A 576,716-nucleotide genomic window follows, 5' to 3' on the forward strand; every position below is an offset into this window, starting at 1 on the left:
TAGAACAAAGCGCTCTCACTAGCAGATTACCAAACAAAACGTTAGAAATGCCCAGTACGTTTTATTATTTTCCATTTCAAAGAATCCGAACGGTTGTACAGTTAGAAGAGTCGAAGCTGCCCAGAAGCAGGCACTGGAGAAGACTTCTCCCCGCCGGAGTCCTCCGACGGAACAAGGCAGGAAGAAAGCGGCGGGAGGGCGGAGGGCGGGAGGGCCGCCGGCGCCACGGGGGCAGCTCCTCGGGCCGTCCCGCGGGCGCAACGGCGGCCCAGCGACGCCGGGCTCGGGCTCGGGGGGCAGCCAGCGGCCTCAGCGGAGCCCAGCCGAGCCGCCGCCGCCGCGGCCTGCACGGAGGGGCGGCCTCTGCGCTGCCGTCGCTCGCTCCGGCCACCCCGCCCCTAGGGAACGCCGCCCCGGGGCCGAGGCCGGGGCCGGGAGCCGGGCGGGGCGGGCTAGGACTCGTCGGGCTTGTCGGCGGGCGGCCCGCAGGGCTGCAGCATCTTCTCCATGAGGTTGAAGCGGACGCGCGCCTTGCTCTCGTTCTCGGCGATGGCGAAGTAGTTGAGCAGGTCGAAGTGGCCCATGTAGGAGCAGTACGAGTCCCGGTGCTGGTTCACCAGCCACTCCCACTTGGTGGTGTCGGCGTGGCCCGTCCCGATGTACTTAGACTGCAGGTGCTCCAGCTGGCTGTGGATGGTGTACCGGTCCGTCATGGCGGCGGCGGCCCGAGCCCGGCGGCGAGGCGCTGCGCGAAATGGCGAGCGGAAGCCACGTGCCCTCGCGCCAGGGACCTTTTCCGCCCCGCCGGAACGGATAGAGGCGGGAGCGGCGCAGGGCATGACGGGAGTTGTAGTCTTCGCCCCGCCCCGCCCGCGGGCCCTGCAGCCTGGCGGCTTCGGGCGGGGGGCCTGGGGCGGAGGCGGGCGGCCGGCCTGCCCGCCCGCCCGCGGGGCGGGCCCCGGCGCGATTAAACATTAGTATGATCTGTAATAAAATCATCTACTGCTGGTTTAATGGCTTCAATTGACTAATCCAATAGTCAGCCAAATGACAGTTACGACTCCAGGCCAGCATCTGTAACACGTCGCTATTTTAAAGCAGGATCAGCGACTGCCTCAGCATCTCCTATTCTCCAGACCAGCACAAGGCTGAGCCCCAAGTTAAGCCTGACGCTAGGCTGAGCCTCGAGCCTCAAGTTAAAGCCTCAAGCCAATTTGTAAAGCAAAGATAGGGCTTTCATATTGTAGCTACTGCTTAATTCACACGAGAACAATCGAATCTGGCCACAAAATACCTGGATAATGGGTCATGGGGAACAACATCAGAAAGTCTCCGTTTGCCAGGAGACTTAAGCAAAGCCCTGAGGCTCAGGCTTCAGGGCACGGCTTATCCCAGCTCCTGCCCCTGCCTCCGTATAAACTGCACCTCCGTTTTGCTCCCTAAAGAAGCGACGCAGGAAGCCTGGCGCTGAAGAGAGAAAAAGCTACCAGAAAAACAGCCAGGAGGTGCCAAGGGCAACCCACGCTCCTTTTCGTTAGCCCTTTGCTTGGTTAGAGGGCAACGCGGCACTTTCTGTGGTAGCTCTCATACAAGAAGTCCGTATAGAGAAAGGCTAAAGAAGTGCACGGTATTTGCAGGTCCTCCCAAAATAAGTAGTTTGGTAAGGTTACTTATGTTATATCCAGCTGACCTCTGTAAGGTGCAGAGCTCTTAGTTGCTTTTCCCCAGGCAGGCTTTGCAGCTGAGCAGGGTCAAGGGATTTAAGCCAAAATTAAGTATTACTGTTGAAAAAGATTTTTTGACAGTGCAGGTAGTATTTTACGTGAATGTTAAACTCACAAGCAGACATAAAACCCACAGAAATTATAAATTGCATTGCTTATCTTCTTTGGTCAAAGTAGAGCTTGAAATAAATTTTATCATCCACTAAACAAGTAGTCTTTCTTCTCCAGCTCTCTTCAAGACCTTACATAATGTTAAGTTTAAAATGCATGAAATGATTCATGCTTTCATATGATAGCAATGTTTTTAATTACTTGTTTTAAAATAGGAAAGACACATTGCCAGCAATTTTGCAATAGGACACTGAGCTATTTCTTCCTGTCCTTGTAAACGCCCTGTAGTCAAAAGAACTCCACAGAAATGTTCCGTGAAAACTCGGATGATTCTAAGCCCCTTGTTTAAAAGCAAGTGTCTCATAAAACCAAGGCCACAGAAAGCAACGTCAAAACAACGTCCTGAAGCGTCCTTACCCTTTAGTGCAAAGAACTAAATGAGGACTATCATTTTTTTTATTATTATTTTTATGAGGATCTGTTGAGTCATTGCTATCAAGGCTTACTTAGTAGGAAGCAGTTTTACCCAGCTGGATACAGCAATTGCATTCTGTGATTGCTTCCAGAGAGACCAAGAGAGAAAAAACAAACAAACAAACAAACAAACAAACACAGCTCCTCAGGATTTTCTATATATGCTGGTACCTAGAAAGACAAAGAAAGACATATTCTGAACATGGGAAAGCTTTAATTTCTTTTTTTAAATGGTACCTTTATAAAGAGCAGGACGGTATGAAGGACACTTACTTTTGATAGATGTTCAGTGCCAACTCAGTGACACATAGGGCTGATCTCAGAGCTGTTTTGAAGTTATCATCTTGGAAACTCTAAGCCAGGACATGTATTGATTACAATAATCCATCAATCTTTGGAACAGAAAAGATGCGCAGAAGCTTCATCTCTTGCAGCTGTTGCAGGAGTTTCTAGGAGTAATAGCTGCATTAAACCAAACAGGTGTTAGCGTTCTAGTTCAAAAAAACGCCCTGAAAGGGAAGTGTAAACCTGAAATTTTCAGCAAGCTTGATAGCGTGCCAGATTAAAACACTGCATTCAGGCATCCAGAGCTCTGAGAAAATATGTACCAAAACTTCACTCTATATTGGCTTTGATCAAAAACTCCTCTGAGAGTACCAGACAAGCTTACCAATACTAGGCAGAAAAAAACAGGTAGTAAAATTACCAGCCAACAGGCGAGTAACAAATATTTACAAGTAACTACCTAACTTCAAGTTTGAAAAATACAAAGTTTCAGCTGCTAGCTTTGAAGAATTATATTCACTTTATCTTCATTTCTTCTTCCACACAAAAATAAAATCTATTGTTGGGCCTTGTTTTTCTTGTTAGGTCTGTGCAAAAGGGATGCCTGCACTTGGGCACTTTCGTTTCAAGTTCAGGAATACTAAGTGACTGGGGGGAGGGAGAGAATGTGTGTTAAGTATGAATGTGTGCACAGATGTAGATATATATAGAGAGAATTATCACTCAGTAGTAATATGCTTGTGTGATTAGGAATCATGAATAATTTAGCATTTTAGGATATTTCAAGGTTTTTGTACTGAACACCATTCAATATAGTTATCAGAATATTTAATATTTGTCTTGGTCTCCGAAGTCATGTTGAGAAATAATTAGTGTCAGAAACAATGGATGCTTACTTATGGAAATTACATAAATGCGTTGATTTAAGTGCTGAACTAATCCATTTGGAGAGTAAAGCCCAATCACTTCAAGCCAAGTTTCAAATGGCCGAGACACAGGGAGCCTGCCATGAACGGCAGTGGCCACTGGATGTCAGGGTTGGACCTGCATAAATTCTTCTTCATAGAACGGGAGGAGGCGGTTGCTCCTCCAAAAATTTAGAGAGAGAGGGTAGAGGAGGCCGCTGGACCAATAAAGACAGAGTGACAGTGGCTGTCCACTGCAAGATATAACCCAGCTTTAAATTTCCTACTGACTCTTCGGGTAGAAGAGGGAAGGCATAAATACCCCACAAAGACGGGGATGCAACGATTTTAATAGATAAATCCAACACGCACCAAAAAGATGATAAAATGGAGAGGTGTGCCATATTTTTTTTTTAGAAATTCCTCTATTCTTCGCTATATTGATTTATCCTACAAATACAATTTCAGAGAAGAAAAAGATGTTTGAGGTTGCATTAGCCTGGAAAGAATGGTGGTAGAAATTAAATAATGATAAGAAATTAATGTCTTTATTTGGGAAAAAAACTTTTTTGTTAAAAGTATGCATTTCTTTAAAAACTATGTTGCTTCTGCTGTAACAGGGTTCTTAAATCATTACTTGCAGAGGTCACATTACCACTCAGCAATTTTAGGCTGCAAAAATTACCTTTCTTTAATTGCATGGTCTTTTTTTCCCCTCAGATTTCCCATGTCATCACGTGCACTGTGAAAGCTTTTTTGTAATGTATGCAGTTTCTCAAATGCTGCTACAGCCTACCAACATTAACAGCCTCCAGAAGGCCTTATTTTAGCCCTTATTTTTTTGGTGGAAGATCTTTCTTACTGCTTTTCTCAGAGATCCTGTGAAAAACTTTTTTCGTAAGCAAGTCTCTTTCTCCACCTTGTTTTGTGTAAGCTCCTGTACTTTCTTTTCCTTGCAGTCGGAATGGTGATTCTGCTCCAGTGTAAAAATATGCCTTCACACTGCAACTGCCTGCAGCCTTCAGGGCTGCTCCCGAGACGGAGGAAATACAGTCCCTGCAAGCATGGTTAAGTTTTAAACTTTCTTCCACTACTAGAAACTGTGTTTTGCTATTGCTTTGATTTTATAGCGTGTAAATACTCAAACATCTGAAAGCTTCTGTTAGGGTTGTGCGGCTGATTCTTTGCCAAAGCTGGCAGATAAGAAGAACGTGGAATAAAAAACAGGAAAAGAAACAATACTGTATATCGCACCATTGAAATCATACACTTCAAGCTGCTCTGTATCAATGTTCCTATCTGGAAAAGGGAATCACACTGTTTTAAATCAAACTGCAACTGGAGAAATTCACTGCTGAAAAATTATCTTGGCCTGAGGTTCAGGACAGGCATCATTTAGTATTGGGCAGTGCCACGCTTAGGCTTTGGTATGCTACGTTGTATTGAAACTTGGGACAGGAGGCTGTTGTATTGCAGCTTGTGGAAAATAAAACGCTGGATTGAAAATCAACTCTTTTTAATGTCAGTTTCAATGTTTTTAGGATATTTTTGGTTTGGTTTTGTTGCATCATATGCCACCAGAGTTATGCACTAAGCTTTATTAAAACTTCCTAAAGCATTTCTAAAATAATGTACTCTATATTACAGTATTGTGCATGATGGCAGAGTGAAAACGTAAAGGTCCTGATCAGGTTAATTGACCCTGTGTTAGACCTTTCTCTATCAAACTGAGTAGATCTGTGACCTGCACTAATGGTCCCTTGCCTAGGAGCAGCTTATGGAGCGCAAAGTTTTGGTCTAGTAGCTTCACACTCCATCGCTTGCCTGTGAATATTACCCTCACGCACTACTCCTTCTTCTGCATATGTTTGAATAACAGCTATGTGCCTTAGGTGTGCACCACAATCTAATTAGCTTAATTTAGATGCCAGTGAGGATTTCCTAGCGTGGTGTAGGAGCACTCTAAAAGCAGAGCCACAGTAGGGGTCACCAGCACAGTGCTTACAGACGGGACTCAGAAATAATGTGGTGATCTGAGAAATGTGGTGCAGAGGAGTAAGACGGAGCACCTCTACCAAGAGCACAGCGGAGGTCTGGGAGAGGCAGCTCTCACTTGCTGTATAGAAGGAAGTTCTCTATTCCAAAGCCATCGCTTTGAAAATAAAAGCCCCTCCACTAATGTGATTAGGTACTGCTTCAGGTTAAAAATGGGGCTGACAATAGTCTGCCAGGTGAATTGAAATTGCTTGTCCATATACATTTTTGTAATGGGAAAGGTTTGTTCTTGTCATGCATTTTGAAATAAAATGAAGTAATAATAGTAAACGCAACAAAACTAGGGAAGATTACAGGACTATCCAAGATGCAGCTGTATTCTGCCCACGCTTTTCTTTGGGTGTCTTCCCTTCATTCACCCCAGATAAACTGTTGCAGCTAATAGAGCTATTAATTGTGTTCAATAAGGTGTACAAAAGTAGCAATGATGAAAGGTACATCTTTAAATAGGCCCAAGAGAAGATATCAGAAGTGTACATGAGCTTAAATTAGAAGAAATGGATTTGACCATTGAGTAGCTCTGTATATCATATTGCTGTCTTCCTTCTATGTTCAGGGAAGAGTAAGGACGAAGGAGGTGACTTTCCTTTTTTTAAGTCTGACTCTTGAAGCTGCTTAATGCAGCTGTTTCTTTTTTTATCTGCCACGTAAGTATAGTGTTTTAAAAATACTGATTTCTTCAGAACGGTACTTAAAAATGTTCTGTACAAGGAAGCCTATCTGTAACCAGCCTTTTCCCTCTCCAGCTTCCCCCCTGCACACATGTGCACAAGTATTAATCATTTCACCTCCCGCTCTGCAGTAAGCACGGAGGACATTGGTGTCATCATCCTTATCTTGACAAAAATCTATCGTCTGTATTCTGCACAAGGGCAAAACTCATCTGCTAACACACAGTAAGTCAGTTCATAAAAGTAAAAAATAATAGCAGGAGAAGTATGGAGCCACTGATACCAGGGAGCCATCAACTCGTCTATTTGGTGTGTGTTATACTAATTCAGGTTATGAAATTTCAGGTCGCGGATTGCTCATGGGGCAGACAGTAAAGGAGAGAGGGTGCAGCAATGGATATTTAGGAAATTAGCATCCTTGCAGAAGGAAGAATATAACTGTTCCTTCCGTGCATCTCTAGGAAAAGGCAAACCAGCAACTGCCAGTTAACGGCCTGTTTCTCAACTTGGGCTGGGAACTTCCTCATTTGAAATGAGAAATGTCCATGAGCCTCTTGCATTTACAAGTACAGCTTTCACTAATAAGGCTATCCAATGTATCTCACTTTCATCTTTGTCAAAGTATTGTTATTACATTTAAGGCGGATAGAACGTAATTTTTCACAACACCAAGCACCATAGAGAAATGTATATGTTCAAAGCCCAGCTCTTGTTAACTCAAGATAAATGTCTTCTTGCTTGCTGGTTTCATTCTTGGGAATGTCTTGTTTGTCACAAGCTGAAAATTGTTTAATTCACCAGATCCTCCAAATAAAAAGTAAACGCAGAGTGTTGAGACTTGGCAAGGAACAAGCCACTGGAAGCAAGGTATTTATAGTCAGGATTGGGTGATGTTAGTAATGTATGGTGATAGCCATCCCATCTATGCATTTTGGCATGTGATTTGAGAGCTTGAAAGAGAATTGTTGATTTTGGAAAGCAAACATATGCAAGAAGTACGGCAGAAAGATGTTTTCTGTTTTAGATTGTAGTATTTCTTCCCACCTCCTCAGCACCATGCAGACTGAGAAACCTTGGACTGGACAAAATCCAAAAAACTGCTGGACAAAGTGTTGTCAAACCCAGGCACTCAGAAATCACCTGAACCTGGAAATTTTTAAATAAGCTTTTAAAATGGTGATTTTTTTTTTTGCTGTTGTTTTTAAGTAACATATATTGTTTGCTTTCTTTTTTTTTTTTCTTTTTGCATTTTGAGATTCTGTATTTCATTTAGTTCGTATTTGCTTTTCTCCATAAATGTTTGAAAGTATTTATTTGTATGACGTTGGAAGGTACTTAGTTTTAGAAAATTAAAGCTGAAATGTTCACATCCTCAAGTGGTTGCAGGGACAGAGGCCTTAAGAGAAGCACCAGTCATTGTGAAAACTGTTGGCGCTGGGGCTGCGATCTCGAGCCCCAACAGGATGTGCGTACATCGTGTAGAAGACGGCTGGTGCATCTCTCCAAGCAGCTGTTGTGAAGAACAGACAATTCGGTATTCACACACAGCTGTGTGTTGAAACACGTTTTTGACATTTTGGGAAGCCTTCAGTATGAAATTAAAACATTTGCAAACCATAACTCTCTGTTCCCTTTTCCCTGTCTTTTTCAGCCTCATGTAACTTAATGACGAGCTCCTCTTGGCTAGGGTGTTCTCCTACATTATAATACCAACTAACATGGCTATCGTTGAGGTTCACCTCTGGGCGTGTGCGTAAAGATACCTGGTTTTGAACAGGACTAATGGGATATATTTCTTACAGGGAGAGAGAAGGAAGCGCAGTCTACCCAGTGGGTTCTTTACTTTCAGCTCCAAACGCAGCCTAGAGGTTCTGTCAGTAGGTGTTAAGGGCTAGGTATTGCAAGTGCTAGGACCATGGGCAACAGTCATTCATACTTGGCACCTCAAAAGGATCAAAAGGGTAAGGAAAGATTATTGTTGGTTCCAGATGTGCCAGCGAAAAACGTCAGCATTCCAGGAACAGGCTGGGGCAGAGATCCCCACGCCAACGTGTGCACGAGTCTGCGACTGCCTGTAACTGGCATGACACCTCCACCCTTGTCACGCTCTAAAATGTAGGAAATTATTTGCAATCCTTGAAAGCAAAGTCAAAGACAATTAAAGACATTCATTCTCAACTACAATTGCCATTACGGCAAGTTGCCAGGTGATTTTTATAAGCAAGGGATGAACACACAACAGTAGCAACAGAAAATGCTATCAGAAAGAAAATCTAATCTCTTTTAGTTAAAAGCCTATGCACACCGATCAGTGTAATCCCATGACAGCTTTTCTCTCACCCATTTAATTAGTTCCTTGTGTGAAGATGAGCTGAAGATTATTCTCCTTTAAAATGTATTTACTCTATCTCACATAGGTAACTGCACACAGAATAAAGGCTCCACAATCTTTCCCATACCGTGGCTGCCTGCTGAATTTATCCCTGTGAAAAGGGCTGCTCGGACTGACTCAGCTGCAGAACTGATTTGTCTTGTCAGTGGAGGACAGACTTGTGGAGATGCTGAGTCACAGCCTTGCTTGCATAATGGGAAGGGTAAAGCAAGCTTGTCGAGTGACTCAATTTGCAATTTGATACTCATCTCATTCCCAAACGCACATGCACCTATATTTTGGGATAGCAGGGATAGCTAATTACAGTTTGAATCATTTCAGTGGTACCCATGGAATGTCTCCTTCTGAACGCTCTGCTGTTCAGTTCTCTCTCCCATGACCCCTGGGATCTGGCCAAGTGTTTCTTCCTTCGCACAGGGGGGAAAAAAACCCGTGTTTTCCTTCACTTCTAAAAACAGTCACCATTACTATCCAAACAGATCCCCACCTGGGGCTTGAGTCAAAAATCCAGCATCAGTGCTTTTCACCTTTTTTAAGGGATTGTTATTACCCTATTTAAAGGACTTAGCAATAAACTATTTTCCATAGTAAGTTAGGGTTAGGAAAGAAGGTGGATCTTTTGTGTATGTGTAGAATTCCGCAACAGTGGCATAGAAATCATAAGCCAAAATCTTCCTGCAGATGTAGGTATATTGTTTTGACTGCTGTTTGTGGGAGAAAAAAATGGCCTTTTAGCACAGAAGATCTGATGCTCAAGAGGAATTAGAAAAAACTTTCCATTGAGAGAGAATAGTTTGTCTGATGCTCTATCAGCCAAAGAAACAGAAGTATGTAACTGTACTTTAAGAAAAAGCTAGCCATAGATCTGGAGAAAAAATAGTGTTGAGGGCAGTCATCTACTTTATGGATGTCATTGTTTCCTTTATAAAACATACTAGGAAGTGCAATAGTCTTTTTTCTGAGAACTGTATAGTATTCTACAAGCACTAACTCTTGACGGCCCTACTAAGAAAGGAAAATACTAGCCTAATGGAATAGACGAGGACGTTGACACACGTAGCAATGAAATCCCTTGCCAGAAGCCCCACGCTGAGGTGGTGGCAGAGCAGGCTGCTTGCTGGCGCTGCACTCTGCCCATCGCCCAGTTGTGCCTCCAGCTCTCCCTGAAGATTTTTCACTGACTCAGCTCAGCACATCATCTCTAGATGAGACTTGTTTATGACCGTAACGGTTTGCTTTGGGTAAATTAGTCCTTTGGAAAATTTTATTGTCGGTTAAGTTTCTGTTTCCTCCTACGTCCTTGAGCAGAGTCTGAGCTGAGCCCACACTCACACTGACACATTTCTCGCCCTTCTCACACTGTACGCCGTGGAGCTCCTCTGAGAGCTGCATTTTGATTTGTATGCAGAGATAGTCATATGTTTAACTCCAACAAGTTCTACCACTTTTATAGCAAATCTGAAAATTTTCACTTTCTTACCCAAACCAAAATGAAACTCTGTTTGCCGAGGATGAGCCAGTGTGGTGGGTGGAGTGGTACACCTAAATACACTTATAAAGTACTTCTACCAATATGCTCCATACAAACAACAACTTGTACATTGGCTCTGACGATATCTTTTCAACTGCTTGAATGCTTGAATGCAATCTCCATTTCAGAAATCCTACAGCGATTGGTTATTAGGGGGCAGACAAAGATCACCTTCAACCTCTTTTTTACAGTTTTCTCCTGAATGTTGTTAATGGCTTGTGAAAGAAACAAACTTTGGGCTTAGACAGACCTTTGGTAGTAGTTTTTTTCTGAGAAAGGTACTCTAATGAAGGTACACTAGTGCAAAACGTCGCATAGATGTGTGGTAGTACTGGGTTTGGATTGCTATGCCTGTGTTTGGGTGTGAACCCTACTTCCCCAAGGTTTGGGGCATCAGAGTTGGGATTTTTGAATCAGCTCATTAGGAAGCTAGGACAATCACAAGTCTAGTTGTGATTTCCAGTTGTGCAAGTATCTGAATTCTGGGGGCTAGTTTGGGCTTGTATCTAGGATCTGGGAAGCATGCATCAAAAATACATGCTGTAACTGCCGAAGCCAGCTGCCAGAGCATTTGTATAATTAATTTCATTTTGCTTTCTGGTTCTTGTCTTAAGGACATTGGCTAGAGGACACACATGGTCTATTCACTCACCTGGACACATGATCGTTATGTTTTGATTCTCCTCTATACCAGTATCAAAGCAGCCCACTGCCTATCCTCCATCTCATGCTTCCTGTGTTTTTTAATATTGGGCCTGTCTCACTTGATGCCATGGTCAAACTTCCATTGACTTCACTGAAAGCAGAATTTGGCAATTAATTTTAACTGGCATAGACTTCTTATTAAGTGGCACGCAATATTTTCTATGCCAACTGATAGCATTCACACCTAAGAAATTATTTAAGGGAGAGAAGTAGAAAGATGGCTGTATAAAAGCATAAGCCTTAAGAGAAACACCATATCTGTAAGAAAAAGACAGAGACGTGAAAAGACATGTAATCTTTTCATGAAAGGAGAGGACTAGCACTCAGGGGATTTGGATGCAACTTCTAGTTAGATCAAGGCTTCCTGTACACCTGTAGGCATTTTGACACTTTCTGTGATTTCTTTCCCATCTATAATACATGGGTAGCAATACACATAGCAGTATTTTTCAAGTAATTGCTTGCAAATTGGTTTAGAGAGCCTGAAGTGGAGCATAGTTTATAAACGTAATGCAATATTATTATTGTTGTCACATAAATTGAAAACCTAGGTTAGTCCACCAATTTGTCACCAAAGCCACATGTATGGCAGGGTTTCTAACATTACTTGGAAAATCATCTTGCAAGTGATATGTTGTCCTTCAACAACTGGCACGTCTATCTCCTTGTGTCTTCAGGGAATAAGACTCTGAAAATTTCCGTGTAGCACAGGTTTGAAGGCTGATGGGCATATTACTGGGTGTGTAAGAGAATTTGGAGAGTGCTTGTTTGCGTCTAATCCATCTGTCTTATGACTTGTAATACACTGCAAACACTTGTTAAACTGTTAAACTGCCTGCCAAAATTCTTTGACCAAGTCACAAGCAGCCTGGACACACCTCAGCACCTAATAAGCCAGTATCAGTTTGGCAATGTACGCGGTCAGCCCCGCCAGCTGGTGCCAGGCGAGCGTGCTTTATGTCTTGCAATGACAGACAGAGTGTAGGTAGATTGCTCTGCCCAGACACCTGAACGAAGACAGAGCTGTTTTCAAAGCAAGCTACAAACGGTTGAACTGCAGCTATGTATCTGTCATGCTTTAACCCCAGCCAGCAACTAAGCACCACCCAGCCGCTCGCTCACTCCCCCCACGGTGGGATGGGGGAGAGAATCGGAAGGGTGAAAGTGAGAAAACTCGTGGGTTGAGATAAGAACAGTTTAATAATTGAAGTAAAATAAAATAGAATAGCAGTAATAGTAGTAATAATAATAATATGATACAATAATAATATACAAAGCAAGTGATACACTATACAATTGCTCACCACTCACCGACCGATGCCCAGCACGTCCCCGAGCAGTGATGTCTGCCCCCCGGCCACCTCCCCCCAGTGTGTGTACTGGGCATGATGCCACACGGTATGGCATAGCCCTGTGGCCAGCCTGGGCCAGCTGCCCTGGCTGTGCCCCCTCCCAGCTTCTTGTGCACCGGGCAGAGCAGGGGAAGCTGAAAAGTCCTTGACTGGTGTAAGCACTGCTTAGCAACAACTAAAACATCAGTGTGTTATCAACATTATTCTCATCCTAAATCGAAAACACAGCACTATACCAACTACTAAGAAGAAAATTAACTCTGTCCCAGTTGAAACCAGGACAGTATCATTAGAAACAACAAATCTCTGGAAAATAAACACAGCAGATTGGTAACCAAGATTAAAATGAAATGTAGGTATGTTGAAGTGAGAATGTTGACTAATGAAGAGCTGGCTTTGCTGTAGCAGCTAACGAGCCTATCATCTCAGACACTGTTCATGCAGTAACAGGCACTAGATGGTGAGTCTGGCTGCTCTCGCACTGCAGGATGTGGGATGTAAGGGCTTCCTATTTAGAGGCATCTTTCAGTGCCAAGATCTGGCCTCTACAGCTGTTGATTTTGGACCACATTAGAATCACAGATTAGGAGATACTTCAGGGAGCTATTTTATCCAATCTCCTGCTCAAAGCAGAGCTAACCTGATTTCTGACCAGGTATCCCTGGGCTTTGTCCAGCCAGGTGTGCTGGTTTTGGCTGGGATAGTTAATTTTCTTCACAGTAGCTAGTATGGGGCTATGGTTTGGATTTGTGCTGAAAACAGTGTGGATAACACAGGGATGTTTTTGTTATTGCTGAGCAGTGCTGACACAGAGTCAAGGCCTTTTCTGCCTCTCACCCCACCCCACCAGCGAGTCGGCTGGGGGTGCACAAGAAGTTGGGAGGGGACACAGCTGGGACAGCTGACCCCAACTGACCAAAGGGCTATCCCATACCATAGGACGTCATGCCCAGTGTATAAAGCTGTGGGAAGGAGAAGGAAGGGGAGAACGTTTGGGGTGATGGCGTTTGTCTTCCCAAGGAACCGTTATGGGTGATGGAGCCCTGCTTTCCTGAGGATGGCTGAACACCTGCCTGCCGATGGGAAGTAGGGAGTGAATTCCTTGTTTTGCTTTGCTTGCGTGCGTGGCTTTTGCTTTACCTATTAAACTGTCTTTATCCCAACCCATGAGTTTTCTCACTTTCACCCTTCTGATTCTCTCCCCCAGCCCACCAGGGTAGTAAGCGAGCGGCTGGGAGGTGCTTAGTTGCTGGCTGGGGTTAAACCACGACACCAGATCTTGAAAATCTCCAAGAACAGGGATTCCACAACTTCTCCAGGCAATTTCCTGTTCCAATGCTTCATTGCCCTCGTAGTGGGGAATTTTCCTTTATATCCTATTGGAACCTGCCCTATCTCAATTTATGAGCATTGTTTCTCATTCTCCTGCCAAACACTTGGGTTGTATCAGTAATCTCCTCTTCAGTACTTTAAGGCTGCTGTTAGGTCCCCTAAATCTTCTCTTCTCTGGGATAAACAAGCCTAGTTCCTTCAGCCTGTCTTGACAGGTCATGCACTCCAACCCTCTGACCATCTTGGTGACTCTCTGCGGGGCTCGCTCAAGTTCGTCTACATCCTCCTCATACTGGGAATCCAAAACTGTTGAGTTTCTTACAAAAGGAAAGGGAGCAAGAAGTCTTCCTATACCTGTAATGTACTTTCTGGGTCATGCAGCTCTATAGCAACAGGGAGGGTTATTTATCTGCTGGCTCTTTCCCAAGAGCAAGCAAAGTGTAAGGCAGCAGAGAGACCGTTACTAAAGTATCCAAACCTCATGTCCATACATTCTCAGCGGTATGCACAGCATAGTGTGTGCATACTGTACACGGTATGCACAGAGGGGACTGCACAGCATCAGTTGAGGAGGTGACCTGACCCCTTGAGGAATGAAGGGGGAGAAGTCGTCTCTGTAAAGAAGGATTATCTTAAACATAATTAATTCAACTGTCACTAAAGCTGCAGCTATGGCAAGATTTCAAACATCACTTGGAAAATTTTCTTGTCGTGTCATATAATAGGAATATTTTTCATCACAAATTGACGTGTCTATCTCCTGTCATCTTCAGGTAGTGAGCACATGAAATTTGATATGCAGGTATTCGGTGTGTTATTTGGAATGGAAATGAAGTATAGAATCGCTTCTCTAGATGTATTCTGAGTACTGATTATTGCTGAACTTTAAGCAAATTTGCTGTTGGATATTTCAGGAGATTGATTTGTTTATATGTTGCTGAATTATTCTGTTAAGCTATACTTGATTTTAAATCCACACCACATTGGTATTTATAGCAATTGTATATGCTGTAGAGTTAATATTACATGTGAACAGTATTTTAAATTATTATTTATGTAGGATCCTCTCTTGCATAATTATATGTTAGTTGGATTTTATTTTATTTATCGTGTTGTAAAAATTTATCCTCTAAGATGAAAACTGTATTTAACATCCTTCCTACCGATACCTGTGTAACACTACCATTATCGGCTACCACGTTTGCAGTAAAACTAATGGTTCAAGGCCATGTAGCATAAGGGTGTGTAACATATGGTTTTTCGTGCTTATTCCCCATCTGTGTAGTATTTCTCTCAGGGGACTGTCTGCTGACGTTGGCCAAGAAGCAAGGCTTATTTTGTTAGGCATGGTACAAATGTATATTACATGACATATCTTTCCAGAAACAATTTTCTTTCAGTAAAAAGATGTGTGAATTCACTTCTCAGGATTAAAAGTATAGCTACCTGATTTACCTTACAATATGTTTAATATGATATTAATAATAGATTTTCTGTAATCTCTCAAAATCTCACCGTGTCAGTGTAACTGTTTATTAGCTTAATAAGAAATACACGCTTTTACCCTTTGCCTTGTATTTTGGAGAACTGACTTACCCCATCTGAAACTGTAGTCTTATGTTTTAGTGTATTGTAATATTTTGTATTTTAATAAATATTTAAGTACACCTTAACACATTTTAATAAGATTTAGAAAACGAGGCTAAAATAAGGTTCAAGAAGTCATCTAATCCATTCCCTACCTCAATTTAAAATCAGCCATACCTGAATTATTCCTGGCAGATATTTATCCAGCTTAAAAAAGAGGCACAGCCAGGACAGGTTGCATTGCTGAAGCTGAAAGCACAAGGAAGAAATAAGAACTGAGTATGTGTGCACGGTGCAGTCCTCCTTATCTGCCATAGTAACACACAACCTACACAGAGATCCTACTTGTAAAGTGTGTATGTGTGCGTGTGTGTATGTGTGTGTGTGTATATATATATATATATATATATATATATAAACCCACATTTCTCAGACCAAATAATTCTCTAGGTTGATAAATTGGAATACAGGCTGTGTGCTCTGATTTTGGTTCATCTGTTGGGACTTCCCCATCGGTTTGCTCACTTGGCTATGAACTGAGCAAATGAAAAGGCCAGCATCTGATGCTTTCAAAGATCCAGAAGTTAAGGGATCTTTGTAACAGTGCCAATGCCCAGCTCCACCCTGACTGATGCACAGGCAATTAATTGGAAGTTAATAGTTGCTTCACATGAAAATATGACTGCACACCTTGGCTGCTGCAGTCTCTCTCACCCGTCCCTGCCTCCGAGCGCAGAGCCAGCCGGGCAGGGCTGGCTGCAGCTGGGACTCACCCAGGACTCCAGCAGATTTGGTCAGGTTTGATCTTTCTGTAACCAACCGCCAAGGCAGCTGCATCCATCCAAAGCTGGTAGCTTTATAAAAACAGTGCAGGTATTAAGCTGCCATTCTGCCTTACTCACTTTTGTGTATAGATGCTTCACGTATAGAGATGCTCCGTGACTGGAGTAAATGAGGAGAGACCTGTGGGCAGTAAAGCTATTCAGTGCCCCCAGTACTTTCTACCTTTGCATTTCTTAACTATGAGGCTTGAAGTGTGGCAGATAGCAGGTACCTCCCAGAATCCTGGGGTACTGGCCACAGTCGACAGACAGGTTTGAAAGATAAAATATAAGCCTTCACTTTTCTCAGATAAGTTTTGCAAGTTGTTTGACAAACACTCCTCTACCTTGACATGTACCATTAATTTTTAGCTTTTTCTAGCTAAAACACTGCCCTGTAAAATGCAAAAGTTAGCAATGACTTTGTTTCATTCCATGGAAATCTGTCATGCTGTTACTGTGTCACATGTAACTTCTCTATGTGCCATCTGCCTTGCCATTCATGGAGGACTCTAGGCAGCAATTGGTCATGACTGGGCTGTGAAATGTATCGCTCGCTGGCTGTTTATTCCCAGCTAAATGGTCCCAAATGATTCTTCTCTTACCTTCAGCTAACTGAAAAGCTATTCTTTTTCTTTTTAGATCTGTATCACATCACTAGCATGCTACCCTTGGGTAGGTCTACTACAAAGCACTTAGATCTATCCACAAAGCCACCTGAGAGGTTTCCACTTGTGCAGCATGCCTTTGGAGGCAGGCAGCCCGCACGGTAAAGGAACACGCTGTGCAGTTTGTGCAGGCTCCCCACTCCTTTCTGGGTGAATATTGTTATATTGCTTGTTGAAAAGCACTGGCAGCACGAATAAGGTGATCCATCAACATGGCTGTGTAAAATTTATGCTCACACGATTCTAGGATAGAATTGTTCTATTTCCTCGAAACTTGGTGGGTTTTAGAAAACAACACCTTTTCTCTGAATGACTAATGATTTGAAAAGGATGCTCTGAACAGCTATGGAAATGTTCTAATTTTCCAGTGGCTCTCTTTGTGAAGGTCTATTTATTCTTTACCACGCCCTTCTAAGCCTTCCAAGGTTTTTAACCCCTCGATGTTCTCACCCCTTGGGTGCTTGTCCCTTCACACCTGATATACAGCCTAGCCGTTTTCTGCTCAGAGTAGTGATGAGGAAAAAACAGGGCATGTAGTTTATGGCAGTATGAACTTGCCCCTAGAATCTGCTGTTACTGGGACTATACTCAAATCTGAGCGCCTGCTATGTGTCTTCCTGGCCTGGCTTTTTGATCCCTCTTGACTGTCACAAACACGTCCTTGTCTCTGCTCTGCCAGGTTACAAAGCGCTCCCTGTAGTGCAGAAGCTAACTGCTCTTAATCTGTGGGCATGCAAATGTACAGAAGAGATACCTCACTCCTGTCTGATAACAGGAGTTAGAATACACATTTTTACTGAAGTGCAGAAATAGGATTAGGTGATACCTTTCATTAGGCCAGCTGATGTGACAGGATCCTTGTCATGTTATACATATGGGCTGTACTCTTGCATTCAGAAGCTGTGACAGCAGCAGAGAAATCCAGTGGCTTACTTGATAATGAACCAAGCCTTCAGCTCCCAGAAATCAGTATTGTTCCATCGGCTCCAGTTGACTATGCTTGTTTACATCCATTTTGTGAAAATAATTTGAATTTGTTCGTTTGTTGGTTACTAGCTTAATAAAACATGCTGGCATCTGCCGTCATCTCCTGAGTCAACAGAAGTTCCAGGACTATTTCCCATTGTGCTGGTTTTGGCTGGAATAGTTAGTTTTCTTCATAGTAGCTAGTATGGAGCTATGGTTTAGATCTGTGCTGAAAACTGTGTGGATAACACAGGGCTGGTTTTGTTATTGCTGAGCAGTGCTGACACAGAGTCAAGGCCTTTTCTGCCTCTCACCCCACCCCACCAGCGAGGAGGCTGGGGGTGCACAAGAAGCTGGGAGGGGACACAGCTGGGACAGCTGACCCCGACTGGCCAAAGGGCTATTCCACACCATAGGACGTCACGCTCAGCATATAAAGCTGGGGGAAGGAGAAGGAAGGGGGGGACGTTCGGAGTGACGGTGTTTGTCTTCCCACGTAACCGTTACATGTGATGAACCCCTGCTTTCCTGGAGATGGCTGAGCACCTGCCTGCCGATGGGAAGTAGGGAATGAATTCCTTGTTTGGCTTTGCTTGCATGCGTGGCTTTTGCTTTACCTATTAAACAGTCTTTATCTTAACCCATGAGTTTTCTCACTTTCACCCTTCCAATTCTCTCCCCCAGCCCACGGAGGGGGGAGAGTGAGCGAGTGGCTGGGTGGTGCTTAGTTGCTGGCTGGGGTTAAACCACAACACTCGTCCATCCCATCTGGCATTTAATAGAACTGTCACAAAATTTGCAGCTCTTTAAGAACTCATGTATGGGTAATGAACCTTCAAAGCCTGGCACAGGTGTGGAATTCAGGGGCATTACACCCAGAGCTGGCTTCACATGCCTTTCAGGCATAATTGGAGAAGAATGTTAAATCCTTTCCTAAATAAGCAAGAGAGAAGGCCTCTGACTCCACAGCAATTACATCTGTACAGTTTTCAGCACTCCATCCTTTTCTAACATCCTTCTTCCTTCCTAATGAAAAAGAGAAAAGGAAAGCAAAAAGAAAAACATCTGCAGGACTCAATACATAGAGCACTATGTTATTTATCCCTTGCAAATCCAAATAACTCCATGGGCTTCAACAAAGAATTAAGGTGGATTTAGCTAGCTGTGGAGACAGTTGGCTTCCAGATTCTTTTCAGCAGTCTCTTCCTCATGCAACCGAAGAGGATCTCTTTACATCAGCAACGTTTAGTGAAGAAGCTGTTCTGTAACGTCCGTAGCTTTTGTTAGAGGCTGCGAGGAAACGTGAAAGACTCAGAGCAGGAGTGTTTGATGGACCTTACTCAAGGTGGAAGTACCGCAGCTGAAGACTCAGTTTCCCTGGTAAATAAATACAGTGAAAGAATTTCCTAGCATCAGTCTCTCATTGTTTCCCTCCACTCACCTTGGCGATTAAAAAACATTTAATTTCAGGAGCACTTAATGATCCATGAGGTTAAAAAGAAAAAAGTTGATATTAATATAAAGTTATTTGTCCAGGACCATGAAACAGTAATTTCATTGAATCAGTGTGTGCTAGATTACATCAGACCTGATTCTGCCTTAAAAGAGGCTCGCCTGTACTGCACATCCAGAAAAGCTTACGTGGATTTTATATGCATCTGAGAGCTGGCTCTGTGCTACAGAATGGGACTGGTAGCAATTTGCTCTATTTTTAGCTAAAAGTTTCACAAGTGTCTGTTATTATAGATTGACACCACTATAACTCCATACTTGAAATTAGTACAGGTGTTATGGGTGCAAACTGTTCTGTACACATGGGTAAACTCAAGACAAACATAGGGGTGTTTCTATAAAGTAGATATTGGCATGGGGAATTGGAAGTGTAAAAGTGGCCCGGTAGAACTGCTTTTCCCCAAAATTGAGATCCCCAGAACTGCCCTGAGATGTCGGTAAGTGGCAACAAAGAGAAATCTGCATCCACGTAATTTCTAATTTCTTGGGCTTTGTAAGAAACTCGATCAGGCTATTCCATGATTATCCTGGCAGGCAACTTGGTGAGAGGCATCAGGCACCAGAGCAGAGATGAGGGCTCTCCCTGGTGCGGACAGTCCCTCTGATCTGTGGATTGTCTTTGGACTACCAGACATCCTCAAGGTATTTTAACGTACGTGAGACTCCAAATTGTTTATGTATTACTTTTCACTACACATTTATGAGCACTGAAAGTAATTACACCTTTTCTCTTTCTAGAGATGAGGAAACTGGAAGTAAAATGTGGCTCATCCAAAGCCATCACTCAGGATCTAGGTCAGGATTAGGAGTCTTTAAGGGAAAAAAACAGCTCTTCAGAGAAAGAAGAACTAAAAGGGAGGCTTCCTGCCTCCAGAGGTATTGTCCATTACAACTCCTTTAAAAAAATTATCGGCATCACTGATCCCTACACTAATGAATTCTGCCTTCATCTATGTAAATGGAGCATTTCCTTTCACTGGTAAATGACAAGTTTTCATTCAAGGTCTCTCATATAAATGAGAGAGAGTACCAAGTGAAAAAAAATTACTTTGTTACTTTTGTAGCTTTGTATGTAGGCCTGCTCAGGACTCACGGGAGGATAAAATGCCAAGACCGAAAATGCTACATCTCTTTTATGGGCAAATCACTTTTCTCTGTCTAATCATTTTCATTATCAATCTACACCGTTCCTGTTATTTCAAAGGTGACTGAAATGAGCATAATAATCCAAAACAAGTGTCTTTCGTATGTGTGATGACATGACAATCTTTTCATACGACTTATCTGGTTTTGTTTCTCGTAACACCGTGCAAATGGGCACCCTTTGTAGGATCTAGCAACATAATATGCTGAAGCACTTCAGGGTCCTTGTTTGTCAGCACTGAATTTTTTTTAGCTACCTATTCACGTAGCTTAATTAGCTAGCTGTCTCTGAAAGTTTCCAACCTTCTTTAACCTCGTCTAATGTAGGTGACAAAATTTATAGAAATAATAAAGTCCTCTCACTCTCCATTTCCTTTCTTAGCAGGTTAATAATTTAACAATAGTGGTACCTTGCCTGCTACTCAGCTACTGAAATTGTAACTAGAGTCTCTCCCAAAGCGGAGAAGACCTGCCGCTCATCTGTCTGGTGTTCCAGACCCTCCTCACAAATTATAGGGAGGATACCAGATGTTCCTAGATGAGCATTTTGCTCTTGACCGGGTCATCAGACACATCAATCAATGCACCCATAGCTTTGCCTGGGCTGCAACAACAGCAGGTTAATTTGTAATTGTTGTTCCATGCCATACAAAGCAGAGCGTATCTTTGATTACCCATGAAGTTACAATAACACGCAGCTTTATTTTCAGCTCCGCTTGCCTTAACAAGGCTAAAGGCACACTTGCTTGCTGCGGTCCGGTGGCAAAGAGGAAGCCACCTGCCCGTGCGCTGGGGATGCCGCAGCTGGTCTCGCAAAGCAGCAGCTTGGAAAAGAAGAGAAAACCCACTCATAATTCAGTGCCTTCAGGTAGTTTTAGAGGACCGATGGGACCCACCTACCTAAGTTCAGCGCCAGCATCAAGGTCTAAGAGAAAAATCCCAACAAAGACTCCACATGGAAGAACCCTGCCGTACGGTCTCGGATTTTTCAAGGAGAAAGAGCCACTCTGTCCGATATATTTTTAACTGACTGTTAACCATAAAACATCAAGTATTTATCTATTGCTTAAGGTTTTTTTTCCTCACACAACAACAGCATGGACGGTAACGAGGGGGGAAGCTTCCTAGGTCTCTGCAGCTGTCTCCAGCACGACAGAATTTTCTCTCGGCAGGCCCAGGGTGGGATTGATGCAATGCAAGGGAAATTTTGGAGCCTTATTATAACTGACGATGGCTCGGGAAAGCACAGTTGCTCTTTCAGCCGCTATATGGCACCAACAAAAAAGCAACTTCTGTCTTTTAGAATTTCCAGATTCGAATTGTCTACAGTTTTTGTGGTGAAAGGGAGAAAAAAAGTACACCCAAATAAATGTCAAAGATGTTCAAGAAAAGCAAGCATCCTATCTCAGAAAGGCCTTGAACAACCTCTGTAACTACTTGTGTGGCTTATTAATGTGTATTCTTAGTGTGTATTAAAAATTGTGTGATGAAAGTTTTGCTGAGTTTTTTTAAGTCAGAATGATGGGGAAGGTGATTTTTTTTTTTTTCCAGAAGTGTTATCAGAGCCGACGTCACCACCCAAAAATGGGCTCAATTTCACCCTTACCCTGAAGCACCGCGCAAGGAGCTCTCCCCTCAGCCGCCCGTGCGCCCCCTCGGTGGTAGCGCGCCGTCCGTCCCGGGCCTCACCGCCCCCCCCCCGCTCCCTCACCCCCTCCCGGCGCGGGGGCGAGGGCACGAAAGGGCAGGGGCGTCCGTGGGGACGGCGGCAAAGAAACGGGCAACCCCAGCCCACCCACGCTTCCCAGCACCCACGGGGCGGGCTTTCCCCCTGCTAGGAAATGGTGCGAGCCGAGCGCCGCCCCGAGGGGACGGCGGCGGCGGGGGGGGGCACGGCGCAGGGCCTGTGCGGCCGCCCCTCCATCCGCCCCTCGACGGCCCTGATTGACAGCCCGCCAGGGGCGGGGCGCCACTATGCAAATCACCCCCGTCTCGCAGCCAATAGGAGGGTGAGCCGAGCGTCGGGGGCGGGGCGCTCGTCGGGGACCAGCGCTTGCCTCGACGGCGCGGGCGCTGCGGCGGCAGCGGCACCGCGGGGAGCGGAGCGGAGCGGAGCGGAGGGCGCCCGGCCGTCCTGCCCTGCCCGGCCCGGCCCGGCCCGGCCCGGCCCTGCCCTGGCCGGGGGTGAGTACCTGTCGGGATGGGGGAGGACGAGACGGCATTTTGCTCGGGGGAACCGGCTGGGCTGGGCTCCTTCGCCCCGGGCGTGTCGCCGTCGGCTCTCGGGACGGAAGCCCTGCCGTATCCCCGAGCCCCGCTCAGCATCGGCTGGGGAGTCCCGGGGCGCTGGCCCGGCCCGGAGCTGCTTCGGGACAGACGGCAGCGCCGGGCCGGGTGCCGGGCTCCCACGGTGGCGGCCGGCCCGTCCCCTCCCCTGCCGTCGGGGGAGCCCCGGTGCGCGCCCGGCGGCCGGCCCAGCCCAGGCGGCGAGGCAGGAGGAGCCGCGGGGGTTTCGGAGCGCTTTGCAACTCGGTTTTGCGTAAGAATAAACGAAACTGCCCCACTTGAGTCGAGAGGGGAAGTCTGAAGCCCGGAGGCAGACGGGACGGCAGGGGATGGGGACCGGGCTTTTGGGTCTGGAGGTGCCTTGGCTGCCTTCGGGGAGCTCTGGGCCCTCAAAAGGGGCAAAAGGGGTGGCTGGGTTTTGCGCAGGATGAGGGAAAACCAGAGGCGCTTTAAAATACGAGTCTCCTTGTCCAGTCCCAATGGGTGTCTGCATTTTTAGCTGCCTTGTTTGTCTGGCTGAACGAGTATTAGCATTTCATTCACAGTGCTCATATGTGGTCATGAATATGCTCATAGGTGGTTATGAATAGCTCCAGAGCAGATCTGGTCGAAAACTGGGTTCATATGCAAAATATAATAGCTTTTACTCCTTTCTTGGGCATCATCATGGCCAGATCTGCGAGTGGGTGCAAAAGTTAGCGTTCTTTGATTGCTTCCTCTTAATTGATACTAATTTCCTTTTCTGCCAAGAAGAATTAGTACTCGTGTATGTCTGAGATAACTGCATGTCATTCTTTGATACCAGGAAAGGAAATGACTAGAAGAATAACACTGGCCTAAAACAGACATTCACGCTTCTTGTTCCTGCTCTTTAGATGGTATTTTAGGAACCGTTTTTTAAGCTGTCAGGGATCAAAATGGCAATATATGACTTTTTAAGATGAGAATGCAATTTGAAGGATGCTGCTTTCTTACCAATGCTGTTACTTGCTATTTAAATAGTTTTATATGCAAGTGGTGAGACTACTAGATGAGCGTAACTTTTTTCTGTTCAAAACAGACCAAAGGTCTAACAGACGAACAGACTAAAGGTTGTCCTTAAGAAAGAATGGTTTAGATGCCCAACACCTCTGACGAGCTTTTTCTCACCTTGTTTTTTTCACTGACTGCCTTGTGTGACCACTGCTCTGAAACTGAAATTGCATGTTAAGAAGTCCTATGGCAAATATATCTGGTGTTTTGGCTGAAACTAAAACTGCAAGTTAACCTCTGTTGTCATAAGAGATCTTCATGAAGAAACTAAGCAGGGTACCTAAGATCTCTTGAGACATTAAACAGGGATGATGTGAGAACAGTATCTTCTGGGCACTGCAGGTAAACATGATGCTATGGAACGCATCTGCATATTATATCACAGTCTCGGAGATTTTGGGTGCTGTGGGGTTAGGCTCCATGTCTGACACCTTCCATTATATTATAACAGTAACCAAGATCTGCTCCAAAAGGAGAAATGGTAGTTGCTGCTGGTGCAGAAATAACAGAGAGGGAAGAGAATTTGCTGGGTGAAGAGAGTCACCTGAATTGCTTGCTAGCGCGGGTCGTGGGCCTGTGCTCGCCTGCGCTCGCACATGCACCGCGCTGGACACACAGTGAGACTGGGAGCGAGGGCTCTGAACAAATCATGGAAATGCAGGGCCATGGAGAGACTGTAAGACGCTACCTAATCCATTCAGTGCATTGTAGCCGTGCCTCTAAACCAGACCTGAGGGAGGTTTCTGTAGTCTCTCTCTGTCCTCTACGGAAGAGGGTCCCACAGTGCTCCTGCAGAGAAATTGTCTGATTTTCAGCCAGTCACAGCTAGTTCAACATAGATCTCACGTGCGAAACAAATGGATTACTTTGTGTATTTCCAATGTCAACACAGGGAACAAACCGATCATTTCTCTTTTTACAAACTCCTTTTATACGTTGGAGTGCTGTGTCTCTCTCCCCGGTCTTCTGCATGAAATGAACGTAATTCCTGCCACTCCTCTTCCTCCAGGGTTGTATTTTCTGAACCGTTTGGAGACAATGCCTGCTATGCTCTGACTTTCCCAGTGCGATAACTGGTGCGGGTACTGTTCCAACTGAGGCCTTACCTACGCCAAGCAGAGTAAAACCAGTCCTTCCCATGCCATCTGTCATATAAGACACGTTTTTTTTTTTACAATGGCATTATATTGTGAACTTGGTTTTTAGCTTGCAATCTGCTATAACCCCACCAATGCTTTTCTGCTACCAAACTAGGTGTTCTCCACTTGCTATCTGTGCGAATAATTTCTTCTAAATGTACCATACCAGGCTTGTCTCTATCGAATTTCTTCTTATTTTTGTTAGTACTTCTCTTACTTGCCAAGATCATCTTAAATTCTCATCATTTCTCCTTCCCTCTGCCACCAAACGCTTGCTTCCACTCCCTTCCAGTTCAGTGTCACCTGGAGACGTCACAGGCTCATGTTTGGTTCCGCTCTCCAAGTTGCTAATGGAAAATATGGATAACCTCCGAGTGTGACAGAAACCCATCATAATGTTGGCATATTCAAAACCAGTTCTGAGAGTGAGAAGACAACCGCTCTGTCAAGTACGAAGGTGCTGGATCAGATACACTTTCCATTATCTTTTATCTGGCCCATCAATTTTCTTCGATTCTGGTCATCCCTGTAGTGCAGGGATGACAAAGCATGGTGCAGGAATTACTGAGGCAATGTTAATTTGATCCAATAAACTCATCTCAGCACCAAATGCGGGGTTACCACTTCTTTATGCAGTTTTGCAGAGACGCCATTTCTGGTTAGACTTGCATTTTGGGCTGCCCCCCAAGACGTGGACCCCACGTGAGCCATCTCTGGTGAGGAACATCATTCCCAGGGAGCAGCGGTGCTGCTCCTGGCGAGGGCTGGCTCCTGGGAACCCCCTCTTGGGGAGCGGGGGGGCTCCGCATGAGGGGAGCAATGCAGTTCAGTTTCTACGTCTGTTTTGATAGCTTTTGCTGATTGTGTCGAGCATCTTGATATCTCATCTAGCCTGTCACACAGTGTTTGGCACTTCTCATCTAGAGCATATTTCTGTAGTTTATCACAGGGGGAATGATGTCACATATCTTGACTTCAGAAGGCTTATCATGCGTGCAGCTTTTGCTTTATCTACTATGAAAGTTAACCCGTTAATTGCTAAGATTATTCTTGACAAACTCACATTCACAAAAGCCAAGAAAGTACTGAATGCTCCAGCTTTTCCTGCTATGCCTTTCCTCTGTGCCCTCCTTGTGTTAGTGACAAAACATGTATTTTTGAAAGCAAGAATAAAGCTTGCTTGAGCTTTGGATATGCCCAGTCAGGAACAGATTCTCTAAGTACCACGGACCAGTGTGTCCCTAATTACATCTGTATCTTGTCTCAACTTCACTGGTACTTTGAATGGGCCTGTAAACACCCATGAGCTGCTAAGTAGTGTAGAGTAATTGCCATAAAGCCTGCCAGCACCTGACATGTCCTGGGGCTGAGGCTGTGGGTATGCATGTGTGGCTGTGGGGGTTATTTCTTGACTGAAACTGTTTTGGTCCAATTACAGTTGTGTAGATTTTGCTGTAGTATCCAGAACAGAGCCTCGTGTACTGGCCCACATGAACAAATACCAATAAACCACCCCATATTTAACCTTAAAGGGATTTTTTAAAGTAAGAGTACTTGATCTCAGATTGTAACACAGCATTGCATATAATTAAATACTTATGTATTTTAAAAAGTAATGCTGTTGTGCTAGTTTAAAAATGTCTGTAGAACATGTTGCTTCTGACTGATGAGCACATGCAGCCTCATATTTCTACCTGGATGCCAACATAATGTCTTAATCACTTACAAATACCACTGTGTGGTAGCAATAGTAGTTATATAAATGTGGTATATACATAGCTATTTCGCTGAGCCAATGTGTTTCAGGGAAGCCGAGGTGATTAATGAGATAATGTATATACTCATGGCACTGTAGCGACAGCGCTGCCTGTGAGCCCATTGTCTGATGTCCTTGCGCAGTGACTCATAACGATGCCGAGCTGTAGTAATTGCCAAGAAATGCATGGATGGCTGTCTCACTGTTTATGCTAGTGGTATGGTTCTGTCTTAACTATTTGCCAGGCCCGTGGAGGCACAGTTCACGCTCCCCTTGCCTCCATCCACCCCGATTTTACCTGGAGGCCTGCAGTAGTTAGCTTACAGTGCACTGCATGTTCTGAAAAGCACTGAATGGGGAGCGATGGTGGGACTGTACCCCCTCTCCTTGGGTAAAATACAGTCCTGTGCGAGAATAACGTTTACTTAGCATGTGCTACTGTGTAGTAACAAGTTAAAACTTCAGATTTTTTTGCCAATCTCTTCATACATACATGAAAAATGAAATGCATATTATGTGTGCATTTAATATATGCCAGCAGCTTCTCCTAGTTTTGATGCTGGTGTCTGGAAAACCTGATAACCAGTCTATGGAAAACACCAAGATAGTTAACCTGAATACCTCTGGGAAGTATGAGATGCACCCTAGATCCCTGAATTTCCAATATGCTGTGGTACAAAAATTATGTTACTTTATAGTGAAGAGATTGAATACTGGTAAAGAAACTGGGATAAGTCAAAGAACCTCCAAAGCTATCTGTATTCAAGCAATTATTGCCTCATTACTTTGAGTTAGAGGCAACAAACTATTTGAATGTTAATTTTTTCCCTTAGGCCTTTCCTAGCCTTTATGGTAGGAAAGGAACCACTGGAGACTTGGAGATTTGGACAACTGCAGAAATAGCCTGCAAAGAATGGAGCCATCCCTACTTCTCTGCATATGTTGACTTGCAGTAAATAACTTGTTTTTGTACAAACGGAGAAGCTGACACTTCATGCAAGCTTTTGGAAAAAAAAAACAAACCTGCCCTGAGACATTTGCTAACCGTATACACTTCTCACTAGGGTGACTGAAAGTATAAAGGAGGTGTTCCGCTATACACAGGCTTTGACTATGGTATGAAGTGGGAAGTGTCTAATAGTCTTCAGACGCATTTCAGATCCAGCTTCTTGCTGGATTACTGTAGCTTTATAACTGGTGTTCTGTGTTAACTGATGTATTTTCAATCCTGAATACATTTTGTCTATTTTTAAACATTGCCCAATCCAAGAAACTCCAGAGAAGATAACTTCCTTCCAGTGAGGCCACAAAAAGATTTTGAAATGCCAGTCTCTGTCATAGTTGTTAATATTGGAGTTAATACAAAGGTGTGATCTTAAAACACCTCCAGAAGGCAAACTGTCCTAATCATTAGATTATGGTGTTTGGTGTTTCTTTGAGCTCTTATAGATGAAAAACAAGAAGAAAGAGGAGTGATTTGAGAAATTCAAGCCTGCTGTTCCACCAGTGATGGACATGATTGGGGAGACAGGGAATTTGGGCTGAAAAGATGACTAGCACTCTGCGATGAGTCAATTAGAAACTCTTTTGGAAAGAGGAAACCTATTGTAAACAATAGTCTGTTTTCCAAGTTAATTAATATTGTCCAATCTATTATTGGACAACAGATACCAGGGAAAATTATTAAATCTGGTCTAAGACAGTTGTTTCCAAAACAGAAAGATACTAGAAAATCATGATTAAATCTGAGACTCCAACTCTTAAATGAAAAGCTTCAGCTGCATTTGACACTTCTTTTACCTATACATGGCTTGCACTTTTGTGCAAGAGCAGCACACTATTTGCCTTGTAATGGAGTGTGTTCGACTCAGCCAGTCCATCTGAGTGGATTTCCATCAATACTGCATCCTCTACAAGCAGTATGGGAAGTTACTGGAATGTGTTGGTGCCCACTTGGTTATGAAGTAATTCTGCCTAGGAGCAGGTTATTTCCAAATTGTTCACCACTTGTTTCTTGGGTCACATCTGTTGTGTGTCATGCAACCAAGAGCATATGCCATTCAGAGACAGGATGAGCCACGTGGGTTCGTAGTGGCGCGCAACAGGACTTTTGCCTGCTGAGCGAGAGAAGAACTGCTGATAGAACCGATTTTTGACTGGCTTGTTTTGAAATATCTGTTGTTCCTCAAATGGGCCACTTCAACTGAAGTAAAAGCTTCATCTTGTACGGTCCTACTCAAGGCTAAAAAGATTACTGACTAGACTTTTGCTAATCCACAAGCTGGTATTAATTAGTAGCTGCCTTTTATGAATGCTGTAAAAAGAAAAAATGTATACTGGCATCCTTCACAGCTGCTGGTGATGAAATATGGATGCTGTGCTGAACTGCTGCTTTATTTCACCGTTTGTCCCCAAACTCAGTGATATGGATATGCAAATGTTAAAGCTGAAATAAGTACAGGCGTGCAATTTGTTTGTTTCTATAGAAATAACTTTTCATCCTGAAGTTATTTCTACGTGGATAACAGGCTGCAGAACATTAACACAGCAATGGAAATATGATATGCAGGACTCCTATTTGTATGTATATGGGGCTAACAGAAAAGGGGTTTATGTGTATGCACAGTTTTTGATTTTCAGAGTGGGTTTCCTTTCCTGTCTGAAATCCCCTGTCATGCAGAGTTGTGTGGGGCTGCAGTCTTATTGCAACAGGACAGCTTGCATCTTTTTCAGGCATCATGGGGTAGCTAGTCATTGTGGTGATTAATACCAAGAAGTAGCATGCTAACATGAAGAGATGAGTACTGAACATGTCCTCAGCTGACTGTACTTGGTGGCTATCTGGCTTCAAAGTTGTAACCTCTGCAGGCATTATCTGGCCGGTATTTCCTGTGTGTGCGCGTGTGTCTGTGTGTTTGGGTGTACACACCCTGACGGACTGCAGAAGAAACTTGATTTTTACAAGGACAGATTTACCTAGCCCAAAAATACAAACATCGAAGTACATGTTCCAGTTTGAATATACGCAGTATTTTAAACGAAAGTCAAACTGACAGCTAATTATTAAAACACACACTCTTAGAATTAAGGTATTTATACGCTTGGGGCTGTGAGTACAGAGTAGTTGGTGTCTTGGTATTCTGATGTGTTAGATGTATCCTAAATAAACCTGGGCAAGTAGCTGAATATATTTAGCACTCATGTTCAAATCAGCAAACTTTTGACCTAAGGCTGAGTACTAGAACAATTTAGATGATTGGACCTTTGGAGGTCATCTAATCCAGCTCCCCTCAGAACACACACGGGTAGTTCAGGTTGCTGAGGTCCATGTCCGGTTGAGTTTTGAATATCCTCAAGGATGCAGATTCCAAAAATTCTATGGGCACCTTTTCCAGTGTTCCTGAAAGTTTGTGGGTTTTTTTCCCCCCCTTTACTGTCTGGCTGGCTTTTCCCTTGTTTCCACTTGGGTCTGTTGCCTCTTGTGCTGTCGCTCTACATCTCCATGAAGGATCTACCCTTGCATTACGCAGTTGATGACAGCAACAAGATCTCCCTTGAGCTTCCTGTTTTGCAGGCTGAACATTGCCAGCTCTCTCAGCCTCTCCTCATACGTCAGGTGCTCCAGCACCTCTGACCATCTTGGTGGCCTCCCCTGGACTCACCTCAGGGTGTCCATGTCTCTTGCGCTGGGGAGCCCCAGCACAAACACAGCACTCCAGATGTGGACTCTCAAGTGTCAGATGGAGGGGTCACTTCTCTCGACCAATTTTGCTACTCCAGCCCAGGATGCTGTTGGCCTCCTTTGCCACAAGGGCGCATTGCTGATGCATGTTCAACTTGACGTCCACCAGCACACCAAGGTCCTTTTCTGCAGAGCTGCTTTGGAGCCAGGGAGCCCAACTTTTACTGCTGCACCAGGCCCTAGATTAAGGGAGAGATTGCCGCTCATTTTAAAGAACATGTGCTGAGGCTATCCCTAACAACTAGTAATGTACTAATATATTGCTGTTTTAATTACAAACAATGCTATCAACATGTAAGTAGATGCAAACTTTCCCAAGTAACAACCGCATATGATAAAGGAGGTCACCTTCTCTAAATGCTGATCTGTTAAGCTGAAATTTTTCAAATGGCTGTTCCCCCCTGCTCTCCCATTCTTGCTTGTTCATTTGTTTCAGCTCTTTAGCGTCAGGGACAGAACTATCAAAGGAACGCTGGGAAGTTATTGTCCTCCCTTGGGAAGATCTGTTTCCCCTTTGTTTGAAATGGGAATTTGAAATGGGGAAAGACCTCTGTGGTTGTGTTGCATTTGAGCCTGCTGTTTTCCTTATGTAAAACTCCTAAAATTTTGCCAAATGGCGAGTTTCTCAAAGCAGCAGTTTGCAAATGCCCCAAATAAATTTACTATGTTCCTTGACCAAAAGGTGCTCAAGAAAGCTGAAGTCTAAACATTTTCTTGAACCTTACAGATCACTTCGGCCAAATATTGCAAATGTTAACCTACAGAGTAATTGAGCATGCTCTGGCAGAAAGCTGGATAGGTGTCCTCTGCAATTTGTGGTGTTTGTGGCCTTATATGATGCTGAAATACAGGCAGAAAGTCATTCTCTTTCTGTCCTCCATCCTGTCCAGGCACTGTATGTAGATAAAGAAGAGCATCTTGAAAATGTGAAGATAAAGTGGGAAGCAGGCTAAGTGATGCACTTTAGAAACAGAGAGAAAAAAGACAGAACTCAGGGCAAATGAAAGAAGATGTCCAAAAGTCCCTGATTTTGCAGGACTCTGAAGTCAGGCCTGAAGAGATGGCATCCATTTGTCAGGACAAAAGTGTGGTCACTTTACCCTGTGGAGCCATTACCCTGACGGGTACAGGTCCTCAATACAGAGTTAAAAGATCCTAATGTTGACTACCTTGAATGTAAGTTTTGGTACGTAGTTTCAAATAATGTAGGCTTTTAGAGCTAAGCACTCAGAAACTGGGAAACCCCAGGTTGAAGATTGTCAGTGTAGCGGTAATTTGATCCCTCTGTTCACATTTAGAATTGGATTCTACTGGATCTACTGGATCACGGAGATTGTGGGTGATGCTGTACATATCATTGGAGACGAGCTTCTCACAAGTGGCCTCGATCCACGTGTTCATTCACTGATGTCCAGCTTGTTACTTCGTGATCTTACTCAGCAAAGTGCCCCGAGGCTTGCAGCAGCGGCCGAAGTCAGAAGGAGCTGACTTCTGAACGTACCAGGTACAAAGAACTGTGCTTCAGGTGTCTCAGGTGGGCATCATAACTCATCGAGAGTGATAGCGTTGTCCTTAATCACTCTGGGCTCGAAACCTGTGTCTGTGGATGGGGCCGTTAGGTCTGCCCTTCCCCAAAAGACTGTTATGAGTTTATGGAGCTTCCCAGGGATTTCACAGGAAAAATCCCTGAGGAAATGAACAGTAGTAACACAGTAAATGAGATATCTGTCCATGAACTGATTGGTGAATGTTAAATTTCACATTGTAAAACTTTTATTCAGCACATACAGACCGTAGGCAGAGACCTGGTAGAAGTGACAGGACATAGGCCAGTGTTCAATTGCATGATCGTCCTGTGGGTTGGCAACATCATGGTGCCATCTGAGGCCACACTTGGCATCTCCTTACTCTTCTTTTAATGTTTGACTTTTTAACCTTTCATGTCGTATTAAAAAAAATTAGCGATATTTTTACAGAGATGCTGCAGATTTGGTATATACATGAACTTATTGCAGCATTAGTATTTTCATGTTGTGAATTACTGTGTATTTGCTTCTCCATTTCTTCCTATTTTTATTTTATCTAACACCTTAAAGTAGTTGTGGGTGAGAAAGACAAATTGCAAATTACACTTTTGAGGGTAGAAGGAAGGAAGGGTAGACCTATTCGTACAAAATCATAAGTTTATTATGCAGGAGCTCTTACTCAGTATGGTTTTCTGTTTGTGTTTTCTTTGTCAAGCACAAAAAACAAAATGTAATTATTATTGAGCCAGTTGTCAGTCTGCTCTCTGTGGAAGGCTGATGAAATTTAGTTTTTCTGAAGTTTGAGGAACAGTAAACACAAAGGCAACACAGTCCTGCACACATGATTTAGTTTACATGAATGGCACCTCGCTGCTGTGGATTGTCATTTTAAAGTCATAAAAAACATCGTTTGCTGTTTCCAAATGTAGATGCTAAACGCAAAAAGAATAAACTGCTGAAGTTTTTCACAACACACAGCAGTTCAAGGATCAGACTAGAAGTGGGAGGATCATCAACTCTAGGGAAGGCAGTAGGAGTCAGGAATGCAGTCAGATGAGCAATGTGACTGGTTTTCAGAGCCACGTCTACACTGCAGGTGAAAAGCATCTCAGAAACAGTTAGCGATTAGAAGACATCTAAATAATCCTGAGATTGCTAGATGCCTTTGTGTGTTCCCTTTCCACCATGCTGTCTAGAAAATGGTCCACTATTTCCAGACAGGAAGGGTAGGTGTTCTCACTGTCTCAGTGCCTCTAGGAAAACTTGGCCATACGGTTTTAAAGCCAAGTAAACCTGACTTTTAAGCTGCCCCACACATTTTTTTTTCCTTTTAGATGGGGGTTTTTCATCTTGGTGTTGTGGCATGAGGTGAAAGTCTTGATTTTATTACTGCTGAGGGAGGAGGTGGAAAACCTTTCATTTCCTAAAGCTTTATCTATGTGATTGAATTGAATCTATGTGGCTTATGTTTTAAATTCAAAAAATTATTTTACATGCATGGATTCCTGAATGAAAGCTCTTCTCTCAGGATATTAATGGACTTTCTTGGTTTACATTGCTTGTAAAAGAATTGGTTTAAGTTGAAATTCACTTCTTTTCTTCAGTGTAAATGTGATCCTGATCAGGACACTTCTCAAGATGAGTATATAACCCCAATGAACTATACGAGCCCGAGAGGCTGCGTCTGGGATGGAATCTTTCCCATCTCCTCCCTAACATCTTTAACACATCTAACAATCCCATGAAACGGATTATAGACTCACAGTTTTAATTCACATTAGATCTAGGCCTGTTATAGTGGGTATGTACACACGTGACTTTTCTTAACCTGAGAATAACTGATAGTCCTATGAAGGGATGTGTCATTCACAGTGGATAGCATGTTTGTAAATGCTGTGAAGATACTCTAATTTCTGGAAAAACAAAAATGAATCCTCCAGACACAGAGATCTGGAGATGTCCTGCTTGGTGGTGCTTCTTAACTTGGTTGTCTTTCTTATGAATTTAAATGAGGTCATGGGATGTACAGCTTTTGTGATGGGAAATTTTCAGCTTCCTGCTTGCTGTAACACTTGGTGCAGGGTTCTTGCTGAAGCTTTCACATTTCACTTTCTGCAAAGCCTTTAGGTCTAGACTTTCAAGTAAACAACCTACTTAAAGGAGACTTATGTTTTGTTACCCCATAACTGGTCTGTACAGATTACTCATTCTGTGGCTTTTTAATGAAATTTGTAGTTAAGCACGTCTGAGGCAAACACATAGAAAACAGATCCTGATCTGTAACAATGGTGTTACTTTATTCCTCCAGTAGGATGTTTCCATCATACAAAAAAGAAGGGTTGGATGGATGGTTTTACTTAACAAAATGCTGCTATCGCTGTGTTGTTTTGTTTGATGCCTGGTACACTGTGGTCAACGATAGCATCTGGAGACCCTAAACTTGCCTTTCCTTTTTGGTTTTTTTTATTCTGTCTTGGTAGTTTCCGCACCATTTCTCGAAACTTTTCTTTCCCAACTGTATTGGTAAATGCCATTTCTGTTTCTGAGAGGCTTCCTACTCTTCTCCCAGGAAAAGCAAGCTTAGAATGACACAGGACCTGTGACATTTGGGGCAGTCGATGTAATGAAGGGCCAAGACCTAGAGGAGATTTCTGTAGTGAGCAGCAGTGGGAAGCGTTCAGTTATTAACACATCTGCACGTGCTGACAGCTGAAAGCTTCCTGTCATTTGCTCAAGAGTTTGTTTTTTTCTCCAAGCAAAAGACCAGCATTTTGGGGGGGTTGGAGATTGTCTTATTATTCTTTTGGATTTGTCTTCAGGATTTGTTGTCTTCTCTCTTGCACTTTTTTAGTTTCTAAGCTTTGTAGTTTCTAGAAGGGTGTTCTAGCACCAGAGTTTTGGATCTGAGATCTATCACTGTATAAAATACTGTGAACAAATTTAAAATCTGGTATTTGGGGTTATCTTTGATGTAGTTATGTTATCTACGATGTAGTTATAACTATGATGTAGTTATTAGTTATGAACTTCCAACCCTTGCAAACCAGTATTTTATTTACTTTAAACTTCTTTCCTCCTGTTTCTCTGTTTTACAGGCAGGATGAAAGACCGGCTAAACGAGCTGCGTGAATTTGCCAGGTTACACAACCAACAGTTTTCTGATAGCGAGGATGATGAAAATTCACCGCACGATGTTCTCCTTTATGAGACTGATTATGCCTTGGAAATTCTTCATAAAGACATAGAGAATATCCGGACAGAAAACGACCACCTAAAAGAGGATGTCAGGCGGCTCAGAAAGCAAAACAACCGCTTCCTTACTTCCATGCGCCGTCTTAGTAGCATCAAACGAGATACTAATTGTATTGCCAGAGACATCAAGGCCCGCGGAGAAAGCATCCACAGGAAACTCCAGATAATGAGAGATTTCAGCGAAGATGCAATAACGAAGTACGGGGCTATGTCTATCATTGCCAGGGTAGCGAAGAACCACTACGTTGACCTCATGCATGCGTTTCAGGAAGCGATGTTTGAATACAATGCAACAGAGATGAACCAACGGGAGAACTGCAAGATTCGAATTCAGCGGCAGCTAGAGATCATGGGCAAAGATGTTTCTGGCAACCAGATCGAGGAGATGATTGAGCAAGGCAAGTGGGATGTCTTCTCTGAGAATCTCTTGTCGGATGTTAAGGGGGCTCGCTCAGCCCTGAACGAGATAGAGACACGTCATAAGGAGCTGGTGAAGCTAGAAGGCCGCATTAAGGAAGTTCATGAGCTCTTTCTGCAGGTGGCCCTGCTAGTGGAGGAACAGGCGGACACCTTCGACGTCATTGAGATAAATATGCAAAATGTTGAGGACTATGTAGGAGAAGCTAAAGAGCAAGTGAAAAAAGCTTTGGAATACAGGAGAAAACACCCCCTCAGAACAATCCTCTGCTGCTGCTTATCCTGTTGCAGAAGGTGACTGTCCCACTGAAGCTGTCACAGACTGACTCGAATGTCTTCAAAATCAGGCATTCTTTCCAGTGACTTTTCCGTAACGACAACCCCTAGAAATGGTGGGGGGGGCTATTTTGCAGTTGCTTTTGTTCATTGCCTTTTTCCTAAATGTGCTGAAGGCTGTTCTGTTTGAGAGCTCCTAGGAATGTTGATAGAATTGTTTTTAATCTATTTTTAATTGAAATGTACTTTGTTGCTGTAACTAGAGGTGCAAGAACATATCTGCAGTGATACTTTTTTCAGATAGGCAAGAAAGAGGAATGAATGATGGGCTGATAACTCAGCCTAGGGAAGATGAGAAATTCCATGAAGTAACTTTATTCTTATTTGTCCAAGTGAGTCTGGAGGCGGTGCAGCCTTACCGCCTGGGGTGACACAATACACCCCAGAATCAGGAGGTTTCAATTTTAACTAGTTTGGAGCCTGCTTGATGCAAATACTTGAACAGATTTTTGCTCTGTTCATTTGACAAAATATTGAGCCTGTTAGCAGGAGCAGGACACAGAACGAGTTTCTCTTTCAACTTGATTTCCACCTGCCATGAATCTTAACAGATGTAACCGCACCTTAAATGATAACATGCACGTTTTGCTCCATTTGTGTGATGCTCTCCTCCATTTTGAGCACCCTCAACTTTATCAAGGTGGCTAGAAGCACTGCAACACTGAGGCATCTCACTGACTTCTAACTCGAGCCACTGTCCGTACTCTCCAATTTCAAAACTGCCATGCTTTTATGCTTCTAATACATTTTTCTACCAATTAACACTTCAGCCAGAAGAGATGCATGCAGTGGCCTTCTGCAGAAGCACCCATAAGAAGACAACAGCTGGGGGGTCGAGAAAGCATTTTAGGGTCTCCTGTGCTGGCACATACACACAAGCAGTTTTAGTGGAAGGATTATCCTGTCAATAGACTTTTATTTTTTTATAAGCAATGATTGAATATGGATTTTTTTAATATCTATTTTAAATAACATAAAGGATTAAATTTATTAACATGTAATTTTACCAGCATACAAAACCCACGGCTTTGCTCCCATTATTAGGAAATCTCCACCTGGGAAAGAAAATAGACATATTTCTTCAGTACACCTGAAGAAGAAAGAAAACAACATTTTAATGTCATTTCAGTGCTCTTTTCAAGCTTAAAAGTAATCTCTCCTTTTGTGTAAGGGGAGTCTGCCCACAGCAGGTTTGGAATACGAGGAGGGAATAGAAAATTTGCAGCCCTGGAAACCACTGAGCATTGTCAGTGAAACTTGTATTCCTAAGGTCTGGTGAGTGAGTATAGCTCCTGCTTCTGGAGGTTTTCCAACTATAATATTTCTAGGTGGCTTCCTGATAGACTGTGATCTAGTGCTATCCTTTGAATTAATGCAGGACATTTTTTCAGAAGTTAGTGGGTTTTTTTTTTAAATGCTGATCCTATTTGTACCTATTTTAATAAATATATTTAAACATTTCAAATATTTTGTATTTGGGATTTTTCCTCGGGAGATGCACATAGCCATCTTCCTGCACTAATCGCAATGAAACTTTTCCCTTCTGATCTTTTGCACACTAATTTTATATGTGAAAAAACACCCAAACATTTCTTACTATTTATATTGATATAACAAAACAGCAAAATAAATTCAACTTCCAAGCTTTCGTATCCTAGCAGGAAATGCTTCTTAGCCAGACAGGCTTTTTTACACAAATAGAAGCTAAATGGATAACTCTTCTCAGAAACTGAAAGTCTCTTTCACTGAAGCACCTGTCTGTGATAACGTGGAAGAGTGAGGAACACCGATCTTCTAAACTAGAAGATATTTTGATACTCAGTGACGTCCTGATTATGTCAGTATTATGCTTGCCTGAGGACCTCTCCAACAACCCAATGTTGATACTTGAAGTGGGAAAAAGGAGGGTGTTGAGCTGGCACCACGACTACTGCTTTGGTGCTACTCAAGAAGACAAAGTCGTTTGTTTGCTCCGTGGGTACTGCCATTCAAGTCAATGGAACTGTACATTTCTAGAGAAATACCCTAAACCTCCGAGGGTCAGCATGTGGGCATAAATCAATGAAGAATAAAATGCGTTATTTCATTTCGTCTGCATATTCTTAGCACTCACCAATGCTTTTGATAAAAATGTGTACATGGTTTTTTTGTTCGTTTCTTTTTGCACATACGTATGTCTACAAATGGAATAAAAGATTTAATAAGAAAAACTGAAAGTGGAGAGTGATGTACATTGAATCAGCAGCTCTGAGCAGTTTCCTGCATTGTCAAGTTTAGTTTAAAAGCTGCTGGACTAAATCCTGAGTTGGTGAAAGGAGATTAAACAATGCCTAAAAAAAAAGTCCTCCTAATATTTGTTGCCACAGTAAATCAAATGTGTTGCATATTGAGATAGACTTACCATAATTTTTCCTATAAAAACCATGAAAAATGAGTTTCATACATTCTAAGATGATTCTCTACTGCAAGAAGAAATAAAATTTATTCTGGCAGTTCTGAGACATCTTGATGATTTCATTAGTAGATATGCAAAGCTTATATTCATATCTTTAGTCCGATTTGAGGCACAGGGAAAGAGAGGGAAAGCATGAAGAAAAGGTAATTGTAGACCTTCTCTCCTGACTTAAGGCTGTTGGTGCAAGGAAGAAACTGAGAATTATTGAAATACCAGCTTGAGACCCTTTAGAACGATTTTTAAGTCGCATTGTGAGTTAGAGGCACTTGAAAAATTACTTCCAGTAACTGAAGAAATTCTCTTCCTTGCAAACATGTCTTCATTGCTTAATACTATGGGGTTTTTTCTATCCTTCCGTTGCGTAAGAACCCAAATTTTGCCAGCCCATGAACTTGCCTCGTCACAGTTAAACAGACTTTTGAAAAAAACCTGATCATGCTATAGTTGCAAAGACTCATGCCACACAGGATGAGTGGAAGAAGATGATAAAAGTAGCTCGATAATATGTTAGCAGAGTAATAACAGAAGCCGCAGAATGGACATCTTCATGCTCGCTAAGGAAAGCTGCCTTTTCATTCTGAAAGTCAGCACGACTCCTGGGGAGATGTGCGTAGCATATTCTATGGGTCGGGTTTTTTTTTCCCTCTTCCCTCATGTGGCAAACCCTATAGCTGGGTATGAGGGGGAGTAGTTAAAATGTGAGAGGGGCTGCTTTAGCTTTTAGGGTTACTGTTACTTGTTTTTGTTTCGTACTGAAAGCAGCAGAAGCTTCACACCCACACCCACCCCTGAATCTCAGCCCTTTCTGAGAAGGAGAAAGGAGAACTGGCAGCCAGGCACACCTTGCTCCTAAAAATGTAAGAGAGCATTGCATAAATATGAAAGAGCAAAAAAATCCCCTACTACAAAATACAATGTTTGGTATAGAATGGTGAACTTCCTGGATATGCGTATGAGTCTCCATTTCATTTTAGGGGATTTTTTTTTTTTTTTTTTGAAACATGGGTTTTATTTTCGAGAAATGGCAGTGGAACAATTGCTGCCTTAAAGCGAGGGACCCAGGCTATGGACACACCTGCACACTTGAGCAGGCATCTCTCTGGCGTGTGTCTTGGGAAAAACTTCTCGAAGTAAAAGTATAGCTCTTAGTTTAAGACCCAGATACCTTTTTTTCTGGGGGCTGAACTGAGTAGCTAAGCTAAACTGCAGCTTTTCTAATGTAACCTGTAGTAAGGATGTTTTGAATGCACAGCCCAAGTTGTAGTTTGTAATTTCTTGAAAACAAAACAGGTTCTCTAGATTTTTGAACCATAGGATATACTTGGAATTGATTTGAAAAAAGGGAAGAGCTACACATGGCTGTGTTTCTGTCTCTAGGAAAGTGTCACAGATATGATGAAGACAGGAAACAGTATCATTTAATAGATACTGTACATGGTGATTACAGTTAATCTATTTCCAACACAATATGATTTTCACATGGAGCCATGGTATTTGTTTCTCTAATATGTAAGAAGGCAATAGCAGATCTATCTTCTTCCATGTTTCTGGCATATTATATAGCGTCTTCGTAATAGTTGAGCCGAAGCCAGTAACAGCCATTGGAAGACAGCTCCACCGTCACACCTTACCTTACAGTGCATACCTTGTTAGGGCGCAAAGTCTTAACAGGAAAAAGTAACATTTTACTATTGGAACAGGCTGCCCAGGGAAGTGGTTGAGTCTCCATCCCTGGAGGTATTTAAAAGACGGGTAGACGTGGTGCTTGAGGACGTGGTTTAGTGGTGGACTTGGCAGTGATAGGTTAACGGTTGGACTTGATGATCTTAAGGGTCTTTTCCAACCTTAATGATTCTGTGATTCTATGATTCTAAGTGAACAGAAACCTAACTGATGACATTTCTCTACTCAATGCTTTGCTGAAAGGCACAACCCTACTGAAGGGGGAGCAATGCTAGCTATGGTGTGATGCCCGTTTCTAGCGAATGATACAGCATGGTAAGTTCCAGTCAAAGAGCTGTTCTTTCATTCATGGGCTCCAGCGTGTGAATAAAAGTAAGGAAAATGAAGGTGCGAGTTTCACATCTGTTCTTCATGTATGTAAAACGTTAACAATTAATTTTTATTACATTGTGAGAAGTATTTTCCTTCACAAGCATACCTAGTGTACCGGGGGTCTCTCAGCCCTAACAGCTGCAGAGGTTAGGCACCACCTGCACCTGCAAATTCGAGGCCCAGACCCCTTACAGAGGGCCACCGACCAGCAGGGCGTCCAACAGCCAGGCAGGGCACGTGCCTCTGTTCTGCTCATGGGAGAGACGGATGGCCTCCGCGTGCCGCCTCCAGTCGGCCGGACGCTGTCCCAGCCCAGCGTCCCCAGCCTGTGCCACACCGAGTATTTGTCTCTCATTCCCCTGGGGAGGGCTCAAAGGCGGCAAAGTCTGGTGGGATGGAGGGCGTCCGTTGTCTCCTCTGGAGAATGGAGAAGCGAAGGCGGCGAGTTGGAGGCGGCGGGGGGAAGGCCAGCCGTGGGGCACCTCTCCTTTCCCCTCCTGGTGCGGGGAAGAAGGGGGAAGCCCCAGTGCAGGCACGAACCAGGGATATTGCAGCAGGCGTTTCCACAGACCTGGCATGCAGCGGTGATTGGCAAGAAATCTTTCCTCGGCAATATTTTTCTCCTAATTAAGCATAATTGATAGCTTTGGACTTTGGTCCAAAGGAAGGGTTTTTCCTTCTACCGGCCAGGCAAGATACATTCCACGCAACAACTGGACAGGAATAAGTAAAATGTCAGTACAGGACAGCGGTTTTCCCAAGAGCACCTGTCAGCTGGTTTTGCGCCAGGCACCATGGCCGGCGGGTGCGGTGGAGGAAAAAAAAGTTGAGTCGTTTTCCTTTCCCGTGGCCTGAGCCTCCCTGGTGCAACTTCTCCCCAGCCGTTCCCCCGACGACCGGCGCCGGCGCTGCAGCTCCCCCCGGCTCTGCAGCGCGCCCCGAAACCCTGCGGGGCACGGACACACCCGGGCGGGCGGCAGGGCACGGCCGGGCCCTCGCACCTCGCCGGCCCCCGCCCCGAGCGGCCCGGCCCGGCCCGGCCCGGCCCGGCCCGCCCCGCCGCCGCCCACGCGCTCCCCTCAGGGGCGGGCCCGCGCGCCTCCCCCGCCCTCCCCCCTTCCGCTCCGGCCCCGGCGCCCGCCAGAGACCGGGCGGCGGGGGAGGGCCGCCCCCCGGCCCGGGGAGGGCGAAGGGCGCGGGCCCCAGCCCGGGCAAGGCTCCCCGCCGGGCCGGGCCCTGCCCGCCTGCCGCCGCCGCCGCCGAGAGAGGCCGCCCGTGCGCTCTGCGCCCTCCCGCGCTGGAAGCGACGGCGGGAGGGAGCGGCGCGGCGGGGGAGGGGGCGCCCGCGCCGGCCCGAGGGTCGCGGGCGGGCGGGGGGCCGGGCGGGAGCGCGGCCCGGTACGTAGGGGCGGCTGGGAGCCGTGGCTGCATGTGCACCAGGATGGCCGAGTGGTTAAGGCGTTGGACTTAAGATCCAATGGATGTATGTCCGCGTGGGTTCGAACCCCACTCCTGGTAAGTGCGTTTTTTTTCCGGGGCCGCGTCGCCCTGCCGGGGGGGCCCGGCGCCCGGTGGAGGCGCGGCCGCAGGGGGCCGGGAGCCGCCGAGCGGCGCTGGGGGCGGCGGCGGCCGGCACCCGGCTGCGGGGCTCCCGGCGGCTGGCGGCAGTGGGAGCCGGCTGCCGCCGAAGTGGGCGTGCCGGGCCCGGCGGGCAGCTCGGCCGGGCCGCCGCTACGGGCAGCGCCGCTCTAGCCGGGAGTCGGCTGCACAACTTAAGTTTGGAGAGCTTTTTTACGTATTTTTCCCCTGCGCGGGCGGCTGGGGCCCGGGCCCCGGTGGCCCCCGCGGGCGTCACAGCCGGGGCAGCGCGTGCCGCCCGCCGCGGGCCGAGGGCGGGGGTGGCGGGCGGCGGCGGGGCGCGGGGCCGGGCCCGGCCGCAGCGTGAGGGCGCCCGGGCCGGAGGGAGGAAGGGCGGGGGGGGGGAGGCCCGCGCCCGACGGCGGCGGGAGCCGCCGCTGCCGGCAGCGGGAGGCGGTGCCGCCCCGCTTTCCCTTCCTGCGGCCGGGGCCGTCTGTCCGCAGCAGCGCCCGGCGGGGGCACCGCGCCCGGCCCAGCGGCACCGCCCGGCGGGCCGCCCGCGGGAGGCGCAGCCGTCCCCTCCGGCGGCAGGCAGCGGGACGGTCGCGCTGGGGCCTGCGGCAGGCCCGGCGGAGCTCAGCCCTCCAGCTTGGTCCCCCCCGGGTGGTGACTTTGTTGCTCTGAAGCGTAATTTTGTGTAGATTTACACACACACCCCCACACCCCCACACCCAATTCCGAGCACTTTGAGTGCTTGGAAGGGTGTACGACAACCTGCACGACAGCCTGTCGCGGCGCTTTTGCAGCGCGAAAGCGAGGGAAGCGCCGGCCGCGCCGGGCCGCGGGCGTCGAGGCCGCCGAGCTGCCCGTGGCCCAGCCCGCGGGCTGGAGGGAGGGCAAACCCCGCTTCGGGGGGGACGGTCCCTACCGTACAGCCGTAGCGCTGGCTGTCCCCTCAGCCGTGCCCGGGGCTCAGCGAAAAGTTCAGCGGAATGGGCGAGCGGGGTTTTCGGACTCACCTCCTGGCTTTGTTTTATTTAGCAGGACAGATGCAGCAGTTCTTGTATGCGTTGCAACGTTTAGTTTGCTATAGCATGGTTTCATTGTTTATTTTGGGGGGTTTGTTTGGTTTTTGGTTTGTTTTTTTTTGGCAGGGTAATAGCATTGTGTTCTAGTACATTGAAAGTGTGGGAGGTACAAATCAAGTGCGGGCTGACACCTTGTAAAATATTAGCGTTTGCCAGACCATCCTGGTTGAATTCTAATACAGGTAAATATAGTTGTTCTTAGCCACCCTGTTCCCAATAATTTGAGCTGAAAAATGATTCTAAACTTTCAGTCCAAATATATCGTGTGATGATACAGGCTAAATAAAGGATGAACTCTCAAGAGAGAGGTAAGGACTCATGGGCCTTCAATGCAATATGAAATAGAAGGTGAAATATTCCAGACAGGATGTTTTATTACATGCTACATAAGATGATCTGGCATCACAAATGTGGAAATGGTATAAACAGAAATATGATAGTCAAGAGGGAGTTATGGGGAGAAGTGTGGTCTGGGGGTGAATTTCTAGGAAATGCAAGTACGTATGTTGTCTCTTTTTGACTGTTCCCACAATTAAATTGTAAATGCAAAACACACTGAGCTTTCTCGAACTGTTCATTAAAAAGCAGTACTGCCAGGTTCAAATGTTTTATTAAGTAAACGTTTGTTCCTATTCTTCATTAAGGTACAAATTAGTAAAAATGGGTGTATGTTTGAATGTACATTTTACCTTTAACGTTGTAATGGAAAAATGCTGCCCTTGGAAACCCATATCTTTGCATACAAATTGTGTAATTCTGCTTATGTGCTTATTTATGAGCATGTTTGTACATACTATAAATGCTCATGTAGATTTTGTGGATGCAGGGCCGATCTTGATGAAAAGTTGGTCCCAGCTATGTCAGTTACAGGATGAATTAGTGGCAGCTGTTCAGCATTGTGAGAAAGAAAAAAGTAAAAATAATCACGGTTTTTACATGAACAGTAATCGCTGACAAAAAAAAAGAAAGCAGTTTTTATGATAAAGCAGTATGGAAAACTGGAGTTCTTGGTTAGAAATGCTTCTGTTACAGGCACAGCCCTTTCCTTAAGAGATAGCTTTTGCAGAGAACTTCCCTCAGTCCTTTGGTGAAACTGTGTTCCCCGCTTTTTATAACAGCTTGTTAGAGCGCATGCAGATCTGGAATGGAACAGAAGATTTCTGAACCTTTTCTGCTCCCAAGAAATATCCGTACAATCTGCTGGCAACAAGTAGGTCCCAACCCCTTCCTACACTTCTCCATAAAAAAAAAAGGATAACCTGCTGGGCTTATGGGTTTCTAGTTTAGGTAAAGTGGCAGGGTAGCATAATGTGTTTCAGCTCTGGAGCTAACCGTGATCTTGATTTAAGATTTTTATTTTATCGAGCAGATATTTTTCTTTGTTTTTAATAGCTTCCTTGTTAAACCCTCATGAGTTATTGGTGGCTGCCTTTGCAATTTGACATTCGCACATGCACTCGTTATACTCTGGCCTTTAGTTCAAACAACATTGCTTTCCATTGGACTCCATTCTGTGGATGAGTTGTTTTTCTAAAAAGGTCGTTATCTGTTGGATCCTTGCTCATTTGCTGAAGAAATTGGAGAAAGTATAGTGACTAATGCTAGAAACTGGAATAAAAAAAGAGCTTCGTATGCAGACAGTTGAATGCTACCCTGATGAACCAGGGGTGTTTCTTTTGCCATTGCTTATTTCCTGTCTGATCAGGAGCCAGTCAGTTAAGATAGATTTTCTCATAAGCAATCACTCGTTTTCATGTTCCTTATTTTGTGGTATCCATCTTGAGAATGTCAGTCTGATTTGTAGAGATGCAGAGCTTTCGCAAACACAGGTGAAACCAATGTATCACCTGTATTTTAAGCAGTCTCTGAAAAATTCATATTCTGTGTCTCTGAGCAGTCAGAGTTACTGGAGACATTAATCTTTCCATACCTCAACTTCCCATTGTGTACAATAGAGGTAATAGAAATACACCATCTGCAAAATAGGCTGCTACGAAGCCAATTCATTCTTGTTTGTAAAGAATTCAGATAAATGCTTATGTAATCTGGTCATGTTAGACAAGCCCATGAGTCGAATATCAATGAATTGGGAAAATAACATGAAATAAATAAAGTACGGAGCCACACTTTGAGCTATGAAGACCTTGCAAAGTATTGAACAACTGGTTAGCCAGCAAGCACCATGTGATCTGTGCTGAACAAGGTGGGAGTCTTATAGGAAAACAGCAAGCCATAGTTTAACTCAAAATTGTGTCTCACTTCATAAACAGAAGGGGATTGAATCAGTAAGAAGGCAACCTGTTGGTGAAATATTCTTTAGGTGATACTTCAGTATAGTTTAATCCCTTCTAAAAACTTTCAGCAGCTTTTTTTTTTTCCAGTCACATTTTAGTGTGTGATGGAAGCATATCATTTGTTACTTCAGTTAAACCATTTTTCCATCATTCCCAGTTACCAGTATCTCACATCGAGGAAAAAGGTGTAAAAGGCTGTGAAGTTCTTGGTCTGTTGTATAATGCTGTCTGCAGCATGATCAATAATACCTCTCATTCTTACTGCAGACTAATTTAAAGTCTGCAAAGTTAAGGCCAGTCTCTTATGTTAGCGGGAGTAACTGCACGTCAAGTACTTGGTAGTTCTTAAATTGTTCTCATTTTGGGGCCTGCGTGGTAAAAAAAGAGGGATAGACTCTATTTTCTGGATTCTTGTCATTCTCAGGACGCTTGTTCAAAGATTACCGCTATGTAGTACAGGCATTTGTGCCAATGTTTATACATGTGTCTTTACACAGGTTCATTTTCAACAGCTTCTGGGCTGTTCATCTGCTGACTGCGTCTGATCTTTCCTGCAGTTTCTTACAATCGTTTCTGTTGGACTCAATAGCCACAGCAGCCAAGCGTCATTAGCAATGTTAGATAATTTTGCCTCCTTCTCCAGGGCATTACAACACACGCTCCCAAACAGATCCTTGCAACATATTATTGCTTAACTATTTTTCTTGGTTTTGATGAGGAAAGAGATTTTCTGCTAGGTTAGTTCAATCCAAGCAGCAAGTTCTGGGGAATTGCACTGTGGTAGTATGAGGAGCTCAGCCACCCTGACCGCGGCGTTGATAGAAGAGAACGAGGGTCTGCATATCACTTACTGCAGTGCAAAGCCCTGCAATTTACTTAAACTGCTGATGGAGGTGGGTTTACTCTTATGATTGACAGATGAGCCCTGCAAGTTTTGTCATGGTCACTGAAAGCATCATCACCCCCAGCGTTACCCTGAGTGTTGCTCTCCCAGAGTTAGGATGGCCTAACAGAGCCATGAGAAGAGACCCGGTGCCCACCCTTCAGCGGCTCCTGTTAGTGTCTGGCATTTGAGCTCAAAACCATCTTTGCTGGCAGAGCAAAGGGCAGTAGCTTTGCACTGGAGTGAAGGGCTGTGGGGACGCGTTCCCTTTTGCCAGTTCTCCTCATCAGGAGGAATATATGCAGGTGGTAACACTTTACATCAGCACAGCATTATTATCAAAGGATATTTCTGAAAGTGTTAAAAGACTGGTCTGTGCACTAGATCACCTCCAGTTTGGGAACATTTTCCCTTGTGCTGACTTTGCTGTGGTGGCAGTAGCCTCTGGAAGAAGGACAGAGCAGACAAGTCATAATTTACACTACAGCGGCAAGGTTCACCAGAGCACCTCCTAAATGAGGAGCCCTGAATGCCCTAAAATGAAGGCAGCGTAATGCAGAACGTTGCAGCTGAGATCTCTGGGATCTTAGGACAAGGGCTTAAAGTACACTAACCTGCATTTTTCTGGGATTTTTTTGGTTGCGTTAAACTTATCTGAATGAATTGATTCTTTCTTCCTGCTAGGGAGGAGCTTTTGTCTGAAGACCGTAGCAAATGTGCACGCTCTTCTGGAGATGGACTTAAATGTGCAATTGCAAAAACGCCTTCCTTTCCCTAATGATTTTAGGAGAAGAATGCGCTTTCCGGATTCCTTCGTTTTCCTTGATTGCTGCTTCTCCTTCACCATCTGCCCAACTGTGACCTTCTTTCTGGGCTGGAAGTGCTACAGGATCTTTCCTTCAGACCTCATCTGCCTCATTTTTAAGTGTTTGCTGAAGTGGTTCATGCAGTTCTTGGCAAGAGATCACCCCCTGACCGTGTGACTTGGTGGATTTGTGACACCTGTCTCTTGCTATTTCATCATGTGTTGCAAACTTTTTCATATGAGAGTGGAATCACTGGTGGGAAGTACAGACTGCATTAATGAGTTCTGTTTGCAGCTAATCCATGTTTAATGATTGACGTGCATATGTATTTTAGTTTCACTTGTCCTGTCTTACATCTCTGTTGTTGTTTTGTGTCACACTCCCACCTTTTGCTTTTTATGTGCGTACCAAGAAACAGATCCAGCTGGTCTAGCAGTTAGCTGCTGCTGGAAGAGGCAGAGACACTGTCTTTCCCCTGCCCTGGCTGTACTGCACATTCCTACTGCTCCCCTCTTGCGTTCCTCAGCCTTTGATTGTCAAGTAATATGTAACAAACCAACCAATTAATTTCATGTTACTTGGATCTAAAATTAATCTCTGATATTATCTCATTATAAGAATTTTTTTGAGGAATTGGAGGCAATTTCTTACATGTTTTGGGCTCCCTAACATAGACAATGCAGATCCACTAACTGGTTTTATTCATCACAGAATGGCAGAGTCTGGAAGGCCCCTCTGGAGATCGCCTAGGCCACCTCCCAGCTCAGAGGAGGGTCAGCTTGAGCAGTTGGGTTTTGAATATCTCCAAGGATGAAGACTCCACAACCTCTCTGGGCACCCCTTGCCAGTGTTTGACCACCCTCACAGTAAAAAAAATTTTTTCTAATGTCTTACAAAATAAGTGTTTTCTTGTGTTTAAGGCATTTTCTTATGTTTAAGCTTATATCTCAAACTTACAGATCTGTCTGTTTGTAAATCTTAAATAATTGTATGTTTTCTCTGTGCTTAGATTTTTGTTCCTGAACATCCCAAGATAAAATGAATGGACTACAAATGCCACAACATGTACCAGGACACCCACTGGATACATGGGTTTGCTGCCATGCGCATTTTACCAAGAGCTCTATTGAGAGAAGAACAAAACCCCTGCAAAGATCTAAGCAGGTGCTTCATTTTAGATACTGAAAGTGATTCTTTGAATTTTTTTTGTCTAAATAAAGACCAAGGGAGTGCAATATTTTGTTTATAAATACGTACAGTTCATTTCCTGTAAGAAATGAGCACCTGTGTCTAGCCTTAGCCAGAGTCCTGTTAGAGCATTACTCATGGGAAGACCGTTCCGGTATCACGATTAAAGTTCAGATCTTCAGGTTGGACTACTGTGATTTGATCTGAGTTTTCCTTTAAAATGGTCTGGGAGCTATAGCGTTAACAAATTACATCTGTCTGTTGAGTTGAGGGAAAGTAATGCAACTGATGGCGCTCACCTTCATCCAGTGCTATTGTCTGGCAACGCAATAGCTGCAAGTAAAAATTCTTATTCCTGTGTTTACATAGGTGTTAGTAGTCTCCTTCCTGAACAATCCTTGCTTACTGGCTGTGGCTAATTATTCCTTGTCCTAGATCCATAGGCTGCCTCTGAATGAAGAATTGGAAAGAGTCAACATAGTTCAGAAATCCCATTTATGTAATGCTTTCCAAATCCTTTTGTTACTATATTCAGCACAGAAATAATTGCTTTATTTAGTTACTGTGACTTCTGTCTTTTGTCATAATATTTTGGATTATTTGTTATTGTTTTGCAGGATGCTATGCTTTGCTTCTCTGTGAGAATAGCTGATTTCTTGGCTAAATGTAGCTTTAATTTTTATGTAGCTAGCTTAATAGCCATGGTTTTCACAATCTTTATTTTGATAGCACTATGACAGTGCAGGTTATATTTATGCCAGTTAACAACTCCTATAGTGTTCTGTGACTGAAAACAGACTGAGACATGCTCAACCTGTTGTACTGCATTCATTTAGGTGACCTGCCCCAAAAGTTATTTGACACATCAGTAAAGAAGAAATACTGAAAGCAACTGGATCCAGTTTTTGTGATGTCTCTGCCTGCCCAGCCCCTCTGAACAAAATATTTTTCTACAAAAAAGAATTATTGTGTAGGGGAAGAATTGTATGGTATGAATGCATGAGTCAACTTTTGTTAAGAGAAGAAAGCAGTTAATGCCTCCCAATAGCACCGAGAGACGTCACGGATGAGATAAGGTTTCTGCTCTGTATGAAATTGTTAGGGAGAGAGCTCCGCCATCATCACAAGAAAAAGGACCTGTATGACAAAGAAGGTAGGGTGACTGTATCCAGCTGAAATATTAATGAACTTGACAGTGTTATGAAATACGAGATAGAATGGGGTGGCATTGGGCATCTCAGAACTGTTATTAAAATGCTCTAAAACCAAAAGTTGTTGTGGTTGGAGATTCTTTTCCTGTGCCTGTTTTTGTTGCTTTTCTTGGTAAGTTGTCTCAAAGAGGGGTTTAAGTAGAGTTTCAGAGTGCTTCTCTTTTAGGTTGGGCTCTGCAGAGAATGCGTCAGGAGATCTGAAGGTGCGTGGTGGTACCCACAAGCCCCCAAAAGGAGCCTCCTTGGGTCCTTTAGAGCCAGAGTTAGAGACAATGCCTCATATTCACCTGGAAGTCTTTAATAGACTTGTTTCCATAGCCAGGAATGAGGCTAGATTGTAATGTTAACTATCTCAAAAGGTTGATTTATTTTTTTTTTTAATAAAACTTATTATACCAAGGTAATCTTAACTGTCAAACTGGGATGTGTATACTTTGCATAGTACATTGTTTCCTTTTATGTATTGTTTGTCATTAACAGTCTTGGCATGACTGCTTCCCAGGTAGTAAATATATTCTGGCATAATTAAAGCAGTTCCACTTCCCTTGCAGGCAAAACCTCGGAGATGGTATCTCCGGAGGGAGACGTTGGAACTGACCAAGAAGTTGCCAACTGCTATTTAACCAGTATGTCAGGTACTATCTTTCTGAGTCACCATCCCTGACCACCTCTGTATTAACATTTACAGTGACGTGCTGTGGTCCATAGGTCATTACTTTGGCAATTGTAAAAACTGAGTTATAAAAAAATGACTTATTTTTTCATCTTATTTTTTAGCTCATTATATATGTTCAGCTAAAAAAAAGGAGCCGGAGAAAGCAATTTGAAGACTTGTATTCCATCTATGTGAAAACCCATGTAAAACAATATAACTTAGTTTATTCTTAACAAGGTAGCTGACTTCCCTTAGCAAAGTATCCATATGGGATGCACTTCTGAGGATATACCCAATTAGCTCTGCTGCTGCAGCCGATGCTTATGGACATAAATTCATGGATCCTGATCCTCTTGCTGTCACTGTGTAAGCAGATTGTTTATCACTGAAGTTTTGGACAGGCACAGAAGCCTGGTTGTATAATTGAAGTTGTAGCGTCGGCACAGTAGTTATACACTTAAAATTACCAGGCCTCAGGGTCACCTCCCTCTATTGATCTTCAAACCAGCACAAAATAAAATTGAAAATACAAGCAGTTCAGGCAAAGATTCCATTAAGGCCGCTAAAGAGTACAGGATGCTGAGGGGTTTCTAGTGCAAGGGCAGGACTACAATACTTCTCCTATCTCACAGGAGTGTTGTAAGAGGCATCTTAATATTATGTGATGGGAAGGGACATAAATCTATGTGAATAAAATGAAATTACGCATAAGCAGTTAGCCTCTGCAGAAGGGACATAGGTTGTAAACTCTTTGGAAAGCCCTTCTCCCGTGCCACCAAATCATTTAAATCATGGTGTATTCTTTGGGGAATATTAGAGCTGCAAAAACTAGCCTGGCTATAACTTTATGTAAGGGATAAATTAAACACAACTATTAACTCTTGACTGTTTGGAAAATAAAAGCCCAGTTTGCACAAACAAGGTTGAACTGGATGATTTCTTTTGGAAAAACACGTGATCCTGTTTTCTACGTTTTATAAAAAATGTGTAATGTTTCAGGTGGCTGCTGCATTCTCTATTTGAGCCTTTATTTGAAAAAAGATTCAGGGGTAACAAATTCTAGTACAAATATTTGAGGAATACCTTGTTTATTTCCAGGACAAATATTATTAAATGGATTTGAAAGAGAGCCATCCAAAGATTAGTTTTATCAGTAGCAGAAAAACTTTCTAAAAGGGGTGCTTCTCATCAAGCATAACCATACTGCTTAAACAGATGCTATTTAGTGAGATGACTGACCTTAAATCTAGCCGTAACAGAAACTTGTATTTCTCAGTTATTCAGATGGACTGTAGATTTGACGACTTATTTTATTTATGATAAACTCCTTTAGGAGTGAAATGGTATTCCACATTGGTTCCTTCTCATGTGTTTTGCGAAGTGGCAGTGTCCATTTTGTAAGTGGCTATGGCAAATCAAAATGAGCCCGGAAAAGAGACTGGTGCGTACGCAGCCTCCCAGTCAGGGCTGGCGTTGACGGCACTGCCTTGCTCTGGGGGAAGGATTTTTTTGGGGTGACGGCTGTGCAGGGCCAGTGAAACAGCACTGCTGCCAGAGCCTGGTGCGGAGCAGCCGGGACCCCTTCCTGGGGCCGTAGGGCCTGCAGTGGCCCCACTGGGCTATGGGGGCTGGGGGGTGCCTCTGCAAGCCACCGATCCTGGACTGGGTCCTTCAAAGCGGCATCACAGCGCTTTCCATCTCCTCTTCTTGTACCCTGCTGTATTCACCTAGGAATTGCAGCAGGGGGTTTAGTTCCTTGAGCGCAGTGGGGGGAAAAAAGAAAGAGCAGCAGTAGAGGGAAAACGGGTTGGTTGTGGCCAGGCGGTGTCATGCTACCCAGGGGGTGGGAGCCCTGAAACACCAGCTGCTCGTTGAAAGCCGAATGGAGATTTGCTGCTGCAGCAGAGCCCAGGCTGCCGGGGAAGCAGCCGGTGGGGGGGCAAGAGGCGGTCAGCCCTGGGCAAGGGCAGGGCCCGCCGCTGGGGTAGATGGAGATCGGCGCAGGCTGGCCAAGGGTGGGGAAGGTCAGGCTCTGAGTGGGTGAACGCATCAGTGTCCCGCACCACTTCTGAGACGGGATCCTTCTCTTCCCACTGGCTTGCTTTGCCTTTCAAAGGATTGACGTATCCTTTCTGATACTTTGTGCTAAACCCCAGATTTAGCCTATAGATGCGGAGACAACTTTTGAGAGGAATGAAGCGGCTTACAGTCAGCAGTGCTACCTTCTCCACACGTACAACCAATTCCTATATAAGAAGGGGTGCAGAGCTGAGCAAAGAGCGGAGCCGAGCAGGGGTGGGCAGGCTGGGTGGTGTGGCTGCATGCTTTAGGAGTTACACCTCTGTGTGGTTTGATTACTGAATCATGCCACTGTTTCTCTGTTAGGTGGCAGAAGTGTATTTCTGTCAGGGATTTGCATCAGGAAACAAACGCCGTGGTTTAGCTACCACGTCTGGGGAGAGCTTTCCAGGCAGGCTAGTGGGAGAGGTATGATTAAAACCCTGGGGTGCTTTGTATCAGTTCCTCATTTTTTGTATGATCCTGGTCTCACCAAAGTCAGTGGGAGAATTCACCCATTTAAACAGTGCTTTCACTGAAATGGCTGGCATTCATTTTGTCATGTTGATCTGCCCTTCCTTTTTTTTTTCTGGAGGCGACGCGGCTGCTGGCTGGTGGACGTCCTCGGGTGCAGGAAGCAGACAGCACGGGAGTTTAGAGGAGCTTCTGACAGTCCAGCAGTTTCGTGGTCGGTCTGGACGGCCCCAGAAAGCTGGGGGGAGGGCAGGCGGGGTCTGGTCACGAGCAGAAAGCACTGTCAAGCTTCCAGCCTTACTGAACAGTTTATCATTTTTAGTCGCTTCACGGGAGAAAGGAGCAGAGTGTGGGAAGGTGATACTGGCAACATCGCCTAAGATTTAGGGTTGCGTGTCCACACGTCGTGGGGTCTGAAGGCTGCCTGTGTATGAGGACTATTGGCACAAAGTCTGGGAATCACGCAGAGCTTCAGGCATGTCCCGCCTTACGCAGAGCCGGAGAGCAGCCTGAGGGCTATAGCAAACCAGTCAGACTCAACTAAAAGTGGAACTATTTATGGGAGGTTGTCTATTTTCTCTTGTGACTCGTGGATGTTGTCTCTTGTTCACCCAGGCTCTGAGCCCTATCAGTTTTCACTTAAATATAGCTTTCCCAGGTTTTCAAATCTGCTGTTTTCCCAGAGGAATGTCTGTTTCTGGCATGTAGCCCTCCTTCTCTTTTATCCTGCTGAAAATCATCTCACTCACTGAGTGTTGGTAGCTTCTGACCAGCAGCTTAAAGACTGCCGAGTACCAGACGCCTCCTCTCTGCCTTCGGATCGAGGGCTTTGTGGTTCATTTGATCCCACCCCTTCCGATGCCCCGTGCCTCCAGTTTCTTCCTCGCAGCCCTTGCCGTGATCCCGATACGTCTTGGCAAGTGGAGCGCGATGGAGGAGGTTTGCCGTCCTTGCAGTCTGAGGCAGGCGGTACTGGGAATCACGGAAGCCAGCGCCTGCAGAAAGGGTGGTGGTGCGGCGTGCGACGCCTACGCGTATCCAGCTCTCACCTCCCTGATTGTCACGGACGGTGCCGAAGCGCACGTGCCAAAGCTGTCAAGATCAAGTGCTGGTTTTGCATATACTCTCCAACTTAGCCAACTGCTGTACTTGCAGGGAGATTTTCTCAAGAAAATCTAAAGGATTAGACTAAATAATATCCGTAGATGACATTTTAAATACAGGTGCACAGCACTTTGTTTAACTTCATAATTAGTAGCTGATAGAGGTACTACAAAACACAACTTTTGCAATTTTTAAATAGGAATTTAATTTGCCATCTTTGAAAAAAACTTGATTCTGTATGATTCCACTCTCAAACCAAGCCTCACACTTGCATCATTTTTTAAATCATTCAGAACTGCAATACGTTTATACATTTGTTACTGCAAGTGTGTCATGGCTAATGACTAATGGCTAATTTAGCTGTTGTCTCTTAAGTTCTGTTATTGTCACTTCAGGTCAAAGAGATCAAAGGTCGGGTATTTTAAGGGATTTGGCACTTCTAGATAAAAACATTTGGCATTCCATGCATGTCCAATCTCTAAAGATAAGTAGGGAGGAATACGGTAAACCCCTGATATCTCTGTGGAAAGATATTTGGAATGTAATTTGTATAATTACCGTGCATGGTAGTTTGCGTTTGTCAGCATACCTTTGTTTTTGTTTTCTACTTGTTATAAAGCCTTTTGCACTTTTTTTTTGTACTGATTATATGAACATTTGATGCCTGCTGCTGTGAGGATTTTGTCACTGAAACAATTGCTTCCTGAGCACTTTGGTGCTTCAGGCAGAGTCCTAGCAATGATTATAGCTTTTGGGGCTTTAAACTGAAGTATTTTAACATACGGTAACGCTACTCAATAGTTTCCTCTGGGAATCCCACCCACTGTGTTAGCTGCAAACAGCTATATGAAGAATGCTGTCCTCATGGCTCAAACACTGGTAATGCTGTCCCACCCAGACTAACCTCAGCGTGAGACTGACTTCTAATCCACGAACGAGATAAGCAATGGAACTGTATGTTACTGTCCCTCTGATTTAAAGGTATTTCTTCCAACCAAGTTAGTATTTAACTTTATTCTACTCTTAACAAAAATACAATCATATAATTATAAAGACAGTTCAGTCTCTTCTACAAAAGCAGCACATTGCTGATTTGCTCTGAATGGGTGGTAGAGAACTCGGTTAGTGCAATCAAATAAAATACAGAGTGCGAAACGATACATTTTCCTAAGTGAAGGAGAAAATTGGCTTACATTAGGTGAAACATTAATGGCGATTTCACTAAAATGAAATCTTGGTGCTGCAGTTCTTTCTAGCTGCACTGTAATTTTAAACTAGAAACCATCCTAGCAATTCATCCTAGCATGATAGCAGGACTGTTTTTAAAAAATTTCATCACGCATGTGCATGGATTGCGAAATTCTGGAAGTATCCCAAGTTATCCCATCATGATAATGCAGGATTTTTTTATTTGATGAGAATCTTTGGATAATTTCTTCCGTGATGCTTTTCCCCCTCATTTCCATACTGCTGCTGCTAGCGTTTTGTACCAGATGCCGTTCTGTCATGAAAGCAACTGCTTCCTGATTTTTTTGTGCCCGCAAACTTGTCTACCTTTCCTAAGTGCATCACTTGGTCCAATAAAATCTATTTCACATCTCTTCAAATCTTGCTCCTTTTCTATCATTAGGCCATCCCACTGACATTACTATTACAAATACCTTTATATGCTCTGTGCCCCAATCTTACATTATTGGTTTTGGTTAAATAAGGTGCTGTCCTTATGTGTGTCAGATGTGGTTAATGGAGGTCTGTGACATGGATTCAATGCTGTCTTATTCACGTGATATCTCCACCTCTTGGGGAGTCTGACTGCATTTATATTCCTATGGAAAATCTGTAAAAGCGGGGTCAGATAATACTGCTGTGGGTAGCTGGCCCCATTGCCTACACATACATAAGCAGAGAAAGGGAGAAGGCCTGTTCCAGTTCAGAGAAATAATGGGTGTCTGCCTTCTCTGTAGAATTAAGAGAGAAACCAGTGCATGGTAGGTAAGAAAAATATGAGCTTGTTATCAGCTGATAATATTGCTGTTTCTCTCGCATACAGCAGCAACCAGATGGATGGAGGCAGTGGCCTTTCCCCTGTTTGCAAGGGAACTTTGCTCTGTCCTGGGCAGTCCAAGTGTTTGACAGCTCTACGTTGGTATCTGAAGCTTCGGGTGGGATTCTGCTGCCTAAATGTAGCCTGTGGTGCCACCTCAGATGCCTCGGGTGCCTATAGGTGTCTCATCAGCCCCATATGTTGCCTCTTCTTGAGTGGCTAAATAGGACTGGATACCAATGTGTGTATGTTACAAAATCCTTTTCCTGTGTCTGAAAACAATATGCAAAGACGAGAGCAGTTTGAGGTCACCACCACTGGTTTTGTTGCCTGGATCCATTCAGCCATCTGCCTTGGGCTGTCATTCTCATCATACTTCTTCTGTGGTGCAGTTTTGTGCTTGAGTAGGTATACTGGTGGCCAAAAGGGGCAACGCTTTTACTGTCTTTGCCCTTGGCATCACTGTCCCACTGCTCCTCTTAGTGCTGAAGCAGTTTGCTTTGGAGTCAGCTGAACAGCAGTGTTGGAGAAACAGACGCAGCAGGAACACGCAAGTGAGAAAGGAAAGCGTCTGCTCAGCTGGCAGCTACCCTCTGGCTCAGCCCTGTCGCAGAGCTGCCTGCTTAGGTACCTGCTTGGTCCTGCAAGTTGTCTTGTCTTTGGCTTTATAAATCCAAAATAATTGAGCTGTTCAGGAACAAAGTGGATCACAAAGGCCGTAAAAGGCAAATATCATCTGAAGATAAATCATGCGCAGCCAAAGGAGCTGGGTCTGTGAAGTTAATTTCCAGGGAAGATTAAATTAATCAGAAAGCAGACCCTTTTGAGGATGCATTGCAACATATGTTCTTTGATAAAATTCTTCCCGTAGAGCCCCCTGGCAATATGCAGACCTCCCCAGACTAAACCTAAGAGCCTTCCTGTAAATAAAGAAGGGACAGGCTCTGGAGGCCATCCGGACCTCTGTGAAAAGCCTCTTTGTGCCAGTCTGCGAGGGCTGGAAACTTCTTAGGCAGCAGAACTATGGATGGCAACAGGAACAACTCCTCCGGCTGGTTTGTCTCTCTGATGGGAGAGCGAGTGGCGGGCTCTGCTGGGGGCTCTCAGACCCTGTGCCCCGCAGCTGAGGGAGACGGGCAAAGTTACTGGGGCATCTGGCAAATGTAAAGCCTTACGCAGCATTTGGGGCTTACTCCCCCTAACCACTTTCTGCCTATCCTGGTGCAGGAAGGTGGATGGTTTGCAGCTGAAACAGTTGATGGAAAATTCCTGCTAAGGAAGAAAAAGCAGAGGCTTAACTCTGGTAAAGACTCTAGTGATGGGCTGGCGTCAAAACTAGTAAGGCCAGGGCGTGGGCTGGTGCCACCCCACTGTGCATGTTGTCTGTGAGGGATGCAGAGATGCTTCTGCTGCTGTCAGGCCAGGGGGTGGTGAATCAGGGATCGTCACCGCTTCCCTGATTGTTCCCTTCTCGCTGCACCAAGTGAAGCTCAGGAAAAAATCAGAGCTCAGCACAGAAACCAAGCTGAGCCTGGTTAGTGTTTGGAGAGGAGGCCCCGTAAGGAGAATGCAGAGAGCATCTGAATCACTTCACCACCCACAGAAATACTCTACAAATAAAGTCGTGTTGTTTAGTTATAAATTTCATGCTGGAATGGTGTCATCTTGAATGTATATAGGGGAGAGTACCCAAAAATTAGTATTACATTAATTATTAGTGTCAGCTTTGGCTGAATTAGAAAGTATATCCTAAAGGTGAAAAGCAATCCTTGGATTAACAGGGTTTCTGGATCGGCCCTAGGACTTGTAGGCTTCCTCAGGCATTGTTGAAAAGGTTTTGTTTTCCTTCATTTTTCATATTTGAATTTGGTAACGTTTCTTTCCCGTTGCTAGTGTTACCATGCCTCTGTTTATTTGTTGCTATTCCTAAAAACAAATCCAGGCTTAGGCTTTCGTGGGAAAAAGACATGGAGTGGGGAAATGGAGGAAGGCCCTTTGGAAGATTTGCGGCATTTGATAGTGTTACAAATGAGTCCAACAGCTATTTTAAAAAGAGCTATTCAAGTGGTTTATTTCTGGCAGAAATGGAGGAGTCCGAAGAAACCCTTACCCGCTTTGTTCTAAGGCTCGGGGTGTTCTGCCTGTTGCGTTTCTCCCTCCGCCGCAGACTTTATCTTCTGCAGGCGTCAGTGGAGGGTTTCATAACGCGCCGTTGTTTCCCCCTCTCACGCTGAGATCCGGGTGCAGCTTTGCACTTTGCATCTTTATAAATAAATCATCGATTTTCACAAATGAATCACCTATTGTTCGAGGTGGGCAGAATATTTTAATGGCATCTAAGTTAAGAATCGTGATCTTTAAATGTTTGTTTTGTATTTTTGACCTGCCATAGTTACAATTTATGTCCAAGGATGTATAAAGAAGAAATAGGACAAAAAGCCTAGCTGACCTGCCGTTGTGAGAGAGACACACGCATCCTCAGTATTATTATTACTCATGACTCTCGGTGTAAGCGTAGGACGGAGGAGTCACATTCTTTGGCAGCCGAGGTGCTGGGCACTGCTGAAACACAGGACTGAAACGGCCCAAAGCTTTTACCTGACAAGAAATAACAAATGAAGGTGGGTAGTGGGGCACAAGGAAACAGCGAAATGTCAGGACATGAAGAGAGGCCGATGTGGCCAGAGCGTGCCCCCTTTCCTGGCTGCATCAGCTGGTCACCTCAAAGCTGTTCCTGCTCCCTGCAGACCGTGCCCCAAACACAGCTGCAGGCAGTCTCGCCTGCAGCACATCTGCCTCCACATTTGTCAGCATGGTGGGCTGCGGACATCTCATAACATACATCTCAGGGCCTACTCTTTTAATAGTTCTCTCTGTGTTGTATTAAGAACGCATAATTGAGGCTTCACTGATCCTTTTTGGCAAAAAAAAAGACCCCTTTGGGATCAGCACTGCACTGGGAGACATCCGAGGTTTTGTTTTACTCTCTTTTTTGGAGTGAGAGCTCCAGGAGCAGTCATGCACCTCATTCCACACTCAAAATAGCAAAGCTCTTTCTGTGGAAAAGTAAACTCTCCCAGATCCCAAGGGAAGAAATACTACTGAGTAGTACCGTGTGGGCTTCAGTACCACACATAGGACAGGGAGGACACATTTCAAAGTACAAAAGAAAGACTTTAAAGGTAGCTTAAGAAAAAGTTATCAAATGTGATGGATTAAACAGGAGTAAAATCACCTCTCCTGGCCAGTGCCACCAGCTTGGCCAAGAGTGGGTTGAGAGGCAGGGTCGGCTGCGTCAGGAGGGCAGAAACACACAGAGGTATAGGACATAGGGGTGCCTGGGATTGCGGGGTCCCTGGCTCAAATGGGATGTCTATGTGGTCATCGAATCCCACCCAGAGGGTCCAAGGAACATGTCTCAGGGAGTTTGGTACACACAAACATTTTGAACAAACACAGTGATGAAGGGAGGGGGGTGGAGGGTGAGCCGGCAGGGGTCTTTGCTGGGAAGTAACTTCAACAAAGCTTTCCCGTGAGCATTTGCATCCCTAGCACGTCGTACACTCGCTGAAACCAGTTTTCTACTGCACTCCCCTTCCTCACATCCCTTGTCAGGACCGTTTCTGGTCTGATGCTGACAAAATGTTGCCAGCTGGTGATTGCTACTTCAGGGCAAGGACAGATGATTTTATATTTCATAACGAATATTTGCTAAAATTAAGTTTCATTCCCAGCTAGCTTCCCCAATTTGGTTTACTGTTGTCTTTTTTTCATGTTCATGACATCATATTTCAGACTAGTTTTAAACTCTGAGTTTGCCAGGGTTTGGATACATTTGTCTTTTAAAAATACGTTGGTCCTTTTAACAATTGTTGCAGCATTTGTCAGATCACATTCACAGAGTTTTAAAACATACCGTCTGGCCTGGGCCAGACACAAGCTGCATGGTTGACGGACTTTGTGTTTACATACTGCCGAGCTCAATGGCACCTGATCCTGACTGAGCGAGCCCTTTGGTACTTCTGTGCTATAAATAATACCGTCGTCCTGTACCTGGTAAATGTTTTTAAGATCAGTCCGTAAGTGCTTGAAGCATAAGTGCTCGAAGCATAAGTGCTCGGATATTATAGTACAATTATATTATAATGGCGTAGTACAGTGGATACTCTTAAGAAGATTCTTGCTCTCGCATGGTTGGAAATTTCTCTGGAAATGCTAGTAAGGCTTTATTTCCTGAAATGCAAAGTCCATGGACGAGTTCTTTCCCAGCAAGGACAAACTGCAGCATTGGACTCCTTTTCAAACGCTTGGCCTCTGCGAGTCACCTCCAGTTAGATACATCAGTGATGTATTAAGGGTTTTTGTTGCTCCCTCATTTTCTTCTGACAGTAACTCCAAAAAAGGCTTTTTCAGAGTAGGAAAATTGTTTCAATCATCTTTTCATTCAGTTTTGTGGTCTCTTTCTTCATTTCAGTGATTAAGGACTTGGCAGGGCTGGACTTCTTTTTTGGTTTGGAAGATAGCTTTGGTTTGGAACATCCCAAAATAAATGATGTCCAAAAGTTTCCTCTTTGTCTGCTGTGATTTCAAAGCAATTTTCGTGGCTCAGTTCAGGACTGCCTAATAGAAGAAAATGGAGCAATAATTACTGCCTGCAGAGCTTCTAGCACAGCAGTTATTTAACTAGCTGCAAAATAATTTAAGGAACCAGCAAATGTCTCTTAGAAAATTTCTTGTTCCCTTAAGAACTGTGTACTTTGAGCCAAATGCTTTTCCTTGAGCTGGGCACGTAATTCCCGTGGCGGTCAGAGGGCAGCCGTGGCCCCGGCGTGCCAGGCGTGGGAAGAGCAAGGGCCCCGTTCGCAGTCCAGCCTGCCTGAGGTGTGAAGCTCACCCCCGTCAGCGCTGCCCGGCATGCTGGGCGTCGTTGCTCCCCATCGCTTCTGGAAATCTTAACGGTGCGCTCCTTTCAAACCCTCCCAGTGACTAAAAAAACCGATCAGGGTACCTATCCCTCTGGCAAACCCATCGCCCTCATGAGGTTCAGACCTCAGTCTTGGCCCCAGCTGCACGAAGCAGACAGAAGGCTGCCCTAACGGGGCGGCCAAGGTTTCTTGCTCACGCAGGGGGAATTTTGCAAGAAGCACAGCCGGCACATCGCCAGCCAGCCGGCAGCACGGGAGCGGGGCGGCCGGGCGAGGGGGCTGACCTCTGCCCCGGGCCTGGCTGGGGCCACCCCCACTGGTGCCCGCTCCAGGAGCAACTCGGGAGGGGGATGAGAGGCTTCAGTCAAGGCCATTCAACTGAAATAGCTTTGACTGTGCCTTGCGATAACTGACCTCATTCAGGCCGAACATTTGTAAAATGAGTGTGAAAATGGGGAGCGGCGCAGAGCGAGGTTAGCTAGGCAGCACAGAGATCTACCAATGGGCTTTGTCAGGTGCCGCAGCTTGCAGAGCATCTCCTTCCATTTTACAGGTGTAGCCACAGAAAACCGAGACACTGAAAAACAAACTCGTAACTAAAGTCTCTGGTGGGTATAAAACTTTAGTTACATGATATATTCTGTTGACTAAAAAGGGCTATTCATTTGCTCAGAATTAAAAAATTATATACACATTTGTAATGTTCAGATCTAATGTTATATCCGTGAGTTTGTTTTAGTTAAAAGCCAAAATCCTTGTCACTTCAAGGGAAGAAAAACCCACTTAGTGGTAGTAATTAAAAGTTATTTAGGCTTTCAGCACATTAACAAAACTTTACATGTTTTGGAAATAAGAGGCTAATGGTAGCCTTGTAAGCCCACCCGGAGTTAAGAGTGGGGCTTCCCAGAGGGTCCGAGGGGACGCTCGCAGCGGCGGGAATGGCAAAACCTGGTGAAGCGTTCTCCTGGCCGCAGGCTGCTCAGCCGCGCTCGGGAAGGCAAACGTGCGAGGGTTTGCTCAGGGCAGTGAGAGCGCTGCAACGCGGCTTCTGGACTGCGGCTGTCCTGCAGCTGGAGGGATCAATGCCGGAGCGTTTCAAGCCTGGCTCTTGCCCAGTCTTGGTAACCACCCGTGTCCTTGTGTGATTCAGGGGGGGCAAAAGCCACAGGCTGCCAAGTCTAGCCTACGGGGGAGTTTAATCGGATGGAAAGTGTTCAGCAGGTGGGAACAGGTTTTTGTTGGTGCTTTTGGTGTCCCCGGGGGTGCCGTTATCCCAGTGAAGATGTTAATGAATGGCGTTTTCCAACAGGAAGAGATTTTATTAACACTTGTGCAATCTCGTATGTAAAATCTTAACTTCTGATTAGGGAACTTCTTAAGCGGTCACGTACAAAGCATCCGTGCTGATCATTTAAGAGAAAATGGCAAAGAAATGGTGACGTGTACCTAATCATTCAACCTAAAGTGAGGCAAACAAATGTAAAGAATAATGATCGTTTGTGAAAAAATGGATTTGTTTCATTCCTCTTTTGTGTTTAAGTTGGTTTGTATTCATTCCATATCGTGAGGATTCACATTGTAGTAAGGAATTACTTCTTAAGTTTGGCAAGAATAAGCTGTGTCTTCTCCCACTGCCTACCCCTAAAATAAAGACTTACAAAGAAACACCCTGTCCATACTTTCCACCAATAACTATTTTTGCAGAGTGGTGAGTGCTTTCAGTTTTAAAGTGTATCCACATTGTCCAACTATCATATTATTTCACTCAATAAATAATGCCCCTATGATGGAAGATGTTATTTTTTTCCCTACTGCAAAGAGTGAACCAAGTTTCTAAAATTAAGCAAGTTACCCAAGTTTCTATGTTATGCTAACACAGGGACCTTGTTTGCTATTCTAACCCCTAACTGATAAACTTGCTGGAAAAGTGTACTTATTCTATAATTGTACAAGCATTAGGTATTTACATGTCTAGCCACTACACAAACCTGTGCTGATACATAGCATAGGCTATTCAAATGAGAATGGAATGGCACTGAAAAAATAGCCAAGAGTGAAAGAAATAGGCTAAGGAAATAAACAGAAAGGCTAAAGAAATAAACAGAAAAGCTAAAGAAATAAACAGAAAACAGCTTGTGTTAAGAGTGACTTTGACTAATAACTCACACCTGCCCTTGCAGAGGATTGCCTCATGGTGCTGGCCAAAGGCTCCTGTCTTGCACAGGCATTTTTGTTGTTGATGGTTTTCTTTTTTCCAATCCTCTGCTGCAGTTAAGAGAGTTATGTTGGGAGGGTAAATTGATTACTGTAATTGTTCATTAATGCACTCTTATTTAATGCACTTTTAGAGGTTATATTCTTCAGAATGATGATAAATTATGGTAGCTTCAATTAATGTCACTGCAGCTAAAGGGATGTCAGCATTTCTATTAATACAGTGCAATTTTCTGGGGTTTTATAATGAAGCTATAAAAAATTGCTGAAACTTAAGATACAAGGTTCCAGTGTATTTTATGCACACACCATTCCCTCGAATCTGATCTAATCGATAGATATATCGAATCTAATGAGACAAAAATAGAGTGGAGCAAATCTACCGAAGATAACAGATCCCAACTTGTAGAAATGGAAGGATGCTAAGGGGAATACACTGCTTTCTGTTTAGGTTAAGCAGGAAGAGGACACCGAACAGCGAGGCAGAGGCAGTCAGGCGGAGCTGTGGCGGTGCAGGCGACGGGCGTTTTGCTCGGAGAGCATCTTGCACCCAGGCGAAATCCTGGATTTATCACGACTGCCTGCTGCCCTCCGCCCCAGTCCATCCCACTCGCGTTCTGCACCCGGTGCGCCCTGACGTACGGTTAACTCTGTGTGGCAAAACTGTCTTGAATTTACTCAGGTACCTTACAGTGCCTGCCAGAAATGGGCTCTAATTCTTGGAGGAGTTCGGAAGGAGCTTACACACAAAGGCGGCTGAGCTTGGAATAAAAATACAATCTAATGTTAAAATCAGATCCCAAACTAAGGAGTTGAGGGTAGAAAATGCTCTCCCACCTTTAAAAATTGTGCTAGGGCTGATTTTGATTATTTTAGTATCAGATAATTAGTTGAACAACAAAGATAACTCTAAAGCACTTAGATTACAGCAAAAGAAAGCAAAAGGAACAAGCTAACTATGTCCGCCCGGGGTACTGAAGTCTTTCAAAGGTGCTGCCAAAGGAGTCGTAGATAAAACCGACCCAAGCTTTTAGAAAAACTTGGTCATTTTCCTCACAAGAGGAACACACAGAGAGAGAATGTTTATTTAATATGTCTTTTTATATCTTTTTCTCCTTGGATAAGAGATAATGAAAATAGTAAGGGACTTGTACTAACTGGTTAGTGCAGTATGTCAGCAGAGAAGCACCAAGGAGCTGTTATTTGAATTCAGATGCAAGTTCTGCAGGAAAAAAGAAGTCTGCTGAGTAACAGCCTGCCCAGTCTCTTAACTGAGAGTGACAACACGATGGGGGATGCAGAAAGGGACAATGAAGATACTCTACTTACAAAGCAATCCATTTGGTATCTCACGTCTTTCTGAGTACGGAATGGTTTTCTGAAATCATGACAAAACATTGATGAATGGGCACACGCATTATTATAGCAGTCAATCTCAAGGTAATGAGATACATGAAATTCCTAATTATATCTTAATCCTATCAATTATGAGTGTATTCTAAAAATAGAAATACTAAGAAGAAAGAAAAGACAAGGAGGCAAGGTAAGACGAGCTCAGAGCCTCACAAGGCCATTGTTTACATGCACCAAGGAATAAAGCGTTTATTTACTTTGGCCAAAGCTCAAGGGCTCCACATCTTGTCATCCCATTTCTTTTTCTGTGTTCCCCTTGTCTTTCCTTTCTTAACATTATCTAAGGGGTTCATGGACTTTTCCTTTCTTTTCCTAATTTATTCTGCATTATACAGAACGGTAAACTGTGCCACACAATCCACATGATATTAATGGCCTGCAGCAACCAAGATATTTGTAGATGAATGTAGGTTTTAGAAATACAACCAGGTAGAGACTTTGTTGTTTGACTTTAAAGTTGTGCTAGTCATTATTTTCTAATTCTGCCAATTGCTGGAATACAAAATTAGAGAGACCTAAAGCATACACGTGTACAGAATATTAAAGATTAGGGTGTTGGTTTTGTGTTTTTTTTCCGGATGAACTTGTGCCTAAAGACCCAGATATAAAAATTATAGCCCTTGCATTGAGAAGCCTACAGTCTAAATAACTAGCTCAGAAAAGTCACGCTTTGATCAGCAGCTGAGGGAGGAGGACGGCTCTGAGAGAGGCGTGTGTGAAACACGCCAGGAAAAAAATTCTCCTGCTTCCCTGAGGTAGTGTGCAGTCTCGTTACTCTATTACCCTTCTGCTGGCGCTCCGCAGTTCAAAGAAGATAATGATGCTACTTCTGTCTAAAACAGAAAAAGAGGGAAAAAAAGAGAGAAAAGGAAATGCTATCAGGTTAAACTGAAGCGTGTTTCTTTTTGAGAAATAACTCGTAGGTGCTTTCAGAGCAAGATTATAAAAATCAGGACCTTGGGCTTACACACGGAGATTTGAAATGGGATATACCAGCTCTCTGCTCCCGCTTATCAGCTTGACTGCAGCTTTTAGCGATCAAAGTTATTGCTACCTGATAGCGGTCTTGGGTAACCTCTGTGAAATGACTAATCCCCTCAGCGCAGCCTACGAAATAAAGGCCTTGCTTCCACTTAGCACGTCCTTGCATTAGGCCAGGCAATACGGCACTTTGGGATCCTCGGGCCCCGCACCGCTGCGGGGCACCCAGCGGTGAGAAATGACGGTTTTCACCTGTGCCGACTCTCCAGCGGGCATTGGGTTACACGGGTCGGTACGCCGCTCGTCCTGCTCGCGGAAGACCTGTATGAAAAGCAGCTGGGTTACATCTGGATTCTGGGCTTCCAGTATTTGGGTGGTTTTTCATCACTGGTTATTGAAAATCCAGCATGCAGAGGGAATGCACGGCATGGGGCGGAGAAGCCGTCTCTTCAGTCACAAGCAGCAAGGCAGACGGCAGGGAACAAGTGGTGCTCCTCTAACCACAAACGTGACGCTCCCAGTACAGGTTTACCAGTATAAGGTAAACAAACAGGCATAAGCACAGACCATACCTTTCCAACAAAACCAGCCTACTGCTCAGCACTGCCTTACAGTTAGACCGTGACAGGTATCGATATCGGCGGTTTTATAGCGTTTGTCATCCATGACCTGCAGTTCCCAACAGATGCGCAACTTCAGTCATCACAACGCTTTGGACACTGTATTATCATCTCTTTAGAAGTAAGAACCATTAATGACTTCATGCAGTGGTTTGGATTAAGCAGATCACGGATGAATTAACTAATTTGCACTGAATCACCCGGGAAATCTATTGAATGATCAGAACTAGACATCTTCATCTCTGGGGCTTCTTCGAAGTGCAAAAATACATCGCACTATCTGCGAGGCCCTGCCTCCTGGGGCGCGGAACGGTGAGTCCCAGTCCCTGTTACACACGTACTGCACAGATCAAAGGTTAAGGAAAAAATGTTAAATGCAGTTAGAATTATGATAATAATAATTTACAGGTAGATTGTTTTGTTTCTTTGAGGTCTCTCTTTTTTCCTTGGGGGAAATATAAAGTATGGGTAAATATCAAAGTTAGCTTAGGCTAAAACACACAGAATCACTGTTTATTATTGTTCTCTGTAGTGCCTAGTAAACTCATGAGCTGTATACTGGTAAGAAAAAAGACTTTCGAAGACAAATATTTCTCATTTCATTGCTACCAATTTCTGTTCACCTGGAGATACAAAATGAAATGTGTTGCCAAGCCTGGGCTCCCTCCTTTCTTCTAGCTAATAAATTCTGCACCTTCGTTTCTGCAGACTGCTGGCCAGTATCTGGTTTTGTTATTAAGGCGGCGAGGTACTCGATGTTGGGAATGCGTCTGACCTTGAAAACATTTCGGGCCGGGCGGCTGAGGCCCGGCAGGTAACACCAAGGGATTACGCAGCTGCGGTGTCCCTCCGATATCGCTGAACTTCAGGCTAGTGCTTACCAAGACAAATAAGGGCCACGTGTTCAGCAACCGTACCGTATAGGGGAGTAAAGAGTACTTGCCTGAGCAAACATGAGTACGTTCATGCCCAGATTGCACATGCGGCAATAAATTAATTAGCGTGAGCTAAGTATTTTACTAACACATATATGTCTGACCGTACGTAAGAAGTGACTGCGGACACCCAGCGCAGCACGTTGTTCCCGGTCCGCACCGCGCCTCCCTCGCCCAGCGGCAGCCTCCCGGGCCTGACGGCCGCAGGCCACCCCGCGCCGGGCCAGTTTCGGGAGAGCCGTTTCCCGCTGCTACGGCTGTAAACGTCCGAAGTGCCCGCCAAACGCCGCCACGCTCCCCTGCCGCCCGACTCCGGTGCTAACGGGGAGCGGCCGGGCGACCGAGCAGCGCAGCCTCGCGGTGCCCGCCCCGCCCCGCGCTTCGCCTCCGAGGCGCGGCGCGACGGCGCTCGTGCCTGGGGGGAAGGGAAACGGACGGGGCGGCGGGAGCGCAGCGGCGCGGCCGGGGAGGCCCGCGGGGAGGAGCGGGGGGGGCGCTGCCCGCCCCGGGGCGCCCCCACGGCCCCGCCGCTCTCCCGGGCGGGGCCCGCGCGGGGCGCGGGGCCGGGGCGGGGCCGGCCTCGCCCCGCCCCCTCTGCCCCGCCCCGCCCCGCCCCGTCCCGGCCGGGGCCCGCGGCGGGCGCAGCCCCGCCCCCTCGGAGAAGGGGCCGCGCGGCCGGGGCGGCCCTCCCGCAGCCGCGGCGCTGGCCCGGCTGACAAAGGGGGCGCCGGGGCCGGGGGAGGAGGAGGAGCCGCCGCAGGGCCGGGACGGGCCGGGAGGGGCGGAGGAGGAGGAGGAGGAGGAGGAGGGGCGGCAGCGGCTCGCACAGAAAGTTGTGGGTCCGCCAGCGCAGCGGGAGCTGCCGCCGCCGCCGGGGTCCGGGGCGCGGGGAGGAGCCGGGCCGGGCCGTGGGGAAGCGGGGCCGCCTCCCGCCGCCGTGTCCGAGGGGTGAGTGGCGGCGGGCTGCTGGCGGCGGGTGCCCCGGCACCGCTGGGAGCGGGGCCGCCCGGCGGGGAGGCGGCGGGCGCCGCGGCTCCGGGAGGGGCGCGGGGGGGAAAGTTCGTTCCCCGGCTCCGAGCCGGTAAAGGCGGGGGGCCGGGGGCGGAACACCCGCGGCCGGGCGCACCTGCGGGCGCGGCGGGGGAGCGGGCGGGACGGGCGGCCGCGGGGAGCCGGGGCGAGGGGCGGCCGCGCCGCGGGGGTGCCCGAGGGAGGAGGTGCCGGCCGCCCGCCGGGTCGGATCCCCGCCCGGGGAGCGGGGCGGCGGCTCTGGCGGGGCGGGCAGGGCAGGGCCGGGCGGCTGCCCGGGGCCGTGTGCGGGGCCCCTCCCGCGGGCTCGGCCCCCCGCCGGGGCGAGGGGCTTCGTGGCTTCGCCCACACGTGGCCGCTCCCGCGCCCCCGGGCCGGCCGGAGGAGCCCGCCTGCCCTTAGCCCCCCGCTGGCAGATGCCCCGGCGCGGCAGGAGCGGGGCTGCCCCGCTTCGCACCCCTCGAGCGGGGACGTCCCGTTGGTGCCGGCCGGGTACCGCAGGTGGCGGCGGCGGCGTCGCTGCGGGGGCCGCGTCCCGCCCCTCCGGGGCGCACGGGTGGGCACGGGGCGCCCCGTTGCCCGAGGGGGGCTGAAGCTTCTCTCTCGTGGCTGGGGGTTAAACCGGCCAGCAGCACCCCTCCGTGCCGCCCCACTTTTTGAATCCCCTGAGGCGTCCCCCGGCAGGGGCACGGCGAGCGGCTGGTGGCGGCCCCGCCGCGCCTGGGCACGGCCAGCGAGCGCCGCTCCCGGCCGCCGCTTCCCACGCGGGTCGCCCCCGGCGCAGCCCGCGCAGTTACCGTGCCGCTCTGCTCCCCGTCCCCGCTGCAGGTGCTGGTGCTGAGCCGGGGCCCTCCATGGGAGCCCCCTCCCCAGGGATTTAGGCTGCGCCCGTGGCGTACCCCAGCCCGCGAGCATGGCCCACGTCTCCGACCAGGAGGAGGGACCCGGCGGGGGACACAGCGAGTTCAGCGACATCATTAAGTCCAGATCAGGTAAGCCGTCGAGAGAAATGGTGTTCTTCTGACGTCAGCTTGCATTTTCAAACAGCACGTTTTTCCAGCCGGTTTTTTGGCCGTATATTGGTCGTACAGCGAGGGACTGAGGCTGTTGGCGCAGCTGTCCTGCAATTAAGTAATAATAATTGTAGATTTTTTTTTTGTTGTTAGTTTTAGTCAAGTCTGTTTGTTTGGGATCCACCTCCTGCATTATAATTACCTCTGCTTTTGTAAATAACCATGTGCTTAAAGTGCTCTTATGCAACCTAGTGTTGGCAGCTTTTGTGTTTATTCTCAGACACTGAAAATGGCAACTGTGGCCGCAATACTGCACCTCCTAAAAGTGCATCGCGGTAGGACTCGTGCAGTAAACTAATGTGCTTCCTCCTTAATGTAAAACAGTTGTCTAAGGCTACTCGCTCGCTCAGGCATTTCCTCCAGCAAAACATTCATGTAGCGGATCTGAAGGTTATTGGAAAAACGTGGGGTTTTTTTGGTTGTTGTACGTTTGAGTCTTCTCAGGCTCTGACGGATGCTGGGGGGGGTAAGGCGGTGCCCTCATTTGGGCAGGGGGAGAGCGGAGGCTTTGGAGGGGCAGAAGTGAGTTCTTTAAACCTTGGTAGAAATTTGTGCTGCATCCAGAGGCCGGATGCTCGCTTCTTTAGCCTCAAAGGCTCTCTTTTTCTCTCCTAAATGCAAAATGCTCCTGTTGTCAAAAGATTTTCCTTCGATATCTGAAACTGAACAGTGTGTTTTTTAAATGCACCATACATTAAAAACTGTAGCTCGTCGGTTGGTGGTGATTTGATATGTCGGATCACGTAGGATGCGGGTTTGAATCTGGATCCTATTGGTGTTTAAATAGTTTGTTTCTGAGACCTCCTCTTTCCGAGGAACGACACCTTTGGTGGAGGCAGTCTTCCTTGTAACTTCTGGAAGGGCAGTTTATGAAACAGAAATGCTTGTGGTTTTCCATCTCGAATTCTGTAGTGCTGGTTTACATTTTCTGCTGTTATTTTGAAACCTCTGGACGTAGCTTTATTTGATTATAAGTGTGTAGTCAGCACCTCTAAGGGCTTTGAGTTTGGGGATGGCTCGCAGACAGTTTGTATGCATATATGTACGCGAGTAGTACAGTTGTACAGGATGTCTGAGGAAACATGGCTGTATTTGAGGTTTTCCTTGGATGAACAAATTGTACAGTAAGTTCTGTTGTTTTCGTTAGGGCAGACGATTGTAAATCTCCTGTTACAACAGCTTTAACTTTCTTCTCTGTTAATGAGAAAATGATGTATATTCTAATACTCACAAGGCTAGAAGACTTGTGCATTAAATTAAAAATTGCGAGTGAAGATTGATGTTAAATAATTCATCTCTTCTAAATAATACACTGGTTTGGATCTGGATGTGCGATTTCTTCATGTTAATTACTGTACTACATAGCTCAGAGCTGAACCATTCCCTACAAGTAAACCTGTGGGAGGGATTTCCTAATGAAAGGGCTGAAGTTTCCTGAAGTACAGATGGCAGCAAATTAAAGGCTAGTTGTCAGGACTGGGAGAAAAATATTATAAGCTATGCCTGGAAAAGAGAATGCTAATTTTGATACTTAGAAAGGAAAACTGAGTTGTTTTTTGCTGGGAAGAGTTCTTCAGCACGGGATGTTCTTCACAGTATAAGTCACTGGAGTACAGTAGAACTGTTACCTTTTTCACTGACTAATATTTGGGGTAGCTACAGGTCTGTTTGGGTTTTGAGGCTACAGAGAGCAGAACCAGACAAGGTTTAGGATCTCCACTCTCCTTTCTTCTATCATAGAAAATGGGCCGTTATTCTGTTTCTTGCTACTCTGTAAGAAAGATGTGTGTTCATCACCTCTGATATGGGAAATCTCTAACACTTTGATTAGAGAGAGCATGCAAATATGCATTTAATACTTTCTCTCTTAATAAATAAAATCCAAACCCCACTTCTAGTGGATGAAAATATTTAGGTGATTTAATATGTCATAATATTTTTAAGTGCATATTATTCCTATGCATTTTTAAAGAAGAACATTGAAAACAGTTGACCCTGTTCTTGTAAATAAAAGGAGAGAGACAGAGATGTATAATGCCGTGTGTAAAGATCACTTTTTCTCTCTCTCTGCTCTCCTGGGTGATTGTCTGTCTTTTTCAACATGTTTTTCTTCATCTTTTTGGAACAGATCAGCAAGCTGTCAGGATACCGTGGTTATTTAAAAACATTCATCTTCTAAAAATGATGCTTAAGATACATGGCTAAATCTTATATTTTGTTATAACTTGGAAGAAAATTATCATGTGGAATGCAAGGATCTTTCGGAGGTCAGGCCTTAACAAAGAGTGGTACTAGTAAAAATGTTGCTAAATATTTGGAAACAAACATAAACTTTAGTCTTTAGCAGCCTGTGAAACTGAATACATTGTCTTTTTTGTAGTCATTGCTGCTTTAGTTAACTTGCTTTGGAAAACTGGGAAGGAGCTAGAAAGCCATAAAGGTGGCACTGTTAATACAGTGATTGGTTATTGAAAACTTGAGCTTTGATCTAAAGTTACTCTTACAAGGCTCTAATAAGACACACACAGTTTTACGGCTGCTCAGGGCTCTGTGGTGCCCATCTATGCCTGTTTTTTATGAACAGAACAAGCTATGTAATTTTTTTGCTTAATGACTTGTAATTGGGAAGCTACCAGCGTACTATGTGAAGGATAGAGGAGGGCTGCAGAAAATCATAATTTTTCTATAGAGCAATCAAAATCAATTAACAGCGGATTGGATTTCTATTTGTTGCTTGTGCAAAAAAAAAAAAAAGTATGTGTCGCAGGATTTCACAGATGGGGGAAAAAGTAATTTTGCAAGTATCTAATTCATCCTTTGGGGAGTTCAAACTGAGAGGACGAAGGATAAAACAATTTGAACAGAGATCCCTGTATGTTATTAATTATGTTGGAAATACTTTTTCCTTCAGCGGTCAGCAAGAAAACTTTCTATGAATGTGCTATATGCAGTAGTTGTAAGCGATAAATGCTTGATTTTCCAAAGCAAGAAAGTTGTCGTCTTTTTTTTTCTGTCCCCCCTCACCCCCCCAGTAATCTCACTTTTATGACTTGTGATACTAAAAAAAAAGAAAGACTTCTTTCTGTTGTCCAATTAGCATTTATTCTGCTTTGGATGTGGCTCTTCTTTGATTAGATAGTTTGTTAGCACTGAGCTACATGTAGCTACAAGTTATTTTTGAAGACACGTCTTCTGCATTTAGAATGGAATATGATGGTGACCAAAGCTGCCTTTAAAATAACTGTTGGCTATGGTAATTATAAGAGAGGCTGCCTTATGTTTGCAGAAGATCCAAGTGTCTTTTTGCCTCCTTTCCTCCTGAACCAATGGTGGATGCTGATGGCTCTGAGTGTCTGATATTTAAGGGGTAGGATACTTGCTCCTGGATGGTTATGTTGGATTTATATATTTATAATTAGCATTTATTTAGCATTATTAGCCTGTTTGTCTGTATGATTGCTTGCAATGGAAAAGCAGTTTTCCCTTTTCTACTTCCCTGTAGTATGAAGTAATGTATTTATATCTTTGAGCTGATTTTTATCTTTGAAAGGCATCTTGTGCAGATAGGTGAGCTTTTCTCTTTGCAATAGCTTTCAGGAAGGAATGCTGTGGGATGATTGCCTTACAGTGGTGAAAACGGTGCTGTCATCACCGGGCTTGAAGAACAGATGAGTCTTTGCTATGATTAATTACGGAAAAAAGACAAACTCACTTAAAATCTGTCATGGTAGCTTGGAATGGTAATATATAATTAAACAGTAAGACGTGACAGGAAAAACATTTCTGGAAGATTACTCTACGCCTCTGGTGCATTTTAAGATACGAGTTCCTGTCTAAATTGAGGGGATCTTAATTCTCCTCATCTACCTTTCATTTTTAATTACATTAAATATATTTGACTGAAAGACTGCTTTGAGAAATTGTAACTTATTTTTGGAGTTCTTGGGCAAGGCTTGTTCTGAGAACTGCTGCTGTTGTCTGTCTGTCTGTCCTCATGAAGCAATGCCTACTTGGCCGGCAGCCCCCTTGCTCCGGGACCTCCCTGCCCCGCAGTGCCACATGCTGCCTTTGGAACCAGTTCCTTCGGTCTTGCCTCTCGCCGCCAGATTGCTGTGGGCCAAACGTGCTGCTTCTCGTTTGTCGTTTTTGGCTCCATTGGTGTGAAACGGCCAGGAGTTGTTAGAGTTGCAGGTGGAGCCTTAGGATTCTGTCAAGTGGGCGCGGGGTTGGCATAGCTGGTTTTGCACTCTGTGAACTCTTCAGGGATGTTTGTGCAGAGTGTGTGCCGACAAGGTGTTAAAGACAAGCGACAAATTTGCTGCTCCTTATTTCTAGCCACTAAAATGACTGTTTTTCAAAACTAAACCTTTAGGTTGCTGTAGCCTGACTCCTTTCTGTCATTTGTATTGCCTCCTTTTCTTGGGCCGTCTGCTGGGGACGGACTGGATGCTGCAGTGAAGACAGTTCTAGGGTATTGCCTAGCATTTATGAAATGGCAGATATATAAGTACCAGTCTGGTTTCTTCTAGTCTCTTGATTGGTAGGTAAAGAAATAACATATGCTGCTCTGTGTGTTTGAAGCACGACTTTGCCTTGGAATAGAAATTGAGGCTCCTTGGGGAGAAAAAAAAAACCCAAACCATAAAAGCAGCCCATTGATTTGTGCGTGCTCTGCCAGGAAATGAAGACATAACCCTGGGCAAGAGCTGCTGTGTGAGGCACCGCGTCTCATGTGTTAAGTCTTTCTAAAGAGGTCTAAAAGTCTGGGTGGGGAGAGGCAGCGGCTGGTGGTGTGGGACCCCCCACCGATGAGGATCCCCTGGAGGAGGGGTGCCGAGGTGAGGGGCAGACCAGGAGCAATGTGAAGTTTGCGGCTTCACTGCCCCCAGTGCTCTTTGAGCCTCTGTCCCCCTTTTTCCCCTCAGCTCTGGGGGAAGATGGAAGACTCTCATACAGTATCATGAAAATGTTTTCATGTGCAAAGAAATTCTCAAAGTTCACAGCACTGGGGAGCTTAGCAAAGAATTAGCTGTGCTGTCTCAACACCTCTCAGTAAACTGCTCCTAATTTTCCTCCTCACCTTAACTATTCCTCCTAGCAGAATCCATGGTGTGTGTGTTGGGGTTGACTCTTGTGAGCAGGGAAGAGTAGGGCAGTATTGTTATTAACATCCTTCAAATGCGAGTAAATGGGGAGACGGACTGGACTAGGTAATCCAGCGTAGGTGTGGAAGGGTGAGGGGAAGAGCATGTGGGCTCCAGCTGAGCTCGCGTTGTTCCAGGACAGTATAGCTGCCCTGCTGCCAGGTAGCAGCATGGATTGGTGTGCTTGGAGCCCGCACGATCTGCTTTTCCTGTGTTGTACGGTATCCCTCCTTCGAAGAAAAATGCACAATTAGAAGAGCGCAGCTGTTCCCACCCACCCTGGGAGCTGAGATGCACCTAGCAAGAAGCTGGGGAGAACTGCATTTATTTGGATGCCTTAATAACAGTCTGAAGAACGAATAACAGGGTTTAAACATCATGAGGTGGGAGGGAGGAGTTGCATTGTCTGACTTTTTATTGTGTTGATGAAAGAATAACTTTTAGTGCTCCATACTTTGTCAGAAGTCTGTTTTATATCTTCCTCCCCTCCCCCAGTGTGTATCTGGAATGAAATAGGGAAGCAAGCTGAGCTGTAATTTCAGAAAGTGACAGCGTATCTTCAGAAGAAAGCTGGGGGTTTTAAAGGTAGCGACAAAAATAACAGGCTAAGGAAATGGAAGAGCCCTCTGGCACATGTGGGTTTGACAGAAGACAATGATATGGCTCTGTTGCAAGCTGTAGTTTTGGGAATGAGGCAAGAAACTATTGACTTGTAAATATACACAGCTCGCAAAGTCAGCAAAACATCTGCCATTGAGAAGGAGGAGTCAGAAACTGCCATTTATTTATTTATTAGGATATGACGTCTTTGGGCTGCTTCTTTGAGAGGACATTCAAACCACCTGATACTGCCTTTGGAGAGAGTAAAAAGAAAAGCTTGCTTTGGTTATTAGAACCGGGTTGGGCTCAGCCCTGAGTGGAGCCAAAAAAAAAAGAACCGAACAAAAATAAGAACACTTGCAATTATCTTTTGTAATCACTTATCTGTGGGACCAGCAGGCTGGGGCTGGTACAGTCGCTGGCTGTGACTCCAGGAGCATGTCCAAGCAGCCAGGAGACGTGGACGGTGGCTGGGGCCGGGCTGGGCACTCGTTGTCTGTGAGGAGGCTGCTGGAAAATGGTCAGCCGTAACGGGGAGGGTGCGGGCAGTTGCAGTTCCTTCTGCTGAGGGAAGGGTTGAGTCTGTCTGGGTGCGTGATGGGCTGTGTCTTCTCTCTGACTGTCTGACCAGCTCTGGATGTGAGTGCCAGTGATGCAGGGGAGGCTGGTTATCAGTGGGGACCCATCTACAGCCGTGGCAATGACCTTCTTGTGAAGGCTTCTTATGCTCAGAAATGTGTTCACTCTTTTTAGATACTAATCTGTTGAGTGCATGTGACAGATGCATTAAACATGTTGAGATGCTGGAGAGGAATAACTTGAGCATGTCTGGCCTCACCAGTAGTTTCTCTTGTAACGAGGCAGCTCCTATGCTGGAGAAGCACTCTCTATCAACCTAGATCTTTTTCAGGTGTGGGGGTCTCCGGCTGGGTGTGGAAGAAGTGATGAAGAGCTGCTGAGTCTTCAGCTGGTGGGAGATAGGGTGGCTGTGTGTTTTGGTAAAAGACCAAGTTCTATCTCAAAAACACTGGATACATGCTGGTAGGAAAGGATGTGGCTACATGACAGAGATTAGATATGTATTCTTAAGGTTATTTTGCTGATCAATATAGCAAACGTGCAGCAATACTTTTCAGCCATAAATTACCGGTAATGAAGGTCCTTACTGGACTTAAACACCTTTTCCTCTCACCTTGTGGAAAACAAAGGACACATTAGCCAAAAACTCTGAGAGATTTTCTAGAGGACTTAGACAAACATATATGGACAGTCGCTGGCTTAGGCATTTAACTGTGGAGAAATGTGCATTTAACCCATGAAACAACATGCTTTGGGTCTGTGTAATTCATTTCACAAATAACTTTAGTTCCTTTGTACTTGGCTTTTATTGCCTAGCGTCAAATGTGGTTTTTGTTCCTCTCCTAATTTAGATCATGGCAGAGGACCAAAGGTGGAGTATGGTCCTAAAATGTTAGGTTACAAATTATTGATCAGAGAAAAGTGGTGCGATGGATAAATTCTGAAATATTTTGCTAGCTTTTTTTTATTGTTATTAATTTACCATGCTATCCTGGATGAGCAAAGAAGAGTAGTCTGTGCATGAATAACAAATGGAACATTTTATGGGAGCATGCTGGGAATAGGGTGAAGTCTTCTGGTTCCTATGTTATTTTAATAGTTATATTATAAAATATGATTGTATTAAAAGAAGAGAATAAATAAAGTAGTATTTAAATGCCAATAGACCAAGACCTTTTATTCCCTCTTTCTAGGCTTTTACTTCTATTCTGACTTAATAATGAACAACAGCTATGGTCAGCGTAAATAATTTCCAGAGAGAGTTCATTGCTCTCTTTTTCTGGTTTCTACATGTACATCTTGTTCTTGGATGAGGCTTCTCGTGGAAATTCACGGGAGCACATTGTGTTAACGTCATGCCTCTTTCTTGAGAAAAGAGTTTGTGGAAGTTGAAAGTCTGGTAGTTTCCTTCTGAATATAGTTTTGCACTCTCTGGTATGGTGGTGCGTAATCTTTCTGCTCTGAATGCTTTTCCTCTGTGCTCAGGAATTTTTCTCTTGGACCTGGCCGTAGGGCCCAATTTAAGAGCTTGCTGGTTTCATTTACTAGCTTTTTTAAAAAAATAATTTAAATCAATTTTTAGCTCATTTAACACACTGTTCATTTGGAATAGAGTTTATTAAGTTTAATCTGGGAGTTATTAAAGGTCACAGTACAGATGTGAAGTATTCGCTCTGGTCTTTCTACTCAAAAAATACATTTACATGCTTTATGGTCTGAGTGGAGTAATTGTCTGGCGGAGTGTCAGACTTGTGCAGTGCCCAGGTACTTGCAGGTGAGGATGCTGTTTCTCCCTGGTGCACGGAGGACGGGAGCAAACGCTCCAGGCTGGCACAGGTTCTTTGCGGGCTGTGGACCATGAGCCCTGTTGCGTCCTCGGGACGCTCTGTACTCCTGCCTCTGCCTGTTGCCTGGGTGCCTCAGGAGTGGCTGTGCTTCAGGGCATTTCTCTGCTTTCATTTTTGTTTCTTTCCTCTTCTTCCCCTCCACCCCAACTTCAGCATTATTGTTTGAATATTGACGTAATTCAGGAGAAAAAGACAGTTAAAAAAAATCAACACCCCCCCCAGCCTCCAAAACCGCCACCACCCTGCCCCAAACCACTGTTCTAGTTTCACTGAGCATTTGAGAATTTATTAAATCCGTGAAATGTGCCATAACTTCTGGAAGATTATGCTGCTATCTTAATAGGGAAGGTCAAGTGTTGACTGTTGTATTAATGTGGAAGTGAATTTTGTACTAAACTGTATAACTGTGCAACCGAAATTGAACAGAGGAAAGAGGAAGGAAGAGTTCAAATGAGGTTGTGCCCATTGTCACAAATGTCATACTGCTTTGCTTGTGCTCCTTTTTTTTTTTTTTTTAAGGCTGTTGAAACCTAATTCAAGTTCATTATTTGCCCTCTGGATGTTAACAGAAAGTTCCTTCTTGATTACAGGAAAAACAGTATTAAAGGAAAGGAGACTAAAAGCCCCCTTTGCTATCTGTAATTTTAGTGAGGTGCTTTACAGAGCCTGTAGATGCCAGGCTCCTCACCTGGCGTTCTGTGCTGCTGCCTTGCCAGATCCCTCTTTCCCTGTTCCTCTTTCTCCGGTGAAGAGCAATGCGTAAAAATCATTGAGTAGAGATGCAGTTTTAACAACCGTACTCCAGCTCTAGTGAGAAGCTTCAAATGCCTAGGTGCATCATACCTCTACTGGGAAAAACTTTTTCTTCTATTTATGGGTATTGGGAAAATGATGGCATCAGTTGGCGGCATGTTTCCATGTGGATGCTGTTCTTGGTCCTTTCTGATTCAAAGAGAACTACATCAGTCGAGACTTAACAGAGCCGTTGAGATGCAGGGGAGGAGTAACTGCTGCATCAGCTGCAGTGGTGTCTGTTACTTCTCAGTCCTACAGCAGAACCTCTCTTTGAATGACACCTCTTCAGAGTTTGGCAAAATACCCTTTTTTATGCCAAAAGGATTAGGTACTGTCTACATCTTTCTTCCATATCCATGTGTGCATGGCAGGAGGGAGCATAGGGTCCTGCTATTAGGTCTCAGGACTGACTTCTCAGGGTCTATGTAGGCCCTCTTCTAGAGAAGTGAGGCATGAGAAGTGAGGACCTGAGAAGAACCAAATTTCAGATTTTTTTCATCTAAAGCAGCCATTTAGAAAGGTTTTCAGTTAGCTTATAATGAAGTAAGTGGTTCCTAAAACTTAGGAAACTTAAAGTTAATGAATTCCATGTAAATTGTATTTTGTTGTTCATCTCTGTTTTAAGAGGGGAAATAACTTCCATACTAGGTCATGAAGGCTATTTTTCTTTCCAGATCTTTCTGAGCTAGGAATTTCTTGACTTCTTTGAGGCCTTCTCCTCTACCTGTAATCTGCTGGAGCAGGTTTTCTGTCACTGTATGGTAATAACCTCCTCTTCTCAGCTGGCAGTGTTAAATATTTCATCATTGTTTAAGGACAGTAGTTACTTTGCTTACATGGTGACTAACAGTATCGGGTGTGTTCATCTGCATGAAGAAAATGCAGAGACAGAACCCACCTTTTTTGATTTTTAAAAACAAAAAAACCACCAACCAACCAAAAAAAGTCTTCCTAATTGAAAATCCTCAAATTCTCTCTGGTGTAAAAGGTCACTTAATTTTGAGCAAGGCAGACAACACGGTTGTGGTGTGACAGAGCTCTCTGTGTGTCGTAGGGTACCATATCTGTAAAGAAAGGAAGTCTGTGTTCATGTAAATGTTTTTGCTTCCCTTAAGTGAGGAGGTGCAATGGGAGGGAAGAACAGTAGCTGGTCTCACAAAACGGGTTGCTTTTGGTGGGTGATCACCCCCAATTGCTAGTCTGGGAGTCGGTATTCCCTCTCAGAGAAATAGTGAAGTTAATACCAGGGGTGTAGGGGGGAAGGTGAGGTCCTGTGGTCTGGCCTGTCTGAGGCATCAGGTGGGACAGGGTCTTGGTTGTAACAAGTGCTGTTTTCATGTGTCATGCAGTATCAACCAAACAGCCCCCAGAACAGAAGCACCAAACTGGAAGAGTGTGCACTGGGCAGAAGTAAGCTGTTTGTTCATCCATCTCCTGTTAGCACTAATGCTGGTCTACTGTCGGTTGTGAGACTGGGATATTTATACTTCTCAATTTAAGCCTCCATGTTATAAACCTAAAATGCAATAGCCTGCTCTCTGCCTGAGTGTGTAAATTTGCCTTGGGGTATATACCTGGTTGGGCTGGAAGAATTTGGGGTTGAAAGAAGATGCAAAAATGCTTTGGAGTAACTAGAGTTAAAAGTGGGATCTTGAGTCTGATGAGATGTAGTCTGTTTTACACAGGAAAGGTGTTGTGGCAAAAACAAACCAGAGATTCACGTAAAATGTTACGACAATATAGAATGACCAACCTAGCTAACTTACAGCCAGGGTGACTTCATAATTGTTTGTGGCATTGATTTATTATCATTTGTCTTGTTTGTGACTGAATAAATAATATAAAAATAGATGTCCTGTTCAATTCCAAGTATGAGGATGATAGTTTTTCAACGATATGCAGTTAAAAATAATTACCCAAAATAAACTAAAAAGCCCCAAACATTGGTTTTTGAAAATCATGCTTCCGTTCTTCCCAGCAGTTGCCTTTTTCTTCTTTTTTTTTTTTTTTTCCTGTGTGTGTGTGTGCGGTCTGTTCCTCCTCTACCTTGTTCAGCTTCATGGTTTTTCTTCCAGTTGGAGGAAGACTGCAGTGACTGCCTCAGTGTTTGCTGCACAGCGTATGGGGGAAGAGCAAAAGAGCTGGAGATGCTTTTTTCCTTCCTGCTCTCACCCCGGGACGAGGGAAGGGTGGAAGGACTGAAGCGGCAGTGCTGGCTGCCGCTGCCCTGGGACGTGTCCCGGTGCCTGGCGGGGCTGTGTGCTGGCACCTGGGGACCCCTGGGCTCCTGGTTTTTTTAGGCAGCACCTTGTCTGCGCTGTGCACAGAAGGCAGTTCAATGAGATAATCTAAAAATCTAGTGAAACATGTGGAAAATGTCATAATCATTTTTTTTATGCTGAACTCTGTCTCTCTGGCTTCACCTCCCTGGCCTGGTAGGCATTTGCAGGGAGGGGAAAAAAGCATTCCTTGAGGATTTAGCTGCTGCTCTAGATCATCTTCACAGAAGATAACTCCGGTGAAGACAGAGTTGTTTGCAGAGGTGCTTGTATGAATATTTGTACAGTGAAACTCAGTGGAAAATGAGCTGAGGGCCATTACTACTAGGGCCTAGATCAGAAAATGTTTTGGGTGCTTGATGAGAAACTTCAGGTCCTGTTGCTACCAGAGCAGCTGAGTAGGCGAAGAGACCTTAGCAATCTACAGAGGGCCTAGACATTTTAAGGTCTCTTTCTCAAAACCTAATTGAACAGCTACAGTTCGCCGCTAAGGTTGGTGAGCGGTTTGCAAGGGTACAGAAACGCTGCGTGGCTGGAGGGAGCTGTTAGGCCTCTCCTCAGCTGAAGCCTGTGCAGCAGCATCCAGGTCCCGTGCCGTGCCCAGGGCCTTGGCCGTCGAGCACAGTGAAAAGCGTGCAGGGGTCACTTTTTCCAAAACACAGTCGTGGGAGGAGGCGGGGAGAAGGACTTGGGGTGATGCCCATCTTCCCTGTAATTGCCTCTTAATTAGAGACCTCATGCTGACTTGTCGTTCTTGACATGCCACTTCAAATTTTCAAAGGGTTCAAACCACTGACCATTACCCTAAGCACCAGGCCGCAGCGTAGGGCGAGATGTGGCCCGTTCCTGACATATCGCGTGGTGACAAAACATGCCAGGAAGAGTGTGAGAGGCCAGAGACCATTAAGGCCATTTCTTAATAAGTCGGGCAAATCCCAATGCATTCTGAGGGAGAAAGCATTTGTAAGCATTTCTGCACTAGAGATGTACTGCTTGATGACCGTGTCTAAGGCTTAATGTGAAAAAAAGGAGTTAAGAAGCTTGTCCCTCTGCTGAAGCTGACGCTGAGACATCAGTACCAGAACTTGGTGCTGAAAGATGCTGGTCTAAACTGAAGAGCAGACTTGCAGTGAGCCTTGATATTTTTCCCAGGAGAAAGACATTGTAAGGTCATCAGTCAAGAGCTAGAGAAAAGGAGCGTTGCTCTCCCTTTCCCTCCCAAAAATAAAACAAGCAAAACAAACCCTTGCGTTGCTGGTATTAGCAGCCGTCCGGCTACTACCCCTGTTGATGGTTGCAAGAACGTAGCATTATCATGATAAACAGCCCTTGTGCTGCCAGGGGCGCTGGCCTGTGTACAGGGACAGTTCTGATAAACTTGGGAACAAAAACCCACTGCAGGAAAAAGAGGGATTTCATTGCTGTGATTGTTTACCCCAGGTGAGATGATGATCCTGAAATTTATGTCAGTGTCACAGTCCAAATAATTGAGATGCCTAGAAAGAAGGGGATCTTAGGGCTGTATATATAGGGGAATTATGTCACCACATAGATAATGATGGATACTTTTGACAAGAAATTGAGTTCATGTTTGCCTGGAGGAAACATGGGGGATATGTTTGGAGAGCTGTTTCCTGGGTTTGTCTGGTGCTATCAGTGGGTGCTGAGCTCTCATGCAGGGTATGCATGGTACAGAGCACGTTAGAGCACCACTGTACCCGAGCTGGCATCTGGCATTGAGGTGGCAAGTGTGCTCGTAGGGGCATTATGCAGGGTTATTCTGGACAAATGCCTCCTGGCTTTATGGTCTCTGCTTTGCATTCATTTATATGGTGTAGTCAATCACATGAAGTGAACGATGCAGCATGCTGTGGTTGGTGCAGTTGAGGTCTGGTTCTTGGTGACTTCCTGGGTGAGGTTGCTGTCATTTGAGGCTCCTAAGTTCCCACAGGAATCACACGTGATGTGCGTTGTGTCAGTAAGTGCAGCTGAGGAAGGTACCTGCCCCACAGAGGAATGTGAGTGTGGTACTTCTGCTCCAGGGCACTTTCACATTGCAGTAGCTCCTGCTTCTTGAGCTACTTTAATGTTGCTCTTGAAACTGTCTCTTACTGATTCACTTGATGCTACATCTAAATTAGGGGTTACTGGGTTAGGTCAGGGATTACTCTGGCATGTAATGCCCACTTCTGAGGCAGAATAAATTTTCTTCAACAGGAACTGGGGTAGAAAAGGAAGAGGAGCATGTAATACCTGGTGGATCTCATAGTTTGTGGCTCTGAGTAGTGAACATAATTCAATGCCAATGTATTTGTGGTGTTCTGGGCAAAATACCACATATGATGTAGTGGTTTCTTTGTCTATTAACTGGGCAGGGTGCCTTTAGCACTGAGGAAACTGGCATGAAAGCAGTGAAGGGTCCCAGAAACCCTGACCTGTTGTAGGCATGTCAAATTTGCTTTTACTCTCTGTCTCTTTCCAATCTGATGTTGGGGAGGTCTTGGGCTGTTGTATTCATCCGTAAAGGATTTAGTGGCCTTAGTTTAGGTGATTAAATTTAGGCTCAGGATGAAGCCTGTGATTGTCAGTGAAGTCCTCTCTGAACTAGTCCAAATCTGTTGAACAGCCTTTGGAGAAAATAAGATCCACTGCAAATCTTGCCACTGGAGCTGGCTAGGAAGAAGGAGCTCATGATGGGTAATGTACTTGCATGGAGGTTTTGGTTCTAGTGTGATTTGGGCAGAAAAAAATTAAAGCTTGGAATTTGCTGCTGATTGTTGCCTTTGAAGTCCTGATGCATCCTTTCCTCCATAGCACTGCCCTGCTGCCATTGGGCAGGGCGAGCTGGGATGGAGCAGAAACCATTAGCCAGGCGGTGAATGTCTATATAATGTTCAGATAAATTGACTACAAGAAGTGAAGACTGCTTAGAAGCGTTTTGCTGATTTATTTATTTTCCATGCTAGTTCTTGCCACTTTTTGTTATAGCTTCTTATTCTGGTCCTGCAGTCTCTGGCTTTAACTTGTACTTCTCTCCCCATATAATAAAAATACATGAAAATGTCATGTTCAGTTGAACCCCATTTTGCTGCTTGGGGAAAGAAGGAAGGGGTTAAAGAACATAAGTTCTTCGGATGTACTGCACCACTGAAAGATGCTCACGTACCGTAGTGGTCATCTGAAACAAAAATTTATGTGGCCTAGGACTAGTGTACCCTGATTATGAAAGTATTCTGCATAATTTGTGTGGGTATGGGAAGGAAGAGAGAAATTGTGAAATGAATTGTAACTCTTTATACTTGTTTCTTAGAGTTTGAAAAGTCTGTTTTCTTATTGATTTGGGTCCTTATGTGCTCTAAACTGACACTTTTTTTCCCTTTATACCAAAATGCACACAATTGTTTTTCTCCTTCTAGTGATTTGAGGACAGGAGGCAGAAAAAGGGTTTTTGTTCCTCATAAGATATTATGTCTGCCTGGTATTCTCATTTGCAATAAGGCTCCTTTCATACTATTCCAGCACTCGAAAAGGACCTTAACTCGCTATCCTATTAAGAACCTCTTGTGCTGCCAGAAAAATGTAAAGAGGCTGTAGAAATTTGGGTCTCAACTCTCATCTACAGTACAATGAAGAAAAGGAAGTAATACATTCTTGGCTCTCCTGAATTTAGCAGAGCCAAAAGGTTATCAGCTGACAGAGTAGATGAGTTGTAATTATGATAACTAATGTTACTGGAAGTCTTTTAAAAGCAATTAAAATAATTGTTTGATCTTGGTGAGAATCTGTGGCTGTTGGGATGGATTTTGATCTGGATCTATTATCTGGGATGCAGTGTGGTGCAAGTAGGGGAAAAATAATGTGTATGAATTGTGTGGGACTCATCTTTTTATCTGCTTTGTATCTGTATTGTGGCATACTTAATAGAGAATATACTATTTTTTCCCTTTCTTTTTACTCCTGTCCTTTTTGGATTAATAAATTGAACTCTGCTGCAGTTTGGAATCTCAAGGTATCACGAAAGCCTTCTTTGAAAGTCTGGAAAATGGTAAAATCTAATTTCAGTGAGAATTAGTGTATGATACAGAGTGTGCCCCTTCTGTGTAAGGTGGATATAGTTAAGAGTTATAAAATCTATTTTGCAGACTGTTATTTTTAGACGTAAGTATTCAATTAATGCACAAAACAGGAACAAAAGAGAATTTCTGGTTAAATTACTATTTTTTAACTAAGGTATCCTTTGGCAATCTTAATCAAGGGGGACAGGATGAAGTTTTTATTATATATAGAATTCCTTCCTTAACAGTCTTTAGACATTTTTTTCTACCCCCTTCTGCAGCACTTGGAATGATGAGAGTACAGCTGAGGAGTGGGTGGGTTGGCCAGATCATGTCTTCCAGAGTCATCCAGCTTGTTACAAATAATCATCTGCTCTTTATTTAAGTATCGGTAACATAAATAGGTAACCTGCTGCTTTCCCATTCCAGTGCAAAAATAGTGCTCTGCACTTTTGGCAAAGTGAGAGCAAGCAGGTTTAATTATATCTCAATAATGAAGGGTGGTGTATTAATACAAGGTGAGTGGATTTTTCTTTGCTAAAAACTTACCAAGACCTCATCCAGTGATTATAATTTGTCTTTTTTCATAATAAGCAGAACTAGTTAAACAAGTCCTCTCAGCTTTAAGTAATTTCTTAAAGTCCTATTTCAAAATAACTAAATTAAATATGAATAACCACATATTTAATTTTGAAAAAGATGATTTATTTTAAATTCCTGTTCAAGTAAGAATATATATGCAAGAGAGAATACTTTTAAAATGACATCCTCAAGGAAAATATATTTATCTAATGTAAAGCTAGGTGAAATAATGGTGCATAATACTATCTTGGCCTTGAGTTCCTTGTTTTTTAATTCTAAAATGAGATTTGCCACTTGACAACAGATGAAAAATGTGAACAAAATGGCATCTGATTGTACATTTTTTCCTTTGTGCCTACTCCTGTCTCCCAGACTCTCTGTATTTAGTGTAAAACAAGTCTGCCTGTTCCCAAACTTATTTTAGCTTTGAGCTGATGTGTGTATAGTGCTTGACCTGGTCATCAGCTGTGGAAGATGTGGATGGCTATCTTTAGCCTTGTTTAGCTTCCGTGCTTAGCTAGGATGTCACATCATAAGCTCTTGTGGTGGTCTTTTGGTGTTTTTGTCAGTACTTGAGGGATTCTTGAAGTGTAGGGTGGTCGCCTTTCCACCTGTCCCCTTGCAACTATTCATATAGAAACTTATCCTGACCTGAATTTTTCAGGTCTGTGTTTGGATTGTTGGGTAAAAAAATGTGGAAGCAGTAGCCAAAGGGAGCTTTATGCTTCATCTACAAGGAAAATTTTGGGGTTTCTGCTTTATTCTAGGCAGCTAAATAACAAGGGATAAAAATGTCCTGGGATGACCAATATCACTTGCTTTTTCTTGGTGTTTTTTTTTTTTTTTTTTCTTCCCTGTATTAGTGGAACTTTGTTGAATTCTCAGAAGAAAATTGTAGAACCTGACCTCGCATTTCCATCCTAGGGCAGAGCATTAGTGCAGTGAGCTAAGCATGGATGTGGCCTTGTAGCTACAGAAGAGACTGTTCCCTTACGGCAGTTACTCAAGAATATCTTTGAATATTTATATGGTGAATTAACACCATAGTGTAGAGGAGGTTTGGCAGAAAATCTCTCGGGATCTTGCAAGCTGCTCCATGCAAAGTTAGTGGTTTCTTTGCAAAAGCACATGCTAAAAAGCACATCTAAAGTGTGCTGAATAAGGATGTTGAGAGTTGAATCTGGCAATGTGTGATTCTGCAAAGGCATCTTGTGTTATGGATTGTTGTTTATTCAATCAGACCTTTATTTTAAAAACTGCTTGTACAGGGGAAAAGCTTTGTACCTCCTCCAATGGATATCTGTTTCACTGAAATTCAAGTAGTTGTATTTTGTAGACCTCTATTAAATGTTTTTCATAAATTGCAAGTTGACCCCAGCTTTGATAAATCTGTTGGTCTGTTCTGAGTTGTTTGTGGCATTAATGTGCTGTAGAAGGAAAGGTTCTCACTTCCCAGTTGAAGTGAAATTCTTCATTTCATGGAGAGATTTGAAGAGCACTGGCTTCCTTTCCTTAATTTTTCCCAGCTGACTTTCCTCTTAGAATGTCCTTGTTCTCCTGTGGCAACCTGCCTGCATGGAGTGGGAGCCCGCGTTGGGGATGAGGAATAATTCACTTTGAAGAACAAAGTTTTCCAAATCTAGAAGAGCGATGGGGATCGTAAAAGTCAGAACAACAGGGCTGGCTGTTAGAAATGACTTGATTTATGGCGGCCATGGCGTTGCCAGGTAGAATTCTTCAATTGTGTAAGGGCAGAGTAATTCCAGCTTAGCACCCACCTCGGCTCCTCTGTGCGTGGGTCACACCTGACCCCCTGCTTCACTTCACCCACTGCGGGACGCATGGCAGGTGACTCATGGGCACAGCAATGTGCTATGTAAGGTTGAGGGAGAAATTATCTGTGCAGATCTTTTCAGGTGGGAAGGCAGGGCTAAGCTCAACCGTCTGTAAGCAATTAAAATTCATGACAGAAGGGCAGGATATTATACCTTCCACCATTCATTTCTTCATTAACCAGACCTATGCAGATATAACATGGTCTGTTAAAATTTAACCCCAAGAGATGACTTCTTGGCAAGCTTTCTAGCCCACGAGGATCAGTGTTGATGCATAAAAATGGGGAGTAGGTGGAAATGCTTGAAATGCCTTAGAAGCCTCTTCCAGCTTAATATAAAAGCACAATGGCTGGAAAAAAAAGGCAGTTTCTACACATAACATAACTGCTTACTAAACACTTTGTATGTCTAGCAGGTATTGGGCAATGGAACTGGCTGATAGAAGCTGTGTATGTGTAGTGTGTTTAAAATACCTGCTAATTTGGATCCACTTCATTATTTAAGAATCACCTTGTTTTGTTTTGTAGTTAAATCTAATCTAGGTACTGAAGTTTAGTATGGCTAAGTTCCCCCCCCCCCTTAAGTGTGGTGTTATTCCATCCCTCTACTACTTTGTCACCACCCCCCCCCCCCCCCCCCTTATTTCTTACAGTTATTTCTGCTGAGAGACGGTAAAAGTGAAGAAGCAGCTGTAACTTTCCATGTGTTTAGTTTTCTTGAACTTGGTTGCCAGTTGGTGGAATTTCTTGGACCACTGAATCACTTTAAAAACCTCCTAAAGTCAGTTGGGTGCAATCTGTCAGTAGAGCCCACTGCTTGCAATTGTTCATCTCCCCTGTTACCAGCCTGAGTGCTGTTTCTTGGGTTCCTTCGGTGAATGACCCTGTATATTTCAAAGGCTTAACATTTTTCTTGACTGTGTTTTTCAACCTATGCAGCTCCTAACATCAGAGCCACCTTATCAAACAGGTCTTGTATCCTGTTAAGGACGGGTGTTCCTTAGGATGCACATCCAGCTGAAATTTGAAGTGTTAAAGACCTCCTTATGCCATAATTATAATTTTGGGTCACCGTATCACAATGGTAGCTATTGATTTTTAAGGAATTGTTTTCTCTGCAGGTGAGGCCTGATCATACTGCAGAACAGTGGTTTTTTTCCTTCTCTCTTAATCAGAAGGGAAAACTGTAAAATTGGTGTCGTCTTACCTCTCTTCTGCAGTATTGATTGTCACAGACATTGGGCTTGACAGATGCAGGTAATGTTTAGATTATCTATAACTCAGATCTGTGCCTTTGTCAGGAGAAATATCAAGAGCATCCAGGAAGATCAGCCTTGATCTTTAGCACTATAGCCTAGTCTTCTTCAAGAAAACAAACAAATCATAAAAGAAAACAAACAAAAAAATCTTATCCAGACTTCCTGCTCCTGTCTCTGTTTTCTCACTATGGATGTGGACTAATGCCTTCAAAACTGAAAGAAGACAGAGCTTTCAAAGATTAGTATGTTCCTATAACTGTTTTTTTTTTGTTATAACTAGTAACTGGGTATGTAGGTGTCACCCATGACTAACTTTGTTTGAGAGAAAGGCTCAAGATTGCAGTTAAGTGACAGAAATGGCTCAAATAAAATACTGAATACTACATGCATTTGTCTGGGATAAGCAAGGTGATGGGTTGTACCCACTGAAGTTACTGTAAGGGTTGGGGAATGGAGAGGAGACAGTTCTGTGGAAGAAAAGGCTGTTTCTGAAAACACACGTTTCATGAGTTTCAGCCCTTGGGGAATGACATATTTTAAAAAATGCTCCTGTTCCTACCCCTCCCGCTCATAAAACGAATGGTAAAGTAAATAAAAATGTAATTACGCACCTCTAGCTTGGATGTTTCTTCCTGCTGTGCAAAAGCACCCCCACAAAATAAGGCAGTGTTTTTAAGTGATGGAACAAGATGCAATGGGGTTGGGTTTTTGTCATCTTTGCTGTGTGTGCTTAAAGATAAGAGAGACAGAAGTATATGTTGATGTATATGCCTGTGCACACCTATATATACATAGACCTGTATGTGTATTCCCTTCTGGGACTTCCATTTGGAAATTGTGAAATTCATGAGAAATTATGCAGCCCTTTCAAGTTGAGAATAATTATACAGCGGTGTGCGGATCCGAGATTGTTAGAAGTCTGTCTTTAATGAGGTGTTTCCAGTTGGTTGCTTGGGAGGATGGTAAATCCTCAGTTTGTACTAAAGCACGTGTCTGTGCTTCTTCCGTCATGTGCTGGGGTGGGAGTTCTTTCAGCCTCTCCTTACCCCCAGCCCCCACCCCATACCAGCTGGTGGCAGAGACAGCTTTTCCACCTCCAGCCCACGTGGTCCCCAGCTAGCAAGGGTGACTTGTAGGCAGCCAGCAGCAAGGGCATGTGTGCGTGCTTGGGAGCGCATCATTGACACGGCCGGACCGCTTTTAGAGGATGGATTTACCTCCTTGTCACATCTAGACTGTGTGTGGGGGGCTCCTGAGCATTGGGGGTATAGGAGATGTGACTGTTGGAAACCTTGAATGATAACAATGAATAGAAATGTGGTGATTTGTAATTTTCTTTTTTGCTTTTTTTTAAAAACATCTGAAGTTTGGTATAAAAATTGGTGTACACTGCCCTAATGTCTTCTGATTTTTTTTTTCCTTTTTTTCTCCTCCAGAGCTTACCTTTGGACTTGAATGGTAGTTTTCTAGGTTGTGACTGGAATATTTTCCTCCGGAATGAAAGAATGCCGTATGGAGAATATGTATTCTCTCTTATTCACTTATTTTTAAAAAGCAATGCCATAACTAAGCTAAAGGTAAATCTTCTGTGTCATCTAGAAAAAGGCTTATTAGGGGGAGAGAGAGATTCAGAACAGAAGTGGTAGACAGAAGATGTTCTTGCTGCTGAATGCTAGCTTCATGTGGTCAGAGACTGCATGTAGTAGGTATAGACAAGAAAGAGTGCATCTCAGGCAAACAACTGAGGGAGTTCAGAAATCCAGCCTCGGTGGGATAATATTTATTGCCACTTCTTTCCTGCTTCCCCTCCACCCCCAACTCGCCCCCCTTTCTGGCCAGCTCTGATATCTCAAATGAAAAGCAATCTCAAATACTTCTCATAACTATTTATGGATGTTGAGTTCAACCACTCTGCATGCTTGGTAAGGTTAATTCCCAAGGTTTCTCCTGGGTGTCTTACTTTTCTGATATCCATTAGTTTCTCTGTTATATATGCAATGTCTGGACATTGGCATCTGGACTCTGGAGATGCAGGTAAATTCACTGCTTCCTTCCGACTCTGCTGGAGAAAAGCTGGTAATTGTTTTTCTACTTGTTCCAAGATATACTATGTCTCTTTTGGTGGTCTGAATTTGGAAATTCCTAGCTATATTTTCCTGTCCTTCCGTATGTTTCTGTCTCCTTCCTGGTCTGTCTACCTTCTTATTTGTGCATGCAAGTGTGAAAGTTGTGTTTGAATTGCTTGACTGAATGAGCAGGGATAGTGGTGATTTCATGAATATGTTGGAAAATCTTAGTTTCCCTGTTAGCAAGAGGTCCCCACCCAGCTGGGCAGGCTTGTGCAGTTCTGTGCTGGTGGCTGTGCTGGGCTTGCTCCTGTGAGCTTGGCTTTGTTGAACTCAAAATTTAACTCAGCCTTTAAGCATCGTGTATATGGTTTGCTTGTGGTTTCTGCTTGTACTCCATTGTAAGTTCACCACTATGTGCCCAGCTTTTTAGACAAGAGGTAATTGCTTTATGATTTTTTTTCTTCCATTTCCTGCATGCATCCTTTATAAATCCTAGTCAAAGGTCTGGCAATAACTTGTTAATGCAAATATGAGACCCACAGTTGTTCTAGTCTGCCTAGCTTCCACTTCAGTATTGGATTTTGTATATAGACACAAGGGATGTGTATGTGTGGTGATCCATCCCTCCCCCTCCTTCCTTGTCTATCATTTGCCGCTGTTTGCACTGTTCCAGAGCCAGAAAGGGAGGAGAGAGCGACTGTAGAGGGCTAAACTCTCTGCAGCGCTTAGTTAGAAGGTACTTGGATATTACATGCTGTCATGTAGAAGATCTTTTGATGAAGGGGATGTGGCAGTGCATGTTTTCTAACCTGGGTTATGTTAAAAGACACTTGGTTTATTCCAAAATAACTTTCGAGAACTTCTGTTTAGGCCGGCATTGCTGAAACACTTCTGCTGCATTTCTGTGAAGTTGTTGTGGATGAGATTGCTATTTTGTACTTGCAATGTTTACCCAGCCTTTGTAACATCGTAACATTATCCTGATGAGTGTGTTGGTTTTTTTTCCTTCTTTTTCTAGGATGATACACCAGTCTTTAGTGTGGAATTAATATCCGTTAAATTTTTTACGGATAGTGAAGAAAGCCTGTTGCAGCTGGCTGTGATTATAGACTACTGCCAGCATGCTGGAATGGGAACTGCTAGGGTAGAGCAAGTTGAAGCAAATAAAAGGAAACTTCCTTATTTTTATAGGGGTATTAGCCATGAAGCTTAATTATAAAGTTTGACCTTTTTACCTTCAGAAAAAAGCCTAGGTGAAGCTGTGAAACTTCTGATTCCCGCAGGAGCCCCGTATAATTCCTGTAAGCAGCGAGCTGGACTGGAAGCGCTCACTTCTCCATTTCTATCTCCCAAGCCCTGAGTGGTTTTGGGATTGCTGCTGCTGCTTGAACCTTCCTGCTCCCCAGCAGCAGCAGAACCTGACTACACCTTGTGTCCTCCCAAATCATAACAAATCTCTTGGCTCTTCTCTTCTGTAACAGAAGATGGGATTTAGGGGAGGGGAAAACACACAAATAAGCTCTGTCATCTGCTCACTTTGTCTGTGATCCGTCCTTGGGCTTTGAGGGACGGGTGGGCCGTAGGATCGGTTGCAGCCAGGTGCCGTGGCTCAGAAGCGAGACGTGAGGAATTCCCTCCTGTCGTCACTGCTGCCCCGGCGCGGCTTCCCAGCAGACTTCCTGGTTGCAGCAGTGGTTTTAGTTTGGAAGTAGGCTGTTGTTGAGACTGGTTTTCTGAAGCAGTGAAACAAATGGCAAACCAACTACATCATTAGATGCCCTTGGTGGTTTTGGCCGGAACTGGCTGTTGAGGGCGTGGGGATTGGAATGAATGGTCATGATAGTCACTGAGGGGCGCTCCGGCTGTCCCATAGTAGTCGCAAAGTTCTTGCTGTCTACAGCTGGACACATATGCTTGTACTGTCCTTCTCTACCAAATACCGAAATACAGAGTTTGAAATGTGTTGCAGCAATATCACCCAGTTCTCAGGGGAGGCAGTGAGGGCTGGGACAGGCCCTGGATGCTTCTCTAGGCTTGTTTGTCAAATGGAGCTGGCAAAGCTCTCTGTGGCTGAGCTGGGCTTAGCCAGAAATCTTGCATTGGGGGTGGCTATGAGTCATGTCTAGCTGGCTGCTGAAATGCCATCATAGAGACATGTACAAGTTAGATTTATTGTGGCGATGTTCTCCCCCTTCACGTTTGCCCGTACCTGCTTTCGTGTGCTGGTGGGAGGAGTTCAGTGGTCACAGCTGGTGCTGACCCCAGGCATGTCCTGTTCTCTGCTGCTCCTCTGTCCCAGCTGCCTGATACTGCATGCCCCCTGTTTTGTCTCGTGCATGCAAGATTTATTTTCAGTGTTGGTAGGGATTTATGCTCACTTCAGTGGGATGCAATGGACTGGCCTGCCTCATTGATTTTGACCCTCCCGATGGAGGGAGCTGTGTAGCTCAGGGGTAGAACAAGGCAAGGAAGATGAAGTTAATTATGGTGGAACGAGAGGTACAAGGTCATTGGTGTGACAGCACCTGATGATCATGTGGGAGTGAGAAGACTGACTGAACTGTCTTGTGACTTGCTTTGAGAGCTGATTATTTTTTTTTCCCCTAACAGTAATGAGGATTTTGTTGTTTGCAGGAGGAGTAATTGAGTATATGGAGTCAAGCAAGGAGGAAGATAGGTGGTGGAAAACAGCGGGGCTGGGAGCAATTAGTTGGATGTAAAGGATTTAGGGTCAAAGTAGATTTCTAAAAACTGCTGGGTAATGTAGCTTCTTGACTCTTTGTGGTCACTTGGCTGCATCTACACTAGAGCTACTTTCCAATGACCCAGGGCATTGCATACACTCAGTAGCACAAGTTTTACCAAAGGTAGATAGTTGTTTTTTATGTTATTAAGTAACATTGCAAACAATTTAATTGCATCTATATGAAGTTCTGTTTCTGAACCTTGCCACCCTTCTCCTAAACTGCCTTGCTTATCTGACAATCTAAGCTGTAAAGGTCTTTATTGTGGGGATCCCCTTTTTTTCCTTAATATGTTTATGAAGACAGCATGTAATGGGGGTTTGACTTTTTTCTGTGGCTGACCTGAAGTACTTTTGTGATTAGAAAGTGATTTTTTTTTTTTTGAGATAAACTTTGTTATAGGGACTGGAATGTGTCAGAGCTCAAAGTGATTTTAAAATCAAACAAACAAAAGCACCTGCAAGCAGATTAAAGAAAACAAACAAACAAAAAGGATTAATTCTATGATCATGGTACAAAGTTAAAAAAAAAAAAAAGGCAAACCAGCAATGAAGTTTTATAATGCTTCATTCATACAACTGCCTTAAACTAGTACAGTTAGAACGAGGGAACTGTGCATAAATAATAGAAAAGTTTATATGAGAGTACATATGACAGTACAACTGTCTGTAGGAATACTACAGTTAGATATTAAATTATTGGTAATGAACCCCGTCTGATGTCTGGTTAAATACAGGTATTATAGAGAACTGCTCAAATCTAGGGCAAGCTGAAGGCAGAGTAACAAAGAGCCCGGAGGGCTGCACACTAGTGTTTAAGTGAATTACAACTGCCATACAACTTGTTCTGTGTTTAGTTGTTCTTCTTCTCCTCCTCCTTTATTTGTATTGGAGTTTTACCAACCTATAAAGACTTTTTTTTTTTTTAAAAGTACACCTCTAAACAAGCTTAATACAACTTGCCTCAGTATTAGCTCTGTGAAGTTAAAGTGGCTTTTGACTGTATGTGTTGACAGGCCTGCAGAGAGAAACGAGGCATGCTCTTCAGTAGCACCCTGTTGCTGCTCAAGAACAAGAAGTTAAGCTAGTAAGAAAATAAGCCTATGAGAAAAACCTACTCAGTGCTTGGTAGCAGGAACAAAAGCCAGTAGAGTAGTAGGAAGGACAAGACAAAGTAAGGAACAAACTGGCAAACATGGTATGCCATTCGGAGCACTTTGTGTGCTAGGGAGATTTGTGGGGTTATAAAAGCCCATCTGCTGAATGGAGTGAGGGTCCTGAACACACAGGATGGTGCGTGGTGTTTCAGAATCTCAATCTATCCACTTTGGTGTAAATACTTTTCTTCAAAGTTACTTACATTACATACTCATGTACTCATAATCGTGAGTGTACTCACTATATACATATTTTTAAAATACATGAAAGCAGTAATTGTTTAATCAAACAAGGGAGGGATAAGACACTTAAGAATTTGCTTTTTTCCCTTTGAATTTAAAGGCTTCAGCTTTAAAATGTTTTTGTAAAAGTAAAGTGAAATTTTGAGCCTGTTGTAAGGCTGTTGCAGTAAATGTCAGATGGCTTCATAACCAATAGTACAAAATGTGTGTGTGTGTGTGTGGGAATGAATAGCAGAAAAGCTGCTTTTCACACTGCGGATGAGACTGTGTGCCTGCTCGCACTTCAATTTAAGGTGTGATGCTTCAGTAAGGTTGTGTGCATCTGGTTTTAACCCTCAAATTGCTTTCAAATCAGCTAGTAAATATGTATATCGTTGACGTTAAATACTTACATGGGAATGCTGTGCTGCATGTGTTGCATTAAAGTAATTGTGAAGCAGGAATTGTGTTTCGGGGCTTCATTTTTCTGGCTTGGGAATGTGTGTGATTTGCCAGTCTTGCACAGGAAGACTTCTTGGAACTTACTGTACCTGTGGCCTCTATCTCAACCTTCACATGGTTTAAGCTTTAAATTCAACTAACGCTCAGTTCTGTTGGTGACAAAAGCCATACTGGTGGTGGCAGCAGTAGCAGAGTTCACCGTTGTACCATAGTACTTCGAGAGGCACAGATGGAGTTTTTGAGACAGGTACTGTGTGATTGCAGGCTAACTTCGCACAGTGTATGCTGGCTTTGCTTAGAAGGTTTCTGGGAGTTTTATTATGGTATCTTAGTGGGTGGTGGCATTTGAAGAATAAAAGAATGCAATCCTTCTGTCCAGTGGGGCTTTGGTAATTACTCCTCCGCACACTTGAGCTTGAATAACTGAGCCCAGTGTTTTCCATTTGACCTGGCAGAAGCATGCAAAGGATATGCACAGAAAGCTCGCTGAAAATTTCTTGAAAACAAGTGAGGGTGTAAACACGCAGCCTTTTGCTGGCTTGCAAAATTGAATCAGTTACTGCCCCTCAGCTGCTTGCCACTGCCTAGTCCTCTTTCTGCCACATCTCCACTGACGGTACACGCTGGTGGTTTGTGCGAGCTTTCCTTAGCTAGTGTGGAGCTGAGTGAGGTGCCTGCTAACCCAGCTGTTGCTTGACCTCTTCAGCTGATGTGTGGGCTGGGCTGGTCCCCAGCCTCTGCTTGGGAACCTGGGCAGGTGGCTTGAGAGGGTGTGCTTTCTTCGGGAAAGGATGCGCGCCTATCTCTTCACTGCTGTTGGATCTCTGCTTATGAGGAGTGTGTGTATGGTTACTTTTAGAGAGTCTTGGGGCTTTTTTTTTTTTTTGTGTTTAGTTGTGTGGGTCTTTTCTCCCTCTAGGTAACAGTTCAGTTGTGCCATGTGCTTTGTCTCTTTTACACACTCTTCTCTTTTCCTAGTCCCTTGATACACAGGAATGCTAAACTGAAGAGCCCTCCCTCTGAGAGCTTTAATTCTGCTTCTGTGGCCCTAAGAAAGCAGGCTGATGCTGTTCGTTGCTTTGCTCTTTGTTGTTATCTGATTCCCACTGCTAGTTGGCAGGGCAGTGTGGTGGCTCTGTGTTGCCGTAGCTGCTGCGTGATGGTCCTCTGTGAACTGACCTCAGCCTCAGACTAGTTTAATAATCAGTTATTTTGCAGGTTCCAGTAGGTTCAATATTTAACAAAGCACATGGTTGTACCTCACTCTTTTTCTTGCTGTGCTAATTGGTGAGGAAGGCGAGAAAGGAGGCCATTAATTTTAACAATAGTTTTAATGAGGCACTTCTAGTATCTGACAGCTGTGGTGCAACGATTTTTTTTTTTTTTCAAATACAGTCTTTGTAGAGTGTTATACCTACCAAAACATCTGATGTTGGATTATCTATTGAAATATACTCTCTCTGGCCTTGTTGCAGTCTTGGCAACCTTAAACAAACACACAAAGATTTGCAATCTGTAGCTGTTAAAAGGAGATCAATGGCTAAAGGTTGTGAATTGGTGTGTAAGCTTTTAGCAGCAAGGGCAATTTAGCTATTGGGACAAATTAACAAGAGGTATAGTAAGTCTGCAGTTGGCTGGAGGCTTTGAAGAGGATTGAGCTGGAATGTGTGTTTTGTGTGGGTTTTTTGGGTGTTTTTTTTCTTTTGGTAAAGGGGTCTTTCATGGAAGCCTCATACTGTGATAGCAGAGTAGGTAATTTCAAGATGGGCTTTCTGTAGTTTGAAAAATTTTGAGGTGTGTCTCTGGCATCGTGCAGAAGGAGGAGCGGTGCGGTGCCATGCCCGCCCTCGTCAGGCTGGGCAGCGCGTGGTCCCCAGGGGCCGCGGTGCTGCTCCGGGACCTGGGCTGGGTGCGTGCCCCTGGGCTCTGCACTGCATCGCTGTGCCGGGTCCTGCACACCCAGCGCAGCCTTCCTGTGCTGAGCTGAGTAGGCATGTTTTGGTTTTTTGGGCTTTTTTTTTGACTCTAACAGCAATGCTATTTCAGAAAGAAATGCTTGCCTTGGGTCCTTGGCAGGAGACAGGTTTATCCTCTGGGGAGTGGAGAGTTTAACTGGAGATGCATTTGTTTTGGATGTGTAACTCTGTCCTCTCTCTGTAATTGCTGTATTTATTCTTAAAAGACTAACTCCAGTCAGCACAAACGAGTTGAACTTCTCATATGTATTTGTCAGAATGTGCTAATGGACAGGGAGCTGCCTGCAGGAACGCTGTCCCTGAGCTGCCTACAGTCAGTTATATACTCATAGGGAACAGATTTTTCTCTCTCTTTTTTTTTTTTTTTGGCTTAGTTTTAGGGTGCCTCTGATAGTTTCTTACTGACTTTTACCTTTCTGGACTAGGAAAAGACAGCCTGTTTATCTTAGGGAGCTCTCTGCAGTACTCTTGCTGTTCAGGGAAGGAATGGGGAGATGTGGGGCTCCCAATGCAGGCTTTTCCTGGTGAGCAAAACTCTGTGTCCCCAGCATGGTGACTGTGGGAAGTCCGAAGGACTTTGTAAACAGTTCCTGCAGAAGGCAGAGCAGCTCTCCACAATGCTGTCCCTCCCTTTGCCCTCTGTGGCTTTTTGTTTTGGAAAAGGATGAATAAAATACATTGTTGCAAACGGGAAGGGAAGTAGACTGTCTGGGTGGGAGAAATTTAATGCTAATTTTAAAAAGACTAGTAATAAATATATATACTTGTGACACCGCAGTGGCAGTACACAAATAAATAGTGTGCTCTAAATGGTACAGCTGAAGAGTTAATGTCTTAGAGGCTGGTATCTGATCACCCATGCATTATCGCAGGGCATTAAAAAAGAAAAGCAACCTTCTAGATGTTTGAAGCTGCAGTTGTTGGTGGCACTCTGCTAACCACTAATGCCTCACTCGTCGCTCTGACTGCGCCACTGTTGAAATGCGCCTGTGATAAATTTAACTGTGATTATCTCCCCTCCTTCTCCCCCAGCAGTAGATGAGGGTTTTAGCTTTCAGGATGAAGGCTGTGGTTGCAGCACTAGCTGGTAGAGGCGTCCTCAATGAAGGCCTGAAGGCTTTGGCAGGCAGAGGGCCATGTGCTTGCTCCAGAGCTGCTCTCCAGGCTTCCTCCTGCGCTTTCCTTCCCCTCTGCCCAGCCTGAGGCAAACCCCAGTGCCTCCGCACAGCCCTGCTTGGTCTGTGTGGGGAGAGCTGGGAGGGTTGGCTGCTCCTGTTGGCTTAGTAAGGTCTGTTGCTGTTCAGAGTGCGTGTGTGTATATACGTATAGGGAGTGGGTAGGAGAGTTGCATCTAGAGCTTTTAGCTCCTCCTCTGTCCCATTTTGTGGTACTTAAAGTCAGATGGTGGTTAAGTACTTTGCTGCTGTAGCTGGTGGACAGGGAGGAAGAGACTCCTTCCACGCAGGAGCTGTCCCCTTTGGGGCTCCAAGTATTTGATATATTGACATACAGGCTTTGGAGTGCTCTGGGTTCCTCTTCTGCTGTTGAGGGGATCGTTCTTATTCTTTATTAGTGTGTACCCTGGCCAGAGATTGTTAGCAGAAGTACATTTAACTAACATAAGCCAGAATGGATACCTATGGAAGTGTGCTCAAAATTAAATCAACCTACATAACTGCAATTAAGAATGAAATTCTCTAGGTTTTCCATTCCTCCTGCCTACCTCTTCTAGTTTGAAAAGAATGTATCAGAAGACACTTTCTAAGGAATCCCTGTGTGATTTAGAAAGAAGCTTTGAGATGTTTCTGTTCTTGGAGGTGCAAACTGATAATTGACAAAATGAGTGACAGGAAAAGGTACAAGTAAACTGTTTTATTCATATGCTTACCGAAGCTATTGCTTCCCAAGCTTTGGATTGCATCCTGGCACGTGGAGGGCAGGCGAACGAGATGTGTTTTGGAGGCAGTGCCTTTTCCTGCAGCAGTTCCCAATGCTGCAGGGTGTGCTGAGGGCAGTGCTCTGTCCTGGGTGGAGTTGCCCACCAGCAGCCACAGCCACTTGGCCACTGGGCTGAGCCCAGGCTCCCCAGTCTGTCCCACTGAAGCAGGGCAATGCCTGCTGCCAGGGCAAGTGGTATTGAGAACTGTAAACCACCAGCATAGCTGCTTGGAGGGGCTGGGGTGGCAGAGGTGATGGTCCCTCTCCTGTGCTTGGGCTTGCACGCTGCCACTCGGGGCTCAGTGCAGGGCTCCTACTGATACAGACGTTGTACCCCAGCATACAAGCACACAAGCGTTGAGCCATGCATCTGTCATAGATTGATCGGGATTTGTTTTATGAAGGTGCCCATGAATGGGGAGGAACCCTCTTTCAGAAGGTGTTCTCAGCATCTTAAATGAGAAGCAAAATGCAGAAGGCTCCTACATCTCCTGTGGACCTGCTGTCACTCCTCTGGGCTGCTGGAAATAGGTGGCCCAGGATGTTTTGTGAAAGGGGGGTGCTGGTTCTGTGTCGTGGTTCGGTTTCACAGGTACGACTATAATGTAAACAACACTTTTGGAAGAATAACGTGCTCCACAGGTTTTCTCGGTATTTACATTCAAAATATTCCCTTCAGTATCTATACAAGAGAAAAAGGGATCCCCCCGCCCCTGAAGATAAAAGAGAAACTTGAAAAAGTGTAACTAAAATTGTGGAGATTCTTGAAAGGTGTCACAATTTGTTATCTACAGTTGGTGCTGTTATTTCTTTTGCAGGATGAGTCAGTTGGTTATTTGCAGCAGCCACAGACATGCTGTTTTACAAGAACTGTGTGTGTCAAATGCAGCATGGCTGAAGCGCTGCATGCTGGAAGGGCTTGGTATTGGAGCTGCTGGTGTGAGCACTGAGAGAGTATCTGTGCGTTATCCGTACTGCAGTGCTCCAACAGCTGCCATGCTCAAAACTATGTTCCTCTTCCACAGTAGTGAGGGCAGTTACTGTACTGCTAATTCCCTTTTCAGGAGAAAGCTTCATGCTGACATGAACCTGCTGTATGAAAGGAGGTTTCAATAGAAATGCTAAAAACTCTTTGTTATCGATCTGAAGTTGCTTTGGGTTTCCTGGAAGTAGGGGTTAAATTAATGACCAGTTTCCGTCAAAATGCAACAGGCACTTGAAATGTTACTTTCTGTTTAAGTTCCTGTCGTTGCCTTTTCAGCATCCTTCTGCGTAGCATTGCCCTCTAAGCTCTCTTGTTTGCTTGCTCAAGCAAGCATTGTGTGGTCTGCTAATTCAAACCATGTTTGTCAGGCCAGTGAAAAAAGGTCCTGTCATGTTGTTGTGGTGAAATAAAACATCCTGAAAAAAATTACGGGGTGTTAATGTCCCACAGCATGAGAAGCACTTAACTAGAAGCTCATTAGAGCAGTGTTATAAAGGGTAGGGCTAGAGGGGTAACGCAGGAACCCTGCAGAAGAGTGCGCTCCTCCTCTAGGAAGCAGAAGGCTCTTGGCTCATGAGTGATGGAGAAGGAAGGTGAAGGAGGAACTCTATCTCCTTGTTCTGCTCCTGTAAGAAATCCTCTAGGTTGGTTTTTTCTTCCTCCATGAAACAAGCCTTTCTCTGCAGACTTGTCTGGAAGAGTGGAAGTTCAGAGCAGGGTTAACCAGGGCCTACTTGGAACAAAGCTAGAAGGAGGGAGGCTGATGAAAAAGAAGCCAGTTTCCTCTTCTCAGAGTCAAGGCATTCAAGGCTCTTGGAAGGCTCCCAGAAGGCAAAGAAGAAATGGAAACCAATCTCATTCTAGACTGCCTTACATACAGGGGATTTTTATAATTAAAGGATGTTGCCCTCCGCTCCCATTATTGTTTGCCTCTGTGAACTTTAATTTTACTTTGAACCCACTGCTGACTTCATACGTGCTGGGGCTGCGATAGAGAAGTGATCTTAGGTATTTATGAGCTCACCTTCAAATGAACGGATACAGTTCTCTGTGTGGTTTTTTTAAATTTTTTTCCCCTACCTCTGTGCTTTCTCACTTTCCCGTTCCCTGCTGCGTGGACTCAGTTATTAATGGGTAGTGTTTATTGTATGAAGTGTGGCATTCAGACCTTTTCTTCTACAAGGACTGAGTTGCCATCTAAGCTCCCATCTTTCTGAAAACTGTTAAAGCTTGTCATGTGTTGAGCCTAGCCTTGTTCTTCTCCATGCGTTGCAATACATGGGCAAGCATAAAACCACGTGATTTGTACTTTCTAGACTAATACTTAGGCTTCATTCTACTTCTGTCTTCCCACTGTAGTTTCAGCTGGTCTGTTTGGCTGGTCTTTTTATCTTACATGATGATAAGAAGACTAGGCAGCCAGCCAGCTGCTGTTGAACTATAATAGAGCCAGTGGTATGTACAAAATTTGATTACTGCTGTCAACACCAGAGTGAATAAAAGAGAGCACATACTCCAGTCAGAGAGCTGCTAAATAAATGGCCTATTGAATTTAGTAGTAGTAGGAATAAGACCATCATCTTCTCCTAATGAATGAAGGGGTGTATGGGTAGACTGTGCTAGTGTGTTGGACTCTTGAGTTTGTTTGAAAAAGCAAAAAATCCTCTTTTTGCTTTCTTGGAAAATTACTTCCCCAAAAGCTTCCATTTCTCTCTTGCTTATCAGCTTTTGTGGTTAATGCATGGATTTCACGCTCAGTACTCTAGATTTTGGCAGAGGCCATAGCTTCACTTTTAAAAACTAAGCTTAAAAAAAAAAATATTCCTGCCATCCTAAAGTTAACTTCTTTGCAGATAGGTTCTGAAATGAAACTTATTGATTTTAATAATTCTATCTCCATTTAGGTAAGAGATGTTTAAATTAAAACCAAGCAAAACCTCCCCTTTATTAAGTTAATAAATATTCTCAGTATATATTCTGAAATGTTGGATTTCCAAAGTAAAACTTGCTGTTAGAGAAAAGTGGTTTCTCTGATGTACATGATGGAGTTGCTGATGGGAGGCAGAGCTTGAGAGCTGCGGTTCTCTGGAAGCTCTCTGGTGAATGAGTGGTTTCCCTCAGCCCCTCTAATATCTTCATGTTGAAGTTCAAGAGACTGGTGGAGGCTCAGAGAGATTGGTGTTTCTCTAACTGCTCTCACTGACCACACACCCTTCCTTTATTGAGGAGTGGGAAACCCAGAAGTGTTGTTACAAACTAGCTAACTCCTGAAACTTGTATGTATCCTTCAGTCTTGGCAAGTGTCCGATGGAGAGAGTCTTAATTCATTTGTGTATGGGCCTTCTCTTGGAGTGGCAGGGACCAAGGTGAGATGAGGTATTGGATCAACAGGAGAGCACTCTTGAGGAGTGCAGACCAGTCTCGCCAAGACCTGAAAAAAGGGAGTTCAGGTGCTGTTGGTAAGACTTCTGGCGTATGTGCATGGCCGCCCGCTAATTGTCATCGTATGCTTGGCGGAGTTGGCAGTGTCTTTTTGTTGTGTGCTTGTGAAGTGCTTGGCACGGTAAGGTTTATATTTGTATTTGCTATGGCAAAATACATCATCCTTGTTTGCTTCTAAAATAGGAATCCTAGCTTTAAAACTTTATTACCTTTTCACATTTCTCTTGTTTCTGTGATCCACATAAATGTTTGGATACAGATGTCTGGTTTAGCCCCCTGAATGTATGGTTGTCTTTATTCAGGGAAATGAAACTTTTGTGTGCGTCTTTCAGGCTTTTGTGTGTCTTTCAGGCTTCAACTTTGAGCAATTCTTAAAATTGGAAAAAAAACCTCTAACCCACAAACCAAAATAAGACTAACTCCTGCCCCCAGTAAAATTTAAAGAAAAATCTTATCTTGATTTCTGTCCGCACACCTCCCCCCCCGCCCAGTAGTGTCTGTCTGGTATGTAACACAGTAAACTGTCCCAACTGAATATTAATGGAGCGAGGAGAGCTGTATTTAGAACAGTTGTCTGATAGCATGATATAACAAGACAGACAAATCAAATAGCATCTGTCTCTCTGCTTTTGAAACCAATTCTCCTGCATACGGCTCCTTTCTGGTCATAGCGCCTGTACTTCTGTGTATATCTCCTTTTGCATTACTTTTTTGTGACTATTGGAATTCTGTACAGTTCAATATCCTGAAGTGTGTAATCTGGAATCGCACGTCTTTCATTAGTACAGAATTCGGAGTCCTCTCAATTTGATTATAGAGTTGGCAACAGGTCGAGGGATTGGATTCGCCTTCTGTATCGGTGGTAAACACAGTTTAAAGGCCCACTTGTAAAATAACTCTGATGCTATTATAGCCTTGCGCTATTAACCTTCTGCTTTACTGGGCTGTGGTCTGTCTCGTTTGGAATTACTGCACAGTGGAAATGGCATGCCTAATCGCAGTTTTTATGATTTTTGACATGGAGGTTTATTTGTAGAACTGTTTATGCCGAAATCTTGTGTTAAAATTTTCTTGTGCTCTTTTGAAAGGCCATTGAAAGATGTGGATGCTCACCGTGCAGAGTTGTTCTGGTTTCATGTTCTATAGAACGTGTAGAAAAAGTGTTATGGTAAGACTGCAATCTTTTTGCAAAGTAAATGCTAAAAATATTTGGGATTTTTAAAATGAGTATGGTATTTGACCAGAGAGGTTGATTTGAACAGAAAAGGAAAATTGCCACCTTCTTTCCTGCTTTCTGTACGTAGAATTTAACTTGCCAGTGCTTTGAAAGCTGGAGTGTCCTTCTGTTTTCATAAGAAGTAGCAAAGCAGCATGTTCATCTGTTTTTAAAGAAGAAAAAAATAATCTCAATTACCTTAAAGTCTGTTACTTGTTTACATGCAGCCTTTTAAAAGGTTTGTTTCCTGAATGGTTTTGTCAGTCACTGTGTGGCTGAATGTGTCGAACCCTCCGAGGAAAACCAGTGCTTCCCTCCCCCTCGAATCCCGGCATGCAGTTCTTGCGCGGGTACTAGCGTGCACTTCCTCTGCATCTTCACTTTCCTGTTTTTCAAAGACTGAGCTTGATCATGAGCGTTCAAACAGCCAAAAAAGTTGTGTGGAAAAAGTACAAAGTCGCTGCGCCTTGGGATACTGATGGGCAGACCTGTTACCCTCTGCTGGGTGAGTGCATGCTTACCTATGTTTTCAAGGCTGTGGTGGATAAAAGGATCCAGCCATGTGGGGTCTGTTTTTATCTTCTACACCTGATGCAAGCTGCTTTTCTTAACTTAGCTCTAGTTTACCGACTCTAACAGGAGCAGGTTGTGGAAGGCATGGCAGGAAACAGCCCAGGGAAAGGCTGTTTTCTGTGGCGCTGCTCCATTGCAAGCGCTCTGCGAGCCCTGGCTGCGTCACACCTCCAGCCGCAAGATCCTCTTGGTAACGCTTGTGTCTTGGGCTTCCCTTCCACCTATAACATGTTAACTTTTTCATGGCGTAAGTTTTATTGCTTTTCTGTCTGATTGCAAGTCTTAGTACCCTAATTGTCTTAAACTAGGCATGAAGTTATGGTGATTTCAGTGTTTAATTGTGTTTTTATTCTCTGTAGTTCTGCTTACTGTGTCTTCTGGGACTTTTCAATGTATATACTTATAACAGCACCTTCACCTTTCACAATTTTTTTTTTTTTTTCCATTTTGGTGGTATCTCCAGGGTTCTCCTGTAAGTTGGAAAGAATATTTTTTGGGGAGGGGTGCTTTGGAGGAGAAGAAATTGGGGATGTTTCCTTTTCTTTCTGCTATGCTTCCCCACCTGTCCTAATTGAAATTTCATGGATTGACTGTTCTGCTGTCTTGTGACCAGGGCCAAATAAGCTAGATTGGCATGGTAAAGGCAATTTGAGGTTTCCTAGTACCTGTAAACATGCTATTTAGATACAGTAATTGACAGATGGGGGGTGATTATTTTGTGAATTGGTGTCAAAACTTCATGGATGCAGAACCTGCTGATCAGTACAGAATTTGGTCCATTTGACTTGACTTTTGATGTGGGTTTTTTTGGTACAAAGCTGGAGTCTGAATATGGGTTTCTAGAAAGAGAAACGAAAAATCCTCTTAAGATGTAGCAGTGTAATGGCTAATTTTAGAATAAAATGATGGGCTGGGACTCTGGTCTCATGTGTGCTTGCTTCTAGAACAATGAGGTGGACTTGGATATATGCCAGCATAGTTGAGAGCAGAAACTATTCCTTTATGGCGCAGTCCGAACTCTGTTAAAACTGACAAAAATGTCAAGAAAACTCAGTAATGTGAGTGGAGTTGCTTTTGACTGACTCTGGAAAGCTCACTAAATTACAGGTCGGAGAGATCTGGTGTTCTTCAAAATCTGCATATATTCAACCTTCTAACGAGGTACAGCTGCAATTGATCACTCTTGGAAAGTTAGAAGTAGGAGAATATCAGTTTGCTTGGTTTTTAACCTGGGCCATTTTTCAGGGAAAATGTTTGTTCTGGCTCTGTGTGTGTCGGTGTGGGTTTTTTAGGACTATTTCTTGGATTTTTTTCCTTTCTTCTTTTATCGTTGTATATTAAAGAGCATAAACTTGTGGCAAGTGTTATAACCAGCCATGCAATTAACTGATGAACGCTGCAGTTGGGAAAACCTCTAAAATGTTAATCTATGGGATAACAGGGGGGAGGTCAATCTCTTTGAGGTTTTCTGTCTCTGTCCTTCGGGTGTTTTTAACATGTAAGTGCCAGTGTGTGTACACAGATAATATTTGGTGATATCTGTGTGTCTGTGGATGATTTCTCTGACTGTGCCTGCCCTAACTGGGGCTAGGCTGAGGTGTAAATCTCTGAGTTGAGTAGCAGTTACTTGGTTGCTCAGGTGCTTTATATGATTGAGCAGAGTGTGCTTAGTGACTGTTTCTTAAGGCCTGTTTAACTCCCTATGAACTGAGAGCTTTTGTTTTTAAAAGCATGTATATCATGGCTGGTATATTACAATTATAATTTTTCTTAATCAAGCACCAAGATTTTTCCATGAAATTACTTGCATTATAATGTTCCTAGCTCTTCATAAAGTGTAGGACTGTAGATTTGCTTTCCAGGAGAGTGACAGTCTCACACACTGTTACCTGCTCGCTCACTCTGAGCAAAAAATCTGAAAAAAGGCAGAAGGTGAGAGGCATGGAAAGGAAAACAAGAGAAAGAAAAACTGAAGGTAAAATAAATTAAATCTGAGAGGAGGGAAGAGCCTTTCTCTGAGAGGACAGAATTTTCAATGATGCAGTACTGGAAATATTCAAGGAGGAAAAAAGGGGTGGAAAAGTTGGGAGGGGTGTGTGTGTAATCGTTTCTTCATGTCCTTCGTTTTTCACATGAATTCAAAATGCAAATAACGGGGAGCCTTTTGAGAAGTTTAAGAAGCACCTCATGTGCAGCTCTGCCTAGAAGGTTTAGGGATGATTTGTTTTCCTGTAAATGCTGTGGTGTCGGCAGAGGTACAGCTTTGGTTTTGTTGGCTGGCTGCTTCTTGTGAGAATTGGTGGGGGCTGGAGGAAGGGAGGTTGAAGCTTGTATTTGATAAAGTATGTGAATGTAAATGACTTAGTTTAGGTGAAGCCAAAATGGATAAGACTCTTCTGACCTCTGAAGCCTAAACAACATGAGCACGTTTAGTCAGAGATTGGTTTATGGCCTAAAACATACTAAATAATAATTTAGCTCATTTAGTGGGATGTCCTTCTTTATAAATGTCTGATCTCTCTTAATAACCTTTTAGGCTCTCAAGTCAGTGATAGGTGCCGGGGGTGTGGTGGCACTGGTAGGCTGCGTGGTGCCTAACTGGAGCCAAAGCTGGATCTTTATCTGGGAGGGGGGAAAAAAAGAAGAGATCTCCTACTTTCTTCACCTGTTCAAAGAAATGCGCTCTCTTGTTCATTGCTGTTCCATGTCGTGGGAGATAATTTATATTCTTCCAGGAAACCTTCTGAAATTGTTCCAGGAAAACTATTGGGCTATTTTGTGTTTATATATACACATATTCTACCAGTGCAGCAGCATTTGATGTGATTATTTTTCGACTTATTTTTTTTTTCTATTTCAGTTGCCTCATTACCCAGATGGATGTCACTGTCATTTGAGGGGAGGCTACTTACCCTATATTAAGGAGGCAGAAAAAGATGCCAGTTCTGTGAAACCTTCTGAAAGGGGTTGCCCTGTGGCACTGTCAATTCTTGAAGCCAATAAAGCACTCTGCAGTAATTGAATAATTATGTTAGCATCTTAGCAATATGCCACTACATATTATTTTATTATCTTTTCATACAGTTGTCAACAGAAGCAAAAGAGATCAATTTACATTTTATTGTGTGAGCTAATTGCTGTGCAGCCCCCACCCCAGTGATTAAAAGGAGTGGTGGGTTTTTTATAGCAGTAGGAAATAATGGCAGCGACATGACTGAGGCATTTTACAAACCGATAGTACAGCGTACCTTTTGAAACCCTATGTTTAGCTCCTGCTCCCATTTGGGTCTCCCTTCCTTCTTGCTCAGATAGCCTCCCTTCGGAAATCTCAGGAGCGCTCACCTCCAAATGAAAAGCTTCCTTTCAGGAGGAAAGGAATTTATCTTTGTTCCCACAAGATATATGCACTGATAGCAGCTTGAAATTACTTAATCATGAGACCACAAGCTATTACAATAGTAAAAACCAATATTTACTGTATTGTTCATGTTACTGTAAGTAGTTGTGAAGCCCTGGGTTGGTTAGTTTGCTTAGTAGAGCTGTGCTGCACTTCAAATCTGTTTGATTTGAAACAACTCTGGCTTTTAAACACATGAAGATGGTATATTTCCCTTTTGGCAGCAGGTGATGAAGGATGTGTTCTGAAATACAGCATAGTTGTAGATGAAATGCATAAGAACGGTGATTACATTGTATTACATGGTCGCCTCTTGAGTCTTTATGTGAACTGTTTTTCAGCTTCTCAAGAACTTTTTTTTAAACTCTTCCTATGTATATTAAATTATTAAATGCACACGCATACTGAGAAAGTGAAAAATATTTTTCTGCTGTCTTGTAGTACGGTCCCTGTGGTAATTTTCAGGGGAGATTTTTGCTGCTGGATGCAGGCCGTGTCCCTCTGCATTGTGTCGGACGGAGCGGTGCCTGTGACTCACTTCTGCCGTATGGGGAAACCATGTTCCCTCTGGCCGGTGAATAATCTGCCGCTGGTTCACTTTCATGTTTTCACTGAAATGTTCTGACCCTTAACTGGAGGGCTCCATATGCTTCCTGCCCTGTCCCTGATGAATAGGGCAGGAATTGGCAGGGGTACGGCCTGCTATGTGACCTAATTCGTGTGGCGTCTGGGTGGAGCGCGCTCTAATCTTTGTGAAGCCAGCGGCTGAGAAAGCGAATTGCGGTAATTCCCTGGCTGATCCTTCCAGCAGGTAAAAAGCATGCTTGTGCTGCAGGGGAAGGAGATGCCTTGTACTCCAACACTGGTTACGTGCTGAGATGAATTTCTAAGCGTTCAGAAAAGCAGTGAACAAACGGTTCAAGGGTTCTCCACAGAAATTTGGAAATGTGGTGGCTGACTTCTGCGCTGTGCGGGGTGACAGTCAACAGCTTTCCCCTTGTGTCTGCCCAGATCAAACCCGGCAGGCAGCAGTGTGCACTGACAGCTTTCTGTAATATTTGACAGTTGAAAGAGCATTTAGTATCGCTTGTGCAGATGGAAGCGGGATGGTTGTATCTGTCTTGCTAAATTTTGCTACAGTGTGGATTTCATGCTGCAGTTATGAAATAGCTCCTTTTTATTGAGATAAAATATTGTTCAGGCTTGCTTAACTGTTCTGTATCTGATTAACTTGAATTATGGCCTGGGATACACTAACTTAGAGTAGTGTTCAGTTGTGTGTCTGGAATACAAGGAGTTCTGGGCAGATACTGAAACCGTGACCATGTCAAAGATCACGTTTTTCCCATTGTTCTGGTAAACTGACTAACGGGGGAGTGCATCAAGTTTTTTAGCTATGAGGCTAACTTCGTAATGAAACAGCGTGTGATGACCAGGCTGGTCCTGTTCCTGCCCGTCCCCTCTTGTGCTGGTGACTGGTTCCAGCCCAGCGCTTTTGCAGGTTTGACCCTGAGCTGCGCGTCCGTCCCCCCCCCAGCCGGGCTTCAGGACTGCCTGCCTCCGGTCAAAGAGAGAACCGTGCTGGGTTTCCTGAGCTGCGGAAGTGGAGTCCTTCCTATCACTTACTTTTCTCTTAGCTATACTTTTCCCCTACTAGAATTGTACAGCTCAATCATTTTAAGCTTTAGATTATTTTAAAAGGTTCTTAGCTAGTTTAATACCTTGTAACATTAAATATTTTTAAAGCAATTCATAAACCACTCTGTGCAGACCATGGAAATTAACACCTGCTCACAGCTCAGCTATAGTAAAATCAATATTTACTTGGCCTGTGTGACCTAAGTCTTTTCATATATAAGGAAAATATTTATTTCCACTGCTGTTTTTAAGGTAGCAGAGAGATAGTAAAGTTGATACTTTCTGAAAGTAGAACAATAGATCCCCTCTAAATAAAGCTACTTTCTCTCTCATACATACAGTCCATATACAGATACTTGTTAAATTCCTGTCAGGCATACCCCTTTTTAAAAACTTACTTGCTATTTCTCCACTCCAAACCCAGAAAGCAAACAAATAAGGTTATGATCTTTTTAGTTGCTGAAATAAATTTAAACTTGGAATTGAATATTTGAAAGCTAATCTGTATAACTAAATAATATCCACTTTATTTTCTCTGAGTTTCTATAATGTAGGTCGTGCATTATATTTTTTGACTGAAGAATTTGTTACTAATTCTTGTTGTAGTTTTCGTTTCAGTGAATAAGTTTTAAGCTTCAGCTTGCTGATGACAAATTGGGACTGAAGGTTATACACTGGGATTCTTAGCACTCTGTAAAAGAAAGGCAGAAAATGCTGTCACCTGATGTCTCACCATCTTTCCTGTATCTGTTGCCTTGGAATCTCATGTGAGCATTCCTTATCTAATCTACAAGAAGTAACTCCAGTAGCTTTTAAAAAAAAAAAAGTTCCAAGCATAGGTTGCACAGGTGACTTTCTTGTGGGGACATGCCTCAACCTTTTGTTTAGTAATCTTGAATGTGTGTAGGGTCTCCCACAATGATTAAGCTCATTTCTCAGCTTAATAAAAATGAGAGAAAGTGTTGTTCAAGAACTTCAGTATCAAATGATGACTTACTGATAGCGTACTTTGCTGTAGTAAGCGAGCAGTAAATGTGCTGGGCAATTAAATAGAAGCAAGTATTTTATCCTTTTTGGTTTTGACCTGTGGACAGAACTGATTATATGAAAGTTAATGTTAACAGCAAGAGTTGCAAGTGCTAATACCTAGACAGGATTAAACCAATTGCAGTATACCTCCTATATTTTTTAGTTAATTCTGATGTAGTTTCGTTTCTGTCTTTTAATATAGTCAAGTGGTATATTCTTGAAAATAATCAGTCTGTTCCTGTTTCAATGCACAGCACCAGCCTCCTATTGGAGGTGTTTTTGAGTAGCTTATCCATCAGTGACTAAGGGGGAAAAAAAGTGCTCGTTTTAACCAAGTCATTTTATTGCTTTTGCAATTGAAAGAGAAACCAAGATATGCTGACAATGCAAGATATGTTACCCTTGTGAGATACTTCATTTTGGCAATGGATGAATATCAGAAAGCAGTGCTGTTCAATTCATTGTTAGAATCAAATGATTTATACGAGTGATAACGTGCAGTGCTATAATACACTTTCCTTGTATGTAGAGCATCCATCTTGTTTCTCTGGTTTGGAGGTTTTTGTGTGTTTGGTGGTTGTGGTGGGGTTTTTTTTGTGTTTTTTTTTTTTTTTTTTTTTTTTTTTAATAGCAATAAAAATAGCTTCAAGAGTGGTGCCCTCAGGAGTTGAGCTGCAATTATTTTATGGCCAGGTAAACTAGTTTGCTATCTTATCTGACATTCTTCCCTGAGCTATGTGGAAACATTTTTCAGTATAAATTGCAGTAAGTATGCCTTACTGCTGTTAACATTGTCTTTAATGACTCTGCAGAACAGTTTTGCTGTTCAGCCCCTGTGGTGGGTTGACCTTGGCTGGCTGCCAGATGCCCACCCAGCTGCTCCCTCACTTCCTTTTCTCAACAGGACAGGAGGAGAAAATAAGATGGAAAAGCTCGTAGGCCGAGACAAGGACAGGGATGTTGCTCACTGGTTACAATCATGGGCAAAGCAGACTTGACTGAGGGGAAAATGGTTTTAATTTATTGACAATTATAAATCAAATAGGATGGTGAGAAACAAAGACAAAAACTAAAACACCTTCTCCCTACCTCTCTCCTTCTTCCCAGGCTCAACTTTACTCCTTCACTCCTGAATCCTTGCCTTCTTCCCCTAGTGGGAATGAAAAGGCCTGCTTATTTAAATTATGTCTTAAAATAGAATTGTTTTTTTATTTGTGAGAAAAGCTGGCGTTTCTGGGCAGACGTGTGCAGCCAACCCTCAGCAAGAGCATGAGCTGAAAAACCTATGGTCCAAAAATTTCCAGATGGTAAAAATGGACTCTTGGTCTGAAACAAACTTTATAGCTGAAAATAATTCAAAATATGATTTATCAAATATGCTAATGCTTGTGGGAGCAAGGTTTGGCTTCCTCGTACCTTCCTTTACGGGGTGTGACTCTAAAACCAACACAAATTTAAACCCATGTTAAGGCAAGCAGACTTGCATTAAATATTTGCAGCATCTTGGAAACAGTCCTGCTCAGCTGCTAAGTGAGTGCAATGTTCTGCTGTTCTGTGTGCAAACACTACTCTGTTTTTAATGGCATCAACAGCCAGCATAAGCAGAAGTAGTGGATGTTTTCTAGCCCCTTTTGCTGATGTCTTGGCGTGGCATTCCTTATTCCTGCTCACTGCCCTGTCTCCCATCCTCTCTGCAGCACACACAAAACTGCATGCCTCGAAACTGGCACTTTCCGGAGTGATAGGGGGTGAGTCAGGTCACAGTGGCAAAACTTACATGTCCTAATAATATTGTCCTAGTGAATATCCTTGAACGTTATACACAGCAGAGTCATCACAGGTAAATAATTAGCTATTGTTTTGACAGTGTTAAGGCGCTTTTTATCTGTAATGTAGGAGACAATTTGGCTAGCCTAAAAAAATTCCACTCAGCCATATTGGGGGGGGGGGAACAACCCCAAACCACACCACCAAACCCAAGCAACAGAACCACATGTATCCAAGTGTGTACACAAATTATCAGTGTCGGAGGAATTTAGAAAAATAAGTTTTCTTCATCAGTTCGGTAGCTTAGCATGCAGTCCTACTGCAGCCACTGATCCCAGTTCATTTAAAAATGGGATGTGGCACTAAGAATAAATCTGTACCCATTTTATTTTTCATAGTGTAGTCTGTGGGAGCAGAGCAAAGTTGATGCTAGAGTTGGTAGAAGTCCCTGTAAAACGGCCCAGACAGCCTCCAAACCAACAGGTGTTGTGGGAAATGTTTTACTGGCTTAGCAGTAGCTCTTGAAGACTTTTGAGGCAACTAGATCATCTCTGATTGACTTGTTTTATTATTGACTGCTTTACAGTGGAAGAGTGCTTTCATGTCTAATAAATCATTGAAGCTTTTTTCTTGTTTCTCTGTCTTTGTATATCCATTCTCCTGTCATGTTCTCGTACCAGCATAAGTGAATTATTGAGCCTTCACCTTTGCAAGAAACAAACCAAATATGCAGTGGAGGAAGAGTTAAAGCATAAAGATCTGAAATGCTAATTTACATTGTCAAATAAATATTTTTTGGGAGGGAAGCTTCTTGGTATAGGCAAGTGATGTGGTATGTGTTTTTAACTTTACTCAAGTATGATATTGCTAATAGTGTGGTGGGTTTTTTGTGTGTGTGACCTTCATCTTTCATCCTTTTCTGTTATGCATAAGTACCTCTTTGAAGTCCTTTGATAAATCTCTTCAATTTCTCAGGATCTTGTTTCATCCACTCCTTCCTGATGTTACTATATATGACATTTCTGTAATTATCTCTTAACTCTAAAATTTTTGTATCGCAATTTGTATCTGTTTTCTGTCTCCATCCTTCTCCCTCCCCAAACTAGTTTCTGCTGTCTTGTGGTTTGGAGATTGACATGATCCAGGTGATGAACTTGTGTCACAGAGTTGGACATGATAAATACAAACACCCATGTTTCATCCTTGCTCGTTCTTGATCTTTTGTAATTCTTTTTGCTCTCCCACGGGTGAGCATCCTTACATACTGCTTTCTTGTATGGCTTTTTTCACCCTGCTAAAAGTAGAGAGAAAAAGGTAGAAATTCATTCTTTTCTGGAGGATCTCCATGTTTTTTTCATAATGTTCGTGTTCAGGAGCTGCAGGTAGTACAGCTTGGCAGCTGGAGTTCTGGGTCATCTAATGCTCCCTTACTGAGCCCAAATGATATTCTGCATTTGAAAGGTGAGAAGGCTGGTAGTCACCCTTCCTTGCTGTTCCTTTCTATAGCCATGGAAAGACTTGAGGAATAATAGTGAAGCGTTGTGACATGAATAGAAAGAGTGGAACAATGTGACTCGGATTATAGACAAGACTAAAGCTTCTGAGCTTTTATTTGTTTAGTCTTTGGCAAGTTGTTATTTTTTTTCCATTGTATACTTATCTCTGCAGGACTGGAGACCAGCCTCTTGCATGTGGAAGGTTGTAATTAAATGCGCCAAAATTCAAAGCAGTATAATAGGTAGCTAAGTCAGCTCTTAGTCACACTAATTCTTTTTGAGAACAAAAATCTTCACATATATTCCTTTTTTTTAGCCTCCTTAGATGTCTGCTCTTTGGTATACTGGTGATCCCTCCGTTACACTCTTTCCTTTCACTCAGTTTTCACTTGTCATCTAAAAAATTTGGGGATTCAGTTTCTGAATAAATAGAAGTCTGCATGACTGGCTTCACAAGAAGACTTTTGGCAGTCCCTAGTGGGACTGAAAAGATGCTGGAGGATAAAGCCAGGAAGCAATATTCCAGTCCGTACTGCCTTTTTAGCCCTTCCAGAGCCTTTGTTAGCTGGACTGTGTAACTTTGAGGGGGATGATAAGCAATATTTAGTAGAATAACTGTATAAAAAATGGAAGATTGCGTAGCATCTGGCCGCTTGAGTTTACCCTTCAAATGTGAATTTTCATTTCCAAGAGTATTGGACAGTGATAATGTTTCTTGTGCTGTTTGAGCAAGTAGCAGGTGGGTAGGTGACTATGATTTTTAAAATGCATTCAGTCCTGCTACACCAGCTTGCAGACACACGTGTGGTTACAGGATTTCTTTCCTTGCCACTTTGATGTGGTAGGCTTCATGAATACTTGGGTTTTGTAAATTATCCTACTTCTGCCACAGGTTGGTCTTACGTGTCAGCAGTGGACAATCTGAAATATGAACAGTGTATTGCAGCTTGCTCCGTGATGCTTCAGACAGCTGTGTCCATGAGTTCATACGCCCTTCCATATATCGTTACTACTGTTTCCCATTTCCTTGCTCCTTTGAAGCTTCATTTCCTTTTTCGTACTGCTGCTTTGTTTGTGTGTCCTGGTTAACAAAATATTCTAACTTTTAAAGAGTAGCCTTAGTATAGCAGTCGTGTGGAAAATCAGAAGTGGTAGGTGACATCAAATTAAATTAGAGATTTTCAGAGATGAAGATCTAATCCATATTATGTGAGTTAAACTTCTTATATCATTGTGGATGAAAATGTTTGTGGTGTTTCTTCAAAAAACCAAGTGGTTTTGTGATTTAGTTTTTGGGACTGTTGTCCAAAGGAACAAACAGCTGTAGAAAAATCTTGGAATAGCTGTTTAATAGCTGCTTAAGGTTTTCATCTGTATTCATATTACAGTGGTTTAAGATGATATGTTAAAGCAGAGAAACTTAAAAGACCTATGTAGGTGGGAAATGGAATCTGACTAAATTGCAGGCATGATAACGTTGTTAAGCGTCACAAGTATTTGGCAATTACAAAGCAGCCAGATGCTAGCCGACTTTTTGAACATCTCATGTGTCATATCCTCCTCTCTGCTTGTCTTTGAAGGCAACAGTACTAACTAACCCTAGCCAGTTTAATCACCCAATTTTTGCCCAATGTGTACATCTGTGTATCCCTGCAAATTCACATTGCTGTGAACTTGAGTAGGATTAAGAAAAGAATGCCTGCCAATGAACTAAAGAAGTCGCAGAGTATTCCAGATTCACTGTGCTGCCCTTCTGAATTTAGGTGGGGGAAGAAACCTTGGTGAAAGGCTAATTCAGGGCTAATATATACTTACTCAAGGTTTTCTGACCTCTTGGCGCAGTAAGAATGTGTGGAGAATGACCAATGACTGCTACAAGTGTCTCTTTTTTTTTTTTTTTTAATCAAAAGCACCACACATTCACACATTGCCATCTTGGAATTGATCAGGTGGTAACTCGGAGTGCATCTGCAAAATAAAAAGTGAAATGTCACAGCTTCTAGCATGCTTTATCAGTCTGACTGCTTTTAGTTTTGCCTTGTGCGATGCAGGTAAGACTGGCAGAAGTACTGAAGTTACCTGTGGTAGTTAAGAATGCAGAATGCTGAAAGTAAACCTTTTTTTGCTTTTACCTTTGTAGAAAAGGATCTAAAATTGAGTCAAAAGTACTTTCTAGATGCATTCTGCACTTTTTTCCCCACACCTAGTTTGTAGTATACAAAACTAAAGGTTCAAAGGCAAGTCATGTGAGGACTACAGTGTCTTCAGGAGATTACCTGTGATTTCTGTTCTGTAGTGTTTCACCCTGTTCATACCACTTGTTCTTTCTGTGATGGTAACGTTGTTTTAATGTTTCAGAAATAATAATCTTCCTTTTATTACTTCCGTTAAGGTGTTACTTCTAGTTGCATAACCTGAAGAGTGTGAAATCCGTTGTTGTTTTTTTGGTTGTTTTTACTACTGAGCTTTGTAGTTTGCCATAAGTTAAGTACATCATTTTATTGAGACTTTGAAATCTGAAATTCTTGTAAATGTGTATGATGTTAATTTGTTGTAGTAGCTTTCTCACTTAGAGAAATGCAAATACATGTTAAATAGAAAGTAAGTTTGTCTTAACCCCATTGGGGAACCACATGAAAGAGTTTTGCTTTTCTTTGATAAAGAGCCAGTCTTTTTTGTGTGCTTCTGGAATTGCATCCCTGCCTTATCCCTGTGTCCTTTCTCTACCTCATTTGACCCTTCACATCTGAGCAATTACATTAATCCTCACCCTTCACAACCTGCTCAAATGTATTGGAGCAATTGGGCTTTGCTTCACCAGAGCTGGCTGGTACTTGGGAGTACTTACATGGGCAGGTCTGAAGAAACTAATGTGTGGCTGGCTCATGGGAGAGCTGGGGATGTGCAGGTAAGGTGCTAACAGCCAACCTCAGACTGGGATGTCACCCTGAACCCTGCCTTTGAGCACAGCTCTTGTTCTAGCTGTGCTTATATCATTTATTTCTTTTGGGAGATTTGGGAAATACCTGTTCAATACTAATCATTCATAGTAAGAGACATTATTTGATGCTACTTGCAAATAACTTTTCCTTCTGGGGTGAGGGTGGGGGTGTGAAAGCCTTGGAAGAAATTTCCCCTTGCATTGTGTTACCCAGGAAGGTGATCTTGTCCTGTTTTTCTGGGATGGGGATTAAGTGTAGATCTTACTTTTAATCCAGTATAATGCTGGAAAGATATAAGTATTTTTATTGATTAAAATATCTCAGACCAAATGCTCTGAGTTTCAAGATAAACATTTGAATTGAGGAAATTATTGTTCTGCATTGCATCAAATGCTTTTGTCTGCTACAGAAGTTGTACTTTGTATTTTGCTTTTGCTCTGCCTTATAGCCTCCCTTTCTTACTGGCAGCAAGAGTTGATCTGCCATGTAGTTATACTCTTTTCCTCAAAATTAGTGAATTAATCCAGCAAAAGCTCTTCTTTGACACAGCTTTGGCTATGCCAGAGGAGGTTTTGTTATTAGTGATGTCCACGCGCATTTTTCATATACCAAGCCAATGTAGTTGTGTGAGCACAACTCAATAGTGTATGTCTATGTTTAGATGCTGGTTTTTGCCCTTTGGTGGTAAAAACTGTTTTCATACTAAACCTCACAGTGTTTCTTCCTGTATTGCAAGCTAGTTTTCATTTTAGAAGTTATTCAAAGATACAAAGGCCTTCTGTAGGGGGAGGAAATTCCTAAGTGCTTTGAGTTTAAAACATTGCTATCTAGTTAAGTCAAAGTTGCATTGCAGGTTTTAGAAGGTCTTGAACACTGTTACAGAACTAGTCTTTTAATAATCTTCTGTGTTGGCTGTTCTAACATTGAAATTGGTCTGATGAACTGGTTTATGCTTACTTACATCTCTTCAGCCTGGGTGCTTGGATTCTCAGTTCCTGCTGGATTTAGCAGTGGTTGCTCAGGGGAGCCTTTCGGCTGGGGCTGCACGGCTAGAAGGCGCGTCCCCTGGGTGGCGGATAGGGGATCCCTCTCTGGAGGGTGCACCGGATACAATTGAAGGAGGTGCCACGAACCAACGCAGCCTAAGGGAAGGCCACCCTGACAGAAAAACCACTGGCCCTCCAAGTCATGGGGGTTGGACAGGAGGCCAACTGCCTCCTCCCGGAAAAAAAAATAAAAAAATAAAAAGTTGCAGAAACGACGAGCATCAACTTGAGATGGAGATGGAGAAAATCAGTAATGAAGTGAGGAGGAGGAGATGGAACTGGATCGGTCATGTCCTGAGGAAAAAACCAACAGAAGACTGCTCTGTGGCCCTTGGACTCCAGAGCACGCAGCCGCGGACCGATCGAAGTGGAAGAACGATGTTCGCGCCTTGTGTGCCTCCTGGCACTGAGAGAATTCAGATTCAGATTCAGCTCAGGGGAGCGGGTTCTGATAAGGAGGGCTGTGCTGGGTTTAGCCTGGCGTGGTACCTGTGGTAGTGTCCACAGCTAGATACCATGTGCTTATACTTCCATAAGCACATCTTCAGTGGTGCTTCCTCTAATATACCTTACTCTCCAGTGGTTTGCAGTTCAGGGATTTCTTCAGCCATAAATTATATCCATCTTTTTGTGGACTCTTAATTCCGTAAGCTTGTCTCTGCTTTTTTAGCCCACTTATACTAGTGCCCTCATTTGTCTTGCTTTCACTGGTGGTTATCATCTTTAATTTTTGGTACTCAGGCTAGCAGTATTCAGGCTGCAAACTCCAGCCTCACTGAGGCATAGGCACCACCTGCTCTACTGCAGGGACATTGACCTTTGGCGAAACAGAAAGTCAGGGACTTGAAGCTCTTGAGCTGCCTCAGCTGGGCAGCTGCCCGCTGGGCAAGGGCCATGAATCCTGAGCCTGCATCATGCCTGACTCCTTAGCACCATGAAGGCATGCAAGAACCCTTTCCGAAAATGCACCCAGGACAGGATTACACCTGTGTGTATGACTGATCTACTGGACTTGTTGCCAGAGGCAGCAGTAATAATCTGACTTGTAATTATCTGCTCTCATTAGGTGATCTTTCTTTTTGTACAGCCAGTTTCTAGGAAGGTGAAGGTGATGTGTCTGTTCCAAATTTCACATGCCCTCACAAAACCATTTGATGTGTTAGAGGGGCAGTACTCAAACCCTACTTTTGCACAGGTTTCATCACATTTCTCCTAAAAATTGGTCATTAAATAATAAAAGCACAGGGGTTGGGATGTGTATATGTAATCCTTTGCCTAAGCAATTGGCTGCTGAAATTCCTTGGCTCAGGTTCTGCCGAAGTCTTGATGGGCTTTGAACTTTGGTTGTTCTCCTTTTAACTGCTCTGTATCTTCTCCAGTTTTGCTCACACTGTTCAGAGTAGTGTGTCCTGAAGGAGCTTTCTGTACTGAAGTGGGAAATCTTCTGTGGGCTCACACTGATGGTGATCAGTGGTTTGCTTGATTGCATAAATACCTATTTTAATGTACTCTAGATATTTATCCTGCAATTGTCAAACAGAATTTATGTACTTCCAGAGCAGTTACTCAGGGAGGAGGTTCAACTTTGGGGCCTAATTAATGACTAAGCCAGGGAAGGAAAAGTGAATTTAATTAGGATATAGGACTAGCAGTGCCTTGACCTACTGCTGTTCTGATCAAATGACAAAAGAAAATTCTCATGTTTGTCAGAAGCCATAAGGAGGGACCATTTGTAATACTTTACTCCAATTTCTCTTTTATTCTTTCCTCATTAAGGTGTCTCACTAAATACAAGATATTGGATAAGACACCTTTATGACTGTGTTTCTTCTTGCCTCTAGAGAAAGAACAGTAATCTCTTCATAGACGGAGTGCTTAAAGCTTTGCTTAGCATCACGTTTTTCTGCACAAAGGTTTCTCCTTCCCCAGTGGTGCAATACTGCGTTTCCTTGGCCAGCAAAGGAATGTGGCTGGGAAATGAAATATTCAATTTATCTCAAGAAATGGGCTTGCCTTTCACTTAATCTTCCTCACTAGGGAGGGGTGACAGTACAAAACACTTAACATACTTTGGATAGGTCATGTGAAGCTAAGAGCAGGTTAACTTATGGTGGTCGTTTCTGTAGTGAACTTGCTGCAGTATTTTAGGGATAGAAATGAGAATATTTGGTGTGGTTTGCACTAACAAATATTGTGGATTTAAGGTCTTTGGTCATCCTATTAATTCTTTTTGATTCCTTCTCCTTTATGTTTAGAGCACCACTATATCAAGTGAATTTTAGGGGCTTCCTTTAAACCTTCTACATTTCAGGTTTCATCTTAGTAATTACAAAGGTTAATAGGCTGAGGTAAATAATTTACAGGTATCAGCATGACTCTGATCCTTGACAAAACAATGGAATAACTAATGAGGCTCAGACTTAGCCTGTCTGGAAACAAAATAAACAGTTTATGCTTTTTTTTAAACTTTATTTTCCTATTTGATTTCTGTAAAGACTGGGCTCAACTTTGTTGCTGAGGTTGGTATGCAACAGTTTGAGTTGAGGAATACTTTGTGTTTGGGGTTTGCTTCCCCCCTGCTTCTGTCTTCCAAGCATTGCCTGCCCAGGGATTTGTAAGAGTAGCATGACTTGGTGTGAGTCTTGGTTGTGAAGAATTGAAATGTGTTAATCTATGGTTATAAGTTGGCCACAGAAAAGCATAGAAGCTTTCTAGTTTGTAGTCTGTTAAGTGAAACTGTGTTAGTGAGCAGCTTTCTAGCAAGTGACTTGATGAGCTTTAGATGGTGGCAAGTTTGTGAAACAGGAGCGTGCCTCCTTTCTCTTTCATTACTTTTCTTTACCATGAGCATGCTATGTTCTTGGACACGCTCCCCTCTACTCAGTGCTGGTGAGGCCATACCCGGAGTACTTGGTCCAGTTCTGGGCTCCCCAGTACAGGAGAGACGTGAACATACTGGAGTGAGGCCACTGGAGGGCCACTAAGACGATGAAGGGACTGGGGCATCTCTCCTATGAGGAAAGACTGAGAGAGCTGGGACTGGTCAGCCTGGAGAAGAGGAGGATCGGGGGGATGCTACCAAAGTTTATAAATACCTGAAGGAAGGGTGCAAAGAAGATGGAGTCAGGCTCTTCTGAGCAGTGCCCAGGGACAGGACAAGAGGCAACAGGCGCAAACTGAAACACGGGAGATTCCACTTGTACTTAAAACACTGGCACAGGCTGCCCAGAGAGGTTGTGGCATCTCTGTCCTTGCAGATGTTCAAAGCCTGACCGGACGTGGCCCTGGGCAACCTCTTCTGACCAGGGACGTTGGACTAGACTAGATCTCCAGAGGTGCCATGCTGTACTTTCTGTCCAAGCACTTTAATGCAAAAGTTTACTAAACTTCTTGGGTACAATGCGAACAGTGAGGGATTCGTACGGGTGGTAAAGCTTGCTTAATACTTGTAATATGGCTTGAGGCACTTGCATGAAAGTGCTAGAAGACTTTTATTGATATTGCAGTGTTTATAACAGTTACGAAATTGCAACAGGTATATAAACTATACATGTTCACTGTGTTTGGGGTTTTGGGGGGTCTAGAAATCTTGTTCCAAGTGACAAAGAGAGTGCTGTGGCTTTTTAAAGACACTACCGTTCTCTTTTCTTAACTTCTGAGTTAATTAGCACAGGAAAGTTTAAATTTTTTTTTTATTACCTTCCATGGGTGAAATAAAATTGTATGTGTGATTTTTTTTTTTGTTTTGTTTTAAGACTAGATTTCTAAATACCATCAGAAATTTGAGGCAATCAAACCCAGAAAATGAATACCCTGACTTTGCATAACTCAACTGCTAAAGTTACTGTTATGAATGTCTTACATACTGGACTGCTAGGAAAGACTTAAATTCCATGGGGTTATAAATTCCATTTGTTTTTAAATAACTCTAGTCTGCATGCTGCTGTCACTGAAATGGTACCTATATGGTCTGTATCGGGAGGTACTTAGTTAACTTGGTTGCAGAAATATTTAAATAGTGTTCATGTAATTCAAGTATGTTAACAGCATACACTTTGAAATCTGATTAATCTATTTTCATGAGGAAAGTAGGATATTCCGATTATGCTTGTCTTTCCATTTCCTGCCCCCCTGCAAAACTGGTCCAATTTGGATTAACCAGTGGAAAATTTAATCCAGTTTTCATGTCGTAAAGCTAGCTAAATAGCTACAGGTTGTGTGAAAATCAGTGGCTGGAGGAAGAAGAGGCCCTGAATGCAGTGCCTCCACTAAAGAAGAAATTTTTTGAAAATGTACAGATGTTTTTCCTGCTGCCTGGTGGATGGCCAGTCAGTGTCTGCATGTGTGGTGCAACCTGGTGCATACCCAACTACCTACGGCCTGTACCTTGTGTGCTGGGATGGGGTGGGAGCTTGCAGGGAGAGGCCAGAGAAGTTGTAGGGAGGAGCTGGCAGTGGTGGGGCATATACTAATACATAAGAAGCCAAGCATTATTAATCTACTTCTTAGGAAATTGGAGCATGTAGTAATGTGTAGGAGCCAGGTATTACTAGTTTACGTCTCAGGAATTGGCTTCTATTTGTGTAGGGAAAAACTGTTGACCTAGAGAGGTTTAGAGGAGGAATGATGATGGACCATGGTGGAAGTTTTGGCACAAGGTGGGGAGAGATGGATGGAGGAGCCTGGGAAAAAGATGGGCAGCTCTGAAGGGATGGATCAGGAAAGGTTTTAATATTTGGGAGTGAAAAGACAGAGAATAGGGGATGAAGAGGATTTGGGATTGCAGCCTTTGGGTTTTTGGAAAAGGAAGATAGGAAAACCTCTGGCTGAACAGAGTTGAGATAAAAGAGACGCTGGAATATGAGGGGGCAGAAGTTCAGTGTTGTGAATAAGAACTTTGCAGAGTCCTACTGTCTTTACCTACCTGTCACAGAGAACAAGATAATCTCTCCAGTCTGGTGTGGTTTTTTTTTTGGTTTTTTTTTTTTTTAATTATCTGAAATGTGGCCAGTTGTCCTTATTGCATATAGCAAGTCAGCCTTCTCAGTCTGACACAAACTTGGAGCTCTGGCCAGAGCAATGCATGGAATGTGTTGCATCTCTAACAGTACCTGTGAAAAGTTGTTTCTGGGATATTACTGCATTTCCTTCTGCCACATTGGGTCTGCTTTTCCAGTCAGTTATGAAAACTTCTGAAAAAGTTTGCTCCTATGTGTAAGATTTTTTTTTTTTTAAGGAAGTTTGCCACAGAGCATGACATATGTGGAAAATGGCGTTACATCTTTTGTACCCTGAACATTTTTTCCTGAAGATGTTCAAACAAGGTTGTTTGTGATGTCTGCCTGATTTGAAACTCTGCCATAACTAGCCGAGAGAGATACTTGCGTATATACAGTTTACGGCTTGGCTTCCTTCTCTGCCCAGGCAATACTGCTTACTTGGGCCTGCGCAGGGTCTGTAACATCTGTTGTGTGTCTGCTTCCCTCTGGTATGCAGATGGGCTTTTTGTGGGGATGGCTCCTGTGTTATGCAGGAGATGATGCTAGATGATCACGGTGATCCCTCTGACCTTATGTCCCATGAATCACCTCCACAAATGCAAGTGAGCCTAATAATAGTTCTAATTTAGGCAGAGAAAAAAAAGCAGATGGCTAACACCAACTTGTGGAAAGCAATTCCATTTTCTTTTTAATGGCTCAGAAATGCAAAGACCTAATCTGTGTTCATAACAAAACAAGCTATAGTAAATCTAGTTTGTGATTCCTACCTTTTATTTGTGTCTCTTTTACTCTATCTCTTTAAGTGCTCTCTTGTTTGTGTACTTAGAAACATCTTAATCGCCAGATTTTGGGCAGGAGTTGTCCACCTTTCTCTTTTCTTTCCATGTGCCAGTTGTGTTGGCTGGGACCTCGGGGGGGGGTGGGGGGGTGGGTGGGTGGTGAGGGCATCTTCTTCTCCCTGTGGGTGAAGTTTGTCCTTCGATATCTACGGGGTGCATATAACCCAATCCAATCTCTGTCATCCTAGAGGTATTTGTGATACCTTTTATTTAATTTTTTTTTCCCCACAGTGCACTTGCTGATAGCTGAAACCCTTTGCTCTAACCAAAGATTTTGGCAGAAAGTTTTCCAGTCTCAAACCTTGGTGTATTATCACTGTCAGTTTGTGAAATACGTGCCCAAACGTATTTGTATCGCACATGAAGGCTTCCCAGGGCTGTCTTGCACTGGGAGCTGATGCTTCTTGGTTTGACCAAATTTGGAGTCATTGCAGCCTCGTGGAGTGAAATGCGGGGTCACCGGGCCCTGGCAGCCCTCCAGAGCAGCCCCGTGTAGGTGTCAGGAGACTTTGCCTCCAATTCTCGGTTTTGCGTTGCTGTCCCATGAAAACAACAGGATCACCGGCTGACCAGCATGGGTCTTCAGGCCCGGTGCGTGGTGCCGCAGCATTATTTCTGTCTCCCAAGAGCTCGCTGTTCTCTTAAGCTTCCTTTTACACATCGTTCCAATGCACTGAGACCGGCAGTGTGGCGTGTTAGATGGCTTTTGCTGGGAGGTATGGAAACAGCTATTTTAATATTGCTTCAGCTGTAAGGATGCCTTCTTCTAAGTTATCAGTTGCTGGGGGATTTTTTTATTGTGAAGTACATACAATTTACCTTCGACTCCCAGCGCACTTCAGTGAGAACTGGGGGGTGGTCCTCATTACTCATCTGTGGTGTCTTGTTTTTGATGGGGTCTGCTGTTGGGAAACACCAGGGAGTGAGGTGCAGGGTTTTTGGTTTTTGGTGTGTGGTGGTTTTTTTTGTGGTTTTTTGTTTTGTTTTTGTAATTCTTGTATTTAATAGTTTGGTTTATACAGAGAATTTCCAATTTGGGCAACTGCATTGTGTGCGGCAGTTGCTGTAGGCAGGCATCGGTACTTTTTTGTTAGAGACAATATAACTGTGTTTTTGCCCAACTGCTGAAGTTCGATAGAGAGGGAAGGAGGAGGAATGAAGGAAAACTTTGTGCTCTCCACTGACTGCAGAAATTAAAATTGCAGTGTGAAGGTGAAAGTTTACAAGCAAATTACTTGTTGCTGAAGCCCTTTGTTCTACCATGGTGTTGCAAGAGAAGAGGGGATCTGCAGAACAATCTTAACTTTTGCTTTCTGTTTCTTTAAAAAAAACCCAACATCCTTCCCCCCAAAAAAGCCCAACCCAAAACCTCAGGGCTGCTGATAAATATTATTCTGTGTTAATGAAGTCAGGGCCCAGTAGTCCAGATAAGCATTGGAGGTTCTTCTGTGAGCTCAGTGGCCACGAACTCTGGTGCTTTGTGTCTTGCTTGGCTTTTTGCCCCTTGCTAGCAAGGATAAAAACCCCACTGGTTTCCATCCTCAGATGCTTATTTTGTGTTGTTTTATATGTGAATTAGTCTGAGTGAGTTTGACAAAAAGATAGTTACTTTCAAAATGCTTTTTTCTATCCAGAAAATCTTGCACCCAAGAATACAACACTTTCCCCTCTTTTTGTTAATGTTGTCAGGGTTTCAGATGCGTGCTAGTCCGGGGTGGGGCCGTATCTAGGATAGATACTCTTGCTTGCCTCAAGGCTTAGGCAAAGGGATGTTTCTGACTTTGTTACATTCCAAGTGTCTTAATTGAAACCCACAGGCTAATTCCTTCTTTTATTTCTAAATTCCTTTGCTGAAAACTTAACAGACAACTTAAATAATGAGGCGGGGAAGGCAAATTTAAGTCTTGAAATGTGATGTGACCCTTGGTAACTTGTGCTGGAATGGTTGGACAATTTCTGTACTTTATTTGCCAATCTGGTTTGTGTGCTTCTCCAGGGCACTCTCATTGTTGTGCTGCTCTGCCAGCTGTTTTGGGTGTGATAACTTCGGTCTTTCAAAAACTAAATAACACAATTCTGTCACGTAAGCATGTAATGCGTTTTTGGGGAATTAAGAAAGCTGGCTCTCAGTGTGAAGCAGAGGTTGAGTAAAGGGCAAACCACAGTCTGGTGAGGCTTTTGTTATTACCTCTATTTTTAGATCACTTAGATTCCTTTTTGCTCCTGAACATGATATTCACAAGGTAATAGATTGGACTTGAACTGTGGCTTCAAAGTGCCCCAGTACAATTGAGGGACAAGGCTGAGGGCGGAGGAGGTACGTATGGCTACAAAAGCGGCTCCTGGGGGCGACGGAACGCCAGGACGCAGGCTGGGCGTCTGATCACGAGAGCCGGTTGTTCTGAGCATACTCCAGTTGCACGGACATACATCATGTTGTATAACAGAAACAGGCTTCAGCAAACAAGCATCCGGGATAGGAAGCTTTTCTTCTCTCTGTTGTCATCACAAGAGTTTAATTCTCTGTGTGTGTGTGTTTAGGTTTCTTTTTATTTCCTCTTAAGGGAACGAGCTGTTCCAACATCGGCCGTTACAAGTCCATTAAGTGACTGGAGGGCAGGCAGAGCCATAGTGGCCAGAGGAAACAGTTGGTAGGTGATGAAGCAGAATTTGGCCCCCAGTCAGTCCTTGGCTTTTTTCATCAAGCTGCAGCAGTGTGAAAGGAAACACAAATATTTTAGCGACTCGGTGAATTTGTTTCTCACTGGGCTGTGACTTGCTGACATTTTTAATGTCTTGTGTGAGAAGTTGACTGGCTAGAGTACAGCGTGCTTTGCTGAATGGTGATATTGTTTTTTGACTGAATGTGGCTAATTTGTTATCCGAATCATAATGTCAGCCTCCGGGGGTTAGCTTTACAGACTCATAAGAATCTAAAGAAAATTAATTTGAGGGATAAAATAACTTGTCACTGTTGTTAACACAGCACCAACATTTCGGTTACAAATTTATTTCCAGGGATTTATAGCAGAAAGCTTGATACAACCCTAGCTATAATGGCCAATTACAAAAATCCTAGTTTCAGAGGCTTTTATAAAGCAAACATGAAAGCATAGCCTGACGGGGCCAGTGTCATCTATGGGTTTTATAACTGAGCAGAATGTTTTGGGAAGATGGGAGTCGTGGCGGTTCTGATTCCTTGCTTAACTGAAGTAGAAAGGATGCTTTGATACTGAAGAGATAGTAGGGGTATATACATTCGTATTCTTTCTGTCTCCATTAAAGACGAAGTAGTTCGTGATTGAAGTCATGTGTTTGGGGGTTTGTTAGTTGGTTTGGTGTTGTTGTGTGTTGCCTCCCCCCCCACCCGCCCCGAGAGCCCTCTTTTTGGAAAGAGGGAAAAGGGTCTGAATTTTTAGTAAGTGTCATGTATGCTACTGCAGGCACACATGGTGTGAGCACTTAGGCAACCTGGACCTGAGGTCTGGGGGAAGTAGCTGTACGTGCAAGGCCCACTGACGGAGTCCTGGCAGGCTGAAGCTGGTGTAATGCTGAGCAGAGCTGTCACCTCCTGCTGTGTGTGTGCTTGTGAAGGGGCTGAGCCCCCCCAAGACTGGGGTGTGCAGAGCTCCGAACGCACAGGGTTTGTAAATCCATGACCCTTTTCATAACTGTTGTTATCCTTTCACACAGTCAACGTAACTATTTTTGGCCTCTCTTCATGCTTTGCCTTTATCATCTTAAGGAGTAAGCACACTTAAAAGAACGTGGGACCTCAAACTTTGGGGTTACTCTTCTTGATTCTCACAAAGGAAGCTTAGGGAAGGAAAAAGGCAGATCGAGCCTTAGGAAGGGGTGTTGGCAGGAAAGGGACAAAGGTTACTGAATGACATTTAAAGAGAAAGATATTTAAATCTCAATACATTCAATACAAATAGTATTTGCAATTAAAGTAAATGGAAAACATTATCAAGAGGTGGACAGAGTCTGGGATTGAGTTTTGTACAAAGCTAGCCTTTTAGCCCAACAGTGGCACTTAATAATCTAGTCTGTTCCTGTCTCCTAAAAAAAAAAAATAAAAATAACAACAACAACAACAAAACCCAAACACTTGGAGGGGAAAAAATGGAGTAAATATGTTCAGTATATTTGGAGTTTAAGTCTTGACCCTGTTGATCTGCTGTGAGATGAGTACTTGGCACCAAGTATCCTGCTGGTAGATTCTATCTGTCTTTGGTGGCAAGGTGCTCTATTTCACTGAGGGAAGAGAGCAGGGTTAATGACATCTTTTAGGTAATTGTATTCCCCCAGAACAATATCTTGTATTTCAGTGAGATGTTTTAAGCATGGCCTGCTGTACATGCACTGTAGGTATCTTGAAGCTCTTTGAGAAAAATCTTTTTCTGCATTGGGCTATTTGATTTCAGGTTGAGCTTGAGATGCGACTGAGGAGTAGGCTACTGTCCTGGTTTCAGCTGGGATAGAGTTAATTTTCTTCTTAGTAGCTGGTAGAGTGCTCTGTTTTGGATTTAGGATGAGAATAATGTTGATAAGATACTGATGTTTTGGTTCTTGCTGAGTAGAGTTTACACCAGTCAAGGACTTTTTAGCTTCTTGTGCTCTGCCAGGTGCATAAGAAGCTGGGAGGGAGCATAGCTAGGACAGCTGACCCAGACTGGCCAAAGGGCTATTCCATACCATATGACATCATGCTCAGTATATAAACTGGGGGAAGAAGAAGGAAGGGGGGGACATTGGGTGTGATGGCGTTTGTCTTCCCAAGTAACCGTTACGCGTGATGGAGCCCTGCCTTCCTGGAGATGGCTGAACACCTGCCTGCCGCTGGGAAGTAGCGAATGAATTCCTTGCTTTGCTTTGCTTGTGCGTGTGGCTTTTGCTTTACCTATTAAACTGTCTTTATCTCAACCCATGAGTTTTCTCACTTTTACTCTTCCGATTCTCTCCCCCATCCCACCGGGGGGGAGTGAGCGAGCGGCTGTGTGGTGCTTAGTTGCTGGCTGGGGTTAAACCACGACAGTCCTTTTTGGCGCCCAACGTGGGGCATGAAAGGTTTGAGATAATAACAGATCAATCAGAGTGTATTAAGGAATTTGTATCTGTTAACAGTTGATCATAATATTGATTCATCTGCACCATGCTCTTGTTTCTGCAGTACGTGTTAAAGTTTGGTGCTGGGTGTTGCAGTTTGCTGTGCTCTGCCGTGATTAGTGGTGTTTTGCCTGGGAGATTTGTTATTAAAACACTGACCTTGAGCGCTATCTGGTATTTGGGTTCTGTACTGAAGCCATTACTGTACTGCGGGTACCACCTCATGGAGACAATTAGCAATTATACCTCTTCCTCTGAGAAGTTTTTTACGGAGGAAATACAGAATGGCACCTTCGCTGCCTTCTTCGATGATGTTTCCTCCTTCATTACAACAACTTTTTTCTATCTTGAACATCCTTGGGTAGTTAAGATATATCTGTTGATAGTTCTTGGGAATATTGTTTCGGCTTTGTCTAAGGTTAATGAGCATTTTAAGAATATCATACAGAGATCTGCCCCAAGGCTGGAAAGTTATGAGTGGCAGGGGGTGTGGGAGAGCATGGGCAAATGCCTAGGACGGTGGGCCCCTCCAATGTTTTGGAATTTCACCCCTGAACAAGTGCAGAATCCTGAAAAATTAGTAGAACATTTAGAGAAAGTATGTTGTCATCTTGACAGTTCTAGGGAGACACAAATTACTACAATGTGCTGGGGCCTAGCCCATGCCTACCGAGCCCTATTCAACACTATTCAGAACCCTCAAGGGGAAGAGAAGGTCTCTGGATCTGACAACAAAACGACGGGCGCTGTGGTTATGCCAGCCCCAGCGACAAGCACTGCCGATACGCCAGCCCCTGTGACGGGCGCTGCGGTTATGCCAGCCCCAGCGACAAGCACTGCCGATACGCTAGCCCCTGTGACGGGCGCTGCGGTTATACCGGTCCCGGTAACAGACGCTGTGGCTACACCAGAGAACCAATCTGTACCAGTATCAGTCGCCCCTATACAGAAGAAAAAATACACGAGAAAATCAACTCGTTTAGTAAGGGCTGATGATGAACCAGGGCCATCACAAGAACAGGAGGAGGAAGAGGCAGAACCCACAAATGAGATGGTAACAACCCGATCTCTGTCCCTGAGTGAGCTGCGAGATATGCGAAAGGATTTTAGTCGTCATCCAGGCGAGCACATCATCACTTGGCTGCTCCGATGCTGGGATAATGGGGCCAGTAGCCTGGAATTAGAGGGTAGGGAAGCCAAGCAGCTGGGATCCATTTCTAGGGAAGGGGGCATTGACAAAGCGATTGGAAAAGGGGCAAAAGTCCTCAGCCTCTGGAGGCGACTTCTGGCAGCTGTGAAGGAAAGGTATCCCTTCAAGGAAGATTTTCTATGTCAGCCAGGCAAGTGGACCACCATAGAGAGAGGTATCCAATACCTGAGAGAATTAGCCGTGCTAGAGGTGATGCATAATGACTTAAACAATGAGCAGTTATCCAAAGATCCAGATGAAGCCCAGTGCACACGATCCATGTGGCGGAAGCTTGTACGGGGCGCACCATCATCGTATGCAAACTCTCTGGCAGTAATGACCTGGAAAGATGAAGAGGCACCAACAGTGGAAGAAGTGGCTGGCCAACTCCGACAATACGAAGAAAGTCTCTCTTCCTCCCTACGGTCCTGCATCTCGGCTGTGGAGAAACTGCCTGATGTGATAGCTGAGAAATTATCCCGGGAGCTCCAGCGATTCAAAGAGGACATGTCCTACTCCTCACCTGTACGGACCAGTATCTCAGCCATCAGGAGTAAGCATCCCTCTCTTCAAGAGAGAAGATACAGTGAATACACACCACGGGCCACCCTGTGGTTTATTCTGCGTGACCATGGAGAGGACATGAGGAAGTGGGATGGAAAATCTACCTCGACCTTAGAGGCACGAGTACGTGAGTTGCAAGGAAAAACAATTACAAAAGGTGGTTCTTCCAGGAAAATTGCTGCTCCAGTTTCCAGTGAGCAGTTCCCCAGACAGGGTAGAAGGGCTGATTTTGCTTCCGATCTTAATACAGGGGTTTTTGATTCGCATTTACAAGAAGTGAGTAACGAACGCTATGACCAGGACTAGAGGGGCCCTGCCTCCAGCCAGGTGGAGGAAAGGGATAACCGGGTGTACTGGACTGTGTGGATTCGATGGCCTGGCACATCAGACCCACAGGAGTATAAGGCTTTAGTAGACACCGGTGCACAATGTACCCTAATGCCATCAAGCTATGAAGGGGCAGAAACCATCTGTATTTCTGGAGTGACAGGGGGATCCCAACAGCTGACTGTATTGGAGGCTGAAGTGAGCTTAACCGGGAAGGAGTGGCAGAAGCACCCCATTGTGACTGGCCCAGAGGCACCGTGCATCCTTGGCATAGACTACCTCAGGAGAGGGTATTTCAAAGACCCAAAAGGGTACCGGTGGGCTTTTGGTATAGCTGCCTTGGAGACAGAGGAAATTAAACAGCTGTCTACCCTGCCTGGTCTCTCGAAAGACCCTTCTGTTGTGGGGTTGCTGAGAGTCAAAGAACAACAAGTGCCAATCGCTACCACAACAGTGCACCGGCGGCAATATCGCACCAGTAGAGACTCCCTGATTCCCATCCATAAGCTGATTTGCCAACTGGAGAGCCAAGGAGTGATCAGCAAGACTCGCTCACCCTTTAACAGTCCCATATGGCCAGTGCGAAAGTCTAATGGAGAGTGGAGACTAACAGTAGACTATCGGGGCCTGAATGAAGTCACGCCGCCACTGAGTGCTGCCGTGCCGGACATGCTAGAACTTCAATATGAACTGGAATCAAAGGCAGCCAAGTGGTATGCCACAATTGACATCGCTAATGCGTTTTTCTCAATCCCTTTGGCGGCCGAGTGCAGGCCACAGTTTGCTTTCACTTGGAGGGGGGTCCAGTACACCTGGAATCGACTGCCCCAGGGGTGGAAACACAGCCCCACCATTTGCCATGGACTGATCCAGACTGCACTGGAACAGGGTGGGGCTCCGGAACATCTGCAATACATTGATGACATCATCGTGTGGGGTAATACAGCAGAAGAGGTTTTTGAGAAAGGGAAGCAAATAGTCCAAATCCTTCTGGAGGCTGGCTTTGCCATAAAACAAAGTAAGGTCAAGGGACCTGCACAGGAGATCCAGTTTTTAGGAATAAAATGGCAAGATGGGCGTCGTCAGATCCCAATGGATGTGATCAACAAAATCACAGCCATGTCCCCACCAACCAGCAAAAAGGAAACACAGGCTTTCTTGGGCGTTGTGGGTTTTTGGAGAATGCATATTCCAAATTACAGTCTCATCGTAAGTCCTCTCTATCAAGTGACCCGGAAGAAGAACGATTTCAAATGGGGCCCTGAGCAACGACAAGCCTTTGAACAAATTAAACAGGAGATAGTCCATGCAGTAGCCCTTGGGCCAGTCCGGGCAGGACAAGATATTAAAAATGTGCTCTACACTGCAGCCGGGGAGAATGGTCCTACCTGGAGCCTCTGGCAGAAAGCACCAGGGGAGATTCGAGGTCGACCCCTAGGGTTTTGGAGTCGGGGATACAGAGGATCCGAGGATGGCTATACTCCAACTGAAAAAGAGATATTAGCAGCCTATGAAGGGGTTCGAGCCGCTTCAGAAGTGGTTGGTACTGAAGCACAGCTCCTCTTGGCACCCCGACTGCCAGTGTTGGGCTGGATGTTCAAAGGGAGAGTCCCCTGTACACATCATGCAACTGATGCTACATGGAGTAAGTGGGTCGCACTGATTACACAACGGGCTCGAATAGGAAACCCCAGTCGCCCGGGAATCTTGGAAGTGATCATGGACTGGCCAGAAAGCAAAGATTTCCGAATATCACCAGAGGAGGAGGTGACGCGTGCTGAGGAGGCCCCGCCATATAATAAACTATCAGAAAATGAGAAGCAATATGCCCTGTTCACTGATGGGTCCTGTCGTCTTGTGGGGAAACATCGGAGGTGGAAAGCTGCTGTATGGAGTCCTGTACGACAAGTTGCAGAAACTGCTGAAGGAGAAGGTGAATCAAGTCAGTTTGCAGAGGTGAAAGCCATCCAGCTGGCTTTAGATATTGCCGAACGAGAAAAGTGGCCAATGCTCTATCTCTATACTGACTCATGGATGGTGGCAAATGCCCTGTGGGGATGGTTACAGCAATGGAAGCAGAGCAACTGGCAGCGCAGAGGCAAACCCATCTGGGCTGCTGCATTGTGGCAAGATATTGCTGCCCGGATAGAGAACCTGGTTGTAAAAGTACGTCATGTAGATGCTCACGTACCCAAGAGTCGGGCCACTGAAGAACATCAAAACGATCAGCAGGTGGATCAGGCTGCTAAGATTGAAGTGGCTCAAGTGGACCTGGACTGGCAACATAAGGGTGAATTATTTCTAGCTCGGTGGGCCCATGACACCTCAGGCCACCAAGGAAGAGATGCAACATATAGATGGGCTCGTGATCGAGGGGTGGACCTGACCATGGACACTATTGCACAGGTTATCCATGAATGCGAAACATGCGCTGCAATCAAGCAAGCCAAGCGGTTCAAGCCTCTCTGGTATGGAGGACGATGGCTGAAATATAAATATGGGGAGGCCTGGCAGATTGATTATATCACACTCCCACAAACCCGCCAAGGCAAGCGCCATGTGCTTACAATGGTGGAAGCAACCACTGGATGGCTGGAAACATATCCCGTGCCCCATGCCACCGCCCGGAACACTATCCTGGGCCTTGAAAAGCAAGTCCTATGGCGACATGGCACCCCAGAAAGAATTGAGTCAGATAACGGAACTCATTTCCGAAACAGCCTCATAGACACCTGGGCCAAAGAGCATGGCATTGAGTGGGTATATCACATCCCCTATCACGCACCAGCCTCCGGGAAAATCGAACGATACAATGGACTGTTAAAGACTACACTAAAAGCAATGGGTGGTGGGACATTCAAACACTGGGATACACATTTAGCAGAGGCCACTTGGTTAGTCAACACTAGGGGATCTGCCAATCGAGCTGGCCCTGCCCAGTCAAGACTTTTACGTACTGTAGAGGGGGATAAAGTCCCTGTAATCCACCTAAAAAATATGACAGGGAAGACGGTCTGGGTTACTCCTGCTTCAGGCAGAGGTAAGCCCATTCGTGGAATTGCTTTTGCTCAAGGACCTGGATGTACTTGGTGGGTGATGCAGGACGATGGGGAAGTCCGATGTGTACCTCAAGGGCATTTGATTTTGGGTGAAAATAGCCAATGAACTGAATTGTATAATGTTAGTTGCTATATAATACTGGATGTCATCACTACTATGGTTGCTATATGCTATATCAACAGTATACAGTAAGAATCACTCAAATTAATTAAGAATGAACTTTGAGGAAACCAAGCAAAGTACAGCGGTGATGGAACCAGAACTGGCTTCAGCATGCAACAATCTAACACCACACACCATCTCTCCTGCCCTGAAAGACTGTTATGACAGATGAAGCCCAAGTCACGGACTAAATGAACTCAATGGACATTATGTGGACATTTGTGGATGTTTATGGACATTTTACAGACATTTTACAGGAGTGGTCCATAGAATAAGTGGGGTGGTGGTTAATGAGGATGTATTGGATAATGTGGGACCTGAGCATGACGTAAATGGTATGGAATAAGGGGTGGATACTGTCCTGGTTTCAGCTGGGATAGAGTTAATTTTCTTCTTAGTAGCTGGTAGAGTGCTCTGTTTTGGATTTAGGATGAGAATAATGTTGATAAGATACTGATGTTTTGGTTCTTGCTGAGTAGAGTTTACACCAGTCAAGGACTTTTTAGCTTCTTGTGCTCTGCCAGGTGCATAAGAAGCTGGGAGGGAGCATAGCTAGGACAGCTGACCCAGACTGGCCAAAGGGCTATTCCATACCATATGACATCATGCTCAGTATATAAACTGGGGGAAGAAGAAGGAAGGGGGGGACATTGGGTGTGATGGCGTTTGTCTTCCCAAGTAACCGTTACGCGTGATGGAGCCCTGCCTTCCTGGAGATGGCTGAACACCTGCCTGCCGCTGGGAAGTAGCGAATGAATTCCTTGCTTTGCTTTGCTTGTGCGTGTGGCTTTTGCTTTACCTATTAAACTGTCTTTATCTCAACCCATGAGTTTTCTCACTTTTACTCTTCCGATTCTCTCCCCCATCCCACCGGGGGGGAGTGAGCGAGCGGCTGTGTGGTGCTTAGTTGCTGGCTGGGGTTAAACCACGACAGCTACATTGGATCAACTTTAGATAGCAAAGAGGAGAAGCACAGAAGGGTGAATAGTGGCTGTTGACTGCCACGTTGCAGCAGATGTGTATTCTTTGGCATGCTGTAAGCAGGTTTTTCAGCTATAGCCTAAAAGGAGCCCAGAACTGAGGCTTTATTTTAAATTGATGTGAATGTTTTCATAAAGCTTACGAAGTTTTTTTAACTGTTGTGGCATCTCATTTCTTACCAATGTGACTACTTCTCTTGTCTGGACTGAGCCTTAGCCACTGCTATTCCTTGTTCATGTCTGTTAGGTAAAAAATGCCTGGTCATTTGTTCCACTGCTCCGGTAGCCCGTGTGTAACAGATCCGTGGCTAGATATCTTTGAAATGGATGGCATCAATTTCAGATGCATGTTGGGCAAGAAAGAGGAAATTTTGAGATCACCTACCTAGGGAATCTTCTGGTAGTATTCTGTGACTTTTTTTTATAAATATCTGGAGTTTGAAGGTAAAACTTCCCTGTACAACTGTCTTAATTGCTGCTGTCTGAGGCATATGATCTTAAGTGGTGTCTCCTAATCATAATCTGATTTCTCTTCAGACTGTATAATTTTCTTTCCTTTTCATGATTTCATGAAGTGGAACATCTGAGTTTCAATCTAGTTTTCTTTATGGCTTCATCTCAGTGCAGGGACAGATGGTCTGAACACCATGATGGTATGCTTTGTTGTGGTAAGGGGCTTGGAAAAATCAGTGCCAGCTGCCACTGAGAGGTTCTTCAGGAGAGCATCCAGGGCAGCAGCATGCTGTGGGTGCCTAAAGCACATCTCCGGGCTGGTCTGTCAAGAAGCTTGTGGAATCTTGAAGGCCTCTTGGAGATTATGGTCTGGGCTGCAGCTGTCAAACTGAATTTGCCCAGTGGAAGGCAGTGCGTGCCTTGGCTGCGGTCCGCTGCATGGATTTGGAGATTAAAGCTTTTCACAGGCTGCATCTGTATCTTTTCTTGGCTGTAGCAAGCAGGCCTGAAAGTCGATGGTGGGCCAACTTCCTTTGTCTGGTCTGTTGTCAGCAGGTAATTCACTGTCATTTAAGTGCAGGTGATGAGGCACAGTCTTGTCCTTAGCACTGTTCAGTGCAATTTATGCAAGAGATGTCCTGTGATATGGGCAGAGCTGTGCTGGAGGTGGCTTAGCCTGGTTTTGTGGGACAGACTCTGTAAAATTGCAGGTGACTTCCAAAGGGCTTCCTTGAACAACCTGGGAAGCTATCTTCTCTCTGCACAGCTGGAGGCCACTGTTCTTCCTTCTGCTTTGACCTGTGGGTGCTCGCCTGTCCTTCCTCCTTGTCCTGCTGGGTCCTTCTGGCTGTTTCCTGGACCCTAGGTGGTGGTGCTCTGGTGCTACACCAGTAGGGGCATCTGAAGGGAAGGGCATCTGAGCCCTTCCCACACTTTAGCTGAACTTGGCTGTGACTGATCACCAACACGGTTCCTAACCCAGGTGTGAAACCAGGCTGAGAGTGGGTAAGGATGAGAGTGCTTCAAGGGTCATTCCAGCAGCTTTGCTACTGCAGTTGCTGTGCCATGTATGGAAGAAGGCTATTATCTGCATCAGAAGCTTGAATAAGGACCTCAGCAGCTTTTTGGAGTAATGTATCCAGGCAAGAAGGTGTTGGCAAAATGTGTTGATTAACAGCCCATGGTTTCATAGATTGCTTTTCACCAGATACAAAGCCTGTGAATTTAATGCATCGATATCCTTCCCAGGAGGCTGATCCTAAGGCAAAGGAGCTGCTGTGGTTACTAGCAAAGTTGAAGCATTTGTGTCTCTGCAAGTATCAAACTCTTGTAGAGGTTTGAACAGCTTTATTGACAGATTAGGCAAAAAATTCTCCCGCTGAGTCAGGGTAGTGTTTAGTGTGACCTGTTTTGAGCAATCTGTGATTAAGAAGAATGCATTTTCACTCTTTTTCTTATTTTCTCTTTCCAGACGAACACAATGATGTACAGAAAAAGACCTTTACAAAATGGATAAATGCTCGGTTTTCCAAGGTAATGTTGAGTTGAAAGTACTACTTTATTTTGTTTGATTCACTGTTTAGAACAATATTGGTTAAATATACTTTGGTCTTACTCTTGTAGAATACTCCTAGTAAAATGTGTCAAAATGTGTAATGAAAACAGATAAAATAGTGTAATGTTTGTTCTCTGTTTCCCTATGCACATAAATATTTGATACTACATGTCTTGTTTAAGAAAAAATGAAAGATTCTATTTGTTAATGTATTAAAATACAGTTATTTGGATGATGGTGTCTGTTTGGGTTTTGGTCCTCTACTTTATACAGTTTATTTCTACATGCAGTTTTCTGAGTGCATTACAGCAGATTTTCAACTTAGTTACTGTGTTTATTCTCAGTGCTGCTGAGTCAGCTTTACTCATCCAAAATACTCTGCAAACCTCCAGTTGAAGCCACCTGGTGTTGCTACTTGAGTCTTGACTGTGAAATTTTGTATAATTACTTGCTCATTTTCAGTTTTCCTTGGCTCTCATGCTGTACGTTTCTTGTTTTAATTCTCTTTACTGACTTGAAACTTACTGAGGATCTTGTTTTGTGTTTTGAGATGAGAAAGGAAGTGGTGGTTGCTTCGGGATGCTATTTAAAGCCTGCTTTTTTATGCTGTTCTGCTGATAGTGAAAAATGACACTTTGCCCAGGAGTGCGGTGGCTGTGGGAAGTTTCCCTACTTCATAGTTTGACTTTGTAGTTTGAATGTGTGAAGGAACCTGGGCTATTACCAGAGAAAACTCATGTTTTTTTTGTAGCAAGTATGGTGCTGCAAGTGGGATAAGTACTACTTTTCAGTCTGTTAATGAAAAGGGGCATGCATGTGAAATCATGAAAGTAGATATAAATAGAGAAGGAAGGGTGTGTGTGTGTGGGGGGGTGCGTTTGGTTTGTTTTCTCTTTTTAAAATAAAGCAACAACAGTGCTATAGCAATGAATGGCTGCCTCTGGAGCGCTGCCCTTCTGAAGTTCTTGGTCAGCAGAGTAAGAAATTTTTACCTTCTTTCCCTTCCTGTGCAACAGGACGCTGGGCAATGCAAGGCTCGTGGCCTTGGTTGATTCACTCTGGCTTAGGTTTGTTTTGGTTGAAAGCTGATATCCTGTGCTCTTCATCAAGTACATTCTTGGCTAGATTGCTCTTTAGGGGAGGAGTGTGTATGCGTAACTGGTTGCTCTATACTCTGCTTTTGACTGCTGCTGAGAGGAAAGACGGTCCTGCGGGAGGAGGGTTAGGCAGGCAGGATGATGTAAGGAGTGAAAACGTGGTGAGAAAGGAAGGCCTGTTTGTAGAGACTTAGCCTGGCATAAAGATGGCATGAACATGGAAATGACAGTGATACTGAAAATGTGCTATGTGACTTGTTTGTATGTGTTATGGACATTGTATTGAAATAGGTAAAACTGTTTGCAGTCCTTATATTTGTACACCTGTGGATATATTTTATAAACTGGCTTTTCCTTTTATACTATGTATTCAGACAGATCCTGCTTAGCTCCTGGATTTTTCTGCCACAGGGTATGGTCAGATACCAGTTGGATTTGAAGTAACTCTGTAACTTCATGGCCCATTAAACTACCCAAAGCTATGAAAGCCATGTTAATGATTAAAAAGGCTCGTCTAAAGCGACATACTCCTCACTACTGAGCATCCAATTCAAACTTGGGCATGGCTACTTTGCCATGACAAGACGCAGATTTATGAAGACTGGCACATTTAGATTGCAAGGAAATTGCTGGTGTTAAGTAGAAATCACCTCATGTAAGAACATTGAGTTTCAACTGTGCCTTGAAAATGGAAAGAGACTGATTTCAGTCTCATTGAAGTTTTTGCATTTACCAAGTCATTTGGGTTGTTTAAAATTCCTTTTCTGTGAACTAGATTGATTCAGCTGCTTAGTAAGATAGAGAGATTTTAGCGGCTGGGTAAATGTAATCTGACTCACATTGCAGAAAACAATGGTAACTGAGGAATTTTTGTATGGAATTGCAAAGTTCACTCCAAGAATTTTACTTGTCCTTCCACATTAATTATATTGTAGTTACCCTTCATTTAAACATATAAAAAGTAAACAGCTGAGCCTCTATAAACTAGTTTGGCATTAAAAAAAAAAATTCTAAAATTGCAGTTGCATAATGTACTCAAAATCACTGAAGTTGATTTAAATCAATTCAATAGGGTTTTACAAAGGATTGAGAAAGAGAGCAATGTCTTTCCCTTCTCTCATCAGAGAATAGGTAGATGAGGATACACAGCAAGTCTCTCAAGTATGCTGTGAGGTACCTGTATCTGCTTCAGGCACCTATTCAGTGAGATGTAAGTTCTTCCTCTAGTTCACAGTACAGTAACTTGTGTTTGTGCTTTTCATTTGAACTGTGCTAGAACAAAATGCATCTTATCTACATGTATTTTTTGAAATGAAGGCACGAGCACATTTAAAGTGGATTGATTCTTAAGGTCAATAAATGTACTCAGCCAAGCCTCAGTGCTTGCTGTAGAAATCTTTACCTTAGCGGAGCCATAAGCATTACAACTCACAAGCCTATGATGGTTGTGCAGTAACGATATTTTGTTAAAATTAAAGGGAATAAAAATTGTTAGATAAATAGTCTATTTTACCAAGCTTTAACCAATAGGGAAGTTTGCATTCAAATAAATATTGATACAGAGCATTTCAGAGTATCGTTGTATAAAGCCATATGATGTTTTTCCTTATTGTATATTTTAGCTGTTTCCCTGTGGTATAGCCCACCAATTAAGGCATCTAGTTGTATGGACAGTTAATGTATGCTCTTCAAACACTGTAAAATTGCATTTTCTATCCTTTTTTTCATTAATACTTACTGGTTCGTAATACTTACCGATTCGTAAGTATTAATGGATATATTTTCAGAACAACTTTCTGCAATGCAAGAGTACTATCTTCTGTATTTACAGCCACTGCAAATAAAGGTAAATCTCAAAGTAGCTACTAATTTTGAGTACCCAGTCTGAGGCTTTAGTTAGATTATCCAGAGGATTTGACAGTTCTGCAATATCTTCATATAAACCAGAGCTCTTGTTGAGTCTTATGACAGAGCCCAGAGGGTTCATTTCTTCTGAAACTCAAGCAAACCATCTAAAATATCTAGTAGGTTTTCAGATGGAGCTTGATCATTATAGAGAAGGGACTTCAAGAAGATGATGTCTGTGTCAGCAAGGACTGGGCTTAATGATCTAGGAAAGTCTCTTAGTCTGGCACACAGTGATTACCTGTAAAAGTTGTGCTTTAAATAATTCTAATTAGTTGCAGGGGAACTCTTGGCTAAAAGTAGAGTTTGAATTCAGGTCCACAGGATAACTTACTGCACCATTAACCATACATTATTTGTAACACATAAGTAAAAGGGGAGTCAACAAAGATTTTTGCAATCAACCCTAGTTTTGACTTTTCCAGACTTCTAAATAGTTTCGATCTGTATCTATTTGCATGGCATATCAGCAGGCCAGGGACTTTTAGATCCATCACACAGACTTCTGACTGACAGCTGATAATTACATAGCATAGTGGCTGGATACTCGCACTCGCAACTCTAGAAGGTTTCTAGAAGTCTTGATAGGCACGTTGAGGGATTTGGGAGTCTTGTGTCCCACTTTAGACCCTGCAAGTACAGTTTTCTTCTGCCCTGTTTCCTTTACTTTCTTTACTCCTCCTTTCTGACCCTGTTTTTTATGTTCCCCCTCCCCCCTTACTATTACATCCTCTTGTGTCAGGAAGCTTGCCTGCCCAGCAAATCTGGAGTTTTGATCGCCCTGCCTATTTCATTCCCACTTCTGTCTGCCACTTAGTTGCTTACCCAGCAAGACCCAGTTTTTCTTGTTAAAGCTCTGGACCTGCTCTGTCTGTCCTTCCTTTTCCCCTTTTCCCACTGTACATCTCCTCACCTTCCCAGCCCTTACAGGATTTGACACTTGTGTGATCGGTCCTATTTTTGCATCTCTCTTTGTCTAAGCAGTCCTAGCCTTGCCCTCTCTTTCTCTTAGGAGTCAGTCTTTGCTGGCTTTCATGTTCCCATTTTCCAAGGTACTCCTTTTCCAAGTTTGCTTTCAGATTGGTTACTCTCCTCTTCCGCTATTCCTGGACTTGGCAGGTAGGACCCGCAGTCAGCCCAAGAAACATGATGCCTGAACTCTTAATTTAGACCCATGGAGTCAGATCTGTCACAGCCTGTCAGAGCTTAGTGCTGTCACTCTAGAGGAAGGTCACAGATCCAGCATGGGCAAACTGAGGCTCTTCCTGAAAGAATTGCGTCTTCATTACATTTGGGAAGTTTTCCCACAGATATGGCAGAAACACATTATTGCTGGGAAGGCTGTGCTCTGCAAAAAGAACATAAAACCCCAGAGATGCTTGTAGTATTCAGTGAAAAGGATGCTGGATTTCCTTCCCCACCCTCCCCCCAGGTTGTAAGTCTTGGGTAGGGATGGCTGTTGAACAGGAGCCAGCTGGGGGCATGGTTCCAAGGTGTTGGGAGCTGCATTCAAAACCCTTGAGTGCTGAGCACTGTGCCTCCTTTCCCTTTTTGACACGTACTTCCATCTCTTTCCAATCCAAGCTCTCAATTTCATTCTTATATGTGGAAGACTGTATGTTTTATTTCTGCATTTGCAGCATTCTTGTTGCATGTATTTCCGTGCTCCTGATCCTCCAGGCCCTGTGCTGGTGCCCTGATATCTGCATTGGCCAGCAGCTGTAGCACTGGCAGGGCTTGGAGGTAGGACCTGCCAGTGTGGGTAAAGCCAGACTTCCCATACTTTTACAGCATCTTAAGCTCTCTCCTGCTCTGCGGTCTTCCAAAATGGGTATCAGTTTAGGGTTAAAGAGCAAAGAAGAGGCTGAGGTGCAGCTTGGGAGAGGACTGCATCTTCCAGGGCTGAGCTCCAGGTTAGCCTGCGAGAGGGCACGTGCTCGGTGCTGGGGCTCCTGTGTGTTTCCTCTCCTGGGCTCTGATGGGTCCCCTCCCCTGGAAGGACACCAGATAAAGGAAGGACACCAGATAAAGTAAAGATGAGAGAAGGCAGGGCAGTAGTCAAACTGGTGAGCTGTGCTTGGAGTGCTTTGCATTGTGATGGCTTTATATGCATCTTAAAATTAACAGTCCCTCCCTCATTATACCAGGCATTAATTCATTTGCTAACTGAAAAGTCTTGTCTAACTTTCTGGGTGGTGTGCTGTATAGATCTTTTCCACTGTTTTTACTCCTTAATTTTCTCCTTTCCTCTAAGGGTTGTTTTGCCATAATAGTAAATGTCAGACCCCATACTTCTGAAAACATTTTGCTGCTCCACTGCTGACTCTTAGCAAATGTGATAAATCTTATTAAAGACAAAAGCATACCTATTCAAGATAATTCATTTCACATGACCTGAGATACCTGAGGCCAAAGATATTTCAGAAGGGTTTTTTTTTTCGGAAGGGGAATTATGGAGTTTAATGTATTAGTCATGCAAGAAGAGAGATCAAAAAGATTGATTAGGCAATTTTATCTGTCCAAGGAGACATCACCTAAGATGGTCTGTAGTCCTTTTTCCAGTTCAGTTTTTGTGGCACAAGCAAGGCAATACTTGACTACTGGTAAGGTGTTCCCCAGTCTAACTGCTCCTGCTGTTTTCCAGTACTGAATTAAACTGTAAAATGTAACCTCACTCAAAGATAGCCAAAGCTTATTAAAAATTTGTCCTTAACCTGAGGAACAATCTGGCTGGAAAAGAATTAGTGTTTATATGAACTGGCCTTCAATTTGAAAAATTCAATTTTTAGTGTACTTTTTTTTTCTCAACTGGATTACTTAGTCCCTCCTTCTGAGAAGAGGTCAAATAGGATGTGAATTAGCTAAGTGCAGGAAAATCTTTTCTTCTCTAATATGTTATGAGATATGGTAAGGATGACTAATTTATAGCATAAAAGCAATAATACAAAGCATTTCACAACCTCTCCCAGATTTAGCTACAGCATGAGAATTGCCAGTTTTCTTCCCTCCTCTCAACTGCTGTTGTTTTCTGCCCTAAGAATAGGGTGTGGGCAGCATCTCCCTTGCTGTACTTCAGAGCTTGGTATAGTAATATGAACTGTAATTACTGCTGACTTTGGCTAACGCTCTGGACTTCGGGATGGATTTTGACTCTGATGCATGGTCTCAGTTATCATCCCAGTTGTTGGGGTGTTTGTGTATTTGTTTGTGTGACCTTCTCAGGCACTAGAGCTGAACCTGGTGGAGGCACTGAAGCGAATCTGTCCCTTTACCTGCTAATCGCTAATAAGAACAATAGTCAACCTGGTCAGCAGGATTTTTTTGTTTTGTTTTGTTTTTAAGGATCCAAGTTACAAACTGAAGTTAGCTGGCTTAAAAGGGGGGGGGGGGGGGGGAGGGGCGGAGAGAAAAAGATAAGCTTCCAGTCTTACAGGAGAAATAACCAACAGTGATAAGAAGTATGGTTCCAACTGCCCTTGCTGGTAATGCTACGTAATGAGGCTTAATTGCAAGATGAGGTTAGTACTGTTACATTAAACATATTATAATAATGTAAGCTTATGTAAATGCATTAATAGATGCACTGGGGAGAAAAAAAGACCCACAGAGAGTTGCTGATGCCCTGTGCTTGTTTTGCTGCCTTGCTATGTCTAATATTTGCTTTTATATGTTTTCTCTCCTTCTATCATATTGTCAATCAAGTATTTCAGGTGTTCTGTGGATTGAGCTATCTTTAGCTTTTCCACTTTGCTGCTACTTAAACTCATGTCTGTCATCTAGTAGAATCAAACTTTCCAGTGTATCTCAGTGATGAGTCTTACTTTTTTTTTTTCCCCCCTGTTAGTCTGGAGTTTTAAATAGCTATTTAGTTGCTTGTAATTATTTTATTTTTAAGTACCAGTAGTGATACATAATTAGGTCTATAAGGTGTTTTCTTCCTGTGATTGTAACTTTTTTTTTATTTTAGTTTAGTATTTGAATTCATAGTTTTGGTACTCCTGTTGCGTAGAGTTGCCACAACTACTCAGGCATATTCAGCATGGAGTGGAGCATACTCAACTAAAATACATCTGTCACAGTACAGCTGGTAGTTGTGTATGCTGTCCTGTAACCCCTGCATGTCAGTGGAAGGAGAATGGAAAAAAAGTATCACGTTTTAATAAAAGTACTTCTGTAAACAATGACTATGGTCTTAAATTAGAAATTGGCAAGATTATTTGTTGACATAGTTGTTTACTTTTTGCAATGACCTTCTTGCTTTCTGAATTGTTTCCCACATCAAGTTCCCATGTACTGGCCTTATGATGTAGCAGCACTTGACATGTTTCTTATTCTGTATTGGTCATGATAACGTGTAATTCTTACTCGTGTTGTTTGTAATCAAGTTTAAACTAAGGAGGTGGTTACCATGAGTTCTCTAGGAATGTACTTGAACATTACGAATGGTTCGTGTTCTAGTTTAAGTGTTCAACCCATTCGATATTTCCCCCCTCTCAAGAAAAAGGGGAAAGGGGTCTTTGCAGCTCTATTACTGTTTTGATCTACTTACTGAGCTTCTTATTAGATGTTCAAAGTAGTCAGTCATCTGTTGGTTAAAAATAATTTACAAAACAGCTCTGACCTTCATATAAGTGACATTGGAAGATCAGAAGAATCGGATGGGAAATCAAGATGTACTGCTTCCTATATCCTTTCAGGGTGTTTTGGTGTTTCTGAGGTGGCAGATGATCTAAACAGCAACCAGGGCTTTTCCCAGCACTGCTCTGAGCAGCCAGAATTTGTCTGCTGCATTCCCTCGGCGGCTGGTGAAGGTCATACGTATGCTTTTACAATATGCGTTACTTCCCTGGTGACAGCCAGCGTGCATTGCTGTGAAACTGAGAGTACCTTTCATCCTGCTTTTAATGGCGTCACTAGGAGGTCTGCATCAGTATCACCAAGGAGGGTGTGAAATAGAGGTGGCTTATCTCTTACTCTCAAATATCTTTAGCTATTCGTTTATTGGAAAAGAGTTAGATCTAACTTTCAATACTTATTAATGTAAAGAACATGTAAATTCTCTGCTGCGGGTAACTATGATAAGAGAAAACTGCGTGTTTCTAGTTAAACAACTAGGTAGACTTTAAAACTTCTTTAATGGTTACCTTTGCATATAATTTCGTGTTCAAGAACAATATACAAAGTGCATAAATAGTTGTGAGAAAATGACAAATAATAGCTTGTGTTAAAAAAAGATTTTGTCTTACTGGGAATTTGTGACTCCCTTTAATTCTCTCTACCTTGGCTCAATTTGATACAGTTTCCCCTTAGTAATAAAGGGACAGTTAAGAACGGTCTACTGTAAAATATATTCACGGAAGATTGCTGCCTTGCCGCTGTGTGTGGCTTCAGTAGAACAAGCTGTAAATGTTGATGGCTGGTCTTGCTACTGTTGATAGCATTGGATGACTCTTAAAAAATCTGGTCTGGATTTTGTTTGTGTCTTCCTCTATTTCCAAGTCATCCCTTGACTTCTGCACGGTCATATTGGCTGGCCTAGATGACCCTTCTTTGCAAGTAATCCTAGACGCGCACAGGGAAGTGTGAGTCACCCTCTTCAACCTGATCCAGGTAGAGGGGCTGAAAGGCGGCCAAGGGGCGTGTGAGGGCGGCTGCTGCGAGGGAAGATCACTGTGTGTGGGCTCGCCTTCCCAAATGGTGCCGGTGTCTCGCTGGAACACGCTAAGCCGATGCCCGTAGTGGCTGCTCTTGCCACGTATGGCTAGCATCTGGTCTCCAGCAAAAAGAGCATTCAGAAATTGCTGCTGCCCCATGAGAGATGAATCAACAAAGTGTTTTCTGCTGTGGATAATGAGCGAAAGTTCTTTCTTTGTCTCCCTCCTGCCTCGTGCTGGTACAAAGGCTGGCACGAAAATGTTCACTGGAATAAACGTAACGGGGTGGATCTGTTTCTGATCCTTGTGCATGAGTCCCGTGGTGGATAACAAATGTGCCACTATGCAAAGTTCGTAAGAGCACAAGCAGGCCTGGCCCCAGATTATGTGCTGTCTCCAGCTTTTATTTCTCTTACTTTCCTTTCTCTTGCTCTGCCTTCCTTTCCCTTTCCTCTTCCCTCTTCCTCATTCCCTTAGGCCTGTTTCAATGAATCAGCTACTTTGGCCTGTCGGTGCTAGTTTAAAGCATCGGGGAACAAACGTGGCCTCTTTCTAAGTTAAGTCTGTTAATCGTGTTCTTTTGTCTGTCTTAGCAAGTCCTTGTCTCTACTACAGCAACTCTGTGTGTGCAGCTCTGCTGGCAAAGCCCTCTCGGGCAGGCTGAGGGAAAGAGGTTTCTGCCAGCGCTTTTTTGCTGTCGCAGCAAACATAAGCAAAGCTGAGAAAAACTACCTTCTGTTAACTGATAAAAGTGTTCAGCGAGGGGGATGTGAATGTTTTACACCCTGAGCCGGCACAGTTCTCCTGGTACGCGGTGTGTCCCTGCCTGTCCTTTGTACTATCTTTGTAGTATAAACTGGGACCCTATTTTGTCTTTGAGAAAGGACCCATTATCTGCCTGGTATTTGTACAGTGCTTAGCACAATGTAGACTGCTCCTTAAGTACTTGCCAACGCAACCGTGACTAGCAATTTGCCCTTGCTGAAAGGCTCAGCGTGGATTGTCACTGTCACTCTTATAAGGCAAATACTTAAATTTCTTGATCCATTATGCTCGGTGATGGACTGCTGCTCCTTACGGGATGCTGGCAGAGGCTGAACTGCAGTCTTTAAGTATGTAGAAAGTGAGTAAAACATTGTCGGTTCTGAAAAGGAGAAATTTAGATTGGCTTAGCATACTGCATGTCAGGCAGGACTCTACAGAGAGAGATGTATGCTTTTTATATACTGCAGATATGTATATTTGTGTGTGTGTGTGTATATATATATACATCTGTGTATAGGGACTTTTTCAGAAGGCCAGATTGCTTTCTGGAGGTTAGGAGTGAGCGGTATGGGTGTGGGCAGGGAGGGTGGGGGAAGCGATCTGCAGAGCCCCTGCCTTACGCTGTAGGGTGGGAGAGGGCTTCTGCCCTCCCCCAGAGCCCTGGCTCTCGCTGCAGCACGCCAGTCTGCCCCAGCACAGAGCTGGTCCCAGGGCCGCCTGCTCCACCCCAGCGCGGCGCGGGGCACTGCTGTCTGCGCGGGGCCTGTCGTGTGCCCTGTGGTGGGTCAGCGCCAGGGCTTGGAGTGCTCCTGGCTCCGCTGGTTTGCATTAGGCTCCCTGACTAGGAGCACGGGTCCAGCCTTAGTGGTCATGTGTTGTGGCTCCCAGATTGCCTCTGTGCTGCCACAGCAGCCTCTCCCAGTAGGCTCAGTGGAGAGTCCTACATGCAAAGAGACGGGGCTCTACATCTGTTTTCTCACCAGGAGACAGGGGTGATGGCAGCAGCCTGGCCTGGCTCTGGACTGGTCTGTGCCTGGCGTAGGAGGGCATGTACAGCTGTCCTGCCAGCATTGCCCCACAGCTATTCCTTGTCTTCTTTTGGGAAATGGATGTAGGGGACCATCCCTTGGGCTGCCATTTTATAAAACTACTTTCCAGATTCTTTCTAAGCTTAATAAACTTTCCAAGTCACACAGCTGTCAGAAGTTGGGATACATAGCTGTTCTTTCTGAAGAAGGTAAGTGTAAGACTTCCTGAAGCACAGCAGGTTGCTATCCAACTGCATCCCCGGAAAGCCGGGCAGGGTCTAGCAGCACTGCGCACTGGAGGACAGAGCGGTGATATTCCTGGTTGCAGATCATGTGGCTCAGATAGCAGATCCTGTGTGGAAATGTGCGTCCAGGTGTGAGGAAAATGCACAAGTGGGAAGAGTCAGTGTGGGCAGAGAAGGGTGCAGCACGCACAGTCTCCGCTCCCGTTGCGACAGCAGTGCTGCGGGCTGGCTCTGTGCCCCGACGGGACAGGTGGGGCTGCCTGGGTGGCCGCTGCCACCAGGTGCCTGCATGTCCCTCAGGTGGGTGTGGGAAGCTGGAGGAGCAGGTTTCCAGCCTTCCTGAGAGGTGTGCTACAGGGGAGGTGGCGATGGGCTTGGCGGGGTGGGTGCTACAGCCCTTTCTTAGCCAACTTCAGTCACCCTGCGCTTGTAGAAGTGCTTCCTGTGAACTGATTTCCTTCCCATAGAGAATGTTTTGCTAGACTTCAAATGCTTCTAAATAACAGAGGCTTTGCATGTTGCTGTGTCTCTGGTTTGAGGATAATGGGTACTTTAATAATCCAGGAAGGAGTAGCTTAGATTGCAGAAATAATTTAATACGCTTCTGCTGACTCTTTAAACTGACAGCATGACGTGGTGCGCTGATGGCCGGTGAAATGGAAAAACCATGCTCCTGAGAAAGCGAATCTGAATTACTTCCACCATGACGGCAGGGTGCATTGCGTAGGGCTGGAAGGTACCATGACCCGTTGAAATGAGTGACTGGAAGCAGGAAGTCATTCAGCTTGTTTTCATGCATGTGAAGTGAGGGAGTGGGAGACAAAGAAAGAGGGCTGTATGGTCTTGACACCCTTGTTGCACTGTATTAAATGAGGCATCTTTCTGCTTTTTCAGCAGATCCAAATAATTTTTCTTTTTTTTCCCCTTTTTTTTTAAATTCTGGACCTAAGGCAACAAATTTATTGAGGATATATAGCTATAGCATTCTCAGTTTTGGTGTTATCAAACTGTTATACATGTGTGCGTTGTTTTAATTATATAATTATAATTAGTTATAAAGGCCTTACTTCTGTAAGGCCTTTGACACTGTCTCCCACAACATTCTTGTCACTGAATTGGAGAGATAACAGGTTTGATGAATGGACTGTTAGATGGATAAAGAATTAGCTGGATGGCTGCATCCAAAGAGCTGTGGTCAACTGCTCAATGTCCAAATGAGATCAGTAACAAGTGGTGTCCCTCAGGGGTCTGTATTGCAACCCATAGCATTCAGTATCTTCGTCAATGACATACAGTGGGTTTGAGTGCGCCCTCAGCAAGTTTGCAGATGACACCACACTGAGTGGTGCGGTTGATTCGCAAGAGGGAAGGGATGCCATCCAGAAGGACCTTAACAGGCTTGAGGAGTGGGCCCATGTGAACCTCATGAAGTTCAGCAAGGCTAAATACAAGGTCCTGCACCTGTGTCAGGGCAATCCCCAATATCAGTACAGACTGGGGGATGAATGGATTGAGACCAGCTCTGCAGAGAAGGACTTGGGGGTACTAGTGGATGAAAAACTGGACACGAGATGGCAATGTGCACTTGTAGCTCAGAAAGCCAACTGTATCCTGGGCTGCATAAAAAGAAGCATGGCCAGCAGGTTGAGGGAGGTGATTCTCCCCCTGTATCCTGCTCTCGTGAGACCCCATGCTTCAATGGCTAACAGGTATTAGCTTTTACAACGAGTGTTTGAGTCATATTGCATGCAGTGAGACCTCTATTAGCTTCTTCCCTTTGCTCTTCTGGACACATGAACAATTTCCTCATGCCCATACCAATCTATTTTTGGTATTTTGTGTGTGGTGATGCAAACCAAATTTAAACCAAATTTTTGCTGGCATCTGGCGTAATTGCACTGTGGATCATCTCCTCCCATTATACACCATAGACTGTACAAGAGGCTTCCCTGCATCTACTCTTAGGTATTCCTGTTCTCCTGCTGCAGCGTGCTTTAAAGTTTTGGTTAAGTTGCTACGTAGCAGTGAAGCATCTGAATCGTGTGAAAAGTGCACGTGCTAGGAAGAAAGCCTTGTCCCTCACTGTGCTAGAAAGGGTATAGTTGAGCTCAGGAAGTGGCAATATGTAATGGCAGAATGTTACCGAATGCTGATATTTAACGAATATTGGTATTTGGTATTGGTCTGACAGCTACATCGCTTTCTACACACTCTACCTAAGCATGTGTCACCAGGTGCATATATGCATTTTTAAGCATGACATGTAAAAGTAATTGGGGAATAAATTTGTCAAAAAAAAAAAATTGAAAAACTAATTTAATATCAGACACTAGGGCTAGCATCTGTGTATTTTAAGAAGTGACCTTAGTTATATGATCATTTTCACTGCTGTTTAGCTGGTTGATACTATGAGTTACATTTAGGTATGTTTCTGTACAGGAGATTAAAATCTGGCTCTGCAGGTATTCAACTCTGATTTTTTGTGAATAGTTTTAGTAGTATCAAATCTAATTAGAGTGGACATTTAAGAAAAACCCTTAGGAATTTTTGGGAAAAACAGATATTTGCCAGAAAATGGGGTTCAATGGGCAGTTCAGTGCTCTTTCTGATTTGTTAGCCAGCACTTGGCAATTACTAGCAGCTGTCAGGGCAGGAGGTGGTAAGTGAAGGTAGAGGAGATCTATGTCAGCTAATTCATGTCATGTAAGATGGGCCTTTGACAGCCTTCTTTCTGAAGAGCAATATTATAAAGCCAAGGTGATAGAAAAAGGCAATATGGGAGTTTTAGGTACTTTTTAGAAAATATTTTTCTTCTCAAATTGGCACTTCAAAGGGACACTGAAAGCAGTAGCTTAATTGATCTCCTGGCAGCCAGCAGATGAATATTACAAAGCAAATGCACTTACTTGGTTGCTGGCTGCCTGTGTCTTCTCCCCCTGCCCTGTAACACTTTCCTGTGTTAACTTTCTTAGGGTCCAAGAAGAAATAAGATTAAAAGGGAGCATGGAAAAGGTTAACGTGATTCTGCTGTCATCTACCACCATTCTTGTACAGGGTTGCTCCACCCCCAGAGAAAATGAATATTAGAAATGTACGATTTAGAGTAGCTCTGGGTTTCACATTTTGCTTCTTTTTTCAAGGTAGAGAAAATTAGTTTGTTTCAATATATATTACACCTTTTGATCTACTAGTCTGTGTAGAGGAGTGGCAGCTCCTTACACATTCCAAGTCCTTTTTTGGTTTTATCTTTTTTTAAACCTGAGAGAATTTGTCCCAATAGCTTCTTTCTGAAAAGCGCCAGTTTCTTCCTCCTTTAGGTGCAGCCAGACCAAAGCATTCTTTCTCAAATGACTCCTCAAACTTGCCAAGTTTTTTCCTTTGCCATCTTTGCATGTTAATGCATCTACCCTAATGTGAACCAAGATGCGCTGATTTGGTTCCTCAGTACTAGGCTGCTGATGCACAGAACCATAGAGATGGTGAGAAAATAAACACTGAAGAAGGTAACGGTGCCTTCCTGATCATTGTCACAGTCCCCTAGCCTTTATTTACTGTGCTCAATACCAAATAAGAATGAATTGAAAGATAAAAAGGAAAAAGTACCTTTTTCAGGGAGGTTCTGCTTAAACACTAATTTTATTACTGCTTTTGTTTCTTCTGCAGAGTGGGAAGCCCCCAGTTAAGGACATGTTCACAGATCTGAAAGATGGAAGGAAGCTTTTGGACCTTTTGGAGGGTCTGACGGGGAAATCTCTGGTAAGAGAAATGTGTATGAGTTGTATTCCCATTTATTTAAAAAAATAGCAACTGACAAATAAACAAAACACACAAAACCTAAGCTGTGGCACGTGATTTTTTAAAAAATTTTAATTTATTTAAAAACCTATTTTGCTTGTAGTGTGTACTTGCTCTCTACAGTTCTAGTGAAATTCCCATGAACTCCACTCATGGGATATAGGGTCAGACTGAAGTTAGCTGTGTAACCCTTTCTTGAGGGTCAGCATACAGTTTAGCAAAGCATGTAAAACTAGTGGTGTTATTCAGATAGTGTATAATTTTTAATAGAGGTCTTTTAAAGGTCTGCTTCTGGATGATCTGGAAGAGAAGCCTTTAGCTGGATACCTGTGGACTTTTTCTAATAAGCTCATGAAAGATCCCTGAAAGAAAAAAGAAAGAAAACAGACAAGAGCTAGTAAGCAAGGCAAAAATCTGCATCTCCATTGAAAAATCCTTTATGATCTACGGATAGGAAAGGAGTGAAAACTATTCAAGTCTTGTTTGGGAAAGTGTGTGGGTGGCTGAAAACTCTTCCCCTGCTAACATTGATGCCTCTTTAGAAAGGTACACAAGGCATGGTGAAACCTGTGCCACCACGTGGGATTAAATTCTTGATTTCGCTATTTATAATAAATATCAAATTCATTTATTGACCTTATGGGGAGCCTTCAGCCATGTAAAATTTCACCTTGCAAGCTTGCCTTGTTTTTTAAACAGATGCATTTCACTAGTACTTCTAATGATTTGTGGTCTGATTTGGAGTATACTGAAGACAATAGGAGTTTTTTGTTTTCTAATTCTGTTGATTACCGTGTTCTAAGTTCAGCTCCATGCTCTTGCAGTACGATCGTGTTCTGCCACAGAAGTTAAATTGTGGTGATTAAAAGCAAATGTGATTAAAAGCAAATGGAGTGGCAGGTATTGTCAAGAGTTGCAGTGGTTTTTTTCCCCTGATGTTACAAGGAAGGGAAAGTCAGGAAGCGTAACTTCTTCCCAGTATGCAAAGATTTAGCAGGCTTTCGGTGCCAAAAAAACAAATTGCTGCTTGTTCCCTCTTGGGAGCCAAAAAATTTCAACTACTCTGGCAAACATTCAAAACCCTCAGATTTTCCCCGGGAACTCCCACTTTGCTGTTGTATTGCCAGTTTATAATTCTGCAGATGCTGGGAATAAAAATTCTGGACTTACTGAAGATGAACTGAAACACACTTTGAATCCAAGGCTTGTCCTGTGCCTTGAATTGAGGAATAATGTTCTGACCAGTTTTCATTCTGAAATTGTGGATGATCTTGTTTGGTTGTTGTTCCTACTTAAAAAAAAAAAAATCTGGCGAAAATTAAGACAAATTTCCTGTTTGCTCTATCATTTCTTTTGTTTGGTCTGTCAACTTAATTCTGATGTGAACAGATTGTAACTTTTTTATTTTTTCAGCCTAAAGAACGAGGTTCTACACGAGTACATGCCTTAAATAATGTCAACCGAGTACTGCAAGTCTTGCATCAGAACAACGTGAGCATGTTTTTCCACAACTTTTTGATAAACTCTTTAACTTATTCCTGTGTGTAAATGAGTTCAAAATGCAGAGAATAAAGTTTCTGGGGACCTAAACTGAGAATTCAGTGAGATCATAGAATCGTAAAATGCTTTGGGATGGAAGGGACATTTAAAGGTCTAGTCCACCTCCCCTGCAATTGGCAGGGACATCTACAACCAGATCAGGTTGCCCAGAGCCCCATCCAGCCTGGCCTTGAATGTTTCCAGGGATGGGGCACCTACCACCTCTCTGGGCAACCTGTTCCAGTGTTTCACTACCTTCATTGTAAAAAATTTCTTCCTTAGATCTAGTCTGAATCTACCCTCTTTTAGTTTAAAACCACTACCCCTTGTCCTATCACAACAGGCCCTGCTAAAAAGTCTGTCCCCATCTTTCTTATAAGCCCCCTTTAAGTACTGAAAGGCTGCAATAAGGTCACTCCGCAGCCTTCTCTTCTCCAGGCTGAACAACCCCAGCTCTTTCAGCCTTTCCTCATAGCAGAGGTGCTCCATCCCTCTGATCATTTTTGTGGCCCTAAACTGGTCTCAGTTTTCCTTATCTGATGTAGAATTTCAGTGTCTGGCAATTTTGTGAAATCTTAAAATGCGAACTTAATAATAGTATCAACTAAATTGTGTTTTGTTGAGATGTGGTCAGCTCCCAAAACAAAGGTGACTTGAAGCTCTGCTATGCATAGCTCATGAACCTGGCAGGACAAAAAACTAATTTCCAGTGATGATGCATAACTTGTGCAAACATCTGTAGCGGTATGACAGGTTTTGTCTCTGTGGGTTTTTTTTGTGTACTGCTCTCGAAATCCAGGAGGATCTTTCCATTGACATCTGTCAGCTCTGTGTCAAATCTGTACTGAGCGTTTCTTATTTGGAGCTTTGGTAACTGATCAGAAAAACAAAAGAACAAACCCCAATCCTTCTTTAAGAAAAATGAGATTAATAATTGTTTATTTTATTTTGTTTTTATGTTTTTTTACTGCCTGGAAGCCAGTAGTGCTGTAATAAAGTGATTTTATTTTTCCCCTGAAGAACAGTTCCTGATAAGCGTACTCTCTACAGTTAGTTTCTATTTGCAAATGTCAGGGCACTAAAATAACTTAATAAGAACATTCTGGCAATAAAATATATCTAATGCAAAAAGACACTGACATATTTATGTAAACTGCTGATTGAAGAGTGATACGAACATGCTGTGTAATACTGCCATTTCCCCTCCGTCGTGGTGGACTAGTGTCATATTTCTAGGAAGCAGACTAAGTTAGTGGTGGGTTGTTTGTTGTTTTTTTTTTTTTTCTTTTTCTTCTTTGAGGTACTGTAAATATTGATTAACTTTTTTCTATGGGTAAGTAATGAGTCTTTCCAGCTTGAAATTGATTTATTTTATCAAGATAATAAATGAAATAATATTGAATTACAAAAATTAATTATTTCTTCCTTAAGCTAGCAGAATCTGGGTTTCTGGAAGTAAACAGATGGTGTTAGTTAGCTGAAGGTTGTTAAGGTCACGTACATGATTTATACCTACTGCTTAACTTCATTAGAAAGTGTGTCTGTGTTAAGATGAAGGGAAAAGGCATCCACTGAGAAGCAGTTGCTTTCTGTTGCCTGAGATTTTGTGGGCTATACAATATTCATAACTTGTGAAATAATTTATAGAAGTGCTTAAATATATATATTGCAAGGATCAGACAAGCCTAGGGTGTAGATGTTCAAGTGATCCTGTGAACCTCATCCATCTGATGAGCAGAATGCTTCTAAGTAATGAATTTCAACTTTTTTGAGTTGTGGGCCAAGTTTTTAAAAAATAATAATTAAAAAAATCCACTGGAAATCATTCCCTGTAGTCAGTATCAGTCTGCTGTTGGTGGTACTGACTGTCTACTGTCAGCTTTCTTTTATTGATTGTCTTTGCTTAAGTCTTAGTAGTCCACTCACCATCCTAGGGGATTGCTGGCTGCATCCTGCAAAGCGTTGGTTTAGTTCAGAATCATTGAAATACAAAAATGGACATGTGGAGTATTTTCTTTTATGTAGGTGTAGATAGCAAGAGGAATGCATTCTTTATTATTCTTTATTAATTATTCTTTATTATTCTTTATTAATTATTCTTGCTGTGCGATTAAAAAATGTGAAGTGTTTTTTTGTTACCAATTCTCAGGAGCGTTTTTCTCCTATTACAGGTGAAAAAAGCTCTTGCAATGTAATTGCTTTATTTGTATGCCCTTGACTTTTAGTCTTGCTTTTTGCTCCTGCTGTTCTAGAATGCTTTCCTGTGCGTTGTTTAATGATCTGTACTGGTGATTCTTTTGGCCTGTTTTTGCATGCTTAATTTACAGGTATCTTAAAATATATGCCCGTTATTTGCGGAGAGTATTGCTGTAAGATTCTGTTCAGGCTGCTGTAAAAACTGGGAGGAGACAATCCACAAATCCTCAAGCTTCCCTAGTACTTTTGAAGTGTAATTTGTGGTTCCATGTTAATCTTGCAACACAGTTTTTGATTTGATTCTCCTAACCAAGAGACCTATGGGGAACTGAAAATTGTCAAGATGATATCTGAAAGCAATGAGGTTACAAGTACGTTTTGCAGAAATGAAGCTATTCATGATTGTGTGATAAGAGGAAAAATATTCATGGAATACCATTATATTCTTATATAGCAGCAATATCTTCTAAAACAAAATGAGACTTTGTTCTTGTCTATTCTGTCATTGTAGGCTGCATCCGCTGACAGCCAGAGCATGGGCTCCGTTACTGTCCTGTGGCTGTCCGTACTGTTTAATTGCTAGCCAGCTATTTGGTGAATGTTTTGTCTCCATGACCAGTTCTGATCCCAAGCAGTGCCCAGATACAGTTCTCGGAGTCAGTGTAAGCTGGGAGGTGTTTCTGGTAGGCACTGTGGATAACCCTGTTTTGGAGCAGGGATGAGAAAGGGAGGAAAACAACTTCCCCATCGAGGTGAAATGCACTGTGCTGCTTCCCCCGGGGCTGGAGGATGCTCCTGGCTCGGGTTATTTACAAGAATGAGGCCCCACCATCTGCCCTGTGTGGGAGTGCATTGCAGCATCTGCTGTATGTGTACATACACCCAGGGAGGTATTGCTCTCCTCTGCCATAGGCAGCTGTTCCTAGCCCAATTTCCATAGGCATGGTGATGACTAATGCAGCGTGCTGCTCTTGGTTCCCTCCAAAAGGTGGTTCAGAGTTAGTGCCGCTTTCTCTGTGTTCACGGAATGGAGGCTTGATGTCCCAATTCAGTTCAGACTCTAAAGTAGCACCAAGTGAGTATCTGGAGTGTGCTCTAAGCTTTGCTTCTTCTGAGGGCTGAATACTTGATGCGGGAGTGGGTAGCCTCTCCTGCCCTCTTGCTTGCTAAAGTAATCTCCTCTTTCCTTGTTTTTCTTTTTAATAATCTCAATTAGAGCATCACCGAGTCTGTATGGGGTCCTATGCATATAGGAAACTTGAAAATTTTATTTTTCCTTGAGCTTTTGGTCATCTTCTATAAACTTATCCCATTTGGATGCTGTTTCATGCAAAGGACAGACCTATTCTTAATGATAGTTTCCATGGTTCTGTAATATCTCTGAGTGTGTGTAGGAGCAGGACTGCTTAACTTTTTTTTTTTTTTAATATCAGATCTTTCATGTTTACATTTCTATTGGTCAGTTTTGACTGCTGGTATGCATCTGTATATTAGAAGAGAGGATAAAACTCTTCAAATGGAGTATCTTCTTTGGTGGCATATTTTGTCCTGTTGTTTAAGCAGTTGTCATGACAAATTCAGGTAGACAGTACTCTGTCATTTCTGGTTCTCTCTTTCTAACTACTTTTGGTTTCAGAGCACTTGATAATACGTGGCTGACAGCCAGGAATATGGGGTGGGGTTGTGACTTGAAGCTGTGGTAACAGTGTTTAATATAGAGTTGATCCAACCTCTCCAGGTGGAGTTGGTGAATATTGGAGGAACTGACATCGTTGATGGAAATCACAAGCTGACGCTGGGGCTGCTGTGGAGCATTATCTTGCACTGGCAGGTGAGAGGCTGCTGTGAGATCTCTGCCTCTTCAGGAATCTGCTGGGATTCTCACAGACCTTCCCGGGGTTTTGGTGGCGGAAAGTACTGCTGCTATTTTGGGCTGGTAAATAAAGGCAGGCCAGTGTTTGGTTTCTGAGCTCTGTCTATTGGCTGCCTCCTGCGGCACGTATTCTCGTATGTGCTCAGTTGTACTCAGTCTCTCAGTTTAGTTCCTGCTGGTGTTAATTGCAGGAAGGCTTTTCAGGCTGAAGCATTGTATTTATATTCCTTCCTCAAGGCTTTTATGCACTTCTGTTAGCAGGTGGCTTTTTTTTTTTTTTTTTTTTTTTTTTTACTATCTAGGTAGCTGTGTTGGGCTTGCATCTTATATGCTGCTCCGTAGGTTTGTTTCTCAGTCTCATAGATTGAGTTGCTCCTGGTTTATCCAGGTGCCTAGCAGGATCATTGAATTCAACTGGAGGGACTTTGGCAGATGCTTATGCGTAGTACCCAAACAGCAAACTATTTTTGCTGGCTGAACAGATATCCTCTTCTTGCAGAAAACCTGTGCAAACTGTATTTTTGGGGTTTGCTTACTGGTGGAACTGCAGCACAAAGCAGTGAGAAATATTATACCCCATGCTTAGTGTAGACAGCACTGAGGAGAGGGGGGGGATTGTAACGTAAGAGTAATGTGTCATTATTACATGAAGCATTACTGGTTCTTGTAATCAGTAGACTGCAAAGATGGCCTGAAGACTCCTACTCCCGAACTTCATGTGAGGAGTTAGAGTTCAATTCATTAGTTTTCATGGGAAAGACCTTTTCACGATTTGTGAAATAGCTTGGTTCAAAGGTTTTGTAAGCAGGAAAACTGGAGAACGTGTCTGTAAGGTGTAGTTGCTGTTGTCTTGCAGGTGAAGGATGTCATGAAGAACATCATGTCAGATTTGCAGCAGACCAACAGTGAGAAGATCCTGCTGAGCTGGGTTCGGCAGTCCACGAGACCTTACAGTCAGGTCAATGTTCTGAACTTCACCACAAGCTGGGCAGATGGACTCGCCTTTAATGCTGTCATCCACAGACACAAGTAAGTAGCAAACAGCTTATCTTAGACCTGGTGAAGTAAGTGGCTTTTTTCCCATGTCTTCATGCTTGAGCATTTGACAGCTTCTAGCCTGTTTCAGTGATTCATTGTTTGGTTTTTTTTTGTTGTGGTAACAATAACAGTGGAGGGATATTGCCAGAGCCTTGCAGAGGATCTAGCCAAGGCAGCAGTGTAACTCTCAGTTCCTACACATGCACCCACACTTGCTAATTCAAGTGGATTTATATCCCACTTAGTATGCATTATCCAGCGTGCATGCTGAACGGGTCTCTGCAGGGGGGCTGACCACCTCCTTCCCCTGTACTTCCTTCCTCCTGCCCTCCCTCCTCTGCAAAGGGAAACATTTCTTCCGTCGGAGTTTGCCATATCATTTTAGTAGGAATATGCAGAAGCTTCAAAACGAAGGAATAAGACAGACAGGCTCTGTAGCTTTTCTCTAGTTTTTGAATGTATGTTGCTTGAAAGACAACGTATGCAGTTCTTTCAGAACTGTTGAGCAGAAGAATCAAAGGGTAATAGAGTACTTCAGGTATCTGTAGCGTATTCATTAGTTTGTTCATTATACTTTATAAGGAATGCTGTTAAAGCTTCTTTGCACAGACCTTTTGTGTTCTTTCTGATTTTTTTGGAGATCTCTTTGGTAGTCTAAAGAAATCATCGTTACAGACTCCTATGAAACTTACCAGTTCTTTCTTTCTTTTTTCTTTTTTTTAATTTTCTTTGACATCTGCTTCTGGGCAATCCATTCTAAGCCAGTGTACTTTAAATGCAGTCAGCTCAGTGCTTTGCAAGGGCGACTGTTCTTAACTATAAATAACGGTTTTAACATGGTAATGGTATGATAATATCTAGAATTTAACCAGACCTCCTGGCCACCAGGTATCTGTCATGGTAAATGCTTTGCAAACAGCCAGAATATTTATACCCAGCAGATACAAAGTGTTCACAAAAGCATGTGTTCACTTTGAGCCTGCTGTTCTCTGCTCTTAAGTGCCATTCAGCCTGTGCTGACTGAAATAACAGGCTCTGTTACAGGCTCGCTGGCTTCGGGACAGGTCAGCCCCGACACACCTATGTGCCTTGTAGACCAGAGCTGGCTTGTGTTCAGCCTGCATGGATGCATGGGGGGAGCAACTGCACCACACTGAGGACTCCTGAAAGTTTGGAAGGACTCTTCTGCAAAGGCAGAGCAATACTAGCAAAGGCCTCTCTGGAGTTTATCAGAAGTATTACCAAGTGCCTTCTCTGGATGGTGTGAGCTGCACTGGTGGTTTTCATACCAGCATAATTGCCCGTAGTGGCATAGCTCTGCTGCTGAACATGTGAAGCTTTGTGATGGAGAGGGTGCCAGCTTTAGACACAAGTGAGACCTAGGTGCCCTGAGGGAAGCAGGAGAGGCAGCAAAATTGGCTTCAGGCTCTTTGTTGTCCTTATGCGTTGTGACTATGTGCTTGGGCTTTGTGGGGTCTGAAGTCTGTGAGCTCTGCCCTTTTCAGAGCACTGTTAAGTAGCAAAAGCCCCTGCTGGAAACTTTTAACTGAGTAACTGTGCTTTCTTCTGGCTTCCTAAAATTTCTCGGTGACCTGGCTTTGCTGATCTCTGAGCTTTTTATTCCCTCTTCCTGGGAGCCTGGCAGCTGCCAGCATGTCAGGATTCAGCTTTGCTGCCCCTCGGCACCAGTCCTTTAGCCAGGGAAGCACCATTTTCCTCACACTTTTGAGAAATCTTGAGCTGGGTTTAAATTTAGGTTGGTTTTGAAAGAGAAGCTTTAAAACATACTTGCAAGGAACAAGGAGATTGGGGCAAATTGCAGAAGTGGTAGGACAACAAAGCTATTTAGCTTACCCAGAGAGTAGTGCTTCCCTGCCTAAGGGGCATTTTCAATATTGCTTTTTAAATTTAGCTTAATATGACACTTAATACATGAGAATTTTTGTGGATCCCATTAAGAGGTGTGGTAGCTCGCTTTTCTCTATGTATTTATCAACAATTGTTAGCAGTGCTACCTCTTGGCTATAATATCTAGTAACTTTGTAACACTTGCAGTACTTAAAAAAATTATATGAGGTAATAGGACATTTAACATTTTACTGTGCTGGTCTCTTTCATTTCCTAATATTAGCTTCGTTCCTTTTTGAATTGAATTCTGCTTTTTGGTACAATTTTCTTGCTCGTGGGCAAATACCTAGATTGCATTTTATTAAAATTTGTGTTATCATGGCAGTGTGCAGGTAGTGCATATACAATATACTTATTGCAATGTGTTTTCCAAAGTAAGAGTCTCTGCTAAAGCTTTATGTGAATCTATATGGTTATCCTTGTTGCTTCTTGCATGGAGGTATAATACTCCACTAGCTTCTATCAGGGTCTTTGCATATCTCGGTTCCCTGCTCACCCCGCCTTCCTCAGGCTTTTTGCTTCTCAGACCCTGCTGGCTTATAGCCCTCCTGTTTCACAAAGGGTAATAACAGATGTTAAAAGGATACTCTCGGGTCAATTTACAACTGAATTAAGTATTAAAAGAATTAAAGGCAAGCCCATCTCTTCCTCCCCAAGTTCTATAAATGACAGAATCAATAGCGGTGTTTTAATGAGAAGCCGCTATTACAGGGGAATGGGAAGTACTTTGATGGCTCTGTAGTCTTACAGCTGTGCTGCTGCAGCGCCGGGCTGATCATGCCCTGTCGGTGTAGGTACCGCTAGGAGGGGGCCCTGTTTGCTGACCCCGCTTCCTGCTCCGTGCTCTGCTCTTTCCCCTTGAGACCTGCCGGTATGTTTTGGGTGCCCAGCTGGACTGGAGATTTGGTTTGGTTGATGCTAATGTGAGATGAAGGCGGCTGGCATTGTAAACGGATCAGCTCCTTGGTCTGATTTCTGTTGTGATTCTCATGAGCACTTGTGATGGGGTGGGTTTTTTTTAGTTTGGTGGGGGTTTTTTGTTTTTGTTTTTGTTTGTTTGTTTTTTGTTTTTTTTTTGGTTTTTGTTTTGGTTTTTTTTTTTAATGGGGGGAAAAAGGCTGTGGGGAAGGGTGAGTGAGCAGGGGTGGAGACCGCTGCTGCTCCTGGCTGGGATGGTCTGGGGTGGTCACTGAGCCACACCACAAGTTTGGAATGAGGCTCTTCAGGAACAGAGTGACTCTCGGTTACTCAGCAGAGCCTCACGCAGAAAGCATGTAGTAACGGTAATGCTGTGAAAGAAACAGTTGAAGAAAACTGCTTCTGGAATAAATTTTAAAGACAGACTTTATTTTCTTGTTAGTAGTATTTAATCTCCTGTTGCAGTCAATGAGTATATGTATGGAATACATAGAATGGAAGGTGGATGTTGCTGTGGACATGCAGTCAGGTAATTGATTTGTGATTGCCAGATTCTCGCTAATAAAAAGAAAGCACATATTTGTATTTATGCATTTGTGTATATGCACTCATGTTTATATTTTGTATGTATGTGTATGTTCACATTACTTAGGTAGCTATCTTCCTGTCCATAACTTCATACTCTACATGGTATGGAATTTTTTCTTCGGCTAAAATTTACTGCTTTCTTTCCTGTCTTGTCTTTACTTTTAGACCTGAGCTTTTCAGCTGGGATAAAGTTATAAAGATGTCCCCAGTTGAGAGACTGGAACATGCTTTCAGCATAGCCAAGAACCACTTGGGAATTGAGAAACTGTTGGATCCTGAAGGTGGGATATGGTTACTTTACTTGACCAGAAGCTTTTTTGAGCTCTCTTGAAAGAAATTTCTTATATTGACATTTACTATGAATACAAATTCTAGCAGTTTTGTGCAGTGGTATTTTGTTTCAAGCCCTTAAATTTGGGTTTAAAAGAATGTAATTTGTAGGGTAAGGGTATGTCTGTGTGTGGGTATGCTTCGGCTTCTTGAATGTTAAGATTCAGATTGATGTACCATTCAGAGACAGTATACAGAAGGTGAAGTTGGTACCCTGGCTTTGTTTTATTTTAGGTAGGAGTTCTACTGCAAGGGTCTATGCTTTTCAGATGAAGCAGGCCATTGTGTAGAATGGGATAGCTTAAGAGCTCACTATCTTTTGTTCTTTATATACACACTGAGTAGCAGTAGCTGCCAGTGCTGTGAGTACTTACCATGTAGAATGCTTACCAGGAAACTCTTATGGCTCCTTTTTAAAATCCTGAGCTGTCACTCTGCTTTGAAGTGAGCCTCCAAAGACTCATTCTGTAAGACAAGCTCTCAAACTTTATAGATTCAAGCACCACCTTCTTACAAAAAAAAAAAAAAAAAAAAAAAAAAACAAAAAAAAAACACAACAACACAAAAGAAAAAAAACAACCTGAATAGATAGCACTCATAAACCGAGAGGTAGGTGAACCTGAGTCAGTGAAACTCTTTTCCATATGCAAAGTAAGAAAATGAACTGACCAATGCTGGGAGTGGGGACAGAGCCGGAGTGGAAATGTTTGTTTACGTGGGATACTGTCCCTGAACTGCATTTCTGCTTCGGCGATGCTCCAGAATAATTTTTCCCAAACAGTTTTTATTCCCTAATAGCTTCAGGTTTAGGCTCTTACTTCAAAAAGATCATTCCTTTTAACGTGAATTCTCTTCCAAATGTAGAAAACTTATTTTTTTAAGATTTTTTTTTCTCCTTCATACTGCTTTGAACGTATGTCAAATCTGGTCTTTTAACTTAAAGCTTACTAAAGGCTACTTAACGGGAGAACCTGTGATTTACACTGTATGTAAAGTCTTAACTGTATTCGAAGTAATGATTTAGAAAAGCAGCTTCTTCATTTATTTTTCCCCATATTTTATCTTTTTGATGCAGATGTTGCTGTACAGCTTCCAGACAAAAAGTCTATTATTATGTATTTAACCTCTTTGTTTGAGGTCCTTCCTAAGCAAGTCACTATGGAAGACATCCGGGAGGTGGAGACCCTTCCAAGGAGATACAAGCAGGAGTGTGAGGATGGAGAGTTCAACATGCAGCAGGTGTGTTTCTCATCAAAGTCTGCCTGCATTTTCTTGAGTTGTAATTTTAGCTGATCTTCAGGCTTGTCAGTTTATTTCTGGAACACGCCTTCTATCTCGAGCAACACAATCAGGAAAATACGAAAAATCATAGCATCTTCTTTGTGATTGACTTAAGTTGTCCTGTCTTCCTTTTTCTTCTTTTCTGATTCATGTCCAAAATCTTGTGTGTTGAGGTATAAAGTTGTGTAAAGTTCCATCTGTATTATGCTTATTTCTTCTGCTTCTCTGTCTTGGCAAGCTGGAGGGGGTGGCCCAAAATCTTTGAGTTTGTCGCAGGCCTTGTGGTAGTGATGGGTTTTTGTTTGGATGTGAGATCCACTGTTAAATGAGCAAAAAAGTTGTCTTTTCTATCCAGGTTCTTTATTTCAAAATGAAAGTTCATTAGTGGCAACTGTGACCCTTCTCATTAAAATGTACCCAATGATTACTTCTAACATTTTCTGAAGGATTAAAAGGGATTTTAGTTGTTCTATTTTTAGTATCATTTGGGAAGGCATCTTCTGTGCACTTCTAAGACGTCACTTTTCTCTGACTGCCTAGGCTGTGGCACTTGAAGAGGAGCAGGGCAGTTCTAGAGCAGAGACACCCAGCACAGTGACAGAGGTGGATATGGACTTGGATAGCTACCAAGTTGCTCTGGAAGAAGTTCTTACGTGGTTGCTGTCGGCTGAGGATGCATTTCGGGAACAGGAGGAGATATCTGATGATGTTGAGGAAGTCAAAGAGCAATTTTCCACGCATGAAGTAAGCTGCTTTTGAAAATTCATTTGCTCTTTTTTGTGTGTGAGAGAGCTGCAGAATGTCCGTTTCCTGGTCCTTATCCAAAACATGCCATTCTGTTTCTTTTGTCGTGCTTTTTCTAAATTAAAAGCACCTCTAACTGAATGTGATGTGTTTGGGGTTTTTTTTTTGTTGTTGTTGACAAATAATAGCTTCTTGAAGGTGAAATAGATCCTTTTAGGAGAACTTCCAGTGGAACATGCTTTGAAACTTTAATGTATTTTTTTAATCAGTTTTTGGTGGCTGGCTCACTGATGTGTATAATACAAAGACAGTCTGATCCAGGCTGATTCATGCTTCTCTGCTGCCAACTACTAAAAAGCCTGGTCAGCCTTATGTCACTTGCTGTTAAATGAGGGCAATGCTGAAACTGATAATCATGTCAATTTAATTCGGTGGTCTCCCTGTCATGATTAGCATAGTTTATTTCAGAAACATGTGTTGTTGCTTCCAAATTATTGTTGTTTCCAAATTATTTTGTTTTGGTTCTGTTCTAAGTCTGAACAAATGTTCTAATGTTGCTAAAAGTTTCAAGTGTCATGTTAGATGTTTTAGTTTTCTCCTGTGTCAGCTTACTGTATACAATAGAATCTAAAATTTGAATGCTGATCAATATGAAGAATTGGTTTTTTTTCTTGTGCTACAGTTTTAAAGCCATGAACCAAAGGAAGAGGTGTTCTGGATTTATAGTAAATATGTGAATTCTTAATGTTATTAACTCAATGTTCTATTTGCTTTCCTATGTTACATTTTAGGTCTTGGTTTATGTTCTGTTGGCCATAGGTAAATTTGTTTTATTTTCTTGGTGCATTTGTTCAAAGGCTGCCTTCTTACAAACAGCTTTTTCTCTGAGGTGGTCAGCTTTTTTTCCCCTCAATTAGCTCTATTTTACTGGGTTCAGAATTTTTGTAGCTCATGGAGAATCTCCTATCATAGAGAGGAACAGGTCTGCCATGCTTCTGTGTTTGATGGTGCCAGCTCATTCTGCAGCACTGTTTCAAATGTGACAATTTATTAGGACATTTACTGTGGTGGATTGACCCTGGCTGGATGCCAGGTGCCCACCCAAGCTGCTCTATAACTCTCCTCCTCAGCTGGACAGGGGAGAGAAAATATAATGAAAGGCTCCTGGGTCGAGATAAGGACAGGGAGAGATCCCTCAGCAATTATCTTCACAGGCAAAACATGCTCAACTTGGGGAAATTAGTTCAATTTATTACCAATCAAATCAGAGTAAGGTAATGAGAAAATAAAAACTGAATCTTAAAACACGTTCCCCCCCACCCCTCCCTTCTTCCCAGGCTCAACTTTACTCCTGATTTCTCTACCTCCTCCGCTCCAGCAGCACAGGGGGATGGGGAATGAGGGTTGCAGTCAGTTCATCACACGCTATCTCTGCCACTCCTTCCTCCTCAGGGGGAGGACTTCTCACGCTCTTCCCCTGTTCCAGCGTGGGGTCCCTCCCATGGGAGACAGTCCTCCAGGAACTTCTCCAACGTGAGTCCTTCCCACGGGCTGCAGTTCTTCATGAACTGCTCCAGCGTGGGCCCCTTCCACAAGGTGCAGTCCTTCAGGAACAGACTGCTCCAGCGTGGGTCCCCCGCGGGGTCACAAGTCCTGCCAGCAAACCTGCTCCAGCCTGGGCTCCTCTCTCCATGGGTCCACAGGTCCTGCCAGGAGCCTGCTCCAGTGCAGGCTCTCCACGGGGTCACAGCCTCCTGCAGGCATCCACCTGCTCTGGCATGGAGTCCTCCACTGGCTGCAGGTGGATATCTGCTCCACTGTGGACCTCCATGGGCTGCAGGGGGACAGCCTGCCTCACCGTGGTCTTCATCATGGGCTGCAGGGGAATCTCTGCTCCAGCACTTGGAGCACCTCCTCCCCCTCCTTCTTCACTGACCTTGGTGTCTGTAGAATTGTTCCTCTTGCATATTCTCACTCCTCTCTCCAGGCAGCTGTGCAGGGTTGTGGTGGTTTTTGTTTGTTTGTTTGCTTTTTTCTCCCCCCCCTAAAAATACGTTATCCTAGAGGTGCTACCACCATCACTGATGGGCTCGGCCTTGGCCAGCGGTGGGTCTGTCTTGGAGCTGGCTGGCATTGGTTCTGTCGGACACAGGGAAAGCTTCTAGCAGCTTCTCACAGAAGCCACCCCTTTAGCTGCCCCCTGCTACCAAAACCGTGCCACACAAACCCATTACACTTACAAATTCATAAACTCTTGTAGGAGCTCACAAATCACAGTGATGTGGCTGGTTGTACCGTTTCCAGGGTTTTATGATGGAATTGACTGCACACCAGAGCAGCGTGGGTAGCGTTCTGCAGGCTGGAAACCAACTGGTGGCCCAGGGAAATCTGTCGCCCGAAGAGGAGTTTGAGATCCAGGAGCAAATGCTGCTGCTGAACTCCCGCTGGGAGGAGCTCAGGGTGGAGAGCATGGACAGGCAGTCCCGGTGAGTCACGCTGCACAACCTCTCCTAGAGCTGCAGGACTGACCTCTGGTGCTTACTGCATCTCTGAGGAGCTGGTTTGCATCCATTTGTAAGATGATTTTTTTTTTTTTTGAATTAACAATTCAGTTTGTGACATGAAATCCACTTTCTTCATACTTTCCAAGGTGAAACAAAAGAAGCGAATATAACTGGGTTCTTTTGGATTCTTATATAGAAGTATTTTGTGACTGTTATGTTATGTAAATGCCAGACTAAATAGATAGTATCTACATGCAGTAGTTACATAAATGTGTTTTCAATATTGTTTCAGTAGTTTAAGCTCCTCAATAAAACATACAGTAGATGTGAATAGCTATGTCTGTTTACACAACTAAAAAGCACTTAGAATTTTTTCCAACCTGTGGGTTATCCAGCTAAGAGCTGTACATCAAGGGAGAAACTGTGTTTTGTTGCAACTCTCTGCAGAGGCTCTATTAGGAGCAAATCCCTGTTGAAAGAAACAATATAAATTGCATAATTCGCTAACATAATTCACTATTTGATGATAGCTAACTGGTTAACGAATGGCTGTGCTGCTTTCCTATAGGAATTAGAACTTAGTCTCTCCTTGGGAAAACTGTTTCTGAAATAACTCTGCCTGTGCTTCCCCCTGCAGCCTGCATGACATGCTGATGGAGCTCCAGAAGCAGCAGTTGCAGCAGCTGTCTGACTGGCTGACAGTCACAGAAGAACGCATTCGGAAGATGGAATCTCAGCTCTTAGCGGAAGATTTGGAGTCCCTTCAAAAACAGCTGGAAGAACATAAAGTAAACCTTTTTGTCTGTTATGTAATATGTATGGGAGAAGTATTTGGAAGATGTGTATGTTAGTGGGTTCCTTAGCTGAGAAATTTGTGTCAGAAGTCATATATGGCTGTGTGCTGAGGCGCTGCATTTGATGTTTGGAAAAGGATGATTATGGGGTAGAAAGGAATTGGAAGTTTCTGGAAGTGCTTTCTTAACTGAACACTTGAGCACTGATGACTATAGCAGAACCTGTCATCTTTGCTTCATGCAGGAAGCGAAACCTGTAGGGGAAATTGCGTTACCCTCACTTTGTGCAGGAAATGAGGCCTCTCCAGGTAAACTGTTGGGTGTGAGGGACAGTATGAAACATACTGTAGACAAACTTACCTTTAATGACTGGCAGGCATTGCTAAAGCATGCTTGAGACTTGCAAACTAAAATAATGTGGGAGTTAAAACTATCAGGAAGGGCTTCCCAAGTCACTGATTCCAGTCCCTGCTTTTCCAGGGATCACATCCTAAGGGGATGTATAGACACTGCTCTCTGATGTGCACAAGGTTTTGGAAGCGGTTTTTCTCTCAATTAAGTTTCTGGATGGGAGTCCAGCCTTTCTAGCCTGCAGTGTTTTTTTTGAAGGAGAAAGACGGCCTTTTGATACTTGTCATGGTTGCAGCTTTGGTTTTCGTACTCAGTGCTGAGGTTTGACCTTCTCCCCAGCATGGGACGTACCTCACAGGGCAAGAACTGTGGAGTATTTTTAGTCTGTGTAATTTCCTGTCCCACATTTGCATTCTTTCCTCTGTCTTCAAAGTCTGCGGAGTTTGACGCATGTTGTTCATGGAGTAGCTTAGGATATTCTGGGATGAAAAGTGATATTTACAGTACTATAAAGGCATATTGATCTTGCAGAGATTTCGGAGGTAGACTTTAACCATGGAATCTGTTCCTCTGGAAGTTGTATGTATCTTTAAACCTACAGATTATTTCAAACCAATTGGAACTGTATGCTTTCTGCAGTTTTTGACTATTGTCTTTGAGCATCATGATCAATTATAGCACTGTTGATAACTTATGAGAATTATATTGTCAATTATTAAAAGATGAATGTTCTTAGTGACTTTTTTTCCGTTTGGCATGCCCTATGATACTTGCTTATTAACAACGATAGCTTTTTATAGAAACACTTCAGCTCTCTTACCTATAACAGTAGACACATAGAAAGTCAATGCAGTTGTCATATGATTCTCCTAGGCAAGTATGGTGCATACAGCTTAAAGTACTCCTTCATGTTTTCCAACATTTTAACAGAATGGTTTTGGGTTAATTTCTAGCAGTCTTTTGCTTATGTATATTTAAACCGTGCAGTGGTTCCCAGTGGTAAAATCTGTGCTTAACTGTTGAATCTGAAGTACTTTGCCACAGCAGTTGTTAGTCACTGTGGCCAAAATAGCGGATTAGCAAATGTATTCAAAGTTGGTAACCTCTGATTTGTTCTTCTAGAGCTTGCAGAGTGACCTAGAGACAGAACAGGTGAAAGTAAACTCCCTAACGCACATGGTCGTCATTGTTGATGAAAGCAGTGGGGAAAGTGCAACAGCCATTCTGGAAGAACAATTGCAGGTAAAATGTTAGAGCCCTCTTTTAACTGTAGTAGTGGACACTTAAAACCTTTGCATATAATTGTTAAGCAACATTTTTGTGTTTAAAGACAATTTATCCTAGGAAGTAATTTATAGTAATATTTTTTTAGAAGTAATATTAAAGTAAAGAGTTATTAAATTTGCTCAGGGTGAAACCTGCAAAAGTGCTTTGGTGACTTTCAAGCTCAGTTCTTGATGAGTCAAGCTGTTCGTATGCTCAGTGACTTAGGCACTTTTGTAGTGTATCCTTTGAGCAGTTTCATTAAAATGGGAAGATGCACAGTACAACTCTTACTTCACATAAGTAGTTTTCATTAGGGAGCTAAAATCTGATGGGAAAAATATTTAAAGACATCAGCACAATTTATCTGGGGAATAGCGTGTGAAGTATTTCCCGTTTTTGTCGGAAGTTAGACTGTAACCTGAAGTATAGGGAGTGTGAAACAGAATTTATTGAAACAGAATTCATGCTACTTTGTTCGCTCCTTTTGAAGTCAATCAGATAGCTAACTTCAGCAAGAGCAGAGCTAAGGCCATAGGTGATGCTTCTGAAAGTTTTAACCTCCAGCTTCGTGTGATACAGTAATGGTGATTACTGGCAAGGAGGTAGCCTTAATGTAGAAAGAGGTTACTGTGAAGTAGAAATTACGCTTTTGAATATCTGATTTTTGAGTTTCCTTGTGAGGCTCGTGAATGTTCATGAGTGTTTCCTGCTTTTGTAGAGACTTGGCGAGCGGTGGACAGCAGTTTGTCGTTGGACTGAGGAACGACGGCTCAAGCTGCAAGAAGTTCAGCTTTTATGGCAGGAGCTGCTGGAAGAGCAGGTTAGTAGCTCTTCAGTTACCCAGAGTGACTGGTTGATTTGTGGAGGGGAAAAAAATAACCAACCAAAAAAAACCCAAAACCAAACCCCTTGGTAGGGTTTAACAGCTCTCCAAAAAAAGCCTTGAAAAACTAGATTTTGTGTTATTGTTTGGATTCCCAGCATTTCTTCAGGAGTAGAGTAGCTGTGCAGTGCAAGAGAAGTGTTTTCCGAAGCTTAAGTAAGAAAGTTTAACTGCTTGTAAAATAATTTCCAAGGTAGCTTGCAAAATGGCCAAGAAGTGGGAATATCCATGACAGCAAAATGACAATGGATCACGAAGTATTTGGCGGTTTGGTAATTACAGAAATTTTCCTAATGAAGATATATGTGCTTCCAACATGGAAACATGTACACAATTGTGCAATCAACTAATCAATAGATACTCCTTTCAAAATCAGTAACATAAAACATTTGGTCAATATAGCAAAGCATGCAGCTTGTCTCATTTTGAGTTTAGGCAAACAGTCGAATTGTGAAAGACGGCATTGTGAGCTTTTTTCTTGCTTTGATATTGCGCATTTTACGTATATATTAAATATACTGCTCAAACACAAATTAGCTGATGGCATAAAAATACGGTAACACAACTACATGTGTTAGGTTTGCTTGCCTAGTGCTAGAGCTTGTTTTGTGTCTCAGTGTAAAATATTTGATGGCTTTTCCTTTGAAGGTTTTACTTCAATTGTTTTGTTTTCTTAAATGATGGTATTTATCTCTGTAAGCTATTGTTTAAACTCTGCAGTGTACACAGATTGTTTAGACACTTGAAAGAAGTAGAACAGTGCCGATATAGCTGTTGCTATCAGTTACAGCCTGGTTTCTTTGACAGGGATGTTTTGTCTGCATTTTTTGGGGTTGTGTATGTGTTTCTCCCTGACCCCTCCCATATCTATTTGCAGTATATTAATAAGCTGAATTTGCAGCTCATGTGATCTTATTGTTAATATGGACCCAAGGTTCAGATTCTGGTTTATCCAATGCCAAATATCTATCTATATGTATTTCTTTAAAATACTGTGTTGGCACATGTATACGTACATACAGAAAACCGTGTGCTAACATTTTCTGGCAGCTCTTGGGCAAGGTAAGTCTCTGAGTTGAGAAATAAGGATTCCTCAGAAATCCTCACTCTACATCAAAGTACAGACTTCAGGTGCTCTCAGTTTAGATGACCCTATGTGAACATATTTCTGTATTCTTCCACCCTTATATTTGTCTGGGGAAAAGTGAGCACTCATTGACTATTACAATACTATTAAGAGTGTCATCTTCTGTTGGAGGTGTTTTGCGCTCAGCTTTTTTAATTTGTATGTAATTATGTTGCTCTGTAAAAGTGAAAAAAAATAATTGGTGTTTAATGTAGAATGTCAGATAGCAAGTAATGAGGAAATAGAAGTTTATCTTCAGTGGTTTAGATTGGCCCATGTTTGCATTTGTTGTTCAGCACTGAACAATGCATTTATTACTAGCAGGTTTGAATTGCAGTTCTCTGTCCTCGAGAATTATCAAGTGACCTGCAAAAATTAAAATTTGAAACTAATTAAAAACTTCAATATAAACACTTTGTTAACACAAAAGTAACTAAAACATTTCGGTACTATCATTTTTCCATTTCGCCCAACCAGATGGAGAGATGAGCTACAGTGATGCATCAGCCTTTTTGTGGCTGCCTAGAAATTTTTTTGGAAACCACATTGCCAAGTCAACACAATTCTTACCACTCAGGAAACAAATTCTTCAATCAGTGCCAGATATTTCTTAGCACTGTGATAATTATATTTCAGTTTTCTAGGGAGAGTTATCTTTGACTGCTGATTTAGCAGAAGTTAATTGAATACATTGAAGGGTTTTTAAGCTCCTCTTATGCATAAAATATGTTGGCTGGGATGCCAGCGTGATTTTTCCAGAGAGTATGTGGTGTTATAATTTTGTTTCTCGCAGCCTTATGGCATTTCCACCACCATCATATTTGCTGTCTGTACATTTTGCATATTGGTTTACATTGGCAATGTAAACTGCCTTAACCCTTTGGCCCAAAAGTTGCTGTAGTCAGTTCTGGGACAATGCCAGAAATATACAGCTAGACTGAGGAGCCTAGTGTGTTGTTCAAAGAACAAAAAGGTCTGCCTTGCTGTATCTTTTAAAAAAAAAAAAAAAAAAAAAAAAAGAGGAGTAGCAGTGCTTCATCAAGAGCTGGGTATTCCAGTCTATGGAGATGACTGTGCAGCATCAGCAATATGTTGCAACATAATATAAAATGTATAAAATCCTTCCTCATCCTCGATGCCAGTTATTGCTGGAGTTTCTGTAGGAGTGCTATGTGACTGAAGAGAAGTGAGACCCAGGACAGGTTTCCTAGAAAAAGGTGGAAAAAGTTCAAGATCCCTGAGTTAGTGCTATCCAGAGCAGACCACTCCAGCTTTCAGCAGTTAATGAGGCAGTATTTGCTGAAGTTATTTTGCAATTGGAAGTAAGTACAGTAAACAGGGGGGTGACTAATTAACATCTGAGCCTTTGACCAACTGCCTGGACTAAAAGAGCTCTAAATTATCAGTGGTGTGGCTTCTGTGAGAAAACATTTGTAATGGCTGGTTTTGAATTGCAAAGGAAGAAGGAGAATGAAAGAAAGCATACATACCATTTTGATATATTTAATTCTAATATAATTTGTAAGTCCTCTGTCAGCTTTATGGTGGATACCTGGTTGTTATAAATAACTTTTGGGGGGTGCACTCTGATGTATTGAGAAATGGTTTTGCTGAAATTGTTTTGCTGGAAAGTATTACTTAGTTCTCTGATCTGATATGTTTTGTCCCCTTTTGTGTACTATTTTTGTTAATGCCAACTGAAATTCCTGCATATAAAGACTGCAGAGCTGTGCTTTGAATGTAAAGATCTTAAAGAAGGAATTGTCAATAGCTGTTTGACAAACTTGGTATTTTCTTGTGCTATTTTTCTTATGATCTGCAGTGCTTATTGAAAGCTTGGTTAACTGAGAAAGAAGAGGCTTTGAGTAAGGTCCAGACAAGCAACTTCAAGGATCAAACAGACCTGAGTGTGAATGTTCGAAAACTAGCAGTGAGTATTGCTATCCTGCTCTATCCTGTCAAGTCTCATAGACTAAATGAATGGCAAATTACCAGTTTGACCGCAGTAGGAGCTGTGAATGCATGATACTTTAGAAGCCAGGACAATATTCTCTCCTTGCCAGATTCTTTCACTTGAATTTAAAAAGTGTGTACAACTTACTCCATGGCCATTCCAGGTTTGTCTGCCAAACTTTGAAACATCTATCCTGGGCTTTTGACAGGGTTTGGAGTTTATTGCAGGCCACCGGTCAGCTGTGTTTTCCAAAGTGTGGGTTTGTGGTTTGTGTTTTTCATTTTGTTCTGGGTTGGTTTTTTTTAATACCTTGGTGCAGCTTGTACCTGAACTAATCATTAGTAACTGTTACTCAAGAGATACTGCTGACTGCTTTAGGAGCTGTTTCAGGGATGCGCTCTTTTTAAGAGTGTCTGTTAATGCTTTGTTATACAAGAGAACTGTTTTGAAATCTATGATGCATCTGGCTCAGGTAGTACCTTTTTGGTTTTTCTTTTTTTTCCCCATGGAATTAAAAGCTAAGGGGTGGCAGAATAGTTGATGTCATCTTTTAATGTTTTCTTTTAACTTCAGATTTTGAAAGAGGACATGGGTATGAAACGGCAAACACTAGACCAGCTGAATGAGCTAGGTCAGGATGTGGCCCAAATCCTTGGGAATGGCAGAGCATCCAGTAAAATCGATCAGGATCAAGAAGAACTAACTCAGAGGTGGGACAGTTTGGTTCAGAAGCTAGAGGATTACTCTAACCAGGTACTTAACAAGGCTTTATTACTTTTTAGCTGTTTAGATGTCTGTATGTATGCAAGCCTCATTGATACTGTCAGCAAAATTGCCCAGGGGAGTTCTTGGCATCAGGCTAGAGAGTTAGGTGAGTGCTCTTTCACGTGGGGCTGACTTTATCTGCTGACAAAGCTGTCTGCGTTTTTTGGTCTTTAAAACCCCAAGTTGTTAACCTGACTAGTACTATTACTCCTTTCTCACACAGATTAAGCTTCATTTTTCTGATGAGTAAAACAGGCTTGCCATGTATTATCAATCAATGCAAATGCCTTTAAACATTATAAGAGTGCTGGGACTGGATTAAATCCGATACTAAAAGAAAACAAAGACAAAACCCAAACCCCAGAATAGATAAATAAATGGGAGTCATACAAGCATTTATGCTCTGTGAGTATGATTTCTCATCTGTTGAAAATAGAGTAGTTGTTTGTTTGCTATGTAATGGTGATAGCCAAGCTGGATTGTTAAATGTTTATTTTAGTATTTTGAGTGCTTGGTAATGTTTTTATTTAGACAGAACTCCCGTTGGCTTCTGTGAGAACTTTGTTTGACAGTTTTATGACTCATACGTCCTTTTTATGATATTAAAATGTTATTATGGTAAAGGCTGTGGCACTGATTCATGATCCATTTAGTGTATAGTGAATTAGTTGTGCAGTCTGAGTAGGGGTCCATTTCATCCATGTGGCTTCAATTTGTTCTTGCGTTTGCGTCAAAGCACTGGAGGGTGCCAAATCCTGTCTTCATCCTTTCACTCCCCCTAAATATCAAGCACATACTTAGAACTTACAGGTTGATTCCCCCAGGACTTCCTTTATAACCCGTTAAAGAGTGTGGAAGGTTTCTATTGACTTCAGTGAGTTTTTTAGGCCAAATCCACTGTGCGTTAGTTCTTTCTGAGATCTAGGCTTGGTTTTATGAAGTATGAGTGTAAAATATAGCATTGTGTGTTAATAAACCCCAAGGACCTTGGTTCTTTCTGTGAACCAAGCAATTACAAAAGAAAATAGATATAATGCTTATTTTGTTGATTTTGGTTCACTTGGACTGGCATGAAATTCTAGTTGAACTGAGAATTGTGGTGCATAGTTAGCATCTGTAAAATGAGAATAATGAAGTTTTCTCTGGAGCGCATCTATGATAAAGGTGCTTTACGACAGCTAGATGTGGTAATTTGTAGGAGTGAATGAATAGGCTTTTATGACTGATGAGTAAAAGGAACTAAGCAAAAGCAATTCGGTTTGTGTTAGAGATGGCATTTAACCCTTTTGCTGAATTATTTTCTGTAGGTAACTCAAGCTGTAGGAAGCGTAGGGATGACACAGGTTTTACAGAAGACTGCTGCAGGAACAACGCAATTGAAGGAACAGGTAGTGGTTAAACAATCCAGACAGGAGTTACCCCCACCGCCACCCCCAAAGAAAAGGCAAATCCCAGGGGACAATGAAGCAAAGAAAAAGTAAGTATATGTCACTACCATTTTCCCTGGCTTACTAGATACTACCTAGGTTCATGTCTCTTGGTCTTGCCTTTTGATTCTTCTTTTCTGCAAGTGAGGAATACTTAAGTTGCAGTTGTGAGGTTGGTTTGGGGAGTGGGAAGGAAATGTTATGTACAGCCTTGTTTTCAGAGCAACAAAAAGCCTGCAGCTTCCATTAATTTCAAAGGGAAACGAGGGTGTTTTGTTTCTCAAAAAAGGCAGGTCTTCAGTCCTTTGTACCTCAGTTCTTTTGCTGAAAGATAGAATTAATTATATTTACTTTCTTTTGGAAAAACATCTCACCTTTGGTTAAAAAGTGTTGTGAAAGTGCCAAGTATTTTGATTTATTTATTATTTATTTCTAATCTCCGTAAAATATATGGGAGAAACTGCACAAAAAAAGGCTCAGAAACCTATTCCGTCTCCCTGGTATTTAGTAATAAGAACAATATTACTGTGATGTCTCCTTTCACAAGTATATCTGGAGTGGCTGACTGATTTGCATTTATAGAATCATAGAATGGTTTGGGCTGGAAGGACCTTTGAGGATCATCTAGTTCCAACACCCGTGCCATGGGCAGGGACACCTTTCACTAGACCAGGTTGCTCAAAGCCCTGTCCAGCCTGGCCTTAAACACTGCCAGGGAGGGGACATCGACAGTTTCTCTGGGCAACCTGTTCCAGTGCCTCACCACCCTTACAATAAAGAATTTCTTCCTAATCTCTAATCTAAATCTACCCTCTTTCAGTTTAAAACCATTACTCCTCATCCTGTCACTACACTCCCTGATAAAGAGTCCCTCCTCATCTCTCCTGTAGGCCCCCTTTAAGTACTGGAAGGCTGCTATAAGGTTTCCCCAGAGCTTTCTCTTCTCTAGGCTAAACAGTGTTTAATAATGTGTTTCAGTGCCTTTATTTAAATAACATACCTAAAACTAAAGGGATTGTTTCAAGATGAATTAAGAAAGTAAATTCACTATAGTCATCATTTTGCTTTTTGTGTTTGCCTGAGAAAATGCTCATTTCTTTGGGGTGTCACTAGTTTAAACTTTTGGCAGGTTGTTTAGGGAGAGGATAGAGGGCTGTGTCAAGAGCAGGGAGTTGCTGTGCTAGGTGATGTGTGTTCACACAGTGAAGAAGAGTTGTTCTCTTCATTTTTCTGGAGGAGGAGTGGAGGTTTGAAAGGGTGAGGAACCTGCCCAAACCCTCTTGAGGATCCTGGTCAGACCCTCCGAGCCCTAGTGGGGATAGTGTGTGCATGCGGGTGTCCCAGGGCAGTAACGCACTTGGCACCCCATCTGTCCCTTCTCTCTCTTGGTCTCATGAGTTGTAAAAACTGTTTTAGACTTTGAAAGCAAAAGTGATTTGATCTGTTATCTTTTTTTCCTAGAGTTCAAACTGTATTAAGGACAGAGTCAGTTAAAATAGGTTAAACTCTCTGATGCTTTTGCCTGATCCCATTTACTTATGTTGAAACCAACAAATGGCCAGTAACTAGAATTTTGCAGGCTTTCCTGTGAAAACTTTGAGTGACTAACAGTGACTTCTGCATTTGTTGGTAGGCTGTTATTCCATGTCAGGATTTATACTGTGTTAAGTAGTATAATTGTAATACGGCCTGACTTGTGGTCTGTGTAGTCTGTCTATCCTTCTGTACAGTATTGGTTAATTTGGGAGTTGGTTTTTTTATTTGTTTGTTTTTGGTGGTGATGGGTTGTAGCATAGATGTTTTAGGCATAAGAAAGTTTTTTGTTAGTATAGACATGCCTAACTGTAGCCAAAAATATTAAGCTGTCCCCTAATCTTTAGTCAGCAAAGCATTCAAAAAGGTTTGTCCACTGTTACTGCCATGAGTGCTTAAGCTGCTAGCTTTTTCTTCAGACTAAATAGTGTTGCAGACTTTGAAATCTAGAACAGTAATTCTTTGTCTTGTTCCTGAGGTTTGGTTTATTGCTTCCAAAATACTCAGCACTGAGTGATAACTTTTGTGGTGTAGCAAAAGAAACCGTAATAGTTTGCCTGAAGATATGGATAAAAAGAATTAAGAAATAGATTGCACCATGTATTCTCAATTTGCTCCCGAAGGCTAATACCATGGACGTAATTTTTACTATGGCAGGTTTTTGAAAGTCTGTATCTGTTGTACCGCCTGTGAGTAGTAATAGGAGAAACATGAATCTTGTGTGCGGTCTTGCTGTTTTGGGATTGAGTAATGTGCTGAACTTAAGATTTCTGTTTTTTAAGACAGAGTGACTGAATAGGTAAATATGAGCCCAAAAAATTGTCTAACCTTTTAAACCAGGTTTGAGGCTGAAAGTGCTGAGCTCTTGAACTGGATTTCAAAATCAAAATCTGCCATTCAGGCCACAGACATCAAAGAATACAAGAAGATGAGAGAGACTTCAAACATGAAAGAAAAGTTGAAGGTAAAATGGGGAGATAGTGTTCCTGTGAATAGTATATTTTGTCTCTAAGCTGGCTGTCACCAGGAGGTGTGGGCTGATCCACATGCTTCGCGGGGATTAAGTCCTTTAGTTAAATAGTTTCAGATCTGGACATACATGGAAATCTCTCATGAGCTGGACATAGACTTTTGCTGGTGTTGGGTTACACAATCCACAGGAAACTTTAAAAACATGTATTACTGATGTCTCCTTTGGAGTTCTGATAAACGTCTCTCTTCAGGATTAGTATCTTTTCCACTAAGCAGCATATTTTGGCTTCATGTTTCACAATTGGAGATGGACTTGATTTGACACCACTTTTGTAATTTTGGCAGAGATGGGTCAGTGGGCTGCTTAGAGACCCCCTGAATCATGCTGTGACACTCTGCGCACACTCTACTACCCAGGGTCTAATGTGGTCCGTTGCCATAATATTTGGATGTGTTGTTTGCTCTGTTAATTTTGGAGAAAACCTGATAGTTACAACTCACGTACAGTATTACTGACTTGAAAGACAGAATACATAATTTTACAGGATCCTGTAGGAGCCATGAAATAACCATTTTATCTTCTATTCCTTCTGTTTCTGTTGCCTTTTTTGGTCCTTGAGCATGATTTGTTAATGAAGGCTTACTGGAGCTTTAGCAGGACCTGAACCTGCTTTTGAAATCAAAGACAATACTTAAAAATATCTATAAGGAGACTCCTTCTCTGTGCTGTAGTGCAAAATGGTGCCAGTAGGAATGTTTGGAATGGCGGTACTGTTGGAAATAAAAACCAAAACAACCCTCCCAATAGTTTATTTATAGGTCTTTATGAATGTTTGTAGCCTTTTATAAAATAGGCTCCAAGACGAACACCAGGTTCCCATGAACAGCACTGTTTTTAAATGATTGGGCTCTAAGTGGGTAGGGCAGTGTTTGTTCTTCCCAGCTGTGCAAATAAATGCATGCCTCTTCTGTGTTTACTGTAGCAAGTCTAAACCAGAGTGATGTCCTTGGACATTAGTTTCAAAAAGATTTTAATTTGGAGATATTTTGTAGTCTCAGAGGATATCGAAGTTGTGGCCTTGTGGCCAAGGAACTTGTCTTTCCTCTGTGGATGTATTCTACCTCTTGGCTCACACAGGAACATTCACCAGTATGTATGACTTGAGGGAGGAACTTGTTCTTCTGAAAATCTTGGTAGTCACATAGGATTTCGCTCAGGATTTCATTATGAAGGAGAGTGAAGCACTAAAGCTTATGAGAGTGGATTACTAGTATGCTATAGTTCTTGCTAGCTAGGCTTCTAGGGAAGAGGTGGTTGTCCCCTTCTACTGGAAATCTCAGCAGAGACTGTAGAGGCAAAGGGACTATTTATAAAAAAGGTCTTTTCTCCACTGATGCACATTAAATAATTACAATTTTTGATCACAAGTGACTTGTTTCAGCTGGTGTCCCAGTATCTGATTTCACATAGCAGGATTGTCAACCCTGTCAACAATATTTTATTCCTGGTGGTGTTGTACTAGTCTTTTGTTTGCCTGGTAGCAAACAAAAGACTAGTAGCCTGGTACTTGAGAGCTAACTCCTTTTGCATTTGTTTTCTGAACAAGCAGTGCTAACATGCATCTTAGAAGGTGCTGTATCCCAGAAAAATGGGATGTGTTTTGTGTAGTAGTGGGAAAATACATGTTACCTGGGGGCAGCAGGGGGAAGTCAAGAAAAATGACCCTCTCTGAAACTGTATTCTTTTGGGCTTCGCTTTGTAGGTGATTGAAAAAGAAAGGGTTGAAAAAAGCCAAAAGTTAAATGAACTGAAACGAAGTGGACCTATTCTTTTGGATCAAATGGGAAAGGGTAAGCAGCTTGAAGGTTTTTCTGTTTTGTGATTTAATCAGATGAGTTGCAGGGAAGTAACTGATATACGCTATCTCCAGTTAAGCATCACAATGTATTCCTTCCCTCTCCCTCCATTTTCTTTCCTTCAGAGGCACTGGTCATTGTTGCTGTTACTAGTTACTGATGTGTTTTGTTTCTATTCAAGCTTATAGAAGAGCAATATTAATATTCTTTGCTTAATGTGTGTGTGTTCATTTGCAACCTTTTAAGGGTTATTTTTATAGAAATAGAAATAATTTCTTAAAATGGCAGTAACATGCTTTTGGGGGAAGGAGTTGGTTTAATTTTAAATTGTGTGGAGATTTTAAGTGTAAAATTTTAAAATATAACTGCCTTAAAGAAGTAGAAATTTTGAACCAAATTTGGGCTTGATAAATGTGTGTATATCATTTGTAGTTTTCTCTATTTCTGTAACAACTGTCAGTATGTTTTGATGATACAGTCCCAATTTATGGCTCAAAGGCAAGAGAGAAGCTTATGTGCTTGAGAAAATGACTGATTGTCAATTAAAACACTTATCCCTAGAAACTTATAATTAACATCAGTGAAAGTTGAATCTTTAAGCCTTGCCAAAATCTTGTTTCATAATATGACAAAATTCCATCAGTGAAATGTGGCTTTCTCCATAAAAGAGCTGTTCATATCATCCAGAGACAGTCTTTTAGATCTGCTACGCACTTGGCTTCTGGTGAAGTTGCTGTGACTGGTAGCATTCAGACAGGTGAAAGGATGGTATCACTGTCCTGCATACTGACCAGCCTCCCTTTTGGAAAATGCTGGTTTCCATTGGATTTCCCAACTGTCACTTTTTTTTTTTTCCTTCCACCCAGCCCCTCTGCCTGGATGCCCTAGTCTGCTAAGCATCTCCAATCCTCCCCTCCTTGCCTGTTACAGCTGAAGCTTTTTACAGTGGGTGCCATTGCCCTGAAGCTGATGGCTTGAAGCCACTGATTTGGCCTGGAGTTTGGCCTATAAAAATTTGTAGTTGTTCCTTGTCTTCAAACCTGGAGAGAGGTGCTCCCTCCCTCTCTCCCTCTTTTATAAACCCCTCCATCTGTGATAGGTCATGGCTATGAAATGAAACCAGTATCTGTTGATCATAATGAGAAATGCATAGTTCAAAAAGCCAGTTTGTATCAGCAAAAAATAAGATACAGAAATCGTTTCCTGATTGTTTGCCATCTTAAAGTTTGGGACCTATAGAAAGTAACCAATCTACAGCCCCTGGCTTTGTTAGGGTCTGCTAGTATGTTTTGTCCAGCTCAGAATGACAGCCCTTCTCTAAAACCGGGCCCAGCTACACCTGTATGGAATAATGCACATCACTGGCATGCATGTGTATACATCCATTTCTATCCGGGGGCGTGTACAGGCAGTGACCGATCGTTGTGCGCACGCTCCTCTGATGTGGCTGGTTGCAGCTGCTGTGCTTCTGCACTGTAGATGTGCCAAGTGTACGGCCAGTGTGCGAAGCGCAGGGAGGATCTGTGGAGCAGAACCTTCAAGCGCCCTTGCAGAAGCTGGCTGGCTGCCCTAGACCAGAGCGCTGGGCTCCACTTATGCCAAAGCAGTGCAGCCAACAGACCCCTCCGTGTGAATCTCCTCCTTATACCCTGATCTAAATGACAGAATTGTTGAGTTCAAATGACCCAAATATGCCTTCTAAAAAGAAGGTGGTACCTTGAAAGAGAATCTGCATCAGAAACTTGCAGTGGCAAGAATGTACTGTTGAATGCACATTGCACTGAAATTTTTTCATCCATAGCAAAATTGTCAGTTTACTTCTGGCACTCGAGGAAATGAAAGAGCAAGGAATGGGTGGGAGGTCTGTTCACTTCTGCTGCTGCATCCACAAGTAATGCATTGATTTGTCAAAAACATGGTATAGCAAGTGCTTCATGTAGCCACTGTGAGTGGGAAATAACCTCATGTTTTGTCGTGTTGCTTTTGTAGCTATTCATATTACCTAATTATTAATCATGTCTGCATGCAATGTGGCATTGTTAGCCATTGCTCCCTCTCTCTCCCAGGCCGACAGGATTTCCATCTACCTTTTCAATGAATTTATTGCTGCCTTCCAACTTGCTGCTTCCCTTTTTCTTTGTGGTGTCTAGAATCACTTAAAAAAATAAATTCACTGGAAGCCTACTTAAATGAAGCTTATTGTACTAAAACCTGCATATCAACATTTAGACACAAATCATGATGGTAAAGAGAGTCATGATAGCCGAGAGTCAGCTCACTGTTGTAAATTCAAACATTATCAAAGGGAAAGAATGGAAGTGGAATATCTCACTCTTCATTTTACTGTTAGTGTGGAAATGAAAAGCTGAAACACTTAGTAATAAGTACAGTTTTATGGATAGTGGACTTGGAATAAAAGCATTTTGGATGTTAATGCAAGTGTGCACCAGTATCTGAAGCGAGGAAAGGTTAAATGCCTGTTAATCAAAATGTGTTGCAGTTAATCTAACAATAATTTATATAATCTTTTTAGAGGGACTTTCTACAGTGGATATAAAAAGTGTGATGGAGAAAATATTGTCAGGGTGGAAAGATGTGGTTCAACATCTGGAAGAAGTGGCCAGAAAGATAAAGTACCAGGAAGATATAAATGCTTATTTTAAGGAAATGAGTGAGCTTGAGAAGACTGTAATTGAAAAGGATGGCTGGCTTAAAAATGACGCTTCTTCAGCATCTCAGCCCTCAGCAGTCCTGAAGGACTTATGTCACGTAAGTCTGGCAAAACTTGCTAATTTTGATTGGAAGCTGTTAGGAGCACAGAATACCCCAGAGGAGCTTAGCCTAGTCGGTAATAAGGTAACTCAAAATTTCTGAGGCATTCGGGGTGCCAGGTTTGGCTGGAAGATTTTGGTACCTGTGTCACAGGAGTACTTTAATGTTGTTGCCCTAGGAATGTGGAGGAGCTGCGCTGCAGTAGCTTACCAAAATCTTCATGTTAACAAGGCAAATGTGAGATTTGGTTTTGGTTTTAATATTTCACAGCAGGAGTTAACTCATCTTCTAAGCCTGAGTCCACGGCTGGAACATCTGAAAGCCACCTGCAAGGCACTCACCTCTCAGCCCATGCCTCCAAACTTCATTCAGGAGAGCTTGAATGGTTTTCTTGATCACTTCAAGTTGACTCGTCAGAAACTAGAGGAATGTCACCAGCAGCTGAAGAAAGGTAAATACGTGTGTGCGTGTGTGTATATATATTTTTTTTTTTTAACATAAGCCCTCCTGATACTTGTGTTCTGATTTTTTTTTTTTTTTGTTGTTGTTATTTTGAGCTGATTGAAAACTCACTGAACTCTGGTAGAGTTTTCCTACTGATTCTGGGAGGCTTTGGGTCAGGCTGACAAAATCTTTTTATTCACCTGAAAGAATATTTGTATGACCTCCTCTGTGCACGCTACAAAATATACTGTTCCACGGTGTTAAAAGTGATTATGCAAGGGTGCAACATTCCTGAAACTACATTTAAGGAATTAGCAAAACATATTTAAGGTGGATAATATAGTCTGAAAAGCTGTGTGTCTCTGGCACTTACAGAAGTAAATGATAATACTAGAAATGAAAAATGGAAGATGAAGCAAACATTGTAAAATTGAAGTGCACATGTGAAATTTATTCTTTTTAACAGCCTTGAGCACATTAGTCATACATAATTCCTTTTGGAAAATTCATCTTTGAAGTGATTTGGAATCTGGCTTGCTTTTCAGGCACTTTCTACTTGGGTTTTTGTTGCATTAAAAATTTCATTATGAGCATTCAAACCAGTCATGCTGGCTTCTAAAGGATTTTAAATGTAGTGCACAAAATATGTAGCTCTGTTAATATTTTACAGCTCTATAGCAAGAGTGCAAACCTATAAGTTTGTTTTTTTTTTCCTTAACTTTCATTTTGTTTGAGGAATTCAAGGAAGCATTTTGCTAACGGCCCCAAATGGAAGAGCATTAAGACTTCATTCTTTGTGTAATAAAAATAGGCTCAATTACTAAATTGTTAGGCCATCTATATAATGTGTTGCACAAGGCCTGCATGCTTTGATTATATCCATGCAGAAAACTGTATGAATAACGTATGTCTGTCACGCTCAAATTACAGGGTATGCTTTCATTCTTACTGTGAGGAATGATTATTTTATGACTGTTCGGAGTTCATGTACTTTTGAATAATTTTATTGGTATTGTGTGTTTTGGTAATTATTACATGATGTGGCAAAAACACTCTCTATTTTTTTATGCCACACATCACTTGAGGCCTTATTAGTAATTTGAACCAGTTATTACTTGGTAAAAACACATTTTATATATCGTAATAGGTTAAATTTGTATTTGTGTATTTTTTTTGAATGATAATTTCTCTGCAGATTGTGTATTGCTAAAGAACAGAGGGAAATGTCAGCTCAGGGTTTCAGTTGTTTATTTACAGCATAGTTTTAAATGCTGTAAGATAAAAGAACTTTCATAGCCATATAACGGGGAGAAACAGCTGGTGGTGGCACTTGAGCATTTGTGAACTTGGCAGGCTTTGACTGACAGAAGTCCAGCTCCTTTCATGGCTCTTCTTTGAGCCTCTGAAAATTTCCTGATGGAGTAGTACTCAGTCCCATCTCTACGGGCATTTTTTATGGGAATTGTGACTTAATTTTTTTTGTCAATGGGAGGCTATTCTAACTATTTTCTTGTCCTTCATGATTAGTTTAGTGACAGTGCACCTACTTGCTTTTTACTGAATTCTCTCTCCCCCCCCCCCCCCCCCCCAAGTTGATCCTGGCTTTTTGAGAAGAGGAAGCTGGATGACTCTTGCTTCTCTCTAGAAATGTTGACGCATTCTGTAGTTATAAATAGTGTGACAGTTCTGACAGTAAGCTGTTGAAAAGCTACCTGGTGAGACAGAACAAGGCTTAAATTAATTTTAACTTGTGGCAGTGACAAAATTGCTTAGGAATCCAAGACCAGAGAATGTGCATACCACAGTACAGGTCTTACAACTGAAATCCTGTTCGCTGCAGTTTTCTAAATCTGACGTTTTCATTCTGAAATGCCAGAGTGAGGTGCTGCCTCCTGCTTGGGATTCCACAGAGGGCTGGTTTGAGCAAAATCTGAGACACAGTCAAAGATTGCAAGCAGACACTCCATCCGAATTTTAATTCTCTTTTCAGTCTTCCCAGATAGTGTCTCTGATCCGGTAACAGGCTGAAAGCTGCTATTTTCATATATTTGTGTGTGTGTATATATATAAAAACGAAAACGGGAAAAAAAAAAAAAAAAAAAAAAAACCAAAAACCACAAAAAACCCAAAACAACCAACCCCCCCCCCAAAAAAAAACCCAAACCCCAACCCTACTACTACACTAATACATATTTTATGTATGTTTGTTTATATGTAAAATACTAGCTTATATATATTAGTTACTATAGTGTGTATATTTAGCTTTATATGTAATATATGGCTATTATATATGCTATACTTTATAGTCCATATATAGTAGATAACCGTTTGTGTGTTTGCATATAAATAGCAACTCAGTCTAAAACTTTTTAAAATGAAAAATACTAAATAGTGGGGATTTAGGCATGCAAAAGCTCAGGTACTGTTGATTCCACCACCCTGCCAACCCCAAGAGATTCAGGTGCTTAAGTGTATAAGAAAACTCTAAAAATGGGATTGAGTTTTTAATTTTTTTTTTGGGGGGGGGGGGGGGGGGGAGGAGATTGTCATTGTGTATTTGTTACTATATTTATATAATACCTATTTATATATTATATATTTAGTATTTTTTTAAAGGAAAAAATGTTGCCATCAGCAGAAGAGTTTTTTTTTAGCTCTTGAAAGATCTCAGCAGGATTCAATGTACAAGTGTATCTCACATGATTTCTTGTTTCTAAAGGATTCTGATAACTTTGATTATGTTCATGTCTCTTATAATTAGGGTCTTGTGTCTATTTCCTTACCTTGTATTTTGTTCCATTACTCTGTTAACGATACCAGAGACGGAAAGCCAGCCGAGCCAGGCCTACGTGGACTCCCTGCAGCGGCTGAAGGACACGCTGAGCGAGCTGGAGCGCAAGCAGCAGTCCATCGCCAGCGGACTGAGCGACCCCAGTAAGGTTGAGAAGGCCCTGCAGCAGGCAAAGGTAACTCTTAACCTTTGTGCTGAAGCAAGGAAGTTGCTTATTCAGCTGCTGTCATCCTCCTTTCTCCTGCCTTGTTTTCAGTGGGGTAACTAAAAGGTTACTCAGAGGGAAGTCGATCAGGGAGCGATGTGTGGAAGCGGCCCCTGGGGGCTGCTTGCTGAAAGCTGGGTGTCGTGGTTTAACCCCAGCCAGCAACTAAGCCCCACGCAGCCGCTCGCTCACTCCCCCCCAGTGGGATGGGGGAGAGAATCAGAAGGGTAAAAGGGAGAAAACTCGTGGGTTGAGATAAGAACAGTTTAATAATTGAAGTAAAATAAATTAGAACAGTTAAATAGGCAAAGCAAAAAAACTGTGCACGCAAACAAAACAGAACAAGGAATTCATTCACTACTTCCCATCGGCAGGCAGGTGTTCAGCCATCCCCAGGAAAGCAGGGCTCCATCACGCATAATGGTTACTTGGGAAGACAAACGCCATCGCACCTAATGTCCCCCCCTTCCTTCTTCTTCCCTCAGCTTATATACTGAGCATGACGTCATATGGTATGGAATAGCCCTTGGGCCAGTCTGGGCCAGCCCTCCCCCCTGGCTGTGCCCCCTCCCAGCTTCTTGTGCCCCCGGGAGAGCAGGGGAAGCTGAAAGAGTCCTTGACCAGTGTGAGCGCCACTTAGCACCTATTTAGAGACAGCTTAGCACTACTTAGCAAGAACCAAAGCATCAGTGTATCATCGACATTGTTCTCATCCTAAACCCAAAACACAGCCCCCATACCGGCTACCAAGACGAAAATTAACTCTATCCCAGCTGAAACCAGGACACTGGGTCACCACAGGCTGCTGAGGGATGTGTCCGGGCGAGGGCTGGGTATCTCTGAGCCTGCAGACTTCACAGCTTCTCTTGCTGCCTGTGCCAGGAGATGAGGCCAAGAGAGCTGGGATTGTTTGGCCGGGGGAAGAGGAGGCTCTGAGGGATCTTCTCTGAGATGCTGCAGTGCCTCAGACCACCTTGGCGACCTCCCCAGGCTCTCTCCAATGTGCCCATGTCTCTCTTGTGCCGAGGAGCCCCAAAATGGATGTCGGGGCCCTGGGAGCATCTCCCTCCTAGGCGCTTGGTTGGATCAGGTTGGTGACCCAATCCAAGGTCTGCTCCTTTGCCACTGAGTGCAGTTGTGAGGAGAGCCAGGAGCCGGGGCCTGCCCTTCCCTCCACTGGGAGCTGCCTTTTGGCTCTCCCGGCCTCAGCTGCGCCGGAGCTGCCTGGCAGCTGTGCCCAACCTGCCGCTGCCCTCCCAGTGAGGAGGTGGTGCACAGGCTTGTAATCCTCTCCTTCGAGCACTGGGTATAGCCTACCCAGGTGTGGGGTGCCTGCCTGCTTAAATTGTCTCAGATTCAGCTGGGTAACAAATCTGTCCTGTTTCATCCTGCTCAGCTGTTATGAAAGAGTAACTGGAGTCCTGTGGCCTCCAGATTGCCTTTCAAAGGGAAACGGTGCTTGTAAGCCATAAAGGTAATTTGATGCACAAATTTTGTCCAGTAGAAACTATATTTTGTTTCCTATTATGAGACTATAAAGGCTATATAGAGAAAAATCTATGGATGACAGTTGCTTTGTAAATACCAGTTACTGGGGCAGGGCTGGAGTGAGGGGAGAGAATCATGCATCTCCAGTAATTTTTTTTTTTCTTTAAAAAACTATAAACAATACTTCCTGCCCCGTCCACTGTTCCCCACTGCTTTTGTGGAATCATACTTAATTTAGAAACGTTTATTTTTCCCTGTGTGGTGACATATGAGGGCTGCAGGTGATTCTGGAGGAGCTCTTGAACTCCAGTTGCTGGGTGGGGAGAGGCCATGTCTGTCTTTCTATCCTTCTCTATTCAGCAGAGAGTGATCAAATAGGTATTTTTGAAAGGCCAGTAAACAGGGGTGTTAGTGCTTTGTTTTTTTGAACTCACAGATCAAAAAAAGTTCCAAGTTCTTTGGTTTTCTCTTTTAATGTTGCTTCTGTATTGTTTAAAGTTGACAGAGATTTTTCTGGTCCATACACTGGCTGAGTTGCAATAGTGTTTGGTCTTTGGAGGCTTGTCTTTTCCTACTTCTGCCAAAATCGTGCCTCCCATTTTCTTCAGAGACTAATTAACCTGAAACGACATACCGTGCCAGTGTAGGAGCTTTAAAGAGTGTGACGGGAGAAGGGAACAAACTGTAGATGATGAGCTGCTTGTGAACCTGGGATTTTCCAGCTCCTTCTTCTGGGCTGTAGCAGGCACTGATAAGTGCTTCAGGCATAGACCCAAGCCAGGGATTGACTCAGTCTGTGTCCCCCTGCACAGAAAGTTCTTGTTTGCAGAAACATACATCCCTCTTCTCAGTCTCATTGCTACCTCACTGCCTATCCTTTTAGAGGAAATGGTACACTTTATCCTGTTTCTTTCCAGTAAATGCAAAGTAAAATTGAGAACATAAACATATTGAAAAGAAGATTCTTCCTCAGTAAAATACAGTAAAATATATACACACGTCCCACATGTACACATTAAATGTATATACTAGCAAAGTTAAATTCATGAAATTAGTAATGGTTTCCTGTGTTCATTCCAAATTTCTCTTTCAAACAAATTTTAAGTAGGATAACCAAAATGACTGGTTTAATGAAGTGGCAGTATTTTCCAAGTATTGGCTTATACCTTCAGCTGTTATTTTTCCTTGATATTAGGAAATTAGCTATTTCAGCTCAAGTGACTCTTCATATCAGCAATGCCATAGTGAATATATTCACATTGTATCCTTCCTGTATTCCAGCTGGAAGAGTAGCTTTCAAAACTCAAGTATCCAGAGCTTTCATTGCAGCTAGATGTTATAATAGTTTTACTCTGCAAAACTGGGAAGGATGCACTCAGCCTGTTTGTGTGGGCTTTATTGTTTGTTTTTCTTTTTTGAAGAAATATATATCTGTGGAGGGAATGAAAAAACTGAGGTCCTGGTATGTCTACATTGCAGTTTCTTTTATGACTACAGTGTAGCAGAGCCATTGCTTTGATAACTTGAGTGCCAGTACCACACAGCACAGGAGAGGCGTTAAGTGCCTGGGTGTGCTTAGCTACGTGGCCAAGCTTTACAGCCCATTTTGTAATATCTGCTACTGCACCAGTAGAGCAGCTGAAGGTTTTACTGCTTAAAATGTTGTTTGGACATCTCTGCTGCAATTACTGCAGTAACTGGAATATCACTCGTCACTGAATCTGTGTTCTGCACAACAAAACCTTTGATGTACTTGCACTTGTGTGTAACTGTGTACCTGTTGTATGGCTAATACTGGAAGCAGACTTTTTTCTTTTCTTTTTTTTTTTTTTTTTTATTGTAGACAGTTTGTGAGACACTGGAAGCCCAGAAGCCCAATGTAGATAAACTTGCTGAAGAAACAAAGGCTTTGGAGAAGCATGCTTCTTTGGATATAAAAAAGGTCTACACGCAAGAGTTCAAGCAAATGCAGGAACACTGGGACAAGTTAAAGCTCAAGATTTCCAAAGATGTTAAACTACTGGAGGAAATTACATCCAAGTTGAGAATATTTGAGGTAAAATGAAAGTATGTTTTTGTTACAGAACTCGGTTGTTTTAGAGCCCTTTCTTTCCCTGTGTTGCTGCAGGAGTCTAGATGATACTGGTTGAGAAGGGAAATGTTGATGGGCCACAGTTTGATAGAGGCTGGAAGCATATATAGTGTATTTGTAGCAGGGTAGCAGAGGACTTTTAACATGCCCAGGATATTATTTTATCTTCTAATAGAATTACTTTTCACTTAAAATTAGCATTCCTCTTCTTTCAGTACCAGAAACAAAGGTTACGCTAAGGTCAAGGGTATGTCAACTGTGCCGTTGAAGGTTTGATCCCACCAGGGGCTGAGTGCCCTCTATTGTGGTTGGAGTCAGATGCCCAATGCCCTACTAGTTTGACATCTAAAATTGAAATTCTGTACCAGCTACAGAAAACCTGCTCCTTCAAGTGGGGTTTCTGTCAACAGCAGTAAATGATTAGTACAGCCTGTTAAAAAAGGAAGTGAAGAAAATGTTAGGTATAGTGAGTTTTCCAGTTCCAGCAGATGGCCTCTGAAGTGCCAGGAAGGAGAGTTAAAGAATTAAGATTAATCAGCACTCTTGTATATTTATATATATGTATACACACACACACACACACACACACATATGAAATCCTGCATAACAGAAAATCCCAATGCTTTAAAAATGAAGGGATTAAAAGCAAGGGTATTTAGATGTTTAACCCATTAATAAAGAGGGGAGAGATAAGTGCTTAAGTAACTTAGCCAAGGTTGACCCAGTATTTACTGGTTAGATGGGTTTCTTTGTGTTTGCTTTAAGTCCCTTCTCTAGGCTTTTTATATTCCTCTGGGGAGAAGAAAAAAAATAATGAAAACTAAATATATAATGATTTGGCCCATGGTAATATTACTGTGACCCAAAAGTTAAATAGGCACTAACCATTCTTCAGTATCAGCTTGAAAGTATAAGCTGATCAGAGCAGTATAAGAGCCCAAATATAGTGCCATTTTTTTTCCTAAAGTAATGTTTAACTAGACTTTAAATTTCGTATTATTTTTATATTATATTTTAAACTTCAAAAAGCAAGAAGGTGCTTTTAGAGATTCTCTGTCTCTTGGGATGAAGATGTGCACTAGTTAACAGAAATCTGTATTTTCACATGCATGAAACATTTTAACGTGTGGAATTATTTACATTCTTTTCCATTTAACAGAGTATGTATCACACAATTTATAAACAAAAGCAACTTGCTGTGTGCACCCTTTTCAGAACATTGGTGCCATGCATGCATACCACCACTTTTCCCCCCAAATTTCTTTCAATCTTGCTGCTCTCTCCCTCTGAATCAGAAAACTGTTCTTTTATTAAGTTTTGGGGTTTTTTTTATATATTAAGCCAGACAGGATTTTTAATGACTACTCAAGTATAGAAATGTGTTTAAACTGAAATTTATATTAGTAAGGCCAGGTAATTGACTTGCATGATGTTGCAGCGGAAGTTGGACAAGCTGTTGCTGATTATGGTTCAGAAGCAGTGAAAGCTTCAGGTCTTTTTTTCCTCCTTTTTTTTTTTTTTTTTATTTTTAAACAGCAAACCTGGAGGAAGTCATAGTAGGGGTAACAGATTATAACTAAATGATAGTTAAGAGCAGAGTGCACACCCGTGCTCCCATGAAAAGTTTTACTTGAGAAAAAAGGCTGGAGTGAAAAACTTGCTCCTACTTGTTAAGTTATTCACTAGTTTATTTGTTTTGTTGTTATTCACTAGTTATTTGTTTCAGGACTTGAGCTGCTCCTAGCAGTGTGTGTGTGTGTGTGTGCGATGTGTGTGTATGAATAACATAGGTGTGATAGTCCAGTCTAGGCTAGTGAACTTTTAAATGGAAGCCACAAACAAACCTATGAATAGGAGGAGGAATTGCAGGTTTTCAGAGGAAAAACGTGTATTTCTTTTATATAACACTCTTGTGTAATATTGTTAGGCTGTATTACCTGAAGCATAAAGATAAAAGCTGTTGTCCACCCCGCCCCCCCTTAAAAAACATGTTCAGGAATATGTGTACCTGTGCACCTATATTTGAAAGAGTTTCTGCTTTTAGTCTGATTCCTTCAAACCCATCCTTCCGTGGCTACTTGCAGCAGCCTGTGGGATGATGTGGAGCTGTGGAGGAGCTGCTGGTCAGTGGGAGCTGACTGTCCAAAGTGAACTGGCTTGTACAGGAGCCTAAAAGAAATTAACTTCTAAGGCTTAGCCAAGCCTGTGGTGATTACTTTCCAGCAACCACCTCCTCATTAATTTTTCTCCTGACTTTGACCTAAATCTGGAATATCCCACCATGTCTCAATCTCTTCCGTTGCTTCCCTTTTTGGTTACACTTATTAGTTATTTAGCATGACAGAATAAATATTCTGCATGTAAGCCTGCCTCAGCATCCTTTGTGCAACAACTTTTTATCAGTCTTGTTCTTCAAGTGACTGCAGGTTTCCAGTTGCCTTGGTTATCTGTAGCTACACTGAGTAAGACCTCCTTACCTCCTTGGTTTTAGCAGCATTTTTTTCTCCCTTAATTTCTTGTAAGTGCAGAGCTCTTCTTTTTCTGCACTTGAATCATGTTCAGCTGAGTGGTCTGTACGTGCACTTACTTGCCTAAATCACAGCTTTAACTGGGTGAAGAATTGCTCCTGAAAACTGAAATTCTCTCCCATGTTTAACTTGAGAGTAGGGTACACGCATGCAGCATTAGCGTGGCAGGTTTTTATTTAGTAATCAATTATTCAGTTTTTTCAGCAAAGGTGAAGTGCCCTGTTCTCCACAGCTGTGCAAAGTGCTTCATATACCACCATGTATATGAAGCACTCACTGATGAAAGATGTGGGTTTTTATGCCCATGGGAGTTTTGAAGAGCCATGGAGAGCAGAGCATTGAAGCCACATGCTATTGTATAGATCTGAGAACAGAATTTTGTCCTGAGTGAGATGTTAAAAAATTTCCTGTTACCTTAAAAAGTACAGAAGCTGAAAAAGAAATTAAAGCAGAAGAAACAATGGAAGCAATTATTAAATAATTGACAATGTAAAAAATACGTAGTGGTGCTCTCTGTAGAAATATGGGGCTTACAGTGGGGGCGTTTTCTCATGAACTGAATTTTTAAGTACAGAGTTCCTGTGTTTTCTAAATGTTTCATAAAGCTTTCAGTGGACGGACAGTCATGTGTTTATATTCTCTGATTTCTCCTTTTGAAGGAGTGGTACTAATCTATACAGAGATTTTTATTTTTAGTCTAGCACCGTATGAATAAAAATGAGGATGGTGGAGCAAGTTGAATAAAAATGTTGTGGGTGGCATTGGGCAGATCAGGATGGAAGTTGCACTGCAAGAAAGATTGATATGGGAGCCTGGGTGTATGGTCCTGGTGCAGACACTGGATGGGTCGGTACTGGGGATGTGATACCAGAGGCACAAGATTAGTTTGGAGAATGGCTGGGCAGTATCTCCTTGGTTAAGAGAAGAGATGAAGCATCTGGCTATTAAAGGAAAAAAAAAAAAATTAAAGTGGGGGAGAAAAAAAAAGGGGAGTAAGTGAATGGCAACCCTTGGAGAACATGTGGTCATGCACAACTACACACAAATGTTGGTTTATTTTTAATGTTTCTTTTTTTCCTAATTCAACTTTAAAAACTAGCATTGCCCAAAACGGCACTCCTCACATTTAGGTTTTTGAAAAGAAACTGAACGTAAGTATTCACATTTTAACTGTGAGCAGGCAAGTGAACAGTGCTTAAAATGTCCTTGTTAGTCTGAGCAAGTCAGTGGGAGATCTGCCTGTGGGTCCTGCCACTCAGGCAGCCCTTCTGTGATTTGTGACGTGACAGAGGCTCCCCCAAGCTGACAACACGTGTGTTAGTGACATGACCTGTGTTTTACTGAGAGGCTGTCTGTAAAAGTCATGTAGCAGGAAAAGAAACCAGGCTCACTTTGTCAGTTTTGCATCTTGTATTTTCTAGAAGAAAATTTCTGTATCTTGTATTCTCTGTTACCATACCTCTAATAATGCATGGCTTGCTGTGTCTCTGATTATGTATCACCTTCAGTTCTTTTATGTCTATTGCATGGCTGTACATCATGTGGTTTTTCTAGGAGTGAACAAGTTAAAATTCAGCACATTTGATCTTTGTTCCTGCCTGGAATAAATTTTAGAAACTGATCCAGTGTTTTAGTTCACATCTGAAAATTATGAGCTTTTGTACATCAACAACGTACACTGGGTATTTGACCACTGGTAATTATTTACCTGTGCAGTGCAGGAGCATTTACTTCATAAACTTCTGTAGACTTGGCTTGTGATTCAGCAAGTTATTTAAATGTGTGCCTAACTTTGTGAGTAATCCCATTTAATTCACTTCAGCTACTTATGTAAGTAGCTTACTGTAAGCAAGCTAAATTAGGTATGTGCTAAAATGCCTCGTCAAATGGCAGCCTTTATAAATATGTATTTTTTTACATTAAGCCATGGTTCACTGTTAAGTCTCCTGGGGTCTGTTTTTTGGAAAAATATTTTCAGGCTAATCAGCTGCAGGAAATTCCCCCAAAACGGAAAAGGAATGAAGAAAATGTCATGACTTTGACCTCTAATGGTAGCATTGGCCTAAAAATAAACACGCTCTTAGTCTAATGGGTTTTCATTAGTGTAGACATTTTTTTGAGAAGCAGTGTGTAATGTATTGATCTTGAAAGAACTGTTCTTGCAAGGTTTTTAAGGAAACAAAGTGTGTGCTTTCTTCCTCAGCAACATGCAGAGTAGAAGGTGAAGCTGATGAGGGTTGACGCGGCTTCTCAATAACAGTGCTCTGTGGTGACGATCGTGTCAGAATAAAAAGATGCCATCTATTAAAAAAAACCAAGCAAACAGTCCAAAAATGTTGATTAAAAAAGTCCAGCTATATTATTAATAAAATGACACTCACATAACTCAGTTGAACCAGGACAAGGAAAAACTTTCTCCCTGCTCTAAGTTTGTGGTTGTTTTGTTTGTAAGGGTGATTGGGAACCTCCACAATTGCACGGGAAGGAGATGAAAACCCTCCTGTCTCCCTCCCCACCTACCTCATCACAGGATATAAGACAACTGCCAAGCGTTAGGTCAGATAACTGAAATTGTGTATGTATTTACTTTTTTTCCCTGTGCATTGCTCTAATGAGTACAGTAGCTGCTATTGGCCTCAAACAGCTAGATTTTTTTTTTTTTTTTAGTCTAATCCTCTGTGGTATTTGCCTTTTATGCCTGTGTTTCTTTGTAAGGCGAATGGTTTTCCCAGCATAGCTTCTACCTGTCAAGTACGTTTAGCATTATCCCCTCCTCTTTTCCCCACATATACTTCTATAGGGCCTTCTCTTTTCCTTGCAGTGCAATATGTCTCTCGAATGAGTGTGGTGGAAGCAGTTGTATGTGGTTTCTGTTGTCAGGAAAATGCTATTCCCAGCCCTCAGCCAGATCCTTCATGTGAAGGGTAATCACCTGTTTCTTGAAGCCGTGCTTGCCTCCTCACTTGATCCCATGTTTCTGTGTGGTAGATAGCCTGGAGCAGCGCAGTGTCATTTAAACCATGCTGTGGTATGGGTGGGAGAATATCACTATCGTGAATTTAATTTTCATGTAAATTTGAGAACAGAGAAATTGAGGGGAAAAATACCCCAAACAACCAAACCCAAAAATTAATCCAAAGGTGGTCTGATTCAAAACCAAGGCAATGCTGGCAATTTGTAGAATATTCTTTTGACACTGCTAGAAGTTGAAATGCAACAGCCATACATTCTTCATCACGGTGTTATATCAACTCTTCATTGCTGTATTTGATTTAGGCTGATTCAAAAGTTGTTCAGAAGTGGATGGATGGTGTGAAAGACTTCTTAATGACAGAAAAGGCTGTTCAAGGAGATACTGAAGGACTTCAAAGACAACTTGACCAGTGCACAGTGAGTTTTGCTCTTTTAAGAAATCTTTTGAAATAAATGACGACTAGCATCTCTTCTTTATTATTTGGTTTGTATTATTAAACATTGTCCATGGCATATTCCATAAAGCCTACCATAAAAATTGTCTTCTATTTGTTCAGGGCACATTTTAAATGGTTCCCTGTGTGTACCCATAACACTTTGTACTTTTCAAAGGTCTTCACCATATTTACAAATACTCATCTACAAGTCAACATTATTTCCTCTGAAAATGTTTATGTATTTTTCCCAATATTGTGACTAGGGAATTGAGTCTGGGAGTGAAAAGTACTTTCTGCATTAAACTCCCAAGGGCAATAAAAATAACAAGAAAATAACACATAATGATGATCACAAATAGGTAGAATTTCACCTTATGGTAAGTAATTACAGTGTAGCTTCAAATGTTTGTTTCTGGGAGAAATATGCTAGTCTGAGGTATGCTAGAAACATCAAGGTATTTAGTGCACCTAACCTTCGAACTTGCGTGTTGACATTTGGCATGTGAGAATGTTTGTGCTGTATAGGGCAAGCTGTATTTTGTTTTTTAGTTGCATAGTTCTGATGTTTTGGGCCACTGAAGGATTGTTTTAAACAGTCTGGTATTGAACACAGCATCAGTCTGCTTTTTTATTAAAGTTTCTCTGGAATAATTAACAATTACAAAATTATTGGTTTCCTATAAATTTATGTAATGTCTTGTTAAAGAAGAACATTCATTTTCTCTGATGTGTGCTCAGATGTTTGTCAATGAAATGGAGACGATTGAACCATCACTGAAAGAGATGAAAGAAATAGAGTCTGCTTTAAGAGCTCAGCCTGTTGCAAGCATAAATACTTGGGCAAAGTCTAGGCTAGTAGACTGCCAGACTCAATGGGAGAAGCTGAGCAAACAGGTGAGTTCATACATTGCTAGTGCTTGCTTGTTACTGCAGCTGTTTGGTTGGTTGTGTGGCATTGGTAGGATGGCGAAGAGGTGAAGCAGTGGGATGAGTGTGTTTTACTTGTTCCACCATCAAAGTGGCTGAAATCCAACTTGGCCCAGTGAATCCTTCAGAAGTGCGAATATGTTAGGGGATACCTGTGCACCAGTAGTTTTGTTTGAATACATGCACGTCTCGGTACCTAACTGGAAGGAGCACAGTGAACTCTTTAATTGTAACTAAAAATTAATTTCTTCACTTTGCCATGTGCTGCTCTTTCTGGGGTGGGTGGGAGGGAAGTCTGACCTTTTTGTTCTGCTGTTCCTGAAATCTGGAATATTATTCTGGCCCTGTGTAATTTCTGCCTGCTTCCAAGCAGGTTTAAAAAAATAAATGGCTATAAATAGACTACCACTTCAGCCTGGTGTATTCGGTTGTTTCTTTTGGGTGGAAGCTGTCTGTAGAAACATACTTCTTTAGTTGCGATGCCTGGCGAGGATCTGTGTTGGAGAACCTTGCTGTTGACATAGAATCCAGATTGCCTGGGCTGTGGAAAGAAGCGAGGCCTGAAGGGTGTTTTAGTGCTCTGTGTAAAAAGATATCTAACTATATGATGCTTGTGATCAGGAGAGGGTTTTTTTTCATCTGACTTTTTCCAGGGATTGTTACTAGTTTACATGCAATGGGGAAAAAAAAAAAAAATGTCATTTTTCTCCTTCCCTCACCTCTAGATTTTCTTGATCTGCTAAAAAGGGATCATGAGTTCATGTGTGTGTGTAAAAGTAAAAGTCTTTTGTTAATTAAAAAGGCCTGAAAATATTTTGGTAGTAAAATGTTTTAACAGAGAGTTGTGGTTTTTCACATATACAAGGACATTTAAGTAACAAAACTGCTGTTTCTTTCTCCACCTTGGATTCTAGATCGTTAGTCAGAAAAATCGCCTGTCTGAAAGTCAGGAAAAAGCTGTAAATCTGAAGAAGGATTTGGCAGAGATGCAAGAATGGATGACCCAAGCTGAAGAAGAATATTTGGAGAAAGATTTTGAATACAAGTCCCCTGAAGAGCTAGAGAATGCGGTGGAGGAAATGAAGGTCAGGAATATCAGGTCACTGTAAAGACCTGATTAAAGAGAAACAAAACTTAATGGCATTGGGGGTTGACCTTTTGTGGAATTATTATCTACGTGGAAAGGAGCTCAGGTCATGACAAGATTAGTGGTATTTTTCAGCTTTGCTTTGTGGAATTTTTGTTTTTAAAGCACAAATTATAAAAGCAGATGTTCTATTTGGCCACGAGGGGTAGGGATTTCATAATGAATAGCAGCTTGCCAGGCTGTTGAGCCAGGCTTGCTATGTATAGCATATTAAACGCTAAGAATATGGAAACTTATTGCAGGAGGTGAAACTTGGGAAAGAAAGAAAAGGTGATATTATACTTGTCTAAATTAGCGGTTGTGAAAACATATCCTTCTGCTTCTAGCTCTTGGGTTTCAGTGTCTTGTCCCCTAGATACAGTAACTCCACATTTAGAAAAGCAGGTTAAAACAGTTCTGTTGTAAGGTTATCTTGTGTTCCTGATCTGTTGCAAACGGTGATGCTGATCCCTGCTTCTCTAATTTTGGGACTGGTGGCCAGAAAAATGGAGATGAAAGAGCTATTTTTGTCTCATTATAAATTACCAGTTGAATAGATAATTTTCTTGGATGTATGTACAGAGTAAACAATAATTCTCTCTGCTTTTAAATCCGAGAGTTGAGGCATATCTTCACAAATGTTTTGACTTGTATGCATGTTATTTAAATGAGTATCCACTACACTGTTACTCGATGGACCATAAAATAAATACTTTTTTCTCCTTTAAAAGTGCTTTGACAAATCTATTTGAAGTTTTGAATTGTTCTTTTTGAACGGGCTTTCTGAAGCAGTCTTTAATAAGTGTTTTAATATATTCATGTCCTTTGAAGCCATTTGAGATCACATAGTCTGACAGCCTGCTGAACACAAGCCAAGAAAAGAAAGAACCCTCTTTTCATTGGCAAATCTGAGAGACTTTGAGCACATTTACCTTTGTCAAATCCAGATTATATTCTGTACTTTTAAATTTGGCAGATATGTCAGTGAGCCAGTAAGCTTACTGTAACACTTGCATATCCTCTTTCATTTGCAGTAAGAATATTATGCTGGGGTTACTTTTAGGACTGGGAAAGAACACTCTCTGTATATTTGCCCAGGAGCATTTTTGCATAAGGTTTTGAAAAACTTTCGAGTTTGCCAAATTCTGCTCTCATTTGAACAGAGTGGAACTCCTGCTGACATTTGAAGGAGTAGGTTTAAGATGAGGCTAGGTGCTTTTTGATAATCCTGCCATAAAATAATATGTTCCTCAGATTTTCCATTCTTTGCCCTTCCGTTAACTCGCTTTTTTTTATTGCCTTACATTTAGAAGACATCTCAAACAATATGTGCAACAATAATGCTGTCGTCTATTAAATTCTACTGTAAAGTACAGTGCCTTATGTATCAGAGGTACTTCAACTTCATAAAACTGTCCTTAAAACCTGAAAAGAAAGAGATATGGGACAGTCTCTATTTCTGGAGCCTTCTAGTTGTCTCGAGAGACAGGCTCAGACTGGTCTGTGATCTGTCTTCTGGCTGCCCTGCTTCCTGAATTCTGGTTAGGGCAAAGTTCAACAACTGATAATACAATTTCTCCAGGCCTGTGTGCTGGGAGTTGTACTGTGCTTATCCTGTATATTTGTTACTAAGATCCTCTGACTGCAGTTCGTTTGAAGGAATTCTTCTGGTTGTCCTTTTTGCGTGTTCCTCTAGCGCACCCAACAGCTGTTGGAGAGGTCCCAACTTTGTAGTTGCAGGTGTCCCAGGTAATTGTGTCATCTTTCCTGGATAACTCTGGGAGACAGTTACTAAGCTCTGACACTCATAACTTCTGTAAATTCATCCTACTGTTTTCTCCCTGATATGCTGTTTCACTTTTTTTCATATCTGTGTGCTAGCATATAAATAGCACTGAACTTAATCTTTTTTGCTTTGTCATGGATTTTTAATGAACAAACCATAAATGGTAAATATGTCTGTATGTTTAATAAAACAGGATTTTTCAATGCTTACTGACATAATCTGAATTCCGTGCAAGTTAGTGCCATATTTTGTTGTGCTCAGACCCAAGAATACTTTGGCAGCAACAATTCCAAGGTTAAACTGCTGATCTTTGGTTTAAGTGGTGAATAGCTGATCATATGGCAATTGAGGGCTGATCGTGCAATACGTTTCTTTGGGCAGAGAGCAAAGGAGGATGTGTTGCAGAAAGAGGTGCGGGTGAAGATTCTCAAAGACAACATCAAGATGTTGGCCACTAAAGTGCCGTCTAGTGGTCAGGACCTGGCAACCGAGCTGAATGTTGTGCTGGAGAACTACCAGCTACTGTGCAATCGGATCCGGGGAAAATGCCACACCTTGGAGGTAAGAAAGATAGCTCTCAGCTTATAAAATGGAGGCAGGTGGCACAAGAGGAATGGAGAAGGACACTGAAAATGTCCAGTTTTGTCATTGAATCCAGTAGCTTCAGTATAAACACATTTTGCTGTGGCTCCTTTCCAAGATTACTTTCTCTTGAGATGACATCCTTGGAATCTATGAAACACCATCTAACTTTTGCTTTTATAATCTGTATTGTAATCAACACTTGTGCAAATAAGGAACCTTATCTCACGGCTCTGTTATCCATCCGTGCATCTTCCAAAATGACAAAAAGAAACTTCTCGGAGATTAAACGTTGAAATATGATGATAATTAGAACATGTTGATTATAGTTTCGAGTAGGTTGTATATGTCCTGTCTTTCCAGAGGAGTGGATGCATTTTGCTATGTTCTTAAATTGTTATAAGAATCTGGATGTCAGTGATAATTTTAGCATGAGTTTAGAGACATCTATGACTATTTTGCGTATTTCTTTTTATCTTGCTGCTATAGTTGCAGGTTTTTCTGTCTAGAACTTACTGTGCCATGGCATGTTACTGAATATTTTCGACTTGCCCATTTTAGGTGAATGTCTCAAAAACTTAATTTCTTTAAGCTGTTTATGGGGTATATGAGCTATGCCTGGCATTGCAGGCTAATTTATGTTTTTTCTGTTGCTCCTAGGAGGTGTGGTCCTGTTGGATTGAGCTGCTTCAGTATCTTGATTTAGAAACAGCTTGGCTAAACAATCTGGAAGAAAGGGTGCAGATGACAGAAAATCTGCCTGATAAGTTGGATGCTGTCAATGACGCTCTTGAGGTATTCTAGTCATTCTATCAGATCGGTAACTTTTCAGATAGCTCTGTTTAAAAAAAAACATAAATTCTACACCTCGGTAGAATACTGAAATGTGTTGAATATTCTGATTCTTCAGGTTAAATGAACATATTACTCTGAATCTGGAATGGATATTTGTAAGGTTCCCCACCAAAAGCTGAATTTTACTGTACATGATTGTGCCGTACTTGGTACCATGATAAAATTGTATGCTCTGTCCTGTCATGTGTAAATTGATTAATTCCTTCCAGCACTATAGTATGAAATGATGTGAATAGGTGAGAAGTGCTGTGAAGTTTAATTATCTAAAGCAAAATGACCACTGTATTTGCCTTGTGCCATCGTGGATTAAGCCATAACTAATTCATGCTTTTAGAGCACTTTCAGGACATTTCAAGTGTAAAACTTCCGTGCATGCAGCCAGATTTCCACCTCTGAAAATGCAGTAATGTTCAGTGTCTTGACCTTTAAAACTTTCTCTGCTAATTAGTCCCTAGAATCAGTCCTGCGTCATCCAGCTGATAATCGAACTCAGATTCGGGAACTTGGGCAGACACTGATTGATGGAGGAATTCTTGATGATATCATCAGTGAAAAATTGGAGGCTTTCAATGCTCGCTATGAGGAATTGAGTCACTTGGTAAGAATTTGGGGGCAGGGTTGAAGTAGACTGGATTTTTCAGCTCAGTGGTCTGAAATGATTCCTGTTAGATAGCTGAATTCATAGATGCAGGACTGCAATATAGGAAAAGAGGAAAAACCTTCACAACGTTGTCAGCTGTTTTCAGTCTGGAATAATGCCCTAAGAGCAAGATGTTTTGTTTTTTTTTTCCTGGACCTGAGTCAGGTTTTGTTTTGAGCACTTGCACACCCTTGCACTGTGGGGACCCCCTGGTATTTTTTCCAGGTAATTTTGACAAAAAGGCAATTCCAGTCTCAAGGGGGACAGTTCAATAAATGAGGTTAATATTCCCTTCATACTGCCATAAATACTGGTGAGCTGCTCACTAACTGTAAAAATGGGGAACATGAATAAGTGACATTTTCACTCTTTGAAATAGCTGGGAAGAAGTCACACTGGAATAAGGAACAGAAGGAAAACATTCTTCTCATTCCCCATCTATTATGTTGTCCCCTTCCTCTTCTCATAGTTTAGTCTAATCTTTTCTAGATTTAATAAGTAGAAGATGACTAGCTGTATTTCAGGTTGCATAAATTTGTAACTTGTGTTCTGTATCCTGGTAATACAGGCCCCTGCCAAATTGTAGGGTGGGAGGCTTTTTTCTGCCACTGCCAAAGTGTAGTCATAGAGGGAATTTCAGTTCATCCTCGTTACAGTGAGCAACACGAATGCACTACCCTCAGCTGGGGGCTACGTGCTGTCATTTAAGTTAACATTCACTATTGTTTTTTCTGTTAAAACAGCACTTTATTGCCATATAAAAACTATCTACTTTGGCAGCTGCAGTGCTGACACTGGGCTGTTGACAACTTTCCACATGTCTCTGTGTGTGTGTGTGTTTGTGTGTGTGTACACACCCACTGGTCTGTGCATGTGTTGATAGTGGAGAATTTGTGTTCTCATGCAAGTAGTGACATTTCGGATGAACTTAGAAGTTTTGCTGTTGAAGGGAGAGGCAATGGAGGGAAGGAACTGTGAACCTCTGTTTTCGCACTGTAACAGAAAGAGTTTGTTTTGAAAGAAAATGTGCAAGTTTACACATCAAACAATATTGATCTGTAGTGTATTACAAAGTCCCTGATTCCCATTGAATAGCTAGTTTTTGAACTGGTATGTTTTTAAGAGAATACTTTCTTCCTGAGGTGGTAGGAGAGACCTGTTTTCACTATCCTGTATAGCTAGCAACAGAACTCTCCTTCTCTGCCACTGTTTGTCAGTTGCTTGTATGAATCACAGCAGGCTTCAAAAATTGCTGCCTTCTAGGGCTTGCTGTTGCTCTTTTTAGACAGTCCTCCTGGCATAGGATTTCTTGGGTCTCCCCCACCTTGTTTTGAGAAAGTTTAATATAATTGGTATTGAATTACTGCTCCATCTTGTCTTGCCTTTCTGTCTCACTCAGGCGGTAAGCCGGCAGATTGCCTTGGAACAGCAGCTTCAGACCATGCGAGAAACCGACCACATGTTGCAGGTCTTGCAAGAAAACTTAGTGGAGCTGGATAGACAGCTGACATCTTACCTGACTGATAGGGTAGACGCCTTTCAGATGCCCCAGGAGGCCCAGGTATTCCAGTATAGCTTTTCACTACAAAACGTTTTGAAATATCTCATGATAGTGCTCAGCATAGATTTAGTAATTCATGAGGGCTACATTTCAGTCCTGTGCTGAGGTGATATCTTTTGTACTCTGGATTGTTTTGCTGTTTTAAGAAGGTTGTACTGAATAACAATCTTAACAGCTTTCAATTTAGCAAGTTGTCACCAGAGCCAGAATATTTAAAATAAACCTGGTAGTGTTTAAATGTTAGAGTAGATTGACTTCTGGTGGGTAGTAGGTGGTAAGCAAGTTCCTTTTCCCCTCTCTGTGAGCGATTTTCTATTTTTTTTTTTTTTTTTTTCTTCCCTGTTTCTATGATGTGGCAGAAAATTCAAGCTGAGATTGCAGCTCATGAATCCACCTTAGAGGAGCTCAAGAAAAGCGCTCGCTCTTTCCCTCCTGCTTCTCCTGAATGCAGGTCTCCCCGTGGTGGAACTCAGCTGGATGCTTTGCAGGTAAAAATGAGAGTCGCACTAAGAATTTAAGTGTGAAGAGCTTCTGGTTTTCAATTACACACTGCTGTTGTCAGCCTGTAAATTGCTTGGTGTAGTCAACCAAACCTCAGAAGTAAATAGTATATGCTTTTACATGTTTTCATTAGGAAACAAGTAGAGCTAGATGAATTGAATAAGGAAGTTTAAATTTCATAAGTATTGTGGGATAAATGCTGAAAGTCAGAAAGTCTCTGTATTTTAGTAGAATGGGTATTTTGAAAGTGTATGATACAGAATTATAGCTCTCTTGCACCTCAGGTGGAGATTAGGACTAGGTGATGGAATTTGGCTTGGCAAATAGTGTTGCTATGTATACTGAGTTGTGGTGGTATGAGAGATGAGTTAGAATCTGTGGGGGGAGATCCTTTAGATGTTATTTTTTGAAGTGCAGATATTAATTTAAAACAATCTTAACATAAACAGAGAAAACTCCGTGAAGTATCTACGAAGTATCAGCTTTTCCAGAAACCAGCCAATTTTGAGCAGCGAATGTTGGATTGCAAGCGGGTGTTGGATGGTGTAAAAGCAGAACTTCATGTCTTGGATGTGAAGGATACTGACCCAGATGTAATCCAAGCTCATCTGGACAGGTGCATGGTAAGTATGCAATGTTCTTAAGTTATCCTTGGGGAGGTGTTTCTTTCTTGTGTGATTCTTCTTGTCTAAACTCTCTCCTGAGGAAATTTTGCGTAAAGTCCTGATGGAACTGTTACAACTCTTTGCAAAACGCCAACAGAACAATGGATAACTAAACCCCTAATTCTTCTGGGTGAGAATGTGGACCTAAAAGTAGTGGATTGTTGATCACAGATGTGGTGGAACAGCTGAGTTTATTAAAAAAACTCCCTTCCCTGGCTCATCCTTGTGTTATGGAGAAGCATCACTCCAAGGGCAAGTTTGCTTGGTTCTTAGTATTTGAACAAAACAAATACTGTACATAAGGTCAAGTACAGATCGCAATGTTAGCCTTGCCACAAGTGGTGGTGATGTTATGGAGTAAACACTTCTAAATTATTGTGATAATTTTTTTTTGGGTGAAAATTAAAACTAGAATAAAACATGGAACATCAGGAGTTTGAAATCTTGGCAGACATTGCTCTTAATCTGTAGCTCAGAGTTTAAGTGCAATTTGATGTTCAAGTCCCCAAATGAAGCAAAGTCTGAAAATGTGCCCTACAGATTGATCATCAGTATACGTATTTGTCTTTTTAGAAACTCTATAAGACCCTCAGTGAGGTGAAATTGGAGGTTGAAACTGTCATCAAGACAGGAAGGCAAATTGTACAGAAACAACAGACAGATAATCCCAAAGGGATGGATGAACAACTGACAGCATTGAAATTTCTTTACAATGACTTGGGGGCACAGGTAAGAAAACCAAATGTACATATGAACATTTGTCTGCATGTAAATTCCCTTCTTTGTTGTTTTGATGTCAGCTGCTATTTTAAGTTTGATTCTGAAGCTGATACTGTATAGGCTAGTTGCTACATCCAGGAGCAATCAGTTGAGAGATGAAAGATTACACATAACAATCCTGTAGTTGTGCAAGACTCCGGGGCTCACAGAGTGTTTCTGAAGGGGAGGTAGCCTTGAAGAAAGGAAGATTCACAGAGCTTTCAGCATTCTGGCAAAGCTGGCCTGCTATTCGTTAAAGTCTTTGAGCACTGTTGTACCTTCTCTTCTCTGTAAACCAGCCTCCAAGATAATTTACTATCAGATTGTCATGAGAAGTTTGAGTCGATGCAAATTTTTTTTAGGAGGTGTCATGATGGTTTCTAATTGTAATGCATCTAAAGAATTGCTCTCGGTATGAAATAGAAAATGCAGGCAAACCTGTATTTCCCATGAACTGCATTAAATATTGATTTGAGTAATTTTCTTGTAATTGAGTGGTTATTTATCCAAGTGAAGTGTTTAAAAATGGTTAAACCCTTAGGGGGCAGGAGGGAAATAGGGGATTCTTTGCCTACCTAAGCTAAGACAGAAGTCCAAGCAGACTCATGCCTGTTCAGTGCTCTGTGAATGAAGCTGTGGGTAAGTGGCTAGATTACATTACTGCAATATCTCAAAATGGGCCCTAGGAAATATTTCATTGTTGTAAAGTGGAGAACATTCACAAGGGTGTGGATACTAGTGGAACCTGTACGTCTATAACTCGGAAAGCATGTAGACAAGAAATTGGGAAAGGATAGAAGGGCAGAGTTATTTGCAGTATAATGTTATGATTTTGTTTGTGTCTGAATTTATTTTTTTAGATCTTCAAAGAGCGCATTATTTTGAATAAATACATGCAAACACTAAGCTGAGACAGAGGGCAATTTTTCGAAATGTCAGTTGATTCTGACTGCTATGGTTGGATTTATTCTCAAGTCTGTGTTTAAAGTTTGACCAGACTAATTATGTAGCCAGTGTGAAATAGAATTGATTGTACTGCAGCAAATATCAAATTTCATATCACTTCACTGAGATATTTTCAAGGGCAGACTAGATCTTCAGTGAAATTTTTCTTTACAGCTTTCTGCTAGCAGGTCTCTCAAAATACAAAAAGGAACTGAATTTTACCTATGCGAGTGACTGACTGGATTCTATATTCCCTTGAGTTTCAGTTAAAGGATCATAATAAACAAAGTTTTAAATATAAATTTGGTGATTACTGTCTATAAATAAGTTGGTATGCAGGTTTCTTCGTCTCCTTTAAGCATACCTTAATTTAAAATTATTCTAGTTTTATATATTCTGCCTTGTATAGGAAGATGCAGATGTTTAGAAATGATTTTTCTTTTTAGGGTCCATCCCTAACGCAAGACAGTCTTAATATGCAAGGATTTTATATATTCGGGTGGATATTTTAGCTGGCTAGCACTTTTTGGTTTTGCTATCTTTTAAAATCTAATTTTGTTTTCTTTTTTCCTTTTTTGTAGGTGACAGAGGGAAAACAAGACCTCGAAAGAGCATCCCAGCTGGCACGCAAAATGAGGAAAGAGGCTGCCTCTTTGTCAGAGTGGCTAGCTACCACTGAGGCTGAGCTTGTGCAGAAGTCCACTTCAGAGAGCTTGCTTTCTGATCTAGATTCAGAAATTGCCTGGGCCAAAGTAAGCACACTCTAAATATCTGCAGAACAAATTTTTAACATTATGGCAATACTATGTAGAAGTGGCTGTGAATTTAAATCCCTATAACTTGTTCCTAAATCTCTTACATCATGAAATTTTAGTAGATTCAGTAGATCATATTCAGTACCTTACCGAGTCTGATCTGTTTCATCTCGGGCATCTTGTCTCAAACTTAAATGGCCAGTGAAATATTAAAGATATTACTACATATTTGGTATTAATAGGTATTTAAGTGATTTACTGTATCTCTAACAGTTCGTAAGTATAATATTCTTAAATATCAGCAAAGTGTAATTTTGGGCTAGGTCAACTCAGAGCAAACTGAAAGTTCATTGGCATTTTTAATGAAAGATTGAGTTTGTAACTTTTCAGTGAAACAGCTTTGTCTTCAAAGTTGTGACTTTGCAAAACAAAAAGCTTCCTGTAATTCCTTATTTTCTTTCATCTATAAACTGGAACTTTTCATGGAAGCAGGCGAATGTGTTATGATTATTCTCAAGCAAAGTATCTATTTTCTCACACTGTAGAAACTTGTATATGTAATAGTTGGAGTTAGCAACAAGTGTCAGTTGATACAGCAAGTTCAGCAATACTGATCTTTTCAGTCATTGTTTTGTCACCTTTTACTTTTTGAATAGGTCTGTGTACAATCTTAAAACTTGAAAGCTTACAAAATTACAAAACCATCTAATTGTAACTTGTTCTCACCCATTTCACTCAGGATTAGCAATTATTGGCACTACACTTCTGCTGTGACAGTATCCCCAAGATTTCTTTCCAAACAAACTTGTAAATACTTATTGAAGTATACGTACTATACATCTGTAAGCAAATCAAATAGTCTATGAACTCTTATGCTGCACCACCAGGAGGATAAGCCTTTTATGTTGCATGCAAAGTTGTTCTTCCTATCTTAAGGTTTTCTAGAGGCAATTTTAAAATGTACTAACTTGAGTATTTGTTTCTGTCTCTAAGATAATACGTTATGGTAAAATAAATTATTTACTTCACAGATAATAAGATGTTCAGGGAACTCCAGACACTATTTGTGATTAACTGCATTCTTCCATACACTGTATGCTGACATCAAAGAGCTTTCTAAATAGCCAGATGTTATCAATAATACTTGGTGATCTTGTATGGCAAGAGGTGCTATTTTCCACATGGAAACCATATACTGATATTCAAGAGATGACATATTACTTAATTTGTATGTCAGTATGCAGTCTTTCAAAGAAAGGGATTTTTTTTTTTTTTGATTAACAAAAAACCTATTTAAAATCAGAGATGACTTGGAAAAAATGTTAGAGCTAAAGATACATATATTTACCTATATACATATAGGTAATATAACAAGACGGTTCTGTAATACGTAGCAACTGAATTGAATATATGCACTAATGAGTGGTGGTGGTTCTCAAAATAACATTCAGCCTTGGCCTACTGCTTTTCTCATTGTTGCCAACTGTAAAAGTACTTTAATAGGAAAAGATACAGAGAAATCCAAAGTGTCTCTTGAAACTTGCATTCTCTGTGACAGTGCAGAAAAGAACCTTTTAAAATTGGACCTATAATGTGATGTGATGCATTTGCTTTACCTGCATAATGAAAAGGATCTTTGAAGATAATATAAAACAACAAAACAAAAAGGTCTCAAGCTAAGCTATTCAGGACACTTGTATGCATTGTGCTCTTGCTCTCTCAAAATAAAAAAGGAGATCACTGTCTCTAGAGAGTGAGCATAAACAGAATGCGATTCTGCTTGGTTTGATTTTTCTCAAGTGAAGATCATCTATGATACTATTTGTTTCCTGTGGAGGTAGAAATCTGGTTCCCTTGCCCTTGTGATTGGGAGCAGTGTGCAGTGTTAATGGCTCCTCTTGTTTCAGAATGTGCTGAGAGAGCTGGAGAGGAGGAAAGCTGATCTGAAGAGCATCACGGAAAGCTGCACCGCACTCCAGGCTCTGGTGGAAGGGAGTGAGACTTCCCTGGAGGAGAAGCTGTGTGTCCTTAATGCTGGCTGGAGCAGAGTTCGGACCTGGACCGAGGACTGGTGTGACACCTTGTTGGTAAGTTGCACACGTGAGAAATATTCATGGCGATTCTCCCTCCACACCTTTGCAGCAGTTGCAGTTTTTACTTGTCTCACTTCACTGTGATGTGAAGCTTCCATGGTGCCTCATGAACTTAAAGGAATGTAGAACGGATATCTGGTTAGTCTGTAGCTGGAGAGGTGAGTCACGAGGTTATATACAATGAGGAAGGTGGGGAACTGTTTTGCAAGTGTGTTAGATGTGCTGATAGGCATTGGTGCCGTGCGCTTGGTAGTAGTAGCTATTGCTCAGTGGGTAGGAGATAATAATGCAGAATTAGGATGTGAGAGTGATGAAACTATGTAAATATTCCAGGCAGACAGTTAACTTGACCTTGTGGGAATAACCTGCTTAGTTGTAGAGGATAAAACTAGGTTTAACTTTTTTTCTTTTGCCTTTCTCCTGGCTTCTGTGCTAGGACTCTTTTCTGGGTTCTTACTCTCCCTAGACTTTGTGGTGTAATTCCTCTTTTCTATAGATAATCCACCATATGCTTAGTGAATACCTTTCACTTATATGTTGTTTTAATCTCTTTATCTTTCCTTTCTCCTCCCTGCCTTTAGGTGCCATCACATTACATTTTTAATCTTCTGTCCTTATTTACAAATTTATCTCCTTGTACCTCTTCCCTGTTAATGTTTTATTACTTTCTCTTTTGCTACACCAATAGTGCTAGCCTTTTGTGCCCACTTGTTACTTAGCCCTTAATACAATTCTTGCTACTCTAGTGCATAGAAGTAACTTTCTAAACTATCCTGAAGGGGAGCATCTACCGTCACACATAGAATGAGTGGGTTATGGAGCATACAAGTATTCATAAAACTGCTAGTGGGTTTACGCATTAACTGGTAGTAGCCAATTCCGCCAGATTAAAATGAGGGGAAAAAACCTGCCGGGTTATGGAAGTGTTGTTTGTTTCATAACAGGTTAATTAGAGCCCAGAAGCTGGACCTTGTGTTTTCTATGTAACTTAAAAATGTAAGTAAGCTTACAGTAAGAAAGTAGAAAACAAAAGGAACTAGCCCAAAACGACTGGTTTCCATGAGGCTGCTGTGTGTGCTGCTCTTTATTCAGCCTGAAAGAAACCTCTGTGCCAGCTCCAGCATAAACAGAGCATTTTTGTGTCGATAGATTTCCTCGAGACCCAGATGATGGCTGTTTAATGGACAATTGATAACTTCCTAGTGGTGTTCAGCAAAGTACTTGGGACCCTCTGAGAGCCTGTTGCTCTTTCGAACAGCCCATAACTGCAAGTGTTTAAGAGTATGCCAGCTCAGAGTTGAGGCCAACAGCATCTGTTTGAGTAAATGGAAGACTAAGTGTATTACATAGCCTAAAGCCACAAGTTTTGCTAAATGGGCACGAAACAGTCTACAGTTACTGCTAGTAACAGACTGATACTAGCAGATAGTTAAGGTATTTCTATGTTGTTCAGCTAGTTATGACAATCCACCTTCAGAAGCCCCTGATATGGGCTGAAATTGTGGAAACATTGGTGTATACCTAGATGGTGAGCCCTGTGCATCCTGTCCAGTGCCTGTTGCAGGTTGTACTGTTTGTTTCATAATCCAATGATGTCCATGTTAGGAGTAGTCAGGTAGTTTACTCTTATTTGTAAATGCTGCAAGGATGATCCACAACTAAAAACCTTCTAAATTATGTTCATGTCTGGTGATGAGTATTGTCCTTGTGCTGACTTTGTTAGGTTAAATTGTTCTTCTGCTAGGTGAAAATATGTTTCTTGATGTTGATATAGAGAGCAATCATAGGCCTCCTCTCTCTTTCCTCCCCTCCCTTTGTTTTGTTTGTCTAAAAGATCAAAGCTTAGTTACCCTTTTTTTGGGTAAGAAGCTCCGTGCTTAAGCAGGACAGTACTTTTCTGAATCTGGTAGCTTTGTTTTATCACACAGAATAGTGTGTTTGTCTGTGGCACCTAATGGTATAATTTCTAACTTGAAAGTAGGCCTAATTAGCATGTCTACAATGTGGTGACTTTTCTTAAGAGGAAGAAATATTTTAATAGAATCAGTAAAATATAAAAACTTGGCTATTATAATTTGTAGGTTTTGGTATAATCCCCTTTCAATTAAAAAACCAAAAGAAAACACCAACAACCATGCATAATGTGTACTGTTGTATCTCCTAGTGATAACTGAAAAAATTGTGGGTTTTTTGGTCGCCTGAGATGACGTGGTCTGGCTGTAATGTTGTAATACATTGTCTGTCTTTAGTTGGACAAACCACCTCAGCTATTTCTGTTTCCCGTTCTATGAATTAGAAACAATAATATCTAAGGGTCTAGAATGAAAATTGAATTGTTGTAAATAGTTACTGAAGGTGAGAGGTACAATCTAATTTTCAGTATTCCTTTCCAAGGTGTATCCATAAGACTTTATTCTATTGATCTCCTTTTTACTCATAGTGGTGGTTTTGGCAGGGGTTATTTTTGTGTGTGTGTGGTTTTTTGTGTGGGTGTGTTTTGGGTTTGTGTTGTTTTTTTTCCCCTGGATTTTTTTAAGTTTCTCACATTGATACATTTTTTTTTTTTTATCTTTTTCCAGAATCATCAGAGTCAGCTGGAAATTTTTGATGAAAATGTTGCCCACATAAGTACTTGGTTATATCAGGGTGAAGCCTTGCTGGATGAGATTGAGAAAAAGTCAGCAAGCAAAAAGGAGGAAACTGTGAAGGTAGGAAATGTTACTGTCAAGTAACCACTTCTGGATTCTAAATGAAGTCGAGTCAGGTTTGCTGCCTGTGGTTTTTTTGGTTTTGTTTTTTGATTTTTTTTTGTTCGTTTCCTAGTGTAACCATTTGCATTTTCTTTCATTTCTTAGCGCTTAACATCTGAATTAGATGATGTTAGTCTTCGTGTGGATAATGTGCGTGATCAGGCTATCATCCTAATGAATGGTCGGGGGGTGTCATGCCGTGAACTTGTTGAACCCAAACTGGCAGAACTGAACCGTAACTTTGAGAAGGTCTCTCAGCACATCAAAAGCGCCAAGGTGAGGGTGAGCGAGCTCCAAAACATGCTGGGGGGGGGGTGTCTATGCCAAAATGATGGCAAATAGGTTTAGGGGATAGATCTTTATGTATTAGAACAGCACTTCACTGCTTTTGATTCTCTTTTAAGTGTAGATATTTGTATGTGAAAAATGGACAGACTGATTTTAGACCAACTGCTTTTTTTTACCTGAGTAGCAGGTGATGATTTGAGTTGCAAGGGAAAACTTACAAATAACTGTGTTATAAAGATTTGGAAAAATGTATATATTGCAGTACATATAAATATGAACTACAGAACAACACCATAAGCTAATGTGACTGGAGGATTTTTGTTTGTTTTGAGACCAAAATGCTTGGGTTGACATTTGAAGGTAGAAGCTTGGTAATACCTATCAACACTGTATCCAAGCTAGCTCTTAGTGTTAGATCAAACAACTCTTGCAATTTTTTTTTATGCTGATATCTGATGGTCCTACAAACTCGTATGCCTGTTCATGGAAAATTGGTTTAAATCATTAAGCTGTGTCAACAACTCAGACTAAATTTTCAGCTTGAACAAAATTTTATTTTGCTTTGTAGATGCTTGTTGGACAAGAACGACTTCCTGTCATGTCAGAGCCCCATGAAGTCAGAGGAGCTTTTCCAGACCTGGAAGAATTTGAGAGTGACATACAGAATATGTTAAAAGTTGTGGAAAAGCATCTGGAGTTGAGTGGGGAAGATGAAAAGGTTTGTGAGCAATGGAAGAATTAAATAACTGACTAACTCCCTTTCTATTGTGTCCATGTGTTACATTCCTGCAGACTTTGATGGGGAATTCTGAGAAAATCTTTTTAAGACAGGAGTAGAAAATGAAGGGAATTACTAGGTTGTTGGAAACACTGCACGATATTCCCATACTTTTCCCATAGCTGCTGCCTCTTGGCTGGCGCACTGAGAGTAGCTAGTCTTACATCAGTCTGTATTTTATTAACAGTTTTGTGTAATTCAGGTAGTGAACTTTGAATATTCATTTATCTTCTCTCCTTTACCCAAAGTAGCTGTTCATAAGGAATCCTTCCTGTAGAAGTAATAGGGTGCAAAACTTTTTTTTTCTTTCTTCATATCTAACTGTTTGAACTTATGTCGAAATGATTCCTTAATGCAGCTGAGACTCTTAGGATGTATTTGGCAATTTTGAGCCTCTGATCTATTGCATTGGGTAGAGATTTTTTTCACTTTAGATATAAACTGGTATGATATATTGAATCACAGTGCATAGGTCAGGTCAGTGGATACTTGTGAGATGAGGTGCAAATAAGAGTGTTATTATATGGCTCACAGCAAGTCCAAACAAGAACTTGGAACAAAATTTATCTTTTTCTAGATTCTTATCTAGGCTCTGCTATTCACTTGTATAACACTGTCATACTTTTTTTTGCATCTTGTCCACAATAGCCTTGTTGGCTACAAAATTGGGTAAAGTCCTGCCAGGCCACCATATCTGCCTTCCTTTTAAGCACATGAAATAGTATAAACTGAGCTGGAAAGCTGAATATAAGTCTATGGCAAATGGCATGTATACTACACAAAACAGTTTTTAAAAGGCCAGTATGGAAGAACCTATTGTTATAGAACCTATGCTCCCCTTTGTGCTGTTTTTATATTTATTATGTTTTCATTTTCTTGCTATTCTGCTCTGAGCTTGCTTATTATTGTCAAGGAATGTTTAGAATAGAAATGGAGCTGAAGTCACATCACCCCCTTGCTGTGGCTGCCTACTGCTGGCTCATTGAGTGAGCTTCTTGCAGAGCATCTCTTTATGAAATTTATGGAATGACCAAGTTGGATTTTAGGATTTGGTAGTTATGGAGGACAATCTCTGCTTGGATTAGTTTAGCTCACATTTGGATAATAAAACAACAGTTTGGTACCATTACTGTTAATATCTGAGCAGGTAATAAATTCATTTTGGAAACCATAGCTGAGCTTTCTGTAGGTAATACTGACTTGTGTAATTTCAGTTGGATCAGGAAAGAGCTCAGATTGAAGAAGTTTTACAGAGAGGAGGGCAGTTGTTACAGCAGCCTATGGAGGACCATAAGAGAGAGAAGATCCGCATACAGCTGTTGCTTCTGCAGAAAAAGTACAACAGTGTGCAGGTATGATTATGGTAGTTACTATAATTAAAGCTCATTCATGCAGTCTTCCCTTTGGTACCCACTTATAACCTGCTTATGACTTTTTTAGTGTATAAGATTTTCTGGGGAAGAGTTTAATGGGTGTACACAACAGCCCCACTCTCTGAATCTTTGCAATTCCAGAATACGAATTTTGTCATTCCAAAGTTTTGGGGGAGTGGTTTTGATTTTTAAAGTCCTTTTTGCAACTTCACAGAGGGCCACCCTATATGTATTTACACAGATGGGTGCAGACAGACCTCCAGCAGAGGTTTGTCTCCACCATCAGGCTGCGTCAAGAGTGACTACATAGACACATGTACACAAAAGCATTCATTGAGTTCTCAGCTGAAGAGGTTTGTGTGAATATGAGTCTGCTCCTGAATTCCTCTTGCTTCCTATAGAGGGAATTGTTTGCGGACTCTAGTTAATGTTGTGGTGCTTTCATACACATGCCATATTAAAAATGTTTTTGTGTAGAACAAAAGGGATCCGTTCTCTAAGGAGTATTCTTACACTCCTTTTACCTCACCTGTTTGAATCATACTAGAGTTGGTAAGGTGAGGAGTAGCTCAAAGGCAGGGTAAGACCCTCAGGCTGGCTTTGATTGCAGGTCTGCACAGATGACTAGAATATAGGTATTTAAAAAAAATAAATGGCTACTATTTCATATTTTGGAATTTGCTTCTTTGAATTAATCCCTCAAGTGTTTTTGTTTTTCAAATAAATAAGACCTATTCTGTTCACTACTTCTCTCCTCTTATACCGTATTTTCTTAATACACTGGATTGTAGGAGTGCAGGTCATTTCAAAGGAGGCAGGTGGTGGAACTCTCTCCAGTGTTTTCCCAGTATAAGAAGGAACATGACAGTCTAATGAAGTGGCTGGATGAGGCTGAGCACCGCCTGTCAGGACTGCAAGGCGTGGAAGATGAACAAAAACTACAGGTAAATGAGACTTTTTTTTTTTCTTAGAGCAAACAGAGTGAACGCTATGTATGAGCATTAGAGATTCATATATTAAGGTTTTATGGCTGTTCTTTTGACACTTTCCTGGAAAGAAGTGTGTTCAAAATTACAGCATTCATTTTTCATTAGGAAATTATCTGCATATACTAGTTTGGGGTTTCTACATAGTCATCACAGGTCCAAAATACCCCAGCCATCAGGCCCAAGTCTTAGAGCATGATCTGGGCAGCGTGACTGAACCAGGACAGTTTCTCTTGCCAGTCTTGCTCATGGGGATTATGCTTAGGTCTTTTTGATACCCTGGCTCAAACATCCTGATTCAATATCTGGTTGGTGCAGGTACGTATGGTTAAAGCCTCATTTGAGGCTTAAACTCAGTGCCTCTGCTTCCTGTGGTCGGGATGTTGTAACTGCTCGGATGCTGCCTTTTGCTGCCTCAAGTGCTTAGGGAGTAATAACTCCCCTCATGTGATTGATATTACTGTACACAATGAAGATTAATAAAAATGATAAAGGCTGAAGTATTTCTGATGAGAAGAGTTATGCATGATAATCTGTGTGTGTGGGTCTTGACAAACAGTTTCACAACTGTTTTAATAAGATGTCAGGGTCTGATAAAATTTACTGCCCAGAAAGCTGTATGTCTTAATTGTTGAGGGTACAGATAGTTTGAGTGGCTTTTTTGTTTTGTTGTGGTTTGGTGGTTTTGTGAGGGTTTTTTGTGGTGTGTGGTGGTGTTTTTTTTTTTTTTAATTTTATTTCTCCTTTTCATCCTTCAAAACACTTTGACCGCATGGTAATTGCATTAATATTTTAGGCAATAAAAGTGAGAAGCCTTGTGAAGCAGTAAGTAATTTCTTGGACAAGCTTGGGGGCTAGGCAATCTGTCAAGTACTTCAGAGTTTCTGCATATGAAGCTCCATAATCAAAACCAATCAATCTCTTTTTGACTGCTCTGTAACTTTTCAACCCAGCACCAATTAACGTGGAGGTGGGGGTAAAATGCTCTGGTTCCCTGTAAGACTCGCACCACAAAATTATGATGCGATGCTCTTCGTTCACAGCTGTAGTGCTATGTGGCTTCAGCTGCCTGTGATAGCTGTAGACCTGTGGCAAATGCTCTGCTCTCCTTGGTCACGCAGGCTATTCAGTATCAGCTATGAAAGCAAACCTTTTAAATCTGCTTCTCTTCAGAGACACTTTTTCAAATTATAAGCCTCCCATGCAGAGCTGGGCAGCAAAGATGGTCCCAGGGTCTGTTTAACTGTCCAACATCTGACAGCTCTGTTGGGTCCCCAGTGGTCACTCCTGATGTACTGTGGTACTTGCGCACGAGCTCCTTCGGACCTGACTGATGCCAGGGAATTTGTTTGAAGGAAATGGGGATCCACGCACATTTAAAGTAAAACAACATGATCCAGTTTTTCTGTTCGACCATCAGCTGCTTTGAGTAAATCAGTTACTGGATTGAAAAGGGAAAAAGGTGCACCTGAATGCTTCTTCGCTAATGGGAGCAGTCCAGTTGTGCCACAGAGTGGTCTTCCCTGTCACCGTTGGTCTCACTGCAGGTTGACTGATCTTCTCTAAGGAAGATCCTTTTGCCTCCTATAAAGCCCTTTTCTTTAGGGATATGCTGCAGCTAATCCCTGGCACTGATGGATCCATTCCTGGAATTACTGCATCTTGGTATCTGGGTGCTGAATGCAGAATATCATGTAAATATGGATTGCCATAGCAATTACAATAGATTATTGATGGAGAAATGTTATCTTTGCTCAGAATTAGTTAAGGTGTGTAAAAATATCCCTATACTTCCAGATGTAGTTTCTAGTCTGGCTGAGTCAGCTAGGCTTTCAGAAAGGGACAACAGCAGCTTTCATTACTGCTGTGAAACTTGGAAACTGCTGCTTTTGCTGCAAGTGTCTGTGCCTCTAGCTTTCTGATACTTGAGTGGTAAGCCAGCCTGTCTCAGATGACCTTATTTTACTTTTATGGCTTGTTCTTTCACCTCCTTTACTAATTGATTGTGAACATAAAAAATGGTATGGGACCATATCACTTCTGAAGGGAGAAACAGTGTTCCCAAATATCATCATCATTTTAGATGAATGCAGTTGCTCCAGAATTTTCTTTGAGCCACCAGACTTGACTTACCCTCAGCATCAGGGGGAACCCTAATGCTAAAATTCTGCAACATAAACTGACCCTTCCTAATTTTTACTATCTATTCTGTGCTTGAACACCCTCCCTCCCCCTTTTTTAGGCAGCATGGTTGTCTGATGAAGGTGGGGAAAGGGAAACCCTGGATGTATCCATAGGGCCCCCAGACAACCAAATAGCAAATTGCGGTGCTTTTTGCTCATCTCCACTCAGGACAGAGAAGCACTAAACAAATTCTTGACCCGCTGGTGTGCCGCTGGCTCAACCCCACACCTTGATGTAAGGAAGGTGCAGTGAACAGAGGAAGACAAACTAGTGTTTGAAATGAACAAACGGGGAGGGAAGGAAAGGTTTAAGCCACCAAGCTGGGGAGTAGACTCCAATTTAGATTTTATATAATACATTATTTACGTTTTTGTAAATTAGTGTGGAGGAGAGGACTTATTTATGGTGCTTGAAGGTCATACATATGTATATATTGATTTGCTGGAAGTAGCTGGATCATAAAGATTCCTCATCATGTATGCTTCTAGGGATTATGGAGTTGAGTGTCTCTGAAATATTGGTAACCCTTCTGCATAGCAGGTACTTCTGAATAACCTTTGTTTTGCCACAAATCCGTTAGCTAGAAAAGCCTGCACTGGAAGTTTGTATCTCCTTGAGTTCCTTCTTTTCTAAACTTGCTTTAGTATCTATTTGAATTGCTGTATTCTGACTTGGCTTGGAATGAGGGAAAGGAAAAATTAAACCTTAAATTGCAGAGGTAATTAGTTGACTAAAGTTCCTGAGAGATTTTTCCAGGTTTTGGAAAACTGTTTTGAAGTGAAAATGATAATTTTGCAGATGGTAAGTGAATTTGCTGTTGCAGGCACAGTGCAGTTTTTCCTATAAACTGAAACACAGTCACCATCTTGAAGGCTCTTGAAGTATTATTCTTGTAATAAAGAAAACATGTTTGTTTGCCTATTGTGCTTTTTATAGGGAAAGTTCTGGGTTACTTAAATGTGAACCGTTAGCTACCTTGCCCATAAATATGTTGCTTACTGACTGCATTAATTAACCCAGGAGAACAAATAAAATGGACATGAGATTTTAGCTCTGGAAAACCTTTTCCTAGAAAACTGGCTATGACATATTTTGAGTGTGAGAGAGAAGAGGCAAGGAATGGTTAAAAAGTGAGCATTTCTAATCAAAAGGGTATTTATTTGCAAAGATAACTAATGTGTGATCTGAGATTAGACTGGGTAAACACTTTTGGTTAAAATGTTTATGTAGTTAAACATGGAAGGTAAATTATTTAATTTTATGACATAGTACATACTTTCATTTTTCATGTCTGTTTTTTGGCAGTATTTTCCAAAATGCACTTGGAAGCAAGTCATAGTATCTCCTTGAGTTGAATCTTTAGTAGATTTTGTTTCAAAAGATATTTGAGTGTAAAAGGGGGAAGGGCAAAACTGAAACCAAATTCTGAATTGCAGGTCAAATTAGATGCTAAGTATAGGAGGAAACAAATTTTTATTTGACCACTGAATTAAAATTATTTTTAGCAGCTCTCATTGAGAGGTCTTATTTATAGAATGTACACTAGTAACTGAGTATTCCCCTTTTTTCCCCTAGTCCTACATTTTTTCCTAGTATTTAAAGAGAGACCATATTTAATAAACATGCTCTGTCACCACTGAAATTAAAGTAGAAAAGCGCTATTAAGTCATTCAGTCAGATCTCCTCCTGAATAACCTTTGATTAACTTGCTATTTGTGGGTGCTGAAGAGTTTGCTTGCCTGTTTGTGTTTTGTTTTGTTTGTGTGGTTTTTTTTTTTTAAATTAAAAAAAAAAAAAAACACAACAAAAACCTAAAAACCAGTTTCTGTGACATTTAGATGTTTGATTTGTGTGAGACAGTTAAGTCAAACTTCTGCTTTTCCATTTTTTGGTACTTTATGCTGCATTTTAGAACCTGCCAGTCTGCAATGCAAGGTAGAGAACAGCTGAACAATTAAAACTCAGCTGTAGTAAAGCATTAATGTGTTTGTAACACTTGCATATGTTCACCTTTAAGGAGGAGGGTTGTGAAAGAAGGAAACATCATCTCAGTGAAGGGAAGCAGCTGGAGGAGATTAGTAATGAGGTGTGCTCTGCAGGAACAGCACCAGGAGGAATTCACTGCTTTTCAGAAGAGCAGCAACCTGGCCCAGGATGGTGCTACTGGGGAAGCAGAAAGTTTCAGTATATGTCAGTGTTGGCAACAAGTGGAAAACAAATTTGCACGCCAACAGATGCTGTTTTAAATCTTGTATGAGATTTTTCTAATGGGAGATAAAGCAATGTGTGTGAAGTAGAAAGATAATAAAGTCCAGTGACCTATTATTCATTTGGATGAAGTCCAGATTCTGGACTGTTGCCTGTGTGAGAATGGGACTTGTGGGATGATGGGGAGTTAGAGAAAACACCTTGTGAAGATGTTGCAAGCAGCTGTGCTGCAGCAGGCACCCTGGTGTTTGTTCAAACCCAGGCTTATTGCACGTTGTTGGGGTAAAGATACTTTGAGTTGTATGAGCTTTGTCCCGTTTCTTTGGAGCTGGGGCCTTGCCTTCCACAGGAAATCATACCACTGTCTAAGCCTTGGGCTTTTGCTCCAAATTTCAGTGACGGAAGCTGACAAAATATATACAGCTTCTCAAGAAAATGTGTTTGGGGAGCATCAGGGACCAAGATACTGTGTTTGTAACTCAAACATATGGAGTAGCTTATGGTTTTTACTGTGGTGCTTGCTTGCTGTACTGTTACTGAACCAAAAGCAAAGCTGAGTATTTTATGATGCTTGTCTGTAATATTTGTTTTCAGTAGACTCAATTTATGTACATCCTGTTTCTTTGGTGTGCAATGAATGACTGAAAGCATACCATGTTTCATGGTAAAGGTCTTGTGGAAGTACAACTGTGTCCCCGCTTTCAATACAGGGATGACTGTCTACTTTAAAAAAAAAAAAAACAAAAAACAAAAAACAAACAAAAAAAAACAACCAAAAAAACCCCCACCAAACAAACAGAAAACCCCAAACCAACACAGAACAAATAAAATGCTTAGGAGCATTCAGTGCATGAGAAGAAATCCTGAATGGTGAATATGTGAACACACCTTTTCTGCTGCAGTCCTTTTTCTTTCTTTTGGACTACACATGCTGCATATGTTAGATTCCAGTTAATTTGAGTGACATATTTGAAATGCTCAGAACCATGTGGAGGAGGAAGATACAGACAGGTGTTTGCAAACAACTTTATTAGGGGGGGCTTAATATTTTACTGATTGTCAGCTGTGCTCTAGATTTGCATGTGTGCTCCCAGCCCAGACTAATTGCAAAGTAAAATTCACTGGCTGAAATGGCTGTGAACATACATTTATTCTTCACACTCTTAAGTGTATTCTCAGCTGTTAGTAAATCATAGTCGAGTGCCTCTGTCTCTATCTTGCTTGACTCAAATGGTGGTGGCTTAGAAGTTGCTTGAATTCTTCAGTATTTGGAGGTGGGTTTACTTTTTCATTGCTGATTTTAAAGAACTGGCCTGTTTTCAGAGATGGTAACAGAATCCTGTTGGGCAAAAAACTGCTTTCAGTCTTCGGACTATGTGCTTCACCTGCCTCTGCTATCTTTGCCAGCCATGGCAGAGCATAGCTTCTTACAGCTGATGTCCCTAATGCTTCAGATCCAGGCCATCCTTTATAATAATAAAAAAAAAAAAAACCTGCATTAAATAACTGTTCTTGCTTTCTTATCTGCTAGCGTGGTACTTGGCTAGATAGCCTGGTCTTACAGCCAGAGCAGACAACAATTGCCAAACTCTTGAGGAGTTAGTGTCTCTCATTGCTGCAAAAAACATATTGTGGTACTGGTGGTGCACTAATTTATTTAAAAACTGGTTGGGTAATGTGGGTGGAGATGCTTATTGAAAAGAATGTGGAGAGGAAAAAAATGCCTCAGTAAATTGGTAACTTCTGGGAGGCTTTGATGATGAAGAAAGCAGACAGTGGGTTGTAATCGCAACTAGGTACAGGCTTCATCAAAAACTGTAGCTTCTAGAAATGATAAGGATCAAGGTCAGAGAAAGTGCAGTGCCCTTCCTGCTCCCTAGAGTTTTAATAAAGAATAATACAGGGTCATTGCGAAGCCTGATATCTACTGTTTTCTAACTTTTTTTTTTATAAATATAGAAACAGTTCTCTGCAGGACTTGCAGCTTTCTGAATTCATGTAACTTTGCTAGAAAGGCCTTTGTTTTGTCTTTTAATGTAGAAAAGTACTTATTCTGAATATAATGTACTGATTTAGGATTTTTTCATAAAATTGCGTGTTCTTTTAAATATAAAATGAACTTTCATGTTTTTAGGCAATCCCTGTCCAGCAGAGGTTAAAAGGCCACTTTGCTGCAGGGGTTAGGACCTTGCCTTTTTCAGCTGAATACTTGGTTGAAATCAACAAAGTCTTGCTGGCCATGGCTGATGTTGAACTGCTGCTGAATGCACCAGTGCTAAATACTGGCATCTATGAGGATTTTTCTACTCAAGAAGATGCACTGAAGGTACTGCATGCTTAAGCATTATATTCGGGGGAAGAAAGGGAGAAGGGAATAGCAGAAGAAAAAACACCTTAGCAACTGTATAGCTGTATTCGTGCTTTTGCTCAGTATATACTGGATCGGTATGCACTGAAAATTAAATAACGAGACAGTTATGTGGCTAATTTTTCTTTTATGCATAACGTGGATACAAAGTGGAGCAGCGTGGAAGCTGGGTGGGAGGTTGGGGGAGAAGGGTTTGACTTCTGTTCTTGGAAAAAATGTGGTTTTCATCACTTAGCCTACATAATATGTAGAGAAATGCTAAAGCCAATCTCCTTATGTTCCTGCTTGGCCTCCTTAATATAGCTGCTGTACTCTGTGTCATATGAAAACAACGGCTCACATGGGAAGAGGGAGAAAGGGAGATGCTTGACTTTTGTATGAAGCTATATATGAGGCCACAAGACAACGGTACCTGTTTTGATTAGCAAAGCATCAATATGTGCTCAATTTTAAGCTCCCACTTCTCCTCATTGCCAGTCAGTGGATTTACCTGTGTGATTAATGATGAGGGAGTAGTTAAGGATTTGCCCTTCTTCAAAAGAGGATGAAGAAAGTATGTTTGAAAATACTGAATCCTGCTGTCAAATGTGAGTTAAGTATGTAGAAGTCTGAGCCCTCGTTAATTTTGAGCATACAAAGGAGCACGATACAGAGATGGCCACAGAAAACATCCATTGGAGTTGGGAGTTGCACATGGTGTGGTGCAGTGTAGAGGTACCTCCGTGGGTTGGGAAGCATAGTGGGGTCCATGTGTCCTTATAGTTGAGGTAGTCAGGCTTTGCCTCTCACCTAGATCTAGATCAGCTGTTTCTGCAGCTGTTATACAGGTCCTTTAAAAGCTTTTCAGAATTTCAGTCCACTTTTCCGATCTGCTTTTCTCTGCTGTGTACATACTTTCATTTTTCATGTTTGTTTTTTGGCGTAGTTTTCAAAAGCAAACAGGGGAATGATGCCAACCTTTGACAAAGTGGGTGACTCTTCTGTTTTGTTGATGAGATTCTCTTGTTCCTGTTTATTCTGCTTCTGTGCTCCCTTAAGTACAACTAGGAGTGTTTATGTTCAGATGGGTTTAAAATACTTCATTTTGGTGCAGGTCTCTCCTCTGATTTTGAAATTCTGGTATATTTTAAGGCTGTTTTCAGAAGAAGCAAATAGCAGAGCATAGAATTTTTAGAAGTGTTACTGTTTTAAATTCAAACAGATAAGTAAATTCCACTGTTTGCATGGACTGTTTGTCCTCTGAATACCAAGGCAGTCTTACAACAGCATCTGGTTTAAAGGTATTTTTACATCATAGTTCAATGATATTTGACATAGATTGCTTTAACTTTGTCATTTAAATCTAAAACTTTTGTGTAGTTTATTCTTTTGCAGTTCTGTGCATATGGGACGTTATGTGAAGCATAATAAAGTCACGTTTTGTGGCTAATTTTTTACATGAGGAAGGAATATGTACGATGTCTTCATGGCACAGGCAGATTTGTTTAATAATGAAGATACTGCTGTTTTGAAAAGTATGGTATGCCCCTTTACCTCAGGAACAGATTGGATATAGAAAATATTCAATCCTCTTCATAAAACAAAACAAACCAAAACCAAACAAACTGAGAAGGACACATGCTTAAAAAGGTGTGACAGACTATTCAGTTCAGTTGCTAAAACTGGTTTAATCTGTAAAGTACTGATGCTGATGATCTTGGTCTTATTGTAGATACTGATTTTTTGGAACAGTGTTTTGAAGAGAGTATTTTTTGGTCTAATTTTTTTTTTTTTATTTCCTGCTGGTGTTGACTTTACTGATGGCTTGTGTCATTACTGTGCTTGCAGAACATAAAAGATATTTTGGATAAACTCGGGGATCAAATTGCAGTCATACATGAGAAGCAGCCTGATGTTATATTAGAAGCATCTGGACCTGAGGCAATACAAATAGGAGATGCACTAACCCAGCTGAATGCGGAATGGGATAGAATTAATAGAATGTACAATGATCGTAAGTGGTAAGTCAAGGATGTTTGGTTTCTGTGACCACGTGGTAAATATTTTATGTACTTGAATACAAGTGTTTTACAAATGTACCCTAATGATGAAGATTAAGAGTTTGGGAGTAATCAGCTTTAATATGTTAGTATTACACAATAATTGCCAGAATTATTGAACATTGAAATAGTTAACATGCAAATTGTAGTTTGGGTGCCTTTATGAAGCTGATTGTTTTTATGTTATAAAATAGAATATTTTGTTTATAAAACATAACATTTTTCTTCTAGAACTTTTTGCGATACCTTCGCAAAACAAAAATGTTAAGTAGGACATCTTTTAATAAAGAATTGAAGGAGGGAAGGAGTTTGAAAGGATCGAGTCTTTAAAATATATCATGTATAATAGTTGCTGATAATCTTTGTTGTAAATAATTGAAGATGAGAGATGACTATATTAGAAAATTTTGTGGTTGAGAGAACAAGAGAATATTGAAATCAATGCTTAAGAAAAATGTATTTCCTATTTCCTTTCCACAAAGATCAAATAACTGTAATTTCACTTATGCCAAAAAAAGTAGAGGGGGGGAAAAAAAGTCAAACTAAGCTGTGATTTCTCCCTGCCGCTTACAGAAGATACTGTAAACTGAAAATGCCTTATTATCTGAATCATCTTTAAATGCTTAAAAATAAACTCAATACCACTTAGTCAAACTTGGAAAAGCGTGTCAGGCATTTTAAGTTGGAATTGATGAGAGTATGAAAGTATGTGTTCAGGAAGTTGCCACTAAGCTGAAGGTACTGGCACTGCACACAGCAGTAGACGCTGAGATTGCTGCAAAAAAACCCTTAATGACTGAAAATAATTTTATGAAACTTGAAATGCAAAGGCTCATACTGTAGTTAATTTGCTTTTACAGTATTTGCTTTTTAGTAGTGATGTATGATGATGGTTAATGCAGAAGTTCTGTAGAGCATAAAGTAATGTCTAGCCACGTTCACTTGCTTTGTAGCACCAGAAATTTGATATCAAACACATTTGGTAGTGTATTTTGAAGAGATGTTTTTAGGAAGCATGTGTTACATAAGCTGATGTTTTCAACTCTTTCTCAGAGCACTGGTGTATGTGTAGGAGTATAAAAATCAGTTGGTGGTATTGTCTAAGAGACGACTTCCAGAAATTCTGGGCTACTGGATCAGTAAAGCATCAAGATTTCTAATAACTCAGCAGGCGCTGTTGTTTCGCTGTTTTTTAATTTGAAAACAAATAGCAGTGCCAGCTGGGTACTACTTTCTCTGCTCTTGCTGACTGCCTGTGGTCATCTACTAGATGTATTTGGAGACAACTGCTCCAGAATCTGGTGCCCATCTGTATTTATATGCCTGCAGCTATTTTGTTGTCTTCATAGGTGTGATGTGCACTAAGCTTTAGTTATGCCTTTTTTTTCCCCCCTGTAACTTAATTGAAAAGCTTTAACTAATATTATCCTTTTGTAAGTATGAGTACAGTTTCATTTACTACTTCATTTTGTTAAGTAGTCAGGCTTAACCAGAAACCTAGTCTTCTCATTGAAAAATATAAGTGTATTAAAGAGTTAGTTCAATGTTTATTATTAGCTGGGAAAATGCAACAGATTTCCTCCTTGGTTGGTTCACTGAATACAAATTAATCTCAAACTTCATAAAGTTCGTAAAGCACTGCATCTTAATGAGACTAATATTGGGCAAGATTTTCATACAAAAGGGACTACTGGACTAGCAATTTAAGCTCAAATGGTATGTAGCTTCCTGAATATATTAAGTGCTACAATTTTAATAGAAGAATATGCTTTGATTAATGAAGACAATATTAATATCAATATTAAAATGCTGTATTTTGGCATTAGTATCTTTATACCCTTTCTGTTACTAAGAAGAATTTTTAACCAAGTTTATTCTTGCTTTTCCTAGTGTTGCCCTAAGTATAAACAAGAAGGCTAGAAGACTGTCTCCTTAATTATCTCTGGCTTTTTTCTATTTCTGGAGTGGGTGGAGATTTTGATAGAATTAGTAGAAACAGCATCTGAAGTCTGTGGCAAAAGACTGATTTAGTATTCAGAGGTAGTAATGATTTTGTGATTGAGTGCCAGCTAAGTAGTTAAACCTTCGATAAAAGCTCTGATGTAGCCAAGCACAAGTTGAATTAAACTGTACTTGGCAAAGCTTTTTAAGTGTTTTCAAGTAAATCCAGTTGACTTCAGTTTGACTTGAACATATGTGTAAAGTAAAATGTGTGTTTTGCGTGCATGTATGTATGGGCGTAATGCTTTGTTGAGCTGTTCGTAACAGTGCTGCTTTGCTAGTTCTGCTCCATCTGCCATGGGATTTCCAACAGTGCTAAATGTGTTGGTGACCTGGGAATGAGCTGCGGTTTGGAAGCAAGTGGATTCCTGCAGAGGAGGCAAGGAGTAGCCAAGTCTTGGTGCTGTAGTGACGGGACTTTGGTACTTTTCTCTTTCAGCTGAGGCAGTCTGTAGTGAAACAGCAGTGTGTGCACCTGGCTCAAAACCAGAGTGAAACTTCATCTCGTTGCTCAAAATATTGATGGAACTGTAGGCTCATAACAGAAACAGCAGGAGTTAAAGCTTTGTATCTTAGTGTTCTGCTCTAAAGTTCTAAAATTCTGGATTCTGAAAAGTCACGTGTTCAAAACTCCCCCAGAAACTTTCATTTTGAAGGAAGCCAATACAATAGTATGTTAAACTATTTTAAGTGCTTAGAATATCTCTTCCCATTAAATGTGGAATGAGATACTGTTGTGAGACAATATGTTCAGTTAGACCAAAATGTACCTGAGAAATAAAAGGAGAATGAGATTTAGGGTCGGTCTACAGGTTAGTCTAGTATATTGAATTGAGATGTGTACAGGAAACTGAAATGGTAGAACTAGGAGGTAGGGTCAGAAAAATTTAAATAGAGATTTTTAAGGCTTTCTTCATTAGAATTGGCCCACATGAAGATTAATAATAAGAAAAAAGCCCTGCTTGTGCCAGGAAATATGGATGTCTTGATAAAAATGAGATATAGTTTTGATGAAAATAATCTCACTAGGAACTTTGGGATTGTTGAATTTAATCAGTGAAGAAAATAAATGCAATGGTAGCTCTTTAAAGTTTGGTTTTGGATATCTTTGATGTTATGCTGCTAATTTCAGATTGCATCTGTATATAAGTGGTAACTCTGGAGACTTTGCTGTTGGAATTGTTTAAGAGAGGAAATAGTGGGCTACAGATGAGATCTTTCCTCTGTCACATTAGAGGGTCCTCTGATGAGCAGGAGACCTGGCCTCCTATGTCTTTAAAAATGACTGTTTGCAATGGGATGCTATCCAGTCTGTTGGTGTTGATGTAGATTTCATGTTTTTTTGTCTCAAGTCCTGTGTCCTTTGAGATATCTGTCCTATTTGCTTTATAATGCTAACATTGAATTAGTTATCAACAAATAGAAAGCAAGCCACCCACCCTCTCTATGCCTTTCTGACGTGGTTTTCTTATTTAACATTCATGGGCTGGTTTTGTTATTTTGTTAACATAGTAGAACTCTCATTTTAGTTAAAAGCAACCTTCTGACTGTGATAATTCAGCCTGTTCCATGCTAGGAAACATTGCCCTTCAAGTTAAGCTACACATTAATTTGAGGCTGCGAAGATGGTAATAATAATGAAATGCCTGGTAAATTATTGTGTGATTAAATTGTATAAGATCTACTTATGCAGGCCCTCTGGTAATACAGTCAGTTCTATATAATCAAAATCACCTTAACTTATTAAATTCCAGGCACCAGCATGCCATGGTTTATGAATAAAAAAAAAATATATCTGAGCAATTAATCACATTTCATGTTCCACACTGTCTGATATCTGAACCGTTTTATAATAAAGAAAAAAGGGTTCTGCAGACCAATTTGATGCAGCTAATCAATCTTTATTTTTTAAGTGATAGAAACAAAAGTTTGCTGAGGACTGCCCTTTTTCTCTTCAGCTGGAAGTTAATGACAGTCTGTGCTGTTGGCTTTTACCAGCTGCTGCTATGTCAGGGAGCCTTCAGTACTGGGGCTTTGTTAACCAGGCTATAGGCTAGCCTTTCCGTTTCGCAAGGGAAGTTTCTACTCACTGGAGTAGGAATTGTAGCCTTTTCACCGAAACGGTTTGGATAATTTTTCAATGCTTTGCTTTCAAACAGTGGCTTTGATAGAGCGATTGAGGCATGGAGACAGTTCCACTGTGATCTCAACGATCTTTCCCACTGGATAACAGAAGCTGAAGTGTTATTAGCTGATGCCCGTGGTCCAGATGGAAGCCTGGAGCTGCAGACAGCTGGGCTGCATCAGCAGGTATGTATGATTTGTGCAGAAAACAAGCAAACTGGAAAAAGTCTAGATTTTTGTCTGAAATTCTGGTTTTCTATATAGACATATAAATTTGAAATGAGGCTGTGCAATTACACTTTAAAAAGTGGTAACTCTTAAAATCTGTTTTTCAATTGCAGTTTAAAATGATTCTTGGAAGATCTCAACTCCTGCTTATAGTATGGGGTTTTATGATGATTCTTAGTATGGACAGGTTTGAGATAATTGGGTAATTCAAATGTTGGCATAATTTTTCTTGTTTTATAAGTTTTGTTACAGCTTTAAAAATATGTTCATCAGTTAAGAAATCCAGTATATCATTTAACTAACTTTCTACTCATAATTAAAAAAATGGACCCCAACAATGGTAAATTATAACTTAGCAAATTATTTTTTTAAACTAATGACTTTGCAAGATCCTGCCTTGTATAAGCAATGATAAGATTCCAATTACAAATGTCCTAGGTTTGATTGTTTCAGACTTCAGTTCTGGAATTTAATTCCCTGATGTCTTTCTAGCTCATCGTTGTGGAAGAGCAGACTTTTCTGTTTAGCTAAACTACTTTACTTCCTTTTAAATAAGGAGAAGAAAACGTAACTTTAAGGATCAGATTTTTTTTCCTTTCTTTTGGGAATAATGGTTATCCAAGAGTAAGGTATGTGTTGCTAAAGAAATGTATGTTCTACCTAACATATAGTTTGTATTTCATCCTTGTTGCTGCTTGGAGTTTTCTTCTAGGGCATTTCCCTTCTCTTTCTTGAATCATCTTATTCCTGATCTAGTTGCAGAGAAATTTTTACTAACAATGTAAGGTTTTTGTAGTGGTTAGGGATATTTGAAGGTTTGATTCTGACATTTTCTGACTTCCTTTAGTTTCATGGATTTTCTGTGTTGTCTGGGGACCATGGCAGCACAGCCATAATTATCCTAGCTAAAATATTGTTAAGTTACAGAAATAGTCAGGGGCATAGGTTATGAAAAGAACTGGTTAAAAAAAGTCATATCATCTGTTAGCACTACTAGAAAGTGCTGTACATTAAGAGGAAAGGAATCAAACATGAGTATGGAATCTAGGCAGTGATGGTTTAAATGAATTCTTGTGATCCTAAGTAGTATTCGGCAGCCTATTCTGTGTCGTCATCTTTTTATGACGCTCATTAGAAAATTGAACTAGATTCAACAACAGACTCTTAATAACTTAAATCAACAGCATCCAATTTTAAGTAAGATGACTTTAAGTGCCTGTTTTAGTAAAAGAATATGCACCCAGGATTCGTCCTGCATATTATGAGCCACAGATCAAAGTCACTTTAGGTCAGTAATAAAATTCTGTGTGACTTTTATGTTTCTGACAGGAACTGGAAGAGGGAGTCAGCAGCCATCAGACCAGTGTTTCAGCATTGAACAGAACTGGGGAGGGGATCATACAGAAACTGTCTGCTACAGATGGGAGCTTCCTGCAGGAGAAGCTGGCGGGATTGAATAGACGCTGGAAAGCAATCACCGCAGAGGTCATGGATAGACAACAGAGGTAATAAGTTAATCAGAAATTTGGATGTCTGACCAGATGCCATGAGGAGGATCTCATTTAGAAGACTGTGGGAGAGACAGTGCATTCTATTGCACGCTGTCATTAATCTGAATTTTCCTGACATTCAGACCTCTGTGTTTTGAATTGTCTTCTAGAACCAATTTCTCATAAATGCACCTGCAATTGACTGCTTAGTGAGTCTGTGTTTAACACAACTCACCAAATGACAATCACAAAACTTCTTTTCTTACAATTTTCTTTTGTTTTTAAAATAATTTCATTGCTAAGCCAGACTTTTTTAGGAAGGAATACTCAGCTACTTTCTCTGGCTGAAGCTGAACTGTAAGTACATTACCTTGATTTCTATTTTTGCATTGTCAAAGATACACTATTAAAACACTTATATTGTTCTTGAATTTCCACAGTACTATAAAATAAGATCTTTAGGTCTGTGTTTGCAACGATTTAATCCATCTGACTAGGTATTTTCTGAACACAACGAAAATATGTTTTAAAGTAGCCTTTAACTTACTTGAAAAGATCAAATAGCAAGGTTGTCTGAGATAAATATACAAATTTTCAGCATATCTGAAAATATAAGGTTCCCCCCTCTGTTCTTACTGCTAAAAAATGTGTAAGGATAAATCTCTGGAATGAATAGTTATTTTTGGAGGCTATTTATATAATTATATGTTTTTAACATCTCCTTATACATTTAGAGATGTAATAAGATTTTTCTTAATTGTTGAGTTTGAGAAGTTCCATTAAAGCTTTGTGTGATTTAGGGAATTTTTCCCTTGGAGGGTTTTAGGACACTTCCAATACTTTCACTAACAATGGCCTTGTAGTGGCTTACAATGATTAGGCCTGAAGGTGTTGTCATACTGTCACTTATGTTTAATGTTTTCTGCAGACTTTTAAAAGTCTATTTTGTGACTTTGGAACTGAAATTTATCTGCTTTTAAGGTGGTAATATTAATTTGCAAGTATCTTGCATTTTAATGGTGAGGATAGTCTTCTTTGAATACCAAAATGAACCCTTTAAAATGCTGCAACCACTGACAAACGTGTAACTATGTTGCATCAGAAGTAATGTAGGGCTGACATGCTGTGTTCGCTGTAGAAATGCATGTGGATTTTTTGTTTTCCTTTTTAAGGCTAAAAGGAGAGAATCAGCAGCTGATAGAGTACAGAAAGAAGCTTGATGAGCTACGTTGCTGGTTGGAAAATGTAGAAAATGCTCTGGACACAAGATTTACATTCAACCATGAAGAAAACTTGCAAGAATTACAGGCAAGATTGCTTAGTGTGTATATGTGTATGCACGTGTATGTCTTGTGCAAAGTATCAGGACATGGCTTTTGGGGAGGGGAATTTTCACATTGTAAATAGCCAAAGAAATATTATGATTGTGTGAGATGGTTTTGTGAGATTACTGACACAGGTAAGACGCATCTCATAGTGAAGTTGAGTGGATAACTATGTTATCTAGCCAGAAGATGGTGGCTATGTATCAGAAAGTGAGAAATATATGTACAACTGATAAAATTTAGTAAGTGGAATTTCACTGGAGATGATGTCACAGAGTCAACTTTATAATTGTCAAAACTTTAGCAAACAGCTGATAGGCTGTTATGACATTTGAGTGTTGGCTATCTGAATATCAGGAAAGTTTAATTTTTCTTGTCATCTGCCTTAATATAGATGCCTGAAGTGAAAGGTAGAACTGGAATAAAGGGGGGGAAAAAGCAGAATTTGCTAGAGAAACATTGGTGGGGAATTATTAAGTACCAATTTGGCCCTGTGAAAGCAGGAACGCGTGAGCAATTTTGGTTACGTATATTAAGGAAAGGTGAGTTTGCAATAGAAGAGGTACTAAGTAAAATTGCTGGGCTTTTCAGGAGGGTAGAAGAACTCCTCATCTGCAAAAAGACTTGGAGCTTGCCTTGTTTTGTCTAGGCAAATGAAGACCAGTGAGAAGGGATATAATGATGAGAATAAGAAAGCGTAGGGAAGATGAACTATGAATAAATACAGTCTGGGAATGAGAAGGAGATTTCTAAACAGAGCTTCTGGAGCAGCCTCCAACTAAAGGATATAATGTGTTTAAAAAAAATAATTCTTTTGAGGTAGACCCTTGAAAATTTAGGAAAGGCACTATTTGGTATAGTGCTTATTTGTAGCAGGGTACTCTGTTCAGTGATCTCACTTCCAGGCCTGTGTTCCTGTCACTCTACTATGTACACCTCCATAATACTTGTGTAACAGACATTAGAATACATATTGGGGTGGATAAATATGGTGTGTGCTTGCTATTGTAATATTTTTTTATTCTAGTGCTTTAAAGACAAAATTTGTGATTCCTACTCCACAATGCTTGTGGTCTTTGGGCAAATGATAGCACAGTTGACTTAAAGTCAGTGGGAATCCAAGCATAAGCTTTTTTTTTTCAGGATCTGACCTGCATTTTCATGTTTAAAGAGGAAGAAGGCTATGGGAGGTTGATGAAAATGAAGTTGTAAGGTTATGTTTAGTTTTTAAATACCTTTAGAGTACAATTCCTTAAGGGTAAAGTACCTTGTATTGATCTACCATGTACTTGTATAGTGCATGTCAAGAGTGGGCCCTTAGTTTTTAGGTTTTTCTTTTTTTTAAATGAATGCAGGCATCTATTTTGATTGTCAATGTGTTGCCTTTTGGATACACATGGTACATCCAGAGGTGATCAAACAGAAGCATCTTGAGATGAGAATCAGTGTGCATGATATGAAGCTGTATAGGTACCTTGACTATTTGCAGTTTTGTGTGGTGTGTTTTTTTTTTTTTCTTCCCAGTTAACAATAAATGTTGATATTTGGATAAATGTTTTAATAATTTCCAGATAGAGCATAGAAACAAAAATAGAAGCTTTTCTGCTAAGTATTTCCAGGGAAATTTCTAAATATTGGAGTTAAAGAAAGGCTTCCCCCCATCCCTTTACTTAAGCATGTGTGCATTTTGCTTCAGTCTAAAACTCTTCTGTCCCTTTTAGGTTTTAAGTGAAGAGATGGAAGTACAGGGAGACAAGCTGGAATGGCTGAACAGAACTGAACCTGAAGTGCTTTTGGATAAAAATGTTGATCTTCAGGAAAAAGACAAACTTTCCGATTGCCTGCAGTCCCTCAACGTGAGGTGGAATAAGGTGTGCATTTCTTCAGCATTGGGTACCTGAAGTGGAAAATATAGTGGTGTACTCAGAATGGTTGTCTGTCTTTCTATGTATCTGAGACATACATAAAATGACTTGGCAGCCATGCAGGCGTGTTCAGGAAATGTGCCCCAATCCACGTCTGTGTGAAAACACTGGTGGACATTTTTCCATCAGAATGAGTTAGTTTAGTTAGCTTAGGGTTTTTATTGATTTTCTTTGTATTGGCTTTCTTTTAAACAGCTGGATCAAAAATATCTCACTTATTTGAGGCAAACAGTAATGTATTAATTTGAAATTGAGAGAGTCACAATAAATCTTTGCTGTATAGGAAAGTTGGATATTTGCAGCAGTTAAGAGGGAAACAATCGAAGCTGTGGTAAAGCTTAGTGAGAAAATCTTATCAAGTGTGTCTGGGATTCTTCTTGAGTGTATAACTGCTGTAAATTAGAAACTCTAGTGTTCAGTCTCACTGGCAAGTGTATGAGAAGAAAAGAACTCGCCGGTTGGAGTAAAACCAGATTTTTTTCAAGCAGAGCCTTGAGATCCAAGTAAAAAAGGAATAGAATTATTTGGGATTATATTATGGATCGAGGAGGTAAGAATTTTTTGGGGAAAGGGGCTTTTAATAGTTCAGGGAAAGAAAAAATACTATTTTTACCTACTCGGCCATGAAAATGGGGATTCCACCCCCCCAATATATTTCCATCACTGCCTTTTAAAAACTTTTAAAAAGCAAAGTAGGAAAATTTGTCTTCATTACAATAGAGTTGAGTGGTAACATTTTTTCTTTTTAAATTAATTCCCTATTTCTCTACTTTCCTGTCACTGACCACCAGTCATGCTTTGTGTCATCTTTCCTTCAAAGTGTACTCAAATAATGAGGCATAGCTTTGATGCTTAGGCAGTAAAAAACATGAAAACAACCTGTCTACAACAGTTCATTTATCTCTCTCCAAGATTTAGGTAAGACACTGGAATGTATTGAAATAACACTCTGAGTACCTCTTGGCATTTTTATTGTTTTTAAATGATACCTTGAAAAAATTCATTGAAATATATCTGAGGCATGCCGTTGTAGCAAGCATGGTGTAGAATATTTTGTCTTCTAATAAGTGATTACTTTTTTGCTGTTAATATAGGTTGTCTTACTGTTTTTATTCCTCTCTGCTGGGCTGTAGGTGTTCAGAGAAGTGCCTGACAGAGTGAGAGAATTGGAGGCATTTGTTGGGCAGTCTCGTCTTGTTACACAGACAAAGCCTTCTGGTGAGTGATCAATCCTTCTGTTGTGCTTAACTGTATTGAGTTTAATTCTGTTTCCAGTCAACAATAATCGAAAAAGGAAAACCTTCCTTATGAACTTAAACAAGTGGAAATAAGAAGTGTTGTCCATCACTGTACTTGGGGCTACCTTCGTGTTACGATGGGAGAGAGAGGGAACGTTTGGTTAGGGAAAACGTCACTCTGCAGTTCAGGATTGGGGGAGTCCTTTGGAGTTCCCCTAAGAGTTTTGAAATGGAGGAATGTTTTAGTAAAGCTTAGGCCTCTTCATCAGGAGCCAGTGTACTAGGTACGGAATAAACACCAAAACAGCTATGTTTGACAGCCTGGATTCCTGTGGATTTGTGCCTTGTGATCATGCCTTTTAGTAATTAAGATCCACTAGAAGCTTTCCCTACAGCTGATTTTTTGTAAAGTATCTTCTGCATGCAGATCTTCTGCAGTCCTATAAATAAAGGCCATTCTGCATCTTTCAGCTCAGTAGGGACACACATACGTCTTTCTCATCTGCTAGATACTTATCTTCCTGAGTCTTGTAGGGGAAGCTGTCTAAATAGGATACGTTCTTGTATCAGACACTGACACTGGCCATCTTTTCAAGTTGTTGGAGGCAGATCAGCAGATACAGAGTGTAAACAAGATGCCCAGGTCTCCTTTTTAGAAAATTAGGTAAAAAAGACAGCCCTTGCCTGAAGAGCTTGAACTTCAGTAAATTAACTCTATTTTTTTTTTAATTCAGCAGCAGTAAAAAAAGGAGGAAAACCAACTTTTGTTTAAGCCTTTCAAAACCTTGATTCAGCTTGTTTTCATTTCATACAGGGTGTTTGTTAAGTAAAGCTCATTGCTTACTAAATATTTCATTGCTTGAGGCAAGTGTGTAATATTCATGCTCCAGCTTGATTTAACTTAGTGTTTTCTTGTAACTAGAACACAACCAAACACAGCTTCTCGAGTGAATCTCATTCCTCACTTCTTTGCAGTGTCAAGTTAAAAAGATAGAAAGGATGGGGCTGAACTAGCGGGCATCTGTCCCTTCCTAGGACAGTTATGTATTGACAAGTCCATGAAGCATATATTGGAGTAGCTCGACTTACTTGTGCTTAAGTGAATTCTGAGCCAAGGGTGGGGGAAACCTTTCTGCCACATAATACAACAGTGAGGAAGACAAGTTTAGACATTTATCTTAAATGAAACGATTGCTTTTTATGCTTAATAAGGGTCAATTCTGTTTCGTGTCGAAGAGTGTTTAGCTTCACTCCATTAGATTTAATGTCATTTTGCCTTTGCAAGTTTTCTTCTTGTTTGTTTTTGTATTTAGGCTGAATCATTTTGGGCGAGTCTTTAGCATGCAATGAAATAATTAATAGCCTTTTTAAAAAAAAAAAAGAAGGCAAAAGGAATTTCTGATTCCTTAGTTTCTGGTGGTTAAAATGCCTCAAGTACAAATTTTGCTGTGATTTCTCTGTAGATGCCTTTGCATATTTATGGGAATTACACCCCCCCCCCCGCCCCCCCCCGATTCCCATAATTACGTATGTGGCTATGACTTTTTTCTTTAACAAAAACCCCAAACTCTGTTTCAGATGTCCAAAAGGTGGTGCTAGTATCTTCTTCATTGGAAATTCCTGTTCAGACTCAGCAGGCTTTGGAACTTTCTGCACCTGCTGATCTGGATAAAACTACAACTGAGCTGGCAGACTGGTTGGTATTGATTGACCAGATGCTCAAGTCAAACATAGTCACCGTGGGAAATACTGAGGAGATCAATCGGACTATTGCACGAATGAAAGTATGTGTTTTTGTGAAGGCTAGTGGATTGGAAAATTGGCTCACACTTTAATAGCTTGTACATTCAGTAAAGAAATTACATGTGGTTTTTAAAAAAAAAAAAAAAATGACTGCAGTAAATGCATAACTTGAAACTTACACTTTAAATCCTGCTGTTATTACACTCCTCTCCCCTCTACTATTTCCTGTTAATTCCTGTGTCCCTATGTGAGCTAGGCACTGCTATTTTTTTGTTTTAAACGAGGCATATAGAGAATGCCTCCTGAAAATGACATCTTTTTGGGAATGTATAGATAGCTTATGCTGAACACTTTGGAGCAGCTTCATATTTGCTTGGAGGGTGACCTTTATGATCCACTCTAGTGGTTTCTAGTGAGTTTTGTTGTGTTGTAGTTAAACTAAACTGATTTCCAGAGACATGCCAAAATGATTAAAAGTAGTAACGTAAGTGCTTATGATGTAAATGTTTGTTTCTGTTGATAGCTCATGCTATACTGAACCATGACTAAGGGCAGTATTTGTGAGATGTATGCTACCATTAAGGTTCATTTTATTTGACTTGATATCAATTAACATGAGTAACTGTCGAGTAAAAGCTGCAGGCTAAACAAGTGCTAAAGTGTTTCTGTGGGTGTCTAATTTGAAAGAATATTGTGATGTACAGTAACTTTGGAAACACTTTCGTGTAACTGTGTAATACATGTAATATGGGCTTCTGGTATGTTGCCATAGTGAAATAACTGGGTGTTTTTATACAATATGTAGCCTGATTTTTCCTCCCTGTTCTTTTCCTTCTCCATCTCTCTCTCCCTCTCCTCGCCCTCCATATATAAATCATCAGAGTTTGGTAAGAGGGAAATAAGTTATGGGAGAGTGAAAAATAGATATTGGGAAATATTGTGCAATGACTGCAGTAACGGTGTGGTTTGTACAGGTTAACCTTCACCTCTGACTTTTCAGTAACTGTAATTCAGAATATTTTTGCTTTTTAAAGCAGTGCAATAATACTGTGACAGTTCAAGGGTTATAATAATGATGGGAACAGCCATCTAATTGTCGCGACACATACATGTTTTGATTTATCTATGAATAATACAGATGATGTTAACTAAATTCTGCTTTTTGGACTTAAAAATCATATCCTAATTCTCAACAGATAACAAAGGCAGATTTGGACCAGCGGCACCCTCAGCTTGATTCTGTTTTTACATTGGCTCAGAATTTGAAAAATAAAACTTCCAGTTCAGACATTAGGACAGTGATCACAGAAAAATGTAAGTTTCTCCATTCTGTGTTTGCAAATATGATGTTTCCATGGCAGTAAAAAAATTTTCATATCTTTCTCTTAAACGCTTTATTTTGAGCCTAGCTGAAGTTGCCTTCCTTGAACAAACTGAAAAATTAGCAGTTAAGTGGTTTTCATGCTGGTTTCACAGTCTAATGAAAATTCCTGGAACAAGAACTGCCACTTGTTTTCTTGCTGGCCATTTTTTCATGTACAAAGGTAAATATTTTTGCTGGGATTTCCAAATATCTTATGAAGAATTTGAGTTACTTGACAGCCACAGACCCAGGGGTGAGGATTTTTTATTTATTGATAAAAGGAACTAATGGTGTATCTTTATTTTTGTTGAGTTATGATGCACTGGACAGTTAGTGAAAAGCATGAATGTATCTACTTAGGACAATAACTTTGTACATACATTCAAAATTGTTGACTGAGAGTTAGTAGAGCTTTTAAGTCACTGATATGTACTTGAAGATTGAGTTTCCAGTTTAAAGGTCCCCACCTCCTTTGAAAATGTCTTTTACGAGTACTCAAGGAAAGAAAACATACAACTGACACAATTAGAAACTAAGGGACAATATATTCTTTGGACTCCTAAGCTTTGCCGGTTGCTAAGATTAGAAAATTCATGCAGCAGGAAATATCACAGCAGTAAAAATGGAAAGATATATTTCCTTATGTTCTGCTCTGCAATGTAGTTTTCCTTTACTATATCTACATGAATTTCTTTGGTGTCCATAAGACTTGCTGGAAACAATAACGAGGTCAGATAGAAAGCCCACAGATATGTTAAAGGGCCTGATGAGATGGCAACTGCTGCCTTAAGATCCATAGGAGCTATGGATTGGTAGGGGAGTAAGATCCAAAGAAGCTAAAGCAACTTGTAGGGCCTGAGTTTTGCAGCTGCTGAGAACGCGGGATCAGGTGGAAGCTTGGGGGAGGATAGCAACTCTGTAGTCCATGGGAGTCAGTCAACAAGGGGAGATCTGGTTGGTCACAAAACATTCTTGATTCTTCAGAAAAGGTGAACAAGGAATAAAGGAGCTGTATGTTGAAAATTTGAGTTCCCCTATAGTTATGCCCAACCAAGGTGGAAACAGAGAAGCTGTATATGCTGCCATGGGTGAAGCTTCCAGTAGATACCCTAGATGTGTGTGAACATTTTGCTACCTGTCATGAAACATGAAAAAACTGAAGGATTTGTTGCTACTGACTTTTGTAAAGAAAAGTTTCCTCTTTGAAGAAAAGTGAAGCTCAGGACTGCTTTATGCACCTCGTTGTTTAAACACCGAGGGGAATACACCGATGTCCTACAAACTCCTGTGAGCCTGCTGTATGTTTAGATGAAGCCTAATTACTCAAATAGCTAGGAGCACAAAGATAGAGAAAAGCTTCCTTCTCTGGAACTTCCCTCCCAATTACTGCATGGACATTGGAATTAAAAACACAGTCTCATCAGGAATACTTTCCTGTCTTTCTGCCTTTGATACCAGACTGGTGCCCCTGACAACTTTTTCTAGAAGCCTATCTATTGAGCCCACTGAATGCTGAGGCTACCAAGAATTCCACTATTTTTCTGTCCTGTTTTGGTGGAGGCTGAAGAGAGGGGAAATATGTGAACAGTACAGAGAGTAAAGTTAACCTGGCCATTAACAGGGAAAAAATATATCAAGAAATATTTTCTGTACTAATAATCTATGTAAACATCAAATATCTGTCCATTTCAGCCAAATTGCTATTGTCAGCAGCTGTTTCTCAGGGATATTTTTTTCTTTCTAGCTTTGTGGGGAGAGCCTAAACACTTGAGAGGTTTTTCTCTGCAGCTCATTAGCCAGCACATAGGGTTATAGCCTTTTTTCACTCCTGCTGTTTTTGCTTTTGCTGTTTTGGTGAAACCACTGATCTCTCCAGCAGCTGCTGGTTTCCTTTGAACATACTCTTTTATCCAATATCTTAATATCTGTTTTTGTAATAAAACCCCATATTATTATTATTTGCTGTTGGTTTACTGAAGCTTTCTTTTACGTGCATGCCTGAAAATTAATGCAAAAGTTGCCTTTGGGTTGAAACTGGCAAATTCTTATTGCACAGATTATTGGGTTTGTCCACCAGTAATACAGTTACTTTGACAAGTAGGCTTTGCTGCCACAGTCTTTGAGCGCTTTGTGAAACTAAATGGAATACTGTTGAATGCATTAAAGTTAAGAGATCTTCCCAAGCAGATCAAGCATAAGGCTTTTGTATAATTATAAAAGGTTAAAAAAAAAAAAAAAATGCAAAGGGTAAAGTTCACTTAAGTGGTTTTAGCTTAAGCACAACCTTTGGCATTTTTACTTCATGGAAGATTGAAGTGGCCTGAGTATCAAGTGTGTTTTCTAATAAAATTCCATATTTACTACTAAGATAAATATATTGGATGTGTTACATACTGCCTACTTGTTGCTGCTCAGAGTATGAATATACTCAAGAAATCCAGTTTAGGGGTTTTTTTGTTTGCTTTTTTACATTGACTTTTTTTACTCTTTAGTTCTAGTGATATAATGTGTTCCTAATAACTGTCATGACAGATAATAGGGAAACCTGTTTCCACTTCTATAGACTTTCAGGTAATATGCCTTTTTTAATGGTCTGTAAGCATTCAGAAAAAGGTATGCTGCTATTCATTTCTCTCTGAAGGCAGACTCACTGCTTTCCCTGACACACTATTTTTTTGTCCTAGGCTCTTGTCATGTTGTCTTTTTTCCCTTTGTTTATTAAAAGTTAAAACCTGTTTATTGGTCATCTAACGTAACTCTCTTGAGAGAGGAATGGGATACTTGAAGGAAATGAGGTGTGAGCAATAACTCCTCTGTTCTGCTGTGTAATCTACATAAGCCTGTAGAAACCTGTGGTGGGATGAAAGTGCCAAAGTAGGTTGTTACTGAAGTGTTTCTACCTTGGCCAAAATTATAATACAGGTGCCACTAGACTGCCTTCAACACAGAGTGGTCTAGAAAGTTTAGTTCACTTTGTATAAGCTATCCAGATCTAAACAGCATTTACTTATGTATTTGCTTATTCGTACTGGTTTAAGTTGCAGATGCACAAAGATGACTTGCTGGTATAACCATCACCCTAAAATTGTGCTCCTTGGAGCCCTGCTTCTGGCATATCTCTGCAGTGCAGCTGCAGCAGATTTGCCTCCAACACGTGTGTGCTTAAAAAGCAAAATAATGCCTTTGAAATATTCCAGAAATAATAGTTGTTACCTGTATGCTGACCTGCTTAAACAAGAGGTAGTCAAACACCTGCATTTTTCATTTTCTTGTGTGAATGTGTAAACTACATGGGGAACTAAAATAGTGCATATGGAAACTACTGTATTTGAGAATGTATTATTGCCTCTTGTCCTGAGAATTAAGTGGTAGTTATGGCTACTTGTTTGTTTGCCTCAGGTTTTTCATATTATGTATTGTCCTCCACAGTGGAGAAGGTGAAGAACCAGTGGGACAATACCCAGCATGGTGTGGAGGTGCGGCAGCAGCAGCTGAAGTACATGCTGACAGATAGCATGCAGTGGGATGAGCAGAGGCAAGAAATGGAGCACCTCATGGAGCAGTGTGAGATCCGTCTGCGTATGCTCCTGCAGGCCCCAAAAGAGATGCTTGCCAAACAGATTTCAGACAACAAAGTAAGACCATCTACACTTTTTTCCCCCCTACCAGAGTCCTCAGTCTATGTCATGCTACTGGATTCAATTGATATGTGAATATGCTGTTTAGTTGTAAGACTGATTTGGCAGTTCTGTCTCTTTTTGGGCATGATACATTCTAAATTTGTCTCTCTTTTTTTTTTTTTTTTAATCTATCAGACTTCCTGAGAGTCACTTTCTGGGAGGGAAACAGGTGGCATGTGTGCATGTGTGTCTTTTTGTAAGTGTAGTTGAAATGGGTATAGTGTAGCATCAAATAAATGATGTTATGCAAAAAGCTTGAACCTCAGACCAATAGAAGTTTAATTATACAGCCACAGAATGTAGCATGTATTACTTCATAGAAACCTGTTAACAGTAGTTTAGTAAATCCAGGAATGGAACAAAGTATTTAAAATTATCCTGAATTTCACTTCTGATGGGTGCCAGGTGTATTCAACACTTTTTTCCAATTCCATGCAACCTTTGCTGCTTTTCATATCACAGCAGACCTGCTGTGATAAATCAATAAGTCTGATGTCCTTTGTCCTGGTGGCTGTCAGAAAAAAGGCAGGCTGTAGGTGGCACAGGATGAGAACTAAAGAGACAAATCAGCAAGGAGGGGCTCTTATCAGTGTAGTATTTAGAACAGGGCTATAATAGTTCAAAAATAATAGAGTTATTATAGTATTTAGAACATTATATTATAGTATTTAGAACAGGGCTATAATAGAGTTCAAAACTCTATTATATACACACACATATGTATGTATTCATGGAGGGACAATGTAGGGGTGCAGCTGGGTATGGAAAGAAGCAGGGAGTATGATAGTGAGAATTCCTCACTGATCCATAGCTATTTCAGTAAACAGTAAAATTGCATGCTTCTCATAGTCTTTCTGTACGTGAGCAGGGGATTGGAAATGGACTCTTAGGTCTACTTTGCTTTCTTAAGTGAAAGTAGACCTATGCCCAAACATACGGTACGGAGATTGAAGATACAACTGGACGTATATATATACAAATATATTTTTTGATTTAGAAGTAATCTTGAGTTCAGAATTCTGTAAAGTCAAAGCGCCATAAGAATATCCTGCTACAATAAGCAAACACATCTAATGTATTTTCTTCATTTAAAAACAAAAAAGAACCACAAAACAATGAAATCAAGTTCTCATGCTGCACACTTCATTTATGCCACTTTTAGCTGCCGCTTACATCACTAGTATCATAATTTAAATTTATTCATGCGACTAAAAATATGGAAGTGTTTTTACTTCTGTTGCCAGTAAAGCACAGAAGAGGATTTTTCTAGCCTTTGGCGGTTCTGGCAAATATAATTTTTCCTCACCTATTTGTGTTTTGATTGGTTCATTGTCAGGACACTTAGTATCTGTAGATTTTCTTTTTAAAGATTTTTCTTCTAGATGAAAAATACGCACATTTTTTGTTTAAAAAAAAAAAGACAAAAAGGAGGGTTTTATGATACAATGCATAATATGAAAAATAGTCTAATTTTTATTTTACTTTGTCTCATTCTGGAATTGCTTTTTAGCTGTTAGTACAGGATTTGCATAGAGGTGACATCACGGTAGCTGCATTCAATGATCTTTCTAATAAACTTCTTCGAGAGTATCGCGATGATGACACAAGGAGGGTGAAGGAAACCACTGACCAAATGAACACTTGTTGGGTTAATCTGAACCAAAGGTAATTACAAGGTTTCACTCTATAAGTAGCGTTTTGTGTCTTAAACTTGTATCCTGTGTATACATGGGTATTGCAGCCTCTTCTCTGCTTTACTGCAGCATTTAGGGCTACTGTGGGTAATCAGTCAGTTACAGTGAAGCTGTTCTGAGTTTTGATGATGGAAATTCCCCCAGTTCACCATGGAAGGCTTCTGTATGATTTCCCATTGATGTGGTGTTTTGTTTAAGGAGAGGGGTAAAAAAGTACTTCTTGCATGTTTGGTCTCAGGTTTGCCTGTGGCTATTATTCTGTAAGTGTCTTTGGTTCCTCTCCTGTTCCTTGATGCTTGTATGCTTTATGTATTTGTAGTTTGTTGCTGTGCTTTCTTTTCATAAGGCTGTAAGTGTTCAGCTTGGTCTTCCAACGCGTTAATTCATTATGGCCTTTCATCTAATGGAAACTTTCCCTGAATGGGGCTGCGCCTTGGGTTCCTGAGTGCGATGCTTCTAGCACTCCCATCTAGAAAATACTTGGGCTATAGGAAGTGAGACTTACTTGAAACTTACTTCTTTCTATTCATCCCCTATTAAGACATATTTGCAAATATGTCTTAATGAAAATATGGTATTTCCCTATGCATGATATTTTTTTCCTGCAAGGTAATTTAATCTCTGCAGTTCTTTTTAGTATTTGATAGACAATTAACATTTAGAATAGTGTCTGACTCAGTGCCTGCAGCTTAAAGGATGATGTGCTTTGTGGTTAGAGGGACAGAAGAGAAAATTGATCCTGTGTATATGGGAGTGAGAGAGATGACAACCAAAGTCTGTACGTATGGGTGCATATATGTGTGTGTAAAAGGAGGCAACTGCTTTTGTAATGAGATGTCAGTTAAGGGAATAAAAATCCTAGGTAATAAAGGCTCTGAAGTTGATGTTATATCTTGGGCAGTGAGAGGAAGAGAACTTCACAGTGGCAAGAAGTAGGTCATGAAGGAAGCAGAGTAGAATGTCGTCTTATCCTTCTTTGGAGGAAAATGGTACCTGTGTCATTTTGTGCTTTTGATGTGGCAGCTGGTTGCCTGGTTATGTCCATTGAGAGATGAGGTACAAAATAGACAAACCTTTGTATGGCTTCTTCCATGTGATCATTTGAGAGAGAATAAAAATTTGTTAATCTCTAAATGTTTTGAGACATAAGGTAGGATTTTTCAAGTGAGTAAAACATTTCATAATTATTCTATGTGATGCGGACAACTTCTTTTCATGGTTCTTTCGAAAACTTCCAGTAGACTGTGGGAAAGGCTTTGGCATATGACAAAATTTCCTTGGTTCTTTACTTCTACTTTTTCTGAACTAGGTCATAGTGATGAGGTCATCTCTTGAAATGGCCCTTCCTGACCACTCATCAATGTGCAGTGAAAGCACCTTTTCAAGGGAATGAAGGTTTTTATACTTGCTTTAAATGCAATAAATAGAAATACTAGTGAACCTTGAATGACAAGGCTTACTTCATGTGGCAAATCTCAGAACATGCAGGGGTTATACATGGAGCACACATGTGGCCCTATGGCTTTTATAAGTGCAGATCAGTATTTATAGCGTAATGCTTTAAAACACCAGTTTGTTCGCATGCTTGGAGGTTGTGGAAGGGGACCTGAGTAACATCACCGGCGAGAATCACAGTCCTGAATAGCACGAGAACACTGCCAGGAAGACTGTAGCCATGGCATGTAAAGTTGAAGGAGCTTATTTTAAAACTCTTGGCATTAAGAGATTGAAGCTCTCCGGCTTGACATGGTGTAAATTGGACATTCTGCCCAGTGGCTCTTTATGTTCTATTTTTATACTTTAGGGTGAAACTGTAGTAATTCTGTGTGTTTTTGCTGCCTCAGTAATAGATTATAGTTGCTGTCTGTACTGTCTCGGATGTTATTTTCTGACTTTCTTTTTATCACACGCTTGCATGCATTGCAGATTTTTAGTTTAAATCTGAAAAAATAATTGCATGGAACAGAAACCTGAAACAGTGCCATGGGAACTTAAATAGTAGAGTTACAATTTTCTTTTTCTTGAATGTGTCTTTGCTAATAGAATCTGCTTAGATCTTCTCCACTATCACTGTGTTAAGTGAAGTTAGCTGCATTTGTAAAGGATTCTCCAGGTTCTCATTACATTTAATTCTTACATCCTGGCAGGACCCTCTGTCTTTTGAGGCTGTTCTAATTGTAATAGAATTCTTTGAAAATCTGAGTAATTTTGTTATAGCATGGAGTAGTCGTTAATCTGCAGTACAGAATTCTCCATCATTTTCTATTTTACACCTATGGCCTTTACTGAAAGGAAATGAAAGTATTTGTTTCTGTGCTGTGAAAGTGTTGCTTGCTACTGCTCTACAGGTCCTCTTTAAAAGCACCCGTGTAATCTCAGAAAATGTTCTAAGATTGTAAATCTGTTAATTTATGCTGCTGGAGTATGTATTTAGTGAAAGGAATGATTTTCAGCTTTAGTTCAAATATCACAACAGCAGTGGGACTGTAATAGAATTTCATTCTTTCCTTTTATTTCAACCAAGCAGAAAGTTTGAGAAATTAAAACTTTAGGCTGAAGACGACATTCTTCAATGAATGTTATTAGCTACAAAGTTCCCATTTGTACATTCCCATCTAGTACATCAGTACTTAGACTTAGAGATCTGGGTCACTTAGTGTTTCATCCTTTGGGGCATTTCTTTTTCTTTGAAGGTCACCTTTATTACCAGTCTGTTCTTCCTGTTGTCACTCCTGTTCTTCCACCTTTGGCCTTAACCCCCTGCTAGGGAAGAAAATCCCTGCAGAGGGAGAGGGTTTTGAAGTTAGAGCTCATAACTGCTTTTACTTTACGTTTTTCTCGCAGTTCCTTGGTGTGCTCTAATTTTTGAGCTGGTGCTTATTATCTTTTCTAGGCAATATCTATCAAACCATTTGTAATCCCCAGCATGCTACTGAATATTTTTTTTCTCAAGAGTGAGTGAAGCATTCCAGAGCTTCAAGTGAGAAGCAAGAATGAAGCTTCTTGCCCTGCTAGTCATTTATCGGTAGCCAAAACTTGGGCAAGCATGAAGTCAGGAATGATTCACACACTCTTATTGTGGATAAAGCAATTATGAACAAGTAACATAAGACCTGAGCTCCTAAAGTAGGGGACTGCAACACTATCTCTTTGCAAGTAGTCTCGAGAAAATTCAGTTGGTTATGCTAATACTTAGGAATGTAAGCCTGGCAGAATTGGGGTTGCATGAGATTTCCTTACTGCCCTTGAAGGAAAACAGATTTTCCTTGCATCTGTCTTTTCTGATGTGCTAGTAAACCAGAATACCTGCTTTGAGAAGTCATCCTAAATGGTACTGAACACCTGCAGCTTCTTCTCTAAAAAGAATATTTAACTACTTTTGAAATTCGTGACTCTAAACACAGTGATTCCCTAATATGGCTGATCAGTACTGTTGCCACAGCATGACAAGGAGGACAGAAAGCCTAAGTAGAATAGGAGAAGGCAGAAGACACAAGTTTGACGGGCCTATCTGGAGAAACATGTTCAATTCATGTGAAAGTATCAAATGCTGAGTGTTTTGGCCTTGTCTTACTTGAAATTAAATATCACTTTACCCCTGAAATCTTATGATATGGTTAGTACTTGATGTGAAAAATAAAATTGAACTTCCTACTTATTTAGCAGCAGCATTCTAGATGGTGGCCCTGTTAGGGATTTGTGTAGAGTGTGCTGGTGTGGGACAGCTTTTTTCTTTCTTGTGTCCTGATTTTGAGAAAAGGGATACTGCAGAATAACAGCCTCAAATGGATGAAATTTAGCTTATCGTGCTTTAATTAACATTGTTAATCAGAGCTTTTAAAATTGCTGACTGTAACAGTTTCCCATCTGAGTTCAATGGCAAGGAAATAGTTCTGTTATCCAGAAGTATAATGTGATCTTTTTTTTAAGAAATCTTTTGAAGTTGCATACCAACAATATAATCCAAAGGTTTTAAATGAGTTCCTTACATCTTAAAAAATCATCTTACAAACAAACTTTTGTGTTTGCACCAACCAGAGATCTGTTAGATTGATTGAAAATTTGGACTATATTCTGCCAGTCTCTTTTTAGATTTAAGTGTGTTGAGCATGGCTTGACTGTTATGATGGCAGTGTATTATTCTGTTTGTTTGAATGATGGCATCAAAAGTCTTGTCTTGTAGCAGAGAGAATCAGGTATTTGACTTTTCATCCCTCAGCACTTTAACCCTTGCAAATTTAGGGAAATGTTTCTGCTCACTGTAAAAGAGGAAGGAAAAAATCCCCCAAACCCTCAGTGCTTCTACTCCGCATGGTTTTTGTTGATGAGGAAAAGCATTCACGCTTTTCACACATGGGAATAACACTTCTACCGTCTAGGGTAGCGTAAGAAGTCCATGATGGTAATACTCAAAAAGGAAAAGCTAGGTTTTTAATTAATAACTTTGTTTCTTCCACATGCCTTTTTAAAAAGGGCTGTGACCTAGATAACAGAACATCTGTGGGTAGCTGTAGTTACAATAACCAGAGAAACAGTGACATAAATAATGGTAAAACAAGCTGTGACAGATGTATAGTTTCTTAATAGAGAGAACTTTTTTAGATTTCCTTTTAGTAGTTTCATTATGATGTGTGTAATGATGTATGTTATGGGAGAATGTTCTGATACTTGTCTTGTTTTCAGAGCTGTTGATAGGCAGAATTTCTTGGAGACAGAGCTGAAGACAGTACAGGCCTCACACAAGGATCTGGAGAGCTTCCTCAAGTGGCTTCAAGAGGCAGAGACGACAGTTAATGTTCTAGCAGATGCTTCCCAGCGTGAGAACACTGCTCAGGACAGTGCCTGCATAAGGGAACTCAGAAAGCAAATGCAGGTGAGAAACTAAATAATACTGCTGTTATTCATGCTTTTTCTTAATGGCAAATGTTATAAAGGAGGGCTATCTACTAGAGTGGGAAAACCTGCAGCCTACTGAAAGGTGTTTAAAAACCAGTATTTTGGAAGTCAGGTGTGTGTGAAGGAAAGAGATTTCTCTTCCTAAGGTTTGAATTACATATTTTGTGGGCATCTGTGGCACTGAGGGCTCTTAAATGTCCTTGGAGGGTGACTGTGTTCAGGAAGTGTATACTTGATTAAACCAAGTCATGTTGTGTGATTGTCCAACCAAACAATTTAATCTACTTTCCTCCAAGTAAAGCCTTCCTGGGCTGCACTGTCTCCTATCCCTGCCTGCCGCCTTCCTCCTGCTTTTCCAGCAATCCAAGAAGCTATTGTGCTTGGATCACCTCTTCTCCCTCTCCTGCTGCCCAGCAGCTCCCCAGCTGGCATTCCTTCCTGTACAGGCCACAGACTGGAAACCTGAGAAATACTGAGCAGGAAACTGACACCACTGACAGTCGTTTTTAATATATGGACACCCTAGCTTGTCTAAAATCTAGAAGGGAGATCCCTTCTCCCCGTTTAAGAAGCACGGACTAGCTGAGTACCACATCGTCTGGCTGTTCCTGCTTTTGCACATCTCGTACATCTCCTTTGGGGAGGTAGGAGGGAGAGAGATGAGCTGGGTTCAGCCTGCATTAAGGGTACAGTGTGTTGAGGGAAAATAGGAGGAAAGGGTGTGGAGACCTGACAGCTCTTTTAAAAATTAATATCTTTGGGTCTGTGGCAGCAAAAGGTTGAACGTCATTGGCTAAAAGGATTTTGTGTTTCTATGATACATGAATTTCCTTTGTCCTGTTTACCTGATGTGAACGCTGTTCATGTGTCATCTTTCTCCTGAATGTTTTAATATATTTTTTCCTTCAATTAGATTGTCTTATTTAGGACAGTTATTTTGATATGCACAGAACTGGGCGGCTAGATCAGTTACTAAATCCTGCACTCTGGGTTTGGAATAATGTCGTCTGTAGCCTAAGTTCATGGGGTTTGAACAGCTTATAATGAAAAAAGTGCTGCTTTCAGTAGTGCTGTTAATCTGAACATACCTACATTGAATTTAAATGAAATGAGACAGTTTGAAGTATCTGATAGCAAGCTGCTCACTGTAATCATAATGCAGAGAACAATATATTGTTGAAGCTTGTGTCTGTTGAAGATGACACGTCACTCACCAATGTTTATAACATTCTGGTCAGTCAGGTAACTCATCTGTAGAGATGTGGCTCTTTGTGAAGTGCTGAGACTAGTCTGTAATGGCAACAGCTAGAAGTTTAATATTATACTTCATTGGCAAAAAAACCCCAAACAACTAGAGTAGTGGAGGTGGAAGAGCTAAAACGGGGCCACAGGAACCCAACAACGTGAGGCAGTGCAGTGTGTAAATAGGCTTATTTCTGCATTACCTTGCATTCTGTGTAGTCAGTCACACCAAGATGAAGCTGTTGTTTTACAGTTTGCTTGTTGGCTCTATGCAGCTGTGAAGCACCTTGGTCAGGGAAGACTGTTTGCCCTCCTTCATTGTGCTGCAGTCTGGTTAAAATTGCCAGAGTTGTGATGTGTGAGGGGAGAACTGCTGGGCAAGACTGCCTGATGTGTGGAGAAGGTCTATATCCAGCTCTTGACCATGCCCATTGTCCTAGCTTGTACCCATTGAGAAGGCAGATGTAGGTGCTTGGGCATGGCCTCCACTTGTTCAGCATCCCATTACCTGATATTTTCCATCTTTTTCTGTGACTGTATGCTTCTACACACTGTGCGTATGAAGCATAATCACTTAACTTAGCGATGACTTTGCTTAATGTTGTGAGCTTTTTTTCAACTACCAAAGGAAATTAGGTAGATCAAGTCAAAGACTGTCGTAGCGTAATGGCTTCCGAAATTGACTTTTTCCCCTACCATATTTCAGTCTTGCTTGAAATATAACTAAAGACATTCATATCATGACACTGGCAAACACTCCAAAAATCAACGTTTGTCTTCAAATATTTGTTGAAATGAACTTATGAAAACTAAATGAAGCTCTAATATCTTGCTCTACCTTAAAAAAATCAAGCCCACTCCCTTGCAAGTTCTTAAGCTTAATATCTAATTAAACAAAGTTCATTTCCTTTTCTTCCCCTGTAGAGTGGTATAAAATAACAGTGTTCTTCTCTTTGTGCTTTGTTGAATATGTGAAGAAATATTTCTTCTAAATGGTTAGAAGAAGAATGCAGGGCTTGTGACTTTCTCTGCTCCGTGTGAAGATGCCTCTGCCCGCAAGGCCTGTGCATTGAGTAAAACTTTACTATAGTAGAGTTTAAGGTGTGATCACTTTAGGTGAAATATGTGCTGAATGTAGACAAAACATGATGAATTTTTTCTTGTTGTTGTTGTATGTCGTGCATTTTCAAAATAGGATCATCTGTTAAACTGGCATCTGTGTGTGTGCGTGGGAGGACTATCCTCCATTACATTTTGGGGCTAACTTGTTTGGCTGCAGCTCAGGTTACTCTACAGCGGAGTCAGTGGTCTGGGCACTGGTGAAGCCTTGTCTTGCCTTCCGTTGCGACATCTGAGGCTAACAATAGTACTATGCAAATAATCCAAACTTTGAGTGCGGTAATGATCTCTTTTTTGAAAAGGAGGAAATTTGCAGTTATAGCATCAGTCTTTAAATCATTCTTTCAGTATCTAAATGTTGCAGAAGACTTTCCTTTCAGGTTAGTGCCGAAACACTCCACTCTGTGTTGCAAAATGTATAGCAGCCACCTGAAAGAGGTGAAAACCTAATTTGAAGCAAGATTCAGAAAATGAGCTAGAAAACAGTAAGAAGTAATGCCGGGTCAATGTGCGTGAAGTCCTGTATCTACAGGACAAAAATTGTTCAAAATAATTTGAAAGTTTTGTTTTATTGTAAATTAAAATCAACGTGGCTAGTGGTGGGCTGTTTGTTTGTCTCACTGCTTGATTCAAACTTGTATATTAGCTGGGAAGGAAAAAAGCAGAACTGAAAGGAGGCGGCAGGTGCGGACTGTGGGTTCTGTCTTACACAGAAGAGGTTTGAACTCCTGCCGTTATTTCTGAATGCCTCTGGTTTTGGACTTGTGCTGCTTCATAGGTTTCCTCAAAAGATGTTTGGTAACAGCATATCAGCTAATGATGGTAGGCTAGAGCTGGTAGGTTAAAGGAACAGATTTGTGGTGAGAGAGAAGAGTAGATATAAGCCAGGAGCAACGGAGTACAGGGGAATGGTTCAAATGAGTGGTGGAGATGAGGAAAGAAGGTGAGTCTGGCAAGGTGGAGAATGTGTGGTAAGATTTCTATATACGGAGTGGAATTTGAAGGCTGTTTCCTCAAAATGATGATGTCACTGGTGCTGCACAGATCCAGAACAAAACGGAGTACAGGTAAAAGGGGTTTCCCTGAGGACTAGTAGAAATATTGATTCAGTTCTAAAAATAAGGATGAAAAGGTTGTGTTAGCAGAGTTGGATGGGAAGAGTTTTTAAATGTCCCATATGAAGAATCTGTACCTGGCATTCATCCTCTCTGGTGGAAGGTGCCTGAGAAGAGGCAAACCAGTGTATAATGCACTGGCATCCAAGCTGTGCATTATCTAGGATCATATGAACGTGTCACGCTACCTGTAGTTGGTGCCTCCATACTGTGCTGATTGATGTGTTTGAAATGTGTATGTACCTGTTCATGTGGCAATATGCACATTAAAAAATAGGATTACTTGTAATGGTGTCTACCACCTACTGTGTTGATAATGGCCTCCCTAAACCTTTGCTACAGCAGCCCCTCTAATACAGATTTAAGTAGATTCATCATAGCATCTTTGGAAGTAATAAGAAATAGCTGTATTGCATTGGGAGTGCCTCACTGGTAGCAAAACACTTCCATGCTCTTGAATGTCCTACTGCCATCCTTACATGGCTTAAATAATTCTGCTTTGTCATGGGAAAAACATCAAAATGATGTTAGCTCTTTGGATTCAAGGATGGCTAGAAAAAGGGGTGGTGGTGCAACTGTATGCTTTTAATTTGTCAAAACCCTATTCTTTCTTGTCCTAATAAGTCATTCAGGGAAAGATTTTAATTGGAAATGGCTCCTGAAAAACATTCCTACTTTCTGGCGCAAGTGAGAATCCTTTGAGATCCCTTTGACTAAATTAGCTTTAAGAGAGTTTTCACAGCAGGGGGGTTTACCCCCTGCGTCTTTTCCTTTTGTATTGGGTAATCTAGTTTTGAGAAGCGCCTGTGTGATTTATTAGCCTTTAACGTATGGCTGATATAATTAGGGCAGGTATCCCTCTGTTCCTCTCTGAAGATTTATAACACAGTCTGTTATTCACTCACTCTACAGCTCTGCCAGAGCTGCGTTTAGTCTGAGAGCGAGAGCATCCTTCCCCAGAGTGAGGGAGCAAATGCTCAGTCTGCCGATAGAAAGCAGCTACTATGGGAGAACAACTGTTGTGATACACTGGAGCCGTCTTCCTGAAGGAATTCCTTTTTTGTTCCTGCAGCTTTCAGGCTTAAATTAATAACCTTTCCTGGATATTTAGTGCACTCCTGAACGGTGGCAGACGCTCGGCTGCTCAACAACTTCATTTACCCTCTGCACAAGCAGAGCTGAGCAGTACCGGTTAGAAGAATCCGTGAAGGCTGTTATTTTTTTGCATTTATTTCGTGGGGTTATTTTGGGAGAGAAACTTATGCTATATCAACCTCCTTTGCCTTTGAAACGTATAAAGCCTGTGGCTCGCAAAAGCAGTCCTGGAAGAGAGCATGCTCAGAAAGCTGGCAAATCATTGTCCAGTGACCGGGAGGAAATGATAGTTGCTCTTCATTTATAATGCAAATTCTGAGGTGTCTTCAGAAGTGTGGCAAACTTAAAATGATGGCTGTGGTGAGAACGTCTCTGCAGAAAGTTGTGGTGTTGTTGCATCGTTTACAGAGGATGGCAGTTTCTTCTCCCCGTTACCAGAAGCTTTGTAAGGTAAGAAATGTAACCCCTAAATCTTGAGAGTGTCTAATGCTAACTGTTGACTTGCTGAGATAAAAAGAAAAGAAAGTAAGAATGGGATGCATGTCAAAAGTATCTAGGATATCTAGTGTGTTTTTAAAGCCTGCCATGCTCTCATGTGCATGTTTTGTTTAAGAATGCAATACAAAAAACCGCTGTGCTTGTCAGAGTGATACATTTTTTAAAAAAAGTGCTCTCTTGCCTACTATTTAAATGTCTGGAAGGAAACTGTTAATATTCAATGATCTTTTGTAAAATACTACCACATTTCCTTTTCCAAAGGAGTTGATTAATTCTTGGTAAATGCAGTACTTTAACTCCTGGATACCTGTTAGGTAGAATAACTGCGTTTTTCCGTGTTGAGTGTTTTTGCTTTTGAGCTTTATGAAACTTTTAATTCGGAATGGGTTCAGCAGACTAATACGCAGCCATGAAATTTTGACTTCACCTGCCTGTATTTATAGAGTTCTTTCAGAGATAAAAAAATAAGGAAAAGTTGGAGGAAAAGCATGCTTACATAGGCAACCGCTCATATGGGTGTTTTTGCTGTTACCTGTTTTGGTGGCTGACTATTTCTGCTTCCACTGAGACTGTGTTTACTTGGCTTTTTTGCACAGGTTCAGTAGTTCAGAACTTTAATACTGTGGTAATGATCTAAGCTACCTGGTAAAAATCATTTTTTTAAGTAGGTTGATCACTCACCAGATTAAAAAAACCCCACAATAATAAATTTCAAACTGGTCTGTAAAGTCCATGAGTTAATACTGCTGCGGTGTTGGTGTCTGTAGGGAATGGTCATATTGTGGTGTGTTATTGGACTTTAATATAAGAATCCTGCTTCATAACTTTAGAAAAATATAAAATTGGAGAGGTCTTCAGCTGTATACTGATATAACCTTATAACCAAATAGAAATTCTATTTGGCTGCCTTTGAACTTGTGTTTTTTATTCTTGCTGCTTGTGATACTTTAAAACTGCCTGTGTTTTTTGGTGAAACTATGCCTGAGTTTTGCATACAACGTGTGTGAAAACCAAAGTGCATGACCATGTCTTGTTCCAACGATAAATCAAAGCCACCGTAACTCATCATACTTGCTTCAGTCTGAAATGTGTTTTCTATTATGAGAAATACAAAAATGACATCAAGTAAAAGAGATCTCACCTCTATAGTAGAGTTTGCAAGTAAGAAAAGGGTATCATGCCGTAGCTGGTTCCTAACAGTGAAGCTTGTAGAGGAAGTTCTGGCATGTGGGGAAAATCACATTGTTTTTAAAAGGGTGTTTCTGCGTGCTTCTGTTTACAAAGCTGTACTGAGAAGTGTATGTTCATTATGAAGAATGATAGACAGTAGTTTGTGTACATACAAGCTATTTTAACAAGCATGCCTCAGTTATTCTTGTCTTTATCAATTCTATCATTAAACAGCCCTGTTTGCTTTGGCGAATAAGGCAAATCTTTTTTCATTAATGTAAAGACATGGTTTTGAATTGTCTTTTCATAAGCACTAGGATATTAAAAGTGCTTTCAAACCTGTTTAGTCACATTTTTGAGTATAAGCTTGTTTGTAACAATGTTTGTCAAACAAGAACTATTTAGTGACTCTTGCAGTAATCATTATTTGCTAATTAGCGTGAGAGCCTAGTAAATGGTTGGACTTGTTGAGTTTAAATCTACCCAAGAGGCAGTAAAAAAAAAAAATTCTCAGAGGCTGTTATCAAAATATATTTTCTGATTGAGAATCCATGCAGTGATAGCCTTGGGAATTTTTGTGCAGCTTAAAATTACACATTGTATGTTTTTCTGTTTGTTAAAAAGTCACGCGGCTTAGTTTTTTCAGATGTCTGTGCTTAGTTTACTGAAAGTAGAATTGTTGGTCTGCCTGTAGAGTTAAATCAGACACTGACTGAGGAAAAAAGGAATGGTTTACGATCCCAGTCACTTCCAGCAGGTGTCAATGTAAGGCAATGATATATGGGAGTCTGGTAATGGAAATGTTAATACTTAGATGAGAAAATGGTATGGAAATTACAAATTAAAAGCAACTATGACGGCATGTCAGGAAGGATTTCTTGTAGTGCTCTATATACTTCCGTCTTCAGAATTTCACAAGTTAGTACATGTCTTGTGAAATCTGCAGATACGCTAATGTAGTCCAGTTCTGCCGAAGAGAAGTTGTTTACTCTAGAGTATATGAATTATTGCATTGTGTACAGGGTAGTTGCTTCATGAACTAGCATCTAAATGTTTCATGTGAAGTGTTCTCTGAAGCATAACAGAGTGCCAATGAAATAAACATTAAAAAAGTGCCAATGAAATATTTAAGACAAACTCTTGAAGTTAGTGTTTGTCTGTTTTAAAACTGCACTGTTTATAAAAGAATAAACAAGGCTTTATTATTGAACCATACTGGGGTAAGTCATAATTGTTCCTTTTATTAGCAGCTTCATGTAATAGTAGCGCTTAGCATTCATAGTCTTCATTTTGCAAATTTCTTAAAAGCAGAAACAAAAATAAACACTTTGACATATTACAGCATTGCTGAAAAACAGGAAATCCAAGGTTTAGGATACTACTTTTGCCACTTTTTCTTTCACTAATTCCTCCGTACCAAGGTGAGTTTTGCCAGATGTAACTTTTCACTGCTATTGCTATTTGATTCTTTTACACTGAAATTAGCGGCATACCAGGGCAAAATGTATACAGTTAGCACTGTGTTGTCAGGACAATGTGTAATAATCTTTGCTTTATTGTTGTTAGCAGCTTCATTTCAGAACTCTTTTGTAACATTTTGACACTCAAATGTTTTGTAGGGGCTGTCATCTGCTCTGTGTTCTCGCTAATATGTGATTGTTCCTTAAAGAATGTTTTCTGTTAACTATATCCAACTAGCTCAGACAAGAATGAATTTAGATTTTTATTGGGAACATCAAAAATCGTGGTAAGGTACAAATCAATAGATCTCTTCTGAAAGACCAGAACTACAATATTAGTTATGAAAATGAAGTAGAAAATTGGGAAGCTTTTTCTAACTTCCCTGACAGAAGTGAAGAATAGTGCGTCTCTGTCAGACAGATAAATGATTACCTTGAAATATGTATCCTGCTTGTGGAGCTTGACTGTGGTATTTTTAAAACACATTGCTAGCATTCAGGGACTGGAGCGTTCATCCACTGGAGGAGAGGCTGAGGAACATGGCTAGTAGCTGAGAGAGTATTTTACCATTTCTTTTGTGATGACTTCTTGAGAAGAACCCTCTTTAAAAATAAATAAATAAATGATCAACCCCCTTCATATAAAATACTATAAATCTCAAACCTGATCCAACATGAGTCTTCACTGTTGAAATTATACATGGTAACTTAGGTGAGTTCCTGACTGCCTCAGCTGTGAAGAGAAGTGACACATTAGAAACATGTATCTTGTGGTTCTTTTTTGTGAATACATAACTTAAAATGCAATTCTCTCATTTTCTGCTGTTTCTTTTTTTTTTTTTTTATATGGCTAGTGTTAAATTTATAAAGCCACGGGAAGTTAAAAGCATGGTGAATGCTGGGGTCAGCCCAAATCCTCTTTTGCTGTGACACCGGTGATTGCATTCTAGAGGACATTTACATTATGGTGAATTTTGAGAGTAGCAGCAAAGGCTCTGTTCCTATGAAACTGCAAAAAAATGTGAAGGTCATGGGAGGGTGGGACAAAAAAAAGTGTGAAAGGCTGTGTTGAGAAACAGGTAGGTTAATCCTGGTTCCAATGAATTCAACAAAGATGAGTTTTGTAATGTTTACTTGACTTCAAGTTGATTTAGAAAACAAATCATTGGCACTTGATCACATTCAGGTATGAAATACAGGTAATCAAGTGTGAATGAAGAGGAGGCATTACAACAGTGATGTAGCACGTATTTATTGGACAGTAGAAGTGAGAACAAAAGTTAGTTTTGGAAGCGTGTCCTGAAGAAGGCTACTGTATTAAGCTAGTTGTTGGATGGAAAACGAAGCAGTGCCTCTGTCATTAAAAGCATTGCTAAATTATGCAGTTTCTTTTTTTAGATGAGAAAGTTAAGTCCGGACCGCTTGATGTTGTTCTAGTAGTACAAGGGATATTCTAATTAGATCCAAATGTACCATAAAGCCCTACAGAAGGGAGGAGGCCAGAATTAAATAGAACCTTGGATATAATGGCTGTTATCTACTGAAATACGATGAGGCTAAAAGTGCACTGGTGAAAAAACATGGCTATTTTGAAACAGGAGATTTAGTAAATAATATCTAATGATAAGCATCTGATGAGTTTAAGATTTACCTTTTTAGAAAACAACTGAGAAGTATAAATGGTAACCACCCCACCTCCAAACACCCACACCTTGTTTGTGTTGAAAATGACTGTGTAGAAAAACTGGCATCCGTTGTGATTTCATGAGCTAGCGTATGTGGAGAGGTGGGATGAAACATGACTTGGGTGTATGGTAAGCAGAACAGGATTAACGTAGAGCTAATGAAGACTTACAGAGCTTAAAGCGCAACAAGATAGCATGATGGTGTTTAGTGACTGGAAAGACAAGAAAACCTTATCATTTGGAGAAATATGAATAGGCTAAGAATGCACATAAGTCAATGATCATTTAAAATGAATGAGATGGACCTAATTTCTTTTTGGATAAGGATTAAAAGTTGGAAAGCTGAAAACTGGTGGGAGAATACTTGAAATGATAGACATCTGGAAGTCTTGGGAGATGAAAATTGATTTGTTACTGGCATTTATTATAGAATAATCACAGCAACTACAGAAGCAGTGGAAGGATGAAGGGAGAAAGTTTTTAATGGCTTTAAAAAAAATGAGGTAGATGAAGGCTAGAAATGACTATCCAGTAAGTCAAAAGACATGAAAACTAGAAATATGGACAACAAATGAAATTCAACTTGGAAATATAATGGTTATAATGGAATTTAATTCTCCATTAGTATTAAATTGCACCTTTGTATGCAGTTTATCAGTGACATGAGGACAGTTAGGGGCTTTAGTATGTAGGCAAGGTGTCATTTGTTAACTGTTAGCATGTTATGGATTGACTCCCTTTCGGAATTTTGGAGGGATCTGGTAAAAAAGACTCAGCAAGATATTGGGGGGGGGATATTTTCTCGTTTTGATAAACTAGAGAGATAGCAGATCCCGAGAACTCCCATCCTCTCTCTCAGGATAGGACAAGCTGGTTCATGAAGGCAAGTGACTGCCACAGATGCAGAATTTGGTTGTGACTGGAGATGGAGCTGAGAGGAATGGGCAGAATTTCAAGGAGAAACTTGTAGGTAAAGTATTGGGAAGACCTCTTGACAGATTTAGGAGCTCACTAAGTCTCTTTTCCTAAGAACCCATGTGTCCTCAGTCCTTAAAGAAAATTTTTTAGTAAATCCCCAAGCAACGGTTTGGTTTTGTTTAGTAAGCTGTTTCCAAGCATAAAAGAACAAGAAGGCGATTGTGAAGAGCCAGCATGGATTTTAAGAAGGGTGCCCAACCTGGTTTCTTTCTGTGAGAAAGTTGCTGTCCCTTTAGATGAAGGGAAAGCAGTAGTGTTCCCTGGTCTTGACTTTAGAAAGACATTTGACAGAGTCTCTGATAGTCAAATTGGGGAGATACGGACAGGATAAATGAACAAAAAGGTGGGAAGAAAACTGGCTGGACCATTGGTGTTCCTCAAGGATTGGGACTGAGACTGGTACTGTTCAGCATTGTTATGAATCCGAACAGTGGGACAGAGTGCACCTTCAGCAGGTTTGTGAATGATACCAGGTTGTGGAGGGACAGTCAATATGTTCCCATTCATGGAGGCCTCAAGTGGGAGGCATAGGCTGACAGGAACCTCATAAAGTTTTTTAAGAAACGACAAAAAGACCCCAAAGCAAATTCTTGCACTTGAGAAGGAGTAACCCAATGCAGTGGTACAGGCTGTGTGAGCAAGATCGTAGCCATCAGATAGGGAGAAGTGATTATTCCTGTCTGCTTAGCACTCATGAGGTCATGTCTAGAATAGAGATACTGAGAGACTGGGGACAGCGCGGTGCTTGGGGGATGGAGCACACGGCATAGGAGCAGGGGTGGAGGGAGCTGGCTTCATTTAATTTGAAGGGGAGAAGTCTCCAGGGGTTTCCAGATGCTGTCACTGTCTGCCTGGTGGGTTGTTATTAGAGAAAGTGGAGCCAGGCTGTTCTCAGAGGTGCCCTGAGAAAGGAAAAGAGGCAGTGGGAGTAAGCTGCAGCAGGGGAATTGGGTGCAAGGGCAGCAGTTCTGCACAGCAAGTGTAGCTGAGCACTGGAGTGGGCTGCCCAAAGAGGCTGTTGTATTTCCATCTCTAGGAGTATTAAAAACTGTAGTGGATAAGGTCCTTAGCAGCCAGACCTGTCTTTGAAACTGGCTCCTGAAATTGGCAGGAGGTTTGACTGTGTGACCTCCAGAGGTCTTCCAACTTGCGATTGTCTATGATTCTGTGTGCTAGTGCCCTGTCGGCTTATGAGTGAAGACTAAAATAGTCAAAAGTATAGTGCAGCAGTTTTCAGCTGTGACTGTGTTGCCTACTTCCTATCAAAAGGAACTTCATGTTTTTACCTTGTGAAAAATTCTTACTACTCTGCTGAATTTTGGTCTAAATCTGGGCCTGCTATGAGTCTGTTGTACAGCCATAGCACGTGTTCATTTGCAAATCCTTTTGCTGTAGTGTAACTTCAATGGTAACAGTGTGGTACAGTCAGGCATTTGGTGCATATCTGAATTTTGTGGCTGTGATGAGAAGGCACTTTATAGCGTAAAACTTCTTCCTGTCATCTATCCTGCCCCCCCGCCTTACACCATTTTCAGATGGTGTTTTCAGAACTCAAAAAGAAGAACACGCCACTAGCCCCTTTCAGAGAAAGGCTGTGCACATCATGAGTGATGAGGCTGACCTAAATGTAACTGTTTTGTTTTGCCATTTGTCTATTTATGATCAGTGCCAAATGAAACTGTATAATAAATGAGTACTTTATTGTAAATCCTTTTTTACAGAAGACTCTGCTCTCTAGTGCTCTGTGTATGTATCGGGCTTCTCTGGAAATAAAATTGTTTCTCTAAGGGGAGAGAACAAGGAGAAGCAAAATGGGAGAGGACCTAAAGCTTCATAAATTTGGTATTTTTAACTGCTGCACCAATCATTCCTATTTCCAAGCAGAATGCAGCTTAAGAGGAGAGAAGATAGCTTCTAGGATATAACCTTTTTTAATAGCATTTCAGTAGTATTTTGGAAGGGAGAAAAGTAGGAGAGAGAGGAGATGAGTGAAATATTTCAGGGCATCCTCTTACATTTAAAGGCAAGTCTGATTTTTGAGCTGAAAATATTTTGCTATTGCAGCAAGAATGAAAATGAATATAAAGTATGGGTAGTTCTATTAAGGCGTGAATGTAGGATTAATGGAAAAATTGACTTCCGTGAACTTCATGTGTTTACAGGAGCTGGATCAATATTTGATATATGAGACCATCTTACCGTAGTATTTTACCACAGTGCTTTTTGATTGCTGCCATTTTTCAGGGAGCAATTCTTTTTTTCCTCTTTCCCTTAGGGCTCAATTACCCTGCCCAAATTCATGAAGTCCTGAAGCAGTAGGTGCCTAAAACAACATAGAGATTCACCAGTTTCCATCTTGAGAACTGACCGTCTTTCATGTCTTCTGCCTCACGCAGATCATTTGAGCTTATTTTTAAGAAACCTGCACTCACCACGTAGCTGGGAAAATAGTGCTGTTTGAAGCTGTCCTGTCGCTGCTGGTCATCAGGGACTCTGGGAGCGTTCTGCCCTCCCTTTTGCCTTCCCCTCTGTTTTTAATCAAGACAAACTGCTATGAGACTTCATGTTCCAAAGTTGCCCCACAAGCTTGCTATTTCATATCCGCTGCTTGCAGACCTGCGTGGCTCTCTGCTGCCCTGTGACGTTTTCATGCCGGGCACTCTTGATATGCTTTGCTACCAAGCATTTTACTTCAAAGCAGAAGTAACTTAGGCAGTCCCGCATAGCTGGGTAATTGAATGTGGGTGGCAGATGTCAGTGGGGTTCCTGATAATTGATGTTGTGTTGCGCTACAGAAAGCAATTCTTCAGAGTCATAGTGGAACTGTATTTACTGGTGGTTTCTGCTGTATGGTAAATATGGTAGGTGCTGCAAGCGAAGTAACAAATTGAAATGCTGCTGATGCTGTAGACGCTCCTCAGTTGCTGATGAGGCCTCTATCTATGGGCTCAGTGTTGTGCTAAGAGGGGAAGCGCTGGTTTCTCTGCACTGGTGTTTCAAATTTCTGACTTGAAGAGAGCATCCTTCCTGGGGAGAAGTGCAGACTTTCATTTCCAATGCTTGCTCAATTCTTGGCATTTCTGCTGAGACTGCAGACTGATTAGTGCTTAATTGTGCTGGGGTTTGGGATGTGGTCCTAGAACAGTCATCTGAGGTCGCTGCTTTCTGTCACCTGCCATCTTTGGACTCAGTTTGGGCTATGCTTTTTTTCTTTTCTCTTTTTTTTTTTTTTCTTCCTTTTAAGGAAGAATGCATTATTAACCCTGAACTAATCAGTCACCCTTCATGTTTAGTTTTGAATGTTCCAGATCAAATACTGTAACTCTTTTGGTTAATATTCTCTCTTCTTGTTTGCTACAAAGATAAGTATTCATTTGCTGCAAGTTCCAGCACTGCAAGCTAGTTGAAACAAATGTCTTTCTCTTCTTTCCCTGTGTTACTGAAAGCAAATTTTGAACTTCAGAGTTTAAATGAAAGCTACCCACTTCTTAATGTTTGGTCTGAGATTAGGATGGAGATGTAATAAAGGTTAGATTACACAAAATATCCCCCCCCCCCCCCCCCCCCGCTTTATTAGCAAGTACATTTCCCCCCCTTGGAAGAGGGGGAAAAATGGGGCCAGAAAGGAAAAAGAAAAGCCTCTCAATGGAATTTTCATTCTTTGCTATGTGTTTGCATCAGGAGCTAACAGCAGTCCCTCAGCTGTTTTCACTGAAGTAGCTATATATCTATTTGCAGGCCATTATCTTTCACTTCATATAGCCCAAGTGTGCAGTGATAAATTACCTCTGAAATTTCTTCCTGTAGCCCTGAGTAAGAAGAATACAGTCTTAAACAATTCAACTGGTATCTGCAAGCAGATAATTTAGCCAAATAGCCAGATTGTGGAAGACTCTCATCCCTTATAATGAAGAAACATAACATTGTTTCCTCTATGTAAGGGTACTTCTAAATGAAAATAGGGGAGGTAATTGAGAGGTTTTTGTTCAAGAATTTGGATCTGGACATGACCTTCCATGAGCCCTGTCTCTCTTCAAGCTGATGTGATAAGGCCCTTACATAGGCTTGGTTACAATTGTTTAGAGTTAGAAAACAAGTGGATTCTATGACTTTTGGACTAGGGTAGAATTTTTTTTTTTAAATGTTCATTTTGTCTAAACCCCCTTTTTGTAGATGACTTGAGTTCTGTCTTACTGTTGCAATGATAAACTTCAAGATTTCAGGCCGCTCAGGTGCTACAGGATGAAGAGACCACAGCAGTTTTGTCTGAGAGGAAAGCAAGTGTATTTATGCTCCTTTTCCCCTTTCCAGAGGTGTGGTAATGACCTCTTTTGTAAGGAGAAACTAGCCCTCTGCCAGCAAAACCTGAATACGCATTTTGCAAGTGTTTCTGATGGTTGTGTGACTGAAACGGTGGTGATTCTTAGCAAACAGCATTAAAAATATGGACCTTCTTTGAATTATAGTGCCAATAATTGTTATTGTTAATTGGAAAAGAATGAAAAAAAAAAAACCAGAACCCGATGGATTTTGTGATTGTGGAGAAATCTTTGGAAGTTGTCATCAGGTTCTGAGGACTAGCAGGCTTTATCCTGTGGAAAAGCCTCCTATTTAAACTATCATTCAATAATATATTTGAGTGGAAAAGTCTAAAATACAGACTAGCTTTCTGTACTTCAGGAGTGCTTTTCCTTTTCTAAAGCAGCCTCATAAATTGAAGGTACCAGCTGAAAGTTATTGTCAGGTATGGATTACGGTCGATTCAGTAAAGGAAAAGTGTCAGAGGGAATAGCGTTGCTAAAACTTAGAGCATGGTTTTATTCTGACATTGCTGGTAAGTGACTGCAATAGGAGGGTAGGACTGTAGCCTGCTTGTGTAATACAACAGGTAATTGAGCTTGTCTGTCATTACTGACCTGTTCCTGTGGCATAAAAGACAATATTCATTTGGGAACGTGAGGAGTTGTTGGTACACATGCTGATCTGCAGATGGTTGCAGTGATCAGTAGTGAGTTTCAGTGGAATGGTCTTGTAGTGTGGCTAAAGAGCAACTAATTTTTTTTTTCCATGCATCTATAATGAACCTCTGGTTTTAGGTTAACAGGTAATCTGTTCATACTAGAAGAAATGTGAAAGAACAGTTGCGTGGAGATTCCATGCAATAAGTAAACAACAGAAAATGTGAAAACCGAATGAAAGATGGCTTTGGCTAATGTGTGGTTAGTATTTCAAAAGACTTAGGATTTAGGAATAAGCCAAGGTTATGCCTCAGTCTTCTTCGACTGTATGATGCACTGGGTTAAGTATGTTAATCTTTAACATTCAAGGTTCCTAATCAAAATTTGAGGAGGCAGAAAAGCCTTTGTTAGTAAGCAAATACAAGCTTTAACGTCATTGAGGTCCAGTACATTGTGGAGAAGGTATGCATTCCCTGGAGGGTCAAGTTGGTTGTGATGAAGCTTAATGAACATTATTCTAGAAAAAGAGAGGAATTACAGGCTGAGCAAAAAAATAATAGCTGCAAACCAGAAGAAATAAAGCCCTCTGTGTTACTTTTGCATATTTAATAGACTTGGCTGTCAGCATGCTCACTGTAAGTCTCTTGTCCCAGGTAAGAGCTACTAGAAATTATGCCAGTCTATGTGTAAACAACCTACAGATGTTCTTTGAGGTGGCCATTAAGGGCCAGTTCGAAAAATAAGTGCTTGAATATTACACAATTTTACGTTGCAAAAGGAGGGGGAAATATCACAAAAAAGATGGAAACAAACAAACAAGCCACAGCCCAAAATAAAGCTCCTGAAAAAGTGGGATTTCTACACAAGTGGTACATGCATCATGATATGTGTATCACATATATGATTACGTTCAAACTTTTTTGAAACAAGGGCAAAGGAAGACCATGTATGTATAGACTATATCTATTTTTTCTTGTATGAAATCAATGGAAATGAAACTTAATTGGTAGTTGTTACGATACTCTCTGAATGGCAGATCTAGAAAAGAATACAAGAGGTTTCTAAACAGAAACTGGGAAGGTATAGGAAGGCTCTAAACTATACCCTTTTCAGGCGTCAGTCCAATTGCATAGGACACGTGAAAGGGAACTGTGATTTAGATCACCTTAGGAAGCCCAGGGCATGAAGCTAAGTGTAATTATTTCTCTTGTTTAGCATTGTTTAATTTGATTATAAAGTATGTTTAGATTTTATGGCTGTGTTGGTACTGTCCCAGCATCTTTGCAAGAGATAAGTCTTTGGCAATGACATTTGTGTAGTGACTTAGGGAAAAATAAAATGAAATTAAAGACACTTCAGAAAGAAAAACAGCTGGCTTACAGTTTATAATGATGGCATGAATTTCATGGTCGTCTTGTCTCACCTAATGGTGATTTCCTGGGATGGTTTTTGAAGTTAGAGTCAACGCACTGTTAAATTGAGAGCTGGCAGTCGATCATTGTACTTGGAGTATTGAGGCTTCAGTCTGTAAGGGAGCCTGGAACTTTTACAGACAAGGTGGCCAGAGTAAATGAACCTGTCGGAAAGACAAAAAGACATAAAATAGCACGACTAGGCACCGAGCTACCAAAAATGCTCATCTGCTCAGTTGCTTTAGCACTGTCTGTCTTGTTCTTGTGATGCAACGTTTTAGTAGATGCTTTAAGGAGAGAAACAATAGTTTGCTTTTCTCCTGAACAAAACTGCAGAGAACAGAGTTGCTCACTGCTGTAGAACTGCGTTAGTGTCACTGCAGAAGAGTGAGAGACCGGGTTGCATGACGTAACTGCTCTGGAGTATTTCTCAGTTCATAGAGCAAATGAGCTATGATCACTAATCAAATGTTGACATTTGTGTTAATTTTTTTTTTTTTAAACCTTCCTCCCCCTCCCCCAGACCCCTAAAAGTTCCACCAACAGAAAATCAACGTTTCTGACACAGGCCTTTTTCAGACTTTTTTTTAATTTCTGTGATTTGACTGTTTCAAGTAGCAAGGCTGTCAGGGTTTGCACAAAGTACTAAGAGATAAAAGGTGCTACACCTCCTTTTTGTTAGCTCTTGTGCGGTAAGTCTGTGCAGATACACAGGCCATCACTGCCTGTGGCTTTTTTTGTAACAGAAAGTACACTTTAATTTCTCTCCATGGAAGAAAGCAGAACAAAGGGAAGTAAATAAAGTGCCATTCCATTTGATATTCTCTGGCTAATTTTATTCTTTATAATTTAATCATAGCCATAGGAATTCTGAATGCTGATTTCCCCTGTTCCTGTAACTGGTTCCTGGCAACTTCCTTTGTGTGATCATTTGAAATTAATTTTCATACATTCTTCAAGGGAAAATGGTGACTCCCCCTTCCCTTTTCCCACCTTTTCCTTCCTCTGTCACCTTTGTATTTGCTTGCCTGCCAAGTATGCCAGTTCCAGGTCTGCCAGCTCTTGCTTTTAGGCTTTGTGTACTGGCTTCATTGATTTTACAGATCCTATTTATTTCTCAGTGTCGAAAGAAAGGAGAGTGGCTGCAGTGAAAGTCTTTCAAGGACCACCCATGGCATGATATTTGGCATATGACAAAAAAAAAAAGCTGACGTGGTGCTGTAATGCTCCAGGAGGCTTCCATTTTTGGGAGGAGCATCGTTACCTGCTCACAGCTCTTTTGCTCACAGCTGTTGAAATGATGAAGGGTCTCTACATGGCAGCAGTGAGATGAGGTGCTGGTAGATGTAATGGCAGTAGTCAAACCTGCAGGAAAAATTCCTAGTTTATCCATGAGCTTTTGCCTGAGAGAGAATTAAAAAGCAAATTAAAAAGTATTTTTTTCTGATGCCTTCTTTAAGTGAAAATGTTAAACATGTATTCAAGGGCAAGCCAGTCTTTCAAGTAAAAATGTTAAATGTGTAATTAGAGGACAAGCCAGTCTTTTTAACACCTGTTGCTACAAAGCTCAGGTGCAGTTTTCACAGTGCTCGTCTGTGTTCTGGTGTGCTTGTCTGAGCATCTACTGACTGCTCTGGTCTCTTGGGCCTCTAAATGGAGAAAAGCTCAGTGGGTTCAGTTAAAAAAATGCCATGCATATAACATGCAGAAGAGAAGGGGGATGCTACACGAGATGAAACAGCATCAATTGAAGTAAAATGTTGGACCGTTAAGCTGCTTGTGGTAACTGGTTGTAAGTTGGTTTTACGCTAAACTTCTTCACATGATCCAGAGGTTAGGGTTGTGGAGCAGGAATTTTTTGCTGTAAGGCAAAGCCAAAAGTAAAAAATCATAGTGGTAGTAGCCAGGCAGATAGTCTGATCGTTTTGTAAAGACGTCACTGTACCTAAATTACTTGTTCTGCCCTGGTGAGCAGAGAAAGCAAAAAGGCAAGAACGCTAGTTATTTCACATAGCTTATGGAGAAGAGATTTGGTATCTTAAATTGATATCTTTGGTGTCAGTGGTTACTGTTCTCTCCCTTCCCTTCCTTGTGCCTTTAGCTCTAGTCTTACTTTGAGATCCCCAGATCTCCTGGTTAGTCACCGGAGTAATAAATCTTTGATATGAAGGAAGAAGTTTACTTTCAAATTTAAAATCAGCTTTCAAATGCTGCTTCGCTAAGGTTGTGTGATATATTGGGAAGTGCTGTTCTGTAATCGCGATCATTGGCCGTTCTAAATGAGAGCAGTAGACTTCATACTCTGGAGCAGAGCTTTCTAAATGTACACTTACTGTTGCTCCTTGTTGTTGTTTCATTCACTTGTTTCCCCTCATTTAAAAGACCAAGTTGTCAGTGAATAAACTTTTGGAAATCCTTCCTCAGACGGCTAAAATGTTCTCTGTCACTTCTTCCTCCACACCATTCCTCATCCCCCATCTGAAAAAGAAACAAAAAATCCTTTTCCCAACAGGAACTAGTGATGCCTGTGTTGCAATACAAATGTCTCTAAAATTTGGGTCACTTGCCAAATCTTTCCTTCAGCTTTTACCCTGTTGTATAGAAACCAAATCCTTAAAATCTGTCCTAGGTAGGTTGATAAACTGTTTTAAAGAAAACCTGCTGTGCCTACTAAGATGGATGTCTTAGTAGTTAGGTTGATATTGCTATCAACACTTATTTTCAGTATAATATCTTGAGTTGTAATGTTTGCAACTGCAAATAGCTACAAAACGGTCACCTGACAGTTCATGCGTTGAAATGCCACCTACAGATTACTCTGCAGGAGGGCAGCACAAATGCTTGAGGTTCACTTTTTGAAGGAGGAAGAAGCCCTCTTCCCTATTCTTCATCAGCACTTTCCCAGCTGACACAACGTAGGTGGAGATGTAATTGCAAACATAAAGTAGAATGAAACATTTAGTCACCGTGTATTTTGGAGAAACCTATTCCTTATTTTTCTAAAGAAGAAAGTACCATGGCTTCAAAGTAGTGGTATCCTATGTCTTGTCCACTGTTACATTTGCTGCTGTCATGTGGTTTCACTAGTAAGTATTTTGAGACTCTGCAAAGTGAATATTACAAAAGGTTTTCCTGTGGCGCTGCTGATACATAAGTTTTTAGTGCTAAACTGTATATAAAGTATTAAATGGTATGCAAGAAAATTTGTATGCAAAAATTGTATATAAAGTATTAAATTGCACCACACCTGTGTGATAGCAATGAAGCTGTGCATAGAAAGTAAAGCTGCTTCCTTATCCAGTCTTGTCTGTCATGGTATTCTTATAGGTGTGTGAATGAGCTAAGCTACATATTTCAGTCTGAGTGATAAAATGGATTTGATTTTAAAATGAGAGACATAATGTTATAGAGGTATATGATACGACTGCACCCGAAAGGGCCTTCAAAATGGCAAATAGAATTTAGCAAGAAACCTTCCTAAGAGCATCTGCTCCTGATGATAGGCAAATATGTGCTAAATTTGCTACTGGAGTTCAGAAAAAGGTACAATAAGTTCTGTGCTTATGGTTCTGCCCCAGCATTTCCTTTTGACTTTCTGATATGTCAAAAAATATTTTTTGTTGAGGTAGAACTCCCAATTTTCTGGCTTGCATAGGGAAAGATAAGTGAGCTATGTATGTATATAAGGGTTGTGTGATGTTATAAATATCATTGGAGATGCACAAGTTTAGGTTTGAAATAATTGAGTGACTCTGGAAGATGTTTCCCCTGTGTTTGGGGAATTTGTACATATGATTTCACTACAGAAAGATCAAGTAGACATTTTGAAGTGATGTCGTATCTTCATGTTTCTTGTACATAAAGAAATAATGTGAGTGGTAAGAAACAGTGCAGATAAAAGAGCACAAAGAGACTACTGCATGACCTAGTCTTAGCCCAATACTGAGATCATTTATAGCTATGTCACTTCTTAAGGATATTTGTCTGGTCTATTGTTAAAGAGTTTTGCAGCTGCTTTAAGACAAATTGATTCAGCTTTTTCAAGTCTTTAATGTTAAAACATTTTGTTGTTGGTATTTAATTCTGATGTGTAAATGAAATTTTCTCCTTTTATAATTGAGAGAAGTATGTTGTAGGGTCCTTCTTCAACTCTCCATATAACTGAATTTACAGTTGGAGAGTGTATTCCCATGCTAGTTGACATGTATATATTGGAAGACCATTGTGATTTCTCCCTTCTTATTGTTTTTTTGATAAATTATTTACTCTGCTCTTCCCTGGATAATTTGCTATTCATTTAAATTTTTCATGAAACTCCATGCCCAAAACTTGATTTTTTTTTTTTTTTTCAATGCCACACTCTTGGTCATCACTTTTCACATTGCATTTGCTGTGTTGATCGATGTTACTCAGTTACAGCACAGAACGTTTGTCTTAGAGGCGTGCCTTCTTTCTTCTTTTCCTAGAATAGTTCTCAAAATTGCCAAGATTTGTTTCTAATTCTTATCTTTTTTTTCCAGCATCTTTGTAGCTCTCCCATTTCAGTTGTCTTTGTAAAAATCAGTAAGTTGACTTTTTTCTGTTATCCTGTTAATGAAAATATTCAAAAGTACTAGACTCAAGACAAGTCCCTGTGCAGTCTCTCTTTATATGGACTTTGATAGTGAAATGTTTACTACTAAATACAGTTTTTCAGCTAGGTGTACTTGCATCTGGGACTGTCTTGTAAGGCTTTTGACAATTAGTGAAGTCAAGATAAATGACACTTACTACTACTCCCATATTCCCAGGGCTTGTTATCCTGTCACTGAAGGAAATTGAGTTAGTCTGACATGATTGATTCTTGACAAATCATGTTGGCTGTTGCTAATTGTCTTGTTATGTTTAAGGTGCTTATGATGTGCTTATGATTTTTTTTTTTTCACAGGAATCGAAGTAAAGCTTATGGACAGTGAATTCCTTAGCTCCTCCTTTAATCCCTAATTTAAAGAGAAGAATTATATTTGCATTTTTCTGCCATCTTCTGTTGGTGCTCAGAGAGAACTGCTAATAGCTCTTAGACACTTATAGCCTTTTATTTAAGTATTCTTTGGCAAATTTCATAAGATCCACTCTATTTGGAAAAAGTCAAACTTACCTAATTACCCTTTGGCCTCTTCTTGCCAGTTGAAGCTTAGATTTTTGCTACTTCATCTACTGAACCGCAGTATTCCTCATTAGTGAGACTGGAAGCAAAGTATTGAACATTCCTTCCTTCTCAGCATAATTTTTAATAGCTTCCCTTTCCAGTCTTGTTACTGGTTTGAATGCAAAATTACTGTTTTCTAAAAGTAACTTCATAGATAGATACAGGAATTAAGATATTATTTATTGGCTTTGTATCTATAGAGGAAATGAACCATTTCCTTAGTGGGATGTTTAATTTAAAAAATGATATAATAAAACTTTTTTTTTGGTGATGAAACAACAGGTCATCTTTGTATTGTTAAGAAAGTTCATCTGCAGACAGTGAAGCAAACTTTGGCAGGACGGTATGGAACTAAGTCTAGAAATAGCCATGCAAACAGTCTGATCTGAGCCTTAAACATGAATTGTGTATTGTTACATGATATTTTGAATGTTTGAATTTCTCATTGCTTGTGAAAGGTATGAAAGGTGCAATTTTGCCTTCTAAAAAAAAAAAGTAAGCAGAGTAACTATTTCAAAGTTGCTGTTAATTCTTACTTCTTCCTGTTGTTCTTGTAAAGTACTGTAGAACCTGGATTTAGCTTTTTAAATGCATTACTGTTTGTGTGCTGTGTGCCTAGCAGATGTGGGTACTTTATAACTGTCCTTGTCCACCCCCCAACTGTCCTTGTCCACCCCCCAACTGTCCTTGTCCACCCCCCAACTGTCCTTGTCCACCCCCCAACTGTCCTTGTCCAACCCTTTTGGTGTTACTTTTTCCTGAGACTGAAAAAAGTGAATGTTGTGTTTTGCTGCTTGGTGTAATGCTTTTTTTTTTTTTTTTTTTTTTTTACAAGCTAGACATACCCACTTTATGTATGTATGTATTCTAGGAAAAGATCTTGTTTGGTTTGCCATATTTAAATGGAGACCCCAGTACAACCACTGAAGCTGTTTGCATAGGCTTTTCTGTCCCAGTGAGACAGTGGCTCAGCTACACGACTGGACTCAGCAAGCTGCTTCTAATTCAGCCTGCTGAATAGTGAGGACCTGTAGTAATTGCTGTATGACTGTAGCACTTACATGAGAAATCTATTGGAATTTTTATATTTAGAGGTCAGAAAATGTCCAGGTAGTGTATTACTCCTAGGAAGGAACAGAAATACATGGGCATGGTTTTTAAAGCACTTTCAGTGTGCTTCTCTCTTTTTCTGTGAAAGGAAGAAGAATGGAAAGTGGATGAGCATGGGAATAAAAATTGGGAGCAGGATAGACCTCTCTTTGGATAACCCAAAAATCAAATTATAATGATTTAAGAGTGTTGCTTGGTTTAAATTTATATGTGCCATATATGTTTTTTTTCTTCAGTGTATTTTTAATTTAAGTGTAAACCCCCAAATAACTTAATTTGATTTAGTTGCTAGGCAGTACGTGTCCCTGCTATCCTGTTTTAACATAATCAGACTTTCCTTTATTTAGTGTAAGTGATGGAATTAGTGTGTATGTTACTTCAAAAAAATGGTAAAGGTGACTATCCACATTAAAAAGAACTGATTTTATGATGTTGGAAAGTCTACTTAGATCTTAGGTCAAGGGTTTGGCAATGCCTTCGTACTTAAAGGTAAATGTGGAAATGAATAACATCTAGTAGCAATGAGACCTACCTATTCCAAGAAAGGTCAGTGATGTAAGGGTGTCTGCGTAGACCTTGCTGGAAGTATAATGCAGTGTCCAGTTGACACTGAAAAGTAGGCAGGGGTTGTGCCTCTGTTCCATCCACAATGGGAAAGATGGCACTTTCTGAACGTTTTTTGCTAATTGGAAACAGAGCACATCATGGAATGTGTGTGTTGACAGTGAACGGTATTCAGAAAATAGGCATAAAGAAAAAAAAAAACCCACAACAAAAACTCTGTTCTGATCGATTTAAGCATGGAAAATTGAAGTGGAGAGAATTAAAAAGGATTACGAAATTGTACTTTTTTTCCTTTAAAGACTGTGAAAGGCTTAGTAGTAAGTAGCAAATTGTTTAGGCAGATGATAAATTTTTGAAGGTGCTGTATCATCTTTTAGGTCTGTTTTAAAGAAATTTGAAAAGCTACATGGTAGTTTTAATTTTTTTTTTTAATACATAACAAATTTGACATGCACAACTATTTAAGAAATGATAAAAAGAAAAATTAAGGCAAATGCTACTTCAGTACAGAAACCCAATAGTAATGAAAAAAATTGAAGACTGATCTTTTAAACCAGAAATACACTTGCAGATATGCAGAGAATACCCACTTCTTCTGGGGTGGGCAATCTATCTTTGATTTGTAACTTGTTAACTGTAATGGAAACTTTATTTAAATTCAGTCTAGCAGTGAAACTGAGGGAAAATTACAGGAAAATATATTTATCAGAAATAAACAGCAAAAAGACTCAAAAGATTTAAGTCATTAACCTGACTATGCAAATACACTATAAAAATGCTTTGCTATTCTTACACCTCCCTGTTGGGCGTTTTCTGCTTTTATCTGTTTTCTGCTTTACAAGCTGGAAGACAATTTTTGGTGCATCTCACAGGAGGGTAGCCTTTGGTTTTGTTTTCAACAGGCATCAGTTCTATAAAGGACTATAATACCTTGGAAAAGCTTTTCCTGCTAAAATATGATTGCTGCTAGTTACTGCCGCCTCTCATGCTGACTCATGTTGATGGTCTCTCCTGCTCCCCCAGTTGTCTGTAGCCGTGTTTCACTTTCTGCTTGGGCTGTAGCCTGCCTTCAGCCTCTGTGCTACTCGGCTTGTTGATGTTCTCTGCTATGGAGCTTCCGGGTGTGAGGATAACACAAGTGATTAATCACAGAGAGCTGATCATGCTCTGCTGAAATCTTAGGCTTAAACCATGGAGTGGTACCAACAGCAGAAACCTCTCAAAGCCCTTCTGCTGGCATTCCTTTCTCATGCATGTCTGTGTGTCTGCGGTCTCTTTTTTTTTTTTTTTTTTTATGGTGGGTGGATGCTTACTGTCTGCCCAGGTTTAAGGCAGTGGGTTTGTGCTTTTGTTTTCTATGCTCTCCCTCCCACATACTCATGTATCCATTTATGGCACATGCATTTGTGTCTTCTGTATTCTCAATGGGAGATGACATTTACCAGACTCAAGACAAATACGTTTTTGGTTTGTTTGGTTGTTTTTTTCCCCAACTTGAGGTGGTAATCATTTTCTGCCTAACTTACTAATTTGCCCTTTTGGCATCTCCTGTTGATATAAAATTTTGGTCTGTGAACTCATGGTTAAAAAGCTCAGCATGCAACAGTAACAATCCAATATGAAAAGCTTAAGAACTATTTAGCTCTCTTCTCAATTTGTTTAGTTTATGCACTAAGAGTTAATTTACTGTTTTGTTGGTTTCAAGTAACAGTATTTGTAGTTAGTGATTGTCTGAGCTTGTTGAAAATAATAAAGAAGAAAAAAAGTCTTAAGCATGTGTATCTTAAGTCAGCTCTATGATAAATGCATGGGCTGTTTACCATCCAAATAGATGTAGGTTACTTCTGTTTGAGGTGTCACTGGAGGTCACTATTCAGTATCTGATTAATAAAATTTACTTTTTTTTTTATAATGATTCTCTCTCCCTTAGGATAGGGATTTATATTTTTGTAGCCTTAATAAAGAATAATAAATTATTCAAGTCTTTCATAAGTTAGGGTTCAGTTGTTCTGTAAATGAGAAGCTTTTCCAAAACAAATAAACAAGTCACTTAATACCATTAATCTAAGTTTGCCTCCTCTCCTTCCCTTTCTATAAATTTTAGCTGTAATGAGGCAGGGCTTTTTACTAAGATGGAGTGGGCTAACAGTTGCCAAATGTTGTCTGTCATGTCTACGCATGTTAGAGTTCTCCTTCCTACTGTACCATGAAACATGGTGATTTAATACCTGAGTAGAGCTGTGATACTTCTGTGGATTGAATTGTTTGTCAAAAAAACCTCATGCCAAAACAAAACCAGCACCCCAAAGGTATTGATAATGTTTAAATATTGAAAACTTCTCTTATTTTAAATGTGAAAATTACTATTTTTTTCATTTGGAGCTATAGCTCTACAATTCCTATCAATGTGTGACATAAATACTCAGACATGGGATCTTAAAGGAGATACCAATACATGCACTTCCAGATCCTCAATTTTCCATGCCTTTTTCTGGCCAACTGCTCCTGGCCTGTGCATGTATTTTTTTATTCTTCTCTCCGCTTGTTCTCTATTTCCTAATAGTCTAGCATTTTTAATGTATTGCTGTAGATCCAAGGTTGTGTTTGTGCCACTGTGTGAAGAAGGAGGATGGGAGGAAATGTTTCCATTTGATGAGTAATGGAGAGAGTAACTCTTGCAGACCTCTGCATTCTTGTATTTAGTTTGTAAAAGCATAATGTGAAATGTGCCGCTATCATTTCTGTCTGGCTAGACCAGGAAATAATTTTGTTCTTGCTTGTTATTGAATGATTTTAGTTTTCTGAGTTATCCACAATAGTATCTTGTCATGTCTTTAACGAGTAGTACTTATTTATGTTTGTCATAAGCTATGAACCCTATCAGAATTAAAAATAGGCTGTTACAAGACTCGGGGAAAAAACTGACGATTATAGGTGTTCTGACCGTGCCTACCAAGCCATAAAGTTAAGTAGCGTCAGCAAGTCCTGATCCCTAGAGCTGCTTGGCGCTGCTCCTGCGGTGAGAATGGAGTCGGGCACGGGGATCTGTGATGCTCTCAGGGCTTGGGAAGAGCGTGACATGTTAGTCTCCTTCATCCCTTGTGTTCAAGTTATTTTTACTTCTTATATGATAAAAGCTAATTTGTTAGTATAGCAGCTTTTAAAAGCATGTTATTTCTGGTGGAGGAAAGAGTTTCCTTGTGAAACACAGACTCTAAAGGAAATGAAGATGCTTGTAAGACTTTAAACAAATGCTTTATAGTTCACATACGTATTTGTTTAGTTAAGTACTTAGCCTTTAGCAAATATGTGCTAGTGGCTTTAAGTGAGTAAGAAGACAGTTTTTGCCTAGAGGACAGTCTTAAGTGAATGATATCTTTGGAAGTAAAAATAATTTTTTTTTTTTTCCCCCCTGCCCCCCTGTTAAAAATGAAATTTATAAACCTGTGCCATAGTCATCTGAATCACAGCATTTACTTTCAGGAAGTGAATGGAGGAAATGTCCTCTGTGTTGGTATGGGTTAATGAAATGTGGATTGAGAATCTGCCAGCTTCCAATTGAGACTTTATTGCTCCTTTATTTTATCATAAGTTTAATCACTAACTAAATAGCAAGATTTGATCTGTTTGCCTGTTTCTTAGAGTGAACAGCATACAAGTTTTAAATATTGTCTTTAAGTTTAAAATAATCTCCTAGAATTGTATCAGAAAGCAATATTTGTATCTTTAATAGGGAGCTGTTGTTCAGGAATTGTTTTTGTTGCAGTGACCCAAGTAAAACTGTAGTTCGTCTGATTTGTCATAACTGTGTCTGTCTTTACAGAAATGTCAGGTCTTGATGATTACCTTCACTTTCGATTGAAAGTTTGTAGCCTGCTGTCAGATAAGCAAGTTGATCTTTGGCTCTTTTTTGCATAGTGTTGTTGGAACTTAGTTTCTTATGTTGTTTTCAAGTGCTGTCTGTTCTAAGACAGGTAAGCACAGAGAGAGTAATTAAAGGTGAGAGCTGTATCTAAATGATATGATGTGTATTGTGATGGTGCCCAAAATGGACAACACTAGATTCAGCACTTTTGTCTGCAAGGCACTGTAGATTGCAGTGTTGCGGAGCAGGTAACATCAGTTTACATGTCCTGGTCTTCCTACCCAAGGAAGTAATAATAACTTTTGGTCTTTTCATGTTCATGCTTCGTCTATTACACGTCAGTGTTTACAAAAACAAAATTTAAAAAAAAAATAATTATTGGCACTCTCAGCCAGTGAGTTTGGTTTTTTTTTGTTAGAGCGTCCATAAAGCTTTAGTGGCTTCTCTGTTTCTAGAAATTATCAGTAGCAGAGATGCCTTCAAAATCCTGTTTGCTTTCAGTGCAGTGGTATTACATTTTTAAAAAGGAGGTGTTGCCAAATCTGTTTCTCCTATTCTCTACTGCCCAGTTGTTAAATTGCACCCATTGATTCTGGGTTTGGATAGCAGCTATTGTAACTGCCAGATTGCTTCTCCTATGAGTTGTGGAAGGTAAGGAGCTGTCAGCATTCGGGGGGATTTTTCTACATCTTTTATTAATGTATTGGAAAAAGCTTATTCCTGAATTGTGTGTTTTTCTTCCTACCTAGTGTTAGGACCTCAATTTATTGAGTCCTTTTGTCATTGTGTTTCTTTCTTGATTCTTTACTCTGCTGGGCCACCTCTCAACTACTGCTGCTACTTCAGCTTGCTTTGGATGATGAGACTGGTACAAGAATCCTGTCGGCCTTTCGCACCATCCCAGTGACCTGGATCGTGAAGTGGTTGTAGACACCCTCTTTCTTGCAGTTTTCCCTTTCTGTGTGGATCCAGTGCTGGCTGGTTGAGTTTCTTGCCATGTCATTACAGATCAGCTGACAAATCAAGGATTGTCAGCAACCTTTTTATCTTGAGAACTGTGTTACAAACCACAATACTTAGAGTTTCTGCAGTAATTTAAAGTGCCACAGACATGCCACAGGATGCTCTTCAAGGAGTCCTGATGTCTCTAGACAAATCTGTCCTTTTAAGCCTCGGTGACGAATTGAATTAAATATACAATTAGAATACAGTTCTGTATGTGCAGTTGTGTGCACGTCTCTGTAAGACAAGGTGGTAAACCTATGTTATGTGTTGGAACAAAGATAATCAACAAGGGCAAGGTGTCTCAAGCACACCTGAGAACTGCAAAATTCAGTACTCAAGCTGTCCAGCTAGTTATTAAAATTCTTTTCTGCCTAATTAGTCTTTGATAGTTTGTCACTGAATAGCTTGAAAGCATCCTGTACAAAAAATGACACAGGTTAAAAGAAAAGTGACTGGAGACTGCCTTGAAGTTTGCTGTAAGAGGTGTAATAAGCTGGCAGCGGCAACTACACATGAGTTTGAGGGCTGTCTTCTGCTTATGGATTTTACTGCTGACTACTTTTTCTTGAGGTTTAGCTGAAGCCCTGTGGTGTGCTTTGGTGCCTTCCATGCCGACACCAGCGTGGGCTGAATCTTGCTCTCCTTTTTGAACTTGAACAAGACCTGATTTTAAATCCAGTTGTTTCATCAATGTTTTAATGAGGCTTTTGAAGCATGCACTTGCAAAAATATTTATGCCAATATGCGAATAATGGCATTGTTGTATATTCAGACACTTGTGAATAATCTGTGCATGGGGACGTGTTAATGCTGGGCAGCTGTACCGAAAGATCCTTGTGTATTTTGGCTTATACCACCATGCATCTGTGGAAAGTGGCACGGATAGTTCACTGTTGCTGAAGGTGTAATGCTTAATCTGTTGGAAAAGCTAATCTATCATCTAATCTATCATAAACCTGAGTTCTTGTAAATGTTGATTCTTTACAGAAAAGAATAAAGTACTGAACTATAGGAGTTAATCTGTGGGATAAGGAGGAAACAAAACAAACCAATCTAGAAGTACAGCAGGCATCCTAGATACTATTTTCCGCCAGATCAACAGACTGTGATGTTTAGAACAAAGTAATCTACTTTAATCCAGTTGCAGTTTTCTGTTGGCAGTAGATTAATGGTTTTAATTATCATTATGTAGCATTTATAGTGCATGATAAGCATGGCACTTTAGAGAAGTAGAAATTAAAACCCAGAGAACTTGAAGTCTTAATCAAAGCAAGTGATAAATGTAGTAAAACGTGTTGAAAGAGAATGGGTTTTAAACAAGCAGTGTGCTGTTCTTCACTAGGTTGCAAATGCATTGTTGGTGGATTTTTTTTATTATTATTTTCTTAGCAAGAGAACAAAAATAGGTGATGCTAGTAGTAGAAAGCAACAAGTTGTAAGTAGGAAAGCTTAGTGCACTGGAAGAGGAATCTTATCCAGGTATCCATGTGGCAGGTGGGTGTAATGCATAAATTGAAGATTGGAGAGAGTCTCCAAACAGTATGTGAAAGTGCTTTGAAAAGAAAATTGAGACATTTGATAGTCATATTAGTTTGAGCACTAGAAGAAAGAAACTGTTTTCTGCCAGGCATATTGATTAGATTGAGTTGAAATAAGATGGCCAGAAATGAAGAGCTAAGACAAGAAGCAAGCATGATGTAGGATTGTTTTTTGGCAGCTGATGAGGAATGTATAGACTTCATAAATACTTCATAAATATTGATTTAAAACAAGTCATGGTATAGTCACAGATAACTGAGAGGATAATGAGATTGTTGCTTATGGAGCTGCTGGGTGGAAATAACATGGCCACTCTGCATAGTGTTACTGAAACAGCTTTTAGCCACAGCTTTGACCTCTGGGATAACTAGAAAATACTGGGCATCACAAAAGAAGTAACCATTTCAACTATACCAGCTGGTAAGAGAATCAACACGAGTCTTATGGAATACCGTTATGGAATACAATTCTCAAGCCTTTTGTGCTTGAGAGCAGAAATTCAGCCTAGTGGTACCTGGCTTTTAGTCCCATTGCGAGTATCCTACATCTTGCAGCCTCATGTGGCACTGCTACTTTTTCACTCATTTTATGTGAAGAATAATTTCTCAGTAAATTACAGGCATTATCCGTTATCCAAATACTTCCAAATGCTGCATGTACAAAGGAATTATGCTGTGCTATAAATTAATGCATTTTATTTATCTCCCTCAAAGCCTCTAGAAGTAATTACTTCCAGCCCTGGTCAGCTAAATATTGAATTCAGAACTACTCTGGGAGTAAACAACTTCTTAAAATTTAAGGTAGTATAATTGCTGCAGAAGTAAAACCTTGGCCTTTAAAATACACCCATGAAGTTAATGTCTCCATTTTTTGTTGCACCAAAATAGTTTCTTTATTTGTTTTAGCTCCTGTCTGTTTCTGTAAGTAAACCCACAACTCTTTCAATATTGTCTCTGGTTTTGTTGCCCCTTTTTTAGTAATAAGCACCATCTGTTCAGTTGGCAAAAAAAAAAAAAAAAAAAAGAAGATTACATATTAATGTCCATGAAGAAATTTGGGATGTAGGCAGTTATGAAGATAGCAAGAACTATTGTTACTGCAATTTTATTCGTTATTAACTCAATACTTTTTTTTTTTCCCCATATAAAAATTACTCTGGCATTCAAATGGCTAATTTGAACAAATACTGCAAAAGCCACATGAAAATTAATGAGTTGTATATAATTGCTGCATATGCAAAGAATAACTGTTCGGATGCTTGTGGCTTTTTTTTCTGTAGGTGATTGTACAACATTTAAATTGAGCAATAAAAGTTCTATGAGTTTCATCTTCTATACAAACAACTTTGTACTTTACCTGCTTTATCAGCTGAGCATCAGAATCCTTGAAAAGTTCCACTAAGGAAGGGAATGATCCCGAAAACTGTGGGAAGTTGGAGTGAGGCAGAGGGTTGGAGCTGGTAGCCACTGGTCAGTGCCAGTGAGATGTGTCTGCCTCTATCAGTGATTCCGTTCAGATCAGAAATGCTCTCTTGAGGAAAATCTCTCAAAGCAGACTTGTCCCTACTTTTGGCTTCATATCATCCAGTGAACTTGAAGTGCAGAAACGGGATACTGCTCTGGATGAAACTGGGCTAGAAGATGCAGTCTCAAGGCACAACTAGTGTGCTCCAGGCACTGGTAGGCATGCAGGTGTAGGGCCAGTTGAGAGCTAGTCTGAAGCCCTGAGTAATGAAAGAGGACAAGTGGCCCTCAGCTTAAATGTTCGCATTCTACAGGTCTGTTCCTGTTGCACTTCTGTGCTTCCTGATGTAGACGTGGCCTGTATCGCACTCCAGTCTGCCTGTTACGTTAATGTGTAGGGAAAAGAATATTGGAACCACTGTTCACGCAGTAGTTTTGAGACCATGGAAGTCAGAGGAGAAGCATTGCTGTTATGATAGCCTTGTCATGATAGCCTCCAAAAATCCCGGAGTCTCACTGTAGCAGGTGTTCTGCAAACAGAATAAAAATACGTTCCCTGCTTTGGCTAGTCTAAAGTGCAAAGTAGGAGGTAGGTGGATACAGATAGATCTATGTATGTAATCACAAGTAGGTGGATAGGATAGATAATCATGTAGTGATGTCATACAGTAGAAGAATGTCACTTTCCATAGTACTACAGTGGCACAGATCCTGAGATTTGAATACGAGGCATGCTTCTTGATCACTTGGGGGGACTTCAGGAACACAGATCAACTGAAAGCATGGGTCTGTATGTTCAGTGCAGAAATACTGATGCTCGCTGGCCCGTCTTCTCTCCCTGTCTTGTGCCCCTTTATTCAAGCTTTGTGCTGATGAAACAGAATAAGTTTGGTAGGGTAAGTCCGAGCATCAGCTTCACTTCTTTTGGCTTTATGGTTGAAAGGAAGAGACTATAGACGACAGAGGACTAACTCAATTATTTCTTACTGATTGTGAACTTTTATTGCACGCAAAATATTAGAAAAACATTATTAATATTGTCATGTTAAATATTAAAGTCAGGAGACGTGAGATGCTACAATTAAGGTCACTTATGTAACCTTAATTTGCCTCCCTTGTGTGCATGTGTTATGATTCAGTCCTTAATTAAATGTTTCTGCTATCTTTCCACTTTTCCTCTTGCTTCATTTAGTCTGCAGAGGCTGGTACTTGCTTAATGAACACCTGCTCAATATTTTTTCTTCCTTGTTGTTCAACTTGTTGCCCCATTCCTTTTTAGATCATGCTATTTGAACTCTGTTTTGTGAGCAGTGTTATTGGTTAGACACTTTTTTACAATGCTATAGAACTTTTTATGTGGCACTATAGTACCCAAGTGTTTCATATGTACTAATGAATTTGTCTACTAAGCTGAGTGGTGTGGCTGTACCTCAATTTTGCAATTAGAACCAGAGAAATAAAGTAGAGAAACTGTCCAACAGCTTCTGGATACTTGAAGTGTTCAAGATGCTTTTTCTTGTTTATTTTTGTTTTAAGTGCTTGCACTTAAGTATTTTGTTTGTTCACGGAACAACTTTCATTGACTTCACCTGCAACTGCAAGCTCTTGGCAGTCTGCAGACTGGTGCCTGGGGTGTGAAGTCTGGCATCCAAACATGAGGGACATGGTTTTGCTTCTTAAAAAAAAAAAAAAAAAAGTGTAAGATGGTTTTGACAAACATCCTGCAGGATTTTTGTGACACAGACAAAACTAGGTAGAGATAAGCGATCTTATTATTTAGAGTCTAATCCAGTTGTTTTAGAGTAACCCTCCTTTCTTTTCCTGACAAGTAAGTGACCGAGAGATGGGTGCCAATACTGGTCTTTTGTTGCAGGCTTTGCACAGCATTTCTTGTTCATTCGCTTCTGCAAATGTTGATCCTTCCAACTGTAACTCTCCCAGTCCCATTTCCTTCCTATTTCTGTCTTCTCCCCATGCTGGTTGGTTCCCATCCTAGTCATCTTCCTCAACATGTCCAAGTCTTGCTGCTGTGGATTCCTAATTCAGTATATTTCTCTTCCAGCCGTGCTTTTCTCCTCCCTCTATTTCTCCTTACCTAGGGTTAGGTCCTAGTTTCTCTTCAGGTTCCTTATCCAGTTTCCATTCTCGCCACCTTCTCTGTCTGTTTTTTCTGTTGCAGTTGTTTCCACACTCTGGTCCAGCCTTTCTTCTGAATGCTGCACCTCCCCATCAGTTTCTTATTCCCTTCTTTGCCAGCCATCAGTGTTTGTTTTGGCACTCTCCTGACGTGCCTTAGTGCAACTCCATGTGGAAAGCCTGTGCCCAGGCTTAAAACACATACAGAACGGAAATAAATTTTGGGGAATTTAGGCTGCTAAATCTTTAGTTTCTTCTGGCCAGGGACAAACTGGCTTTTACTTATTCATTTATTTATATATACATTTACTTAAATCCTCAGAGAAATAATCAAATTTTGGTGTATTTTAATGGTGATGGTGATTTGGTGGTGTCAAAATGGATAGAGGAGACAACCTCTGCTTCTGAAGCATGCTTCTAGAGTTATTTTAGGTGCTATTTTTAAAATACGGTGAAAACTTCTTTTTTCTTGTTTCCTTATTAGGAGAAGGGGGAAAAAAAAAAACTAGAACAATGGATACTTTTAGCCTGAATGGTGAAAGTTTGGTGTAATAATGAGCAAAAGTGAAGAGTTTATAGTTACTGCAGGTAACGTTGAGGACTGTGCTGGTTTTATGGCCACTTCTCTTAGATTAAAATGTTGTTGGATAACTCTTCAGATAGCAAATATGGATTCAGCTGCACTGTGTCAGGCTTTGTTCCAAATTCATATGAGAAGAAAATACGTAATTTTAAAGGGGCAGAAGGTATAGTTATTTCACTAATAATTTCTATTGTACATTATTTTTGTATACTACAATTTTAATCTGTGTCTACAGTTTCTCTAATATGATGTTTTCTTTGAACATGCATACTTCATGGTGAAATAGCAGAGCTATTACAGCCCTATAAAATACTGTTGTTCTTGAAAATAAACTTTTCCAATAGTGGAATGTCATTTGGCAGGCCATATTACTTCCCTGCTGTTTATTATTGCTTTCTACTTTGTCAATTCATTTGGTCTGAGCTTCAATGGACATTAGCTTTAATTTGCATGTAGCTATGTGAAGGTAAATGACTAAATCAAGCATCGAAAAGATGAACTATATTATGAAGACAGTTATATCAAATGCTCCCCTTTGAAAGTGTTTTTCTTTATTGGAGACTACACTGTGCTATTTCTGAGTGCTTTTTAAGTGGGTGTTTTCTAGAACGGGGATAAGAGAGCTTGAAGATGATAACATACTATAACACTTCTGTTAAAATAACAAATACATTTATCACTATATAATGTGAAATGCTTGAGGGAAGTGTCTGATGACCAACATGGAATCTCAGTTTAAGTAAAGCTTAAAGAAAGTGCTTGTTAAATTTTGTCCATCACAATCAGTCCCTTTTGTGTGGGTAATACACTGACACTCTTGTTACTATAGTTCTTATTGTTAATCTTGATTATTGAGTCTTAGTTTTTTATTTCAGTTGAAGCATGAAGCCTTTCCATAGTCATATGCTCCTGGTGCAAACATAATTATTCTTGTCCTGGTCTTGCCAGATAAAACTTGCAGCAATTGTTCTAGGTATCTTTTTAGAAATGTAATTTCTGCACACTTGATAATGTTTCTGTTGAATAATTACCATTCTCTGTAAAGAAAGTGTGCTCATCTGTCCTTTGAAAGGAATGCTGGGAGCGACTTGGGGAGGGAGGTAATTTGTTACTTTTTGGTATCTCAAACCTGCTGTTTTCACTGCAAAATGCACCTGCACCAAAGATCCCATAATCTGGTTCTGCCATAGCTCAATACTGGAGAGCAAAAAAAAGTTTGCAAGAAGAAATGTGTTTACACTGTGACATAATAAAGCATCTTAATGAGCTGTTTTATTATTTTGCTGTAAGGTTTTTGTTAAATTTTATAAGGCAAAACAAATGATGTTTTTTTGTTTAACTCAAATAGGCATACAGATATTATTGGCGTCCTGTCGGCATAGCTCTTCTTTCATCCACATAAGTGCCATTTACATAGCAATAATTCATATAGCGCTCGCTCCAGTGGCAATTAACTGTTATAACCACTTGAACAAGGAAATGCAAGAGCAGAATATGCGAGTTTGCCCCGCTAGACCCTAAGGTTTTTTTCCTCCTGTAGCTTATTATTTACCCCTCTTAGTATGTAGGAGACCCAGGCATAGACTAAGACCCTAGGGTACAAAGTTCGAAGGAAAATGGATCCTGCACTCGTGCACTTTTGATGTAATAGCAGATTTGGGGAAGAAATTTTTTTTATTAAGTACTTCATAAGTAAATTAGGCAAAAATAAGACCTCCAAACAATACAAAACCAAAAACCCCAATCTATTTTAGTGTTTGGATTTTATTTTTGAGCAAGTAAATTGCAAGTGCAAGAGCAAGTGTAGAGAATGACAGGTGTGCATGGCCATGTATAGGTTATGTCACTGATGATACTTAGAAGTTGTGATGCTTTACAGTTGAGCAGTAATTATACCCAGGGACATTGTATTATTAATGAGAACCAGGCCACACATATATAAATATATACACAATTTTTATATATATATATATAAATGTGTGTATATATTTTGTATATACATTATATATACATAAATGTGTGTACATATATACATAATATATACACACATTTATATATATAAAAACCATTATATATATATAAACCATTATTTTTTTATATATATGTATAAAAACCATGCTTAAGAACTTCTGCCTGTGTTGAAATATGATTTTTTTTTTTGTTACACATGAATACATGGGGGAGGTAGGTAAACCTTTGTACGCATTTAGTACTGTATTTGTTTCCTCATATGACTGAAGTGTTAGTGAAAATAGGAGGAAGTCATTAATGGGAATCAGTACCAGAGATCTGAGCCTGGAACGGACACAAATGCAACAAAATGATCTGGCCTAGACTGTCGGCAAAGTCAGCTAGAAGCATCTTGATTCTGTTCTGAAGAAATACCCTGCGAGAGGATTTTGGAGAAGATATGGAAAAGATTTTGTTCAGAGGCATTCATTCCTTGTGCAAGCACAAGAGATGAAAAAGAAGTGAATACCCCTCCTCTTGACACAGACACTTTGAGATCAACACTGCACTTGTACCTGATAGTCCATATTTCAGAAATATAAATCTATTTGCATTCAGTATGACCCTATTATAAGTCACTAATTAAGAGATTAATTCAGGTACTTCTGCCTGAGGGCATGTGGGCAAGACTGCTGGCTGGGAAGGCATCCAAGAGTGCAGCTGGTTTGGGAGGCTGGGGAGCGGCATTGCTACCTGTGGCACAGTTGTCTTGCAGCTGTTGGTAGCGGTGTTGCGGAGTAAACAAGTTATGATGATGAGCAGAAGGGGACAGGTATATCTGCGATGTTGCAAATGCTTCTTCCTGGGAAATGGATTCAGTCTGAGTTTTATTTTGTAGGTGCAATGGTGTCACAAGGACTGTTATTGTTTAATTTCAGGTGGCCTTTCTCTCCCCCAAAATTTGATATTGTCCAACAAAAATTATCCATTAAAACTTTTCTTCATTCTGAGCAAGCCTGAGGGGCGCTCTCAAACTGAAATCTGAATAGAAGCAGTTTTAGTAAGTAGGTACTACATGTTTAAATGTGTAGTAACCAGACTACTATAATGCAGTGTCTACCCAAGGATTTTCATGCAAATCTTATAGGGCATTGCTGAACTGGTGTTTGTGGTGTACCACATTTGTCTTTCACTGGTCTGCATATCCAACTGTGGAGAGGTGGCAAATGTTGTGATAGCTTTTAAAAAAACAACTCCAGTGTCCTGCAAATTGCAGACCAGCAAATCTGATTTTCATACCAACAATACTGCCGAAAACCATAGAAAGGAACAGAATTACTAGATATTAAATAACTGTTACATATTGTGAAACAGTCATAAGCTTTTGAAGAGATGTCGTACCACAAAAATCTATCAATTCTTTAAACAGTCAGAAGGCCACTAAATAGAGTACTTCAGTCAACACAGTATGTTTATATTACCAAAAACTATTGATGGGTCCCTATATTAAAAAAAAAAAAAAAAGCGGGGAGGGGGAAGGGAAGCCGCTGTGGAAAACACCCCCCCATCTCCCCCAAACTTTCATAGAATAAGAAGGAATCTTCTTTTGGATTAGATTTCTAGATGAACTTTTACGGTTGAATCTATTAGTAAATGATTTGTGAAAAGAGGATGAATAGTGGGATGTTGAAGTGTACCGCCGGCACATACGCATTAAAGACAGCAAAACTAAAATGGACTGTGAAGAGTTGTAATGCTTTCTAAGGTGATTAAAATGGCATATGAAAGACTGTCAGAAGAAACAGTTCTAATTATACATGAACAGTAATTGATTCTTAATTGGCTACACTTGAAAAAAAATCTTTGGGGTAATTCTGGATTTGACTTTAGTGCCGATTCAGATACCAAGTTGTCTGAACAAAAAAAAAAAGCAAAGACAATTTCAGGAATTAAAAGTAATTAATAGTTTCTCATAAGAGAGAACAAAATGGGAAGCATTATTTACACTACCACATGCCCTTGGTAAATCTTATTACTGGATGCTGTGTGATTTTTTTCTTTTCGCCTTATCCTCAGAAGGGTATAGTTCAACTACAAAAGATACTGAGGAAGGCAAGCAGAGCAATCCAATGTCCTGGATGGCTTTCGAATGGGATGAAAGTAAATAAATGGTGATTCTCGATATGGAAAACCATGTGCCCTTACTCATCTCATTGAAGTCTGTAAAATCTTTGAATAGCAGGGAGAAGATGAAGAGAGAATGATTTGTTCCTTATGTCTCCTAACATGAGAATGAGGAGGTATCTAATGAGGCAGCAAGTTATTAAATAAAAGGAAGTACCTTGTCATATGACAGATAATTAAATTGTAGAACTCATTTCTGCAAGACGATACAGTGGCCAAATGTAAGAAGGAACTTAAAGTGTTTGGACAAAATCATGGCAAAAAAAGTAGTCTAGCAGGGTTATTAAACATAACGTTTGGGTCGTGTCTGATCCATGAAGCCCTCTGGCTCAGTAGTAGCCGGAGACAGGGAGACTATCAAAGGAAGGGTTCCTGCTATTGCATACTGTCTTGAACTCTTTAGCTTGACCTCTTGCAGCTGCTCTGAAGTTACCTTCTTAGCTGTGTATCCTGTTCTTCGTCTTGAACCAGAAGACAGAAGCATCCATTCACCTGTTCTGCCCTTATTTAGAAGCAGAAATAAAAAAAAGTTTCCTTCCCAGCAGAGAGGCTGAATACTTACTCTTTTCAGTATTTAGTCAACCTTTTCAGGTTTCCCATTGTTTCTTTTAATTACTTTTAATTGATAGTATAGCACTATTGTCAGAATGTCCTATTTTGATCCTCTCAAGATGCAAGCGATGGTTTCTGCTCAAAACTACATTCTGCCTTGAAATAGTAATTGGTCAACTGGAAGTCTTATAGATTTCAATTTTTTTTTTGCCATGCTTTAGGCTAGGAAGCTATTTTTGACCTCTGAAGATAAAAGATGCTTCAGTTGACATCTGTGGGCTAACCATCTGAAAAACAGTTTGAGACAGAAGGGAAGGAGAAAAAGGATTTGCAAGGATCTAGAAATGCATTTGCAGCATAGATGTATAAAATGCTTGCACAGACACATGCAGATAAATAGTGAATTGTTCACTTGTTAGAGCTGCCCCGTTTGTTGTTCCTTACACACTGACTTATACTCTTAAATGAAGTTAAACAAAAAAGCTAACAAAACTTCTTTGAACTTGCTCAGTTGTTTGCTTTAGCGGGGGTGTTGTTTGTTTGTATCTTTTTCTATTCCCTTTATACCATATCAAGCAAAGAAATTTCTAAGCCCTCAATTGCTAGGTGGAAGTCAGCCCAGTGTCTGTAGATCTCGGAGGACGATTTGGCACAGAGGGGAGCAAGAATGTGTGGATGTGTGCATGCACAGGTATTTTCAGTTAATCCCTTCCTAATTGGGTTACTGCTGAGCTCAGTACTGCCAGCATCATCGTGAGTTTCAGAACATTTGCACTTTTCCTCTGGGAGCATGTTATAAGGTGGTAATCTCAGGTTTTTTTTATTTAAAAAGTGTTAAGGAAAAAAATTACAAAAGAGACAAAGTGCATCCTAAAAGCCCTCAAAACAGAAGGCATTAAGCTTTTCTGTTTGACTCGTGGGTTTTGAATCTTTAGTAGCACTTGACATTTGCAACCTGATAGAATAACCTCTTTCATTGAATTGCTGGAAATCAAAACTGAAATTGTGGCTGGTGAAAGGGATATTTAAGACTGAGTTCTGGAAATGCCAGTGCTCTCTTAGGCATAATTTAGCCTTATACGGACTGTATTCCCTATCTTCCATGTTTTCAGTAAGATATCTACTGGCCCCTCTGAGAAAGGCAAGGCAATGATTACCGACACGGGAATTTTCTAGCTATTGTTTTCTTTGTCCCAGTAGTTCAGACCCAGGAACTCATTTTTAATGAACAAAAATTCTTCTGATAATCCTCCCATTACAGTTCAGTGCACGGAGAATGTAGATTTTTTTAAACTCATTTTTCTAAATGACAGCAGTTTAGTATTGGGCTAAGATACTGCATAGGAAAGGAATAATGCAAATTAAGTAGATAACCTAAATAGAAATTTTACCCTGGCAAGTGCTAGCATGTAAATGAAAACAAAGTCAGTTTTGTTTTGGCTTTATGATGAAACACAGCAACAGTTTTAGTGTCTCCTCAACTGTAGACTGAAGTCAGATTCTGCCTCGCAAAAGAAAAGTTTCCCCAATTCTGATATTTTCTTTAAATATTAATATTTTGCTGAGTTTTGTGTGTATGAGCTACTAAGAAAATGAAAAGTATACTGACGTATCCTGTATAGCAGAGGATTTTGCTTGCTCAAATAGCTTCTTGGTGAAATAATATCACTTTCTTTAACAGAGTTTGCTCAGTTTGTTCCTACCACTCCCATCAGAAGACTAGGCTGGAATGTCATTCCTCTGATGTTTAGAAACCCGAATGCTCTTGAAACCATAGTCTCTCCTATGTTGTTAGTGGAAAGGAGCAAGTACCAGGAGAGGATAATTCATATTCAGTATTTAGGAACCCAGCTTAATTATTCTGGGTAGCCCTTTGAATGATGGTTTGTGTTCCCATTGATTAAATAAATAGGCTGTTGTTTTAGGTTTTCATTGTGAATCGTTTTGTTCTAGCCCAAACGTATTCATGGCCATTTTGTGGAATTATCGCAAGCAGAGCATAGTTTCATCAGACAGGATTTTTTTTTTTTTTAAGAAAAAAAAAATGAAATTAAAAAAGTGTCAGGATTTAAACTTGGGAAATGTGATAGTTTTTCATCCACATAGACTTAAATACAGCAGTGAAAATACTATCAGAAGACACTGCTAGTACCCATTCATTGTTTTAGATTAATAAAATACCTTAAGGTAGTAAGGTATGAATCAAAATGATGAGGAGTTCTGCCAAAGGGGAAATTATTTGGGTTGTTGATGGTAATTTGGGACATTCATCCAGGGGACAGTACTGGGACAGTATGAGGAAATATTTTAATTCAAAACATGGCCTGAAGAGGTGTCCACTGATTAAATTTGTTGATGAGACAATGCTAAGAGGTGTTATGAATACAAAGAAAAATTGGACAATTTGCCATGAAAAACTAGATTAGTTGAGCAGTGCTTTGGTGTTTAATTACACCTAGTGCAAGTTTTGTGTACTGGAGGACCAATAGTAACTTAGGATATAAACTGGATAGTTGAACTGGAGATGTCAGGTGAAGATGATCAGGATGTTTTAACTGATCATGTGTTGGTATGCCACCAATGTGATGCAGCAAAGATGACTGCGCTTTTGAGGTGAATCAATGAGTTAGAAACAGGAATGTTTTAATGTTGCTACGCCAGGCACTGGTGTGACTTACTCTGTTGTTCTATAGATAATTTTGATCTCCCATGTTAAAGAAAAATAAAAGTCACGCTAGTAGTAATGCAGAGAAGAGTTACTAAGCGAGTGGAAGAAAAGACAACTTGCCTTACAAACCCCTGCTTATATGTAATGTTGTAAACAGGACAAAGTTGACATAAAAACATTAGCCATACTAACATGAGGAAGTTGGGTTTTTTTTAAAACAATAAAACCCCACCCTAATGAAAATTTGACCTTATTGAATAAAGATGATCAATTTGCCTCAAGAGCTTGAAATCCAAGAATCGAACTAAACTAACGCTTGTGAAGCTGAGGTTCTAATGGGTGTTTCTGGTGAAAGGTGCAGACTGATACCATGTGTGCTCTTATTTCAGCTGTTGGAGATCCGATTCTGACTTTGAATAAGATCATGGACTCCTTCAAATAAGAGACATGCTTATGTTTACTTAATTACTTATAGCAGAATCTCATGCTTTCATTGCTACCAGCTTTCTCAGGAGCAGTGGTGAGAGAAATGTTACGAAAAAAGATGTGAAGGTGTCAGACTATGAACAGAAAAGAGATTGCATACCAATAAGATTCATATGAGTTTGTAAATATTCTGCAAATTAATTTTAGACTACAGTGTTTTAATAGGGTGAAATATTGTCACTTTAGACAACCTCTTCTACGAAAAGCAGTATACCAGTTGGTGTTTTTTAAGTCTATGTTCTGTGGTGATGTGAAAACAATTAAGAAAACACAAAATTCTGTTGCATTAACCTCAGAGAAACACGGGTATACTTCATCTTTTGCTGCAGTGTGAATATGTGAAATGTATTAAGTGAAAACATGAAATAATCTAAGATTAATGTAATAGCCAGATTTTGTCAATATGTGTATAAACAACATAAAAAAGGTTGTGAAATCAAATGAAATGTGGGAATTTATGAATAGCTTGATTTCATATTTACTTTGAAACATATGTATGCAGCTCTTAATTATACACATTATATTCTATCTCTTTTCTTCCTTAGAGAAATGGATTTTATAAACTACAAATACCGCTATTACAAAATTACCAGAAATGTGGTAAATAGTGTTTTTCTGGAGTACTTACTGCCCTAGTTTAACTTCATATCAACTTCCACAAATTCCTCTAACCCACTAGGTACTTAAAACTGGTGGGACATGTAGTCCAGAAAAGATACCACTGGAGGAATTAAGCACCTACAACTCCAGCACACAGTTAATTTGCTGTGTTTACCAAGAAGAATATTAATGTTACGAGTCCTGGGTACAGTGATAATAGTACTTCTGGTTGGCAGTGAAGTAAAGGTTTGTCCTTCAAACTGTGCAAGGGAGTCACATAGACACAACAAAAAAGGAGTTGAATGCTTAATTACTGCTGTAAGAAATTGCATATCTTGCACTAAAGACTCCCAAATTATTAAATGACTTCAGCTGACATTAATCATCCCTGCTAGACTGTGACAATCATTATATAAATAGACTCTTGGTCCCTCTAGGGGGTTTTCTCTAATTTCATTGCTGGCTATATACAAGTCCAGTGAGAAGAAGGCTGTCTGCTTCAGGGGGAATAACAAAACCTTAGTTTTTACACGTTGGCTTGAATACTTAGCACGTATTGTACATCTGGATGGAATGTGTATATATTTCTCTTTCAATTGCTATTTTGAAAAGTACTTTAAAGTGTTTTTAGTTTCAAATTCTGACATATGGAAACTTGAGTGTTCACAAAAAATTGAGTCACAACAATATGTCTCTTCACGTTGGTAATGCTTTTGTGTGATTTTCGGTAAAGTCAACCTCTGTTGGGATTTGTTTAGGTATCTTTAAAATGTGGGCTTTTATAGAAAGCTTCCTCTAATGTAAGGCTATTGTGAAAGTATGTCAAGGGTTGGTATATATAAAAGGATGCTCTGGTTGGCTGACTGGGTTTAAAAGTAAAGAACGCCTTATAGGACCATGAATTTCTCTTCCTATTTTCCTCTCTGCTGCCTTGTACGTAATGGAGCCCACCATCTGTCACCCCTTGTTGCCCTGTTTATGGAAGACTTATTCCATGGAAATCCTTCGGCTACTGTCTTCTGGTCTACTTCCTTAGTATAGGTTGAGTTCTTCCATGTTTAGATAGATCTTTGAAATATTTGATAAATAGAATGAATTTTCACTTATTACTAATAATGATTTTGAAAAATCTTGGCCTGGATAATTGGTCATCTTTTTTTCTAGTATGAAACCATAGACTGTAGAAAATCAGTTATTGACTGCAAAGGAGAAAGTGATGCATGTCTTTGTGATAAGTTACTGAAACAGCAAGCTAACGGTGAAAAACAAATATGCAGTTGTTCTTTGAACAAGAGGTATACTTACCAGTTAAAGAGCTTTTTGTTATAATTACCATTTTTCTCTGGCAAAACTATGACCGAGCTTCCTGAGATCATGAAAAGTGGACTTTGACTACTTATGAAGTGAATAAATACAGGTGCAGGTAATGCAGGTGAAGTTCTGTTAACTCCGGTTCTTTGCTGTGGTAGTTGCCTGCTCAGCTCTCTTCTGAGGAAGACAGGGCTTGCATTTGTTTGAAGCCATGACAGCTGTTTGGGTGTATTTCCACTAAGGAATTTCTTTGAGAATGAGCCTTCTCATCAGGGAGGAGTAGGGCTCACTAGTAATGAGATGACTGCTAGGGAGTCGGCTCCCTTTGTGCCTGTCATAGGCCAGATCACTGGGTCTCCTGTTGCATCTGTGAGCTTTGCTGGGAGGTTGGGGACCAGGAGTGAACGCCGCGTTGGTCACAGACGTTCCCCATCCAACCCTGCGTGGGCTGGAGAGGAAAGCAGCGGGCATGGCGTGTTTGCTCACAGAAAGATGCTCTGCTGTTTTGTTCTGTGCTGAGCGCTCTCCTGCGACCTGCGCTGCTTTCTCAGGGTGCTGCCCTCTTCTACAGTGGGCTGTGTATGAACACAAGCACATGTCAGCTGGAGCTAACCTGATCAACAAGTCTTGATGAGCCAGAAGTGCTCAAGTGCTCTCTTGACTGAATAAGACCTTTTGACTACCTTGTAATACCCCACATTTTTACTTTTTTTTATGAAAGCGCATTCCCCGTGAAAGCAAAGAAGGCATTAGCTGCCTGTGAGTTGGTGTTGGTAAAAGAAGAATTTTAAAGAAATACCTACTCCTGTGTTACTTTCAATGCATCTAAATTGAAATAATACTGAGTAGGAAGTGCCAAGGATTTTAAGTCGTCAGTGATAGATTGGGATGTTTATTCAAATCTGAATCTTTTGCCAAATTGAATTTACTTTTATGAGATGGTAAAGGCCAAATGAATCACCGAGGGTTGCACTGTGCCTAGTGGTTTCATTATAGAAACTCATGTAAATGTCTCAGTCTTTGGACAGTTATTAATGCTGCTATAATCTAGAGGTCTGCATCGTGTAATGAAACAGATGCCTAATGGATGGTGTATTAATCGAAACTCTCCAAGGGCTAGTTTGGATCTTAGTCTTGTTTGTTTTGATTTTCATTAGGAAGCTGATTGTATGCATGTGTGTCAGCATTGTGAAACAGTGTTGTAAATCTCACGTGGGGAAAGCAGCAAATATAAGTTTTTAGAAAAGTAACATGCAAGGACAGAAATTTGCCATGTTATAGAGTATTTTACATCTTCTGAAAACTGATTTTTGGGGGCAATGTCGATCAGCCTAATTAAGGGAAATAAAACTCCTGACATGAGAGGAGTGAGTTCATGTCTGCGTAAACCTTCTTTGTAACTAAGCTAGTTCTGATATTTGATTTAGGATTTTTTTTTAAGGAAGAGAGGAAAATTGTCTGTTGGTGTAACAGACAATATATCTATTAATTCGTTAAAGCAGACTTATTTTCTTGGAAATTCTTACTGCCCATATTTATTTTTTTTTTTTATTAAACGGTCTTCACTTCTTTATCTGAAATACAAAATTAATAACTGGCAAAGAGCATGAAGTTAATTCATTTTGCCCCCTTAAGTGTATATTCCTTCTATATGTGCAATTGGATGGAATCTCTTCTAATCAATTGAGTTGATATTTTAATTTAATATGTGTAATTTTCTTGTAATATTCTTGCAATTACTGGAGTTTGTAGTGGGTGGAAACTACTGCTGGACTGTCTGAGAGGTTCAAGTAGACAGAGGTGGTGAGCAGGTGAAGCAAGCTGCCTTCCCCTCTGCTTGCTTCCTATCAGTGAACCGGCTCTGGGCTTCACTTGGACGATGGTGGAAGCTGACAGTCTCCTTCATTGCCCTTTTGAAAGGAGGGGGTGGGTTTGTATTTTTAGGAAGAAGTTTTAAGCAGCTGTTTTGTCTTCCACGTGCCCATGTTTTTTGAGAGAATCAAGCACTTGCACAGCAGTGAAATACACCAGAAATTCTCTGTGAAAGGAAGGGAACTAATAAGAGACATAGCATGTTGCTTGGCTCATTCGTGTTGCCTTCAGTTGATTCCTTCTTCTAGTCTTGTGTGTATTCTTTAGCTTATAATTTATTTAGGAACTTATTTCTGGCACTATATTTGTGATGATGCATGTAAATTACTTACTATATTTATACCTCAAAAGATTTTGATATGCTGAAGGCTCTCATTCTAAGGCTTCCAGTTCTTAGCTTGATATAGAACCAGCTCACAGTCATATTTCGTTGCAGAGTAAATTAGATAATTTCATAAGAACAAATTTCTATTTAAAAACTTGTATTTCTTTAGACAAATTTTCTGGAAAAAAAAAAATTAAGCATTTTATACCTGACTATTGGGCTGTTTTCCCTTTACTCTGTTTCTCAAAGAACCAATAAAGCTTTAATTTATAATATTTTTCAAACAGTGTGAGTTTCTTAGTTATGCACAATATAGACATGTTACTTGCTGCTAGTTTTGCTTTCTACTAGCATTGTCTTACTAGCTAATTTTGAAAGGAAAATCATGTTTTGAGTGAAATAGTTCCCATTCATGTTCAGTGGAAGTATTTTTTTTAACTGCCAAAACCCTATGTCTACATAATGTATTGTTCTGTAGAAATGAGACATTCCACTTAATTTAGAGTTGGTGAATTATTTTCTCCAAAATTTAACTGTAATTATGTTTTTGTACAGTGAACTGGTTCTTAATTCATTGGTAATGCTAGATTGTCGCAAATACAAGTTGTTTGCAAAATGAGTGGTAGAAGTGGCAAGGCAACTAATTTACAGTCAAATAAGCTGTTTCTCTGTATTTTTGCAAAGATGATTTTATACAGCTTGAAATTTCACACATTCATATGCAACACACTGATTTCACAAAACGAACTATTTCTCTTCATGTCTTCATCATCAAAAGAATGATGGTCTTAGTGCAGATTTGCCAAGATTTTGGTAATGTTGTTTTTAATAGCCTTATAGGATGCTGCTGTGCAAAAGATCGTATCTTTCAAATGGCATTTTCCATGGCATTTCATTTGTTAATTGCTTCCGTGTGCATACTCATCATCTTTAAAGTGCAATGTTTTCTGTAATAAACATTTCTGCAGTAGTTCATATGAATGTAGTGCAAGGAGGGGAAGATGACAGCAAATGTCATCAAAAACATTGCTGCCTTAATTTTTTTATCTAAGTTATTTTCAATGTGTGGTATATTTAATGTGCATTGATAAAAGTTTTTGCATAAAATTCAGAATACAAAATAATGCGGGAAAAATTCTCTTTGAGTCATTATAAACTGTGAATTAGAAGTGGAGCGTAGAGAGAAAAAAACTGGACTGGGCAATGGCCTGAGCAGTGTAACCTAGCTTTGAAATCAGCCCTGCCTTGAGCTGCTGAGCTGAAGAGCTCCCTTCCACCCTAGACGGTTGTGCCGTTCCATGAAAGCTGAATTTACATTCGCTTCTCCCAAGCACTGCAAGCGCTGTCCCTATTGTAACTCTACTAATGAAACTGATTGATGAAACTGATTAATAAAACCGATTCAAATTGATTAGTAAGTGACTAGTAATGGTCACCCAGCTAGGTTTTAGCACTGGTTAACTGAATTCTTCAGGAGAAATTTATGGAAGGCAGAAGTTCTGCATGTGTTGGAGTTTTGCTTTAATAGTGCGCTAACTTGGGCAAGGAGGATAGCTGGTCCTCTTAGTATAACTTCCACGCAATTCTGCATCCTAGCAGGCAGATGCTGTAAACCTAATACGGCAGGAGGAATGAAGAAACTTAAAACATGAATACAAAAAGCAGCTTGGGGTTTTTTGCATCAAAATAAAGATACAGCAGAAAGTTGCTTGCAAGATTATTTTTAGTCTGTGTTCACTACTGCCATTTTTACCATTAACATCCTTCTTGTAGAAAGTGAATGTTTTTTCCAAATGTTTATCTGCACTTTTTCAAGAACACTTTTGGAGACATTCCTAAAAATTGAAGGGTGGTCAATTAGGAATCATTGAGGTGGTTCACCACCAGTGATTTTCAGTATCACAGTTATAAAATTGGCTTTTGGGTTTTTTTGTTTGTTTTTGGTTTTGGTTTTTTTTAACTACACCCCCCACCCCCCCACCCCGTACATGATAGCATCACTTTGTCTCTTTGGATGTATACAGGCAACCTTACCAATGAAGGTTTTTAAATTCTGTTGTAGAGAGAAAGGTGAGCTTCAAAATGGAGAGAACTGTGGGTACTGCTATTATTTTAAAATAATGACTTGGACAAGTTGACATCTTAACCTTTTATTTCTAGTCAAAAAGCTGAATGAAATATGAGAATAATTGTCTCTTGCTCCCTGTTCATGGAAAAATTCACGAGGTTAAGTTTTTCTGAAACATTCTTCTTACTAAATGAAAGGATGATGAGAAAAGGTGATTTTTCAACCATAATCCTCTTCTGCCCATCATGTGAGTGCCCATCTGAACTCAGGTTTTATGTATAGTCACAATAAAAGTAAAGCTGGTCTTGCTTAGTTTCTGGGGTATGTGTTTTATACCAGTAGTCCACTGCTTGCCACAAAATAGACTGGATTAGTGCACTGGTTTGACTCTACTCCCAGCACTTGAACTTGTTTTCCTAGTCTCCTGCCTGGAGACTGATTTTTGTTTGTGTTTTGATATTGCTTGTTAGCAAACTACATGCAGTCTAGTAGATATAGTTTAAACAAATAAATAATCCTCCAGGCAATGATTGAAGTCTCTTAAAGATAAGTCGATTGTGATCAGTCGATTGTGATCAACTGAAAGTCTTCAGATCAAATGTCAACCTAAAGGTGTTCAAGGTAACAGTCAAAGAAAACATCAGCAAGAATAGTAAGAGTGCACAAATAGATTTTATTCATAAATATATTCTGGAGTTGTAACATGAGCAGACTTGAGGCTCTGGCTTACTGTCAGTGGGCATAAATTTAAAAGTGTGACTGTCCCTGAAAGTGGGCTTCATAGCTTTATGAGAGTTTTTTCCCTACAAAAGAATTAAAAGACATTTTTGTTGCCTTCTATGTCTAAAAAGGTAAGAAGTAGCCATAGATCTAATCAACCCCTCTTGCAATTAGGCCTTAAAGATAACAGCCAAAAACTGAAATCTGGATGTGCAGAGGAAGCATGTAGCTACACATCGTCCTGTTGATGAAAGATGTTTAAAAATACTGAAGTCAAAAACTTTCTGTACTTCCCCAGTATACATCATTTGTGTGTGTATATGCACGCAGTATATTATATGTATCTACATAAATACATATGTATGCCCCCCCCCCCACAATGGTCTAGGTGCTAGTCTTAACATCAGTCGGATTCCAAGTGCTTCATGATACTTCAAAGCCAGAGCTCACGAAGGATGTGCAGAGATTCTCGTGGATCTTTTACTTCTGTTGTCCTTGCACAACAACGTCAGGCCAGAGAGTTGTGTGGCTAACGGTAATCAATTGCATATACTAAATTACACAAGGGTGTTGATCAACATTAACTTTTTTGAAGCAGACTTGCATGAAAATATAGTGTGCCTATGCATTTTTCTCTGAGCCTGACTGGAAGGTTTTTTATGGTTGTATTCTGACTCTTTGATATCAGATCCATTCTGTGACATCTCGGAGTATTACATTTTGTGTTTTCTGATTTTAAATTAAGTTTTGAGTGGAATGACCAACCGTGCTTTCCTGGAAAGGAGTGACATCCTCAGCTAACTTAAGCTGCCACAGAAATGGTGAGATATGTTAGCTGAGGATGTCTCTCTCATCTCTTAAACTAACAGGATTTGCTTTTACAGCAGGAGAGAGAAGGATCCTCTCTCTCAAAGGGTCAGTCTGGTGTGCTGGGCCCAGTCCCCCTCCTGTCACAGCACTGCAGTGGCTTGTAGCCTGGATGAAGCTGAGCCCAGAAAGTGCTCTGCAAGCCATAGCTCGTCTTCCTCCAGCGGGGAGTGCTGTCGTTAGCAAAAGACCTGCTGTAGGGTGCAAAGCTGGCTGGCTTGCTTGGCACAGCCATGGACCTTACTGCTGAGACCTGGGCTTGTTTCTAGCCCAGGGTGAGGGACAAATTGTGTTCATTCGTGTTAGAAAGGTCAGCTTTTGAGCTTTTGTCGTTCCACCCACCCACTATGCCTCACTCCCTCATCTTTGGATACTCATTGGGTGGAGGTGTCTGTGTCTGACATTTCAGAAATATTGGTTGTTAGATGCTAGTTCAGAGAGAGAATGAGGAATGAAAGCCCAAGCTTATGCTATTCTGTTTTATGACATATTAGCTGTGTAGCAGTGTAGCATAGACTGCTCTAGATGTCTTCCCTCTGTCTCCTTCCCTGTCCTTTAAAATATGACTATTTTCTGAAGTGCTGGTTGAAAAGATGCTTGTAGGCAGATGCTAAGAGCAATGAAAGGCTGGATCTGTTAATGAAAACTATTTTGAAATCCAGTCTCTCCTGTAGAATTTTTTTCTGTCCAATAGAGCAGCAGTTTTCTAGTGGGATGATCAATGCTGTCACACAAGGCGCAGTGGAAGCAGTGTGAATTTTATGTCCTTCTGAAGGAGACAAAAGACGTGTGACTGAAACACTTATTTTCTCCTTTCCAAGACTGTTTGCTGCTTGTGGGTGACCCAATAACCCATCACACTTAAAAAAAATGTATGATCTGTAGATCTTCTTTTTGGTGCAGTATATAATACAGAAACAAGCCTCACTTGAGAAGAACAGAATAAGCCTCTGTAGTACTGGAATTAGATGTAGGATTGTCCAGTGGGCGAAAACAACTTTTTCTCTAGGTTGCAACCAACTCTTAGAAGATATTGAATGCTCACAGAGAAAACTTGAATAAAAATAAGAGCAAATATATAACTTATCCTGAATTTTCTGCAACTTCCTTTTTGATAATTCACGGTAATCAGTATTTTTTGGAGTAAAGAATTAGGCAGTGCTTATTAGATAGGTGTGGTACATAGTTCAGAAAAAAGGAACAGCATATTACCTGTTTGAATGTATGTAAGACGTTCTTTCTTTTGCATGAGATGCATAAGTTCTTTTTAAATTTTAAGAAGAAAATAGAAGAGTAAATTATTGTAATTATTGAAATTGTAGCTTCTCTTTGAGGTCATGACACACCTCTGATGTAGTGGAGATGCTTTTTCTGCCTCTGCTCTGCTTGCGGGGGGGGGGGGGGTGTTAAGCTAACATTTTTAAAGCATGCAAAAAAAACAGAAAAAACACCTGTCTGACACTGATGGCACTAATGTAAGAGAAAACTAGGCATACTGCCTGAGCCTGTAGGATTGAACAAATGGCCCTAAAAGATGGAAAGACTTTCCTTCTAAGCTGTTGCACAGGGTGTTCAGGATTCTGCTGGATTGCTGGACTCTACGACGGGGTGCATGTGCTAAGGAACTTATCGTGGTAAACAAACTGACGGAGAGAATGAGGAGCCAGAACTAAAGTGGAGAAGAAGGAAGAAATGCACTGAACAGAGAACAATATGGTGCTAAATAGCATTAATACTTTCCCGTGAAGTAGACAACCACTGAATAAATACTGCATTGATCAGGAAACATCAGATACATGATGCATTGAGGACAGTGTTTCAAGTTTGGAAGCCTCATATTGGCATTTTGGGAATTCCATGGATTAAGAATATCTTATAATCAAAATATGTAGCTGTAATATACTGATGTCAGCCTCTCATTGGAATATATGTGATGATCTAAAATAGTAGAAATCATCTGGTTTTAAAAAGAAAAGTGGGAGGAGAAGTAGCAAAAATGTGAATCCTTATGCTTTATGCATAAAGCATTTATTTTATAAATGGACAAAAAACTTAACAGTTCAAATACTGTGTTCATTTAGCTGCACGGTCACATGTGTGGAAGGTGAATTATGGGGATGGTATGTTTTAAGTAGCTTATGAGCTTCGGAAGATACGATCACATTTCAAACAATGCTTATTCTGTGCAATAATCTTCTAAAGCATGAAATATTTTTTTGTATCACTGGTTGTGGAGACTATTTTATGTTCTAAAAGAGATCTTCTCTTTTAAATATTATTCATAAGCTCACACATGGAATTTCCACAGTGACAAGGAACAATTGTTTCTATTCACTTTTTTCCAGACTTATATTAAATGCATTAGGAGCATTCAAATTTTTTTTTTTCTTTTCCCCTTCTCATCTGTAATTCCGGCTTTGTTTTGCAAGCATTGTGTTCCTGCTCTGGCTCTTGACTTTCATTGATCGCTGGTATGACTGTCTGGGGCTGCCTTTGCCGATGCTTTTTGCCTCCACTCTACGTCTTGCATTAGCAGTAATGTCTTTCTTGCTTTGTTGACAAAGTGGTTATAACTCCAAATGGCATTCCCCTCAATTAGCCATATATAGGAATGCAAAATATTCCTCTTAACAGTTTAGTTAACTTTAGCAACTTTTTCGCTATAGGCATCACTCAATAGGGTCATTTAACTCCTCACAACTCTCCTACCCTCTACCAGCCTGCCCTGAAGGCAGAGGGAGGGCAGGAAAGGGTGTCTGGAGTGGGGCAGGGGTGCTCCTGGGCTGGCAGTGCCCCATACCCTGGTGTGAAAGTACCCAAGTGCTGGTGGAGCAAGGAAGGGGCCGAAACAGAGTTCAGCTCTGGTTATATTAAGCGTAATCATGTTCAAGGTAAAGTAAGTGGGAGGCTATTTTTTTTTTTTTTTTTTAAGCTGATGTAATTAACATCCCTCCTCCCAGCACAAAAACCATAGCTGTTTTTGTGTGATCGTGCTTTGTGCAGTTTTGACTTTTGTTGAAACTGCTTATTTCAGCAAGCAGCTAGTGCGTGCAGGGTATAGAAATTACTTGATACCTGATTTTGGCTTGCTGCAGTGAACCACCTTTTTAGATCTGTTGTAAATTCATACATTTCTTACAAATGCTGATGTATGATCTGTTGACGTGGCAGTGAGCTTATGGCATTGGCAAATTCATTGCTTCTAACCAGGCTATATAGCAAAACTTTCCAGTAATAAGTGTAATAAAAAACATACTAGAGCAGGAAGGTATTTTTTTCTTTGTGTTTTCAATCATTTCCATAATTCATTTTTATAACCTCCCCCAACACAATAACTTGCAACTATAACAGTTTGCAGTGTAGCATTTTATAAAGGCTTGTATTTTTTAAAAATCTTAACCAAGTAGAAAATAATAAAAAACGCTCCTCCGCTGCTTTTTGCCTTTTCTCTTTTGGATTTCTTCCTTCTTTGCCCTTTGTCTTTAATTTGTAAATCAGTATGCTAGCTGTTTCTACTGCTTCATTTGTTTTAAGCATCTCTCGTACTGTTTCCATTTTGCTCATCTGTCTTTTGTTACAGTGCGCTGCTGGTACTTCAGAAAATAGCTTATCAATATGTGAAGAAGTTGCTTTCCTCTGTACTTCTGTTACATACAGAAGGTCTTTTAGATGTCATTGTCCGATGTACCCCAGTTTTCATGTCAATAGTTTGGTTGTAGCATGTAGCTCATTAAATAATGAACCTAGTTTGCTTTAAAACAAAAAAGTATGGATGACTTTTGAATTGGTTTTGAGTAATACACTACAATAAGTAGACTTTTTAAAAATGTGTGTGTGTATATATATATGCATCTGTGTGTGTGTATATATGTATGTATAAAAAAGGATGCCTAAACCAGGTGGTTAAGACTGAAGAATCTGAACTGACACTGTCCTCGTAATCTCCTTGTCTCATTTAAAACTTTTTAGTTGCAGAGAGCTTTACAAAATAAATCTTCTTTTAAAAAGATGTTAAACATCACAGGTAGCTCTCCTTTGAATTGCTGTATTTATTGATGCCCTCACGATGAGCATCAGTTAGGCGAGGAGGCTCACCTGTAAAAGCAGACAACTATATTTTGTGTAGTCCTAATTTAATTAGAGAACTTTGAAGTTGCTGCTGTTGCTTTTCTCTGCAATCAGTTTCAAAGGCAATTTTTTTCTGAAGGGGATTTGCATCACAAGATCATGCAGTACTGCCGGCCTGATAAGAAAACTCCCAGGGGTCTCATGGTATTGTGAATGAATGTAGTACTGTAATAACTTGGAGAGTGTGGAGACAGACTGCAGTTTTTTGGAAAATTTTGAATGGAAAATATAGATCTGGAATTTACATTAAGGAATACATTGTTGGTAAGTCACTGTTTGTATTGGTCAGACTGAACAGAGACTGTTATTGTATGGTGGAGAACTATTAGGTGGAAATGCTTTCCTCTGAATTAATTTACATTATCATTGTCCTCTTTGCCTTTGTGTGTTCCTGAACTGTGCTGCTCCCATCAGCAAGAAACAGATTCCTATGCCTAAGTCTGCTCTCTCTCTTAAATCTGCAGTGATAAAAAGAGTGCAAAGTATCTTCGTTGTATTCCAACTGGAGGAGTAACTTGCCTTTCTAAAACTCCTTTGAAAAGTTGGTTGCTTATCACTTGAGTAATTTCTCTTCCTTGTTTCGGTGCTGCAATATTTCTTTCCTTAATTCTGTTTTTCCTGCTTGAGTCATTGGCTGATGTCTTGGGCTCCTGCCATTTTGTACTTTTTCTTTCCCATTATTACTCTTCTTTAAATATCAGATCACGCTTTGTTTTCTGGCTAAGTGGAACAATATTCTCCAGAAATAGTCTTGCTTTTAGTGATACCAGGCTCTTGGCTTGGATTCAGTTGCAACTTTTCTTCCTATTAGTTGATCTCACTCCATTGTGTCTTACTTCCCGCAGCATTAAGTGGCGAAGCTTTTAGCTGCTCTTTTAGCCCACGCTTGCCAGGTGGCATTGCAAGGAATCACCGTAGGTGTGTTCGGTACAGCCTTCCCAGTTTCGATCCAAACATGACTTACATCATTAGTTTCTAAAGAGGCATCTGTATTCCAGCCTGAGGTCAGTAACGTTCCCCAGATTCTGCAGGGTCTCCCTTCCAGGGTCATCCATCACTGTGACTAAACAAGGAAAAGGACAGCCAAGGAAACTCTGCTCAGTGGACATTGCACATAACAATTATGTCAGGGAAATTGAGACTTTAAAAAAATAAAGCCTTAAACAGAAGCTGGTAAGGGAGGCAGATGTTTCTCATTTCATTAGTAATTCAAAGCTTAAGTGAACTAATTTGTATGTGCCACTTAATCATCTCTGTGTCCTTTTGTCAGTACCCGTTCTGTTGTCAGGAGACCACGCTTCCTGAACCTTCTCTCACTTGCTTAATTCTCAATTTTGGCTCAGATTTGATGTGCTGCATGGCCTACAGTATCCTCACCGTGCTAATAAAACCAAAAATCTGCCCACTGCTGGAAGAAATTTGAAAATATTTTGAAGTTTGTAAATGTTAAGATGTTTTCCTTTGCTTCAAATATTTCCTTATTTTTTCAATTGCAATTTATTATGTTTTAGAAATTAATATTTTAGAATTTTCACTTCCAAAAAGTAAGACTGGTAAGTGAAAGACTGCAGAAAATATTACGTTATCTTTAAAAAACATAAACCAAAGCCCCTTCTACTAAGTACATTTGAAATAATGCTACTGTTTGCATACCAGCGTGGATCTCAAATTGAACTTTTTACTTAAGATAGTTATAAAACTTCTTCGTCCCCAAAATACACCTTTTCTTGTTGTTGTTGTTTCAGAGTTTTGAAAGCCCATGTGTTCAGTTAATACTTCAAGTTGGGAAGTAAATATTTGAAAAGCAAGTCAAATATAGCATCTGGCATGGCTTTTTTTGGTTTTGTTCCAAATAATTTTGATAGACTAATACAGTTACTTAACTACAGGAAACAACTGTAAATTGAAGGATTTTTTTTTTTTAATTAGGTTTAATGTTTCTCATACTCTTCCAGTCATTCTTCACTCTAGAGAATTTCTACAGAGATTTCCAGTAAGAACTTCCCTCTCCCAGTGTGTCTGGCAGCTTCTGTTTTCTCAGAGGGGGATGCTTGCTGGAGGCTGCTCAAAATGATCACTGCAAGAAAAGCATTTTTCCATCTCTCATGGGATTAACCCATCATCTGTGCTTTCTGATAGCATGAGTCAGCTATCGTCCCTCCTTCCCTCGTGTTAGAAACGATAGGAATTGGTAGCTGCTTCAGACAGAACGTTTCTGTCTGATTAACTGAATGGAATTGGATTGGGTACATTTTGGCAATTTAAGTGTTGGAAGGAAAGTTTTGCGTATCTCACAGTGAGAAAATTTAACTGTGTTATAAGGTATGGTTAAAAATTGATCTGAAACAGGTTGATTTGATCCAAGTGCACAGATAAGGGCACCTAAGAAAGTGCAATGACACTCTTAGGGGAGAAGGAGATTAATAAAAATGTTAAGTTCAGTCTACAGCCATTAATAAATTAATAAGTATTAATTAGTTTATGAATAACATTTATAAGTATTCTTGATGTCATATGATATACTTTCTATGTGTGCAATCCTTAATTTGTGCTGGTTTTCGTATCCCTGGTATATACTTGAAATCATATGCATTTTGAACTAGATTTTTCTAGATAACTTTAGTAAAGGAAAGATCAAATGGGGAGACTCTGTTAATAAGACAACCTAAAGCTACAGTCTTCCAGTATTCAGTTACTAGCTGTCGCAGGAGAAGAGTCAGAGGTCACTCAGACAGATCTGAGCTACTAGTTAGTTTATGGAGTTCTAACCAGTAAATTTAGGTATGTATGATATTTAAGAAGTACAGATGGATTGGTGGTCAATACTATTTGCTATACTTAAAGTTAGTATGAGATACATATAGTAAGCTTAAGCAATAATCTTTGTATCTTAAGTGTTACACGCATGCAAAAAATGTCACTCGCCCACCTGTCTGGTGTCAGGTAAGGGATCTCTCAGCCTCGAGGGGTCACCTTGGGAGGTGTCCCTACTTAAGGGGAGATCACCGCCACGCAGCCAGCTGCTATGGAGGGAGAGCTCAACAGATCCTGATGGCTGCAGATATTTATAGCATAAAGTGGTTGATTTGTAGTTAGATTTTCTGCTGTGTTAATGCAGTTTCAGATGCTTATCAGCCCAGTCTCCAGCCAAACTGTTTTTTTGGGGGCTTCGTGCTGCGTTCTCACTGATAACCTCACACAATAGGATTAACTGATTAGGCCTACTTGCTGAGCATCTGCCTGGACCAAAGTTCAGTTAGTTCAAACAGGAGGAGTGCATCCGTCGCAAATGGGAAGCTTCTGTTAATAATACAACCTAAAGCTACAGTCTTCCAGTATTCAGCTTGTTACTGGCATTAGCCTCAGAGGTGCAGATACCCCTACGTGATTTACTAAAATTCTGTCTGTTACTGAAACTGGTCTCTTTAACTGGTGCTATGGGGAGAGAGCTATGAACGTAGTGAAGCCTGTTGCAAGTAATTTAGAAGGCACAATTTGTATTCTTTCATTTCTTTCTTTCATTTATTATACAACCTTAGTATATGCAGATGCAAGTGCTACACTAGCCAAAAATTGAAAAACAGTTGTTAAATAAAAGATGCTGTGGAGGAGAAGGGAAGAGTCCTTTCCCAATTTAAAAATATGACAATAAAAGTCTACCCACACTCATTTGAACTGTGATTTCAAAACAGTTCTGGAGGTTCCTGCTTCTGTGTTGGTATAAGACTGTAACTCAAGTCAGTAATAAGTACCAAATGATGAAAATGGTATCGAGATGATGTATTTAAAAAAAAAAAAAAAAGTTTGGCATGATTAACTCAAATACAGTTTTTATGTTTTGGATTGCACAATTGTGTGACCTTTTTAGATTAGGAGTGTCCTCTATATTTGAGGTTTATAAATGAAAATATCCAGCAATTTATAGCAATGAAAAGTTGTGTATTCAAAATGCATCTTTGCTGGAAGTGTAATTAATGTTCAATAGGGCCAATGTAGATTTATTGTGATTATACTAAAATGTGCACAAATGTGCTGATGATGATTGGTATTTTTAAATAAAATAAAAATAATCTGGAGCTGTTCAGAGAGAGATACTTATAAGTTCTTACAATGACAAGTGTATGTTTCAGTGACCACTTATATGAGCTACTGATGCTACTCCGTGTCAATATATGCCACTTCCCATTGATTGCTAGTGTGCCTTAAAGGATATTTTATTTCTTTTCAGAGTAGTAGAGTACAGTTGTGGTACAGCTGATTGCAGACAGTTTCTGCATCATATATTCAATTATTCTACTTCAAATGCTAAAGAGGATTTTTTTTTTTTTTCCAAAATGAGCAAAAGTATTTGGTAGGGACACAGTAGTTTTAAAGGTTAAAAGTTCAACTCATCTGCAGCAAAATGCTTTTATCACTTTTTCCATTATCTGTCTGGAAAATTGCACTGTTTCCACTTGTAATTTTGAAGTGAGTTTAATTGAACAAATACGTAATAGGTAAAAACTTTTTAAAAATAGTTAAACTAAGTTTAATCTTGTTAGGCTGTTAATTATCAGCAGGATTAACTTCAGCTAAAATAAGGTACCTTTAAGCAGAGACATAAATAAGGAAACCAGTAATGGCAAAGTCTCAAGAATGATTGAAAGGATTTTGCATAAACAAGGTGGTAATTTAACCTCAAGTTTTTGGGATGTAGCATCTAAAATCAATAAAGGACTTTGTAAGACATATCCCTTTAATGCTCTTCAGAATCTGTAGGTTGTTACAATAGATTGAAAGATTATGTTTCTTATTCAAAAATGGCAATAATTCTTGAATATGCAAAATATCGAGTAATATTGCATAGAAATGAATCCTCACAACTTGTGCTAGTCACATGTCAAATAATGTTGTGGTTGGTTTCTGCCTTTGATTCACTGCAGATATTTGCTAGGTTGATGTCCTTTTCAACAGGAATTAGCTTTTCAATTTGAAATGCTGAAAGTCAGTCAGTCAAGTTAGCCCACAGACAGTACCCAACAGAGGTTGTTCAGTCACTCTTGTTAAGAACAGCATAGATGCTATCAATACAATGATTTTGTTCATAGGTTGAAGGTCTGCCAGCTGAATTTTATTGCTTTAATATCTAAGTGTTGGTGGATCTGATCTGCTTTTCCAGTCCTTGTGTTGCGTACTCACCTTTGATACCTTAAAAACACTGGGTTGTGTTTTTTGAGGCGTTCAATGTACCTACTTTTTAGTCATTAATTTACAATATCTCAGTTCCTGTAACACAGTGATATATGAGAAGTGTTTTGTTGCAGTTGTTTCAGCAGCTTTTTCCACACAGGAGCCCCATTTTTATTAAAGCTGCCATACCTTGGACTGTGTTTTAGATGAATCTGATTTTTCGTGTTTCAAAGCATGCTCATATCTTGGTCTGCATGGGCTTTCATTTAGAAAGCAGTACCTATTTTGCATTTTCTGTGCATTTTTGAAGGATTATTTTTTGGTGTTGCTGTTATTGTTCCCATGAATTTTTGCAAGAGCATGGATATTTTGAGAGCCATTAAATTAAAGTAAAAAAAAAAAAAAATAAAAAATCTTAGTGGTGTTTTAGACAAGGCCAGATGCTTATCTAGGCATCCAGAACATCAGCAGATGGTGACATGGGAAACATGGTGTTCTTTGACTGATGTTTATGCAGCATGGGTGTGATGTTTGGATGTTTTATTTTCATTGTGGCAGGACAGCTATATATCAGCATAACCATCTTTTCCGTCCTGAAAAAAAGAAAGCAACAGTCAAAAGGGTCGTGTGTGTTCAGTGGGTATTGACTTTTAGTAAATTAACAGTCAGTACAATGTCATGCAATACTTGCAAAAGTATCAAAATATAAATTAAACGCAAGAGGAAATCGCAAAAAACTCTAAAAATTCCTGTTTCGTAAGGGTCAGGGTATTAAGTGTTTGGGTTTCATGTTTTTTTTCAGAATGTCCTTGTTGAAAGGTGTACACCTTAATAAATGGCATTCTTGTTTGTTAGGTTTTGCTGGTCTCTTCCCTTGGATCCTGCTGTTCTTGACATTGGAAAATCTTTTGGACCAATTTTGCTTTCTTTTTTAAGTCTTCCACCATAACAGCAGCCTCTTCAGACATACCAAAAAGGTAGCAAATAAACCTAAATTTGGTACCCGAGCCTTCATGAGCATCTTATTCCCTCATCTCTTTATTTTATAAAAGTAGCAGTAGTAGTGATTCCTCCATCCACAGACGTCAAAGTACTTTGCACATGGTAATTAATTGCGGTAGCCAAATTGTTCTTGTTTGATATAGCTAAGTCTTGAGGATCAGGGACTGACCTGAGATATCACAAGATCTCACAACAAAATGATGTCAAGCACTGAAAAAGAAGCAGGTGTCATTCATACTTCTGTCTTCTCTCTCCTCCATTTCTTTGCTGCATACGTTCACCTACTGCCTTGTTTAACTCTGCCAAACTGATGTGGCTATGTGGTGTTTGTTTTTTGGGGGATGTTTTGGTTGGTTGGTTGGTTTTTTAAGAGATGGAGATGTAAATTGTCAGATGAGCTTGTCTGGTGGACTTTTATCCTGGTTCCCTCATCCTCACCAACCTTTAGATTTCATTTGTAATTATAGACTAAAATGTTCCATAATTGCGTGTTTTTTCAGACATTATTGCTGTCTAGTGCAAAAGCTGGCATAAACACTGTTTTTCTTTTCCTGACAACTGGAAGTGTTTTCTTATTATTACTGCTTGAACTCATCTGAGATCAGTACAGCTTTTCTCCACTTTTTTTTGTTCTTTTAAGAAATATTAAGAGGCAACAGCTAAAATGGGTATAAAAATCTTCTGAAATCACAAAACATCCCTAAGTGTGCTTCATAAAATAATGATGTCCTTTTTTTCTAAAAACGATTCTGGTTCTCTCTTCATTCCCTTTGGCAGTTTCATCAATACTGTTATATTAAGTAACAACAAATCCAAACTGGTTTTATAAGTGCGAGTACTCGACTTTCCATTTTCTTCACTAGCAAAATGATGTCCTTAATGAGGGGAAAAAAAGTTTTGACCTTTCATTGAGATCACCAAAGTGGTTACTAAAAAAAAAAAAAAAAAAAAAGAGGGGCTGTAGTGATTTTTATTTAATGAACGTAGCCCCTTTATGGGAGTCTGACCTTTGTAGGTTTGCTAAGAATCTTCTTGCTTAGCCTCAGCTGTAGGAAATGCAAGTGTTAATTTCCAACTCTTTTTGCAGCAACTGTTTTAAACTCTTTCATATGTAAATTTAAAGACTAGCTTATCATTGTACAAAACTTGAGATACCAGAGCTCGAAATAACAAAGATAATTGTTGTACTCTGTTTGGGGTATGCTTTCCTGATGCTTGTTTGCATGAATTAGGAAGGTAACACCCACATATTGTACAAGGCCACTTTGACAACTTTCCAGAAGCTGGAAGAATTTTACAGTTAGGCAAGAGATTATCTGCATGTTCTGAAGCCAAAATCATTTCTGAGTGGTGGTAGTGAGGGTCTCTGTCCAGAGAAGATGTATCTAGTTGCTACAGCCCTCAGGCATGGATGTTAGCTCAAGTGTAGTAGCGAGTACTTTTGGTCTTGGGGGGGTGATTGTGGCGTGTCGCTTCAGAGAAAGGTGTTTGCTGCCTTAGCATATAGTAACTGTGGCTCGATAAAAAAAGAGTCCTGTTGGGCTGCTTTAATGTAACTGGAGTACTGGCAGCCCAGGCTGAAATAGAGATGACTGGTGGAAAAAGTCCTGTGCCTGCAGGACAATAGGTTAAGGAAAACTCAGTCTTGTGTCACTAACAGAGGCTGCAAGAACATGAGCTGAACGCCCATCAGGGCTCAGCGAAGCCATGTGGAAGTTTAACTTGAGACAAATTTAGCGGGAGCCACACATCACTGGGTCCACTGCTTGCAGATCACCTTTGCTTCAAATGAGCTCGTCTGCAGATTAAATGAAACTTCATAAATTCCTTTTTTTGGCAGAATTAAGAGCCCATTGACCCTGTCAGAGCGTGGAATTTCAGACCTACTGCTTAGACCACCAAACTCTTTCCCCTTTCACTGAAATACGGTTGCGTGGTTGCAGGTGACATTGTAGAATAAAGCTTAATGAAGGAGAAGAACTGTCCGAGCTCAGCTTTCCTTTCTCCTTTTCCCTCTGCTCAAGGTGATTTTAAATGCCTTTTTTAGTACACTGTGTAATGGACAAGGCAGCAATTATTCCTTGTCAAATTTATGGTTACTTGATTATTTACATCAGCTGAAAGAGGCCAAAATCAATGGGAGCTCTTTTGTGCTAACAGTGGAACTTCATTTTATCCCTGTCAGAGACCTGGTTTGCCGCAGCAACTGCTATTGTCAAAGTAAGGCAGAGACTCTTGCCCTGAAGACTTTAGACCAAAATTGCTAACGCTGCTCTCCCCTCTGCGGTCCTAGACAGACAGAAAACAATCATACAGAGAAAATTAGAAGTTTGCTACTCATGAATGATGTCTGTTATTTTCCGGTCCTCTGTAAGACAGCTCCCTCTCCGCACAAGTGTATGGGTTTTAAAGTTAAATGTTTTAACTTCGTTGTCCCTCCTGAATCCCGCTTCTGAAAAATGAGTGTTTTTCATGTTTCCATCATCGATCTTTTTTCCTGCTGCTCTGTAGAAGTCTGCTGTAGATGTTAAGCATTATAGACAAAAGGTCTATCTTAAAGGTATTTTGCTGTTCCACTGTTTTATATTTTGTTTGGTGAATGTTGTACAGACATACTGCAGTTCACCAATTCTGTCAACATATAATGTAGCTCTGAACGGAAGAGTGTTTGTGAGCATGTGTGATGGTGTGGCCTATGTACTACTTCAAGTTATTTACATTTAAAAATGACTGACCATGGTGCTAGTTGTTTTTTCTATGTAGCAGGGCTTGAACTACTCCATGTTGTCATAATTTCAGTATGACCCCAATACGAGCTCAGAAATTCATTCAGTTTCAAATTCACATGTTCCTTAACCTGTGATGGCTGGAGCCACCACAGTGCTCACTCCCCAAGGGAGCTGTGAGATGAGAAAATATGGGTTTTATCAAGTACTGGAGGAAAATGCACAACCCGTTTACAGGGGAGAGATTCCTTTAGCAGGTGTTAGGTTGCAGTAATAACAGTGAAGGCTTCTTTGTTTTTGGAACTGTCTGACACAACAGAAAGAAGCATTTGTCATTTACAGTGACTTTTTGGAGCTATAGAATATCATTCTTTGATGGGCTTCATTTCCTTGTGGGCGGGCGTTCACTTGTGCTTGCTTTAGCTTTAGTTATATAAACACTAGGCTTTGCTGAGATGCTTATTGCCTTTAAGGTCCGTGGGTCTCAAGGGGAGCTGGAAGGACTCAGCACCCTTGACAGATGATCCAAGGTTGTTTTTTAAGAAATCTGCTCCTTTACAAATCTGTTCACTCTTTGCATACCCTCTTTTTATGTATGGGTAAGAAGAATAGAGGGAAGAGAAACCATGTATGTACAAACATGTGGATATTGTTTATTCCTTGGTAGTTATTGAGGAGTGTCAGAGAGCAGTTTGGAGTTGGTCTGGGACGACAGTTGGTACCTATGGGAAATGCCAGCGACCTGAAGAACCTATTCAAGGCTGGTATGTCTGAATAACCCTTGCTTGCTTTTCAAGGAAACAATGGCTAAGCATGAAAGGTCATAATTTTCATCTTGCATTAGTAAGCATACAGTCAATTTGAGTTTTTTACTGTTGTTTTTCTTAAAGTAACCAGAGAACAGTCATATGGCTTAATATGTTGGACAAGTCACTTCCATTAACAGAGTGTATTTTTATAGGTGATTGCAGGACAAGCAAAACGCGATGAAGAAGGGTTTCAGAGAGAAAGGCAGCTTGCACGTTTGCCTCGTTCTTTCTGCCCTGAAGTTTTTATAGCTTGATTTTACTAAATATATCAAAGATATAGGGCTTCTATTCAGCTGGATAGGCTTTGGTTTTTTGCATTTTCTCCTTCCTGGTGTTTCTTCATTTCACATATTTTACAGTGAGTTACATTTTGCGATGTAGAACCTTTTTCATGTTATCCCTGAATGGCTGATTAGGCACAAACTTCTCAAGTGGAAACTCTAGCACCAAAAGAGACCTGTTCTGGGAATACATATGGCTCTGGGCAGTTCAGTTCTTAGCATGCATCCGACTGCGTGCCACAGGTGGGGGAAATGCAAGGGGCAAGTGCCTCTGCCCTTCACAGCTCTTTGGATCAGTGTGTTTGAAATGCGTGTGCTCACCATGGGTGCTGCCTGCCATGCCCCTACTGGTGCACTCACTCTTCTGTAGAAAGTCCATTTTAGTACCTATTTATGCCACACAGAGATGAATATGCAGTGGGTTCTCCCACCCCTGCAACTTAATAGAAATTCTTGTTCTGTTATGTTTTTGTTGTGTGTGCTTCCTCTGTCCCTTCTCCCCTCATTGGGACTTTAAACACGCAGAAAGGCCAACAGGATTTGATCCCACATGGATCAAACGCTAGTGCATGTGTAATGGACTGGTATACTTCTTCTTTAGCAGCATGATTGCCAAGTGTATTTTTTCTTACTCATACCTACAGTTAAAAAGGTTTTATCTGAATCCTTAGTAAGTGCTAACCTTTCTCTAAGTTTTCAGAGTTCCAGCTTTTTTTAAAAAACAATATGAATGAACGTAAAGCAGTGGATATTTTTAAAATTCTCTTTTCCTCAAATTTTCCTGCATGCTGATGAAAATTTTTCAGTGCCAGCCAATTTTTTGTGAAGCTCCAAAACCCAAAACTACCTTCAAGAAGTTACTACCTGATTAAAAGCCAAGGTGTGTTGAGTTGCAAATACTGTAAGGTGACCCAGTGCTCTGGTGTCCTTGCAAAGCTGACTTTAACCTTCATTCTACGCTTTTATGTGCAAATCTTCAGCTTTCTTCCTCCAGCACAAACTCAGGCACTTCTGAAAATTGGGTGGAGTCCTTGACTTTAAATGAGAGTTAAACGAGAATAAAAGCATACAATAATTCAGTGGAAATGAAGCTTCTGACCAATGTTAAACAATGAAAGTTCTGCCTGAATAAATTTGGAAAACCTATTTATTTCTTGTAAAGTACCTAGTAATAAAATGGGGCTAGAGAAGCCTTAGGCACATTGTATTTAAATAAGCTTCTTGTTCAAGCCAGAGCTAAAGCTGCAGTTATGGATAATGCAGCTTACATTTTATTTCAACAATAAAAATTATATTATCATAATTTTGATTGTAAATGCTCTTTACTTTTGTCAACAGGCCACTGATAAGATCTCTGTGTGAGCCTCTTAGTTGACAAAATGGCACAGCATGCAGAAAGATAATAAACCTTCTGTGAGTAAATTTGGTTCAGTGCTTAATTTTAGTCAAATGGGATATTTCTAAAGAAAAGCGTGCTTGTAGCAATAGCACTGAGAAATCCAGCAGCAAGTTTCAAGTCCCTCTGTGTGAGCGTGCTAACAGCCCTCGGCAGCCTCCCCTCTTGCACGCCTGTCTCTTCCCCCAAGCACCTTGTTTTCTGGGCTTGCCTTACCTCAGGCTAAGGGGTGACAGTGCCACCTGAGAGCAGGGCAGCAGCATTTGTTACACACATCGACGTGTTGCGCAGGGCTGGCATTGGGGCCGGCAGAGATGGTAGGCACAGCCCATTTTGGCCTTTGCTCTTTGCTTTGCTTTTGAGCATATACAAGAGGATGATTAAGGCTTTCCCGTTCCCTCTGTTCCTTCTCTCTTCTCCTGAATTAAACAGATTTGCTCCAGTTTTTAAGCCTTCTATGGCTGTATCCTTTGAAACATTAGTTACTGCCAACAGCTTGTTGAGTTGGAGAACATATTGAGAATATTTATTCTAGTTCTCCTCCTCCATCCCACAACAGGTTTGGGTTTCCTGGAACACAGCTGGTCCTAGCAACACACCTAGGGAAGCCTTTTTTTTTTTTTTTTTTCTTTTTTTAAATATTTGGGGGTGGAACTTCAGAAATGGTGCAGATGCCAAAGGTGAAGTCTACAGATGCCACAGACTTAATCTTTGGCATCTATCTGCTTTTCTGGGTTTTGTACTGAGTAGCCTTTAGCCAGAAAATGAGTCTGGTAAACTGACTGTGGGTATTGGAATAAGTTATCAAACAGAAAGCACGGTTATAAACCAGGCAGTAAGGCAGACTGGGTTTTTTGTCATGTTCATCTAACGCTGCTGAGCTCAGAGTTGTCTCATGAGAGTAACCAAGAGTGGTGTTTGGCCAAGCACCTTCCTGTCTCTCCCTCATGTGCCACTGAAAAAAAATTAGACTGAAGGGCTGCACAGTATACTGAAAGGTAAAAACAAACGAACAACAACAAAAAAAGTAACCAAAGAAGCATTTTTTGCTAGCTTGACACTTAAATAAGCAAACATGAATTTGCTACTAGCAATCACATATAGCAACCTTAAAAGAAACTAGATAGGAGCTGTATGGTATGGTTTTGGAAGGTGCATCTAAATCGGTGCTTCTTACTGAGACTTCACATTCATTTCTCACTCTGGTGAATGCTGGGAATCATTTTCAGAGACTGAATTCTTGAACAATGAAAACAAACAAACAAACAAACAAACAAAAAAAACCAAACAAAAAAAAACCCCAAACCAAACCAAAAAAAAAACCACAAAACAAAACCAAAAGGGAGGGGTGGAAAGCAAAACAACCTGTCTAAAGCAAAGATGGTAGGCCAGTCACTCAAGCACTGCAATGGAGAACACTTCTTGCTGTGAGAGATGCCAGAAAGATCAGCAGCATGACATGGAAGACTGCTCTCAACCTCCCTGTTACTTAAGAGCGTATTGGTATTCCCTTGGAAGCCCTTAGATAATGGTTGTTGGAAGCTTCAATGTGGGGATTAAGATTTAAAGTCCAGCAACAAGAAACCATACAGTGACTGGTTCCCTTCATGCCTTCTGAAAAGTGAAGTCTTTTATTTACTGTTCTTAAATTTTAAGGTCTTTGGATAAGGCTTGTCTCTGCTCTGTGTACTGCTTTACAACTGTCTTGGAAGCTTATCTTCAGTCAGAAACAAAGGCATTTTAAGAGGATTTGTGCAATTTGGACTTTACTTTTATTCTTTAATCTGAGGTGTTGCATTACATTTTTTTTTTTCACTTCTTGCCTCACTGGTTAAAGCAGGATTAATTAATTTCTGATTACCTGTGCATATAAAAAGAATATCAGAACTGTCACTCCTGCATGTGGAGATCTCTCCCTTGTTCCTTCCATGTGTTTGAGTTCTAGGCAATGAACGTGAGAATGATGCTTCCCATTTTTGTGTCAGCTACAAAATAGAATAATTTCATCTCTTAACAGCATTGAACATTTGTGGTCCTTGATCAGAACTTAGATTTTTAAGGCTTTTTACATTAGCTGTAACACTTACTGATTTATTAAGCAATCATGTAACTTAACTACTTCAGTTTGGAAAAAGAATTGAAAAATTGTTCTCTTTGTGTTCAGTGGAGATAGAGGTAAAAAAAAAATAGGTATGACAAAACAGAGAAGCTAAATAAGAAAAATCCAATTATTTTAAAAGTTCAGAAACAGAAAACCCAATGAACCCTAAAGCCTCTAATTTTCCTTCTTCTGATGCACAAAATAGTTGAAGTTCTGCTTGATAGCCCTTGAATGCACAAAAATTTAGTCATGTTTATTTGCATGTTAGCTACATTTGAAAAAATCTAAAATTAAGCGTAGCTTGCGTTATCTGACAGTTTTAAAAGCTGTTTGTGCTGCCAAACAACTGATATCAGAATGCATTCACTTAGTCATCGGTGGTTGTCACAAGTCGACCCTATAATGCATATTTATGACTATTTACTTTAAAGCTAATAAACCTATCCATTTCATGAATCTTCTAATCCTTTACTAACATAGATTATTATTATTATTATGAAGATTGTTTTCTGTTCCCTTACCTTTCTACCCTGCTTTTGAGATTCTGACGCTGGGGAAGGAGATGAGTAAAAAAAATGGAGAGAACAAATGAACCACAGCATGTCTTGCAGTTAGAAAGTATAAATGTATTGAGTGTTATGAGGCTTTATAGCTATATATGTTCATGAGGTGACGTGTATGATGAGCTTTTGTGACCAACATCAAGTGTGAATTTCCTAGAAATTGTAAAACGTGTATTTCTCACACAGTCTCTTTAGTTCTGACAGAGTATTTGAAGTGCTATAGTAATTTTGTGCATTGTGTCTCTAAAGCCAAATGTTGCTGCTGTGTGCACTGTATTTATGGTGTAAAACCTAACTTCAGCAGCAGTTTGGAGCAAGGGCATGAGGTGGATTTGTTGTTACAAAAGAGCTTTTTGCAGAAAGTAAGTAAGTTCCCAAGGAGATGCAGAGCTCTCTTCTGACTAATCACAGGTCTGCTCTGATTTCATTTTCTGGCTCATGATGATGCAGGAGTTTTATGTCCTAATCGCTTGGTGGCAACTTGATTAATGGAATTTAGCTGAACTATTTTCCTTGTCAGTGAAGTATTTACTGAATTCAGTAATAACCAGATGAGTTGCTTCCTCTTTATAGGGCTTAATCTCGAAAGAGGATTCTTCTGAGATAAATATGATTGAGAGCATTCATCTAGCTTTATAATGGATACAATGTAGACCGAAAGGAAACGGAGACATAGATACATGCTAGGAAACTAAATGGAATACAGTCAAGTTAGTTGGCTGAAAATGCTTGAGATTTCAATTCTCTCTCCTTAGTTTTGTAACTGTATTTATCTGTAATCCTTGTTAGCTATGCAGACTTATTACTGCATCCCAATTCTTTCCAGAACAAAGTAGAGATGATGGGTGTCACCTGCCAGAGCAGTCACTGGGAGCTTACTCCAGGAAAAAGATGTGCCAAATATGCTAAATAGGATAAAGTTCAAAAAGGAGAAAAATAGCAGGTATGAGCATACTGGGCTCAATTATGCCTCTCCTGTAGCAGAACTGTCGTAGGTGTAGGGAAGTAGTATGCTGTGGAGCATGGGTGCCTGGAGGCAATTATAAACTTGGAAATCGTAATGCCTGCCAGGTACTGGGGGACGGGCAGCTGAGCGGAGAAAAGTATTTGCTGTAACTTTTAAAAGACACTAGATCTTCTCCCTTACTTGTCATGGGCATGGGAGGAAGGTGGTTTCTTACCCTTTCGTTCCCTATTTAGAAGTGCTTGCTATGAACAGATGAGGGCTTTCAGCAGCACCTACAGCGCTGCGTGACTTGCATGCGGGAGTTGTGGAAATTCAATTCTCTGCACTCTTGTCCCTCTTTTCCAGTCTTTGTTGTATGTTCTCCCATTCTTACATGCTTTATACAGCTAACTTGAAGCACCTCACTTCAGAAAAGTCACAACTACATTTTAGAGGGCTACTTTCCAAAACTTTGAATTGCTTCTGTTCTCCTTTAAGGTGTTGCTAAGCAATGTTTAGGTGTACCTGGCAGCTTTGGTGCTGTCATTACACACTAGATGTGTTAAAAAGGAATATAATTTATTCGTTTAAATTACGTAACTACAGAGTTGGTTCAGGGGATTGGTACACAGTTAATGAAAAGAATGAATACTCTTTCTGAGCTACAATATTTAAACCCTCATCTTATAACCAGTTTTTAGGTCCATGGTTTGAAAATTAATTTAGATGAAGGCAAGGTTGTCCTATGGTATTAGTCATAAGGCTTTTAAAGTAAGCCCTCATCAGATACTACTTGTCTTTATCCACTCACAGCAAAAAGATCAGTTCGGTTAGTGAGGCATTGTGGGTTGCTGCTTCAATGCAGTATCTACAGCATGAAAAGATTTCAGTTAAATGTTAATGGAACATCCCTGTAGTTCCAGGGTCATTGTTTTTTTTGTTTTGTTTTGTTTTTTTGTTTTTTGTTTTGTTTTGTTTTTGGTTTTTTTTTTTGTTTGTTTGTTTGTTTTTTAGTGGACATTGAAAACAAATGAAACCTCTGCCCTTTTGGTAAATTAGAATGGTATACTTTGGTATTTCTTGCTGGATTAGGAGATTGACCTCCTGTGGTTTGATAGAACTATTTAGTAGATGTCAATTTGCTATATTCACAGGAGTAATTTTCTTAGGGCTGTTCCACTATGGCATGTTAAGGTTGATATGAAAGCACATTTCTTTATAAACATTATAAAGATTCTGACTTCATAGACAAAAAGTTAATTCAAATAATACAAATTATGTATCTTATACTCTTTTTAAATACAGATGATCATCTTGCTAATGGTTATGCTAGTAATTCAAAGTGCATTTGTTTTTGTACAGCAAATGCCTGGCCAATATTCAAATATAGAATTAAAAGTTGATGGCTGAAAAGCTTACAGCTGAAACAAATTTTATGGCTGAGATTAGAGTTTGCATTGGATGGCGAGAGTCCAATTCCTAGTGGCTTTCAAAAAAACCCCATAAAAAACCAAAACCAACTAGATCCAGGTAATACTTCTCCTTCGTGCAAGGTAAGGCCACTTAGTTAACTGAGAATATAAGACAAGGTAGAGCATAAAATAATATACAGGCAGACTGAGTCAAAAGGTTGTGCTTGGGTACTTATCCTTGGAGCATGGCAAAATGATAAATTATGCAGTATAACTGTAATGGCACTGTATCCTTGTTAGGTACTTGAGTCTAATGCCATTGCAGAGGAGTAAAGTAGGAAGATACTGCTATATGTTATTTGAATGAGATTTTAATCCACAGATACTGAGTTAGTGCTGTAGAATTTAAGATGCTCTGTCAATTATTTATGATGAACTCTGAAATTAAAATATGATTTTCATGGTCTTTCCACTATTTGGATTGACTACTTGTCTAAAAACTACTAAATTAATCAGTTTTTCATTGGTCGGTTTTAGTATCTTGAGAGATGGGTATCCTTTACCAAGTAATAAATATATAAATAAGCCCTTCTTCTTGTAGCGAATGATTTTAAAGATGTGTATTTAATCGTCCCATGTATTATGCATGGATTTAATAAGGCTTTTCTTGGACTAAGCTGTCAGGGAGCTAGAAAACTGTTCTCATCACAGTCAAAAAAATCTTAAGGAAAACTCCATTTTCAGGTTGGGCTGAAATATTGAAAGTCCCATGTTTTTAACTTGGGAAACTGGACGCATACACTGGGTGTGGGTTAACACTGCCTCTAGAATCTTTTCCTTGGGTTTACTGCTTTGGCAGTCTGTCACATTATATCACCACTAGACTTTCACCCTGTTTTCAGTTTCATCCTTTTTAATAAAAATGTTAAGTACATCTAAGAGAACTTATTTGTTTTGTTTCTGTGCAAAGAGAGCAGAGTTAAAGATGCTATTAAAGACAGAAGGACCATGAGGTGCCTTGTAGCTTGCTGATTTCCAGTGTGATTATTGCAAGCAAGCGCCGGTATCTTATACGTGAAGAGGGAAAACCAGGAGGAAAGGCAGCTAACAGTCTTAGCAGGAGGCTTTCCCAGTGAACGCTTTATAGACTATCCATCAATAGGAACATTTTATTTAGCCACCAGTAATAACTAGGAAGTAACACCTGACGATGAAATTTTTGCCTGGCAAGAAAGCCGAATTTCATCCATACTCCCTACTGCCTCCCTCGTTCTGTCAGTTAGGGTCAGGATTAAACCCTTCATGTTCTGCTCAGTCCCATAAGTGGAATTTAACTCTCAGTCTCTCGTACAGTAAATTTCTTAATGGCTTCATGCCTGAAATGGATGCCATGGTGGTACTTCCCTGCATACTTCCCTTTGACATCTAATCTCTTTTAGATATACTCCAAGTATGAGATACTTTTGTTTTTTTTGTGTTCTGAGTACATTTGAAATGTTATCCTTTTAGAGCTGGGTGCTCCTGGGAAGTTCAAAGAAATTAAAAAACACAACTTATGTTCAGGTCCAAAACATTAGAAAATCAAGGTTGATTCATAAAGCTGAAAGCCATGTGTTGTCCAAACCACCCAGTCCTTTGCTAATCTTTCATGGCAGTACAACGTTACCTGTCACCAAGACTACATTATCCCATCTGGAATCCTAACAAATTTTATTCTTGAGATTTAAAGTCTTGTCTCATACCCCATTTTCTGAGGAAGGCCACAGTCTATCTGTGCTTACCTAATGCGGAACTCTGTCATTGAATATGGCAGATATTGCCTAGGGCAGACCACTGAATGTGACTGGTTGATTCATGTGCAAATACCTGCCCAAGGCAAACTGATACCCTTTAGTCTTAAAGAAAGAAATGAAGAAAAAGTCAAACCGGTGCAGCGCCTTGGCTCTAAGCTGTAGGAATTCTGCAGACCCTTTCATGTAATTCATAAATCTGCATTGCAATCGTCACTGTAATAGATACTCAACTGGTAGTTTGGCCAGTCATATTTATGTGACTTTTGTCTTATCCTGCTGCTTGTTTCTCTTTATTGTAAGAGCTTGATTTGTCCATCCATCTTGAAGAATTCTTGGTCCTTGGGGTGCTAAGTCGCTTGAGTGATTTGGCTTCTGGCAGAGGTTATCAGCGAGGCTGTGCTGGAAGACCTCTGCTTAGTGAAACTCTGGTGTTGGGTTCAGTTGATAGTGAGCCTCAGTGTAGGACTGACCTTGCTGGAGCCATGTGTTAACTCTGTGTTGTAAATGCTGACCTGTTGTAGAAGGGAGAGGGCAGCTCTCCCTCCTAGTCTGATCAGATTGACACCGGGTGTTTTGCAAAGCAGGAGAAAACACCACAGTGCTTTTGAACAAGTGAATTTTTTGTGTTCCTGCCTGAAGCTGCATGTCTTGAGTGAAACTAGGATGTATTGATTTGCTGTAACCACCTATTGACCTCTGCGTCCTTTACATCTGAGTCGCATAAGGGAACACTATTCTTTTTATCTTTTTGTTGTTACTTGTTGTTGTGAGTCATGTAGGATATATATATATATGCTCTGTGTATAAACAACCTGGTTCATTCACTCTTAAGGTTCTTGCTGCTGTTTATTTTTCCATTTTTCTTCTAGGAAAAACTTCTTTTCTTCTTTCTTTAGTTTGTATTCCAAAGTCAAATTGTGCTTAGTATGACAGTTTTCTTGCGTTTTTTGCACATCATCTCAGGTATGAAGCAAATTCTTTATAGTGTCTTTGCACACACTTAATCTTGTTTTGCAGGTTAAAGTCTGAAAGATTTTTATCTTTTCTGAAATTGAACTTTAGAGGTGTGTGTAAGATCATCTCCAAGTTGATCAGGTATTTTTCCTTCCGGAGGCAATGGAATAACATTTTCTTTTTTCTTACCTGGTTTTGGTTTCATTGATTCTGCTGGTTCACTTGTTTGCAGTAGCATAACATTTAGTTACTTCTGGATTTATACTTGATAAAAAGTAGGGGGGGTTTAAATGATTCTTTACAGTACTAAGTTTTTAGATGTACAATTCTGCTCTTGGTTTTATAATCCCTGCATTGTCTTGCTAAATGGTGAGGCTCTTAAACCTGGATTTGCAGGGCGTGCGGTTCAGAACCCACTCCTAAAAATAGTTGCTAGCAAATGTGATCATAGTTGTGTGTCACAGGCTGCTGTGCTGGCCTTCCTTTTTCTGCCATTGATAAAAGTGCTTTTCTGTTGATGGTCCTCGCATTTTGCAGGCTGCCATTAGTAACATTACCAATGGCTATGAAGTACCATTAGCTGGTTATATTATTTTTATCCAGTTTTATGTTATTCTTCAAGACATGTGAGAAAATGCACCAAACTGCTTTAATATCAAAATGTAACAAGAGGTTCCTTTGCACACGATCGTGTGCAGCAGCGCCTTGAATGCATCAGCAGTACATTGCTCTCCAGTGTCTTAAATTCCAATTTGTGGATCTTAGTATCTACAAGAGCATTTTGGAAGGAGGCTTTGTTACAGCACTGTTGGTGGTCTACGCATTTTCATGTACTTGCATGAGGGCTTACGCTCTCAGAATGTGAATTTCCTTGGACTCTAGCATTGAAACATTTCATCTGTGTTTGATCTGTAGTTTTCATTATAAAATTCCATTTTCATTGCCAATAATGGATGTAGAGTTATTTTTATGGAAAATTATGACAAAGCTGATCAGGAAAATTTTAGTAGTAATAAGTAATGTAAAGCTGTCTTAACGTTGTGTTTCTGGAGCTTACAATCCAACATTGTCATGTTTACAGAACTGCTGCCTTTGTAGAGGCTATATTAAATATATGTCAATGTAGAGTTTATTTCAGTTACTTTATTTTTCTTCTGTGAAATCAGAGTTGCTCAAATACTGCAGTGTGCTTTCATGTGAAAGGGCCGCTTGAAAAGTTGTTATTCACTACAATTTTCAAAGCTGCTTCACTGGAAGCATTGGTCCAACATTGTGTATATATGTATATATTTGATTACCTTTTACAGAATTCTGCAAAATGGTACCTATCCACCTCAGAGGGCATTTATATTTGCATCTAATAGTATTGGAAGATCTAGAATGTATGATTTTTTTTGATGACAACAGAAAAATTGGGAAACAAGTTATCTAAGTATGAAGTCTGAGAATAAACATAAAATTAATGTTGTATATTTGGATACAGTCCTGGAGTTATGAAGCCTCATTATAATCCAGCCTGACACGCATTTTCATTTTATATGCACTAGCACCTCTGAATTGGATTCAAATGCTGTTTTCTTCCTGTTTTGCAAGTTTTTTCTGCAAGAGCAGCAGAAAGAAGCCTTAGTGTGTACGGGAATCAGGATCCAAACTGTGTCTGTCTTGCAGGAGAAGAAAAGAGAGATTCTCCAATAGAAATTGTAGTTAAATCTCTTGCAGGATGGTTTTACTTTCTCAGGCTAATGTGGGTTTTTTCCTTCTGTAAGTGGTTAATTTAGAAAAGAATAGTATTTGAACATGATTTTAGGTACTGTTGCATTAATAACTGGGCTTTTTGCTTCCATAAGGAGTGGAATAAATTCAGACCATTTGTGCTGACCTGCCAGTTGTGCAGTAAAGCTGGTCTAGTTCTGCTGCCTTTGGAAAACTTTTCTCAGTTTATTTTGCAAGCACTTCTGCAGTTTGTGTAAGATGCCCACATAAAACACACAGACAGGTGCCAAAGTACAAATAAAATAAGCAAAAATCCTGCTAATGCGAATATTTTTTTTTTTTTTTTCCCCCCTCCAGAGTTTATTTTTAAAATCCTGACCCATACTGGCGATATCAGTATAACTCACTAGCTGAGAATAATTTTAAAGACAGTTTTGCCATTGGTGGCTCTATTGGTACTTCAATATGATAGCTGGGTGAAATACAAAGAAAGTAAAAGCAACACGTGATACCCAGCATGGTTGTAGGAGAAAGTTGTGATGGGTTGTTGGTTTGGTTTTAATTATGCACTTTCTGACTTGCTGGCAACTATTACTGAAGCTCATTTTGGCGGTTGAGCAACGTGTGGTTGTACGGAAAGCATTAATAGTAGCTTAAATAGGCCTTCACATGCACACAGGGTTTCCAGTGGGAATGGTTTGAAAGGGAGCGATTTCCTAGTAGCCACCCGTGGGGTGTCAGGTTTCCTGTGGGCGAGCGAAGGCTCATATGAAAACAATCTGCCTGCGCCGAGTCTGCCCACATGAGCGGCAGCGGGCGCGTGTAGGCTTTGTGGAGCACTGGTTGCTTTTACAGCTCCAAAACCTGTTCAGTGACTATATAGCTGCCTTTCCTTGCAAGAGGAAGGAAAAGGGGCGAGTGAGGGTTTTTGGTCCGGGGTTTCTGCAGCCTTAGGGGTGGCGGTGGTTTTCCAGTGGGAAGGCCTCCAGGAAGGGGGAGTGTGCTTGGCTTCAGAGCAGCACCAGGGCTGCTGGAAGGGAGGATGCTGATTACAATAATAAACAAATGCCGGCGATAGATTACCACACGGCTGTCAGAGCAGACAGGACCAAAGGAGGAGATCCCCAGCAAAGGCTTCGGAGGTTGCAGCAGGATCCTTTGCTTGGAGACTTTTTTTTTTTTTTTTTGCCTAAACAAAGGAAATGACTTTTTAGATTTCTTTTAATGGGCCTTGGCTGTTCCGTGGAGCAGCATCCCCTGGCCGAAGCGAAACGAGTGGAGGGAAGAGGGTTGGAGGTGGCTTGGTTACTGCCATAGCAACACCAGCCTGCTGGTGGCCAGCTGCGAGGAAGGCAGGGAGAGGAGAGGTGGCCTCCTATCCGGTCACATTGCCGTATTTCATAGGCTGAAGTGTGCCTCTTCCCATTTAGACTTCTCTGAAAAGCTGGCCTTTGGTGCTTTCTGTAATCTCGGGACTTTTTTGCTTCTTTTTTTTCTTTGTATTTTTTTCCCTTGAATGGAGCAACATGGAAGGACTTGCTCTTCCTCCTTACCCTCTGCATCCATCATAGAGCAGCGGAGTATACCTTCTCTTGCTTGGGGTCATTGAGACCAAAGATTGAGCTTGAGGCCTGCCAGAAGCACTTGGAGCCTGCGGGCCATTGCCGAGGTGAGCTGGAGGCAGTCCTGGCTGGGCGTGGAGACGAGGAGATCCCCACAGCGCCATGGGGCCAGGTTAACCCTGCACGGAGCATCACCCAGCGTCAGCGGCTCACCCGAAGGAGCGGGGGCAGGGAGGCTGTGACAATGGTGCTGCTTGAACTGCCCCTGGGGGAGCACAGCCCGAGAGAGGGGCACGCACAGGAGGTCTCAGAGGGTTTTGAGACAGTATAGGTGGAAAAAGAGATAAACCTTTTGAAGGCTATAGACCTGGCTTGGAGGACGTACCAGGAAAATGTAGGCTTCGGGGGACGCTTAATGATGATTGGCCTGAACTTCAGCTTACGTGAGCTGCTGACAAAATTTGAAAAGGTATGATAAGCACAGTTCTATATACTTATGCCTTTGAAAAAGCTTATGCCTTTGAAAACTACACAATAAAAAGGGCAGGTTGATGTTAAACTTAGGTTTTCTGTGTTGCTGTTAAGGTCCTCAGGTGACCCCTGTTTGACTCCCTCTCAAATATGGAAGTCTAGTGCTACTTCTCTTCCCCATTTCAGGTCCTACAAGATTAGTTTTAGAGCATGTGCTCTGATTGTGGTCATCTTCCCCTTCCCCCCCCCCCCCCCCCCGATAGAAAAGTTTGGACTTTGCTAAGTCAAGAGCATAAGGGGACTTCCCAGTATGCCTGTGAGCTTACTTCACTGTTGACGTAAAGGAAGCGCTCTGCAGTTTGCTGTTAAATTTAGTTGAATGTTATCTTAGTCAAATTGGAAGATCTTGTGATGGCTTTTATAAGTAGAATTACTTCCAATGAATGCACCACTTTTCCCATTGTTTCATCTGTTCTTCTTTTATTCGAGCTACTTACTCTTTCTTTTACCAGGACATTTGGTAACAGTAATGCTGAGAGGCAGGAGGCTTGGCTTTGCAGTGATTGCGTTGATTAGCAAGAGACATGAGACTGTTCAAAACCAGATTGTTTTCATCTAATTGTCAGCACTTCCAATGAAACCTGGATCATATGTTTGTAACCATTGTTAGTTTGGCTTGGCATACTATATTTTCTTTCTTTATTTTATTAGCATTTCTCCATACAAACTTCCTGTGCCCTGCAAGACCTGTAATGTCTATAAGACAAGGTCCGCAAGGTCTGTTTGTCTGTAACAAAGTATAGTAGTTTATTTACACATTAAGATGATAAACATAAATACTGTGGTCACAAAGCAGGAGAGCAGATTGTAAGGCCTGATTCTGTGTTTTTCTATCCTAAAGCTCCAAACTTCAGTATTGTTTTTTGTTGGGTTTTGTTGTTGTGTGGTTTTGTGTTTTTTTTGTTTTTTTGTTTTTTTGGTTTTTTTTGTCCCCCCCCCCCCCCCGTACAAATCAGCACTGGTCACCAGAATAGTAGTATAATGGGTATTACTAAATGAACCTAAAAATCTCAGAAAATTAAATTAAGCTTTTTTTGGGGGTGGTGGTGTAATGATTTTGGTTAATTTCAAAATCATAATAAGCCGGTATCCTCAGAAGGCTGTTGTAAACTGGTTTGGATTTGTTAGGTTTTTTAAACTCTTGTATTTTTACTTTCCTACAGTAGCAAACTTCGGAGCTAATGAGAGAGATACTGTTCAGTATCCCACCAACATGACTCTTCCAAAAGTAGCTAATAGTAACAGTGAGAGCATTTGTGACATGATTTCTTCGCTGTGTAGATCACTTGTTCCTCTCTTGCTCCCAGTCTGTCAGCTGGGCTTCACTCTTCTCTTGTAATTGCTGCTCGTAGCCTGTAAAGATTAGGACACATGCTGGACTCTTTGTGATGCTTCATGACGTGGTTGAGACAGAATTTTAGAAACCGATGTTTCTGATGTTTTTCGAACCACACAAGCCCCGGCGTTTGCAAACTCCAGGCTCTCCCCTGTGATTTTGAATATTCCAGTGTCTTATTTCATCTCAAAGGAATTGATCATAGCAATTCTCAACAAAAAACTTCCAGGTCTCACAGCTCTGCTGTATTTTTTAGCTGGAAGCTTACTGTGTCATTTTGTTTTCTACTGTGCTGAAATTTGTAACATGACGTAGAAAGATGTGTTGGTGCTGGAGAAGAAAGTTAACATTTTAGTTGGTGAACTTCGACCACAAATTCTGATCTGTGCTTATTTAGCAAGTTTTCTTTTTCTTTTTTTTTGAGCAAGTTCCCCTCCTCCTTCCCTGCTTCATCTTTCCCTCGCACGATTCCCCACACACCCATCCTGTTCTTCCGAATTGAGGAGTTTGCTGCCAGGAGAAACAGCATTATGACAGTGATCCTGGCTTGCAAGCTACTTTCAGCTTTCTGGATTCATTAATATATTTTGCAAGGAGAGAATTACGAGTGCTCTTACTGTGTTCGTAATGCAGAAGCCAGATGGCATTTGCAGAAGCTTGCACGGCACTCCCTTCCTATGCAAAACCAGAGTCGCATTACACTGGAGTGGGCAGGGCCGCTTTGGCTTTGTTCAGTTGCAATTATGTGACTGCTGGAACTAGTAGTAATGGATTTATGATGCCCCTCAGATGTTGAGTCAATGCCATGTGATGGAGCCACAGAGATTGTCAAAGGCAGCCTGGCATTCTCAGCCATCCTAAGAGCATCATCATTCTTGTGATAAAATGAATCCTTACCCACCCCATATGTCACCCGCTAAGGTACTATCCATTAGGTTTAAGTGCAAGTCAAGACAACTTTTTGGAAACTTGAAGTGTTAGTGCAAGGCTTTTAGGAGTACAAGCATTTGAAAATTAGATGTGAAAAATATCCCAAAGTGGTTTTTCCCCCAAAAAGTTTTTTTTTTTTCTTCCTGAAATATCTGAGAGCTCAAGTAGTAATTACATTTCTGCCATATCTAAAGCCAATTGCTTTTGTGAGTTGCTTTGATCTTATACTATAGTCACAGTGGCTGTAGCGATATCCAGTGTGGTCTGTGTATGACACTTTAGAGAGGTTTAATGTCTGTCTTTATACGCACTTCTGCCACTGGTGGATTTATGATAATGGCAATTCTGCCCAAGGATTTTGCATGTGTACTGCTCTTCTGAATGTGAATTAATTATAAACTGATTACTTAACAGCAAATGCCACTGCAGGCCTCTGAAACAGCAGATGGGATGAGCCTTTCTAAAGTTACAACTGTCCTCTGACACCAGAGGAGAGACTGCTTGGATGAGATGACTACCTGGATTCTTCAGAGACTTTTCTTTTTTTAACCGTCTGTTTTTTACAACAGCATCGCTCTCTCCTTGCTACCCCTGGCATTTGTAAGGAAGAGAGCAATAAAAATCCACTTTCCCTTTTACAATGGCCACTTTCATACACCTGTATCGTGCCCTAATTCTTACTCCCTCCTTATAAGTCATCAAAAAGTGAAAAGCTCTGAGTGAAGCGGAGGCTAAAGGCAGCATCTGACACAGCAGTGTTTCCAGAGGCAGTTGGCAGCAGCAGGTAAAATGTATCTGGTTCAATATAGACCAAACAATCTGCTATGAAAAAAAAAAAAAATTTAAAATCCATTCCCTTGCTACCTGCTGTGAGACCTCAAAGAAAGATGTTCTGGCTGATGTCTGTGGCACACAGTTATGTCCTTAGGTTGGCACTGATGTTTTTGTTCCAGCTGGAATAGTTTTCTGCAGATACTTTGGTGAGCAGTCATCACCTTTACTCCTGACCTCTAAAAGAGGCAAGTGCAGCATTTCTGTAACTATGTCTTTGCTGACTTGAACGTTGTCAGTGAAGGCAATGGGCAGTCATTTTTCTGGGACTTGCAGTTCCCTGTACCTGCACCAAGTCTGCTGTCCTATTCCAGTCACAGGCATGATTTGTATTGAGTGGAAGAAGTACAAAACTGTCCTGGCAAAAAAGCCCAGGGGTAACCTTTGCTGGGGAAAATGCAGTTTTTCAAGCTATTTTTCATTCCTGAGGAGTCTACCTCAACCCTACTAACCCCTCTTAAGATCTTCATGTGGTTCAAATGCCACAACAGTTTGCCTGTTCTGGGGCTTGTATCTGGGGATTAAAATCATGTAGCAGTCTGTGTGCCAACACAAAATGTTGCCAGTCTTGGGGCACAGCAGCAACACTGGACCTGCACATCCATTTCTTACAAGCCACATGTAGTTTGTGTGCCATAACTGCTTCGTGGTCAGATCTTTATAGAAATTCAGTGGAATTCTGTTTCCTAATAAACATAGTCAAAAATTGAGGTGTAATACAGAATTTTGCTGTGTATAGTGGGTTTAAAAAATATTGAAGTAAAACATTGATAAGTCCTATATGTAACTGTTTAAAAAAAAAACAACATGAAGTTATGATTTGGTATAGAATGCTATTGACCTTTTTCATAAGAGAGTAAGTTGAGTTTTGTGTCATATGTAGTAAAAACTTGATTAAGGGATCTTGACAATAGAACCTGTAATGTTATAGGAACATCTGTTTATTTACCTTGGAGAAGAAAATAGCTTCCCTGTTTTAGATCTTTGTATCATAAAGCTCAAGTACTCTAGGTTCCTTAATGGAGAGAATGGAATAGAGTAACATTTTGTGTGTTATAAAATGCATCGTTTCTTCCACTTCAATTTTAGCGTGGAAATGTGGAGTTTTCTTCCACCAGTCATGTTTTTACCTTCAACAGAAGGGTTCAGGCCCTTTAAAGAGGAAAATATTTTGCCTATGTTAATGGCAATGTACCAATGAAGACAGTATAAATAAATAAAATCTGAAAAAACATGAGTGGAAGTGAATATGCTAACAGCTTAGGGGGATGCAAAGTGAATTAGAAGCCCTCTGGACTCATCATTCAGAAAAAAGTTGTGGTGTTTTGTTTTTATCTTTTTAAAGGATTTTTTTTCTTTTTAAAGGATTAACAGTTTCCAAAGGACAATTATATCCACTGTTGTAACTGTTGAAAATATCCTTGCAGTCTGTAAGGAGGGAAAAAAGAAAAAAAGTTTGATTGCTGGTTGACCTTGGAGTTGGAGTCACAAAGTTTGATTCTGTTCAAATCTCTGTCATATTTTTTCTTTTACCCTCGGCAAGTCACTGTAGTCTGCCTTTGGGCTGCCCCAGTCTCCCAACTGGAGTCAGCTACATCTTTGGGTCCTTTTCAGAATTGCCATCTAGAACGTTATTGAGTGTCACATGCCATATTTATACATTCTTTAAAGACACGTGCTCTTCAGTTGTCATGATATGATAATTTAGTATTTGATTAAAATTAAAGCAAGAAGTAGGTTTCTTATTATGGAGACAAGCTTTAAAATCAGATCTAAGCGTAAAATGAAGGCTTGAATCCAGCAGGTAAATCATTCGCTGTGAGAGGAGTAAAGAGGGAGAGAAGCAAAGAAGTCTAAGGTTCAGAATGGAGATAAGGGGATTTTGAAGTCACCAGACCACAGTGGAAAAGACAGGCAGCAGTTTGATCTTAAGTCTTAAAAGGAATTTAAGGAAAATGGCAATCTTCTAATAGCCTGGCTAGGGTGAAATAGATATATAAATGTCAACCTAGTTATTCCTTCTCCTTTTGTATCTTTCAAAACTTTGAAACTTGCACCTTGATTTATATATAGGATGAATTCTTTCCTCAAATAGCTTTCTTTTAATTTAGGACCTTAATTCTACAAGCACTTGGGCATGTAAACAGATCTGTTGACCTCATACCAATAAATTACCAATCCAGTTTAACCAATATGTGCACATAAATATTTGCAAAATTAGCAAAATATGGCATCTCTGTAGTAATACCTCCAAAAATTAAGCTGATAAAGCTGTGTAACTACAGCTTAGGAACTACGAATTTCTACTGGCAAGAAGTCCTTCTCTGTTTGCAGTGTATTTCTTTAGGTTTCTTTTTTTCTTTATTTTTTTTCCTTTTTTTCTCTTTGCTTTCTTTTGCATGCACTGGAAGAGCGCTCTGGCCCAGGTGCCTTTTGCATTGGGCTAAGAACAATGGTGTTTCATGGTGGTGTCTCCCTCTTTATGTTGCAAAAGCAACAGAATTTGTTTTCCTCTCTTCTCCTGTACCCTCCAGTGAGTTGACCCTGTGACTCTGGATGTGGGAGATTCCATGTGATAATAGGGAAGTGTTTATAATTGCTTTTAAAGTACTGAAAAATTGAAATTGGATTAACTCTTATTAGAGTTAATCCTAGCTGGGGCCTGAGCAGGGATAATCAACTTTTTTCATCCCTTTTTGCCACATAGAGGACAATGGAGAAGAATATGGAGAATCGGTGACCACGAAAAAGGCAGGAGAAAGACAAATAATAGATCAGGATGAAAGTGAATTGGGATGTGTACAGAATGGATAGAGTTCTTCCCACTTTGAAATAAGAAATTCTAAGGGAGGGCAACCACAACATGTTTACAAATCTCATAAGAATTGAAAGATTACAATAACACAGTGAGTAAAGGAGATTACTACCAATTGCTACCAATTACAACAATCTTAGGACAAGATGGGAGCCCATCATTCTTGTTAGCCTTCCAACGGAACACAATACCTGAATAAAAATCTTCAAGATCTTTTATATCAATTGGGGAATAACTAACTTAATGTGTCCACCTGTTGCCATTATCCATCTTTCACATCCCACCTTCCTGCTGCACTTCTTCCATGTGCACGTTGGTGTGGGACATGTTTGGATTTCTCTCCCTCTTTTTTTTGAGGGCTGTGATGCACTGGCATTCATTAACTTTAGTATCAGTCTTATTGGTTTATCCATCAGCTGGTAGTGCTTTTTTTCCTGGAAAATGAAAATCAGAAAAGAGAAAGATAAGTTAATTAGCAAAGTTGATTCTTTGAACTGAGCTGTCACAACACGGCCATCACACATGGGACTCAAGAATGCAAACAGCAGATTTACTGTGCCTTAATCAATGTAACATGATGACAGGCAAATGCAAGAATCAAACCCATTTTGAATGAAACATTTTTAAGCGTGCATGCTTAAGTGTCCTCTCAAATGTAATCAAAGCTAAAATGTTTTATGAAGGTTCTCAATAGCTTCGGAATGAATATTGTGATTGTAGAATGGAAGATGAGTTCCAACAATGAAGTTTTCTATTGTAACTTTAAAGAGGCATAGAAATGGATTTGACATGATTATGCTTTTGTAGCACAGATTAGTGAGCGATTAAAACTGTAACTGCTGTACATGGTTGTATCTCCTGCTGTGTGGACTTGAGCTGGTTTTCACTGGGTCTACTTGTGTGTTGGAGGTGTAAGGACAGGAGCTGCAAATGTTTTCAGATAAGCATCTGATTTGGTTAATTGATGACTTATTTGGGTTTGCCGTTGCTTGTATCTATTTTCAGAATGGTGATTTTTATCAGGATGGTTTAAAGACAGCAAATGTGTCTTTTTACCTGTTTTGAAGTAGTGAAACTCAAGGCAAAGAACAGGTAGTTGTCCAAAGTCGCATAGTAGCTCAGCTGGAGAACCAGAGCATCGCTGATTCTTGCCTCCCTCTCTCTCGTGCTGCCTCCCCCCTTCCCTCCATGTCTCTCCTCCTCCCACTTTTTCAGCTGTATCCTTACTTCTTTTTGCTTTCTTCTCTAACTGAAGAAAGCTTTCGTGCTGTCTCAAATTCATAGCTACTTTTCCGCTGTTTCCAACTATCAATTGTAGATGTGCAAGCAGCCATTCTAAGATGCAGGACTACATCTTGAGGATAGGGAGGGCCCCTCCTTTCCTCCTCCTGGGAACAGATGGAGATTACTGAGGAGTTGTCTGGGAGAATAAAAACCTTTAAGGGATTTCAGTTATTGAATTTTTTCCTTTGCAAAAGAAGTTTGCTTACATCTGCATCGAGTTCCTGTCACAATCTTTGCTGATTAATCCTATTGAGACAGCCGGTACACCTCCTGGCTCTCCACACACTGACATTGCTCTATTAGGGTATACATGGATGTACGGATGCTAGAAAGCATTGGTGGTGATGCAGGAAGTTTTGATGCTCTTATAATGTGTTTTAAAAATAACACTGTGCTCAGTTAGATGAAGACATCATTTGTAATGTGTTTCTTGAGGCAGATGGTAGATCAGAGAATAAAATGTGTAATTTCTAAGGAGAGAAGAAATGAGTAAGCTGAATTGAAATCACAAGCACTTCTTTTTCTTTTCAGTATTTACTGTGAAATTCAGATTATAATACATCCTGCTGTTTTATGTCTACCTCTCCATATAATGCAGGCCATGCTATACAGTAGTTTAATTGTAAAATAGGGCTCATGGTAGCTGTAGTCATTTAGCTGCAGTTTAAGGACATAGGTTTTAGCTAAAAGCTTTCATTGCATATGACCTAAAGCACTACATAGAGTTTGAATTTCACTGGGCTGTGTAAGGTTTCTGCAATGTTTTATTTCAAAGAGGAAAGAGACAACATAGCTAAGGCTGAATCTGTGTAATTGCTGAGCAGGAAACGATTTCTAGTGCATTTGCAAATGCTGCACTGTGTGAAATGTGTGGGAGAAAGCGGACAATTAGTTACCTTCAGTGCTACAAAAACACGCAGAGAACTTAGTGTTTATAGTTCTAAGTCCTATTTCACAGTTGAGGATGACTTTCAAACTCCTTTTCTCACACTTAAGAAAACTAGATCTTTTATGATGTTACCCCACTGTATCTCTTTTCAGAGTTACCCAAGAAAGTCAGATTATGTGCTCTTTCCTAGTGCTTAGGAGTACTAATGAGAATATGCTCTCCATTCCTTTATTTAGAGAACTAAGACATTTGGACTTTTCTTGCTGATATTTCAGGATATCCAAGCTGAGATTGATGCCCACAATGACATCTTTAAAAGCATTGACGGAAACAGACAGAAGATGGTGAAAGCCTTGGGAAACTCTGAGGAAGCTGCCCTGCTCCAGCATCGGCTTGATGACATGAACCAGCGCTGGAATGACCTGAAGGCGAAGTCGGCTAACATCAGGTAAGTAATGAAAGCATCAAGACGCGAATGGGGCACAGTTGCTGTCTTCTAAAAGGCTTCAGAAATGTGACCACAGCATTGAAGTGAAATCTCCATTTTCTTCTGTAAAGGACCCCTGAGCGCAAATGTAAAAACTTGGTGCACTTGCTCACCATGCAGGCTTAACTACTTGTTCTTCTCTCTCCAGAGCTGTGCAGTTGTAACTTGCCAATCTGTACTAAATTTTCCTGAAAGTATGTTGAATCTTTCCTTATCGTAAATCGATAGCAATGTCAATGAAGTAATTCTGTGAATCTACAATTACTGTGAAGAAAAATCAGGGCTTTGTTGTTGTTTTTGTTTTTACCACTGAAATGAATAATTTGCTAGGACTTGCACCTTGAGTGTCTTGATCCATAGTGGTAGTAAAATTTTTTTTATTGCTACTATTCAATTAAAAAATGTTTTAAAAACCATATTCATCAAGGAATGCATTTTACAATTTTTTGACCCTACCAGTGCCAAGCTCACTGATGATCCAAGCGTAGTCATTGTTAAAATCTTTGTGATGTCATTTGGGAAGCAGATATTACCATATTCATTAATGTGAATAAAATTCCACATTAAAATGAATTACATAGAAAAGAATTTCTAGAGCTTTTAATTGCAACTGCTTGCTTGTTGATTAAAGGAAACTATTCTTTTAATAGAACAGAACAATGTTAAGTCTTCATATGAATTTTCCAAAGGCCAGAAAAATGAGCTGAGCTTGGAATTCAGGCACAAGAGTTTGAAAGAATGAGATAGAAGGGAAAATGTGACGTTTACTTTTTGTCTCCACTTATCCCATCACCAACATGCTAAACAGTTAAGTGTAACAGGTAAATCAACTCCATCAAAGCCCGCAGGCAGAGTTTGAACCAGAGGAACCAAGCGGTTCAGTGCGGGGGCTTGCAGAAGACTGGCCCCACCACACAAGCAGTTTAATGCAGCAGCTATTAAACTTGGGCTATTAGGAGCTCTGCTCACAAATAAGTCAACGTGAGAGAAAGACAGAAACATGCTCCTAAGATAACAACTTAGCAAATGTGGAATTCTAGCAAGAACAATTCAGTTGCTTGGCCTTTCCTGGGGTTGATCATGATTTGGGAGAAATTGATGGCCAAAGAAAAGGACCTTCAAGCCATTTACCCTGGCCAGCTGTGAGCTCCAAGGCAGCAATACAGCGATTGTGCAGTGAATGCTCAAAAAAGTGGGAATACTGGCTCTTCTGAATACGGACTCATCTTTTTACTTCTGCGTAGATATGGCACGTGCGTCCCACTGGGCAGCATTAACGTTTGCAATGTTTGTGTTACTCTGGTACCTGCAATGCTGCAGAGCCACATTTCACTGAGCTACAAGTAGAAGATAGGCAGGGAAGAGAATACCGGAGCGAATACGAGAGAAGTAAATTAACCTCTCAAATTTCAGTCGTCACTGAAAGGAGCGTAGCATTTCTGCGTTCATGTATTTTGCCCTGTTCTTTGATTGCAGTTCACTTTTTTAACTTGTGCAAGAGTGATGAAAGTCTTCATAGGGAAATAACAAAGCATAGAACTGATATGAAGTCAGTGTGTTGCTGTAGCTGTTTGCCTTCAACTTTTGCTTTCTTGGTGTACCTTATTTCAAGGATAAATTGAAAAGCAAAACTGTATGGATGAGTCTTGTGAGAACAGCATATATCTGTGTTAGATGCTAGGACTGAGGATTGAAAAATCTGATTGTTTTGTTATGAGTTTTAGCTTGGGATAGTGCTTCTAAATTAAGGTTTCTCTAAGTTTTTTAGAATATTTTCATCTATGTGTACATTCTGGTTATGTTGTTTTTTCGGGTTTTGGTTTGTTTTTTTTTTTTCAGTTGCTGAAAGTACTGTTCTGCCTTAGGGATAGTATGAGTTTTTCTTCATCACTTCAGTCCTCAGAGCTGATGGTGCTAGTCACTATGTTGACTTTACTTCCTTTTTACTGTAACTAAAGGGAGTTCCAAACTGGAAAAGCAGCACTCCTGTGACATATTTTTAAATGCATGGAAACTACTTAAACCTGTACTTGTATTGACTATGACAACACCTGAGAGAACTATACCTCTCCATGGAATTACTTGTGGCGTTATTCACGCTTCTTTCTTTTTCTCTTTTTATTATCTTATTCCCAGGAAGAAAACAAAGCTGTAGATTTGTGGGGGTCTGCCTTTTAAAGCCCATTGTTTAGGAGAGATTCTTTCCTCCTGGGACCGGAGGTGTGAGAGTGTTAGTGTTTGGGGGAGGGTAGAGGTAAAGGCATGGGAGAAACAGAGAAGGATTCTCTATATTTAGACCACCCACTAGTCTTTTTACTCCATGTGTTCCCTTGTTGCTCAGCAGGGAAAGTGTTACCTCCGTAGCAGAAGCAAAAGCTGAGGAGGTCTCCAGCTGTGAAGAGAGCCTCTCAGGGTCAACAGAAGGGGAGTTATGTCAGAGTTCCTGCTCTTCTGGATGATTTTATTCAGCCTGGGTCAAGGTGGGGGTGCTCTCAACCTGGTCAGCTGGATGGGAGCATCGGTGTTTTTCAGATTCATCCAGGATTCCCTTAGGAGTGCTTCTGAATACCAGGTGGTTGATGCTGGGGAATATTGCTCCAACCAGTGCTCGAACCTGAACAATCATCTGTAACTGACCTGTATTTTTATCAGAGTGGATTCTTAAGCCACCACTTGACTTGGTGAATCCCTGGAGATTGCCAATTCATTTGTCACATGAGCACAAATACCTGAAGCTTTGTTTGTAGGTTGTATATTAGTAGAAATACCAATTCCAAAACAAAGGCCAGAAATCCTGTCTTTGAAACCACAGAAGCCCAAGAAACATGTCAGAACTTCAACATAGTTTATCAGCTCTCTTTGATAATGTCTGTATGACAAATTTAAACATGATACTAAAACTTAACACTGAAATGCGAATTGGAGCATATCGTGGTTCCCTTGCTCCTGTGCAGCCTTTGCTTTGAATGGGGTTTACTGAATGCATAAGTCTCCGTTCCCCAGGAGAATTGAATGCTTGTGTCTACTCTTCAGCTGCTGCTGCATCTTTTTATTTTCAGTATTGCTTCTGATAAGATTAGAACGGTAACATTCAGGAAAAATTTAGGCTGATGTGATATGTTTTCCCCTGTGTATTTTTTTTTTCCCCTTAATGTCTTTTTGACCTTTCAAGAGAGAGGTTAGCTCACTTTGTGTTCAGAGAAGAATTTTAAAGTCCCTGTTAGTGTAGTCCATTTCCTCCCCACCCCTTACTGCTCTGCCCCCACAAGTTTAGCTTATGCTGGAGTTTGAAACCATGTGCTAGTGATATTTTGCTACTGTCATTAATCTGGCAGGCACATGGATACTCATTAGTGGTAAATTACAGTGCATTTAATCTAGTATCATATGCCACATCATTCACATTAATAACAATTTTTTTTTTTCACTATTAATATTATTGCACTGTATGTTAAATTGACAGTGAGTCACCCTTAAATTGTCCTTTAACTAGTTGTAGGGCTTTTCCCCCCCTACAAAATTCCAATTCATTTTGTATACACGAATTCCACTAAATAATTAGAGCGGAATCCTGAAGCCTCAGAGAGTGCCAGTTTTTAGAGGTGAGAGCTGCTTAAAAAGTGCTAGATACAGTAATAAGTCACGATGCATAGAGATTTCACTGTCAAAGTGAAATGAAAAGCTATAGATCTGAACATTCTAATTGTGGTTGCTTCTAGAAATTCATAAAGATGCTATATTTTTGTAACTATCTGTGGGTCTAACAGCAAAAATGTAAATTCAAATGTGAGCTGCCTTGGCCTAGATGAGAGGACAATGTCTCTCCTCCGCCTGATTAATAGGGAGTATATCTCTGGTTTCAATTCCAAAAGGGAGGGCTGGTTCTGAATACCTAGCACCCGAGGGTAACATACATGCAATGCTTTGCAGCTTGGTATTTCTGAAGGCATTTTTGACAGGACATCAAGCTAGTTGTGAAAAGAAGTCCACACCACATTGTACGTGGACCACCCTGTGCTGTTGGGAGTGTGCCCCTGTGCGTGGCTGGGGGCTTCAGGGGCCAACTATGGGGAGTGCTCCAGCTGTGAAGCAGGTGCCTTGTGCACTAACTTGCTGTAGAGTTAATACCATCCGTAGGGTAAGAAAAAATTGGTTGCCTTGAAAGTGGTTCTGGTTAGTGAGTATTAAAGAACTGAAAAGAGACCAGGAGTGCTGAGACAGTGTGTTTCATTCAGGAGCTGCTGGTCTGCAAACCAAGGCCGGTAGGACGCTCTTCCCCGATACGCATATAATCGCAACTGCAATAGCTCGCTTGTAATTCACTGCAGGGTGGGATGCTGGCTCAGCTGCTTAGGCCTGGGCTATGAGCAGCTGGCTTGAATTCATTGTTGAGCGAAAGGTATCAGTGAGAGCAATAAGGGATGATAGAAACAGCGGTACACAAAACTGTAGGCAGTAAAACATCGCTCCTAGCAAGTACTTCAATTTATTTTTTTTCCCCAAGTAGTTACCTAAGCACTTTCCTGAATGGAGTGAAGGAGGATAGGTTCCTCTTCCTAAAGGTAGTTAGTTTATCCTTTTCAGAAATGTGATTTTTTTTTTCTTTGTATCTTCCCCTCCTCATACGCTCTTACTGACTGCTTTTTTGGTTCCTCTATCCTAGTATCACTCAGAGATTGCAGTGTGTGCAAACCTAAACTTGCCTTGAAATTAACCTTGCAGCACATGACCCCTTCAATCCAACTCTTGTCATATCAGTCCCAAACGTTCACTTGAATGCCGTTTGAGATGATAATACAAGAGAAGCCAGGTGAAAGTTTCAAGATGTGAGTTACAGTGAATCAGAAAAAAAGATTAAAAAACCATGTGCAAAATAGGAAAGGGAAAAGGTAGGAAACAATAGTAAAGTTCAGTTCCCTCATCTGTCAGAAGTGGGGCAGGAAGGTGCAGAGCTGGTGTCTGAAAGGACAGTTCTACTCCATCACCTGTGCGGAGAAAGAAATTGTTGTTTACTGATATAAACTAAGTACACGCTGGTCTCAAGCGAATCCATAACATAGAACAACTGCAGCAGCAGAAGGGTAGCTGGTCCCTGTCGAAGATTTCCCTGCAGCTGTGTAGGTACTGCAGGGAGAAGCCATCAAGTCAAGGTATTTTTGAAAATTACAGAGAAGGGTATTGTGGAATCTGGGAGTTTTGTCAATTAAACTGATGGACAGATTCACTGTGTTAATTCTCTAGTAACTCACCATCGACTAAAGATGATGTATTAAATAATCCATGTCACTGATATTTTCAGCAGCACGGGCAGTTTACTGTTGATCACTGCTGGGAGAACTTGTTGCTTTTGCTGCTGGAGAGTCAAGGTCCTGGGATGAAAGAGTTGTTTTGCAGTGCTTTAGCTCACAAAATGACGCTTGTACTTTGTGCACTGCGGTAGTGGAGTCACAGCAAAAAACAGCATTTCTTTATGTTGCTTAGACATGCAGCATTCAAGGTTTTAGATAAGTTAAAGCATCAGGTACATATCTGTCTGTGTTCCCCCATTTTTCCTCTCCTTATTTTGATTTGCTGTGCAACTGTTTTGAAGTAGAGGTTTTTCTAGCACAAAGTTGCTTTGCAGTTAAACACTTGAAACACTCCTGTCTTAATGATGGAGCAATTTTATGTGTTATTGCATTCCCATGCTGGTTTTGCTATTCAGGCCTTTAAAGATGCTTTAATGTTGTTTCACAGGGCTCACTTGGAGGCCAGTGCAGAGAAATGGAACAGATTACTGACATCCCTGGAAGAGTTAATTAAATGGCTGAATGCAAAAGATGAAGAGCTAAAAAAGCAGATGCCCATTGGAGGGGATGTTCCAACCTTACAGCAACAGTATGACCACTGCAAAGTAAGTTGCATAAGTTTTGTAGATAAATACACTACCGTGAATAGTAGAATGAAGAAAATTTGCATACAGGAGAAATGATGAACACTTCCTAGTGACTAATTTCTAGAAAAAAGCTCTAGGTCTCCACCCCTTTTGCTTCCCCACCTTGCCCAGTAAAGTACAACTGAGATACTCTCTATAAAATTTCATCTGAAGGATTTTTGATACATGTGTTCAGTCCAAACACATTTTTTTAATGTTTCCTGATGTTTTTGGATTCCTACCAGGTAGAACTGCTATTTTACTCAAAGTTAAGGAGGGTGTACAAAAGTAAGAACTGAAGAAGAATTGTGAAAGCAATGTTGAATGTAAATTCAGTAAAATTATGTAAGTGGCTTTCTACATGTTACTAAATTGACTGGTAATAGCAGCGCCCCCACCCCATGCAGATTTATACTGCAAAGATGACTCAAAACTGTTTTGAAGAACTAAAACTTACCTATGCCTTGCACTGTTGTAACTATAACATGCTATTCCCGCTCTCTGGTTTTGCTAGTTCTGTTCCAGTTTTGTACATAATAGGGTATTGATTCCTAAGTATTTTTTGACAATAAAAAACTCTGTTGCATCTACAATATATCTTCATGCATGTAGAATGTAGCGTCTGTCTCACCAACTCTGATCAGTAATCAAGTTAGGATGTATTTGCCATTGGACAAATTCATTCTAGTAAAGCTGGTTCCATCTTATCATCGTATTTGTTCTTCTGTATGGTGTAAATAGGGAAAGAGAACAAATGCAGCTTTATGTAGCTAATTGCATAACAACTGTGTTCCGCTCTGCCAACACAACACTGATGTCTTTTCTGCTGTGGTGTTTAGTGAGGGCAAAAATCGAATTTGGGAAAACACTTAGTAATACTCACTCAGAATACTGTGAGGAATCACAGAAAAAGTAGCCTGACATGAGCAGCACTTTTGAGATTTAAATCCAAAATAGAAGAGCTTAAGGAAATCTGCATATGTTTCTCCTTAATTTCATCTTTTAAAATAAAGTTATTAGCATAAACTCAGGATCTCTGTTTCTTGAGAGTTCATCTCTTCCTGTTCTTATCCACTTAAGCCATCACGCTCTGTTTGTAGGCACATCTGCTGTGAATGTTTCATAATGATCAAATGGTGGATTACTAGTGCCAAAGAGCAATAAAAGGCTGGAACAGATCCACAAATGTTTTGAAGGAGGTCAGGGGGAGGTGATAGATCTCTACAGGTCATTTTCAAAGGGCTTGTTTGTGTCTCATGCTAGATAATAGTATATGTATGGTAATAACAAATAGTACTGCTAGTGCCTCTCATTTGAGGATCTCAAATTGATTTACAAAAATGGTACTTTTTATACATCATTCTGAAGTAGAAAAATTCAGGAACAATGATGCTGGATGGCTAATTTGGGTCACCAGTGAACTGCAGCAGTGTGAAGGAGAGACCACTTCTGGGTTGTTTAGTCCTTGCCCTTATGTTTAAAGAATAGCTGATATTTTGTTATGTGTTGAGGTTAAGATTCTAACATGTGCATTCAGGAGCTTTTAGAGATTATTCTTTCATTTTTCAAAAAGACAATATTCTTGCAGTGTCACTGTGAGTGTTGGATGTAGATGTCCCAGTCCAGTATTTAATACGAGCTGTATTAGTGGTCTGCAACAGCACAAAGTTAAAGCGACCCTGTGCATCGCTTTGGTTTTTGTACACCTACGCAAGCAAGAGCACAGTATTCGATTGTGGATATTGGTTAGATGATGACTGGATGATTATTTTCTAACAGTTATTTTGATAGGGACCAAGAGATTCCCATATATCATGTGATGATACTGCGCCACACCAAACATGAATTATTCGTATGTGGTGTTTCACTTTCTGTTGAAGTGTTGCTCATTAGCCGTTGCCAGAGGAGGGGCGCTGGACCACAGCTGTCCATTGGTTCCATTCTCCATGGCAGCGCTTCACTGCTGTTTCTTAGCAGTTTACTAATAAACTACATCATGCTGAAAAGTTATGTTTTTTCAGGTAGAAAATGAAAAGTGGAGGAAAAAAAGGCAAAACAAAACCCCAAACCCATTGGAGGTCCTTCTTCCGCTTCCTCAACATAGTTAAGTGATTGGTTGGTGTGGTTGGGATGTTGAATAAAGATGCCCTTGGTTGAGGAACACATAAGTTTTATGCCTGTGATTTATTTATGTATTTATTTATTTATTTATTTATTTTCAAAACCATATGCCAAATCTGCCCTTTCAGTGGATTCTTCATAAAATAACTTCATGTGATTCCATGCTGTCAGTCACTCTGTGCCTTGTGGGGTTATCACTGGCTGGTGTCACTTGCTTTGCATTTAAGGTGCTCCTTTTAGAGTATGTATCCTGTGTTAAGTTGAAAGTTTTCAGTGGAGATTTGAGGTGCAACTGTATCAATAAATACTGCAGAGATACGATTTGATTTCTCTCACTCTCAAGGATACTCCCTTTATTCCACCCCTCATCACTTGCTGTCCTGGTGCTTCTTCAAGTGTTTCTTTGCTCACGCTTTTTCAAATGTTAAACCTTCTAAGCATTTCATGTTATTTTGTAAGATTTACTTTTAATCAACTGTTTTTTTTATGATCCCATGTTAGGCTTCTGCAACACCACCTCAGCTGGCCTTGGAGAGGTTCTCCCCAGGCCTCCCTGAGCAAGGGTTGGGTGCCTCTGCTCTCCTCTCTCCTTTAGTTTGACATCCGAGTGTTGCTTTGAAGTTGTCCTCGTGCAAATTGAGCAGTTCAATACCTCGCTTTGTCTCCACTTCTCTGTGATCCCTTTGCTCTTATTTCCCTTGATTACTTGATCTTGTCCTTGCTGGTACTTCAAAATCTAAGTGGGGAAATAGTGACTCAGCTCTGTAAGACGTGCGCCCATGACAGTCTCATCTCCTGCCCTTTATTTTTCTGGGTCCTCAATCCTTCTTGTATTAGCATTGCTTTTTGCCTCTAGTTATTCAATAATCATTCTCCTTATTAACCTACTTTTTTTTCCCCTCAGATACATGAAATAATGACTTGTTTGCTTCAACTTAATGGCACTACTTTTATTGTTCTTTCCCTGTTTTACTATCTCCCCCACTCAGTGCTTGGCTTCAGCAGTGCTAGGTAAATAAGTACAGTATTATGTGACAGTTTGCATTAGCTCACATTGTTTTTGTGCTACTGAGGGTCTGTTTGGACAGGAGGAAATAAATGGTTTGCAATTTGATTTTTAAACTTGTTTTTGTTTTAAATATCAATCATTCTCCTATGCTTTAAAAACAAACATTACCCACAGCAATGTTAGTCACCTTTATCAGGGCTACAGATTTAGCCTATATTTTCCAGATTAACAGAAATCTTTCAGGATGTAGCAAATACTTAAAAATTTTGGATGGATTTTTATGTTGTTCAGCCAAACTTCCATCATCTGTAGTAGCTTATAGTCTCATCACATACTAAATGCTAAGCACAGTCGAGCGGTGAGCACATCCTGTCTGGGTGTTGAGTTGTGCTCTGTGTCTTGCAGGGGGCAGGGCAAGAGGAAGCTTAAGTAAGGGAGCATGAATTTCCTATTTTAATTATTCTCAAAATCTCTTTGTCTTTGAGAATGGGCTGTGGTGGCAGTCCTAAGAATACTGGAAAATTCATAAATGCTTTGGGACGCTGAGAGGAAGTTTAAAAGTTAAAAAGTCATCTGTATGAAGTGTACCTATAGCTGAAGCTATATTCACATTCCTGAAGTGTAGAAAACTCATCTGCGAAGGTACTGACACAGGGAATGGCTTATAGGGAAAAGAAAGTGCAGGCAGCTGCCTTTTCAGAGTTTATTGCCAGTATTTTGTCCGTAATTCCAGTTTCTCACTGTTGCTTGTCCTTGCCAGCTCAGGTTTTCCCTTTTGTTCTGTTCTTGCCCAGTCTTCTTTATAAGTATTCATTTAGGATTTTAAAGTGTGTGCTGCAAATTTTGATCAGCTACATAAACCATGCACCACCATCACTCCCTGCCCCCCCCCCCCCCCCCCCCCCCAGCAACAAAATACCACCGCACCCCCAAAAGCCCACCCTTATGTGGATATCTTATTCTGCTGAAAAAGAAAAGCTACAAAAAGTACCCTGAAAAATCAGTGGGCTGGTTTTGTGCATGTGGAAATACCTAGAGTTACACCTGTGTGCAAGAGGAGGCAATGCAGATGCTGACACCTTGTTCTCTGGAGATGCGCTGAGAGCTTTGTATCTCGCTTTTCCGCTGGAAGAGTTCCTGACTGTAGCTTTTTGAAAGTGTGCTTTTGCTAAAATACAAAGACTGCCTAAATGATATAAATCACTGTGGTTTAGCTTTCAGAGAGAGAACAGGACATTTCAAATTAAGCAGAAATGGGTACCCTCTTGCATAAATCCTGTTGGCATCTGTCTGCATAAATGAACAAATGTCTAGCTAATACTAAATAATGCATGCGTCTTGATGCAGAGATGCTTAACTTAGCTTCGTTTCAGCTCAGAATGAATTGGCCAAGGAACTGTGAATGTTTGATTGGTAATTTTATGTCTATGGATGGGTCATTAATATTTCAGATACTCTTCAAACTTTTTGGGGTTGCTGTCTATGTATTTTATGTTTCAGATTTGGTTTGTTAAAGTAATCAAATGCTGAAAGTTGCAATTATTTCTTTCTGTTTTACTTAGCTATTGCCACTTTATCAAAAGTGTTAGCATGGCCAGCTGGAAACTTTTTCTACTTGTTGTTATCCCTTCAGGGTGCCTGTATTTCCATTGTTCTCTTTACCAGCAGGAAAAGTCTGTGAGGAAAAAACATTTTTTCAAGCCTTAACTTCTTTGTGCTCTTTCAGTCTACCTGCCTGACTTTGGGCAATGGGCTTATTCTTAAATTAATTCCTACTTAATTATTCTAGATTTTTTTCTTGGATATTTTCTATATTAAAATGTGCTTCCATGTTAGGAATTATTAACTATAAGAATCAAAAGATGAGTATTATGATATCAGTGCTGCCCTAGTCAATGCTTTTAATTATAGTCTAGAAAGGGCTTTATTAATTTGTTACGCATCTCATCACATAAGACATGAAGCATGCAGAAAATCTGTGCTGCATAGAGGTGGTCAGCTATGTTGCTAAAATATTAATTTTTGACTAAGATGTGAGCTGTGAGGGGGTGAGAAAGGAGAATTAAACAGTCTGTGGTTGGAAGAGGAGGATCAATAGAGCCTTTTGCTTAGAGGAAGAGCTGCAACCTGGTCCGATGGACAAGAGCGTGATTGAAGCAGGAGCTTGAGCGTTCTATACCATGCTGCTGTGAAGTGGCTCTTCAAAGTAAGGATGTGTTTTCAAAAACTATATGCTCTATCAAGAGGAGAAATAGCCTCTCCCCTACTCAGTCGACATTACTGAACAGCTTGAGAGCTGCTTAAGTAAACTTGTAATGGTTGGGAGTTTTTTAAGGACCCTTGAAGTTTTAAGTGCTCTGCTATTTGAGAATTCTGAACGTTGATTATTGGTGAAAAAGAGAGATTGGACTGTACAAAAAAATTGTACTGTACAAGGACAGCACAATTCATTAAGCTTTAACAGACTCTTTTCTTTGAGGTGTGTTTAGGAGGAAGAGGTGGAAATTGTGGGTGGGAATATTTTGTTACAGGAAAGGAAGAGTGTAGTTAATGCCTGAAGTTAAATGAGAGTTCTCAAGTGGACCCTTCTGACTTAAAGCCATTGCTTGCTAAGGGTTTACTCGAACTGATTTGTGTGTTACATGAATGATTCAGGTGTGTATCACTCCTGGGCTAGTTCTCCAAAAGAATGATGTGTAAACAAAAGCATGGCATCAAGAATGAAGTGTTAAAGTAGGATGTCAGTGCAGTGTATTTTTAACTTTGACAAAAAAATGTTGCTGCTGGCTGTATTTCAGCTTGTTCCCAGAAGTGCAGTTGTCTTGTGATAAGTCAGGAAAGTTGCAACAGATCAGTACTTAAAATAATAAATAACCTGGATAATGAAAGAACAAAATATTCTATCATTAATGCAGAGTAAAACAGGTTGTCTTACCGTGGGGGAAAAAAAATTGATAAGCACTTTTTCAGTACAATAAATAAAATATTTCTGTGGGGTTGCCTTTTTAATACTACCATTTTGATACGGGTATTTATCAGTATATACATCTCATGTTGCTCTTTTCTGAGGCTCCAGCATCTCGTTTGCTTTAATCAAAGACTCCTGTATAAACTTTTAAGACTTCACTGGGTCTTCTTCAAACCACTGAATAAAGCCTGTTTTTCTTGAAGGTTTATAGTTATCCTCAAATATCTAAGAGGATGTTCTGACACTGCTGTGGAGGGAAATGTGTGTGACAGAAATCAGGCTTATGCTGCAGAACCAGCACAGTGATCAGCATTTCTCTCTGTCCATTAAAAGGCTGTGATGAGTCCAGTGCCTCTTTCTCTGATATCTTCTTGTCTCACATCCCAAAAGACCACTCTACTTCCACCATTATTAGTAGTAGCCCATCTACTACTAATGAAATCTCAGAACACCTTGCTACAGGAGGAGGTACCAGACCATCTGTTTCCACTTCTGTGTCTTGAGCTAGAAGACCATGACTGGTTGGCCTGACCTTCAAGGGTGAGCCATGTGCATAGCCAGTGAAGGTGATGGAGCACAAGCATATCGGTGACCCTTTTTTAATCTCTACCCATAAGTCAGCTGCTGTATTCCCTTAAGTACCTCTGTTGTTCATCTTTCTGCATTCTTCTGACTCCACTATATTGTTATGGAATTGTAGCGACTGGTATTGCGTGCGATACTTAGGATGAAGTTGCATCAATGTTTTATACTGTAGTAAAACAATGACTTTTTGTCTTGTCCTTTCTGATGATTCTCAACATTTTATTGGCTTTTTTTTGGTTGCAGCTGCATATTGAGCAAATTATTTCAGAGAGCTGTCAATGAAACTCCCAAGACATTTTTTCCTAAGCTGTAACTGCCCAGAAAAGTGTTCAGGGATTTCAGTCTAGTGTATGCTTTTTTAAGATCAGATGGTGTTTCAATTGCATTAAAAAATGCTGGGTATTACCTGAAACCTAAGGACAGTCCATCAACAGATGAGCTTCCGTGCTGGATCACAGAAATGGACTGGTACAAGGAAATGAGACAGGGCATTTCTCTGAATGCAAATATTTTTTTGCTGAGGTCTGTTTTTCCAAAGGCAGAGCGCCAGGAAAAAACCCACCAGCACAGCAGCAGTGAATCTATTTTTCCAAGTGCAGAGAACCGCTAGAGAGCCACAGTGATACAGTGGCCATTGCCATACTTTTTTCAGGAGCTTTCACAGCCTGTATCAGGTAGAGCTGAAAACTGTTTGTCCTGCTCATACCTTTCTCATTCTGAAGCCAGTTTGAGATGCTTTCTGTGTAATCACAGAATCTTCTCAGGTCTCCTTGATTTCTCTGTGATGTGTTTTGATAAATTGGACCAATAAGAAGACACATACTGTATTTAGCAAAGCTGTTCACTTGTCATTTAAGGTGTGGAATGGAGCTTGCAGGGATTACTCCAAATCTTTTAAGAGCCTCTCTACATAACTGACACTTTTCCGTAGGAATTTTGTGCAAGTGCTAGAGAGTTTTATCCTCTTTCATCGTGTGTTCTCGAAGGGCAGAGCCCCCTCTGTATCATTGTTTTGGAGAAAACCTAACAGGAGCATTAGTTTATGATGCACTCCATATTCTTAAATATACAGTAAGAGAGAGAGTGCTGTCACTTTAAAATCCTTCTGAAACTTTGTCTGCATTTGCAGGCATGGACTGGTGAAGAATCTGTTCTATTTTCTGTTAAGGATATCTTCATCTAGATCCTACTTCTTGTTGCTGCAGGCAGACTCTTTAGGGGAGAAGAATATTTATTCCAGTTAACTCCTGAACTATTGGATCCTCAATCCCTTGTTATTACAGCCAGTAATCCACCCTAGGAACATCAGCAATAAATTGGAAAAATTGTGTTGCCATGGTAGCCGCCCACTCCTGTTTTCATGCAGATTCTTGAGATTAAAGGCTAGGCTTCGAAATATATGTACAAATAGAGCAGGATCCCATTTCCCTCCCCTTTCTCATGTTTTTGTTAGTTTTCCCATTTTTGTTTTGTTGCTTTTTTGGAATGCAGAAGAAATGAAAGGGTAGGTATTAGTTTAATGGGCAATGTAACCTTGCAGGGGGTGTTTTTGCGGTTTGTTTGGGTTTTTTTGTTTGTTTGTTTACAAGAACTCTTAACCTCAGCTATTAGGTATTCCTAGAAAGTTACATACATCTGTGTCTTCTGACCTGGGTTTCAGTGAATTTCTCTCATCCAAGGTGGTTAGTCTGAGGGGCTGGGAAACTGCTAGGAATGTTACTAGAAGCAGCTTTCTTTTCTGAAGTTCTGGTTTTTCAACTTTAGCAGCCAAATCGTGCCTAGATCTAAAATGGTCCTTAAAGATTTGGAGGTTTCTTTTTAGTAAAACTGCTTGAGGTTATGTTTGTGCTAACACGTTTCCTGCAAAGTAAGGTCAATGTTGTGGTTCAGAAAGGTGTCATACTGGGTTTAGGACTCCTATTCCTACACTTTTCAGCTGCAAGAGGCCCGTATGTACTACTTACAGATTTATGCAGACTAGTTGTTATGGGGAAAAGAAGCTTGGGTTTTTCTTTTAATCAGATTTGGAACCTGAATCCTCATCTTGTGAGGCCAGTAACATAACTCCTTTTCTAGCATCGCTTAAATTATCATCAGTGGTTTTCCGCATCAGAAGACTCAGGTTACTCTGAGCATCGATAACAAGGTACAAGTACGATTCCTCTCTACAGTGCAGTGCTTGATAGGCCTGCAATGTGTGCAGTCGTTCCTCATAGTTACTGAGATCACTTTGTTTTAATCAACAGTTTACTGAATTCTGTTGAGCATGGTGTTATTTAGATAGAAAGTATTTGCTTGTTTGAAGTTACTTGCTTGTGGGATTTGGGTTTTTTTTTTTTTTTTGTTTGCGTTTTGAGGTGGGTTTTTTAGGCATCTCTTTCTAGAAGGAGTGCAATGTTATCCTCACAATCACCCATTTATTACTAACAAGCTATTTTACGTGCTCGGTTGCTCATGTTATAGTTTACTCCCCCGTAATGCGTGAGGACATTTTAAAAGCATCCTGTACAAAACCAAAGATTTTTCGAAGGTCCTTTCTATCTTATTGTTTAATGATGATGTAACATTATGTCAGGGCTAGTAGTGAAGCGACTGTTTTCTGAAGTGATTGCAAGCACTGTATATGAACTGGCTGTGAAGCTTTGTAGCCCGCTCTGCCAAACAGAGAATACACGGGCAGTAACTTCTGTGACATGAGCAGCCTCTTCTGGTTCTGCAGTGAATGAAGATCAGCCTTAACTCTAGGTTTTCATTGTCAGAGACGCCGTACTATTACTGACACGCGATTGTGCTAATGGTAGATGGCTGTGGTTTGGGTGTCCCTATACCCTGTTTCTCTGCAGGACAGATTTCAGGGGCATATAGGAAGCTGCATAGTTCAGCTGAGCTTCTAGCCACTGTGGGCTATTACTTAAATTAACAGGCAGAGCCTGTAGTGGGAGACAACATTTTAAAGGTGTTCTCAAAGAAGTTAATAGCTGCTGATGCTAGTAATTTATTTATTTTACAGTATGATTTTCATCTTTTAGACCTTTCTTGTTAAATGAATGTGTAAATGGAGAGAAAAAATACTTATGCCAATGTTTGATGGTATAACACAATAAATCAGTGATATTTCCCAGTTAGTTTCATAACATTGTCGTTGGCAATTTTGTTTTTGTGAACAAGTATTTATAAGCTTTCGAGAGAGTAGTGAACTAAAGCCGTAAATCATTAAGTAAATGTTCTGATACATTTATTTTCACTTTTGTTCGAAGTTGGAGTGAGTTTTATATATTCTTTCTATATTACTAAGTATTTTTTCGTTGAAAAGTCCTAATACAGGTAATACAATAGATTAAAAAAAAACCAAAAAAAAACCCCAAACAACAACAAAAAAACCCCAAACCACAGAAGACTTCCTCTGCCTTGAAGCAGCTGGTTTGCAACTTAGATGCTTGAAGAATTTCTAAAATTTAAAGTAAAATCTCTTGATTAATGAAAGGACTGTGCTTATGATTTTATAAATAGTCATTAAAAAATGCATACTGTTATAAATGTGTGATTCACTTGGGCGTAAATTAAAATTTTCAGTACCAACAGAGACTTCAGTGATTGAATCAGATCATTACTTTTAATGGTATATTTTTCATTAAGTCAGTGAAACAGGTCAGCAAGAATTTAGGATTAGCAGTAATAGAAGAGAGAATAGTAAATGAGATAGTTTTAAAGAAATTACTGGAACAAATACATCTTTTTTCAGTTAAATATTACTTCAGGTCGTCTTCTAAAAATTTTCTTTTCCCCCATCCCCTTGCTGTAGGTTTTATACAGTCTATATTCATTCAGCTTGGAATCAAGCTGATATGAAGTCGTCTTTTTTTTGCCTTTTTTTTAAAAGTAATAGCAATTTGTACATTTTCTCTTTTTTGCAGTTCCCTCTCCTTTTTGAGTGATGAACCTGCCTCAGAGGAGATAGGCTAGAAGTTTGTGTAAGCATTCACTACCTTAAAGGGATCAGATTCAAGCCAGGGAAGAAACCCTCCAACTGAACAAAATGCTAAAAATATAACCTTTTGATGCTCTGAAAGAGAAGAAGGAAGACTGATGTGGAAATATTTTTATCATCAAATAAATGCAAGGGAGGAGGAGGGTGTCATTTTTAGATAATTATCAATGGTGTCTGACAGTTGTGCCCTGTGCATTCTCTGCGCATGATTTTCCATCTAGAAGCAATGCTTCACGCTGACACCAGCGCTGTGGTTAGTGTATGCCATCACGCTGGGTATGGATGCTTTCAGGAGCCTCAGCGCCTGATACAGAAACAAGTCCGCAGGCTCTGACTAAAAAGTAGTCTCTGATTAACTCCCCCCCGCCCCCCGCTGCTGTAGTGACTCGGAACCCTCTAACCTGGGAGTAAAAATTATTACTGAACAGTTGTAACCTAAATATTATATCTGAGAAGTAGTATTTTCTAAGTTTATTAGACTTTTTCTAGGGCTAGGTGCTTAGTAATCCTGGAAGCTTTTTGGTATGAATAAAAAAAAATGAATGAGAACTTGGGATGATATGTATGTCTTTTAATTGTGAGGATTTAGAAAGTTTCTAGGCTTGAGTCATTAAAGCAGGCAGTGCTTAGCTTTCTTATACAGAGCACTATTGAGCTGTTGATTCATTTTCAACGGTGCTTTTAGCATATGTAGAAATCTACATATTTTTCTAATTAAATACACAGAGAAGGGAGAAGTATATTCATCATAAGGATTGAAGAGTTCTGTTTCAATGTTTTAAAATTTAAGTCTGTTATGCTTTTGACAGAGAATTTAGCTCCAAACTGCTAATGAGTTGAGACAAAAAATGTAGCTGACAGAAGCACTGTTTGGTCACTTGTCAAGAGTGCCTGGAGCTCATCTACTCCTGTGAAGTTGACAGAAAATACTATTTTAATTTTGTTTTTTTCTTTGACATTGTAAAGCCTGGTGACGCTCTTTTGGGCTGTTGGAAGAAAAAGCAAGCTGAAGGAGGCTACTCTGAGTGCTACGTAGGTAGCTAGAGGGGAAATTGCAAAAGCATGTGGGATTTGTTTGTTTGTTTTTCCAAAGTCTTAACTCAGTGGCACAAACTGGAATGTGTTGAAACTGTGCCCTTGTTGTTTGTAAATATAAGTCTGTATTTATAAATCATAACAAAGTCTGGAATTAATAAGAAGTGAGGGAAGAGGGCAAAAAACAGAAGCTAAGAATAGTTGCACAGAGTGATAAAATCCCCTATATGGACCTCTGCTCTCGGAATAACAAATATAATATCCTTGCTAAGTGAGCTTACACTGGTGTTTGGGTCGGTCTAGTTGAACAATGTGCCTTTTCTTCTACTGGAATTCTAGATGGGAAAATAAATAATCAATTTCTTTGTATATTTTGGCATGTTTTCCCATAGTTGAATTCTTAGTGTCTCTCAGAGGCTTAACAGCTCTCTGTTAGTTAGCACCGCTTAACTTGCACTTAAACTTCATGTGTAGCTTATCCCCTAGGCAAATATCTGAGTACTTTTCTTCACCTTTGGCCAACAGGCATCATGCCCTTGCCCTCCTCTGTGTGTGAGGGACTTGCCTACATCCTCAAACAGCTTTGGTTCTTGGCACTGCTCTTGTGGATTGAGTTGTAAGGTGTAAATGTGAGGCCTTGGGAGGCTTCTAGAAGTTGTACAGAGTCGTACACAGCCTTATACAGTAGTTTCATGTAAAGCATGATCAGCATCTGCACGTTCTGGTCTGCTTCTGCGGCTGTTCCCAGAGCTGCAGAGAGGCCGTGGCACCGGCTGTGTACGTGCACACCAACCCACGCAGCAGGCTTCTTTCCCAGGGAAGAAGTAGCAGGCGTAGGAAGCACTGAAAATCTGACAGACTTCCAGTGCCAAGGCAAATCTGTAAAGCTCCATACTGCCGATGTTTTAAAAAGTTGGGAGGTCCTGAGTGCAGACTGAAGAGGGAACCTCATCTTACTGGCAGAATTATTTTCCCTCACTGAGGAGTGTTTAAAAAGTCTGTCTTTATTAGTTCTCCAGTCACTGTGAGTTCCTGATAATCAAACCATTTCCGTTTTTCCTTTCATACATAACAGATAGGTCACATCTATCCAGCAGCGCAGCACAGATACCTATGCCAGTAACAAATGAGTTTTTCAGCAAGAGAAATGAGCCTATGTAGAGATCTAGCTGACAGCAGTTGTAGTGCTCTTGCAGCATACACAAACTTGGCCACTTTCACGCCGCATTACTTTGTTCTGTTTAGTTCATTTTTTGGATATGAGGAGGAGGATGACTCCTGTACAGAATTTGAAATTCAGTGTTCCCATGCCTGAGTTAGGTACGGTCCCAGTTGTGGAAAGCTGGGAGTGAGGCACTTGAAGGTACTTGAGCCCAGGTTCGGACAAGTACTGGGATTTTTTTCCTTCCCTAACTCAGAAACTTCCTTTATGGCATTGGTTCTTCATCATTCCTCATTTTAGTGCCATGTTCATAGCCATAGCATAACATTTTTGTTATATTTCCTGAACTTGGAAAGGACTGTTTTAGAATAAGCACATATTTAATGCTTACGAGGTAGACAGTAAATAGATAATTTTCATCCATTCTGTCTTATGGATGTGTTGTTTGGCTTGCTCTCTGAATAATGAGGAAGGAAAGGAAATACAGAACAAATCTTTCTGTACATTGCATTTGACTGACGTTAGTTATTCAAAGTATGAAGGACGTTGAGGGAGGAAGAGTACACAAGCTTATGATCAGGCTGCCGTTGTCACTGCAGCAAAGCTGTCGTAACACCTTGACCTTCTGATTAACTCAGTTTGCATCCTTAATATTATGTGTACTTTAAATAAAACTATTACTTTGGTAGTGACAAGATGATCAGTGCTGGACATACACAAATATAAGCTAGCTAAAAAGATGCTTGTAGAGTTGTGCGTAACTAACTTATATCCAGCCTTCCATGTCAAAGGGCTACACTGGGAAACTGAGCTAAAAGATGAACTACTATTTGCAATAATAAATGTTCAAGCCCAATCCACACTTCTTAACGAAATATCCTAAGCTCTGCTACAGCTTTTCTTCTGCGAGCATGGTAGAGGTGCCCAGTGATGTGTTATGGTGGTACGAGCTTTTCTTTGAGAAAGAAGCCCAATGAAAGATTCCTTGAAAACTATCTCGAATATTCAACGCTTAGTTTTGTGTTGGCATTCTGCAAAGATCAATTCATTCTGCAGTGATGCTTGATGTCTGTGCACAGGTAGTATGGGAACTGACCACGTAGCAGCTTCTTTAACACCAGCGATGTGCACGGAATCAGCATTTTTCTCTGTCATGCTGTATTTGTGGTGCTCGCAGCTGGCTCAGAGCTCGGATGCAGTGGACAGAGCCGATAGAGAGGTGATGTGCACGGGCAGAGAGAAACACGCCGAGGAGTCTGAAGATACAAGGCAATCGTGCTTGGTTGAAATTACTCATTTTCAATAGGTCAGCCTCATTTGGGATGATTTTTGATGATCTTGTGTTCTTCTGTATGAGTGTGCAGATAACGCCTTCTGACCTTTCTGGCTGCTAAGAGATTCTTAGTGTGGTGAGCATGGTTGCTTAGCTGCAGTTGCTCAAACCCTTTTTTCACCCATGTCTGCCTACTTAGGCTTTTCATGGTGGTGGTGCAGCAGCACTGGAAGAGGAGGAAGTTGTTGTTTATCTTAACACTGATCTAAAGTTGTGGAGTAAAGGTACATGAAGGAAGGGCTGGTAGTAAACACATCACAGTATATAAAACAAACAAACAAACCCCAGTGGTATGTAAAAACAAAAATACTTTTCTTGCTGGAGAGAAAATGAAAGAGCAAAGGCAGGGCAGATGTGAATCACATTGCTTAATGCTGTCCTGGAAAACGTTTGGGTCCTAAAATGATGTGTGTGGTCTAAGTCTCTCTCTCTCTCTCTCTCTCTCTCTCTCTCTCTCAAACCACACTTTGATTATACTTGTACATGAATGTGAAGAGATTTCTAAGAAAGCAATGATTTCTTTCCTGAGTTAGAAGTACTGAAGCTAGAGCACCCCAGTACTAAATACAATATAAATGAACTAAATAAGTGAAATTCCTTTACTGTTTTTAAAATCCGTATTTATGTTGTACGCTTTTCATTAAGGGTTTCTGGGGTAAGGGACAAGTGCATAGGTGTCTTGCTGCACTGCTTGTTTGCACGTTTTCACTTTTTTTTAATGGCTTTAAGTTGATATTTACATTTCTGGGAAATATTGTTGTAGATATGTCAGAATATCCTTTGTTACTCCTAATGGCATCCAGTCACTAAAACCAACTCTAGTTTTTGGGTTTAAGACATTCCCTGTGTTGGTCCTCAGTGTTATTGTTCATACCTTCAGCATTTTACTTATTGCTTCTATTTCTCTCCATACCTTTACTAGGTAACTTTGCCATGGCATACAGCTTGTTTCTAAGTATTGATGACTAAAAACAACAATTTGATTGTATGCAATTTTGCTTCTTAATGAGAAATTGTTTATGGTTTCCAATTCTTGGTTTCTGAAGAAGAAGAAATCCTGTTTAGTAGACGCTGGGTTTACTACACGTGAAATATTCCAATACTTTGCCTGAAGAGCTTAAAAAAAGAAAAAAAAAAAAAAAAGCTTTTTCATACTGGAGAAACAAAAGAAACAAAGCAGAGAAAGGAAATGAAGTGAGTGAACACAAGTAATAAGTCTTGTGATCGGTCTGATGTGTCTGCCTTCTGTGGGAAAGTATTTGTGGAGCTGAGTTAACTGTAATGTGCCTTGCTTCATGGAAGTATGCTGTTAAGTACTAGCCTCTTTCACTAATTGCCCGCAAATTAGTGCCCGTTATATGAAATTACTTCTTTCTCATAAATGGAAAACCACTTTTTAGTCCTCCAAAAAAATGGTTAATGACAACATTTGCAATAAGGTTCAGTAGTTTGTGGGGTTTTTTTTCCAAATTAACATTCTTATAGAATTATTTTTAATCAAGGAATATGGTTTATGCAAACAGCTATTATAAGAACTTTTGATGGGGAAAAATAGGCAAAGATTTCTCTTTAGTGTCTGTGGATATTTTGAAGAACTTTGCCTGGATTATTTGAATTTGAGGGTTTTTTTCTACTGAAAAAAAACAGATTAAGTTAAAATCAGATAACAAACTCAGTTGGATAGTAGGAGGGCACAACTCTGTAATTGGATGATTTAGCACAATTTGCAAAACACTGACAATTTTCAAGCACGTTTACCCACTGTTTTTTATTAATATATGTATACTGAATGCCTGGCTATGTTTTAATCGTAGTTTCTTATTGGTAGGGTTGACTGAAAGCAGCCATATTTTTTTGCTTATCTGCTTATTTTAATTTACAGGTCCAGCTGGGTTTTCTGTTGGTTTTGAGACATTGTTAGATCACCTATTTGAAAACTCAAGGACCTAGTAAAGTGATACAGACTATTGCATGTTGTGACAAGTTTGGATGTTCCCTGTTTGACAAGGGGCTAAAACTCCCAGCTGAAGTTCTGTTTGTTATTTCGTTTTGGTGTGATTCATGATGAGGGAGAGTCCTCTGCTACTTAACACACGCACACCCCCCCCCCCACATGCACCCCCAACCCACCAAAAAAAACCAAATCAAAACAAAAAAAAACCCAAAACCAAACCCCCCACAACTATGTTGTGATACGTGCTGCATTGCTGCTGTGCCATGGAATATGTGACATATTACAGCTGGGGCTTGCTTTTTTCTTTGCCTTTTTTCCCTTTTGTTTTTGTTTTGTTTTTTTTAATGCCATTGCCTTGTACGGACAAGGCACAGGTGTCAAGTTCTGCTTTTTCATGTTGCTCTAACTTCTGATTGCAACTAGGACCAGCTGAAGGAGGTGACTAACCAGAAACATTCTTGTTGCTCTTAAGGTATTCCTTCCTTGCGTCTCTCCCAAATACGCCTGGAGAATTGTCTGGAGTAGAATATCTCCGATCTCAAACACTGCTTATTTTTCACAGTGGTGGTTTTACAGGAATTTTTCCCTACTGAGCACATGTTGGAAATACTAGCATGTGATCCAGAGACAGGAAATTTTGGAAAAGTGACCAAAACCAGAGATCCAGTATAATCTGTCATATCAGAGTAACCAACTATGTGGTATAAGCTTTACAAAGACTCTGTCAGTTTGGATAGTTTTGAATATGGAAAACTATAGTGGAAAACAGGAGAGCAAAAGCGACAAGGCAGGGGGTGGAGAGGTACGCCTTGGTGATGTAAAATAACCAAGAGAGAAATGGTTAGGGAGAGGGGAGCATGTAACACAAACCATGAGATAGATCATGGTGTGAGCATAATAAGGAATTGTAGTTTGACGAGGGAAAACTTTCTGGGTTGACCTCTGGTAATTTTAAGTCAGTTTTTTTCCCTACTTTGAGCATCATCTGGTTGACATGACTTTTGCAGCTGGTCCTGGTGACACAGGACCTTTGTTCTGAGCCAGTGTAGCTGCTCTTCTGCCGCCTGTCCCCAGCTCTGTGGTGTTCTGCTGCATAGGGAGAATCCATCAGTAGAGGACAGATTGTTGACTGTTTAGTAATTATTCAGTCGTCTGTCTAGACCATTTGCTTCCAAAGAGAAACCAAAGTGACTGTTTCTAAGAAAGAGGAGTAATTAGCTTTGACAGGATTTCTGCTTCTGAAAGGATTTCTGATAGCAGTCCTCTGTCATGTGTGCATACATGCATACATACACAACCGAACCCAAAACCCAGAACAGAAACACTAGAGGTAGTCTCAGATTGCAACTGGTCTCTAGCATTGTGCTGCTGTAGCATTCAGCTGGGCTCTGGTGCCTGTGCTTCCTCCTGCAGAGGGAAATGTTCCTCGCCTTACGCAACTGTCAGACAGGAGATGGAGATGCTCCTCTGAGACTTTTTGCAGTGATCTCACTTTTCTGATTATTTATAATTTATAGGTGATGTCATGTAATACAACCCTTTTTTTTTTTTTTTTTTTATAATGATAGCAATTCATCAGTGAGGACCATGAGGTACACTTGCACTAGGGAGGCTGATGTTACAGGAAACCTTTCTTGTATGTGAGATATGGGCATGCTCACAAAGTATAGTGCTCCATACCATAAAGTTACCCCTGAGTGTCTGGAGTTTGAACTGCAATTCTCAAGACCTCTGCAGTAATATGGTAGGTACCATTTAATAGTAAAGTAGCTTATGAGACCAAACGTATTAGACTTGTCCCTTTGATGTTTATTTGAACAACTGCAGAGGAAATTTTAATCACCCAAAATGAGCAAAAGGTGACCTGAGTTTAACTACTCTTAACAACAACAATGCAGCATCCAGCTTGTGAATGATATTATCTCAGTTTGAAGGAAGAATCTTATGGCAGTTCATCAATGCTCAGTAATAATACAGGCTAAACAAACACAAGCCTCTCTGTTGCTGGCAAGCAAAGAAAGAGGAATTTCTCTCTGTTATGTTGAAGAGGTAGATGGTTACCATTGCATGGTGCAGGGAAATAGTGCAAGACACTGTAGATATATGTGGTTACTAGTGCTAATAGAATATTTGAGTGCTCTTGCTAAATTAAGTAATAAGCCATTTAATATGCAGCAGATATTTTGTGTGTATTGTGTCAGGCTGGAGGCATTGCGTGTTTAGGATGCATAAAAAAAAAAAAATACTCTTTTTTTCTTCTTTATCCCTCCCCCACTTTTCCATGTAAGTATTTTGTGATATAAAAAGCAGAAGTTACACCAGTTGCTACCCATAAAGAAGAGACACAGATTTGACACTCTGACAGTGTTTCCACCATAACCTCATTTGTTGGGGTTTACATAACTGAGTAGTAAAACTTGTCTAAAGCTACACTGTTATATGCTATGCACTGCACAGTTTCATGGCTTGAAGCTAATTAGAGTTAGCATTGAGGACAAAAATTTCCCTTGCTTTTTCAAAGGAGGTAAAACTTTGATGAAGACTGTGGAAGAAATGTAACTTCTGTAGATAGCTCTACAAAACAGTTTCATCTGAAATGAAAGGATCCTTATTTTGATGATATATTGCCTTGTCTTGAAGGTTGATTTTTAGAGAGTATAATCTGTTTAAATGCCTTTGAAATAGACTCACTGCAATGCTTTATTTGGCATTGTACAGTGATGTTTTCCTATGGGTTTTTTTGGGGTATTTCTGGCAGACAATTTAAAATGGCATTGCATCTTTGCTGATTTCTTAGTGTCAGTCCCCTTTGTCTGGACACCAGTTCTTGTACGTGTTAGAATAAAGGTTCTGATTTGTCCCTAAGTTTCAGATAAGCTGTTGTCTTATTTCTGACAGGAGCTAGTAGCAGAGATTGGGGGGATAGGCAAAAGAAAGTGAAGCAAGTAAAGAGGGTTACTTCTCTTCCCACCTTCTGTCGATCAGAGATATACATGAATACCCATGATACTTCTGTTGCATTGTAGAATCCTCAGACTGTGTCTTCAAGAATTTGAAGCTAGGTTCTTCATGAAAATCCATGATGTGTTTCTCTGAGAGGTGCATGGACAGTGGAGTTTATTCTAATTCCATATACATAGAGAATGGAGAATTGTCTTAAAAATTACTGACAATTCATTTTCATGCTAATTCCACAGATACCATCAAATCACTCTTGTTTTCTTTTATATAGGAAGATGCCTTCAGTTTGTACATGCTGCCAATATTCCACATTAAACAAATCCTTTGTGTCAATAGGAATGATGGATGCTTTTCACATTTCATGTAAATGGCAGAAGGTCTCTCGTTATTTCTTTGGGCATATATATCTAAAGCATCATGGTTGGTGAACCTTTTTTTTTTTTTCTTTAAAACAACATTTTAATTAAAAAAAAATACTCAGTGCAGTTCACAGATAGTAAAAGGTTGCTACTCTTGTATTTTTATAATACAAAAAAAATGTGGTAGCAATGGAAGCCAACAAATTTTCCTAAAAAGAAGAGGCTGCTTTGAAGGTGGAGGAGCGAGGAGACTATTGGGGTTTCCTGCGTATACTGTTTCCATTTGCTTGGTTTTATTTTATGTTTTGGGGTTTTTTTTAAGTGTAGTCCAGAGTTTCTAGATCACATGGTAATGTTAAAAGTCTAATAGTTATTAGAAGGTTGAGCTTTTTAAAGCCTTTTATCTCACGTCAGATTTTTAAATCACTTTTGCCATCTAGTCACTTGTAAAGGAGAAGCCCTTGTTAAAGTAGACACCATGTCATGCTCAAGCGATTGAGACCGGAGAGGTGGTATGAATTGATTTTGCTCTGGATCTGGTTCTGTCCTTTCAGCTAGCTGTAAAAATACATGAATTACAAAATAATTGTGAAGTGATTGCTGCATCACAACCTGTTATCTTTCAAGTCTGCTGATATTAGTCATTGACAAAGTACAATACCTGAATGCCTGAAAGGAATGATTTGAAACACATTATTTGTTAAACTATTCATTTTTAAGTGGTTGGGTTCTTATGGGAAAATATCTCATAATGTTCTAAAACCAGTAATGAAGTCAAGAATAGAACGGGAAGTTTCAAATTGCTGTTCAGATTTCCTTATCTACGGGTTGGTGCTTAGGTGTGCCTTTCCTGAAGTGAGGAGCGCATCAGTGCCACATAACCTGATCTTTTATCAGTGATGCAGAGCACTTGCTGCCTGTCTGGCCTTAAATGTGTTTGCAGGGTGGTAACTGTAGGAATCAAGTGGTTTCATTGAGCATATTACTGTTTTATAATTCATTGGGGCACAATGAACTATTTTACATCTGTATGTACATGTGTTTGTGTCTTACAAAAAAACCCTGAAAATATTTCTGTGGACTGCACAGATGACATGTAGATGGCATTTTCTTCTCCAGTTTGTTTTGAACCTTGGCCTAGTGTTCAAGGGTATTTCACTTTTGAAGTGCTGTTATTTGGATCTGATCTAAAATGGAGGGTTTGATCATCTGGAATTGTTAAACACAAGCATGTGTGTTAACATCACAACTTGCTGGTTAATCCTTTTAGTATGAACTGTGTAATCTTCTTCTACAGGAAAAATCCAAACCAGAAGTTGCATGTTCATTTCTCTTTCTGCCCTGCGAACCTAGTCATGACTTTCCTCAGAGGAGGTTTTAACAAACCAAACCAAACCCCAAACAACAACAAAAAACCAAAACCAAAGTCTAGTCTTTCAAGGTTGTTGATACAGGGTGGTTGTCATGTTTCCATAGTAAAGGTTGGTGAGATTAATTTTCCTTCACCAAAAGCACATCGTAGTCCTTTGATATAAAATTGAATGTGTATTTACAAGCAGTTTGGCATTTGAAAATTGGTTCTGCTGCTAGCAGGATGATTGCTGCTGTTGCGTAGAAGTAAATACTTTTTTCCATCACCCAAAGAGTGGAAAGCTTCAAGAGCTTCCCTCTCTGTCAGGCTCTGCACTCTGACTCAGGCATTTTTGCTGTCTTTGGGGTGCAGCCTGTATGAATTCTTATATTAAATCCTGATTAGGTATGTTAAACAGATTTTTTTTTTTTTTTTTTTTTAAAAAGCACCATTAAAAACATTACTTTTTTTCCTGTGCATAGCAATGTAAAACAACCCTGTTTTAATCTATTTCTTTTGTGTAGTTTTATTCAAGCCATCAAATTTAATGATTCTCATGCCCTTTTTTAACTGTCGTATTACAATGGCTTTAGGCCAAAATATGTTCAGTTACCTTAGTAACTGGCTGGATGAGCAAAAGAAGCATTGTATTCTAGCAGGTTTAGTTCTATTTTGTTCATATACTTCCCCCCAGCCCTGTATTAAAAAATTAGAGTACATAAAACCAAAAGAAAAACAGATTGCTGTCCCTTTAACAGTCCTGGTCAGTATTGTCATTGATAAGAGAGAAAACTTATCCATAGAAAGGACATCCCTCTCTTGGTACAGTGGAATGAGAAGTAAGAGTTGAATATTCAAAAAATGGCTTTCTTGAAAGAGGGGAAAAAGACCCAACAAGGCAAGTTCAGTAGATATGTGCTAAGCGTGTAGCAAACCCGTCACAACAGGGTTCCACTAACCTTGTTGGAGACATCTAGAATGGCTGTAGTTCTGAGGATTTCAGTAGTTCATTCAGTGGGGAATTTGTGTCAACACACTGAGATCTCTGTCTTTTCGGATTACTTTTGTGTAAAGTACAATAATCATATATTTTTAGAAAAAATGTTTTGAAGATAATGCTTTTGGCAACAGCTCAGAGATGTATAGTGTGTGGTTGGTTGGTTTGTTTTTTTCCAAACAGTTCCAAAGCATATTGGGGGGAAAAAAAACAAAACAGCTGCCAGCATTCCATGCTTTCTAGTGCCTAAGACTATGCTCTGTTGAGCCCTCCAAATGTCTCAGGGCAACCAAGGCTTGGTTATCATTGACCTAGAAACACAAATAACAAAGTCTCATTTCAGTGGGCTAGGAAATATGAAATCCAGTTACGTAAGATTATTGGTGCTGGAAGACATATTAATGAGCATCATTATGCCTCATTTTTTGTAACCTTTGCTCAATTAAGCAGTGTCTCCCTTCATCTCTACTTGGATTTAGATCCTCCAGCATCTCTAGGGAATGCAGGACTCAGCTTCCTTCAGAAAAGACTAGAGAGGTTCTTTCTTGCAAATCATTAACTGTGTGAAACACAATCTTTAATTTTTAAGAATAATGTAGCCTTGTACTCTTTAAGAGTAACTTTTTAATGTCTTTTTTGATGCAATCTGTATGAAAATGAAGCTTACTTTTGGCATTACAATGTGGTATTGGATTCTTTTTCTAGTGCACAAAGGAGTCCTCTCAAAGTCTCTGCAAGGTTATTGTAAGTGAAAACTTTCCAAACAGGCTTCAAAACATCTTTTTCTGATTTTAAAATGCTGTTAGAAGAAAATGAAGAAAATAGTCTTACTGTTTTTGAACTACTTTAACAAGTTCAGAAGGAAGTCAGTTACCCTTTCTTAATTAAGGCGTCACCACATAAATACATGGATGCAGTTTGAGATTGTCAGTTTATTAGTTTCTAAAATGTCAGTGACAGCTTCATATTTCATGTCTGTAAGTCTGAACAGTAGATGATCAAGCATACTTTCCATCCTCTGTCTCTTTGGCTGTACTACTGTGAAGCACTTTGTTGGAGAATTAGTTATAGATGCTTATTTCATGTAATGCATACCTAGTAATGCATATACAGAGGTGGGTGATATTTTCGGTAAATAGCTGTGACCACATCCACTCATCGATAGGCTAGAGCGGGAAGGGAAATTATCAAGGGACAAATAGTCTCAGTGAAGAAATACCCCTATTTCTGGCCTGAAGCGTCTTTTTTGATAAATCAAAGGGAAAGTCTTATGTAAGCTAACATTTATTGGCCTCTGGTAAAATATCATCGATATGCATAGTCTAATTCTCTCTTTTGCCCACATCTATGGTCTTATATTCCTGTCAATTTAGTTTCCCGGCGCATGCAGGCAAAAAAGGAACTTGCTAGGATGTGACTTCCAGATCTATTCTCATGTTGAACCCTAGTCGCTGCCACCCTATTTGGGCACTCTGTATCGCCACTACAGCAATAGAGGCAGCAAGTGGTAAATGGTAAACTGAGAGACAATTTAGAAAAATGCAGCCTTTGCCACTCACTTGTCTTTGGTCCTTTTTGAGAAATCTTTTGCAAGTGACATGGGATAAACCTCCAAAACTTAAACTTCTGTTTAGATTCTTCTGTTTAAAAAAAAATGAATCTGAAATACTCAATATATATTTATTACATAGGCAAAGAGCTTTCTCTTTTTTTTCCACTCTGATCTTTGCCTTCCTTTCCTTATTCTGGTGTTGGTCACTGTTTGTCACTGACTTTCAGAACATGTAGGATTGGGTCTCATCTTTGAAGTCCCATGTGCTGCATGTGTCTCTATGTATCTCCAGGTATTAATGGTCATATATTAGGCATGATTTTTCTCCTTCGTTATTTCTTTTGCCACATAGATTAAGTGTGAAGTAATAAAAGGTAAATGCATGGTGAGATTAAATATTGCTCTTTATTTGAATGTATTCTATATCAGCTGGGGTAGAGACATTATAAAACTGATCTTCACATAGAGATGTGTCCAGAGACCAAAATACTTACTTTTGAAACTTCATGTGTACGTGTTATATTAAATAGTGTCTGTCATGAAGGAGCAGCTTTTAAACATGCTACACTTATTTTCTTTCTAGCTGGTTCTTTCATGATGCAGACAGCTGGCAGAGGCTCGGTCACAGCCTTGATCTCTGTGTGATCTTTATAAACAATTCCTCTTTCCATTCTTCAAGTTTTCTCAATCATCCTACTTATTCTCCCCATCCTATTATACGCCACAGATGATTTTTTCCATTTCATTTTAGTGTATAAAAGTAACAGGAGTTTTTCAAGCACCGGGCGCAGAATAAAGATGACTAAGTAATTAAATGCTACAGGAGCTGCTGATTGGCACATAAAGATACAATGTAATAAACTGATATGAGTTACAATAACGTGCGTCTTTACTTCCTTGAAAGAGTGCATAATGAGACCTGATTTAAATATGTTCTGTTTTTAAGAAACATCCCCTGTGTTTTCTTTGAAATTAGTTTTGCCTTCATCTGTTGGAACTATTAAGCCGATCTGCTCCTTGAATTATTCTGTACAAGCCTGTACAATTCAAGAGAGGAAAAAAGAGGCTGTAAATCAGCAGTGCATAATTTTGGAAGCCCACTTACTATGCTCAAAAAATAATTTTAAGATGCAATTGAAGGAAATAGGTGCTTACAGGATACACTAAACAGTGTAAAAATTCATGAATAGTAAAAGTTTTTCTAGCTTTCTAATTTTTCAAGAGTGGAAAAGGCTTCAGCTACAAAGCATTCCCAACAGAAATTTTGGAAGGCCTTAGTTTAGACAAATTCCATGTCTATAAGTTCAGACAGTAAGTTAAAAAATGTTAGCTTGTAAGAAGAGTTAGTTTTTATGTTAGAAATCATAAGCATCTCTAATGAAGAGAGGGCAAATGGGTTAGATTATCTTGGTATAACAGAATAAATGGTATATAATTTCCAAAGTTATAATAGGAAAAACATATGTTTCACAGTTACTGAAAGAGGAACAAATCAAAGTTGAAAATAAATCATTGGCTCATGGTTGTAAATCAGGGAGCTAACACTTCTTTGTTCTCTTCCCTGAGAAGAGGATTGTGTTAGTGGGGTCCTGGGTTATTCTGCCATAGTCAAGTAACTTGGAGGATGTCCCTCATGCCTGCAAAATGAACGCTGTGATGCTCTTCGTAGTTGTTGCTTTGTGTGATGCTGCATAAAACATTTGAAGAGCGTGGGTTTGTGAGCCCCTGTCTATCTAGCAGTGGAAGAATTCTTTCAAGTCTCAGAGGAGGATTTTTTTAATTATTCTTGGCTAGTATTATTTAAGGTCAGCTCTGAAAACTGTTTGTGTTGACACTTCATCAACACACCAGATTTTACATTTCCAGGTTGTTTGTTTTTTTTTTTTCCCCTTTTTTTATAAGAATCAAGAATGTCTAGAACTAGTGTTGGTTTCTCCAGGAATCTTTAAAAATCCTTGTCCTGGTTTATGTAGGAAATAAGAACGAATTTGCAAATGCAATAAAACTTTTGGAAGCGTGGGTGTTGGATTTGGTAGTCTGATACCTGTCAGACTACTGAAGGAAGTGAAGCTTGCATTTTAAACCATTACCTAAAGTATACAGTAATTGTACAATTTAGAATTGTAGTATGAAATATGGGGATATGAATTACTGCCAAAGCTGCTTACAGCCACTTTTTGTATGACCAATATAGCTTTAAAATATCATTGTACTTTTATAAATATAAAGGAGCACCATGTGGGAAAAAATAATTGTGCTATTTATGTGCTCAGTGTTCCTGTTTTCATTCTGCATTCACATCTGCATACCCAACAGGACTAAAAAAATACTTGCATCCATGTGTTTACCTTATTTGTGGACAGTTTAAGTGACAGGTTTTGAGATGCCTCAAAACCTTTTGCCATACCTTCACTTATTATTTATTTAATCTATACAAAAACTCTAGTATTAATTTTCTCCCTGAAAAGTGTAGCTGTCTACAGGGAAAGAGTTCTCTCTCTACCAAAACCTGTGCTATGCTCAAAGCTGTATGAATGCTTTAACTATTTTAGTCCTTAATGACAAACAAGGGTGAATGAAGTGACACAGTATTATACTTCTCTACTGAAAGAGGTGCGTCCATTCTGAGTAGCCATTGGGGAGGCATCTTTTGCAAAACTAGATAAAACACCAAAATACATGATTGCGCTTCTTTTTTTATATAAAAATCTTTAATACAGTAATCAAATTCAGTATTGCAGCTTTTATGTTCCTTGCTGGGCTTTTTATGACTTTTACTCTGTAGTGTTCTTGTAGGTGTGCTTTTTTCCAATGAAATCTTTCTTCAGTCCACTCAAGACAGATGATATATGATCTCAAGATTAGATTTATAAGTGGGTTTCTTTTCTGTTCTGTTGCAGAGAGGTTTGCCTGGAAGGACAAGAGGGTGTTATTGACATAACTTGGTTATTCTTGCATCATGTACTCTCATTGGTGTTCTTGTTCACTGGCAGAAAGAGAGAGACAAGGAGATATATCGAGTATTGCTAAGAAACAAGGAATAAAGTTATGCAAGTCTTGAGTGGGTGTTTCAAAAATTATTTTTGCATCTGTGGCATAAGAAAAAATGTATAAACCATAATGTAAGAAGTTCAAGATACTCTACTACTAAATTATTTCAATATTATTATTTCATGTTGTCCTGGTTTCAGCTGGGATAGAGTTAATTTTCTTCTTAGTAGCTGGTAGAGTGCTGTGTTTTGGATTTAGGATGAGAATAATGTTGATAAGACACTGATGTTTTGGTTCTTGCTGAGTAGAGTTTGCACTAGTCAAGGACTTTTTAGCTTCTTGTGCTCTGCCAGGTGCATAGGAAGCTGGGAGGGAGCATAGCTAGGACAGCTGACCCAGACTGGCCAAAGGGCTATTCCATACCATATGACGTCATGCTCAGTATATAAGCTGGGGGAAGAAGAAGGAAGGGGGGGACGTTCGGAGTGATGGCGTTTGTCTTCCCAAGTAACCGTTACGCGTGATGGAGCCCTGCTTTCCTGGGGATGGCTGAACACCTGCCTGCCGCTGGGAAGTAGCGAATGAATTCCTTGCTTTGCTTTGCTTGTGCACGCGGCTTTTGCTTTACCTATTAAACTGTCTTTATCTCAACCCATGAGTTTTCTCACTTTTACTCTTCCGATTCTCTCCCCCATCCCACCGGGGGGGAGTGAGCGAGCGGCTGTGTGGTGCTTAGTTGCTGGCTGGGGTTAAACCACGACACATGTGCAAGGTTTCTTTCATGCTAAAAGATTTCTTTGTCAAGATATGCTAATAAAGAATGCCATGGATGACTTAGAGTTGATGGGCCAAAGTCTTAAAATCTTTGTGTTGTCAACTTCAATTTGAACAGCTTCAGTGGCAGGGATGGTGGAGGGGGACAGAGAATTAAATCCAAGGTCTCTTAGGTCAAACTTGATTGAAGTTTTATTGAGGGTGATCAGGAGAAATTGATGAACACAATATGTGAAGGTAAACAGGAGAGACACAGCGGAAGAGATCCTTCTCTAGATTATTTCTAACTGCTGAAATTTCTTAGTAGGCTCAAAATCTGTCATAGCTTTGTTTTTCTTACATGTTTTGGAAATATTTGTGAAATCGGATGGATGAAGAAAAAGTAATTCTAGAAAGTTTTCCTGCTTCACACTGAAGAAAAGTAATCAACCCTCTGTTTTTGACAAAATCTGAGTAATTTTTGAGCCTTAACTGCACAGTAGTGATAATGGCTTCCTGTCTGTCTTCTTTCATGAAACAAATTACTGTGTAGAGAATGTTTTCATGATTTGTAAAATATGGATGATTTTGAAGAGTCTTATTCTAATGTCTTATGTGAAATTAAAATATTGATACATACTGTGCTGATTCCAAGGGGTTCTTCAGGAATGTTGCTTTTACAATACTTCAGTTTCTGTAAAAAAATTTTTTTTCTTTTACGAAGTAGGGTTTGATTTTTAAGTTACAATTTTTGTTTCTTATTAAATAGTATATACTGAATCCTACAAAGGCTAGGACTTATTCGTCTTACTGTTATTGTTGCTATACAAAAGCATGTAGAGATAACACTGTTCTGAAGAGTTTTTTGTATAAAGACAATAGTTAATGGTTACTAAAGATAGGACTGTGAAATGCAAGTTCCTAAATGTAATGGAGATTAGCATATTTTCAGTGATTAGTTTTTGTTGGGGTTTGGTTTTTATTTATTTAATTTGGAGTAGAAGTAGAGTGAGAAGGAATAGAAGGATTTGGGAAGATGAGGAGAATAAAGGAATAAAGTGGGGGAGAAGGAGGGAAAAGTAACATCTTGCCTCCTGCTAGAGCTAAGGTCAAGAGGTAGGTGTTTTTTGTGTTTGTGGCATCAAGAGACTTACTGATGAGAAGGATAAGGTAGCATTTGTGAAACTTTTGTAGTAACTGTTTTTCACTATTTTCTGCAGTGGGAAGCACTTGTTTTGTTATGTAATGTTGTGAACACTGCCTAACTGCTTTTCTTGAGCTGGAATGGGGCCTGAGCAGATTGTGTCAGCAAAACAAGCCTTGATTTTGTAATTAGAGCTAAAAAATATATTGGAAAAATTAAGCATGGTATTTTAATAATGTTTAAAGTATCTTCTTTTGTGTTTCTATTGGTAGAAAGTAATACAAATAAGACATGCACAGCAGTTTCCTTCTAGGTGGGACAGATTTATACTTAAAAAATTGAATGGAAGAAAGTGCTTTCTGAGAAACATTACAGCTGCCTACTTATGAATGCTTTTTTTAAAAAAGGGTGGTTACAATTAACCCTTTTAAAAAAGTCATAACTACTGGAGAACAAAATATCCTGAAATTCATTTCCATTAGAATGAAAACATCTTAAAAAAAAAAAATTGATTTATTTTTCTGTATATAAAGCTCAATTGTTTCTGCATAATAAGGCTCAAAATATTTTTGTCTAATTTGAAGGATGTTTTTTCAGAATGTATTCTCATCATAAAAGTTCTGGTTACATGTCTTTTTAAAGTTTTAAAAATATTAATATATAGAAGACACAAATAAGAGGTAGAGTTTTCTAAGGAATGTAAAGTACTTTGGCAATTCTTTTTAGCAGTTGTGAAATTATCTTAAGTTTCAGCAGATGCAATTTTCTGTTATTCCAGCTCCCAAAAAAAGAAAAAATAGCCTGTTGTAGTAATCTACTATATATTAGCAATCCTGTTAATAGCAATAAACCCTTTAATTTTACTTGTTTTTTATTTTTTGGAAGTTAAATGTAGTAGTTTCAGTTTCTGTGAGGTGTTTTTAAAACCTACCATCATTGTCTGTCTTGTGTTCAATTCTTCAAGTCAATTCTATAAAAAAATACCCTTCTAGCCTTAATTAATTTCTTGCCATTTCTGTTTTGTAAAATTTATATTTTATCTTGCAGTCTGAATGACATGTTGGCTATTACTCACCAGACAGGTCTGGTCAGAGAGGTGAAAACAGAAAATGGTATAGTATCTGCTGTTCACAAGACCAAGTTACAAATGGCGTTCTTCTTTCCCTTCCCAAAAGGCACTGAGGCGTGAACTGAAGGATAAAGAGCAAACCATTCTCAATGCTGTGGACCAGGCACGAGTTTTCCTTGCTGACCAACCAATTGAGGGGCCTGAGGAACCAAGAAGGAGCTTGCATTCGAAAACAGGTCAGAAAATACTCTCTTCCAGGAATGGTTAAAAGGAAAGCAAAAGGACTTATATGTCTCTAGTACATATTTTATATCCCAATTACTTGGTTAGACTCTATAATTTTCCAAACCACATCCTGATTGCTTTTATTTCAATGATTTATCCTCAAAGTATTACTACGCGGCTTTGTAAGTACTCACGTTTTAATGGAAGAAGTAGAAAAATCTCTCTTTCCTTTTCCAGTTTTTGATTCAGAATGCTTAAGTCATCAGTTCTTTTCTTTTTTTCTTAACATGATAACATATGCACCTTAAATGTAGTCCGAATAGTAGTTCAAGGATACATGTTGAAATGCATATATATTGTTATTGCAAAGTTTTACTGCACAAATAGAAATAAATGTATTCAGTGGTGTATCTCATTAGAAGTAAAAGAAATCAGCTTTAGGAAGGCAGTCATTACAGAATATTAGATTTCAACACTAGATGAATTATTACTAAGGAATAAACCACAGCTATTCTAGAAATGATATTTGCATAGTATTGAGATACTTGTCTGTATTAGAGACCAACAAGGAGGTAATAATTTTTCTCCACCCCACCCCCCATAACCACAAAATAGAAAAATACACCAAATATCTGTGTAATTAAGTTGTAGAATTATGTTTCTGATATAAGCTACAACATTATAAAGTCTTACTTTTAATTACATAAGAATTGTTTTTGGAAAAGGTAGTAATATACTTTTCAGTAATATCAGTTGCTCTAAGATGTGACTAATTTACTGTTCTGTATAATTTACAAAATTACAGTATAGCCGCTTGTATCAGGAGTTAGTTTTTTCTTCCCATACATCTTCCTATACATCTCCATAGCAAACTTTTAAAGTTTGTTCAATGGAAACAACGAATCTTTCCTGCATCCATACTTTGTGCTATTTCCGTGCAAATTTTTATGAGGTTTCCTATTCCCTGATTCAACTTTGTGATAAAGTTTGAATAGCTGGTGATTAAAACCAATGAACCATTTTTCCCCGTGATTAGTTCTGGTACCTTAGCTGCTGTAATGTGTCTTACCACTTCCTTTTTGAACTCTTGACTCATGAAAACATTCTGTTTGTCTTTAGTCTCAAACTTATTTGATATATTGTATCTCTAATGTTTTAGTCTAAATCACAAGCAAGCTTGCAGTTGAAAAATAAGGAATTCTTGCTTTATATTTGCTCCTTCTTTCACACAAAAGTTTGAAGTCACAGACTCTCCCCTCAAAAGCCATAGAACCACACAAATGATGCCAATGCATAAAATGTTACCAGTGTAAAATGTTCATTTTCTAGCAGGGGTTAGTATCAATGATCTAGTGTTGACTGAAAGTACAAGAGCAAACTTTAGATGATGAGCTGCATCATAAATTCTTTTTATGCAATCTATTATTATTATTATTATTATTATTATTATATTGTGCTATACAGATGGCAGTGATAGCAGAATAGCAGGGAATTTGATGACCATGGTAAACCGCACGACAATAATGGCCAGGCAGATGGTCTGCAAGTGATGTATGAGTGTCTCTTGTCTAGTCATCATATTTGAAAACTGATCAAATGTGCTCAGACTGAGGAGCTTCATAGATGTGCATTGAACTTATTTTCATCTTACTTCTTCACACTCAGTAGTTCCATAGACTTTCTTTTTTTTGAGCACGAGGTGGGTTAGTCTTGGCTATCAGCCAAACTCCCAGCCATCTGCTCACTCACTTCCTCCACCTCAATGGGGTGGAGGCAGAAGACAGGAAGAACAGGTATGAGAAAGCTCATGGGTCAAGATGGGGACAGATGCAGATCCCTTACAAACTACTGTTATCGGCCAAACAGATTTAGCTTGGGGAAAATAAACTATTTATTGTCATTTAAAATAAATATTTAATTGCTGATTTGGTAGTGGGAAACAAAAAGAGAAACATTAAAACCACAGCTTTCCTTTCTCAGGCTCAAGTTGACTCCATTCCTGTCTCCTTCCCCGCTTGCTATGACTGCAGGTCGCGCTCAGCCTCTTCCACAGGGCAACGAGTGGTGCGAGAGGGTGGGAAGGCGGTGGGTCCGCGGTCAGCCTAGCAGTTTCTCTCTGCCGCCCCTTTCTTCTCACATCTTTCCTCTGCCCCAGCGTGGCCTCTCCATGGGGAATATCTACCCTGCCATGGGAGCTGCTCCTCCTGCTCTGACCTTGGTGTTCCCTCTGCTGTTTCTCCTTTTTGTTCCCTCCTCCCTCTCTGGTGTTTTCTGCTATTTCTTAAAGACACTTTCCCTGAGGTGCCACCAGCGTGGCTGAGGGCCTCAGCTGTGCCCTGTGGTGAGTCTTCCAGAGCTGACCGTCCCTGGCACGGGGCGGCCCCGGCATCTTCTCACAGAGGCCCCAGTGCAGCCCCTGTGGCCAGCAGTGGGCACCTGCACCCCGCACAGAGCGGTGTTGTGCTTTCTGTAGATTAATAGACTTTCAGGCCAAAAGCTGTCTTTGAATCATCTGCTCTAATCTCTTATTATATCATAAGCTGTTAAATTTCACCCAGGACTGAGTCTAGTAAATTTTTTCTGACAAGTAGTGCCATTGATCTCCAGAAAGCTGCATCTCTGGATTTGAAGACATCCAGACACACACAATTTTTCTTCTGATTAACCATTTTCAGTGAAGGCTGTGGGTGCAGGCTTATGTTTGTGTTTAAAATGTTTATTTTTTTTTATTTTCTGTCAGCTTCGCAATCACTGGTGTTCTCTGCAGTAGATGAAAATTAACTCGTTACCTTCAGTGAAGTATATTTCATGTTGCTAAAGGGGAAGGAGTCTGGTTTTGGATTCTAAGCTGACAATGTCTTTAAAAAAATATTGATGAGCAGTGCACAGCACTGTACGCTCATGATTTGAGCATGTTTTTGGCTGCTTCTCTAATACAAATAGCAAAACTGTTTTTTGGTTTTTTTAAATAATAATCACATTAATTGGAAAATCACTGTTTCTTGAGGTTAGTTCTTACCTTGTGTAATGGCAGGGGTGCTTAGGGGGGAAGGTTAGCTAACCCAAAGAGGATGAAGGTTGTAAAATCGCTTTCTATTTTTCTATTTTCTTCAACCTCTTCCTCTCCATCCACTTTTTTTTTTTTTTTTTTTTATTTCCCCCCTCTCCCCCTCAATCTTTTCATGCCAGGGAGGGCATTGTTGCAAGGACAGGGAATGAGAGAGATTTAGGAGAAAACTGATAAGAATCAATTTTGAACTTGACTGAGCGAGACCTATTTTAAGAACCTGTGCATACATACATTCATTGTTCCATCCAAAGAGAATATTTGTTATAGGATGCCTTATGATAACCCATTATTGTCTATAGTGTTCTTGTTAATGTCAAATATGTCACTAGAATGTAAAATCAGGTTATGAGCGAGCCTTGGTTTCTTCTTTCCCATGTTGGCCTTCTGCTTCCTATGTTGGCCTTCTACTTCCTATGTTGGCCTTCTACTGTACTATGTAGTAACTGGCACATGCAAACACAGTTCTTCAGCTTCCAGGACACTTCCTTCTAGGTTAATTTTATCTCCCATCTGTCTTTTCTTCTGATTTTGTTTTGCCATGTTTCCGTAGGGAGGTCCCATCACAAAAAAGCAAGCTTCTCATTCTTCTTGCCTTTGAGCTGCTTCAGCATCTGCATGGAGCCGATTGATAAACCAGCAGGCCAGCTGCTGAATTTTATAGATGATCAGGATAAGGAAATTGGAAGTCCTCACATTTTTAGCTTTGTTGTCACTTGTCCGTGTTATAGGAGAAAACTTAGATCTGAAAATGTTAATTATAATTCTCTATGGCATAGTTACAGTTGGCTCCTTAGATCTCTGTACTGTTAATAAGGTTACAGGCAACGGGAAACACAAAGGAAAGCAGAAATAATATTTTCTGTCCCCAGGGTTCTATGAATTGATGATATGGCTTTGCTGAAATTCTGTCCTTAAAATTCCACAGATGCAGTGAGGGAGTGGAGATAATTTTTTTTTAAAAGATAACGTAAACTAACATCCTAGCAAATTACCGCAGGCCGCTACACTGATTCTCACTGCAATAGTGAATGTTTCCAGGAGCCTGCAGTGTTGGCGAAGTACTTCAGTAGCTTCTAGTTTTCTTACAGCAATCAGATTCCTAGCTTTGAAAGCTGTTATTTGGTAGCAAAGGTGGTTGTGATAAACACATCATTTAAAATTAAATATTTACCATCTGTTATCTCCTCTTAATTGAAAGTGTAGGAAACCCCATAAATCACATCTGTGTTATAAGAAAAATGTATCAGTAGGTATCAGTGAATTACATGCATGTACTTTATTTAAACTTGTAGACAAACAACATATTCACCTGTTTCAGACGTAAAAGTCAAACTTCTTTGCTTCCTAACACTGAACACATTCAGATAAGTTCTCTGCCATAATTTTTCTCTTAGCAAGGAAGATCTCACTGGAAATAGGCAATTTACTGGTTTCTAATATATAGCAGGCAGCATTTCTAGTCCCAACCACTTGTGCCTGTCCACTAGCTATCACACACCACTGGAGTAGTTTTTTGTTCCCTGCTATGCAGCTGGGCTGAGTGTGGAGCCTTGGGTGTGAAAATTAGAAGTGCTTAGGAGAATGAAGAGGGTATGGCCCACTGGAGGTCAGTGGAATCATGCCCAGAAACTGCTTACATTATTTTGAACATTGCTGCCTCTGTTTTAGCTGGAGCTCATTTTCTTGTGACTTTGGAGAGTTTCTTCATAAGATTAGAGAAATGTGCAGTTACCCATGAGAGAATCTCAAACTAAGTTTCTCTCTCCTTTTCAAATAGATCTCTTAGTCACCCTACAAGTTTAGTCCACCTGGGTAGAACCTTGAATTTCTTCCTGTCAAGTCTGCATGGTTGCCTGCTTGGAGTCATATTGGTACAGTTCAAGGGAGTTGTTTTCATTTGCTGAGTGGTGTGGAGTGCAAACTTTGAGGAGTTTTAAGCCTGAATTTTAAACAGCTGAGTATTGGAAACAGGCTAACCTGAGGCCATAATGCTTAATTTTATTATTGTGGGGGTTTTTAAGCATGAGGACCTCAGAATATAAGCAGAGCTGTATTCATTCTTGACCTGTATGCTGTGTCTCAGTTTTAGCTGAAACACAAGACGCTTCCCAGGTGGAAGCCATGTTCTTAACGTTTAACTGTTGCCTTGTTTTAAAGACTCTAGAAACCAGTAAAGCTTTGCCTGCAAGAGAATTCTCAGTTGCACTACAAGCAATGCAGATGACCGATGGATGTCAAAGGTTAGGACCTTGTTTGCAACAAAATTCCTTTCTTACACTCTAGAGCAAACATAGCTCAAAACCATTGTAAATGAGCCTCAAGAAAGCAAATTGGAAATTGCAGAATATTAAACAAAAAGTGTATAGAGGAGAAAACAGGCTGAGGAAACTTGATTAGAAGGTTCAAAAAAGTTCAGAACATGGAAGTTTTAAAGTCCTGTGTTCTTATAGGACACCATCAAGTCAGGGAGCCTATCTTTTGTGCTGCCTGACTTGTCTTTATTTTCTGGTTTTGTATTGTTTTGGAATAAAACAGATGCCTTTGTTTTGTCTTGAAATGCTGTTAGGGGATGAATATCTGTCTCCTGCAGCCTTGCTGAGGAGCTGCCTGCCATGTGTGCTGTGCCAGAAAAAAATCTTTATTGATCTTTGAAAGAAATAAAAGGCCTGTTACAATCTGGAGACAGAGTGCTTTGGAAAGAAATATAGGATTAATTCCTTGCTTACCTAGAGTAACTGGGATACAGTGGTGATAGCCTTTTCTCCACTAGTACTCTCCCTTCAGTAGGAGTTGGAAGAAGACATAGTAGCTTGGTGATGCTATAACAGTACCGTTATATTTGGATTTTTATGGGTTTGTGGCAAGAGCATGCTAAAACTGAATTCATACCTGGTTTATGTTCCTGGAGCAACACAAACTTTGGGCTTCCACTGTGCAAAAGTATTGTGAACTTGCTTTGGATCACACCATTTATTACAAAATGGTGGCTTGCTTTTCGTGAAAAGTATTATATATGTTTTGATTATATTGGCAAATTACACTGGTTTTGCTGGATAAATGCACGGTTCTCAGGATTGGTGTAATCTTCTTTAGTTTTCTGGAGATAGATGCTATGGGACGACTTAATTATCTCTTTTAACAAGAAGCTATTTTCTCTTTGTTTCATCCTTCTGTGTCTTCCACACCAGCACCCACTGGGAAATATTACCAACCATTATTAAAGGATATGTATATTGCTAGCATTGTTCTCATTTGTCTTTATCTTGAGACCATGCTCTGGGCGCTTTCCAGAAGTGCTCATCATACATGAGGTTAACAGCTTTCATTTTCTCTGCTTTTGCAATTCTGTCTTCTGCAGACCAAGGTAATTTGTCTTTTATCCTGCAGAGACTTTCTTCATTCACTCTTTATTTAATTATATTTCTTTGGTTTGAAGAATTTTCAGTTGTGATAGAAGAAAACCTAAATGGGCTAAGATGAAAATGACAGTGCTTTTTCTTTGTTTTAACTACATATGCAATAGATATTTGAAGAGGAGAAAAAGATGACATACTGGGTTATGCTTGCATGGTTGGGTGCTTGAAGTCTGACTAAGTGCTACGTTTCCACGTTAACCAGTTGCTGCTTATTCTTTAAACTTCCTATTCCCATCCCATCAGAACTAAGTTTTCTTTCCAGATTGTTAGAAACCCAGATAATGCTTTCGCTGGAGCGATGCTAAAGATTTCATCATGCAACGATAGCACTGCTTTTGGTTCTTCTGCTTAGGAGTTTGACAATGTGCCATTGTGTCTGTTCAAATGCTCTGAAAGTGTTCTTAATGATTACAGTGCTGTGTCACCCGTTGTTTTTTGCTGCAAAGATTGATTGAACCAAGGAAGAGACAATGTTTGACATAATGGGAGAGGGAGGGGGCATGAAGTCAGCTCCAGTTCTAGTATATTTTATTAGGAATATAGCAAAAACAAAAGGAAATTAATGTAATCGTGGCAAGATGGAAAGAGATCACTAGTTCAAGTCCACATAATGAGGATCAAGCAAAGTTGCTTAGAATCAAAACTGCTAGAGCCAGGAATAGTTTGAGAGATCTAAAATAAATTCTTAAGCAAGAATTTTCTTCACTAATAACTTTCTTGGGTCAGTATTCGCCATATATGTAAGCATGTAAGGAAGCTAGATGCTGTAAAGTTCAGGCTTGAAAGTTTTCCTTCCATGGCACTCTGTCTCTGCTAGAGACACAGAAAAGCTGTTGGTGCTTTCATTGCTTTGTGACAAAAAATTCGTATTAAAATCAAGTTTTTTCCACTACAGAAGCAGACTTTTTTTTCTGCTCTTTCTCCCTGACTGCAAGGTCAGTTAATATATTTCCTCTCTGGTAAACAGATGGCCCAGTGAATCTAGACTTTTCTTACTTTCTGAGCAGCTGCTGAAGTGGAGATAATGTAATAAGTACCATTAAATAAAAAAGACGGGGGGGGGGGGTGGATAAAAAGCTGATCACTGAGAAGACTTTATATTAAGTGGGGACAAAAAAGCAACAACCACTGTGTAACGTTTTTTCACAGCAAAAAGGAACTCTGTCTGCCAGTGTGTGTAATGACAGACTGGTGAAAAGAATTCCAAACTGATAAAGTTCTCACTGTCAAGACATTTTTTTTGACGTTTACAATTCTATGCTACGCAACCAGTATCTTGGACAGTGTGTTATCTGCTTGAAAAAAAGTAACGTGTTGCTTATTAATAAGTTCAGTTTTCATGGTGGAAAACATGAAGTTATACAAGATGTAGTTCTCTCTTAAATGAATAGATGCTGAATGGTTTTATAGCTTAAAAATGTGTTTTGCTTTATTTCCCTAGTAAATGTCTTTTTTAGAGCAAGTTTACAAGCACTTCCAACACTGCTTTTGTAAAATAAAGCAGTCTTGCAATGAATTAGTATTTTTCAAATAAAATATGAGGCAGGTAACCTTGCACAATGACACTGATTTGACAAATGGTCTTAAAAGATGTTTGGTTTTCAGTTCTGTTGGGATACTTGTATCACCCCAGTCAATCTGGATTTTTTTTTTCCCTCACCAAATATGTGACTGTCTGTCATGAGTAAAGCTGCCTTGTTTTAGCTGCCCAGACAAATAAAGTCCGTCGGCTGTTCCCCTCTTCTATTCCCATTTATTGCTACAGACACTTTTCTCCTTATTGCTTCTACTGGAGCGAGAAGTACTCATTGAATCTGTTGTGTCAGTACCTTTATGGACAACCAAAAAGTTTTGCAAGATTTTCAACTCTTACTAATGCTTTCAGCATGTTCTTTGTCAAGTGACTGATCATTTTAAATGGCCTGCTAATAATCTAGTTTGGAACTGTTAAGCCCTTCCAACTTTCTACTCTTTTGTGCAGAATTGGTAGGTTTGGGCTCTGATAAAAGGTAAAGGATGATGCAAGCACACGATGTTGGATAAAACTGGCAGATTGCAGCTTTGCATATATGTAACTTAGTCCAGTTTCTGGGTATAATGTTCCCTATATTCACATGTTCAAGATGCCAACAAAGGAGGCTTCCTCCGTTGGGTCTGCAGTTCTCTGTCCCCTTTCAACAAAGCTCAGTATTCCCTTTCCTTGTGTAAAGTGTTCCAACTCTAGGTTCTCCCTTAATCCTCACTTAAAGTCCTGCAGCTTTTACTCCTGAGGCCTGATTGTCCTCAACCTACAGTTGTAACATAGGATTATCCCAGGATACCTCAGCCTGTGAGGTTTCCTGTGATACTGAACTCTGCCACTAGGTGCAACTTTCCTGCATGCTGCAATTTAGCTTGGCTTCTAGAATGTTCACAGTTCCTTTGTCACTGGACTGCAGTGGATCCTCATTCATTCATCGATGGTATATTATTCTTAATGGTGAATAATTCCAAAATTACTTCCAGTAACAAGTTCTTTGATATCTTTACATAAGCAATTTATAGCTGTTGGTTTTTGTTTAAAACAATGGTTTTTATCTGAAAGGGGTTTTTGCTTCGAACTTAAGCTTTATTTCTTTTCCTTTTTCTCAAATCTGTTGCAAAGCTGGGAGTAAAGATCATCCCAGAACTGTGTTGTCCTGTGATGTAGTTTATTTTACTGTGAATTGCTAGAATTCCAGAGACAAGGTACAATCTATCACAGCCTGTCTTTGGTCTTCATCTTTATTCTGGTCTGTCAGTATTGCAAATTGTGGGTTACTGCCAGGTCTCTATATCCCAGAGCTACATACATAATTTATATCCCTTCACATCTAGTTAAGCATCACAGGTTTTGTCACAACTATTCCCCCCCGAATTCCTCTTCTCAAATACCCTCTTGCCATTGCGGTATCCCTAAGCCTGGCTAGCCTCTGCCTTTGCAGGCAGTGTCCACATGAGCAGTGCTCTCGTGTGATAGCTTGTGACACCCAGCAAGTCACTGAAATATATTGGTAAACTCAGAATTTCTTTTGTCCCTCTCAGCTCCACCCTTTCTTCAAATGTCTCGCTGATTTTTTAAAAGAGCTTTTCTAATTCTAGAAGTCAAAACATGCTCTGTGACCTACAGCCTAGGTATTTGTCTCCCTTCCCTTGGTGATGTTGGCTCTTTTTAACTGTCTTTGCCCCCCACTCTCCTTTGGTTACTGTTGGTGGTACTTTTTTCTCCTACGTAACCACTTCTTAGTAAGTTGCCTTGTGCTTTTGGGCAACACTCAGTCATTTGGCAACATCCTCTCCCCCATACGTGCTCTTCTAGTATTTGTAGTCTAGCATGTATCAAGACTAATATGGGCTAACAAGATTTGAAAAAACTTTAAAAAAATAATAAACAAATATGTGGAATTGGTGAGCAGAAACTCTGGTTTTGATCCAAACAACTCCCTGTTACTTTTACATCTGGGAAAAATGTGCCTGCCTTTCTCAGCAACAACTTGAATGTATTCTAGTGATTTATTTTGTATTAATTACTTGCAGTGTGCTTTCCTGTGTTGGCTGCTATGAAACAATAGTTGCATCACCAGAGGCATAGTAAGAGAACTTTTGCAACCATAACAGGGCATTTACTTTGACATTCATCTAGCCTTTGAAAAGCAAAAAGCTTCCCTCCCCATTTTTTTGTATATTCCCTTCTCACCCTCCTCACCCAGGTTCGCAACTCCAAGCTTAGACAGTTATAATGATTTTAAAGATAGTGTATAACTAAATGGAAGATTGTATGTCTCGTCTGACTTCTGACAAAAATGATGCTTTCATCTTTGCATGATTGTGTATAATTTATTCATAGACAACACTTGAATTTTAATCACCAGAATACTGTGATAAACCTTTTCCAAAGGTTTTATCTAGGAGTGAATAAGAGGCCAGTTGGCTTAGTTTCTCTGTATGCCACTTCTCTCCCCTTCTTTTGTTCTCTGGTTTCTGCATTATATCAAATTTCCTCTGCTTGCTTCTCTGCCTGCAGAAACCGCAAGGTTGTTATGTAGAAGGGCAATCCTCTGAGACTGGCTTTGTTTGTTTGTCATTACTGAAGCAATTCTTCCCTCGTGAAGGAAGCTGCCCGTGACTTTTTTTCAGCAAGGTCCCTCTGAGCAGCAGACAGCAGGACCTGCTGGGGATGTCTTAGGGTTTTCTTTTTAGCTTTCTGACTGTCTGGGTCTTGCTCAGTCTCAAATTGAAGACCCAGGAAAGGCAGGGTGTTGTCTTATTGATAGACCACCTGACTGGTTTGCGGAAATCGTCTGTTGTGGAGAAGAGATAAGCCACCAGCTGACTCAGCTCGTCATCAAAGAGGGCTGAGGCATGTCTATGGGTGTGGAGTTCTGTACGATGTCTTGCAGACTTACCAGGGACTGGGGATTTAAATATAAGCATTTTACTGAAATAATCAGTATCATCATCTGTGACTATGTCCTGAGGTTTTGTGTGTGCCCACTTCGACTTTGCTTATTCAGTGGCAGCTGGCCTTTGCTAACATGAATGGGATTTCCATGGTTGCTGGGCTGCATGGAATTTAGACATGTAAGCCTGAAATTTGTGAGAAATAGTTCATTGTAAGCTTAGCTCTTTTTCAGTCAACAGGTTCATTGAACACTTCTAGATTTGCAAAACATATTTAAAACAGCCTTTTAGGACTTTGGTGTTAACACAGAAAAATGGATGTAGAGCTGCAGAACCTCTCACCACATGGTACTCAGTTCCCCTTGGGGTTTGGTAGTGAATAGGAGGAGAAGAGACAGCCTGGGGGTAGGGTGAAAGGTGGTGGTAAGTGATCCAGGAACAAAGCACTGTTCTTGTTCTTTCTACATGAAATGGTCCCCAGATTCCCTATTGCAGTTTCGAGTAGGGAAGAATGATCTTTTATTTCCTCCCCCTGGGCCTCCAAAAATAACAAATCAGCAGTAAGCTGCCTTTGCTTTGCGGATATCATAATACATGGAAGTCAGGAATAGTTTCCTGTCTTCTAATTGAGCTTTATTTTGTCATCAGGAGTGATTAAGGTTTATTTCACTTATGGCAAGGTGGACTGTCTTCTACCTTGTACCCGCTGAAACAAATTATCAGTTGACTCTGGACTTACTGTCTTGAGCGTGTACCTCAGGAGCACTGTCTGTTTAACTAGACATGAATAAGAGCAAAAATAAACAGTGTAACGTTTCTTTCCCTCTGCAGAATTGACCCCTGAGGAGAAAGCCATGAGGATTGCCAAAGCTATGCGTAAGCAGTCATCAGAGGTAAAAGAGAAATGGGAAAACCTAAATGCCAGTGCCAGTATTTGGCAGAAGCAAGTGGACAAAGCATTAGAAAAACTGAAAGACTTGCAGTGTGCCATGGATGACCTTGATGCTGACTTGAAGGAGGCTGAAAACGTGAGGAATGGCTGGAAACCTGTGGGAGACTTGCTCATAGATTCATTACCAGATCACATTGAGAAAACCACAGTAAGTGTGGAACTCCTGGAAAATATTTAGCCTGTGTGAGAGTCAGACCACTCCATTCTTCTACCCCTAGTCAAGTTAGATACATATACACTGTATACTTAAATTGTCACGTACAGTTTAAAGTGCTCTTTAAAGACTAGATCTGAGGTCTCCAAGTTCAGTACTGTGCCACATTCACTGTGTCAGCTGTGATTGCCTAAGCACATATGATCAGCAAGCTACAGATGTGTGCAGAATATAATATTCATTAAATGAAAAAAATTGTGTTCTAGAATATAAATTTTCTCTCTCTAGAAATACTGTCTAATTCGTAGTTAGGCCACGGGTCTGTTTGGAGCTTTGCCTAGGCACTGGAGTATGAGTGAGCTGAGTCAGTTATCATTCCAACAGTTGACAGTAGGCTCCCCTCCTTTTTGTAGTGGTGAGCTGTCAGATCTGTTTTGACCATCATGTATCGCTTTCTTTTTAGAAAAACATTTAGAGCTCTTTCAGTCATACAGAAGTATATACATAGTTTTAATTTCTATTCCTTAACTTTCACAAACTTCACACGTCTATTGTCTATTTTAGCTTGTATGAGTGAAAATTTCTATTTCCTTTCACTTTAGCCTGGTTTCTCTTCAGGATTACTTCAAAGCGAAGAATACATACTACCGTATAATGTTCTCATGGGCATACGAGTTCTTGCAGCCACGGTTCCGGGTCACCCAGGCAGGGCTCAGTACCCCAAGGCATGGCTGCTCATGATGGGTAGTAGTCGTCTCCTGCTGAGCTGCATGGGTTGGGTAGTAATGCAGAGCTCCCCAAAGAAGGATTACGTTCTGATAACTAACATTGTCCAGGAAAGCTGACTGGAAACAGCACAGTGCTTGGGGGAGTGCCTGAATATCAGGGATTCCAGGAGAACATGTGGGTATGCACATGTAGGTAGAGGAAATTGTTTTTTTCAGGCAAATTTAGCAGTTATCACCAAGCTTCTGTTTCACAAACACAACTATTCGGTTTTTAAGCTCAAGAATGAATATGGCAAAACATTAGAGGACCGTAGGGTCACGTACCCGACCATCCATGTCTTCAGCATGGGATGCTGGTGTTAGAAGAATGAAGGGCCATGGGCTGCAACCAGTTTTCTGCAAATATTCTCTCTATGTATACATGGCTTGTGGACTCATATGAAATTAACACAGGACTGCCTTATTTCACATATATCAATGTAAGCATCCTCATTCTCCAAATTTTGTTGTTATTTTCAGGTTTAATGGAACCAAAATCTTTAAAACAAAGACAGTCAAAGCTTATTGATAACCAGACTGCTGTTGATTTGAAAGAGTAATGCATCTCCTCCTCCCCCTCTGACATTTTAATATAGATACTAAAGCAAGCACTAAGATGCTGATGCTGAATAGCTCTTTGTTCTCATGTGAAGAAGCGACTTGTCATATCTTGATGGCTTTTTCTGTAAAGAAGAGTAAAGCAAAGTCTTAGATTTTCACGGCTGTGGAAAAACTGAAACATCTGCTGAAGTAATAGGGGCCTGCTGCCTGTCCAGAAGCCAAATGCTTCTTTCTTGCCAGTATGTGCCTTCTGTTCCTGGGCCTGATGAGAGAGATTTTGAAGGGACGTAAATAATTGAATTGTCCAAAGAAAATCTTTTTTCCAGTTGTTTTTGGCTTGTTTCATGATGTTTAATCAAGCCGGTTATAGGACTGAACGATTAACTGCTCACAGCAAGAAAGACATTTGATGCATCTTCTCAACTGTAACTAAAACTTGCATCAATTTTGTCTTAATACTGTATTTAGTTCTGTTTGATTTCCGTTTTTAATCATTGCAATAGTTTTACTCTACAGTTCTAATCAGGTAAAACATTGTACTCCTTTTCCTTAGAAGATACATACCTTCATGCTTTGCTAATTCAATAATAGTTTTTAAATTGAATTTTTGTCAGCCACTTAATACTGGAAAACTGTAGTTACTGAACACATTTTTTTCTTAAGAACACTTGACAGGCTGTATACCGTTAAAGCTCCTGATAGAGCATTGCATATTTCTTTTTGGAAAGAAAAGATGTAAAGCCATATGGCACCATTAAAACACTTATTTAAATTGTTTTAGGGATGCAATTTGGATATGGGCATTTGGGTAAATTTCATACTGTTTTTCTCTAAAGATGGATATGAAGGAGTTAATAAGAATATTAAAGTGAGTCAACTTTCTTTGCTGGAGAACTCGGAGTTCCATACAGTTGTTTAGGATAAGCTGCCACGTTGGGCAAGTCAGCACCATGTTGGGTTTACGTGGCTTTCGTGCTGCTCAGATGTCCGTTAAGCATAAATGTATGCTTCTTACTCTTCTAGGCTTTTAGAGAAGAAATTGCTCCCATCAACTTGAAAGTTAAAACAGTGAATGATTTGTCCAGTCAGCTCTCTCCACTTGACCTTTATCCATCATTAAAGATGTCTCGTCAACTGGATGATCTTAATATGCGGTGGAAACTTCTACAGGTATTCTTCCAAATGGGTACAGAAGGTGTGGGGAGGGGGGGAATGCTTCTCACTCTCTTTTGTTCTCTTAAGAGATGCATTGTTACCATTTGTTCATTATTTCTATCTTTAAGGTGGTCCTTTTGTCGTACCACAGCAGCAAAGGGAGCTGTCTTTCCTTCTGTGGCTTGACCAAAAGCTTTTCCTTTCAAGCTGTCTCAGTAGTTTACCCACTCAGAAGACTGCATTAATCCCTGGAGACTAGTGGGAACTATTGCTGCATGCTTTTTTCTATGTCTTATAGCAGTATTTTTACTGCATAAATCATTGTTACTGAAAACAGGTGTACACATTTCTGTTGTGTTTCCAGCTCCTGTGAAAGCTGTTTTACTCTGGTTTTGAATGTTCAGTTTTTGCAGGGAATTTCACTTAAAGTGACTTAAGTATTAGTGGAGCTATAACAAGACGTGGGCAATAGCACATTTAAAATTATACAACAGAAGAGGGTATGCTGTGAGAGAGATTCGTATTGCTTAGTTATGATTATTGTACTTAAATGGTCTGAGAAGGGTAAATCAATGTGCCTGATTATGGTTCAAACTCATGCACAGTTTCACAATGAATGGTTTAATGAAGTTTCTTACATCAGTCAAAGTTCATTTATTGATTTTTGCACTTTCTCACTCTTTTTTTTTTTTTTTTTTTTAGTAGGAAATACTTATTGTGAGTTAGCTGCTATTTATTTTTTTACCTAAGTGTCTGAAAGAATTGGGGGAAGGATGGAGGATCTGTTGCCTCTCTAGCTGAGGGTAGTGAAACTGAGTTTTCAAAACCTGAGCATCAGCTTCTGGGCTATCAGAATCAGTCACTCCCGAGAGGCAAAACTATTAATGTGTCATATCAGTCCTTCCCTGTCCTAATGTAACTTGGTAGCGGGGTTTTGTTGTTTGTTTTGTTGGTGGGTTTTTTTTGGTTTTGGTGGTTGTTGTTTTTTTTTTTTTATGTTCTCTCAAATTGAGTTAACTAAGCAGCCAAACTGCTGCTGGGTGTGCTAGTGCAGTTTCAATTAATAAACCAGGGGGGAGTCATGTCAGCCAGTGAAGTGGTATCTTCCAAAATAGTTCTGTGCTGGAAAGGCAGCTGTGAGATCAATACAAGCAAACTGAGACCTGCTGACTGTGGAAATTCAGACGATGGAAGGGTTGGGAGGAGGTCAGAAACTTCAGCAGTCGGCTATAGTCACCATGAAACTGCTGTTGTTCGTTATTGATTTGCTATGAACATGACTTTCATCAAGCAAATGAAATAAAAAAAAAAGTAGCCTTGAATAGCTGGATGTCAAATAAGTGCTATGACACACAGACAACTGAAATTTATTTAATTAAAAATTAATATAAACAACTTTTTTTATTATCATGGCCCTGGTGTTACAAAGTAAATGCAATGTAAATTTTGTGTATCTGGTTTTTTGTGTAGGTGTCTGTAGAGGATCGCCTTAAACAGTTACAGGAGGCACACCGAGATTTTGGGCCTGCATCACAGCACTTTCTTTCCAGTAAGTTCTTTGAATTAATAGATGCATGTGAGAGATGACGGCTATCTCAAACACTGACTGCTCTTCGCTCCAGGTTTCCCTGTGGCTTGAAGAACGGGAAGTTCCTCTTCCGTGTTGTTATCTACCTCCCTGTTTTTGTAGGGGTCTTTCATCTTCATAACTCCAATGACATTCTCACTGTCGTGCGTCCCTCGGGGATCACTGTAATATCTTGCTGAGTTATGGTTGCGCCCCTGCTTGCCTTGTTCTTTGTCCTCTGTTTTCTGCAAGGTCTGACCTGTGGCTGTTCCAGAATCTTTGTGTTCATAACCACATCTTCTCATCCCCTACTACCTCTTTCGTCAGTTTGCTTTTGCTTCCACACTTGCTGGGATGACACAAAGGAAGAGCTGCCTGAATTTTTTTTATTAAAGGCTTCATGGGATACATTCCTGGAACTTCAAAAGTGAAAATTTTAGAGATGTAAGCCTACAATCTCCCATATACTAAGAGGGTAAAAGCACATGCTTTTGCTCCCTCGTTCCCATTTGACTTATTTGTTACAGATAGATAGGATAGATCTCCTGTGATATCAGGATCCATGTTGATTTTCTGATGTTCTAACCCAATCAGCTCTCCGGTTTTTAACTGAGGGCTTCAATAATAAAGATAAAATTATTGTAAGAGTTGAGAAGTGAACATGAAAATGAGCAGCACTGTCACAGAGATTCTCAAGTGCTGTATGTCACTGTATAGCTAAACAGCTAATATCATTTAAAACAATAAATTAATCTTGATTTCTTCTTGAGTTACATGACAACCGTGTTCTTATTTTAAATTGACAACTAGTTTTTCAGTAAACATCATGGTAAACAAGATGCAGTGTTTTTAAAATATTACAGCTGTTATGCAAAATAACGATTCCTGGAGCCACTTTGTCCTTTTTTTAAATTGACAGAAAAAACAAACAAACAACTTCAAAAGTATGTGATTTTTTTTGTTTTGGTTTGCTTTTTCTGAATGCCATTAGAAATGTTGCATAGTGTTGCCACAGTGGTTTTGTAGCCCTTCCAATCTCAAACTTGTAACCTTGACCTGGACAGTACACCTATGTAATAATTAGCTAAAACGAACATAGATAGAGTGATGTCTTTGGCACTGTTGAAAAACGCCAGATTAACAGTTTGGGAGAGTAGTCAGTCTAGTCTGCGTAATTAAAACAGACTAGGAAGCAACGTAGAGAAGATGCAGTTTCCCCTACTCTAGCTGGTTTGAGAAGTGTCTGACTTCAGTCCTGTGTCACTGTTCAGGCTATTCACCTCTCCTCACCTGGAGCAATGCAAATGTTCAGGTGACGGGGGGGGGGACAAAAAAAAAAAAAAAAAAAAAAAAAAAAAAAAAAAAAAACAACAGTGAAAAGGTCCACATGTAAAACAAGGAAGCCAGGCAGACAAGGTTTGTTTGCCTTGACCTGGATCATTTCCTTGATTTGGCTTACAGCATGCCACAACAAATAATTGCATTCGCACGACTGAGTGATGAACTGGCTTTGTTGCTGGATAAAATATTCATAGAATTATGTCCAAAGAGACTATGCAGTGCCTTATCAGCATGCCTCAGCCTTGCTTAGGGCGTCTTCTCCAGGCTTAAGGGGCCATTTGGTTTACATTACATATAAAAGTCAAGGAGGGAAAGTTTCCAGGATGTATGTTGGTAGATACTGCAAAGAGCTATAGCCAAGTACCACAGTCCTGCAAAACCAAATAATATGCAGTTATCCATTTAAATTATTTGTTTAAAATGAACAACCTCCTTCCCCATATAAACTACAGCAAAACTTCTTAAAAAAAAAAAAAATCTGTTTTAAGAGCTTGAACTAGACAGAGTTACAGAACTTAATACCTACAACTTTATATAAAGTCTGTTAAATGAAAGTCAGGGTCAGTAACTTCAAAAGGAAAGTAATAAAAAAAAATAAATCATTAAATCTGGAAAAATGAAGGTTTTATCCTGACAGGTTGAAATAGTGCATATTCTAAATCAAACTTTTCAAACCTTTTTAGCAGCCGTAAATTGCTTCTAACTGTGAGGAACAAGTAGAGCGGTAGTCCGAATAAAGTAACCTCAAACTCCTAAAACTGAGATTATGATATGTATGTCTTGTGCAATTCCTTATTTCCAAAGTTGCACTTCTAAATTAGAGGGCAGGTTTTTATCTGTGCTCATTTGACAGCAGCTATTTTAAATTTACCTCACCTACCTGTTACTCTTCCTCCAAATCCTAACAAGAGACGACGGCTTGCCATCACACCATTTTCAGTTGACTAGCCCCCAGCTGTCGTTTAAACAGTAATTTGTGCTAGCAAAACCCCTATTTCTACCTGTTCATCAGATTCATAGAATCATAGAATGGCCCAGGTTGGAAGGGACCTCAAAAGATCATCCGGTCCAGCCTGTCATGGGAAAGGGAGCCTAGATGAGATTATTTAGCACCCTGATTCCAGCCCCCTTAATCCAGTAATTACCACTACTCTGCAGGGGCTAGTAACATTTCTTTACTAAAAAGACACAGTGCAGCATTTAATACTGCTGTTGGAGTTTTGGCACACCAATGACATGGATTCACCCAGACCATTGCTAAGAAAGTGCTTCAGAATATTTTTGAAGACTAGCAAACAATATGACATTGGGCCTTCCTAAAATGTCCTGAAGTTGGAGGCTGAGGTAAAGACGTATTAGTAAGCCATTACAATCTATGATTCCTCTCTTTGCTGAGCTATTTTTCCCCTCCCATCAGTGTTAGGCAGAATTTGATTGCTCTTTTTTTCAGTACTTTCGAGATGGAAAGTAAGCTCCTTGCAAGTTAGTTACCAATCAGTAAATTTTGCACATCCCTAATGTGGATAAAGATGAAGAATCCTTATAATCTGTTATTCTTTGCAAAAAGATTGTTTTGCTGTCTCCTGCCTTTAGAAAGAATAACTTGTTTTTTCTGTAGTTCATTTATTTTCGAAGGCCCAAGATCCACTCTTCTCTGTTGTATTTCTTGTATGCTTTCTTAGAAGAATCCATGAATGTCCACGGAGCGCTGACTCCACATGTTCCCTAACAAATAGCCTAGGTCTTCAGGTGGCCTGCTCAAAGCGTCTCTTGAGTGGTGTCCAGCCTTACTAATATCTGCAGGCCTGCTATTGAGTGCCAGAATCGATAACTACTCTGTTCAGTTTTCATCGAGAAACTGATTTTAAAAAAAGAATGGGAATTTCATTTTGTAGAATTTTGTGTAGCAGAGAACTGGCAATGTTTTTAGAAAGGTTCTTCCCAAACGAATAGGGTATGACTTGGTCTCTAATAATTAACAATTTAATTTATTATGTTGTTTAGTCCATATCTGTGTCAGTGCAGAATATCTATAGTCTGTCATAGCACATAAATTGTACCTAAGCAAACTGTGGCCAGATTTTTCTTCTTAGGTAGCTGACATAATTAGTGTAGTGGTACCGGAGGCACCATAGGTGCCAAATTGGAATGCTAAAGAATGAAACTCTAAAGCTAATGGCCACCTTTACCTACCTGGTTGTTTTTTTTTTTTCTTTTTTTCAGAGTTATGAATGCTTAAGGATTATTTTTTAGTTAACTACCTCTATTTGAGCATTTAGCCTTTTCTTACCTACTTACCTCTTTGCAAATGTTACTTTCTTCTTTAAATAGTGAAATGGAATTTTCACTGGTTTTTCCGGTGAATAATGTGGTTTACTTGGTTCCTGTAGTTTCCCAAATGTTCTTCCCAGTTCACCTGTCTTTCAGTACATGAATGTTTCTTAAATTATAAGCCGTGAAATTTTGTGTAGTCCAGGAAGAGGTCACAGCCATTAAACTGCTCCGGGAACAGCTGGCTGGGAGCAGGGCGAGACCTGCCTCTCTCTGCAGCAGCGCCAGCCTGTGGGGGTTACGCGGCTGGTAAGTCTTTGCTGCAGCCTGAGAGGTCTTAGGGGAAGAGGAGAGAGTTACTTCCAAATGGATGTTTTTTTCTAAAGTGGGCCATGCTTGCAGAAAATTACATTAATCAAGAGTTTAATTACTTGAGATCCAGTGTGGGTCAAAGCTGTGTCTCGTTTTACCAGGTTTTTAAACAGGGGTGTTAGCACCTAAGAGTAGGCACTCTGTCTTGGAAGTGTTGGCATATGTGTACAGCACAAATTCATCCCACTGTGATGATCGGTTATTCCTACCTGTTCTTTCAATCCCTGCTTCTGCAGTGAATCTAGTGAAGTGAGTTTCTTCTATGATAAAACCCTAATTAACCAGGCACTAGTCTGGTAATTTCTGGTAGGACATATAGATACCTATGGTTCTTCAGTAAATAGGTACTTTTAAGTTGTGCACCAGCAGTCCTGTTGGCCTGAACACCTTTTCCTCTTTTATCTCCTGGGATCTTTAGATAAGCAGAGTTGTAGTGTCGTGTACGACTTCATGCCTTTTGCAGCTCAGTGTGCAGAAGGCTTCTTGATCTTATGTATGATATCTGTTGATGTATCAGACTTGGATAAATTCTGCAAAGATTACTGCTGTTCAGCAAGTAGTGCAGGGACAGGTTTTAATGTGGGTTTTTTTTATGTTGGCCATACAGTGTTAATCCATGTTAATTTGAGTTGCAAATAGGAGCTAAGGGTTGTAATTAACAAAAATAAGTTGGATATTTCTCCTTTTTATTCTGTTGTAGAGCATTAATTATAGTAGTGGAAGCATTTATGTTCAAAGCTTAAACTGATAATAATTCTATGGAGGTAGGAAAACCAGTGTCTCCATTTTCCCTGGATGGATAGCTTGCTTGCTCAGAATTTATTATCCTTCTCTGAAGTAGAATGACCACATTTGTTTTATTTCCAGCTTGGCATTAAATAGATGCCTAGAATCATCTTGATAGATTGCCATCATTTTCTCCAGCTGATTTTCTAATTACTGAAAGCTGTCTGGGAAATTCTAATTGTTCCCATTTAATTTATTATAACATTTTAACTGTAAAATAAATAAATAAAATAAAGGTAGTTGGATTTTTTTTTCCAGGTGCTTTCTAATAATTACCTTCTCTTTATTTCCTCAGCTTCAGTACAGTTTCCATGGCAGAGATCTGTTTCACATAACAAAGTGCCCTATTATATCAAGTAAGTGTGCCTTGATTCTTTTTTCCTTAAGCATAACAGAGGGTCTTATCACCATAACCTGACAGAAAAACGTAGGTACTAAGTAATAACTAGAAATGTTATCAAGAGTTTCTCTATGTAGTGCTATGCTGCACATACTATATATTTTCAAGTTTATTGCTTTGCATACTGTATAATTTAGAAATATGTAAAAAGAAATCAGTGACAAACCCTAACTAAAAACCCCAATCAAACAGATTGGAAACAGCAGAGACGTTCCAGTGTAATAGAGTATCAGTATTCAAACTAGACTTGTGTGCGGCTCATCCAGAGTATAAACCGTAGAGTAAGGGGACAAAAGCTGAATACATAATGTATTTAAAAATGCAAAGTTTATAACCTATAGCAGAACATTGGTGACTGATATCTATAGAGCCCATGCATCATTTTGTGCAAAATTCCTTCGGAAATAGACACGTGTTGATTGTCCTTCTGTCATTTTCTTTACTTTATGGAGGTTTTTGTAGTGCTTGATATTAATGTAAATGTAAAAGTAACGTAAATATTGACAAAAATTGTACAAATACCTCGGTAACCAAGAGGAATGGTCAGAATATTTATTTTGAAAATAATTAGAAGCAGTTATGGAGGTATGGAGATTTTGATGTGTTCTACTCGGAGCAATCCTTAACTTGGATTTTCTTATTCCATCAGCATTTATTTATGTACTGTTTGCCAGTACTTTAAAGGTCAAAGATTGCAGCTTTGAGAGAAGGATAGCTTTTTGCCAGAGGTAAATGAAATTTTAAGAAGGTACCGTATATGGTAAGCCAGACCCAGAGTAGTTCATTGTAGACTGAAGGCAATCTGTGTTAAAATGTTATCAGTTTGAGTTTGGAAAAAAAGTAGGTTTAAGTCTGCAGGATGACTATGAATTGGACCTACAGATAATTCATTCTAAAAGAACATCAGTGAGGACTTTGTACTATTGCATATTGCTCTGTCATGAATCTGAGAGCCACATTTTGTGTTTCAAAAAATTTATGAGAGCTTGAGAGCTTTGAAAAGGAGGTAAAGGTAAATCTATGTCGATCAAACCTGTTGTCATCATTCTTAGTGTGACGGTTGTTTTTAAACTGTGATGTGAAGATTAATTTTTTTAAAGGGTCTGGGTAGATAACTAGAAAAAGGAAAAACCTACCGTGAAGATCCTTGAATTCTCTATAAAAGCATTTGCGCCTCTACTGAAAAGTTTTGCAGGAGGCAACAGAAAGCTGTGACATGCTGGAGGAGAGGTTCCTCCCTCAGCCCCGAGTGGAAGAGGAGAGGGGAGAGATGGGGTGTGGAGACAGACTGACTGCCCGGCCTTGGGCAGCAGTGCAATTAAAATGATCACACCTACAGCAGTAATTCAAAGAAAACACTGACGTATCAAACTACAGAGAGAAGAGGAAAACTACCCTGAAACAGGTTTTTTTTCTTGTGCGTATGTCCTTAGTAGGCATTGAAAGATGGAAATTCATGTTCCTGCTCTGCCTGATCAGAGCTGGTAACTGAAGTTGGGAGTGTCTACTGGGTGCGAGTTGGCTTGCAGAGGGGTCTGTGGGGCTCCCGGATACATTCAGAGTTGGAGGCTAGAGATAGGATGGATAGTCCTACCACCACAACAGATGGAACAGACTAAGATTAAAGCTTCTGATCTGTGCTGAGCAAAGCAAAGATTTTTAACTTGAATATTTCACATGCATATCCTTTTTTCATACTTCATAATACATTTTTTTGGGTTTCTGGGCATCTCCCTTGCCCCACCTCAGCCAGAATTCAGTTTTTGTAGAAATCTTTTTTTATTATGACTACTTCAGAAGAAAGTCAGTCTTTCCAGTGTGTGCACTAGGTGGAATCCTGCAAGCACACAACTTGGTGGCAAAGTATCCACTGATCTTGTGGGCTTGCTCTGATAGTAGTGTCTTGGCTGTCCTGGAGCTAGATTGGGGAATGAAGCCAGTCGGGGCTGAGAAACAAACCCCAGCATCTCTCAGAAATTGTTTTAATGGTCTTGCACAGGAAGTTTGATACAGCGGCAGAAGTGTAGGGCAAGTTCTCTGAGGGTCGAGGTCTTTATAGAAGAGGAGACCACTGGTTTATTTTGAGGATGGCTTTAATGAAGTCAACAGAATTAACTAGTGCATCTCAAAGAATTACTTCCAGTAATCTTTCCCTACTTTGAACATGATACATGCTGCTGAAGCAATGTCTTGATTCTTGTGTCTTCAAAGAGAAGAATAATGTTATATGTAATTGGTAGGATTTATTTATTTTGAAAAGCTTGAGAAGGAATACTGAATTTCAGTAGCTCTACAGTCTGACAAGCAGACTGACCTTGGCAGTTTCCTTCATTTCTTATTGCTTACTGATCTAAACGTCAATGTTGGCAGCAGCAGCTAGATAAAACACAGCTGTGGAAAATAAAGCAGAAAAGAGATGATTCTGAACTTCATTTGCTTTGGTCAGGCTGGAGAGTACTCTTAGCTTTAAATATTCTTTTAAATCTTCATCTATTCCCTAATTTCAGATATAGCTTAAAGAAGAGAGGAAAATGATGATGACAAAAAAATTTATTTGATTGGAGTGATTAAATGATCTTTTGTAATACAATTCAAGAATACAGTCAACAGGATTTAATGGTGGTTGTTTATATAGAAAGAAATTCTGGGAAAGAGGCAAAGATTAAGTTGATTTTCTTACTTTTTTTGTTTAATTGTGCTAACCTCTTTGAATGAGGTGCCTTTTGATGTAAAACACAGCATGCACAGAAGGCACAGTTATGATGAGTCTCAATACCGTTATCATTCGAGAGCAATTATATTTACTGTTTTTACAGCAAGACTTGTATGTTCAGAGAGAAAATTTAAGGTACCATTTGTTCATTTTATGGGGTAAGGAAGAAAAACAGCAGAAGGAGGAGAATAAAAGTATGATTCAATGATTGGTGGCTGAAAAATGAGAATTTTTTAAAATTAATTTTGAAAGGGAAATAAATGCTAATTGAAATCAGGCTACTTTAATTCTGAATAAGAGCATACACTCTTCTTAGACAACCATAAATTCATACCTTTACTTCATTTACTTTTTGTGAGTGTCCTTGAAAGAGAGATGTAAAACATTCACAAGTGACACAGCTGTAGATGATGATGTAGCTGTACCTCTGTTAAGATGAGTATTTAAAAAAAAAAAATACTGCACTCTTTGCAGTTTTATTGCACATGGAGAATGGAGTTTAAAAAAAAAATTAGGGAACTTCAGCTGAGAAGGCAGGAGGGAGCACTTTAGGTAGCAATGAATCTGTAAGGAGAATGTCAAAATGATGCAACACGTCTGTATTTTCAGATGAGCAACATTTACTCTGTTTGTTTCCTGCTGCCAGAGGTAACTTGCACTTGTATGCATAGAGAAGTGTCTCAAAGAAAGAGGTCCTTTGTGTGCCAGCACACCTTGGTGGCTTTGGAGTGCACTTTGTTCTCCCCACCCTACTCACTAACGGTTGGCACGTCCGCCCTTTCTGGGGTTGTAACAGAAGCATGTGGAAGATGAAAAAGCCAGTGTACAAACTCCTCTGCCCCAGAAGTTCAGACAGAGGCAGTCTGGGTTTGGGGCATTTTGGAAAGGAGGGACTATTCTGCTTGGCTGGAAGAAGGATTTATAATTCATTGAGCCCAGTTTTATCAAGCTGTGTGCAGCCTGGGCTATGGCAGATACTTGGTTAAACTGAACCTACACATGTGATTTAGCCTGTCTCTCTTCTCCTCTTCAATTGTCTTACTATGTAAACCAAATTTGCCAAATGGCTTTGCCTCTGTTGATGTGATTTTATTTAGTCTTTTTTGCCTGCCGTTTGATTTTTTTTCTTAATGACAACTGATAGAATTTTTTGTATTTCTGTAGTCTGAGTCTTCTCTGTTGCAGTAAAATTCAATCAACAAAAGCCTGAATCTGTAAAATCTCAATGCTGTTTATTAAAAAAAAAAAAAAAAAAAAGCTTAGTCTTTCATACTTTACAAAAGCGAATGGGACTAATGAGGAGTATGGAGGGGGATACAGCACAGCAGGCACAATTTTAACTGATGCACTTTTGTTAATAAAAGTGTGAAGTTTGGACAAAAGGTTTGGCAAACTTGTCATTGAATACATATTTCATAGCTTGGTTTGCAAAGGTTTGAGATTTACTAGGGAGAATTTGCTGCTGTTGTTCATTTATAACTATTTGAATCACACAATAAAATAAAATAAATAAAATAAGACATGCTTGGCCTCTATAACAGAAAATGAAAAAAATAAAGCCTATATTACATAGCACTTCAATAAAAATACTTTAAAGAGAAACAGAAGAATAAAGGAACACTATGTATGATTGTTAAACATCTTTGAGGAATACAAGATGAACTGAAAGGAATGTGCAGAAAACATAGTTACACTGGCATTTCTCACTGTTGTTCTTTTAACTGTAATTTAAGTGTTCTTCAGCTGTGTACCTTTCAATGCTATAAATTATTAGATTTATTAGATTTTATTAGATTAGTACTGTGCAGAAGAAGCAAAAGGGTAATAGAGAAAGGGTCACAGTGAGTTTAATCTCATGCAGGGCATTACATAGGGAGAGCACTTTCTTGGTGTAATCATTAAATTAATCAATATCAAACTCCATAGTCACCTGGTTACTCTTCTGTAATCCTGCAAAGCGTCCGGTATCACCAACATCTTAAAAATCCCATTTTATTATCTCCTACATCATGTTCAACTTTATGGGGGATGGGAATAAAATGCTTTCTGCTGCTTCATTTTTTTTTTTTCCCCAAGACTCTTCAGGAAGTCTTTCCTGATGCTTGTTTTATGCCTGTATGGGGAAGAGGCGGAGAACTACTGGAAATGGGAAATTTACCTTTTTTCTTGCCCTAGCTATATCCATAATCCCATTTAGAAGTATTAAGAAGCATTTCCCTTAGAAGGGAAAATAAAATACCATTTGCAGAAAGAGATAGTACAGGATTCAGTTTTTGAGACTTTCTTCAATTGTCAGTTCCTGTGCTGGTCTTCGTTTGCTATTAAAGAAATGCAGTAGTACACTTTCTCTGGAGGGATTTCAAAATATCTGCGTATAAATTGCTCCACCAAGCTCTAATATACATTACCCTTGCAATGCATTATGCCAACTCTTTTTCACCACAGAACAGTATTTTTCTAATGGGCTTAAAAAAAAGAAAAAATACGGTATCTAGATAAAGCACCATGACGTATTTATAAAGTGGGGATGAAGTTACGCCATTTGAAATTTGGCAAGGGCAGCAAAGTCAGAGTTCTGAGTGCTGCTGATTCATTACTGATCAGTAAAGATCCTGATTTCAGTTAATGTTTTGTGCAAATGACTACAGGATCAGAAAGCTACTTAACATAATGCCAGAGTACTGTTTCAGTTTCTGCTTTTTTGGTGTTTACCAGTGGTTATCAACACAGACATAGGCCTTGTCCATGCTAAGAAATGATAAAAAAACCCCACAAACCTGTCTCTAGTTTTCCTTCCTGTAGACCAAAAGGTAAAAAAGAATGAATTGAATTTTTTTTCACAGCTCCGTGGGCAGCTTGAAACACCTGGAGATGCACAACTTACTTCATTCATTTCAACAGGACTATTCTCTTATTTCTAGAGATCATAAGTTACATGACATGCCAACTGTTTCTCAGCTCTTTATTTACAACCAGGAAGCATTTTTAACAAGGATTATCTTTGCCAATTATAACTAGAAAGCTGCCAGCAAACATAATGGATAAGAAACAGATTGTGAAGATAAATGTTTGTCATTTAAGCTTTAGAGCACTTCATTAATATGTAGTTTTTTAAATTTGGAATATTTTATGGTTATAATGTTTATTTTTAGTTAGTGAAATTTGCACAAATGCATTTATTTTGTCATATAATCTCTTCATGGATGAATGTTTTGCTGTGTGGCTTTTATTGTGTCCATAAGTTTTGGCAGAAGAGACCCGGGAGACTCTTACTCTGAATAACTCAGTCTTTTGACATTAACCAAACAAATAACACTGAATGCATCCTCTTGTGGCTCGGTCAGTGAAACCCTTTTAATTCTTCCCTGACTGATCCATGTGGGAAGTTGTAACATGTTCAGACCACTTGTGTTACTGTCGTGTAGACCAGGTCATTTCTGGCATAGCAGAAATCCCTTCTTATGCCACCCACTGTGCAGAATGAAATCTCGTAACTTCAGCTCCTGGAGACCTTGAAAAGTTCTTTTTTCATCCGGTGCCATCCACATGCAAGATGAATAATGTGCCCAACTGTTGTTCACTTTCACTCCAAGTAAATATCGCCTCACTCTGCAAGTAGTTCTTCCTGAAGCTAGCAGAGTACATGCGAGAGAAGGTGCTCCTTGGCGCGAGTGTCACTGCGGCCTGGGACAGAACTGCCGCAGTAGTTGTAACAGAGAGGGAAGACTCTAGATTTGTCTGCTCTTGGTTAAATGCTGGTTTTCAGTCTTTTCAGAAGTTCAGTGAGATGACTGAAAATGATAAACTTCTCTTGTATTTTCACAAGTTAGGATGTAAAATTCATTTTTTTCCCGTCTAACTTCAGCATCATTCCAAATTTAGATTTCCATTAGCTTCTCTGCAGGCTTAGTTTTCTGTCATTGGGGGTTACAGATTGTTTTCTATAGAAAAATACAGAAAATGGCATTTCTTCACATTCTTAGCAGATAGTTGCTAGCAGGGCTGAATTTTCTGAAGACTTCCTGTTGTGTCTCTGTGGTGAAAACAATCCATCCAATTCTGCCTAATTGCCTTCGGGGACTTACCAGAAGTTGTGGCTTCCAGAGGAATCAAGTTGGAGCTCTCTTCATGAGGTAGTAAAATCATTTTGCCGGGAAATCTTCAGAAAATGACTGCAGCACTTCTGTGAGCGAATTGTGTGCTGCTTTAGTTGCGTACCTTGTTTTAGCAACTCTGGTTATTAGCAGTTTAGTGATTTCTGGTCCTTTGCTCCAAGGATGACATCTTTCACATATACATGTAAAAGAAATGCAAAGAAATTGTATGATCTTTTGTTTATCAATTTCCTTGTTCTTGTAGGTCTGATGTCTGGTATGTTATTTGTGTTTACTGAGCAAGGTATCAAAGAAGCAGGGGAACATCCAAGTCTGCTTTTACTCGCTGGGCAATGACTGACAAGCAATTGTAACTGCTGCAGTGCCTATTTTAGAATAGGTTGCTATGTCATGATCTTGCATAAAAAGGAGCTACAAGATCCCGGTCAGAAAGATCTCCCCCAATTTCATCAAGTCTCTCTCATCTGTTACAGACCATCCAATACTGTAAAGTTTCTGAGCGCATTTATTAGCGCTTGATCTGCTTGCGTTAGTCTTGCATCAATAACACAAAAGTCACTGTAGCTACAACAGAGAAAGATGGACCTTATTTCAAAGAGCTGCTTTACAAACCAAATCACCAGAAAGCACTTTGTCTTTCATGCCTCCTGTTTGGAGCGCCTAATAAAATGACTCCTTTCTCTGGCAGTTTTATTTGTAGCATAGGAAGGTTATCTGCACACCCATTTTTTCTTCCTGTGAAAATCAATTTGTGTCAACATAAAAGTCCCTGCATATTATGAAATGGTTATCAAACAAAACTTTACATTGAAAAATGTTGCTGTTGAGACTGATTCCTCCCCTCTCCCACAGTTTTTTTACAGCTCTCTTTAAATTTACAGTCACATTTTTTTTTTTCCTCAGCTCTGTCCAGTGTAGTCTGGCTTTCATGTCTTCTGTCTCGAAAATGAAGCCTGTCCATGGAATATATTCGGTGGCGGTAGTGGCACTGCCTGCAGCAGTGGAACTGCTGCCTCCTTTGACCTGAATGGACTGTTGAGTCAGTGATTCATTCACCCTAAGCCCATTCCTCTTCTCTGCTGGATCCATGTACAGGATTGCTCAGCCGTTATGGGTGGTGTCTTGCTAGGTGTTTTGGGATGAAGCTGACATAATCACATTCACCTTGTGTAGTCATTTAGAAGCTGTGAGGTAGTACTGACTTTTGGGTAATTATGGACAAGCCTGGATGAAGGGATTCTCTCTTGCCTTTTTTCCATTCCACGAGATGATGTTCATGGGGCCTCCTTTCTCACATAATCCTAGTAGCAGGTAGCTACCACGTGAGGTGTACAGAAGAACTGAGTGATAAGTTTTAAGAACCCATAAGTCTATACACAGTCTTGCACAAATGTATTTCTCTTTCAAATTAAAATAGAAACATAAAAATATTTTCTGGTCATTATTAGGTATATGTTTCATGTTCTTTGTTTTTCTCTAAAGAGAAAATTTAGCCGTTCAGGTATTTACTACATTAAATGGAGAAATAAGATGATAGTGCAGGATACAGAGATTTTTGATATCTGCTTCACTTTTCTCTGCTTCATGTTAAGCACACACAAAATAGAAAAAAAAACCATCATTTTTGCATGGCATGTTGTTATGATTAAAGTATGTTTTATTCTTTCAGATAAAACTGCATACTTAAAGCATACCATTTCAATAATGAAACTGTTGTTTGTTCTTAAATCTTGGAAACCTGATTTAAGGAAAAAGCTTGACTGGTAATATCAGCTCTTATTCATTGCATATGGGTTTATAAATTACTTAGAAGCTGGAATTGCAATTAGGTCTGCCCGCATTCTAATTAAGCATTACAGATGTGTACTGGAGTATATCAGTGTATTTCTGGAGCAGGGGGAAAGCATGGATTTATCCAAGTATTTATCTTTTTTTTTTTTTCCTTCTTTTCTCTTTTTTTTTTTTTTATTTTTAAAAAACAAAAAAAGGTTTCTTTGGACCTAGCAAAATTTAACAATTTGCTGCAAGATAGGAAGAATTTCAAATCAGCTTCTGGTATTGTAGAATCGTTTAGGTTGAAAATAGACCTTTAAGATCATCAAGTCCAACTGTTAACCTAGCACTGCCAAGTCCACCACTAAACCATGTTCCTAAGCACCACATCTACCCATCTTTTAAATACCTTCAGGGATGGAGACTCAGCCACTTCCCTGGGCAGTCTGTGCTGTGTTCCAGTGCTTGACTACCCTTTTCGTGAAGAAATTTTTCCTAATATCCAACCTGAACCTCCTTTGACTCAACTTGAGGCCATTTCCTCTTGTCCTATGGCTTGTTACTTGGGAGAAGGAACTGACCCCCACCTCGCTACAACCTCCTTTCAGGTAGTTGTAGAGAGCGATGAGGTCTCCCCTCAGCCTCCTCTTCTCCAAATTAAACAACCCCAGTTCCCTCAACCTCTCCTCATAAGACTTGTGCACTAGACCCTTCACCAGCTTCGTTGCCCTTCTCTGGACACGCTCCAGCACCTCGATGTCCTTCTTGTAGTGAGGGGCCCAAAACTGAACACAGTACTCGAGGTGCGGCCTCACCAGTGCCGAGTACAGGGGGACAATCACTTCCCTTGTGCTGCTGGCCACACTATTCCTGATACAAGCCAGGATGCTATTGACCTTCTTGGCCACCTGGGCACACTGCGGGCTCATGTTCAGGTGGCTGTTGACCAACACCCCCAGGTCCTTTTCCGCCAGGCAGCTCTCCAGCCACTCCTCCCCCAGCCTGTAGCGTTGCATGGGGTTGTTATGACCCAAGTGCGGGACCCGGCACTGAGCCTTGTTGAACCTCATGCAGTTGGCCTCGGCCCATTGATCCAGACTGTCCACATCCCTCTGTAGGGCCTTCCTACCCTCCAGCAGATCAATGCTCCTGCCCAACTTGGTGTCGTCTGCAAACTTACTGAGGGTGCACTCAATCCCCTCATCCAGATCATTGATAAAGGTATTAAACAGAACCGGCCCCAGTACTGAGCCCTGGGGAACACCACTTGTGACCAGCCACCAACTGGATGTAACTCAATTTACCACAACTCTTTGGGCCTGGCCATCCAGCAGGTTTTTTACCCAGTAAAGAGTACGCCCGTCCAAGCCATGAGTGATCAGTTTTTCCAGGAGAAAATGGGAAATGGTGTCAAAGGCTTTACTAAAGTCCAGGTAGACAACATCCACGGCCTTCCCCTCATCCACTAAGTGGGTCACCTTGTCCTGGAAGGAGATGGGATTGGTCGAGCAGAACCTGCCTTTCAGGAACCCACGCTAACTGGGCCTGATCGCCTGGTTGTCCTGTACATGCCTTGTGATGGCCCTCAGGATGATCTGCTCCATAACCTTCCCTGGCACCGAGGTCAGGCTGAGAGGCCTGTAGTTCCCCGGATTCTCCTTCCAGGCCTTCTTGTAGATGTGCGTCACATTTTCTAACCTCCAGTCAACTGGGACCTCCCTGGTTAGCCAAAACTGCTGATAGATGATTGAAAGTGGCTTGGTTTCATTGAATATGAGCACTTCTGCCAGCTCCCTCAGCACCCATGGGTGGATCCCATCCGGCCCAGTAGACTTGCGTGTGTCAAATCGATTCATCGTTGTTTGTTTAGAGAGGCATTTGCTGCTTATAAACCTTTGCACTTCTGCAGTGCTTCCCAGGTGAGATCCTTGCAGCACCCCACAAGTAGGAAATTTATTTCTTTGTGGAAACATATTTTTTAATGCCAGAAGATGGTGAACTCGGAAACAAAGGCTACAGTTCAGCCAAGCTTTTACCATAACGGCTAATTTTAACATGTTAGTTTCTTCTAAGGCAGTAAACGGGATTTGACTCAACTAAATTACATGTTGTTTATGGGCAGTATTTGCACTAATATTTTAGCATTTAAAATAGACTGAAGTGTATTTTTATATATACATATATTTAAAGTTTCTGTTATGGTACTGCTACCTACCTTTACTGTTGACGTGGAAGTTTGAAGGTGTTTTAGTTAAGAGCCTTTTCTCAGAGAATCCTAAGAAATCCTTTTCACTTACGATGTTGACAGTAAAATTACCCATCTTGGTCTTTTTTTTTTGTTTTGTTCATTTGTGGTTTATTTTCTTGTTTGTGTTTTTTTTCTTTTTTTTTTTTCTTGGTCAGAGGAGTTGACGTGAAGCAATTTCCTTAAAACAAGCTTATTAAACTGATCACATATTGGATCTATTTCTGTGAGCAGTTGCAATGGGTTTTGTTAACAAATCAATTCTAAATGTTTAACATGATAATGGTGGCATCCCACTTAACGCAGTAGTGCAAGTATTGGGCAGCTTCAGGACCAGTTTTGAGGTTATTTACTAAGTTGATCAGTACGAGTTATTACATTATACTTTCTGTTCCTGTTTGCTGAAGCTGTATATGTTTTTCTTCTTTCTAATATACTGTAGGTTGTTTTTATACCAGGGTTTTTGAGAATGCTGGACAGTCAATTGCCTTTACCTTGGCACATCACCAAATCCAGATACATCCTTTTTTGTTGTTGTTGGTTTAACGATTATTTACTTCTGTGCCCCTTCCAGGGAAATAATTGTCAAGCTACTTGTTTTGAAATGAATTTTCTGGACAAGGATAAACGTAGTGGTGTTTTAAAAGCGTCTTTCTAGAAACTGCAAAAGCACTGATTTAGATACTGGTATGCCTTGGCTTTGGAGTTGAGCATATCAGAGCCTTGACCACCTTATTCAGAATTTGAAACATGAACATCATTCATGTGATATTATTATCAAATTGAAACCAAATAGAAGTTTCAGTTCAGGAAAATGTGTTCAGATGTAAAGATGTACTTCAGAGTTCTTCTGAATTGGGGAGGGTTTACTATAGTATTTCAGAGTCAATCAAGGTCTAACAGAAGATGGTTTTTTGATTGCATGTTGTATGAATCTCTCTTGTTTAAATGTAATCATGTCAGGGCTTTTCTCTCCTTTCAGTCATCTCCTAGGGAATAATCACAAAGAGGGAAAAGAGGATTTATACCTATTGTATTAATAGGAAATACATATTTTGTCTTCCATGAAAAACACCTCACAGAGTTGTGATGGTGCCAGATATGTAAATGAGACCCATGGCAGAGAGAGTTAAGCCTAATGATGGGGAGAAGCTGACTGTGGACACCTAGACCAGACTGAAAGCTGGAAAGGTCACACTGGTGAAGTGGGGATTGTATCCCCTATGCAGAGACCCAATGCGTGCGCTTTCCACTAGTGTATCTCAAAGGGTAATGTAAAGAAGGGCCCTCAGCCCTTACTTTATTTGGAGCCTGCCTCCCCTTTGTGGTACCTGTCCTGTCTCTGTAGCTCCTTGGAGGAGGGACCTTCTATCCCATTTATTTTGTATCACTTATTATAAAAGGGTTCATTCTTGGTTGGTTTCTCAATTAAAAAAAAAAAAAAAAATTATTGAACACCCACTGAGGTATAGCCATTTATATATACCAACTGAAGCTACAGTCCACTACGTTTAAGGGCAAAGTGCCATTTAAAGTCATTATTTACAGCCAAGTACACCTGTATGTGGAAAAAAAAAATGTGTGCACATTAAAAGTTTTTAAATAGAAGCTGAAATAAGTGGTATTCTCTGCTCATTATTGTTAGATTTGCTAACCTAGCATAATTTCATTTTCATTAACTTCTAAAGGGACTGCTGTGATCTTTTTAACACAACTTCTCTATTTTTCTTACAAATTTAATTCAAATCTAAATACTTTGTGGGGTAAGAATGTGTAATCATTCCAGCAATTAATATTCAGAAATACAAGTAAAATGTGGCTTGGAGAAGGGAATTGGAGATTTCAGTAGACCTGACATAGTACACATTTTGATTCCTATGACTGCGTACCTTGGTGAATTGAAACAGCGGTGCTAAACCGTGGGTTAACTGATGCTGCCTATTGAATCTCTCTTCTGTGAGTGCTAGTGTAGAACGCACCCCCTAAATGAAGATACCTATTGATTGGGTGTGTGAAGAGTGATTAGACTTTCCATTAAATGTGTTACAGGCGAAGTTTAAAATTCTTTTATGTGTTCTGATACATACGTTCAGATATGCAATGAAGTCTGAAATAAAACCTCAATGCTTTTTATTTTTCAACTGTTTTTACAAATATTTTTATTGTGCTACAGCAGCAGGAAGTTTTACATTTTTACCTTATTAGTGTGCCTCTTAGCTTCAGGATCAGAGTTCAACTGATACAGTCACACTTGGAATCAAAAGTACACACTGTTATATATGGGGGGCTATTGTCAAATTTACTTTGTGATTGAAAAATTAGGAGCTGAGTGGCACAGGTCATGTATTTTAATTAAAGAGCTGAGGGATTTCTTGCCACTTAAACACAGAAAATCAGAATATCTTTGGGTTTTTTTTGCCCTTTGCATTGTGTGTGTATGTGTGTTGCCTGAAACTTTGATTACCTCATTCCTTTGTAGTCATGAGACACAGACAACCTGTTGGGATCATCCTAAAATGACTGATCTCTTCCAGTCCTTAGGTGAGTGCATTTCTTAAAATAAACCATTATGTGATGTCCACGCCATGAGTAAAAGCCTGCATTTGTCTGCTGACAATGTCTGAATTGCCATAAACTGTGTGTAACGGAGCATTTCCCACTTTGCGATGAGACATACTTTGCAAGAAACCTACTGCCTTGATCACGTCATCTTTATTGCCTTTCAGTAATTTTATTCTGAACAATATGCTCTGACTCTATGCTTTAATGCAGTATCTTGTTTATTTCTTTTAAATCCACGAGGGATTGTCCAATGATGCAGACTGTCTCTGTGTTCAAAGCAGGATATCTGTCTGCAGGGAACTAATTTTTGTAATGAATCAGAGCAGCTATGCTATCAGTAAAGGCTAGACCATGTTTTGGTACAGCTAGTTCAACATGCCCTGCTAACTTTTCCATTTACTATGAAGTCTCCCCTTCTAAGGAGCGAAAGGGTAAATACTGTTAAGTGAGGAAAAATGTTACTATACCCATCAGTTTCTAAAATAGAGCTTATAGCTATCTGACTATCCCTTTCAAAGCACTGTTTACAAAGTCTTGGCATAAAAATTATGGCTTAAAAAGACGGGGTTTTTTCTCTGTTGTTATGACCTTTGCTGCTCTCTGTTTCCTGTATGTTGTCTGACAGAGTCGTAAATTATTTGAGAAACATACTGTATTTGAGCACTTGTCTGGAAACTACTTAACACTGCAAAATATGTATGTAAAACTCTATTATATGTATATGTATATGTATTACACGTGCCAAGATGTGTTAGGATTTCTGGTGTGCCAATCTCTGAAGGCCCTTCAGAGTCGGGAGGCTTTCCCTGCAGGTGGATTGGACTGAGGCCCCAACTTCTCGGTTTTATTTGTTCTGATATATCCTATTAATTCATTGCAGAGAGAGAAGGGATATCAGACTTCTTCCAAAATGTGAAAATTTATATATAAAGGAAACTTACGGACTCTCTTTTTAGGGCTGCTCATATTTCTGTTCTGCTGTTTCAGCTGACTTGAACAACGTACGCTTCTCTGCCTACCGTACGGCCATCAAAATCCGAAGACTGCAGAAAGCACTGTGCTGTGAGTTTGGCCTTTGAGACAAATTGTTTTTCTACAGTACTTGGGGAAGGGAGGGTCGGCTTAAGTCTAACAACATTAATGTTTAACAAGGGACTGGAAACATCCTTGACAGATTGTCAACGAACAAAATGGCAGGAAGAATTGCTAATAGTAGGTATCATTATTGCAAATAAATAAAATCAATTAATGAAAAAAGGGGTGCAGCAGGTAAGTTGAAATGGTACGCCCACTAAGAATACTTTGAGAAGTGATAGGAAAATAAATATTGGTCCTCTTGACTATTGCATACTATCCCTGATACAAGCTGATACAAACCAATGTGAAATGATGTGAGCTAAAATCCTCACCTTTGACATAAACCCAGGTATTTTATTATATTTTAGAGAATTCTATTCCATTTTTTGTGTTTACTGCTGCTAGATATAACTTTGAAAATATTCCTTCCTCTCAGAGAGGATATCTTGCTATGTGAATTCCAGTTAAAGAGGAGTTCAGGCCGCTCAAAGTGTGAGGGGAAAGGATACAGATCTGTATGGTCGGTTATAGGTAGTTGGTATTGCTGTACATTTTAATCACAAAAAGCTACTAGGACAAAACAAAGTACTATTATTAGCAATAATAGTATATATATATATATAGGGGATATGGGAAAGAGTGTTAAATAAAATAACAATGCATTTAATGTGCACATTGGATATTCTGCCCAGACGTGTGTTGGCATTTGTCCCTGTTTTTAACCAATCTGATAATTCAGCCACAGTCCACTCTGAAGAGCACATAGATTTCGTCAGCAGGAAAGGATAGGTGTCTACTGAGTAGGCTCAGCTGTCTGAACTACTTCATTTCCAAGATTCATGTTTGTATCTCCAATTTTCTGTTCTGTATTTGCCAGGTATTTAAAAAAGCATTTCATATCACAGCTATGGTTTAATTCAGCAGCAAGTTGCACGATGGCCATGTTCAAAGTTTAGCAGCCTCAGAAGTGATATATCAGGAGATCTTGTCCTGGCCTCTGGACTTAGGACTTCTCCGAGTCACACAGCAAGTACCACACTGTGATTCTGGGCTCTTGCCTGAGTCTCCTGTGCAAAGCAAACTCGGAGTACTCTTTGGAGTCATCCTGCCACTGCTATTTCTGTATTGTCCTTGAGAATCAGGATGAGAATAAGAAAGATGGTGCTTTCTTGGAGGAGCTGAGCTAGCTTGTAACTGCTTAATGTTCATTTCAGAGAAATGAGATTGAACTAATAGTTTGACATAATACAGAAATGGTTTACATTCTAGAGAGAGGCAAGACACGAAGACAAGATAACTGAAAGGGCAAAAAGCTTAGAAGGAAGTGAGATTTTGTGAGAAGGCAGAGAAGAGAGGGTGTCTGGAAGAAAACTAACTGAAAGATAGAACTGGAGAGATTAAGGTGTACAAAAAGAAAGGAGTGCAAAAAATTCTGTTGTAGAGATGATGAGAATATGAATTTTAAAAATTATTAGGACTATGACTGGAAAAGAAAATACATAAAAACACACATCTACCAGAAAGAAAATAGGGTGAGGTAGAAAAGAAAATGGAAACTGGACAATTCTGGAAAGAGACGTGAGTTGTCAATGAGTGTGAAGGTTGCAGATTTTAGACCTTTCAAAAGATCTTCGCAACAGCTGGCGTAAAAATGTTGTATGTTATCAAATTGTCTTGTCTAAACTCAGGAGTCCTTGCTGTGGAAGGCCTTTTCAGCCCTGAAGGGTGTACCGTACTGCAGTCTGAGTAGGAACACAAGAAGGGCAAAACCATCCTAAAGATGCAAGCAAGGAAGGAGTTGCACAAAGTGGGGTCCCTTCCCGCCCTCCAGGTGGTTAGTTTTCTTTCCAGCCTAGAAGACAGCAGTCTGATCTTGGCAGTAGCTTCTTGGCTGGACTTCAGATATGCATTATACCAAATGAAGCTGTGCCTGAGATGCTAGCTAGCTACTGCGGAAAGCTGGAGTGCATCTATGCAACAGTACAGGCTCTTGGGAGCACCTCTTGCCACTTCTTCATATGCTATACTGGCTTCTAACAGAATTTCAAATCAAATTTGAGACCTTGGGTTCAAGGTCTTACATTTAAGAAAAAGCAGAACCTGTCCTTTGAAAGATTGTCTGATGGTATTGAAAGAAAAACTGTATTTCTTTGGCACAGCCTAGAGCTTCTCTGTGCAAGAGATATGGTCCCACCTAAGGCTATAGTTTCATCTCCCAGCAAGACTAAAGAGCCTTATGAGCTTTCTACTTATCAGTGCGCAGGGTATAAAGTATGCATCAACATGTACCTAAAATCCAAAAGCAAAGCAAGAAACCAGAAAGCAAAGTAAAATTCCTCTTGTGCATGCTGCTCCCCAGGGAAGAGTGAAAAAACAGACTGCATGTGATGGATGCTAATCATGCTGCCTATTCCTGATAGGCATGCAGATTGTCTAGTGACCTGTATAGAACAAGCTTCACTTTCATTACTTCTAATAAGCTTTGAGGAGGAATATACTTCTTGCTCTTGCTTTTACTGTAAAATATATCAATTTCTGTAATAACTGCAATGGTTAGCTCTCCTCATTCACAGATTTCAGAAGTGCATTCCTATCAAAGTGAATGGTGTCTTCAGTTTCAGGGGAGGGAGGTGGAAGGAGGACAGAGGGAAGTTGTAAGAAGTAAGAATATTCCAGTTTGAAAGAGCCAGGAGTAAAACTGTCATCTCTACAGATCCAATCTGCCTCGTTATTTATGAAGCTGTTTGCTTGCTCCATCTCTCTGCCTCATGGGAGGAGACAACAGCAATAAAATCTTTGTCTTTATTACACACACATATTTGACAAAGGATTGGTGTAATTTATGAGAACACAACATTGTGGGTTTTTAAGACAGACATGGCAGATTATTCACAAAGCTAAATACTACAAGAATTTTCTGCCTCTGAACAAGAACTCGTTATGATCAGGCACAATTTTAAGACCACCTTCAAAAATATAGTCAGTGCTGTTCGTTTTGTCATTGTTTGCTTAGCTGATTATTTCTTGCCAGAGAACAGGTCGAATTCCCTTTGACTGTGATGATTCTCAGTCTGATTCTGTCCCGTGAATGGCTGCTGAGGTAGCCAAAACACAGCATGTGCTAGCACCTCCTCTCTGAGGCAGGGGAGAGTGGTTAAGCCCTATCTAGAATTCTTTTCTTGACTTTTATTTGTTGGTGGTTTTGTTTTAAGGTAGAGAAAGAGTCATATTCTGTGCCCCTGCCATTCATTCTCTGGCCTGAGTTAGTTTAGTCTTCCATTGTATTTCCTGTGATTTTAAGTGTGGATGGTTTTTAAAGGTGTTTGGATGCAGAATGCTTCAGGAAGGCTTATGTGCTAAGGCAAAGAAAATGTCAAAACATATCACTAGAAAATGAGGTCACTGTAAACTGCAAAATGTGACAAATTACTGTCACAGACGCAGTGTGTGTATAACTGCAAAGGCCTTTGTGGTGAAAACTCCAAGGGCACAGCTGGAGTAGGATGCACGGTCCTGCTTGCACTTGATAGATTTTGACTTTGCAGTAAGGACTGGTAACACAGTATTAGTGCTATACAAGCAAGTTCAGGAGTATGTAATTTGAGAACTGCACTTTGGAAAGCTTATCTGATGCCAAATCTCTCTTCTGAGTCTTTTGTCTTGGTAAGTGTCAAAAAAACATGGTTCTGGGGAAGTTATTCCCTCCCACTCCCCCCACCCTCCTTTAGAAGCAGGAAAGTAGAGTGATGTTTCATCTTGTTCTGTTTTTTGGAAGGTAGATTCCTGCAGAGACTAATATATGTGTGTATGTACCTATGTATATTTATTTTGCAGGAAGCTGAGAAAGGTTGCAGGTTGGAAAGAACAAATTCTTGGCTTCTCTGTCTCAGATTATGTGGGGCAGATGTACTGAGAGCACTTCCCCACTGTAGCAGAAGAGTGGGGCCAGAGAGAGTATCCTGTGTTGCAGTTGTACTGGGCAGCTATGCAGCACCAGACCCTGACTATATTTTATTCTTGTGCAGCATACTTTAGCTCATTTTCAAGAAATTATATTGCCCCAGATACTGAAGTGTGGTACTGGAAGGGAAAAAGGGAACAAAACCACCATGCATATTAAGAATTCTGTCACTGAGCTCCTCTAGGTGATTTAAAATTTAAGAATGCTAATGGGAATATCAACTGCACAAGGCTAAGGAACGAACATTAACGCACACAAGACTAAAAGCGAGAGCCATGTAGACTTCCCTCAGCCATCCAGTCTTTTGCAGGAACTGCTGTCATTCACAAGGTCTTTCTAATACAAAAGCTCCATAGCAATGCCTGCCTGTTTTCTGTGGGGTTACAGCAGCCTCAAATTTGCCATTAGCAGCTGCATGTCATTACTTGCTCCTGAGTCAGTTGCTCACATCTGCTTGAACAGTGCTGAATGACGTGGTTTCTGTTTATAGTTTTCCTTTGGGAAAGTCTCCTCACTACAGAAAGGAAAGAATGACCCTTGTGTCCATTTGTTAGTTAACAGCAGGATTGGTCATTCAGCACATTGGAGCAGATGCAGAATAGTACTGCAAAAATGCACTAAAAACTGTGTACAGTAGGCTTCATGCCAGAAATGATGCGAGTCTCAGATTAGCTTTTCCCCATCTGCATAAATGCTGTTTATTTAAAAACTTTCAGAAATGGAAATGTAATGAGAAAATAATCCCTCTTTACCTCAGCCCAATCCAGGGGTGCTGCTAGTGGGTAGACCTTACCAGGGCAGGATAACTGCCTGTTCCCAAAGTTCATTCAGCCAGGTGAGTGCTGATGTACGTGGGGATGGAAGTAAGTTCCTCTGGTTGTTCTCCATGAATGGTGTCATCCAAAAGCGTAAGTTTTGCTTAATTTGCATTAGTACAGCAGCAGAGTTTCCTTTTAGTATGAAAATACTGAAAGTGCCTCTCCCGATTCCCTGATTCCCTCTCGAATCCTTTGGCAGAAATGTGAATGTGAGATCTTAATGCCAGCAGATCAAGATAAGAAGTTAGCAGGCTTACTTCAGTGTCTGTTGAATTGCCGTTTTCAGTGCAAGGATGGTTATGCTAAGCCAAGCGCAAAGGCTACAACTTTCTGGCATTCCAAAGCATTCCAGGTTTTCACTGGCTTTAAAAAGGGCAGGTTTTGGGTGCTGTCAGTCTGTCTTAGGAAGCTTCTTACCTGCTTTTAGGCACCCCGTTAAGTACATTACAAAAACAGGTTGAAAAAAATACCACCGCCAAACTGTTTACAATAATTTTGAGGGTTTCCCCCCCCCTCCATGGGTCCTGAACGGCAAGCATGAAAAGTGGCTGTCTCTCCTGAGGGCAATATTCATGTGACTGGATAGCATGTTATAGTTTTGCACCTGGCTTCACCTGCCTCCCTCCACCCCTCAAAAAAATAGTCTGCATTGCATTGCAGTGTGTGTGTGGGGGTGATGGTGGGTGTTTTGTTTTGTTTTTAAATATGCCCGTGAGCCTTTTACAGTGTATTACATATTTTCCAGCTACTGTAGAAGATTGCTGCAATGTACCGCCAAATGCTTTGGCTACCTCAGGTCAAACTAGTGGCAAGGTATTTTGCTGCAGTTAGCAGTCTGCCTGTTTGGTAAATGCATGGCTGGCATTTGTTTGTATAGCCAAGAGATGGGCTTTTAGAAAAAAAGAAAAAGAAAATAAAAAGCAAACAAACATAAAACCCCTGCAAGTCTGATGCTGTAAAGTTAGAACAGAATGTACAGATGTCAGTGAGGGAGAGAAAAAGTAAGGGCTGTGAGGTACTGTTTCTCATTTTACAGTGATGTAGACTGAGGAAAAGGGATTGGGAATGTAACCTCCTTTTGGCCTCTAACCTTATCTTTTGGTAGATGCTCATTGAGTTCTTGAGAGAATTGCTCATAGTGGTTACTGTTGCCTTGCTCCTGCTTTTTTCTGCTGTACTTACATTCCAGCCCAAGCTAGACTTACCTGATTTGCACAGACTGCCCTTCTGGGGTCCTTTTAACATTACCGGTGCAGAGCAATTTACAACACATCTGAGATTGTCATGTTTCATTTCCTTTGAGAGATGACATTTATAGTGTAAATGTGTTACTGGCTCTCCAGAAACCGCTCTGTATGAGCTCAGAATATACTTCAACTTTATGTTGTATACACTGTAGCAAGCATACTGATACATTGCAACTATTTTTTGTGCTAAAGTCCGTGCTTCTGTCAAAAAAATGTCACTGAGGATCATACCACCCTTTGACTTAGATTATTCTTCCTTCTTTTACACCAAAATAAGTTGCCTCTTTTCCACTTTGTTTTGCAAAAGGAATTAGAAGAACTCATTGACAGCTTTTTATTTTTGCCGTGCAAAACCCAGATTTTCACAATTGTGGTCACATTTCTGTGGTTCTGGGGGCAAAACCCTTGTCACCTCTAGGGTATCCATAACAGCACTAGCTGCTTATAGAAAGCATGTTGTAATAAAGGAGATCAAAATATTTTTCATGAAAGCGTAACATTTTGTGTTCTGGAAAACAACAATAAATAATTTCCCTGTGTCCCTCTCTGCTTTCTCTTAAGCCTTAATTTAGCAACTGCTGTTCAGTTAATCAGGCCCGAGTATATTCCTGCTGCATTTAAGAGAACATTGTTACCTAAGAATTTGCTTTGCTTTACATTTAATCAAAAGTGATAGTCATTTAATGGGTTTCTGCTTTATGGTAAATGCCAAGAATCCTTTAAGCCCAGTGGACTCCCAGTGTGCGTACATCTGAAGTTAGGATCCTCTAATTACACAGACTACTTCAGCGGCTTTTTAAATGTTCTTCCGAACTGTGTTATTATGGTGTTCTTGTTGATTCTGGTTTTTTAAATATATAGTACCAAAATGCTGTCGACTTCTCACAGAGAACAGTTTTTCACTATAAAGTTACTAAATGAAAGCTACTTCTTGGCTAATTGCAGTGTTTGCTACAATATGCACATGAACAAGTATTGTGAATGCTATGCTCAGGCATCTATATTCACGCCTTTTTTATATTCACGCCTTTTCGTCTTTTTTTTTTTTTTTAATCACCTATTGTTAGTGGACCTGTTGGACCTGAACACAACAAGCGAAGTTTTCAAACAGCACAAGTTGAGTCAAAATGACCAGCTGATTGGCGTCCAAGATGTGATCAGCTGTCTCACTACCATCTACAGCGGACTTGAAGAGAAACACAAAGATATGGTGAATGTTCCTCTCTGTGTAGACATGTGTCTTAACTGGCTACTCAATGTATATGATAGGTAAGTAATAAATCTTTATTCACAGTGTGTAGCCCAGGAATTTAATGTAGTATTAACAAAGTGCAAACCATGGAGACAGAATTGGTAATTTTTGCACGTGACTTATCAAAAATGCTAGACTTATAGGACTGTTGTATGTTTTTTCTGAGTTACTTTTGTGAGGAAGTGTCCATGGTAATAGAAAAATGATAAAGCCTTAGGAAGTTATTTAATGAAGAGTTATATCTTTTGATATTTTTGACTCAGTAATGAAAGTGCAGTTGCTTGCAGTGAGATGTTTCTTATGCTGTCCTGCTCAGATACACTGAAATAACATTACACTGCTTTTATACTACTACCAAACAAACATCAAAAGGCTTTCAAGAAATGTGTATGTGAGTAGAGAACTGGATACGCTGCTTTAGCTGTGTTCCTACTGTAAATGTTCCAAATTGCCCAGATTGTTTGCCATTCATACCAGATCCTATTTCTGCCAGAGGTGGGGACAGTTTTATTATTTGTTTTACACTTAGTTACTTGCATGCCACAATCCTGGCTGAGCTCCCTGTTCTGTATCCCCTGTCGAGTGGTGGTGTGGTTCTGATCTCAGGGCTAAAGCCTGTCTGATGCTGGAGGGTCAGCGGTGTCCTGGTCCCAGCTCTCTTCCAGCAGGTGCAGCTCCTGCCTTGTATCAGTTCTGAGTGCTGGTGCGATGTGATCCACCTGCCCTGGTCCTGGCAGCAAAGCTGTATTTCTCCGGTGGATTGTGGGTTTGCCTCAAGAATGTTTCAAAATGCTTACAGGAAGAACTTGCGGCCTTATTTAAAAGCACGTCCACTACTTCCAGAGAGAGCACTGAGTCTCAGAAGACACGGAAAAAGTTCACTCTAGCAGCCCCTTGTGGTTTTGGCCAGTCCTTTCTGAGCCCCCAGACACTTCTTTCTTCTGCTGAAGGTCGAACTCTGACCTCTCTGCCCTGCCCTGCACTATGTCAGCCTGCATGACTGACAATCAGTATGTTTTTATTTAGTTGTGCCTTTGAGTCACGAGTTTGTTGCTTATTTTTCTTAGTGGTGTTTACTATTCTCATCTCCCTTCTGTAGTAAAAACTGGGAAAAGACTTGGTTTCCAGCAGCTCCTCCATTCCTTATAATGTATCTCCTTACGCTGTTTGAGCAAAGGCATTTCAGGACTCTTCTGGAGCTTACTAAAGGCACAGTAGTGCAATACATGGGATGGTTGCTTCAGTGTGTCTAATTGAATATATGCTTTAGTTCAGAGTTATACACAGAATTACAAATCAGAATTTCTAAGCTGTGTGAGGTTGGTTAGCAAATGTCTTTCCTTTCTCCACATTTGAAGATGGAAAGAGCAAAAGTATTTCTTGAGTAATGATAGCAGTTCTTATACCTGGCTTTGCAAAAGAGAGCTATTACTTCTTGATGTATGCATTATCTTCGCTATGTTCACTCACTTAATCAGCGCCGAATTCTAACAGTTCGTAGCTTTTTTCTTTTTTCCCCCCAGAGGATTACATGCCAGTACTCCTATACTTCATGGATATTTAATTTAATTTTATTTTTATTTTAAATATTGTGATAGGAGAGAGGGAAGGAGGGAACAGAGTACATACAACCATTTATCATTTATGTGCTGACTACCTATTATGCTTTGTCATTTGAATATTGCTATTTAATATTGTGACATTTCTGTTAGTTGGACTCCTCATCATTACTGCTGGAAAATTGGAGAGCCCATCAAATAATGACTGGGACTTCTTCCTGCAATTATTTTTATTTTGCAGAGCTCTGTATTGTGGGTGAATAAGCACATCACTTGCAAATAGAGCAGTAGATCAAGTGGGTTGCTTGACTTAAATGTTATTTGTTATTTAGAATAAGAGACTTAATAATGTTGGAGACATTTTGTAGTTACTGGTTGTGGTTTTTTCAGATTGATCACAAATCCATTATATTTTCTTTAGCTTACCTTTGCTTCCTAACTTCAGTTAAAAGTCAGTTTTTCAATCTGTTCATATTTAAAATGCACGTAGTAAGCAACAAGCCTTTCTTTCAATAACGTTTCCTGTTGCTCCCGTTTCCCCTTGATAATTCTATTGAAAGCATTAGTGTAGATAATTCTTCAAGCTGATGAAAGACTTTAATCTTCAGTCAAACTTTGAATAATGGAGGATGAAGGTTTTCTGAGATAAAATTAACCTTTTACAGTATGTTTCCTTGCTCACCTTTCAAATCCACTCCAGGAGAGGGGAAAAAAAAAAAGCTGAAAGAACAGTCACCGATTTTGAGCTGCCTTTCTTTTTTTCTTTTTTTTTTTTTCCTTTTTTTTTAATTGGCCTTTAGGAAAGAACTAATTTGTGTCTTGGCATTTCCATTGTTTATTGCACTGGTATTGCACATGTACAATGTTTCAAATCGTTAAACTGCCTACAAAAAGCATCTGTTAGTCGCATGCTATTAACCTGGGATTTAATTACTGATTCACAGATTGATGGCAAACCGGGTAGTTCTTCAGATTTACCTACAGATGTCTTTGGCCCTTAAAAAGAACCAATTTATTTTTAGAAATAGCAGGCAAGTCTGTTGTGTTCTGGTATTTTCTGACACATCAGGAATGATTCATTCTTCAAGCTGAGTAGAGGAGAGAAACATTAAATTTACTTGCTGACTTTTACTTTTTCAAGGACACGAAGATTGTTCCAGGCAGCAACATCTGCCCTGTAAACTTTATCCAAAGTTAAAATTCCTTGCTTTGGTTAGTCCAGAGATTCTTTTTTTTTTTTTTTAAATGAAATTATAAATAAATGCGTTGCATTTTACAGTGAGAGCTGTGAAGGAAATTGTTTGCTCTAGGAAATCGTTTGGCCGGGCCTGTGTTTAAATAATCCAAAAGCAAGAGCTGGTGGTTATTGTTCTGGACTATATACTGTTAAATTTGCTAAAATCTCCAAAAGTCATTTACATGAAATGGACTGATAGCTTTCAGTACTAATGGAATAACTCAACACCCCTTGAAGTGAGTTGGTTTAGATATTTTAAAGTCTGTCATACTTAAGATAGAATACATATACTAATTGTGGGTGATGACTCATTATTTCAATCAAAATTACCCAATGTTCATAAAGAAACTTTTACATGCACTGTTTTTAAAGTCTTGCAATGTTTATCTGACTTCTTGTATTTCAACTTTGGAATTTTCTTGATTTTTGTTATGTTAGGATACTTTTGATAATGGATTTTTTTTTAATTTAATTTCTTTGGTGCATTAGTATAGGAAGGGTATCTATGGTATGGCATGTATGCTAACTTTTTTCATGTGATCAAAGCTGTCATTTATGATCATTCTCTATGGCCCAGGCTTCCCCTGAAGAATTACAACTTTGTTATTTATTGTTGCACTTGTACACCTGGTAAATTCTAATACCAGGTTGAGTTAATATCCCAGGCCTTACCAGCATGTTAAGTTCAGCAAAATCTGAACTTCTGAGGAATGAGAAGGATGAGAGACCTGCTCAGTCAGCCTTAACTTTATGCCCTGGTTTTGACGGTAGTTGATAGAAATCTTCTGCATGCACTCCAGTTGCATTCCCTGTGTTGATGATAGCTGTCTTGGTTTATAGAGGACTCTGCGGGAGCATCTCGGCAGGCTGTGGTAGTAGTAAGAAGCACTGTAGGAAGGACATGGCCCTTTGTAGAGCAGGAAGATGACTCCTCTGTGGTTGATCAAGGGGGAGGCATCTGTGGGGACCTTCAGAATCTACCAGGCTGCCTCCTGCTGCTGGGTTATGTAGATAACTGATAGCTGCCGTCCTTGGTAGTCCTTAATTGTAGCGTCAACATTGACCCGGCTTGAGAGCTCTTTGAGAGAAGTCAGAACTGAAGGAGGCTCATCTTCTTACTTCTCCAGTTTTCCTTGCTAGTGCCTGATGTTTTTATGCTGTTGCCCCCCACCCTCAGGGGACGTAGGGTTCCTCTGGACTTGATATTGCTTATCTTGTTTTCTGTTGGTTTGCCAGTCATCTGTATAGTGTATTCCTGTTTGCTATCTCTTGTACTTAATCTGGTCCTCTGTCTGGCAACTTTTTGTAATCTGGCTAACTCCTGTGTGCAGCTGTGCCCATCGCTGTTTGCCCCTTTGGTGTTCACATTGTTCAGGTACTTAGGTAAAATGCTTATATATTGTGTCTGGCTATGCTATCGCGATGCTACAGAATACTTGCATGCCATCGTTGGTAATGAGTTTTGTACGCTTATATTCAACAATCTAATATTAATTATATCCTGATTAGTACATTTATAATTTACAGGTGTCACAGGCCTCTGTTTTGACTATGGTGTAGACTGTGTTTGCCTGTCAATTGAGTTTTGGGTCCTAACTCTGTATTAGGATGTTACTTAGAGAAAGGAATAAAGTTTGCATATGACAGTTGCATGATTATGGAACATTTTCGGAAAGTGCACTAAACTCATTTGCCTGGAAAGACATACCTTCAGATAATTTTAACCCTGCTTTAATGTCTGTCATTGAATTTCCTAGGTGTTTGAGCAGAAAGAGAAATGTTAGTTTTAGGATTTAGCATGCTGCTTTGCAGCTGAAATGTTCTTGTGGCCAAGTAGAGCTAAACTATATGATGTGATTCCCAAGTGCTCCACACAGCTTGTGCCCGATGTAGTGAGGTTGGGATCGTAGTTGTTTCATCTGTTTGGAGTTCAGTTGTTACAGGATTAGCAAGGGAACTCACGGGGTGTGGCTCACGTCTACGGCCCCTGTTATCTGTGTGTTGCCTGTTCTTCCCTCCCTCCCCTCTCCTGCATCCTCTAGTTTCAGTATCTCCTGTAGTAAGTTATAGGATAAAAGTGTTCTCCCTTTCTCTTCTAATACTACAACCATTTCTAGCTTACCCTTTTTTTCCTCATTTGCTTATGTTATTGTACAGTAGTGACAGGCGTCAGTTTTTATATGAAGTTGCTTTTTGATATTCTCTACAGCTGTGTTGGACCTCTGAAACAGCTGAATGGTTGCTCTCTGCTTGGATGGAGAGTCCAAACTATGCAACAAAGTTGTATGTGCTCCAATCCAATCCAGCCTCTCTGCTCATGCAGCATGGTACCCCCCCATGCCCTTGACCAAATGATCTAGTTAGCTGATTCCCCACTAAACTAGTCCTCTCTGTACTATATGCTTTCAACGCACTCTCCTACCATGCCTGGAAATGATGTGTACCTTTTTTGAATGCCTATTTTAGCAGGTTTAAAAGTTGAATTACTTTTGGGTTCTGTGCCACCTCCTGACTGGCAGTGGATGAAGGTGCAATAGGGGGATCATACCTGAGGCAGATAGGGCAGAGCCTGCCTGGTGCATATGTAGAGGCAACGGAATCACCTACAAAACCAAGGATTTCTTTATTTCCTCCTTCCCCTCACCTCTCTTTCCTCTCACCTTCCCCACTAAAACAATAAAATTCCAGTTCATTTGGGAAAGGAGAAGAATGTCAGCATCGCACTATATAAGGGCAATGAATCCTTAGACTTTGTATTGCATGGGGAAAGAGGGACAAATGGAATCTAGTAAACAAGAAAAGCACTTCTGACAAGCAGCTATAATGCTTTTGACATTTTTCACTTGAAGATAGGTCAGAGGTCAATAATGTGCCATTGTTGTACTGCCTTTCACTGCTGTATTGATGGAGAATGGACAACTTTTGCTCTAAACCAGTTAATAGAGGTATAATGGTTCAGGCTTCCCTTCATCAGGATCAGAGCAAAAGATATGTGAGCTGCTTAAAGTGGTCTTATCAATTGATTTTGTAATGACAAGCATGCTTGTGCTGCTGTAGTGAATCTGAATAGTGTGCTGGCACTTAATTCTAAATACTCGACCCATAATTTTTGTATGAATTCAAGCATTAAAAAGTTTCCTGAACCTTCCCACTGTAAGGCCTTGATTTTTAGGTGTTTGTACACACAGCGCAATTAGATGGTTGTGCTGCCATTCAGAGGCACCTTGACAGGCTGGAGAAAGGGGACAACAGGAATCTTATGAAGTTCAATGCAGGGAAATGCCAAGTCCTCCCCCTGAAGAGGAATAACCCCATACACCAGTACAAGCTGGAGGAAAGCAGCTTTGTAGGAAACGCCCTGGGGGTCCTGGTTGACACCAAGTTGAACATGAGGCAGCAACATGCGCTTGTGGCAAAATAGGCCAACAGTCTCTTGGGCTGCATTAGGAAAAGCCTTCCTAGCAGGTCGAGGGAGGTAATCCTTCCCCTCTACTTGGCCCTGGTGAGATACATCTAGAGTGCTGGGTCCAGTTCTGGGCTCCCCAGGACAAAAGAGACATGAACAAACTGGAGTGAGTCCAGTGAAATACCATGAAGATGATTAAGGACTTGGAGTATCTGATGTATAGGGAAAGGATGAAAGACCTGAGACTCTTCAACCTGGAGAAGAGAAGTTTCAGGGGGATCTCATCAATGTGCATAAATACCTGATGGGAGCAGCAGAGAAGATGGAGCCAAGCTCTTCTCAGTGGTGCCCAATGACAGGACAAGAGGCAGTGGGCACAAACTGAAACACAGGAAATTCTGCTTAAACATATAAGAAAAATATATTTTTAATATGTGAGGGTGATCGAACAGTGGCACAGGTTGCCCAGAGAAGCTGTGCAGTCTCCGTCCTTGAAGATATTGAAAACCCATCTGGATATGATCCAGGGCGCCCTGCTCTACCTGACTGAGCAGGGGCATTGGTCTAGATGATCTCCAGAAGTCCCTCCCAACCTCAGTGATTTTGTGGCTTTCTAAGCTGGGCAAACTTCAACTATTGAATTGGAAGTGTCAATGCTACAAAGTCTATAGGTTTGGTGGAGGAGTTTTGTTGGGGTATGGTGTGGCTTTTTTACTGTATATATAATTTCAGTGCTAATATTTAGGTGTTTCCAAGAAAAATGCTAGGGGAAAATATCTTTAGAAAAACATAATACAGCAGGCTGTGTAATTCTTTTTTATAATTTATTAAGGAAATGCTTTTTGTGCAAAGGAAGTTTTTCATAGTCCCTTTAACAATCTGCTGAAATCTGGAGAAGTTTGAAGCCTCTACATATGTGCCGTGACCTTTTAGGTGCAAAGATTTTTCTGAGTTTCTACCTTTAATAAAGAACTGCTCTAGTCAGTCCTGAGTTAAATCAAACCCAAATGAATGTTCTGCTTTGGTTTTCCCTTGAATACAAAGGTAAAACACAGACAACCCTACACAGGAAAGAATGGGGAAAGAACTTCATCAGGGTTGCAAAATGAGCCATTTACACATTAAGGTATGCCAGAATGATGTAGTGTCTGTGATTGAAAGAGGTAATTTGAAGCTAGGCTTGAATGTATAAAATAGGTGGCACTTTTATAACATTCTGGAAAATTAGGTCCTGATTTTCAAACTAGGCAGTAAAAGTAATGGGTGTTTTTGATTAATTTAGCAATAATTTCTCTGTACCTCTGTTCCAGCTTGTGGAATGGAGAAGATAATGCTGTCTAGTCTCACTAGATTAGGTGATGGTTGTGAAGACAAATGCATTAATATTTGTAAGGCGCTTAGCTAATTTACCGAGAGCCCAGGAGTAAATTAATAATTTTGTATTCAGCACAACATTTGTGAAGTAAATCAAATAGCAGACCATATGTTGAATGGATAGGACAGAAAGAGATCTCTAATAACCACTCCAGAAGTAATTAAAGGATATATCACTTCAGCATGATAGAAGGGACCAAAGTAATGTTTGGGGTGATACTAATTTTAGTATTCTCTTACTTGCTGGTGAAGGACCCAGCTAACCTTAAATGCAGGGGTTTGTGTATAATATATACAGTTTAACTACTATTCTCATTATTTTTTGCCATGTCTCATCTAAAGAGGAATTGTGTCATGTTTTTTGGTCTTTGAAAGAAGAAATCATCACATCTTTTAAGTATATGTTTCTGCACTGATCTTTTGAACTTTAAAATTGTCCGTTTCCGTGTACCCTGGGTTTATTGCTGTAGTACCTTTTTGAACAGTGTTTGTCTTGCAGGTTTAAAATCACTTGCTTTGGTACCCATTTATCTGTTCTCAAGTTGCTTAAGGTTTGATGTGTGGTTTTTTGGGTTTGGGCATTTTTTTTTTTTCATGTCGGTCAAGACAAGCCTGAAGTCACATTGCTTAACAAGAACGACAGCTCCACATCATTTAATTACTGCATGTGGTTGGCTGTTTATGTCGTGATACACATGTATATCAGAGTATTTTAAACATAAAAGGAAAAAATGAAGTGAAATAAATGAATGAATGAATTACCGTGATATGAAAACTTGTTTTTATTTTGCAGTCCTTGTGTTTCACACTGAGTAATAGGCTTTCCTGCTGTGTGCTCATGTATTTTTTCGTGTATATCACATTAGTAAATCATGTTGAGAGCTTTACAGAGCTAAATGTCTGCCCTTTTGGAGTAATACAAACTGTTTTGACGTGTAAACCACTTAGAAGGCGAGCTGAGCTTTTGTAAGGGAAGCATTCTTAATGTGATTTGTAGTGTTAATTTGTTTTGAGATTTGAAGTGTATTTAAAGTAGAACTCACTAATGCCTTTGCATTTTTTAATAGACTTGAGTTGGAATGAAATAAAATTAAACTGTATTAAATGGTCTTATCTTTATAATTTCAGTGGCCGAACTGGAAAAATTCGAGTGCAGTCCCTGAAAATTGGCTTGATGTCTCTTTCCAAGGGCCTTCTGGAAGAGAAGTACCGATGTAAGGAAGAATGTATTTTATAAAATGCTTACTTTACATAATTGTCACGTACAATAACAACACACATTGTAGCAAAATTTGTAGTTAAACATTTCTCATGCCTGTAGCAAGACAGTTTTCTTGTATAGAATTGTTGTTTTCATTATCATCTGGGACAATGGAGAAAGAAGGATTTATATCCTGACTGGAAACCATTGATGTCAATTATGCATTGTCATAATGCACAGTATTGCGCTTCCCAAAAGCAAAGGAGAATGTAGCTGTGTGGAAGCTAGAGAGTATTCTGTTTGATTGATTCTGTTCTCATGTGTGTGTGTGTGTACACGTTGTGTTTAGGAAAAAAATCAAGCAAGTCAGCGTTGATTGGAATAGATTGATATGTCTGATAAAGCAAGGAAATACATCAAAATCCAGCAATTGTAGTTTGTGGTCTATGAAAAAGATGATCTGAACTCTGAAAATACTTTTCCAATATCTGTGCTTTCTACCAGAATTGTACAATGAAAGTTCAAATTATGTTGATTTAAGTAATCGCACAAGCTTGAGAAATACTGAGTAGTATAAAAATATTTCACAAAAATAATTGCAGGAGCAGAAGGGAATTGAGTAACTGTGGCAAAACCTCCTGACAAATACAGAACACGAGATTAAGCACTATATAAGGGCATCATAGGTGATGGATAGTTATACGTTATGCACATCATCTTAAAATTACTATTCTTTGCAGTAGTTCCTTGACACATTTCAGAAACTCATGTAAAATGTGTAGAGACTGTATTTGCCGTGTACCATTGGAGCTCTGCAACAATTTCTGCTTTCCTTAGAAGTGTTTGTTTATTAACATTGAGCAAAAGTACAGGTATCTTATGCATTGGAGCATATTTTGGCATCTGAACTTGAGCCGGTACCAAGACTTTGTATTTTTTAGTTTCCTTATGTCATTTGACGTATCTGTGAATTAGTCCATAACTAAAAGAGCTTTGCAGATATACCTTTGTTCAGTAATGACAATTCAGGAGGTAATCTGCCATTTGGTGTGAAATAAAAAGCTTTCGTAAAGTATAGGAGTTAGTTAGGCTGTGGATAACAGAATGATAACCCTACCAAAAGATGTTTTAAAAAAACCCAGAACCTGGGAATAAACTCACATTACATTGCTATCACTAATGAATTAGTATACTTACCGAATACAGGCACTGAAGCAGAACGATGGAAATGACTAGGTCGGATTAATTTTTATGTTGTTGCTTTGTGTCTAGTAGTAAAATAAAAATGGCAGCTGATGGTGGCTGCGGATTTGCGTCGTCTGTGTTAACAGGGTGGGCTTTTTCCTGAAGATTGCTGTGAAAAGTCCTAAAAAATTAGTACAGAAAAAGTCTCAGGAGACTTTTGTACAAAGTGGTCATAACGTCAACCTGAAATACATCTGAAATTGAAATAGTTGCTTGGCTTCTCACAGCAGAGAATTAATAATCAGATAATGCATCCATTTTTTTGTTGTTGTCCTGTTCTGATCAGTGGGCCAGGCTTTGATATCTTTATTGTCCTTACGAACCATAAAATTGTCACAAAACAAAACCCTTCAGTCTGAAAGAAATTTTGCCGAAGGAGGAAGGAAGTAACGGTGTCAGGTACTGGTGGTTGGCCTACGGTGGCTATGCAGTCGGCATTTTGGGGTCCTCTGGCACCAGCTGTGTCACAGACTGATCTTCGGTGCGAGCTCTCTTGTTTGTTTTGCTTTTGTCACACCCTACTAATCATCTACTGTTGAGAGAAATTTTGTCATTATCTATTGAGCTTTCAGATCGTCAGGTGAAAACCATAATGGAAATGCTAAGTATTTTCAAGAAAATGTCACATGGAAGGAAGATCAGTACCCCTGAACACGGGTGCTTAATATGAATTACCTGCCTTCTGATTTTTTCCTTTCTCAGACCAGCGCCTGACATTTGCTTCTCCTTTTGGCTATATTTCTTCTAAGCGTTTCTGAAGCGTTGTCGATCCTAGGCTTCTCTGACCATGGCAGTCGTCCTACGGTCACAGTTGGAGCCCTTAGCAGAGCACAGACCGTACCTTAAATGTTGTAGTCCTAGAGGGGCAAACTCTTCTCAGAGCAGTTGGTAGTAAAACAGGCAAGTTTCTTGTTTTAAAAAGTTTTGGATGAACCCTTCAATCTTTTGTAAAATGCTTAACCAGACTGTCTGCTCAAGTGTTTTCTATGTCAGCCTTCCCAGAGACCAGTCTTTCAGGGGTTAACTTGAAGAAACATAATTTCTGGGCTGCTGAGACATTGGATTTATGAAATAATATGGTAAACTGACAGGGGACAATAATTTCAGTTTACCAGTACAATTGACCTTCATCTTCCTTACCTTTTTGGAGAAATCAAGCTTTTGTTCTGTTTTCTTTCTTTAATGTGAAGCCTTTTTCTCTTTTTTTTGTTAACTGCATGCTCATTTCCAGTATAGGTAGGATCTTTTCACTTGACACATTTTTTAAATATGTTTTGCCAGAGAAATTTCTGTGATTTTTTTTTTTTTTAATTTAATTAAGCTTCTTTTTAAGATGCTGGTCTTCAGGGTTGACATGAGAATGAATCTTTAATTTAAAAAAGTCCCAATTACTTTAGAAGAAATGTTGAAGCTTCAATTAAAGAAAGCCTATTCTTGAAAACATTTAAAGACATACGTAACTTAAAGCACACATCTGGATGCTCCTGTGAATAAAAATGGACCTGCAAATGTAATTGAGTTGCTGTGAGCTGGTTACATCTGTGCTTGTAGGGCAAATAGCCCAGGGCTTCTTTTTGTTGGTGAGGCCAGTGGCCTGGTCTGGCTGTATCGCTGTTATGCTCTCCTTCCTCCCCAAAACAGGGGGGCCACATGTGAGCTACCTGTTGGAAACAATCCCTGACCCTACTTAACTCTCACGTCATTCCTGGCTATTTTGGGGGTGAGAGTCAGTCAACTTTGATCAAAAGCATGATGGGTACACTTTCAGCAGCTTAATGATACAGATGACAGCGTTCCAGTGCTTGGGCTTAGACCCTGATGCGCTGATCAGTTCGTGGGTATAGAAGTAGCCTTAAAAAATGGAAAAGGAGAAAAAAAAAAGAAGGATGCACACTACAAAAGATAATAGTAGCTTAATTCCCAAATACTTAGAGCACAATAAACAAAACACTGCTCCTTTTTACCACTAGTTGTTCATACATTATTACAGGACTTCTGAATACTGTGGAAAAATGGAACATTTCTAACCACTCAATTTTAGTCTGCCCAATGTTCTTGGAAGGTAAATTTCCATCAGATCAGCAAGTGTTTGCAACAGTAAAAATTTTAATTTGCATGTGTGATTATTCACAGCAGGTTTGATGCCTGGTCATGTAATCAGGAGACAAACGGTGTCTCAGAGGTGTGGATTTCCTGAGGGACAACACGAATTTTATCTTCCCTCCCTTTTCTTCAGTTTTAGAGGTTGAGAAAAGTCATAGCACTGTGTAATAAATGGGAGCACATTTGTCTGCATTTTGCTCTTACCTGGGCTCGTTTTTAACACAGAAAGCCTAGATTTGTAGCAGAAGCAGAAAACACCATGGAGTTTTGTTTAGTGTGTAGATTTGTAGGGTTTGGGTCATATCATTTAATGCATAAAAACTGTAGGATTTGAGGTGAAATAGAAGGACTACTTGAAAAATCTCAGCTGTGAAGTAGTTCAATTTTCAAGTGATGTACAACATCCTTGGAATGTGGGGTTTTGGTTTTTTTTAATGTTATGTTTATGTTGTTAATTTTCAAGCCATTTGGAACTAACTGTGATATTAAAAGAAAGGCGGAGGGGAAAGAATGTTCATCCTGTTTGTAACAATACACGTGAACAGATGATGGCACGTTCTCCATTTTGCATATTTTTAATTATATTTCAGTGTAACTATGGAGTCTTTATCATTAGATTCCTTGGAACTGCTTGGGTGGTTCAGGTTTGACAGTGCTAGGTTTGTGATTTTATGTCTTGGCTACTTCAGCAAAAGACATAAAACGTGTGTCATGGACATCATACTACTAACTATCTTATTACCGTTTTGGTAGGAATTTAATAAACTTTTCAACATTTTCAAGTATCTCCTTCTATACCAGCCAGTAAGTACATTTTTTCATGCTGTCCAGCTAAGTTGCAGTTTGAGTCCCGCTGGCTGTCATCCTTGAAATGCTAGTGTGAGGGTGAATTGAATTTAAGATTAACCGATTTTTTTTTTTTCTTGTTTCTGTTGTTTTCCTATGGCTCAGATCTGAATAATCTTTTCTTTCACTTCCCCAATCATTCTTCTTGTCCTTTTGGTAGAATCCTTTGTATAGTTTAGTCTTTATATCAATGTATTTTATGTATAAACTCATATAATATGTATGTACATATTAACAAACTCCATTTTTAAGAGTTTGTGGCTTCTGACATGGCTGGTGGGTGACATACAGGGTCTCTCTTCCCACTGGCGAGAATGGTGTCTGGGTGTGCACCCTGTCAGACCTTAAAAGGAGCTCTCCTCCCATATGTCTGCCACTTGAAAGCTGCTCTCACCATGCCTCCTTTGCCAGGGAACAGCTTGTGGGTTACTTTAAGGAGGTGGGCCAGATAGCAAGAACATTTTGGCTTTCCATGCCTTTAGTTGAGCTTCTCCTCCTGTGTGTCACATCGAAGGCATTGAGGGTTTGGGGAAAAGAGGATACGATCCATGAACTCCCTTGTACTTGGACACTCATCGGTTATGGCGCAGCTGCCAGTGTTATTTGTTTTTTTAAGTGGAGTGATTTGGTGGAGTTTGAGCTCTTCAATGGTATTTGCTGATTCCCTACTTGGAGCAACTGTAGCTGATTACTCTCCCTATTCCCTCTCTTGCCACATCATTTTTCCTCTATTTACTAGATCCCCAATCAACTGAAGGTTTAGGGCTTGGGAAATTACTTCATCTTCCTCCCAGTTGCAGCAGTTAATGAAATGTTCTTCTTTTAGTGCCTGTTTCCACTGTAGACTGATGCAAACAGAAAGAATAAAGCAAGCATTTTTTTTAATCCTACCAGGTCATTTAAACTGACTCTTAGAAACTGGAAAAGTATCCCAACCACAGCTGAGGAAGCTAGCCAGGATCTGGGATTGCCGAGACGAGCCTACAGTCGTGCAGTACTAGTTCTGTCACTGCTGTTGTCTGTGGGGTTTTTTTCTTACCACTGAGTGCTGAAGATGCTGAAGCATTTGTTTGACTGGGCAAGAAAGGGGCGAGAAAAATAAAAGAACCTCTAAAAATTTATTCAGTCATCTGGATTTCTATTTTGTGAAAATCCTTTCTTCCGCCTCAACCTCCTTTGCCAAGAAAAAAGTATGACCAGACTTTCTGAAGCACATTGACAAAGCTTGACAGTTGCTCCAAATGAAGGGCAAAACAATTTACAGAGTGTAATAAGAGTTTCTCTTAAGTGTTTATGAACAAAGCTTGTCTTTTTCCCAATCAGAAATGCAGTCAGACTGAATTTTCAAATTTCATTTATTTCTAATCTATTAACAGTTGTTCTGGTAGGAAACATGAAAAGTAGGGGAATAGTATAAATGGATTTTTTTTTTTTTTTCTTTTAAGATTACTTGGCGCTTTAATCCAAGCCGGCCACTGAGTGCAAAAGGAGAATGTAAAAGCCAGCTGGAATGAACACAAAGAATTCACCTCCATTTCTTCTGTAATTTATACCAGTCACAGAATTTAAAATTATTTCTAAGATGAAGTCAATGTTTAAGATATTTTCAGGAGAGATTTGTCTTGTGACTAAATATTAATGTACACAGCTACAAAGTTCATAAATCAAGGATTGTTGGCAGAAACGTTAAAAATTGTAGTTGAAATTTGTAACAATTAAAAATGTCTAATCAAAGAAATGTGTTAAGAAAGCACTTAAGAAATATTATCTGTACTGCAGACAGGCCTATTAATTCAATGCTTTACTGTGACTCTTAAGTCGGTACAAGCAATATCTTTCTTCCCAGTAAGTGTCTGTGTCTGGAACAATTTTTGTGATCCTTTCCGCCTCAATTTTTTCTGTCGTTACAGTCATCCCAGAATGTCCACTTATATTGCAGGGCTTGACACCTACCTTAGGAAAAGGGAATCAGTAAAGGAAAAGTATCTGGAAGCAGGCATGGTTATCCGGGAAGCAAATGTGATTAATGTTAAGCATGAGTTGTCTTGCTGGCTGCTGCTCTTGCTTTAAGCTATTTTACATGGCCAGCTGTGACTTGTGGTAATTTCTAGTCTCAGTTCAGAGCAAACGTGCTTCTGTCCCCAACCAACCAAAGGATGGCATAGATTTTAGCATAAGATATGGATTTCTGAAATATTATTTCCTTCTTCCCTAGTGATAAGATAGAAAACTTAGTAAATATTAGGGCGGCAATGTGGTAATAATGGATTAGAACAAAAAGCTGTTCTGATTTTGTGATGTCTTGCTTGTTTTGTCACACAGCTGCTCCTAGGAAAAACAGGAGCTGCAATGTACAGTTTTGTCAAGAGATGCCATAAGAAGCTGGATAGTTTCATTCATTTGGCCTTACTTTCCTCATTTGTATGGTTATGGATCAAGAAAACGTAGTTAAAGTAATCAAGATTAGGTGAGGGTAAACTGTTGTAAATGCGACAGCGGCCATCTGTGACCACGTCTGGATTACAAAAGTTCTAAAGCTCGAGCTGCAGTGTGGCTAAATAAAAGGGGGTGTACATGAAAATGAAATGAGCCGGTGCCTCTTGTCGGTGTTGCAGATCTCTTCAAGGAAGTGGCAGGCCCCACAGAAATGTGCGACCAGAGGCAGCTGGGCCTGCTGCTTCATGACGCCATCCAGATCCCGCGGCAGCTTGGGGAAGTGGCAGCCTTCGGTGGCAGCAACATTGAACCCAGTGTGCGCAGCTGCTTCCAACAGGTAAGATAACAAAGACCTCCGTGTGAAAAAAACCCTCTCTCTGAAGTCTTAAGATTCACTTTTACATGGTGTAAAAAGAAGAGAGGAATTTAAAAACGTCCATTGAGTTCTTGAACAGAAATGAATATGCTCCTGCAACTAAATGTGGGAAGTTATTGTGAAAATGCAGCTGTAAAAGGTGGTTTATGGTTTAGGAGAGGATCAAACAAATTACTTTTTAGCGAAAAGAATATATAAATCTTTGTGGTTTTGACAATATTGGCTGCTCTAAAAGCTGTTAAAAAATTTTGTAGCAGCCAATTATCCTGCTTTGCATTGTTCAAAGCAACCTGATACTGTGAGAACCACGTGCTTTTCCCTGCCAGAACAAGTCGTGATCTCAACAGAACAAGAGAATGATGTTGATAGTAATTTTTGACTTGGTGCATCAGGAAATTATTTAGCATTATTTTACTGACAAAAGAGCTTGCAGTTACATGAAACTTCAAGCATAGTCATTTATATATTGTGAGCCTTTATGCAGCAGATCAGAACACGGAATAAAGCTGTCTTACAGCCTGCTGTTCAGCTCCACACTACATGCAGGGGGTTAATGAGGCTGCAAGGAGCATCTGTCTGTTTAAAGAAGATGAGAATTAAAAAGAGAATGTTGTAATGGAACACAACTTAACTCAGACTTTGTCAAGGATGCCTAAGGCTCTGACTGGTTGCTAGTGATAACTATACTGCTTGAGAGTATTATTTCTGTGAAAGTGGCTGCTTTGAGCATTGTCAGAAATTATATATGGTTTAAAAATTCACTATGACCTGTATAAAACTACTGACTTTAATATTTCTAATTTTATTGAATTGAACATTAAATGCTATAGTGAACTTTTAAAGCATTTTTCTTTTGCCATTCTTTCATAGACATTTCTACATTTTCATCTAGTGCTTTGAAAAATGCAATTATGCTAGCTTTTTTCGTAACTATTAGATTCATTTCTGGACTCCGAGATGATTGGAATTGGAAGAGTGTTTGTCTAGATCATGAATAATTTGGTAGATACTTATGGAAGTTAGTTTGACCAATTAACCATGTAAAATTTCCCCTGAGGTTTTAACGTTGCTGCTTCAGACAGTAAGGGATGGTGCTTGACATATCTGTCACTGGCCTTGAGTGGTTCAAGTCATACATAAATAAACTATTCATTTGTTAGTGGCAGACTTTTTCTGTCACAGACGAATGATCTTTATGTCCTTCAAGGATCTGCCCCATCTCCCCCGTTGTTCAATTATGGGTGAGGGGTACTAGCAAGGTAGTGTTTAAATACTTCATGTGATATTATGATTATACTGATGATGAGGTTGCATCCCTTGTCTCACATGAATAGCTCAAATTCAGTCCCTGGTCGTTAAGAAAGCATAGAGAAAGTGTGTAGCTGCATGACAGAGTTATCTCAGCCTAGTGAAAACAATATTTTGCTGGTGGGGAAAGCACGTTATTCTTTTTTTTTTTTCATGCTGCTCCCTCTTACTGGCAAAAATCGACTTGGACTGTGAATAGGTTAAGAAGCCTAGTGTTGCTTCTTGTCATGTGTTACCGTTTAAGAATAACTTTCGTTTTGTGTTCTATAATGTACCATGAGCTCAGAAAGATGACTTCTGTTCTTATTGCTGACAAAGTTGATGAATATAGTACCTTTACAACTTAAAGAGAATATGGAAGCATGTTTGTTTCCTTCTTAAAACAATCATACTAATACTTTAGCTCTGCTGTATTCTTACAGTGATTGCCTGTAAGTGGTGGATTTCTGTCTCGTTATTTATTTACTTACCTATTGATTTATTTGTCTGTTTGTTTAATGTGCTAATTTGAAAGAATACCGTGGGCTCAGAATACAATTAAAAAAATTGCATGAGTCTCATGGCAATTAGTAGACACATGCAAGCACTACTGACTGGCGGTCTTGCATCAATCTTAAGTCAAAAGACAACCATGTCTTTAGCGTGTCTGAACTGCAGAACACTTCCCTTTCATGCTCCCTTACTTCTTTCTCAAGTCCTTTCAGTTCAAAGATGGCTTTACTATGGACTCCATTACTCCTTTACTATGTACTCCATCTTTGTTACCATCTGTCTCCTCTATCGCAGCTGTTTAGTCCTCTGTGTTCTTACTGACTAACTTGTTTTCTTTATTTGCATTTTAATCGAGGTTGTTTCTTGTATCCTGTAACTGATTTTACATTAACCTGGCATGGAAAGGATTGACACAGGTTGTTTTTCTTTAATTGAATTCTAAGGAAAATCTGCTTGTGTGTGTGTGTGTTGTTTTGTTTTTTTTTTTTTTTAATTTGGATGTGTTTGGTTTTTTTTTTCTCTCCACAGAACAACAATAAGCCAGAAATAACTGTAAAGCAATTTATAGATTGGATGCGCTTAGAGCCACAGTCTATGGTGTGGCTACCAGTTCTACACCGTGTGGCAGCTGCAGAAACAGCAAAACATCAGGCCAAGTGCAACATCTGTAAAGAGTGTCCAATTGTTGGCTTTAGGTAAGAGAAGGGGAGTTGGGCGGTAGATTTCCCTTTTAAAATATCCACACTTTTAAGTCTTCCAACAAGTACAATTCTTCCTGTTTGTTTTTCCACCATTTACTTGCTCTAAGATGAGATCTGCCACCCATGGTGTGGCCACAGTGTGGCCTGAGCCAGTGCATTTCTGGCTCCTGCAGTACCGCTGTCAGACATCCAATGGTCCTGTGACTGACAGGTGTGCAGGCCAGGCTGTCATCAGGTGTTTTGGCATTGGTGGATCCGATAGGTAGCAAATGAAGTATAAATGCACCCCATGTGTTCTGTAAGCACAAGATGAAAAGGAGCTGATCAGTATGAAAAAATGTGGGCTGTCTGTCTGCTCTCTTGCATAAGGCTTGGGAAACTAACTCATGTCAGGCAATATTAAACACCCTTCAGCAGCAATCTTTCCTTGCTTAGCACAAACGTTGATATGTTACTGTGATGAGACTTGCACAGTTCCTTTCTAAAGCATCAAATATAACTTTCATCTGCTCAAAGGAAGCTATGAATTTTAAAAGAAAAAATGATGCCAGGGATATTCTCTATGTTATCCTCCTAAACTGTATGATTTTACTATGAATTATCATGGGGCATGAGATAGTTGGTCGTCTTAGTGACTACTGTTAGAACTAACATGCATTTGTGAATTGATTGCTCCAGTGTAGAAAATGATTAAAAAAAAAAAAAAGCATAGGGACTAGAGCTAAACATAACTGGCTTTTTCCTCTGCTGTGGTCATGAAGTTGAGTGTGTTATTTAGGAATGGTATAAAGCAGCCTTTCTTGTAAGTGATTCTAAGACTTTTCTTTAGGTATCTAGGCACATGAGTAATTTTTTAAAGGATAATAATATGAATCCTGAGGTCAGATTCATCTCCCCTAGCTTTAGGCATGCTGGCTTTAGTCAGTCTTATAAGATTGAGCTAGCAACCCTCTTCTTTTACTATAAATATAGATATGTGAGTACTTCCAAAAGTAATTAATCTGATCAAACTTTGTTGCCTGTCTTAAGAGAAGATGAAATTCCTCTGAATGTTCCTATTTTTCTTAATTAATGCTTGAGGGAGCATAGGGTGACAAAGCTCCAGCTCAGATATCTTTTAGATGCCTTAGTTGGAGCTGATGAATCTTGTCTGTACTGAAATATTTTGTGTGGAGAAGGAGGGCATAGAGATAGAAGAGAAGAGAAAGGAAGACGAGAGTGGCTCATCCTAAATAATTTCTCCAGTGAAGTTAGAGGTCTGCAACAACAAAAGCATCTAGCATCTTAGCAGAAGATAGATGTGGCCATATAATACACAGGCTCCGAGTAAAGACTATAAATAGTTGCATCAGCATCCTTAAAAGTGAACCTTTACATTTACAAGACACATATTGTCTTGAAAAACAAAACATAAAACTCAGCAGGGGAAAAATGTGGATTGGTACCGAAAACTGCTCTCAGGAAGTAATTTAATTTAAACTTTAACTATTCAGTAGCTATTCAATTTGGTTCAGCTAGCTCATTTTAGTTTCATACAAATGATATAACCTCATCCAGTCAGAACTACTATACTATAAAAAACAGTGGATGGAATCTGGAATTGAATTGTTGCTTTAGTCAGCTTTAGCTAAAAAAAAAATATTGTGCTCCTAGTGGATACATTTAATACAAGGGATACTGTATAATTTTGTTGCTATGTTTATACCTATACATGCTCTTAAAAAAAAAAAAGGTAAATAAACCAATGTAATTTTTAAACTTAATTTTATATTATTTTTATAGTTCATGAATTCTCAAGAGTTTTATCTTCTGAAATGTGTTTAGAATTTCTGAGCATCAAAATGATGTAACTGGTAAATGTAAAAAAATATAAAAGTAAACTGGTCTGGTTTATGAATTTTTTTTTTGAGATACCGTCTAAATACTAAAAAGAGGAAAAGAAAAGCTAAAGCAATATAGTTCTAAGTCAGTTTGAACTTTAGAATTATAAACTCTTCACACTGCATCTATGAAGCTGATGCCTGTAAGATTTTCTGCTTCAAAGCAACTTGGGCAACAGATGATCAACATTGGCTCTCTATATGGCTATAGGAGGCAGAAATTTCTTTTAAATACTCAGTGAGGTGACTTGTGTAGTGTAGGAAGGTTGTGTGACGTGGACTAAGAGGTTTCCTGTGTCCCATGCAGATGCTGCAGTGACACCGGTGCCCCTGGGTCTGCAGCCGTGACAAGCGTTGGCCGTGCCATGTGCCGGTCGCGCACACCCGTGCACTTCAAGGTTCTTTCTAAGCTAATCCCAACAAACTCGTGATGTCCTTGTGTTGCTGCTGCTGAAAACTAGATGACACCATTTCAGAGAATAATTTGCCTCGTGAGGCTTAATAACAAGTAAATATTAGAACTAAACCTAGGAAGCTCTAATCACTTTGTTTAACGTCCTCGTAGATACCGGAGCTTAAAACATTTCAACTATGACGTCTGTCAGAGCTGTTTCTTTTCTGGCCGTACAGCAAAGGGGCATAAATTGCATTACCCAATGGTGGAGTATTGTATACCTGTGAGTACCAATTTACTGACCATTGCTAAGGAATTGTTTTTGCACTATTTGAGTTTTTTATATTTCTTTTGTTTCCTAGATATTTTGCTGGGATTTCTTTTCATATCTTTAGTAGGGCCTGTCTTCCTGCCTTACTGTTTGAAAGTCATCAGGGACTTCACTAGTGTTGCTGATCTTATGTGTGCGATGTTCAGATTCTGTAGAAATGAGTAAGGTATCCACCTCTGAGAGAAGAACTTCACTTTTGTTTTGTAAAATCAAAGCTGGAATAGTAAATATAATGGCAGTACTTATATACGTGCCCATGCGTGCACACACGCACACTATAAGGGTGAGAAAATGTCAGAGAAAAGGGACTCGCTTTACTATTGCTATACCATAATAAAGAATATTTAATATTCTAGTAATGCACTTTAATATTTTTAAAGGTGCATGATCTTTGCTTTCAGGTCCAACATTTTGCTTGCTTCATGAAAACATGGTTGGAAATATGTCATGTTTTATTCCCCTGAGTAATCACTGTTTACTGGGCTATTTAAAAATTGGTGTGTAGCTGGGAAAAAAATAAACAGAATTGACAGTTTCAAAAAAAAAAATGGTGTGAGAGGTTTGCCTGCATTAGCTAATAAAAATTAATTTTACAACACAGTAGTTTCCTAAGAAAATTTCAAAGGAAATTTCTAAGGAAGTTTCTAGAAGACTTTCTTAAGTGGAGGAGTCGATAACTTCCTTCATGCAAATACCACTTTCACTTTTTTTTATTTGATAGTTGTTTACATCCTTAAGAATTTTAACTCAGTCACAAATAAATTAATGGGATAATCAGTATGTAATTTAAACAACAGTGGTGAAAGGTCTATATGGTCAGAAAAACAAATTCAGACCAGAATGTAACTAGAGCTGATTTCCAATAATGTTACAAGATTCTCTGGGTTATTCTATTAGGAAAAGAAATCATTTGAGTTATTTGACTGTCCTTTGCTGTAGTAGTTGGGCTTATTATCTGTGTTTTCCCACTCTTTTTCTTTCAGTGTGTCTTCTGTAACATAATTCAAATTCTATTTAGTAGTATTATCACTTCATTATGATCAGAAGAAACCACGAGTTATGTTAATTTATTTTCATTAATTCTATAACCTAATGTTAGGATTTGATTGATAAACTGGCATGCCAGGCTACATTCTGAAGAATTTTTTTGAAATAGATTGCAGCTTTGTTGTTCTGCAGCCAGTTCTAATGTTTGTTATATTCTGTCACTGTTGGTTTTATTTCTGCCTCCTCTTTTCCCTTCTCACCTTGTTGAAACACTTATTGCCTGTTTAAGGGCTATGTTTTGAAATTACAACAGATAGCTAGAGGGGGGAAAATGTTGCATGTACAAAATACATAATTTTATGTAACAATGGGCGTGTTGAACATAAAACACTGCATAGTATTTCTCTGCAATACAGATTCTTTATCTGCTGTAGCTACAGGTTTGGTATGTTTCTTGACATACAATCTAATATTTTCTTATTGGAACTGAAGATGTTTGAAAAGATGTTCTGTCTGTGTTGCTGCCTGGACATAGAAATATCCTTGGCATAATTCATAGTATTGCCTGGTCTCTAACTTTATTTATACCACAGGATTTTTTTTTATTATTGTTTTGATGATCAAATACGTTGGTTTTGATACAGCATGGTTAAAGTAGAGCTTTTTTTCAATTTATTTAATGCTACAGTGGACACCAAGTTGACCATGAGCCAGCAATGTGTCCTTGCCACAAAGAAGGCTAATGGTATTATGGGCTGTGTTAGGAGGAGGGTCACCAACAAGGAGGTGATCCTTCCCCTCTGCTCAGCACTGGTGAGGCCACACCTGGAGTACTGGGTTCAGTTCTGGGCTCCCCAGTACAAGAGATGCATGAACGTACTAGAGGGAGTCCAATGAAGGGCCACAAAGATGATTAAGAGACTGGAGCACCTCTCCTACGAGAAAAGGCTGAGAGAGCTGGGACTGTTCAGCCTGGAGAAGAGCTCAGGGGAGATCTTATCAATGTGTATAAATACGTGAAAAGAGTGTGCAAAGAAAAGGGAGCCAGGCTCTTTTCAGCAGTGCCCAGTGACAGCAGAAGAGGTAATGGGCACAAACTGAAACACAGGAGATTCTTTTTGAACATCAGGAAACACACTTTTACTGTGAGGGTGACTGAGCGCTGGCACAGGCTGCCTGGAGAGGCTGTGGAGTCTCCCTCCTTGGAGATACTGAAAAGCTGCCTGGACATGGTCCTTGACAAGTGGTTCTGGATGACCCTGCTTGAGCAAGGGGGTTGGACAACACAACCTCTAGAGGTTCTTTCCTACCTTAGCCAGTCTGTGTTGGGAAATTGAAGGGGAAAGAAACAGATTATATCTAGTATGGGGTATGGTACTGTCCCTAGAACAGGATGGTCTGTTTCTTCTGATGACTTCTGGGTTTTGTCTGAAGCAGCAGATTTGATATTTGAGAAAAATTTTCAGTTCTCATTAAACACGTTCACATTATGTAACTGTGAGCCATTTCATTTACAAGACTGTTGTACAGAAAAATATATTCTGGAAATGGCTGGAATCCCCACTGTCCCTGGAACTAGGGACAGCTTGTATTATAATGAAGATTTCTGTTCCTGCTGAAAAAAAGAATATAGCTTTAAAGCAATATTAAGTGCAAAATAAGGTAACCCAAGGCAAAAGTCCCTTCTTTCCATGAAATATGGGAGGAATGAGGTGAATCCACTATGGGATAATAAGGTGAATAAGATGACATTCTTGCTTAAAGTGAGTGAAGGAAAGTGTATAGGAGGTAAAGGAAGGAAATCAGATCAGTTTAAAGTAGAGCAGAATAAGAGAGCTGGCATATAATCTCGGTGACGCATAAAATTAGAGGTCCACTACTGCCCCCCATTAATTTGGAAGCTGAATATGGGGGTTGCAATTTTTCTGGGGTCTTCCTGTAAGTACCTTCTGCTAGCTCCATTTCTGTAAGAAGAAATGACCCATTATATGAACAGACTTCTTATATGCCTGTTTGACTTCCATAGTCAGTACCTATATGCAATCCATTTTAACTAATCTCATCTGAATTAGGTCAGAAATACAGAATTGATTTCACAAAAATAATCGAGTATTATTCATTATTACTATTAGTAATAATGCGCTACGTTTGGTGTGCTAATTTGTTGCTCATTTAATGCAATATAATAGTCAGGAATTGCAAAATTCTTTGCAGTAAGTTAGTAGAATACCTTATATGTTTAAATGGAAAAATAGCATAGAGCCGGGTCTATGAAATAAAACAAAATAAAAAGAAGGTACCAAAGGCCAATGAATTATTCCCTAGAATCCATTATATTATGATACAGATAGGGCAGATGCACTCTCGCTATTCAGGCTACCTTTTCAACCAAATTCAAAGTCTGTTGATGTTAAAATGTTACTTTTGTGGCCGGTGTTGCCAAGCAGAGTACAAATACATGTACTCATCAAACTGCATTAATAAAATCTAGCTTCCCTTTCTTACTGTTAATGTATATTAATAAATTAATGTCAAGAATACTAGCAATAATTAGGAAAAAAAAAGCTTCCCTATTTAATAAATCTGGCATTTAGAACTGGAGCTTAGTTGCAGATGGAGGGAAAGACCTTTTAATTGTCTTCAGGTAAGCAGTTCAGTCTAGGGTATGAAGGGATTTCTCAGAAGCTCACTTACTTCTACTTAAATTTAAAATAATTTGGAGAATGGCTTAAGGAATCTGGTTTTAAAATTAAATTTGCGAGGGGCCAATTCTCTGTTTTAATGAGTTTGGTGATATTTTCATCAGGTGAGAATTGCTTCATAATTTCAGAATAGGGCTATTTGCACCGGATGGTTATGTGTAGTTATTGCATCCTAATCTGTAATGCTATTTAGCATTCATCCTAGCTTGTAATTTGGTTTTCTTGATGCTGGAAATGCAAAAATTCATGATAATGGCTTCGGTCATGTCTTTTTTCTTTCATTCAGGATTTAGAGATGGATGGGGTAAGGAACTGAAAACATTACTGTCTCTAAGTAGTAGAAATGCAAAGTTATTGTGGTTATTTTTTCACCTCTAAACAGTCTTAGAAAAGATGTAGAACTAGGATTTTTAATGTAGAATTTTACACAGAGATGTGTAAAAATTTTGTAAGATTTTCCTATCATATACTTCAGGAATATTCTTACGTAAGTACCTACATGATTTATTTTTAGCTGTTTTTGAATGGAAATTCTCTCAGGAGTGGTACTTGTGTTATATTAATGCGGCTTTCTATACCAATGGGTGCTTTGAATTTCAGGTGGAAATAGTTACTGCATCAGTTTTCTTTCTCCAAACTGTTTCTACTCCACAACTCCTGTATTCCACAGTAAAACCTTAAAAGCAGCTGTTCTGAGGTAACCTACAAATATCAAATCAGCAGTTCTGAAAATTTTCTCATTGCAAGTAGTCTTACTTCCTGACCTCAATGAAAGTATAATCAATTTTTGTAGTTGTGTGTCACTACCCTCACCTGGCACAGCTCCTTATTTTGGGAACTGTTTTTTTTTTTTGTAGCCTTTCTATACTAACGATGGCAGCAAAGGTTAGCCCCTTCATCTTCCAGATGACCAGAATTTTATTTCCCTGAAAGAGCTCAGAACATGATAGGCAAGATGTCCGAAATTATTGGTTGAATGATTGTTCCCCCTAGACTGAAATTTTTTTCCAGCACAATAAAACTTATCTGCAATAGTGCCTGTTAAGACTTTTCTAGGTAAGTCATCTGAAGATTTAATTGCTACTGACATCCAGAGAAGTCAGATACATTCCTGAACATTAAACAGCCTCAGTGTTTTATAAGCAACAAACTGACATAAGTAAGTCAGTAGTTTCATCTTGACATGCTTATCAAGGCACCAAGCATGACACTTCACTATTATCAAAATGGGATTGTTCTGTGGGGAAGATAAAAGAAAGCAGCACGAATGGTTGAATCTGGCTATTCTGCATGCAGAACATCGCTTCCAGCTGTGGAGTTCTGAGATTACTCTTCGCCTTGAGAAGAATAGCTGTCTGGTCAGGGTAGTCTTTGATAGCTAGCAGCTGGGCAATGTGCTTTCCTCTAGGTCTCACTCTTACAGTTGCTCAGCTGGCTTATGTGATCTGCTACCCTTCTGCAACTTAATTTGTTAAATTCTGTTAAATTCTGAGGTAAGTTAGTTACTCTTGAAATTACAGCTTGATTTTGTTGGAGTAAACTAAAATACGCACACAATTTATAATCAGTCTCTCAGTGAGAAACTGCTACGAAATGCCCGTATTTGAAAGTGGTCACAGAAAGGTAATCTTCACAAGGTTACACAATGCAAACATCACTGGTGTGGCAGTGACAAGCCATAAATACAATTATTATACGTTTAATAACCTGATTTTTGTGGTGTCTTATCTCATGCCTCTGTCAAGGGATGTGAGATGCTTTTTAAAAGCGTGGGTGCTTTGTTGAATGGGAATGAATGTATGCACTTAAACAAGTGTTTAAGTTATTGGTGAATTGCATTCTTAAGTGTCAATTTTTATAAAAATAATTAGAGGAATGCTGTATCTGTCTCTTTACCCCACATCCTACACTGGGGAGTTTCCCAGCCTCCCACTGTTACCTAGCTGACGGCTACTTGAAGATGCAGCTGTCATCATACCTGCACACGTCATAGCTGTTACCATAAGTACGTCTAAGAATTTTGTTTTCCATCAAGAACACTCAGGCTCAGATTCTACCAAATATTACAGATAAATAAAATGTCAAGAAATGGAGATGTAAAAAAGGTTTTTTTAAAACCACAAACCTTAAAATTTACTAAAGCATTTGGAGAGTATCAAATGGTATCAAATTCACGTATCTGTACTAGGGCTTCTATTAAAGACTAAACTAAAGTCCTTTTAAATGACATGGGTGTTCTTTTATACTGTAAGTTTTGGGTCACTGAGCATGTCGTATTACACAAAATATATTTTCTTGGAACCTGCTTGATTATTGTGTGTATTGAATGTCTGTGTACATGTCTCTCCGGCTTCCTCATAACCCATGAATGTCTGGCTGGGGTTAATGACAGTGTTCATTAGTGAGGTTCACATCTCTTCTGGGAATCAGTTTCTACATGTGTATTAGAACAGCTCTTTAGTTTTGTGCTAGACATAAGAAATATAATTAAGAGAATCATGACTTAGGTGCAGACCAGTCCTTTGACATAGGTAGGTGTGGTGAAAGGAATGGGAAATTGTTTGGGCTTTTGTTATCACTTCATTATTTTTTTCTTTGGAAAAAAAAAAGAATAGTGGTAAATAAATATAAATAAATATATGCATATATTAGAAATATTATGTATTATTATTCACATGTTTTAAATAGTTATGTTTATTTATTATGATTTTTATATTCTATATTATTTAATTTGGACCTTTCCAACTGGGTTATTACATTCTTGGTAGCACTTTTTCCCAACAGAGACTTGTTCTATTTCTAACACATTAAAAATATATACCAACTGTTTTTTTTAACCTGCAAATGAAAACCATGTCTCAGCTTATTCTGTTTTTCCACTGCTTTCCATGTAAATCCCAGTTTCCTAAATTTGTATTGGTTTACAAGGAATTTTATCTGGTTTTAGTTTGTGACTTATGAGTCCATTTGTTTCTGGCCGGTATATTGAAGAATGCCAGTTTGTCAGTTGTTACAGATTTTCTCCTTGAGACCTTCTGCTACGTATGTTTTTTTAGTTATTTATGTGTGCCAGCCATGGATCTTAGTCATTCCTTCCTGAACTTTGTCTTGTTCTAAGAACGGAGATTTTAAATCGAGTTTGAAAGCATGGTCTTTTGGCTGAAATTTTCAGTGAAGGAAAGGACTTTTTTCTTTGTTTTTGAAGTAGTTCTGTAACAACGGTGATATTTATGCCATTGACTTGTGTGGAAATAGTCAAGATGTCATGACATAAGGGAGTGTACAAGCTACCTGTTGGTTTTAATTTAGTAGATAAATTCTACATAAGAGTGCCTGGTTATTCTTTCTTGAAAGTAAAATGTTATAGTACATCTCTTTTGGCATGAGTTTTGACTGGATTGTATAGTGTGGTTATATGCAAAGAACACAGGAGAAATACTTCTGAGAGTTGGGTCTTAGTTGCGTGTAAATTAAAATAGTTCTTCCAAATCTGCTCAAATTTCACTGGTTAGTATTTATTGTCCTCAGTCAGTACACAGTCATATTAGTCTTTCCAAGGAACTGGGTCAGGCTGTCATACCAAATAAAGAATACACCAGAGGAAAAGTTTGGCAGCTCAGTCGACATTTATTTCTGCAATGTGTAGGTACTAAAACTTTCAGTCCTTGGCCTTGGGACAGAGTTCCATCTGCTGGAGTTACTGTTGCATGAGAACCAGCAGCCCTTTGGGCCGCCTCACGTTCCGTGTTTGGATGATGCAGTGATTGGAGCAGATGCTTTCCGAGAATGATTTTGTGAGCCCTCCCTGAATTTGCCTGTATTAAAATTCAGAGGTTGAAACAACTCTTAATGCCAAATTTGCTCAGTTTGTTGTTACTTGTTAAAGCTAGGTGTGAGAAACTCTTACCGACATCAATTTGATTATCTACAATTTTTATTGCTCGTCTGATCTGCATTGCAGAGTTTGTAACTGTATATGTTACACATACATTCAAATAGATAGGTGAATAGGGAAGTATTTTTATGTTTTGACAATAGAGAATAAAATCAGAGAGTAGTTTGCCTGACCTGCTTCTAGGTGTCTTTGTAGTATGTCATGGAAAAAATTTACAAAACTGAAAAGTCTTTCACTCTGTTTTCCCTATGGATACCCATCTGCTTGGGCATCTTTTTATGTTAACAGGCGTCTCCCAAAGCAGAGGGTACAGAAATACAACCTGTAGTTTGTTACAGGGTTTGGGCTGGAAATCCGTAGAAGCTGTTGCAAATCTTCAGCTAATGCAGGAGGTGAATGGCCTTTTTTTCTTTGCTGCAGTTGCAAGAGGAAATGCTTAATAGTAACTGCTACAGGTGATGGGGACCGTTCTGTTAGGTGCTCAGTACAGCCTGTAAGCCCATATACTTTAAAGGCATACCATACACTGTTTCTTCCTGCAGATATCTTTAATGCCAGTTTCACCTTGTATTTTATGCCTGCATGTTTTGCTTGTATCCCTACTTTTGTAGCAGAAATTCACTGACTAGTATTACCTAAGCAGTGCTGCCATTATTGCTGTGATTATTTCCAGTTAAACTGATTTTTAAAAACAGTTGCATTAATTTTAATTCTCTTCTAAAGAACACAGTTAATTTCATGTGGGGGTGAGAGATGGGGCTAAGCACTTGTCAGCTTTGGAAGGGGCTGCATCAGTGGGGACCAGTAAAAAAGCTGATGGGGGGTGGGAGTTGCTGATTGTAATCTTGTAGTAGTACTTCTACAGCTACTTCTAACTGTAACTTGTAAATTTAGACTTGCAGAATCTTGTGGCTAATTTTTGTACTAGTCTTATCCTGCGGTAGTAAGGAGGCGACTGAATCAGTCTGTCAGTTTGTTACTTCAGGCACTGATTGTTCTCAGGCCTGCCTCTGACTGTGCCTTTGAACAGTGCCTGTACAATGGCTGTCACTTCATCTGTGGGGTTTTTTTGCCTCTGGAATGATACAGATAGTGGCAGAAACCTGTAGGAAGAGAGCTGGTAACTTGAGAAAATGCTCATGGAAAAAACTTGTCCATTGCAGCAGAGAATGGTTTAGCACGTATTGCTCCCACCTCGTGATAACGTTTTCCAGTTTAGGTATAGAATGGGAGGCAGTGAGTATTTTGTGGCACTTTGTGAATATAGAGGGCTGTGTTAGATTTTTTTTTTTTTTTTTTAAACAAAGCCATTACTGTTAGCTGTATTTTTTTCAGCAGAGCCATTACAAGGTTTTTCTGTCTGTGGAGTGAGTCACAAGCTTCATGTGTATGAGTGTACTGTCAAAATTGCTTTCAATGGCTAAGAGTATCCCCTTATATCCGGCAAACTGATTTGCCTTTTTTTTTCCTGAGAAATTAATTTTTTGTGTCTTGTAAGACTGGTTATAAGTGTTTATCTTAAGACTTGAACCTGTTTCAATTTTTCTCTAATTTATAAAGTAATTGCTAAATCCAATGCATTTATTGCTGGGAATTTGAAGCCTCACTGTTTTTTCCAATAGAAGAGAATTTGTAGATGCATTACCGTTATTATTGTACCATATTTCAGGACACTGAAAAGGCAATAAACATCATAAACATTTTGAAGTTCTTCCTTGTATCCCTTTTCAGGACAGTAGCAGCACTATTATCTCAATGCTATTTAGCAATGTTTAATTTAATTTCTTTTAACTTTTTAAGACAACATCTGGGGAAGATGTACGGGACTTCACGAAGGTGCTGAAGAATAAGTTCCGGTCAAAGAAGTATTTTGCAAAGCATCCCCGACTTGGCTACCTACCTGTGCAAACAGTATTGGAGGGTGACAACCTGGAGACGTAAGCTTGATTATAGAATAATTGCTCCTGAGGTCACTGGCCTATTCTATTAGAAACTAAAAAGTGAAACACGAGGAATAATCAACAGCAGTTTTAGAGCCTTGTGCTGTATTATTTTCTATTATTTGTTTTGCATTTTTTGCAGATCTTGCCTGGTTTTGAAAAAGTAACATATTTTATATTTTAATTTTTTGTAAGCATTTTATCAAAAAGCCATGGACTTTAGCAGGTAATGATGGAGGGGGCTGAATGGCTGTTTTACAGAGAACGCTTTTATAGGTTTGGGGAGACTGGGCTTTTGGAACTGCACTGCTTATTTGGTTATCTCAAAGTCCCTGGAGTTAGAAATCTCTGAGCTAATTATGTTCCTACAGGCTCCAGATCTGTAGGTGGCCTAATGAAAGAGAGCGCTCTCAGTGTCTCCACAGTATTACTTAGGCGCTGGCAGAAATACTTCACTTACTTACTTGGTATTTGTCAGCAAAGGACACTTTTAAAAGAGCAAAATTAAGATGTGTTGGCAGGGCGCTAGAAGTAGTTTCACAGATTGACTCTCCTTGACATCCTGGAGTCTGTGGTATTACTGTATTGTCTGAACACAGCCCTGTTAGCTAGCAACAGCAAATGTGAAGCTTCAACATATACGCTCTGCTCGCCTGCAACAGCCCGGTGCCATTGTCCACGCTCTGTTTTCATGACCAGAGGACTGTGCATTTTATTTACAATAAACAAACAAAACCTGCTCATTTACAGTTTAAGAAACAGGAGGAAGTAATCTGAAAACTGGTATTATTGATGGCCTGGCTTCTGAGGAAGCAACACACATTCAAGTGTTAAAATGTTGCTCACTGAGGCAGTCTTCAGCTGGTCTGTATTGAAAAACAAGAAAAAAATGTCACCAACACAAGAAAGCAAAGCTGCATTGATGTGATGAAAGTTTGACAATGGTGCCAGAAATTGCAATGTCAAAACTGTAATCACGGGTCAGGATAAAACTCTCTTTGTCCAGTCATGTGGGAAATATACAGATAAATTGCCAGCATCATGCTGAGGAAACTGTTGGTATTGGTTCTCTGCCCTGCAGGTGGCAAAACTCAGTAACATGTTCCTTTAAATACAATAAAATAAAATAAAAAAATCCTAAGTAGTTGCTCAAGTGTCAGGATGTAATACAATATGTATTTACCTCTATTATTTTTATGCAGTAGGAAATAAGCATCGATAACTTTCACTTACGATGGCTTTTTTGTTGTCAGCAGTTTCTTTCCCCCCCAATTTTTTTTTTTGTAAATATATTTTCTAGTGAGTTTAAATGGAAAGCTCCAGTACTCGAGCAGAATTTAAATGAACTGATTATGGTTTACGAACTGCAATTCAATCAATAACACTGATTTGGTATTTTTTTAAAGAATTGATTTTTATTTAACAAAGTGAAGTAAGTAAGTAAGTCTCCCGTTTCTCCACGATACACGGCAGTATCTGTTGCTGTCTCTTTTCTACATCAATTGTTGTTGATTCAAATAATCTGGGTGGGTCGCTGGTTAAAATATTTTGTTTCTCCAGCTTTCTCTTGCTTAAATGGCACTAAAGTTTTTGTTTCACAGTTTCTTTCTTTCTTTCTCTCTTTTTTCTTTTTTTTGTCTTCCTTACAGTCCTATCACTCTCATCAGTATGTGGCCAGAGCAATATGAGTGAGTATGCGGAACCCCTTTGTCTGGAAAGCTTAGTGTACTGCTTGTTTTCTTTTAGCTCACTTGCTGCTAATCTGATGTGCATGAGCTACAGGGCATGGCTGACCCAAAGCAATAACCCCGTCGGCAGTACTGTGAATTTATTTGTCATCGGTCTAACTTACTTTAAAAATAATGTTGTCTATATTATGAACTGCTTTAGACATCACTCTTCTTTTTTTTTTTTTTTTTTTTTTAAAACCTAGTCCTTCCCAGTCTCCACAGCTGTTTCATGATGACACACACTCCAGGATAGAGCAGTATGCTACTAGGTAAGAGATGCACAGTTTCTCAGCAGTACACTGCATTTTGTGATCGATTCCTGCAGATTTTAATATACTCTACTGGCTGGACATTATTTATTAAAGAGATATAATTCTCTGTACTCAGAACTAAGTCAAATGTTTTTAAATCATCAACTTCTGGATGCAGTCATATTAAATGTAAAGTAGATGCATTAAATCTGCCGTCTGTCATACAGAATGGAAACTGTTGCAGAATTACTGTGTGTTGCTTCTAAAATGTACTGTTTTCCCTTTGTTTCTTCATTTGTATCCTTTGGAAATAAACTGAACTTGTTGGATATATAATTTTTCCCTGTAGGATTTTAGTCCCAGGTTTTCATTTTCTTCTGTGATAGGTTGACACTGTCCATTACCATTGACTTTTAGCAGAGCATATAATAATTACCAATGTTTTATGTTCTGGCTTTTATGGGGTCACCCTAGCCCTTTCATGACAAAATGTCTATTCTGCCAAGTCCATCTCAGTGCTTCTGTGTTTTGTTGAACTCTCGTCTGTACATTCAGAGCTGGTGACGGTTAAGCACTAAACAGAGGTACCCTCTCAAAAGCAAGTAAAAACACCCAACTTTTAGGCAACAAAGAAATTGATCCATATTACCATGGGAACTGACTTGGGTTTGCTTTCAGTGTTTTTATTGTATCTTATCTCTACAACTAATAAACAATGTTTACTTTTTCAGATTTTGAATAAAAATTCAGAGGTTAAACCTTAAACATAAGTTTAAGATAACTGAATTCTTACTTATGGGCACCATAAGAAAGCTTCAGAACAGTTTTTTAAATACCTAGGATATGCAACAGAGGATCTTTGCAGCAGGGGAAAAATGGGGCAGAAACTAACCCTGAAGGGCTACCTACTGTCAGCCTCCACATTTTTCTCCCCCCCCACCCCCTGCCAATGAATATTTTCATCCTTCATAAGTAGCGTAGTACACTGACAAAGGCAAAGTTGTAGTGCTTTTCAATTATTAGGAACACGTAATTCATTTAAATCATCCAACATTTCTTTGAATTTATAACTTAGGCCATGCTGTAATCAATTAAAACCATGGACAGGACTACAAACTAGGCAAGAGCAATGAAATTAGACTTCTCTAGAAAGATGTGAGAATTTTCTGTCTCCCTGTGTCCTTTTTTTAGCCTGTGGTGCCAGAATGCTGTGGCTTTCTGTGCCCAGGTGAAGCACAAACGCAGGACCTGCATTAAGGATCAAGGGAGATCCCAGGTGCAATACCTGTTTTCCCTCTCCTCCCTCTCAGCTCTTACCAGTTCTGCTCAGGATTAGACTTGCTGAAGGTGGACGAAGGTGGACCATGTATCTCTTTCAGGATACAAAGCTAAATCTGTACCTGCTCTGTGCAGAAGTTGGTTAACAAAACCACAAACTTAAAAAATACTAATTACTGTATAAGTTAACTATCTAAAGCTATTCAAGATGTTTTTTCCCCTCTAGTAATAAAATCTAAAACATGAAGACATAACTCCATCTGTATCTTTCATATATTTTTTTATTGTGTGCTTCCTAGTTGGATCTGTTATTATGCATATTTCACATATAAACTGGTAAATATTTTTTGTTGTCTTGATCTTTTCAGCTAAGCTTCTTTCAAGAAATATTGCCAGGGCTTCCTTAATAAGACTGTGCCCAGCAGAAACAGGATATTAGGGCTGAAAACCTTTATTGTCACTGGTTGAAAAACATTTTAACTCTCAGTTTTCTGTCAACAAAGCCCCCTACCTGCAATCAAGTACCGTCTGCCTGTTCTGTTGTGCTGTGTCACCTCTGAGTTGCCTCTAATTCCCTTTCCCAGCTTTCGGTTTGTATCCTGCCTTGAAGGCTCTTTGCAGCTCTGAGTCCCTTTCCTGTCTCCCTCTGCTCCATGATCAGGGCTGTCTCCTGGCTCCACGTGCTATTCCAAGCAAATCCTCACTAAATGATGGAGATTGAAAACGTGATGATCATGGTAGAACCTGCATTTGTGAGACAGGATACCTATTACTCACTTGCTAAGAGATTCAGGGCAGGCTCTCCTCTCTGAAAAATATGAGTTTTGTACTACTTCCCCGTGTGACAAAGGGTCTATAAAGATTAATTTTGCAAATTATGTTTCTTAAAGATGCTGAGCTAAGCAACATTACAAAGGTGACTTGTAAGTGTCTAACTCACCCTTGTTACTCACCATGAACTAGCTCTGTTTGAGATGCCCCAGAGCAGAGATGATCTGAATGTCTCTGGTCACTTAGGAGCTTCTCCTTCCCTTCAGGGGAAGTGTTGGAGCACAACGTGCCACCTCAGCCGTGGTGGGACGAGGCGATCAAGACAACTTCGTCCTGTGTGTCCTTTTGTTTATCTTCCCTCAACCCTGAGGAATATTAACAAATGTACAGATGGGCAAGCTTGCTCCGTGCTAAAAGAAGGCACCAGAGTTCCCATTTCTTTAAGGCCTTGCACACTGCTTTTAAAAAGAAGTTTGAAGATATCTGTAATAATGCATAACACACTTGCAAAAATATATGTGAAATTAAGATACCTTTATAGTAAAGGAAATAGCTGTATTTGGTGCAGTCCAGTGTATGTGCACAGCATTGAGCGTTCCTAGATTTTTACGTATGTCTTGCATAGATAAGGTATATCTTTCCTAGAAAACTGAATAGATAGAAAATTTCTGCCACAGTTTTAGAGCGGTATGGCCTTATATGTACAGTGTAATAATCCAGCCCTTTTAGATTAATTGCTTCCAAATGAGAGCCATAGGCCATGACTCCCTGTAATTACACAGTTTTTTGTGTTGTTTTCCAGGACTTGTCTGTCCACAGTGTGATGTTATTTGCCAAGCATAATTTCAGATGTTGCATGTGCTATATTTAAAAAGTATTCATCCTCTTCTGTTAGTCCAGCTTTATAAAATTCAAAAAGAAAACCATCTGCGAAAACATCTCTTTAACTAATTTTACCATGAGATTTGTGGTGGTGCTAATGATAATTATACTAGAGATAGAAAATATACTTGTTCTTTGTTGCTTGGCAAGTAGAATTAGTTAATCATAGCACAAGTTTCTCATAAAAGTCCTCTGGATTATAGGTTTCTGTCACAAAATCTCAGAGTTTATTCCTATTTATGTATACCAAGATTGCCGTATGTGAGCTGTTTCTAAGTAGAATTGATCTTAACAGTGCTTCTGTTAAAATTGTGCAGCATGTTCTCTGAAAGTCGTGGTCTTTCCCTGCCTTTCAGGCTCGCACAGATGGAAAGGACCAATGGCTCCTTCCTCACAGACAGTAGCTCCACCACGGGAAGCGTGTAAGTACCTCATACGTGTTAAGGCTGCCAGGAACTTTGGTTATAGCTGCATGGTATAATCTTCATAATTTGTAACATAGGATTCAGTCCCAAGGAAAGTAGCTAAGAAGTATGACACTAAGGATGGCTGCATAAATTTCATTATTCCAAGCACCAGTTGTAGAAATTGGTGATGTTCATTTGATGATGTAAGGGAACTCTACATTTGTCAGCCATTCCACTTCAGAAGGGAGGATATCTCATATGACTGGAAAAAAGTCACAGCTCTCTAGGTTCTTGTTTGTATTCCTTTTCTGTTTTTATCAGGTTAGAAAAGAAATCCTTCTATGTCAAAGTAGACAGTGGAGTGAGTTGCTAGCTTGTGCTAATTCCCAGGACCATATTCTCATTGAAAAAAAATCATCTATATTGAAGGTTCTGCAGAGCCAGAACAGTGTTGCTGCTTCTTGTTTAGATTTCAGTTTGGCAGCTGCTGATCCATCTGTTTGTACTTGGGAATATAAACATAGTCCCACATTAATTTTATCAGCGCCATTTTCTTTTTTGAATTATGTGTTACTTTTATTGTAAAAGCCTTCATTAAAATGCATTGATGAACCTGGAAGGCATAGAATCCCTTAAATTACCGATGAATTAAATATGATTTTTCTCAATGTAAAAGTACATAAATGTTTTAACCTCACTGTATCATCAATTCAATTCATTAAATCAGTGTAGTAAGACTCCGCCTCTTTTAAGTTACTAATGGATGTCATCAGCTTTTTTTAAAGAGGAAACAGAAATTGTTCCTGTTCAGCTTTAGTTAGGAAATGCTATTGTTCTCAATAATACTTTCATTTACTGTTTTAAAATCTAATCGTGGAATTATTCTACCTATGAATGTACTAACAATTTAAGTTTTAAAATACTTTGCTTCAGAGAAGCACTTGTGATCACCTTTAAATGTTTCCTCTTTCCTGCTTAATTAACTCTATTTACATAACTAATACAACTTTTTTCATATGTAACTGTTTTCATGTGTTTCTGTCATCTGTAGGCTCACCAATGACAGAAATGTAGCCAAACTATTCCCTTTTCATTTCCCTTCCAAAAAAAAAAAAAAAAAAAAAAAGAGCAAACATACTGCCACTTGGCTGGAAAAGCTGAAAACTTGAAAGCAGCTAAATGCTCATACACTTGATCGAGTTGTTTATTTTGCATTTAATGAGTCTACTCATATACAAAGACCAAACAACCGTCCGTCCCAATGGTAAAAGGGAGTGTATACGCTTAATTTTTACTGGCAAATTAGCTGTTGATTTTAATGCAATTTCCCTGTTGACCTATAAAAATTACTTTTATTTTAAGGAAAAGAATAAACATGGTGAACTTCTGTACCAACATGTGAGAGGGACTTCTGAATTTGGGTCTCAGTCCTGTTGTCAAAAGGGGACTGTTACACAAACAAAATATGCAGAGATTTAGAGGCCAGAGAGGACAAGAAAGTAACTTTTGTACCGAATGGCACCTTCTGTTATTTGCAGATAATAACGCATGCTTTCATTAAGGTACATACTGAAGTACTCACAAAATTCTGAAGAACTGTGATTTAAAGTTTGGAGTTAAAACTATTGCAGGAATCTACACAGCTATGAAGTTTGGATCCTAGTTTAGGTCATAAGTCATCTACAGCTGGAACATTGGGAGTTTAGGATTATAGTTCAGCTCTATTCTTATTGTTTAAATGCAGTTTGACATAGAAATGAGTGTGGTGTAATCATTCTTTATAGACTGAATTTGAAGGAGCAATTTAAAATTTGGATGCACTTTTTTTCAGCTCAGATGCCCCTGCTGTAAACCTATCTGAGCAAAATCTCATTTTCTTATGGTATTCTTTCAAACCTTCAGGAGATGATCGCTGGTTTGGAAATCAAATCCTCTGCTTCTTGTAATTGGAGTTCTGTTCTGTGATCTTATTTTTATCAGTCCTCTAGAGTCCTTCAGTTTACTGTGAACCTAGAAGAGAGGCATAGTTGCACTTACTATTGGAAAGTTACTGCTTTGGTCTTGTCAGGTTAAGAAGTTCATCAACAATACTTTTAAGACTCTTCATGCTCCAAAGAGTATGTGTAAGAAGCCTTCTACATTTGAATGACAGTAAGAGAACTTGTGCCATCAGTTAAACATCATGAGGTTTTTAGGAGAAATGTTCTGCAATATGCCATTTGGTTAAGAAAACATTCTTCAAAGAAATTTCTTGGTTTTAAACTATCCTTTTGTCTTAAATGTCAATATGACTTCTTCTATCTCCCTTACTAAGCTTTTCTAACCCTCCCCTCCCTTAAGGGTATATGAATTCCATTAAAAACCACATTTTCCTCAATTGGAAAAATATTTGTAAATAGGAAAAAAAGTCATAGTCTCTACTGTAGTATGTCCAGCTTCTTAACAAACATTCTAGTGCTCTCACGCATGACTTTTCTGATATAAATACGTTGAATAAAAATGTTTTTCCTTCATGTCGTCTTCTCCATACATTAGGGAGTTCTAAATTTTTAAGGTAGACGGTTGTGATGAATTTTCTTTGGCTTTAATTCATGTGAAAGCATCTGTATCTTAAAAGCAGACTGGCCTCTTCACAAGTGAAGATGAGCATAAGGAAAAAATAAAGACTTTGCAACAAAGAATGATAAATAGCATCCCTAACAGAATGCTACGCCCCACAATTTGACAAATCGTGGTGTAGTAGAATGAAAAGGCAAAAAACATTCTTAGGAAAATAAGACAAGAATGTAACCCTCTTATTCTTGTAACGTACGAACTATCCTATCTAGCCCATACTGAAGTTAAGCGCACTGGGCATAGTATAAATAATTTCTGTATAAATGTGAGTATTTAATAGCTGTTTTCTGATTAATGCCTTTACTACCGGTCACCTTCATGTCTGCAGCACTGTTGATGCGACTTCACACTCAACTGAAGGCAGAGTTGGAACATAGCTGAAATTTTATTTGTTAGGGAGCTCTGCACTTGGGTGCAGGAGTAGTAACAAGCAATGAAGGCCAGAGGTACTTTTAGCCAGCACTGCCACTCGATGTGTCATAAGTCAAACTGGAGCCCCAGTGTGTAGTACCTGCATACTACATGATGTAGGTGGTTAAAAGGCATCTTGTCACAATAAGAAATTAGTACCACGTGATGATAAAATTAGGAGAACAAGAAATAACTTAAAGACAAAGCATTTTGAGGTACCTCCTTGACCCTTATTCTAATATTTCTCATAGCATCAGTAGGTCAAGGTACACTTACTTTGGACTGGAATGCATGGCGCTTAGTATGAGAGCCACGGGAAAAATGGAAATGATCAATGAAGGAGGATCACAAATACCCACATCTTACTATCTGAAATCTAATTTGACAATCAGTTTTCTTAATCAGATAAAATAATACACTGATGAAAAGTGACTGTCAGGAAAGCTGAATTTTTCTTTCCACAGCATAGTGTTGATGCAAGAGAAACTATATGCAACATTATTTGGCTCTTGCTTCCTCCATGCATAATGCATGTTTTGGAATATACCTCATGAAAATATATATCCACAAAGAGAACAGGATTCAAAGGCCATTTTTCTTTGGATTTCCTTTTTGGGGTGTTTTTTTCCTTTGAGATGTACTTATTTCAAGTCTGACCACCTGGGATGTCATTTTTACTGCTTTCTACTATGGTGAAATGCTGAAGAGGAACTGCAGTCTCTGCTGTTGCAGGACTTTGTGTACTTCTAGATTTTTCTTGAAGCATGTGGTGTCTTCAGGTGAATAACCACCAAGAAAGGATGACGAATTTATTTTGATGTTGTGCTTTTATTTTGGTTGCTGATTGCCATCTCCAACCAATTCTGCAGAAGAGTCCCAGATTCTCAAAATGAAAGTGTGTGTGTGCCATAGAGCATGTGTTGCTACTTCATGTTGTAGGTCATTGTGAAGCCCTGCCCTGGGACTGCTCTGCTACTATTGAATCTGTCTTAATTACAGTCATGAGGTTTGCTGGTGCAGTTCGAGGTTCAGGTTTTTTGAACCAGTAATTTTGCAAGACACACCAGAGGTGGAACATCATGGTAAAAACAGACTTTTCCTTCAGAAGACTTCTTTTAGTCAGCACTTCCTCCAGCATGTGAAAAAGCCTGCTGTCAGTTGCAAGGTGTGATCCCTGAAAAAAGATCAGTCAATATTCACAGTCTGTCCTGTGCAGACTCTGAGACTCTGAACCAGTGAGAGACGAGGGAAATCAAATTTTCTCTGGACTGAATAACTGAGAGTCCAAACTATAAAATTATCTGGAATCCTTCTTGAACAATTGGTATTTAGCTGTGTTGATGTCACCTACTGGACCACAATACAGACAAAGTATCTAAGCATTTACGGCATAAACTCTTTCTTTAATTGGTTTATAAGTTTCAGTAAACGATGAAGTTACATCTAATGTAAAATCTTGACAGAATTTCAGATTGAATAATTTCAAATAAATATAATAAATCCAGCTTTACAGAGCCTTATTTAAAAAAAATCAATTTCAGATGACCTACAGTTGTTCATAAACTAATTCATCATCTTAAAATGGAGACAGCAGCTTTTTGATGCCTAATTAAAATAACCAGACTAAACTACTTGATCATGTGAACCTTGCCTGACAACATCAACACCCTTGCACTAAAGAAGGCTGTATGTGTAGTTACACTGTATCATTTAAATTAATATGTAAACAGTGTTTTGAAACCTGGATGATAAAGCTGCGTCCTCTCTCTGGTCTGCTTTAACAGTCTGTTTCTGTGCTCGCTGAAGATACGACGTTGAATCGCCAGCACTTCCCGGCTTAGTGCAGCCGTTTCGGTTGCCGTGAGGGGATTCTGCACATTTTGCAGGGCTGTAGAAGCCCTGCTCTATACCACAGAGTTTGAAGCCCCAAAAGGGGTTACATCACTTTGGCAAAAATTTAGTTATAAGGGGTGGGGTTTTTTTATCAAGATGGTTAAAGGGTGGAGAAGCATCATGAGGCTTTCATTATCACATAAGGACCTGATCCAAACTTCATTAACTGCAGTAGCATTTGCATTAGTTTTAACTAGACTAATGTGAAATAACAAAGGAAGCGATGATGGGTTTCCCTGAGATCACTCAAGTAGTGGAGAAGAGAAAGCAGTTAGAGGCCTTTTTTCTGTAGGTAAGGAAAAAAAAAAGGAGCACTGTTCCGTTTCTTTTGCCGCTAACACTGTCAGATATCCCCTATATTTTTGAGGGACTTAAATGCACATACAGCCCCAATTATATTTTAATTATATAGCTGTATGGAATGAAAAATTCATTACATTTATTCATTTGCATGGGAAGATCAATATTGCCATTTCTTCTCATGAGTATAGTACTGACTACAGCCAGGACAGATAAGAAATAAGTGAGTGTATATTATTGCCATTAAGCTTTCAACTCATTGTTAAAAGTGGAAGAACTCACTAATTAGGTTCCTTTTTCAATTTTACATGTAAACTTTCTGCAAACCAGTAGTTAATCACAAAAGATAGGACAAAGGAAAGTGATATACAACTAGAGCTCTGTGGAAGGATGCTTTCATATCTGACTGTTTTTAAACTTTATATCATAAATGAACTTATGTGGAATAGAATGCCAAGAACTTTGAAAGTGGATAGATCTGTCCAGGCTATAATTCTTTGGTTTGGTTTGGTTTGGGTTCTTTACGTATAGTGTTACTTCATGCACATTTGTTTGATTGTAATAGTCTAGATTTTCAAATCTCATTGACAAGGCAGAAAGTGGAAGACCACATGATAGCGTTGGGTAGGTAGTGAATAGTTATCCTTGAGAAGAAATAGTTCAGTGGTGGTCTACCATAGGATTCGTCTTCAGTAAAAAGGTTGTCTTAAGCAGTACTGCAAAGAACCAAATTACTTTGCTGCATGATAGAGGTGCTTTTCTAAGAGAGAAACACCAAGAATCAGTTTTTATTAAATCCGTGGTTATTTTGGCTTGCTCCTAATACTGGTGATGCTTTTAAACGGGTATTGATGTACTGAGTTACCAAAAAATCTTGGTTCAGCAGGATAAAATAGGGTCTTCCATTACACAAGCAGTATGTTTGCAGCTCTCATTTGTTCCTGTCACATGCATTTGCTCCCTTTGCCCCAGGAGCTTGAATGTATTTCTGAGAAAAATCCCAATCCATGTGCATGGCCTGTAAAACACCCGATAATGTTTTACTTGTACATGTGTTTATTTATAGATTATTTGTCACCACAGAAATAACTTATGTTTCTTCCAGGGTACACATGTCTAAATAACTGGGTTTAGTATTCATTCAAATGAGACTGTACATTTGGATCCTTTGTGATGAAAGATGTTAAACTGACCGACAGCAAATTTAAAAGAGCCTCTTGAAAAGCTCCATTACACTTTTACTTGGAAAATAAATGCTTTGCATATAATGAACTTCCTATTTTTTTATGTGCTTTCAAAGGCAGTCCTTGAGGATACTTTTCATTATGTCAGACCACAATCAGTTAATAGCAGAATTTGTAGCTTCTTCTTTCCAACAATAGTAGGAAAACAGTCAGCACAAGAAATACTTTTAACGTCAAAAAGTCTATTTTCTAAATGATATCTGAATATGCGTATATATACTGCTCACGCATTTTTCTCTCTGTTGTTGACCATGCTTTAACTGTGGAAGATCTTTATTCTAAAGTTTGTAGGGACAGTACTTCACAGTATCATAAGGTATGCAGTCTCTGGTTTGTAGTCAAGCAAAGAAGCGAATTTAAGGAGGGTTTTCTTCAGCATTCATACTGCTGCAGCAGTTTCTCTCTTAAAAACATGAATAGTGTATGTTTTTCTGCTGCTGATTTATCCTTCTTGAGTACGCCAGCAAGCAAACTGTTTTTAGGACATGGTATCCTTCACTTTCTATCCATCTGACTTTACTTATGGAGGAAAGCCAACAACTGAGGAAGAAAGGCACACCTATACAAAAGCAAACTCATTTGGACATTATAGCATAACTGAAAGTGTCAGGACTTCTGTATCTCCTTACCAGGAGGTAATTTCTATGCGAGTCAGGAGGACGACAGTGTTACAGTTTATTTCTATCCCTGAATCTGTAAGGAGGAGGAGATCTGCTACCCTTGAAGAGTTTCAAGGTATCGGGTGTGTATCAAAACAGGAAAAAAAACCTGGAAATATAATGCTAATTCAAAACCTATAGCATTATTTTTGCAGCATTGTCAGTCCCTTTGTGCAGTGCACAGTGTTAGCTAGATACTTGATGATTCATTACTCTGACTTCTTGACAAATTCTGTGGGGATTTTTTTCTCTCTAATTTTATTAGGTAAATTGAGCACACCAAAATTATCTCCTAAGTAATATTAAAAATGTCACCTATTTATGGTAAAAAAAAAAAAAAACAAGGAACTACAAACTAGGTAGCTTGTTTGGTTTTGTTTATTTTTAAGGCCTTTCAAGTCAGTCATTTTTGGTTTATATTATCTCAGATTCTTGCTTTCATTATTTCTTTTCAAACCACCAGCAGCATTTGTTCTTTATGCATACATTAAACTGGTCTTTCACACTACTACAGATCAATCCTCTTTTTCCTGTGCATTGTATGTTTATATGTTTTTTTGCAGTATATTTTTTAGAAACAGCTCATAAAAATTTTAAAACAATTTGCTGAGACACACATCTGACACATATACTAGATTCTTGCAGGCTTATTTCCTGCTCTCTTAGTCTTTTTTCATAAACAAACAAACAAAACCCCTCAGCTTGACAAAGATGTTTGCTCATATAATAAATGTTTTACTGCTTTGTCTTTATCTGTGTTGTTTTATTGCTCTAGAGAGGATGAGCACGCCCTTATCCAGCAGTATTGTCAGACGCTGGGAGGAGAGTCGCCTGTGAGTCAGCCGCAGAGTCCTGCTCAGATACTCAAGTCAGTGGAAAAGGAAGAGCGAGGAGAGTTGGAGCGCATCATTGCTGACCTCGAGGAAGAGCAAAGGTCTCATAATCACCCTACCTGGTGTCTGAATTGACACCTCATTGTTGTTTGAACCATGCCTATACTATGTATAGTTGCTCGAGATGAGAAGAGATGGACCTAGGAGTCATGATTTTAGCAAAAACCAAAAAATCGATCAAGGCATATGTCATGTATAGCCTGACTGTTAGGTAGAAGAGGGTGGGTCTGTGATAAAATACCTTAGTTTCACATCTACTTTATTGGTTTATGTTTTATGTTTTTTTCCCATAAACCACAAGTCAAGACGTTGTCTTTGTATGAGCTACTTGTGTTCTGTAGTTGGAGGTGATGATAACATCATTTGATCTAAGGATGTTTTTTATTTTAATTTGCTTGATTAAGTCATCATTCTCCTCCTCTTTTCAATATACCAGGAGTCTGCAAATAGAATATGAGCAACTAAAGGAGCAACATCTTCGGAGAGGAATAAACCCTCTTGCATCACCTCCCGACTCTGTTGTGTCACCTCAGCATGCTTCTGAAGATGCCGAGCTCATTGCTGAAGCTAAACTCCTGAGGCAACATAAAGGTCGCCTGGAAGCAAGGATGCAAATATTGGAAGATCACAATAAACAATTGGAGTCTCAGCTTCACCGGCTACGGCAGCTACTTGAGCAGGTAGATGTACACTGATGTCTTTCCCCATGTTGTTTCTGCATGATGAATTTCTTGGTGCTACGAAGGCACTGGAATTTTACTGCAGATAGTTTCACCCCACCAGCTTGGTCTGTTGCACTCGGTCATTTCTAGGATGAAGAGATATTTTTTTCCTACCATCTAGCATAAACCATAGTGAAAGTCAAATGAGCACAAGATGATTACAAGTGCTGGAGTGATCATGGTAACTTATGAAATGTTGAGAGTAACACAAATAAGTGCAATAGTTTTTCACGAATTAAAAAGCAGGGGGAAGAAAATACATACCCTATTCCAAGTAACGGTGCCAGTTGCACCCTGTATTTGACTTCAGTTTTCCAATCCTTCCTTAAATAAGTTGTTTATTTGTTGTCATGATTAGTCACTGAAACCTTTCTTAGCATGTCAAAGACAGATGGCCAAAGATATGTCTAAAATGCAAAGGAGCATTATTTTTGGTTGGTTGTTTCACTGGCTTTGTCATTTTTCTAGGAAGTTTTGGCTGAATAGCAATAAGATGCATCTGTTCCGATGGCTTCCTTACCACTCTAGCAGAGTATTTTTGTTCTTGTTGCTGTCATTCTAACATCTTTAATCAGTATTTGAGTAGCTTAAATATTTAACAAGAAAGATAACAACTGATGCAACTGTTAACAATCATTCATGAAGTAAGTATCTTGAGAACTGTGGCCAATACTAGGTGTTTCAGAGAAGGTTTTAAAATCTGCAAAGAAACAGCTCTGGAACAGAAACACAGAAGTTCTGCCAAACCCACAGTCACTTTAAGCTTAGTACTTAAAAGCAGAAATATGTTCACCCTTCAAAACTTTCTGTTTTCTAATGTAGCTGTGGATGATCTTATAATTTTGTAATCTTTTCAGTATCCTTATAACATTCTTAGTAAGACCTTTAGGGTGTACATGTGTGTTGTGATAAAGTGGGAAGGGGAGAGGGGCAGCAATGTCTTCATATCAGCTCTGCCTTTGGATTTTTCTGGGCATTCTGCAACTTGTGGTTTCTGATAGGGTAAGGGAGAAGCGTTGACTTTTTTCAGTGCTTCTGATCATTTACACCTCATTAACTAGATACTGTTGCTCTCTTGCTTCCTGACTGAAATCTGCCCCCTCTGTGGGAGCCGTGCCGTGCTTCTGAGGGGCTAGTACGAAGTCAGTTTTATGAGAAGGTCTGCGTTATTGCTTTTATAATACGTCTGTGACTTTTCAATATGCCTTTCTACATGCATCCTTACTTTATTTAGCGGGGGTTTTTTGACCTGCCACTAAGCAGCTTTTTGCAGGCTGTCTCCAAGGATGCTGAAGCTACTCCCCTAAAGGGGATTCAGAAATTGTAAATAATTCATATTTTTAGTATATGTGCTTTGCAACTTCTTTATCTTGACATTAATGCAATTATGAAGCAGCACTAAATCCCATTAGTGTCCCCTTAACTTTCTGAAAAAAAAAGAGACCACTCTTGAGCATGTTTTTCTGCCCCTAGGCCATTCACAGTCTATGAAAGTCTTTACCTCTTTCACTGCTTGAGGAAGGACTTTATCAGAAGCCAACTGAGGATCTAAGTATATATACCTTTTCTCATTAATGAGATGGATGATTTGGGTAGAAGATTCTCTTAAGTCCCAATGCCAAAATATGTAACAACTCTGTAATTCCTGGAATAATAATTACTGGTATTAAAGGACACAACTGTTTTACAGCAATTTCTTTGCTGTGACTGGCATTTCATGCCACCTCTGTTTCTCTCTTCTGTCAACAGCAAGTCTCTCCGTTTCTCTTCTTCCCTTAGCCTCCTGACTGTTGTTTGGGTTAATAACTTGCCCCTGAATCTAAAATACTGGGAGTTTTTTTCTCTAAAAGATACGGAGTGAGTCTGTCTGCATACAGATATTTGGGTAGAAAATTAATGAAATTTAGAAACTTTCCTGTAGTAACTGATTAATCTAGATGAGAGCATTCTAAGACATTCTTTAGGGAGCACCTTTAGCAGAAATATGCATGCGTCCTCACTGCACATTTGCCTACCTCAGGTCACAATTCTGAGGTTACCATGCTATTTTTATTTTAGCAAGCCCAAAGGATTGGTGGCTGTCACACGATATTGTTATTTTTGTCTGCCTGATTGATTACAGTGCCAAAGAGGAAGGTGAAACAGAACTGGCCTGTGACAACTTTGATACCAACATGTTAATCATATAGAGAAAAAAATAAAGAATCCATTTTCACTTTTCGTTCTTCAGCCCTTTTAGATACTGCATGTGCAAAGTAGAAGACCTATTATGAAGGGCATTTAAAGCCTGTTTGGATTTTTCTCTGCCTGTCTGAGCTACTGAATAGAGGTTTCATATTGGATTTGATATTGAAGTTAATGGGAGCTAAAATCATCTGTCAATGGCTATATGATCAGACTCTGAGACAGAGAAAATAAAGACTGCAGCTCCCTCTCCAACTGAAAGCAGAGGAGTTTTATCAAAAGAGCAGAGAAGACTTTTTCTTTTGTGGCTGAGAGAATAGGTCTGGAACAGAAAGAAACTGGGAGAATAAGTCTGGAACAAGAAGAAACATCTGTAATGGATGTGGAAAGAGAATTGGCCTTTTTGAGGTTCTCTGTGATTCAGAGGTTGGGGGGAGGAGAGGGGAGCTTTTTGTTTTGTTGTTTTTTGTTTTTTTACCAAAAGCAACAGAAGTCGAGGGAAGAATGGGTATGTTTTATCTATCCATTAAGCCACAGAACACTTCAGGCTATTCTTTGGGAAAGACACCAGCAGGAGGCATGGTGAAATAAGGCACTGTAGATCAAAATTGGTTAAAATGAATATCTCCCTTGAAATGCTTTAAAAACTGCTGTAATACAGAAAAATCCTTCAATTTCAGAGTTTTCTGGAGAAGAACTTATCTGTCCATTTATATCTTTATTTGATTTTGCATAAAAAGAAGTTTGAAAACTCCCAGAAACTGAAGTTGGAAACTTCCCCCCCATCCCTATAGAGACGTGTTCGATCTCTCTGCTTTCATTTCTTCAGGAAGAAGAAGCAGGCATATAGTAACATCTAGGGCTATTTTCTTACGGTTTCTGGCTTAAGGGTTGTCTGCTGGGTTGTTTTGAATAAGGCGGCATGAACTTCATGATGCCTGAAGGGGGCTGATGATGGAAGTAATCAGATTTTGTAGATGTTATGCAACTGGGGTCAAGTAGAACATGATTTTCTACAGTTTTTTCTCAGGTTCTCTCCCAGTAAAACTGTTAAATTGTGTAAATACATGCAGCTATATCCTCAACTATTTTGCATTTAACATTTTCCAGTATCTGATTATTATATTAAAGCATTTATGCCATTACCAGAACTCTTCCCTTTCTGCTCCAAACGCAACTTTTCATTTGCTTGACAGTATTGTCCTCATTTTGGAAGAAGGTGGTTTTGGTTTGTTTTGGCTTTTCTTGTTACTGCAGTCACTGGAACTATGTGATGTAACATTTATCAGTATATTTAAATGAAAAAGAAGTCATCAGACACTGTCTTCTGATTAGAAAGGGATGTGATTTTTTTGTTTGTTTTTTATTTTAAATCCAACTGCAATATTTCATTCTGACTGCTGCAGCAATATATGTTACATCAATGTGAAGTATTCCAAGTATATTTTGTTTGCTCTCAGTTTATCCACTGTTAGAGTCCTTGTGCTCTGCAGGGGTTTTTTGTCATTTGCAATAGCACTCCTAAGTGGTACTAAATAACCTTCACTGCTAACTCATCATTTAAGTTCGCAGGCATCTCCTTTCTACCCTAATTAATCTTGACTTTACAGTGCCTCATTGTCCTTGATCTAGCCAATGTGTTGCCGTACTGCAGTTTTGTATTAAGTCTAGCACCGATCTTCCTTCCTCAGTCACCCTCAGTCATCTCTGCACCATTTCTGCACAGTTACTGCTTAAAGAGGGACGGAGATCCAGTCCAGGTGCAAGTTTGCATTTTGGATGATTCAAATTCTCTCTGTCTGTCTGTTTGTGGGGTGGGCAAGCAGCCACTCTGCTGCTGGAGTTAGCCTTGTTCTGTACTGAAGTAACTCTTAACCCTTGGAGAGTTTGCTTTGTCTCCTTACCATTATAGCTCTAACGTCTTCTTGAACAGAGGTTCCTGGCTATACAGAATTACCTGGAGTTAGTTACCCCAGGCTTGGCCTATTTAAAATCACCACACATTTTATCTAGACCCTGTGCTGGATTGAAGCCTGATACTGCATAGAAAATTACTTAACTACTTGATAGGCATTCAGTGTTCATAGGAGTGTCTTGATGGTAAAATTCTTGGCTGGCTTGAAAACATTTCCATTTTTCTTTGTCTTCTATATGCAGAGAAATATTTCTTGATTTATTCCTTTAGACAAAGCTGGAAGTTGGTATTGTCATACTGAAAGAGAGATGAGATTTGGAGGAGAAAAAAAGATTTGCTGAGTGCTCAAGGAAACATTTCCTCCTATTTCTCACCACTGTGTATGGAAGAAAAAGTATCTTCTGTTGTTCAACAATCTTCAGTTTTGTTGAAGATTCTTTTTTTAAACTGGAAGTTGTCTCAAAAAATTGAATGTCACACTTAAGGCTGTGAGCTGCAAAGGAGCAAACTTGTGCACAAAGTAACTGCTGTTCTATATACTTCTTCACATCAAGTCTCATGGCTGTTCTCTGTACTTGTTCAGTCTCAGTTTCAAAAAAAGCTTAAAAGTAATGATTTTTTTTTTTTATTACTTCTGTATCTGCTTTTGACAGATTTACGTAAATAATCTGCTCTTTAAGCTGTTTGGAAGTAATTTGATGATTTGCAATCAAAAAGATAAATGATAGGGGCAACCATTTCAGCTAAGATTCTGTAACTGCCTCAGATGTAAATTCTGTTCGACATGCTTCTGTTTTTTCAGAACAATGACTTCTAGAGCTCACATACTGTTTTACTGCTCTCTTCCTCAAAAGATTTCTTATGAGAAAGAAGGAAAAGAGGAAAAAAAAAAATGCCCGAAAAAGATCCCTTCCAATATTTCTGAGTTGTTATAGTGAAGAAGTCTTACGGTCTTTTCTTATTTTTGTGTCCATATATGTATACTTATACATAATCTCAAGCACATACATGGTTACAACTAAATGTAATATAGAATTTATGTGTTTGATTCTTCAGGTGAATTTAAGAGTCCAGAAAGGCTTGCCTACAACACAGTTTTCAAAGTGCATGGGTTCTTTCTTGTAATTTCCTGGAGATTACATAGTACATAGTTTTCCTGCAAATCTGGTGTCCTCCACGCTATTGAGAAGCAGCCTCAGCAGGAGCAATGGCTAGCTGCCACTTTTTAGATTTAAAGTTCTCTTGAATCTTGTGTCTTCACTTGGCTTGATTGTGAAGGAGTTTTGCAAAACTGTTCATGATTGATCAGTTGTTTCTAAGCATGATCAGTCATCCTAGTAAAGCTCCTTAGGAGACCTTAGCTGAATATCCTCTGTGTATATGTATATGTATGTATGTATCCATACATATACATACAACCCCAGTAATACTTTTGGGTAGTCCTTTCTGCGTAGTTGGACCAAGAGCCTCGGCAGACTGTTTGGGTTGTGCATAACATTGTTTCTGTGGTGCGTGCTCGCAACAGAACATTGTTTTTAACAAGGCCATCAACTGAAAAGAATGACACTTAAGTCTAAATTTTCTTTTAACAAGTTGTTGGTTTGGTTTTTTTCCCTCCTAACGGTTGTACAGACCTAAGCCAACTTTCAGTAGTTTGGAGAACAAACAAGAAAGAGCACATGAAAAAGGAAAGGAGCAGGATGACTGCATACAAGCCCACACTTAAATTCTGTAGATACAATTTATCTAAATTTGGGTATTATTGTCTTTAATGTAGCCTGAGTCAGACTCCCGAGTTAATGGCGCCTCCCCCTGTGCTTCGCCCCAGCACTCTGCCCTTGGCTACCCGCTCGAGCAAGAGACAAGCTCACAGTTTCATCAGACAGGTAAGCGTTTTGATCAGATAATGTACTGCGTGGGTCTGTAGGTGACTACTGAATAAGCTTGTTGCATCTTTCTGAAAAGATTTATAAATAAAAGGAGCTGATCTTTGTGATGCTGCTGGGAACAAGAGTTACTGCAGCTGGAGCTGTTGCTTCCCCACACTTGCAAACAGCTGCAGTATCACAAGAATCCGTGTGACTCTGAAATTATGGATCTCTGTCAATCGACTCCTTAGTCCCATCCATTTTGAGCAAGTGAATTTACTGGGCAAATCCTCACTGAAGGGGGAACCAGATTTCATTGCACTGAAATGGCCAACAGCTGTTTGTCCTACAGTACACGCATGCACCTACGTGATCTGTCAGATACAGGAACAAATGTCCAAAACGTGTAATCAAAGCTTCCTGATGGCTGCTTTAAAAATTCTTGTGTATCATCTGCTTATCCTGGTATTTTGATGACCCCACCCTTCAAAGACTTCACATCTTTAGGAATTATTGAGTGTGCAGCCTCTGCACATGAGGGGATTTCGCTCTTGAAAGGTTATTTTAAATTCTCCAATATCAGAACTCATTAATTCCACTGGGAACTAGCAGAAATCACTACAGACCATTGAATGCTCAAAATTAGGAGAAAAATTAAAACATTTTTCGCAAATTATCTTAAGTGCAGTTTCCTCCATGTTTTTTTTTTCCGAGGCTTTGTGTTGTAGATTAAAAAATGATTTTATTTCTGTGGAAAACAGGAAAAATATTCTCTTGCATACTGAAAAGTTTTCATTCAGCATTGACATGTGTTTTTGCTTTAATTTATCTGGAAAAACATGGAACTTCTTCAAGTCTGATTTAATGCAATGGTAGATTTATGAGATGCTGTCTAATAACACTGCCAGGAACAAAGCCAGTTGTATTCCCTAACCATTCCCTTGGGTAATTTTAAGCAGCATTTTTTTTAAAAAAGGCAAGGAAGATTTTAACACTAGTGAAATTGCTGGTGCATATTGAATAAAAAACATCTAAAAGATAAATGGGGGTTTTTTTCAGAAAAAGAATGGTGTATTTGCTCTGAAAGTTACATGACAAATCATCTGAAAATGGAACAGATTTTTAATTGAGCAGCTACTGAGTATAATTCCTTCATCTTGTAAACCTTTTATTTATTTTAACTGTATATTCCTATGTACTGCTCCTTCCTGACAATTTCTTCTAGTTAAATCTTGAGTGCAATGGTTAAGCTTTAATAAAAGAGAAATGAGTTCTGCTGCGAATCAGTAATGTAACTTTCACCTCCTCTCCTAAGGCTGGCAATTATCAATGACAATTCCTGCATATTAAGTTACAACGGCTTCAAGTAGTGGTTTCCCTTGAAATATAAAGGAATATTTAACTGGAAGGCTGGACGAGATTGCCTTTCAGAATGTTCTTGTCCTTTCTTTTTTCCTCCTCTCGTTACTAAATTCATTGCTCTTTTTTGTTGTCATATCTGCAGATGACTTGTTAGTTCCACCTCATGATACCAACACAGATTTAACAGATGTTATGGAGCAAATCAACAGCACATTTCCAGCTTGCTGCTGTAAGTGTAACAAAATATGTCGCTGAGAATGGTATTGAATTTGAGGTGGTGTTTTGAAGAAAAAAGTCATTCTTGTGGTATTGACTAGGAAAAAAAAATATCTCTGATGAGATTTCTTGTCAAGATATGCAAGCTACCTAATTCTGTTCTTTGAAGTTCCTCAGTAGACACTATTTGTGAAGGTAAATAAACAAATGTTCTCAGGTTTTAAGTGGAATTGATTCACTATAAGAAAAGCCTATAGCTCCATATGGAATTTTCAGCTGTGCCACTGTAAAGGAAAAAGAGACCTATAATCCCATTAGCTGCTGATGGAAACCTCATGTAGAACTTAAGTGAATGTAGATTCAGAAATTCTGAATGCTGTTTCTCTAATAAAACTTGAAAAAAAGGCCTTAGGCAACAGGAGGGACCATAGCCCAATCCTGACTGCCTGAACTAATTACTGAACTAGTTTTATTAAACTAATTGACCAGAGGCAATAACTGTTAACACAGCACATAACACCTTTCCCTGCTTAAATACATTGAAAGTTGATATTTTATTCAGTGCCTATTAAAGAGAAATCAAAAGGAAAACCAATTAGTTTCCTGTGCAAGGCTTATATCAGCAGACATACATTTCCACTGATCCTGTTCCTTCCAGAGTGTCACTGCACTTAGAAGAGTGAGGAGCTCTCTCTCTGGTTCCAGCAGTATTTCATACAGATCGTAGGTTTTGGCATGGGAGGTGAAGTGGCAACTTTGTTATTCATGTATTTTGGGTTTTTTGAATACATGCATACATAGGTATCTTCACTTTCAGTTCTTTTCCCTTAGAAAAAAAGTAGTGAAAACTTTGATATATTCTTAAACTTTCAACAGTTCTTTCAAATGAAATGTAGTAATGAGGGTCAGTTTTAAATGGCAGAAGTGAGAGGGAGGGTGTTTATGGCCAGTCCTTTTGGAAGCATCGAGATTGAACTCTATTCTATTCTGTTTTGTAAACGCGGTGAACCCTGTTAAAATACCCCTTTTCTCCCTTGTACGTACATTGCTTGGCTCTGAAGAACTGCATCACAGAAGACGCACTTCACACATTTTGAGAAAGCAAATTAGGATCTAGCAAAAAAGGTTTTGTTTCAGCTGTCCTTTGAGATTTTCAGTGAGTTCAATAGTTCAGAGCCCATCGCTTTGCAAATTAAGGATTTGATTCTAAGGAGCATCTCTTCTTGAAGTCAACAGCTAGTGGAGCTACTCAGCACAACTCAAGGGTGTGTATGTATACAAATCAGCAGAAAATACAAGTCAAGTATCAATGCTTGGTTTTGCAAATTCCTATCTTGCACGTATAAGCAGTATAGCAGCTACTGGACATTTGGTCCAAATGAATTTACAGCAATTTTGCTGGAACACTCCCTTGCATTCCTGTGTCAGGGCAAGCTTGATAATAATGTCTGCTCTCTGCTACCAGGAAACATGGGAAAAAAATCTAATGTCCATAAAACAATATCCCGAATGAGGCAGGAGAGGACTGCAAGTGAAAACCGTAGCCCCACATCCTTTCGTATTGTGAAGCATTTCTGCGCATTTAAGATTAAAAGAAGTCACAGTTCCAAACTTCATGTGATTTTTCCCTTTATCATTGGCATGCTGCTGCAGAAATCGAACCAAACCAGCATGCCGCGATTAGTAGGTACTGGTTATGTTTGCTCTCCTTCAGTCATTCTATAATATCTCTTACTTGGGAGGTTTACTAGGAGTGTGTATATATATTTTTTTAACCATGTAAGATTCATATACTGTTTTAGAAGCCTGGAATGAGGATTATTAGTCTGGCCTTCCCAACAGAGTGCATTAAAATCTATGAGTTTTGCTAGGGAAGACCATGACAGACCATCTAGTCCACCATCTTTTCCTGTGGCTGTTTGAGATGGATCTGTCTTCCTGGATGGACAATTGTCTAAACTGTTCTGTAAGACTTTCAATGACGCAGACTGCATGGACTCCCTATGCAATCTGTTTTAAGAGCATCACTGTATTCCTAACCTTTAAAAAATAATATCCTTACCTTTTTTTAATTGTACTCAAGCTAAATTTCATTAGAACAGCCCTCATGTTCAATGTATCATATCCATTCAAAACAAACCAAAAAAAGCTATTTTTTCACCACCTCATCACTACTGGTCTCTCCTACCTTGGCCACAGCTTTCATTAAGGACAGTTACTAGCATCTGAACCTTATGTAGATTATTTTTATCCCATCTTGACAGGAAAAAATGAAGCCAGTCATCTTATTTGCTGTATTTGTTTTTATGGATTTCAAGCTATAATTAATCTTGAAATCAGTATTTCTACTTACTCCAAATATCCCTCATGAAGCAATTATTCATATAGTAAGGCCAGCACTGCTCTTAATGGGGGGTTTTTGGTTACCAGGTCCTTGATAATTGATATAATGCTTCTTTTCCTCCCTTGTTTATGAGGTTGGTCCTCAGACCTAGGCAGGTGTGCAATGTTGGGCAGAATTCTTGCCTTTGCATCTGAGTGAGTTCCAGAACAGAGCATTTTGAACAGGTGGTATTATAATACAGCACTCATAGATCTATATGGTCACAAGTGGTGAAAAAGGAAAAATTAATGTCATCTATATATTCATAATGCTATAAATTTGTTACAAGAAAAGTAAATTTGTGAAGAAAGTTATGTATAGACACTTACAACACACTTCTAGTTAAATGTTTATTTTTTTTAAGACAGGAGTCTTTCTGTTCTTCTGTAGTACAAATTTTACTGGCACTTGTTTTTGTTTTTAAACTACCAAGATGCAGAATCATGTAAATGTCTAACTTTCTTTTGGTTTTTTCTATTTGCAGCAAGTTTCACTGGCAGACCACAGGTACGAGACATGTTTACATACTTGCATAGTCATTGGAAACAAAGTAAAGCAAGCGGAAAAGTTCCAGTAAAGCCAAGTGGCGGGATTTTTTTCTGTTTTTCCCTAGAGGTCTATTTGGAAGCTAGACCGATGTAACAGGAAGGCTGGATTTGGACTATACCAATTAATAGAAAATTCCTGCTATTTCAGGCATTACCAAAGATACTATGGTGTGTAGTTCTGGGATGCTGACCCGATGGAATCAGCTCAAATCTATCAGGGCCAATTAGTTTCAAGCCAGCGTCAGCTCTGCAAGACCAAAGCTGGTTCTTGCAAAGACATCCATATATCCTTGTGCCCTGGTGCCCATCGCTTCGGTTCCAGGAGCTATGGGAACCAGGGCACAAGGGCCAAGAGCCATACAGCATCTTAGGCATTTGATTAAGCTGCCTTCTCCCAGTAGGCAACCACTTTACAAACCCAAAGCAGAAATCTGGCCACTTTCAGAGTTCACAAAAATGTGGAAAACAATCTGGTATTGAGATACTTGTTCTTGAAAATCTAACTGGTATGAATGATCAGTTAAATTTCTGTTATAAGTAACAGAAATAGGAAAAACACTTGCTATAATTTTAGGTTGATATTAGAGTCCACGTACAACAAATAACAAACGACATAATCTTGTGTCTTTGCAGTTTTTTGAAAGTTTCATTGTTAAATAAGTTTTAAAGACTATCACAAATTGCTGCGTGAGACTTGAGAAGAATTAAGTGATAGGGAAAGTCTATTTACTCCCCCAAATTGCTTCACCTTGTCCATTAATCCACAGTTTGCAAGGTCAGACCTCCCCAAAATGAGTATCTAAAAATTCAGAAATACTGCTCTGCAAACACTTTCTTGGATTGCAGTATCTGGGATAGCAGGATTGCCCTCCCAAACAGGAATTTCTAAAGAGAATGGGATGAATCATGCCCTGCACTCAGTTAACTCAGACTTTGTGTTTCAGTCTCTTTATAAGTTTAATTACTGAATTAAACTAGCATTTTTCAGAAATCCTTCCTCTAAGCAGGCACAGAGATAGCTTTCAGTGTTATCAGTGAATAAGACTAATCTTCCTGAAAAAGCGTTTGATTTTTTTTAGACACAGGATGATTCCCAAATGGTCTCACTGCAAATCTGCTCTTCCAGAACCATTACAGAAGGCACATTTGACTGTTCAGGAACAGAATCATGAAACAGGAGCCCGGAAATAAGCATCACATTTGAAGGGGCCAAGTCCAAATCCAGATTTCGTATGCTCTCAATTTTTACCACTTAGGCTTCAGATAGGACAGTGGTTTGCCTAAACTTTTTTCTATGGGTGCAGAACATGGAGAGTTTCTAAGTTATACTTACTGCTCTGTAGACTAACATCCTCTGGGCCTTATTCAACAAGAATTTTAAACACTGCAGTATAGTAAAATTAGGTTTCTCTTAACTACATACCTCAGTGATTTGCTGAGTCTTGGGCCAACAGATCTAAATTTTTAAAATAAGGGGTTTTGTAAGATGACACCCGAGTCCTTAACTGAACTGAGCCCAGAGTATTTAGAGCTTTCTGTGCGTGTTAATGACGTGGCTATTTCTCATCATGACAGGCAATGTGAAGCGTTCACTTGGACATCGACCAGTGCTTCCTGACGTGCAGTACAGCCCTTTTCTACAACCCACCAGTCGCGAGTTCCACTTCATCAGAAGGCTGCATGGGACCCTGGAACATGCTGTTCGCTCTGACTGCGTGTTCTACTTGAAATAGTAAAACACTGAATACCCAAAGACGAGGATGTTGTTTTTATAGTATTGTGGTTTTTTTTTTTCCTTCTTCTTCTTCCCTTTCTATGCAACTGTAAATTAATGAGCAGTGGAGTATTTGTCACTGATTTGTATAAATATACAGCCGCGGGAAAAGGGGCAGGGGCTTTATATACGTTCTTTTTGATAATCGTAAAGAGAACTGCATAAGGAGTTTGGAGCAAAATGTTACATTTATACATTCCTTTCAGCTCTTTGCTTTTACATTGTAAAATACCCTTAGTTATATTCTCACACAGTTAATATTCTGTACTGATTATTTATATGCTAACCATCTGACCACACAGATTTCAGATTACCCTTGATTTTTTTCAGGATTGGCATATGAAGTTCCCATAATCTGCATTATTGTTACTGGTTAACAAAAATTGCCGTTGGGTGCAAGCTACAGTATTTTAACTCCCATTAAACAAGGTAAACTCTCATTTCGAGTCATAATCATCATCCTCATGCACCAAGATGGTATTTTTAACTTTTAGTTCTATCCAGCCAACACGCTCCATTTGGAGGATTATTTTTTTAAGCCTTACTTTATTTTGAATCAGGAGATAGCTAAGAAGAGGACTTAGATGATAGCTTAAGTTGTTTTTAGTAAGGTCTGTGTTAGTGTAATCTTTCCCAACTTTGTTCAGAGACAAAGCTTTGCTGTTTCCTGCTGTGCCAAACTTGCTTCAAGTTTTGCAATTTGCAGTCTGTGAAGTAAAGCTCATTTCTGTGAGTTCCCCTTCTGATGATCTAAACACACCAGTCTTTTGTCTGCCTCTTGGAAATGAAGAGACAACTAGAAAGCCCTTTCCAATACTATTAGCGATGGAACGTTTTCTTCAAAACTGCAATGCACTTAGATATTATCATTTGGCATTGTAATCTTGCAACTCATCTTTATCTTTGAAATCATTAATTTATGTACTTCAAATAGGGATAATTACAGGAAAGTTATGTCACTGATCAGCTGATCTCTAGTTTTAAAATTATCATAAGAGATTTTAATGCCTTCACAGAGTTTACAATGCTGCATGGGCACTTGCTTTAATTTCAGGACATACCTTTAATGGGTAAAACTGCATGCAATATATTTCATGTATAGTGGAGAGAAACTAAACTGTGTTGTTCTTAATTATTGCTGAAGAAAAAAAAAAATCTAAAAATGGTATTGGAAGAGTTGTAAATTCTCTACTGCTATTGAGAAATGGTAGAGGACATTAAGACAGCAGGTCAGGAATTTCTAGTGTTTTTGTGAAGTGGTGCCAACTAGATTGTCCTGCACCCACAGTATTCACTCCTGGACTGCTGCTGCTCAAGGAGTGATTTGGGCACAGTGTTGACCACGTTCTAGTGTTGGCTCCGGTGCCAGTTCTTTCTGAACCCTTTGGCAAGTTATTTAACCACTCTGCCTCTGTTTTCCCATCTGTAAAATGGGGATGATAGTACTTACCTCTCAAAGATGTTGTAGGGCTTGCTTAGTTAGTGTCTGAAAAGCTCTATATAAATGCTAAATATTACTCCTGAGTGAGTGGAGCAAAATTGTCAAGGTGGGAAGAGAAGACGCTGACTCCTATAAATGCTTAATCTATTAAAAAAAGTAGTGTAGTTATTTTGAGAAGAAAAACCCCCACATTTTACAGAAGAGGAAAGCCATGACCACCTTTCTACCTCAGACCTCACGAGTAGTATTGGAAATAGCTTTATATTCTGTTCTCTGCAAAGTACTTTGCTTTTTATCAAGCTACATCATTCTCTAGGCAAAGAATCCTTAAAAATACCCCCCTACATAAGTAAAAAAAGGTCTCAGTAGTGAATTTGGTGGCTTTTATTTTTGTTCTGATATGAGGTTATGTATAAAGTTGTTTTTCTGCCTGTGTTTGTATGCATCCTTTGTCCTCTGCTGCCAAGTAATGCTACTTCAGACACTACATTGTAACATTCTTCCTCTGAGACAATAATAAATAAAAGGAATATAATGCAGTAACATGAGAAAAAGTATAGAGTTCTTTCAAGTTTTGTGGTCTTCAAGGATGGCTGAATGCTGAAAATTTCATTCTGAAGAAGATTAATTTTAATACAGGAGTGCTGTGATAGTCCATTTCTATGTGTCAGCATTTTTGAAGTGTGGTTTGCATTTATATAAATGAGATTAAGCAGTGTTTTCTCCCCGTAAGTCTGTGCATATTTTCTCCAGTTTTCCCATCTTTAGTGATTTAGTCTGGAATCCTTCTCAGTTTCATGACAGATTTAAAATTTGATCAGTGAGAAGCAGACTGCTTTCATTTAAAAAATGCTATATATACATATTACAAAACAGCAATAATGCATGAAGCCCTGTCAAATATTAGAACTGTAAATTAGTCTTCAAGTTTTGATGGCATTCAGTCAACTTGCTCAGCTGAAACACAGCATTAGGTATTTGGTCAGGAAATACGTACTTTCTCGCCCTATCATGTGCCCAATTTAGGTATTTGCATTAAGCTAATGCAAACTGAGATAATAATTATGTTAGAACTACTGTGCTTAAAAGAGGAAAGAAGTCCACAACCCTAACAATTCTGTGTCCTTATAGTAATAGTTGGCACTGTTTTCATGTTTAGTTATTTATTAAAATATTATTTTTCTTCAAACTCTAACACATGTAAAATATAAGTGTCAAAGTAATGGCACTTTACCTCAGTTAGTAAAAGGATGCTTAACAAACAAGTTCTAAGGAAAAATCAGGTTTTTAATGTGGCATTTCAGTGATTCAGCAGTTAACAAGGAATTTAATTATAGAAATAGCAATATATTGAGTCAAATTAAGTAAGTTCTGCATTTAGAACAATAAACATGTCAAAGAGGAGGAGACTGGTAGATTAAAGAATCTATTAAACCACACTATCTTTCTTTAAGAAAAGTATACCTTTTAATTACACGTTTCTAGAGTTGAAGGCAGCAGAAGGGGGGTGTGGATCAGTACCAGGGCCTGACACTGAGAACAATTTGTCCAAGTGCTGAAATCTACGACTGACTGACACCCGCCGCACCCTGATCGCTCAGGTAGCGGGTGCCAGAGCTCTGCACCGCTGTCACGTGCGAGGAAGGTACTCTCAGCTAAAAATCATGCTTCAGTACTGTGCCGTGAAGGTCCTGGCACTCGTCAGGGGAAACAGAGTGGCACCCACTTCTCGCCAGCTTGCGTGGGGCTTTTCTTGAGGGGCTTGGGGAAGGCCGGTGGCAGGGCATGGCAACCTCCGGTCCTCGATGAACAACGCAACAGGAAGCACCCCCCCCACTTCTCTGCGCAAGCTTTTCCTTCGAGCACTCACCAGCCTCTTCTGCTGTTATTTTGTCAGGCAAAATATAGCCAGCGTGATACTTTTCAGGAGACGAATTAGGTTCCTGCACCAAAAAGCACGCCTATCCATCTAATTGGGAGAGACACCCTCCTGCACAGCCCAGAATGGATGGGGTGGTTGACAGCATATTTGTTTAAATTTTTATTACAGCACACCCTTGAGCTGAAATGTTACTATCGGATCAGTTCATTTTCTCAGAGAAGATGTAAGATTGATGCATCTAATTAAAATCAAGGGTGCCGAAGTTCTACTGGAGCTTCAGCTTCAGGGGTGCTTCCACTATGAAACAGCTGCTCTTGGGTGGTGGTGGTGCTATTACTCCTTTTTGGACCAAGACAAGGCTCCTCAGATGTTCAAATCTCAATATATGAGAGAGACAGAGTTAAATTATGAGACACCAGCCCCACTAGGTCAGAGATACTGGGCCCGGACACAAACTGTCAGTATGCACATACCTCCTGTCACCTGAGTGTCCTGGGTCAGGGGTTCTGTCCTCTCTTCTGTTACTTCTGCAGTTGAAAAATGAGAAGGAAAAAAAAAAAAAAAGCTGAATTCAGCCAAATTAAAAATGTACTACTGTAATAGGCAAGCTTTAGATTTATGCAAAATACCAAAATATTCATTTAACATTTACAGTACAAATTGCTCTTTCGAGAGAGTTTGCTCATTACATGTATTTTTTTATTTGCTACTTTACTTTACTACAGAGTTGCCCTAAGAAAAACCTTCCTGAAGGTAAACACTCACACCACTGCAAAACTGAGTAATGCGCGTCTGCTGTCACGCAGAAATGAAGATGTCATGCCATATGGCTCAGAATTCTGTTCCCACAACAGCAGCAACAAAATCAGTCTTACAAATCCAGCCAAGGTGTAAATTAATAACAGTAGGGTATTAAAAAAACCCAAACAAACAAAAAAAAACCCCCAAAAAACAAAACCAAAACAAACCACTTTTGGGGGGGGGGGGGGGGGGGGGAAGTATTTGAGCAGGAAGAGATCTGTTCTCTCTCACAAGCAAAAAAGCTCTCAGTAATCATCAGCTATATGCTATGCTGTGCTCCTCATAAAACGTTGTTCCTGTGGCCAGCAAAGGTTGAAATCTTCCTTGGCTTGTGTCTTTGGGAGCTTATCTTCTGTCCTTAGTGCCACTTAAATCTTCCTGATGTGCCAGCAAAAATTACACTCTTTCTTTGCAACTTAAATCTATGCATTAGGAAGAACAGCTGCATGCAGCCACCTTCAGAAGGGGAAGGTGGTGTTTTCACCAACTGCTTTTCTGAGCATCTCTCCCTGAGACACCAGCAGAGCAGCTGCCAGGAGCGGTGGGCTGATTCAGCTGCTCTTCCCAGGCATCCCAGCGCTGCAGCAAACTTGTCGCCAACACAAAAGGATCTCTTAAATTTAAAACTACTCTATATCAGTATGCGTATTAAAAATTATAAACCAGGAGAGCTGAATAGAATTCCTAGGTGCCAGTCTGAAAGAAAAGTGCATACACAGGAAAGAAAAAAAAAAAAAAAACAAACAAACAACAACAAAACATAGACACTGTCCTACCTCATAGTATTTCCAGATGAACTATTCATGTTCTTGCTAGTCACTCTTTTTATACAGTCAGATAAGCACTTAAAAATGTCTAGTTTTCTGACCTGTAATAGCTAATATTTACCTGGGAGATACTATAGTTCTGAAATACTTATTTCCCCGACTATGGAAAGAGAGCCTAGGGTAACTAGCTCAAAGGAAGATACTTGCACCTTGCAAATCTAATTTCTGGGGATAAATCCCACCTTGGTATTAAACAAAACAATAGAGTATATAAAGAATTTTTAGTTTGCTATTTTTACAGCTAGAAAAAGTGACCTTGTTATTAAAAAAAAAAAAAAATTGGAAAACCACATAGCAGCATTGCAGCAACACTTCCTCTGCCCACGATGGAATACCTTTTGCCTCCACAGTAACTGGTACCTCTTTGACTATAATATAAAGTCTTTGAGAAAAAAAAAATAGAGGAAGGGACAGCATCTCTTACCAACAATTTGAGAGTCTCATAAACTAGATTTAATGGCGTTAGGAAAAAAGCCACATGAATGAAAGAGTGTGATGAGTCAACTGAATTTTATGTGGAAAGAGGTAACCATTTGATCAAATACAGTGACCTTTCTGAATCCTAGCCCAGGTGAAATGGAAGCCCAGTGGACAGCTCATATGACTACAAGCCAGAATAGTCAGAGTGTAACCCTGGCCCTGTAAAAACAGGTAGAAAAACCATTCACTTTTCTTCACTAGAGATGACATTTTGCATGTTGAAGGATTATTTTTATCATGAGCAATTCAGGACCATTATGCTTCTCTGTATTTGCCACATGTAACTGCTGCCTAACCCACAAATGAAGCTTCATGCATTAATAAATTAGAGAACAGACAGAAGATGATACAATAGTAACTGCCACTGATAATCCACATGGTTTGAATGCAAACAAGAGGAGGGAAAGTTAAGGGTTACCTAGATCCTCCTTCTTGAAGATTGGAGCGACATTTACTTTCTTCCAGTCCTCAGGATCCTCCTCTGACTCCCACGGCCTTCCGAAGAGGATCAAGACTGGCCTTGCAGCGACGTCACCCAGCTCCCACAGCACTTCCCCTCTGGTCGCAGGGACCTGGGTTTCCTGAACGGCAGTCTTACCAGTAAAGACTGAGATGAAGAAGGACTTCAATACTTCAGGCTTTTCTGTGTCCTTTGTCACCAGGTCCTCTTCACCAGTGGGCCCATATTTTCCCCAGTCTGCCTTCTGCTACTGATGTACTTGTCAAAGTCCTTCTTGTCCTCTTTCATATCCCTCACCAGGCTTTGGCTTTCCTATCCCTATCCCTGCACAATCAGACAGCGCCTCTATATTCTTCCTGGTCTCTGAAGAGGCCAAAATCTGCTCTCCTGAAACCCAGGGACACAATGCTTGTTTTTAGCTTTCTCCTTTCTGCTTGGGATCTTGAGCTCCACCATCTCATGGTCACTGCAGCCACAGCAGCTCCCAGCCTTCACATATCCTTACCCTTTCTTCCTTCTTTATGACAGGACATCCAGCAGGGTCTCTGCTCCTCAATCACTCGTTCTAGGAAATTGCCATCAGTGCACCCCAAGAAATTTTCCCGTGACAGTTAGTATAACTCTGAGCCAATGCACTGTCTTGCTCAACTCCATGAAAAAATCTTTTTGCCAAGAGAAGTATGACAGATGAGTAGAGAGGGACCTTTTAAACACAGATGCTTTGGCTGGTACCTCTGAAAGTATTTTGGTGTGCAGTTGTGAGGGTCTAATGAATGGCTGCAACACACAGGAAGAAAAACTGTCCAGATGTATTTCTGTCTCTCCAGCCCCAGCAGTCCCTCTGGAATGGAAAGCGTAGCTCTGACCTACTTGCTTTCAGCAGGCTGTAATTACAGCGCCTATCAATTTTCTATAAAAATACAGATGTGAACAAATGGAAAACCTGAGTGGCTGGAACACGAGCGGAATAAGAATGTTATTTCATCCCCTAAATCCCAGTTCCTGTAAAGATGACGCCTGCAGGCTGAAAAGTAAAACTAGTTGAAATGGTAGTAAAACATCAAAATAACAGTTGACTTTATTATGAAATATGAGCCAGGCTTTGTACACAAACAAGATATACCATGGTATCCACCTGTCTTCTGCCTACACGTGCATTTTTTTCCTCCCCAAAATGTCTGCTTGCTTGCTGAGGAGGGAAAATTAATGATAGCTTTAGTGAAAGAGAAGTATTTTTGGTTTTGAACTCTCATTTGGTTTCTCACAGTGCAGCTTGTGCTACCCAGTCAGTGGCAAGGGGCTGAGCCAGGTGTCCAAAACAGGACACAACACATCAGCCCCAGTCTCCCCAAATGAAAGGGAATAGTCACTCCCTTTGAACTGCAGATTACAGTTTTGGTAGGACACCTCCCTTTGCCACTAGAGCATGCTGCCTCAGGACAAGACACAAATCTCTATGGAAAAGGCAGTAGGTGATAGATGAGACTGCTGCCTTCCAGGTTAACCCACTTAATATAGACCTTGGTAGCGTTTGGCAAAGAAATTCTTCTAATAACTGTTTACATTCTTGTTATTGCAGGCACTTGGGTTCTCTTTTTCTATGAATCAGAGTACTTGTAACATTATTTAGAAAAATGGGATTAGGAGATAGATATTTCCTAAAATGCCACTCTCGTTTATCTGCTTTTCTTCTAGAATTTCTTTCCCAGGCATAGACTCATATGTGGGTTTGGTTGGCTTCTTCTGTTCACTTGTTCAGAAATCATCAGCATTTGAATATTAAAAAAAAAAAAAAAAAAAAAACCAACAACAAAAAACCCCCCACACCTAGCTTTTTAATTAAAAATTCTGTAAGCTTGTTGATGTTGTTGCTCACTTTATCATTTATGACATCTCCCGTGCCTTAGAAATTACTACGAAGTGGACAAAAGTGGTACACTTTAGATTTCTTTGCCCAAAGCAATGCTCCCATTGAAAGCTTCTTGGAAAGTTTGACTTAAAATAACAACTTTATGAATAGTACAACATCATTATACACAGCTAAGTTACATTTCTTAAAGGCTGATCACAAACACACTCAAATGAAATCTCTTCATGACACTGGCGACTTCAGGGCTCTTTATGGTTCAATATAAGCCAAACCAGAAAGGCAGAAACTCGTCTTTCAAAGCTATTTCAAAAATACATTAGCATACATACTGCAGCTTAAGCCTGTCAGCTTTATCTGCCGTCGCTGCATTTACGCGTTAGTTTTTAACTCAGTTGCAAAGGAAAGACAAGTGATAAATTAAGATTATAGCACATCCGTTTCCACAGAGATCGGATAAAACATGGCAGTTTAGTTAATGCAGTAAACAGCTTAAACGGTGAGAGCTATTTTTTCTTAATATATTTTGCCCGAATAGCTGATATAGACAGATGCTTAAGAAAATGAGTTGGTTTTTTCTAGTTTCTTATAGTAGTAGTTATACCTCTCTCACACAATACGTACCTAGCAAAAGAATTAGATTAAGTGATGTGATTAAAACCAAGATATTCCACACCCCTCCTAGACTGGCAAAAGCGACAAGGCAAAATCAGAAATATTAATACTACAATGAAGCACATCTAAAAGTTCAGTCCTGCAGACTACCCTTCCGGTAAGAAGTGCCTCAAGAAGCAATGTAGATGATGATATGGCATTATTTCAGTTATTTGATACATATATACTGGAGACAACTGTGTATAATAGGACAGGGTTATGCCAATTATTATTTAACACACACTTACTTATGATAAAATAAAATAAACATTAAAAAAAAAAATAATCACAGCTGGCTCCTAAGCCAGCTGCCTTGGCACCTCCATGGACCTCACATCATGGCCAGTCTCTCCTCACAGGATAGGCACTAGCAGCCCCTCAAGGCTCCCACCCCGTCAGTCAGCCACTCACTCGTCTTGTCCTCCCCCACCAAGGGGCAAAGCAGGCAAGGCAGACATCCCAATTTAAGCTCCCCTGGCCCCAATCCAGGACCACTTAATAGTCTTGTTCAACAACACTTAAAAAGGAAAGCTGTGATTATCTGGTGGGTATTAGCAGCATAACATAGGTCGACAGACAGCAGTGTGCCCAGGTGGCCAAGAAAGCCAGTAGCATCCTGGCTTGCATCAGAAATAGCATGGCCAGCAGGACTAGGGAAGTGATCGTCCCCCTGTACTCGGCACTGGTGAGGCTGCATCTCAAATACTGTGCTCAGTTTTGGGCCCCTCACTACAAGGAGGACATCGAGGTGCTGGAGCGTGTCCAGAGAAGGGCAACGAAGCTGGTGAAGGGTCTAGAGCACAAGTCTTGTGAAGAGCAGCTGAGGGAACTGGGGTTGTCTAGCCTGGAGAAAAGGAGGCTTAGGGAAGACCTCATTGCTCTCCACAACTACCTGAAAGGAGGTTGTAGCAAGGTGGGGGTCGGTCTCTTCTCCCAAGTAACAAGCCACAGGACAAGAGGAAATGGCCTCAAGTTGAGCCAGGAGAGGTTTAGGTTGGATATTAGGAAAAACTTCTTCCGTGAAAGGGTAGTCAGGCACTGGAACAGGCTGCCCAGGGAAGTGGTTGAGTTCCCCATCCCTGGAGGTATTTAAAAGACGGGTAGATGTGATGCTTAGGGACATGGTTTAGTGATGGACTTGGCAGTGCTAGGTTAACAGTTGGACTTGATGATCTTAAAGGTCTTTTCCAACCTAATTATAGAATCATAGAATCATTTAAGTAATAATCACCTTAGAAATGTGCCCTTATCTTAGAGCAGGAGAAAGAACAGAGACTGAAGGCTGGGGCAATTATCCTTTAGCTCCAGGGAACCAAGCACCAAATAAACATTCATATCAAAGTCAGTAAATAATTTGGCTAATTACCTATTCCCACATCCCCATTGAAGTTTCTTGATTGAAGATTGCAAATATTTACGTTTAGCCTTCAGCTTAGTATTTAGAGTGCCATACAGCAACTGACTCTGCATTAAAAATTTATCTGTGAGTTACTGCTTAATGTCAATACAATCTGTATTCACGTCTCTCTGAGTGGGGACGTGTAAGAAACACTATTTTTCTGTCATCACAAACCATCTTTTATACATATAAGCACAGGGTCTGTCATGGATTGAATTGCCCTTCCAGTTCCCAAAATCTTTTGATTTGATAGGGTTGGGTAGGCAAATTTAATATACATGTTAGTATGGCATCCTGATAAACTACTCACTTTAAATTACAGCAAAGTTTCAACATGCACTAAAGAATTGTCTGTTGCCAGAAGTTTCCTTACTGCCATCCGCCTCCCCTAAGAAGTCCTAGAAGTGTTTTGGGAATAGGCAGGCATCTCTCTCCACCTCCCCAATCCTGCAGTGTGCAAGAGGCAGAACGCAGCCGCTCTTTCAGTCCGAGTGCGTGCCTGAAACGACTCCCTCCTTCCCCCTGGTATTTCACCAGTACTATATTATCCTTCACATATTTTTAGTAAGAGTCAAGGACTAGATTTGCAAACCCACTCTCTCCCTATGACATCTTCAGCAGGCTTAAGCAGATTTAAAACTAACATAGCTGCAAAGGTGTCAGTGAAAGCCAAATTTCAAGAAAATTAAGTTACCAGTGAGTAATTAAGGACATTCTAGACCAGATTTTTGCCTTTGTTGTGGGCAGCACACAAAATAATATAATCTCTAAATTCAATCTGATTTTTTTTTTTTTTTTTTAAAGTAAATCAAGCACTTTTGATATGGCACCAGAGGGACAGACTTTTCAGAGATGCTCCTCTTACAAGGACTCTAAAAAGGAGAGATACACTCTAGCTGTGGGTCCTAAGTATTCACTTGCAGGCATTAAGAACTTGCCGTCTGTGGCTGCCAATTTCCTATAACCCACTGACCTAAGGGCACCGGACTTCATAATGATGAGTTAATTTCTGAGGTATTTACTTCTCAACTACTAACATTTATATAGAAATATTAGATCTTAGTTCTTATTCAAGAACTACACTGACAAGATTACTTAATCAGCACTGTAGGGCCCAGAGTCTAAAACCATGGTTCTCAAAGACTCTACCTATGCCAGAAGGCAGCCAACATCTAGAAATTAAGATTCATTAAAAAGTTTCCCACAAGCTTTGAATTCTGCCTTTGGGCCTAGACAAGAGTTTCTCACAATAGCCATGAATAGGCAGAAATCTCATATTCGGACTTGCAGTGGCCAACAAGCATTCCTCAATTCATCTCATTTGTAGGTTAGATTCCATAGGCACTTGAAGAGCCTTGCCATCACATCTGGGCCTTTACAAAAACACCCCCCTTCCCGGCACAGGTACATCTAACTCCAGACAGCCAACAGGAGCCAAAGGCAATGTCACCTTTCTGTTTGGTTTCTCAAGCAATTCAGGTACTGAAGCTCTCTGAAAGGGGACAGCTCAGGTTTCGCTCCATTTTCCATCCAGAGGAGTTAATGGTATAGCCATGGTATAGTTTCCTCAATAGGACTTCATATGACAATATCAATGTGTTCATATAAGGGGAAAAGAAAAAAAAAAACCACCAGGAGCCTAAACAATGTAATATTAATCCTGCTTCTGGCATGCTTTAGCCCTCCAGCTTTTTACACACCTTACCCTGTCTTTAGTACAAACATTGTACTGCGTCTGTGAGTGTTTATACCTGTTAATGATTCCCTTCCATTCACTGATAGTGCGTGCATACCTGTAACTCTTGGTGTTCTCCCTGAAATTGGAGGTACTTAAAAGCTTTTCTGTTAAGGAATTAATCTCGGAGGCTTCGTATATCCAGTTTTTCCTCTTATGCTGCAAATACTGAAGGATGGAACTATGACAGCAATTATGACCTCTGTCTATCTGGGAGATATTTTTAGTCTTATCACAATGACGTACCACGGTCCAGGGTTAGCAGCCTATGTCAAAATATTTACAGGATATTTCATGGGTAAGCACTTAATCACTCTGCAAGCAACTAGACGGAGGCCTAACCAGGTATTTAAAGAAATGAATGACAAAAGTTTAAGACAGACTTGATTTAATTTAGCACAATTTTCTACTAGCTACGTAGCCCATTTTAACAAACTCCCTTGTGCCATTAAATATATACATATAAATACAAACTACATTTAAATGACCAAACAATCCTCACTGTAAACATCAACAACTGTCAGGGATGCTCCCCTAACAGAAACAACTGCTGGGAAGAAAGACATCGGTTTCATTTAGAAAACAAGACCCCCCACCAAAAAAAAAAAAATCCATGTATCAATCACATGTGTAGACTGAAGAGTCCAGGCATTCCATAGAAAGAAATTAATCCGGTTTCAGTCAAGAGTCTATTAATAACCACAAAACAGTCATTTCTCGTCTGCATTTATTTGATGCTTCTGCATGTTAGAAGCTCTCCTTACTAGTCTGTCTTAAGTTAATTGCTCACTAGTTTGTACATCTCATGTACATAATCTGAATCAGATGCTTGGATTGGCATCCATACTGGCTTTTATAACTGTGGACTATGAAGGAACACTAAGATGATTATGCGACTGGAGCATCTCTCCTATGAGGAAAGGCTGGGACTTTTCAGCCTGGAGAAGAGGGGGCTCAACATATATAAATACCTGAAGGGAGTGTGCAAAGAAGAGGGAGCCAGGCTCATCTCAGTGGTGCTCAGTGACAGCACAAGAGGCAATGGGCACAAACTGAAACACGGGAGATTCCCTCTGAACATCAGGAAACATTTTTTTACTGTGAGGGTGACCAAGCACTGGCACAGGCTGCTCAGTGTGGTTGTGGTGTCTCCATCCCTGGAGGTATTTAGAAGCTGTCTGGGCACAGTCCTGGATAACTGGCGCTGGGTGGCCCTGCTTGAGCAGGGGGGGTTGGACGAGGTGACCTCCAGAGGTCCAACCTCAACTACCCTGTGAGTCTGTGGAAGCGTCTTAAGATTAAAAAGTTTCCTATTTAGACTGTCAGAAGGCGTTATGCTACATATAAGCCTTCCATACACAGTTTAAAAGTAATGAGGTATGAAATCACATTGTTCAATGAAGTGCTTCCTAGAAACAGAGACAGCCCTTTCTCCAGTTATTTGAATCATTGCACAAGCTTTCTAATGCATATCCTTCACTTTACCCATCTAGCTTCATAATGCAGGAAACATAGCAGCTTTTCAGCCCTTGTCTTTGCTTACGGAAGGTCTTTGCCGCCTTCTTCACCACAAAGGAAGATCCTGGACATCAATATATGGTAGAAGGGTGGCATAACCCAAGAGTGCTCGTTGCCAAAGTTACAAAATTGCTGGTGTAATTTTCGTATACCCATTTGTATTTGGTATGGAGTGCTTAACTCAGATTTATTTTTACCTTCATACTTGAGAGCTGCACCACTAACCAACCAGAGGCACGCTGTGTCACACACCCGTAATTTCACCATTAACAACAGCGAGGCAGACTCTTCCAGCTGCCTCTCCCTCAACCATTTTAGATGCAGTAATGGCACAGCTGTAAATGAACCCAGTCACTCCTCTGGAAATGATTCAGGAGTATGTAAGAGGGATGGTAATATAAAAAAAGCTAAAATGCTTTCAGATTTTAAGAAAATCTTTATAATCAGGGTAATAAAATTATAAAAACAGAATAAACACCTCAACTCCTACTACAAACTATACATTATCAATTTTGGGTCTCAGTATTAAATTGATTGTCATAAGCTGTGCTAATATGGAATGAAAGAAAGATTATTTTTCAGTCTAGCACCTGCCTCAGGCAGTTTAGCTTCCAGAAAGCTAAATTATTGTCATGTAGACACTCCTATGAGGGACGTAGGCAAACAAAAGCTAGAGGTGAGGCAACCCATACAGTCTTCTGCTGCTCTCAGGTCCCAAGCAGTATCAGGCAAAAGCCTGGGGAAGCCAACTGCACTGTACAATGCCCAGCTGCACAAAACTTACTAATTTGAGCGTCTCCTTTTCACTTGGACCCCACAGCATCAAACAACTGTTAGGCTGAAAAACTTCCTTTGCAAATGCACCCCCCCAGGCCCTGCCAGAACTTAACACCCTACTTCCAACTTGTGACCAAGATGCAGCTTGAAATACCATTGAAACAGCAAGGGGAAAATAACAGCAACATGCACACAGAGCTGATATTTTCCAAAGGTGTTACAAACTAAATTATTCCATTTTAAGTCACAAGCATTCCTACAGTTCCTCCTACTCTCCTCCCTGCTTGCCCAACAGCAAGCCAAGTCTTTGAAGTCCACTCAGTAAAAAATTGCTGAGAAAAGATTCACCAGGTTCACTTCTGCTTTGCTCTTGGGAAACTCAATATCAGCTTAGCCTCACAGGCTGCCAGATTTGCCAGCTGTGAGCTGCAGCTCTCATTTCAATAGAGAAAGATACCAAAGTTATAGAAGAGTCAACAGAAAAGGCAACTCCCCATTCATTTCAGCACAAACTGAGAAATTTCACCAACGTACCTGTGCTGCAAATATCCACATTTAAAATGGAAAGGAGCCAAACCCAGAACTCTTTGACTGTAAGAGGAGGTTTAAGAGGGATCAGACCTGATTGCTACAGCACTGTAAGTTAGATTCAGAGACAGTCTTCTGGCTTTCACACCATCAAAAGTTCATAGCTATGAGTACTCCCAGGTGGCTTCAGTTTCAAGAACGTCAGACTCAGAGAAGGGGAGCTACTCTTACCAGCACCTTATTTCAAGCCAGAGGTTCTTTTTGGAGAAAAATGCGATATTCCTAAAACACATGATTTGTTATCAAATCCCAACCCCTACCTATAAATCCAACATGATTTCATCTTAGTACAGTCTATTTATTTTGTCTCTATGACTGGTAAAGCCCGAAAGGAATCAGTTTTTGCCCTGCAGCAGTAGATAATCTCTGGAGGCCCCAACAGTATATCATCTACTTCTATAACTTCATCCTGTAAAAGACCAGGCAGCTACCAAAAGAGAGGCCTCTTGCATATTAGTGAGCCTTACAAATCATTAGTGCTGGCATCTGAAGCTACAAAGTACCAAAAACCAAAGTAACAAACAACATGATTTTACTGAGGTTGGAGCCAATTATTTTCAACTTTGACTTTAGTGTTTTAGATAAGGGACATATCAGCAGACACCGCTTCCTCACCTTCCCTCTCCTGAAGATAAAGGGGAGAATCGTTGCCACACAGACACAACTAATCTTCCAGCCATTGCAATCCCCTCCCTATCCCCTACCAGATTGGGCTGCTCCCCTCTGCCTGCCCCAGCCCCTAAGACTATCACCCTTCCCACCCCACAGCAACGCACCGGCCCATCTTACCACTGCCATCAGCTCCATCCCCACAGGAGAGCTGCTTGCACACAAACCAGAGCAAACCTCAGAGAAAAGAAAGAGCAAAATGAGCCAGCGAGGGGCTAATTGCTGCTTCATCAGGCACAGCTGGGAGGTGGCTGAGCCCTCGCAGCTGAGGCTCAGACCAGCTGCCCCCAATCTGGGACAGCCCCACCCAGGGCCTGTATGAACCACGACAGCGCTTGCCTGCTAGCAGTACTGGTCTTGTCTTTGCTCTTCCCTACCAAATTTTTGTCTCCTGTGTGTTCCTAGCACAACTTCACTGTTTTTCAGGGTAAGTGAGAAGCTGGTGGCTGAGCTGCAAAGTTGGATCCCTGCAGTGACTAAAGCAGATGGGAGATGTATGATGCAGCCCTGTTTTGATGGCTGGGAAAGCTTATCTTGGTTCAAAACTCGTATTAGAGCATGCCTCAGAGAAAGCAAGCCTTCTGCCTTTCTCAGCAAAATGTTAGATGATTTTTCCACCATGCTAACACTGCCATGTCCCTGAGCTGTGTGTCAAGGGTTCCTGACCATCGATGCTTATCACAATGCTGCTTCAGCTAGTTGGAGCTGACCCTTAATTTTGAGGAGTTTGATTATCTTGTATGTTATCTGTGATCTTTATTCCCCCAAGGGTTGCTTAAACATGTTTCTGATGATGAGGGTAAAAGGCAGCACTGAAAATAAAGAGATTGTCCCTCGTGGATTATAAATTTAACTTAGCAAGTCTAAATTCCACTGATCTAGATTCACTGAGTGTAGTCTAATCAAGTCAAAATTGTTACCTTGGGGATATGAATGATATATATAACACAGATACCATTTCATTTTTCAGTTGAAGTCTATAAATGTAAATTGTATATTTATGTTTGTGAATGTATAAATGTTTGTGAAGAGATGAACAAAAATTACAGAGATAATCTGAAACAAGTTCCAAGAAAATCTGTGTCACACCTATCATCATGTAAACTATATATGACATAAATTGCAGAAAAAGATTTGCATTATGGTATTTTCACATCCACTTTTAGGGACTCTTCCTTGAATGACAGCATCAGGCCAGCAGGGCCTCAAATGTGTCAAAAATGCTACAAAAGTGTCCTGAGCAGGTAAAAGCTGATCCGATAAGCCATTCTAGAGCTAGAATAAAGTGCTGGTTTCATATTTTTAAAAGCTCTGAATGAATTTGTTTGCTGTGATCTGTTACATGTTGTGCAGAAGCTGAGGAGCCAGAAGTATGTGCAATGAATCAAATGAGGCCCACCAGACTCCATTGGTCTGAGTGATCACTGGACAACTGAACCTGAGGCGTGCTATTCAGGTCACTCCAGAGTTGGAATTATGTACTAGAGCTTAGAAAAAAAACAATCTTTCTTTTTTCCAAGGCAATAGATAAATACTGGCATTGGAGATACATCCCCAGCTGTTCCATGCTAACTAGCTGCCCTGCAGTATTAATGGATGGGAACGTGCTTTGCATAACACTTGTTTCTGCAAAAGCAATAAAGTAAAGTTTAGAAAGGAGTACGACTCTCTACTTCACTCTGTAAGCAAAGGCTTCTAATTTTCTATTAATTCTTTTCTCAAGAAAAAGCCCATAATTCAAAACATATGGCTGGGATTATTGTTCTGCATTAATGATATGTTTTTGGAGGATAGATACAGGTAAGGTTAGGTCAGCCCCTTTATTTATAAACCTTGTTATTCAAGGATTTCTAACATAGGTGTAATAGATATTTGTGCTAGATATTGTATTCAATACTGTGCCGAAATTTGGGTAGAAGAACTCAGCTGGGAGGTATTTTTTGATGAGTTAAAAGAGAACAAATAAAAAGAATGATTTAGTCTTCAAGTTGTATTTGATGAGCATTCATTACTTTCTGCTCCCTTGGTTATTCACTGTATATGAGCAATGTGTTCTTACCCATGCTTCATCCTAAACTCTTGAATCCGGGAACCTGTTGATGCCCAAGATGCTCTGGTTTAGAAATACTACATTTAGCAAGAAGGTGGGCAAAGAATTACACGTAAGTTTTGTAGTTAAAATGAGAAATTCCTGAGTGGTGAGTGGTAATTGTGGGTGGGTAATCTGCACAAGAACAGAGAGCAAGGAGACCAGTTGTGTGCTTGAAAGGAGCTTATTTCTTCCTTGCTCAGAGCAAGGCAGTGCTTGGATCTTCAGCATTCAGCACGGCCGTGGGGGCACGCAGCCATGGTTCATGCCACAAGGTCCACGTCCCCAAGCCTGTACCCAGCAGGCCAGAGCAGGGACGGCCTGAGGAAAGCAGAGAGCCAGAGTTGTAACACAGGAACCTGGCAATGTGAAAGGAGCCTGGATATGCGCCGAGCAGGCACTGACATCTCAGGAGTCAAAAGCAAACCCCAAGGAACCAAAGCGTGGTAGAAGCTGTGCAAGGGAGGACCCCAAACAGAGACTTGCTGCAGCTAGATCCGTGGTTCAAATGTTACCAGGAACACCAGTACCCCACCGGCAGCAGAGCAATGATCTATTATTTAGTTAGTCACATTCTGATTAGATGATCTCAGAGGTCCCAGCATCACTGCTTCTTGCTTTCACAGTGCCTGCTGTGCCCAGACAGGCACACTACTTGTCTGTGAGGCTCTGGGAACGAAGTGGAAGGAAGGTCAACTCTTGTATTCCCTTAACTCAGCAGTGCAAAAATGCCAGAGAGCAGTGATTAGTCACACTGCCGGCAGAAGTCAGCTGGGTTTCAATACTTAGCGCATTGCATTTTTAATTTTGGGTTTTTTTTTTTACCATTAATGAGTACAAGCAAGAGTCCCATGTGACTTTTAAAAATTATTTTGAAGCCTGCAAGCCTTCTGCACCCCCTTCAGCATAGCTTTGCCCTGCTAGGAGGTATCAGAAAAATGGCACACAACCAAATTAAACTAACAGGTAAAGCAATAGCTGCATGTTACCCGGAGTCCTCAGGTGCTCCTGTTTTACTGCTAGCATTGCCTCCACCAGAAAGCCAGATGTGATCTTTCTGATGCAACCCAAACATTAGCTAGACATCCCAGGATTTTCACGAGGTTTCATGATACACATACATACGCATGTGAAAAAATGGTTTGGAGCAAAGTTCTTGTTTTGACTGTCTGGTTAGTGCTGGATCTACTTAGTAATAGTAACAGAAGTCCCAGAACCACTGGTAAAGCTTAAACTGAGAGTCCTGCTTGCTCACTGAGCATCAGAGCTAAGCCAATATCCTGCTTGGAGAAGTTATGTCTTTATTTGGCTCCCTGCTGATAAAATGTATAACACGTACTCTGCTTACTCAAGATGCTTGCTGACCCCTGTCAATAAGCTATCGTAAACAGGATAAGAGTATTGCTGTTTCTGCATTGAAACTACTAACACAGTATTAGCATTTGGAACCAATATTTCTCTGCAATGGCTACAGATAGAGGACTATCCTTACTCCTGTTTTTTGGTTTACAGATACTGCGGTTGGGTAGTGGAGAGTTTTCAGCTCTCCTTTGGGAACGATTTTGCCATTCCCTAGGAACCCTTTCCCATGAAGCTGTGCAAATATTTATGAAGTATCATCAGTAATAGCTCTGCTGATGCTAACAGGATTGTTAGAGAGCTGCTGTGCATGCCAGTCACTTCTCTCTTCTGTATATTTTTATATTGATGAGAGGGCAAAATGTAGTACAAATAAATGATGTCTCTCTTTGGCTGGCCCAACCAGTGACACTGCCCATACAGAATGAGTTGTGAGAAAATACCTTTAAAATCAGATATAGATGAAGGTTATCTTGATTCTCAATTACTTACTTTATGGTTCTATGGGAGTCACTGCTATGTGTAACGGCAATAGCCACGGGGAGTGGGATGAATAAGCACAACGTGAGATATAAAAATTAGTAAGCTGTTCAAGCGCCCGTTGTTGCTGTGTCAGGTGAACTGAAGTAGTAAAGAGTCTGATGATCCAGAGGGTTGATGTAAATTAACACTTGGGTATGACAAGGCCCTAACTTCTAGGTTTTCGAAAACAGAGACTGCAAATTAGATTTACAGGTTAATATAACTGTAAATGTATCTTCTTTAAATAGTGCTCACTTAGAGATTATTTTGACTGAACATGATAGCTACAGAAGACTTATAATTATCATAAAAAGTAAAAAAAGTGTAATTGTTCTTAAAGCAAGTCAAACTTATGAGAAATATCCAACATAAGCTTAATTTCAGACAATTTTGTTCCAATTACTGGTATGTATTTAGAAAATATCTCCTCAAATTAGAATTGCTTTAGCCTCTCAGTTCAACTCTAAAACATTTTCCATGATAGCTTCTCTTCATATTTTAATTGATTGGTAAATTAACGCAAGCTGTAAATGAGATAACGGTGCAAAGCGATGAAAGGAGGAGAATTAAATTCTTAGATCAAACATGCTAGGTTTACTGAATTTTGAAGCTTGCCTTCTTACTTTTAGCATGTCTGGCATCAAAGATTGACTGTCTTCATCCCATAGAGGGTTTTAGGAGCAGACCTGAGGCAGTGTCCCTGGGGCTCCATCAGAGACCACATCTAAATTTGCAACGCAGAGGTGCAGGCCACATTGAACTGTGTTCCCAGGAATGTGCCACAACCGCTACCAGTTGGACACGAGAAGTATGGCTCGGTGACAGCTCACCAGCGTGTCTGCTGCTCCCACGTTTCGCCCGTCTGTGCTGCCATGCTCGATGCACAGCCTGCGGAGAGACGGGGAGAGAGACACCTGCAGCCTGGGCTGCTGCGAGGTGGCAGGAGGGCTGGAGCTCGCCCAGCGGGGCAGTGTGACTTCCCGTGCCATGTCCGCTTTCTGCCTGACGAGACGCTGTCCTGGGGAGAGCAGTTGAGGCAATTGGGACTTTTCTCTTGTTTATGTTGGGGATTCAGGTTCTTTCCTTTGCTTGGGTTTTTATTTATGTTACAAAATGAATCGTATTTAGGAAAGTTTTGATAATTTTCTTCTCTTGAACGTGGAGAGGGAGCATCTCTCCAAGGTATCAAGAAGATACTTGACAAAAACAGTTTAAATCAGAAATTTGGAATAGGCGGTTTGCTGGATAGCACAGTACTGTGTACTGCAGTACTTCACTGAGAAACTCAAGGAAAGGCAGATAGGATTGCTTTTCTTTTTTTCCTGTAATTTCTTCTGTTTATCATTGATATTCATATGGACTGGTACAGTTTTGTTTTAATTCTTTTTACAGTACCTCACATTACTGATTATTTCTGTAACTTGCAGATAATTGCACTTCCTACCACAGTATGATCTTCCTTCAGCCAATAGAGATGTTGGATATGAAACTTAAAACAGTTGTTTTAAACTTTTATTCAGTTGGCATTACAGGTGTCAGAGTTGTCTAGGAAGCAGCTCCCACCTTTGCTCCATACAGGAACATTGTTACTATCATGGCACTGGGGAAGAAGTCCAAGTTTAGGCCCTCTATAATTTAATAAAACCAGTCCTAGTTGAAAATTCCCCTCCCACCTTTGTTACCTCTCTAATGGGATTTAGGCAACAGTGTGGTTTAAGCTGTATTACCTCTTCAAAGGCAAAGAGTAAATGAGGGAGGTTCCTTTCTGCAAAGATGATCGGTCATTAGCTTGGGTCTGGGTGCTCTAGCTTTTGCAGCTGCTCTGAGCAGATGATGGTGATGAATAAACACATAAATATCAGTGCAGCAAGTTCTGTCCTTTAGAATCTAGTTACAGCTACACATCAAAACTGTCTCACCTGTAAACCTGGTCTGTAACCCGCTTTACTGTAGAAAGACCACAAAAGGTGTCCCTATATGTCTTGGTAGAAGCAGTAATGCTCTGCTGGGTTTTGTTTGCCACAAACAAGAAAGCCATCAGAGAAACAGTTAAGCTTGGATTGTGTTCCCAGAGACTAGTTATTAATCTTTTTTTACCATACTACTGTTTCCTGAACAACAAAAGAAGATCCAAGCCTCAGCCCCAAATCCTGCTTTTATTTTCTTTCTGTTTTCTCTTGAAAGAAGGATAAACAAAGCCTGCTTGCTGGCTTGGTTTTGACAGGACTTCAACTGACCAGGTCCCAACCTTGCACATGACAAACTATGCCTGTGTCTCAAGGTACAACCCACCTACCCATTTTCAGAAAGTCAGTTATGGAGTAGGGTAGAAAATACAACTAGAGGAAACTAGAGGGAAAAAAAACCCAACAATTTCTAAACTCAGTGAGGAAGTGCTTAATGCAACGCATAGAGAAGTGACTCCTTAGTCAGTCGGCCAGCTGTCTGTGTGCAAGGAAAGAGAAGACGATTGAGTTCTGGCTCAATGGGAAGTGGTTGCCACTGGTAGAAAGACCCCTGGAGGAGAAGGACTTCAGGGCCAGGCTTGCTGCTGGTGAATGTGCTTGGTAAACCCCAGTGCTTGCTCCACATGTAGAGCCCCAGTACACAACCACGTGCTGCTCCTCAGTAGTTGTTTGTCAATGATGGTGAAAAAAGCAGGGGGACTTGGGAGTCTTGTGCACTCAGGACACCGTGACTTACTGGCGCTTGTCTTCAAGCAAAAACTGCACATCTACTTTGGGACCGTTTCAAAATTAAAATATAAAATCCTTTTGCTTTCCAACGGTACATTTAGTGCAACGGGCAAGGGAACTTCCTTGTATGTACTCAGGGCGTTAATGTAGGCAGCCATTTGAACGAGAAACAAACATCTTTTAATGCCAACGGCCAGAACTGTCAGTCTCCAGTGAGACAGGGGAACGTATGATTCTGTCAATCCTGTTTTGCAATGCAGCCAGCTTCTTCCTGCATCACCATCTCACTGCACTGCCAGTGCACAGGACATCTGAAATATCGCAGTCAAGTCTCACGAGTCAAAATGTGTCATCAGTAATACAGAGCATTCTTAGAAGAGACCTAATCCACTGCAATGACAGGAGGGAATAAGATGTGGGAATGAAGATCTAACGTGGGAATAAGATGTGAGAATCCAATCAAATGTCTTTGGAGCTTTACAATAAGGATACTGCGATGAGGGGGGGAAATTAAAATCTGTTGTAATCAAAATAGACACTGCAAATATTTACAGCGAATTATTCATAATCACATATCACTGCATGGTCTCACAATAGTTTTTCAAGGAGGCATCTTTTTCCATTGCTCTGTTAATGGGCCAGATTTCCAGAAGGCTGCCATTTTGAATTGCTGTGAATTACTTGAAGTGATAGCTCTTTCCTTAGCTTATGAATTCATTCTGATCACCAACCCAATTTGTAAGCTTTAACTTCTGATATACCTTCTTGTTCTACAATTCATTCCCCACAGTGATCATCTGTAAGCATACTTTATAAGTGACTTGGAAACAGTATAATTTAGGGATGAATTTGGGCCTCTTAACAGCTGTGATAAAATAATAATTTTGTTTTATTAAGTGGAGTGTGATTTTTTATTTGTACAACAGGTCTTTAATGAGTATACCAAAAACATATTTCTGAATCCAGTAGCATTGCAACACCTGATATCTCTATTTACTGTAATTACCCAGAAAAACAAAGCTTTTGATCACCACCCATTGACCTGGCTACCGTTAGTAGCTCTGCCACATGCAGAGTCTCACCAAAGATTTGTCTTGATGTTTTTCAAATTGACCTGAATTTTCATATCCATAAATAACTGCAAGTACAGACTTGTTAATACGAAGGAGTCAGAGCACATTTTATTCAGTTCAGATCTCTAATTGCTAGGCTTACAACTGAGAATTTTATTATTGAGAATCACTTATGAATTGTATAGAATATGTTCAGTTAGCCGTTGTTTGTTCCAGAAAGTTGGTGCAAAATCTGCACATTGCTTTAAAAATCCCCCGAGCCCTAGACCTGATTTCATTTCTCTACTTACTCTGAAGATTTTTTTAAACACTGGCAATTCCTGGCATAGAATTAAAAGTTGCAGTAAAATTATTTTGTAGCTATCAATCAAGTTTGCTTTATCTGCTCCCTCTGTTCAGACAGAGCTTTATTTTCCTACCAAAATATTCTATAACTCTTGGAATCCTAAGGATTTTTGTTTGTTTGTTTGTTTTAATGTATTATTTTGTATAACAATTTCTAAATGATGCTAAACTATACTGAAATGCTTTCACAGCTGCATATCACAAATCATGTATGGTGTGGCACAGCTTCCTTGAAGTGGTTCTTTGTGACCCGTGTTGAGCCTAGGGCAGACTACAAGGAGTGAAAGTCAAGCCTGTTTTCATCAGAAGATGTGATTAATCACTGAAATAAATTACAACCGCAGATTCTCTGCTTTCTTAAGTCCTCAAATGAAAACTGGTAATATACATGGAATGAGGTTAAATGGTCTAATGGCCCTTCCTAATATTAAACTGACCGGCAGCCTCTCCATGGCGGCTCTGTCCTGTTTATCCTTTTGAGTACCCTAAAAGCGAAGCACTGTTAGATCTCCCAGTTGACTTTTGTTTCACTGAGGAGATTTAGCAGCCAGCAAACCATGACTTACATGCTGAGAAACGTACCAAAATCCCCAAGTGCAGACACATGAATTCTGTGTAATATCTGACTTCAATTTAAACACGCAGCAGTGCTTGGAAAGCATAAGATTAATTCAGGCTCAGAGTACAAATGGAAAAATTTCAGGTGAGTTTAAAAAGTCATTTAAACTAATGTTGTTAGCAATTGATCTAAATTACCTCTAATGATATACTGTTAATCTACTCTGGCCAGAACCAATTTTTGCTGCGAAGGGTTATGGAATGAATAAGCTTTTTTGTTCTGTTTCTTTGCTAAAGGAAGGTTTTCTGCAGGACAGATGGAGACTTTTCTGGACTCCTCCTCTCCTTGTCTTTTCCAGTTCACTCCTCAACATGTTTATGAATTCTGGATTTTGCTTTTTGCTACTGGGGCCTTTCATGAAGCTGGTGTGATAGCAATACGAAGCTGCTGACTGTTAACTAAGAGATAATTAACACAGCAATTCATGGTATCTGGACTATTTTAACAGACTCCCTGCTTGATCCTGGGCAAATATTGCCTCTCAGCTTCTTTCTTGGAAGACTGTAGGGGAAATTCCTACACAGCTCTAACTGAATTTTCTTTTTGCACTGGTGTCTGGGGTGTTAGTGTTTGATCATGGATGTGCTACCAATAAGGGCAGAGGGAAGTTGTTGATGGAAAAGTTGACAACTGTTTAGAGTAAATCCTAATGGTGTGTCCTAGATTAGCAGAAAGGCTTGACACATTGATGTTTAAGTCTTTTCTCATGAATGTTTCATCACTAGCAGTAATAAGTCATTGTACACCAATAATTTTCCACTTAATCCCTCTGATTTTCTTCCAAATCAAGTCATATTCTCACTTGCATTATCACCTAAATGCCAGGTGCACAAAGCCATTTAGGCATATCTGTGCTGACTGTCACACCACTGGCTTTTAAGGCACCCAAGTTTTACAGCAGAACTCATGAATATGCGCTAGGCGAACTGGCTCCAGCAGAGACGGATAGGCATGCAGGGAAGGAATACACGACAGCTGGTGTGGTGAGCATAGTGGATGCCCAAGTGACCCTACAGAGCAGATGTAGAAGAGGCACATGTGGCTGAAGCCTCACTGGGCTGCTTGACTCACAGATGAGTACCGACGTGAGCCTGGCATCCAGAGCTCAGATCTCTTTCATCCTAGAAGCTGACATCCTCTCTTTGGTTGTGGTCAATCACCTCACCCTTTTTCTTGTACTGCTGAGCTATGTGTCAGGGTGCAGCAAGGGCCAGCTGCTCCCAAAGGGCAGGTGGGACAGGAACTGAGGTGACTGATACTTGTAACATTGGCCCAGGCGATGGGGTGCCAGGGTTGTCCTCACACGGAGAGGAATCAAGGCCATGTCATAGCACTCACCTGGAGGCATCCTCTGCACCTCTCCTGGCTGAGACCTTAACAGTTCATAGTGGAGGAGACAGTACAGACAAGAGAGACTGTGCCTTTGCCCCGGTGAAGCTCCTGGTTGTCCGTCATGCTTTAGCAAGTCACTGACGAAATACACAGTGCGTTGGGGGACCGGAGCTCCATCTGCCTTAAAAGCACTTCTGAGGTTTTTTGCCGACTTTAAAATTGTGCACCTTTTCCTCTGGCAGCACCACTTCTGTAGCAGGGGAGAAGATCCTTTCTCCACGCAGTTACTGGACTGTTTTCCATGGCAATATACGTGGTTTAAGGTATTAGACCCAGCAAACAGAAGAACTGCAGCTGGGTCCCTAACCAGATGCAAATGGGACAAGGTGCTAAAGAAAGATGTTGAGGAAGGCCAAAGATTAAAGCAAACCATAATGGCACCTAGAGTAAGATTTTTTTTCCACGTGATTTCACTTCAGATTTTGCAATTTAGCTCTTGAATCTTCAGATTATGTGAGCATTTGCTTCCATTTGCTAGGAGGATGCCTTTCAAGTCCTCAAAACTGAGGATGAAAAGCCTGAGACCTCAAATGCCAAAGTCCAAGTCTTACTTTCTTTGCCATAAAAATACGTTTTACATTATTTTTAGACACTTCATACAACCTTGTACAGGATGGTAGGTGCAGGAAGTGGCTTCTGAGTATCTAAAGTACCATTAATTACTTGTATGTCACATACCTGTGGCTGTGGAAGTCCAGCTGGTAGAACAAGAGACAATAAATGAGGAAGTGTTTAGCCTGAAGACTGAAACTCATCATGGGACTTAGTATGTGAACCAAAGGAGCAGCAAATAGGTCAGCATACTTTCAACACAGTTTGGGCTCTGTAAGTCAAATTTAAAAGAAACTTTTCAAACAAGTGTGTATTTATAGCACGTGGAACTTTAATTGTAAGCTCCTGTTGTCCCTGAGTGTGTTAATTGTTCATTTCTTTTTTTCAGTATCATAGTTTCCTCACCTCACCCCCAGGTTCTCAAAAGGAATCTTGTTTTTCAGATAGCATCTGCTCTCAGGTAGCTAAGCTGTCCTGTAACTACACATCACCTTGTGGATTTGTTAGGGATTAATCAATTAATTGTATCTTTGGGGGGAAGACTGGCATAGAAATGAGGTAAGAGACTAGACAGCTGTAGTGGTGAATACCACACTAGAGAAATTTGTTTTCCCTCCTCCTCTTCAGAGTTCCAGTGTAAGCTGGCAAAGCGTGTGTCAAACTGCCCACAGATAAGTATACCTCTATTCCTTAGCCTCATATATAAGTGAAAAATATGATAAAATGTTGAGTTTCAGTAACTTCCATCTACTACAAGGACTGCAAATGAAAGCCATAAATTAGCCCGCACCATGCAGCCCTGCTCACATTGCCTGTTAGTACATCACAGACCATGACCACTTGTACCAGCTCTTCATGTGGGACAGGCACCCTTGGCGCTTGGCTCTGACCAGCCAGGCTACAACCCATCTCTGTGGACTAAGAGACCTGCTCTAGCTCAGGAGTTTTCCTGCTGTTCTCTACCTCCTGGCTGTTACAGCTGCAGGTAAGAAAATACCCTTTATGCATGCAGGGCAGCCAGTAGCCAACCCAGCCTGTAGGGAGGAAGAAGATGCCATTCTGAATAATGAAAAAAAAAACAGAGAGAAAACCAGGAATGATTTGGGGAGCCTGAAAGGAATGAGTGGCATGTTTCTGCCATAAGGACAATAGGTGGGGTGGGAGTGAGGATGAGGAAATGGAAGAAGTGGGAAGAAGCATGGTGACCCACTCAGGCATTGCCACTGCTACTAGCACTCCTTAAGCCCTACATAAAAAGCAGTGTATGATCATATGTTTTCTTGGTTTATTACACGAAGGCCACTAGGCAGCCCTAAGCAGGATATTTATCAATTCCTGAGGGCCTGATCATCATAACTGAGCTGCAAGACTCTATGAAAATAGAACCCATTATTTGCTGTACAAATAGATGCAAATATAGGTACACCTATTTTCTCACAAGTAGCCCTTGGCCCAATAATGACTCTGTCCAGCTGTGTTACACAGTATTTCCTTAATAATAGTATATTAGGGATGAAAATGATCTTGTATAATTACAGACACAAGTAAGAAGCATATACTTGTGATTTTACCTTCCCTTCTGGGTCCTACCAGTACATGAACTGTTCCCAGAGTCTCTTTTAATTCAAAATGACCTACTTATCTGTAGACTGCTCGAGCTGAAATGACTTGGATAAAATGAGAATGGATTTCATTACTGACCTAAACCAATTTTTTATGAAATACGATGAACTTTTTAAAAAAAGAAAATTTTTATATGATTCTGTACTTTTGGGCTTCTTCTAGAACTAACTAAATGTTGAAAAAGTTATATTTCTGTATTATTCTAGATCCAGATGGAATAAAGATACACAAGAAATCTGGATCATAAGTCTGTCCATATAATTTTTCCAGGCAAAAATCATCAGGGATAAGCTTTGGGGATATTATCTCCAAAGAAATAAAGAAAATAATGTATAGTTATTTTGAAACAAAAAGTGGAAATGTTTAATTTCTGCAAGAATCATTCCAGGGTCATGACTGTGTTTCCATACTTTTTATTCCTAAGTAGCATTTTCCCAATGGAAAACATTTTGTTAGCTTTTTCTGGTTAATAATTTGTTGTGGGTGAAGCAATAGTCTTAAAAAAAAAAAAAAAAAGAAGTTTATTTTTGCTTCCCATTTCAGCTTTTTGTGACAAATATGTGTGACACCTCAGGCTACTGCTGTTTGTGTGACAAGATGTCTGTCGCTTTGTCTGAGATGATACACCTGATTTCACTTTGGTGTTTCACAGAGCCCAGAAGCAATATCCATAAAAAAGAATGGCAAATGGAAAGGACCACTGAGGTTAGCTTACCTGTTCTAATCTATGGGTGGGAAAGCACACGCAGCCTGATCCTGATGCCACTTGGACAAGTTTTATACTGGCATGCTTTTTTCCCTTCAGAGGTGTTTTTTCTATTGGTCTTAGGTCACACAAAACCAGAATGAGACTTGCTAATGATAAGGGATGTGAAGTCACCTGGTAACTTAGATTTCTTATGATGCCCAGGAATTGCCTCTAAATGGCTTCCCTGGGATCGGAAGTAGAAAAAAAATAAGAAAATATGACGTGAAATGTCAAAAGCGAGAGTATACAATCAGTTGTCTTAGTGAACAAATGTTGCTGCAACAGTGTCCTCTCCGTCATGAGCACAGATTTCTCATAACCTTAGCAAATGTGGATCTTGAATAGAAGCTAGATGGCTCAGGAGTGATCTTCATTTTGGCAAGCGAGACCTTGTCATTTCCTTCAAGGTCAGGACCCTACCAAGGGATGGAGTTTGTGGTGGGTCTACAGCAGCTAGCTGGGGGTCTTTCCATTGACTGCAGTAGGAACGGTGTAAGGCTTTAGTTCTCAAATCAGTTTTGTCCAAATATGTAAAAATATTCTCCCATATAAAATATTCTCTATATAAAATAGTCTCCCACCATAGAGGCTGTGATTCTGCATGCTGTTTTGTTTTTACAAAACTCATCCGTGGTACTGCAGGACCAATATTTACTATGAAGTAGAAAAAGCAGTTATGTAGGCTTTTGTCTTTTTCAAGTTGCAAACTTGTTAATATTTGTTACTGAACAGGTATAACTGAAATTATGAGGAACTCACTTGTACAGTGCCACAATTCTCAGCTAGTTAATTTTAAAATTGTAATTAGATTTTCTCCAGCATTTTAATTACTGAAGCTAAGGGAGCACCCATGTTCCAAGAGAAGGAGGCAGTAAAAGTCATGTTATTTGCGCAACTTACCCTCAGATTCTAAAAAGCAATGGAAAAACCTCTCCCCCAGTTTAGTTGATTCTGTTCAATATACAGGGTTCAGTCCCTCTGCTACCTGGCTGGTACGGTAACAGCTCCCTGCATTAATTGGAAATTAAAACTCCCTCAAGGAATTCAGAGCAAGCACTACACTGACCCATCCAAAGGATGAAAGAGTGAAACTGTGAACTTATTTATGAATAAAAATCCCTTTGCTACTGTTAGAAAGTTTTCTTTTGCAATAAATGGAGTTTCTTTATCTGTGAAAACCTGGATGGTTCAAAATATGCTTTTTTTACTCCAGTTCCCAGCACTTAATTCTCAGTCTAACACATGACTGTGTTTCATGGAAACCAGGAGTCCTTTGACATTAGAACCATATTCAAAATGGAGGTAATGACTCCTCCATCTGATACAATCAAAGACATTAAATATAGTGGTTTATTTTGTAAAAGCAACAGTAAATGTGAACACCTGCCTTATAGCTCCCAGGGGACTCTTGTCAAAATAAACCTTCCTAATAGTTGAGATGAGCTCAGAGAAGCCATTAACATATTTCCAAAATTACACTTTAAAGATTACAATGACCTTTGTAAAGCTTTCTAATTCTCTCTCTCCCTTGCACATCCATTGAGATCTTCGCACGCTGTCCTCTCAGTGCGGGTCTGCCAGTGAGACGCCTGTAAATGCTGTCCCCTTTCACAGCAGCCCAGGGACCACATACAGGTCCTCCATGGCTGAGCAGTGCTGTGCTGGTGGGCTTACTGTTGTGCAGCACCAGCAAAAGAGAGGCTGAGGAGCTGTGTTGGACCCTTGTATAGTGTATACCAGTCTAGTCACAGGTTGTGCTTGTGGGAGGTGCATGGAGACTGAGCCTTGCTAGGAAAGTGCAAAAGAGCGTAGGACATCTCTTATACTGTGCAGTGTTCTGTTGATATGCATTTTGAGTACGTTGGTCAACCCATAAGGCCTGAAGTTTAAACACTGTAAGCATAGGCAAGGCCATTGGCCCAGGAACTGCAGGATCCTCTGCTCTTTCTAGCAAAGACAAATGCTTCTACGTTTTAGGAGCAACAACTTGCAAGTCAATCAGCCAAAATGAGTCAAGGTACCTGACAGCTTGGAGAGCAGTCTGTTTGGCAGACCTGTTGTTGAAATATGGGTGTTACTAGCTCAAAAGCTCAAAAGCTTTTTGCACAGTGGATTTGCTTGTGACTATTGCTGAAACACTGCTTCCCTTACTTCTGAGAAAAAAAAAAAAAAAAAAGGCTTATCTAGGTGATAGGAGTTTAAAGATAATTGCAATAACTTCATTTCTAAAGCTACAAAGTTCAGAAATTTCCCATGAATTAGAAACATTTTTTTTCGGTCAGTTCTGTCTTGGAAAGCTGTATGAATTTGCTAGACCAAAATAAATGATAGTAAATACTTATTTGTATTTTCAGTCTAGTAAGATGACCTGTCTGGAGGGTATATTCTGAGAAAGCAAAAAATATATTTTGACATCCTTTACTGACCTTATTTTAATACAACATTTTGAAAAGGCCTGTGTTACTATCAGGAGAGTCTTAAATGTGTCTTTTCAGTTAATTCTGAGAGAAAATATTAAGAATACCTACTAAAAAGGAACAGAACTGTTTAGCAATTTTTTTGAAAGATAAGGCTTATTAATGATATACATAAAAGTTAGAGAAAGCACCTGCTAAATATTTCATATAAATTACAGGTTCATGAGATTTTAAGTCAATTACTTTGATCTATAATATTGGTATTTTATTTAATAAATGAAAATGTCTCTAATAAGAAAATGTGCAGACATATATGGATGTTAAATTATCCACTGGAAAGGTCCTATATTCTGTAATGCAATGAGAATTGTAAGAACAATACAAATCTGTAAATGTGAAGGCCATAGAAATGGGTTTATTATCTTTTTATGGCTGTAGTAACTTTATAAAAATTTTGAATGGAAATTTATATGATTCATATTCTTTGTGTGTGATAGAATAAAAAGCCATATATAACAATTGATTTAAAAGGCAGAAGATTTTTATTTGCAAAGAATATTCACTGCATGACAGTAACAAAAAATTACAAGACAAGTTCCTCCATTTCAAGATTGAACAAAGAACTTTATTGTTTCAGTATATCTATAGTTTTCTCTCCCTTTTTCCATAGGAAAAAAATTCAATAGAAGACTCATAAAAGAATTTGCTTTTCACATTTCTACCTTACTGGATTTGCTTAGCTTTGGAAAAATTATATAAAAGAAAAAAAAGATTTTAAAAATTTGAAAATAAATCCCCTCAAAATAATCTGCAATTTTATCTTGTTACAAAAATCTGGAAAAATGTAAAAAAAGAAACCTTCAGAATACCAAAAAATCATTTTTTATCACAAAAATATTTTAAAAAATAAATTGGAGAGGCATAGAGAACTCTAAACAAGCTCAGTATTGAAAATTACTGTAGCCACCTGTTTTTTCCATTTTTAGAAATGGAAAAACTGTTTTTGTATATCTCTTTCTCTGAAACAAACTCCTCTTTTCATGGCTTTATATTACAAAATAAATAAATAGCTATCCCATCAACTCCTCACTTTGTCATCTGCATCATCTGCTTTCTGTACTGCACATTTAAAAATAAAAAATAATAGATTCAGACAAATCTTTGGTTTTGAACCTGGTATCAGTTTGGTCAATTGGCTTTTGAAGATAGTTTTGTCTATTTTATCCACAAGTGATTATCAGTACTCTGAGCTCCTACTTACTTACATGGAGAACTTTCTTTTCACTAAATAATTTGGATCTGAAGCCATCGAAAAAAGTTAAGTATTCTCTTCTGTATCGAATACCATAATCAGTTTGACCATGCAAACGCCTTCGGGGACATCAATATCTGATGGCAGTGGTTAGCGCTCAGTACTTGCGGCCATTCAGCTTTAGCCTTGGGCAGACCTTGGAGTTGGACTTTGGTGGTCTTAAACCTGAATTCTGAGGCTTAACAAAGAAAACTGGAGCTGTTAGAACTAGTGTCCTTCAGCCTAATGTCTTCAGGCAACTGGATTGCTCTTTCTTAAAGTCATTGAGGACAAGATTTTACCTGTAAGACTGACAGCATTTTCTCATCAATCAACCCATGAGAAACTCAGCTGAGCTTGCTCTGGTGACTGATCTGAGGATAGTCCTGTAACTCATCAGGAACATGTCATTGCACAAGTCTCTTGACAGTTGCTCTTGTATTTTACACCTGTACATTCCTCCCAAGAAACAGGAGGAGGAAATGCAGTTGAAATCACAAAGTATTTCATTGTCAAAACTGTCTTTATTCTACACTATTGTGGTAGGGGGAAATGCATTTAAGTTACTGTTTGGCTTGTTGTTTCAAAGGTCTGCTTTGTTAACCCCCAGATATTAGCTGAGAACAGAGAGAATTCAAGAACATGGAATTTTACAACATGAAAAGAATTTTAGATAATGCTTTGAACAGTCAGCAAACTGAAGAGACAAAACCCAATGCAATACAAATAAGACATAGAATATCTCAGGTAGTTTGGCAGTCATGGTATGTTTCAGCTCTAGGAACATGTGTAAGATACTAAAGGAAAAGAATATATGTTTAGATGAAAAGGAAAAATATTAGGTTAAAGAGTGCTAGTTGATGGCAACGCCTTTGGGGAAGAAATCTTATCTAATTTATTTAAGTTTAAAAATGAAGTTATATGGAAAGTCTTAAGGCATCTGTAGATGGGAACCCTGGATGAAAACTGTCTTGAAACTGAAGCCCTCTTTTTTTTTTTTTTTTTTTCAGTACTTTAATCTATATAAAGTAGTTGAATATTGCTAACAATATCTAATCTTATTTTCTATAAAAATTGTCTTCTATATAAGGTAAATTATGTTGTGTTTTGTTTCAGAGTAGTATTATAATGTTGAAGAGAATTCCCTGATTTCAGTTCAGTTTGCAGAACAATTTTGATGCATGTGAAATATAGCCATTATAGAGGAAACTAACTGGAATCTTCACTCCAGATACACACCAAATGTACTCCAACCTCAATGGTGACAAAGTGGTCCAAAATAGCGTTTGTTCCTTTGGTCAGCTTCAAACTACCTGTCTGATGGAGACATTCAGAACAGGCTCAATATAACAAAAATAAAACACCCGAACTGTCTATGCAGTTGATGTAGAAGAATCAACACTTTGCTATCTACTGGGTATTATTTCTATCTACTGATCCACTCTTACAGCAACAAATTAATTGCTAATGTAACCATTGAATAATTGTGTCTATTCCTAATCCACTGTAATCTTATACTACATAAAATAAATCCATGCGCTGCTCATTCTGCTTGAACTGACTTTCTGACTATGGAAAGGCCTGACTGAATTCTTGCTTCTTATCTCTGTGGCTTTCTAATCACATACGCATTAGCAAGGCTAAAACCCAACTGGGCATATGTATACTGCCTGCATTTCTTATTGTTGTGTTGCTAAGCTCTATTTGTATTATTTTATAGCATTTCTTAATGATCTTAATGGTATTTTAATCATTTCTTAATACCATTCCAGTCTTAATTTCACAATAATAATTCAGTAATTTATTTTATACTATTTCCTTATATTATCTTTCATGTTATACAATATCATAGGCTAAGTTTAATAGGTCTGCAACTGAGAGTCTGGATTCCTGAAGATCTCTCTAAAATGGTTAGTGATTACCAGATAAGAAAGCTTTTTCCTTACGCAAGTCTAGAGATGTTGTCTCTTATAATCTAATGTTTTAAATGGAGCTTACTCTCAGACCTGCCATTCTCCAAGACCCTTGTTTGTCATTTTCCTTGACTGATGTATCGGCTTGGAACAAGACATCAGGCTGCCATAATTCTCATGCTTCAAACCCAGGTTAACGGCTTCTTTGTTTTAACACAAGACACAGGCAACATGCGTTGTTTCTTAGATAGCTGGGTCATCAATACTTCAAAATGTGATATATTTTTCAGTTTTTTATTAGCCCTAGTTACTGGTTTTCATCCTGCCTTCTCTTCCTGGAACATCCTTGCTGAGTCTTTTACCTGCTAATCTTCAAATTCTTTCTCAGGACTCATTTATTTCAGAAAGCCTTCCTCTAAAAAACAGTTAAAGAAATGCATGCAACAGAGACATCTTTCATGATATCTAAGTGTAGTGTCCCTTCTCCACCTTATGTTTCTGTACCTACAGTGTAGTCCACTATCTTTTATTTCTGCTTACATTCAATTCAAGGATTTTTTTTTCCCCCTAGAAATTATTCATACACCCCAACCAGTTTAAAAGTATGGCTGTACATACATGCACATATATAAAATCATAATGGAAACACTTTATGTGTCTTCTGACTAAAGGATGCTTATGTTTTCTTATATTCAAATCATGACGTTGCTGCCACAGTGCTTTGTTTCAACTAACTTTTTGTTTAGTTCCTAAAGCAATAGGAATGTTTTCTTGTCAAATAAATAAATAACTGAATGATGAAGAAATAAAGAAAGAAATCTGTTTTATTCACTTTATCTGCAGTATTTTTTTCTAACTTTTCTCATTATAAAACACACATCTTTTAAATTAGATTAGGTTTTTTTACTTCCCAATTTGCTAGATCCCTAGGTTAATACATTACATGTCACAACTAGAAGCAGCAAATCATTGCAGGATAAATTTTACTCTGTAGACTGTCTAACCTTTTACTTCCTCTGGCAGGTAGAGAATTCTCTTGTACTCATTACCTGGATTAATATTGCAAGAATTTTTTAATCTGATCACCCTAAATAAATTGGAAAAAACTCATTTCTGCTTTTAAATGAATTAAACAGAGCAGCTGATACAGAAGGATTTGCCATTTCTACACTAATTTCAGCTCTTTGTTTCTTTAAGTCCAATTTTGCAAACTAATGATTAACCCATGTGTCACTGTCCTGTGATCTTGTTAGCCTTTCTTCTGCATGTATGTCATTGGAAATCTTTGTTCTTCTTGGTCTAGAGATAAGGAAAATAAGATAGTGAGGTGAATGGGACCTCTGGAGAGCAGTAGGAGTCCTTTGTACTATCAGCGTGAATGGTAATTGGCAAGGTATAATCTCTGAGCATACTCAGACCTTTTCTTGCACTCCTCACAGTCTGGCTGGGTTTTCTTTCCACTTTGCCATCCTTGGCACTACTTTTGTGTTTGCTAGGCTTTGTCTTCTCCCTTTCAAATAAGCAGAAGTGACTCTCAAGAACTTTCCCTTCCCTTTTCACCCTTATCTGGTTTCATCTCTTTAATCACTTTCACCCTTCTGATTATTCCTCTTCTGGGCCATGTAGGAAGATTCCCAGAGGCCTTTAGGAACGCTCTGCCTTCCATCTGAAGGTGGTTTTACATGACGCTACAATAACAGAAATTGGAGGAATGGCTTGTAAGTTGTTTTTCCAGACTTTCAGGTCAAGAGATAATGATTTTGGAACATTCATTAATTTTAATATGTTTTGGGGTATGTATTTAGCGCCTGTTGAAAGCCAGAGTCTGGCAGCTCTGGAGAGAGGAATAATTATTATGAAAAGCATAATATACATTTCAGAGACTGTTAACCAAACCCCCCAGCACAAACAACGGAAAAATGACTTCATGAATTGTGATTTTGGAGAGACTACTGCTCACAGTCTAGGCTAGTTAAGTCTATGACAGTTCTGCTCAGAATAGCAATGTAGCTCCCAGCTACAGTGTGTGTTGGGTTTGCATGGCAAGGTTTTGGTAGCAGGGGGGCTACAGGGGTGGCTTCTGTGAGAAGCTGCTAAAAGCTTCCCCTGTGTCCGATAGAGCCGATAGAGCCAAGAGAGACCCACGGCTGGCCAAGGCCAAGCCCATCAGCGATAGTGGCAGCGCCTCTGGGATAACGTATTTAAGAAGGGGGAAGAAAACCTGTGCAATTGCAGCTGGAGAGAGGAATGAAAACATGTGAGAGAAACAGCCCTGCAGACACCAAGGTCAGTGAAGAAGGAGGGGGAGGAGGTGCTCCAGGCGCCAGAGCAAAGATGGTAAATACATTGAATTTTAATGAATACTGCAGTTCTCCCAATTTTCTAAGTGCTTTTATAATGCTGTCCTCTCACTGTTGAAGCCAGAGAAAGAGTATTGTGCTTTCCAAGACAAAAAAGTGCAAGGAAACATTTTTAACTTCAGTTTAGCAAACCAAGTTTTGGAAATTGCTTGCACTGTGCACTTGACAGCACATACCAGCAATTCCAGATGAGCTAGCATGTAACGTGTCTTGGTCTGGCCTTGATTTTACATCAGAGGAACTCCTTTGAGCAAACTTATTCAACATTAGTACAAGTGAGACAAGAAGCCTGTATTAATGGAGCTTAGTCAATCATCAAGAGCAGCAAGATGTCTGCATTTGGAGTGCAGCTAAATTGTTTTCATAATGGCTTCTATTAATTGAATTAATTTTCATGTCTAAGCAGGACTTAACTAGGGTCATATTTGCAACTATCATCCAATTTAGTAATCAGCAACCAATTTAGAAATGCAGTATTTCCTGTATTTTGAGTGCCAGATTGTAGATGAGTGAACTCAAAATGAGCCAGACTAATTTTGCTTGAATGACAAAGTTAATACAAACACTGGTAGGCTGAGACAGTCACCTTCTTTTGTCCCAGAAAAAGGTTATGGATACAGTATTTACATATATTAACATTGAGTATGGACCCATAATATGTTTTGTATTCTGTGAAAAGTAGTCAGTCATATCAAAATTTTTATCTGTTTGCCCAGTTTTAACAAAAATTAATGTAAAGAATTAAGGAAGAAAGCACCACACAGATGGCTGAGCACACCTTTTCTCAGTGTGCGTAACAGCGTATCTTGAGATACTTCTCAGTTCAAACTTCAGACCATACTGTATGAGATTGTGATCTGAACTTGTGCAGCTGATGAGAACTCCCTACTCTTTTGAGGACTGCTGACATTGCTGTTACCGCACAGTGCTGGAAACATTTGTTTTCTGAGTTACAAATTAGTATTAGAACATACTCCCAGCAACTAACCGATGTAAAGTGTTTCCAGGCAGTGTTTCCATACATTTAATGTTTACTTGCTGCAGCGACACTTAGGAATGAAGATGTGCTGCTGATTTTAAGCACAAGTTGCTCCTTGAGAGAGGGGCATGACGACAGCCATGAATCCTTCAGAAATTTTATTGCTGATGCACAGAAGCATAAGCAGGTTCTTGTTAAGATCAAAGAAGGGAAAGTCTTTTAAGTTACGCCTGGGTTGATAAACTCCAACTCTATCTCCTCTCTGAGTGAAACATTAATTTTAAACAGTAGCAAAGGAGCTCTGATGGTTCCCTGGCCTGTTCTTTTTTAGAAATGGGAGGGTTTTTTTCTTCTTCATTTTGTAAATTTGTCAGTTATTTTCCAGTGAAAAAAGGGATTTGAGAGCTGTGAGTGGCCTGATCCAATCACAAGGCAGGCAGGTAGGGCGTGAAGGTTGCCACTGCATATGCCACTCAGTAGTGTGCTACAAACTTGCAAGCATCCACTTTTTCAGTGCTTCAGCTCACTGGAGTGTCATTACCTACAAACACTATCTACAAAATGGGAAAATCCAACATATTCTCCCCTCTACTTTTGCAAACAAATGACTTGAGTCTTGGGAGAAGTTAATGTCTGATCTTCTCCCATGTACAGTTTGCTTTTTCAGCTTTTTCAGCTAGTCTCAATTCTCTTACATTTCAGTCCTTCAAAATACGTGATCTAAAAATCAAACCAAACAAGTAAGAGTTTTTAAAGCTTCACATATTAAGCATTTATGCCTAACTAGAGTCTGCTAATGAAGGACAGATAAACTGGGCCTTCTTGGAACCAAGCAGAAAGACACAATCTGCAAAAATACAAGTAAGTATCCTACTCCAACTTTTCCAAAGATTGCAATGCTCTAATTTCAGCAACTCTAGTGAGGAGTCAGTGCCAGAGTCACCCAGAAAAAATTCGCATTTTTATGTGATATTCAGCTCTGGAGCTTTTGGGACTGATTCTAATTTTGAATTATCGATAAAGTATTTCTTTCTTTGGTAAATGTTCCCTGGCACATTAGGCATAAAAAAGGAAGTATAGTAAACTCCAGGTCTCCTTAAATGATTCCTCCAAAAGTATATTCACTTCTGTGCATGAATATATATGAGTGTTTGTTTTGGATAATATTGATAACATGGTGAAAGCAATGAAAGAGAAAATTGAATACAACGACTGATCAAAGACAGTATTTTCTGATGTCTTCATTTTTCCATAAGAGGATGAGCTTGAGTCAGGCTTGCAAATGGGAGCTATATATTTCAGAGAACATGCTGCAGTCACCTCAGTGCTGTGGAAGTAGACCCCAGTACCTTGTCCAGAATCAGCTTCTCCTCTCTGGAAGACCACCTGAGAAGGGAACCAGTGTAAAAACAAGCTGTCAGCAAACAAAAGCCAATAACCCTCCATAAGAATGACAGGAAACACTTCACTGGATTATTAGAAGATTAAAGCAAACTCATGGTGGTAACTTACTACTTAAAATGCTGAAAAGCAACTCAAGACTTTATTCAAGGCTCGGGCTCTTAACAGAGGATTAATTTTAACCCTTAGACAACCAGCTTCTTCTGGAGATTTGGGTCGTGTTATCCAGATCTGCAAGGTGTGAATCCCTTTGAGGGTGAGACGGGGGACAGGTCAGGACTTTAAAAGAGAGCAAAGACTGGTTTCTGCCTGGAACTAATTTTGGACCAATGGTTAAGAGACAACATGTTTTGCCCAGTAGAGCTTTCCAGATGTGTAACTGCTCAAATATGTATGCTTGAAAAAACATCCTCAAAGGCACATCCAATGCAATACTACTGATGCACAACCCCAACTGGCAGAAACTGCTGGACAGCCATGAAATGCATTCTGATATTTATAATTTTTGAAGCCCTCTGCTTAATTTTCTACATTGTCTGTGTTTCTTAATTGTCAGTATAGTCTACAAAACAAACTGGGCTGGTCAGAGCAGTGTTAGTGTCCATAGAGTGTTAGAAATGTAATGGCTATTTTTAAAACACAAGAGAAATAAATAAAAGGTAACTAACTTTTGAAATGACTGCAGAATGTAGTTCAAGCTTTGTAAAAAGAAAAGTGCATTCCACTGACCAGAGACTAAGCTTGACCAGAGTAAATTCTGAAGCATTTGAAAACATTACTGAAAGGGGAAAACCTGTGTTAACTTTGGCTGCTATTAATATTCATGTTGCAATGGAAACACAGCCACGTACTGGAGCAGATGCTGATGTAAACTCCAGCTAGTACAGTTAAAGCATAGTTTGTGTTCTGTAGAAACAATAATAAAAAGCAGACTAAAAGTAGCGTATTTAATGTAGGTAATGTCTGTGAGTTCATATACTCTCGTATAGAGTCTGTTGTTAGTTTATAAGTTGCCTTTAATACAAAGAACGAGTAAAAAAAGCACGTGGGAATGAACATTTCTAACACAATTCCCATGAAAAGACTTTGTGCAATGCATTGAGGGAGTAACTTCAGGTGTTAAAGGTGTAGGCTAAGTAGATTAAGCACTCAGTGAAAAACCCTCTGATAACTTTGATCTGTGGCAGTGCCAATGGTGGCAGCTCCAACCAGAGCAGCCTCCAGTGGGAAGTTACAGATTCCTGTGTGAAAGCTTAGAAACTGATATCTCAGTTACTTTGATCAAGAGACTTAAGTAGCTGCTTAACTCTGTCTTGAATTACTCTAGTGAATTGAAGCCCTAAATTCTGAAGAGTGAAATAAAGCTGAAGACACATAGATCCACTGGACAGAAAGGCAAGGGACACCCACATGTTTTTCATAGGGACTAACAGGGTGCATGTGCAAACAACCTGTTCCCAGAGTCTGTTGTGATCACATTTTTACTTGGAACTGGAATCAGGAATGGCTGAGTGGTCTAGGCGGTTGCCTAGAGAGAAGAAATTTAGGCATTTTGAATATTGCAACTTTGGCTGAAGCTGCTGAAAAAATTTCATTGATTACAGTGTTGTTGGTTTTTTGTGTTTTTTTTTTTTTTTTTTTTTTTTAGGCTTTTAGGAGCTATGGAGCTTAATACCTCTGCACAGGCCTGTTTGCAACCCACCCAAAAATGACTTTTTAGTGCATTGCAATCTCAATGTTACCTTTTCTTTATGGCCATTTTGCTCACCCCTCCTCCATCATAAATATTGGATCTGTGTGTGAAAGCGGTTGCAAATAAACTGGTGCAATTCATAAAGCTAAGACTTACTTTCCCAGCGTCTGTCTGTCTTTTGCTCACTCACTCTCTCACTTTTTTCCTGTCTCACCCTTTCCTTCTTCATGGCTGCCTTGTTAATGTGGCCTTTTGTTGCTCAGTAAACTTGAAGACAAAATAAGAAATGGCATCAAAAGCACCTATAATGTTCTGCATGTTAATAACAGTGAGCTTTTTCAGGCACTTCAGAAACAGCAGTTTGTTAGTCTTGATTGTTAATGGCTTAAAGGCAAATAGAACAGCTTACTGGGGGGGGGGGGAAGCTACAGGAACATTAATTTTGCAGCTAAGTATACTTGTATTATTTTTATGTTAATCCTCTTGCCAAAGGCAGTAAGTCTGAACATCAACAGACAGGTATGTCAAACACAGAAATTTTATTGCAGTCTGAGTAATCTGACATCTCAATATTTTCCCAATAGAATATTCAGTTTGTTTTTACTTATAGTTGTTGACTTATGTTCTGATGTTCAATGTTGTTTGCATAGTCATCTTCACTTCTGTAAAGTACAGGGGTGGATAATAGCAGAGGGAGAAGACCTCTTTTCCTCCTACTCTAAGTAGCAGCATCCAAAATGACAGATCTTCCCAGATATTTGACAGGGCAGTGCCACAGCCCCTTTCCTCCTTCTCCTCCATGAGCTACATCAGGCACATACTGCCAAATCATAATCCTACATTCACTCATGATGTTTTTAGTATTCTCCAGTCAGACTGCACAGGCATAAATGGCTATTAAAGTGCAGGGCAGCAGTGAATTAGACAGTTACTGTTTGGTGGAAGAGAGGATCACAGCAGAAGCCACCCAAGAATGACTGCCCAGGGATGTAGGTGTTGCCTACCATGACAGCGTTTTTCCTCTAGTGTGCAAAATGACCATGGAAAATAAACAATGGAGAGCAACTGGAAAAACATTTCTTAGTAGAATTGTGGGCTTTCTGTCTTCTCAGATGTTTTTTTTTTCTTTGGCAGAGCTCTGAATTCACCTAAATACAAGGAAATGCACATCTGACCTTATTTGCAGATTAGAAGTTTCAGATGTACAATAAAGTTGATGTAGTTAGTACATTCTAGATGGTAACAGATGACCTATGCCTCAAGCAGTTATTCTTTTCCTGTCTTTGATTTCTTATCCTCTAACTATTTTATGCTGAGAGAGACTGTGTTATCCCCTTACAATTTCCAATAATTGTATTATGCTGCAGAGGAAAAAAATCAATTAGTTACTCAACAATGAGGAACATGTCTTCGCTGGAAAATGAACATTCTTTTCATATTTTTCCCATATTCTTAGCAGGCAGTTATTTGTATGCGCAGGTAGATAAAGCAGAGTTCATGAATGCAAATGTCATTTTCTCCTTTCAATCAGGTAGACTTATAATTATCTGATTATGTTTATACCAGACCCATAAGTGAAATCGAGGTATATTTTCTGCACCATACAGTACAAGCAAGAACAAAGTGCTATAAGTCATATTTGCACTCCTGGATTTTTGATTTAGCCCTTGGTCAGCGGGAAGCACGCTCAGGTTGCTTTACTTTGCAGTTGGCTCCAACATCTTGTGTTGGGGCACTTATCAGCTGTGAATGGCCCATACAGGGAATTTCACTTTCCTCAGTGGCACTGCTGCGTCTCCATCCAGTTATGGGACTGTGTAGGAGATAGATAGCGAAAAGCTATTTCTGACTCTGTCCACCAGTTACAGCATATTCTTCATTATTACTGTAAATTACTGATAGCAGTTTCTGTTAGTGACTGACACATAAACGATCATTTGGCAACTGCTTCACACATCTTCTAATAGCAACTTTCTTTAGATCATACATTCTTTTAAACTGAACTTCATTTACTTCTGTGGGTATTAGAAAGGCAGGATAATAGGAAATGGCACTAGACATAATATTTTACAAACCATTTGAGGGAAATAATTGTATTAAATTCTAGCAGTTATTTACAGCTCTCCATGTAACTCCTAATTTGGAAAGATGACTGCTTCCCTATAGATTTATTTTTAGGGTGGCACTTTCAGGCAACATCGCCCATTTCCTGGGAACAAACTCTTAATGTTGCCTCACAGGGCAACTATGTTTCTGTTCAGCTTTTCCTGACAGTTTTTATTTTCTTCTTAAAAGTCAATTATTTAATGGGGAAGAGCATCAAGCCAACAAGAAAAAGTTTAGATGAACTTGCTAAAAGAAAAGACATGATTGATGCTCTTTTATTCTTGCCATTGACTGAAGTACTTGGCCATCCCTAAGTATTTGCTCTTCTCTCTCTCCACTTTCAAGCTTCCCAATGTGCAAGTGTGGAGTCCCCCAGTGGGACTGTTAAGAAAAACCTGCATTGTAAGATTTCTGCCATTTGCTTTGAGAAGCAATATGTTATATTTTGGTTGTAGCGAGGTGGGGGTTGGTCTCTTCTTCCTAGTAACAAGTGATAGGACAAGAGGAAATGGCCTCAAGCTGCACCAGGGGAAGTTTAGGTTGGATATTAGGAAAAACTTCTTCACTGAAAGGGTTGTCAGGCATTGGAACAGGCTGCCCAGGGAAGTGGTTGAGTCCCCATCCCTGGAGGTATTTAAAAGAAGGGTAGACGTGGTGCTAGAGGACATGGTTTAGAATCATGGAATCATAGAATCGTCAAGGTTGGAAAAGACCCTTAAGATCATCGAGTCCAACCGTTAACCTAACACTGCCAGGTCCATCTATACCATGTCCTCGAGCACCACATCTATCCGTTCTTTAAATACCTCCAGGGATGGAGACTCAACCACTTCCTCTCGTTTAGTGGTGGACTCGGCAGTGATGACAGGTTAACGGTTGGACTCGATGATCTTAAGGGTCTTTTCCAACCTTAATGATTCTATGATTCTATATTTTACTTTGGATGAAGAAAGTTTGCAAGGCATCACTTTTGACTGCTTGTCACCTGCTCCAGATGTGAAGGGGCAGTCCGTGCAGTGGGATGGTTCCTAGGATCTGGGCATTGTTTTGGGGTTGGTAGCTGTCAAAGAGGGCTTTGCCTGTGAGCAGTCTGTAGAGTGCGCATCAGGCTCCACTCTCCTTTGGGCTGCTAAACCTCTAAATTCTGCCACTAGTAAAAGGGGCAACACTTGCGTGTGGAGCAATGAAGGACAACAGTCTGTTTAAGAAAGCCTCAACTTGCAGAATTGGACGTGGAGAGCTATTTACGCAAGTACGAGTGATCACAAGTGATCTCAGAGCTGACCTTGAAAACCTGTCAAGTAAGTGTTCATAAATGGTAATATCAACTTTTCTGTGTACTGTTTTGCCTCCTGACAATAAGCCGTGGCAACACCATATAAATATTTTCCATAAAAAGTGTCACTAATGCTATGCTTTTTTTCCCCACCTGGGGTATTTCTGAGTTGGCAGGGACCATGAAGACAGCGTCCTGGGTTTTGGACCCATTCATGTTGATTTCCGCCAAATACAAGCCTGTCATTTGAAGAATGATGGTTGACCAATAGAGTGTATACTTGACTTTTTGTTTCTTATTCAGGACCTGAAAACAACACAAATACTGACACTCAGTGGGAGGGATTTCAGGTATAAGCTTTCATTGCTGATGGTTTTTAGGACAATTAGTACTTATTTTCAGCTAGTTTTAAAAAGCGTTATTTTCATAATAATATTAAGTAGCAAGTTTGTCCTTTAACTGTTCTTTTTCTGCTCTCTTCTCAGTTTTTTATGGTCACTGACAAATGTATTGGGGAAAATGGCATTTGCTTTAAAAAGCAGACATTCGTCTAAGAACATTAACTTGAAAACAGGAAGTTTTAGTTCTCTTAATGGCAATTTCACTTTAAAATCTTCATATTAACTTCTAAGTCAGCCTTTTTAAACAAAATCCATGGAGCTTGAATGATCTTGCAGAAACTGAATGAAACAATTTGATGGTAAATCTGTAAAGGCATTGTATTCAGAGTAATTTGTTCTTGAAGTGAAGGTGAAAATTTCTTTCTCTAACTGTACTATATTCATCCTGCAAAGACAACTGAAAATGCAAGTAAGATCAGCTGATGAAGACACAAACCAAGACAACAACTAGTACCTGAATTAGGCAAAACTCAAGCAGGTATGTCCTCCAATTGAGAGACATTTCTGAAAGAGAAGTTTTTAAGGAGATTCCTTCTTCTGTACTTTCTGCAATGTGAAGAAAGAAGTCTTTTTTTTATGATTGCCTTTCAGAAGGAAAATTGTGAAGCTGTGGTATCTCATGGCCTTGGAGATTTACTAGATTTTCATTCTCCATTGTCTTTCGTTTTTTTAAAGACATCCACATCAATAAATGCTATCAGTTCAGGAGGATTGTGTCTTATATTGCTTGCATGTGGGGGTAAGCAGCTTCCCAAAGTTCAATGTGTGCAGATCCAAACCACCCTAAAAACAAACATAGAAACATCGCTTTGGCGAACAATGGTCTATGTGATGCTATTGCACAAGGACGACATCAGCTATCTGGATGAAATCAGAAGCCATGGAAGAGCTGGAAGAGCTAAGATCACTCCAAGTGATATAGGTTTTAAAAGGATATATGCAGATGTAATTTTCCCTTATTTACCAGTTTTCATGTTAATACTTAAATCCCTGCACATGGCATTCCTGAAGACAGGGCCCGAGACGTGGGGTAGTTCTCAGTCTTTTCATTTGGGTGTTTGTGCTTTTGTAGGTTTTGTAACGTTTTTACCTAATTCATGTTATTAGTCTCAGATTATGGAAAATGGTTGTAGGTAAAAATTCCTGATTCCTCGGTATGTCCTGGTCTACACTGAGTGGTCAAGCTGAGAAGTTTCTGTTTCAAACAGAACAGAAGTATTGTGCTGGTTTTAAATTGGATTTGACTCCCAATTTCTACTGATCAAGCTCTTGCATATTAAACTTTAAGCAATTGTATGTGTTCAAGATATTGATTGTTTAATATGTGGTTGTTATTATTATGTGAATATGCGAATATAAAGCTTTCCCCTTAATAAGACTGAAGTCTTTAATTCATATGATGCATTCATACTAATATGAATAGTATGATATCTGGAAATGACATGGGTGTGATAAGTTATCTGAATTGTGCAAGGTAGGCCCATGACTTGGTTGATTATTGACACTACAGAACCAGGCATAAAGCTAAAGGATGATACTCATACTAGGGCAACGTGTTGCCTGTGAGACTTTCTGATTCTGGCTGCAGCCAACAAAAGTTAAAACTGGTGATATGCCAGTAGGCCAAGTCAATGGAGGGGTTTTTTTGCATGTCTGAGCCAGTATTTCTTAAACTGTGATCTGTTTCCTATACACGAAGGTGTCATAGCTCTTCAGGAGATGGGTCAAAAATCATTCCAAGCAAAATAAAGAGCTACATTATACACAACCCCCTACTTGTAAATATGCTAACAAAATGGGGGGAAATAAAAATGGTAAAGAGATACTAAAATTTCACCAAACTGTTACTAGATTGTAACTGAAAACTGTTATGACATTTCCCCACAGGATGGTGTTTGGTATTTTCTGAAAAGTTTTGGAGGTTCCTGGGTCCTTTAGAAAAATGCAAGGGAGCCAGGCATTAAAAACGCTGAGCAGGGCAGACTTAGAAAATGATTTATGCTTTCATAGAAAAAGTCACTCCTCTTGCAGTTCTCTGCTAGAGAGACAGAGTGATTGTAATTAGAGTGAATTACCATTCTAGTTTTTGTTGTTCATTCTAATGCATTCTTTGTTTGTTGCCCATTGCCCTTTCTTGATCTAGTTGTGGGGTAAAAATACTTCTGCATGCAGACAAGGATGCTGGAATCCAGACCCCAAGTCACTAGTTTGCTTTCTGAGTCACAGGATATCTTGAGGTAAGCAGCACCCTTTTGTGACAGAGCACTGAAAGTAAATCAAAGGAAACAACACTTACTTAGTAATATGGCTTACAGAGACCTTTATTCCTTCACGCATCTTGCTTAGTCACTTAAATATAATGTTATATGGCATTTCAGAACCTTTTGTATTTGTAGCTTTCCTCTTTCTCTTTTTGTCCTTGTGTATTCATTAAATGTACATTAACTCAAAGAGATTTTTTTTTCATGTTGCTATTGCAATGTACTTTCTTGAACAAGCTCCAACCAGTAAAAAATAAGAACTTGAAAACCTTTTTCTGAGGTCTAACTTTACTTCTGTTTTCAGTTGTCTATGGTGCTAAAGCTGAGCAGAAAAAATCCAAAGGGAAAATCAGGAAAATGACACACTATAGTAGTAGAAGCAAGTCTCTGTTAAGGTAGGTAGAATCTGTTATCCTCCTCATTTGCTTTCTGAGTGCTGAAAACCTTGTCCACCTTCCCAAATTATTCCATCTGTTTCCATAAAAGATACCTCCCACTACTTCTTCCTACAAACCTGACTTGTTTTATATATCAGAAGAGCACTGTTACAATTACAAAATTCAAAGGATGATTTGGCATCATTAGCTAGAATGATCATTTACTTTTACTTGGGATATTCTGGAGGAGAAAGTAAAGATATTTTGCAGCAAATTTGCAGATTACTACAAACACTTCCATGTTATGACTCCTTTTTAGTTTCAATTGACAGATTACCTTTGAGAAGAAATAGCTTCTTCCTTTCCTTTGCCTCTATTTCTTTTGAAAGATATTTTGTGCTATTCTCATCTAATAGGTATGATATACTGCATAATGGAAAGCAAGCTTCAGGTTTTACTGCAATGAAACCAAAGACTTTTAAGTGTTTTGTCACTGGGGAAAGAAAAGAATTTGTTGGAAAAGAGATATCCTCTAGTTAAATACCTAAAGATTATAAAAAAACCCCATTTTTAAGGTCCTCTAGTGACTCCAGAAACACAGAAGAGGTGATCATAGGCAGATTTTTTTTTAAGTTATAAAAAATTCTCTCATGAAAAAAAGTACCTACATGTATTTGATAGTCTATAGAAGCCCATAAGGAGAATGACACACTGGAAAATTGCAACACTAGTCTTGATGGTCAGATTGCACTAAATTATTTAAATTCTAAAAAATAACACAATGATAGAGACAAGAATTTTCATGTACTCTGTATATGAAAATATGTGCTCTATGATGCTATGATAAGTCATCCCAGGTTTCTATAACTAGGAGTATCTTAAATGATGTGTGCCTTGTCAATGCCAAAATAAATGGTACTATCTTCTAACAACTGGGGCTGGTGGAATTCCCTTTTTTCTGTTTGCGAATACGAAGACAGTGAAAATGCTGCAGAAGAATTGTTTATAGGAAGAAGCTAAACACTTGCTAGCAATATTGTGTTTTCCTGTGGTGGGGGAGAGACTAGCTGAACAACTGATTTAGATCACCGGTATCCTCTGACTACCCTATGTACTAGATATCCTTGTTATACCATCATCTCAGTCTTATGGTGCTCCGTTTGTTAAATCCTTGATTGTGTGCTCCTGGAATGATTAGCCCAACATCAAACAGAACTGAGCAGCAGCTTATCAGTTCCAAACCATCCTAAACTGCAATTTGAAGGGGATTGAGTAGGACAGGATTGGTGACTGTAAGAGTAGAAGAGTCATGTGGAGGGTTATGGTACTGTTCTCGGACAAAAGTCAGTGGTGTTAAAGAACAGCAATGCTATAAGAAGGCATTAACCAAGCAGAAAGCACGCGCGTAGGCAAAAGCATGTGACTGATCTCTATTGCTTTGTTCAGTATGTACGGCTATGGTATGCTAATAGTAAATAAATAAGAACAGTTTCTAAAATATTTATGTAAAAGAAGATAAAATGCAAACTTGAAGGCTTACTTTCTTATTGCTCTATGAATTCTGTATTTGATGTTATTCTACTTTTTCTACATATAGTATTCAGACTAGTTTTAATTAAATTTCTTTTGCATTTCTTCCTTCCTTTTTTTAACTGTTTATTATCCATGACCAATAAACTGTCCCTGTTCTTGACCTCTCTTTCTATGGCTTTACCTTTTTTTTCACTCTGCTCTTTCATTTCTAGCCATGTGACTCAGGCTCTGGTAGCTCTGCAATTTAAACAGCAATGTATGCCCCCCACTGTGTTTCAAATATTGTTTTACTTCACTTCTGTTAATGAGATCAAGTCAAAGAAAATGCCTCTGACTCTCAAGTGAATAAAATTGCAACTTATGGGAAGTCTTGAAAAAGACTAAACTTGTAGCAGGCCATGAAACCTTTAGAACCACTTGTAACCTATCATCCTGCTTAGTAAAACTAGGCTGAATTCAAATTTCCAAAACCCTCATTAAACAGGTCTGTGTTCCGAATGAAGCTCAAAAATTCACCTCTTCATCTGCCACTAATAATTAATGACAGCCCTTTAGGAATACAATCAGATACCTCCTACCTCTCCTAGATATGTTCCAACTAGCTTGAAGAAGTAGCATAGACATCAGAGCTAGAATTAGTGACAGACAAGACATCTGCACATTGAGCATTGATACAGCATCATCCATATTGCTAAAAACTTGTTTGTCTTCCTGATATTCAAGCAACAAATTTTAGCCAGGAAGGGTGAGAACTCCACAACGCAAAACTCCTGTAACGTACTTGAAGTCTCGACATTTCAGCTGATAGTATTCAGTACTGAGACAGCAGGTCAGGTAGATCTTCACTGTAAAAAGCTGTGGTGGCAGGCACTGGATAAGAATTAATAGCTCTCAGGGTACTTTACTGAAGCCTCTGCTAACACCATCTTAGAAAAGAGGCTGATAGATGTCCTTAGCTCTGCCTTTGTGCACAGGTAGTGTTTCTGAGTATCAGCATGTGCTTCACAATCTGCACTAGAATGGATCACCAAGAAGCTCCCAGAACCTGTCCTCAGGCATTTGTGTTATCATTTATTGCTGGATAGAAGAATTTTTTGTGCAGCTGTCTTGTTAATGCAATGGTTGATGTTAGTGCTGTGAGAGCCAGCATTATTGCCTGAGGTATGTTCAGTCTCATACACTCCATGACCTTCACGCTGTGAGCTCCATCCCCACCAATGTCAACATTTTTCAGGGGATTTACAATGTTCCTATTTGTCATTGTTTGAACATTTCCAGTCGCTTAAGAGGAAGAGGTCAAAGAACAGAGTGAGTGAGATTGTTGCTTGGACACAAATGGCTGTTGCTTGGACACTGATAGCTCTTCTAAGGACAGCTTTTCTTACTACAGAAGAGTACCAACCCTATGACTCTCACCTTTTCTGATTTATTAAAAAAAAAAAAAAAAAATGCCCAACATATGCTTCAGTTAAAGCTAGTCCAGAAATCATCCAAAAGCTAAGTTTGAGAGAAACCAGGCAAATAGTACTGTCATTTCTTTATATCTCCAGTTTGGATAAGTCAGCAACGAAAAAGGACCACTTTTGAGGTTAACTGAAAAATAGTCCTGAGAATACCACTTACTAACTCGCTTGTCTTAAAGACACCAAAGCAAGGGGAAATCAAGCTGGAGCAAAGTGTGATCACACCAACAGTACTGTGCCTCAGGAGCCTTCATTTTGGATTTATATGAATTAAGGATTTTTCCACCCACAGCTACAAAAGATGGGAATCCATCTGCAACTATGACCCCTAAAAATGTCTCTAAGTATTGGGTGTCTACATGCAAAGTAACTATCTGAGCTCCCACTGTAGTCAATGGAGATTTTGCACTCAAGGCAGTTGCCCTGATGGAGGTCCTTTGTGCCTTTTGGGTTATCCTAGAGTTTCTGAGACACTCACATAGTCATATATGAGGTGGGACCTGTGAAAGACCACAGCCCCTCTGCATATGTGACTGAAGGACAGGAGGGATAACCTAGGTCTTCTTAAATGGCACTTTGTGTCTTTGTTCGAACAACTAACCTCAGTCCTAGGTGTATCCTTTAGAGAAAGCCAAATTGCTTGCTAGACTCCATTGACTATATTCGTATCTGCAACCTATGAGTGGGTATTTTGGATATCCTAAGGTAACTCAAAGAGCACTAGAGGTCCACATTTAGGCATCTGAACTGAGCCCTAGGTCTCCATTAATTGTAATGGCAGCTTGAACGTGAGCATGAATTTGGGTGTCTTACACTTAAAACAAATGCCATCCAAGGTGACCAGCCATTTCCAGTTGCTGAGCTTTAATTGTTAAGAACCGGATATTTTTCTATAAAAGAAGAAAAAAAAGAAAAAAAAACCTACCTCAGCAACCTCAGTTTTCCATGAAAAATATCAAGCAAATAAAATGCTAAGCCAAAGGACATAGTTTGGCACTAGTTGCAGACCCATTTGGACAAGTTTTAAAAGTGATAGTGCGGCAGTGGTCAAGGCTTTCCAGATCCTTTTGTTAGAAAGCTCCAGTACTAAGAAAATACCCTCAAAGTATACACACCATAACTGTAGTCAACAGCCTTTACTGAGATGGCGATAAATATCCCATCCTACAATTATATTAGGAAAGGGAAGTTCTCCAGAGTGGTTTGGCAGTAGCTGCTTTGCTTGTATCACAAAGTGGTTTGGCAGTACCTCACAAAACAAACAGTGAATATTAGATTTATGTTTCATCCTTTTCCTTTTGCCTAGCCATTGCCAATGCTTTTCAAGATATTTAACCAATATGTCTCATATTTTACTACCTCTTTTCTCCAAGACTTTGTCTTTCTCCATCATCTTTCTCCACTGCTAATTGCCTGAACTGAATGGTGGGCAACTTGAAGTGGAAAAAATTCAAGAAATCAACAAGACTGATTCTTTTCTCATTGCCAGGTTTCCCTGCTGTTATTCTATGTTATGGTGGTTATGGGGATCCATTACTTAGGCATCTCATTTTATCTCCATCTTGAACTTGAAATAGCAAAAAATAGGCGGTTCCTTTGTTCCCATCCACAGGGTTTTTGCTTAATTCTAACTTCATCACTGAGCAAGTCAGGTATTTGTGGTACTTGTGTTTTTAAAGGTCCTCAAGTGATGCCCTTGTGCTTCTTGCTGTCTTTACATGCGTGCCAGCAGTTTTGCCTGCTGAAGGGCCTTTTGGGGAGACATAATGATATTTCATGTGTAGAGGTCACAGGCAGCCACATACACAGCTGCATGTCAAACAGCTGTGTGAGTCTAAAAAGGCACAGCAAAACATAAAATTCTTTAGCCCTATTGATTATTTTACTCTTCAGTGTATTACTTCATTACCTCTTAATGTTTCAAATGATTTAGCAGCTTTGTCTGTGACCTTCACTGGAATTTGATCTTTCATCTTACAGATTCTTAGCCAATAGCTCATCAATATTACCAGCCTGAAGGGTTAGGCTTAGTGAAAAGGATGCTTTTAAAATGTTTTTTTGGAAAGCACAAAGTTCCAAAGTATTGCTTTCACCTTGGTATAGTGCTGAAGTAATTTGCTGAAAGTTATATGTACATAATGGCCTGAGATATTGGGTGCCATGCTAGGCTGAGAAGATCAGGTGACATTTTTATGGCAGACTGCTCCAGCCCCATTAACAAAGGAAGTGCGTCATTATTGACATAACTGTTCCACTACTTGAACAGAAAGGGTCAAGGCCGCAGAATAATACTCTGAATCGGTTTTTACTGTTTCAGTATAAAGCTGGAAGAGAGAAAAGTGACAGGAATCCAAGCTCGCTCTTTCTTTCTCATTCTCTGCTGGAGTAAATATAATGAGAAAAAATTCTACATACATGACTGGTTTAAATCTGAAAGAACTTTACTAAAGAGACTGGATTGTACAAGCAAAATTCTGTTTCTGTTTCAGAAACGTCTCAGCTTTTGTACTTCACATTTTAGTGAAGAAAACTTCTCAGAAACCTCTCAGCTTTTGTACTTCACATTTTAGGATAATTGAGTATATAGTGTAGCCATCTGTAGTATAGCCAGTATAATACAGGAAGATATAATGCAATATAGTTGTTGTTAGCCTAGCATGTTATATACTTTAAAACAGGAAATAATAGAAAAAAGCCCATGTATAAGAGTAGCTCAGGTGCCTCACATAATGCTGTAATGGTACACACTAGTGGTGCAGTATTACCTGTGTTACTTTATGTAAATAAGCATGTATTACCCTAGTTACTTCCATACCGTAGGCAACTTTAGCAACAGGCATTTTTTGAGGATTTAAATCCTTTTTGAGGATCTAAAGAAGACACATAATTCTACACTCTCTTCAGCTTGTCTCTATCTTCACTACACAGCAACCATCTGAGAGTGCTGTATTCCAAGCAAGTGACTGTGTTTAAACAGAAGCTTTCCTTCACGTTAGCATTTAATTTCCTTCCCCTCCACCAAGCCTCAGGCAAGGCAGTAGCTACTCTCTCTTGCCATGGTACTGTACACCGTGATGAAGTATAGTCATTCATGTGACACAATATAGTAATCAGAAGTAAATTACACCCTTTAAAATTACCATCTCCAATATCAATACCTAAAACAATGTGATAATTGCTGTCATAGGAACATGGGAAAAAATAGAAGACTAGTCATTAAACAAATACTATAATCATTAATAACAAGTGCCATGTGAAATTGCTATCCTAGGGCTGTAGTGCAAACTGCAGATTCTCTTTTATAAAGTAAGCTGGCTAGAAAAAAGCATAAACTTGCCAAAATATTTTGTCCATTAGCAGGTTTTATGTTGTGTTTTGTACACTGCACTTTTCCCCACATAAGTATAGGTTTCTATATGCAGCAGTTATACACCATGCTTGAATTTCTCCTTTGGCTTCTGGCCTCAAGTAAACTATCAAACTCAAGCTGCTGGGCTTTATAATACCATTCCTCCTACATCTCTCTTTGTAGCTGGTTTTGTACTTCACCTCTTACAGCCTCTCATGACCTCCTTACCATTTGCGTCACTCCTTGTTTTGTTTTACCCTGTGGAGTAAGTGTCTTCAAAGCCAATATCCTTTCCCCTGCTAGCAGTTTCTCCTTTTTCTCATCATGTAAGCCCACATGTTCTTCTCCAAAGGCAGTAATCACCACATTGTCTCTCTGTAGAAACCTTGTTTTCTGCCCTGAGTTTTTCAGTAAGTTATTTGGGCTGGAGAATACATCTCGGCTTATTTATATTTCCCTTCTGTGAGTACTCGAGAGAGGGCCAAAGAGCACCCATAAGCAAGGAAAACTGCATGAATGTGTGGGCCCATTGGACCTTGGTGTACTTTCTTTTCTGAATGCTTAGCACTGCAATTAGTCGTTTCACTTAGCATTTCATATGAACTGTCTTTTTTTTAAAAAAGGACATTTTTTAAAATTTTGTAATATATATTGCTTAGTTATTAGCACAGAGCTCTATTTAAATTAGTCTTTAAAAAATTAGTCTACTTTTATGAGAATCAAATATGATTCTCATAGGTAAGCTGATTCTCCTACAATAAGTTATCACTTTTGTATGTGTTCATTTTACGAAAGTAGAATAATCACAGGCCAAGAATTAATTCAATCACATCACAGTGAATCCCTTCCACATGCTTATCAAATTTTGAGGAAAAATCCACATTCAAATGTTGGTCACTTGCATTGTCAAGCCTTTCATTTTCAAAAAGGAAACTCACACGGGGAAACAATATCATATTAGAAACAAAAGATGCTAGAGCCACCTTTTTTCATATTGGTCACACATTGTTTAGACAGAGAGAAGGAGGTAAAGGAGGACAGTGGACAGAGAATAAAAAAACAAAGAAGAGATACCGGTTAGTTTGGCTTGCACTTACAAGGGCTTTCTCTGATGGATAAGGCCAGGCTATAAAGAAACCTGGGAGCTTTGGTATGTACTTGTTCTGTGGTAGAGATGCTCAACCAGAACTTCAGGAAGCTGAATATCTGGTCTTCTTACCGGTGCAGATAGGGAGAGAGCAAGGCAAAGCTGGGCAGCCGTGTGCATCTTCTTGATGTCAACAGATGTTGCTGTTTAGAGCCTTAAATCCCACAGTTACCAGAAAATGATACTTCCTTGCATAGGCAGTGAGGAAACTTTTCCTGTCTGTCTAGCTGTCTACATTTTCTGAAGTAAGGGAATGTGGTTCTTCATTCATATTAGAGCACAAGCTTAAAAATAAAGACATCTCTCCTCCCCCTAACAAATAACCAAGTCAACTAGTTAAGGTAACAGATATAAATGTCCAAATATAAATCTATCTCTCCTGCTCAGGAGAAGGTGAACTAGAGACTTTGTAGCATTCATGAGAAGCATTTCTGTGACGTTTCATTCTACATGGACTACAAGCCTAAATATCACTTTGTGCCTCTAAAAAAATAGAAAATAGTCTTCAAATCTTTCCTTCTTGTTTGTTTCCTCATTGAGAAAGAAGGTTTACGCCAGAAAAGTAGTCAGCAAAAGTCTGTTTTAGACGTTGCCAGAGTATTCTTTGAAGGAGAGTAGTAAAGCCACTACAGTGTAATTAAATTGGGAAATGAATATTTTTATTTTTAGGAGCCTATGCCAATGGTGTTTTTTTAAATACAAGAGGCTGGAGCATTCTCATCACAGCCTCTTCATAGGCAGTGAGCTCATGTGAAACTGTGGGAAAAAGGATTAGAGAGTCAGAAGTCTTTGTCATCGAGCCCACTATTTGCAGCTTGGTTATTATCTTCAAATGTGTGAAGAAATAAAATGAACTATCTGCATGTTAATTTCCATCCAAGGGTAAGCAGGAAAGTGGGGATGAATTTTACCCCCTTATTTGTCTCTCTACATCTCTTTGCATTTTTATGACAAGATTTGCTTCCTTGGAAAACAATCCAGTTATAAACCAAGGAAAAATTTTCCTCCTTGCCCCTGCTCCAACTCATATGGATCTTACTCTTTGTGTCAGTCTTGCCTAGGCAGCAAACCCACTCAAAAGCAGTAGGTCTGCTGGGCAGGGAAGCTGTATCCCCCATAGCTGCCTGCCCAGTTCAGGCTGTAGGGTCAGGTAGTGGGAAACTGTGATGCCTCTGCTAGGAGGACCAGTGCTCTTACCTCTTGATTGAGAGGAAGGAGGCAGTGATGCCTTATTTTTGGTGCTTTTTCCAAGCTTTCCCAAGGAGGTGATGCTCACTAGTCAAAGGTGTCTCAAGAAGGGCTGAGGCAATTCAGTTCTCCAAAATTCTTTGGAGATGGATAACATTACCTTGTTGGGAACTCATCCAGGTGGGCAGGCATGGGCAGGTGAATGACCATGGGAAGGTTTATGACTTGCGTGAACATTTCTGTTATTTTCACAAGTTAATTATGACACTGTACAGAATAAAGTTGTGACTGAGGTACCTACGTTAGAAGTAAGAATGCTTTCCTCCCAGTCTTCCTCATCAAATGACTTCACCACAACAAATGGATTTTTGTTCAAGTACACCAAAAAATAACGCCTGTTGTTTTCCATTTATTTCTATCAAAACAAACAAATAAAAAGACAAGTAAAAAAAGCATATAAAATGTTTATTAACCTGTTATACAAATGACCCGTGTAAGTTATATGCCTCTGACTAATCTTTTATGCACTATAAACAAGTCCTCATTTGCTTCCAGTTATTTCTATTTCTTCTTTTTAATGGTGATTTCCCAAGTTAAAAACAAGCCTGATAGCTACCTCTAATCTTTATAGCAATGGCTTTTAAAATATTCAAGCTGAGTAATTTATATTTAATGATCTGTAGCTCTGAAACAGTTCAGGCAATGTGCTTTATACTCTGCAGAAAAATTCTCCTTGGTCCTCAGGGCAAACTCGCATTTTTTCAGGCCAAGCCAATTTTGACAACCAAAATGTTTATTAAAAAGAGAGAGGGACAGAAAGAGAGAGAGATGGCAAACTATTGTTAAGAGCAGTGACTGAAAAAGTCCCTCATGACATTTTAAAACAGGATACTATTGAGACTGATTTTTAATTGCTTTGAAACCCCTCTGATCATTTGTACCTGGGAAAGGTTGATATGAAATGTTCTTAAACAAGAATTTCCTTCATCATTTACATAAATGGGAACTTAGCACGCTGTGTTCACATATAAATGAAGTACTAAAAATGAAAGGTGTTTGAGAACTAGACCTCTAACATTGAGACTATTGTCAAGTGCATCTTCTGCCATACAGAAACTCCTATTTTGAAAGAAGTTACATCCCACAACATCTTTGATAAAGATTTTACAGTGAGAGGTAAGTTAAATGAAAGACTCAAGCGTTAAAATAATTTTTGAAGGCTCAAGAAGATGTAAGTAACATCATCAAGGAAAGGCATTTATTGATTATTTTGCTCCTGAGTGAAGGTCTATTTAGCTCATCCCCAAAAGATGCCCCAAAACCCTCTTCAGTTTTCGAGTTTATGTTGCTTATATATCATTTACCTTACCCACTGAGACAAATCATTGGACTTGATACCTCTACCTAGTTTCCATTAAGTGCAAGCGCTGTCTTATACACTTATGGTTTGCTCACCAGACCAACATGTTTTTCACACTGTTTCTGTGCTTGAACATCATCAAGCTCTCCCTTAACTGCTTGATTACAGATCTTTGGCCTCGTCATGGATTTGGGAGCAGAGACACTCTCCAGCTGGGGGCTGGTACACAGCACTGTTCTGTTTCTGTCTTTGCAGAAGGGTTATACTTACTGATGCTAAAAATGTCTTTCCTTACCTGCAGCCTAGGTTTATTAAGACTTTTTCAATATTATCAACATTATTTAGGTAATCAGAGTTGATTGTGAGATGAGAGGTCACATTTAATTTGGTACATTACCGATTCTATATCCTTCTTTTTCCTGCTGTCACAGTTTGATATTAAAACATCAAGTTTCATACTGCTGGCCACTGATTCGAACCTCAGAAGGGATTGCTAAACTCTCTGGCCTTCTGTAGGAGATAAATTTAATTCCATCCAGTTGTTTATAGTGAAATTCCCTTCTTTCTTTAGTCTAGAAGAGATTTTCAACACAAAGAACCTGAATTTCTGCTCTCTGGAAAATAAGGGCGATTTTTCCAGTCAGGCTGAAAAGCACCTAACTGCCTGTGGCACAGCAATTTCAAACTGGACTCAGGGAAGCTGTGTCCCCCTTTTTCCTTTACAGTAGGCTTCTGTGCCAGAGAAAATGTCCAAGATTACCAAGCCTAGGCACAGGGGTGAGAGGATAGGATTACACGGGCAAATGCATTTTCTGACCATTCCAAACAATCCAGACTGGCAGTGTAACATCTCTGGAAGATATACACAGAATTCTTCAAAATATAAAATTCTGGAAGCCGTCTCAGAAGCAAGACAAATAATAAAGGGTTTTTAATCTATTCCTCTCCTACTAGGTTCTTATGCTACCCTCATCACTTTACTGTCTCTAGCAGTTTTGGTATGTACATCCTGCACATTATGAATAGAAATGCTGTGTTGTGAGATTACATTTTCTTGAAGTTATAAGAAGTGAATCATGCCAATTTCTTATACAGAAAATAAAACAGGGTTTGGGATATTTAAATAAATTCAAATAGAATAAAGGAGTTAGTTACAGTATCTCACCACCTGTTTGGCTTTTCAAAATCTTTTCATTTCAAGATACACGGAGATAGTAATGGATACCATTCATCAGCTGAATAAAGAATTAAGCATCAGCAGAGCAAAACATATTTACATAAATATTATAAAAAATAAGCTGATTATTTTAATGTTGAGATCACAGTAATAATAGATGTGAAAAACAAGTGGGAAGTGACTCAGGAAATCTCCATGTAAATTTTTATTTGGGATAATGCTAATATTTTCACTAAATGGATGGAAGAAAACCACAGTAAGAATTCCAAACATGAAGAAGAAATTTCTAAATTCCCATTAATTTATTTAAACAATATTATCATTAAAATTGCTCAACAATTTCAAGACAAAGCGTTTTTCTTTAGGAGAAAAAAACTTTCTGTGAAAATGTTTTTTATGTGAAAACTGGAATTTTGAAACATTAAATTTCTAAAACCAAATCTTCTCAAATTTAATTTTTTTTTTTTTTCTGTTGAAGACAGGATTTCACTTTCAGAGCAATTTTATGCGTACCAAAAAAATCACTTAAAATTACTTTGTGATAGCTTATGGCTCTTTAGAGTTTATTTTTGAGTAAAGGAAATGTATGATTGTCCTCCCCTCCCTTGCTACTTCTTTCCAAACTGTCTAAACCATAATTTTGAATGTCATTGTCTATAGAGGCATAAATTTCTTATCTTAAAATAAAAGTTTGCAGTTGTCAATAGTTGCTCTCTGATGACAACTGCAAAATGTCATAGAACACCTGATGTTCTTAAATTAGCTAGTTGGAGCATTTTAAGCTCACAAAGAATTGCTTATTCCTTGGCTGAAGAACACATAGAGAATTTTTGAATTATTAGAATGAAAAACATGCAACTGTGGTCTCTTGGGTGTGAGAGAATATATTTATTTTCTTGGAGCAGAAGGAAAACAATGAATTGATCATCTGGATTTGTGTCATGTACACCTAGGGGGAATAGGGAAAACATGACTAGCCCATCAGAACTGTCAAAACGTGAATCACATTAGTTACAATCAAGAACCAGCAACAGATAAATTTTACTAACAGTAAGACATAGAATGGACTATGTAAAAATAACATAATTATACACTGAGAGAGAGAGTTGGCATAAATGGACAAACATCCCTCTCCACTGTAAGAAAGAGACACGCTGACTCTTTCCTCTTTACAGTGCGTGTTCATGTGTTCACTGCTTTGGCCTCTGTCATTTTGCCCAGCAGCAACATCAGACTTACTGGTCTGTAATTTTGGGATTCCTCCAGGGCCCCTTTTCAAAGATTGATGTCAAATTTGTCACACTCCATTCTTCCAGCACCAAGGTTAGCTGAAGTGATACATCACACAGAGCGATTAATTTAGCAATCATATATTCTAATTTCTTCATACTTTCGGTAAAAAAAAAAAAAAAGTGTAGTTAGATATTAGCATAGATGCGAACTGTTTTCCATGTATTGCTGTCACTTTACCTTTACCTTACTTCTTCTATAAACTGGTCATCTATCACCCCATCATCTTTTTGGTAGACCTCCAGCCACAGCCTTTAGTTTTCTTTTGTTCAGCTTCAATACGCTGATCTAAAAAAATATTTCAGTCAGCCAAACTGTGGGACATATGATTTACTTTCAGCTTTCCCTGTTTGGACATTTTTTTTTTTCTCTACTAAGTCTCACTGATTCTTCTGTTTAACGGCACTGATGTAGGAGAACAGGGGAAAGGAATCCCTTCTCTAGTGGTCATTTTTTATAGTTGGAATATATTTGTTGTAAAACTCAACATAAAACAAAATACCCTGTGGATATTTTACCCATTTAGCTCCTCCTTTTTAATATCCTTCTAACCAGCATCCTCAAGTTTATCTAGCTCCAGTTACTGAAGTTAAGCGCTTCCACGGTGGATATTTTTGGTGTAGCTGTTCTTGTCAGGACACTGACCATGGATGCCTTATGGTCACTTCTGTGTCACTGCAAGCAGGTTTTGGAAAGGATTGATCTCCAACATCACATCAGTACTTTTTGCACAAAAATGTGATGTTGCTGAGGGCAGAGGATCAACAGTAGTATGATCTTCTCTGTGATAAAGGGGACAGTCAGAGTGCAGAGCTAAGTAAATATATTTCCAGATTGCTTTAGCAGTGGAGGGAGAACATATGGCATGACAGCGGCATGACAGGACACTTGCTGATCATATGCCAGTGCCCCATAGTTGTATGTGAAAAATGTGCTTTTTTGCAGATAGTTATCTGTTCCAGCCTGCAGATGTACGTAGACAAAAACTGCAGTTCCATTTTAGAGCAGCACGTTAATGTTTTACCAAACATAATAATACAGTACATACTTTTCTCAGAATAATTAATCACTGAATAATTACACAAATTTAAAAGCTTATTGTACTGAAGCAGACATTGTTTTAAACGGGACAGTTGCTCTGAGAAATTACAAAATTTAGCACATAATATTTACACAGGCAAAGAAGAGTCAAGTGGTAAAAAACCTCTTTATCAGTGAATAAAAAATCAAGGGAGTGAAAGCAACTGGAGCCTCAGGTGACCACTTCAGATGTTAGTATCTTCATGGCAGACATCTAAGATTGTGTGGCATGAGGGCTTACTGTTGGCAAGCTGACCCAGCTGGCATCCAGCTATGGTCCTGAGCAGTTACAAGCACTTGTGTGCATGCCAGTGACAGGAAGTTAATGATAAAGGAATGTTACAGGTTTGATCTCCAATAGTACTTACAGGTGAAATTATTTATTATTATCTAATTTCCTCTCTGGGGCTAATTCTGAGAACATTCTAATGCTACTTGTGATAGCAGTCTGTATATGAGTTTTAAGTTATGTTAGAACTAATATAAAAATCCCATTAATTTCAAACTTTGACATAAAGTGGTTTCCTTTCACTGAGAAAAATCATAGAAAAAAAGTATCTCTTCATGGCAGCTTTTGCTACTGAAGTCAAAAATTACTTCAGATTGCATTTTCCCAGGAAACAGTATAATCTTCACCTTATAAACATAAGCGATCCCTCCTACGAAAAATATAATGAGGAGGCAACTTCCTCTGTAAAGGAAAATGAAAGCTTTGAGGACCCAGGCTAGACATCTTCAAGGGACCACAATCATATTTCAGGGTTTTGCTCATATATTTTGTCTTTCCCATTTTTTTGAGATTTCGCCCATATCCCACTTTTTTGTTGGACATTGGAAAGCAAAAATATAAGTGTGGTTCATGCATCTTATGATGTCTCTGTGGAAAGCTGTACTGTATTCCTGGTTCAGTTCTCTGGCATATTTTCACCTGAGCTGAAGAACTGGGCCCCTCTGTTCACCAGCTAAGACTTAGTATAGTAAGATGAGTGAACCACCTCTTATTTACCTGTGTAAACAAGAACATACTTGTGTTGCCATCCACTTGGTCTGGTTGAACACCAAGCAAGTGCTTTAATGCATTTGAAAAAATGCGATCAATTTTGTGATTCTAGTTATTTTCTTTCTGCAAAGTTCTCTGGTTCTACCGAGGACATGGGACAAAAATGAATGAACATCAGGAAGGTAGCTATTTCTATCTGAGAAGGATGTGATTGATAGAAATCATTAGAAAAAATACTTTCATCTGAGTCTCTTAGGCCAGTTTTGCAGACCCAGAAGATTTAGAAAAGAGATGCATTCAAACCTTGTATGCTAAACAAAATTTTTCATTGAGATTTCCTAAGGTGTTAGTGTGAGAATATTTCAGATATTCTGTGCTTAATTAAGAGTGATATTAACACTTACGGTGATAAAATGTGATTAAAAAATTTTGAAGACAGGTACTCATATTAGTTAAAATATGCAGAATATGAGGAATGATAAATGCTAGACGGGATTAAAGAAACAGCTAAGTTTGTAAAAATGATCCCTGAGGGCTTGAGATGTGTCTAAGCTATTTATAACCCTTTCTTCTCCTCTTAAAAAGCAAATCTTTACTGGAAAAATAATATAATGAAATTCAGCCTGCTGTGGAGAGGTCAGTTTCAGGGACTCTTGTCCCTGCTGGCAAGTGACTCAGATGATAAATTGCCAGTACAAATCATCAGACTGATGTCTGGTAAGAACTGGAGCTGGCCTTGTTCAGTACCTTTTAATTAAAAGAAAAAAGAAATATTTTTTTATTTCTAATGGAAGAGTGCTGCAGAAGGAAGTAGACAGAGGGCATGAGGAAAAGGGGAAAATGCTCTAAAAGGCTCCTTTGCATCTCAGCCAAAACCAAGAGTCCTAATGGTAAGGAGGTTGGGGATGGGTGGCGAGAGAAGAGAATGACCCTGGTCATTCATCAGCCTGATCATTTTAACACAAGCTTCCAGGTAGCTTTCATACGGCATTTTCCAGATCTTTGCGCAACTGTTGTAACAATGATAAGGATAGACTTCACTGCCTCCTATTAGAGAAAGGTGAGGGGCACAATCTGAGATAACCTGAAAAAGGAACATTTTTAGTTCAAAGGTTTGAATTTAATTCAAGCCACTAAGTCCACAAACTTCTTGGGAAAGAGCCAAGAGTTTTGATCAGCAAAATGGCATCCATATCAAAGGAAACTGGAAACCCTCCAGAGCTACAGGGAAATTCTAGAGTCTGTTAAAACAGAAATGTTTTGTAAACATCTCAGCTTTGAGAAACTCTGGTGGTGACATAGCCAAAGATCTCTGCCAGCTTTTCTAGAGGGCTGCTCTGCTGAGGCGGCCTCCAAAGTCTACAGCCACAGGTCCTCCTGCACAGAGGCACAAGCCTGAAGATCCTAGGGACTCCAGGCAGGAAAAGTAAAAATAAAAAAGTAAAAAAAATATGTAGGACACAACACAAACAATAATGTTCCCTGTAGCTATGGAAAATTTAACATTCAGGTTGCACTTTTGAGAGTATCTCCTGCTTGTAAGGGGAGCAAAATGTCTGATTCCCCAAATCAATATTCGTTTAGACAGAAATAGTCCTGTCCTACTCAATAACAGAGAAGCAAAGGAGCTTTAGCTGGGCAAAATAATTGCAAGAATGTTCCCAACTCTTGCTCCTAATAAATAAAGAATATCTTAAACAGTTCCACCAATAAAGGACAGTGGTCTTACCTAGGCTCTGTAAAACTGAAGAAAACAATTAAACTCTCTGGGTGAAATAAGAAATTCAGGCAGCTCCTTGAGACAAGCAAATCAATAAATATTCAAGAACGTTAAAGTTCCAATGAAGTTCATATTTAATTTCACTGCTTCCCTGTTTATGCAGGCCATCTTATCTTCTGGAGTACATAACCCATTACACGAGGCCAAACCATTACTGTTTGAAGCTACAACAGCCTGTCAGTCGCTCATTAAAATTATAAAAATGAAAATAAAAATGCCATTCTTTGGTAGTGTTTCGGCCAATTTCTTCAGGCACTGGGTGATTAAAGAGCAATGCTGGGTGGGATGGTTGCTTATTTTTGCTGCTGTTTTTGTTCTCTGTCTGATTGCTGCTGTTGCTGTGTGCAGAGATGAACAGGAAGAGCTATGATGAACGTTGGCTGGTTGAGGGAATGAGTTGAGTATGCTTTTGCTTTCTCTAATTAGGCTGAGGCAACTCATTTTTTCATTACTTCATTGTTACATGGTGCGGTTAGATTCAAATCTAGTTAGTATCATTAATTTTATTTTTATTTGCTTATTTTAATTAATTATTTTATTTTGTTCTATTAATTCAAGCTTATACCCAGGAAGATAGTATTTCTCCCTCTCTTGGATGACTATATTACTTGATTTTTTTGCTGGAAGATCTCAGAAGATCTTCCATGTTAAATTTCTAACTTTTTCTTTTGTTCTGTCCTTTTTCCAATATGTCCTTTCAGTTCCATCAGTGTTTAAAAGGAGTGAGAATTCTGCCTCAAATGTGTCCATTAAGAAAGTTGTTCAATTTTACTATGATTTATTTAAAATATATAATTAATCCTTAAAGAGAACTTTAAACCCTGATTTGTCACTGTTCTTTTTAAAATATTGTGAAGATCAATCTCACATCCTTTCAAAGTCAGAACTTAAAAGTTATACCAAAGATATTCTATTTTTAAAGTAAAAGATCCTATCCAGACCAAACTGGTATTTCATCCTGTAATGAACTCAAGCTTTTGTCAAAAGCAAGATGTGAGATATTTGTAAATGGGGAAGATGTACCTGGTTTAAATGCTTAAGGGGGGACATGGGAGGGAGAAACTGAAAGAAGAAATATCTATGTCTTCAGGACAGCCTGCTACAGCAGTAGAATATAGTAAGGAGAATATGTGTGATAACAGAAATCATCTGGGAGTCCTTTGGGAGACATCAGGAGCCAGAGTGCTCTTACCAGGCCTACAAAGACTCTGGCCTGACCATGAAGACTGCAAAACGGCCAAGTGCTAGCTGATGCTGGGTAGAAATTCACAGCTACTGTCCTCTTTGAGGATCTTCAAAACTACAAAGTGTTCCCTCTTATAGACTCTCTGTGGTAAATAGTGTTTCAGCACCGGCTGGCAACTTCTATCAGCTTTCATCATTTAATAATATCCAAGTGAGGATCAGTGACTGAGACCGCTCACTAAAGAACATGAAGAAATATGTTTGAAATGAGTAGATAAAAATTCCTGCAGTGCCAAAGGGATATAAACCCCCCACGAGTGAACTGGAGAATTAAATTGTGTCTCTGTATGTATGCCTATGCAAATGTGCCTTTTACACCTCCCCCTCTGAAAGGTTTCAGAGGTCTCAGCCAATCTACACTGGCTGTTGGAGGAAAAACACTATTCCCATAGTATTTACTTGTAATGTAATGATATTGTATTGCATGATATTACTTTATATGGTATTAATATTACTTTATATGGTATTAAATGCCAATAAAATTATAGTGAGGCTTGGGAATTGAGCCAATACAGGCTCCTCTTCATAATTCCTCCTACTTCTGTTTCCAGCAGCCCTGGTATGTTCATGGTAGGCCCATGTTGGGCTACTTCTGCTCCTTTATATCCAACTCCACCCAGGGACTATCAGGATAAAAGGCAGCATCTTGCTAGAGCCTGACATCAGGCACCCAACTTGGGCATCTCTGTGAGGAGATTGGAGTTTGTGGGTTCTCCATAATCTCCATAACCTTCCACCAGGGCTAATGCTGGCTCTGCCTAGACTGAGAGGGAGAGGGAAGGATCCTCTTGTTTGGACAGGGGAACTGTCTGGGATACACTCTGGCTCACTTCTGTCTTGTAAAAGGAAGCCACAGTAGACAGTGGATGCTGGTACAGGCACATCTCTCCTCCAGCTAGTGTCCACCTGAACATTAACACTAGTGTTTGCTTGAACACTAGTGTTCAGAAGTGCAGAAGTGCTCCCAGACCAGCAATTTCACATTATTCTCAGAGCATCCAAACTAGATTCTTACTGTCACTGGCTGGGGTGGTAGGTGGAACAAATATCTATGGCAGAGGCAAAGGTTTGTAGAAAAAAAGATACAGCCTCATGACCAAAGTAGCCAAATGTCACACCAGAGAATTGGTTTCTTTCCCATCCTTGCCCATGTTCCTATGTGACACCTATGGCATAGGTGGCTTCTGATGATGTACCACTCAATTTTTCAAGTGCCCTAAGGGAGATGTCGGAGACCAGATTAAATGGAAGTGCTGATGGCTCACAAACACAATTGACTTCAGTGGGAGTGTCTTTCATACCTAGAAAGAATAAAAAAAAAAAAAAAAAAAGGCAAAAAGAAAAAAGTTCAGTGCTTGGAAAAATTAAGACTGGGCTTGAAAACTTAAAGGTCACTTTCAATAATTAGGGGAATTTAAAAACCATTTCTCTGCATTTCAGTTCCTTGGCTATGGAATGGGGTGATTCATACTGCATAGTGTCACAAGACAAACTCATTCATATTTATAAAGTACTCCAGATATTTTCATGAGAACACCACCCTGCTACCATCAGCAAATACATGTGGAAAGCCCCCACGGTGAAGTTTGCCAGCTCCCTCTAATGTAGGTGTGTGCAGAGAAAGATTACTTGCTGTTACTATAAGGTACTCTGTCAGCTCAAGAGGCCCAGGTCTGTGAGGCAGATCGAGTGTGTCCAACCTTGCTGATGACATACACAGGTGTTGATACAATGGCATGTGATAACAGTTCTGATTTTTTCCTCACAGTTCTTTTATCTGGAAAATTATGCACAAAAATATATTGCTAATGGAATTTTAACACTCTAAAAATAAATGTTTGCAAGCTATGAAGAACTAGAAGTAAAGTTTCTAATACAAGTAGAGAAAATAATTTGAAGCTGTGATTTGAATGGATTAATATTAAATATGCTGGTAAAGCAAGGTGTAGTTGGGCACTAAAAATCAACAGGCACATTGAATCATTTGAGTGTTAATTTCTTTATGGCTCCTTTACCTACCTGTAAAATGGATATGTTGCCTACTCTCACGAATGCAACATTTATTGATGATTGTGATACATTTTAAACAGCCTGTTTAAACTGCAAGAGGCATCCATCAGAAATTAATCATTTTTCTAGTCAGTCTAGACTTAACTGACGTGTGGAGAATAAGACCAGAGGCTATACCATGAATAGCAAGGTTGCACACAGATTGAGTAGCTCCTTATTCATTGAATGAGACAGGAAACAATAAAATATGATAATTTAATTAAAGCTACATCACAGTGCAAATGCACAAGGGATGAGAAGTTCTGCATAGTCTAGCTTAACTTCTGAAACTTCTCACTTTTGATTTTGCAAGCTGAATATTCCTCTAACATTATGATGACTTTTATTGTGCCTTTTTTTGTTCATGTAATTACTACTTATTGAACCTCAGTTCATGTCTTGTGCTTATCAGATTGTCCTCAATAGCAATCCCTGTGGCTTGCAGCTCCAGGAATTTCACAGCTAAAATAGTGACTCCTGAGAAAGAACAGGTATGATACTGCCCACAGCATCCCAGCTCTTCATGGGCAGGAGCAAGGTAGTAAATACTCCTGTAGGCAATTCAAGACAGTGAAATACAAGACAGTCAATGTAGCTGTACTGTAAAAACGCACTGTAGCAACAGAATTGTGTAAGTCTATCTTACTTGACAGCAGGTTTCTTTTTTAAAGAAGCTGTCAACATTAGCCAGTGATCATGCTCTCCAGTCCTGTTTTGTCTTGACTACATTGGTGAATTGATGGGCATGATCACTCACAGTAAAAAAGCAAGCAGACGAAAAACCCCCAAACTCCAAGAACAAGAGTTAGGTCACAGCCACAGCTGATGGTAAAAAGGAAGACAGGAGTAGCCTCTGTGTCTTCATCGGGTCACAAATTTATGCAAACCATGGAAATTACATAATCAGGCCCTATGGGAGTTTTTGCTTTCACTAAAGCTTAAATTTATAAAAACATATTCTTTGAGGATAGTATGTTAATATTTCTTGCCCTGAACAAAATCAGGCTGAACCAGATTGTCTGTATGTCTTAAAATATCAAATGGCTTAATGGGAAGAGGTAATATAGCTCAGTTTATTTGGGCAACGGTAAGAAGTGGAGCAGTATGAAAGAACAGAAACCATAGAAATTAGAAATAATGTGACAAGATGACAGTGGCCAGGTAGGCAGATAATAAGGAAAAAAGCAAGAAAGAGACCAAGCCATCTCATCTCTATGTTCCTTAGAGATTGCTCTGCGGTGTTGGCTTCAGAAAAAGCAGAGAAGGTAGGTGTACGAATGAGCTAACTACACAGCTGAGGTTTTCCTCCATTTTGTAAACAAGTTACCAAGAAACGCTGGTCCGAGGTTCCCAGCTGTTACAGTGGTCTGCCATAGTGGCAGACTGGCAAAAAAATTCTGCTCTCTGCTCCTGGCGTAACCACTGCATGAGAAATGATGTCAGTTTGCTGGTGTGTCATCATGCTGATGGCAGAACAACAGCCACTTGACCTTCCCCGATTGCCTTTTCTTTATGTCTTACTGCCACTTGAAGCAGGCACTCCTGCAGCACCCCTTGGGCATTAGCTTTTGTTCACAATAGTAATACTGTTGTGGATCAAGGATCTAGGGTTGAAGAGGTTTGCTGAGAAACTTCATCTCTGAGCTTTTAGATAACATTTATTTCTGTTAAATGGCTGTTGCTGTAAGAGGCAGCATTTACCATCACAAAGATATTTGACATATTATAGGACTCACCGGACTCCATATGTCTCCTTGCCACCTACTTTAAATCAAAAACCAGACTGTTTTAGAACCTGAGATCAAGAATTTCTGTTTATTTGCAGAGAATCCATGGTATATTATTTTTGTCACTGGTTAATCACCTGTCACTTTAAATCCTAGTAAAAATTAAAAAAATTGACTGCTTGTGATTGAATAGGATTTATCCACAGTGATTAATTCCTTTTAACACCTAAAGATGTGAAAAATTAAGTTACCTTTGAAACAGAAATTGAAACTTCTAAAATCCCAATAGGTCTTGTAAAAACATGATAGGAATTGAGGTAAGGTTACCAGTACTAATACTGTAGGAAGATGGTGTTCTCAAATACCTTAAGGGGACAGAGAGAGGCAAAAATACAAGAATATTTAAATATGTGTATTTCTCAGAAAGCATAGATCCCTATGAGTAGTACACGGCTCTCCACCCTGGCAACCCACTGAATATAGAATTCAGTTGCAAGTGTTGGTACTCCTACCCCTCAGTGGGACATGCTCTATCAACCCAGGGAATCAGGCTAGCACAGAGGAAAAGAAATGTGGTTTAGCACGACTGCCACAGCCTCCCCTAAGCTCCTAGCTACCTCAGGGACTCAAGCTCAGCTCAAAAGAAATTATTCTTGTTGAGAAACTTGTTCATTTTAGCAGGTGTGTCTGACTCATTACATATTGATTCCACCTCTTGTTTTCTGGTGAGACCACCCAGAGATGTCTGTTTGTTTCTTGTAAGATGCTTGTAGGGAGCCAAGGGACTGTTGTAGCACTAAAGGATGTCTCATTTGGCACATTCCTGGTTATTGGAAACTGCCTCATTCCAAGGTGATAGTTTTTTTTCTTCATTCTGGTTTTGTTTGAAATCTAATCCCTGTTCATATTCTGCCTGTGGTTTATCACATCAGAGCCGAGTGAAAGTGAACAGCAGTGCGAACTATTTTTTGTACAGTAATCATTCATAGGCACAAAACTGCCATTAAATTCCCCAAATGTATCGATTCTGACAGCAGTCCTATCAGACTTACACTGGTTCCTGGGTCTGATAGGGAACTGATTATGTTATTTCTAACTTTTTTCTGTTTAGCCATCCTACTGTGAGCAGCCTTTGCAATCCTGCTGGCAGGAATCATGTCTGTCTTGAGCTCATTTCTCACTTTGTCATGCTGTTTATCCATATCAACATCCTACAAAATTGAAGGCAGCTGAGATGTTATTTCAAAATTTAGACTTTGGAAAACTCTAGCCCAACTCTGTCTGAAATGGATCCTCATAGGCGATTCAAACTTCTCAGTGTGCTTTTGATTGATATGAAGTGGGACAAAAAGTCTACTCATGAAGAATATTGATAGGTTATGAATTCTCCAGAATGTCTTCTTCCTTATGTGTATTCTCCAGGCAGATCCAGGCTTCGTTTGGTGTTGGCAAAGAATGTCTACAACTGGATTCCCTTATAATGAAAAACAAAACTTTTTTTTTCTTCTTGGAAATATGAATGTTCTTCAGATCTATTTTTTTCCATGAGTCTTGAAGAGAAAGAAATAACCACAGGAAATTTCCTTTAAGTTCACATTCAAAACAACTTAAGAGAGGCTCATTTTCAGAAAACCATGTCACTTTCAGTTTCACCTTACACAAAAATCTGAAATGAAATTGAAGGTCCTTTTGCATCACTACCTCAAACTGGCAATTCACTGCTCACTGCTGAATGTCTTAGAATTCATCCCTTTTATCTGTTCCCAGTTGCAGCCCCTTGTATCCGAGTGCCAAGACCATGTGTCAGGATGTTACTGCCCAAAGGGACCTGTGTCGGGAGGGCTGCAGCACCTGGAGCAGAAGTAGGTACAGTCAGTCTTTAATGAGGCACAAAGTTGAGCTGCTTTATGCTAGATTAGGTTCTAGAGAAACGTTTTGCAATGGAGCAGATAGAGGCAAGGTGTGTAGCACTGTTCTCTGTCTTAGGCTCTTTTAAGAAAACTTTTTGGTGATTCTGCAAGGAGGGCAAATACCCCTAGCTCCAAATGGCTAAAGTATATACCTTAGCAAAGGGAGAATTTGCAATAGCAAAAGTTTCAATAGCAACTATAAAATATGTATGTCACTACAGTAACAATGAAATGACTGTAAGCATGAAGAAATGGCAGTCACTGAAATCATATGCCATTAGCAAGTAAATATATATTTGTTACACTATTGAACAGAGTATTAAGGAAGTAATACGTAAACAGATATTTAAAATTACAGCAGCGTGTACATATGGGACACAGGGATCCGCTTCTGAATTCAGTGTCTGAATTTTTGGCTTTAACTGTATAACTGAGAAACTCAGACTCTTCAGTAACAATGTCACTGCCCTAGCATCAGCTAGCACTTTGCTCCGTGTAATGCCACTGACTGAAAGGCTTGTATACATATTATTAACCCTACTCAAGCTTGTGGAAGGATTTGTGTGCATTGATACAAATATGATTCATGTGTTATTTGCATTATACATATATAAGTTTTCTTTTTCTCTGAAATTAATCTCCCTATCACAAAACTTCCCGTGTGTCTCAGTTTCTTCAGGATTACTTTTGCCAGAATTTTATCCACATGTGTCTCTGTCAGCAACATTATTCAGCTCTAATTCCAACCTTGCTTAAGTGCACAAGTTATTAGAGCATTCCTTATCATATAAAATAAATCACCTGAGAAGAGCACTTAGTTTCTCAAGTGCTGCTGAAAAAGTCCAATGCTATCATAGTATGTATTGTAACGTTCAGTGCAACACGGTTTCCCGTGGAGCTTCCCCTTTCACTGGCTTTTAGCTATTCCTTTCCATTCTCATTTGCCCTATGGCAACATTTAACAGATTGCTTCATAACATATAAGCTGTGCTTATGGGACACCTTCCATGGATTTTGATCCTCCTGTACTGAAAACAGTAGAAGGCAGAAGCTGGGGGCATAAACAGTCATTGAGACAAAATTTAGGAATTCTGTATTTATTTGTACCAGACAGGTAGTTATTAGTTCTGTAGGAGTCATCATTATGAAGGCTGAATAATTACTTCCCCTAGCTGCTGCTTTGTCATTTTGAAGTTAATACCTTTTCATACTCATTCCCTCTTTTGTAATATGTGAAGTCTCTTTTCTTATTATATAATTTGTGATTACAGGTTAGTTGGCAAATTTTGGATACATTTTAGGTGACTGATGTCTTTCATATTGCATTTCAGAACTTCCGAATTGACACTGAGGTTTTCATTTCCATTTATGCTACCATAATTTTTTTTGCTGCAGATGCGCTGTTTATCACCCAGTAGCTCACTGTGGCTTTGAAAAAGGCCATAACATTTATTTTTATATGCTCAGAATTGTGTTGTGTAAAAATACTTAAACAATCCTAAATATATATATGAAAATGAGAAATCTGTTATTCAGAAAGTGCTGTAATGATATCTGATCTGGTATTTCAATACAATGATTGTCTTAAAAAGAAATCTGTAGCCTGAGATGCATGCTACGTCTTACAGTAGGTTGGGATTGTGTACAGTGTATAAAGTCTAATAGGTATGTAAAATGTTTGCAGAATTATCCACCTAATCCAAGACAAAGATATGCAAATATTAAACTTCCATTGAAAAGACATTATTGGTCTAACATCCTGATTGTCAAAGCATTCCTTACAGTGGCAATTAGAACAGTGGATTTCAGTACTCCCAGTAATTAATCTTTAGACTAAACTCCTTCTCTTGGAAGTTAATTGCATGTCTTGTCTCATCTCCCAGATGAGCACAATTGTGTGAGAATATGGTAACATCTATCCCATGCTGCAAACTGCTGAGCATGCCAGGAGGCAATGCACATGATACTGATGTATATGCAGTCTGGGAGACTGACACAGTTGGTTCACCTAGAAGCAGGCTTATTTTTCATGATGTTTTAAACTGCATGGCTATACTTAAAGTATTTATGGGCATTTGCTTTCATAGAATGATGGTTAACGGAGAGGGCATGCCCCACTGCGCACAGATAAATTTCAGGTCTTAGGGCTGGTCATTATTTGCTCCATTTAGTATACAATTCTCTTTTATTACAATTATTTCTTAATTTCAAATTAGGCTACAGCTATGATCCATGAGAAAACAACTCAACCCAATTTTTTGCTGTGTCTCCTGTCATTGTGTGAGGGAGTAATGTGAAGCTATTTTTACAGAATGCTGCAAAGCTTTTGAAAGATTTTCCACCACAACAGGGATTTCATCTGCCCCTCTACTCTTAAGCCATCAAGCCACAAAATATTAATCCCTGAGAAGTTTGGCTTCGACAGTGCGTAAATACGAGAGGCTTCAGTAAAAAGGTGAGGCAAGGTTTGTAGAGAGGCAATATCTCTTATTAAACCAGATTAGGCTTTAGATCAGAAAGACCTCATTCTTATCTGCCTTTTTTTCCTGCTTATTATCAATTTGCCTAATAAAAAGCTATTTTCTCTCTATAAATCCCGTCTCATTACTTTAGTAAGAGACAGTACAAAATCATCACATAATTGGAACAGTGCTTCTCATCTGGTTTTTGTCTTAAATCCAGGACTGGTAAAATTCCTTTGTAGCTCTGAAGGGTGAAATAGTTTTCTTATCAGGGAGGAGCAGTTTATACTCCTATGTACCTCTCTCGGCTAACACTGCTCAGTGCGGAACAGAGGAGTTTGCTTAGTTGGACAGAATGAGAAGACGGGTCTGAGGTTAGTTCCAAGAAAAGCCATTTCTGTTGGTGTGGACACTTGTGCACTAGGAACTGAATAGGAGAAATAATTCAGTTCTTACCAGTTCCATGGCAGCATTTTTCTTTTGCTCAAACAGCCCTGGTCCTTTGAACTTTTCCTGCCCAGGCTTTGTTTGTAGTTTCTGTCCAAATACAGTTGCAGGTAGCCCCAGCAGACATCAACTTTTCACATAAATTATGCATAACATTTGATTGCCTCCCTGAGCTTTATTATAAGACCAACAAAACCACTGCAAACCCCCATACAAATGTTACTTTCAGTGACTTGTACCAGATTATTTTACATAATCTCTAGGCACAGATTTACCTTTTAAAAGGCTTCCATGCATAGAAATTAAGACCACCAAAAGAGCTTTTAATCAGAGAATGTCTAGTTAGGAGTCCTATAGACCTGATTAATAATTAATAAACCAGACAATTAAGAGATTGTAGTTGTAATAGAGTGGGGTGGGAAAACAAACAAACAAACAAACAAACAAACAAACAAACAAACAAACAAACAAAACCCCCCCAAAACCCCAAAACACAACAAAAAGCAACAAACCCCCAAACAACAAAAAGCCAAGCCATAAACTTTAGGGGAAGATAATCCCCTTGATTTAAAGGTATTCTAACATTAATCACAAGAGGCACAGTTGTCATAGGTTATGCAATATAAAACTGCTCTTTTTGTTTCCTTTCACTCACTGGGGAAGTGGAGCACGAAGCAGTCACTTTGGTTTCTTCATCAGCATTTTGAAATGCCTGATTGAACTGAAAAGATATGGGACACTGTCTTTTATCTACATCCTGGCATTTGTGGAGGTGCTGTGCTGGTCTGTAAGCCTTCTTAGCAATTTCTTTCCAAGTCTGTCTACAAAAATTGTACTCTGCATTTCCAAAAATGCAGTATGTACAATTTCAAGGATGGTATGAATATTTGCTGTGAATATATTTTCTACAGACTGCTTTCTGCAGGCAGTAGGGAAAATTCATCATTCGAGTACATAAGCAACGATTTTCAAACAGGAGAAGGGGACAAGGCAAGAAAATGTGAGAGGAAACAAATTTTCCTATTCATGTATGATGCAATGATTTTTCCACAAAAGAAAAACAGCTTTCTTTGACACCTAATTTTCCATTTCTGCCTTCTTTATAACATGAAAATGATTAAAAGCAAGATGAAATATTTCAAAAAATGTACATCCAGGGAAGAAATAATTCCCTGTCTCAAATGTATTAAACAACAGCTGGGAGAGTGGGAATAATTTTTATACAGGCACAACCATGCTATATGGGAAATATAAACATGCATTTCTCTTTATAGGATAAATGCTCATGTTTTCTAAAAAATTTAGGATGCCTTCAGTAGAGGGGACCATGTCTTGGAATACAGTTAACTTTGAAAAGGAATTAAGCATTATAATGGGGAAGCAATTCAACCTGAGCACTTTTCCAGTGCTGTGAAAAAGGTGAATGAGAATCTTGGCCACGTAAAGAAAAGAATAATGAATAGCAAGAGGCAGGTGGTTTTACTCTGGAAAGTGTCATTATCAGGATTGATACTCTTACACTACCTTCACCTCCTGAGCCCATACTTGAAGAGGGATTTTGAAAAATCTGAGATGGAAAATATGAAGAAAAAATGAATGATGAGCTGAACAGAGTGCCTTATCTCACAGTTGCACGAGCACATGAAGTTGGCATAAACCAGACCGCTGGCTGAAAAGGGCAAGTCTACTCTTTCCAGACTTGTAGTCTCTGCCTTGTTTCCTCCCTTGACTCTTCTCTTTCTTTCAGACCAGGTTATTTTCAGACTGATTCACCACCCAGCTGTGCAGATACCATGTAGACAGAAAAGAGAAGGCAGCTGAGAGGCGGGAGGTGGCCAGAACAGTAGGTCTGGTTGCTTATGCTGGCTTTTCACTCTCAGGGGGCTAAGGCAGGAGGGGGAAAGGGCTGCACACTTGAATTTGCTTAGTTGATCAATAAAACTGAAGCAATTTAAGTATCACCAAGTGGACACTGAGTATGAAAAGGTTCTTCAGTGTCTACAAAGAAACAGCACAGCTAAGAGCTGGTCCTTGGCTCCTGCTCAGAAATGAAGACAAGAAAAAAGAATTTAATGGTGAGGATGTTTAGAATTAGGAAAAAAAAATCAAGAAACTGCTGGATGGTCTCCTTTATGTTTTCAAATCCACAGCAATTGCTTTTCTGGAATACATAAAATACACACTCAAAGTGCCAGGTTCAATGGAGGGAGAAATGGGTGAAATGGAGTGGCTTGAGATATACGAGACAATACTAGATGATCTAAGACCCCCTTCTGGCCTTAAGCTGAGTGAACTAAGACTGTGGCAAGCTATGCAATTGTGTTTAAAAATATATGCAGAGTTGAAAAAAATCTTTATTTTCTTAGTTTACCAATGGCTGAGCATTGGTGCAAAAATAATTTGATTCTTATTTAAAATTGTTTTCAAGCTTTTTCTGAACAAAACTGAAATGAAAAGAATATGAGTAGAGCTGCTGTAAAGATACTGAAAAGATGGTGGATACTGGAGAGCCATGGGAAGGCTTTTCTGTGGATACCACAGTAACTGTGCATGGCATGTTTCAGACACTATTTGATGAAGCTGGATTTATTAGTGCTCAATGTTTTGGTGATAATTCTCTGGTCTGCTCGTCCTTGAATTCATCCACATTTTTAACATTTATTTTGTTATATCTTGGGCAGGTAGGTAGCATAAGACTACGCCAGCCCAGCCCTGAAATAGAAGGCATCTATTTGTGGAAAGAAGCAAATGCTTTTCCACAAAGGTCTCCACCCACTTCATTTTTGCTGTGTCAATATTGGTGATTTTGTGGCAAAAATACCATGTGACTTGTGTACTACTGTTTCCCACAGCACAGAAAATTGTGGGTTGTACTCAGTGTTCAATGTTATGATCAGTAAGCCCGTGGCTGGAAGGTTATTACAATTATTTGAGGCTTTAAGCTACTGCTTTTGCAGCACCGTCTAATGCAGTGGGATTTGATTTACAGCTGTCAATATATTTCCATTAGACTTATGGAAACCTGTACAGAGACTATATGGGTCTTGTAAAAGCAGCTCATGAGCTCCCAGGGGTCCCAAGAGCATAGATTGAAAACCACCAGTCTATGTGATGACGCAGCCAAGTATAAGTCAATAAAACTAACTTTGTTACAGTTTTCCTCTCTGCAATATGGGGTACCTATGCATTTTATTATTATTTGACATGTAGGAAGTCTTACTAATAAAAGGATTCTCTTAAAATCATTCACAGTTTTATCTTCTCTTTAATAAAAATAAAGCACTAACAACTTGCCAATGGCAATGATAAAAGTTTTATTAACTACTGCAGTAGTAGGAAAAATAATGGCACCAGATTTAAAGTGTGAGTCAATTACATGAGCTTTATAGCCATTTTACAAAATAAGCTGAACAATTTTGAAAGGGCAGACTTTATAATCCACTTTAAAAATCCCCCTGTACTTTTAGTGAGGGTCTGCTCTCTGAGCCTGCAGTAAACTCTGGGGCAGCCATGAGGAGTGCATCAGTCAGCCCCTACCACTGGCATCCATCTGAAAAAGCATCTGTGTCTGCATCTGTCATTTGTCCATAAACTGAAGGTGAAGGTCTTTCTCTTAAACATTATATCCTTCTGTTTTCTTGACTGGCTAGAGAGTTTTGCAACAAGGAGATGGGAACACACGTTTTTCAAAATGGGCAAACCTGTCTTCTGTGTTATTAAACATTTGTTCCTCAAATCTAAAAGGTTATCTCTGTTATCACTCAGGTTCAGCAGAGTTTTGCCACTGGCTCATGTGGAGTCAGGATGTAACATAAATGAGAATCTTTTACCTGCCTGTATGGTGTAGATATCAATTTAGTGTAACTTGGGGGTCTAGGCACTCTCTAGTCAATGAAGAGAGAGAAACAACTCCAGGAATCCATTTATCCTTTCCACGCACAAAAGATGCACCAGTCAATGCCTGGAGATGCTTTTTAACTCTCTCTTGCCTATGAAGACAGCCTGGCAACATCACCTAAATTTTATATGTTTCAAGTCACCCAAGGCGAACCCCACTTAAAACACTTGTTTGGCACAGGAGACATGGAGTAGCGCAGAGGACCTCATCAGGTCTCCAGATTGCCCCTCAGTACAAACAATGTATTGTAATAACTGCTTGCGTTTTGTGCTGTTATCTGAAGTCCTGGCACACAGAAATGAAGGTGAATGCAAATGTCCGCTAAGACTACAATGATGTGACAATGCTCATTCATTCATATACCTTCTCTACCAGTTACGGGCTTGTAACGCTGTCTGTGGCTGTATTTGCTTTTCCAGCAAGAAGAAATATGTTTGCTATCTAGACTTCATCCCCAGTACTAGGCTGTTGTTAATGAAAACACTTTTATTAATGGGAAATAAGATTAGATGAAATAAAAATTGATTTTTACCTGAAACTATATGTTAGAATTTCACAACTGGTTTTTATTTTTTGGTAATCAATTTTTCCAATTATTTTTCCATTTCTGTGCATTCTGCTCTTTGCACCTACCTCAAACTTTGCTTCAGTGAGTTTATTTTGAATTCAGATTATCAAAACTGGATGAGAATAAGGCTCATATTCTAAGTGAGAATGAAGCTTTGTAAAATACCAGCATATAGACTGGAAATTAACCAGTCAAATTAGCCAATGCAGAAGGAATGCCTACACTTGGAGAAATTTGGTAAAGTCCTAGAGCAGTGCTCAACACTTTGGGCTTATTCAAAAGAAATTACAGACATTTTTTAAACTGACTATCCACATAATTTACAAGTCTTGATACTACATGCTCTTCTGAACTGCAGAGTGCATTTGAGTCACAAGCCTCAGAGGGCTCATGTCATGTGGGACATGGGCTCAACACTGCCATTCACAGCGTGCCGTTATATTTCCAGGTATTATCACTCCCATTGGATCTTGACCATTTCTGTGTATTAAAATTGATGAAGATAGACGGTGGCTGTGCCACCAACCCTACTGCCCCAGCTCTGAGTTGACATGCAAAACATCTGCCTGTAGGTGGGAGCTGTTGTTGGAGCGTTGGGAAGGAAGGTCATACAATGAATGGACCCAACTCTGATGGAACAGCCTGAACATCAGCTCAAATCTCAGCATGCTAATGAAGCATCTATATATACCACTGACCTAATCCATGGGGATCACATAACAGCATGCTGTCACTTACACAGGATCAGGGTGCTTTTGAGATAGGTCCTTTGTCTCAGCTGAGCTAAAAGCAGTGATAGACCAGATGGATGCTTGTCTGGAATGTACATTTTAAGTTGGTGGAGTCTAAAGCTAATATAAATTGTTTGGTTGCCTTCTGATTCCCTGCTTCAGTAACTTGATTTATTGTAATAAGGAGTACAAGTATTCAAGCAGACAGAAGCTGGTAGAGCAGGGAGATGAGCCAAGCGGGGGACTTGTATCCGAGGACCATGGTACTATGCATCAGAGGGTTTGCCCATGCGTAGAGAATCACCTTTGGGCGAATAAAGCTTTAGTGAGCCTTTGTAGCAGTGGTACGAAAGAGGCAGTCTTCGTCCAAAATAAGTAATGACCTCTAACTGCTTTCTGTGGGTTCAGCTACTTGTGCTCACTGCTGTGGGCATTCAAGGCAAAAAGTGGTCTTTCTGATTTTTCTTCTTCTCAATTTTCAACTCGGAAAACATCCCTCTTTTTCTCTTTCGCTGTGCTTGATGAGCATTTGGCAAGAAAAATCCTGGAGTTGATCACATGTAATTAATGAGAGAGAAATGTCCCAGCCCAAGAGGACAGGAACACAGCCATTAGAGAGTCTCTGGTACCTGTTCATTCAGAGAAGCTTGACTGTGGCCATACTCCACTGCTATGGGAGTGAAGGAAACCAAGAAGGGCTGCTTAATGATACACACTTAGTGGCAGATGTGCCCTTCAAGATTAACATTAGAAACTCTTTAAATCAACATGTTTTAGTTCCCCCTTCATTGATTTTGTAATCTCTCTGTGAAGTCGCTGGTTCCCCTAATTGGCTGATGAAATAATTAGTTGACTCTGACATTCATTTGGACTTCTAATTAGAAACTATTCCATCAGATGCCATGTCAAAACAGGTTTCTGTCTGAGAATTTTCAGAAATCATTTTTTCCTGTGTGAATTTTTGGAGTATTATCTTTCTTTATTCAGAAAGGATTATCTAACTTTTTCTTTTTTTAACTTTCTTATGAGCAATTAACTGCTGAAGGTTTGGATTTTGTTGAATACAATTCAATATTATTTTATTTAGATTTGTGCCTAAAATACTGTAAATTGACACTTAAAACATGTGAGTCTTGTCCCAAAATAGGCAAAACAGCATTTTAAATTAAGATCTAAATACCTTTCAAAGAGCTAAGATTAATCTGCTATAAAACTATAATTTCCTTAGTAAAAATATCTCAAAAAAAAAAAAAATCTTAAAGTTTCCTCTTATTAACAATAATCTAAAAATCACCTTGGCATTTCAAAAACCAATAACGTCTTTCAGAAATAGTACTCAGAAAAAAATACCTTTTGGTGCTAAACTTTTTAAAGATCATCACCATTAATATCTGGAAAACTAGTAATACTTTTGCACACGAGCACTGAAATGTACTCCACAAAACCCAATTTATTGATGTAAATGAGCTGCATTCATTTTAGTTCTGCATAAATGTATATCCTTCTGCCTGTGGGACAGTAGAAAAATGTCACCAAAAAAGTTATTTTTAGGTAGTTTATGTGAATGAAGTTGCATGCACAAGAGTGGAAAGTGAAGCATCTCTGAAATAATTCTTATGCAAGCGATCTACTTCCCAACTGGAGCATGGGGAGAGCAATGCATTTTACTGTTTTACTGCTCACGGGAAGTTTTTCCTCAGGAGGACTCTGAAGGCAATACTGGTTGCTCATGAACCATAGAGAGTGACAAGTTAATTGTATCACTAAAAATATAGGAGTCTAGGCTCTTCAGAGCTTTGTAAACTTTGTATCTGGCTGAAGTTATGCTCCTAAACTAATCTTATCACGGAATATAACACTATGGTTTTTCTAATAATGCAGCAGTGAAAGAAAATTACTTCAGGTAGCCTGCCTAACACATTTGGTTAATGGTCATAACAGCAGGAAAAGATGCCTGATCTGTATATTTCAGCACATTTTGCCAAGATGTGTGGAGTAAGTAAATATACCTTCAACAGTATGAACAATACTAGAAAAAATACAGAAAGCATATATACATAATTTTCTATATTATACTGTTTGGGGCTACTAAGAAATCAAAATGTGATAACACAGGATGATCCTCTCACAGGGACACAGTCTTTCAAACAGCTACTCTTGTGATACCATTTCTTTGCAAACCCATTTCACGCATGGGAAAATCCTTCATGGAGATTGTTTTTGTCCCCTAGGAAACAGAACTGTATGATAGTGGGGTAGAAATGAAAATCCTATATTTTTCATGGGCTTCTGTTCCTACCTGATGTGTGTGTATGCGAGAAGGAGAGAGAGAAAGAAACAATACTTGAAATGAAGCTGTTGTGGAAAGACTGAAAGATACTTTATGATGCTACTTTACTTATTTTTCTGCCCTCTGTTTCTAGTTCTTTTGCATTCATCTGTCCTCCTTCACTTCTGCCCTGATCTGACTTTTATACCCTGGCTTTTTAAGGCATTGGTTTTATCTTTACTGTGGGCTTATGACCCATGAGTGGTATAAGCCATTGCCTGCTTGGTTGGCATATATTTTGGCTTTGTCTGGCCATGAAAGAGAGCCAGATCTCACCACCGTGGTGGAGGTTTGCTCTGCAGAGTGCTCCAGAATGGCTTTTCTGCTCTCTCTGAAGCTCTGGGATGAAGCACTACGATCCAGGGAGTTCTGTTCTGGGCAGGATCCAAATCTGTAGCTAATCTACTGTTAGTTTTTATCCCTGGTTATTTTGATACCTGGTACCAACAGCTGCTGAGTTGGGGCTTTGGGAGGGGGAAATGGTTGGTTTGTTTGTTTGTTGTAGTATTACTCTAGCCTGTCAATGCACCCAAGGAATTTTTCCAATTACTACTTTTTTTTTTTTCCCCAGCCCTCCAGTAGGTAATTCTGTAAGTTTGCATTGTAGACCTTGCATGTGCTGGAAACAAGCTCAAGTTGGTTTTTCATGATTAAAAGCTTGTGTAGACAGAGCACTGCTGCCTCTTTCTCTCGCTCAGGATACACTTAATATGTGATTTCATCTTTCGTGTTTGTGCACTTATCTTTCTTCATTAACCTTTTTTTTCCCCCTGGCTGAATCATGTGGTTGTCTGATGCATAAGACTGATACTTAGATTCCTCCTACAATTCGTGTCCTTACTTCAGGTACCTGCAATCATTACATGATTTTTCTTCATTAGAGGGGCCTGTGTGAGTATAGGTCTCTCTCTCACTTGAGCAGATATGGTAAGCTCACTTGATCTTTTTTCACTAATGTCTCTGTCTCAAGGATAACTGTGAAGCAGTTGGTCTGTCTTTATTACTGTCTCTCTCCTCAGTGCCCAGCACCTGAATACTCTAACTTCACTGGACTGCACTTTTTTTTTTGTAATTCAGCCTGGGTACAGGTATCATCTCCTGGGCACAGCTGGATTGAACCATAACAGCTGGAGATGTGAGAATTTCAAGCTGTCCAACATCACCTCCTGGAGGCTGCACCATACAAGACGCATGTTCTGCACCATTGCTGTCTGCAGCCTGACATATGAAGCTGGCTCCAGACGAGGGCTGGATTGGCTTGAACACACTAACAAACATGCTGTAACGATGCCAGAATCACCCTCTGTGTCGTTCGGCTCTCCCTGCTGTAAGGACAGAAATTGGGAGTAAACATAGAGGGTTGGAAGTCATTGCAGCTGTTTCTCTTCAATGCCCCAGTATTCATGTGCACTGGCGTGCTCTTGGTTTGCTTTTGAACATTGCTTATTTGAAATTCTTTTTTTAAACTGATGGTACTTTTGTCTGTACTAGTATTTCCTTGACTATGATACAGCTGAGCCAACAGTAGTACTACCAATAAATTTTAAGAATAAATGTACTGTGGACAAAGCCTTATGGGGCTAGATGTCATATTTTGCTTTTAGGCACTTACTTGGAAGTGTATTTATATAATTCTTTATTTTTCTAAGTTGGAAAGAATGGAGCGTGCTAGTAGCACATGCAACGTACTAATAACACATGCATTGACTGTATTCTTTTAGAATTGGATGAGACAACCATAGGTTAATTAAATCTGACCAGAAAATCAACCATATAATGGCTGTGTATAAATCCTCTTAATGCAATAGTCACCTCTTTGCACAAAAGTGCTAACTCTATAAAATCTGTCATAGGCGGCTCGAATTGGTAGTTTAAGAGGTCTACAGCAGTCTCTGATGAAAAACTCACTAGTTACACAAGATGCCCTGCTAGGAGAGCAGCAATTAACACCAACACTCTTCTGGGACCTGAAGGATTTGTTTTGTCAGGATTACAGCCTGACTAATTATGGCACCTATCTCTGAGATATCATTGAGAGCGGTAACTTAGAGAGTACACCAGTAGGTACAACCTAATTAGGGAGGTATGGTTATTGGGAGTCATTAACAAACTGTATCTTCAAAGTCTTCTTCCGGTTTTAAGGTCCACTTCAACAGTCCCAGACCATCATAATGAGTTTAAAACATTCCCCTTTCAAAATAAAGGTTTCTGTTATTGGTAGATTTAAGTAGTTAAAAAATGCAAATTGCAATCTACTGCTTGTGGATTTGACATTTCATTCTCTGGGTCTCCAGATGTGTTCTTCCACAGCAATGTTAACTATTTACCTTGTAAGTGACAGTCACATGCAACACTCCATAATGTAATTACACAGTACCTGACAGGAGACTAAAAAAATAACTGGGGTATTATTAAAAAAAAATAATGGGGAGAATTCAAATTACCTGAGTTGCCAGTCTGGGATGCTGGCATGACATGTCGCTAAACCAGTTAAAATACAACTGCTCTTTGTGATCTGCTGCAGGATACTTTGTAGCTCTCCAGCCTGAAATACACCACTCCGAGGTGACTTTGCCAAGCTGCCATCCTAGAATGTTATATCTGAGCTGACTGGGAGGGAAAGAGAGACAGCCACAGCCAACACAGGCAGAAACAAACAGAGCATCCCTGCCTACCTGCCTACCATCTCAAGACAAGCACGGCCCTTCATTGACTAGACCCTATAAAAGACAGGCATAGTGGGAAGTGGAAAACATAGCAAGATTTGAAATTTTAATTTTAAAAAATTCTCCTGCTGTTATCAATCTTCTTAGGAAATGGATGAGAATGAAGAATGAGAGTGAGATGTAACCATTTATGTAATATTCTATAAGAATATCAGTTTATTTAATTATCATTTAATGACTTTTAATTTTTTTTTTAGCACATCCTCTCTGAAATCTGAGTCACTGTACATTTTCAGTGTTTTTTTTCCTCTTTTCTTGAGTTGGAATCATGTTGTTGCAGCATGGTATCTATAGCAGTATCAACAGAGTATTTTTTTAAAATGAATTGGTCCTTAGGAGATTGGTCATAATTATTTGTTACTTTATCTCAGTATGTATTGCTCAAATATTTGTAATCTTGCCACAATTCACCTGAAAACCAAGAGAGTTTCAGTCTCGCTGGAGAGGACTGAACAGTAAGTCTTGGTAGCTGCTTCATAGGTAATTGCATGAGAAATCACTCAAGCAAAGCCCTGCAGCCATGGTTCCCAAGTTGCACTCAGACCGCTTCATTAGCAAAGACGAAAGCCGAAGCTTTATGAAATTTGGGTGGGTGACTGTGTCCCCAAAGCAGCTTTCAAACTCCTGGGAGGACTTCAGGTAAATCTTCCACCTTGTTCCAAAAGTGTCTCTCAAAGGACACAACAAATGCAATGTAACCAGTATCGCTATAAAGTTGACGGAGGTTTTCCAAAAGCATCTGCCCTGGGTGGGGAGGTGGGAACAGCCCCCCTTCCCCTTCTAGAGAACTGGGGCCAGGTGTTTGAATTAGAAACATATGTAGGGATGAGTAAAGAAAGAAGCATCTTTACACAGCTGATGAGTCTGCATATCAGTCCAGGCAAACAAGACCTACAGAGGATCCAGGAAAATTTCCCCAGAAATGGCATATTTTGGGAGATGCGGATAACAGGAACAGCCAGGCCTGAACACTGTTTCTTGCTTTCCTGAAGACGGATTTCAGTTTCCTCTGCACGTTACCTGTGATTCATGGTCTTACCGAAGAGTAACAGGATGGTGCGGAGAGATACTGTTTTCATTCCTTCCCTGTGGTCTTTAGGTTCAGGAGTGGAGCAATTCCCACCAATATGAAAATATCCAACAAAAAAAAAAGCATTAAAATGAAACTGTGACACAGGGCAATGTGTTAGCCCCATGTACAGGCTTTGATATAAGAAAATGTGTATCTTCTCTCACAGAAGGTATTGCTGGGGAATTTCTGTCACACTGGAAAAGGTGTTCTAATTCAGGTTTTCACAAGTGTAAATATTTTTAAGCAACCTCAGGCAGAAAAAACAGGATTCTTATAGAAAGCTAAGCCCAGGATATTTTCTTGCCTGTTAAATTATGAACATAATCATAAGAGCTTGCATTCTGAAATATTTTGACTGCTTTACCACACGTTGCTGGCTTACTTCTTTGTCCCTGAACAGAGATCACATTACGCAATTAAACAGAAAAAAGTCTGCCAGAGAGGCTCTATGATATGTCTTGGTGTGCTTTAAATGGTGAACTTTTGGATGAGCAAGCATACCTTTCCATTTTCTCACTTTGGATGGGCAAACCCAAAGGCTCCCCTTGTTTCCAGGTCTAAAAACACACTGAGATTACTACCCAAATGTTTGTTTCACTTACAAAGGATCTTGTTAATCTGTGAAAGTAGTCTACTATTTATTTCTTTGATGGCATTACAGGTGTTAGAAAAAGAAATGCAATTTTAGAAAAAAAAAGGAAAATGTTCCTGTTAGAATTCCAAGTTTTCCTACATCTAATACTTTACAATGTTGTTCTAAAATCTGCTATTTTATGGTATGGTAATACAAGCGCAGCCTGAAAGCAGCTGACAGAAATTCATGAAAAATTGTTATAGAATTATTAATGAAAATTTTATGCAGTATTAGTCATATTCTGATTATATACAAGTGAAAAATACTGGAGTCCTGGAGCTGGGAGTACAGCAGCAGCATTTTTTTACTAATGGTCCTTTCTGAATTAGAAAAAGCTGTCACTGCTTCACTATTCTTTTCATTAGTCATTGTTAGATAATATGTTTTTCCCACATGCCCTTCTGATCATCTTTTTGGGAAGAAAGCAAGTTAATTATGGTGTCAAAGCTGCAATGGAGAGGAATTCTCATTTTCATTATCCTTTTTCTCTCAAAAAGGGTGTTTTTCACTATCTTTAAAATAGTAGATACACAATAGATATCTAAATGAGACAAAAGGCCTTTTTTTTGGCCATTAATCATAATTTCTCACATATTCTGGTAATTAGCTATTGGATTATGCAATATTTTATTTATTTAAATGAGGATTAAAATAATTAAATTCTACAAAACAAACAACATAACTGAAATGGACTAATAAAATCACTGCTATAAAAATCACTAGCTTTATATGTGTGTGTAATAAATGATAATAGACAGAGAGGGAAACGATGCATTGGAAAATCAGATTAGGGTGACTGCCAGAAAGTGATGGTTTAAAATCACTAAGCATCATAGGAGGAGCTGCTATTGCAACTTGCTGTTATCATTCTTTGCATGGAGTAGTTTTTATAAATTCAAATTGAAGATTTTTCTTCTTAGTCCAGTGAGACGTTTCATGTATGTTAAATAAAAATACATTTTTTTTCAGTTTGTTTGTAATTTTGCTCTTTTACTCTGCATTTCTTGCAGACATCCTTTTGCTCATCCACTCCATATCATCTTTCATTCTGGGTAGAAGGTTGAACATCTTATGGACTTATGGTTATGCAGCTATACAGATTTTGTCTGTTACATCCTTCTTTTAGATACATGTTTCCAGATAACATAGAATATTAAAAAAAACAACTGATGGCTAGGTTTTTGATTAGAAGTTTCTTTCTCAGCCTGAATAATCCGGTTTCCTTGGTCACTAACTTCTGATCCAGAAGTGCATACATGCACACAATAATGATTCCAAGAAGGGTTATTTTCTGGACCTGATTTTTTTTACTCAAGTTAGTTGGATTGGGATGTGGGTTTCTGGGTTTTTGGGTGTTTGGTGGGGTTTTTTTAATTGTATCTGTATCTTAAACTTACATATATTGCTTTATTTATTTTCTTATTTCAATAGCATTCTATAATTAAAATGTCCAGGGAATTCCTCCCTCTTCCACCCAACAACAGATAGCTGGACTGGAGATGACATGGAATATATTTGTTTCACAATGTGTCTCTTTTTCTGCTACCAACTCTGTTCCCTTTTTATTTCTGTGACTATCATCAAATATGTCTAGTTCTGCACAATTACTTCTAGTTGTTTCACTTCTGGAGAAGAGCTAGTTCCTGACCTGAGTGTTTGCCTCTGAGATGTTCATCAGTGGATGCTGCAAGATGACTGAAATCATTCTAGAATTTGGACCCCAGCAGCAGAGAAACAGATGAGCGTAAATCACATGGTCAAATATTATATCAACTTCTTATAATTTACAGGGAAAACCACTGTCATGCTCAATAAACAATGGATGAATAAAAGCAAAAAGAAGTCCTCCATTATTTTTCACATTTTTAGTATGAATTTGCCTCACTCATGTTTCAATGTTTCACTTGCTGTCAATATTCTATCAAATGAATTCACTGAGCAGCAGGTCTATGGATTGTAGAAGATTGCAGGCTATCTACAGGGAATAAGAGCCCACACCAATTTGATTAAGTATCTGAAATAACCCACTGTGTTCAATATACATAGCTCATATTTCAGACATTAAATATTTGGAGTGCTGCCAGCCTCAAATGTTCAAAACTTAGCACCTCAAAATATATGAAATCTAAAAAAAAAAAAAAAAAAAAAAAAAAAAAAAGAAACACTGAGTTACTTCTAAATGGTCCAAATATTCAGCTTGCTTTGCAGCCAAGAGGAGCAAAGATGCTACAGCTAACCTCCTGTTTTGGGCACTTACACCAAATGTTACCCCACTTAATAATGTGGCACCTGCCCCTGTGTGATGATCTAGAGCATCCAGGTCAGGCACTTAGATTTCTACAGAGGAGTGTTGTATGCAGCAGCACAGTGTTGGGTGCTTCTTGACAGAAACCTAGCTAGTGACACACTGAACAGCTTACTGGTGAGAAAGGCTATGTGCCAAGGTGTGTTTGACCTCCTTCCCTTTCTGGCACTTAAGGACCTGAAAGAAGAAGAAATTCTGGTGCCACACACCTAGTCATCATTGAAAAGACCTTAACATTTTTATAGGGGGAAAGTAGGTGACAAGCTTTTTCTCAGCCCAGAAGGGGCTAAATGACCGACCACCTGTTGCCCCGACTGGGTGTGCTGACAGAGGGTGGGTAGCAGCTACTCTTCCTGCTGAAGTCTGAGCCATTCTGCATGGTGGGCTTCAGGTATCCTAAACCAGAAGGAAAGCCTCCTTTGGTCATCACAATGAAGTGAGACATTAAGACATGCAGAACAATTACACACAATTGTACAAAACATGAAAAAATAAAGGAAGACCAGAATAATGGTTGGGTCAGATATTCAGGTTTTGGAAATTGCTATGGCTCTGTCTGAGCCCAAAGACAAATGTATTATTATACCTGCTGAAGTTCTGTCCATAAAGAAGAAAAAGGTTCTTCCATGTAGGAGGCAACATGTTCAGATACATCAGAATGTCACTTTGTCTCACAGCATGCATAGCATGGCTGTTAGAGTAACACATATGTTAAATGACACTGACATAACACTCCAGACAGTACAGACCTACTCGTCTTTTATCCCAGTGTCTTTCACAGCCTTCCAGGAATGCCAATGTCTATGTTTGTCTCTAAGAATAAGTCACTGATTCAATTAGAGTGATAAGTAGTGTGTCTGCACTAGGGCAGAGAAAGTACATAACACCATTTCAAACAAAGTGCCCTTGAAGACTTTCATCACTCATAACCTCCTGTTCCCACTGCCCTGCAAAAGGAGCTGCCTTTGTGTATGTCATTATTTCAGCAGGAAGGTCGTATTTTTGTTGGTATGCTACTCAGGGCTTTCTGCAAGCAGTAAAACATTTTGGTAATACAAAAGCTATTGGATTTTTTTTTTTTTTTCTTTTAGCTATCTCACAATGAACATGATCAGCTTTCTCTGCCCCTGGGTTAGTAAGAGACAGAAAGAGATTAGCAATAGCGGCTGGCTGCGAAGTTAGTTTTAGGGATGAGCAATCAGGGCAATTGCTTGAGATAACAGGGCCTGGTGGGGATCCCTGAGATCGTTATGTAGTTGTGCAAGTCACAGTGAAGTTGGACAGAAAAAGGGAAGGCTTTTTGCTTTAGCGCATGTATGGGGTCCAAAAAGCCTAATGCCAGCTCAGACTGACAGTGAAGGTTGGGAAAGTGCTTAGCATCTCTTTGCAGTGATTTCCAAATTTATGAGCATGTAGTCACAGGTAGTCCCAAAATAGTAACCTAGACTCTGTCCTCAAGACACACAGGTGTAACTGGCTTGGCTGAATTTGACTTTGTTCTACTAGAGATTTAATGCTCTTCACAAAGTTATGCATCTAATACCCATCACCCCCACATTTCCATGAATATCTCAGTGGGATGGGACTTCAGGATTAGGCACCTGCTGTTGGCTGTTTATTGTCAGTGAGGTCATCTCCACTTGCACAGGAAAGGAGCTTTAAATATTGTGTTGCTCAGAACAGCTCCATGAGATCCGTTTTGCACAGCTGTAAGGAACAACAAAAGCTAAATGTCAAAGGGGGAGCAGTACGATACTGCTGCCGGGCTGTGTAAGATCTCAACTAGAGATTAGCAGTAAAATAAAGAAAAAGCTAATATAAATGCAGGGAATGTGCTATTCAGTACTTCATCATCAGTTGTAACAGAAGAGAAATTATGCAGTTTTTCCAGGGCTCAGGCCCACCTTTTATGGTGATTATACCAACAGTCTGAGCTCAAACATAAGCAGACAGACTCAGTAATTGGAAAGGACAGACCTACAATAACTTCTCATATCCCATCACACTTGTGTATAAAAGCAAAGTATGTACTTGGATCCGCCTTGTAAACCTACTGCATTCGTGAAGGCAACGCAGCTGTGATTTTACTATTAAAACAGACCCTCTATGTCATTCTTGCTCCAGAATTCACAGACCATGCTGTTCTTGGTCTGTTCCCTAGTCTGTGATATAAAGGCTTTAGGCAAAGGCAGATTTTTTTGCATTCCCTGCAGACTGTCAGCATTAACAAAATCAAGAATGGTGAGATAATCCCATTATGATCAGAAGAAGAGAAAACTTTATTCTTTTTATGATATTCTGACTAGCCTCCGAGTACAGACCATCAGAGGGAAGAGTTGCTCTCTCTGTAACTTATATCAATGGTTTTTATTGCAGCTAAGTACTAGGTCATAGCCCAAATAGTTGGCAACAGTAATGTATGTAGAACTGCACTCACAAAGATGGTTTTGTTGCTTGCTTCAGGGAGTATAGGGTTTTTTTTTTCTTATTAATTTTATATAATTACCGCCTTTATCTCTACACCTATAGTATTTATATTCAGCCCTCTACTGACATCAGTGCAGTATATTCTCTGTTCTAAAGGCCTAGAGACTGACAGTATGTGTTGCCCAATGTTGACATTTACGTAGTTCATAAAAAATATCAACTAAATGTGCAATGCCTATTGTAGTTGCTCAACTGTGCAGCAAATCAAATGATGTAACCATAATCTTTCCTTGACCCAGTTTAAAGGAATAACTTATAAAGCTGGTTTTCATACTTAGTTAAAATTCTTACACTGTACACAGAAAGTCTAAATCCACAATTCTGCCAATTCTTTGTTTTGGTAAATTCTAGGATGGGGCAGTTTTTCACCAGAGAATTCTCTTGCGGCTAACCCTTATCAATCAAACTGTGGGAATCGACCGCCAGAATCACCCAGAGGCAACGAATCAGGGTCCCAGACAATAACAGGTGATGGAAGAGCAGAAGTACCATTTGTAATAGTAATGTCAAGCCAAGCAAATGTGGATATTTTAAACTATAATTCTAAAATTTTTCTTTGGGTTCATAATCTATTAAGTTCTCATTAGCATTTGCTTTTCCTCCCTCTCTCTATTCTCTATTATCTGTTCCCTATGACAGATGAGTTTTTATTAACGATGTATTCCTTGTATCATTCTCCAGGGGAAGCTTTCTCAGCAACAGTGCATTAAGCAGGCTCTTAGCGTGGTCGAATTTTGTCTCTGGCACTGAGGAGCTAATTCTTTGCTTTTCCTTAAACAGCCTCAGTCATTTGGCTCAGCAAAGACCCCTTTGAGGCTCTCTTTCCATTCCTGCCTCTTTCAGGCTGCCAGTAATCACCACAGGAATTTGATGGCACTGGGTTTCTCCAGTATAATTGTATTTAGCTCAGTATGAGGAAATATCATGTGGTGCTTTTGACAGTGCCAGACCTGTTACCTTTAAATCTTTAGTGAATCAGCAGACTGATGTAGTGAAGTAAAGCAATTTGAGAGCAACGGGAGCCATCTACGGTACAAAATGGCATCTTCTGGCAGCTGGGAATTTAACTTAATGGGGATGAATGGCTGTTGCTGGAGATCTTAATTCTTATCAGACAAATTTCACTGTATTTCCTTTGCTGGTGTTTTTAACCAAGGGGAAAAAAAGATTTAATGAAAGTTCTAGTTCTCATTGATTAATGCAGTGCTGAGAGATATGTCTCAAACTTTCTTGCAGTGTGGCTCACTTTGTTAGGGAAATCGCTTTGTTGACCTTCATCTTTTCTCATTTGCAATACATGGGCCGCTTTTTAAGCTGTTCACATTTCTGAGGTCAGCTCACTCTACCCTTTGGGAAATCCCATGGCAACTGTAGTAGCTGCCTCTCTGGAAAAGTGACAAATACTGATATATATTTTGCATGTCTTTTATTAATATATAACATCCAAACCCATGAGAAGTTAATACTGTGTGAGGAATAATTTCTTCCTTGTCCCCTAGGCAACCATTTTGTGAAATTACTGTTGCAAAGAAAACTACTGTAGGAAAGTCACTGCAGTAAAGGCCATCTCTCTAGACCATCCCTGATGAACTGCCTCTTAGTCTTTCTTTATATAGGTAAATGCCCACCAGGGCTGGAAGAGTGACCTTACTCAGTTCCACAGTGACTTTAAATGCTTCTGACCCGAAGGGTATGTTCACGCTGTAGTTTCCTAAAGAGCCTCTCTCCTTGTCTTGGTATGCTTTTGTTGTTATGTTTGTTGTTCAGCTTAATTTGATTAATCTTCCATCCTGGCTTCTTTATATTCTTCAATTGATGACCTATTTCTTCACCTTATTTGCTTTCCTCTATGTCCTCTTATACTTGTAACCGATTGCTTCTCTGCTTTACAGGCCTTCATAAAGTGGTATAATGGAACTCTATTATACAATGTCCTTCTCGGCTAGATATTTAATTTTTCCTGTATCAAGTTATTTTTAGCCTTTCTGCAAATCTCTGTAATACTTTTGTTTTGATATTTCTCTTGTTTAAATCATAGTATAAAATATGCAAATCTTTAGCGAACCTTTTAAATTTACTGTAGTATTTTTCTTCTGTTGATGTTTCATTCCACTGCTCATGCTTTGTTAGAAACAGGAGTGTTGCTGCCACTTCTGAAGGGCATACTTTAAAGACCATGCACTAATTTTTCTCACAAATAAATCCAATTATATTAAATATTTCAGCAATTTTTCGCTTTGCTTTCCAGTATTATTTAATCAGCTCTATTTATAACAATATATTTTCCTTCTAACCAGGCCGTTCATGACAATGCTCATTTCATCAACACTATTCCAAACTAGAAAAAACAGTGCAACCTCTACAACCTTTTTTTTCAGTGCATTTAGTGTCGTCTTTCCACAGGCTTCATTACCCTCATTCCTACCATGAAAAATTTCTAGAGTAAACCTCTAGAAATGAAATCTTTGCCTTTTTTTCATCGACAGTTTTGCTGTGACCTCCGTAAAGCCAACTTTCGACACTGGTGTATGACATGTTAATAAGGCCTACTGTTCAGAGGACACTGAGCCTAAATTCTCTATTACTTTATATAGTTGTCTATGCCTATGTATACAGTGAAACAGAGGCAAAATAATGAAGCTTCAGGGTTGGCTCCTCTGGATAAGAGTAAGCAGGAAACCAGACCCACATTGCATTGTTATCTTTATCTTGGCTTTTACAAGGCTCAGCTCTGGATAAATATATAAACACTTCTGAGTGTGACATTGACCTAAGCCCTATGCCAGACAAGTATGACTAAAACAAAAGTTAAATGATGGTGGTTGCGGACAGTCCATTTATGATCTCAGTGTTCTTCCCTCTGCAACAAGAGTCACAGAATTGAAATATGCATATGGCAAAGCTTCATGGGGCATGAAAGGCTCTGGTTGCTTTGGTCTTTAGCAAATCTCTGGTGAGTCTTGCATTGCCTGATCCCTAATGAACATGTTTTATGACATTATAGAATTATGTAGCTCACATACTGACATGCCCACAATTAAAAATACAGAATTTGTAATGTACAGGCATTTCTGTATCATTAATAGGTTAGGTGTACCTAGACAGCCAGACACATATTGTAATCTACCACTTTCAAACCTGTACAGTTGTCTTACAGGATGCTGAACAGCCCCAAACAAGCGAGCTTATATTATTATCTTCCCAGTTTCTTTGGATTATGTCTTTTCTTTCAAAAGTCATGCAGGCTTTTCTGAATGAGAACAACATTTGTTGAATAGTTACTCTCTTGTACAAACTTTCAGAACACCCAAGGAGTCACTCTGCTAGTAATGATGGAAACTTAGCAGGACTTCATTTCTACTACTACATCTTAAGCTGCTGAGTGGCTGGATTATTTAATACATTTAGCAGTTTTCATAGACTTGTATCAACAACATGTAAATAAATGACTCAGTCAACATATTCGCTTGTATCAGCTCAATCAGTTAACAGTGACTCAGCATGGGTTTTGACATTGACAGCAAAAGCACTAAGTGGCCAGATTCTATGGCAGCTAATTTGATACTGCTTACAGCATCCTTCCATAAGGACTATTTATGTGAAGATGTTGTGGTTTTCCAGCAGAATGTTTATGAGAAAAGTTAGAGGACACAGGGAAATCTATTCTAAGAAGAGAAAAGTTACAGATTATGCATTTTCATAGCAATCTTCAGCAGAGGTTTAGACACAGTTGCTTCTCAGCATTTACTATTTTAAAACAAGGTACATTACGGATTATGCAAACACACACTTTTGCTTGAAACACCTATAAACTTATTATTTCAATTAAATGTGGGAACAGAGAATAACTTACTTAACTAGAGGCACAATCATGTAAACACATAGTTGAAAGGTCTTTTGCCTTAAGTAACCTGTTAAAGATAAATTTCAAAATTTATTTAGGTACCTAAAAAATTACATAGACAGTCATGAAAGAATTTCAAAGTACTTATGTACCTAAATCACATTGTAATCAACAGGGATTAGACACTGAAGCATCTTTGAATATTCCTGCAAGATATCTACCTAAATGTCTAGCCACCTTTACATTTCCTCCCTAATATCCTGACTATATTTTGGAGAACTTGTACTCCACACCCATCAAACACAACCTGTAAGACTATCTATCTCTACTGCTAGCATGGACATTCTGATCAAAGAGAGTAGATTAGCTGACCTTGCAGTGCCTTCCTACTCTGAAACCCCACCCGTGGTTTGAAAGCAGCAGAGCAACAGTGCTCCAGTGTAAAGAACAAGGGTTCAGATTCACCAGGAACATTTCCCAAAGAAAGAAAATGTCTTTTTGCTTCCTTCCTATCCTAGCAAGGTGAGCAGCCACACTGGAGTTCTTCTGCAAGTTTGTCTGCTATGCTTTCCCTAACCCTGTTTTACTGTAGCATCATACAGTTGAGCAGGATGTGTATTCTCTAAGTTTCAAGTAAAAAAAAAGGTTGTGGCTTTTTTTTCAAATAGGCAACCTTGGATGAAGTCTCTAAGAATGGGATTGAAGTGATCTGAGTGCAGAGCAAGCTTCCTGCACAGATTTCACTAAGCAACAGTCTTCGTCCTTTCTGTATACCTTTGACACTGAATGTTTTGTCTTCCCTTTTTACATGCTCCAGCCTGCTTTTTGTGATCTTGTTTCAGAGGAGATCACCTACCATGGTGAATTGTCGGCAGGGAAAAGATTGTGAATGTAGCTGTTCCTGACCCATTGATGCCTTCTCATTAATGCCCAGCTGGCAATACAAAGGGTCTTCAAATGGTGACCCTGTTGAGGCGAGAGATGGGTGGTAAACATCCTTGCAAGCCGAAAAGCCAGCAATTCTTCAACAGTCATCTGCAGTCAGAATGGGTTAGAGCAAGGGCAAAGGAGGTATTAATAGCCATCTAACAGGCTTCAACTACAATCCTTGGAGATCAGTTATCAGAAACCTCTGCAACTTACAATTAATCACTGTGTGATGCTTCCTGACCTTCCCGACAAAGATGAATAATCCTGTATGAGCATACAGGATGCCAAAGACTGTAGGAATAGGCAGACATTTCAGACCCATATTTCCGCTGCCTTGCATCTGAAGTAATTATTTATAGCTGTAAAGCATTACCAAATTAGCAGTCAGTAAATGTTTAATCAAGGAGCAATGTAAGGACCCAGCCTTTCTTCCATTTATTTACTTCTCAGAAAACAATTGATGGGCAATGTTTGTAAGACAGACATACAAGATTGCAAGAAGCTTTTAAAATTCTCCCTCAGCCTGCTTCTGCAAGCGAAGGAAAGGCAAGACCCTAAAAAGGCCAGCTTTCCAAGTAACAAAATGCTTCTTCCTTTAGTCAGGAACTTGAAAGAACTTCTTGTGAAGCTGAAAGCTTCTTCTATTTTCACTTACTCATCCTGACAGCTGAAATGAATGATGTCCATCTTCTTGGGTTAGTCTCTTCCCCCTCTCCACTTTGCAGTGACATGTTTTATATTACCCACTCTGATTACAGAGATCCTGCTTTGCTCCACTGAACAACCAATTTCTTGGCTTCATCTATTGACAATAAGTGGTGCAACTTATGATTCATCCTCAGTGTTTTCACTAACTTACTCTCTTAGCAAGTGTCGCCTGCTCCTCTCTGTTTTTCTTTTCATACTTGGATATTTTCTTTTACTGTATTTCGCATCTGGTACTGACCTGCATCCTGGGTAACAGCTTAGCTTCTTTACCCTTTGGTTCCCCTAGGTGGGACATCTGAAGTACCAAAGGACTGTTTTAATCTCTCTTCTAAGGAGAAAAAAAAACAGTGCCATCATGCTAGCCATAATATGCTTCTACCCAAAAACTTATAAATCCATTGGCCAGTTGTACTCAAATTTGTGTGGCAGCTGTCTCAAAAATAATTCTTACAAATTTCATGAAACCAGAGAGAGAAAGAGAGAGAGAAGGATCCTAGTGTGCCTTCGCTCTTAGAAGGTACCAGCAAATCCAAAGAGGTGATGCGGCTGTAGGAAACTAGGCTTCGTTGCTTCAGCTGCTCAAGAGACTATGTTTTAAATGTGTCAGTGGGCATTAAACCACTAAACAATAAAGTATTTGCTGAGCTACTATAAGTGGCATGGGGGGGGTTGGCTATAAATATGCTATGTTTCCCTGAGTCTTCTGTACCATATAGGGTCCACATGAGTGTTTTGCAAATGGAGCAAAAGGACTCAGAAAGGGTTGTGACACCCATAACCAGCACCAACACAAGTACTACAAAGATGGAGTAACATAGAGCCTCAGGCAGGCAGGAGGGGAGGGATCTGGGATGCCTGCAGCCAGGTCCTGAGACTGCAGCTGCCAGCCCACGATGTCCCATAAAGAATGGTGAATCAGATGAGGGTAAAACTTTCAGAATTTCTTTAAAGATTGGCCTTGGTATTTCTTTTACATAGTGACAGTAAAAAAGCAAAAGTGGGAAGGTTTAATTTAACTGAAAATGAGCCTGCGGGAAAGTCATAAAGAAAACGAAGACAGGCTGCTGAGAATGGATCATTAGTGATGCTGTTGCAGAGATGGAAAGCTCTTTGAGAACTTTGTTCTGGATAATAATTGTTTTGCCTTTTTTCTTTTTTTTTTTTTTTTTTTTCCCTGGAACCAGATGGGGATTTAAAGATAGTGTAAAACTGCCGTTGTTTGGTCTTCTGAAAGAAAGCTTTGGTGTGAAGACTTTGGTTTCCTTCTTTTTGTAACAAAGAATGGATTGCTTTTCTCTTTGAACTGGCCTGGCTGGTTGCTCTCCGTCTCCTTGGAGGGAGGGTCTAAAGCTGTGGCTGGTCTGAAACTGCACTGAACACAAAACTTGTGGGGGAAGAAGAAATAACCTCTTAAGAACTAGGCCAGTGAACCAAAGCTGATGTTTGATGCAAGATCTCCTCTGCTAGAGGCTGTACAAGCTGAAAGACACAAATCTTGCTATATTCTACTTAAGGCAAGGCAGAACAAGGGAGTGGGATATAGGTTTTGACTTATTCTTCAGATTACTCCTGCACGTCAAGGTCTGGCACACACATAACACTCATGCAAGGAGTGAGTGAGACACTTCCTACCTACCTACTACTTCCTAATGGACAAACTGACACCTTTAAAAAGAAATATAATAATGAAGGTCCGTATCTCATTTGTAAGTTCGTCTGTAGGTAAACTCCACTCTGCTCTGGAGTTTGTGGATGGTGCGTACCCATCAGTGCAGCATCCTCCCTGTAATTCTTCTTGGTAGTATCAGCTATGACTACTGACACTGCCCAGTCTCAGTGGACACCTCCTTCATGTTGCCTATTATCTAAAGCACAAAGGACGTCAGAAGGCATGGTTCAGGATCCTTTCTGTTTGCTCACACACACATCACAAAGGAGCGGTTTTCTACTGAAACCACAGCATCAGAATCCCTTGAAAGATGCTGGATACTGTTGTGCCCTCTGTAGCCTCAAGGATGTTGGTTTTCCAATCACCCCCATCTTCTTTTAGGAAGATTCAGTTATCAGTCTGCCAAATAAACTGTTGAGGCTGGGGAATACAAATGAGCTAAGATTTCTTAGCAGTGAATCAGAAACTAGTGTTTTCTGTCATGTTTGTTCCCTTATACTTCTCAACCATTCACTTTTGGTTTTTGGTCAAATCTTCTGAGAGGGACAAGGAAGGAAGCCATGGCACAATTTTTTTATTGCAAGGCCTTCCAAGATAGATCAGTGTAGCTGAAAGTTTAGACATAATAAGTAAAGGATAGCAAGAACTCTGTGAAATTAGGGTAGTTTGCAAATCAAAGTTACGGTTCATTTTTCAGGCAACACAGGTTGTGGTACCCAGCATGAAAGTGTGAATACCAAGGACTCATGTTACTGAAGGAGGAACGTTTAAAGCTGCCTGTGCTTTGGTTTCCCTCTCTGAAATGAATAAAACAGTATCTTATCTGGATGGCTAATCCATTACTGTTGGTAAATGCTTGGAGGTTTGTTCATGGAAAAGAATATCAGTTTTACTGTGTTTACAGCGTAGTCTTATTTTCTTACTAGTCATTCAAATGGCTCCCACACTACAGCAATTTCTCATGGCCATGCATCAATGAATTTCATATATTTACATTCTGTATCCTGCTCAATATAAACTATAAGAGCAGACATGCTGTGGCAGCACAGCAGCAGTGTTCCGGTCAGGTATGTTGCATGAGTTTGTCCTGTAAATTCTTGATATGATTTATATTTCTCAAATTCTTTATGCCCAGGCTCCCAATAGCAACATATATACAGCATGCAAATTTCAACACCTATGGTCAGCAAACAGATAGGTTTATTCATAATGACTTAGCTCTCTTTATTTGAAGAGAATGGAGGCATGAATTTGCATGTTTTGATGTCTGAGCCTCATTCATCTTGTGTGTGTGATTTGTCTGTGAATTTAGTGCTCTGTGACAGTCAAGGATAAAATGCCAGTTGTCCCTTTGCTCTTTTTTACTAGCATAAATCACTAGTTCCACATATAATACTGGGTATATTTCTCAGAGGAAAAGAGTGTAACTAGCTTTTTTTACTGTTATCTTCTGCCTCTACTGATAAGGTTTCCCATATCATGCTGAGTTGTCAGAAAATGAACAAAATAATCAGAGATGAATATTGAAAATTCTACCTTGTTCTGAGGATTGTAAAGTGCCCTGTTTATAAGGAGCAAAAATGCAGCAAAAATAACTTGGAAGGTCATCACATATGGAAATTTGCAGTTAGGGTTTCTCTTTTATATTTGAACAAAGAACCACGGCAATGAGACACCCTTGCTTTTACAAAGCCTATGAGAAGTACTAAGCAATACAGCTTGCTTGTCAGCTCCTTTCTCTGACAAGAATGGCCTGTGTGATCTTTTGGCCTGTGACACTTGGACTAATCTATGTGCTTATATCTGCTAAAGTCCCTATGCATATCACTAGTGCACATGACAGGTCAGCTTGCACATAACCTTTGAGATCTCCAGGCAAGCTTGTCCAAAGGACTTGTGCATGTTTTGCTACAGATCATATAGCTTTCTGAATTGCATTTGGTTTATTTTTTGCCATAAAAATTTAAGGAACTACTTTGACCTGGAAAAGAAAAACAGCAGCTTCAGCAGGTAATATGGTAAAAGATGTGCATTTAAAGATATTTTGATAGTCTACTGTTCAGATAAAAAAAATAAAGAGAGATTGAAATGAGATAATTGTTGAATTGGGGTGAAAGAGAAGACTTTGTACATATGAAGAGATGGGCTTATTCACTAAGGAGAACCAGGCTGTGGTTTGTAGCCAAATACTACATGTTGTTGGCTATTTATTGCCAAAAGATCTGCTGATAATCTTCCTTGGGCTTTTGAGGGAAAATTGTCACACTTCAAGGAATGAATTAATCTCACATCTATTAATAGTTATGTTACTGATCACTTCTTGCTGAAAGAACAGCCTTAAATCAGGGTGACAGGTAAAAAAAGAGAGGGAAGAGTTTTTAAGAAAATATTAATGCACCACTCAGTCTTCTAGGAAGACAAGGAACAAACAGGTCTCTGATTAGTTCATATTTGGTGTATATATTTGCATATTTTTCTGTGAAAACATAACAGCACAGAACAAAACAGGACACTTGTCTAGTTTTGCTGAATATCACACATACATCCGTCATGCCTCAAATCAGTCATTTCAATCAGTTTGAGAACCACTCTAAACAAAAGATCTCTGAGGGAGCTGTAGAGATGCAAACTGAATTATATAATGCCCTAGGAAATAAAGATTTATTAACTATATTAATGAAGAATACTGTTCAAAAGAAAAAGGTAAGTAAGTTCAGTGTTTTAATTAAGTCTTATTTGTGTTATTTAGATGATAGCATTGGCTAAAACTGTTAAAAGTTCCAAAATAGGTACTGGATAGCTATTAGGAACAAAAAAATACAGAAAAGAAAAATGGAAAAATCACCTGCAATGAATGAAAACATTAAAAAATTGTAATATTGTATTACAATAACACAGCTTTCTATAGATTGTGTTTATAGCATTCACACCTATTTTATGCTTTTGGTTTCCCTCAGGAACAGTTGTCTTTTCTTAGACACAGCTAAGAAATGGGATATTCTAGGCAGATGGAGTGAAAGACTCCCTCTCTCCTTTTGTATCATCTGGGCCAGTGCGTCACTTCATATCATGCCTTTGTTTTAAATGAGAAGACCAAATCATTATGACATTTTATACAAAAAGTTAATTTACATGAGGAATTCTTCAAAATATCTGACAAAATAATCAATAATATAGGTTTTCTATCAATGTTTTGCTTTTGGGTAGAAGGTGCAATATCCGATGGTCATTTATCAGAGGGATGTCTTTATTGCAGAGACCCACAAACCTTCCTCAATTTTGAGTTTTGAACATTGGATTTTAATTTTCATAGACATAAGGATCTCATTGGAGAGTCCCATAGGAGAATTGGATCCATAGAACTGGAAGTTAATGAAAATCTTTGCTGCTTAGTCCTGAATGTATCTGCAGGATTAGTTTGTTTTGTTCCTTCATTTTACATTCTGGTACGCAGCAATGGCTTGACCATGACTAGTTTTGCATTTCTTGTATTATTGAAAATATTAGTAAAATATTCATTAAAGGAATTAAAAAAAATCAAAAAGAAGTATATAATCTTTATTTCTCTCTTTAAAGAAATCTTTCTGAATATATCTAGGATGTTAACTCTTGTTATAAGTGTGAGTTTCATTATTAGATATCAATATACATTAGTAAATACTGTGGGAAATCAATATCCTGTTACACCAAAGTACTTTATTTTTTACAGCCCTGTAGTTGATTTCCCACTGACTCCAGCAGAAGCTTTTTGTCTTCACCAAGAGCTAGAAATCATCAGTGTCATCTGAAGTTCCTTTTTTTTATCCTTATAAGTGAATTCTGGTTCATAGGGGACCCTAAGAGAAGTTTAAATATTGTAGTTTACAGTATAAAATTTGCAAAGACTAGAATGACTTCACTGATAAATAAGAAGGGGGGGGGGGGAAGATTGAATTTCTAGTTTATGTCTTGAATAAAGCACTAGAAAACCAAGAGTATACTCTTATTATCATAATTCAGTACCCTGGAGAGTAGTGGCAATTGCATCTGAATCAAGTAATTTGCAAGACATTAAACAAAACTAAATCTATACAAAAGTGCATAAGATAAGACGACCATTACTGGATCAGACCAGCCAGGACTTATTTTGCGAGGTGTTTGTAGGGGAGAGAAAGCTAACTACTGCACAAATTGTACCCCAGTTCCTGGGGCTGACAAAATTTCCCCAAGTCCTGAGCAATTACAGTTGGTAAATGCTGTCTCCCTCTGTCAGGGAATGCAAGGACACAGTAGCACTTTGGCTACTCCAGATTTTCTGCTATTTCCCCCTAATTCCTGTGTATAAGACACCTTTACTTCGCCTGGGCTTAAACATGCTAAGCAAGAAAGGCAACAAGCTACAGCAAATACAGCATTGGTGACTAAACCAGGCAGAGGAGCTGGAACCTAGATTCTCCCAACTTCTCAAATTAGCTGTGAGACAGAGGAAAACCTCTAGACAGCACTTTCTGCTGTCCTAAATTATGGTCCACACTGTTATAAACCATAGAAACAAAAAATCTATAATGATGTTTATGTTATTAATGCTATACACACATGGCTTTATATCACTGCTCTAGTATTTTGGTGATCCATGGGGTCAGATGGCTCTTAATCAGTACTTTCAGCTGCTTCAAAGCTCTGGATTGCAAAGAAGTATCTAGAAGCCCATACATGACAGCTGGGAATAATTCTAGTTGGTTTTGCCCTTCCTACAAAGGAAGAGGAGGACAAACAGGATCAGTGGTTTGAAAGGGAATGTCAAGGGGAAAAGGATAAGGAGTAAAGTCTCTACAGCATCATGCCTTAAGGCACAAAAAGAAGAAAAGCAGCAACATGCTGAGGGAATTGTTCAAGGAGACAGAGCAAGGAGGGCATGAGTTATAAGACAGGAGTAAAGGGAACATGAAAGGCAAACTGAGTGGTAGAGAAAATTGAAGAGAAAAGAATGCGGCTATTTTTGCAAAAATAAACAGTCTTAAAGACAGCTGCAAATGAAACCCTTCTTTTTCAAGATATTGCTGGAGTTATTATTGTTATTGAATGAAAAAGCCCTATGACAATCCTAGGTAAACATGTGCAATGTGCTATGTAAAGTGCTTTGAACCTTTTATGCCTAGAATTCAGATGTCCAGATGGGAGATGTTGGATATAATGCCTTTATTTAACAGCTAACACGTCTTGTGAATATGGTGTGATTTCAGTTTCCTGCTGTTAGCTCACAGTACTCCCTCTACAGACTTGGCTTGAACGCATTCTGCTATCACATCATTTTGTGTTGCAACATCAGCACTGGGTTTGAATAGTTCTGTACTTGGCATTCTCAGAAGTTATCTCTTAATACATTCTATTGAGTACCTCTCCATCAAAATCAGACATAATTAGTTACTGGCATCCTTAGTTTGGGTATAAAAATAAATCTGCCATTTTAAGCAATTGTTTGAATATATAATCTCCATATAGAGTGCTCACTACAAGAAAAACATTCAGTGGAAGGTCCCTGCACATATGGTCCAAGCCATGATTTAGGGCAAGTGACTTGTCCTTAGTAGAACCTACCACAGGCAGCTTTTAAGCAAAGGAAAAAAAATCGCATTAATTCAGCAAGTCTATTTCTAAAATTTAAGTCTGACCCCTGTAGCAAGGGCAGGAATGCAGTATTAGCAAGAGCAGAGTTAAGTCTTCTCTCTCCATCATAACTCTTTCTCCAGGTCTTTCCACTGATAATGTCTAGTTTGAGGCAAATTCAGAAGTCTGTAAATGTTGAACTGCAAAGGTAGGAAATTCTATGAGGAACCTGGAGGTGGTAAACAGGATAATTTATTGTATTACTTACTCATATAAGGACAAAAATGTTTAGCTCATAGAAAGAATTTGAATAGTATCTGCCAGAGGAAGGAACTTAAAGTTAAAGCAAAATGCTGTTTCTCTGCAACGATGTCTCTGAGAAAAGTTTTCTTCAGTATTTTAAATCTCTAACCTTCGAAGCCTTGCAACATGTACCTATTCTGAACTAAAATAAGAACGGAGTTTCAGCATTTGCTTGGAATTTGTGGGTTGTTTGAGACATGGGTAAATGTTCAAAAGTTATTTACATTATTTACTTGGTGGAAAATGGGAGTAGAGAATTGAGCAGTAGCTCCTAAATTCAAATTTCACCTCTGTTAAAAACTCCTGCTCTGACCCTATGTGATTCTCTTGCCTTCCACCAATCTCAGTTCTCCTATAAGCAGGAAGAAATGAGATGCTGCATCTCAAATAATAATCACTTGTATACATACTATAGAAGTGTCATGACATGGAGTTAGTTTTTCAATAAAAGTCTATGATTTTTTTTTAAACTGAATGCTTACTTCCTGCATCCTGCATACCAGATGTTGCCAAATAAGATGTCATCAAATAAAACAGTAACTGGTATTTCTACAAGAAAACCTCCTCAGTTTGTCTGTGCAATAAATAAAAGCAAAGTAGTTATCTTACATTCAACAAATCATTTGTATGATTTTTTTCCCCAGGAAAGCTTTCCTATTTTTTCATTTCCTAAGGTTTATGACCTTATATCATGTAGTACATTTGTATGATTAAATTATAATTTATTCTAATATTAAAGGCCAAATTTCTGCATAGTTTAGGGTTAATATTCAATTAGCATACTGTAATTAATAATGACCTCTGTTACCTTACTGTGAGGCCAATGTTTTTATTTAGCTCATTTTATGTGAGCTTTTCTTGCTAAGGAAAAATGTGTGCATTATTAATATGTGCAGATAGTATCTCTTGTAGTATAGCAATACATGCCAGGAAGTGACTGTCAAAGAGAGTCAAAAGCTGCTCTTGGATACAAACCAGTATTTAAATATACAATATATTAATAGCTACATCTGACAACAATTCGCTTGATATTAGTGTCACTGTCAGCTGGGTGAGAACAAAATATGAGTGAATAGAGTGGTTCTGCTGCATCCAAACTGCAACCTGATAATGTTCCAGCAGGACAAGTGGTATCATCAAAGTCAAACTTCATCCTTTTTGGGAAGGGACCTTCCTTTGGACCTCAGGATTTTACTCCATGCACCTTCAGGGTTGCAACTGAAACTGTGCTTGTTGAAATGCAAAAGCAGCTCCAGAAGCCTGCTGACAGTGTCTCTGATGAAAATCTAAGCTCTGCTGAGAGATATCCCTGCTTTGCAAATGTGTGAGACTTCACAGATGGAATGACTTCAGTCCCAAGGACTGGAATGACTTCAGTCCCAAGGTGGGAGAGGAATAAATCAGAGCAGGCACAATGCTTCAGGTCTAGCTTAAGCACATGGTGTTGGGCTACAACATCACAGACAAAAGTGTAAGACCCTCAGATATCCTGCAACTGGAAAAAGACATTAGTCCCACTGTGTAAGCAAGGTTTTCGTTTCACAAAGAAGCAACTCTTCACATGCCCCACTGAGTGACTGAAATCCAGGTGGTTTTGAGGTGTGTTCAGATTCTACGTTCTCATCCAGTGCCCAGGGATATTTAGTTACCTGTAACTGTATTTCTACATGTTTACATTTTTTCCAAGCTGGAATGAAACAGGAAGACTATGTTTACGTGATTTCAGGTGTTGCTGAAACATTTTCACAGATTTAATGAGGACCATCTTTCTCTGAGGGATACATCTTCAGTTGCTTTGTGAGGGGTAAATACAATTTTTATTAAAGGGACATAGAACACAAAGCTTTTTTATTTCCTGATCTCAAATTTGGTATTGAATGTTTGTAATAATGCCACGGTATGAACAGTTAGATGCCTGAAGGTGAGATAAGAAAAACTGTGGAAGTTTTTTTGGGAAATGGTGGACAATGGAGAAACTTGGGACAAAACAACCTGGTTAAAACCTTGGAGAAAGAAAAGATTCCAAAGCAGGTGTTCTGTAAGACCAACTTGAATGCTTCTCTAATGGGGCATATGTAAAGAGTCATGAGGAATCATCTGCTTCCTACGTTTGTCAGTTTGTTGGGGGAAGAGGGTGCCACTACAGCTTAGCTGCCGAACACTTCTCACCACAAAGGCTGGTGGTGGTTTTTTTTTGTTTGTTTGGTTGGGGTTTTTTTGTTTGGTTGGTTGGTTGGGTTTTTTTTGTGGGTGGATCTCCTGGCTGGATTTTGTTCTTTTATAAGAATGATTGAGCTCCAGATTATCATATTTCATTTTTGCACTGTTTTCTAAAATGTTCAGGGACAGATACTACTGTTTATTTGTAGGAGGAGTTACATATATGGTCCATCATGGAAAATCTTTCAGAAAATGGTCTTATAAAGAAACCTCTTGTTTCTTCTCAGTTCTGTGTGCAGTAACACTGCCTATGGTCTCACACTGGCAGAATGGTTGCTGTCCTTAAACCGTCTTGTACTGACTTTCATTTCAATACAGAAGCATTATCTGTGAGACCATACTTTGAGTATTACATGTTCAGGAAAAACTGACAGCAGCTTGTCCTGCTATAGGACCATGAGTTCTTCCGCAGACTTTTTCAAAGTGACTTTTCTCCTATTAATACACTTACTTCATCAGACCTATGGACTCTTGCCTATCCTATTTCTGAAAGTGGTACATAGCTTGCTGAGTCAGGGAATGGAAAGAGAAGCTTTGTCTCCCTAGGATATTGGCAGCAAATTATGGAACACCAGGCTCTGGCGTAGTCAACCAGCCATGGCAAACACTTCTTGGCATTTGCCAATGCTTTTATTTTAAAGCTGTGAGTAGTTTTAAAGCAGACTTTTTGCATGTGTGTATCTATAACCCTGTGTTTACCTGTGCATGTGCAGAATACTTGGCTGTGCATGTAACTATTGCATCAATGGTCAAATGATGGATGTATACGAGATACTAATGTGTATACTTGTAAATCTACAAAGGAAACTTTGAAAACTTAGTTTCTGTTCACTAGATGTCTAGACATTGCCGTAGTGAGCAAAGTGGTTTCAGAAACATAGGAACTAACTTGAATCACACACGCATCTTATTTTGCAGACAGATAATACTAACTTCTTTTCATTTTCCATTTTCAGGATCCTGTTACCAGACAGACTGAAAAAAAAGTCATGTCAAAAGACAGTGTGAAAAGGGCTATTCTTGTCGTATTTCTAATCAGGATGGCACCAGACAACATCAGAAATCTAAAAATGAAGCTTATATTAATGACATTGACAGCCCTTATGTCAAAGATAAAGATGTTTGGATAAATTTCAAATAAGCATTTGTGGGTTTCAATTTTGCTTGAGCTATTAAGTCTACAAAAGTACATAGACTGCTTTATAATAATTATCATATTGTTGTGGCTCTGTATAGTCTTATCAGATATGAGGCGTAATTGGCCAGTGCAGTTTGTAGCAGCAAAGCTATTAGCTTCTAAGCTAAAATTAATACTATGATACATCCCATATGTTTTAGATTTCATCTTCATCTTTTATTTTCCTCTCCTTTGTTTTATTTGCAAATTAATATAGGCAAAAAAAGAGAAGAATGCAGACACCTAACTGCCTAAGCTACATAGAAGAAGTTGCAGGCTTGTGATAAAAGGTCATCTGACATATATGCTTTTATAAATTTAATTTTGTCCTGCAAGTGTTTACTCTTGTAACAGATCCACAATAGTTTTCAAAGTAATCTGTGAATCTTGGGAACTGCTGACTTGACTAGTGTTTTGTCTCCAGTCCACTTACATCCCTCTTTTAATTGTCTGGACACAGTTTAGAAATTACTTCAAAGCTCTCACAGTTCACATTTTCAATTGCTACCAAACATTTATGCAGCTACAGCTTGGCTCTGAGACCTTTGGTTTCTTGTGAGCTAACTGGTTTTCCTCCTCTTCTGTTTCATGCAGTTAAATGTTGTGATAGCTCCATGGCGTAGCAAGGGGCTCTGAGCCTGTGGCAGAGACTTGTGGCTCTCGGTCCTTGTGTAGAGTCTCACACCAGAGTCCCATGCACTCATCCATCTATATTTTCACAGCTTTCTGAAAAGTTAGTTTCCTAGGAGCTTTCTCCTAATTTTTAAAGAAACAAGTAAGACCCTGCTGAATAATGTGTTACTATTTGGAATCAAGTGAAAGATCTATTATTCATAGGCTTGGGGTATTTTTGTAAAAACTTCAGAGATGTGCCCAAGATAATTATTTGAAAATACAGTCAATAAACCAGACTAGAACCAACAACTATCCCTCAAAATATGACTAATTAAATAGATGACACTATGCAGATGAAGAATCTGCCAAACACACTGAACAGCCCCTTTCAAGCTGTGGTCTAACATAAAAAGCTTCCTAAAATGTGTATACATATACATATTTATATATGTATATATACATAAAAAGACAATAATGAAGGCATCAGCCATTAGCATTTAACCCCAAGTCAGTAAGAAGAGCCTATCTGCTACTGCTCCGTTGCATAGCCTTGATTGGTTTTTGCTGTCCTGTGATGCTTTGTCAGCCTGACACCTTGTGAAACAATCCTTTACACCAATCCTAAATTGATGTAAGATGTTACTAGTTCAGAGCAGTGATATTTTTCTTTCATGGAAATAAGTACATGAGGACAAGCGCAAGGGCAAAGTTGTCCTAAGGACGGGCAGCACTCAAGAATAAAAGCCACTCAGAAGCATTCCAGAATTATTTCTGCCTGTTTCCCCTTTAAGCAGCCATCATGGAAACAGCTAGATGGCATTTAGAAAGAGAATTTAAAATAAATCTTTTATTTCCCCTGAAATTACTGAAGAAATATTAAATTACATTTCAAAGGAGTTTAACATGTTTAGGTTGTTTTACTTTTTTAAATATGCGGGGCTGTTTCTGCTCGGAATATAGCATCTCTTTCAAGCTAACGTGTTATTCGATTTCCTCGCTGTGATGCTGCAAAAATATGCTGCTTCTCTTTCTAACTCTCTGCAGACATTTATCTCAGTAATACCAGCTGGGGTTTTATTTATTTCACCATGTCAAGAAACTTCTCCTTTTCCTCTATTAGAGTATTCATTTTTAAGGTGATTATTTTACATTCGAATGATCTTGAAGATCATCCTTTTGGGAAAGGCCAGCGTGAAACCATAGGTCTCACTTAAACTTATTTTGAGAAAGTAAATGGTACATTGACTTTGCACTGACCTTTGGTAGATGGGTAAATTTTGCCTTCTGCTTCAATTCTTGATTTATAAAACATATTTTTCAAATGTTGTAAGGCACTCAGGCCTAATAACAGATGTATTATATTTTCTTTAAAACCCAGGCAGATCACTGAAGAATTACTAAATGATTCACCAGTGGGTTGTATTTCCTTTACAAGGCAGTGAACAGGCACATTTCAGCAACCAGGTGTGGCTGCAGCCATCCCTACACACGGGCACGCACGTGGTCCTGGGGCATTGGGTGGAAGGAACCCTTTTCACATCCCTTTCTTCCTCCTCCTGTTGCTGTGCTCCTGGGCAGGGAGGAAGAGCTTTGCTCCTGCTGGGGAATCTGAGGTGGAGATCCAGGTCAACTTCTTTTCTCATGCTGGTTTCACCTTGTTCTAGATTGTCATTTTTAAGTTAGTAACTGATAGTCATGGATCCTTCAGATTTTCTAAATTGAATCAATAGAGCTCCAGAATAGCTCTCCGACTTCATGTGGTTGCTCTGGATTTAAAAAACTGTGTAACTGATGGATCAGGTTTGACATCAGAGTGAGAAATTACCTGCAACCTGCTAACTGCAGCTCACAAGGACCTCGTTACAAGCCAGCTCCCTCTAGCTGTGAACATGGTGTCATCTTGAATACTGACGAGGAAGAAAGGGAATAAAAATAAAAAGGCTTGAAAAAGAAACATTCAGAGTGTTTTAATCCTCTCAGAGCTCAAGTCTGTAACGCAGTGCATGGGGACTTCTGTTCACAAATCCTGTTAGCAAACAACAGGATTTACGTATGTAGTTCCCAAGGCACCACTTTCAAAATTGTTCTTATGATTTTGCTCCAGCAAAATCAGTTCACAGTTTACAAAAATTACTCATGGAAATAAATCTTTTGGGAATATCAGTAGTGCTTTGCCACTTACAGTCTTTTTCAGATAGCTGTCTCAGAAGACAGTTCTCCGACTTCTAAGACTCTCTGTCACTTGCATCCTTTTTCTGAGTAAGCATTTTCCATTTAATTTCTCTGTGTTCACATGTTGGTTTCTGAAACTAGCTCCAATAAAAGATTTTTTTCTGTTTACAAAAATTTTTTTTTTTAAATTCTAAATCCAGTTTTCTTTTGTATTTATGAGAACTGGTCAAAACCAAGTTTTACCAAAAAAGTAACTCAGTGAGGATAATGGAAATGTTTTGGAAAAGAATGACTATCTTTACTGATTAAGGGGGAAAAAGAAATTAATTTTTGACATCACAAAGCTAAATGTCATTTTTAATTGCCAATAAATCAATCTTGATTTGGCATTCCTGCTTTCTTCAGTAAGAACCATTCCCTTTAAAATTTAAAATTATTTCAACAATGTAAACAATCCTTGTTTCTTTGAAATTTGTTTATAGACTTCTCTGCAGTAATTCTCTAAGTCAGTGCTTTCCTGTCAACTTAAAATATGCAGATAACTGTTTTTCTGACAAAGCCTCTTTTTCATTTTATTTATTCATCTTTTCTACACATATCACTGTTTAATCCATTCCAGTTCAACTCGTTCTGAAGAGAGAGAGTACTGATGCCAAAAAATTGCATTAAAAAGTGCTGGCTCTTTTAGGTCGTGAGTTTACGCTAAGCCAAGAAGGCAGGATCTCTGAAGTTATAAATAGCACAGGAATAGTGGAATTATCCCTCCCTATCATACTACTATGGTCCACTGGAGTCAACATTCACCAAAGGTTACTAACTGTCAGGGAATACTTAAGTGGTGAAAGATGTGCAGGGCTGTTGTGTTAACAGACAGAGATCTTAGTCTCAAGTCAGCTACTGATCTATTCTGTTACCTTTACTTCTGACTTATAAGTAGTCATGTTAACACACCATTACTGATATTAGAGGTGACAATAAAACAGGAAGAGTTAATCAGCATCATCCAGAACTTTCTGCCACCACCCAGGGGGCCATGTGGCTACTCCAGTATTGAGTGTCAAGGGCTGAAACTGCCCATGGCCAGCTTCCTCCTTCTTGCAAGGGCATTTTTTAATCCTGGCCACAAATCCAGACACTGAGCAAGAAAACCGGGTAACTTTGGTTACAGTGGTGACTTGATGCAGCTTTTGATGAATGGGGACAGGTAAGGGATTGTACACATATGGGTTTTATAGCTGCGTTGGGATGGCTCTAAGCC

At 40.0% G+C, this 576,716-nt stretch overlaps 3 protein-coding genes and 1 long non-coding RNA gene across 17 annotated transcripts in view; 3 read left to right on the forward strand and 1 right to left on the reverse strand.

The window, feature by feature from the left end:
• Nucleotides 1–792, reverse strand: part of SF3B5 (splicing factor 3b subunit 5) — a 2,099-nt gene extending 1,307 nt beyond the window's left edge. Inside the window, exon 1 of the mRNA XM_082305900.1 lies at nt 1–792. This exon is cut by the window's left edge and continues 1,307 nt beyond it. Within this exon, the coding sequence (XP_082162026.1) occupies nt 453–713 (261 nt within the window). The 5' untranslated portion in view covers nt 714–792 and the 3' untranslated portion in view covers nt 1–452.
• A 21,530-nt stretch (nt 793–22,322) lies between these two features.
• Nucleotides 22,323–37,851, forward strand: STX11 (syntaxin 11). Of its 3 annotated transcripts, none has more exons than XM_082307306.1 (3): nt 22,323–22,418; nt 31,488–31,723; nt 34,811–37,851. In XM_082307306.1, the coding sequence occupies exon 3, from the start codon at nt 34,816–34,818 to the stop codon at nt 35,680–35,682; it is 867 nt and encodes a 288-aa protein (XP_082163432.1). In that variant the 5' UTR covers nt 22,323–22,418; nt 31,488–31,723; nt 34,811–34,815; the 3' UTR covers nt 35,683–37,851. The 3 variants fall into 3 exon arrangements, with proteins under 3 accessions (XP_082163432.1, XP_082163433.1, XP_082163434.1); XM_082307307.1 differs by having other exon boundaries at nt 31,488–31,693; XM_082307308.1 differs by lacking the exon at nt 31,488–31,723.
• A 3,633-nt stretch (nt 37,852–41,484) lies between these two features.
• Nucleotides 41,485–50,794, forward strand: LOC309588417. 7 transcript variants are annotated; one of them, XR_014227760.1, is made up of 7 exons: nt 41,485–41,745; nt 44,015–44,106; nt 46,861–47,134; nt 47,591–47,745; nt 47,889–48,043; nt 48,904–49,220; nt 49,830–50,794. It is a non-coding gene; the product is annotated as an uncharacterized lncRNA (long non-coding RNA). The 7 variants fall into 7 exon arrangements; XR_014227762.1 differs by lacking the exon at nt 46,861–47,134 and having other exon boundaries at nt 49,830–49,913; nt 50,056–50,794; XR_014227763.1 differs by lacking the exon at nt 46,861–47,134 and having other exon boundaries at nt 49,830–49,904; nt 50,056–50,794.
• Nucleotides 50,795–67,577: 16,783 nt separating this feature from the next.
• UTRN (utrophin) lies at nt 67,578–468,666 on the forward strand (the record flags this gene model as incomplete). 6 transcript variants are annotated; one of them, XM_082306872.1, is made up of 76 exons in its annotated part: nt 67,578–67,649; nt 68,559–68,722; nt 136,030–136,091; nt 150,471–150,563; nt 152,016–152,093; nt 156,076–156,168; nt 157,067–157,239; nt 160,828–160,943; nt 162,068–162,231; nt 162,814–163,017; nt 165,322–165,503; nt 166,159–166,309; nt 167,789–167,908; nt 168,651–168,752; nt 171,764–171,871; nt 172,469–172,648; nt 173,968–174,137; nt 176,461–176,584; nt 178,356–178,443; nt 180,983–181,218; nt 181,492–181,672; nt 184,486–184,631; nt 187,993–188,205; nt 194,046–194,159; nt 194,918–195,073; nt 196,021–196,191; nt 198,400–198,579; nt 199,261–199,395; nt 199,904–200,053; nt 201,495–201,656; nt 202,016–202,144; nt 202,607–202,780; nt 203,396–203,551; nt 205,108–205,278; nt 207,189–207,368; nt 209,954–210,082; nt 210,230–210,400; nt 210,981–211,130; nt 212,405–212,542; nt 213,355–213,507; nt 220,076–220,267; nt 222,137–222,309; nt 226,509–226,659; nt 228,031–228,206; nt 229,364–229,499; nt 231,238–231,387; nt 232,575–232,659; nt 234,258–234,463; nt 235,619–235,736; nt 239,215–239,420; nt 240,976–241,130; nt 245,843–246,032; nt 331,290–331,462; nt 337,238–337,394; nt 366,854–366,983; nt 378,709–378,977; nt 381,335–381,481; nt 382,937–383,015; nt 388,099–388,159; nt 401,529–401,590; nt 402,599–402,673; nt 409,782–409,983; nt 418,671–418,756; nt 425,553–425,710; nt 428,078–428,244; nt 430,696–430,807; nt 440,240–440,376; nt 442,029–442,067; nt 442,313–442,378; nt 445,648–445,713; nt 453,597–453,755; nt 454,151–454,394; nt 460,313–460,421; nt 461,908–461,994; nt 464,849–464,871; nt 466,488–468,666. In XM_082306872.1, the coding sequence occupies 75 exons, from the start codon at nt 68,644–68,646 to the stop codon at nt 466,494–466,496; spliced, it is 10,437 nt and encodes a 3,478-aa protein (XP_082162998.1). In that variant the 3' UTR covers nt 466,497–468,666. The 6 variants fall into 6 exon arrangements, with proteins under 6 accessions (XP_082162998.1, XP_082163000.1, XP_082162999.1 ...); XM_082306874.1 differs by lacking the exon at nt 461,908–461,994; XM_082306873.1 differs by lacking the exon at nt 442,029–442,067.
• Nucleotides 468,667–576,716: the final 108,050 nt, after the last annotated feature.

This window comes from Platalea leucorodia (assembly GCF_965183815.1).
Source record: "Platalea leucorodia genome assembly, chromosome: 3".
Classification (NCBI taxonomy): domain Eukaryota; kingdom Metazoa; phylum Chordata; class Aves; order Pelecaniformes; family Threskiornithidae; genus Platalea; species Platalea leucorodia.

What these genes read in the sequence shown, in the direction of transcription:
- STX11 (XM_082307306.1), top strand. Translation starts at nt 34,816, where the DNA reads ATGAAAGACCGGCTAAACGAGCTGCGTGAATTTGCCAGGTTACACAAC.